General features: G+C 38.5%; 17 protein-coding genes and 1 pseudogene across 30 annotated transcripts; 9 read left to right on the top strand and 9 right to left on the bottom strand.

Moving 5' to 3' along the window:
* Positions 1-4,759: 4,759 nt before the first annotated feature.
* Positions 4,760-7,841, bottom strand: klf1 (Kruppel like factor 1 (erythroid)). The gene is made up of 3 exons (XM_084129729.1): positions 7,509-7,841; positions 6,340-7,213; positions 4,760-5,754 (listed from the first exon to the last, which is right to left on the bottom strand). Exons 1-3 carry the CDS (start codon positions 7,572-7,574, stop codon positions 5,579-5,581), a joined length of 1,116 nt encoding a protein of 371 aa, XP_083985855.1. The 5' UTR covers positions 7,575-7,841; the 3' UTR covers positions 4,760-5,578.
* A 2,269-nt stretch (positions 7,842-10,110) lies between these two features.
* Positions 10,111-16,395, top strand: LOC311092765 (alpha-1B-glycoprotein). 2 transcript variants are annotated; one of them, XM_084129727.1, is made up of 10 exons: positions 10,111-10,313; positions 10,616-10,888; positions 11,523-11,855; positions 14,195-14,476; positions 14,558-14,587; positions 14,708-14,803; positions 15,003-15,033; positions 15,701-15,750; positions 15,905-15,939; positions 16,208-16,395. In XM_084129727.1, the coding sequence occupies exons 1-10, from the start codon at positions 10,256-10,258 to the stop codon at positions 16,298-16,300; spliced, it is 1,281 nt and encodes a 426-aa protein (XP_083985853.1). In that variant the 5' UTR covers positions 10,111-10,255; the 3' UTR covers positions 16,301-16,395. The 2 variants fall into 2 exon arrangements, with proteins under 2 accessions (XP_083985853.1, XP_083985854.1); XM_084129728.1 differs by having other exon boundaries at positions 14,712-14,803; positions 16,208-16,369.
* Positions 16,396-18,770: 2,375 nt separating this feature from the next.
* misp3 (MISP family member 3) lies at positions 18,771-28,521 on the bottom strand. The gene is made up of 4 exons (XM_084129724.1): positions 28,241-28,521; positions 24,116-26,582; positions 20,440-20,519; positions 18,771-19,204 (listed from the first exon to the last, which is right to left on the bottom strand). Exons 2-4 carry the CDS (start codon positions 26,568-26,570, stop codon positions 19,115-19,117), a joined length of 2,625 nt encoding a protein of 874 aa, XP_083985850.1. The 5' UTR covers positions 26,571-26,582; positions 28,241-28,521; the 3' UTR covers positions 18,771-19,114.
* A 680-nt stretch (positions 28,522-29,201) lies between these two features.
* palm3 (paralemmin 3) lies at positions 29,202-69,217 on the bottom strand. Of its 2 annotated transcripts, none has more exons than XM_084129725.1 (8): positions 68,741-69,217; positions 45,331-45,385; positions 43,245-43,325; positions 39,731-39,849; positions 38,312-38,417; positions 34,347-34,377; positions 32,832-32,891; positions 29,202-31,337 (listed from the first exon to the last, which is right to left on the bottom strand). In XM_084129725.1, the coding sequence occupies exons 2-8, from the start codon at positions 45,376-45,378 to the stop codon at positions 30,433-30,435; spliced, it is 1,350 nt and encodes a 449-aa protein (XP_083985851.1). In that variant the 5' UTR covers positions 45,379-45,385; positions 68,741-69,217; the 3' UTR covers positions 29,202-30,432. The 2 variants fall into 2 exon arrangements, with proteins under 2 accessions (XP_083985851.1, XP_083985852.1); XM_084129726.1 differs by having other exon boundaries at positions 32,832-32,888; positions 68,741-69,171.
* Positions 69,218-73,584: 4,367 nt separating this feature from the next.
* Positions 73,585-124,517, top strand: plppr2b (phospholipid phosphatase related 2b). The gene is given in 10 exon segments (XM_084128780.1): positions 73,585-73,712; positions 81,425-81,530; positions 98,406-98,460; positions 98,463-98,543; positions 98,546-98,592; positions 116,969-117,089; positions 118,276-118,526; positions 120,206-120,382; positions 121,536-121,691; positions 124,344-124,517. Coding segments are annotated over 9 exon segments (999 nt in total). The 5' UTR covers positions 73,585-73,712; positions 81,425-81,455; the 3' UTR covers positions 124,380-124,517.
* A 4,120-nt stretch (positions 124,518-128,637) lies between these two features.
* Positions 128,638-148,102, top strand: myh9a (myosin, heavy chain 9a, non-muscle). Its single transcript, XM_084129406.1, has 41 exons — positions 128,638-128,827; positions 132,280-132,611; positions 133,064-133,220; positions 133,328-133,355; positions 133,451-133,544; positions 134,259-134,279; positions 134,690-134,782; positions 134,872-134,935; positions 135,067-135,165; positions 135,378-135,521; positions 136,064-136,159; positions 136,359-136,630; positions 136,713-136,886; positions 137,025-137,198; positions 137,516-137,630; positions 137,949-138,139; positions 138,253-138,374; positions 138,559-138,628; positions 138,716-138,876; positions 139,102-139,210; positions 139,296-139,427; positions 139,521-139,727; positions 139,855-139,992; positions 140,304-140,427; positions 140,637-140,808; positions 140,969-141,181; positions 141,393-141,537; positions 141,769-141,975; positions 142,105-142,209; positions 142,400-142,552; positions 142,690-142,938; positions 143,246-143,458; positions 144,466-144,678; positions 144,786-144,947; positions 145,157-145,285; positions 145,433-145,521; positions 145,664-145,787; positions 145,898-146,106; positions 146,293-146,401; positions 146,660-146,832; positions 146,977-148,102. Exons 2-41 carry the CDS (start codon positions 132,285-132,287, stop codon positions 147,083-147,085), a joined length of 5,886 nt encoding a protein of 1,961 aa, XP_083985532.1. The 5' UTR covers positions 128,638-128,827; positions 132,280-132,284; the 3' UTR covers positions 147,086-148,102.
* A 799-nt stretch (positions 148,103-148,901) lies between these two features.
* slc25a38b (solute carrier family 25 member 38b) lies at positions 148,902-159,670 on the top strand. Of its 2 annotated transcripts, XM_084128667.1 has the most exons (9): positions 148,902-149,237; positions 149,632-149,713; positions 149,888-150,018; positions 152,511-152,635; positions 154,131-154,215; positions 154,821-155,000; positions 155,096-155,264; positions 155,348-155,514; positions 157,394-159,670. In XM_084128667.1, exons 3-9 carry the CDS (start codon positions 150,004-150,006, stop codon positions 157,514-157,516), a joined length of 864 nt encoding a protein of 287 aa, XP_083984793.1. In that variant the 5' UTR covers positions 148,902-149,237; positions 149,632-149,713; positions 149,888-150,003; the 3' UTR covers positions 157,517-159,670. The 2 variants fall into 2 exon arrangements, with proteins under 2 accessions (XP_083984793.1, XP_083984792.1); XM_084128666.1 differs by lacking the exons at positions 148,902-149,237; positions 149,632-149,713; positions 149,888-150,018 and adding an exon at positions 150,823-151,109.
* A 714-nt stretch (positions 159,671-160,384) lies between these two features.
* Positions 160,385-164,032, top strand: rpsa (ribosomal protein SA). The gene is made up of 8 exons (XM_084129730.1): positions 160,385-160,466; positions 161,087-161,258; positions 161,837-161,955; positions 162,251-162,496; positions 162,746-162,874; positions 163,409-163,577; positions 163,737-163,772; positions 163,883-164,032. The coding sequence occupies exons 2-8, from the start codon at positions 161,126-161,128 to the stop codon at positions 163,975-163,977; spliced, it is 927 nt and encodes a 308-aa protein (XP_083985856.1). The 5' UTR covers positions 160,385-160,466; positions 161,087-161,125; the 3' UTR covers positions 163,978-164,032.
* A 1,945-nt stretch (positions 164,033-165,977) lies between these two features.
* On the top strand, positions 165,978-176,016 carry ift56 (intraflagellar transport 56). 2 transcript variants are annotated; one of them, XM_084127808.1, is made up of 18 exons: positions 165,978-166,413; positions 167,398-167,544; positions 167,642-167,734; positions 168,226-168,340; positions 168,743-168,792; positions 168,888-169,033; positions 169,164-169,335; positions 170,434-170,611; positions 170,703-170,758; positions 171,645-171,680; positions 171,812-171,865; positions 171,993-172,056; positions 173,417-173,505; positions 173,586-173,669; positions 173,751-173,820; positions 174,019-174,125; positions 174,376-174,509; positions 175,551-176,016. In XM_084127808.1, exons 1-18 carry the CDS (start codon positions 166,411-166,413, stop codon positions 175,660-175,662), a joined length of 1,710 nt encoding a protein of 569 aa, XP_083983934.1. In that variant the 5' UTR covers positions 165,978-166,410; the 3' UTR covers positions 175,663-176,016. The 2 variants fall into 2 exon arrangements, with proteins under 2 accessions (XP_083983934.1, XP_083983935.1); XM_084127809.1 differs by lacking the exon at positions 171,645-171,680.
* A 790-nt stretch (positions 176,017-176,806) lies between these two features.
* Positions 176,807-193,681, top strand: ubn2a (ubinuclein 2a). 5 transcript variants are annotated; one of them, XM_084128671.1, is made up of 17 exons: positions 176,807-177,432; positions 178,940-179,056; positions 179,154-179,255; positions 179,564-179,692; positions 180,948-181,048; positions 181,231-181,747; positions 182,532-182,602; positions 182,690-182,819; positions 183,636-183,745; positions 183,961-184,071; positions 184,194-184,334; positions 184,414-184,461; positions 186,165-186,210; positions 186,339-187,655; positions 189,608-189,830; positions 190,073-190,141; positions 192,234-193,637. In XM_084128671.1, the coding sequence occupies exons 1-17, from the start codon at positions 177,130-177,132 to the stop codon at positions 192,278-192,280; spliced, it is 3,582 nt and encodes a 1,193-aa protein (XP_083984797.1). In that variant the 5' UTR covers positions 176,807-177,129; the 3' UTR covers positions 192,281-193,637. The 5 variants fall into 5 exon arrangements, with proteins under 5 accessions (XP_083984797.1, XP_083984798.1, XP_083984800.1 ...); XM_084128672.1 differs by having other exon boundaries at positions 189,623-189,830; XM_084128674.1 differs by lacking the exon at positions 190,073-190,141 and having other exon boundaries at positions 189,623-189,830; positions 192,234-193,681.
* Positions 193,682-194,011: 330 nt separating this feature from the next.
* Positions 194,012-254,173, bottom strand: myh10 (myosin, heavy chain 10, non-muscle). 3 transcript variants are annotated; one of them, XM_084128668.1, is made up of 43 exons: positions 253,955-254,173; positions 252,392-252,766; positions 243,588-243,744; positions 230,987-231,014; positions 228,990-229,092; positions 228,114-228,143; positions 225,351-225,368; positions 223,688-223,780; positions 222,959-223,022; positions 222,530-222,628; positions 222,173-222,316; positions 220,878-220,973; positions 219,930-220,048; positions 219,375-219,527; positions 218,272-218,445; positions 217,879-218,052; positions 217,203-217,317; positions 212,508-212,701; positions 212,267-212,388; positions 212,077-212,146; positions 211,414-211,574; positions 211,146-211,254; positions 210,833-210,964; positions 210,494-210,700; positions 209,558-209,695; positions 209,318-209,441; positions 209,062-209,233; positions 207,792-208,004; positions 207,225-207,369; positions 206,823-207,029; positions 206,268-206,372; positions 205,965-206,117; positions 205,445-205,693; positions 204,551-204,763; positions 203,008-203,220; positions 201,891-202,052; positions 201,066-201,194; positions 200,836-200,924; positions 199,329-199,452; positions 198,935-199,143; positions 198,725-198,833; positions 197,915-198,087; positions 194,012-195,760 (listed from the first exon to the last, which is right to left on the bottom strand). In XM_084128668.1, the coding sequence occupies exons 2-43, from the start codon at positions 252,743-252,745 to the stop codon at positions 195,625-195,627; spliced, it is 5,979 nt and encodes a 1,992-aa protein (XP_083984794.1). In that variant the 5' UTR covers positions 252,746-252,766; positions 253,955-254,173; the 3' UTR covers positions 194,012-195,624. The 3 variants fall into 3 exon arrangements, with proteins under 3 accessions (XP_083984794.1, XP_083984795.1, XP_083984796.1); XM_084128669.1 differs by lacking the exon at positions 225,351-225,368; XM_084128670.1 differs by lacking the exons at positions 225,351-225,368; positions 228,114-228,143.
* Positions 254,174-255,867: 1,694 nt separating this feature from the next.
* Positions 255,868-273,043, bottom strand: pa2g4a (proliferation-associated 2G4, a). Its single transcript, XM_084128096.1, has 13 exons — positions 272,842-273,043; positions 267,269-267,397; positions 266,957-267,062; positions 264,876-264,945; positions 264,397-264,489; positions 264,125-264,188; positions 262,386-262,464; positions 261,974-262,052; positions 261,721-261,854; positions 261,333-261,427; positions 261,088-261,215; positions 260,945-260,998; positions 255,868-257,204 (listed from the first exon to the last, which is right to left on the bottom strand). Exons 1-13 carry the CDS (start codon positions 272,924-272,926, stop codon positions 257,142-257,144), a joined length of 1,179 nt encoding a protein of 392 aa, XP_083984222.1. The 5' UTR covers positions 272,927-273,043; the 3' UTR covers positions 255,868-257,141.
* A 776-nt stretch (positions 273,044-273,819) lies between these two features.
* On the bottom strand, positions 273,820-303,973 carry erbb3a (erb-b2 receptor tyrosine kinase 3a). Of its 2 annotated transcripts, XM_084128347.1 has the most exons (29): positions 303,316-303,792; positions 294,332-294,489; positions 293,988-294,174; positions 292,939-293,064; positions 292,583-292,645; positions 290,729-290,847; positions 290,475-290,616; positions 290,184-290,297; positions 288,357-288,474; positions 287,544-287,617; positions 287,063-287,153; positions 286,581-286,598; positions 285,298-285,515; positions 283,870-284,002; positions 283,439-283,532; positions 283,190-283,347; positions 283,046-283,099; positions 282,818-282,959; positions 282,602-282,721; positions 282,341-282,439; positions 281,147-281,332; positions 280,883-281,038; positions 279,992-280,067; positions 279,757-279,903; positions 278,979-279,076; positions 278,704-278,883; positions 278,084-278,152; positions 277,665-277,932; positions 273,820-276,203 (listed from the first exon to the last, which is right to left on the bottom strand). In XM_084128347.1, exons 1-29 carry the CDS (start codon positions 303,407-303,409, stop codon positions 275,347-275,349), a joined length of 4,359 nt encoding a protein of 1,452 aa, XP_083984473.1. In that variant the 5' UTR covers positions 303,410-303,792; the 3' UTR covers positions 273,820-275,346. The 2 variants fall into 2 exon arrangements, with proteins under 2 accessions (XP_083984473.1, XP_083984474.1); XM_084128348.1 differs by lacking the exon at positions 286,581-286,598 and having other exon boundaries at positions 303,316-303,973.
* A 4,395-nt stretch (positions 303,974-308,368) lies between these two features.
* On the bottom strand, positions 308,369-318,610 carry arf3b (ADP-ribosylation factor 3b). The gene is made up of 5 exons (XM_084128972.1): positions 318,521-318,610; positions 314,557-314,835; positions 313,118-313,228; positions 312,566-312,690; positions 308,369-311,870 (listed from the first exon to the last, which is right to left on the bottom strand). Exons 2-5 carry the CDS (start codon positions 314,702-314,704, stop codon positions 311,709-311,711), a joined length of 546 nt encoding a protein of 181 aa, XP_083985098.1. The 5' UTR covers positions 314,705-314,835; positions 318,521-318,610; the 3' UTR covers positions 308,369-311,708.
* Positions 318,611-320,858: 2,248 nt separating this feature from the next.
* On the top strand, positions 320,859-326,999 carry fkbp11 (FKBP prolyl isomerase 11). Its single transcript, XM_084127650.1, has 6 exons — positions 320,859-321,282; positions 321,488-321,550; positions 323,252-323,339; positions 325,284-325,317; positions 325,511-325,581; positions 326,754-326,999. The coding sequence occupies exons 1-6, from the start codon at positions 321,169-321,171 to the stop codon at positions 326,960-326,962; spliced, it is 579 nt and encodes a 192-aa protein (XP_083983776.1). The 5' UTR covers positions 320,859-321,168; the 3' UTR covers positions 326,963-326,999.
* A 2,310-nt stretch (positions 327,000-329,309) lies between these two features.
* LOC311092586 (dynein regulatory complex subunit 2-like) lies at positions 329,310-384,826 on the bottom strand. The gene is made up of 4 exons (XM_084129407.1): positions 384,710-384,826; positions 382,759-382,897; positions 329,983-330,135; positions 329,310-329,660 (listed from the first exon to the last, which is right to left on the bottom strand). The coding sequence occupies exons 1-4, from the start codon at positions 384,808-384,810 to the stop codon at positions 329,367-329,369; spliced, it is 687 nt and encodes a 228-aa protein (XP_083985533.1). The 5' UTR covers positions 384,811-384,826; the 3' UTR covers positions 329,310-329,366.
* A 3,717-nt stretch (positions 384,827-388,543) lies between these two features.
* Positions 388,544-394,361, bottom strand: LOC311092587 (dynein regulatory complex subunit 2-like). 2 transcript variants are annotated; one of them, XM_084129409.1, is made up of 4 exons: positions 394,341-394,361; positions 393,843-394,025; positions 393,092-393,259; positions 388,544-390,267 (listed from the first exon to the last, which is right to left on the bottom strand). In XM_084129409.1, exons 2-4 carry the CDS (start codon positions 393,984-393,986, stop codon positions 390,181-390,183), a joined length of 399 nt encoding a protein of 132 aa, XP_083985535.1. In that variant the 5' UTR covers positions 393,987-394,025; positions 394,341-394,361; the 3' UTR covers positions 388,544-390,180. The 2 variants fall into 2 exon arrangements, with proteins under 2 accessions (XP_083985535.1, XP_083985534.1); XM_084129408.1 differs by lacking the exon at positions 388,544-390,267 and adding an exon at positions 392,834-392,926.
* An 11,228-nt stretch (positions 394,362-405,589) lies between these two features.
* Positions 405,590-406,177, top strand: LOC311091850 (transcription factor Sox-21-A-like; annotated as a pseudogene). Its single transcript has one exon. The product of its transcript is annotated as a transcription factor Sox-21-A-like (transcript).
* Positions 406,178-424,232: the final 18,055 nt, after the last annotated feature.

The raw sequence follows: 424,232 nt of genomic DNA on the forward strand, positions 1-424,232 counted from the left end.
GCTATTCATTATTTATTTATGGTCATGTTGACATACTTCGTAGTAACAGAAACAGTTGATCTCTAGATGTAATTAGACTAGATTTGTCAGGTTCACATAACTTAATTTTTTCAAGTTTATTACTTAATAATTTTAAAGCAACGGGTTTCCTCACTTTTTTTAAGTTAAGTCAACTGATCACTTTTTACAGTGTGTAATCAAAAAAAAACCTAAGTGAGTAACCTTTTTTTTTTTTTAAAGAATGTTGAAATTCCTTTTGTTTGTGTGTACGTGTGTGTGTGTGTGTGTGTGTGTGTGTGGTAATCTGCAGAAGAGCTGTTGATTAAACTTAACTTGTGCTGAACCTGAAATATTCCTTTAACTAAAAGCTTTTAGTCTGGAAAAACCCTAACCTGTGTTCCTTAACTATACTTTAACAGATTTCACCTGCAGTGATACCAATCAGAAACATCACCTTTTTATGTCAGAATCTGGTTTTAACCAAATGAATCTAATAGCCATGCTGAATGGAGAAAGTGTCTTTGAGCTTAAGAGGAGTGATTTAGTTGATGTGCAATCCTGCAGAGCTCCTTACCGACCATGCTGTGCTTTCTGCATCAGTGCATTATTTGCCATTTAAGCATTAAATGCAGCATTCAGTTTGATAAATGATATGACAAATGTATGACTGGTCTGTCTCTGTCCACCAAGGGGCCTTTGGCCTGCAGAAGGTTGAATTGGTAATAAATTAGAAAAGTCCTAGAAAGGACAGATATACAAATAGTCTTGCATAGGAGCTGTCTTGAAAAAGAGCTGTTGTCCTCAGACAGCCAGAGATAAACAACATAAAGACCCTTTATAAAGCAGCTCTTCATTGAGTTACCACTGTAACAAAGCGTGCAATGAAATCTCATTTCTCAAGTGTTCCTGTCATACTTAGCCATTAGTCTCTTTCTTACCTTAAACAACCTTCACCCTTAACAGAGTGTGCATGGGCAACCAATTTGATACTTAACCACATTATTGCATTAATGATTCACAAATCCAGAGAGTTTTAGTTTATTCCAAAAGGAGGTTTTTTTTATTGTAAGCAATTACTCTGACTGATATTGGTCTTTCATTAGTCTTAGTAATTTCAGTTCAACAGAACATCAATAATTAAAGTCACATTCGAATCAAAATATGCAGATAAACTCCAAAATATGCACAGAACAGAACAAAAGAGAAATGATAGCACTATTTTTTGTCCATACTCTTAAAGAGGACCTGCTTTTTTACATTTTCAACTTTCTTTAGTGAGTAATGTTGCTGTTTGAGCATGAAAAAGATCAGTTAAAGAAGTTAAAAGGGAGTTATTTATATCAGTGCGCACTGTTTCTGACTCCCCGAAACTAATTGATTGTAGTCTTGAGTTTCTTCCGGGACCATAAACGTCACAATATTCTTAATTTAAATAATTCCCACCCAAGGTAAACGCAAAATAAAGGGTTAGGTTAGGGTTATGGTTGAAAGGTTGAAGGGTTGCAGCGGTTGACCAATCACAACACACTGGTCCAGACGACTAATCAGAGTGCGCTTTTCAGAAGGAGGGGCTTCATAGAGACAGGAACTAATTAGGGATGCATTTCCCATACAACAGCGTAACCATAATTTAATATTATTACCATAACATGATTAAATATTAATATTTTACAAAAGTCAAACTCAAATGCAGTTACGGGGTTTTTGACCAGCGAATATGTGCATTTTGTCCGTCATTAAAACGGCGCCGGCGGCATCACATTACATTTTCATCAACAGGTTAACATGGGCGCTCAGTTTTTCCTGTTGTAAAATACATTTGGCCAAAATCTCATTTTATAAAAGATGAAATGCTACTGTATGCACAGGCTATTTAAGTGTAGAATGTATGTATTGTCTATGACTAGATGGCAAATGCTAGACCTCTCTCTCAGGTCCCACGTGTCTCAGTCAGACATTAATAAATAAAATATGAGCCTTTACAGACATAGTGTTTAGTACTTATTCAAACAACAAGATCTTTGTCTACCCTTGCAAAACTTCGTTCAGCTGCTGTCTGCTGTGCGGCTGCTGCGGAACTTCAGTACATTCAGTCAAGATAGAGGGGGCGGAGTTATCAGATATAGGGGCGGGGTTATCAGGTTTACTGACAGTTTGAGGATCGAACAAGATTTACACAAGCTCTTTTTAAGAACTTTCATTGGCTAAATATTTGACAGACAGATGTAAAGGGTGACCAATAGCATTGATTTATTGAAGAAGAAAAAAAAAAACACCACCACCAAAAGAAAGGGCACCTCGGTGTGTAAGGGCAAAAAGGGCATGTGCTCTGCACTTACCTGACTACCTGATGCATCATTGAAGAAAATCAACCAGCTAATCACGACTGTTTCCCCAAGCCGCATGGTCACAAATTTGTCATTCAGTCACTTTGATTAATGATGTCACGCAGGTGGTGCAATAGCTTTTAATTAATCCGTTTGAGATCGAATTAATGCCAGATTTTTTGCTATAAATTATGTAGCCTACATGGCATCTGAGAATTAATTCTCTAAATCAAAGCTATAGATTGTACTGAATGTCAGCTTGCTTATTTTGCTCAAGATAAGGATTTATTAAGTCCACATGTCATACAAACAAGAAACTTCTTACCACACAACTTTGCGATGCTGTTTGCGAATGTTTGTTGGTTTTGGGAAACACCAACTCGTTGAACTATGCTGATAACAACAGAACTTGCGACCATAGTTGTCTAACAATGCTTTTGGAAAAGTCACCCAGAGCGTGACTGACTGGGAAAACATGTATTTTTTAAACATTCAAACATGAAAACCCATATTTGTAGACCCCAAAGACAAAATCAAGATGTTGTAAAAGGGCATAAATTAATGTGGCTTCTTTAAAATTATGAAGACCAGTTAACCAATATCATGTTTTAAGAGTTGTTTTCTTACAGAATAAGGACAAACACATGACCTGCTGTGGTCTGTGACGTCTGTTAGATTAAGTACATTAAGGCAGTTGCTTGAGTCTGAGTCACTGGGCCTCCACACACACACACACACACACAGACACAGCTCTTGGACTGATATCACAGGGTGAATTGAGGACAGAGAGATGTCAACACTTACTCATCACGCCTCTCTCTCTGTGCAGTTTTCAGTTTATGGTGCATATTGTGCAAGTCTGAAAACAAACATGAAATATCACAGTATTTATTATAAATGATTTATCTGTGCACATCATTATTAAAAAAAAAAGCATGTTCCCTCGTAATCTTTAATCAAAATAATTCCTGATGGACAAAATCAAGTCAAGTCAAGTCACATTTATTTATATAGCGCTTTTTACAATACAGATTGTTTCAAAGCAGCTTTACAGATATAACAGGAAAATAATGCAAAAAAAGTTTTTTTCCAGAAGAAAATAGCATCACAGTCCAGCTTAAATAAGTTCAGTGATGTTTAATTTTTGTTTAAAAAAAAAAAGTTATTAATTTAATTTAATTTATATATATATATATATATATATATATATATATATATATATAGCAGCTCTGGAGTAAACCGTGATGTCACCGTCCAGCTCATATCAGTTCTTGTATAATATTGTCAATGAAGGCAGATCAATATTATTGTTGAATATTAAATTTAATGTTAAATTTAATGTCCCCAACTAAGCAAGCCAAGCCAATGGCAACAAAGGTAGAATAAGGCGACTGTGGCAAGGAACCAAAACTCCATCAGGTGGCAGAATGGAGAAAAAACCTTGGGAGAACCCAGGCTCAGTCGGGGGCCAGTTCTCCTCTGGCCAATGAGCAAACAGTGTATGATTATGAAAATCAAGTCCCGCCCTACACTTTATCTTGTTCGAGAAGCCGTTTCATATATGTCATGTAGGGAAGAAAACACTATGGCAACTTCTGTTTCATGCTGACTTAAAGTGCTGATGTGTTGCATTAGGTGAGATGTTGTTCTTTCAAAGGCTGTTGAGTGACCTTATACCTCCTCCCTCCCTTCTTCCTCCCTGTCTTTCACTATGGGTCGCTGATCCTTGTTTAACAACATAATGTTGTTCACAATGATCTTATTAGGCACAGCAATGTGCCCCAGAGCTGAGGACAAGATGTTTTATTCTTTTTCTACTATTACAAAGTGGTATCAGTGGTTAACTCCACTGGAACAACATGAGAACATACAGTAGACATATTTCTAATTGAGAATGTCCCGAGATGTCTTGGAAATGTTTGTTGTATCAGATTCAGCTAACTTGAATGAATTTAAATTTGTCCTCAAAGTATGATTTATTAAAGACAAATTTTAATTGACAAACAAGCAGTGTTAAAAAAATCCCAACAATCGTTCATTACCCATGTATGTGTTTTAATTCTACTAAATTTATATAATTGATATTAACTCCCACAATGCATTGTGTCCTCAGATGCCCCCTCCCTCAGTGATCACATAAGTGCATGTGTGTCTGACGCTCAAAACATAACCCAGGCTAATTCCAGGCTACTTATTCTCAGTTGATTCCCCCTGAAACAGGTTTAACTCCGTAAACCAACTATGGCATATGGACAACAGATCTTGTAAATCTTGTTTACCTGTGTTTATGGTGTGCATGGTTTGTGGTAACTGTGGATCTACTTATATATGTACCAGTATTTACTTTATGATTGACATTTATCCAGTGCACTGGAGCAGTTTCTGCACGGGCGCCATGCCATCTGTTGGTTGGAAATGAGACTTACAGAAAGGACAGAATTGCTGTTGCTTTATTATTGAATACGATCACATAAATAGATCATTCAGCAAAACACTAAATGCTTCACAAAAACATTAACATTAATATAAAAAGCTAAATATATTTCATGGTATTTTGTTATATAAATAGCGATATTACCATTAAACATGAAGACTTTTATGACCTTTGGTAACATTTAAAATGCCACAGAACTTCCACACAATAATGACTATAGACAATAAATAGGAAATTAGATGTAAATACTAAATCAAAATGATAAAATAATACAATGCTCACAGCTGAACAGCAACATATATTTTTATAATTTTCTGTAAAAATCACACTTTAAGCTACATACATTTCTGCTTATTTATGTACATGAACTAATTCCAATTCATTTTCATCAGGAATTCTGGAACATTACAGCAATGTCCTGCCAGTTAACTACTTTTTTTTCTTTCCACTTTTCACAGTAATCCATTTTTGATAGGTGGATTTCAATTAATTATTTACCGTTTCCCAATTCATACAGTTTAGCTAAAGGGTCCAGATTGGAAATAAGTCTGATGTTTTTACTGTTTCTTATTAATCGGAGTGAAATCTGCTTATGATTACAAATTAATAATAATAAAAAAATCACCAACTCATCTCCTTTTTCACATAATGTACAGTGTGTATGTCAGTTGTATGGTCATGTCATAGTGCTAATATACTTTCATGTATAAACAATCTTCAGCTAAACACAGGTCCTCTCAAAGCCTCTGAAATGCCCTCATGGACTAACCTCTGTGTGTATGCATGTGTGTATTCTCTGTTTTGTTTGTGTCTGCGCTCACACATGTCTCTTCATGTGTAATGCCAGGTGGTCGGACCGGCTGAAGGCTCTGTGGCAGAGCATACACTCATATGGCTTCTGTCCCGTGTGTTTTCGAAAGTGTCTTGTCAGCTCGTCCGAACGGGCGAACTTCCACCCGCAACCGTCCCATGAGCAGTGGTACGGTTTTTCACCTGAGGACATCAAAAACAGCAGAAGGTAAAGAAACGGTCTGCATTTCTAGTCTCAGCCTCTACATATTCTGTATATTTCGCTTTGTTTTGTTTCTGATGACAATGTCTATACACATTTTTCACTTTTTTCAGTGTTTTATGTGCAATCCTTTGCAGAGACTGCAGTGTCATTATTTAATAACATTTTTTACATAATGGTCTGTAGTGGTATAATCTATTTCAGAAAACTCAGCTGAACGGCTGTAATTGGATGCTTTACAGCTCAGTCTTATGGTCTTTTTCTCTCTAAAGGTGCAGTCAAACGATAGGCTTTGAGCATATGAAATAAATTCGGACACCACAATGAATATCAGCAGCAGGATATGATGTTATGATGATATATATATGTATATATAATTAGCTGCATGGGAAACCGTAGTCAAAAGTCAGGAAATTCAAGGCTATTTTCTACTGAAATGAATTTACTGTAGGATTTGTTGTTGCAGATTTGTAGTTAAAAACATCCCATTCTATAATGTTAAGACCTTAAACATGGACATAATGATGCATGTGCTTTTTGTCATTGACAGTGTGTGTTCAGTTTACCTGTGTGTGTACGGAGGTGTGCTTTGAGATGGGAGCTCTTAGTGTAAGTCTTATGGCAGCCTGGGTATTCACAACTGTGTACCGTGGCTTTCCTCTTCACCACCCCTCTCCGAATGCGCTTCCCCTCCAGGCCTGCAGGGGGCACTGTGGAGTCTGGCACCATGGTCTGTGCGGACAGATAGTGGTTGGTTGGCTGCCTGTGGACGTAGTTCACTTGTTGCTGGTAGAGTCTGGGGTGCGAGTAGTTTTGGATGAAGTTATAGTGATGGTGTGGAGGAAAGACCAGTGCGTCCATGGTGATCCCAGACGCTTGGACAAATTTGGAGTCGGTGAAGGGTATCAGAGGTGCAGGCTGAGGGTAGTGTCCAAAATCCCACGACTTCATCTTCCCCATGCCGTTTCTCTCATTTTCTCTGTCCATGTCGTTAGCAACAGGGAAACTACTAAACTGATGGGGGGTTTCTGGCTGTGAGAATGGTTTCCCCGTTTCCAAATATCCTCCGTTAAATAATTCAGGCAGTGAGGAACTTAAAGTCGCTTCATGAGGAAGCAGCTCAGCCAGTGAACTTGTGACAGACACTTGGTGTCTATTTGATCTTGTCTGGTCCCTCGGTCCATTCAACTCCTGAACCTGGTAAAGATCAGGACTGTGAGCCTGGTCCTGTGGCGGTGGCCTTTGGGGAGTGAAGTTTTGAGAGTTGGACCGTTCAGGCGATGCATTGCCCCAGTCCGACAGCAGGAACTCCATATCCAAGCATCCCTCACCATCATCAGGGTCTTCATCTGTCAGAAACTGTGAAGGTTTGAAGTTGCCGTTGCTTTGGTGTGGATCCTTGCAGTCCAGATCCAAACAGCCCTTTTCAAACTTCCAAGTCTTTAGAGTCATCAAAAATTTTAAAATTGCATTGATTAGCCATTTTTGAATTGTGCAATCAAGTATGTAAAAAAAATTACAGTACAAAAATATCTCTTTAGGTGATGTATTGGAGATGTGAGTTGGGTTTAAACTTGCATACTTTGTATTATACACTCATGCTTAGTGATTTCTTAAGATCAAAGTCTCTGTATCAAAATGAACAATTACAGTTGTGATTACCTTAAAAAAAGCAGTATTATATCCATGTTTGTTCAAGTTCAAATGTGAGATAAAATAACTGAAACAAACATACCTTCATGTTTTCCGAGGCGTTGCAGAAGTTTGAAAACGAAGGCAATGCAGCTTGAGTCACAGCCATCCGTTTGGTGCCCTTTCAGCATTTATTAGATACAGAAATAATTTTCTAATGTCGCCAAAAGAGGCAAATATATACGTCGTCTTTTGTCCAAAAATACTTTGACATGTGCAATAGACAAAGGGCAGGAACCCAGAACTTAGTGTTAAAATCAAAAGATATTTACAAAAATAAAGTTCACAGTGGCATTAATGCTGGTGACGCTTTCCCCCTCTTTCTGTCCCCCTCTCTTTTTCTCTCTATCAGTGATAAACTTACGTTTAAGACCCCTGACAGTTGTGATTGTGGGTGGAGTTGAAATTTGAGCCTAGAATTTTGAAAGTGCATTGCAATTCGGTAAGTTAAACTCGACCAAATTAACAGAATGAAGCAATGTGGCCGACAAACTAAACAACACATTATTTATCTTATCACCTGTTTAATTCTGCTATCCAAAAATATCCCTGCTATGGCTTTCTCAGGGCCTTTTAAGCTTAAATAAAATATTAATAATATATGCAGTTGAATACAGTAGTTTAATTAGCTAATAATTCTCAAAAATAATATTTAAAGTAAAATAAAAGGAATTAAATAATCTTGAAATGAAATAAAAATAAGAGTAGTTTAAAGTAATGATAATAAGTAGTATTGGAGGGAAAAAAATGTTATTAAAACATAATTAATGCTTAAAAGTAGTATAAACTACTATATATGCTGACATCGAAAGCTAAGATGAGTGGAAGATTGTTTGCAGACAGTATCAAGGGAGCTTAAATGAAATATAAATTTACACTCAGAACTCTAATTTCATGTGCTTCATCTCTCCTGAAATTCATGGCACACATAAACTGAGTTCAGTGTCTGTGCGAGTGTGCGATTCTCAGAAGGCCGGTGTTCAGTAGGTGATTATGTTCTGGAGAGCAGTTATCAGTGTGCTTATGCTGATGAGAAGCCTCCTGTCCCGTGTCAGATAATAGAGCTCTGAGTCCCTCTGATGCCTCTTTCTCCACAGATAACAGCACATACACACATTTACAACGTCAAGCCTCGCTGCTGATCTGCCTTTGTTTAAAAAACAGCATTGACTCATTGGAATGGAACACATCATTTTTCTGCAGTTTTTGGGCTTGTGAGAACAAAATACACAGATCTGTAATGTCAGTAAGGTCTTGAAATCCAACTCTTTTGGTCTGTTTATTCCTGATTATTCCTGCATTTTGAGTCTTCAAGGTAAACTAGAGCACAGCCTGTGTGAAAGAAGCAGACAGAATATAACAAAAATGTCCTTAAATGTCCTCCAAATCTTAGTTGCAGGCTTGTGTTTAGCCATTACTCCAAACAGACATCTTCACAGGTGGCATCTCATACAGTTGGTTGAGAGAATTCATAGAGTTTGCACAGCTGTGATATATGCAAGAGTGGCTACTTTGGAGAAGCTAAAATATAAGAGAGTTTTGGTTTCATTAACATATTTTAATCACTACGAAAATGGCCATACTTCCATTTCTGTTATTTTGTGTTTTTTTCATGACTTTACTGTTATTTTAAAATGAGGAATACAAAAGTAATAAAGAATGTGTACAAACCTTTCTCTGGAACCTTATGTCCAGCTGGGTAATATTTTAGAAATTTTTCAGCAGCATTCTCAAAAACATAATTTCCCTAAAGGTAGTTTCATTATATTGCATATATTTTTAGATTTAGTAGCTTCATGATCACAACATCCCCTGGTTTCTGCTTTTTGTTTGTGCATTTAACCAGAAGACCAAATGACTGATCATTTTTAGATAAACATGTGGGAGATCAGATTATTACCTTACTATTCTGGCAAACAAATTTACATTTTAGAAATAGCCTATAAATGTAATCTAGAGGGTTATTATGAAAGTTAAAACAAAAACTAAGTGCTTGTTGTTTGTGAAAGCTTCATATGAAATGCTAGATGTGACAAAAATACATTATTTTAGGGTGGGTTACATAGGATCAAATTACTTAGGCTTGGGAGTCAAAGGTCATTTATGAGATGTTCAGGTAGGCTATCAATCCAATAATTTAAAAGTGCTCAATGATTAGGAATGACAAAGTGGGACAATACCCAAGATTAGACACATGGCAATAGCTGTTTTTCCTGTCCATGTGACACTGACAAAACAATCAAATGACCTCAGTTCCTCCCAGCTGCTGTAAACATGATGTTGGATTTAAAATACAGTTTCTGCATTTACTATCCTAACCACATGTTCAGGGCTGAGAACAACTAATAAAACCGTATTGGTCAACTCAACTGGATATTGGGAACAATATGTCCTCCTCAATGTCTGTGGCTCACAGTCCTGCTTACTTCAGAGCTACACACTTTAATGGACACATTTAAGGTTGTTTAGAAGGAGAAGACACACATAGATGAGACAATTTTGCACATGAATTTCCTGTCTTTGTTATATGAAGTATTGGCTCACAAGGGCCACTCGTGGGAGTGTCTATCTGCCTTTCTTCTTCTTATGTGATGGAAGGATGTGGTTTTCTTAAACATAAGAAACATGTTTCGTTGGTGTTTTTAATGCGTGCTGAGGAAGTTTGTGCAAGTGAATGGGAAGGGAGGTTCAGCTGGTGGTGATTTTATGCATCTGTCTTACCACTTTGAGTCATAAAGACAAATACACTGATCTCTAGAATTTTTGAAGCACTAGTCCAGCACTAGAAGAATGTCATTTTGTGGGTATTTCCTCACAGCTTTGATCATCCTCAAGCAGCATTTTAGTGGTAAGTGTGTTCACATTTCATATTTATATTTCAATATAATCACTGTAATCTCAATCACATAGCAAGTCACAAAGTATAAAACACTTAGTTTGAACATAATATGTACATTTCATTTCAATATTGAGTTGGCTTTTCATGTTTTACTGTTGTTATACTTAACTTGAAAAGATCCACTTTAGACCAGCATGAATTTCCATGCCGGCCCAGGTCTTCTAAGCTAGTTGGTCCACTACTTGACCACACATGATATGAGTACTTGAATTGCAATGTAACTAATATATTGTCTTTCCTTGATCTTTCAGCTGCTGAAATCTCTGTCCCACCGGCTCCTACCCTGATCCAGACAGCCGTCATAGGCTCTTCTGTGGAGTTGATTTGTCAGGCTCCACTGGGTTATGGTGGACTTGAATTTAAACTTTTTAAAAATCGCAGTCTGATACAAACCGTACAGCATTTAACCAAAGAACAAAGGGCTCACTTTATGCTTATGGGAAAAGATACAGAGAAAGAGAATCTGTATTGCTGTCAGTATGAAAACAGCATGTTCAGTTTCTACATGCGGCCAGAGCCAAAAGGTGAGTATTCATATTACATTACATTATATTATATTATATTATGTTATAATATTATATTATATTATATTAATTATATTAATTATATTATATTATATTAATTTTATTATATTATATTATATTATATTTTGTACACTTATATTATACACTTTCGTATCACTTTATTTTATAAGTAACTTTGCAACTACATGTCAACTAACTCATTAGAGTATTAGTAGGCTGTTAGGTTATGGTTAAAATAAGTTGACATGTTGTTGCAAAGTTACCTGTAGTTAGTACTAGAATGTCTAAAGTAGACTATCGAAATAGTGTTACCTATTATATTATACCTATATATTTGTGTGTGTGTGTTAATGATCCTGCATAAATCTCTGTTGTCACATTGGCTGAGGCACAGGATTAGTATTGGTAGTTCACTGCTGTGTTGTAGCGGAAAGATTTGAGGTCACAGAGGTGTGACAGTTAAAGAAACTGCTCTGTCTGTCGAGTTGAAACCCTCTTTTGGTAACCACCAAACCAAGCTACTCCACCCAGCAGTGCTTTACATCATAAGCATTGTATTTCTATCTCTTATCTTTAGTTTTGCACACATATATTATAAAACGCTACATGCTCTTAACTATCTTTGTTCTTCTAGACTTCAGTCCCCCTCCATCCCCTCACTTGATGGTCGAGCCCTCTAGTGGGCATGTGAGGCCTGGTGAGACACTATCATTCCACTGTCAGGCTCCACCTGACCAGCAGAAACATCCCCCAGAGACTTTCCTCCTGCTCCAGAGAGCCAAAGGAACCCCAGGCTCCATGGTCGCCCCAGCCAAGCTGGTGTCTCAGTCCCTGGAAGCTCACTTCAATGTGAAGACAATGGGATGGGAGGACAGTGGGGAGTATGTCTGCCTTTACCAACTCAAATTACCAAAGACGGGACAAGTGAACTCCACAGCCAGTCAGCCGGTACACATTACTGTCATAGGTGAGGAGAAAACTGTCGGATTGGTGCTATATTCTGATTACATCTCATCCATATTGTCTTGTTTTTAAACATTTGATAGAACAACTAAGGCAAGTGTTAATATTGATCTATGTTTTGCATGAATATTGAGGCGGAATTTCAAGGCATTATAAGTATATAACTTAATTATATCCTTTAAGGCAGAAAGCTATCTCAAAATGCACTACAGCAAGCTCAGTCATGGCCAATTTCCCTACATCATGTTCGAACCATAGACACAGTGGCTGCTGACATTTTGTGCCGATGATGTCATTTGGAGCCTGAGTCTGCAGAGTAGTGGTCGTGAGGCGGAGCCACAGTATCACAGCTCATACTCCTGCTCTCACAGCACAACTGTCAATCATGGCTTTACACCCCTTTTAGTAGCATCAAACAACTAACTAAAACCAAACTTATTGGAAAAACAAACACTTAAACATATGTCAGTGTGATGAGAACTACCTAAAATGACAGAAAATTCGATTACTTAGATTCCATTCGATTACATGGAGAAGGCGGGGATTATGAACTACCAGGGGGCGATCGAAACATTTTGGCTTCACTTTTCAGGACGTGTGCGACACACTTGGTTCGAATGCTTATAAAATAGTATTCATAAAACAGTACGTGTAAAATACCCGAAAGACCTACTATCCTGCTAATATCGTAATATATCAGGTCATCATGACAATGACAACATGGCGTGCCGTGGACGTATCATGTCCGCATTGTATTCATTTTTTTTTAACACATTTATAATGCAGTGAATTCAGACGCAGCTAGGGAACAAATTCAAGATTTGCATTATAAATATACATATTTTATTCAACATTGAGAAGTATTGATCAAAATAGTTTTTAAGCTTAAGAAATGTATTATTTTACCCAATACTTACTCGCTTACCCAATACTTACTCTGCATGATACTCGCTATTGTGCTATTATCTTGGCAAGCTAGGAAGAGCTGTGCGAGTAAACCTCACTCCCCTGATCTCAAGAGGTGGCCTAGCGACAGATGCTAGAAGCTGTGATCTTTAGCATCCTTGTTACCATGCCTGCCTACTATGCCGAAAACGGTGGTTCGAATCCCGCTCGGAGCGGTGCGAGTACACCAGGACGCCGGAGGGGTTACACTAACAGCAGTTCCTGCCTATGTCCAGAGCTCCAAAATGGGCGGCTATATTTATCATTGGTCAGCAAATTTTCATGGGCGAAACAAGTCATAGTGGTGCAGGTATGACATCACTTTGTAGGCCAAAACGCAGAAACGAGTTAGCGTTTTATCACTTCCGGTTCCATCGCCTCGAAGCCAATGTTTTTTTTAATGGGATTTTGGTTAAATGGCTGAAATAAGGTCCGTTGAGAACACAAGCTCAAGACACTTTCACGTTTTATTCTACGACATAAAATACATCAGTATTACCACACTTGTGATTTCTGGAAGCCGTTAGGTGTCTTGATAAAAGCCGGTTGCTAACAAGTGGTTAAAAGGGACTACAGAGGCTGCTGAGGAGATTAAACGGCATCACGCCGAACTGGTAAACTTAATCTACTTTTACTGCCTCTTTATATTTATAATTGTGGTCTTATAAATCATTCTAACTCAAATTTTCTGGGAAAATATCTTTAGGTAAAAACTGAAAGAGTTGTCGGAAGCTTAGTGATGGTGACGTTGAAATCGTGGGACCGTGGTGTAGTTCGTTTATAGACTACCTTTAGCTTTTTACTTCTGGCGACTGCACTTAGGCTTCAAAATTCATAAAAGATGTGTTCATCTGTGAAAATGATCTTGATGGACAAACTGTGAAAGTATCATAAACTTTTGTAAATCACAGAGCTTGCTTTTTTTACGGTAATCTAAAAGCCTATGGAATTGGGTTTTTGTCGAGGGAACCAGTGTGATGCTAAATGCCGGTTGGCCTACAAAGTGATATCATACCTGCGCCACTGTATTTCATAAACAAACCACGTGATTGGGCATGAGCGCGAAAGATTTCTCCACACAAATTTCGCAGTGGGTTCACCTCGTAGCCCAACAGAAAGCTGTTTGGTTTGAAAGTGACTTCTATGTGAGCAGTGCTTCATAAATCACTACCCTATTGACAATAGACAATGTTTTTTTTTGGCCAATGAAATTTCTCTAATGATTCACTTTATGAAGTTCTATGATTGTTAAGATGCTGCCTAAGTAGGTATCTGCCTATGTAAGCAGTAAGCAGAAAGACATCTCACTAGCTTTTGAAACAGAGCTGACTAACTGTGTTGAACTTTGGCATGTAACTTGTTTCATACATCTCTGTGTGTGTGTGTTTCCTCTCACAGAGCTCCCTGTGCCCACTCTGTCTTTATCCCAACATGAGGGTGAAGTTCTGGAGTGTGTGGGGTCACCGGCATATCGACAAGGCTTCTTCTCCTTATTTCGTGTGGGTGTCCTGTCACCTGAGGCGACCCATCAGGCTTCCCTGACCCAACACAGTGCTAGATTTCCCGTACCCACTCATTATGAACATGGTGCTCAGTATCAGTGTCAGTACAGCGTGTCTCTGGGCAACTTCTGGACGTACTCTAAGATGAGCCCTCCAGTAACTCTCCCATGCATTACAGGTGTGTACTACTGAATGTAATAAACCTCATAATGTCATATAAATAAGACCCTAAAATCTGGTTTATTGCATGCTTTTTCAGGATATCACAAATGCACACAGGTCTCTACAGGTAAGATTTAAGTCTTACTGTGGATTTGCACACCACCATAGTAATGCAGCAAATCTAATATGCCCAACGGGGTATCTCAAAACATCCTCTCCCTTTGTTTTCATACACGTCTATGGAAAGGCAGCACAGACCTGGCTGTTATTGTTGGCTCTGTGTCTGCGGGTGTCCTGTTCCTCATGGTGGTGTCACTCCTGGGCTTTGCCGTGCACAGACATAGTGAGTCTTATTTTAGTTGCTCATAAGTTTGCTTTGGTTAAGTCTCTCATGAACTATAATATTCAGTGGTGTTTATCTTCTCAATCCGCTTAATTAAACACTGGAACAAAACAAAGTGAAAACACCTTTCGTTTTTCATTCATGCATGTAATCCTCATTAATATATATTGCATTGTAATCATTATCCATTTATTTGCAGTCAAAAACAAGTCAGAAGGAAGGAGACAAAGGTGAGACAATACTGAAGAGCGAAGCTGATATTTGATTAAAATTACATTTATTCATTTGGCAAGCATTTTTATCTTAAACTGATCAAAAGTGACAGTAAAAACATTTGTATAATGTTACAGATTTCTATTTAAGATTTTTTTAAGTGAAATGCTGTTCTTGACCTGAGAATTTTATATGCATCAAAGAATCGTGAATAAATGGATCACGGTTTCCACAAAAATATTAAGAAGCACAACCGTTTTTTAACATTGATACAAAAAATTTCTTTAGCACCAAATCAGCACATTAGAATGATTTCTGAAGGATCATGCGACATTTTAATGCCATTTTAAATTAAATTAAGTTTAATTTGAATTTAAATTTCAATAACAATTCACAATATTACGGTTTATTTTACTATCAAATAAATGCAACCTTGGTGAGCATAAGAGACTCATTTAAAAAAAAACATAAAAAAAATCTTACACACCCCAAACTTTTTAATAGTGTTTATTTCTATAATTATTTAAATAAATATTTATATAAATATTTTAAACACTAATGTAGATAATTATATTATTTATATATAATTATTTAAATTATTCCATTTATTTTGATAGTACACTTCTAATATGAGTAATATGAATGTTATAAAAACATTAACAAATAAAATAAAACTTTCCACAGAGAACAAGACAAACTGTGGCAACATGTTCACTCCAGAGATCATATTGTTGGTAAGTCATCTCTTCAAAGCAAGTATCATCCATTCGCTTCTGCACATATATATGTGCATATATCTCCCAGTATTACATCATAAGCACCATTCACATCTGAATTTGCCTTGAAGTTGATTGATTTTCTCTCACCATGGATTTATTTTCTCATCAGACCTCACTCTCCAGCGTGTTGACATTGGATCTGAGGTAATGATGCACCATTTCAAACCTTCTCTTGTGATTCGCTTTTCAAAAGGACCACTACAGTAGTATCTCATATCTCGCTCCAGTACTAAGGTTACCAGTAAGCTGATTTGTTTAGACAGGAAGGAGAGAAAGAAGAATAAGATCACAGAATAAGATCTCTTTACATCACGCAGTGTTTGCCAACATCCTGTTGCATTAGGTCCGCTGTTAGAAACATTGACTTGTCACATCTCTAACACGCATGTTTTCACACGTTTCTAAACTACAGGGCTTTGGAGGGATGCTAAGAGGAAGACCCGCAGATTCAGAGGCCATCTATGACTATCCCATGACAACCTTTAAGGACACTTCATTTTACTGACTATCTATCTATGTATATACAGTACCAGTCAAAAGTTTGGAAACGTTACTATTTTTAATGTTTTTGAAAGAAGTCTCTTATGCTCATCAAGCCTGCAGTTAAAAAAACAAAAAAAAAACAACAAAAAAAACAGTAATATTATGAAATATTATTACAATTTAAAATAATGGTTCTCTTTTTTAATATACTTTAAAATGTAATTTATTTTTGTGATGCAAAGCTGAATTTTCATCAGCAAGTACTCCAGTCTTTGGTGTCTTATGATCCTTCAGAAATCATTCTAATATGCTGATTTATGATCAATGTTGGAAACAGTTGTGCTGCTTAATATTTTTTTTATAACCTGAGATACTTTTTTCAGGATTATTTGATGAATAAAAAGTTAAAAAGAACTGTATTTATTTAGAATAGAAATCTAGAAATCTAAGAAATTAGTACTTTAATTCAACAAGGATGCGTTAAATTGATAAAAGGTGATGGTAACGATTTATATTGTTAGAAATGTTTTTATTTTGAATAAATGCTGTTTTTATGAATAAATGCTGTTAACGTTTTACTCATCAATGAATCCTGAAAAAAGTATTCCAAAAAAATATATTAAACAGCACAACTGTTTCCAACATTAATCATAAATCAGCATATTAGAATGATTTCTGAAGGATCATAAGACATCAAAGACTGGAGTACTTGCTGATGAAAATTCAGCTTTGCATCACAAAAATAAATTACATTTTAAAATATATTAAAAAAGAGAACCATTATTTTAAATTGTAATAATATTTCATAATATTACTGTTTTTTGTTTTGTTTTTTTAACTGCAGGCTTGATGAGCATAAGAGACTTCTTTCAAAAACATTAAAAATAGTAATGTTTCCAAACTTTTGACTGGTACTGTATATATATATATATATATAGCTAGCTATCTATCTATCTGTTTGTCTGATGCTACATTTTGTTTGACATATTCATACTGTGACGTTTATTTAAAGCTGAAACATTTTGTGTTTTTTAAATAATGTATGAGTAAACAATTGTCTACTGTTCAGTAGTTTGTCATTTTTCACTGAGATTTATGAATTATTCTGTCAGCAGGGGGCTCTGAACATCCAGATATAATGTGAGATTGATGTTTCAGTGGAGCATTGAGCGTTGGTCAACGAATCTTTGGAAATTATTTTATAGATTTAATCACCCAAAGCTGAAAAGTGAAAGCTTTTTCAAGTGAAAGTTTCTTTTCACAGCAGATGCTTACTAAAAATCTATTACTAATGTTATGTAGGTCAAGTAGTGCTCAAGAGCTTTTCATTTCCTCTTTGCTTATCATGAAACCCCAAAAGGGAACCATTTATTTGACAGTCAATCCAGAACTACATTCCTGTAATGAAATTAAACACCTATTATATGATACTAGTTTAAGACTCCCATGTATGTCTTCACATAGTCTGTCCGTACCGAAACTCTTTTGATTATCAAACCATAAACCATTTACAGCTTTTTTACAGTGAGAGCTGATCTAGCTGTCATATGGTCGACTGAAGTTTCTCTGCTTTGTTCTCACCTTAACCCTGTATTTACACAGAAACACTTAGACCTGCTTGAGACAATGTCCAGTTACCAGACTACTATTAACAAAATGTAATACTGATTATATGTTTCGACAGAAACCTGTAGCCTTACATAACTAATCATAGTTCTGTTTTTCTAAGAATGCTTTGTCATAAAGGTCAGGCAATGGGCAGATTTTCTCCAGTGGTAACGATAAGCTACTTCCATATTTGAAATGAACATTCTCATGCAGCCTTTGCTAAATTGTACTGAGAAAAAGTGAATCAATAATTCACAGGCAACTAGAGGGTCAGTAAAGCATGCTGTGTGTGTGTGTGTGTGTGGTGATCTCACTCATGACTAATCTCACTCGGAGGTTTTCTTTGTACCTTTCCTACAGTTCTATCATCACCATGGCGACGCATTTGAATGCCCACTGGCGTGTTGAGTCACGGCAGTCGTGTATTCTTCCCTCACAGCGCGAGCTGAGGAGGTTAGAATGGACTGTGATGTCATTAAAGGTTTTTGCATGGAAGCTGAATGGAATGCGAGAACGTCGCCCTCTTTAATTGTTATATTGGAAATCAAAGCCATAGGTACGGTGTAAGCATAAAGCATTACATCCTGGTCATTGTGCCTATTGTGAAGTCAGTGATCTAGTTTCGGACTCCAAGAGCCAAACCCCCATATTAACGATGAGTCACATTCAGCACTTTGAGTTTCGGAAAATTATTCAACACATTCATTAAAAAAATTAAAAATCTGATCCACACTTTTTTTCTAAATTAGTTTTAATGTTTACATATGCACCAATAAAGCCATTTCCCAGTTAGTTTAATTTAACTTTTCTAATGAGTAATGAAATATCTATGCAATAATTTTTATTAAAATATATTTTTTATATAATCCAGTGTTTTGACTGTCTTGTTACTATGAGATGAACAGCTATGTTTATTGATTATAAATAACTGTAAAGCCGAGATTTACATCGAAAATGACAATTATTACACTGAAATCATTTGAGCTCTTGTGACGCCAATCAACAATCACCTAGTAACATGGATATCCAACTCACAGTGTCTTTTTGAGGCAAGTGATTCTCTTCATCCACCCATAATGGCACGTGGTACTGCTGTCCTTTAAAAGGTCAGGGAATATTATGGGGAAACTGATCATTTGTTCATATGCTTTATTTTTTATGCAGGCGCACTTGGTTGTCCGGGCTGTTCGTATTCTTTATGCCAGGATTCTGTAGTTGCCGTTCAGTCTCAGTTGTTGTCTTCCACATGGCCGTTCACCGTCCCTGACTCCCAGCGTTCAAGTAACGGGTTTCGCTGCCTTGGGATCTTTAGCGGTTTCTGCATTTATCAGAACATTAACGACAACATTAGTGAGTGCATTTGAATTTGAACACCTCTAGGCCACATGCAGAACCTGATTTCACCAAGTACAACACGTTCCTGGATTAACATCTTTGTTGATCCTTAAACAACAAGATCTGAGGGACAAGTTTACAGTTTATGTCAAGTTTAGGCTTACAACCTGTGGGTACATCACGTCATTTCCCTCTGATTTTAGGGATAACTTAGGACTGAATTTTAGGACAGGAAGGTTGTTCTAGGGGCAACAAAATATGTTGACCTAGGAGCGCATCTAACTTGGCAAAATCAGGACGTACAGCACGTACAGCATAAGAAGATTTGGTCAAAAATGAAAATTTTGTCATCATTGACCCTTGTGTTGTTTTAAACCCATCTTGACATTTTGCCTATTCATTCATTGTGCATATTCAAGTTTAAGAAATTAGATTTGAGAAGTGAATTTATTTCACTGAATAATCATTTTTAAATTTTATCTGCTCCCCAGACAGACATATATGACGTAATTTAAAAGCACAACTTTGGATTTTTTTTTGTTGTCTTTTCTGGAGCTTGACCGCCCCCTGGTCAGCATTCATTGTTCTATTGAAGAGAGCTTCAGAATTTTTAGCTGTGGGTGAATTATTCCTTTTTAAATTGTTAAAAATAATAAACACAGAAGCAGCACATGCTCATTTATCAAGGTAGGCACTCTTTCTCCAAGCAAATGAGAGCTGAGATGAGGTGAACTGATAAAAAAGCCTCTGTTTTCAGATGAAGGCAATGTAAACTTGGCAGCACCAATCAGTTTTGATTGTGTTTCTGTTACATTATACTTTCCTGGCTGCGGAGAATGATTCAGTGACAATAATGACAGTCAAGATCTGATCTTGATTATTAAGAATTCAGCATGAACTCTGCTCTCGCTGGCATCATCTAAAGCGCGATAAGCCACTTCATTAGCATCACATTTAGTGTCTGTGGTTGTGTTTGCACAGGGAGGGTTACTGAAACTTTGATACTCTCTGATTACCTATTGAAAGGTTGAAGAGCGTTGGTAGCCTGTTTATTGATCAAGTAACTCCCCAATTCGTGGTCTGAACCTCAACTTTTGGGTTACCAGCCCAAATCTTTAGCCACAACGTTACCAACACCAGTGATACATTTATTCCCGTAAAAGAGTGAAGAACACAAATTATGCCGCTTTTAAAAGATTCAAAGAAAAAATCCTCTACCTCTGACACCTGTTGTCTTGGTTCTTCATCAGCTTGGGGTGGAGGCCATGTTAGGTCCAGTTTTCCGGTGGATTGTCGCACTAGAGAAAGCAGGAGACAAATGTTTGAATGTACAACAAGTCATTACTGAACTGGATGTTCCTATCCACACATATTGGATGAGAAGACAAAGTAGCAGTGAAAGGTTTGGACACACCTACTCCTTAATTTGAACTTTAATCCAGATTTGGAATATTAATAACAAACTGAAGAATGGGAATTAGACAGTGGCCAAACAAGGGAAATGCTAAACAAATCATCTTGCATTTAAGATTCCTTCACCCTTTACCAGGTGTATCAACCTGGAGTGCTTTTTAAAACGGTTCTGAATGAGTTCTAATAAGGGAATTCATGTGTAGGCACACATTTTTCTATTTTTTTAATTAGCATATTATTTTATATTTCGCTACAAAACTTATTTCAAGCATTTAAATGTAAGCATTTAGATGAGACACATGAATCGAGTGTATCCAAATGGAATATTTAAAAATTTCACACTATGAAGGGCAAAAGATTAAAAGATCTGTAGCAGTGGTAATTAAGGTTTAATTAACATATTCCAATATATCCAATTGAGCAACAGTTCATACAAATTTACTTCTGTTGCATCACAATAAAAATGACATACAGTACTTGGTTTTGTTTGTAAAAAGTTATGACATCGGCAATATTGGTTTATAACTGTTAGCTGCTCTTACACAAATGCACCACATTTCCCACAGTTTCTGCAAAATTACCATATTTGCTTTTAAGTTTTTGATATTACTGTAGAGCTGTGGTAAATTGATATTAGCCACCATTAGCAGAGAAAGAATATGAAATGACATAGGGAGATTAGGAGTTCCCACATTTATTATGTTGTAAGTATTATGCTGTTACAGTGGCATTTTGGCATTGACAATGGCATTTTGGCATTATGTTATCATGCAAAACAATTCTGTAGAAGAAAGCTTTTCTGAGTAAAAAGAAGTAGGGGAAACGAGTTTTTGTCAGTTTATTTTTATAAAAATAAGGAGACACTAAAGAGAAAGTAGAAATGGACAAGAAAAACTTGAAATTTACTGGAAAAGAGATTTCACTTCCCTTTATATTAGTACTAAATGTGTCATTAATTGTCAGCATAAATGTATGGATCATTTGCCTTTTTAAGTCTAGCAGGCATTTCTGCAGACTTGCACAGTAGTAAAAGATAAACTCAAGTCACAATCGTAGTTTATGTACTGGACATGCAAACCTCACCTCACCTACACCTCAGGCATCACCTGTCAAGATCACAGTACTCTTATCCATACTTTGTTCATTTCAGCACATTTGACTGACTCAGAAATTTAAATATCCGGTAGTACTATACTAATATAGTTAGTACTATTGACATAACCCTACATTAGCATTTTGGCTGTTTGTTTGCTGGCTGCCATGGTGAGGCGCAAACTATCCCAACCTCCAGTCAAATTATAAAATGTCTATGTAACTAAAGTTTCTACACCACAGAAAAGCTTTACAAGTCTTACTGTTAACTAATAGTTCACAAGTGTCGAGTTTTATTGGTTTTGCTGCTATTAAGATTGTTCTGTATAGCTCAAACAGTAGAACATGGTGTTAGCAATGCCAAGGTCATGGATTCATTTCCCAAGCAATGCACAAACTGATAAAATGTTTATCTTGAATGCAATGTAAATCGCTCTGAATAGAGTTGTCTGCCAAATATATGGCCTGGCCTTCAAAAAGAATAGTTTTTTAAAGATTTATGTATATATATATATATATATATATATATATATATATATACACATTTAAATATATATATATATATATATATATATATATATATAAACAACAAGCAATGTTTGCAAGCTTTTGGTCCAATCATGGCCTACACAGTAGTCAATTTCAAACTTATGGAAAAATGTATTAATTTTTCGCATATTTGGCACACCCATACACCTATTTGGTATAATAATAATATCCGTTCGGGAGGTATACCATTTTTCTCTAGAGACTGGATGCAGAAGGGCATTTATACATTGAACGATATTGCTGGTCCTAAACGCTTGTTAAGCTTTCAAGAACTGTGTGAGAGGTATGGACCAGAACCCTCTTCTTTGTTTTGATATCTGCGCCTAAGGTCGGCCATGAAGGCCTATGGGGTGCCCTGGGGGGAAACACTTCCTATACATCCGATCATTGCTTGGTTTGAATCGTCCTCTTCTAGTCACTTTACTTCATGGATGTACGGGAAGGCCTTAGAGGCTTCAGCAAATCGCCTAGCTATAAAGCGTGCATGGGAAAGAGATTGTGAACAACAGGAGGATGTCACCGACTGGGGAAGAGTATGGCAGAACATTTTTACTTCATCTAGGAATCCTAATCACCAACTGATTCATTATAACTTCTGTCACAGAACTTATTGGACCCCACTCAAAAGACATTGTATTGACTCCTCCTTCAGTCCTTTTTGTGATAAATGTCCTGACCAACAACTTGGTTCCTTTTTCCATATGATGTGGGAATGTGAAAAGGTTAAACACTTTTGGACTGAGGTATGTGGTATCTTACTATCTTATCGAAAATCATTGATTATCCGATTCCAGTGACACCCTCGGTATTATTACTGAATGATGACTCTCAGTTTGACTTCTCTAAGCTGCAAAAAATTGTCTACCTGGCCGGTTCAACGTCTGCAAAAAAACTCATAGCTCAACACTGGCTCCCACCACATACCTTGGATATATTCAAGTGGTTGTTACAACTTCGGGACATTATAATGTTAGAAATATCCACAGCTCGGGTGAACTTGGCTCAAATCTCAACACTAAAAATATTGACAACAGCTGCTGATAAGTTCTCCAAGTATATTGCGCAAAGCAATGTTCAGGACTCAGTTTGAACACTTCAACACTTTATCCCATTTCTTTATTTTTAATTCTTATTTTTTATTGTTTTTTATAAATGTTTTTATCATTCCTGTGACTGTTTTTCTGTAGATTTATCTGTCCATTTTGTACCCCATTATAAAGAGACCACGGGGTGGGGTGGGAGGGATTGGTAGATGTGTTGTTGTTTGTTGTGTTTCTTTTTGCCATGTTTATTGTCAAAAATTGAAAATCAAAAAAAAAAAAAAAAATTATATATATATATATATATATATATATATATATATTAGTAGAACGTGGTGTTAGCAATGCCAAGGTCATGGGTTCATTTTTATTTATATTTATATACTCTGCATATACATCCTCTCTATATCCTTTCCTGAGTGCATGTAGAGCATGGTGCTATCAAGGCAAAGACCAGGTTCAATTTACACCAAATGCATGAACTGATTAAATGTATATTTTCAATACATAATTTGCTATTTTGCTTTGATTTATAATGACAAATGTGTAAATGTGCGTGTATGGCCTACAAATGAGTTTTATAGGATTTGTTACATTGGTCATGTGTCCTTTGCATTATCTGCTCCAGTAGCTCAAAGTAGTAGTAGTGTTAGCAATGCAGACTTCATTAATTATCAGGAATGCATAAACTATTCATATTGTATGGTGAATGAATGCTACACAAGTTTTTTTTTAATGTTAAGTTTTGACTCCTTTCAACTGCTCTGTGAGTTTTCACATGCTGCTTTACAATGACTCACCTGATGTAGTGGGGGTGAATATCTCTGATTGGCGGCCTGTTGGAGTCAAATTTGTCTGTGGAGGTGGGGAACTAAGAATCTCTTTGTTAGAGGATCCCATTCCATCTTTCACTCCACTTCCTGTCCTCAAATCAATTCTTGTTCCCCTTCCTTCTTCCAGATCCATGGCTGCTCCTCCATAAAGACTGTTTCTCTGTCTCTGTAGTTCTTTTTCCCTTTCTTTTGCCTCCTTAATGTCCAGCTCCACCTGAGGCTGCAGAGTCATAGAGGAGCGGAGCTTGAAGAACGGGTTCTCCTTTACCGTACTTGAGTCTTCAGCCACTTCAACATTTGGTCTTTGTCTTGCATTAACAGGCTCTGCAGAAGTAGCCCTCACACCCACTGGATTCATCACTTTTACAGATCCTCCATCTGTCCATGAGGCTGTCTTATAACCCCCGTTTGGTCCTCCCACAGTTGTAGGAATAGGGTTGGCCTCTATTATTATTATCTGGCCCGTGAATCCCTCAGCTAGACCAGGTCCTCGAGCTGCAGGCGGGTTGCCGTTGGTGCCTCCATACTTGGCCATGGCTGGTGGGGTGGGAGAATTTTGAGAGAATTGCATTAGGCGTTGTCTAACAGCAGAATCAACTTCCAGTATTCCAGAAGCGGACTCTACGTAAGAGTTTGGGGGAGATCTTCTGCTTAAGTCTGCCACTGATTCCTTCTGCTCTTGGAATGACTCAAAGAGCAGCTTTTTTTCTTGAAGCTGTACCTCTGTTCCCTTGTCATAGAAGCCAGGTAGTCTGCCCAGTTCAACCAGAACCTTCTCCCTCTCTGTCTCTACGCTGATTTCCTTCTGCATCTTCTTTCCAGCAAACTGCCGGTCCTTGTCGAGGCTTGGGTTGGATCTTATCTGGAGGTCCTGAGATAGAATGGGTCTCCTCAATGGAATTTCCACAAACTCATTATTCCTGTTAGTTGTGTCGCACAGTCCTCGAGAACGCCGCAGACTCTGCTCTCTCTTCATAGTCAAACGGATCTCCCTCTCAATGGGAGTTTCGTTAGGTGGAGATTCAAAGGGCTGAGGAGCCTCAGTGTTAACAAGGCCCTCCGAGACATCTGTTGTGCTGTTGGGGGAGAAATCTGCTGATACACCGCTATCGCTCTGGCTGTCATCAAAATGATCCACCTGCATTCTGTTGACTTTCCCGTCTCCCAGATGAGGCTTTGTGTTTGACTGGGACTCCGCTCTCTGTCCTTTGTTTTCCCGTTCTTGTCTTTGATCTTTAACCTCCCCAAGCTGCTTTCCTCTGGTCCCACCTGTTTCTGTGAAACGCACTATTTGCTTTCGCTCTTCACCTGTTTCTCTACCCTCTCTCTCCTCCCTTTGACTGTCCCTTCTCCCGTGTGTCATTATCAATGGCTCTTTTACTTCCGTAGAGATAGAGGCAGAGTTACCTTGCTCTGGATTGGCTGGCTCGCCTGCAACTGCTTCTAGGGGCGGAGCAGCACCACACACCTGTTGTAACTCATTCTCATTTATATCACTTAGGTTGTTTACCTCAAGCTCCCCCTGCTGGACATTCTCTGCTTTAACCCCAGATTCAGTTATGGATGCACTTTGGATGCTCGATGAAGGTTCGGTTTCTGTGAGATTACTTTTTGACGATCTTTTGGAATACGTCAGGTTTGGTGGTTCATCACAACGACTGTCCCGTCTCACCCACTGCTCTCTGGTGCTCGGGAAGTCCAAAGGTTTACAGTCTATATTTAGCTCTTCACTGTTTTCTGATTGGAACACAATTGAGTCAGAGTCACCATGTGACTCAAGCTCATGTCCCTCTTCTTCTTTGGTCACCTTTGGCATTTGTGGCGAGTCAGTGCTTTTGTCTGCCTGTGTCATGCTAACAGGTTCTTCACCCTCAGTGTCTTGCACAGATGTCTGAACATCTTCACTGTTTTCAGGGGTTTCCTTCACTTCATCAGTGTCTTGCACAGATGTCTGAACATCTTCACTGGTTTCAGGGTTTTCCTTCACTTCATCCTGAATCTCTGTGGCTTGACACTCATTTCTCTCTGGTTGGATATCTTCTTCCAGTCCTGGCACTGGTGGACACTGGTCATCATCAGAGTCATTTTCATCTGTACTGCACAAGTCTTCCCTTGTTGGCTCAATGGCTCCATCAGCTGGTGAGGAGGTGGGATGATCGTGAGGTTGAGGCTGGAAACTGCTGTCAGGTGTTTCTGTTCTTTCTAACTCACTTATAGCTTCTGTGTCCTTGTTCATCTCTTGCAGGTCTGTGGCTGTGTCTTTCTTTTTCGTCGTAGGATCTTCTATTATTGCCGTTTCCATGTCTTGAGTTAAGTGGGCTTTTTCTGCTATTTCTGCTATGTCTGCTATTTCTATTTCTTCACTACTGCATTCATCCAGGGATTCAGATTTCTGAGTGCAAGTCACAGAGTCTGTTTCCATTTTGCTCTAGATCTGTATGAAATAAATGGAAAAATGTGTTTATTCAATCACAGAATGACAAGCCAGAGACGGGCTTCCTTTAGTTGATTGTGTTGGTAATCAACAAAGTTTGTCTCTTTCTTCCCAGGCTTCCCTTACTGCTTTTCTCACCTTATTTTTTATTGCATAAAGGTGAGACCCCTGAAGTCTTTTCCTTTATACGGGTAACACTTATAGTTTTTTTTTTTGTTGTTGGTGTTGCTGACTTAGGAAACAATAATCATCTTATGTTTCAATCCCAGTAACCCAGGAGAGCTCATAATAAATGGAGTTATAGTGCGACTGCATTACCCTTTTCACTTGCTTTTGTGTTCTTGCTTCACAAATCTTTGACCTCTGTCAGTCTTAAATAAAATTCATTAGGTCATTTATTCTTTAACGCCCATGCCTCAGAGTCAGATTAGTGTCCTTCCCTAAGTTCACTTAAGCACTTAAGGTCACCTTGATATAGGCCATCTGAAACAATTACTTGCAATATTTATTTTAAGTTTTCATGTTATTTTTTTTTCTTCTTTGTACTAGTCTGTACACTAAGCATTTATTTTTGTAACCATTGTCTTATTTTGCTATAGTGTCATTGTCCTGCATATTGATCCATACAGATATTTCCATATTAGCACATGCGACTGAGAATGATTAACAATATTATTAAAATTGGAAGAACATTAAACAGCGTGCAAGGTCGAGGGTGGACATTTTCCACCTTCACAGTCAATGACATTTCTCTCTATTCTTTAGAAAGTTAAAATTTAACCAGGTCTTTTGAGAATCATGTTTACTTAAATGCAAAATCCGATCTCCATGCAAGTCAGGTAATAATTTTTTGTTGAAAACAAGTGGATCATTCACAATATAATATTTGGACTCTGTATTGCATTGTCTCCTGGAAACAAACACAAGGATTTGAAGGTGTGTCATAGCATAATGCTAATTATATAAGGAGCAGATTAATACCATTTAATCAGATTATACTGTGGACACGAGTAACAAAACAACATGGAAAATCTGATTCAGGAATAATACAATAATGGTGAGGTGTTCTTAGTGTCCTTATGAATTAAAACACATATAATACTTAATAAAGGTCATGATTGAATTTCAATCTAGTGAAAATATAAATATTAGAATACAAAACCTGGTAGCACACATCTATTTTTAGCTATACTGAAAACTACTGTTAACATCCACAAATCTCAAGAAACTATAGTACACTGTAAAAAATTTCTAACCCTCCCAAATCAAAAATTTCAAGTGGCCGATAACATCTAAATTTTTCAATTGGCCCAAGTGAAATTCTTGTTGCAATAGTCTGTTAACATTGGCTCAATGAGAAATAATACGTCACACTAATTGAAAAATTTAGATGTTATCGGTCACTTGAAATTTTTGACTTGGGGATGTAATTTTTTTTTACAGTGTATGAATAGCTGTCATTAAACGTGGATAAGTCTGCTTCAGTAATTCTAGGTAAAACAAGTGATGTGAATATTCAATTAATTAATCCCAAATTGAAATTCCTGACATTGTCATGCAACACACATAAAGTATACAAATCAGTTAAAGGGCTATTTGGATTACACGACCCATTCTTACACATAAAAACATAAGATGAAAAAGGAAAACAGGCCTACCAGCTGATGAGATGAAATAAAAGATGAAAGAAGGTCAGCTGAAAGACAAAAAACTGAAGTGAGCTTTGTGAAATCTGCCCCTCTCACCTTCTTACTCTCTTCTCCTTCCCTTTCTTTCCCTGGTTTCCTTCTCTCTTTTACTCTCTCTCCCTCTCTCTCTCTCTCTGTACCTCCACCCCCTGCTTAGTAATCAAGGTTAAAATCTGTGCAGTTCTTTTCTCTCCTACTTCCACAGTACACTAAAGCTGCCGAGTAAACCACAGGCCTTGCATCACTAATCCAAACAGCTCTCAAAGCTCTCACGAGTTTGAACAGTGAAAGCATGGGATCTCTTTCTATTCTCTTTCAAACTTCTAGGTTCACCCACAATACTGCAAGATCTAAATGTAGCTGTAATATTTTACAATAAGGTTCAGTTTGTTAGCATTAGGTATCATGAAGTAACAATTATAACAATCATTTATTAATAAAAAATGTTACATATACAAATACATTTTAATTTCAATCTGCATAAATTAACATTAGTTAATGTATTATGCAAGGACACGGATTAAAAATGAACGATAGAATATTAAAGCATAAATTACCTTTTAATTAAACCTTTTAATTAATTTTAAATGCTTGTTCATTGTTAGTTTATGATACTGAACGCATTAACTCATGTTGATGAATTGAAAACTTATTGTAAAGTGTAGCATTATAAATTAAAAAGTTAAATATAAATATGAAAAAGGTTCAAGCTATTGAATATTTAAAGACTGTGACAGAATACACTATTCTTTTTCATGTTTAATGATGAAAGGATTATTGCCAATGTTTTTTTAAAGGCATTACTATTTGATTCTCTTTTATACATAACTTACAAAATAATACTGTTTTATCTTTACATTGACAGTAGCTATATTATACCTCATTATATGCCTCCTCAACTATTTTTGTATGAAGAAAAAACAGCCTTAGATTAAATTTCATAATTGTATTTATTCTTCCAATGTAAACTTTCTATACAAAATCCTCACCGCTTCTTATTCAGCTCTTTGTATATACTATACATACAGGCACTCAGTTAAGGCACTGAGAATTTGCATCAAACTTTCCATGCTGAAAAAAATGTTCCTGAATCCAACTGAAAGCTTTGAATAATATTGATTAAAAAAGACAGTTCACCTTAAACAGACTGCTAAAGCGATTTATGCCATATACTATACACTGTTCAGAAATAGTACTGTTCACAGGGTCACATTAAAGAGATAGTTCACTCAACAACAAAAAAAGTTAAATCTGTCATCGTTTATTCACTCTCATGTTGTTTTAAACCTGTATGCATTTCTTCTGCAAGACAAAAATATCTTCTTTTTTTGTAATAGAAAGTTGTTTAGGATTCCATTGCCTATCACTGTACAGACAAAACAGTTGAAACACACTTCAAAATATATTTTGTCTTGCAAAAGAAAAACTCGAGCAGTTTTGGAACAACATAAAATGATTTTCAGTGCAGGATAAACTATCTGTTTAATGTCTAAAAACACTTAATAAAAGCAGAAACTCCATTCACATCAGCAATAAAGATGTTACAGCATGTATAAAATCACAGGTAACCATTCTGTCTCTTTGTTTTGATTAATAATCAAGGCACACAAATTGTTTATGATAGATTATGCAACAACTATCGAAAGTAGAGAAGTGTTAATTACCGCTGTGGGTTGATTCCCACGGCACTGATAAAAACAAAATATTTTTATGTGGTAGTGTTAAAACCGTCAAGGCCTCTGTGGGTCGGCAGCCAACGCTCTAGAGTCGCCAGACATAAAAACAGGATCATAATCACTAATCAGACACCAGAGGCTGGGAATGCAACCAATGGTGGCGCATTAACAACAACAACAACATGCACACTGAAGCCTATTCCAGTCCTTTCCTGCAAGCCAATGCACTTTACAAAGCTTCTTTTTACACTGATAGGAATTATGGGCATCCAATAAGGAAAGGGCAATGCCAGTCTTTACGTTTTACGGCTCCGTTTTGAATATATTCTTCAGTATATAATAAACACTTTGTGCTTTGATGCCACAAGTGAACAGCTGAAGATCAAAATATGAACGTCTTAAAATACAAATTGTATATTCAGAGTAACAGTCAAGATGGAAAAGAAAGAAAAATAAAAAAAAGTCAGTCAAACGTCAACAGACCGTTCACATGACTGAACAACACTGGCAGTTTTTCCGCTTTGGTGCTCCTGCGTCCTCTGCTGGATTGGTGGCGCTGGCATCCAGCTGGGCCGCTGCTTTGGAGATCAGCAGAGGTTCTTGTTCGGCACGCTGCTTCTCTCTGTTGGACTCGTCCAGCGGAACCTCCTGAAATTGGCTGAGCGAGATGCGCGAGGCGGGCACGGACTCCTCGTCTTTTGGGGTTTGTGATTCTGTTGCGTTTGTTTCGACTTTGGGTCTGATTGTTGGAGAAGGTTCTGTTGTGGAATACATTGGAATGAGGGAAGCCTCTATAGGGCTATCTACTGTCACATTCTGGGGTTGTGTTTCAGTGGAGTCTGGGAGATGTTGCTCTATTTGCCCTTCGTCTACCACTACCACATCCACATCCACATCCTCAGCAGGAGTATCTTCAGTCACTTCGACCTGCTTCAGATCAACAGACGCTTCCGGATCATACTCTGTCTCTTCTTCAGCACGCGTTGCTTCTGTGCTTCCAGATGAGTCTTCATTTTTAGCATCCGTAGTAGGTTCTTGAGCCATGCTGTCATCTTCCTCTGGGATTTCCTCTCCTTCGTCTGTAATGATGACTCTTTCTGCTCGGATAATTGCTCCACCATCATCGTCCTCATCAACTCCATGTCCGGGCTCCGCCTCCTTGAAGCCAAGGAAGGTCATGGTTATTCCTCCAGCACCTGTTCCTTCAGCAGGGTGGCTGGCGAAGCCGTTAGCAGAAGCGGGTTCGTCCTGTCCTGGAGTATTGTGTGATGTTTCTCCTTCCACATTTCCGTTTATAATAGCTGAAGTTGTTATGGTGTCATTTTCTGTCTTTGCATCAGTGAGCGGTTCTGCTTCCTCCACGTCGTGGTTCTCAGCATGCACGGAATTATCTGCAACAAAAACCAACAGTATGAATATAAAATAATAGGTTTTGACATTTATACATGTTAACAATAGTGAAATTGTCAATGGCAATGCTTTGATTCTATAATTTATAGCACATTAAAGCAACACTATGGAACTTTTCCTCTTCGGTCGCCCTACAGGTTGGAAGCGGAATTGTCCATTACCGCTGTCGTAAATAATTTCGCCGCCCGCAGCCTACCGTCGCACGCACGCTCGCTGTTTATCCAGCACCGGCTTTGGAATGAACGATGTCCAGTGACATGGTAGAGTATGTTGCATGATTTCATGAAAGCATGATGTATTGCGACATCAGAAATTAAGAAAAACTAAATAATGACTATTGTAACGCTTGACGTAAAGCAAGTCAAATTTGTAGTTTTCTTATGTCTCATTCGAACTACAGAAACGCGACCCGGTTTGGCAAAGCGCGGTTATAGCAGATATAGGGCTGCAAAGCGAATCCAAAAGTGCCTTTCACCCTGTTACGACTTGATGAACCACTGAAACCATTTTGGAAACATTATTTTAAGGTAAAAAATGTTACTTAGTGTTGCTTTAAAGGCTTTTTCATAAATTTGAAACTAAAGAGAGACAGGAGGCTTGTTTACACTATTAAGCGTTTTGGTTGATCGGATCACAAGTGGACGACGCTAAATACAGGTGTAAACAGGGTCTAAAACAGTTTGAGCTTGTCCACTTTCGACCACTTCCAGAAGTAGTTGAAAACACATTAGACCGGATTGCTTTCGTAGTGTAAACGCTCACGTGGTCGAATGAGTTCGAACAGCCACAAAAGACCGTCTACTCTCCACCTACAGACCTCATGCATAAACATTATAGGAAGTGCGCTTCCTATAACATACCAAGCACAATGTTCTCTCACCATTCCTGATTTCTAACACACTCTCAGCGTTCGGCTGGTCTTGCAGCTATTGGAGCAGAAATGAAAGCTAATGTTCTCCGTGTGTTTTTCTGTCGTCTCCGGGCACGTTCATTTGTAAATTACTCAAGCTTATTTCGTTCATTAGATTGAAATATCTGAAGAAGCCCATACATTTACCCGCCTATAGACCCTCTCCTCGAAGAAATCAGGACACAAGTGGTCAAGTGGACAAAAGAGACGGATTAAAACACCAGGTGTAAAAGGGAATGTGTCGCCCTCGTCTACTTGTGATCCGATTGACCAAAACACATCTTAGTACCAGGTGTAAACAGTCTTTAGGGCATTGCTAGGGTGTTTTACTGGTCTTGTAATATTAGGTCTCTCCCTCAATGTAAGTCTAAGGATTTTTTTCACCTATTTTATCATCTGCCAGAAAAAAAAGGTACGTTTTATCGCTAAGAAAAATAAGTATTCAGCCCTCCTCTACAAACCACATGATGATCTCAGCACATATGACTGGAAAGTTACCCAAGTCTTTACCAGGTGACTAAGACAGAACAGTATATAATAAATGAGAAGAACTGATATTTTATACCTCTCTTTTCCTCTTTTCCATTCTCCACGATAGGTCCATTAGGGGCCGTCTCAGCAACTGCTGTTTGATTAGAAACATTTATAATTGATACTTGTTCAATATCATGCTTTGCAACTTAAGATGAGTTCTTTTGTTCATTTTTTAACAGTGTTTTCATTACAAAATCTTATTTTAAATCTAAATGGTTTGATGCACTAACTACACTTTACAATAAGGTTCAATTCCATAACATAAATATAAATATTTTTATAAATATACTCATAAATATACACTACTGTTCAAAAGTTTGGGGTCTGTAAGATTTTTTTTAATGTATTTGAAAGAAGTGTTCACCAAGGCTGCATTTATTTGATCAAAAATACAGTAAAAAAAATATAAAAAAATTAAATATTATTACAATTTAAAATAATAAATTGTATTCCTAATGCAAAGCTGAATTTTCAGCATCATTACTCCAGTCTTCAGTGTCACGTTATCCTTCAGAAATCATTCTAATATGCCATAACATTGTTTATTTCACAAATAAATGTAAAAGTGTATATTGTCACTTTTGATCAATTAGAAAAAAAAAAATCGTACTAACCCCAAATCTTAAAGGAGAACTCCGGTCAATTTTAACATTGAGCTAATTTTTTTTAAAATTTTTGTGTGCTGTCAATACAGAGAACAACGACAAAAATCGGTGTTGCCTACACCGTGTTATCCTCTTTTTAAAATTTGCACCCTGTTGACTTCAATGGGGCAAGTTTTAAACCTGCTTTTAGCCTCTTAACATCCTTGATGTGTCATTACAAGTGCACAGCCAATGTGAGTGATTCCTTCAGAGTGAACACGGTGAATCTGACTGCAGTAGATGTGAAAGATATGAATAAAAATGATGTTATTTCAGCCAGCGCACATACCTGTATTTACATCCTGTTTTCGGTCGAAGTCCATAGTAATCGATTGTCGAGTTCACGCGCATGATCATAGGTAACTAAACCTATGCGCGTGAACTCGACAATTGATTACAGTGGACTTCGACCGAAAACAGGATGTAAATACAGGTAGGCTATGTGTGCTGGCTGAAATAACATCATTTTTATTCATATCTTTCACATCTACTGCAGTCAGATTCACCCGTGTTCACTCTGATTTCTCCTTTAAAACTCTAGTAGACGTAATATTGTATTTAATAATAATAATAAAATTATTCCAATGTTAACTTATAACTTTATAATGTTCAAATGTTTTATAAATGCTGTGAAAGTGTTATTCATCATTAGTTGATGATCCCTAAAGCATTGGCTAATGCTATCAAATTGATCATTAGCCGTATTGCAAACTCATACCAATTTAATTAACTAGGAATTCATTTAACATAAAAGCACCACTGCTGTTTTGTCAAGGATTATACTCTTTTGTGTTATCAATAATCAGGTCTGGAAAGTAGACCTGTTAGTTAGATGCTCTGCAACTGCAATAGATACACAGATGGTCAGCAGCACAGAGAGTGGACAGATGGCACACACTCACCTGTTCCCACTGGCTCCACCATAGTCTCGCCCTATTGGATAAAAGAGAGAGAAAAGGTCAGCAGCCATCCTTAGAGAGGACACATCACACTCTTTAACCGTTTAAACCATCTCATTCTGCTGGTTAATATTTTATTCAAGGCCATGGAACATTTATGGGAGGAACAGCTCGAGACTGGAGAAGTTTCCTATCGAAGTTCATTAACATGCACACCGATAACCCAACCTTCTCCCAAATACTGCAGCACTCTGGTTACAATGTGATTTGTAGAAACACCATAAACCACTTATTAAAGGTACACTCAGTATTTGTCCTCATTACACACAAAGAAATTAAGTTTTTAAAGAAATGCTTAAAAGCAATTTTGTTATACGTGCCCTTTCATGTTCAAATCACATGACCAGATAAACACAACTCACTTTATCTCGGTAACCCCCTTGTTATAGGACACTTTTGCCTATGGAATAAATGAATCATGGCTGACGGCAAATAACTAGAAGATTACATGTTTTTAATTAATTAAATTAATTAATTCGAGTAATTTTAATCCCATATTCAGAACATTCAAAACATTAATCAATTGTAATATGAAATATGAGAAGAACTTAACATCACCCGAGACTAGTAACCCAGTTTCAGGTTCGTGTCAGAAGTGTCAGACTTATATTGTATTATAACTCACCCTCCCTCTATTATTGTAAATATCAGCAGTCATCTAATTCATGTGCAGCTTTCCCCATTCACTGGCTCATAACCGCTAATACTTTCTTTCACTCGCTCTGATTAGATAATTAGGGGAGATCTTTCATCTTTCATCAAGATTAGAAAAAATATGGTTGTGTTGCCAGCTTCATTTATTAACAGACAGACACATCAGCTTCAGTTGCCACAAGGTGGAGTCACGCCAACAATATTTTTCATATTCAGTTTTCAATGCAGGCAGTATTTGCAGTAATCAATGCAAAATTGTAATCTAAAAAACAAAACAAAATTGATACGGACTTTTCTTTGACTCATGACTTTTCTTTCTTTTTCTCATTATTATAAGCAGTATTCCAACTTTAATTCTTATTTGGACTCTCTGAAATGTAAAACTTAATTATTGTACACAGCAGTTCATGTTTACACTTTATTTTGATGGTCCACTTTAGACATTCTATTAACTATCTATTAAATATATCTAAGCAACTTTGCAACTACATGTCAACTAACTCTCATTAGAGTTGACTATTAGGTTAGGGTTAGTAGAATAAGTTGGCATGTACTTGCAAGGTTACTTAGTCAGTGGAATGTCTGTTAGAGGAGTATCAACATAGCAGATATTGAGCAGACAGTGTACTAATACTCTAATGACTGCTAGTTGACATGTAGTTGAAAAGTTACTAATAGTTAGTAGAATGTCTAAAGTAGACTATCGAAATAAAGTGTTCCCCAGTTCACTCCTGCCAAATGTAAATTGACCCAAAACAGAAACAATATAAAGGATTAGTATTTTGAGAAGGTCAGAGCAACATACTAAAATAAGTTTAATTTTGAAATGTACTGTTATTATTTTTACACTTCAATCTCAACAGAACACGAACACCTCAGTTCCTGTGCGTTTAGGTTGACACTTTGACTTCATTGCCTTTGAAATGAATTCGTCTTGAGGAAACAGTACTGTAAGACCAAGGCTCAGCTTAATTCTAATTCAGTTCTATGATAAAAGCTGTAATCTCACAGCAGTCCATCAGAGCAACATATTCAACAGCCTTGCAGTGTGTTTTAAAGTCAAAATAATGTGTTTACTTACGGTTCAGCTGACCTCCGTAACAAGGATGTTTGTTGTGATGGTAACAAGTGTAAAATAAAAAAACAGCAATGACTTGCTGCTACTTATAAGCAGCTCATAATGATTTCAGAGAGCTGTGTATCATACAGTAAACTGTGAACATGAAGCGTATTGACTTAAATGTTTAAGCACTAAGGATTTGAAGAACCCTTTTATTTTATAATAATTTATTTGATTATGTTGTTAACTTGCAAATCGTCTTATCTTACACCACCATTCAAAAGTCTGGGGCCAGTAAGATTTTTTTTTTTTTTAAATGTTTGAAAGAAGTCTCTTATGCTCACCAAGGCTGTATTTATTTGATTAAAATAATATAGTAAAAAAAAAACAGTAATACAGAAATATTATTATTACAATTTTACAAATTTTCTATCTGAATATATTTAAAAATGTAATTTATTCCTGTGATGCAAAGCTGAATTTTCAGCAGTCTTCAGTGTCACATGATCCTTCAGAAATCATTCTAATATGCTGATTTGCTGCTCAAGAAACATTTCTAATCATTATTAATGTTGAACACAAAACATCGTTCTGCCTAATGTTTTTGTGGAAACTGAAATTTTTTTATGATCCTTTGATGAATAGTTCAACATAGTTCAAAAGTTCAGAAGAACAGCATTTATTTAAAATAGAAATCTTTTGTTGCATTATATGTCTTTACTTAGCCTAGAAATCTAGACGCACCCTAGCGGCAGCAAAATGTATTTTGCAGCCAGGGCAGTCTAGCAACTCTCCGTTGACTTTCGGAGCTGTAAAAACCTAAACTGGGTCAGGCCAATCACGTCGTGTATAGAGTAGGCGGGGCGGTCTTAACATATGACGACAGAGTTGCGACGGTTCCCTGCTACTTGAAAACAAAGAATGGCTGCTGGAGAACAGTCTTTCGAATCGGCTTTGGCCGCGACTCTGGAGGACTTGGAGTTAAGCTTTTCTTTGAGAAAAGAGCAAAAAACGGCACTTAAGTCATTCTTAAAAGAGAAGATGTGTTTGTAGTTTTGCCGACCAGATTCAAAAGTTGAATCTATCAACTAACGTTAGCTCCGCTGTTGGGAAAACGCTCTGGTTGGTTGAAGCGCTGTCCTATTGCGTGCAGAGGGAATTTGAAAGACAGTCGTTTATCCCGCCCCTCGGATTGAGCTGTGTCTATGGTGAGTTGCCAGACCAAACATCTTGATGTAGGTCTGGCTTGCCAGGCTAGTCTTTACTGTCTCTTTTGATCAATTTAATACATCCTTGCTGAATAAAAGTATTAATTTCTTTAAAATAAAAAATCTTACTGACCCCAAACATTTGACCAGTGTAGTGTAAATAGTTCAAAAATGCTAAAGGTGGTGAAAGAGCAAACATGTGACAGCGGCGTGATCATTCAGGCTACGTTCACACTGCAGGCTGAAACGACCCAGTTCCGATTTTTTTGCCCCTATGCGACCTGTATCTGATCTTTTCATGACAGTCTGAACGACACAGATCCGATCTTTTCAAATGCGACCCAGGCCACTTGGGTATGTGGTCCAAATCCGATACGTATCCGATCTTTTGAAATGCGACTTCAGTCTGAACGGCCAGGTCGCATGTATCCGACCCGCACGTCATTGATACGCGGCAAACGTCATAAGTCTGCGTTGAAGTAGTCGTCGGTTTGAAAACGGACTGCATATTCGTCGAGCTGAGGTAAATCTGCCGAACGGGTCGACCTCGACGAGCCCGTTAATTAAAAAAATAAATAAAAGCCCACGGCCACCATCATTATATATCCAATGTGAATAAGAGTAGACTAACGTTATGTTAACTTATTTGTGCTGATATTAGATAGGTCAGCGGCTGCTGTCTGGCTCTTGTGTAACGGTCGCTGCACGCGCGTGTGTTGTGTGTGTGTGTGTGTGAGAGTGAATCACAGTTAGTTAAAGTTTAGCTACTTCCGCAAACAAAAAGTGACGTCGTTGACCGTTGAGTACTCTTTTGTGCATGCGGGTCACTTCTGGGTCATTTCACGTTCACACAGGAGATCACAAAAGGTCGCATTTAATTGGAAATGTGAACGGCCTTGCAAAAAAATCTATTTTTTTCAAAAAATCGGAATTGAGCATTAAGCCCTGCAGTGTGAACGCAGCCTCAGTCAGACGTGGTGTCTCACCTTATGGTGTGTCGGAGCATCTGTGCCAGTTTGAGTGGAGCCGTCCTCTATGAGTTTCTTCAGTTTAATTTCTTCCTCTGCCAACCGCTCAGACGTCACCTGTAATCTAATGCACGTACACACGTCATGTTTTATATGGTGGGAACCTACTTTTTGGCTTCTGGAAGGTAATTGGAGAGATAATGTTTGAGAATAGCTTTTAGTGTAGCTAAGAACTTTTCCTAAAGTGTAGCTTGACAGTAGTCGTGATTGGCTACAATTTCACTGAAGAACCTACAATTTCCTCCCCAACAGGTTCCCAAAATATACTGTGGGTTTTCCAGGATTTACTATCAGACTAAACAAAATGCGCAAGTGAACCTGCACTCACATGGACTCATTTACTCACTCGCAGAAATCACAGCACGCTTTATAGCTATATAAATCTGCATCGTAACAAATACACGCATTAAACGAATCACTCCTCATAGAACGAGACTCTCGCCTCAGACGGCTGTTTACACGCCATGAAAGTGCGTTCCCTATAGACCTGTGAGCAGCTTATTACTGCCAAACTTTGCTCTGACTAATTAAAGCCCTGCTTCTTCAACACAGAAGAACATCTCAGCGGCCAGCTTATTACAGTAATCACCATCTCCTTCAGTCAAGCAAATAAATGCTGATGTGCAAAGGAGGAACATCAAACACTCCTTCTCACACACACAGGCATAAATAGAAAGATATTTTGGGGGATAAAAACCCATCACCTGCTTGGTGCTCCAGGACTTTGGCAGGAATAATTAGTGGTTTTTGCAAAGGGAAGCATTCTTACCACTTACGTGTGATTAGAGATTTGAACAAACCCCATAGTATTAAAGAATTGAACTTCATTGTGTAACTCATCTCATACACTGTTCATGAGAGTTTCTATGACAGTTTCCAAATTTATAAATAAATAAATAGGATTGTTTGAATAAAACAATCAAAATATGAGGAAAATATTATCAGTATATAATCAATATTTCGTTGGTTCATAATTTCTTTGTATGACAGCCTGGCCAAAAATGATGTCCACACAATTTGGCAAGTTTCATTGCGTTATCACAAATAAAAAAAATTGACAAATTTTCCTAGGCTGGACATCACTTTTGGCCACTACTGTATATATTATATTATATTATATTATATTATATTATATTATATTATATTATATTATACACTGTATATATATTTTTTTTCATTCTAAATGCATTTATATATTGTCCACATTATATTTAAAAAATACATTTTACAAGTACATTTCGTGCTTGTAAGTAGTACAAATAAAGGTTTCAATTAAATATATTTTGAAAAACGATATAAATCTGAAAAATATATTTTCTTAAGCTCTGCTGTCTACAACATATTTATCAAATCAAATCTAACAATAAAAAATCATACTTGTTAATGTGCGTCTCAATCTCCTGAGCCTTGTGGCCCCAGAGGGGTGATCGGGGTCCCGTACTGTCAGGAGATGTGGGAGGTCCTTCCATCAGCCATTGATCTCTGAGGGACTTCCTCTGTCAGAGAAACAGGGAAAAGGAGGTAGAAGGAGAGGTAATTAATGCGGCCTTTACATTATTTAAATTGATTTATTATCAGCAGTTCACAATTTTCACAAAAATGGATGAATACAATCAAGATGCAAAGGTTACACTTAAAGGGATAGTTCACCCAAAAATGAAAATTCTGTCATCATTTACTCACCCTCAAGATGTTCCTAACATGTATGAATTTCGTTCTTCTGCTGAACACAAAAGAAGATATTTTGAAGAATGCCTTTAACCGAACAGTTGATGGACCCCATTGACTAACATAGTATTTTTAACCTATGGAAGTCAATAGGGCCCATCAACTGTTTTCATTTTTGGGTGAACTATCCCTTTAAGCATAACCTTTGCATCCTGATCATATTTATCCATTTTTGTGAATAATTTAGAGACAATAATGTCTCTAATATGCAAGTTACTAAATATTAACTTATTGTTTATTCAGTTGTTCTTGTTATGTTGCTTAATTGTTGCATGGCTTGAATTGTTTCAAGACACTATAAAATCTGAATAAAATTGTGTCTTTTAATCAGTCTTTCAATTTCATCTAGGTATACATGTTAGTGTACACCTAAATGTTGACAAAAACTTTTAGCAGATGTATGCATTACAAATGTACATTCTCTTCAGGGAAATGTTGTCTAATAATAGCTCTAGAACAGGGTTCACCAATCTCGGTCCTGGAGGGCCGCTGTCCTGCAGAGTTTAGCTCCAACCAGCTCCAACACACCTGTTTGAAAGTTTCTAGTATGCCTAGTGAGACCTTGATTAGCTGGTTCAGGTGTGTTTAATTGGGGTTGGAGCTAAACTCTGCAGGACCGAGATTGGTGAACCCTGCTCTAGAATGACAATAGCTATATTTCCATCTAACCATTTTATGTGAATTTTGGGATAATGCATTAAAAATATGCTGGATGGAAATGCCAAGATGTTCTAAAAATGCACATAAAAAAAACGTGTGCGCTCAATTGAGGTGGATCATTTTTTTCCCGATAAAAAGACATGCTCATAAACTCATGTGCATAAAATCCCTCGACGTGCAACAAAAAAAAGTGATGTGACTTTGCCTCAACAGATCAACTAGCGGATCAATTTCATTGCACTGCTTCTCAAATGTTGGTTTGTTCGTTCTGAAATGCCTGAGCCAGTCTGTTATCAAAATGTTTGGGTATAATGACCTCCCAGAAATCTCTCACACAACTGCGTTCCCAAACACCATGCATCCAAACACAAGATAACATGACAGCGTTTGAGTTTCATCTACACGCTCTGAGGCGCAAGCAAATTATGATGCATGAAAAAAGAGCAACAGTAGCTTCCCCAATCGCAGTGACATTCATTTTTATTACCGATATTTTGCACCAAATTCCCAGGAAGAGACGATTTCGTTCTCTTGAACACATGGGGCAGAAACAATGCTTTATTCGCAAATGTTTTAATGCGACATTCCAATTTTGCACAAGTAAAATTGACAACTTAAGATGGAAACATAGCTAATGTCTCTTCTCCTGATTGTACCTACCACTGACTAACAATAACAGGAAGCACATCACTGTTTGTTACAGTATGTGTCTTCAATTGCACTAATGCTCATACTCTAGAAGTGTCTTAATTGCTTTTGTCCATGGTATGAACTGTCAAGAGTGGAAAAAAGACAAGTTTTTGATATGTTCCACCTCAACTTCCTGTTTCAGCAGGAGACAATTTAACAAAGAAAATATAAAGTGTTCATCTAGCCATTTCATTGGGTCTTTAAAGCACTAAAAATATGTAGAAAGTTGAAAAGTTGAAGTGCAATTGGAATGAATAATTGTGCAGAAAAACATCCCTTATACAATTTAGAAAATGACAAAAGGTTAAAGTCTAAAATAATACGTTTATTCAAGTGTGCTGTTAGTATACGTCTTTTAAACAAAAAAAAAAAAAAAATTAGAAAGTATACTTTCAGTCAACTTTTTATGTACTTCTCAGAAATATACTTTATCCCAGGAAGTGACAAATTGAACTGCACTTGGAATGATTAATTGTGCTGCAAAACATCCTTTATACAATTTAGAAAATGCCAAAAGGTTAAAGTCTCAAATGAAATTTCCTGCAGAGCGTAATGTCCTTTCATTTCTCTGCTAATTTCACCTTCAAGAACAGAACCATCAAGACATCTAGAGTTACAGTAATAAAACACATCTCTATGTAGGTCAACGGGGAATTCCACAACATGCACAGAACAGTGCAGGCACCAGATGCCACACAGGAAGTGATGTGCACCATGGAAACTGATATACTAATATAAACAAACAACACAACAGTGTACGGAAGCACATTTCTGCTTTGGTATAGTAAATCGTAATTATGACATAAAAAGAGAAAAAAGCAATTATGGCATAAAAATATTAAATTGACAAAAAGTTGAAATTATGACAAGTCAAAATTTAGATAAAAAGTCAATTATGAAAGTCCTAATAACATGTTGAACTTTTAGGAAAATTATGTTGTTTTTTCATCTCATTTTGACTGACTTTTTATCTCATAATATTAACTTTTTAGCTAATTATGATTTACCCGAGGATGTTTTTTTCCTTATGTAGTGGAAATAGGCTTCATAATGTCAGGGAAGGGCAAGAAATAAACTCGAGACGTGAGAAGATAAGGAGAAGTCAAGGTAAATAAAGCTGTCATTTTGTCAAATTATGACAAAATATTATGTATACACACTGTGTTGATTAATTTTAATGCAAAAATGCATATATAATTTGATCAAAAAAATATGTTAATACATAATTAATTCTGCTGTGAAGCATTATATACACTGTTGAATACTGCTAATGGAAGTGACATAACTAGCAGTGTGTAAAGTTTGCTTTAGGAGACTTTCTTTCTAAAAGGAAATTAGGGCCCGTAGTTGAAGAAACACCCATGAATGTACTCACAGACACACACACACACACACAGTAGAAAAAAATGTCTTGGAACCAACTAATAACACAAAGGAATAGGAAGAGGGAACGCCAATATGGAAATATTATTGAAACAATGGGGAGAGAGAGAGAGAATGCACACACACACCTACACACACACAAACACACACACACACATTCAGAGGAGGCATTAAACCTTCCAGGGTAACATTTCAATTCTCAAGAAGGGTGTGTGTTTGAACACACTGAATGTTGGACCTATATCTGTATCTTGTGTTGTACATGTGACTGTGTGCATTGTTGGTGTTTGTGTATGTGCATTTAGGCCTATGTTTGTGAAATTCCACCCCATGACGCAGCCTGCTTAACACCAACGTGACCTGACGTGTCTAGCTGCAAAACAATGTTACAGTTTCATGCAGGCGGGTGTGTGTGTGTGTGAGGTCACACCTTTAGCTGCTGAAGTCTCAGTCGCTCATCCTCCATCTCTCTCTTGGCTCGCTCCTGTTCTTCCTGTAGCCGCCGTTTCTCCTGAAAGCACAAATTATAACACAATATTTTATCTTGGTATTATACCACAATAACAATTATAAAACGGACTTGATGTACGCTTAAAACACCTTTTCAGAATGTTAACACAAGCTAACATGTTCCTTCCTTACTGACATGTACTTTGCTATAATGTGACTTCCTGCTAACTGGATACACTTCAGTTTTGGCAGGGGATCTACCAACAGTTTTTGAAGAAATCTTGATTTTTTTTCTGTATTTTTGGCATGTCATTTTGACTGATAAACAATGGAACGGGTTTGACAGGACACTGGACAGGACATAGACCAGCATTCATAAGTTTGGGTATATGAAGGAATATATATATATATATATATATATATATATATATATATATATATATATATATATATATATATATTTTTTTTTTTTAGTAAAGACACATTAAATTGACCAAAAGTGACAGTAAATACATTTCAGTAACACTATACTTAAATATTTTATGTATAATGCATTATATCAATATTCATAATGTACGTTATAATACATTATATCTTTTCATAAATAATTGTAACCAAAATTAAAATGCATTATAATATTTGCAGATTACATCTGAAATTGGTTGCTTGTCATGGGTTTTAATGCATTATACTTTCTTCAGGTGTAACAATGAATAGTATTATAATGTATCATAAATGTGATTATTACAATTATTCATGATGAGACCATGTAATGCATTGTAAGGTGTATTAATTAATGCTTTAAAAATACTTACAATAATGCATTTTATTACACGGCTCTGTGGAATACTTGATTCTGATTGGTCAATCGCACCATCCAGAGGTAAATTATTCACAGATAACAACCGCTCAAAACAGATAACACAGGCTCATCCGGGTCACTGAAGTCAGCAGTGCTATACGCTCGCTAGGAACTGTTTTTCTTCGTGGAAGTTTTGCGTTTGGCGAGCTAATAAAATATTAAAACTCAGTCGAATCAATATTTTGTGTACAGTTATTTAATTTCTTTCAAGACCATCATCCTGTCGGGGGTTATTTTTGAGAGAACCACTGGCTGGATGTACAAATAAAGGCTTTAAATAAAGTGTAAGTAAAAAATAAATGCTGTTCTTGATGATAAATCCTGCAGCATTGATGAATAAAATGTTTTTTGAGCAGCAAATCAACATATTAGAATGATTTCTGAAGGATCATGTGACACTGAAGACAATATATTCTATAATACATTAAAATACAAAACAGTTATTTTAAATTGTAACAGTCCTTCAAAATATTACTGTTTGACTGTATTTTTGATCAAATAAATCAAACTTCTTTCAAAACAATTAAAAAATCCATTAAATGGTAATGGATTAACAAGTGAGTGTGTTTGCCCAAGAGTATCATCTCTCCACCTGGATTGCATTTCCAGTCCCACTGTTGTCCTCTGTAACCATAAGCTTTCCATATTGGTGCTTCTTACATATTCAAATGTTATATTTTAGACATAATCAACCACTGAGCCGGAGTGCCATCATGACGTGAAATGAATACTAGAACGCATTCAGAGGACATGAATATTTTGTATGTCAGAGAGCAGGTGAAGAGGTTCATGGGTACGGCGTCATTGCTGTTGTCTGGTGTAGATTTACCTGGTCTGGACAGACTCCATCACACTTAATAATTCAGGGTCGTGAACACAGCTAACACCAGTTTCCATGCCTGTGTGTGTGTATTGTGAGAGACATGCCGTATAACAGTCTATTTGCCATCGTGCATGTTTCTATTAAAAGTACAATTCATAGCGGCTACCGCTGAATGTCCACAGGTACTGCAATAGTAAGTGTTGTCAAACAGCACCAGACGCTAATATGATGGATGTGTCTATACGTTTCGGCACGGCACTATTTGCGGGGGTTAAGTGGCGCTGTCATTTAAATGGTAAATTAATCCACTCACGCTGTTAGCAGGTTCTGCTTGTCATATAATGATATATGAAATACAAACACGGCTTCTATGGGACGTACCGCTATAGCCTGCAGTCGCTGCTGGTATTTCTCCGCTTCATGTTCCATCCTGGACCTGGAATATAAGAGACATTGGCTGCATTATTTATTTCCAGTTTTTTTTTTTTTAAGTCTATTTTAAAACAGGTTTCATTTTAAATTTACAATACAGATGATTAAACTTTGCATGGGCTATTTAAAAATAGCTCAATATTTTAAACATCAATTATGCATTCTTTTAAGTATAATGGGATATAATGGATGAGTAATCACTATGAAATGAATATATATATTTTTTAAGAAATTGGCACTTTTGTTTGCTGCCTTTTAGTACAGTAAATAGTGACAGTAAAGATTTTACATAGTTACAAAAACCTTTATTCATCAAAGAATCCTGAAAAAATATTAAGCTATGTTTTCAACATTGATAATAAGAAATGTTTCTTGAGCATTAAATCAGCATATTAGAATGATTTCTGAAGGATCATGTGACACTGAATTCTGGACAGTGTTCTTTATATGAAATGTAATAATATTCAGCTTTCCATCACAGGAATAAATTACATTTTAAAATAAAATAAAGTAGAAAACATCAAGAAAGGGGGAGGACAGGACATGATGGGGGAACAGGATCAGAAAAAGCCAGTAGTATCTCAGAATTTGTCCTCTGGATTTAACCCATCCAAGTTAGAGCACGCACATTAGGAACAGTGAGTAGTGAAGACACACACACACACACACACACACACACACACAGCAAACCGTGGACACACACACTCGGAGCAGTGGGAAGCCAATCAGGAAGCGATTGGTGGTTAGGTGCCTTGCTCAAAGCCACTGCAGTCATGGGTTTGTGGGTGGAAGAGAGCGCTGTTCATTCACTCCCCCACCTACATTTCCCTGCCGGTATTGAGAATCGAACCCCTTCAGGTAATGAGTCTGACTCTAATCATTAGGCTCGACTGCCCCTACTATGACTCATAACTATCAGCTTCACGGTGTCACAGTATGTGCATTAACTGCAAACAGGGAACGTTCTCAGAACTTTGGCAAACATTCTGGCAAATGAGGCGCTGCGTCATATCATTACGCCTGCTGCACCCATGGTACAGCAGCAAAGTTTCTTGATTATTACGCAGGAATGAGAGTATAGTTCCTAGCCATATCAGCCTAGAAAATCACAACTTTACATTTTCCGTTGGTCTTAGTACACGATGTAACTACAGAAGAGTCAAGTTTTAAATAGGAAAAATATTGAAACTCTTTGGTCATTTTTTTGAGAGAGATGCTAATGGTCCTGTCCGATTCAATGATCTATGCTAAGCTATGCTAAAAGTGGTACCGCCAGACCCGGAGTTCAGCTGAATGGATTCGAAAACGGTAAAACTCAACTGTTTAACTCTGGTGGAGTTGTAAAATGAGCCTATTTCCAAAAAAAGTGGAGTATCCCTTTAATGTTCTCAAAACGTTAACATAAAAGAGTTATTTATACATCGTTCAAGGAACTTTTTTTCTGAAACATTTTTATTTGGATGTTCATCTAACACTTTTTAAACTGGTTTCAGACCATTCAGAGAACATTCAAAAGTATCGTTCCCATAATGCTTGCAAATTGATAAAATAGAATATTCCTGTAACGTTCATATAACCAAGATAAAACGTTTTTAAAACATTAAAAAGATTGATGTCTTGAACTTTCAGTAATAACATTTTCATACCTTAATAACATTACCAAAAATGTTGTATATATATTATATATTGACTGAGCAAAAATGTTTTCAGGAAGACATTTGATCATTCTCAAAGCTGTCATACAGGCCTGAAGCGCTAACAGAGAACAGAGAGCTGAGAACAGGAGCTGTTCCCTTCAGGTCACGTTCAAGTATGAATACATGAACACACACAGATCGAGCCGTTTGATCCTTGTTGATGTTCGTATCTGGAACACCCTGAAGGAGAGAGACTGTTTCTTAGGGAGGGAAAAAATATGGGTGTGTGGAATAAATATATGGAAGTGCAAAGGCTAAACAGAATAAACCCACCTTTGTTTGAGTTTGTGCCAATGAATACAACCAGACCAGTAAATACAGGAAGATCAAACAAAACACTTCTCTCTTTCTGACTATAGAGCTTGTTGCGGAGCTTGTTTTTGACACCGGGTTTCTATGGCATAAACTATATCAAATGAGGCCCTGACTGTGACAAAGAACCTTCCGGTGTCTCTCATGCGCTTTGCGAGAGAGGAGAGATATGCTTTTACCAAAAATGAAAGTATTTACTCATCTTCTTCCCCAAACTTCCAAACGGCCGTGAGGGGAACAGGCTGTCTCATCAGAGTTCTGGAGACAAACTTCGCCAAGAATAGCACTGAGGAATAAACAGATTCACTGAGCCTTTGATGATTCATTCTCTTCAGGTCTCAACAGAAAGTTCGATGCTAATTAAAACGTGGAGCTTTGCGTATCCGTCAGGCACAAATAAAGAGAAGAGAAAAAGAGAATAAAAACCAACAGAAAAGGCAGGAGAAACAATGCGCTCCTCTGCTTTCTCGTTTCGCACACTTTATTATCAGCTGTGTCCACCCAAGCTGTTGCTATGGAAACATGACGACATCTACAAAGGTACAACGACATCAACACCCGCTTAATTACTATTGTGACCTGGAAACTCATCCGGAGAGCTACGTTATATTATGATTACACAATAATATGATCAACATTTATTATCTTATAATGCTGTTGCTCACATACGTGCCTCAGAATCTATTGTCTTGTGCGTTTATGTTGTTTTTTTTCAGATGAATACTAGTCTCAAAATGTCCTTGAATTGAAAGCAAATTTGCTTAACTAGACTTAGTTTTAGAAAATATCTCACCATACTGGCAAACTGATTTATTTTAAGCATAAACCTCATAAAAGTCATGTAAAAAAAAAATATTAACTAAGATATGTTCTCTGAAAATAATGTCTTAATATCTTTAAAAATAATCAAAGCATATTTTTGTAGTTTTCTAGTAAGTAAGTAAATAAATATTGTTTTAAGGATGCTTGGATGTTTATTGAAAAACGAGGGAAAAAATAGTGACTAAGAAAATTACTGTTTGCACTGTGAAAGCTGGAACATTTTTTCCTGCATGTTTATAGCATTATTTAATAATTTTTAAAATGTTAAATTTGTATTTAACAGAATGGCTGGGAGCATCAGACCAACTGCAACAATGAGCATTTAAAGACGTGATTTTAGGCCAAAATCACAGAAATCGCTAGTAATATGATTTGTCACTTTTGACCAATAGGTGGCGCTGTCATGAAATTGATGTGGTGCGGTCACAGTACGGTAGCAATGACACATACAAAGTTTGGTGTCCATATGCCAAAGCTTTAGAGATACAGTCTCAGGGTACGTTTACACGACAACGACGTGCTAAAAATGGAAACGTTTTTTCTTTGTACAGATGACAATGTTCACACGGACCCGCGAAAACAACCAATAATGCTGTATTATACATGCCAGACAAGTACTGTAGCTGGTGATGTAAAGAAAGACTACACACCTGCACACATTCACATTCTTTTACTACAGATCACTCGAGCCGAACAAACATGCTTATAAACACCAATTACATAATCTAGCCTATCATTTTTTTGTCCGATTTTCATTCTAAGGATGTTAATCTTGATAATATTGCATTAATACTCATGCAACCTAAAATTCCAAATAACAAAAACACAAGGTGCACAAACCCAGGAATACGCAAAAAGACTGGTATTCAGAGAATGCGTATTTTGCCTTTCTTTGGTAAATTTCTTCACTTTGTAAACCAGTTAAAACTTGTGAAAAAAATGCCAGTCCAGTAAAAGAAAACTTACATTGAAGATACAGTCTATGGAAACAAAAAAACATCTTATGGAATGTTGCTTCTCAAGAAAATATCTATAGTAAAACTTTTGTGCAAAAACTAGCAAGTGCTGAGTTCAGTCTTCAAATTGAGACATGCTCCAGTGCACTTGTAAATACAGCAATGAGCAGAGATGACGTGATTTTAAGTCAAATATGTGTGGTGGGACGGTCGGACAGAGTGTATATTTACCCTGCTGGAGACCAGGCCTGACTGACATACTCTACTGGAAACCGTGAGAGATGAATAGAGCCTCAGGGGGAAGGGGATCATGGGAACTGAGATGAAACACTCTCTCACCTTCAGATGCACACACACATACCGACACGCCCCCTGCCACTAATATTCACAACCGTTTACATCAAGGAAGGCTGCAAATGTATCAGAAAATTTAATAATGGCTCTTTCATCATATATCTTTACTGTTGTAATCTACACTACCCATCCTCTGAATTATGCACATTCTTTCATGAGAAACCACAGTAAACCCTGAGGAGACAAAGCAAGTCAGCACTGTCTTTGTGTATTTGCTCGAAAAATTATTTCATTCTCTATGTCAGCTGCACATTTTAGAAAGAGGTAACTGAGAAATAAACAAAAGTTGTATATACTGCCTCGCCACCACAATCGCTCACATTCTAGATGTTTGCCAGGGCAGTGCTATACAGCTGCTAAGATTTCGAGAGTGTCACACAGGTTACTTGCTAGTCAAAACCCACCCACAAGGTCTCTCCTCAATGTAAGTCTATGGATTTTTATTACTTTTTTTTGCCTGAAAATCTTTCAGGAATATAGGTTATGTACAAGTAAACTCAATCAATGGTATTTGTGACAATGTTGATCACTACAAAAAAAATATTTAATTATTAATTTAAATACTCCTCCCTCCTTTTTTGAAAAAAGCAAAAATCTGTGATAAACATACAATTGAGGTTAATGGGGCTAGTCCGTAAACATTAAAATCCTCACTGTATCAAAAGGATGAAGATATAGACAATATGTGTGTTAACATGATTTTAATGTAAAGATATAACTTAGCTACCATAACAACGTAATGCCATGAACCCTAAAATGACTTAAAACTTATTTAAACAGCTTTAAAGCTGAAACAATACAGACATTTTCAAAGTCAAATAGTTGTAATAAAATGTTTCTGCTTTTTAAACTGAGGGTCATTTGTTTAGTTTCTGCCTGGTCAAATTCTTTATTCATGATGCAGTACAGAAATCATTATCAAAATAATAACTCGCCATCAACGTGCAGCTAATGACATAAGTGTGACAATCCAAACATCGAGTAGAAAGCAGCCACCGCTGCTAAGCTTCTGCCCCGGCACAGTGTGAACCACTTCTTCCCCACCGACTTGCATGCTTTCTGCTTTCATACTCTCCATTTAACCAAGGTTTACCTTATTTTCATGCCCCATATTACCGAGCTGACGTTCTCCACAGCTGTGCTGCAGCCCTGTGCTTGGTTGTCAGTCATTACTGTGCACTCTGTGGCAATGAATGGTGATGCTTTATGAATGCTTATAAATAATGCTGGGAATGATTTCATAACGGCAACAGCGGAGTGTGAAAATATAATTGTTTGCTGCTGAGCTGCACTTCAAGAAGTTGACCAAAGTATTTCAGTATTACAAAATAGGCTCATTGGAAAAACCTACCTCTACCTTCATTACTGCAAAACTTCAATGTACCTATACAATTCATCATTGTAGTTTTAAGCTGAAATAAACACCAACAACTTTTATTCATTTTCACACAAATACTCACTGGACATTTCACTTTGATAAAATGTTGCGAAATGTGCAAGAAGCAAGGCAATATGATACTGCAGAAATCTCACCACAGACACGTTTTCCAAATGATTCTAGGTTGTCTTTTCCACTTTTTAATCACCTACCAATTCATTAAAAGCAGCTATCACAGTGCTAGTGCCAACTAGCATGTTGAAAAGATGCCTAGCAGGAATTCTGACAGCTGTACTAAAGCTCACAAACCTATGATAAATCCGTCAACGGCATGGAGCAGGGCACGCAGCCCTCAGCAGGGAGAGGAAGCACATCTGTGCTCAACTAGCCTTGAAAACGCCAACAGGAAGCTGCATTGATGCGATTGCTCAGTGTTTGTAGTCTTGACCTGAATGAGTGTTCATTTCCCACATTTGTCCATGCAGAGAATTTCAAACAGAGTATTAGCAGCTCAATACCAGCAGTCTACTGTAATAAACACTTCCAAACATTAACAACATTTTCAGATATCTCTATAGCAACTGCTCATTTTTTCTCAACCTAGAGGTTTAAATCCTGCTGTTACTGATTGTGCTTCTAAACTGATGTGGATTTCACGCAGTTCCAGACATCTAGTTTTTACAATGTCTCTCAAATGCAAAACAAATGCTTTGATGCACAATATAAAGAGGTAGTTTCTAAAGTATCTGACCTCCAAAGCATCATTTTGTCTATGTATTGGCCGTGATGTTACGTCTCACTGTTTTTTCAGTGTGTGCTTTATATACACTAACACCGCATTCGAATTGTGCATAAATGTGATGGCGAACTGACTTTGTAGCCACTAAGAAGTACATTCTATAAAGTATGCATGTGTGTAGTAACAATGCCTCATTATTTGAATGTACTTCAGAGAACACCGGTGACAGGCTTGTTTGCAATCTGTCTTTCAATGTGACGTGGCTTGTCTTCAACAGACATCTAGTTTATCACCTCCTTGTAAGGTTGACAAGCTCTGCGGCCGTTCGCTTGACATCAGTATGTAGCTGTCGGTGAAAGTCTCCCTGCATGTCAACCCAACACCTCACATTTAGATAAGGCTGAGTGATCTGACCGGATGTTCGTAACACAGGCATATTATCAGATTTGTCTTGGAGTGAAGAACACGTCAAGTCTTTTCAGTACAATAAAAATGTTTCTTATTCTATTGCATAAGCCGTATCTTCTAGTTTGAATACCCATGGTTGTTTTGTGCACTAGCAAAAGCAAAGCTCTTTGTGGAGGCTATTTCTTTCAATACAATGCCTTGTGACGTAAATGAGGCAGAGATTATACAGTATATACAACAGTGGCAATGTGGTTTGCGTGTACAAATGTCCTGCGATTATGCAAATGCAAAGCATATTATAATAAAGACAACTGCGGTTGATTTAGTGAATGCCTTTTCAGTTCTGTGGTTTTCTGAATTTGTGCTGCTAGTCTGGGAATGCATTGCACTAACAATGAAAGAAAACAAGACAAAGAAGCATGAAGTTTTGTTTGTTGTAGCGGTGGGCGATGACCACAAACTTATTTCATGATAATATACTGTATGTATACAAAGAAGCAAACAACAAACAATAGGACAAATTAAATATACAAACGGCACTTTAAGTTTTTCTAGTACAGTACAAGTACTATTTAATATTAGTGATCTACACTGAACAAAATTATAAACGCAACACTTTTGTTTTTGCCCCCATTTTTCATGAGCTGAACTCAAAGATCTAAGACTTTTTCTATGTACACAAAAGGCCTATTTCTCTCAAATATTGTTCACAAATCTGTCTAAATCTGTGTTAGTGAGCACTTCTCCTTTGCCGAGATAATCCATCCACCTCACAGGTGTGGCATATCAAGATGCTGATTAGACAGCATGATTATTGCACAGGTGTGCCTTAGGCTGGCCACAATAAAAGGCCGCTCTAAAATGTGCAGTTTTACTGTATTGGGGGGGGGGGTCCGAAAACCAGTCAGTATCTGGTGTGACCACCATTTGCCTCACGCAGTGCAACACATCTCCTTCGCATAGAGTTGATCAGGTTGTTGATTGTGGCCTGTGGAATGTTGGTCCACTCCTCTTCAATGGCTGTGCAAAGTTGCTGGATATCGGCAGGACCTGGAACACGCTGTCGTATACGCCGATCCAGAGCATCCCAAACATGCTCAATGGGTGAGTGATCGGTGAGTATGCTGGCCATGCAAGAACTGGGATGTTTTCAGCTTCCAGGAATTGTGTACAGAGACCCCAATGAGGACGACGAGCATACAGATGAGCTTCCCTGAGACGGTTTCTGACAGTTTGTGCAGAAATTCTTTGGTTATGCAAACCGATTGTTGCAGCAGCTGTCTGGGTGGCTGGTCTCAGACGATCTTGGAGGTGAAGATGCTGGATGCGGAGGTCCTGGGCTGGTGTGGTTACACGTGGTCTGCGGTTGTGAGGCCGGTTGGATGTACTGCCAAATTCTCTGAAACACCTTTGGCTTATGGTAGAGAAATGAACATTCAATTCACGGGCAACAGCTCTGGTGGACATTCCTGCAGTCCGCATGCCAATTGCACGCTCCCTCAAAACTTGAGACATCTGTGACATTGTGCTGTGTGATAAAACGGCACATTTTAGAGTGGCCTTTTATTATGGCCAGCCTAAGGCACACCTGTGCAATAATCATGCTGTCTAATCAGCATCTTGATATGCCACACCTGTGAGGTGGATGGATTATCTCGGCAAAAGAAAAGTGCTCACTAACACAGATTTAGACAGATTTGTGAACAATATTTGAGAGAGATAGGCCTTTTGTGTACATAGAAGGCCACTCTAAAAAGTCTTAGATCTTTGAGTTCAGCACATGAAAAATGGTTGCGTTTATAATTTTGTTCAGTGTATTTCTCACTACTATTAATTAGACTTGGATTGAACAGTTTGATTCATATGATATTACTTTTATGCATTCTTTATGAATGTTTTGAAGCATCAAAGTTTTGGGTGAACAGACTTTCAATGGAGGGACAGAAATCTCTCAGATAATATATGCATATATATATAAAAAAAGTATATGCATTTGTGTTTCGAAGATGAATGAAAGACTTTTGGTTTTGAGGAGACACGAGGGTGAGTATCTGATGACAGAAATTTCATTTTTGAGTGAACTAACCCCTTAAGGTCTAATAGGTCTTCTTTTTTGAATGAACATTTAAACATTATTACATAAGACATTATTAAACATTCATAATAGTGAAACACATTAAATTACTCTAGGTCTCCATTTTAAATGTGCTTGCAGTGGTTTATCACCCTCAAGTCTGAGGAAGTTTCGACTTTCTTTGCATTTCCTCCATCATCAGAGCCCTGGCTCATATTTCTGACTTTATTACTTCTCTGGAGGCAGCTCTTCTACGAGCATCGATTCACTGCGGCTGTTTTCTGCAGTCCGGCCCCGTTTCCATTCTCCTTAGACCAGAGACACCAAAATAGTGTTTGTGGAATTTGACTGTAGCACTGCAGAACACTGCTTTTGTGTGTGTGAGTGTCTGTGTGCGTGTGCGTGTGTACACTGGGGAGGTATGAGAGGAATTTGAAACGTTCAGTGTGGCGGTTGTAACAACGCTGCCAGGTCTCTGTGAGTGACACTTTAACCGGGCAGTGTATGAAAACACAGGATTCCAATAAAAAGTTTGGAAACTCATGCAAACAGAATATGCATGTGTGAACATGTGCAAAAGTGACTGTGTGTATGTGACAAATAGCCCAACTAGTGTTAGACACCCCTGCGGGCAGATTCCAATGGGTGACATCACATGGTATGATGACATGTATGCCTGGAAACAACAGAAAACGGAAACAATGTGATATTTTCTCACAGGTGCCATATGTACTGTGGACTAGGGATGTGTGAGACTTGTCGACTAAACTGCTGCTGCTAGTCGACATTGGAAATGCTAGTCATTTACATTATATCTTTTTTGCACATTTATTTTTTGTATTTATATTGTATTTTATATTTTTACAAAGGCTATGTTCAAATTATTGTCATGTTAATGTCAGATTTTAAAATAATACATATTTTTATTGTATACCTGGAGCAGAAAATAAAATCATTTTATTTTACCTCAGACTTTGCATGTGTTTAAAGACTTAGAAGAAAATGGAACAGTTTTGTGTAGTCTGTGTTATGTCAAACTGGCATATAACATTTAGGCTTGCTTATAAGCTTGTTACACTACAGTTCAAAATAGGGGAAAATTGCCTACTGATATAAAATATATTGGCTTAAAGGGGAACCATTATGAATTAAACTTACTTTACAATATCAGATCCTATATCCATGTAAACGGGAAGTTTCCTGCATGCATGTGTATAGAATAGAATATGTAAGGAATAACTGACGACAGTGTGTATGGCTAAATTTCTTACGCATCTCATCCCAAGCCTCTGTTGTTAATTCCAAAATGTCATTTTAGAGCTAAAGTAGGCTATTCAAAATGGATCGCATATACAGACTTTTTTGACTGAGTTTTGCAGTCTCTACTAATGAGCTGATGAGTTGAATCAGGTGTGTTAGATGAGAGAGAATTATTGTAAGACAGAATTAACAATACTGTTTGTTAAGCTGTTTCATACCTAAACACAACAACTCTCTCTCAGCAGTCAGCGGCAGCGCAAACACAGATTTGAATGCTCTGGTATGATTTTGTCAGAGGTTTAATAGACACAGGCAAATTGTTGTCATCTAGGAATAAGATCACGTGGGTGTTTGAATCTAGATTGCTAGATCTTTTAACGATTAATCGTGCAGCTCTATGCTATAATAATTTACGTCACAAGCAGACTTCTTTTCGTTTGACCCTCTGGCCTGCAACTTCAGTCCAACCACTGGTGTAATAACATTTCTTAAACCTCCCTAGGGAGGACCAGGGGTTGCTGGCCGACAGACAGCTGACTGTGTCGACCTCCCTGGACGTCTCTTTTTCTTGCTTGGGATGTTATTGAGTTGCGCAGGGCTGCTAGAACTGGATCAATGGCCTCTCTGTCAGGTGCTCCTGTGCTAAACGTTAGTCGTCTGGCACAATAAAGTCTCTGTTCAGACAGGAACAAGCATCTAAAGCTCTCCATCTGTAATATCCTCTGCACAGTTCCAGACCCAGGTGAGACTCAATGGAACTCATAACAGTGATATCGCACCTTCTGAGAAGCTCAAAAACACTGTTTATGAACACTGTGGAGTTCAGCCGACCCTGCTAACCCTAAATTGGAATGCATGGAGAAGGAATGAGGGTGTAATGCCTGCAGTGCAAGCCTAATTACCGTGATCTAATAAGCTGCACTGATAACTTGACAGTGTCACCAGGCCAGCTGCTGTTTCTGATAAGGTTTTGTTTGGTGTTAGTCTGATGGGACACCCTCGCACCTCCCACTGACCATTCACTGACCGTCTGATGCATATTGCACACAAAAATACCAAAAGCTCAAACTGTCAAGCCCTGTTTTGCTGGCTTTATGCAATTTCCAAGAGTCATGGTGTACAGGTTTTTATCAGTCCACTACGAAACAAAGTTTGGTTAAACAAGGTTGCCACGTTGGAATCTTTTTATATGTCAGTCACAGTGCAAAAAACTACTTCTTTTTGAGTTTCAATTAGGCCCTGCCCTGTTTACACCTGGTATTAAGATGTGTTTTATTTGATCGGATCACAAGTGGACGACGCTAAATACAGGTGTAAACGGGGTCTAAAACACTTTCGACTTCCAGAGGTAGTTGAAAACACATTCGACAAGATTGCTTTCGTAGTGTTAATGCTCATGTGGTCGAATGTGTTTGAAAAGCCGCAAAAGACCGGATACACTCTGATGTCAGATTTTTAATTTTTATATTTTTCATTTCTTTAATATCTTATGCAGCATTGATTCACACGTGCATTTATCCTTAAAGATTTTTAGACATTTTAACTAGAACAAATATACTAAGAATATTTTCTGCAGTGGTGTCTGTCTTTTCCTGTACAATTGGGTTGTTCTTGTTCAGCATGTAAATGTCCTGAAATGTCATTGAAAACAACAACAACAGTGGTTGGTTTTTACCTTTTTACCTTTCTACTTCAAAGTTCCAAGACAGACAACCAACTGAATTTGCAAGACTACTTAGATGTTGTGAAAGCTACCTAAAGATTTTTGGGGGAAGGCAGGTCATAGATCAGAAACTGGGTTCTTGCACAAGCACTGAAACTAGTCAATAAATCATATAGTAAGCTAATCATCAAGCTGAGATTCTCAACACTAAGTCTGTAGATTGCCACAAGTACTGCTATCCATCAGCTTAACAGGAAAGCCAGTGAGATTTTAAGTTGAGATTTAACACTGCATGAGTTTATTTCATGGTGGATTCCAGGTGTCAACTGGAATATTTCAAATATTCTGTGGCTTGCACTTGGATGTCTGAACATGCTTCTCTTAATCAATTTAGGATGTTTGTCGAAGTGTGCAGGAAATGCTTGAATGAAGAAAAAAGAAAAGGAAATGAACGCACATTAGGAAAGGTCAGTCCTCATCAAAATGCATAAGATGACAGTTCAGCTAATTATAAACTGGAAAAGCCACAAATCCTCTGATTCATAAGAGGATTTCATCTTTTAAACGGTGCAACCAAATGCGCTTTAATGCTGCTGTAAGTTGTCAAATCTCTGGCAGGTTCAACAAAATGTCACCCTCTGGGCTGTTTATAATCTTCTGAAGCCATAATGTCCCTTAAATCCACTATCAATTATCATCGAAGATTATTTTTAGAGACTTTTAATTTTTCTTTATCAAGCCAAGCCACTAAGCTCTGTTTGAACAGCTTGTGAGAAACGCAGCCGTGTGAGCAAAGGCCACGGATCGAGATGCAACATCTGAGTCATGACTAGATAACCACAACACCACTGCAGGCACAGCGTGCAACGTGCATGTGCATGTTAGTGCCATGCTGTTACCATGACAGAACAGATGTCAGGTGCCTTGAATGATAAAGGGCTTTATTAGGTTTCCTCGTCACTTGCGTTTTGAATGGTTACATCGCTTCCGGTTCAGGCCTTTTTATGTGCTTCGTAAAAAAAAAAAAAAAAAAAAAAAAAAAGATAAGATTTTTCTTTTAGATGTTTAAATTAAATTAAATAAAACGGCAAAAGTAAAAAGAACTAGCTAGATTAGCTGATTGCCCTCAATAGATATCACCATCAGTTCATCCTGCTGTAAACACTTTCTCCGACAAGTGGATGCAATGAGACCTGTTTTCCTTTTTGTTCATTTAACGTTCAGCATGAAGCCTATTGTCACATTTTTGAAGTCATGCTGCAAAGGCATGACTCAAATGTTTGTTATGGTACTCACATGCTTGGGACTTCGAAGGGCGGATCAAATGTTTGTTATGGTACTCACATGCTTGGGACTTCGAAGGGCGGAAAACAGAGTGTGTTTTGTGCTTTTTATTTCCCTCTTTCTAGGACTCACACACACACATTACAGAGGAAGGGAAGAGCCTTTATCAAGGACAGGAATGTGTGTCTTCAATGTTCCCCTTTTCCTCACTCTCAATGTACTGGTGGAATGCCCAGATTCTGTTTGCTTTTTGGTCTGTTTTTAATTCAATCCTCTGTCTCCAAATAAAATAAAAACACCTCCAAGCTATGTTTCTACCAAGGGTATTTTCAGTCAAATGTTTCTCATGTTCTTTTTCAATGATGGAATTAAACTGGGTGAACAGCCTGAGGAGATTTCACTACACTGTAAACCCTAACAAGTTAGCAGAACTTTGAGGTAATCAAACGCAGAGATTAAAGGTATAGGGTAGGCAATTTTCAAATAAGCTAGCAATAGCAAGCTAGCTTTGAAAGCATAGGATCCCACCCTCACTTCAGAGCGTTTCCAAAGCCACGCCTCCTTCAAAACACATGAACGTACAGTAGGGAGCAAACAAAAGCACTATGAGAGACGGCGTTAAACATCTCAAAGCACATTACATTACAATAATAATGAACAAACAACTTAAAGAGCACTGACCTGCACCACCTGACTGCTGCAGATTCATTTCAGCTGACATTGAAACACATAAATTCGAGTCACGAACCGCTCCGAGTATAAAGTCACGGGTCTCTTCCAAATTACAGTAGTTATGGCGTGAACGCAGCATAAGCTCGTTGTTTTGGTTCAGGAGTAATGACGTGTGATGTCTGCATGATTAGGTGCGAGGTATGGAAAATATTGAGAGGCAGGTAGGACATCAACGTATCATTGCATTCGGACCGATTACAATGACTGGACGAACATTTTGTGGTCCTAAGCTTTTTACAGATGATATACTGTATACTAAATACATTTAGACCACTTAACTTGCTATCAGGATGTGAAGAGACTTTCAATCAGCATAACAAAAAATTATTCTGGAGCCTACGCTGACTTTAAGTTAGCAAAACTTTACATTTTGAGTTTGTACAAAAAAAATGTGTTAATTACAATTTAACTGGAAAAATGTTTACTAAGCTACCTCTTACAATTAAATTGCATAAACATATTAACTTAAGTCTATGCAGTTATTTACTAGCTCATGCAGTACTACTAACTACTATCTAACACACTAGCTAGCAAGTGCTAATGCAATATCAAGGCAACTATTTATATACACTTGCATGTGTACAGTTAAGCAACATGCAGCATATGTACATGTATCTCCCTATATTAATCTTGTGCAAAAACAACAAAATAACACTTAATTTCAACATTAATACAGTCTGACGGAAAGCTTGCTGGGAGCTAGAAATCTGCAGCAACTCATCCAGTTTAAGTTCAGCTTGACATAAACAGTATTGAGTCCATATAACTTTTTTCAATTAAGTACAAAAGGATTTGAGTAACATTTGAGTGAAATTGTCTCATTTCATTTCACTGTTCTTTTAAACGGTACATAAGAAGGTTTTTTTTTTTTTTTTTTTACTGAATTGTTCTTATTCACTACCTACCCGCAATCCAGTTTAACCAGACATCATTGGGATTTGCTTGGTGCAGTTCTATTCCAGTGCCAATAAAGTCATTATTTCCATGCAAACACATCTCTTTTTATGTAAATTAGGCTTGTTTTAGCTTGCACCTTGATGAAAAAAAGGTTTGGCACACTTTTGGGATGTTAAAGAGCTGGTTTAGGCACCTGGATTGCACTGGTGAAGTGAGGTTCTTAGTTCAGGAGACTTCTCATCTATGTTGAAGTGCACACTTAGTCAAGTATAAACATGTTTCAAATGTTCCCTCTAAAATTTATCGCTAGCTTAACAACAGACTAACTAATGGAGTCAATTGTGTTTCAAACTGGATATTAATTCAAAAGTGTTCTGATTGTAATTTTGTCAGTTCAGGCAGCATTTGACTTTCATTGAGGCCTATGTACACTACATGTCAGATGTTTTGAATAATTAAGTTTTTTTTTTAAGCACTAACATCATGAGCATATCACTCATGTCGAATGTATCGTAACTTGCACTGAGAACAGAACATGATAAAGTATACTGAGAGTGTAAAATCTTGAACTTAACTAACCAAAATCCAAGGTGTAAAAAAACAGGTACAAAAGACACTCAACGGTGAGCACCTGTTCTGACGGGCCCTGACAGCGCCTTGGGGCTTTAGGCATTAAAAAGCACGTCACCAAAAAACACCTGACATTCCACTTCTGCTGCACATCACCTACATTCACAGGAACAAACAGCTCTGATACTGAAACCTGAGAGCATAAAAATGAAGCTTTTATTTATTTATCACCTTTAATATTGCAGCATATTCAGCATCACTGTTGTGCCTGTGCTCAATCAGTTTATTGCTGATACAAGGGCCTAAATAACATCAACGTGTTAAAGTGAACTTCTGTTTCACCAAAACTTTTCTGGGTATTTTCCTACAAACTCACCCAGTAATATTGCAAAATTATAGTCTTGTCCTCAGACAGCATGTCCACATACCGATAGTTCCAATCTGATTGGCTGGCTGCTACAAAATTTCAGTAAGCCAATGTGCACAAGATTTTATCTAGATGCACAGATATTTAAGTATGATATTTATTTTCATGTTATGAACGATAACCAATGAATGTTTAATATCAAAAAGTGATACTATTTTGTCTAAAATAAAACAAAAATCAAAAGCAATCATTTTAAATGCAACCAGTGAATTTAGGAATAAAAAAAACACTCATGTACAGTATAAAAATTTATATTACAGAAATATGAAATATTATATTATAGAAACGCACTGAAAATACAACGCAACCAAATACAGAAATGTGCTGCAAAAAGCACAAAGCTCAACACACTGCAGCTGAAGAAAACACAATAAATATATACATGACGATAGGTTACTAATGCTTTTGACATTCAGCTTCTTTTAAGATCCAATGTCAATTATTCATTTTGACTTTAATAAACAGAGTCAGTAAGCCACGGTCAATGATTAAACATCTCTTTCCCCAACAGGAACTCAAAGCACACTTTCTCACCTGAACTCTCATAATGAATCATTTCAGGATATTTCTCCAGATATTCTTGAGATGAGCAGGCAAAGTGACATGTAACGGCATGTTGCTGTTGTTGTCTGGGATTAGTGATTTTCTTAAAGGGGTTTAGGGAAGAATGTGAGACTAGCCTAATCCTGCCTAAACCAAACACACAGATTGCCATCAGCATGCTTTAGCACCAGGACCTGGTGAACATGCAGTACTTCAACCATGTCATTACACTCTGTCAAACATTATTATTGACCTTCCTCACATACTTGAGTCCACTTATAGATGGCCTTGTTTCGTTTAAGCCACGGAAATTGTCTCTGAGCTGTGCCCTGCTTTCCTGCGGTTCCAAACACTGTGAAGATAGAATGTGTACCAAAGATGAGCAATTTGAGCAAACTAGCCTATACACGGCATACTGCACTAATAGTCCATTAGTAATAATCATGTAGGACATTGGATGAATATGTGGGACATTTCTGGGGTAATTAAGTAACACTTTCAGCCCATATGCTGAATTAAATGCACAAATCTGTCCGCTCTGTCAGTCCAGTCAAATGCAGTAATGAGTTGATAATTGTGGGAAATTTCAACCAAAGATGGAAATGCCCTTCTCCCATTTTAGCGTTTAAAGTCAACATGAAATCAAAATAGATTCTATTTACTGTTCCCTGCCTTTATCTTAATTCATCAGTGCATGTTATTCCAAAGAAAGAAAATGTTTGTGTTTGTAATCTTTCAATGAGTTAATGACACCATAATCTTCTCAGGCTGTTAGTTAATGTTGACCAATAGCCAAATAGCTATTTAGGTTGGGTGTTGCAGTAGCTAATGTAGTCTTTCCAAAAAGCAAAGGTTATGTCAATAATTGGGTCTTGCTCAAGTCTGGTATGTTCCTGGATCAACATCCTGGAAGAACAATTCCAATCAACCAATCATATTTGAGGGACAAGTTTATAGTTTATGGCAAGTTTAGACTTACAATCAGGGTTAGGTATTTCTACATCAGTGTTATCCATCATATCCATAACAGATTAACTTTTTCAGACAAAAACAACTGCCCTTTATCATCCAGAAGCACTGAATCATTGTTTTGTCTCCGTGCCGTGGATTAAGTTTCTAATGTTTAATACACATGTGCTTCTATGATGCCCTTGAGTTAGCAGACAAATTAAAACCAGTTAGAAATCACAGAAACAACCAAAACAGTCAACACAAAGTGACACTCCAAATATGATTATACGCTGAGACAAGTACTCATTTTAACACTTTTTTCTTCTCCATAATACATAAAGTTGTTAAACTCTTTGGGTCAATCTCACAAACTGCCTGGGTCATATTTCACCTCAAAATCTAAAGGGAAAAGGGGCCAGTATTAACATTTCTTTGATTGTGACATTATTTTCATAATGATTAGGCACATTTTTGCAAAAAAAAACTCACTCATTAATGTAACACAATAGATAAATTCATCCTGTTATGTTTTTTTTTTTACTGCAAAATATACCATTGTATAACTGTATTTTACAAATGTACAATCTAGTACATATGCACTCATTTACAAGGTGCACTCAGTAGTTGTTTATTTAAAAAAAGTTTTACGCACAAAGAAATAAGATGTTTTTGCATTTCTCTGAAGTTTTCTTTCATCATGCACAGTCAAACTACAAAAGTGAGCTTTAGTTATCTTTGACTGACAGCACTGGCTAATTATGCCTAATAGCTCAACCCACTTTACAGGGTAACTGACATCAAACTACACAGCGGGAAGTCTTTTACCAACACGACTGCTCTCATGAACTTGGGTGCGTGAAATGTGAGACAGCATCTCATAGGGATATCCTGCAAACCTTTGTAGCATGCCAACAAGATATTCGGGATAAAGAGGTGGTAGAAAGGTCAGAAAACATTGACGGGATTCCACAATCAAGTCAATAAAGCAGCTGAACTAAACAATTAAGCAGATAATTAGTGGGAAATTAGTAGAGAAAAGAGTTCCCTGGCATGAAAATCCCAATGATTTTGTACATTGAACAAATTAGCAGACAATATCAATATCCGTGGTCAGAAAGCGTGCAAACAAGGTACACCAAAGGTTCATTTAAAGCATTTCACAGCAGTAGATTTGAGCGTTTTAGGCATGTCTTTAACAGCACCAGCTGAATATAAATAATATCACACTGCTGTTCATAAATAATTACAAGCATCCCTATTTGCCCTTCATGCAGAAGAGGAAATTAATCAGGTAGCGTTCTGCTTTCAAAATATTCATAGTTTTTATTAGTAATTCCCAGCTCCATACGGCACAGATGACAGATGAGCTGTGACCTCATATCCTTCACGCTCTGCAGGGTATCTGAGCATCTGCTGGGTTTATAGCCTCTTCATGAGGCTTATTCATTGAATACTTTTGCGTCAATTTTTGAAGTTCGACACAGTGTCTTTTGATCTGTCTTTGATAGATTAATTTGGAGAGGCCACTTTATGATTATTAGATAAAGTATTTAGATGGTATAATCAAACCCTGGTCTAAAGGCCAATTCCACGACCCGACAAAACAAGTACTGAACAAAGCCAACAGACACCGACAAGGCTAACACACTAATCCGACAAAAGTCGACAAAGTGTCTGTTGCCGTTGGTCGTCGTCTGTTGGTGCAGCGTGAACTGGTCTTAAAGGTGGCTGGGTTCTCTTAACTAGTCAACTGTTATAGGTTTTCAATGGCTGACGCTCACACCAATTACCACCAACATGTCGATTCCATTACAATTAGAATAGCTATTAAATAATATGGTGTTTCATTAGCCATTAAACCTTTATATTTGGTTGCATCATTGACAATATCTAGCTAAAAATAACAAATGAGTCTTGACATTTGAAATGAGTGACATTTACAGGAAAAAAAAACAGAAATATTTCATCTGCACATAAAAGTTTCTCGCGTACATTAATGCGATTTCTTCAAATGTCACTTTAGGGTTACATTACATTTAACAAACATAATATACATAACACAATATTTAGTCAAAACAAATGAACCAATAACACCGTTATCAGCGAAGGTGACACTCTTTCTGTACTTCTGTTAATCAGCCAAGCGGGAATGTTTATCGGCTGGTGCGATAATTCTCAACATCTCAAATGCCCAAATATTGGCTTATTCATTGGCCTGAGCAATATATCAGTCTATCATTACTTTAAAGCAAGGCTGCTGCTACAGAATAACTGTGATAAGTCTATAGTAAAACACTTTTACTATCTAGAGAAAAAGTCATAACATTCTATTATTGAACTATATTAAACTGTAGTCAAGTCAGGTCCAATTCACCATGATTTACTCACTTGTAAAGCTAACACAGCACAGAGCAGAACCTCTCTGAGGGCCACTGAGCCCACCAGTAAAAATAGACAGAGGCGCTTGGTAAACTTCAGATTTATTACCTGCAGGCTATAGAGATGGGTGTGTTAGCTTCCTAAAGCCTGGCAGTTCTCTTATATGAAATAATAATAAGCTCTGAGTGACAGTGAGCCCAGTGGAGATGTGAAACCACTGCATATTTTTGACTTGAAATTAAGATGGGATACTGGCAGTTTGATTTTGAACAGCTTTACTTCATCTACACCGTGAAATAATTATGAAGGAGGACTATAAACACACTGAAATTTCCATGTGAGACGAACATGACTTCCGTGCTATGACAATAAGTAACACTTTCCCACAAAACATAATTTGGCTATTTTAAATGTTTTTTGATCATCCATGTTTGTATTAATATTATGATATTAACATTAAAAGAGATAGTTCACCCAAAAATTTAAATATCATTTGACACAAAAGCACAATAGATGTATCATAAAAGTGGTCCATATGACTGTATATATATTTTTTTCCTTTTGTGTTCCAGGAAAGAAAGTAATACAGGCGTGGAACAATTTGAGGTTGACAAATCTCTAATTTTTGGGCTAACTAGCCTATTTCTATAAAATCTTTTGCATGTGTGTGCAAGCAAAAAAATCAGAAATGTGATGTCGTCCCATTGTCCTCCTGTGGTTTCCCACAGTGGTTCCCTATCAAAAGCAAACACATCTCCAGCAGCTAGCCAATTCTTTAACCAGCAGGACGCTGTTAAACGGTCCAAGCACACACTGAGAGACGAGTACTGCGACAGCAGCTAGGGATGATGGGGGAATATTCTGTGTAAAATTACACCGAGCAAAAGTGTATTTGGCCCCAGGCTGTTGTACAGAGAGGTTCTCTGGAAGGCTGCATGTATAAACAGCAATTTAGCAAAGACACTAAAATGCATCTAATAGCACAACAACACAAATCTCAAAGTAGATCTGTTTGCACCATTCCATGTGGAAAAAAAGAAATAAAAGCGTTTATTTATTTAACCTTAGACAGGTTGCCTACAGAGTTTTCTGTCTTATTTTCTCTGATTATGCTGACGGTGTACCTTTGGGGTGAATTCTCAGATTGATTTTTAGCCGTCTCTCATCTCTCTTAAATGCTCCTGGCAAACATACAGGTCCAACGCCTACAGAACCACAGATTTCCAACCAATCAACATCAACCCTTCAATCTTGTTTTGATAGGATTTGGATGTGCTACATTATTGACTGACTAATAAAATCAAACATGTAGAACTACTGACTTTTATACTGTAGATTCTAACAAACATCTTTAAAGAAATTTTCAAGTCATTCCTCAGGGTACGTTTGCATGTCAATGATGTACTAAAAACTGAAAAGTTTTTCCTCTGTGATTTTTTGCGTACAGATGACAACGTTGTCAAAACTATCCGTTCACACGGATCTGCGAAAACGAATAAAAACGCTGTATTATGCTGCCAGGCCAGTAGTTGGTGATGTCACTTTGTAAAGAAACACTACACGCCTATAGACTGAACAGAATACATAATACACAAGCACATGACGTTTCCACAGATTCGCAGTTTTGTAGTTTACATGGAGACGATAACGGTGTTGTTTTCAAAAACGTGCACTTTGAAAACTGTTTTCAAACCAACGTTTGAGTTTTCAAGCCCCCAATACGCCATTGACGTGTAAATGAATGGCCAAAACGCATAAGAGGTTTTCCATTTTTAGCTGAAAACAATGTTGTGTGTAAACAGCCCCTAAATCCAACAATTAAATCTTAATTTTATGCACCATTAGCAACACCTAAAAGAATTGCTAAAACACTCCCCCCCCCCCCATCTATCATTGGTCCCCAAAAATCAGCTAGTCCCACCCCAAACTCGTGCTATTGGTTGAGTCATTGTTGCTATGTCAAACTGATCTGCAAGCTCAAACAAATAGTAACATTTTCATAACGCCACAGAAACACAACTGTCTGCATTTTAGGGTGGATTTCAATGTTTTAACGTGGAAAAACATTACACACTTCAGCTTTAAATGTTTTTATCACAAGAGAGAAGCAGTTAATCACTATCTGTCAAGGTGTGTGTCCAGCTTTAAATCCAGAGGCAAAGTAACGCTTCAAGCTGCACATGTCATTTTTCTTTGTGTAATTGAGTATTTGACGGCATGGTGACTCCATGAGGAATTTCCTTTCAGCAAACTGAACATCCATCATCTAGGGGCAAAAGAGAAACTTTACCTGGACACGATGGCCAAGTGAGACCGTCCCATCTCTATGTACCACTCAGTTTTTTCTTGCTTACTGTCTGCACTTATTTTCATTTTCTAAATCTCTGTACTTTTCACTCTGGTGGACCTGAACTGCACTTTAAAGTTCTTCCCTTCATGGGTGGAAAAGCACCAAATGGAATTTCTTTAAATCACTTGAACAGGTTGCAACTGCAATGACAAAAAGGGTTTCCTACCAGTTTCTTCAGGCCTTCTTTGGTTTTTTTTCTTTTTCAATTCCAGATAAAACCTTTTTTGTCAATGGTAAACAGTTCTTGCACAGACAAGCAGGCAACTTAAGAAGCGAGGAAAGCTTCAGGTGGATTCTCTTTTTCTCTCCAATCATTTAGTTCAGTGAATTTTAAGAGCTCCATTTTGTTGTTCATGCTGTGACACATACTTACAATGCCCAACTTCTGCGTGTGCATGCTTTTAAAAATGACTGCAGCATGAAATTGGGTTGGCAACTAATCCTGCAAAGTATCAGACATATTCTTCTTACCTAAAATATTGAATATGTAAACTTGGTACTTATTTAGAGGTTTATAATACTTTTGTTCTGCTATGGATTACACAGGCAGAGCAAATCCAGCACCTTACATTAACGTACATTTACATCAAATGACAACTGATAGTCTGTGAAAACGAAACTGCTGTCTTTAGTTCTGTTACCATGTAGGCTGATGGGATTAACAGCCCAGGGGTGTTGCAAACTCCCACTTTAAACATGGAGACACCCTGCTTGGCACATCAAGTTACATTAAGCAATATGCAATTATCTTTAAACAAATTTTAAGGGTTACTTGACACTGTCATTCCAAGTTTCATTACCATGATATAGCCTAGACTATTTTCACATTGTACTTACGCAATGTGAAATTACAACAACCTATGACTAAGTGTGATTTTTTTGTTTTTCATTTTTAAACATCACATTTTGAGTCAGTGAGGACACTATTATCATTTTTATTATCCAGATGTAGGCCTATTTCACTATTCAAAAATACAAGAATCACAATTCATTAATTAAAAGACTTGAATAAACATTTTCTGTGATTAATTCTATGATACATTTTTGCATTCTTAAATTAATTTTGATATTTTTGTGGGGTTTAATGTCAAAAAATGTCAAGGTTGTGTAACTTGTTCAGCATGAAAAAGGTATTCTGTCACGTGACAGAACAAAACTGAGACGACCCCATTGGACCCCATGGTTGTGCATCTCAAGGTTAGAGCCACACACAAATAATTTTTATAATATTGTATAAATAGGCTATAGGCTTTTTTTCAAAAACATATAGTAAAGCAAACACGAAGAGTACATATCTTTCCAAATGTGTTTTAACGAGATTTAAAATAACCTTTTTTTAACATCTCAGCCATCCTTTTTGTCATTTTACAAATTAATGATAACTCTTGCAGATAATTACGCAGGACTGATCGTAAACCGCGAGCAATAAACAGATGTGCCTTTCATTATTAGCCTAAACTGTACGTGCATGCGCGCAGAAAATCCACGTAAAACCAATAAACGCTACCTGTTGACTATGAAGCAAGTAACCAACACCCCTCAATAGCTTTAAAACATCCTTACCTGATGTCTTGGTCCGTATGTCCTGCTGAGTAGGTAATGAAGTGTTAGAAAAATCTACAAACAAAACTGAAAGCGGAACTAATATAGTTCAAATGAAGATGAGTTTGCAGCGCGTACGAAGATCGACGCCGAATGGACGTAATCCACAAACTTTACCGCGTCTTCTGCTGGAAGAACAAAACACCTGAGGAGCTTCGCCAAGAACAAAGGCTTTTATGGATTCAATTCAACGCTTAAAACCGGTTAGTTCGCAATTGCTGCCAAGCGACATTAATAACGTCGTTTTGACAAAATAAAAGAAATTAGTTTCAAACATCCACTGAAAACTTTGTGCCTCTCCCACCTCGACGCACTTCATTCGTTTCATGGACGACTGAAGGGGAGTGAGAGGTTTCTAGTTACCTGACTGACTGACTGACTCGAAAGTTCCTGTTTGTGAGGCCAACCCACTCCTGGCAAACGGTTTCCTTTTTTTCTAAATAAAAACGGCAAGGCTTCTTTATATTTGTTTTTTTTTTTTTGGACTTGTTAAATATTAACTGCTCATGTGGTGTGCAGTTAAGCAACTACTGACCCATTTTATCAACTAAAGAGAGTGGATGAAATCAACCTGTTAGAGACATCTAGACAAGGCTACAGTCTTTCCTGGGGTCCTTAAGTCTGGAACCATAGTGAAAATGCTGCCCTTTTTTCTCCATGAAAACATGTTTTATTAACTATTGGATGTAAATATTTTTGGGGTGGGGGGTGGAATTCATTATAATAAAATTTGAACAAAAAAAAATTAACATGAATTTAAGAATTTCTATTTGGTTTACATCCTCTATTGTTATAATGGCAGCATTCAGGTTGCATGAACTTACATTTCTTTAAAACCTGATGTTCTGTGTTAGCATGTTATGAGAATGTTCCATAAGCATGTTGTGCTTCAATGGAAGGAATATTTCTTAATAATCTCTTGAATGACACGATGTGCATATTTTTGTGTCCAGGTGCATTATTTCCTTTTAAAATAATTTGATAAATTAATGACATATCACTTTATTTAGTCTGAATTAATTTTTAGTGCATATTATTTTATGTTTTGTTATATTAAACCCCCGAAATGTCAGGTGGTGCAACTGTCCGAAAAAATGAACAGTAATGAACAATAATTTGTTACATTTATAGTGCTTTTCTGGGTACTCAAAGCGCTTTACATATGGAATGGAGACCACAACCATCACCATTATTATTAATGGTGTCTTAATAATAAAACATTACAAACTAAATACCATTGCATCATTTTAGGTTTGAAACCTTTCATATAAACAAATTTTATAAATATCAGTAGATTTCAAGTATGGGTAGGTTGACACAATTTCCATGTCAGGTGGTACAACTACAGTATACAGTACAACTATTTGGTTGTGCTGCCTGACATAAATTTTTTTTTTAAAAACAGTCAGAAAATTATTTTAAACACTTAAAGTCAACTAAACAACACAACTAAAACTTGTTTCAAAACATTGTTCATGACTCAAAAATATGCATTACATCAGTTTAGAATTTTTTAACACCTTTTTGAAGATTTATTTGTCAATGATGGAATATCTCTTATTAATTTTACAATTATTTACATTTCTTATAACTCGTTATCTTTCTTTTCATTTTTTATACACTTTTCTATATATTTCCATTTAAATAGGATTAAGAATCCCAGAATTTCACTGTAGTTTCAGAGCTGTGTGTTTAATATTCTTTCAAATGTCTTTTTTTATTCCTTTTTGTTCCATTTTTTAAAATGTATAAATTATCCATGCCTGTCAAAAATTCCACTGCCATTTCCATAAAATTGACTTGGCCACTGTCCACATAACATAAATCAGGGTGTGCAAGTTCAGGGCGACCTACTTTGGATCTCTGCAGCAATGCTCTGGAGGATCTCTATTGAGATTGCTGCTAGATTTGGTGAAACCTGTGATGTATGTGTAAGAACTGTGCCAGTTCCACAGCAAGGCCAGATTTTCACCCTCCTGTCATCGGTTCAGTTTCCCTTCTGTTTTCAGTGTTTATCATCTGATAAAGATTGAATGGAAGGAGGGAAATGCCAGGTCAAAACATTTAAAGTTGCATGAGAAATAAAAGGGGCTGCTTTTCAAAACTGCAGGCTGGAAACAGGCCTAGAGGATAAAACGGTTGTAGAACATGAAGCACTTTTACATAGATTACATCAGTTTTCGTTTTATGTAAACACATTGATGGATTCTGACTAGCTCTTTTCCAAAACCTTGTGAGCAGATTTGTCAGCTTTATGCTTTTTCTCAAGTTGGACAACCTTTTGGCCTCCTTTCATATCTATTTATCTATCTATTCCAACTTGGTCTTATGTTGTTTTTATTAGCATTTTCAAAAAAAATTCTTTGAGTAGTTCTTAAACAGCCCAACTGTGTGTTGCCACCTAATTAACCCACCAATTAGTGCAGTTAATTCAGGGACGTGCAAAGGGTTCAAATGTGCATGAATCTAGAAAATGTGGGCTGCATAAGCACAGTGGGAGTAAACTCTGTTGATATCGAATTTTACCATGTGCAAAACGTAGCTGCAAACATATGGCAGCTGCATACTTGCGCTTAAAGGCAACATATTAACAATCTTCATAAGTGGCTGATTTGATACGCTCTAGGCAGCAGCTCAGCACAGCACACAAATAGTGTCCTACACAGGGGCTCAATTCACATTCAGTTCGAAATTGCATACTATGGTACTTATTTTGAATAAGTAATTACTTCATTCTGCAGGAGAGAGAAAGTTATGCATGTTTGGAACAACATGAATGGTAAAGAAATGGTGAAAGATTTTTTAAATTTTGGGTTAGGAAGCAGCTCACTGTTTTACACCCAGCATATAATAAAGTACACACTTTTTATCTAAAGTAATGTACAACACACTATTTGCGGTTAAGTTCCTTGCTCAATCTTGTCAGTGATGATAAGATTCTTAATTTAAACCTGAAGTTCACAGCTCATGTTTGTCTGTGGTTGTGTTCTGACCAGGCCAAAGCTTACCTCTGACCTATTATCAGCAGATTCAGCACACAGCATGACATGTATGCTACCAAAACAAAAGCAATCAGAGAAATCATGTGAAGTAGTTCGGGTTAAATGGGAAAATGTGACTTTTTAACTCACAATTGTGAGTTTACTGTATATCTCACAAGTCATAATTGCGTGAAATATTTATATCCTACATTTTTTCAGAATTGTGAGATAGTCGCAATTATCTTTTTTTATTCCATGGCGGAAATAAGCTTCCATTTAGACCTTATGCACAGAGAAACAAACGCGCAGGCATCTTTAGAATTATGTGTTTGAACTTCCGTTCTATGGCATCACTGTCGAAGAGTAATGGTGAAGGTGCTTTACTTATTGTAGAGTTAGCGAAAGTTAACATGAGCATTGTAATGTTTGAAGTGGATGTCACAACAAATGTCAGTAGACCAGGATTTTTTTTAAACGATATACAGTTCATTCATAAATCCGTAAGATCTTACAAACCAGAAGACAGAACACAACAAGCACAGCGCTGAAAAGGGGTAGGGCTACGTAAAGTCTGTAATATAGCAGCATTGGTTCAATCAAATTTGTGTTTGGGGCGGGACTATAAGTTGGCAGATGGGGGGAGTGTTTAGGAAACATGTTTGAAAACAGTGATTTCTAATTCCCCTCAGTGCCAAAAGTGGCACAGAAATTACACACTTCAGTCAGTGCATGTAATGTGACTGATCAAATGTTTCGGTAAGTCAGTGGGCAATTTTGTTATTTAGTTTTGGAAAAGAATTTGCTTAACGCATTCTGTTCATGCATAGTTAAAGTGTTGCTCTGCTTTGTTTAGCTTGGCTGCTGCTGACTCAAAACATTGCAAATTTCTCATAGATTGTCGTCCAAGGGATCCATCGATGTTAAAGTGTGTAAGGGAACGTCTCTCTCGTCAGGCATGGTGCCTGAGTTTCCATGGGAACTGCAAATCTACCTCCCGCCCTACATGTAGACCTTGTGATATTTTTTAACAATGTCATGCAGCAGTACTAGCTCACTAAAAGCAGTGGGTTAATCATAGTCCCCTCCCTCTCTCTGTCTTTTCTTATTCAAATAGATTTATTCACAGCTTTTCAGTTTCATCTATTTTGTTTTATCCAGCTGGGCTACTTAATACTCCCACAGCATATGCAAAACACACTGAATTTCACAAACAATGTGTATTTATGTCAAAGATCCTATATAGGTTCTTTCGAGAGAAAGGCTCTATTAACTGATGCTTTATAAGTCACAAACCTTTGATTGATTAAAATGTTAATGTTATTTTTTAATTCCATAGTGACTAGCAACGCTGAAATACTGTACCTTAATGAGTTATTTTTCACTTGATTGAACCAGTTAATTTAGAGCACATTAAGCACATTTTTTCCTTTAGGTTACATGACATTTTTCTACCATTACACCAAAAGCAATTGCAAATGATTATTTATTTTTTTCATTTGAAAATTACAAGCACAAAAATGTTTCCTCTTCTCTCCCAGCATCCTTTGTTTGCTTTTTCCTCCTGTTTTTCGCTCCCATTTCATCTATAATTCTCTCTCAGACCCTCATTCAATGATAGACTATTAATGAATTAGCTTGATCTTTGCTCTTGAATGCTGGGACATCAGTCCAGTTCATTCACATTACATCTCTTAATGTGAAGAGGGGTGGCGCTGATGCCACTGGCAATGTGTGAGTGTCGAGAGAGAGAAACAGTGAGAGGAGGAGAGAAAAGAGAGAGAGAAGTGTGGCAGAATGCCTCTGATGAAGAGACAGCCGTTTACACGCAGAGAGCCGAGTTAAGCAGGTGCTGCTGTTTCATTCACACACTTCTAAAACCACTTGTGTTCACGTCCAGCCGGAATGGCTGTAATATAGCACCTTTACTTCCATCACTGCTTTTGCCATTAGAGGTAAGCTATCTCTCTCTCTCTCTCTCTCTCTGTTTCTCACTCTCGCTGATGTGTTTATAATGGTGAATGTGGGCAGGCATTTGGGTTGCTCAATAAGCCGGCTGTAATGGATGCAATGCTTTTGAATGCAAAAGCAACAGAGGTGGTACTAGATCAAGGCTGTTGCAGGGAGAAACTGTTCGGGCTCTGACCCACATCGGGGAGTCGTAGCGCAGTGGCACTGTGTCGCACAGAGAGACTTTGTCTTTTGCTCTGAACAAAAGTGACAGTGATGGAAATCTAAAGTTTTGCACACAAACTGACTGCATGTTAGAATGCATGTGCTTTTGTTTGTGGGTTTTAGTAGTGTGTGTGCCTACAGGATAAAGTACACAGGTAAATGTTTGTTTACAGCTACATTTGTGTTTTAAGGCTGTTATTACTTTGCAGATTGTATACTTGCACTCTTTTGTCAGGACCTGCAGTATGCAGTGGTGAATACTGCTTATTAGTGCTGCATCGTGTGTGTGTGTGTGTGTGTGTGTGTGTGTGTGTGTGTGTGTGTGTGTGTGTGTGTGTGTGTGTGTGTAAACCCCGAAGCCCTAAAGTAATCAGTATGTAATCAAAATGCTTCATCCCCCAAATTCGAGTGTCAGCCTCAGACGTCATGCCCACGACCCGCCCACAGTCTGTTCACTGACCGTCTGATCCAAATTGCACTCAAAACTGACAAGCACTATCCAAAAACCAGTTTACTTCAATGTAGCTAATTCTACTTTACTTAAAAACTATTATTAAATTGTTAGCATGCATTTGTACGCCATCAGTGTGCCATAGCTGGGTCAGAGGTAGAAGTAGGACTTTTTACATATGGCCCTGGTTCAATTGCTATACTGAAATAAGTGTATTATCCTTTTTAAATACATCAAGTTAAATTGCAACTCTGTGCCAATATGTATAACAGGAGCAGGGTCTAATTTGGTCTCAATAAAATTCATAATTTCACTGACTTTATTATTAGCTTGACCTCAAAGCTGTGATGAACTGCTGGCAGTTCGACCCTATCTTGCTCTATTAGAGATGGGGTTTTACCTAAAAACCTGCCAAAGAGATGAGTGTTGTAATTTGTATTCTATGAATGAACAGTCAGTTTAGGGCTGGTAAGATTTTTTGTAATGTTTATGAAAGAAGTCTCTTATGCTCAAGGCTGCATTTATTTGATAAAAAAAAAAAAAGTAAAAAAAGTGATATTTTGAAATATTATTACAATTAATGTAATTTATTTCTGTGATGGCCAAGCTAAATTTTCAGCATCATTACTTAAGTCTTCAGTATCATATGATCCTTTAGAAATCATTCTAATATGCTGATTTGCTAAACATTTTACAAAACTGTGTGGCACACTTTGAACTGATTCTAAAATCATGTTATTTCAGGGCAATAAGTCCAGTTTATTTTTTAAAGGCACACCATGCAAGATTTGTACCTTAATATAACAGCTTCGAAATCATTTCGATGGTAAACAAACTTGTAGTAGGGCGAATCATCCCGATAGCAAAGCAGGGGGGGGGGACTGCGCTGGCAAAACCAGCAATGCAGGTTTGAGAGGTGGCGCTCCTACAAATCTTGCGAGAATCACGACTTGCTTTACGGCACGACCTCACATACATAAACAACATATGAAGCAGCCTTTATGGAAGACGCTAGCACACATTTCAGACGTGAATCATGACGAAGAAAGCGCGGTCGGAAGAGTGCAGAGACTGCTCTGCGTGAGTGGTATTTACGACAGTAACGTTAAATACAAGTACTCCACAGCAACTCTAGGGGTCGCTGTTTGAGAAAAACGGAAACTGCATAGTGTGCCTTTAAGTCAGTGAAACTGATAGGACCCACCCACCAAAGTTTTTTTTCTTCTTTTTTTCAATGAGCCCTTTTGAGAAGGAATACATCTCTAGATTTGTCAAAGTTTGCCAGGTTAGTGACATCATTAGTGCCTATTTTTTTTTTTTTTTTTTACTCATAATGAAGTAAAATATCCAATAGTAGAATTGTGTGTTACGCTAGTTACATGAGTTTGACTGTGAAATTTGTAATCTGTATTTAAAGGGTTACTTCATCCAAAAATGAAAATTCTGTCATTAATTACTCGCCTTCATGTCGTTCCAAACCCGTAAGACTTTCTTTCACCTCCGGAACACAAATGAATATATTTTTAATGAAATCTGAGAGCTTTCTGTCTCTATATTGAGTGTAGAGGATAAAGCAGCCTGTTAGCAGCTGGTACTGAAGACTTCTGCACTGTAATTGACACAGAGACCCACATGCCCCCTTTTTTGTGTGCACACAGAGAGCATGAAACATCTGAGCACTGTCATAACATTCATTCTGTAACTTCAGATCATACTGGATGAACAAGGGGCATTTCTGTCTTTGAGTCCTTTGCTGATGTTTGAAATGCAACAGTGCAAAAAGATAGCAGCAAATCACTTGTCATGGATCTGATAAGCATTCAGATCCATTGTAGACATTCACAGTTACTGCATTTGGTCAACAAATAGTGTACTGTACTGATCACACAGTAGGAGGAACAATATTAGGCCTTTTTACACATGAAATTCTTCACTTAGGGTTCACACTTTTTTTTAAATCGCGGTGTTAAAATAATTTTGTTATTTTGTTCCATGATTCACACTGTTCACACAGTCATTTATCCTGGGAAGTCAGATTTTAAAATTTCACAGTGTCTGTGATGAAGCTGGTTGTCAAAAAAAGTCTTAGAAGGAAAACAGGAACTTATTTTGCCACTTTTTCATATTTTTATCTGCTTTCCTCAGTTGTAAACATCTAAATAGTGTGTGAAAGTTGTTGTTGCTGTACCCAGTGCATGAATATTTAAAGATGTAAGCACTGAGGCAATTTTGTATAGTGTAGCAAAACTCTTTTTAGTAACCGAATGTTTCCTAAATATTTTAAATGGTTTCAATCATTTTGCTAACTTCCAATGCATGTTCTCTAACCAATCCACTATCCTCCAAAGACATGCAAGCCAACCTGATGTCAGAATAGCCTAGGTTTTTGCGGCTTAGCATTGTCCAGTTAGCTCCTGCTGATAGATCGCATAACTACACCATTATGGGAGCAAATACAGTAGGGCTTTTCTTCGTTGGCAACCATGTACTGTATTCTGACAAATAGATCACTCCATATTTCATTATATTATTGTAGAGGTTTTATCAGTGCTCTATTTTTGGAATGCTCCTAAAAGCGTGAAATGGGCTTATATTTATCTGCTGCCTTTCACATCACAGCTCAGGACTGTCACTAGTGAAGGGTTTGGGATCTTGTGGTTCCATCAACCAATCAGTGTTCTCAGCGAATTCGATTTTCTTTTAGTAGTAGCCTATGTGGTCTCCTGCTAAATGACATTCATAGGCTAATAAATGATTGTTCAAAGTCAAGTTTTAAGCCCAATTAGTGCTACAGAAGACTCTTGCCTTGATGTCCTGTCCTGTCTTGTTCCTCTTTGTGGTTCTTCCTTCCTGTCCCTTGTGCTCTACTTGTTTGTAAAGTACTCCTTTGCGGTGACCTGAATTTGTCTTTTCCTCTCTCTGTTGCTGAGAGTGAATGTTTTAAAGAGCTCAGAAGATAGATGTATCATAAGGTGTGCAGTAGACTTCCCTTTGAAGATAGATTTCTTAAGAACGTATACACCTATGCTCATTTTTCCTGTGCTGTGTGTTTGCTTTAAATGTAGCGGCCCACTTTTCTGTGTGGTGTTTTATGATTTTATGATGCATGTCAGTGGTCTGTCAGTTAATTGTTAATTGCAGGAGCAGTGTACACTAACACTCATATAAGAACTGAGGTTTTGACGGTTCACTTTCAAGAGTTTCAACAGTATAAAGTCATTACACCTACTCAACAAAATCAAGCTTTTAGGCATAAAGGATTATACAGATGCAGCTGGTCCTCAGGACAAAATCTATAATGCGTTAGTGCCGCTGTCACTTCAGCAGCAAGTCAGCACAAGGCTTCAAACAGAATTTTAGACATGAGAACATGGCAGGAGGGTTTGAAATTGATGTTTAGCCCAGTTACGATTAGCCCAGCAAACACAGATTGTTCCCCTATTATTACATTGTTAATTATCATAATTTTTACTGTAAAAGATTGTATGCTAAGGTAAAAACTTGTTAATTGGTTCCCTTGCTCTATTGTGAAAAACTGTCATAGATTTAATGAGACATTTTTCTTTTTGAAGAAGAACGTGAAGTGAAGTCATCTTATAATTTATGGTGAAAAAATGTAAATTGAAATTCACAGAATTCTCTGTGTCAATTTAATTTAAATAACTGCTTCTTCTTAGTTTTTTCTTATCAGTTATGTACATTAGGATTTTGTTACATCTTATGTTGTTAAATGAATGTTTATTGCATAATTTTAGTGTCGTGCGTTACCATGATGGTGTTTTTAATTTGTGTGTATATGACATACAGTACATGCATCCACACACTTGTTTGGATTATTATGCATACACTTGTTTTGAACATTATGTGTTCTGTTGGGTAATGTTAATTCATAACATTCTAGAGATTTTCTGAGTGTCTTTGAAACCTTGATTTCTGAGTGTCCTTAAAGTGCCCCTATATGCTTTTTCAGATACCTTGCATGTAATATATCTGTTTGTGAATGCAAAAGCTCTGCAAAGTTTCAAAGATCAAAGTGCACAATAAATGAGGTTATTGTGTTATTTATTCTGAACTGAAACGAGTCGTCAGTAATCCCAGCCTTACTTCCTGCACAAACCTACGCAGGTTTATGACAAATTTGCATAATCCCAGCATATGGTATTTAATGATAACACCGTCTACTTTGACCTGCCCTTAAACACTAATTGTACTGTAGCTGAGGTCTGGAAGTGTTTGGTTCGTGTTGTCGACATGTTGTTTTCTGCGCTGCGAGAGCAAATCCACTTCCAAAGGATGAGGACTTTGGCTTGAATTGATACGGTAAAACCGACACCATCGTTACTGTTCGTATCAAGTGCTGAGGAAGCTGTAAGCAGTAGACCAATCACAACAGACTGGGCCATCTAACCAATCAGAGCAGAATCTTTATCGAACTGTTTCAGACACTGAGAAAAGAGGTGATGCTGAAATATTAAGTGTAAATTAAAATCTTCTTTGACCATGGATGCATGTAAATCTAGGAGACCTCCAAAACTAAATTATGAACCTTTAAAATAGCACAATAGGGCTGCCATAGTGCCATTAGTCTGTGATCATTTTGTGTGAGGTACAGGACAAAATTTGCCATGCCTCAGTTGGGTTGTACTAAACTTGACAACACTGATGTCAAGACATACACTTTTATATTTATTTAGCAGACTCTTATCTAAAGTGACTTAAACATTATAAGTACTGCAATACAAAGTTCTAAGATTGTTCAGAGAAGTGCTTACTATAACAGAGATGCGAGAAGGGAGAAATAGAATAATAGAAGAATAGTGAAATAATTATTTAAGAGAACATAATTGTTAGATGTTTTAGCTACCAGCACCAAACCAACATACTGTAAACCAGCCTGGTCCAGTATGGACATTTGAAAATCAGTTGGCAAAAAAAATAAAATAAAAAATATGAAAAGGTCTGTTAGGACAACAGATCCCTGCAGTATAAATGGTTAGCTAGAATTTTTCTTTTTTTCTTTTCTTTTTGTGGTAAGTGTAGACTGTCTTTTTAAATTGTTAAAAACTTTACTGCACCAATAAGAAGCACAAATATGTTGTTTCTTTTTTTAACATTTGGAAGAGTTTCAGACCCAGATCTTAATTGCCGCATAAAATCACTTTTGTTCTTTTTCAACTTCAGCCTCAGCATTTTTAGACGATGAATTTTAATGGCTGTGTGTAGATGGTGACGGCTACAAGATGTTTGTGGTGTTGTGTTTGCTGCTAGGCCTGAGGAACACAACGCTAAAGACAAAAGCTAAACCGCATGATTTATTCATCTCTCTCCCCCTCATTATGTAACAATAGTGGAGAAAACATAAAAGTGCTCTTGATCATTACAGAGTCTCAGAAGAGAGCTTATATAGCCTACATATTGTTGGTCTCTTTAATACTAATGCATTCTTTGCTTGGGGCAACATGTAAGTGAGTGTGTGTTTGTGTGACCTATACAACAAACGAGAGATTTCTTTGCTCTCTCAAGTGGTGGACTAACATTATAATCTCAAATTCAGATCCACGTCCTATAGCTCATCTTCTGTTCAGTACAGTGGGAATTCAGTTCTCATTCGAGTCCCTGCTCCAAATGAAAGGAGCATTTGCTGTGCTGATAATGTTCTTGATGCTGCACTGCTAGACAGGATTTCAATTTGAAGATACAGAGTTGGTGATGGAAAAATTGTCTATGCATAATAGTTTTATGGATAAGCACATGCCATGGTGCCATTGCTCATGGAATATCTGCAATAATATGTCGTACTACAAAAACATGCATCTGGGCGCCCAGTAATCTTCAGTATTTATGTCATGCATTATCACACATACAATAATCTGATTACTCTTTCCCTCAGAAAAAAAAAGTCTTATCTTTAATTATTTAATGCCCCAATTTCACATATTTCTAAGAGGATAATATTTTCATGTGTGAAGTGTGAACCATTTAAAATATGTTTGCAATCAGCATCAGCTGACAGCGCGCTTTGTTATAAATTTTACCCCAGTTTTGCAAACTTTTTTTTTATTTTTTGCATTTTTTCTCTTTAAGTAAATTTGTTTTCCTTGCCATATTATTACATTGGGTTACACTGGATCATGATCATTGCATTGTTATTATAAATGTCAGGATAATGAATAAAGAAGTGACAGGTAAACAATTGAGGTGTTAGAGATAAAGAGAGAATGTAAGTAAGCAAGTAAGAGCGGCCCAATGTCTATATTGAAAGAATGATGCATTGACATGGAGCTTGATATGTTTATTCAATAGAACCGGTTCATATTTGTTCTTGAATTTGACTACACAGGTTATGCTGTACTGTATGTCTATTTCCTGAAATGTCAGAAATGTTTAAATACAAGTTATGCCCACTAATGAATGTGTTAATTCTCATCGATTCCGGGCTCTTGCAAACTATTGAGGAAAAAAAGAAGATATTTTGAAGAATATGGGTAATTAAACAGTTGATGGGCCCCATTTACTTCCATAGTATGGGGGAAAATACTATGAAAGTCTACTGTTTGCTTACCCACATTTTTTTTAAATATCTTCAAAAGAAAAGAAAGAAATTCATACAGGTTTGGAACAACTTGAGGGTGAGTAAATGATTTGGGTGAACTATCCCTTTAAATGAAGACTGAAAAAGTGTTCAGAAGCTTAATGGTGGTGGCACTGAGGTTATGCGACTGTAGCGTAGTACGTTTAGCTCTTTACTTCTGCTGATTGTATTTATGAACTCATAAAAGTTGTGTTAATTTGTGAAAATTATCATGATGAACAAAACATCTAAGAATCATAAACTTTTGTTGGTCACAGAGCTTATTTTCTGCTATGATTCAAAAGCCAGAAAAAAATCCTATTGGGCATTTTTCGAGGTGACGCTAACTTCCGGGTTGGCCTGCAAAAATATGTCATCACTGCAGCGCACTATAGAGATGATAATATACATGAATTGTCTGCATGCACAATCCAAGTAAATGAGATCTTTTTTGCCTGTGTATGTTCCAGGTGTCTGACTGACATACTGAAGACAGGAGAGATGGACAGAAGGATTGTGGGGAGAGGAGGAGTTAAGAGGAGCAAATATATAGTGCCGTGCTTCTTGTTAGTAGAGGTGAGTTGTAGACTGGATTAGAGGTTGTTCACTTCTCAGTTCATCCTTCCATATGCTTCCATATTCACCATGTGATTGTCATGAATGTTGTGCTCTGCCCTCTAGTGGAACTAAAAGGAATCTAAGATTTTAAAGTCTTCAAAGGGCGAGTACACCCCCTTGGGTAAACTTGTTCAGCATCTCATTTGAGATTTTATCTGGTCTTTGTAGCTTATGAAATACCATAGAAACTCTCCAAGTTCACCATGGGAAAAGTCATGCCTGAGATTATTTAAGGAATAGGCCTTCACCCAAAAATTTAAATTCTGTTATTATTATATTTTAAGACCTTTGTCAGAGTTTTGTATTCCATGGAAACAGAATACAGATTTGGAATGACATCTGGACATGCAAGTGAGTAAATATTGGCGGAGTTGTAACATTTGGGAGAACTGTTTATTTTGTTTGTGTTGCAGAGGGTGGCAACATCTTTAAGTGATAATAGAGAATTCAGGAAAAAAATGTGAAAAATGTTTGACATTCCTCTGTAAGAAAGAGAAGCGTTTTTTGTTTTTTCGAACACTCCACCTGAGACGTGCACTGCTATTTTCAATAATCTTTCGAGTGTGAATACATTAAACTGTACCTGAAACTCCGCTCCCCTGACTGGCACCTCTAATAAATACTTCCAGAAGCAAACACAAAACAGCCTCACTGTATACCTGACTGCGACGCATGAGTCACTTAACATTAGCATAAACAGTACAGTCATCATTTGAACACAGTCACAGTATACTGTCAATCTGCCAAAACTTCATGACCCTCTTTACTCATCTGTGATGTTCTCTTCCCACATCCCTTTATTCCAGAGTCCTCGCTGGCTCCTACTGTAGGTCTCAGAGGCATATACCCTCAAAAGTGCTCTTAATTAATCCTGCTAATGAGCAGTGTTAGCGTACACAGCGTCTGATTGCTTCAATCGCTTTAGGCCCAGTGCGGAGGCAAAGTCTGCATGCCAAAAACATTTGCATCAGCCTTACATAGAAATTTGATGGGACTAAGTTTTCACTGGCTTTCCAAAGTAAGTTAAAACCTGCCAGCTAAATGTATACTGTAAATTAATGTATCCAAAATACACATTTGTGGGGAAAAAAAAGATATGTTGAGAACCACTGAACATAATATATATATATATAGCCTACATCAGGGATAGGCAACTCCGGTCCTGGAGGGCCACTGTCCTGCAGAGTTTAGCTTCAGCCCTGATAAAAACTCACCTGCCTGTATCTATCTAGTAATCCTGAAAACACTGATTGCCTTGTTCAGGTGTGTTTAATTGGGGTTGGAGCTAAACTCTGCAGGACAGTGGCCCTCCAGGACCGGAGTTGCCTATCCCTGGCCTACATAATATATATATATTCAGTGGTTCTCAACACAAAATTGTTTTATTTTCTTTCTTTAGAGAGAACAAAAAAAGGATTTTCATAAGTTTTTGTAGAACAAAAAAAAAGACATTTTAGAAAAAATAAATCTTTTTTTTTCTTTTCTTTTTTCGTCAATGCAATAAAAGTGAGTGGCATCCACTGTTGTTTTGGACATTCTTCAAAATATCTCACAGAAGACTTTGGAACATCATAACTGTTTTCAGAATTACAAAATTAAATTTTTTGGGTGAACTTTCCCTTTAATATTAGCATGAATGACATCATGAACTGCATATGCCCAACAATATTCAAAATTATGAACATGACTTAGACTGCATAAATTGACATTTCAGTGCACTGTAAAAAAAATTCTAACCTCCCCAACTCAAAATTGACTGGTCACAACTACATTTTTCAATTGGCCCAAGTGAAATTCTGTAAAATTAATTTAATCAATTGTTGCAGTAGTCTGTTAACATTGGCTCAATGAGAAATAATACGTTGAACCAATTGAAAAATGTTGATGTGACCAGTCACTAGAAAATTTTGAGTTGGGTAGGTTAGAAGTTTTTTACAGTGTGATTTCAGGCTTTCAGCACAAATGTTTATCCCTGCCTCAAGTGAACCTGAAATTAGTTTTGTTTTTTAAATCTTACTTACTTTGTTCATGGTTTTCAGGACACACCTGTGATCCATTTTTTGGTCATAATCCACCATTTGAGAGCCACTGCCCTGAAGACAGATCTGTGCTTTAAAGAACATCCGAAAGATAGTAAATTAGCATAAACTCAACACCTGCTATTTCGCAGATGCTGTTCATCCAACTTTTTAACTTAGTACACTTACTGCATAGATTGAATAACTCAGAGATAGAGTCTGAGGTTAAAGCTCTTGTAGTCCTCCGACCACCCACAGCCTGTGCAGAGACCATCTGGAAACATTGCACACTAAATTAAATTTGAAAAGTTCTAATCTGATTGGCTGGCTGCTCTACAGTTTCCACTGAGAAACCAGATTTTGTGTACAGGTGACCAGACTTCTGCAATTAGTATATTCCTCCCAAATGGTTGTTGAATATTTCAAAGTGTTTCTAATCTTTTTAATGTTTTAATTGAGCTAGTTTGTTATAGGTATTTTGTTTTTTTTATTCAATCATTTTAAGATTTAGCTAACTTAAAAGAGAATTAATAGCATACTAACTTTCTGCTCTAAGTAGCAGTATGTAGTGTGCATACTGGGCACAGTTTATTTATTTTAATAAATTCTAAACAGTAACTTATTTAATTCCTTCTACAATCTATATTTTAACTCATTATTTGATCAGAAGTTAAGACAAAAGTTAAAACGTTACAGAACTTTTTTTAATTTTTTTATGCATTTAAAGTCCACGTGAACCGGAAGTTGCAAACGACTTTTCTCCAGTGTTGTGACGTATTTCCCAGTGAAAAGGAATATTGAACAGAGGGCAGGGTTTTACTCTAGCGCTCCTCCTCTCCATCTCTGCTCATAACAGACTAACGGTTTGAAGGGAGTGGTTAGGCGTTTCCCAACCCAAGCCGTCAAACCTACGTCATCAGAAAAGGAACGCCATTCCAGACCGGAAGTAACTTTTCAGACTTTGATTAAAGATTACGACGGCAAACAATTTTTTTCTGTGTATTAACTTGCACAGATTAATTTTTCACCACAAGACTAGTAATATGCGCTAACAAAGTAAATGGGGTCAATTTTGATTTCAGTTGGACTTTAAGTCGATAACTAGACCACTCATTTAAAATGTAATGAGGTAATTTGACAACAGTGTAGCATACTACTGTTAATAAACAGTGGGGATATACAGTGTATACTAGTGCACAGTATTCCGTAAGTGGTAAAGGTGCGTTCACGCCATGTTATCAACTTGTAAAAAGCGTTCACATCCTCATAGAGCTCGTAATTACAGCTGGTAAGATGGGAATTTTCGGAGAGCTCCTACTTGTACCACCTGGCCGCTGCAAATTAATTGAGGCATTGATAGTGTTGCCATAGAAATGCATAATTGAACTGCTCTGAATAGAGCATCCCATGTTGTCATATTGAGACTCCATGCAGTTAACCAGTCCTCAGTGTCTCCAGCACACTTTCATGTAGCAAAGTAGCGCTCTCTGCTGGAATCCAGTCATCTCTTGTGGCCAATGATCCTTTGTTCTACATTTGCATCTCATTATCAGTTGCTTTTGGTAAAATTCTCTCTGGCATTTCTCTTTTCCCCTTTCCTTGATGCAGTTCCAGCTCGGTATCGTTCGTGCTTCATCTCAGCACTGTGGGACATATGTTATCTGCACGTTAAAAGCTTGAGGATCTCTCAGCACTGACAAGCTTCATCAATGAGTGCTTGGTGTGGCTTAAAGAACTTTCTTTCCAGGAAGTCAAAGCTCCATGGCAACTAACAGATCTGTCATTCAATATGTATAAAATGCCCCTCATATTTAATTTCCAAAGCAACTTGCAGTATTTTTACTATTGATTTTTTTTATTACTTATTTGATCAAGAGCTATGGAGATGAGTGTATTTTGTTAAAACAATAAAGTTAGTTACGAGTCACCACAGTCATAAGAAATATAGAAAATAACACAAAGTGAAAATAAAGTGGTATTTTGGGTTAAGTTTACGGAAACGTAAGTAAATTTCACATATGGAATTATGGTAACTCTGCTTAACCAAGTTAAGTAAAATTAACAAAGAAAATGAGTAATTGTAACTTGGCCAGTAAAAGGTTGAGTAATATCTATTTAGTTAATAATACATTTCACTCAAACAATATAACATTGAATTAAACCACACTTTTAAAGTATATGCTTTACTTAGTAGCTTCTAAGAAATTAATACAATCTTATCTGAACGCAGAGAACTCAATACTTGGTACACAATACACAATGACGTAACATTTGATGGATTGTTTTTGTGTATGAATGTGTCATTCTGAGTAGAAAATGAACTCCAAATGTCACAAAATGGCAAGTTACAAATCCTCACAACAAAAGCAATGATAAAACAGTGTAAATACAGCTGGAAAACAGTGAAAAATCAACCTCATTATTTATTCAAGGCGCAGTGCATGATGGGAACACCAGTATCCGAAAAGTTGAGTAATTTTACTTAATTTTATAACGTTGATATTTACGCTTTAATTTCTACACGCTTGAATTGAGTACTAATATAGAATTTACTTTTTCATGTAGAAATTACATTGTTTTTTTCTGCAGTATTTACTTCACCACAAAATCATTTTTATCAGTGTTCCCTAAAATGAGGGGATGAGGCGTTGCATCATGATGACACTATGGGGAAACTTATCCTTTCTCCTAGAATACTGAAGCTTGATTGGTATAACGACATTGCATTGCAATGTCCAATGGTGTTCAAGCGTGTGAATCAGAGGCAGGAATGTGCAGTAGCCTATATAACGTGTATATCCTCAGAATCTTTCTCCTTCGTGCAAAACGGTGACATCTGTCATTATGTCGTTAAATCACCAACGCAAAGTTGATTTAAGTCTACAAAAACCCCATGTGTGTTCCGGCGAACAAGCATGTCCCTTAAAGCCTTGTTCCATCTGCACGGGACCTATCGAACTTCAAACTGGACACACGAAGATGTGCGTCTTTTGCCTGAGCCACGTCCATGCAGAAGCCGCCGTCAAGGAGAAGGGTATTAGTGCATATTGCATATATAGTGTATATTGTATATTTAGTGCATATATAGTGCAGCAGATTAGTAAAAAATCATTCACTTTGGTATACAAGCATGAAATTTGGCACAGATACTCTCTAAGGGCCACTATTTTGGAAAAAGGCATTGGCCACTCAAAAATTCTATATGGCGGCCATTTTTCAAGATGGCCGCCATTGCTATTCAATGCTTATTATATCAATTATTCAAACAGTGATTCAAGCATAAAATTTGATACAAATACTCTCTAAAGGACATGTTAATGGAAAAAGGTGCTTGTCCCTCAAAAATTCAAGATGGCCACCATTTTTAAAGATGGCCACCTTTCCTTTCGAATATTAATTATTTCAATTGTTCAAATGGTGATGCAAGCATAAAATTAGGCAGAAATACTCTTCAAGGAACACTATTTTGGAAAAAGGTATGTGCCACTCAAAAATTCAGGATGGCCACTATTTTCAAGATGTAAGGAGAAATGGCATCCATCTTGAAAAATGGTTGCCATCTTGAATTTTTGAGGGACAAGCACCGTTTTCCAAAAAAACATTCTGAAGAGAGTATTTTCACAAAATGTTATGCCTACATCACTGTTTGAACGATTGACATAATGAGCATTTGACAGAAATAGCGGCCATCTTGAAAAAATGGCCGCCATGTTGAATTTTTGGGTGGCCAACGCCTTTTTCCCAAAAAGTGACCCAGAGAGTATCTGTGCCAAATTTCATGCTTGTATACCAATTTGAACGATTCTCTTGAAATATGCCATTAATCTGCTGCACTATATAGCTGAAGCTTGGAGATCTCCAAATGGGAGTGGGAGCTTCAAAATAGGGCGTAGTTTCCCCCCAATGACAGACAGGCACATGACACGAATGCATGATTTTTTTTTTCCCAATCCAGTTCTGTGCAAACTCTGCCCCGCAGCAGATTTGAAAGATTGCATTGGTCATGTCAATCACACTGCTGATTTCCTACAACAAATGCTAACCCCTACATCCTAACCTTAACCAGTGAAATTGACTGCAGGGTAGGATTTGCAATGACTAGCATGCTAAAGAAAATGGCATTTCTAGAGATAAGCAGTTAATAAGATTATGCAACATGAGATCACAGAGCCGGGCCATCCGTAACTCCCCAACCGGACAATGGAACCTTTTTAGTTGAACCCAGCATCACTGCCCCCATATACCCTGTGAATCTTGAGCCCCAGGGACACCCCAGTTGCTTAGAACACAGCGATAGATTAAACTGTTCCCAAGCACTGAACTGGGACGCTCGCAAGGTATTCCCGCTTATATCGTTGAGCAGAGGTTCAAACTGAACGCCACTGGCCAGTGTGGCCACAAGCTCCGGGCTCATGGAGCACATTTATTTATATAGGAATTTTTATTTATATAGCATTTTTTTTACTTTTTATTTTAGATCAGCTAGTAACTGTTTAATTTACAAACTTTTATTTTGAAGTCAATTGGCTGAGGCCAGAGCCAATGTCGAAAGTCTTTGCTCGTGGAGACCCCGCCTCCTTTTGGAGGTACTGCCAACTTTTGGAGTTCACGCCCAATTCCGGAGATCTCCGGTTTGCAGCTAGACCTACTTGCCGTCAAGGGCTCTGCCTGCCATGAGCGTCAGGACTCTCTGAGTTTGGATAGCCCTCATGCGTAATGAGCAACTCAAATCCAACCCATCGCAGCCCTCCTCAGGTGCTCTATCCGAGCCGCCGCTGTGGAAGAAGCAGTGGTATCCTGGTGTGGAGCTACAGTTAACATATAACTAGTTACCATGGTAAATACACAGTACTAACATGAACTGTTAATAAAACATATGGACAGTTGGATACTGATCCTGATGAATAATGAACATCATACTGTATCTGCTGTGTGTGCCTCGACATTTGCGCTTAGAGTCTATTGAAAAGCATGCGCTGCTAGCACAATTATTATAATGTCTGACAGGACAGGAAAGTTAGTTAGGTGAGACTGTGTGACAAGTTACAAAAATAACAGTTGAATAATAACAATGGCATAGCCTAACATCTAATCTGACAGCAGATACTGAACCAGGGCAATGTGTTTTTCTCCAGCAAACTGCGTCTGACAGAAAAGTCAACCGCTTTCACGCACATCTTTCTAAATAAAAGTCTCGCATCAGAAAAACATTTATAAATACGTTTTCTGCTGTTGTTTCTTTGACTACAAACTCCACGACCCACTCAAAACGGTCTTGCGGCCCACCGGTTGAGAAACACTGCTCTAAATCACAAATCTTCCCTTTGGGATTTGAACCTGCAACCTTTCGGTTATTAGCTCATCTCATGAGCTGCCACCAGTGTTCTTATAATCTGTTAGGCAATTTTTGTGAGGGATCAGTTTTTGAAGTCCCCACTTATGACCCCCAGAGGAGAGAACTCATTCCCGTATTGACGTTCAGCGAGTGTGTTGCTGGAGATTAGATAAGACTAGAGATAAAAGACTAATTCTGAACTTCCACAGAACAGCAGAGGTGGGCGGAACACATGGAAGTGTTTGCCAAGAGGAAAGATTGATACTTTGATCACAATTTGTCTTGGCTCTTTGCAGCCCAATCACAAAAGCAAGTTTAAAGTGAATTAGATGAAGAATGCAATGTGTTATTTGGAAAATGTAATGGTTTTGTAACTTTAAGGAAGAATCCATTGGAAAAATTCACCCAAGTAGAGTAACAGAAGTAAGTGCTCTGAAGAAACTAAAACAGTGCTCATACAATGTTAAATGAAGAAAATGTTAATAGAAAAGGCAAATTCTGTGACATCAAGGAATATCATTCCATAAATATTAAATCTGACTTGCTGAGAAAGAAAAAAAGATCTGGTAGAATTTTAGCAGTTTGCACACAAAAAAAATATTTTGGTTTCTTTTGCTTTCTTGCTCATCCTAAAGTAGGTCTATTTTCGGTAATAGTAAAACCTAATGTATTCTCTTGCATACAGAAATACTTGCACAATAGTGCAATTTTTTTCGCTGAATAATTGGTAGACGTGCCTTTATGAATTGTCAATTTAGCATTCATTTAGTAACTTGCTGAAACGAACAACAATAAAACCATGCAAAAGACTTCTGTTCAAAGTTGTTTTTTGTTTTTTTACAGACCCAGTTTGTTATTCATCTCAGATCAGTTATTTTAACAACGTGTGGGCATCATTGAACGTCCCACATGAGCTTCAGTGAGCCAGTTTTATGATCTCACACCTTCAGTAGTTCTGCCACTTTAACATGTTTTCATCTACAGAAAAAAACATGTTACGGTCAACAAGTTGCGAAATGTAAAATCCAAATGTCATGCAGCCTACACTGCATACAGAAAACTGTAATTTCTGTACTGAATACAGCGATGCAATAAACTGTAGGATTATATATGGTTTAGCTATTGGTAAAAGCACTGGAATAATGCATATTAAAGAAAAGATGCAGCTAACCTCTCAGCTAGTGAAGCTACTAAAAAAGGAAGAATAAGATTAATAGGAATGATCCACTTCTGACCAAAGTTTTCTATTTGTCCTTCTATAAATAAAACACTTAATCCAGAATATAACTTCGCATGCTTGCCATCTGTTCACAACGGCAGTTTCGCATGTGACGCTAAAGCACTATTTTTTAATGCAGTCGCTCTGCATAAAAGCATCTGACAAATTCCTTGCAAATAATAGACTGTGTGTGTGTGTGTGTGTGTGTGTGTGTGTGTGTGTTTGATTCAACAAATTTTAAAGTAGCCCAACATCAAGTTTGTCAAGTAACTGTGCCATATTAGACTTGGATAATTAAAGAAAGGCTCTTAGTAGGATGACATAAATAAACGAAATATCAGTCACAGATGAGTCTGAAAAAATCTTTGAACTACATTTTGTGAACTGCCTTTTAAATATAAGTATGTGAACAGCAGAGGGCACAATCATCCCGCTCTGGGTGGGAAGCTCCCTGGCAAATTTATTATTTAGATGAGATTGTTAAACTGTAATATCGCTGTGAAGTTTTCATCAATTGTTTAAAGATACACAATTTTTTTACTGTCATTTGTCAGGGAGGCTTATTTACTTTTAAATGGCTCACAATTATTGAGTTAAAAAATGGATTTGAAATCAGCCAGCAAACAAACGAACAAACAAAAAATCCTTAATTTCTGGTGTTTTTCTGGTCTTAAGTGGTTTAAGTTTATCTTCTCCCCCAGCCTAGCAAAACTGAAGCTGGTTTAGCTACAGTCGGTCAGCTGGTCCCATCTAATAGCAACATAGCTGGCTTGGCCAGGCTGGGAGACTGAGTAACCACCCTAGACTGGTTTAAGCTGTGTGTTTTTTTTCCACATAGCAATTCCTGTTTCCTGTGTGTAAGAGCTAACGGTACAGGCTAAAGTTAGCCAAAGACATTTCTGTCTCTCTGTCACCGTCTTGTCAGTTTTCTCCATGTTTTTGACAGAGTGGCAGACGGCTGAATTTTTATTTGCTGGCACAGCAGTTAAAAATTCAGAAAGAGTGAAAAACTGACTAAGCAATGGACTCGCTCTGAGAAATGAGGCCAGAAAAGTGGACCGCTCTTTAAAAGTCCCGTGTGTAATCAAATATAATATAACATTTCTCTCTCTAAAAAAAAATGCTATTTGCATTAATGTCATTTCGCAGCACTCACCCAAGAGACGTCAAAACTATTGTCTTGTTTCTTGGTTACATTTATAATTATTTCACCTGAAAGTGTTTGGTTCATTTGACTTTGTGTCAATCTGCCCTGTTTTCCTGCTGTTTGTGTGAATGTGTGACCTTTCTTCAGCATTGCTAAACAAGGGCACATGCCTTCTGCTCTCAATTAGCAAGTCTGCAAGTCTGAAAAATTAGATAATGAACTTAATTCTGTCACTTCCTCCTCTGGTCTTTGTGCAATGCATTTATTTTCCACACTTATTCATCTTGACAAAGATCCTCAAGGTTTAGCCCGAACTGATTACATAACAAGCATTCACATTATGGTTAAACATGCAGGCTGTTTAATATCAGGGATTTTTGTCAAATGAAATGCACATTCGAGTCTGCTTTCATTGCCTTTCAACCGTATGTGCACATGGGGCAATGGAATTGCATTTCTACAAATCTTGGTGATAATTTTACATAAAACTATTTTGAGCCATGGGACATTTTATAACACAATACAGTGCACAAAAGTGTTTATTAAGTCTGAGGTTTTTATAAGTCTCTTGTGCTTGTGCAAGTCTACATTTATTTGATCAAAAATTGTAAATATTTTATTCCTGTGATGGTAAACCTGAATTTTCAGCATCATTACTCCAGTTTTCAGTGTCACATGATCCTTCAGAAATCATTCTGATATGCTAATTTGCTGCTCAAGAAACATTTCTTATCAATATCAATGTTGAAAACATTTGTGCTACTTAATATTTTTGTGGAAACCCAAATACATTTTATATTTAGGATTCTTCAGTTAGTAGAAAGTTCAAAAGAACAGCTTTTAGAGATCTTTTGTAACTGTAATTATCTATATTGTTACTTTTGATCAGTTTAATGCATTAGTATAAACAGAGTTAGTTCATTGTATACACATTCATGGGTTATAAAACAACAATTACAAAATTAAATATTGTTATTATATTATTATAAAAATAATAATAATAATGTGGAGAATAATAAAAATATGAAGACACCTTATATAAAGTAAGTAGTTTGGTAAAGTAAAAGTAAAGTAAAAAAAAAAAAGTAAAGAAGGTTTGTAGTTGGAATCTTCATCATTTTTGAGAGTTTTTATTAGTTTATATTTCAAAATGATAGATTTATTGCAAACCAGTTTAAAAAGGATATCTCTGGGTTATGTTTATATTAGGGTTATTATCTTCAAGCAAATTGTTAATTCCCCACTAAAACTGAATTAGAATGTTTGTGTTTAGAATCCCGTAATCAACACAGGATTTGATGCATGAGTGAATTTATTATTCAGAGCCTTGTGTCAGTTGTTAGCTGTAAACTTTGGAAAGCATCATTTTGCCTTTGCATTTAAACCCTGTAAAATAGGACTGTGTGAAAGTGGAAGGAGTCAAATTGGGTTTTATCTTATCCTTCCTGCCAGGAAAGATTTCAAAAATTATGACTGGGATTGGATATTCTGTAGCCTAAATAAATTCATTGTTTGCCCTTTCTTCAAAATAAGTTTTAACAGTAGCCTACCTGGCCATTCAATGACAAACAAGCTCATGTATTTCATTACGAAGAGAAGATACTTAAAGGCAGGACCGTCAGTCATTTCAAGGGGGCTCACAGCAACAACCTGATACCCTAGCTACGGCCCTGCTTAAACACAGTATCAGTTTTGGGGACTGACAATCGCATTTACTTACAGGTGTGAGTCTCGAAATGTTCTGTTAACACAGCAACTTACAATAGCATCTCAGGTCTGTATGAAAATGCAACAAGGACCATAGCGAGGGTGACCAACAGGGAGAATGACAACCACATTCTATATCTGAACTCACACCCATACATTGATAGGACTCACACGTGTCTACTGAGTGTGTGATATTGGGAACATATGTTGTGGTTTCTCTCTTTTGTGAAAAATCACTTCTCAGAGATCTTTGATGCCAGAAATATTAGACTTTATTTTGCAACAAAGCCGAGCACCTTCTGCAGAGAATGACTCCAGATTTTTGCTCAGCTCACACATATATACCATAGATCCTTTTCCAAAGATGGTAACACACCCTATAGATATTTTGGGGTAAAGGTCTTGTACCATGTGACATATAAAATTGAATTTTCTGCTGCAAGCAACATTCCATGCCTTTCTTCAGGCTTCCAAAAGTCAAACCAAAGTCACAACAGAGGAAATAATAGTGTACAAATATATAGCTAAATTAAATTAAATTTAAATTAAATTTTCTAAATAATAAAATCTTCTACACATACAGTGGGGAGAACAAGTATTTGATACACTGCCGATTTTGCAGGTTTTCCTACTTACAAAGCATGTAGAAGTCTGTAATTTTTGTCATAGGTACACTTCAACTGTGAGAGACGGAATCTAAAACAAAAATCCAGAAAATCACATTGTATGATTTTTAAATAATTAATTTGCATTTTATTGCATGACATAAGTATTTGATCACCTACCAACCAGTAAGAATTCCGGCTCTCACAGACCTGTTGGTTTTTCTTTAAGAAGCCCTCCTGATCTCCACTTATTACCTGTATTAACTGCACCTGTTTGAACTCGTTACCTGTATAAAAGACACCTGTCCACACACTGAATCAAATAGACTCCAACCTCTCCACAATGGCCAAGACCAGAGAGCTGTGTAAGGACATCAGGGATAAAATTGTAGACCTGCACAAGGCTGGGATGGGCTACAGGAAAATAGGCAAGCAGCTTGGTGAGAAGGCAACAACTGTTGGCGCAATTATTAGAAAATGGAAGAAGTTCAAGATGACGGTCAATCTCCCTCGGTCTGAGGCACCATGCAAGATCTCACCTCGTGGGGCATCAATGATCATGAGGAAGGTGAGGGATCAGCCCAGAACTACACGGCAGGACCTGGTCAATGACCTGAAGAGAGCTGGGACCACAGTCTCAAAGAAAACCATTAGTAACACACTACGCCGTCATGGATTAAAATCCTGCAGCGCACGCAAGGTCCCCCTGCTCGAGCCAGCGCATGTCCAGGCCCGTCTGAAGTTTGCCAATGACCATCTGGATGATCCAGAGGAGGAATGGGAGAAGGTCATGTGGTCTGATGAGACAAAAATAGAGCTTTTTGGTCTAAACTCCACTCGCCGTGTTTGGAGGAAGAAGAAGGATGAGTACAACCCCAAGAACACCATCCCAACCGTGAAGCATGGAGGTGGAAACATCATTCTTTGGGGATGCTTTTCTGCAAAGGGGACAGGACGACTGCACCATATTGAGGGGAGGATGGATGGGGCCATGTATCGCGAGATCTTGGCCAACAACCTCCTTCCCTCAGTAAGAGCATTGAAGATGGGTCGTGGCTGGGTCTTCCAGCATGACAACGACCCGAAACACACAGCCAGGGCAACTAAGGAGTGGCTCCGTAAGAAGCATCTCAAGGTCCTGGAATGGCCTAGCCAGTCTCCAGACCTAAACCCAATAGAAAATCTTTGGAGGGAGCTGAAAGTCCGTATTGCCCAGCGACAGCCCCAAAACCAGAAGGATCTGGAGAAGGTCTGTATGGAGGAGTGGGCCAGAATCCCTGCTGCAGTGTGTGCAAACCTGGTCAAGAACTACAGGAAACGTATGATCTCTGTAATTGCAAACAAAGGTTTCTGTACCAAATATTAAGTTCTGCTTTTCTGATGTATCAAATACTTATGTCATGCAATAAAATGCAAATTAATTACTTAAAAATCATACAATGTGATTTTCTGGATTTTTGTTTTAGATTTCGTCACTCACAGTTGAAGAGTACCGATGATAACCTGGTTATCTTACCGACTTCTACATGCTTTGTAAGTGGGAAAACCTGCAAAATCTGCAGTGTACCAAATACTTGTTCTCACCACTGTACAGCCATGGTTTCGTCTGAAGGTTTTAGATCCAGTCATTGTTCTCCACCGGAGCTGCTCCTATTAGTTTTGTGTTCTACGCGTGACTCAAATGCACCGCTCTCTAGCCAGATATAAAAGCTGCTGAAGGTTTGATGGATGAACTCGTGGCTCGATTGGACTTGACGTGTGAATGAGACTTTTCGGTTTTATTGACGTCGTCATCTTTAATATTACTTTAATCGCTGTAGCTATGTTTACCGGTTAGAGAATATGAGCTTGACTCTCATTGCACATTCATTCGAGACACTACTGTAAGTTGTAATCTGGCTGTAAGTTGTAAAGTACTGTAATCAATCCCAATAACTAAAAGTGAGTCTTTTTCACCCACAGTATTGTTTTTGTTTAAAAAGTGAATCATTGTAATGATTGACATTTTAATGAAATAAATGATACTGTTGAATGATATCATCAGTGAAATATGTTTCTGGTTTGGTGTTTATGAAAGGCTACCTCATGGAAATGTTGGGTTACCTATGACAAAAAATGCTGTGAGGGCTTACAAAGCAGACTAAAGCTGGGTGCAGAACTCTGCTGAAAGCTTTTAGAAGAGTGAGAGCTGAAAACTTGTGTACATGTTCATGTGGGACAGAAGCTAGAAATAACATGAAAGCAGTCACAGTGGGGGGAGACAGAAGCAGTCAGCAGAAAACATCATACTGTAGTAGAGTACAAGAAGAATGAAGCAATAACTAGGCAACAGTTTATACAAGAGCTTCAATGTATTTCAGAATTGCTTGTCATGAACTGAACCGATGGATGATAGAATTTGGCAATTATCATCTCTACCACTGACTCCAAAGAGACCAGACCAGAAGTTTATTTAGGCTTTGGAAAAAACACACTAACCACTATTGTAGACATGTAGATCTCTGCCTTTAAGTTGCACTTTTTCCAGGTTTGTCCAGGGGTCGTTATTGAAGGTGCTATTCATGAAAAGTTTAAAAAGTTTACATTCAACAAAAGCAGTAAATACCTTAGAAAGACATTGAGGGACGTTCATAGATATTGTGATTAGTGGTCACAACTGAGTTTTATTGGCTCTTCTTAATTTAGTGGGGTTACATGGGTTGATGATCTGTGCAATCTTAGTAATAGGTTTAGCAAACAAATATATTTGCACCACACCACATTGTTCACGGTCAATGTTCTGTCTTTGTTCCAAGAACAGAATATTTTGTCTAAAAATGGATCACTGTGATGTTTCCCACAACACTGAACTATTGAGCTTGAGAAGCTGATATGTGTAAATGAAATACTGATAAAGATACTTACCGCTGTTCGAAGGTGCTATCAAAAAATTATGATTAAAAATGATGGCAGAAACAATATCACAACAGCAATGTCACAACATAACAGGGTTGAACAGAAAGTATAGCGATAAAGACAAATTTAGTTTTCTTAGCATTTTAGAAAAACAATGAAAGCTTGACAATCTAATTTCTGTTCATTTTTATTCAACACAGATATAATGTTGATGAATGGAGACATGCAGATTGGCTGATGAAAACATGTATTATGAAAAACAAACATTTAAAAATAAAATAGTTTTATTTTATAAAAAATATTTTTTATACTAAATAGTGTTAAAGCAACTGTATGTAGATTTGTGTATTTTTTGCAAGTTTGGAGTCCCTACAATTAGCCTAAGTGAGTGGAATTCACTGCCGTAATACCATGACAAGCATATGTTGAAAAACTAAATGATTTCAAAGCCAAGAAGATCTGTGTTGACTGATAATGTGAGCAATATTGCAATAACAAAAAGAATAACAAATGAATGACAGAAATGTTTAGTTGATAAATCTGAACATCAGCTGCTACAGTATTAGGCTGCACTGAACTATAATCTGTTATCTCTTTCATAAGACATTATGGTTATGGATCCAATATGTTGTTGCTGATTCACACAGCTGCACCATGCATGCAAATACTTTCCACGAACACACTTGTCTCAGGATTTTTTTTTTAAGCATTAGAGCCACAAAACACCGTGTTTTTTATAGCAAGAACTATTAGATTAGATTCAGTTGTAAATCAAATAAAAAAAGAATGTATCAATGGGTAATATGAGTTTGTCAAATGTAAACCAATAGCTGGTCCCAAACTAGCAAACTCCAACCGTTTAGGCTAAATATGGGACCCTGATTCCCATTCTGCCATGATATGTTTCTTACTATGTCCTTGTTACACGTTATATGTAGTTAGATACTATAGTAATTACTATAAATTGTGCATAATTACATGCAACTAACCCTAAACCACACTCTTACCATAGTATACATGTAGTTAATTATTTGTACTTAAATGTATAATTACACTGTAACACGAACACCTTAAAGTAAAATGTAGCCTATTTTAGTAACTTTTTTATTTTGATATTTATGTATTGTGTATTACTAAAAAATAAAAAATAAAAATAGCAAACTAAAATACAGAAACGGATAAACGGCTAATATAATATTTAGGGTTGACCGTCAGAATTTCCTGAAGATTCTGAAACAAAGCATGTCATTGCAATTTGTTGAAAAGAAAAATAATATATTTTTTGACTTTCAAACCCTAGTTTGTACCCTATTTACTGAAAGTGCCATTCTATAAATTATTTTAATAAATGTAATGCTATTTATCTTTGCTGCCCAAAAATCTAAAGAGCTGCATGCATTACTTGTACTGTAGCAATATATTCCTCTCCCGCTGTGAGCACAGATGCACACGCCCCCCTTCCTCCCTCCCTCTCTCTCTCTCTCTCTCTCTCTCTCTCTCTCTCTCTCTCTCCCATCTCTCCACCCCCCCTCTCGCTCTCTCTCTCTACAACATTGCCATCTCTTTCCTCCTCCCCTTATTTTTCTTCTCTCCCTTGATCATTCTCATCTCTTGTTTTCTTTTCCGTAAAATGCCACTCTTTATTTGTGTCTTATTCCTATAGATAGGCATAGCTGAAGGGATTCTAGCCGTTCTCACAGTATCCTTTCATGCTGCCTTCACTCATTCACGCCACAAAATTTCCTGTGACTTCTCACACGGGGAGAATTGTCTTTTTTATTTTCTTCTTTTTATTCCTTCACTCAGCCGCAGATTCCGACTACAGCTTGTGCTTTATTCCAGAACCCCACCATCCACCTATTAGAACGGATTTTCTATTCTAAACTGGAATCATGTTCTATTTCCAGCTGGTGATCATGGCAGGAACGGTCCTCCTGGCATACTACTTTGAGTATACGGACACATTCCAGTGCACGTTCAAGGATTCTTCTGCTTCGATAAAGCCTTCTCCAAGCCGTATCCAGGACCTGAAGACGACAGCAAAGCTCCCCGGTGCTGGTGTATTCTCTGGTCACCGCCATCCCTACTGTCACCGTAAGAGTTTTACTGCCATTCATAAACTCACACTTCTCTGAGGTGCCCACACGTGTGTGTACGTCAGTGTGTCGCGTGTGGGATAGTTAATGAGTGTGTTTGAGTGGGAATGTGTGTCAGTGTGTTGTGATCTTATACATTGGATATTTCACTTCACTAACTTATTTGCCATTTGTTAACAATCTGGATCATGAAATGAGAAAATTTGCTACTAAAGTAATGTCTTAGCAGAAACATAAACATACATAATAAGACAACTGTTTACATACATTATAAGTATGTACAGTAGCTATAAAATGTATGTTGTTAGAAGCTATTGAGTTGATATTGAAATCTGTAGACAAATGGCTCCATGCTTGCTTTTAATCTCATTAAGGCAATGTAAGAGAAATAATTGTGATATAAATAGGAATTATCACTATCAGCCTAGATTATCCTAAAGGGATAGTTCATCCAAAATGTTTAATTCTGTCATCATTTACTCCCCTTTCATGTCGCTCCAAACCTGTAAGACTTTCGTTCATCTTCGGAACAGAAAGGAAGATATTTTTAAAATCGAAGCGATTTCTGTCTCTCCATTGACAGCTACGCAAATACCACTTTGACGCTTCAAAAAGTTCATAAAGAGATCGTAAAACTAATTCATATGAATTGAGCGGTTTAGTCAAAATTTTCAGAAGAGACTCGATCGCTTTATATGATGAACAGATTGAATTTAGGCTTTTATTCACAAACATTCATCAGCTTACACATCAGTTGTGGTAAATGGAAGCTCAAGCATGTTCACTTGACGTGCGAGAACCAATGAGGTTCATTCTCGTGTTACGCATCACGTTTGAGCTTCTGCAAGAACCAATGAGGTTCATTCTCGTGTTACACAGCACGTTTGAGCTTCTGCAAGAGGTTTGTTGTCGTGCGTCAAGCAGGTTTGGTTGAGCTTGTTTATATTCGCTGATCAATGTTTATATGTGAATAAAAGCCTCAATTCAATCTTTTCATCATATAAAGTGATCGAGTGTCTTCAGAAAATTTGGACTAAACCGCTCAATTCATATGGATTAGTTTTAGGATCTCTTTATGAACAATTTGAAGTGTCAAAGTGGTAGTTGCGTAGCTCTCAATGGAGGAAAATATCTTCATTTGTGTTCCGAAGATGAACGAAAGTCTAATGGTTTTGGTACGACATGAGAGTGAGTAAATGATGACAGAATTTTCTTTTTTGGGTGAACTATCCCTTTAACTGGTTCAACTGGTAACACTAGAAGAATTTGCATTTAATATTAGTTTAGTTATTGGTTTGTTTTGGGCACATTCATGCTGGTTGTGGTTGGTCACCTTCTAAGGCCACACCGGTCAGGCTGGTTTACCTGCAACAAAAACAGCGTAACCAGGTTGTGTCATTTACAGACTAGAATTATTCATCTAAAACTATAGTTGAGACCATTTTGGAATTTTTTTGGAATTTAAGCTTTTTTCAGCAGGGTAGGGAAGAGAGAAATCCAACATTTTTAATTGTAATCCATGTTATCAGGAATTTCCCGTTCGGTGAAAGATTTCGCATTAATTGGTTTCAAGTTGCTCATCACATTTGGCGTGTTGACCAACAGAAAGTGGCTTATTGGTTTGAAAGTGAATTCTGTATGAGCGGTTCTTGATGCATCGCTACACTTGATAATGGACAGTTGACCCCCCCCCCCCCCACCCCCCACACACACACACACACAAAAAAACCTAATAATTTGAAAACCTTTTTCCCTACAAAAGTTTGCTAATGTGACTACACTATCTCTTTTGCCTACCAAGGCTGCATTTATTTGATCAAAAACACAGTAAAATAGTAATGTTGTGAAGTATTATTACAATTTAAAATAATTTTCTATTTTAATATATTTTAAAATGTAATTCATTCCTGTGATGACAAAACTGAATTTTCGGCATCATTACTCCAGTCTTCAGTGTCACATGACCCTTCAGAAATCATTCTAATATGCTGATTTGCTGCTCAAGAAACATTTCTTATTATTATCAATGTTAAAACAGTAAAACAGTTGCGCTGCTTAATATTTTTGTGAAAAATGTGATAATCTTTTCTTTCAGGATTCTTTGGTGAACAGGAAAAGAACAACACCAATTTGAAATAGAATTTTTTGTAACTATATTAACGTTTTTACTGTCACTTTTGATACATGTAATGCATCCTTGTTGAATAAAAGAAAACATTTTTTTTTAAAGATCTTAACCTCAAACCTTTGAATGGTAGTCCATGTACTTGCGTAGAGAGCGTGCTTTGGGTCTGCTCTGTCTCCGGTTTGGATGACAGGGTTGGGATGTCATGTCATTGTTATTTAGGTCAGACCAAACAAAAGTGACATTAACAAGGTCAGATATCTACAGTGTGGTGCAGTGTTATAAATGTAAGCTAGATGAGGTCAACACAATTCAGCTAGCCAGGAAAAAATACAGATTTCCCAGCGGTGTCAAATGATTCATTTTCAGAGGAAGGGTAAATTAATGTGTGTCTCACCCAACATCACAGAAACAGATGGTCTGATACCACAGTATCAGACATCAGAGGGGCTTTCTTCACTTTTGAGTATTTATACACACACTGCACACACACACACATACACGTTCCTCATCTATGCAAATGAGAGCAGAAGGTGAAAAAAGCTCTTTTCTTCCTTCACATGGAAGATGACAGCAGTGTGCACAGGGACACCTGAGGCTCCCTCTGTGGGCTGAGAGTCACCTGAGGTTTCATTTGGGCAAAGCTGTGTGTTTTCTTGCCATGTGTGTCTAATCTGTGTGTGAATGTCAAGTCTGAAAACAGTAAGAAATTATTTTAGTGGTTACATCTTTTGCCGTGGGTATTCTGTGATGTGCGTTTTATTTTTTTTTAATTCTATTGTTTCGTTTTATTTTTGTTGTATTCTTTTTTATTGTATTTTATTATTTATGTTATGTAATAAAATGTAATGTACAGGTGTCTATGTGAGCATATAAAGTGGTGAATCATGAAATGTTCAGGTCATATTTCACTTATAAATGGGACATTCAAATTTGTTTTTGCATTCGAAAAAATGTTTCACAGAGAAAGGCTTCTTTTTCTCAACATGTGTGTGAATGTGTGAGCATGCTCTCTTTGTGTGTAACTGCCTTTATCTCTTTGTCTTGAGGATAGTGAGAGTTTGCATCTGCGCCCTGTGTGTGTGCGTGCATGAGTGTGCACGTGTGTGAATATGTGGGTTCTTGGAGTGTGTGTGGGCGGTTAGTGCTTTCTATCTTTTGCTGAGAGTTGAATCTGGAAACGGTGATCGTGAAAAGGGAAAAACTCTTCCGTCAATTCTAGCGCCTTAAACAACGCAGATTTTGGTGCTGTAAACATGCGTTTGAACCTCGCTGAAGGGCTTAATTATTGAGACACGCTCCACATCTGAAGATGTCAAGTGGCCCTCTGATTCTCAGCAGTCATAGATGTTTGTGTTACCTAAAAAATGGAGTGCCACTGAGTACTGGATTGGGGTCAGTTCCTTTTCAGTACAGCTAGTTTATAGGTATAGTCCACCTAAAAATGAAAATTCTGTCATCATCACTCCAAACCTGTATGCATTTCTTTCTTCTGCTGAACACAAAATAAGATATTTTAAAGAATGTTGGTGACCAAAGTGTTTTGATTTCCATTGACTTCCATTGAATTTACAAAACATACAATGGAAGTCAATAGGGACGAAAACTGTCGTCTCATTAACGGGGGAGTAATGTTCAGTTCACAATGCCTTAAATTCTGTAAAAGAAATAGTTCACCAAAATTGAAAAATATTTCAACATTTATTTATGTTATTCCAAACCCATATGATTTTCTTCTGTCGAACACAAAAACAGAATGTCCAGGCGGGTCTTTTCCATACAATAAGAGTGAAGGGCCGTCAAGCTCTGAATATAACAACAACAACAAAATCACAATAAATTAGCTTAACAACATTATATATATTCAAATGCCCACCTTTGTAGTAGACAATTAACAGAGAAATAAAAAGAGCTTAAAATAGCGTGGTTGCTTTAGCAAATGTAGTTTATATAGACTTTTCCAAACTACTGCGATATGTTCAATAGCCAAAGTAATGAAACGTTGCCATGTTCGCGTTTAGTGGAAACGTGTTAAAAGTTATGTAATCAGATTACCTTTTTTCAAGTAGCCTCAGTAGTAAAGAAGTCACACATTCCTTTCCACGCAATTTACAACAAAATATCTGAGTTACTTTTTCAGATAAGTGACACAAGTTCCTTTGTTTCGCCATTTATTGACTGACAGCTCTCCTGTACCCTTACTGAGAGAAATCGTGAGTAAGTGCAGAGGCGTTGTGTGCGCTGTGTGAACATGATGCTTATTGTAGTTCTAGACTAAATGTGAGCTGGCATTTACTCATCTCACACGCACAAAAAACAGATTCAGTATTCCTCAAAATAAATAAAAACTGTGAAATGCAAGCTAAGAATATTACACAAACCTAGTTAAATATGTTAAATTACACAAATATACTTTATGTATTTAATCTCACTTTATGTGTCCAATGTCTTTGCTGCTGCCCCTGCTGATGATCCAATTCAGCCATACTAATAAGCAAAAATGGCTTTATTGCTGATGTACGAACTCTCTTCTCCTGTATCCGATTCGTCATCAATCCAGAATGGTAGCACAGCTGAAAGATTTGTGTGACTTGGCATTTTCTTTCAGCCTGAGGCTATGCAATGCAATGCATTACTTTCCAATGTAATGCAATTAGTCACTTTTTCAGAGAGTAATGCAATATTGTATTGTATTACTTTTAAAAGTAACTTTGCGCCACAGATACAGTGGTGGTCAGAATTAATGGCACCCCTGGTAAATATGATCAAAAATGGCTGTAAAAAATAAATCTGCATGGTTTATCCTTTAGATCTTTCATTCAAAAAATTCGCAAAAATCGAACCTTTCATTGAAGTAAAAAAATTGAAAGTGGGGGGTAAATCACATTATGAAATAAATGCTTTTCTCCAAAACACGCTGGCCATAATAATTGTCTCCCTGTTATTAAAAACTTTTTGCAACCTCCTTTTGCCAAGATAACAGATCTGAGTCTTCTCCTATAATGCCTGATGAGTTTGGAGAATAACTGACAAGAGATCAGAGACCATTCCTCCATGCAGAATCTCTCCAGATCCTTCAGATTCACAAGTTCATGTTGGTGCTTCTTCTGTTCAGTTCACCCTACTCATTGTCTATTGGGTTCAGTTTAGGGGACTGGGATGGTCATGGCAGAAGCTTCATTTTGTGCTCAGTTACCCATTTTTGTGTTGATTTTGATGTTTGTTTTGGACCGTTGTCCTGATGGAAGATCCAAACACAGCCCATTATAAGATTTCTAGCAGAGGTAGACAGGTTTTGATTTTTTATCTGTTGGTATTTGCTAAAATCCATAATACCATGTATCTGAACAAGATGTCCAGGACCTCCAGCTAAAAAATAGGCCCACAGCATTAAAGATCCAGCAGTATATTTAACCGTAGGCATGGGGTACTTTTTATCCCTGTTTGCACCGAACACATCTGGTGGGTTTGCTGCCAAAAAGCCCTTTTTTTGTTTCATCTGACCACAGAATCCGGTCCCTTTTGAAGATCCAGTCGTGTCTGACCACTGAATATGCTGGAGTTTATTTCTGGAGGAGCGAGGAGGATTTTTCTTGAAACCCTCCCAAACAACATGTGGTGATGTAGGGGTTGTTTGATCTTTTTTTTTTAGGCTTTCTGACCCCCAAGACTCAAGTAATCTCTGCAATTCTCCATCTGTGATCCTTGGAGAGTCTTTAGCCACTCAAACTTTCCTCGTCACCGTCCATTAAGACAATATAGACACACGTCTTCTGGCAGATTCGTAACATCTTTAGTTGATTGGAACTTCTTAATTATTGCCCTGATGGTCAAAATGGGGATTTTCATTACTTTAGCTATTTTCTTACATCCACTTTCTATTTTGTGATGCTCAACAATGTTTTGCTGCACATCAGAACAATATTCTTTGGTTTTACTCATTGTGATGAATGATTAAAGAAGTTTGGCCTTTGTGTATTCGTCATATTTAAACTCCTGTGAAACAAGAGGTCATAGCTAGACAATTTCATGTTCCTAGTCACCCTGGTGTGCTAAATAAAGGTACATATTAATGGGAATATACTTCAGAGATATTTTACTCATAAACAATTCTAGGGGTGCCAATAATTATGGCCAGCGTGTTTTGGAGAAAAACATTTATTTCATAATGTGATTTCCTCCCCACTTTCAATTATTTTAATTCAATGAAAGGTTTTGGTAATTTTTGGGTGCCATTAATTCTGACCACCACTGTACATTTTTCCAACAAGCCTGGGTTGCAATTATTTCAAAGCACTCTTAATGCCAGTGTATTTATTAAAAAACGCTGTTGGCAGCTGTCCCATTTCTTCAATAAAAAAAATAATTTCTGCTTTGTATCAGCGGTATCTGTTGATAAATGCATCATTGTTATTGTTTCTCATACAGGGTTAGTGATTAGTGACAAACTTTTGACCATAATACAGACTAATTAAAACCTTAGATTGTGCGGCCAGTAAACAGCCACTTAAAATCAGACCACCTCTTTGTCGTTGAATGGGGAAAAATATCTTTTTTCTGTGTTTTGCATGGTTTCAGGAACAGCATGAATGTTTGGAACAACATAAGGGTGAGTAAATAATGACACTATTCCATTTAATGAAGTCTACAAATGCTAACAAATACACCTTAAAATATTCATGCTGCTATCTGAGTTTTTGGCAGTCTGTTTTTCTGGTAAATATGGCAGCTCCGGTACAGTCTGTGTCTTTGATCTGAAGCGAGCTCTGGCCCAGCAGAGATTTACAGCTTCATCCAATGAGAAGCTTCAGCTGGCTGATGTCACTACTCTGTTTTCATGATGGATGTTTGGGGACCGTGTGCTCCTATATGCCAGTTATGCGGGTTTGCCATAAGTGTGTTTCTCTGACCTCATTCTGTTTGTCTGAGGATGCTCACATGATAGAAGAGAGAGAGAGAGAGAGATAGAGAGAGAGAGTAATACAAACAGTGAAACTTCCCAGTACTGATCGGAACTAATTGCTGTATAATTATTCATGTGAGAGGGGATAATGTTCTCACTATAAACTTAGGTATGGGGGGTTATAAAATATGGTAGCAATTTAGATTTTTGAAACTTACATTTACAGTAAATGTACAATGTACTAACTGATGTAATGTGAATAGCTTTTTTAGCAGCTTTGTCATGAGCAGAGATAAATGTATAGAAGGTGCACACAGTGACATGCACTCAAATACCTCTCCTTTTACCTCACTTTACCACACAAATACCTCTCCCTTTACATCTCTACAGGTAAAGCGTTGTCGGGATAATTCCGGTTTACGTGGCTACGCGGAAGCGATAAAAATTCTGTATTATACATTTTAAGGCCAGACAAGTAGTTTGTTGAGGGTTGGTTTGTAAAGAAGGACTACACGCCTGCGCACATATATATTCAAACGCGCATCCCTATAGACTGAACTCGTAAAACGCATGTGCACGCCATCAGCGTTCTCACAGGTTTCGCGTTTTTAAAGTTTGCTTAGAGAGAACTTAAGAGTTTTCTGTTAAAACGGTGTCATGTAAGCGGCCCCAGTTAATAACTAATGATCGTTGCGACTGAAGTGAATCAATCAAAACTAACTTTAGCTGGACAATAACTTTATTCTAAAGCTGCTATAAAACAAAAACAATCTCTGTTACTTTAATTTCCTATTATCAATGTAAAGCCGCTTTGGAACAATCTACATTGTTAAAAGCGCTATATAAATGAAGATGACTTGACAAATAAAAAACACTTTCACAGTCACATGACTAATATAATGAAATAAACATTAATTTGACAACATAAGATGTAACATGAAACCCTAATGTCCATTACTGAGAAGAAAAAGCTAGAAGAAATAGTTAATTCAACGAAAAACTGTCAAATATGAGATGGCACACAGAATTCTGGGAATGCCAATTTACATGTTTTTTCACTGTAAACCATAAGCTGTTCTTTATCACTTCCAAATACTGTACATTTAACTGGATTTTATTGTAAAATGACATGAAATGTCCCATCCGATTTATTACAGTATTTAACCTAACCAGTTAACAGGTTTTTACCTTACGTAGTGTTTTACAATAAAATTGCAATATTTTTTTGAAAGACAAATGAGATGAGTTTTAATGGGGCGTCATCAATCCTGAAATGATCCACTTTACTTCTCTAATAAGTGTTTGAGCAAGGCAGTGAAATAGGAAAACATTATTGGGGAGAATAGGGTGTAAAAAGAGGAACGGTGGAAGAGAGAGAGACTCACATACTCACATAAAGATGATATTCTTATTGAGATCTGTGTCATCCGCTCTTGTAAGTGTACAGCAATGCCCAGCGGATGTGTTTAACCTCTCTCTGTGGAGACGATCCACAGCCTAATCTTAGTAAGCCTTAGATTAAGGCATCAGCTTTTGTTTAACACTCCTACTCAGCCTCGGGAACACTGGGAGTTGGCCATGTGGGCATGGAGCGAAAGATGTGCTAGAGGAAAGAAAGAAACGGGGACTGTTTGTGGATGGAAATGTGAAAAATGGAGAACATGAAGACCTTTTCACATGACTTGTTGTGTCAGGACCTAAGCATCGTGCACTGCTGTGACCTTCACATGAAAAGTGTGGCAGATAGCATCACGAAAGGGCGATTCTACAAGGTTGCTAGGTAGCAAGAAAGCAAAAAAAAATAAAAATTTGCAAAAAAGCAGGAAGTGTGCACAAAATTATTAGTGAATAACAACTAAATACTAGCAGCAAACAATATTCATTAACAAAAAAAGGAAATGTTTGTAAAGAGAAAAGGCTAATTTGAAACTGTAAATGTGCATTAAAATAAGAAGATTACAAAATGTATTAATTGCACACAATTTTTTTTTTAATGAGATTATGAAATGATGTCTTATGAGAAGGCAAATAAATATTTCCACATTGGTGGATAATAAAGTTCAATTCATTAAAAAAAAAAGAAATTAATAATTACAGTACCATAGGAAAGTTTGGGTTTTGTAAAATGTTGTTTTAAAGAAATTAATACTTTTTTCAGGGAATACACATTACAATGAAGTGACAGTAAAGACTTCTATTTCAAAAATTATTTTTCAAATGAATGCTGTTTTTTTTAAACTTTCATCTCATCCTAGTATCTTGAAAAAAAAAACATAGTATGGTTTCCACAAAAGAAACAACATAATAATAATAATATTAAAAGTTTTTTTTTAATAACTAAGCATATTACAATGATTTCTGAAGGATCATGTGACATTCAACTTTCATGAAAATTCAGCTTTACAATCACATAAATAAACTGAAATTTTCAAATAAATTGAAATTTATAAAGTGTTAAAATAGAAAACAGTTGTTGTAAATTGTAATAATAATAATAAATATATTACTCTTTTTAATGTATTTTTCATCAAATAAATTCATCCTTGATGAGCATAAGAGACGTATTTTAAAACATTAAAATAGTCTTACTGACCCTAAACTTTTGAAAGGTAATGTATATTAATCAATAATGTATGATTTTAAAATAAAATAAAATATTATCTACTAAATTTATCATGCCTGACATCACTATCAGTGTTGTGAAAAGGGAAACTGAGTGAGAAAATGGGAAATGATTGGGTCGTAAAAAGTGGGCGTTACCAGAAAGGAGTCAGGTGGTTGCAGGTGAGTGGTTGAAAAATAAAAGGGTAGGTGACATCAGCTAAGAGGTTTTTTTTTTTTTTTTTTTTTTTTTTTTTATATTTCATATTTTATTTTATTAAAGCATATATTTTACCAGTACTCTGTTTGTTTTGAAGGACTTTGATTTCACAGGTCAGGTTAATCACTAAGGGTTTTAGTGCAGTCCTGTGGTGCCATCAGCCAAAAGGTGTTGTCATGCTGTCATTTTTCTGCAGCTGCAAAAGGATTAGTCATTTGGCGTTTACAGCTCAGACACATGGCTGTACATGTATATGCGCCCAGAATTTGGCAGATTTCAAATCGTGTCCTGCCCTAGCCGAGAAACTTCCATTGAGATGGGAATGCTAACGAATAGCACTCTGTGTTTTAGAGCTGCATCACCAAGGAAAAGTATTTCAGAGGAAGAGCGTTATTACATTTTGATGAATGATTACAAAGACAAGCATTTGATTTTCCTCGCAGTAATGTGCACTGATGAATAATCCACAATGGGACTAAAAAGATTCTTTAGGAAAATAAATGGGGTCAAATTAGATTTCATGTTGAGTTTTAAGAAGAGAATAAAGCATGAAGGGAAAAGAAGAGCTGGTGGTGGCAGAGAGAGATATAGAGGGATGATGCTAACCCAGTTTCTCTATATGGTACTTGGAGAGATGCCCGCAGAAAGACAGAAGGACAAAATCCCAGAAATCAGAAATGACAGAGTGTAAAACCCACAAAAAGGGCAAGAGAAAAGAGCAACTAGATGAAAGGAATAACAGTGGTTGTGATAACAGTGGACACACATTATGCGCAGAAAAGATAAATGCAAACACACTGGTTCTGGAATCTCAGTTTGGTGTATTCAAACGACAGCTAAAAATTTGCCTAACAGCATGTGGAAATGAATGTGATCTGTGATGTGGTGCGGTCTATTTGTGATCTGCATTGGATTAGCAGGAGCGTGAGTGCATCAGCTGTCATACTGATGCCATGGTAACGCTATGAAAACAGAGCAGGGTGTATTCGCCTCGCCTGTATCCTCGAGCATGTCACCTGGAAAAGATCCTAAGCGGGCTGCCAGTCTCAGGAGGAACTGGAAAGGCTACTGAGCAAACTGTTAGTGTGTGTTGAAGAAGTGCATAATTTCTTGATAAGCTAATGTTTAAATTGTTCTTCATTTCTGTCGTCATTTAATCACTCTTATGTTGTTCCAAATCCGAATTACCGGTAGGCTACTTGTTTTGTTTTTTTTCTGTGGAACAGCAAATAAGAAATTTAGCAGAAGGTTAAAACAAAAATGCGAAAAGCAAATGCAAAACATGAGCTGTGGTGTAAGGAAAGGCACTGCAAAGTTTCAAAGATAAAAATGCACAATAAATGGAGTTATTGCCTCCCAAAAGAAAGAAATTATGCTTGAATCAAGTCGTCAGTAATGAGGGCAGGGGCTCGAATTGATATGGTAAAACCATGCTGTTCATATCACTGTATATCAAGTGCTGAGGAAGCTTCCGGAGATGAAATTCAGATATGGTTCGTTTCTGATATGCGCTTTTAGCGGTAGAACAATCACAACAGACTGGGCCATCTGACCAATCACAGCAGAGTAGGCTCTCGGAAAGAAGGGTTTGGAGAGACCGGATCCTTGATCCAACTGTTTTAGACACTGTGAGAAAAGAGGTGATGCTTCAATGTATATTATGAGAAAATTAAAGTGTTCTTTGACCTTGGATGCATGTAGGCCTATTGTAGGAGACCTCCAAAACAAAACCTTTAAAATAGCATAATAGGGCAGCTTTAAAATTGACAGTTGATTGATTGATTGATTGATTGATTGATTGATTGATTGATTGATTGATTGATTGATTTTGTGTTTGACAGCTTGTTTGACAACAACATGATTTTGTTGTATTGGAAAGATTTTCGTAATGAGCTGCTTTTGAGTTCCACAGAAGAAAGAAAAACATTCTGATTTGGAATGATATGAGGGTAAATAAATGATCACAGAATTTTCATTTATTTTTGTCTATTACTTTTCATATATTACAGCAGTATCTTACCGTTTCTTTATACCGCAATTCTTTACTTTTCCCATTTCTCTCTAGAAACGATGACGTGCTCCTTTTCCAAAAAGCCCTTGGCACATGAAGTGTATAATGAATTATTAATATTGTTCTATGTTATTATGGACTGTACGGTATATTATAAGTACCCAGTCCAGCGAGAGAATTGGTTTGGCAGAAGAGAAGTGGGCCAACGCCTGGGGCTTTGCACTGCCGGTGAAAAGTCCAGTACTGTTGGTGGTGTGATACAGTCCTGCTCTGCAAACCATGGTTGTTCCAGGGGCACCATCCTGCAGAAAAGATTAATCATAACTATATGGTGTTATTGGGAACCCACCAGGTTCCTTAACCAAGAAGCTAGATTTGTTTGGTCAACCAGCTTCACCAGCCAAGTCTAACAGCTAGACCAGCACCAAAATAACCAGCTTTGACCAGCATGCACACTTATTTTGATTAAGCTATAGCTGGTTACATAAACAGCTTTGACTACTCTTACAAGTTTTTCTCTTTAAGACTGGTCATAACTTTTTAAGACAAAAGCTAGCTATTTGAATCTGAAAATTAAGACTGATTGCTCCTTGGGTAACTGCTAGTTCTTAAGACAGTGTTAACATTATGGCTACGTTTATGCACTTGGCCTCTGGTCTTTCCAGTAAGGTACAGTGTCAGACAAGACAGGGTTATGTAAATTTGGCAGGCATGCTTTATGACTTAATCAAGCATGTCTGTCTTTTTCTTCATTCAACCTCAATAAAAATTACAGAGCAAATTACAGACTGCTTTTTTGGCTCAGGCATCCTCTGAGAAATTTAATTTCTGCAAGATGTATTTTCACAATGCTTCTCTTCATTTAATTTGACCTTTATCAAATACCATAATTCAAGTTAATTTTGTCCTTGTGCACAAATCTTCTGGCTCCCTGCTGCACCTTCATTTTGTATTTAGACACTTTTGCCAAGTTTCTGGGTAAAATAACAGTTGGTGGTTCAAGTACTGCAGATCATCCCATCTGATGTAAAAATGCCATCCCATTTTTTGACCTTACTCACTTTAGACAGTACCGTGCAACAGTTGGGTTCCAGATATTTTAGTCATTCCATCCCTTTATACATAGAGATTTTGATGTCAGTACAAAACTACCATGATGTTATCAATGGTAGATGCATCTATTGAAGTCAGAAGTCTGGTACTTAAGGTATTTCAACTTAATCGTAATCAGCGTAAGCAAATTCCGTGTTAAGAACTGCATAGCCATAATTTTAAAAAGAAATATCCAGTAATCAGAGAACTGTGGTAAACATATCAGTGCGATAGAGGTGGCCGTCCACTTCCATGTAGCATTGTGAATGAGTGAATGATGTAGTTGAGTTGGTGTGACCTATGACCAGTCACAGGTGAAGTGAATATCACTGATCATCTCCTAACAAGGCCACATATTAAGGTCTGGGAAAATTAGATTGTAAGAAAGTTCTCATAATCAATGTACTGGATGCAGGAGAAATGGGCGGGAATAAAGATCTGAGGCTTGTGGGTTTCTCCCGGTCAGCAGTGGTGAGAATTTACCAACAGTGGTCTGAGGAGGGACAAACCACAAACCAGCGACAGGGTGTTGGACGCTCAAGGCTCATCGATGCACAAGGACAACAATGCTATCCCGTCTGGTCCGAGTCAAACAGAAGGTCTACTGTGGCACAAGGTACACAAAATTGTAATGATGGACCAATGATGGACCAACAGCATATTAAGCAGGTGGTCATAAAAGTTTTGGCTCATCAGTGTAGACTAGTGCAAAATGCCCGTGCAAAATCAGTTTTTGAGTGTGTTTTTAGTAATTGTTGGTTTGGTGTGTTTGAGTGCTCATTGTTACAATTACACAGCAAAAGTTCAGTGACATTTTTATTTGTGCATGGTAGAAAGCACAAAGTGAACTCATAAATGAATGCTTAAATGATGCCTGTGTAAGAGAATGTGAACGCATTGAATAGGATATGTTTAGTTGGTGAATAGCATAGGCTACTATTACACAGTAGCGATAACGTTAAGCGCACCAGAATGAAATATAATATTCAGAAGTAAACAGCATAGCTGACTTACAGATTCAGTTTACATCCACAAATGAATAAGCGCGTCGATTCAGGGAGCAGTGCAAAGTGCCAGTGCAAAATCAGTTTTTGTGTGTGTTTTTAGTAATTGTTGGTTTCTTGGTAAAGAAAACACATTTTTACTCAAATTAATCAAAATGGATGTATCACGTTCTGGAACCAAACTATGATATAACCTTCTTGGGGCTTCTTTGACCGATGCAACCCTCTAATGTCAGAATGTTTATTTTTAAACCACAACCTTCTAAAAATGATATATTTAACAATATCTTTTGCATTTCTCATCCAAACAACGTCAAACTTGGCACTGCACTTACTCGTGCCCGTAGCAAGACACCTGTCGAGTTTGAAATCCATCGGACTAACGGTTCGAGAGATATGTGGTTAACAGACACACACACAGACAGACAGACGTTTCTGTAATTTATAGATAGATATGTACATTTATACATATTGCCAATGACTATACATCAATAGTTTTATATTGTAATATTGTTGCTGATTTGATTACATGATTTGCAGTACTTCATCCGATTGTATTTGTTTTCATGACACGTTTGCCAGAATGTTCGGATCAATCGGCATTCGGTGGTGCTTGTATGGTTTATTTTTTGACTGACAGTCTGACACCCACTGTAGACAGTAGAGGGTTTTCAACATCACTAAGTGCTTGCATTTTTTGGTGCTCTACTTTTCTGCTAGAAGCTTTGGATTTGACTGCATTCCCAGCTGCCACAAAACGTCTGTGTCGACGATGTTCACATGATTTCCTTAGGAAACAGACAGGCCCGCCACTTCAGCTTCCATTTCTCTTTCCTCTTTAATTTCTCCCTCTTTCGGTGGTTTATCGATCTGTTTCTTTCTGTGGTTTATCGATCTGTTTCTCACCATGTTCTTTTGCTTTGAACTCCTTGTCCCCTCCTTTTGTCTTTCCCTCAAAGTCTTCAGAGTCAGCAGAGCTGTTTCATCAATTAAACATGTAAGCACTTCACTTCAACAGCTTCCATTAATCCGCTCTAAAGACCGTGTTTTTTGTCCTCTCTAGCTACAGCTTCTAGAAGACAAGTTAAACCTTGTGTCTTAATTTATACGAAATGACACTGACAGCTCCCTCTTTGTCTGTTAAGTGAAGATCAAGAATGTTGCCTTTGGGGTTTGCAGCTAATACTGAGCACTGAGAACGTCTTGCTGGTTTATCAGTTTCGTTCTTGTCATCTATGTCAACTACAGCAAAATTACTGACAATGTCACTGTAAACTAATTCTGCCGCTTCAGTTCAAATAATAAATTAAAAGGATAATTCACACAAAAATCAAAGTTTTGTCATTTACTTGCCCTCATTTGTTCCAAACCCATTTGACACAAAAGGAGACATGATGAAAAGGAAGAAGCAACAGATTATTTCTCCCGTATTAAATGATGTACTCCGATTGAAATGGATTATCGTAAAAGAAAAGGATTGGATTTTGAGATATGGGCAATGAACTCTAAAGTGGAGGCAGATGAATGTGAGCTTGCAGGGTTTAAGCGGACTAAATGATTGTATACGTCACCAAAGACAAGTCTTTTTCACCAGAAGGTCATTATGACACATGTGACCCTGGACCACAAAACCAGTCACATGGGTCCATTTTTTGAAATTGAGAAAAGCTTTCCATTGATGTATGGTTTGTTAGGATAGGACAATATTTGGCCGAGATACAACTATTTGAAAATCTGGATTCTGAGGGAGCAAAAAAATCGAAACATTGAGAAAATCGCCTTTAAAGTTGTCCATTTATGTTTTCGCGATTATGCTGCATTCACTCACAAAAATAAATGTTTTATATATTTACGGTAGGAAATTTACAAAATATCTTCATGGAACATGATCTTTACTTAATATCCTAATGATTTTAGGATACAATGTATTGTTGGCTATTGCCACAAATGTATACGCGTGCTACTTGTGACTGGTTTTGTGATGTATGCAAGGATAAAATGTTCACAATAAGAGAAATTTAGAAAATAGAAAGGGTGAATATTAATTTCATGCTAACTATATAGGTTAAAATTAAGTAAACCTAACTTTGCCATTTTAAACATAAAAACGGGATAAAAATCTCCTAATGTACTGAAAATCTCCATTAAAGTACCATAAAGGTTGTCCATATGATGCTATATTAAGTCTTCTGAAGTCATAATTTGTGATAATCAGACCAAGACTTAAGTCACAGAAAGTTTTTTCCTTTATCACTACTTTCAAATCTTATAGAGTAGTGGCCAAATTTGTTCAATTTTATTAAGTTTAATTAAACCATCAAAATATGAGAGAAAAATATATATGTATATGTTTTATTTTACTATGCAAAAAATTGCATATAACAAAAAGCTCAGAAAAAACGCATACATTGACTACAACATAATCAGTTATTAATAATTAATTGGTTCTCTCATTTTTTAATGTATTCATCATTTATTTGTATGACAGCCATGACCAAAAACGATGTCCGCACAATGCGTTATCACAAATCAAACAATTGACTCCAAGCAAAATATGCAATGTACTTATAAAGACTTTAACTATTTTTTTGTAATATTTAAATAAAGGGTGAAGATGTACATTTTCCTAGTTGCTACAACTACTCTCTGTTTCTCAATATTGAAAATTAGCATGTGTTCCATTGAAAAAGCAAAATCATATGAGTTTGGAGTGATGTGTGAGGAGGATGAATAAATAATAACAGAATTATTTTATTTACAGAATTAACCTTTCCTTTAAATGACTGAACCGTTTATTCATTTTGAATAAATGTTTTACTCAGCTTTATTTTACAGAAGGATAACGCAGAAGTAACCACAAACAACCCTAATGTTACCACGAATGTGAACTCTACTCTAAGAATGCTTGGAGCTCCTTTAATGTTTGACACTGAGGCATTCATTGAACTCCAAATGTTTTATCTGTGTGTGTGTGTCAGTTTTTCCAGAGCTTTGAAACTCTTCAGAGTAGATGTGTTATAATCACGATGTGTGTTAAGGATTTGAAAGCATAATGTCTGTCATATCACTGCTGCTTCAACACTGCGGCCTCAGTGCACTCAGATATATCAAGGATGTTCTAGTGAAATATTCATTCTCTCTTTTTTTCTCTCGCTTTCTCTTCCTCTATCTGTCTATTTTCACCTTTTTCTTTTTTTTTTGTTAAACTGCAACACAAGAGCCCTCAAAATGCCACAATATGCCCCACAAAACATCATTCATAGAACATCACTAAACATTTGAAGGTCACTCTGAAATTTCAGGCTTTTATGTCCCTGAATAATATCCATTTTCCCTCTGTGAAAGGGTTGGAGTGGCATTGGTGAAAATGAAGCATTAGACATCAGATAATAGATGTAAAGGTGCATAATAGCACTATAATAACAAGCACTACTTTTACAACACGCTGACCTGGATCTTTATGTCAATGGAGGTTAAATAGTTAAAAGACTTTAGGTTAAGTTACACTTAAAATGGCGTCTCAGTGTGACACCTGGCGTCTGCTGTTTGAGGCAACCAAACTTTTTCACAAGTGCAACTAACTAAACACTATGGCAAATTATGTCTTTTTAAAAGTATTTTCTGCTTGTCCATGTTTCTTGGTATTGATATAATTAGTTTTTCATTGAGTGTAATTACTGAAAATGCAATTCATTCATACAATGACTTATGAAAACACTGTATATATGATGAACATGTTTTTAATTTCTGAATTAGTTTAGCTATTTTTGGTGGTGGTGGTGGCTTAAAGTATAAAATCAGATGGTGCAACCAACATGCAGAAAAAAAACAAAACAAAAAAATATTATGTATGAATGAATAATTTATGATATTTGTAGAAATGCTTTTAAATATACTTTAAATACATTTCAAAACTGTATAAAGAAGTATGGTCTAGAAGTAAACCTGTTTAGAAAATGGTTTTCAAAACTAAAAAATTCAAGATTGTCAAAACCACATGACACCGACATAAATATAGTCCTATATATTTCTAAGAACACTTTTCAGAGTTTAAAAAAAATATTTTCTTTATCGTGGACACTTTTATTTTGTCAGCATGTAGTGTTGCTTTCCAATCTGTGAGGATTCATGTTTTATGAATGCAGTCTCATTACGGCACATTGAACATGATATATATAGCCTACATTTAGCATTTATACATTCATGGGATTGAAAATGAGATTCTATCGTTCTCGTGAATTTCGTGTAAATTCTGGAGCTGGAACACGTGCAGTCTTGACAGTGACAAATGTTGCCTTGTACATTTGGCAATCTGGAAATCAGTTTAAGGAAAATAAATATTGTGGTTCCCCCTAAGCGCTGTTCTCTGTAAGCTTTATGCACCTGAGAAATCTCATTCCCACGTCTGTCTCCTGCAGATACTGATGGGGGAGCTCGCATCCTTCTTCACTAAACCTGAGGCCACACAGGAGAAGACCATTATAGCGGCTGACTGCTGCTTTTTCAACCCGCTGCTGAGACGCATCGTACGCTTCCTTGGTGAGCAATGCCTCAGGTTTTCTTTGCGTCTTGGGTTCTTATTCAAATATAAAATCAAACTTTTCCTGCCACGTTACAACTTCTTTTCTGGCATTTTGGGCATTTTTCTATTCTAATATATTTGAAATGTAATTTATTCCTGTGATCAAAGCTGAATTTTCAGCATCATTACTCCAGTCTTCAGTGTCACATGATCCTTCAGAAATCATTTTAAAGGGATAGTTCACTTTGAAATAAAATTTTGGTATGTTTTAGCTTACCTCAAGGGCATCCAAGATGTAGGTGTCTTTTTTTCCGCAGTAGATTCAATTTTGATATTTTTAGGTCAAACCGTTCTTGTCTGTCAGTCATATAATGCAGGTCTGTGGTCACCACCTCAAAGAGCATGCACAGAGTCCAAATTAAAACAATTCCCCATCGTCCAAATTAAACAATTCCCCATCGTAAGCCCTGGCTACGGCATTCGTTCAATGAACTGCCGTCGCCAAGGCGACATCTAGTGTATATATCTATGCACCAGTCTGCGTACACGTCACACACTAGGAAGCGCCCGCGCCCTCAGATCACTTGGACATCGCTGTGTACAAAAGGTAAAAACGATATAAATACTGTTCGTTTTCTCACACAAACCGCTCGTTTCGTGTCTCAGGCCATCAATGTGTACTTACGATGGGGAATTGTTTAATTTGGACGATGGGGAATTGTTTTAATTTGGACTCTGTGCATGAACGGTTTGACCTAAAAATTTAATCTACTGCGGAAAAAAAGACACCTACATCTTGGATGCCCTTGAGGTAAGCTAAAACATACCAAAATTTAATTTCAAAGTGAACTATCCCTTTAATATGCTGATTTGATGCTCAAGAAACATTTTTGATTATTATCAATGTGGAAAATAGTTTTGCTGTTGTGGAAACAGTGATACATTTTGTTCAGGATTCTTTGATGAATAGAACATTCAAAAGAACAGCATTTATTTGAAATACAAATATTTTGTATTACAGGTCTAAATTTAATGCATCCTTTCAAAAAAAAAAAAAAAATCTTACTGCCTCCAAAATTTGTGTATATCATATGTACTATAGTGTAGATCAAACTACTCTAAATGACCAGCATATTAAAATCATCTTATAATTATCAAGTGGTTAATGAAACGTTCATTTTTGCATCTTCCTCTTGTTCTCAGGTGTGTATTCTTTTGGCCTCTTTACCACCACCATCTTTGCCAATGCAGGGCAGGTAGTGACAGGAAACCAGACACCTCACTTCCTGTCTACATGCCGGCCAAACTACACCGCACTGGGCTGCCATTCAGCGCTGCAGTACATCACAGAGCGGAGAGCCTGCACCGGAAACCCGTACCTCATCACCTCTGCCCGCAAATCATTCCCCTCGAAGGACGCGGCACTGAGTATGTACTCCGCTGTCTATACGGTGGTGAGTATACATCAGACATGACACAGCGTATGTAGAAATCACTGTCATCCCTGACTCTCCTTCAGCAGTGCTGATATATATATTAGAATTTATTTAATTTTTTACCCATGATGGCAAAACCCAGTTTACAGATATTACAATATCATTTCTTAAGACATTTTTGTTAAAGAAATTCATAATTCTATTCACCAATGTGGTGTTTAATTAATTATAATGCAATGAAAAACATAATATAGTAAATAATTATTAATGTCAATTTTTAAAAAAAAATAATTTTAGATTTTTTTTTTTTTTTTGCCATGATAGCAAAACTGAAATTTAATTCCTTTATACATTTTATGTTTTTGAAAGAAATTCATACTTCTAATAAACAAATGTGCCATTTAATTAATCAAACTACAAATAAATAAAAAAACATAATAATTACAAATGTTTAAAATAACTGTTTTATATTTTTAGATATTTTTAAAATGACGTTTTTGTGCTGTGATGGCAAACCCCAGTTTACAATATAATTTCTTAAGAATTTTTTTAATTTTGAAAGAAATTTATAATTCTATTTACCAATGTAGTATTTAATTAATCAAAATATGCTAAAAAATTATATATATATTTATATATATATATATATAATAATAATAATAATAATAATAATAATAATAATATATTATATAATCTGTAATGTTTAAAATAACTGTCTTATATTTTGAGATAATTTTAAAATTAAATGTTTTGCTGTGATGCCAAACCCCAAATTAAAATATAATTTCTTAAGATTTTTATGTTTTTTAAAGAAATTCCTGTAAAATGCTAAAGATTATTCAAAATACAGTACAAAGTTGTGATATTGTAAATGATTATTACTGTTTGAAATAACTGTTTTCTATTTTTAGATATTTTAAAATGAATTTTCAGCAAAAGCCCCATTTTCAGCAAGCATTAATTCAGTGTACTAAGGAAAGCGTGTGTTATATAACCCTTAAGAAATGATCATAATGTGTTGATTTGGTACTCAAGATCTTTTTCCTATTATTAGCACACTTGAGAATGATTATGCAGCTTTAATGAAGTGTGGAGACGGCAGTGGTGCAGTGTCTTTTGCACTTTACTGAAGTATAGAGTACACTTGTATTTCTTGTAAGTCGGTGGATTTCAAGTTTCAAGTCAAATTTTGAGTTTAAAAAGAGCCAAAACAGTTTCTCCAGAAACCTATTAGCCCCATTAGTGTGTAGATATTTTAAGGGATGAAGTCTATTCCATAGACTACTCAATGTAACCAGCACAGAGAACAGTGAACAGCCCGGACATCAAGATGAGGAGGACATCAGAGTCATAGTTTGAGAAACAGCTAGAAGCTTCATTGAGCATCACACAATAAACTCCTGCAACAGTGAAGAGAAGACTCTGAGATGCTGCTGTTGGCCTTCAGGCAGAGTTTTGAAGTAAAAACACACCTAACACAAATAAAAGAATAGAAAGGGCAAAGTTTAGTTGGCAAATGATTAAACAAGAGTATTATGCATAGATAAATCTATGTTTGAGGTGCTGTGAGAAGCACCCTACAACAAATGTTGTATATTGCATAATGTTACATTGAATTGTATACAGCTGAGCGAATTGTCGTGAAATATGTGTGTTTATGCAATGCATACCAATGTGTATTTTTGTGTTTTCTGCAGATGTATGTAACTCTGGTATGGAAGACTAAAGGCACAAGGCTGACCAAACCCACTCTCTGTCTGACTCTCGTGTCATTGGCTGTTCTGGTGGGCATCGTGCGTGTAGCTGAGTACCGCAACCACTGGTCTGATGTTCTCGCTGGATATCTCACTGGAGGAGCTATCGCTGCTTTTCTGGTGAGAATCTGACAACCTTGGAGACAAGAACATACACACAGCGCAGCCAGACCGTTCAGTGTATTCTTCAGTTAAAGAATTCATCCCCATTCATAAATGTATGCACTATCATTCAAAAGATTGGGGTCAGAAGATATATTTTTTAAAGATGCATTAAAGGATGCATTAATTGATCAAAAGTGACAGTAACATTTATTATGTTACAAAAGATTTCAATTTCAAATCAATACTGTTCTTTTGAACTTTCTGTGGATCAAAGAATCTAGAATTTTTTTTGCAGTTTCTACAAAAACATTACGCAGCACAACTGTTTTCAACATTGATAATAATTGAAATGTTTCTTGAGCAGCGAATCAGCATATTAGAATGATTTCTGAAGGGTCATGTGACACTGAAGACTGATGCTGAAAATTTAGCTTCGCCATCACAGGATTGAATTAAATTTTTTAAAATGTATTAAAATAGAAAACAGTTATTTTAAATTGTGATAATATTTCACAATATTACTGTTTTACTCTGTTTTGATCAAATAAATACAGCCTTGAATAGGTGAGTGTAAGAGACTTCTGTCAAAAACATTAAACAATCTTACCTAAATCTTAATAATTTTGAGTATGCAATAAGATGGTAAGTCATTATACTACATTGCATCTATAAAACATCAATGAATAGCTAGAATCTGCATCATAAACGGCACCGTTGTTACATGCATAATTTGTAAATTCATCACAAACCTTACCACTTTGTTTGTACAAGGACTTATGAACAATATTAGTTCAAAAAGAATGCCAGAAAATCCACTCTGAAATTATACTATTTTCAACAAATTAAGATCTAAATTTCACACATTCTTGCAAACTATTTAGTGTGTGAATTGGAATACATCTAAAGTCTCACGCCATGCCAGAGGGTGAAACAGGACATTACTCTGAGCACAGGCCTGTTTAACAGCTAATACTAGTACTCAGATGTTTAGTAAGTCTGCAGCTAATCCACTGGCTTTAGACTGCATCCTTCATCCTCTTAGTACAATCACAACATGCCAAGGCTGAACATGCTCTGGGCATAAAGCCTTAATCCTGCATTGTCACACAGTAAATACCTTGTACATTTTTGTTGCCATTATTAACCTCCCCTCTTGGTTCACCTCTAGGTCTCATGTGTGATCAATAACTTCAAGCAGACCCAGATTTATCTGCCCCCCTTACCGCCCCCTGTGCACCCTCAGCGCCTGGAGCCCTCGCTCAACATGCCCATGGTGGCCATGCCCTGCGTAGAGAGTCCACTCGAAAAGTTAAGTGGCCCTCAGGTAAGGGGTGATGGGTGGGTGCATTTGACACCAGGATTGGGAGGGGAAGTGTGGGAACTCTAACTGCTAACTGTACTGTATAATAATGTGCCTATTCTTCTACTGAATCAGGTCTGCTATCCACATACTTGTGGTTTTAAAACAGCCATGAATAATTAGATCCAACACTGGTTTGAGACTGTTGTGTAAAGAAGCTTGGTTGATTTGACCCTCTTTGGGTTAATAATCATTCGTAATCAGTAACCCAACAGTGCTGGTTCTGGAATGCAAACGTGAACGAGCACATCACGCATGTTCAGACAGTTCAAGTTAAACTTCGCCTATCCATGTTCATGCCGCTCATGAGAGGAATATGTGTGGAAAGTAGAACAAAACAAGAAGTGTTTTCTCTCACTCGAACAGTGACCGGTGATAATTGGAAAGGGACTTGAGAGAGATTAAAGTGTCCCTATTATGCTTTTTCAGTGTGAATTATAGCTTCAAGTTTCAAAGATCAAAGTGGACAATTGTCTCTTAAAACACAGATTTGATTCTGAACTGCCAAAAGAAGTCGTCAGCAATTCCGGTCTCAGTTCCGTAACATATCTATGTAGGTTTGGAACAAATTTGCATAATGCCAGCCTATGGTCTTCATCGGCTGCCCGCGAACAACGTCTACTTTGAGCCTCAAACACTGTAGTTTTAGCTGAGAAGCAACATGTTGTAGCAGCATGTGTTGTCATCATGTTGAGAACACACTGTTTTCTGCGCTGCAAATCCACTTTGCATGCACTTCCAAAGGATGAGGACTCGCACTGGAACTGATACGGTGAAACCGACTGTAATAAGGTTCAAGGATGAAGGGAAAAGAAGTCAGGGCAGCGAGAATACTTTTCAAATGTATTTATTAAACAACTCAATAAATAGTGCTTCCAGCACATCAACTCAAATAACTTTCATTCAGCTTGACTGAACACAGGTACATCTCTCTCTCTGTCCATCCAGGTCGGCCGTTGTCTTATATCCTGTCTCTCCACCAATTACTAGAATCAGAGACAGGTGTTAGTCATCATGCACTTGACCCAGTTCTTACTGAGTCTCCGCACTCTCTCTCCTGTTGCAGACCTCGCTTTATCACTCCCCCCCGCCACACCAGCGGCATCATTACTGTTCGTATCACTGTGTATCAAGTGCTGAGGAAGCCTCCGGAGCTGAAGTTCAGATAATAGTGAGGGTCTCATTTCTAACGCACTGTAAGCAGTAGACCAATCACAACAGAGTAGGCTCTCGGAAAGGAAGGGTTTAGAGAGACTGGAGTCTTGAATGAACCGTTTCAGACACTGTGAGAAAAGAGGTGATGCTTCAATGTAATATGAGAAAATTCTTTGTTTTTGTTTTTTTTACACTGGATGCATGTAAACCTGTTGTAGGAGACCTCTAAAACAAAATTAGGAATGTTTAAAATAGCATAAAGGGGCACTTTAAAAACACTTTTATCCTATCGATACGCTATAATACACAGATTATTCTTACTTTCAAGTGTTTATTACAAAGCTTCAGTCTGTGTGTTTCTTCCCTTATGAAAAATTTTTTTTATTCAAGTGTGCTATAGACTAGTATCCTTTTTTAAACTAAAATAAGAAAGTATACTTTCAGTCTACTTTTATGTACTTCTCAGAAATATACTTAAAATTGCACTTAATTATACTTGACTTATACTGACAGAAGTATAAATATAATAATATTTAGGTCTAAGTGTATTTGGCCTATACTTGTACTCAATCCTTTGATCGAGATACACTTGGCTTGTAGTTGTGTTTACTCTTTTGATTGAGATGCCATTAAATACTTTTTTCACATAATTTTACTGTCTTATAAACTTACATTGTTTGAAAATATTGATTTTAAAGAAAACAGATATGATGTTAATTCTGAGTATTTGAATTTTTGTGTAGGCTAGTCCACTGGTATATTTACTTCAAATCTACTTTACTCTTTACGCTATTACGCTATTATTACACATCTAGTACAGAATCTCCGGATCAAAACACAGGTGAAGAAGAAGCAGAAACAAGTCATGGAAGATTGCTTACACAAATCATCAAACATTAAACGGCATATAAGTTAAAAACTGCTGACGTTACCGAATTAAATGTTGAACCCATGAAGAGGAAACGACTGTGAATCTTTGAGCACTGAAAAAAATGATTCTTTGAAATTAATCAATTTTTTTATCATAAGTGGTTGCATTCAATTGATTTTATCTACATTTAAACAAATGCATTAAGTTGAACTAAAATGTATTAAGTTCAACTTAATGCATTTCATAAATAGACATTTATCCTAACCCAGCTGGGTCAAAAGAATCAAACTTTTTGACCCATTTTTTAAACCCATTTTTGACCCATAATGCAAATGACCATTTTTTTATTTAGAGTGATATCCAGGATTGTTTTGGTTATGAAGGGGAATTTGGTGCACTGTGTTTGCTGGTTTCAAAGTTTAGCTCTGTTCCAGCATTTTAAGGCATCATATGCTTTAGATGCTCCACAAGATATTAGTCACCTTGTGTTGCGCAGATTCTAAGCACACATTGCATCCTTCAGTGGTTAAATATAACCTTAACCACTCTCTCTCACACTCTTCAGAAACGCTTTGTTTTTCTTTGCACAGCAGGTTCCAGGGGTTTTATACACAGGCATCACATGACCATCAGCCATACCTGGCCCCCGCCCCTCCCGATGTCCTGATCCACTCACGTCGCTCCATCTCCAGCGCAGTCTAGACATGCCTTCAGAATATTCCACCTGCGCCCGCCCTAGACCCTCTCTCACAAGATCATACTCCACTCAGGTCTAGCGGCTCCTGAACTCACTTCTGCTGACAGAGACAATATCACAGCAATATCCACACATTTCAATCGGGAATATTGTTTTTTAATGAGAGCGTTTCATGTTTATCTGAATCCTTTTAGTTTCAGTCTCTTGTCTTTTGGGTGTTTAATTTTTAAAGGAAAGTGTTAATAATCTTCCACCTCTGTAATTTTGCAGATTATCAATGGCCGATGTTGACATATGAACATTTTGTGTACATTCTAAGAAGATTTTCTCATCTAACAGCCATACAGAAACTGAATATCAACTGTGAAATTTAAGATTTAAACATTCAACTTTTACTGATGTTTAAGAGTGAAAAGTGGAAACAAACAATTCTATTTTTGGAAATATGGATTGGTAGGATGTAGCAATCTACTAGTAAATGTATTTGAAAGATAATAAATAGAGAATTAGCACTATTTTTATGGCTAAGTATTTCGGTTAAGTATCCATGGAAAAAAAATATTATTCAGAAATAGGGTCATATGAGTCAAAACTATAGTTGTACAGAGACAGTTTTCAAGACTATAATATATTTAAGTATATTTCAGCACCAGTAAGATGGATGTAAAGGAGACAAATATGTATAGGATGTAGCAAATGTTTTATATCTTACATTGTATAAAATGTGAATGTTTTTCCCTTGGAAATTTCCTGTTAGAATTATTGACGTGTTAAGTCAATTTAGTGATATAATCCAGAACCAAAAATACAGAGACTAAGGAATTACCTCAGGTTTCATCCTAAGGTTAATGGGCTACATCTGCCGACTGTCCGTGTCTCACCATAAGATTATATCATTTTTGTAAATAACTGTATTTTTCACATCATTTTTGGCATTTTACATACAAATTGCTGTTATCATTGAACAACTTTAGAATTTACTGATCACATGTTCAAGAGACTTATGTGAAACACACATCTGTGAATTTTTTTTTTTTAGAGAGAGAGAGAGAGAGAGAGAGAGAGAGAGAGAGAGAGATTGTGAAAACTGACATTGTGAAACTGAACAGAGGGAAATAATCTGTTAAGCTTGTTATCAGACATTTTGTCTATTGATGTTATTTTGTAAGCCAGCATTTTTCTACATAGTATGTCCACTGAAGAGAGTGAGATAAACCTCTGTATGTAACATGGTGCTTGAATGTGACTGTTCAGGTAAAGCTACCCTTTCATTTTGTAAAAAAGAAAAAGAAAAAAAGAAGCAAATTGTTCAATATGAAGACAGATGATTCTTGCAAAACAGATCAACTGACTGTTAATTAAACATTTAATTAAAAGCAAATGGCTTGAACTTTTAATTGCAGATTGCCCCCTGGCAGTTACTGGATGTAATCTGGATTACGTAATCAGATTCCAAAAATGAAGTACTTGTTATTATAATATATTTCATTTTAAAATACTCATACAATTACTTTTTGATTGATTACATATTATTCACAAAATGGCAATAAATTATTCAGAATTTATTGATTCTCCCTTTTCATCTTTGTAAATGCTCCTTTTTAAAAAAGCCTATGTTCAGAAGGTCTTCCAGGTTTGTGGAAATGCACACACAGACCAACGACTAGTCATGAGCCGGTCACTGAAAACTGAGAGACACATGGCATTTGATCACTGGATTTACAGAAATCATTTCACTTTTAAGAAGTGAAATGTTTTGTTTTGTTTTTATCCCAACATAGCACCATCAACTAATGACGAACACATTATTGATTATCACTCAATAATTAAATTATCACTCACCGGGTAATTTTTAACCACGTATAGAACTATGACTTTGAAAGGGTACCCTGCAAAAGAAAAGAAAGAAAGAAAGAAAGAAAGAAAGAAAGAAAGAAAGAAAGAAAGAAAGAAAGAAAAAAAATCCCAAAGCATTTAGCATGCTTATTAGAGCAGTCGTGTAGTGATTCTTTTCACCATCAGAGGGCGCTGCAAGCTACACTGATTACTTGGTTCAGCAGAAGAAAGAAGTTCATACAGGTTTGGAACAACATGAGGGTGAGTAAATTATTGATTTGAAATAGAAATTAGACATGCATTTTTACTGTCACTTCCTTGCTAAATAAAAGTATTCATTTATATCTGTCATGTTCAAGAAACCAGTTTGAGATGATTTGAGCTTTGTGACATGGTGTGTTATCCTGCTGGAAGTAGCCATCAGAAGATGGGTACGCTGTGGTCAGAAAGGGATGGACATGGTCAGCAACAATACTCAGGTAGGCTGTGGCATTTAAATGCTCAATTACTCAGGGGCCCAAAGTGTGCCGAGAAAATATTTACACACCATTACACCACCACCAGCAGCCTGAACCATTGATTTATTAATCTCTTTCTATCAGCTCAAACCAGTCTGTCCATTCCCCTCTGACCTTTGGCTTCAACAAGGCATTTTATCCCACAGAACTGCCACTCTCTGGATATATCTCTTTTTCAGACTCCACAAACCCTAGAGATGGCTGTGTGAAAATCCAGACCAGCCCGCCTGGCACCAACAACCATGCCACGTTTAAAGTCTACATGCCTAAATGCGTTGAGTTTCTGCCATATGATTGGCTGATTAGATATTTGCATTAACAAGCAGTTGAACTGGTGTACCTAATAAAGTGGCCGGTGAGTGTATGTATGCAGTATAGTAGCATGTCGCATTGCAGGACACTGCTGTGCCGTGTCGTCTGCTCAGTATGCTCTCTTTCTCCCTCTAGGTGTAAAAACGACAGTAAACTGCATCAGGCTGAGAATAGCTGAGACAATAGCATGATGGCTAGACCAGCCACCTTTTTCACTTCATTGTCATCTCAAGTAACACACCCTACGTACGCTTGTTGTGTTCATGGATAAGATTACAGATGCCACATTTTATATGAAGCAGAACATAGCCGAGCAATGTTCAAGTTTAGAAATCTCATCTGCTGTCTGCTTATCTGGTGTGAGGTCATGTAGCAACAAGTCTTCTCTTGAAAATTGATCTCTATCTTTCATGCCATTGAGTATTTCAGATGAAGAGGAGGAAGAAGGAAGGTAGAGGAGGGGGTGGGCCAGTGGGATTATGGGTAATCCAAAACCTCTGCTGCCTAAACTACAGCTCATTCTTTCACTGTGTGTTTGCGTCGCTTTCATACCATATAAGGAAGAATCAACCCATGCACCTGAGGCCTGTAGACACATACTTATGCTTGTCGGTGTGCTCAGGGCCTCCTAAACTAGTTTTTAATCTGTTCTGCTGCGGCCATTTGTTTTGTTGCTTTCCGTAAAATAAAACGCTCTTTCAATTTAGCATAAGATTACTTGGACGAATCTATTTGTTGTCTGAGCTTCTCTGTGACCCTACATGAACTTTGACTTTTTGATTTTTCCATAAAGGAGGACTGTTTACTTAGTTGACAATAACAGCAACATCATGTACAGTAATCAATGCACATATCTGGCAACCCCTGATTGACACAGAGAAAAATGCAATATCTATAAACGCCCATGAAGATAATCTGTGAGTAGTTTACAGGCCAGTTTATCATATAGTTGTCACTTAACCAGCGTTTTCTATTTTATGATATCCAATGGGTGACTCATGTTAAAAGCAGTATAGGTTCACTTTAGTCTCTCCCTCTCTCTCTCTCTCTCTCTCTCTATCTCTCTCTCTCTCTCTCTCTCTCTCTCCACCTCCACAGTAAGACTCTTTAAATAGGGAAAACCACTGCAGGGTTGCAGGTACTGACAAATCTCTGCATTCCTTCACCAGCCTTCCTGCACTCCAGCTTCCTGCATTTAGGCTAACATTCTATAAACTTCATCTGAACTACAAAAGATATTATGATTTTTTATAATTCTAAACTGTATAATTCTAAAGTTTTAATTCTAAAACTTAGCCTATGTTTATTTCCTTGATATATAAACCTAACCTCCTAACCATAGACTGTAAAAGGTCATAACCAAACGTCATTGTTTGGCATAATAATTGACGCGCTAAATAAATGACCAATCAATGAAAGCACATGTCTTGATTGACACTTTCAAAGAAGCGCTAAATCATATGGGCGGGACATTGGGGTTTGTCGACGTTTTATAGCCACGCCCACACAGCTGATTTAAGAGTCAGAGGGAGTTTGCTGAGAGAAGTGAGAGGAAACTAGAGAGCAGGACGCCGATGAACAAGCAGGAAAGTATCACAAACCCCAGAGCTTTTCGGATACATTTGTCTCAGCTGTGTCATTCTTCCTAAGAAAAAAATTATTGGGATTTGGCATTGGGTCTTCTCAACAAACGGCGCCTGAGGGAAAAGAGGTGAGTAAACTTTTAACATTCAGCCACATTCTCACCTGAGCGCGCACCTGAACCTGTTCTGCACAATCAGCCCATGCACGCACGTTTAGCTGTGCTACTCGATGAAGTGATACAAATATTTTAAGTAAAACAAAAGAAAGTTATTAATAGTCTTAATTTAGGTAGACTCCATGAAACAAATTACAAACCAGGATATTATGACATGTTACTTTTTTTAATTTTATTATTGTTTTCTTTACCGTTACCACAAATAATGTAAAGTAGAGTGCACGAGAAACTCCCTATCAGTAGCATCTAAGTTCAGGTGAGCTGTCTGTCTGCTCTTTGCAACACGCCCAGTTTGCTTTGAGACCGGTTTCTAGCAGTATACACGACCTGATTTGCTCAGCCCTGAGGACACACATTCAGCCCTGATGCGGAACAAGAGACCTTAACTGTTATGCAACAGTGCCAGTTGCAAAGTTACATTAATGTGTCTTAATTTCAGTGTGAGGTCTTTTGCACTAGAGCGGTTTCACCTTTGCACTGCATAAAATGCTCTGTTCGTGAGCATTGTGTCTCCTGAGTTGCTGTTGTTGACTTCATCTCAGAGCTGTTGGCATTTGATCTATAAGCAAGGATTAAACACAAGCCAAGATCAGTGGGATGAGAGAACATGCTGATGGAGGGATAAAATAAGGTATGGCACTGCAGGTGACCACTGTGACGGCAGGACAGGCTCACTGGGAAACACACACTTTAAGAGTGAATCTTATCAAACCATATCCCATATATTACCTCCTTTAAATAAATTACACACACATTGTTTTCATGCTTTATGGGGAGTTTCCATAGACGCAATGATTTTTATTTTATCCCCTTACACTAACCCACACCCCTAAACCTACCCATCACAGAAAACTTTCTGCAAAAAAAACAATACTTATGATTTATAAGCTCATGAGGACCAAAAAACTGTCCCCACAAGGATTTCAGATGTTGACATCTTTGGGGGACATTTTGTCCCCACTATGTATAGGGTTTACCAGAACGAAAACACACACACACAGACACACAGACAGTTTTGCTAGTTAATGCCATTTATTAGTTTGCCTCATAGACTTGATCTTGGCATATTTCACTCTAAAAAATACCTACTTTTTAAAAATGGTCCTAAAATAATAATAAATACATAATTTAATGCTTGTGTTTTCCAACATAAAATTGGCACTAAAAAGCATAAAGGTTGACATATTTCTATTATGTGTATTTATCTTGATTTTGGGTCAAATATAATGGATATTTTAGTCTTGTGTTGGCCAAATATGCCCATTTCTCCATTGTAATAGGCACAATTAACTAGTTTCAGGCTGTTTTCTGTGGTTCTGCTTCTGTTACACTTATTAAATTCAGACAGCAAGCTTTAACATGTTGCCTTCTAAGGTCTTACATTAAAGCACTAGAGGAAGTGTGTCAGTGTGGTGAAGCAACACTTCAATATCGCCACGTTCCAGAAACCATTTCACTATTTTGTTGTGTCACGGATGGTTGTTTGTTCCTCTTTGCTCAACTATGATTAACTCTTTTGTCCCTTAAATGTATATTACGCACTCATAGGTAGTTCCTTTTTTATTCTTGGAATCGGATGACAACCTGTGGTGGGTCAACCCAACAAAGGTGCATGTCATGTGCAGGCGCACGTGCGGTCATCTGCATTTAATCACAGTGACTGTATTTGAGCTGCTAATGAACTTGCAGACAGGGATGACACCCTGCTAATCTCCTTATCCCTTCGTCTCAACGGTACACTAAAGCTGTGCTGTTGTCATCCATTTTCACTTTCTAGATGCCTCTCTAAATGCTGCCATTACTCCCGCACTTCATTTGGCATCTTGTTGGCCTTTTTCCCCACTCTGGTTGAATTGGCAGATTTAAATAAGTTTAGAGGTCACTGATGGGAAGTACTTTCATAGTCTGAATAGGCAGAGAACTTTGACTCCCAGAAGCCTCTCTTTCCCTCCCCCCGAGGGACGGGTATATGTGGGTCACATGAGAGAATTCCTAACTGTAGGGCAGTTTCCTTTTTTTTTTTTCCTGAGAATTATATTACTTATTGTGTTTGCATTACATTTATCCATTAACCTTATTACTAATTCTCAACTGAATTTCTGCGCCCTGTGTTTTGCAACCAACTCTCTTGTATACAATAGAGGTAGGGGAGAAATATATATTTTTAAATTTTGCAGATTGCAGTAATTTAACTGATACTGATTTGACTTGACACTCATGAGACTGTAAGGACACTTGCAAGGACATTTCAAATAAAAATTGTGTGGGGAAAGTGTTTGCACACTTTGAGCATCTCAGATTCTGTTAAAAGATGCACGATTTTGTATTGTGTGTTTTTTTTTTTTTGTTGTTGTTTTTTTTTTAAATATATCTCAGGTGGTTAAACAGGTTGTATGGTGGTTAGGGATACCTTATCTTTAATCTTCATGAGTAACATTGGTATTATATTCATATTATGTATATTAGGATTTAGCCATTTAAGCTTTGGAAAAGAACTAGTCTCTGCTGTCAAAGGAACTTTGCATAATCAATTATTGATCTGATGTTTCTTATCTGCCATCTGAATATGTCTTAAGTGTACAAAGATACTTAAAGTTGTTACTCTTAATTTCTGAGTTCTGGAGTCTTCCGCAGGGTGTGGCGGGTAATGAAATTGTCTGTCCAAACTTGTTTAGGAATTATTCCTTCAGTGCAGATGTTCTTTCCACTTCAAAGCAGTAGGAGCTTGTGTCTTGTGTATGTTTGGATCAGCACACAGTAGGTTAAGGAATTTTAACACGCATGACATGCATGACACCATAAGTGCTCCAAAAGTTATGGTAATATGGAAACTGGCTCTCTACGTCACTAATAATTGCATTGTTGATGCATACATTTCTTCAGAATTCACAAGACAATTTTCTTATACATTTATAATATAAAATGTGTTTGTAAATTCTAAACCTTTTTGGGAATCTGGGATTTTTTTAAAATGTGGTGTTTAAATTGATTGTAGATTTTATCCTGAATTGTGAACTGTTTGCTGAATCATGATTTCTGCATGAATATGTTTTACATGCACAAAAACCCACTTACTGTTTGTGTTTTACCACTTTCCATGTTAGTCAAACTTGTTTTCTAGCCCAACACAAACATTACCAAGCACTTGTATTTGGTCATCTGAAATTACAAAACACAGTTTGATGGTATTCTGAAATGAGTGTGGGAATTTAATGGAATTCTTATAATTAGGGGTTGTTAAAGGAATTTACTTTTAAGGATAAATAGGGGTGTCACTGTGTAGATGTTTGTGTACAACTGAGGGAATTGTTTTAGTTCTCGGTGTTACTTTGATATCCTGCATAACTTTTTAAAACCACAAAACCAATTCTACCATAAACAATTTCTTTCTTTCTTGTACGTAGTCAAAATGTCAGACGCAGAGAAGTTCCTTTATGCCGACCGCAACACTGTCAACGACCCTTTGGCGCAGGCAGACTGGTCCTCTAAGAAGCTGGTATGGGTTCCCTCAGAGAAGCTCGGCTTTGAGGCCGGCTCCATCAAAGAGGAGACTGGAGATGAGTGTCTTGTGGAGCTGGCTGACTCAGGCAAGAAGATCAAGGTGAGCAAGGATGACATCCAGAAGATGAACCCACCCAAGTTCAGCAAGGTGGAGGATATGGCGGAGCTCACCTGCCTGAATGAAGCGTCTGTTCTGCACAACCTGAGGGAGAGATACTACTCGGGGCTCATCTATGTAAGTCTGTCTGGATTTTTTGCATGTTCTGATGCATCAAAGAATAGTTTAATTTACTTTGAAACAATTTTCACTCAGAAATTGTAATTTGTGAAATTTACTAGCAAAGAAACTGCAAGTAACATTGAATCAAATGTGAAATTTTGAAAGACTAAAATTAGTATTTTCTCGTAAAACGTACTAGTCTTTGTAAAAAGGGATTTTTCAAAGTTGTAAATGAGTGTAGGTTGACAAATGAACACTTTGACAGTGCAGAAAACTAATATAGAAAATGCACAATTATGTTTCATGTAGTTGCATCATTAAACCATGAGAATCATCTAATGCCAAGATATTTGTAGTTCCTAATTGGTTAGTTTATAAAGAGTGCGTATCTGTCAAGAAGATTAGTCAATCGGCTTGAAACGAATGTGCTTTTTGTGACGAATGGCATGTGTAAATCATTGTTTCAGACATACTCTGGGCTCTTCTGTGTGGTAATAAACCCGTATAAGCATCTGCCCATCTACACGGAGGAGATCGTAGAGATGTATAAAGGCAAGAAGAGGCATGAGATGCCCCCTCATATCTACGCCATCACAGATACGGCCTACAGGAGTATGATGCAGGGTGAGAACAATCCCTGTGTGACGTTATTATTCAGGCCAAAATGGCACTTCTGTTCATGTGATGGAGCACTGTTAATTGATTTCTCTTTTTCTTTTTCTTTTTTTTAGATCGTGAGGATCAGTCCATATTGTGCACGTAAGATTGACTTGGCACTTGTGATATACCAGTAACAAAATAGTATTAAAATGGCCAGCATTGTAGCTTCTTTTAAACTTTAAATTATTCCCCAGGGGTGAATCTGGTGCTGGAAAAACTGAAAACACCAAAAAAGTCATTCAGTACCTTGCTCATGTAGCATCATCCTTCAAAACAAAGAAAGATCAAGTGAGTACAATACTTTTTTACTTTTTCTTTTTTTTTTCAGGGTTGTGGCACAGCCGGTGTTGCATGTGCTCACAACATACAAGAGTTGTGTATTAACAGTATTCAGGTTTGAATCTGTCCTGCTTCATTCCCCCATCTTACCCTCCACTCAAATATTTTGTGCACTGAGGTGCCATTAACATTTACATGGATTCAGTCGTGGAAAAGTCATCACAAGTGAATGTTGATTCGTGTGCACAACCGCCAGATAAGACGAGTGCTGATTGTCATGGCAGAGCTGCTCATAAATGACCACATCAATTTTTAATATCAGCTATTCTGTCTCCAGCCCCCTTCGTGGTAAATGTTTTGTTGATGTCAGTTTTATCTCTTCCTATTCTTCATGCTTTTTTTTTTTTTTTTCTTCTGTTGAAGTCTTCCTCCCACAGGGGTTTAATACTCTTCTCTCTGTCATTTGGACAAGGAAGTCAGAATTCTGTTTTTTCACATTCCTGTATCAGGCCTAGACCTGTTCCCACGGGATCTCTAATGACTTTGTGAATACCTGCATATTTGTTCATGGTTTATAATACACTAAGCCCTTTTTAAAAAAACTGCAAGCATCCAATTGTTTAATGTTGCCCCATACGGTTGAAAATGTTTTAAATTTGAGTCCCCCTTAATTTTTGTGTCCATATTTTGAGACTTTCTCTCTCTCTCTCTCTAATCCTGCAGAGCAGTGTCGCCCTGTCACATGTGAGTTCAACCATACCATCCTTCACTTTTCCTGCTGTATACACCCACTTTTCTGGTCATGCAACTGTGGTTTTCTACAGGCTTAATTATATGGTGTAATGTTGCATAGTCCTCCTAACTGCTTTGGCTAATGCATATTCTAACACTGGTGTAGAACAAAGTTTAATGCACGTATGGTTTTTAGCATTATAAATGTAGTGGAAGAATGTACTCTCCTGCAAAAATGGGCATCAGTAGTCCGGCAAAGCTTTCACTTGCAAATCTGTGATCTTGGTTTACTGTGTATTGATGGTTTGGTACCTTTGTTTCAAGATGTTGTCTTTGTTTCACTAATGGTCTATTAGTTCCTGAAATTGTGAGTTGTAACTTCAAATGCGCTCATCCCCTTTTATCAACTATTTGTCTGCCAGGGTGAGTTGGAAAAACAGTTGCTACAGGCTAACCCAATTCTTGAGGCCTTTGGCAATGCCAAGACAGTGAAGAATGATAATTCTTCTCGATTTGTAAGTGTGCACAGACAAATCCAATTGACTCCTTTTTAAAGGGTCCCACTAAATTTCGACATGAATCAATATGAGCTTTTTATTCACAGGGAAAGTTTATCAGGATCAACTTCGATGTCAATGGTTACATCGTTGGAGCCAATATTGAGACCTGTATCCTTTTTATTGACTGAACCACCACTTAGGAAACTGAAATGTGTATTGTTAGCTTGTTGTCATTTTTAAAGGGCTCATGCAGAATGTGTTTGACTTATTCTGTTAATCCCCTAACAAGCGTTTTTCAGATCTGTTAGAGAAGTCTCGTGCGATCAGGCAGGCCAAAGATGAGCGGGCCTTCCATATTTTCTATTACTTGCTATCAGGAGCAGGAGACAAATTGCGTGGTGAGGACCATTTCATGCAATGAACAAATTTAAGCTATGAATTCTTTAAAATCGTACATGCAGTGTTAGGGACAACTTTTTGTTAAAATGAACGTATAAATATTTTCTTAATGTGAATTTAATGCTGAATACCCATGTGACAGTGTAGAATGCTCTAGGACTAATCTCTAGGACTAAAGGAAAGTTTATAAAGTTTGTTCTCTACTCTACAGCTGAGCTGTGCCTAGAGGACTACAATAAGTACCGTTTCCTGTCGAATGGAAATGTAACGATCACTGGACAACAGGATAAAGAACTGTTTGCTGAAACCATAGATGCCTTCAGGATTATGGGCATCCCTGAGGAGGAGCAGACAGGTATAGAGACTCAAAGGCACTTTCATCTGTAATCACTCTACAGTGCGTTTAAAGGGGTGATTAACTGAGAAATCTAACCGATTCGCGCATTACATGATTACATTACATGAAACTCATTATAATATATGCAAAACTGTTATCCAATCATAGCAGTGGGCGTTTACTTCCAAGTCTTCAATGCGGCACGCCCATAAAAACCGAGCGTTTCAGGAGCTAGGCTCAAAACCAGGGTAGAAAATAGCCTATACTTAGTCATTTTGATGTTTTTGAATATAAAAACCAAGTGAACGTCATACGTTGACCTCAGACAACAATATAAAAAAATATAAAAAAGCCAGTTCATGACCTCTTTAATCACCTAAAGTTGTGATGTCTTTCATGAATCGAGTAAAAGTTCACCAGTTTCTCATGCTGGGAACTATTCTGTGTAGCTATTGTAGTATTTTGACTGAACTCAAAGTTTGGGGTTTAACTTATTGAGGGGTGATGTTTGTTCTTGCCTCATGTTTGAGAAAATGTAATGTTCTGTTAATGTGTCCCAGGTCTTTTGAAGGTGGTGTCTGCTGTGCTGCAGCTAGGAAACATGAGTTTTAAGAAGGAACGCAACTCTGACCAAGCCTCCATGCCCGATGACACAGGTCTCACTTTCTTCATTAACTTGTTCTACAAATTAGTCCCAAGTTCATTTCATTACCAGTACTTGTATTTGCACCAAAAATGGCAGAATGCACATTCTGTTGTTATTCATATTGCTTATTCTAGACTGGAATCAAACCTTTTTTTTCCTGAGCTCTAAGTGTCTTGTCCATTTTAATTTTATTTTTTTTATTTTATCAGCTGCCCAAAAGGTGTCCCATCTCTTGGGCATGAATGTGACCGATTTCACACGTGCCATTCTCACACCACGCATCAAAGTGGGCCGTGATTGTGTTCAGAAGGCTCAGACTCAGGAACAGGCTGAGTTTGCGGTGGAGGCCCTGGCCAAAGCCACATATGAGAGACTGTTTCGCTGGTTGGTTATGCGTATCAACAAAGCTTTAGACAAGACCAAGCGTCAGGGTGCTTCTTTTATCGGAATCCTGGACATCGCTGGATTTGAGATCTTCGAGGTGTGAAAGTGTTGTGCGAAAAACAAAAAATTTGTCTCGATTTATAATTGGCCATTTTGATTAACTCTTTTTCTCTTTGTAGCTGAACTCATTTGAGCAGCTCTGCATCAACTACACCAACGAGAAGCTTCAGCAGCTGTTCAACCACACCATGTTCATCCTGGAGCAGGAGGAGTACCAGCGTGAAGGCATTGAATGGAGCTTCATCGACTTCGGCCTTGACCTGCAGCCCTGCATTGAACTCATTGAGAAGCCTGTAGGTTTCTTTTCTCTTCAAACTTTGTAGATTTTTTTTTTTTTTTTTTTCTCGATTCAAACCCTCCTGCATGCCTTGATTTAAAAAAAAAAACTTTATTCCTTGGTCTCTTTCTCTTTCTCTTTCTCTTTCCATCAGAATGGTCCTCCAGGAATCCTGGCTCTGTTGGATGAGGAGTGCTGGTTTCCCAAAGCCACAGACAAATCCTTTGTGGAGAAAGTAGTCCAGGAACTGGGCAACAACCCAAAATTTCAAAAGCCCAAGAAGCTCAAAGATGATGCTGACTTCTGTATCATTCACTATGCTGGCAAAGTAAGGGCTCTTGTGTGTCTTAAATACTGGGATTAGCTTCATATGTTGGTAAAGTGATACTGTGGACGTCTGTAATAATTATCATGAAGTCATATTTGGTAAGCAATGTCTGTGGAAATTGCTGAGGTGGGCAACTGAATTCAGGCATCACAATATTATAAAGCACAGTATGAAACGTGAATTTATTTAGACATTTATATGCTCTAGAACATTACATTTCCCTCAACATTTAAATCTAATCCCATCTGAATAGGGTTGAAGAGGAGAATTTTTCTTTTAAAAGTGTATCATTTATGTTTCTGTCTGGTCCTCCACAGGTTGATTACAAGGCTACTGAATGGCTAATGAAAAACATGGACCCTCTGAATGACAATGTGGCAACTCTGCTTAACCAGTCAGTGGACAAGTTTGTGTCTGAGCTCTGGAAAGATGGTATGAGACTGCAGATGACTAACCATTAGATTGATTTAAAGAATGTTAATTTGAGTATTTCAGATGTCACTAATGTCTAAAAAGTTGACGACAATCCACCTGCTGCATTGAGCTTTTGTTGGTCAGGCTTTTAGGTCGTCATAGAGAAAAGTGAGTCTGATTCTGCCAGTGTGTAATATGCAGGTTGTCTGCTACTGTTCATCCTGGACACTAAAAGACTCCACAATTAAACATGAAAAGTCATCTTAAACACTCTTGTGTTGGCTTCCTGCATAATGGTTTTTTTTTTTTTTTTTTTTTTTTTTTTTTTTTAATCAGTGGACCGAATTGTGGGATTAGACAAGGTAGCTGGAATGGCTGAATCATTGCATGGAGCCGTCAAGACTCGTAAGGGAATGTTCCGTACAGTAGGACAACTGTACAAAGAGCAGCTAACAAATCTGATGACCACCCTCAGAAATACCAATCCTAACTTTGTCCGATGCATAATCCCCAACCATGAGAAGAAGGTGTGAAGAGAGAAACTTTAGACCCCATCCTCAAAACATTTGTATAGCCAGGTGGTTCATGCCTCTCTTGTGGCCTCTAACAATTAAGTCACTGCTCTGCTCTTCTCTTCTAGGCTGGTAAATTGGCACACAACCTGGTTCTAGAACAACTAAGATGTAATGGAGTTCTAGAAGGAATTCGGATCTGTAGACAAGGGTTCCCCAACCGCATTGTCTTCCAAGAGTTCAGACAAAGGTATTTTGGAGTATCATGAATGTTGAGTATTTGAACTGCTTGTCTGGCGTAGTACTGCTTTTATACTACGTAGCAGGGAATTATGCATACCCAGAATTCAGGGCTTGACTTTAGTATCTATAGACTTCTTGAATCATCTTATTCCTTCTAGTCTCTAAATTATGTTTCCCAAATGTAATTTCAGATATGAGATCCTCACGCCAAATGCCATCCCCAAGGGCTTTATGGATGGGAAGCAGGCCTGTGTCCTCATGGTAAGAGTTGATGCACACCATTATGTAACTCTAAGATAATTGATCCTTTATTGTTTAAAATGTATTGTAATGTATTTTCTCTCCCAGATCAAGGCTCTGGAGCTGGATTCGAACTTGTTCCGTATAGGTCAAAGTAAAGTGTTCTTCAGGGCTGGCGTTCTTGCCCACCTGGAAGAGGAGAGAGATATGAAGATCACTGATGTCATCATCACCTTCCAGGCCTGGTGTAGAGGTTATGTTGCTAGGAGGTAAATGTATTTAAACATATACATTTATACAGATCAGTTTCCCAGCACACCACAGCTAGGAGAGATTTGAAGCACTAAAAATTATGGTCTGTGTTTGCAACCTTGGCTGATAATTTCTAAATGACTCTGAAAGGTTGTCTTGTATGATAGATGATTGAAGATGTCTGTGAGGTGTTAATTTAAACAGGAATGTTAGACTGACAACTTAAGGTTTGTTTTACATAGAGCCTTTGCTAAGAGGCAGCAGCAGCTGAATGCCATGAGGGTGATCCAGAGGAACTGTGCAGCCTATTTGAAACTCAGAAATTGGCATTGGTGGCGACTCTTTACCAAGGTACACATATAGGTTCAAAAATCTGTATGTTTATTAGAAGTCAACCAGAGATCTCAAAGCAATGTCTCCACTTTTCTTTCTTCAGGTAAAGCCTTTACTGCAGGTGACCAGACAAGAAGAGGAAATGGTCGCTAGGGAGGAAGAGTTGGTCAAGATGAAGGAGAGACAGCAGCAGGCTGAAGACCAGCTGAAGGAGTTTGAGACCAAACAACAACAGGTGTGTATGGTGCTGGGTTTTTTCCCCGCTACAAGATGACTCTTTATTCTCTCTTGGTGTCCATAAACGTATCATTGTTATTCCCTGTAACAGTTAAATGCAGAGAAGTTGGCTCTTCAGGAGCAGTTGCTGGCGGAGACCGAACTGTGTCAAGAGGCTGAAGAGATGAGGGCACGTCTTGCTACACGCCTGCATGAGCTGGAGGATGTCCTGCATGACCTGGAGTCCCGCTTGGAGGAAGAGGAGGAGAGAGTCTCACAGTTTCATACGGAGAAGAAGAAGATGCAACAGAACATTTCGGTGAGAGGAAGTTTGATGAATGAAATTGACCTCCCAAATACAAACTCTAAATGTCTGTTTAGAACTCCATACAAAGTTAGTTGATTTGTGTTCAATTGTAATTGAAGAACCTAAAATCCTTTCTCAGGATCTGGAGCAGCAACTGGATGAAGAAGAGGCTGCCAGACAGAAGCTGCAATTGGAGAAAGTCACCATGGACTCCAAGCTGAAGAAGATTGAGGAGGACATTATGATTCTTGATGACCAAAACTCCAAACTTGCTAAGGTCTAACAAGAACGTGTTCTGCCTTTACATAAATCAACAATGAAGTAGTTTCAAGTCCACATTTCAGAAATTTGGGGAATCAAAATATGGTTTTGATTCCACTATATGATTCTTGCCCCAAACAATTCAATTAATGCTACACAAATGTTGAAGTAGTATTTAACTACTACGATATCTTTTGAAAGTGTTTTTACTACATGTGGAAACGGTTCACGTCTTCTGCCTGCATGACTGCATAATCTGCTGCAAAAACTATTTAGTGCTGCTTGTCCTGATAGTGATGGTTGTATGCGGGTATCTGATCTTAACAGGAGAAAAAGCAGCTGGAGGAGAGAGTCTCTGAGTTCACCACTAACCTGGCTGAAGAGGAAGAGAAATCCAAGAGTTTGCAGAAACTCAAGAACAAACATGAGGCAATGATCACTGACCTGGAGGGTAAGTATATATTCACGACCCTCAAATAATTATGAAGCAGGATTTTGAAAACACGCACGTCTAAAGCCAGCCCAAGAATGCGGATGACAAAAACTTTAGTATGATATCTCTTTATTGCTGTATTTGCAGCAACAAAGAATTGTTGCAGTGTTCTCTTTGCTACATCTCCATACGCCTTAATTGTTCACATCTCTCCTTCACATTCTCAGATCGTTTAAGGAAGGAAGAGAAGACGAGGCAAGAGTTGGAGAAGAACAGGCGAAAGCTGGAGGGCGACTCTACAGATCTGCATGATCAGATCGCAGAGCTGCAGGCTCAGATTGCAGAGCTCCGCGCCCAACTGGCCAAGAAAGAGGAAGAGCTCCAGGCTGCACTCGCAAGGTGAGTGAAACGTTTGTTAGCTGTAATTTGAGATTTTCATTTAACTGTCCCTCACTGCCACTTCCACTTCTGTCTTAACACTTTTTACCTTAATTGGGTGTTTGCTCCAGCTACATTTTGTAATAATTCTTTTTTTTTTTTTTTTTTTTTTTTTAAATAGGATTGAAGAGGAAGCTGCTCTGAAGAACACTGCCCAGAAAAACATTCGTGAGCTTGAGGCCCAGCTCTCAGAGTTGCAGGAAGATCTGGAGCTGGAGAAAGCTGCCCGTGCTAAAGCAGAGAAACACCGCAGGGACCTGGGAGAGGAGTTGGAAGCTCTGAAGACAGAACTTGAGGACACGCTGGACTCTACTGCTGCTCAGCAAGAACTCAGGTCAGCCATGAGGAAAACTGACTGGGCTTGACTTATTTGAGATTTTTTGCAACAACTTAATTTTAAATTTTTATCTTTGGAAATGAAAAACATGTTTTGTGGTCAAATTCTGGCTGGTAATTACACATGGGTAACATGTCATTCTTATGGGAAAATGAAGGCATTGCAATGTCCTAGATCATTTTAAAAATGCTTTTCTTCCTGTCTGAAGGGCAAAGAGAGAGACTGAAGTGACTCTGCTGAAGAAGACTCTGGAAGATGAGGCTCGTTCACATGAACAGATGCTAGGTGAAGTGCGACAGAAACACAACCAGGCCTTTGAAGAGCTCAACGAACAGCTTGAACAGTCCAAGAGGGTGAGACCATGTGCCTCTCCTAAAGCATTGATGGATTTTAATGGTGCTGCTTTAATAATTAGGGAATGGAAATCTTGCAAAAAATGTGCTGATCCTTTGATTGTCTCATTTAAAAAAGTGTTGCAATTATTACAACTTAGTGTCTCTCTGAGAAGTGTACATTTTCTTTCCACCCACAAAAGCAAACTTTCTAGAAAAGTGTTAACTAACACTCACTGTTGTGTCCCTCAGAATAAAGCATCTGTGGAAAAAGCTAAACAGGCTCTGGAGAGTGAACGCAATGAGCTTCAGATTGAACTTCAGTCATTGTCCCAAGGTAAAAATGAGTCTGAGCACCGCAGGAAGAAAGCCGAATCACAGCTTCAGGAGCTGCAAGTCAAACACATAGAGAGTGAGAGACAGAAACAGGAACTGGCTGATAAAGTGGCTAAAATGCAGGTATTTAGACTAAAATATGCAATTATACATCAAAGTATAAAAATCTCCCGTCTGAGATCCGTTTAGAGCAAACTTGTGCCTACTTTAATGCACACAATATAATTATAATATATATATTTTTATGTTTAGGTGGAGCTTGATGCTGTTCAGGGAACCTTAAGCAAGGTGGAGAGCAAATCCATCAAAGCTGCCAAAGATTGTTCTACTGTTGAATCTCAACTTAAAGATGCGCAGGTACAACTTGGTCATACACTATAGTGCATCATTCACAGACACTTATCACTGGAGCTTGCTGAGTGATTGTACTGTTGGTCACAAGTAGTTCCTGCTTGCCCTAAAATAAATATTGGGCTAATCACAGGTGTTGCAGGTAAAAATAAGAGTTAATTCTGAATTGGTTTATATTGTTTTCCTATGTGGTTAGGCGTTGCTGGAGGAGGAGACCAGGCAGAAGCTTGCGCTCTCTACTCGTCTTCGGCAAATGGAGGATGAACAGAACAACCTGAAAGAGATGCTGGAGGAAGAAGAGGAGAGCAAGAAAAATGTTGAGAAGCAGCTGTACACTGCTCAAGCTCAGGTGTGTGTGCCCTTGAGTCGGTGGACACGTTCTGGTGGATGATAATGCTGGCCTAGGACCAGTTTGTGTTTGAGAACTTTCTTATTCCACTTAGATTTTTAGATTAGAAATGTTATTCTGTTTTTTGGTTTGTTCAGTTGGCAGAGATGAAGAAAAAGGTTGAGCAAGAGGCCCAAAGCCTGGAGAGCTTGGAGGATGGGAAAAAGAAATTGCAGAGAGAGGTGGAAGGCATCATGCAGCAATTGGAGGAGAGGAATGCTGGCTACGATAAACTGGAGAAGACCAAGACCCGTCTACAGCGGGAGCTAGATGATGTCCTTGTAGACCAAGATCATCTGCGTCAGACCGTTCAGGAGCTGGAACGCAAGCAGAAAAAGTTTGACCAGGTAGAGAACAGTATTTACAGTATTATACTGTAAATGGAGCAGAAATGTATTTATGAACATGTGTCAAAGGGTATTTCAAATGCTGATACTCTGTTTTCTGCAAGTTATAAAAATAATAATTGGTAACTCCCTTATTTTAGTGTCATTGTTACATGCAGTAACTATAGTAATAACTATAAATTATGCATAATTTCATGCAACTAACCCCAAACCTAATTCTAACCCTAGTGTCAGTACATGTAGTTACTTATTACTCAATATTTAAAGTCTAGCAGTCCTTTGTGATAAAATACCTCAATTTGTGCAGCTGCTGGCGGAGGAGAAGAATATCTCTCTGAAGTACGCTGAGGAAAGGGATCGTGCCGAGGCAGAGGCCCGTGAGAAGGAGACCAGAGCTCTGACTCTGACCCGAGAGCTGGAGGCCATTACTGATTTGAAGGACGAACTGGAGCGGGTCAACAAGCAGCTCAAAACTGAGATGGAGGACCTGATGTCATCCAAGGATGACGCTGGCAAGAGTGTATGTGAAACACAAGCATGACATGTCTAGAATGTGTGTTAGTCAATTTTATCCCTTAACTCATCCTTGATCACCAAAATGACATTTAAAAGTTTCTTTTTTTTTTTTTTTCATGCCTTAAAATGGCTTGAATGGAACTACACCCTTGCCTCATTTAGTATATGTGGTTCTATGAATATGCAAATTAGCCCCGCCTCCACTCACACCAGCTCAGAGATTCACTCACTGACGATCACACGTTGACGTGATTGGTTACAAGGTAGTTTGACGTCAGAAACACCAGCGATTTCAAACCATGTTTGAGACTGTCTTTGGTTCACTGCAGTTTTAAGGAGAAAATACTCAACAATGGTGTTGTTGACCTTATGAATTTGCACATGGTTTGTCTTAAAGCATATTGAAAACACCACATAGACACATAAACAACGTTAAAAGCTTGATTTTTACCACAGCGGGACTTAAGACCACAGCTCTGTTCCAAAACCCAAAGCTGCTAGACTAGACATTGAAGATCTAAAGTCTTGTGGTCAATTTACAGCAGTGAAGCCAGGTTGAGAATGAAATAAGTACATTTCTTTCAATACCAAAAACAACTTATTCGAATGGTTCAACTGTTAATTTATTCAAGAGTAAAAAATGTCTTTCGAGCATGCTAACTGTTTTAGAACAGAGCTAATGTCTACAAGCCAAGATATAACCAAAGCATCTGTTAAATTAAAATTTAAATATGTAATTTATTCCTTGAGGATTTTGTAAGTGAATTATGAAATCTTTAAAGTCTTCCGCCTTGCATTTAAAATAAAATGTATAGTCTCTGAAGGTCTAGCTCATTGTGGTAAACCAGAATGTTTATTTATTTTTAATTTGCATGAGGTAAGATTATGTTTGACTGGTGGGCAAATATAGCACTCATCCGGTGCGCTTTGGCAACAATTTGCTAAAAAGGACATGATTAATTCTTACCACTTATCTTAGTTGTGCTCAAACGTTTGTTCTTTTCTTTTAAGGTGCATGAGCTTGAGCGGGCCAAGCGAGGAATGGAACAGCAGTTAGAGGAAATGAAGACTCAGCTAGAGGAGTTGGAGGATGAACTGCAGCTCACGGAAGATGCCAAGCTGCGTCTGGAGGTCAACATGCAGGCCATGAAGGCTCAGTTTGACCGAGACCTGCAGGCCAGAGATGAGCAGGGTGAGGAGAAACGGAAGCAGCTAGTCAAACAGGTATGTGCTCGCCTGCCCAATGCAGAACAATGTTAATCTATGAGATGCTGATAAATGTTTGGTAATGGAAATAATGCACAAAACTACTGATATTGTAATTATGTTAGGTGCGTGAGATGGAGATGGAGCTTGAGGATGAGCGGAAACAGCGGGTTCAGGCCGTATCTGTGCGCAAGAAGCTTGAGCTGGATCTGTCAGAGTTGGCTGCTCAGATCGACTCTTCCAACAAGGCTCGAGATGAGGCCCTCAAACAGCTCAAGAAACTACAGGTAAGAAACTACACATACACATTCTACATGAGCATGGGCATTACTTTTGCATTAAATTGGTGGGGATTTTTGGTTTCTAGAACCAGAGATCAGGTTTCTACTTTTGCCTGATGAATAAAATTGCAACTGGAGTACATAAACAAACATTTAATGCATGAACTTTATGACTCTGACATGGTATCTGTGTCATTCCCTCTATTGTTTTGCAGGCCCAGATGAAAGAACAGATGAGAGAGTTTGAGGAACTGCGTCTATCCAGAGACGAAGTTCTTAACCAGGCCAAAGAAAATGAGCGCAAGATCAAGAGCATGGAGGCTGAGATCATTCAGCTACATGAGGTTTGTCTTGTACTTTTTCAGGTTGGATCAGAATTGTACTGCAACTAGAAATGAATTCTAGGGTAAATTTGAGTGTTCGTTTAGACTGAAAGGATTCTTTATGGAAGAATTAGGCATGTGGAAAATGTTTCCCTTTTATCTCTGTAGGATCTGGCTGCTGCTGACAGAGCAAAGAGACAAATCCAGCAAGAACGAGATGAGCTACAGGATGAGATCAATAGCCAGAATTCCAAGAAGTGAGTTACCTGCTGCTATTGTGATGTGTTGTCTGGTAGGGTATCCTGCACCAAACAGTTAGTCCTAGAAAATCAAAGTATATTGGGTATCTTATAGTGTTGAGTGGTTTAAATGTGCTTTTTCTTTCTTTCTCTCTGTCAGCTCACTGAGCAGCGACGAGAGGAGAAGAATTGAGGCACGTATTGCTCAGCTTGAGGAGGAACTTGAGGAAGAACATCTCAATGTGGAGCTGCTCAATGATCGACTGAAGAAAGCAACACTGCAGGTAGAGTACTAGGAGCTTAATGAGATACTCATCCAAAGTGTTCCCAATTTCAGCTATCATGTTCATCATGATGCTCTGCTGCTAATGGCTTTATTTCGTTTGAACCACAGGCTGAACAGGTTACAGTGGAGTTGACTGCAGAGCGTGGTAATAGCCAGCGTCTGGAGGGTTTGCGCTCTCAGCTGGACCGCCAGAACAAGGACCTAAAGCAGAAGCTTCAGGAGTTGGAAGTGGCTGTAAAGAGCAAGTACAAGTCCACCATTGCTGCACTGGAGGCCAAGATCCCACAGCTCGAAGAGCAGTTGGATATTGAGATGAAGTGAGTAATGGTAGAGATGGTTTGTGTAGATTATTAGAAGCAACTTTCATACTCCACAGGGACTGGGATACTACATGGATATCCGCTATAGTATAGACTATAGAGCACCTCAATTTCCCCAGTAAAAGGTATTTGTTAATAACCTTCCTCAGTGACACTTCTATGTCTCTGTGCTTAACTCTTCAGGGAGAGGCAGCAGTCCACTAAACAGGTGCGACGTGTGGAGAAGAAACTCAAAGAGCTGTTACTGCAGGTTGAGGATGAGAGACGCAATGCTGATCAATTCAAAAATGAGGTGGGTTTTGGACTGCATTTAAAATGCAATAGGCTTGTTCAAACTAGTTCAAAGCCAAGGGATGATCTTCATTTGATTTTAAGAGGAAATTTCTCAAATGGTGACGATTTGATGATTTAAAAATCAAACAAACTGTACAGTAAATTTTAATTACATGCCCGTTTTGTTGCCATTGTCGTCTTTATCTGAAATGTAAGTATTGTGGTAAGGTAACCTTGTATTTTGAGTGCAGTTCATAATGAAATCTTCCTCTGTCAGTCTGAGAAGCTGAACACTCGTATGAAGCAGTTGAAGAGGCAGTTAGAGGAGACCGAGGAGGAAGCGGCTCGAGCTAATGCCTCCCGCAGGAAGATGCAGAGAGAGCTGGAAGATGCCACGGAGTCTGCTAATGCTATGAACCGAGAGGTCAGCACCCTAAAGAACAAACTCAGGTGTGTAATCCGCTGCTTCGTGATGGTCATGGTATCATTTCTCTGCAAACATCACTTTTAAACTTACTGACAAATCCATCTGAAACATTTGTACTTTTCTATGCCACATATTTAGTGTTTATATAAAACTTGTGTCTTCTCCAGGCGAGGAGATTTCACTGTCAACGTACGCCGTGCAGTTGGACGCGCTGGTGTGGAAAGTGATGAGGAGAACGATCTGAAAAGTGAGGGATCAGAGCCAACTCCTGAGTAAATTTCAGTGTATGAAAGCTGAGCCCATTGGTGTACCAGATGAGCTATTATTTTCCTCCAAGCTTGTCTTGTCTGTCTAAATGATTTTTGAATGCTCTGAAGGCAACTGTATCATTAATGGGGTTTCACTGCAATTTTCAATGTTTTAAAGCAGTTTTTGGGCCAAACAATTATCTGAGCCATTAGACTAAATTTGCATTCAAAATATAAAAAAAGCCATTTAACTTTCCAATGAGACTGCAACTGTTCATTTGGCCTAATCTGTTTTACCCTGTTGATAACTGCCTTGAAATGCCTTGAATAAATATTGGCTATTTATATTTTACATGGGGAGTATTTATCCATTTACAAGGTAAATTAAATGTTTGAAAATTTTTATAATTGATAATGGGAAGAAATTTCCTTTTGTAATATTATGTAATCCAAGATTTGCAAGATATTACCCATCAACCAAAGAGAGATTCATCTTCCAGCCGTTTTGTTTCAAGAGCACTTCAGCACCAATTAAGCCTTTTTCTAATTATTTCACTGTCACTTTTCCACCTCATGGTTTAAAATTAAGACTGTTTGCCTTAATTACATAAATATTTTTTGTTTTGTGAGTTCTCACTCAGGACTTGTATGCCACATTAATATGAACTATTTGCAAGTTATTTTTTTTTTTAATTATTGCATGTTTTGAAGTTCACACTTTAGGTGGTGGGTGTGTAAAAAAAATTGTATGTCAACTTTATTTTTGGTAATTTTCAAGTGCATTTGCTAACATGCCTCTTTCATACAGTATCCCCCCCCCCTTCTGTATGTTTGTAACAGATGTGATAGACCTATAAATTGTCACACTTCCAGTGAAATTGTAGTGGACTGACTGTATTTGGAACAATTGAAATTATTTTCCTCTCACTTTTAATGTCACATTATTTCATTGCTTCCGATTAAAGTTTTGTCTTTTGTATTCTCAATTTTACCCCTAATATTTCTCCAAACACAGTATTTCATTAAAGGCATCGATTTTTGGTAACTGGTTCAAAGAGTTTTCTTAATGAATGCAGTGAACTAATGGTTAAAGTGCTGTGTAGGTTAAAACCTTAGGACTCATCCAGGAAAAAGGAAATCCACCAGGAAAAAGACCAGGCTGCTTCTATAGAGACTTTCTGTAATGAATGTATCACTTGATTAAATTTGTGAATGAATGTACTTCAGAGTTTGACCAAATTAAACTGGATTTTATTTATATTTAGACGAAGACTCAGCCAATAAATACAAATACAGTAATGAAGTTCAGTCTGGTAATATTAGAGGGCAAACTATTTAAATCTCTCTATTTTTCCACGACTTTAATTCCAAAATGATGCATAATTCAGTTTTGTTAAATGTACTACAAATAAAGAGATTAAAGCAATGTTAAAGGGATAGTTCACCCAAAAGTGAAAATTCTGTCACCTGTTCCCCATCTCCAGTGAATTAATTTCTTCTGCAGAACACTTTGAAGAATATGGGTAATTAACCCGTTGATGGGCCCCATTGACTTCCGGGCCCCATTGACTTCCAGGCCTATGGAGAGAAAAAACGTTGGAAGTCAATAGGGCCCATCAGAGCCGTTGAAAAACTATATGGCTCTGGGGCCCATCAACGGTTTAATTACCCGTATTCTTCTAAATATCTTTTGTGTTCAGCAGAGGAAATTAATTCATACAGGTTTGGAACAACTTGAGGGTGAGTAAATGATGACTGTTTTTATTTTTGGGTGAACTATACCTTTCTAGTCACTTTGTAAGAGATGGGAACACGTATACCTCAATGTTCCAGTGGGAGGCATCGCGGCTCACGCATCAAGTGTCTCTAGCCGGAGCACGTGTGACACCGGCACCGCTGGAATAATCGAGCTGAAACCGGTTCTTGCCCGTTGTTCTGGAGTGGAGACTACGCAAACATTACACAGGAGTTACGCAAACAACGCAGAACTTTCTTGCGCGAGCGTACAGCGTAGCTCCAAACTCACAGATCACGGTCTCCGCGGAGCAATGTGATATTGAAAACTTGTGTAACCTACGCACGACTGCTGTTTCACCTGAGTTGAGCAGCCCTGTAACATGTATTGATTGCTTGAAAGGAAATTACGCAGTTTTAGACATCGAAAAACAGAATTATTGAATGTAAGTTAAAGTTTGTTGATTATGATGGAGTGAACGGGGACTGTTAGCATTACCGGCTAACTGACAGAAATCAGCTGACCTGTGTTGCACCCTATGGTTGCACCACCCTATTTCCAATATTTTCGTTGTGTATATTGTCAGTTTTGTGTTTTACGAAGAAAACTGCATATGATGCGTTGTTAGCCGTTGCCGATTGTTTGAAACGCGTTATGCTTGGTCAGAAGAATTAGCATTAGCTTTCACTCCGATCTGACTTAGTAGCCTAGTTTGTATTAAGTTTACATTTATTTCTGTGGTGTGCGGCACATTTCTCCATGTTTATGTAAGATTTTATTAATGAAATGGTGGTTTCTGTGTGTAAATTCATCGGCCATCTCCTTTGCACTGTTGACAGCTGTGTAGAGTGACAGAAAGAGCGAGAATCATGATGAAGATCAGTCCTCATTCACTGTTTCTCTTCGGTCCTTAACAGACAGGTAAATATTAAATATAACTTAAATCTGTCTGACTGCCTCTTATTTTATTTAGATGCTTTAATACACGTCCCTCTAGTTGATTCTGTCTTGATTCTGTGCTTGGTTTTGTGTGAAATTAGCAGTGGTTATTTAATTAATCAGGTTGGGTATTACATTAATTTCTCCTTCATGCAGTCTGGAATCTTAGCTTTGACGGGTAAGAAGACATCACGACGGCCATAGAAGAAATAAAAACGAGGGAGTTGAGCTCTTCCTCTGTGCAAGCTTCATCATCCTCCTCTTCATCCGCAATGGAGCTTGCTCTGGTGAGTTTGTGGTATTGCTGTGTGTGTGCTTTAATGTAAATTTGTTCTGCTGAAGTTAAATGTGAGATGTTGAATGTCTGTAACCTGACAGTTGATTCAGCAAGCTTTTTAATACTTCATTGTCATGCTTTTCTAATATAATCTACATTAGAGATTGATTGCATTACGTTAACTTCTGCTTGAATGTATGACGACCTATTCAGAAAAGAATAGTAATCAAAATGGGTTTTTAGGGGCCGAGACGAGGTCAACATACAATGCAATTAGCAATGATACCAAAAGAAGCACACCCAACATTTCTGAAAATAAGTGAACATTTATTTTACACAATATTAACTTAAATATTTGAAAACATAAAATTTGCATATTTCACTAAGAAGGTAGTTGTATTGAAACTGATGCGTGCAGAAGAAACTTCCACTTGTGTTAACTGATCATGATTAACTCAAAATGGCCAAATAATTGGTCTGACTGACATATTAGTAGAGAAAAGCAATCAGGGTTTTTTCTTTTGTTTCTTATTTGTAATTGTAGGCCCGAGAGAACGTGTATGTTATGATGACACTGTTTTCCCACCACATAAGCCGTTTTATGTGCTAATGTCATATAAAGATCTGAAAGTCATTTTTTTATGTGTAACTCTGCTGAACCTATGTTGGAATATTAGGATACATGCATCCAATGAATGACCCACATTTTCTCTGTCACATCCACACAAGCACACGCTAACGCACATATACATATGCCTTTGGCAACTGTATGACTCACGCTGTGCTGAAAGCACTTGATCCGGTGGAGAGGAACACAAACGAGGAGAGTGAAACCACGGATGTGCGTTTAGGTGTAAAGGGGTGAGTGTGGAACAGCAGCGCTGAGAACGGCAGGCATGGAAGCTTGTGGATTAAGCCGCTGAATCTTCTGCTGGGGGTGGGAGGGGGGTAAAGAGAGATTTCTGGGTATTGTGTGTGAGAGGAGAGAGATATGGAGGCTTACTTTGTCATGTGCTGTTAACGGCAGCAGTAAGAGTGTGATAAAGAGAGATGCAAGAGAAAAAGGACCCTCAGCCCAAATCTGCCAGCAGCCTGGGAAAGGTAGGGCAGATTAGTCAGTGGCTCACTGTATGTTTCGCTAGTCAGTGTTTGTGTGTTTTTGTGTATCTCTGCGCAGCTGTGTGTGTGTGTGCATCTTCCCGTCACTCGTGTCTTGCTGTTTTCGTGCTTCTAAATGAATCTCAGCACTCCGAATAGCCTGTCGGCAGAGCTCGAGTCTTGATGTGCATATCAGTATGCGTGTGATGATGCTGACAGTGTCAGTGTGTGATTGTGCATCTGTGTTGGATGTGATTATCCGTGATCAATCTGTTTTGAAGTGAATTTATGTGTATTGCGTGGCCATGCACACTTTAAAAAAAAATGTATTTGCATACATGTACATGCAAATGATGCCGTGTATTGTTGGATATTCAGTGTGTGAGAATATCCTTTTATCTGGGCTGTCAGTGTTGGTCACTGTGGTATTTTTAGTGTTCCTGCAGTAGATGGTGACTTTTGTGTTGAGAAAATTGCAGTTTTTGTACCCGAGCCTGTTAAAGTGGGCATAACATGAAAAACAGGATTTTTCTTGCTCTTTTGAAATACAACTTTAACAGTGCAAAGCTTCCTCCCTAGTCCACACAGAACATGAAAACCAAGCTACAAAATGATGTTGTTCATTATCGTGAATCGTCATGGTTATGACATCACAGCCACTTGCAAATTCCATGTTTTTTTGTTTTGTTTTTTTGTCTCATTTTATTTTAATAAAAAAAAAAACGTGTAATCAATTGAATTGACAGTTTAAGGAATATTTTAAAATGTAATGATGAAATGAAAATATTAAAATTCCTTTTTCCAGTTGTCAAATGAAGTGCTGCATAATTTCATTATAAACAACAATATATTTCTGTCATAATTTCAAGTTGAACCAAACCTTTTCTTTGGTTTATCTGTGTTGTTTTTGCCATACTTTTGAATAATTAATCAAAAAATGGCCAAATCCTATGGCATACCATACATTCTTTTTTATGCCTAGATTCCAAGATTCTTCACGTGTTTTCCACATAGCGGCGGAAATCATAGGGCCCTATTTACATGGGAATGCTTGCTTGGTATTCAGGAACTTGGTGCTCATTAAAGAACAACATTTGAAATTGTGTAGTTAGACACATTTAATTTTTAATGTGGTGCAAGAAATATTGACTAACAAACATTAGAAGTGGACTAAAAGGAAAATAAAATGGTACAAGTGTTGAATATGGCCACTTCCAGAATTATATTCTGTTAAACTGTTTCATCATCTGATCTTTCTACTCATCTCACAATTATTTGTCTTCTCCTCTGCTGTCAAGCCACATTTTATATCCATCCATTCATACTCTTATCTAGCTTTAACCTTTGTCTCCTCCTTCAGTCCTCGTTTTCTCAAATTCTGTCTTTCTTGGTTTGTTCTCTCAGGCTCATCCTGCCCTGAAGGCCTTCATGTGCGGCTCTCTCAGTGGCACCTGCTCCACTCTGCTGTTCCAGCCGTTGGATCTGGTGAAGACCAGACTGCAGACCCTGCAGAACAACATGCACCCGGGGTGAGACGCCACTGTACGCTGTGACCCGCGCTGATCATGTCCTTGTGCCTTAATCTTTGTCTGGTGTTAGGTGTCAGTGCTGGGTTTCATGACTTGATTGGCAGATAATGAACATGTCCTGCACAGTTAAAATGCATAATCATTAGGGATGCAGACTACAGATTTCTTGTCATCATGATCGGCTGATCCCACTCATTCAAGCTTTATATAATATGTAAGCTCTCTGTTGACTCTTTACACCCTGAAGGCATTTTTAATAATTTCACATCTAAGGGGCATACTTAAAAGTAGTGGCTTACAACTCTACAAAAAACATAGTCTATATATGACAGGTCATAATATCAAGTTTGAACTTGTTCTCAATCATGTCGACTGCATCTGGGCCAATTTTGTGTTGATATCTCAAAGCAATCAAAAGTTATGGCATTTGGAACCATGGTAGCCTTTTCAAAGTGTTTTACTGAACATAAGAACTAATTACATGTGTAAATGCCACGAAACAAAAAAATATTAATAATAACATAGAATAAGTCAAATGTAATACGATTCTGGTTGATGATCTTCCAGCGCTGTACGGTAAATCAAGACCTGTCAATCTGAGCGATCGATTTTACATGACGTTGGAAAACACCGCGTCATGATCGCAACGCAATCGGATACCAGAAGTCCTATAGCTTTAGCCAAGCAGCATGTCATGTCACTCCGTGAGGATTTTCTCAAGATCTACGCATCATGTTATGTTGTGTGTGTGTGTGGGCTCGTTTGAATCGAGACACCCTGTTCTAAATAAAGACGATTTACAATGGTTTACTAATGTAGCAAAGCAGAATGTTGCACAAAAGCCTGTTGGTTCGTGAGAATGGCCACATTTAGCAGCTACCGATCGAGTCATAGAATGTGATTATCAGCCAATAGCAATCTGTGGCAGATCGATCGGAGCATCCCATTTCTGTTGTCATTCTGACAAGGGGTAATTAACATGTCATAGATTATTACATAGATAATGACTTTAGTCATTGCAAGGGAAGCACCGTTATAGCCAAGTTTTGCCCCGTATAATCAATAATTAGTAATGTTTGCTAAGGCATGCATAAAGTTGAACAAAAGGGATTGGGATATTTGCAATGCACATAGCAGTGCACCAAAAACATTACCAACCACATAGCAGTACCCCAGCAACTCACTAAAAACTATTCAGAGCACATTACCAACCACATAACACCCTAGCAACCGACTGTGAGGTTTTAGCCTGTGTTTTTTGGTAAGATGCGTGTTGAGTGTCATTGTGTCTGTGTTTATATAACTGTGGGCTCTCTGCATGCTGTGTGGGAGTGTCATGTGCTCTATTATTAAATTGTCTGCCTCTCTCAGCTTTGCAGAGAATAACATGGTCCCCCATGTCAAATTGTTTAAGATTTTTGGCTCCTTTTGTCTGTTTTCACCCATCTTTGTCTCTCTGCCCATGATCATTTTTATTTTTGCCTTTGTCTCTCAGTGCTCCTAAAGTGGGAATGATTTCAGTGTTTTTAAACGTGATCCGCACAGAGAAGCTGTTTGGCCTGTGGAAGGGGGTTTCACCGGTAAGTCGACTGTGTTGGCTGACTTCTCCATTTCCTTGGTCCGCTCTCACTGTTTGATCTCACAACAGCACCAGTGCTCTGATAGTGCTTGTCGAACCCGACTAAATGAATTCAAGGCGCACATTTTCATTACGCGAAACTGTTTGTCTTTTACCATAAGCGAGTCTCTTTTGAGCTTTACTAATCTAATGTGCTTGTGCCACTCAAACCAGCAACAGATAAAGGAGCAAACAATCATCTAAATCAGACTGTACTTTACTGTTTGGTGATCGTTCAACATCAAAACATGATTACAGTATATCAAACCGATTTGTCAGAGGTGAATATATGCAGGATTGGATTGATTGAAAATAAAATATATTACAGATGACTGTATTATATACCAAATATAATGCTGAAAATAATGCTGTATGAACCATTTATGTTTATGAACCAACTGAAAAATCTACAGATAGGTTTGTGAGTCTGGAAAATTACAGAAGTTTGAAATAAAAATGTGTAGGAACCCTGATTATTACATGTATGGATTTCTTGGAACCGGTTTTGTTTTTATATATCAATGAATGATTTCTGACTCACTGTTTCTCTCTGTTTCTGTCCTGCAGTCGTTCATGCGCTGTATCCCTGGTGTAGGGATCTACTTCAGCACATTTTACTCGCTGAAGCAGCATTACTTCGAGGATGGGTCTCCGAGCGCTGGGGAGGCGGTGTTGCTCGGGGCAGGGGCTCGTTGTGTGGCCGGCGTGGCCATGCTGCCAATCACAGTCATTAAGACTCGCTTTGAGGTGAGGACCATTACTGAGACACTGCATATACATTGAAAATGCATGTTTTCGGGTGTATCTGTGTGTTTATTCACCGTTGCACGTTTTATTTTTAGAGTGGGCGGTACAATTACGTGAGCGTAGCTGGAGCTCTTAAAAGTGTGTGTCAGAACGAAGGTCCCAGGGCTCTTTACTCCGGGCTCACGGCGACTCTGCTCAGAGATGCTCCGTTCTCTGGCATCTACGTCATGTTCTATAGCCAGGCCAAAAAGGCTTTACCACAGGGTAAGCTTCTGATCAAATGAAAATGATGTTATCTGAGGGATGTGGGATTGTTTAATAATGTCTGCTCTCTCTCATTCACTCAGAGATCAGCTCATCATCCTTTGTCCCGCTGGTTAATTTTGGCTGTGGTGTGGTGGCTGGTATTTTGGCCTCTCTAGCCACTCAGCCAGCGGATGTGATCAAAACCCACATGCAAGTCAGCCCCGCATTGTATCGCAAGACCAGCGATGCTTTACGCCACGTTTATGCTGTAAGCATCATGTTACTAGGGGTGGGCGATGTGACCAAATTCTTATTTCAGGATATGAGAAATTTTATTTTATGATAACAATATGTATCATGATATAGTTATTATGTGTTATCTCATTTCTGTTATTTAAAATAAGAAAAATGAAGCAAATTACAAACAATAGGACAAATGCAATATAACAAAAATATGAATTCAACAAATTAAGTTTTTCAGGGACAATAGGTTTATTTAACGTGTAGTTAGAATTAGTACAGAAATTTAATAATCAAAAATGTAAAAACAAAATATTGCATAGTCTTCACTGTATGAATTAAATATACATTTATTTATATTTAAATATAAATTAATAGAGCTAAAATAAAGTTATTCAGTCAAGAGCAGTAAGTTATTTTCTCTTTTGTTTGATTCACATTAATGAAACAGAGCAGCATGGAGGTATATTAGGCGGCTGTCACTTTAAGACTAAACGCATGGATCCATTATACTGACACACATCTGGTTTACACCCAACTGTTTACTTTCACTTGAGCCATAACCGGCTGTGTTTACATTAACACTCCATACCATGGGCATTTTGACTTAACTGAGTGTGTATTCAACCATTCAAGCGCAATTAAACGTGAAAGAGAACTGAATTCACGATCGCATGTTGAGAGACGCGGATTTCTGTGAACGCGCTTACGCTGTGTGTCAGTCAGTGCTTGCACCGCATTGAGTTTTTTCACTGCTTATAACACATCGAGCACATCCCAAATTTGCGATCGCCCTCTAAGAGAGGTAGGTTTTGGCAGTGTGCCAGTCAGCACGAGCACCGCACCGAGTTCCTTTTCAGAATAGATTGCTCTTATAACTCTTTTTAACACCAAGCATGTCATACTCTTTTTATTCTCATTTATGCATTTCATCAATCTGAAGTGTCAATAGTGCTATATTTACACACCGCAATATATACAGGATATAGCAAAATCTCTAACATGGTAACAATATATATCGTCATACCGACCAGCCCTACATGCGACAAAACATATTTGTTGACCTTTGAAAATCTCTTCAAATATAAAGAAAAGTCAGATACAAAATGTTATTTTAAACACAGCATGAAATCAGTTCCCTAAAATACACTACCATTCAAGAGTTTTTAAAAAAAGAAATTAATACTTTTATTCAGCAGGGATGCATTAAATCAGAAGTGTCAGTAAAGACTTTATATTGCTACAAAAAATTATATTTGAAAATAAAAGCTGTTCTTTTCTACTCATCAGAGAATCCTGAAAACAAATGTAGCACGGTTTCCACAAAAATATTAAACAGCACAACCGTTTTCAACATTGATAATAATCAGAAATGTTTCTTGAGCAGCAAATCAGCATATCAGAATGATTTCTAAAGGATCATGTGACACTGAAGACTGGAGTAATGATGCTGAAAATTCAGCTTTGCATCACATGAATAAATTACATTTTAAAATATATTTAAATAGGAAATGATTATTTTAAATTGTATTTCACATTTATCAAACGAGTGCAGCCGTGGTGTACATAAAAGACTTTGTACATAAAAAGATCTTGCTAACCCATACTTTTGAATGGTACCCTATTTACTTACCTTATAAATGTTCCTGGTGCGAGAATCATGATACTCTAAAATAGAAAAATGCAACTGAAAGATAATATGAAATCATAATATCATATCCTATCCAGTTCCCACTTTTCGTTATCCAGTCAAATCGTCAATGATAAAATGAAGTCCCACCCAACATTATTTTCTTGACTTTGTCGCATTACAGAATTTAAATGTGTTCTGAATGTTGTTTTGTAGTTGTACAAGTCACAGGTTTGTTAAAGTAACTTCCCTTTCATTCTTTTCTCTGTTGTTTTAGAAGCATGGCTTGAACGGGTTCTTTCGGGGGGCGGTTCCTCGTTCCCTGAGGAGAACCCTGATGGCTGCCATGGCCTGGACTGTGTACGAGCAGCTGATGGCACACATGGGCCTGAAGTCCTAAAGACACCTGACGCACTTTTTTTGTAGACTTTTCAAAAACTGGCAAAAGATGGCGTTCTGTCATCCTCGAAGAGTTGATCAAATTGAAAGCAGCTAGTGTTGGCTGAGGTACCGGTAATAGAAGGGTTGTGTGTATGTGTTTGTGTTTTAAGTGTAGTGAGTCTTTACCCCATGACACCTCTGACAGTGACATTCCTAAATTGCCACATTGTGAGTTTGTCTGCCTTGTTGATGCCTGCGCACTGAAGAATACCAATGAGAGACAGACTGCTAAATCATGTGCCGTCAGCTCACAAGAAATCACTCCTCGTGAGAAAATCCTCCACACTAACCAATGAACTCAATATACCACATGACCGTGTCATTAAAAAGTGCCCACCCTTGCAGGTTTTTCGGAAATGCACAACTCTGTGTCTGAGACCATTAAGCCTAGTCCACTGAGTTGAAAATCCCCTTTAGTCGAGGATGAGGCAAGCGGGTGTCCGAGACATGTTGACCTAATACTCCAGCGCTCCGACAATCAGACCGAATTACTCTAGAGCTGAGAAACTGAACTGACAACACATGACTGTCTCATCAACATACTCCGTTCCGACTAATAATTGCACGTCTATATGCGATGATTTGTGCTGTTCTACTGATCTCCTGTGTTATATGACTGGATGGATTTATCAGTGCATTTCAGTACACTGGGTTCTTTATTTTCGTGAACACTCACTGCTGGGCACAGACAAAGCCAGGATTTGGATTGAATGTGACTGTAAGATTTAGACCTGAAGAAACACTTAATTTTTAAGATGGAGACAAGTATAGTTCCTGAGAAAATGATGTTTGAAGTGGAAAGGCAGCGAGAAATTATCATACTTAATTTATTGTATTTGCAAATGTGTTGTCGGCTATTTTAATTGCCGTTTTGTTGTATTGAGGTATTGTGTAATAACTGCTGTAAGATGCCATAGTATCATCAGTGGTGCTCGGTGTGAACACAACTTTTTTATGTTAATTCTATTCTAATTTTAGGAAATCTGCCATGAACATGTCCGGGTGGTTGTTCACCCTTGACAAAGAGGGAGAACCAATAAAAAGTTTAAAGAAAATTAAGCTTGTTAGAACTATTAGGATTTTTGGTACTGTGACATTATTTTCATTGCAATTAGACACATTTTCTTCCCAAATTATCACTAATGTAATTTTTTTAAATGTAATATCTATTATATTTACTGTATATGCTTATTTTGTACACTATGGTAGTCTTTGTTGTACTGCCTTTAATATAAGTTTTTTTTCTCCTCCAAATTTTAAATCAGCATATTACAGTACTTTTACTCCAAAACAGAAAAAAATTAAGTTAAAAAGCAGGGATGCATTACAATACTGAGAATTTATGGGAAATAGGCTTAATTGTCATGTAAGTAATGTAACAATGCGATTTCAATTTCTTTAAGATAAATATAATTTCTTTCTTTTTAATTATTATTATCATCATTTTTTTCCTTAAACTTTTGGGGGTAAACATCACCTGGACACATTTTCATGAAATTTACCCCATAAGCGTTTGGGTTTCTCATTCTCTGCAACGTTCTGTCTTGGTGATGGTGATACTTTGTCACGCGCCATTTGATGTACTTTGAGGGTTCAAGTGAGTTTGACCATTTAAATTCAGGAATTTGATGTACTTAATCATAATTTCATTTAGTTGGCTGAATTCAAATCAGTTAACTCATTGTTTTGAATTGTCTTGATTGGCGTCTCCCTTACAAAGCAAGCTTATCTACTGCAGAATGCAGTTTAATACCCAAAATATGAAGTTTGAAGACTCGTGGAGCCAAATAATACACTATAGTTTTATATCAGTTAAGAGGGTTTATAAGTTTAGATCACACTACAGTACATGCATAGTTTGTGAAAGCACTTTACATTCAGTAAAGTTGGCTCCATTCCCCAAACTGAATCTGGGTGGTGTGTGTGTGGTCACATGTTGCTATGTAAGCCATTGTGCTTTGTGCTGTACTGTGGAGATATTCGTTTGCCTTCAAACAATCAGTATTGTCTTTTCAGCATTATTGTTGATATTTTGTCTTTGTGTGAGAATTTTTTGCACATGCAAATGTCGTGCCTATGTTAATATGTGAATAAATCTGCCCCGTTTTATAAATGGTGGTAAAAGTTTCTTTTATGCATCTACACTACATTTTCAGCTTTAACACACAGAATACTGAAGATGCATTCAAAATCAATGATGCTCTTTTTGCTTTAATAGACCGTACAGAACAATGGTCTAGTATACTGTTAAGGTGGCACAAAGTGGTCTTGCGTCACAGTTATGCTGTGCTCTGCTGATGGCACAAAAACTGACAGTCTGATAGCCATCAGTGTATCCAGACATCCAGCCAGACAGAATAAACGGGGTCAGCTTTGAGGACACCTGGAGGGACTGAATCACTGCAATGACACAAATCAAAAGGGGAGCAGTAACTATAACTCAAACACCAGACTTCATCAGCTCTTTGAGTTATGCGAGACTCCTGTCAGCTTTTATTTACAGCTGGGATATCAAAGAAAATAATAATGATATATCTCTATTATAATGTCCCGCATAAACCAGCAGGATGCTGTTCAAAATGCAGACATTAGACTGTTTTAGTTATTTTAGTATATCAAGTTAAACTAAATTAAAATGATTAATGTTAACTAAATAAAAAAAAGTTTATAACGTTAACGTTTATTTTTTGTATACTAGAAGCAACAAGAAGACTAGAGTCCGCTCACATGTGCTATTCTCCTCCAGTAGGGGGTTGTGTGTTGATGTCTCGGTTAGACAGGAGAAATGCAGAGAGCAAGAAACCTCCCTAATATGATTGGTGGCCACCCGAGTATATATACTACGTCATTTCCTCATCCCGCCCTCTTTTCGCCGTGAGGTGCAGAACTCCATACGGCGTTGTCTCGTGGTGAGCAAAAAAATACAATTTTGACGAGTTTAAACGTCTATTTGAGTCAGACTTTTTAAAAATAAAGCTAATAATTGTCAATGTTCATTAGTTGTCAGGTTAAATGTGAAGTTTGCGCTACTTCCCTTAAAATATGTAGGCCTTAACCGCGGCGTGTGATCTCGCGCAAGGAAGCGCGTGTACGGCTACAGTCAGTGTTGCGCGCGCAGTGGTCAATTGTGAGATAAATTAACACTCGAGTAATTTGATTAACATTCAGTCTTTACATAGTTTTTATTTTCTATTTTAGTTAATTGTTAGATTAAGGTCCACATTTAATCGAGTTGGCGAGTGTATGTGTATCATCTCACGTGCTTCTAATGATAATACACGATTGGTCTTCAAGCTGTAAACATCACGCACACAATTAAAGCCTGGCACTGATGTCGGTGTTTGGGTGTCGGAAGTGTGCTAGAGTGATCAAGCTGGGTTTTCGCTAACACCATGAGGGCTGATGCGCCCTATGACTGGGGTTTGATAGTGACCAGAGCTACATTCATCCCAATTCACGTTTGAAATACTTACTTCACTCACCAATGACTTCTCGACTAAATAGTTTTTTTTCCTGTTTTTCCTTCCAGCTCTCCCACTAAACTCGTTACGCAGGGAAAGTGGTCACGATGTCCGGAGGTCTGGATGTCCTTCAAATGAAGGAGGAGGATGTGCTGAAGTTCCTGGCCGCAGGAACCCATCTGGGAGGAACCAACCTGGACTTCCAGATGGAGCACTACGTCTACAAGAGAAAGAGTGATGGTAAAAAGCACAAGAAGACTAGAATATGGCTTAGAAATGCCTTGCAGGTGTTTTATCAATCTTTAACTAAAACTTAGTTGATCTTGGAATAAGTTGCACGTTTCCTCATTGAGTTGGCATGAGCATGTGTAGCATCTCATGTGGTGATGCAAGGTTGGTTTAAATCTGTAAACACGCACACCTTTAAAGCCTGGCACTGATGTCGGTGTTTGGGTGTCGGATGTGTGCTAAAGTGATTTAGCTGGGTTTTCGCTAACACCATGAGGGCTGATGCGCCCTATGACTGGGGTTTGATAGTGGCCAAAGCTACATTCATCTGAATTGGTATATAAATAAAGTACAACTGTATTAGTAATACTTTGTCTTAATTTTTTGTTAAAAAGAGAACAATCAACATAATACAAAAAAAAATGGTTTGACTCCATGGGACCAGTAACTGACATCATAGAACAGTGAATGTTGCTAAAATATGGAAATATTAACTTAATCTCAGGGGGTTCTTCACGAAAATATTCTTTCCAAAGTGTTTAGGTTTGGGTACCCTTGCTATAACTGATCAGAGTTTTGCATTTCTGCAGGCGTGTACATCATCAACCTTAAAAAGACCTGGGAGAAACTGCTGTTGGCTGCTCGTGCTATTGTTGCCATTGAAAATCCAGCTGATGTCTGCGTTATCTCCTCCAGAAACACTGGCCAGGTAATTGGCAAACTCAGTGACTAGACATTGTCAGCAGCATTTGTCTTAAAATCCCAAGTTTAAAAATAGAGCTTTTAGACAGGCACACTATTAAAACCTGGCACTGTTGTCAGTGTTTGGGTGTCGGAAGTGTGCTAGAGTGATTCGGCCGGGGTTTCGCTAACACCATGAGGGCTTTGCCCTATGACTGGGGTTTGATAGTGACCTGAGCCACAATGTTTTTATTGGATGTATTTTGTGAACATGACTCTTGGTGATTTTAGTGATGTTGATTGTCACTGCTTTTTCCTGTCAGAGAGCTGTGCTCAAGTTCGCCTCTGCCACTGGCTCGACCACCTTCGCTGGTCGTTTCACTCCTGGAACCTTCACCAATCAGATTCAGGCTGCTTTCAGGGAGCCCCGCCTCCTGATCGTGACTGATCCCCGCGCTGACCACCAGCCGCTGACTGAGGCCTCTTACGTCAACATCCCAACCATTGCCCTCTGCAACACAGACTCACCTCTGAGATATGTCGACATTGCCATCCCATGCAACAACAAAGTATGAATGAGAAACCTCACTCTTAATCTGTTATGTTTGTTCTGTGTGAAACTCAAACAGCAGAGCATGGTGCTAGCAGCGCCAAGGTCATGGGTTCGATTACCAGGGGAATCAAACCCATGTTTTCTAAATGCATATTATAGATCTTATTGTGAACACTTCATTCAGGGTTCAATTCCCAGGCAAAGCAAGAGCTGGAAAGTGTACCCCAAATGCATATGCTATAGTTTTAAATGTCTTGTGTTTTAGGGTCCCCACTCTGTGGGTCTGATGTGGTGGATGTTGGCCAGAGAGGTGCTGAGGATGAGGGGAACCATCTCCAGAGAGCACCCATGGGAGGTCATGCCTGATCTGTACTTCTACAGAGATCCTGAAGAGGTATGATGTGGCCCTTGAATTTTGTCTACTCTGCAGATGAAAGTGTAAAAATATATAGAAGTTTACTGTAAATTAATTGTACTGAACTAAACATTTTTTAATACAAAATATATATTTTACAAAATAAGTTTTAAATTTGAAATTGATCACAGCAATTGAGCCTGCGAATTAAATATTGGAACGCCAAATATCCTGGCACAGGGACAGTGAGGATTGTTATGCACTTGGAATATAACTTTTTTTTAACCAGATGGTTAAAGAGAATGTTACTTGAATCATATTGTAGTTACGTTTTTAAGTTGACTAGTAAACATTTAAAAAAAAGCATCTAAATTGTGAATCTGAAAAATTGAGTTTTTTTTGTTGTCATATTGCCCAGCCACGTGTTGAATCTGTATCTGCCATGTAATAGCCTGTGAAACTGATATGGCAAATTTAAATGCATCCAACCAATATTCAGAATCAGTTCAAGTGTGACTAACATATTTACTATTAAAAATGTACTAATTGTGACTGATTTTGCTCCACCTCTAGATTGAGAAGGAAGAGCAGGCTGCCGCTGAGAAGGCTGTTGGTAAGGAGGAGTTCCAGGGTGAATGGACCGCTCCAGTGCCCGACTTCAACCAACCTGAGGTTGCTGACTGGTCTGAAGGTGTTCCAGTTCCATCTGTGCCCATCCAGCAGTTCCCAGCTGGCATAGAGGGTAAGCTGCCTTTTATATTCATTTCCCCACATATTATAGTTGTTAATTGAACCGTTTTAGGAGAACAAAAGTGTCAAGTTAATTATATTTGATCTGAGCATAAATTGATAATGCTATGAAAAATTACTTTGAACTATAATCAACTTTTATTGACTTCAGCTCCTGCCAAACCTGCACCAGCTGAGGTGTTTGCAGGTAAGCAATGTTTCCCTTTTTTTTAACAATTTGACAGCATAGACTGCACAATGTGAAAGATTATGGTGTCTAACATCTGGGGTAACTTTGAATGTCTCTCTCTTCAACAGAGGACTGGAGTGCTCAGCCTGCCACTGAGGATTGGTCTGCTGCCCCCACCGCTCAGGCTGGAGACTGGGGCGGCACCACTGCAGACTGGTCTTAAGAAGCGTTAACCTAGTGTGATGCTTGTGAATCAATAAATTTGATTGTTTAAAATATTGCTTCTGATATGTTTTCTTTTGTTGATTTCTGAATAAGCAGTTAGGACTCTAAAGCATAGTGTTTTATCAAGTCCACTTTTTCATCTTTTACATCAGTAATTATAAAATCAGACATTACCAATGTAGATGGACATGCTTTAAGTCTCGTCAAATGTGATGGCTTAATGAAGGGATCATGTAGTCAGCTGAACAGTATTTTGTAATAAATCCTAACAGGGTGAAATGTAAGCTAGTTTGTAGACACTTGAGTGTCAAGTTGCTACAGGGTACAAGTCATTATTTGACCATTGAAATCTTTTCTATTTAGTTATGCAATAAAATATCCATATTGTGTTGTGGAGAAAAGTACTTTCTTGCAAATGAAGGTCAAGAGGCAGAGTTCCAGAAGTCAAAACTTTATTGAACGAAGCTGAGATGTATCTGAGAATCTGAATTTGTGTCTGGTCAGGGTGTCATTCAGGGTGTTGTGTTTGGCAATGACCGTGCAACTAATGTTCTTGTAAGATTAGCACCTCCTGTTTCCAGAGGTGGACAAAGTGCACGACTTCCTTGAGTGAAAGTACAGATACTACTGGTCAAATATTACTCCAAGTCAAATTTGTAAAGACCGATTTTTATTTGGAAGTACTCATTTTTAAAAGTACTTAAGTATCAAAAGTAAATGTCAATGCATTGTTTTATTATTGTTGTATGTATACAGTATTTTATGCCTGCCTGCCTACCTACCTACCCTCATATCAATATCAAATGTATTTCTAGAACACAGTTCCAGTAGTGGGATTGAATAAGTGCAATCTGGGGTTCTGACGTCGACCCGACTTTCATTTACAACCACAACGCAACCAAAAACATCCCCTGACTGACGTTACTACTTTCTACTCAAGGACCTTGACAGACATGTAGTGGAGAAAAAAGTACGATATTTGTAGTGAAGTTAAAGTAAAAAGTTTCCAGAAAAAAATAATTCTCAAAGTACAGATACTCAAAAAGTGTACTTAAGTACAGTACTCAAGTAAATGTACTTTGTTACTGCCTGTCCACCTATGCCTGTTTCCCACAATTAAATTTTACTCCACTTGTCTTTCTCTTTAATTGTGGAATCCTGCCAGTTGATAATCAACTCTTTCCCTAATGCCCAAATAATCTTTAATATAACCTTTGCCAAGGATGACCATCCCTTTCCCAGAGGCCAGATCTCTTCAAGAGATGTATTTATTTCACACTTCTTAATAATGGGGTCAATACTTCATTGGTGTTTCAGTGGGCCAAAAATGGATTTGACCTTTGATATAAATTATTTCTCACAGCTTTATAATACTGCTGCCATAATTATGTAATATATTGAATAAAGTAAAGTTGTGAAGCTATGTTTTGATTGCAAGTGGTAGTACCAATCCACATTAAAGCCTGGTTTCACAGACAGGGCTTACATTTAAGCCAGGATTAGGCCTTAGTTAAATTAGGACATTTAAGTATCTTAGCGAGCCTTGGAAAAATAAAACAATTACTAATGTGCATCTTGAGACAAAACAATGATGCTGACATCTTAAGAGTCAGTCAGTGCAACAAAGTTGCTTTCAAACTTCCCAGGAGGTCTTGAACACATCATATGTACCAATCAAATGGTCATATTATTTAAGTTATAACGAAAACGTTCCACCCCAGATGGGACTCGAACCCACAATCCCTGGCTTAGGAGGCCAGTGCCTTATCCATTAGGCCACTGGGGCTTTCGCCATGCTTCAGTGACAACCATTCTTTGTTTAACGTTACTCGTAAAATCGTAATATTTTTACGTTACTAAATTGTATTTCTGGTTGACAAAGTTTTATATTTTTCCTTCGGCATCTCTGTGACATATTTTAATCATCTTTCGATTAAAAACACACTGCAAAGCTCTGAGAAAGAATCATATCACACGGTGGTCTTCTGCCATGGATCTAGTCTAGTGAACAGTGGGTTGCGTAGCAACAGCGTGATGCCGCCGCGCCGCCAAACACGGCAGTAGAGATTAGCTAGGGAATGCTCACAACTCCACGAGCAAATATATTCCTGCTTTGTGTTATTATATATCATTTTATTTAGTTCAGGAGGTAGGATCGGCTGTGTTGTTCAAAGGCGAACGAAGATCTGCTTAACATCTTGTGTGCACACCTAAACATAGTCGCTTAGCAAGTTTGCTAGCTAGCAGGCTAACTGGCTAGTTCACCTCATCTAACGTTACAGAAATACTGTTCCTGGATTAACGGATATAAATTAAATCAGCGTTGTTTGTATTGCGTGTGATTCATTTGATCGGCTTTATGGTGGTCAGAGTGATTGTAAAATGATTGTTTAGTTTCAGGACTGTTTTTAGGGACAGAATAATAATCACCATGGTGAGTATCAACCAACATAACACTCTGCTGGATTTGGTTTGTTATTAAAATCATACAATAAATTGCAATAAGCAAGCAAGCGTAATTGTGTTTTTTAGTGTAACGGTAGCCGTCATAAATATGAATTTAAGAAAATGTGCTCATCTTTAATGTCACTTTAAAAAAATCCTTATTGTTAAATATTTATTTTGCTGGTGTCTTATTACCTTTTGAACTATATCTTTTTAGATGTATTTATTTCCATGTTTTAATTATTATAATAACTAAATTCCTTTTACAAAAGATTTCTATTTCAAATATTTTAAACTTTGTATTCATCAAAGAATCCTGAAAAAATGTGTCACGGTTTCCACACAAAAATTAAGCAGAAAAACTGTTTTCAACATTGATGATTATAATAACTTACATTTTTATTTTAGAAATCAGTACATTTAGAATGATTTCTGAAGCATCATGTGACATTGAAGACTGGAGTTTAATTACATTTACGAAGTTATTCTTATATTGTAAAATACATTAAAATACACAACAGTTATTTAAATAACTGTAATAATAGTTCACAGTTATAAATGCAGCCTGTGTGAGCATAAGAGATTTAAAAAAAAAAAAAAAAAAAAAACTTTCCTCACTCAACATTTTGAATTTGTAGTGTATACAGTAATAGTGCTTGTACTATCTATAATGAATGCAATAAATTACTTATAAAATAATCACTTTGTGCAAAGATAAGCTGTAAAGCACAACTAAGGTGCAAAGGATTGTGCAAATTTTTTGTAAAATAGCCAATGAATAAACTTGCACTAAATATGCACATATCGCTTCGGAAATAAGTAGATTTGCTCAGTTTATTGTTCTAAATGAGTGGATAAATAGATATGTACATGAATGTTTACAAACTGGAGTAAGTTATGTTTATGATATAATATCATTTAGATGAACTGTTGTACATCCTAATAGCACCAAACTCTTGTTTCTGTTCTGAAGCTCTTATCACGGATGAAACCAGCAGTGGGAGGAGAGGCGTCCACCGGTTCTAACGAGAAGAAAAAGAAAAATAAAACGAAAAAGATTCCAAGACTTGAGGATTATCTAAACCAAAGAGACTACCTGGGAGCTCTGACTCTATTAGAGGTACAAAAACAACCACATTAGACCTAAGATTACAACTCCATGACATTTACATGATCTTATGAACTTTCATACACTTTAAACTCTCTTGTAATATCAGTTCCAGCGTAATGGCGGAGAGACAGTGGAGCATGCAGACCTTTGGATCGGATTCTGTGCCTTTCATTTGGGGGACCACCAGAGAGCAATGGAGGTTAGAGAACGAGATTCTGCAGGATGTTGGCTCCAGTCTGTTGTGCTGGGTTGGGGGATGAATCACCTTAAGCCCCTTTCACACAGAGATTCCGGGAAAGACACTGATAATGTGTCATGGGATTTTTCCCAGGATTTTTCCCAGGATTGTTTGATTTTTGGTTCATTCACACTGCCAGTGATTTTCTGGAATCTGTGCATGCGTTCACACACATCCCGTAAAGACACGTGACATTACAAAGACTTCCGGCATCGGTCATGCAATTGTTCACACAGGGCGTGTGTTCCAGTACTGATCCCAGCAATGTTATTAGGTGCCCATCCCGGGATCAATCTCGGGATGTTTGCGTTCACGCAGAAGGCACTATAGCAATTCTATGGCAATGTTCTGGGATCAACGCTCTGTGTGAAAGGGGCTTTAGAGTGACATTATGGCCGATGTAAATTGGTTGTTTATAACATGAAATATTCGTACTTGTTACATTTATCCAGGAGTACAAGGCGCTCACTTTGAGGCCGGAGTGTCCGGAGGATGTTTGGGTATTTCTGGGCTGTGCGCTCTTTTTCCTGGGGCTTTATTCGGAGGCGGAGGAGGCAGCACTAAAAGGTTTGTCTTCACAACCAAAGGGTTGATCAAATTTGTAAAAGTTTTTGAAAGAAATCTCGTATGCTCACCCTGGGCACATTTATTTGATTAAAAAAATACCGTAATTTTGGGAAATATGATAATTTAAAATGACTGCTTTCTGTATTAATATATTTTAAAATATTAGGCTATTCTTCTTATGATGGTAAAGCATCATTACTCCAGTCTTCAGTGTCACATGATCCTTCAGAACTCATTCTGATATGATGATTAGCTGCTCAAGAAACATTTATTATACTGATCAATTTTGTGGAAAGTGGAAACCATGGTATATTTTCATTTTCAGGATTCTTCTATAAATAGAAAGAACTGCATTTATTAGAAATAGATTTTTTTTGTAGCTCATCATGCTGTCTTTTTCAGGGCCAAAATCTCAGCTTCAGAATCGCCTACTCTTTCATTTAGCTCATAAGGTCAGTTTTTCCATAATATTTCATCCCCTACGTGACATTATTATGGTAGCGCATTGAAGATAATGGCATTATCTGCTTTGTTCGGCTCTCTGAAGTTCAATGATGAAAAGAAGCTGATGGGTTTCCATCAGAACCTGGAGGACGTGACAGAGGATCAACTGAGCTTGGCTTCCATTCACTACATGCGCTCTCATTACCAGGAGGCCATTGACATCTACAAACGCATCTTACTGCAGAACAGGTGCTTCACAACACATCGTCATCACATCAGCATATGATCGAGCATCTCTGAGAAACAATAAAATGCATTTATGCAACAAACAAAAAAAAACTTTACATTGACTAATGACTCATCTCTCTCAATTCTACAGAGACTTTCTTGCCCTGAATGTGTATGTGGCTCTGTGTTACTATAAACTGGATTATTATGACGTGTCTCAGGAGGTGTTGGCCGTGTATCTGCAGAGTATTCCTGACTCTACTATCGCCCTCAACCTCAAAGCCTGCAACCACTTCAGACTCTACAATGGCAAAGCTGCTGAGGTCAGCTAAACGAATATGTATACAAATACACTAATTATAACGTTAGGGCCAGAGGTTGTGTAGTCAAGGCCAAAGTTACTTTGATGATTATGAACTTTAAGACAGCATTAAAGGTAGGGTATGTGATTTGCAAAACGGCCGGCAGATTTTGAAAATACACAACTCAAATGGTCCTACCTTCTTTCCTCCAACGCTGGCCCTGACTCCACCTATCCAACGCGCAGTGGATGGGAGGGGGATGGGGGGAGGGGGTACGACCGTTTGATTGACGAACTTACTGTCCAATGATTCTAGGTGGTCTTGGAAATGATTGGCTGGAGTTTTTCGAGTCCGTTCCACAGATGATTAAATTGCTTAATTTTCACTTCAGTGCTTCTAACTCAGTGGCTGTAAGTGGGTTAGGAATAGGATTTCAAGTGATTTTGAAAAAATGGACAAAAAAGAGAATCACATACCCCACCTACGATGCATTTACATTCGGTAATGTGACATACACTACCATTCATAGGTTTGGAGTCAGTATGATTTTTAAAAGAGGGCTCATCAAGGCTGCATTAATTTGATTTAAAAAAAAAATTAACTGTTTTCTAATTGAATATATAAAATATAATTTATTCCTGTGATGAATCTTCAGCATCATTACTCCAGTCTTCAGTGTCACATGATCCTTCAGAAATCATTCTAATATGCTGATTTGCTGAAACATGTCAAAAACAATACTTTTTTCAGGATTCTTTGTTAAATAGAAAGTTCAAAAGAGCATCATTTATTTAAAAATATAACAAACTTTTGATCAATTTAATGCATCCTTGCTGAATATAAAAAAATCTTACTGCCTTCAAACCTTTAAATATTCAGTAGGAAAAATGTAACACTTTATTTTATCCATTTGTGATTTGATTGGATTAAGAAATGTGAGATGAAATGTAGTAATGTTATGCGGAAACAATGTTAGACTGGTTTCAGCCAGGTCTTTTCAAGTCATTTTAGAGGAAACATGAACTGATCATTTGTTCACAATAACATTTATTAAGAAAGTAAAATGCATGTTGGTTTTAAATTCTCTATTTCTCGTTTTTCTCCTTCTTGACTCTTTAGACTGAGCTGAAGAACCTTATAGATATCTCCTCCAGCTCGTTTCAGTTCGCTAAAGAGCTCATCCAGCACAATCTGGTGGTGTTTCGCGGGGGTGAGGGGGCCTTGCAGGTTTTGCCTCCTCTGATTGACGTCATATCAGAGGCCAGACTCAACCTGGTCATCTATTATCTCAGACAAGGTGTGTTGATCAGGTGTGGCCTTTTGTCTTTAGCAGATACAGCGAGACTGGTTAATCAGGTTAGTTAATAACTTTGTCATCTGACTTTTAGATGACATTCAGGAGGCCTACAAACTCATCAAAGATCTAGAGCCCACCACACCCCAGGTATTTAGGCCACACTAATTCTTGTTTCTCTCATACATAATACAGCGCAGTGATTGAATTAAAATGGTGAATTATCATGAATAATGCAGAGAAAAGCTCAGAAACTGATGATGTTGACACGTACTCTCCATCCACGGCAGCCAATCACCACTCCAAATAAACGTATACCTCACATTTGGTGCAACTATGCTTTTTAAACTGGAAGAAAGAAATGGTTCCGAAAAACGAAAAAATCGTTCCCCTTAATATTAAACATAAATTGTGAAATCAGACGTATGAGTGCTATTGTTGTTTTCATTGATGTGCAACCTGCACATATGTTAAAGGGATAGTTCACCCTCATGTCATTCCAAGCCTGTAAGACTGTTTATCTTCATAAAGAGATTGTAAAACTAATTCATATGAATCGAGCAGTTAAGTCAGAATTTTCTAAAGAGACATGATTGCTTTATATGATGAACAGATTGAATTTAGGCTTTTATTCACATATAAACATTGACCAGCGAACATAAACAGAAGCTCAACCGAACCTGCTTGATGCTCGAGAACAAACTCTTGCTGAAGCTCAAACGCTGCGTAACACGAGAATGAACCTCATTGGTTCTCACACGTCAAATGAACATCCTTGAGCTTCCGTTTACCACAACTGATGTGCGCGTTGATGAATGTTTATATGTGAATAAAAGCCTCAATTCAATCTGTTCATCAAATAAAGTGATCGTGTCTCTTCAGAAAATTTTGACTAAACCGCTCAATTCATATGGATTCGTTTTACGATCTCTTTATGAACTTTTTAAAGCGTCAAAGTGGTAGTTGTGTAGACTGTCAATGGAGGAACCGAAATCTCTCAGATTTCATTAAAAATATCTTTATTTGTGTTCCAAAGATGAACGAAGTCTTACGGCTTTGGAACGACATGAGGGTGAGTAAATGATGACTGAATTTAAATTTTTGGGTGAACAATCCCTTTAAAAATGTATTGTAGGCTTTAATGACCTTTAAAATACATTGTGGGTCTAGTGATAACATTTCATTCTCTGGTGTGATTCACAGGAATATATTCTAAAGGGGGTGGTGAATGCTGCTTTGGGACAAGAAATTGGATCGGTTCGTGAGGTTTATTTATATCAGTTAACAGTATTTCCTCTCAAACTCCATTTCTCAGCAAAGCCTTTGTGCATGTTTCCCAAATCTGTGTTCTCTAATCTCGTTATATGTTTGTGTATTTTTACAGAGGGACCATTTAAAAATTGCCCAGCAGTTTTTCCAGCTGGTTGGAGGCTCAGCCAGTGAATGCGGTAACATCATTGTTTAGGCTAACAATAACAGTATTAGCGCTGGTTCAGCAGCCGGGCCCCTGTGCTGTATGGAAGGGAGTCAGTGACAGAGTTTGTTTTCTTGTCTCAAACTATGCCTGAACCTACACTGAAAAGGTGGCTTTCAATAAGGTGTCCTTTCTATTTTAGTACTAAATGTAATTTGTGCCTAACATGGTCAGTATAAAATATTATTTTATATTTTCATTAAACCGCTGTTTTGAAACTATCTGAAAACCATTAAAAAAATAGGTAATTTGTGTGATTTCATGTAGTTCAGATGAGTGGATGAATCGCGCGTCACTGTTTTCAGTGTCTCGGAGCGGCCCGGTTCAGCTCCTCACAAACTCCATCTCTGCAAGCACTCTGAGTTTGGGTCTATTATAACGTGCATTTGAAAACGCAACACGTCAACTATCTTCCCAAATTTGTAATGAGAATCATTTATAACATCAATGATCAACAAAGAAAGACTTCAAAGCTTCGAGGTCTCCACTTTTATTTTGGTTTTCCACCTAAATAAAAGCTCTGTGGTTTAACGTTTGAAAGCAGAGAAAGTCATTTATTCTTATAATATAATATAATATAATATAAATTAATGTTTATAATTTCAAAAAAAGATTTTAACAACAACAACAATAATAATTTATTACTATTATTATTATTATTGTATAGTCATATTGAATGGATTCCATGTGTCGAGTAAAGCGAGATTGTATTTAAACTTTTATTCTTTTATTCTAGAGTGAGTTTTCCCCTATATCCTCATGCTAAAATGGATGGATGGATTGGATGGATGATAGATGGATGGATGGATGGATGGATGGATGGAGGATGGATGGATGGATGGATGGATGGAGGATGGATGGATGGATGGATGGATGGATGGATGGAGGATGGATGGATGGATGGATGGATGGAGGATGGATGGATGGAGGATGGATGGATGGATGGATGGATGGATGGATGGATGGATGATGGATGGAGGATGGATGATAGATGGATGGATGGATGGATGGATAGATAGATAGATAGATAGATAGATAGATAGATAGATAGATAGATAGATAGATAGATAGATAGATAGATAGATAGATAGATAGATTGATTGATTGATTGATTGATTGATTGCAGACCAACTGGCAAATAACTTTATTTACTCACCAAAAGCATTTTTCTTTTTCATAAAAAAATGTTATTCATTTTGTATTTGTTGACTTTGTGCTATATCGAACACAATTAAAACGTAGATTTTGTACATTAGAGGATGCAGTTTATTTTGCCTTGGACGTGTAAAACGCATTTAATGATGTATTTTCTGTTGTCTGTTTTGTTTTATAAGACACAATACCGGGCAGGCAGTGTATGGCCTCTTGTTTCTTCCTGCTGAAACAGTTTGAAGATGTGCTAATATATCTCAACTCAGTCAAGGTAATTCACATATCGGGGTTTGAATTGAGAGCAGAAACATAAACACATCATCCTCAAATATTCGTCTGGTTTCCCGGCAGAGTTACTTCTACAACGACGACACATTCAGCTTTAACTACGCCCAGGCCAAGGCTGCCCTGGGAAACTACAGGGAGGCTGAGGAGGTACAGAACACCCCGGAGTTCAGTTAACATGATTTAGGAACCAAGTGCAAGTCTGACTGAATCTGAATTTAATGTGAACAGGTGTTCCTGCTCATCCAGACTGAGAAGATCAAGAATGATTACGTTTACCTCAGCTGGTTGGCGCGCTGCTGTAGGTTCTTCTATGTGTTCAAAAGTTTTGATCTGTGGCCATCTGATTTTCTATTCTGCTTTAGTAAAATTCTGCTTTGCTTGTAAAGAAGATGAATGGCTCAGGTAGTTTTTGGAAACGCAAATCTTTTTGATGAATCATTTCTGTAGACACATCAGACCACTCACTCTCTGATGTCATCCTCCCCCTCTCTTGTAGACATCATGAATCAGAAAGCTCGACAGGCCTGGGAGCTTTATCTGAGGCTGGAAACCTCATCTGACCCTTTCAGCCTCCTACAGCTCATCGCAAACGACTGCTACAAGGTGCCATAGTATGAATCTGTGACTGTAAACACATTCTCATTAATATATCCGCTTCATTGCGTCACTAACATATTACTTTCATACTTGGTTGCTAAGAAAATTGCCATATTGTTGAGGAGTTTATGAAGTTCACAAACTTCAGAAGTTTATGCTGTTATTTCTGCATCCCTGATTCTGCTTGTGTCCCCAAAAAGGTTTTCTTCTGCAGTTTCATTAGATTATTTCTATTTATTCTATGACCTCTTTTCAGATGGGGCAGTTCTACTATGCAGCTAAAGCGTTTGATGCTCTAGAGAGACTGGATCAAAACCCTGAGTACTGGGAAGGGAAGCGTGGAGCGTGTGTTGGGATCTTCCAGCTCATACTGGCAGGCCGAGAGTCGAGGTACGAACCGATGCCATACCTGAGCAATGAGTTAAAGCCATTATTATTAGGTTCACATTATTCAACTAAACTCTCTTAGTAATTTACTTAACCCTGTAAAGCCTGATGTATGAAATAATAGTATTTTTTTTTAAATGGAACTGTTTATTGAACCTTTAGATAAAATATATAAAAATGTTTATTGAAAATATGTGTTTATTGAAACATTAGGGTTTTATTGCTCATATCATATAGGAGAATATAGAGTTCATGCTTGAGGGAAAAAAAAAACACTTTTATTCAGAGGTCCAAACTGAGCAAAAATATGCAATGTGGTGCAGTTGTATGGCCAAAAAGTAAGATGAAATTATGATAGTTTAATATAAATCAATGAGATTTACTTTATAACACTAGAGCAGACTACATACGTACATAAAATGCATACAAGTATCAGTTATTACTATATATCTCAATAATATGTCTTAATAAGATAATATTTAAATGCTTAGTTTTATAATCAAAGCTCTGTTGTTTTTATTATGGGAAATAAACATATAATGCAATTCAATACAATGATGATTAAGAGATGAACAAATAAACGTTCCTCAAAAGCCTGATGTATCAAATTGGATACTCACATTTTAAGATTTTTTTTTTTTTTTCAAGTAAACCTAAATTCCTTCAGCACAGTAAATGTTCATCTTAAAATAAAAAGTTATTCTTACTTTATAAAAATCTGTAAAAATATTCACAGCAATCACACGTGCGCCACAACCTGAAGGGGGGAGTTTTTTAGAATTACACTAAAAGGCCTTTTACTTGCTAATTTTTTTTGCTATCAATCAGATGACAGAAGAAATTTTGTAGATTGTAGGATATTGATCATTTCGAGTTAAAATTTATATTCGAGTTAATATTATTTCAATATTTGCGTTAAAATTGACAGCTGTAGCTCAAACAAGTTTTACACCACCATTAACTGACTGAGACTGATTTGTGAACTCTGGTCATGTTTTCTATGTTTATGTTTTTCTTTTTCTTTTCATTCTGCTTTGTTTTCAGAGAGACACTGAAGGAGGTTTTGCCGATGTTGAGAAGCACTGGCAACCCACAAGTTGAGTACATCATCCGCATCATGAAGAAATGGGCCAAAGACAACAGAGTGGCAATATGATTGCCTTTACATATGAGCCAACACACACCAGTACTTGGTCTTGGAAATTCATTTTTTGGTAAATGTTATTAAAAATCTATATATTTTTGTATTGTATCCTTATGTCTGCTTGTTTGTCTGTCAACAAAAGATGTGATTAGCACAACATCTCAGATGCATCTTAGAGGGAAAAACATCTCATGTTCTTACAAGGCTACAATAACTGCGGCCTCACCATAACATTTATTTAGTGTTTGTTACATTATATCTTTTCAAAAAACAAAGAGAAAACTATATTTACAATGTATCCTTGTCAGTAAATTTTTTCTGTGAGATGGACAACAGTGCAACAAATAAAGTTAATATCTTTTCATACTTGAGGCAACATAAGCCTTTATTTGTTTTGTCTGAGAAAATGTCTGTTAGTGTATTATAGGTTTTATAGAGTTATATAGGGTGCTATGAAGATTCATCTGTGAATAGTATAGCTTGGGCATGATATTTTTATACTTTTGGAACAAGTGACATCAATTATTAATGCAATTAAATCTATTAAAATCAGAATGTGACAACCTCACAGAAAATGTGAATTAATATGCTCTTATAGCATCAATAAATATATTCTATTAACACTTAACAATAAAATGAGTTAACTTTTTAAAGCATGTATTCATCTTAGTTTAACATTACTAATAAATTAATAAAAAGGTCAAAAGTTAAATCTTAGCATTATTAAATTCAATTAAAATTATGTAATGGTCCTCAGCTAACATAAACTAACAATGAACAGCTGAATTGTATTAACTAACATTAACAAAGATGAATAAATACCGTAATAAATGTATTGTCTATTGTTAGTTAATATTATTTAATGAATAAACGTTAGCTAATGGGACCTTAATGTAGTGTAACACAATTTAAATCTTAAATCCAAAACAACAGAATCTCTTAACATATAATACGCGCACTTATGAATTATCGTGAACCACAATACTTTCTTCTATTATATCTATATTAGCTCAATTTCAAGGGGAATCCTTTTTTTGTCCACTGTAAAATCTCTAATTGCTCATTAGAGCGTCTGTTGCCTGTAGGCCCGCCTCTGATTGGACGAGCCGCTGCCGTCGGCGTCCTCTGATTGGCCACCACGACCTCTCCGTCGCGCACACCGTTTCCGGTGTCCGTGTGCGCGCAGGCTCAGTTCGCTCGTCTCCGCTCTTTTATTTACTCTCTCTCATCTAAGATGGCTGTTCGGAGCTCCTGAGTCCCCCGAGCGTAGCGACCGAGGATGCTTGCGCCTCCAAAATCAACTTTCACCCGGCCATCCCTTCCCATGCGCATCCCGTAAGGTGTGGAGGGGACTCTAGCATCAGTACAGCCTCCGAGCGCCCTTTCCATCCGCCTTGAAGCTCTTTAAATCAAGTTGTTTGGCGAAGTCAAGCCCCGCCACTGAGAGTGAGTGAGTGTCCAAGAGCACTGAACATCCAAATGGCCGAACCGAGAAAAGTGCAGTTTGTCACCCTGCCGGCCCTGGCCGGTGGTCCCGCCGCGGAGGGCAGGAGACGGCGGCTGGAGGAGGACGGGGCCACCGAGATGAGTTTTGACAGAGAGGGCAGGATGAAGATGATGGGGACCGGGGTGACGACAGCGGGTGACCGCGAGGCTTTGATCGGGAAGAGAGACAGCGAGGAGCCCAAAGGGAAGACAGTACGCCTAAACCTGTGTCTGTCCGAGCCAAACGAGCAGTGTTCGGCCGAGTTCAACTACAGCGAGCTCATCCAGTCTCAACAGGTACGATAACTATCCGGATCACTTTAGGAAAGAGTATGCAGACTAACCTTTCCTTGTTATTATAAAGACACCGCTTGTTTGTTTGTTTTTTTGCTGAGTTTGCTTATGCGTTAGCCTGTTAGCCGAGGAGTTCCAAAATAAAGTCCTCTTCAGGGGATCTCCGTCTAAATGGCAAGTGTGACATATGCTATGAGCGAGTGTGAAGTGCGTTTAATTTATGAATGGTCTCTATCCTTTTTGCTTATAAACTTTGGAGCACTTTGTTGAGTATGTGACCTTTGTGGCCCCCGGCCCCCTCTAAGCCCAAATGGAGATAAAGGAGAGCTGAATTGCTGCTAACTTAATTCATTGGCTGTCCATGTTACTTTGTAAACCTGGTCTTTGACGTATGTCAAGACATTTTTTGATAATTAAAAAAAGTTTTGCAAATAAATAAATGAACGTCACGTTTGAGAAATCTAATTAAAATGACTTGCGTTAAAGACTATATATTGGTCTGCTAGAAAAATATGATTTGTTCTACATGAAGTGGGTCACCACCTCATGGGTGCCACCATATTGAGATCACATGACCAGCAATGCAATTTTTAGTTTCTACTAATTATATCAATGATACTACTACTACACAACATGATAGTGAGTCAACGGCAACACCATTTCAAATAGAATCTGTTTATTGCAAGTAATTATATCATCTGCCACTTTAATTGCTTGAGCTCTTTAAAATCTGGTGGATTGTGATTGGCTGTCTGTCTTTATTGTTCATTGTCCTGAAAGTAATTCCAGCAATTTAATTCCCCTGTCGTTATCGTTATAGCTGTGGACTTAATTCTCATAGAATTAGAACTATTATTAAAACTTTACAGTTATTGTTAGCCGATAACCAATATTTTGGCTGATAAATCTAAATCCAAATCCAAATTTTTATATAATTTTTGAGAGCCTGATTACAAAAACAAAAGTCTCACCATTAAAAGCCATGTCCCAAGCACATGTTCTCATTATAATTTTATGTAGCCTATTGAAGTAATTCCAATCATATTTCAAGCAATTCAGAACGGTGCATATCTAAAGTGTGTCAGCTGAAGGAAAAATCCATTATTTATCAGCTTTAATAAATCAGACAAATGTTCTTATCAGGCCCATAACGATTAAAAATAAACGTATATCGGCCGATATTGAAATGGTGTCCGATATATCACTCACCCGAAAGTCATTCCAAACACAAAAGAAGATATTTTAAAGAAAGTTAATAATCATTCCTATTTACTTCTATTGAATGGACAAAAAATAAAATGGAAGTCGATGGGATCTGAAACTGTATGGATTTTAATTTTTGGTGAACTATTCCTTTAAGTGTAAATGGAAAAATAACATGTCCAACATCGCAGTCATCAGTGCAATAAAAAATGATATTGATACAGAATGTATTGTACACATGCTGATCCACTAATCCGAACAGGAAAAATAAATGGCTTAATATGGCTCACACGTTTTCCCTCCACAGGCTAAGAAGAATCCACCAAGTTCTAAGTCTTCCCTGGACCTGAATAATCCCTTTACTGATGATGAGAGAGAACGTCTGGAGGTCGAGGCACTGGCCAAAAAGTTTGAAAGCAAATACGTAAGTGTTTCTCTATGATTTTTAAGTTGAATTTTAAAAATCTGTGGGCACCCAAATGCCAAGTGTCACGTTGCCGCTACCGCTGACGTCCTTACAGGGTAACGCAGGGAAAAAGAGGCGGAAAGATCGGATGCAGGATTTGATTGACATTGGCTTCGGCTATGATGAGAGTGACCCCTTCATAGACAACTCGGAAGCTGTGAGTGGGCACTTGCCATGGCAACAGACAGACATCACTATGGAGATGATCGATTGGCATATAACATGCTGTTTACCAACTCTGGCTCATTGCTCTCTGAACTTTAAGGGTGTTTTTCATTCATACTCATGTCAGTGATGGATAGATATATTTAGATTTATGTTATTGATATATTTGAAACGTGTGGTTGTGGAGTTGTTGAGTTTTTTTTGCATGTTCTGACATCATAGCGGCCTTCAACTTTGACCTAACCTCAGCCAACAAACAGCATAACACCTCTGTAAATCACTGTGTCTTCTTCCTGTCAGTATGATGAGCTTGTACCAGCCTCCCTGAGCACCAAGCTTGGCGGATTCTACATTAATACGGGTACTTTGCAGTTCAGAGCTGCCTCTGAATCTGAGGGAGAGGACGGGGGAAAAGCCGAAAAATCCAGGGTGAGTTTCCTTCGTTTTTGCCAAGTGACCCCATGTACAACTGGTTATAGATATCCGTCTCGACTCTCGGGTGATCCGATCAGAAGTGGTCAGTTGAGACAGATTGTCATTTACAACTGGTTTTATCATGCATCTCCAGTGTGTCTCGTTTGACCACTTGTGAGCAGATGATCTCTGATTTACATAACGTACTATGCTATACAAAAGCACAAAAATTGGCATACTGTTGCTCCCAAATAGTACAATTTAATCTCACAGCAAACATGATATTTTAAGCAGAACGCTCATAGTGTTCAGATATCAGTGCTTTACATCATGTTCCAGTTTTTCAAATCAGATCAGATTAAGGAGCAAAAACCCTTGGTCACATTCGACTACCTTCAGATATGGTTTGAGTGATCAGATCACAAAACAATTTGGACTCCGTTTACACATCTATTTATAATATCTGTCTCGACTGACCACCTATGAACAGATCGCCACAGACGGATGTTATAACTATCTGAAAACAGGGTCACTAAATGTTATATAGACCTGTTACAGAAACATTTAAAATTGTCATCATTTACTCACCCTCATGTTGTTTCAAACCCATAAGACTTTCATTCGTCTTTGAAACACTAATTAAGATATTTTTAATGAAGCCTGAGAGATTACTACCCCTCCATTGAAAGTCCACGCATGTAAAACTTCATAAAGAGATTGTAAAAGTAGTCCAATTGAAACATTAGTTTAATACAAGTCTTTTGAAAAGACATGATTGCTTTAAATGATGCACAGATTTAATAGAAGCTTTTATTCACACGTATAATCGTTGAGCAAAGCATATACATAGAGCACATGGCAAACACAGAAGCTCAACTGGGCTTGCTTGATGCAATTTCTGATGACAGAACTTTAAATCTTTGGTTGAACTATCACTTTTACACTGTGTCTACACCAGACGTGATCTGCGCTACACGACAAAAGCAAATAGAGCCCATTATAATCAGTGTTGCTGTCTACACTGGAAGCGACACACCACACCACACCACAAATTCCCTGTGGTAAACTGATGCCCCGTTCTATCTTTGACGTACTTCCAAGTGCTCACGCTACTTCTGATACGAATGACAAATGGATTTGCAACGGTCGCTTTGTTGTGTCCGGTGTGGACAGCTTCTAGCTGTTGCAGACCTTGTGTTTCATAAGACCCCACTTTTGACGTGTGTCTTGGAATGTAATTGTAGGACTGATGATTGTTTTTTGATTGTAGATGAGAGATGGAGAGGAACCACTGATAAAAAGAAGGAAGAAGAAAGATGGAACCAGTTTAGAGGAGAAAAAACCCAGAAAGAATAAAGTAGCCAAACAAGGGTGAGCAAAAAAGTGCTTTTGTAAATCTGGAACTAAAGCAAAAAGTAGTTTTATAAAACAGCTACTTGTATAAATCTTGTGTAGTTAGTTTTTTTAATTTTCAAGTAAGCCATTAGTAGACTGATTCTTTAAAAAGTTACTTATTATGAATGCAGTTTTTATGGCCTTATATTACCTTACAGAGTATCTAGTCTGAGCCTTCATCGTCCTGAGAAGAAGAAGAGGAAGAAACTGATGAAGGATTCGCTCTGTCTGGCTGCAATGCTCCGCCGTTTCACGCGAGAGAAGGAAGAGATGCGGAAACTAGATCTCAGTGCATCTCACTTGGTCCCTGGTCTTACCAGCACTCCCAACTCCAACAACCTTCTGCAGAACTCCCATCTCCACAGCAATGCCAACAACAGTGACCTTTCGCTAGCTGACCTGACGGCCGACCCTGCCATGGTGTCACTGCTTAATTCAGCCAATGAAAGCGAGCTTCAGGATATCATGCGTGACCTGGACTTTAGTTTTTTGGATGCAGGATCTCAGATGCCCCCATCAGGCAGGGAGAACGGGCAGGTTGTGTTGGGTTCATCATCTGGGCACAAGATTGGCGCAGGGGGACTGAATCGAGGGCAGGCTGGTCTCATCTCTTTTCCACCTCTCCCCGATGGACTTCCAGCCCCCTTGATCAAGCGCATAGAGGACCTACGAGCTGTGAGTGCCGTTTTGGTTATTTTTCTATGGCACTCGTTTTAGTTAAATGGGGTCATATGAAAAATGTAATTTTTTTGAAATGAGTCGAAAACATATTGAGGCACAAAAATCCATCCTCAGTCCATAAGAAAAACCCATATACTGATACCACGCTGAAAAAACACCATGTGTGTCTCTAATGTTAGGTGACTGAAGTTTATTTTTAACAAGATCCCTGATGATTCAGTCTGATCTTGTCAGTTTTAGCAGAGCATTTCAGCACAGCCTGTTTTGTGAATCTCTCACAATGTAATGCAGGATTTGCAGAGAGACTGCTATTGAAGGATAGGATAGGTCAGTTCAAACTATATTGGAAACAACTGCAAACCCACAGCCCAAATGTGAGCAAAACAATGTAGGCACGTGTACAGAGAAGTCTTAGAAATTATATCATTTTGCTATCTTTATAAGTAGACCTGAATGGGAAAAAATGTGAATAAAATTTATGAAATTAACTCTTTAATAGCATCAGAAGTTTATAATCCATCCCAGCCTGTTTTTGTGAGCAGATAAATGTATGAGAAAAGGCAAGTGAATATTTTTTTTTGTCATGGCTACCAGTTATATAAACAGCATTACATCTAAGTTTAAAATGTTATGCATTAAATGTTTTCACTGGAGGTCAATGCATAGAGAGCAAATAATACGCCCACAAATCCACTTTTAAAAACACTTCAGGGACCATTTTTTAAAAAGCATTTTCCTGCACAACCTGATGTTTTTTTTATAATTTGTTTTTACTCAGGCATCGAGGCAATTTGATCAAGAAGGCAGAAAGAAGTTCTTCACACTGGATATGAATAATATCTTGCTCGAGTAAGTCAAATCTCAGCATGTTCTCATTCAGCTGTTTTCCACAAAAGTCCATTGTTTCTAGTTGTTGATCATTTTCTTCTCATTCAGTATTGAGCTGCAGGTTCAGGAGCAACCGGCAAACGTGCGTTCAGATGTGTACTCTCACCTGGAGGCCTTTGTGCCCTGTAACAAGGAGGCGCTACTCAAACGACTCAAGAAACTCAGCCTCAACATACAGGTACAGGACTATACTATACCTATAGAGGATATTAAGATGTGACTCTAAAACCAGAATGGTATTTGTTGCTTTCTCACAAATGATAATTATACAAATAGCGTTGGAGTAGCTAAAGGCCGTGACACACCAAGCCGACGTAAAAGAAACCGCGACCATGAAAGCTGACTGTTGTTGCTTCGTGTCGGCTGCATCTCTTGAACACATCTCTTGAGCTTGAACACACTAAAAGGACTACGGGTGACTGTCAGCTAGCACATGCGTTCTGCGCCTGCGTGTACGGAAATAACTGTGTGTACACCGACAGATGCTGATTCAACATGCCAAACCCCCCAAACGGGGTCCGACTATTGCTGATGGTGCGGAACACACCACAAAAATAGTCGGCTTGGTGTGTCAGGGCCTTAAAGGGATAGTTCACCAAAATGAAAATTTGCTGTTAATTTACTCGCCCTCAGGCAATCCAAGATGTAGTTGTCTTCTCTTTTTCTTCAGTTGAACAGTAAAGTACGATACATTGAGGTTTTATGATGCGTAACGACCGGTGTGTGCAAGAATCTGAACATTATTTTCAGCATCATTACCTGTAATAAAACGGGAGCGTGTGCTTCCTGTCGCATAATGACGTATGTGCGGGAGCTCAAATGTTGGGAATCTGTGAAAAGTCAATCTTCCCGAACGTAATCGTAATTTTTATATAGGTTGCGACATCCAGGATAAGCACAAGGAAGTACTTTTTGTAGACTGGTAAGACAGGCTATAGTTTCAGAATAACTTCCCCAACACTGGATACAACTGTCTTTTTTTCCACTTCTGCAGGATGACCGTCTGCGCACACCCTTGTTAAAGCTCAAACTGGCTGTGTGCAGCGTGATGCCAGAACAGATCGCCAGATATAACATGGATTGCATGGCAAAAGCTGCGGCTAAGTAAGTCTTAAACTTTCCCAAATTCCTGCCTCTTTCTGCTTTCATGATTTGCTTGTGTAGATTTGTGGAAGAGACTGTGAAGAAGGGCAAATGGATGGTGTAGATGTATAGAGAATTATACAAATGGATGGTGTAGATGTATAGAGAATTATACATCAAATAAATGAACTATTAGAGAGAATTAGAGAATTAAATTCACTGTGTGTGTATTACAGGCAGCAAATAGAAGATGGAGAGAAGAATGGATCCGAGGATGACGATGAAGAGAAACCAGGAAAGAGGGTGATGGGACCAAGGAAGAAGTTCATATGGGATGACAAACTCAGGTTTGGACAAGATAAAATCATTAATAATGAAGCAGAGCAGACATTAACGCCACTAATAGGCTGACAGTGGCAGAAATTGAGAGTTACCCCATAAACTTCCATATGCCTCTTGGTTTTGCCAGGACTCTGTTGTGTAACCTGGTGCGTGTGAAGCTGAGCTGTTATGAGCTAGAGCAGTGCTCTCTGTCTGTGGAGGACTATCTGAAAGCCTTCATGGAGAATGAAGTCAAGCCTCTCTGGCCCAAAGGCTGGATGCAGACCAGGTGTGTGTCTGACTGTGTGCTGGCATTACCTTCTGCTGGAAAAATATCCTGTAATTTAAAATTTCTCTGTCTTTTTCAGGATGCTTTTTAAGGAGAGTCGTGCGGTACACGGTCATCTCACTGGCCTGTGAGTACATCAACCTTTTCATATATATTTACACTATTTGCAATCCAAATAGAACCTACATTTGGATTAAAGTGGCGACAGCTTATTCAATCACCCATCTGACTCTACTCCCATCTACTCTTACTCTAAACTTAATTTTTTGCACAGGACTTACATCTTCCTGGTGTATTAAAAAAACATGTATATTATTTGGCTAAAGATTAGTAATTAAGTATGCCAATTGTAATACTAGTAATTTATGAACTTTGCCTCCAAATATCGGAAATGTTTCATGACTTGTTTCTTTTTCCTGGTTGGTTTATAAAAATCTGAATGAAGTGCGGCAAAATAAGACCCCACATGATGGGATTGTGCATTAGTAAATAGTTTCTACTCATTTTTGTTTTTCTCAATTTACCCATTGAAAAGACAAAGATTTATAATGATTTGTTTAGAAGTTATATTTCTAGCACCCCATGTTATAGATGTTCTTCTAATTTCAGTTGATGGCAGACATCCTGAAATATAAATAGGGTGTGTGAGTGGTCTCTCATGTCTCCTTGCCTAGAGGACAACATATTTAACCTCATCTTAGTCCATAGAGACATCCCTTGAACTTAATTTGGTGCTTTTCTGTGGAAATGTTGGTTTGAGGGCAAATGTGCTTAATTGTTTTAAAATTAGTGTCACAATACAAAAATTATCCTAAAGGTCCTAAAATAGGCTTCATGGGATTTCGTGGAGAATCTCTCTTTTAAGCACTGTTCACAGCAAAACGAATGTTCGGCAATCGGCATAAAAGATCTGTCCAATTTTTGCATGCTAGTTGTCTCTCCAGACCTAAAACGGCAGACAGGCTAAATGAAAATCCAAATTTACTCTCTAACATTAGGTGGCGCTTGTGGGAGAAAAAAACCCAGAAATACACAAAGCACTGCTCGACTTTCTGACACCCGCTTGTCATGGAGAAGAATATAGTGGCAGTCAAATAGTATTTAAATGTTTTCAAACAGCCGTTCAGAAAGAAACAGAAAGAGAGCCTCTGCTACTCTCTGTCGCTTAGCAAAATAGTCTGTCCCTGATCCCACTTAGTAGAGGTCTGCACAGGATTGATTTTTTTGTGTGCAAGATTCTGTGCTTTCCATTGCTGTTGCATACAACCGAAAAACCCTGAGAATATCCTACCCTGCACTTGTAAACCTTTTATTTTTATTGCACAGTAGATGAGTGTACCTTAAAACATTAAATACATTTGAGTAACCTTTATTTTTAGATATTTATATTTTTCCTACGAGTCTTTTTTTTTTTTTTTTTTTTCCTGTTTTTCACACACACATCTGTTTCTTCCCTCCCACACCCACACTCAGCAAGTCAAAAGTTGTCCCGTGCCACGCAGTCGCGAGAATGCAGACCTCTATCACCAGTCGTAGTTTTATTTAACAGTGGCAGCTCTGGGCATGTGACCAAAAGCGCAACTCTTGGTTAGCCAGTTTTATTTGCAGTGCGATGGAAAAGAGATAACCACCAGTCCGTTCAAAAATCAGTCACATCATGCAAAAGCAATGCAAATGTTTGTGGTGGTCTGAACAGACGCATTAACATTCAAATTGCAGTGTTTATAGCACAGAATATTTGTCTTGATGTAGACGGGCCTTTAAACTAATCCAATAATGTTGAATAGTTTTTAATGCCTCATTGTGATTGGTGAATTATTTTTTCAACAGTGGCAAGAAAAGAATTGTTCCAACCCCAAAAGCTGCCAAAATGACGGTAGTAAAATTTAACTACACCATTATGTCCATATACTCAAATTCAACACTTTTATATGTCCTCCGGTTGACTGTGATGAGATTTGTAAGATCTGTATCTTCTGTTGTTCTACCCATGATCTGCTCCAGGACGTGGGCTGGACACAGAGGCCTGCTCCAGGTGTTGGATCCACATCTGCCTCGCCTGCCTTACCTGCCCCAGGGTGCAGACCGCCCTCCTCTCCCTCTGAACCCATCTGCCTCTCGGATTCACTGGACGAGGATCTGGCGGCGAACTCTCTGGACTCCATTTCCAAGGCTCTCGCTCTCCTCAGTAATGCTGCCAAGGGCCTGACGCCAAACAACGGCGTTCCCGCCGCCTCTTCTCCCGGTGTCCTCGGATCCTCAACTGGAGTCAGCCACTACTCTTCTCCTCTGTCACATTCCACCCTTTCAGGAAAAATGGAGCCTTCTGGTATCTCCCTGGTGAATATGAGCAGTCTATCTACCTCTCCTTCCCTCTCCTCTCCTCTCACTTCCTCTCCTTCAGCTTCCATGCGAGGCGAGACCTTTGGGATGCTAAAGAACGGCGGGCCCGTGCAGAGACACGTGGGAACACCAACTCACAGAGCTGGCATTTCAGGAATGAACACAGCACAGTCTGCAAAACCCCGTCCACCCCCTACCGCCTCGCCCCTCTTACCTCCTCAGCAGAGGTCATTTGGGACGATGGGAGTGAAGCTAGTTCAGACTCCGTCTCCCGTTGGACAAGCGAAAAACTGTGCTAACAAATCCGGTGGCGGTACTGTGGTTTCCCTGCAGTCTCGTATGAACGCTCATCCCTCACAGATGAGCCCTCAGCAGTCTCCTTCTCCGACTACTTCCTCTCCTTCCATCCTGCTGTCACAGACCAAGACGACCTCTATCCCACATAACCAGTCAAACTTCATCACGCCCATGCAGGCCACGCTCACAAAGTCTTCCCACAGTAGCAGCTCTCCCATCATCAAACTCACACCGCGACCCCCTGCTCCTACTCCTCCTCCTTCGTCCTCACCCTCTCCTTCATCAACTCCTTCTCTTGCCCACTCCAGACCTCAAATTATCCCCAGCTCACACCAGTACAGCCCCAAGAGCCCGGCCTTCAGGCCGCCGTTTACCGCACAAGGAACTGGAATCGGATCCGGGGTCAAGTCAGGATCAGGACAAGCCAGTTACAGTTTTGTAAGTGGACACAAAACCTCCAGTCCATCTGGTGGTGGATCAAACAACACCATCACCACCGCGATGACCACTCCCATGTCTGCAGGGTGCCAGAACAATAGCCCCTCCCCTTCAACGGTACCAGCCAATCACAGCCAGCGGCAGAGGCCAGTGGGAGGGACCAGTCAGAGTGCCAAGTCTTCAACGAGTCGGGCAGCTGCCATGACCCTGTCCTCTTCTCCTGTCTCCTCTCATCTGTCACAGGTGAGTCCAGCAGCCTCAGTCACTCCAAACCTGCGCATGCTAAATGTCGAGTCATGCTAAACCTGTTTCTGCAGTTGCTAGCTCTCAGTGCTAGCACTTTACATTATGCATTTGGCAGCGGTTTTTATGCAAAGCGACTTCAGTAGTTGGTCGCTTAGTAGATCAGTATATGTGTTCCCTGAGAATCGAAATCCGTTACTTAGGCATTGTTAGTACCATGCTTTATTCATTTTTTTTTTTTTATTGAACCTTTTTTTAAGCTGCTTTTAAAGTGTAAAAAATGTAATATTATCGATTCGATATTGCAATTAATTGTGACATTGCAAAGTGTTTTATCTGCCATTTTTCTTTAAAGAAAGAAATTTAGGACAGTAACTCTAAAAGTATTCAAGATATCTTAATATCCGTCTAGATTCTCATTCTTTTGGAATCTTCATTTTCAAGGCTCTACAGGATATGGTTCAGTCCCATAGATATGGGGATCTCAGAGCAGCTCCATGTTCAAAGTTCAATGTATTTTACTCATTTTCAGTGATGGAAGACCAAGTGTGGTTCACTGTGCACACAGCTGATACTTATTGCATTTAAAGAGGAATGTCTGAAGAATAAATAATGTTTGAACTAGAAATGAATATGGTTTCCCTTTATCAAAATAATTGCATTAAAACATAAATCTCTGAGTACCAAAAATCCACTGAAAATGCACATTAACTTGCTCTCAAAAGTGTATTTGAACAGTTTCTGGGATATTTGGAAGATATTTTGTTTATTTTAACAGCTTCTGAAAATTCAAAGAGTTCAAATATGCAGTATCATAACTACATGCTATCACATTAACATCCCTATATCTGTCAGATTAAAAATGAAGATTCCAAAAGAAAAGTTTCATAAGAACAAGAATCTAAAATGACATTAAGATATCTTTAACACTTCTTAAATTAAAGTCATGTAACTAAGACCTGGCACTCAGAAGGTGTGTTGTATACAATTGATTTGATAACACTGAAACTAGAAATGTATCTCGTTCCCGTCTATTTGTTTTCCAGAGATTTTTCTTTAAACACAATAACTATGGTTCTTGACCATTGAAAATGGGTAAAATTCAACAATTTGGACATGGAGTCACATTGGGGTCCCAATATCTATGGGACTGAACTATATAGGACCTTAAAAATGAAGATTCCATAAGAAAAGTTTATTAAGAGTGAGAATCTAGAAGGATATTAAGATATCTTGAATACTTTTAGAGTTACAGCCATGAGAACTTTAGAAAAATAACATTTATGGCACTCAGACAGGAATGTTCTATGTGCAGTTGAGCTGATGTTTATAAAAAATGATACATTTCTAGATTTAACATTATTTGTTCTTTAGATATTCCTCTTTGAAAAGAAAAAAGTATCAGCTGTGTACAAAGTGACCCACATTTGTTTTTTGACCACTGAAAATGTGTATCATTTACTAATGGAGCCACTTTAACATATTCATATCTCTGGGATTGATCCATCGAGAGCCTTTAAAATCAAGATGCCAAACAAAATGTTTGTTAAAAACCAAAAACCAAAATATAAAAGGATATTAAGATATCTTTAATAATTCTTGAGTTACAGGCGTGCAAACTCGATTTAAATTTTTAAATTTTCACTGTTAGCATATAAAGAAACAGAGATTGCTGAAGTCACCATATTTAACTAATAGACCAACCAATCTCTGTGTGAATATACAATAATGATGCTGCTATCTTTCTAGAGTCATTTTTACAACCCTGTAAATTGTCCCCCCTCTAGAAAATAGTGGATTACTCTGTAAATATACAATCATGACATTTATTATTGACCGAAGATCATTTTGTTTGTGAAAAATGGTTTGCAAATATACTTTCAATTTTGCTATTCAGTTTATTCAGATATCTAAACCTTTTCCCCACCATTACTTTCTAACCCTTAATCAAGGCCTATTTCCCCCAGATGTCTTCATCTTCAGGAAGTAACCTCTTGGGCTCGGTGCCCCCCTCCCTCCCCCTGGGTTTTGGGATGCTCGGGGGTCTAGTGCCTGTTTCTTTACCCTTCCAGTTCCCATCGCTCCTCAACTTCAACCCCACAGGCCCTGGAGGTTCTGGCTGCAGCAACATGGGCTCTTCACCCGCTACCAACTCAGGATACACCCTGGCCCAGAGTGAGTGTGTGCGCGCTCATGTTTGCTGTGCTTCTGTGTCCCGTGGATCCTGTTTGCCTGTGTTTATGTTATGTGGCTAGAATTTTTCTGTCTCCCTAATCTGTTTCTTCAATTGTCCTTCTTTTCTTCCTCTTTCTCCACATCACATCCTGTTTTGGTGCTGCATTTCTGCCATCTCATTTGCTCCTGGATTGCTGTGCACTGTGTCCCTGTTTCTTTCCACCTGTCCCGCTGTCCCCCAGATCTGTTTAAGAGTCTGCAGCCAGGGTCTCAGGTTGCTCTACCTCCTCACTTACAGCTTGCTTTCTCAGGTAAACGCTGCAAAAACCCTCCGGCTCACTGTCGCTCTCTCTTGGATTTAAGCTGTTGATGTTGACCCTCCCATTACTTCCCTTTGCCTGTTTTTGTTTCATTATTATTATTATTAAACCTTCTTTATGGGCCGCAACTCTGTTAAAGGGATAGTTCACCCAAAAATGAGAATTAGCCCATGGTTTACTCACCCTGAAGTCACCCTGGGTGTATATGACATTCTTCTTTCAGACGAACACAATCAGAGTTATATTAAAAAATGTCCTGGCTCTTCCAAGTTTTATAATGGCAGTGAATGACCATTTATGTTTTGAAGTCCATAAAAGTGCATCTATCCATGATAAACAAACTCCACACGGCTCCAGGGGTTAATAATGGCTTTCTGAAGTGAAGTTTGTGTAAGAAAAATATCCATATTTGAAACTTTATCAACTAAAATAACTAGCTTCCGGCAGACGCCGTACGCATCGATTTACGCCAAAAGAGTAACACTTGATGTAAGATGTAGGAGTAGCGTAAGCTTAGACGTCTCTCGCGGTTCAAACACAGGGCTGGGCAACAAACTCAAGCTCCTCCCACTTTTCTCTTTAAAAATTGTCGTTTTAGACTTCTAATTCTTGACCTGTGTTTTGTTTTGCTCTATCCTCTGCGCTGCCGCGTTCGTCATTTCGTTGTGCGTCAAGTTCAAGTGTTACTCTTTCGCCGTAAACCGATGCGTAGGCCGTCTGCCGGAAGCTAGTTATTTTAGGCGATAAAGTTTTAAATATGGATATTTTTCTTACACAAATGCATCACTTCACTTCAGAAGGCCTTTATTAACTCCCCGGAGCCGTGTGGAGCACTTTAATCATGGATTCCTTTTCAAAACAGAAACAACCATTCACTGCCATTATAAAGCTTGGAAGAGCCAGGACATTTTTAAATATAACTCCGATTGTATTCGCCTGAAAGAAGAATGTCATATACGCCTAAGATGGCTTGAGGGTGAGTAAACCATGGGCTAATCTTAATTTTTGGGTGAACTATCCCTTAAACACTTTCCCCGCCAGTGTTTTAAAAAAGAAAAAGAAATTGCCAGCCACCACTAGCGTTTTTGATCATTTTCACAAATTCATGACCCCCAGAATATTTTGTTGTATGAATATCCGAACTTGCAATATATGAACAGAGCCTCTGCTTAAAAAACAAACAAACAAAATTTTTTTTTTATTCTAGCTCATGCATTATTATTTTTTATCAACACTTGAATATGGGTAAGTTTTATTAAAAAAAGCAACATTTTGAGCAAAAAGCTGAGAAAATAAAATTTTTGTCAAAGATATTACGTCTGGACCGGATACAGAACGACGATCAAAACACAGATGGAGTAGATAAAGTCCATCAACACCCATAATGGTTTCAGTCCTATAGCTCATCCTGTGTCAACATTTCATTCAGATGAGATTCAGAAGACGTGTAATAGCGCCCCCTACCATATAACAGTAAAAACACGGAAATGGCAGGGAAAGAGTTAACATTAAGTGTTTGTTTACACCTGGTCATTTCATGTGTTTTTACTGGTCGAATATGTTAAAACGGTTCCATTTACACTTGGCCACATAAATCTGTCTGCCAATCAAATATATAAATCCGATCTTCAATTCTCGCGCTAAATGCAAATTTAACAGAGTTCAATTCAATGAAAGCAACAGATATATGAGCTGCATTTTATTTATCATCAGCTAATTTCAAAATGAAACATGCGACTAACTGCATTGTCTGGCTGCTTAGTTTTTAAAATTTGTCACACTTCAAACTCAACAATTTTCTTTGATTCGATGTAGCCAGTTTTTAATTCCAAACCTATAAATAACACGCAATAAATTATTTTCCGTCAGATACTTCTTGGTATCAAATCAAACGTATTCTTGCCTTTATTATCCCGTCTTAATTCACAAGCTAAGGCGGAATCCTAAATGTTGCTCAGGTTAGCAGCTCTCTAGGTTTTTGGAACTGATCATTTGTTCTAAAATTTAAAATGCAGATTTAATTTTTGCCTGAACCGAAATCTTGCTGCACGATGACCGAAGAGTTTGTCTTGATTTTCTCCAGATGCAAACCAAAGTCAGGGGGGAGACACGAAGAGGAAGTCCCACTGACCACCAGAACCAGAATGTACAAGTGGACGGCGTCGGTGACGGATGTTTTCAGCTGCTCGTGGATCCACACCTCCTGCGCTTTCGTTCAGATTAACCACCCTTCTTCAATTAACCTCATTCTGCTTTTAACTGACCAGTGTTCTGGATGATTGGAGTGAGCCGGGCGCTTTTTAATTTTTTTGTTTGTCGATATGTTTACACAAGACCTTAATCACTGTGGACATAGAGCTAGAAGACGTGAGAGGAGTACGAGACAAAGCAACATAATTTCTATTTAAGTTAACGTCGGCTGGAAACGTGCATTCCCGTGTTTTATTTTCTTAGTAGATTTTTGTTAAGCTCCTAAAGGGATGTGATAGTCCAACCGTTTCCTTCTACAGACTGTTAGAATAGTAGCTGTTAATAATACATATGGGTAAATTATTTATAATTTTTTGACAGGGACATATTATGATGATGTTTAAGTGTATTAGAATAAAATGGGTATGTATATAAAATATACATAAATATTATGTGATATATTTTCTTTCAAGGTCAGTATGTATGATCTGTGCGTGCAGATGTCTTGCTGTCTTTGGTGCTGCGTATCTCACTGGACCTTGTGAAAGAAAGAAACATTATTTTATGGATGAATGAATAAATCATGTGTGAAAGCTTTTCATAGAGAAAAATGATGAGATTATAGCCTACTTGAACTTTGTTTAGTTTTGCTTAATATCAGTACAAGAACTCCCAAGACTTTCAATAAAACGCCTTAGTTTGTAAGTTTGAACAACTATGCAGGACTGTAAATGCTTCAATGCAAAGTAAGCTATTGCTTAGAGCTCCACTTTTAACCATTAGGTGTGTGTGTGTGTGTGTGTTTTCTGAGTGGAGATTCTTCTGTGTGTTTGGTGGGTTTGTCTTATTCCATCTGTCTAGTCACTTCTGCCCCAATACCTCACTGGACAACTAGTTCTTCCTTCAATGTCTTTGTTCCATTGCATCATGTGTCAGCCCCACATCTTTCACTAAATCTGGCACGGCTCACCTGCATCTTATGACTGTGTAACAATGAGAAATGGCACCAAAGATGACAGCATTCGCTCAGAGTTGACAAGCAACAGGTCAGGTGTCCGTTTGTGCTCGGTGTAACTCTTTTGTTGGCCAGCCTAAATGTGTGGTCTCTGGTCGTCTCTGTGGATGTTGTGATGGACAGACTTTTAAAATGGAATTTTATATATTGCTTTATTTTATTTTCTAAATATGCTGAATTAAGTGGGCATGATTTCAACTGATGCTCACCTTGAAAATTCTTATTTGGGTAGATTATTTTTGTCTTGATTCTGGAATTAAAATGCTGTCATTTTTGTTTGAAGTACAAGCTCTAAAAATTAATTCAATAAAAAAAACATTGGCGGAGGTGGTGATAATGTTACTGGCGTAACTGAGGACTGCATTAGTTCAAGGTTTTACATTTTGAGGCAAGCAGCCTTGACTACCAATAACCTGTAGTCATAAGTAATAAATGTACATTTGTATAAGTAAACACTGAGGGTCAGCTACATAATTTAAAGCTATAGAAAATTTGTTTAGATTCACACACACCATACGTAATTGTATTGATGTATTCAAAGATGTCCACATGTGTATAATACATTACAACATCCCATATTGATCCATTTAATATATGATATCATAATGAACACTTAAAAGAAATGAGCAACTTCAGGAACAGGAAGAAAAGCATAATGCTTCTACAATGAATGTTTTATTTTTTCCTTTACAAAACTCACTGTCATCTAGAAATAGTTACAGTATACAAGAGAAAAACAAGAGGAGAGACATTTGCAGTTGAACGCCTGGTTGTCAACAGCCAGTCCAATAGTAGAAGTGATAATATAGCAATAATAATGATAACTGCAATAATAGTAACTAGATCATGGATGATAAAGCTTTAAACCAAATGAAATCACACTCGCTCCTCGCCAGAGGCGGAGGCTTCTTCATATCAAACCATCGTGAACACTGATTTCCCTCAGATCTTCATGAGAATACAAGGGATAGGAGACCTATATACTGGATATGAATCATAGCACAGTAAAATACAAAAGAACAAAAAAAAAAGGGTTACATATTTTTATTTCAATTGCCTTCAGCCAGTTTTTCCTTCATGTTAGTGTTTCTTCATTACGAATACGTGACATACTTTCATGGATGTTTTCTAATTAGTGTCTAAGGCACTTTAAGAAACTCGTCATTAAATGCTAACAGTGAGACAGGTTAGTACGGTTTCTCTTAATAATACTAGTGTTCAAAGCATCCCTTCCACAGCTAAACTCGACGTTACAGGAGATGCTCTTGGGAAATTCAGTCAAGTGCCTGTGAATTAACGTGTTCGGTATTTCCAGTTGCTTTCAGCGCTGATGAATGAGATCTCTAACTGAAGCACTTCCAATCCACTTCCTTTGGTGGCTGTATTCATATCTAACAGAGCAGCTGGGTTTGAGAAGTACCATCATTCTGTCACATATAGGGGGAAAAACATCCATAAAGTGATTAAATATGTAAAGGCGTATAATTCTTCATCTTGGCATGCATTTGCAACCAGAATACTTCATACTTCCTTTCCAGTTGAAGTGGCCTTTTATGGCTTTTCTTACGATGTGCAGTTAAAAGCGATTCGCAGTTACATCCAAATTCTTAAAACACAAAACATTGCCTTTGTCAGCTGAATCTCCCAAATAAGATAAAACAGGCCTCGAGTTCAGTGACGATAGATCACTAATGCAGTATTTCTCGTGTTTGAACTATTTCATGTGTTTAAATGGTAATGAGATGCTGAAGTTTCACAGTTTTTTTCTTTTCCGGTCCAGTGCCACAGGACTCTTTTCTTTTCTTTAATGTTGGCTTGTAGCGAACGAGCAGCACATGCATCTCAAATCGACCCCGAATCTGCAGAACGCGTTTATCTGGAGAACTGTACTGTACAAACTAAGATCCAATCGGCCACGTTTGCTTAGCTAGCAGATGGTTTTACATCGTTAAACTAACGCTCTTATGAATGAGTATATTCATGTCCACGAAGCAAACTGATGTTTGAAATGCACTTGTACTTCTAGTGTGAGCGCAGTATTTTTGTAGTTGAAGCATCTTGCATTTAGAACAAGGCAGAGTTGATGCTCCCTTGGTAGGGAGAGGGGATATACATGTAGGGCTGAGGAGGGTAGCTTAATTCTGAGTGTGGAAGTGTTAGTGTGTGTTTGCGTGTGTGTACGTCGCTCACTGGTCCTCTTTCTGTACCGCTGACCCCACATAGCTAAAGGAGAGAGTCATTAGGAGAGGAAGCAGTGGGGCTGATGGCTCTACTCCGCTTGAGCCGTCTGGTTCTCGTTCAGGTCGCTGGCCTTGCTGTCCGCGTCGTCGTCAGAGAAGTCTCCTTCCACCTGCAGCTGTCTGCGTCCAGAGCGGCTCGAGGAGAAGCTGACGGGACCTCCTCGTCTGCAGGACACAGCCACTGTCACTTCACTGTTCTTTATATACCATGAGACGATTTATTCACATTTTGAACTGGCTTTTATTTTTAGATTTTCAGTTTTCATCTTAGCTTTTGTCATTTTTATTATTTTTTTTAAATTCAGCATTAATTTGTTTTTATTTCAGTTTTAGTATTTTTTTATTTTAGTAATTATGTTGTGCTTTTGTATGTTTTATATTTCTATTTAGCATTCATTTAATTTTGCTATGTGCTTGCCATTTTTATTAGTTTTTAGTATTACTTCTATTTAAATTTATTTCAATTCTAGCTAAAACAAATTCAATGTCTATTTAGCATTTTTTATATTTTAGTAAATAATTTTGATTATGTGCTCTTTTATTAGTTTTTAAAAATATTTTTATTAATTTAATTAATTAATCTACCATTCATTTATTTGTATTTTCATTTTAGTAAATTTGATTTGTGCTTTTGTCAGTTTTATTAGTTTTTAAATCAATATTTCTATTTAAATATAGTTTATTTGAATTTTAGTAATTTTGTTGTGCTTTTTTCATTTTTATTTTTAATATTTCTTTTTAGCATTATTTTTTATTTCAGTTTTAGTAATGTTTGAAATGTTTTTTTATTTTGGTTTAGGTGAAATTTCTAAATTTCGTTCGCAAATTATTATTTTTTTTCAATTTCTGAAAATGATCTTTAATAGTTTTAGTTAAATTGTACATTCATTGATTGGGTCAATCAGTTCTGGTCCACCAATTAGATCGTCATCCCAAAAGTGCTGTTATGGGACTGCCTTGTTTCACTGCTGACAGGACTTTGTTTTTCCGGTTGATCCAGCTTTTTTGGATCCATTTTGTATCTGTGCTGATATTCACTGCTATTTCACTCAACTGACCATTTGCTGCTTCATTATTAAACTGTAGAACACGAAAGCACAAATATTCTTACATTTTAATTAGGGCTGTCAATCGATTAAAATTTTTAATCGATTAATCGCATGATTGTCGTGAGTTAACTCGTGATTAATCGCATTTAATCGCACATTTTTTTATTTGTTCTAAATATACCTTAAATTAATACTTTTCAAGTTTGTAATACTCTAATCAACGTGGGCATGGATAAATATAGATGCTTTATGCAAATGTATGTTTATTATTGAAACCATAGTCAATATAGAGCATGAAGAGGAGACATGTTTCAGAGGTCATAATGTTTTTTCAAAGAACTTGTTCATGTCTATTAGACACATGTAGAAAGAACAAAGAAATGCCATGTTCCCATTACTTCTCTTTCTTTGCACTGAGCAATTTACTAACAAAAAAATGTTTAGATTTTTGCATGACAGGGCAGCTCTTCTGAAAATGCTAAATGTACATTTAGCATTTATTATTACATTGTAGTTTGTCTCTCTCTGTGCCCATTTTGATGAAGCTAAATTCTCAATAAAACTGTTTTCATTGGTATATTTTACTGTTTCTGTTGTCAAACAACGGAATGAATTTGAAATTGTGACTGAAACGCGACCCAATAAACATAACCAGTTCTCCCTTCCAAGACGTTAATCTGCACAAAAATTCTGATAATCGAGCCGTCGTCTGGTGAAATCAAATACACATAAGCTAAAGACAATATCCGTGTATATTTGTAAAATTAGAGAAGCAACATAATATCTGTTTAACTGAATTAAAGCGCTGCTCCTCCGCGCGAGACGCAGAGAGAGAGAGAGAGAGAGAGAGAGAGAGAGAGAGAGAGAGAGAGAGAGAGAGAGAGAGAGAGAGAGAGAGAGAGAGAGAGAGAGAGAGAGAGAGAGGCGCGCGCGCGTGCTGAGAGAGCAGTACCGGCGGTACCGGTAGATTCTCAGAAACTAAATAAGGTTTGGGCGCTTTGTTGAAGGAAAAAAAAAACGTTAAAGGGGTCTGCAATGTCGCTAAGTTGCCAACACGGTGTATCTCCATTTCTCCAACTAGGGGTTGGGCCACGGGTCAAACAGAAAATATGCGCTGCGTTAATCGCCCGTTAAAAAAATTAGTGCCGTTAATATGATTTTGCGTTAACGCGTTATTAACGCGCTAACTTTGACAGCCCTAATTTTAATACAAGGATCTAAAGTATTGCAATATATAAATATATGAGTGCATTTAGTCTTGGGCCAATACCTGAGGCGGTTTTTGAGCGTGTTGACCTCTCGGCTCAGACCCTCACTGGCTTCAGTGGCATCGTCCAGCTCTCTCTGCAGTTTCCTGCGCGAGGCGTTCGCTCGAGTCGCCTCTTCCTCAGCCTCCTCCAGCTGCCTCTTCAGCTGCTTCATGCGGGAGTTCGCCTTTTCCATCTAAAGACAGACAGAAGTTGTGAGTCTTGAATTTCTGAGTTCCTTTTTATTTCTCATCCAGTCATTTACAGCAATAAGAGATAAACAACTATCACTCAGTCCTAATTGTGGTTAGCCATCGCAATATAATTTTCCTCAATAAAATGATAACAAAAGTGTTCTATGAAATGTTTATGCATTATGCAAATAATGCTGCACATGTGTGTAGCAGACCCTCGCACTGGTGCCAGTACCAATTTGCCTAACTGATAAGCGCTGAAACATTAAAAGGCAAACGCACCAAAAGCGTAACGAAACCGATCTGCACGTTTGAACCGGGCGCTGATCTGGTGCTAAAGGCTTATGTGTCATCAAGTGTCTTTGAATTGACATGAACCAGTGACTAGTTTATCCACAAAAGCAGTCTGGTGCCTTGGTAGCAAAATACATTTTGGAAAAGCCAGCCAATCAAATTGAAATGGGCAACTTCAGACAGTTTGCCATTTTTGGTCAGATGTTTCATAAACAGCCCATGGAAATGTTGTCTGAAACTTGGAAAGTGGAAATTCAGTTTCATTTATTGCATGTAATCAGTATGAGCAGCTCAGGACCCGGTACGCTTTTGAGAATGAAGATTAGTATTTGGGGTTTCGTTCACCTGCTCTTTGTACTGGTCAGCATGGCGACGCTCATCCTCCACTTGCATGAACACTTCTTTCAGTTTCTTCTCTGTGCGACGCACAATCTTATTTGCTGCTGCTCTCTCCCTGTGAAGCGCGCGGATCATACATCGTTAACAAAAACCACTGGCACTAATTTGAGTTTTGGCAGATACAGAATGTGAGAGTTTCTTTTCATTGTTGCTTACTTTGCTTCCTGTTCAAGTTGCTCCTCTAGCTGGATAATCTTGGCCTCCAGGGCGGCGATAGAGGCCTTGAACTTTGATTTGATGGATCCCTCCAGTTCTTGCAGTTTGGACTTCAAGTCTTTGTTTTGCCGCTCCAGCTGCTGACGGGCGTTCTCGCTCTTCTGGGCGGCACTGCGCTCTCCTGCCAGCTCTGTGTTCAATGTATCCACCTGAAAATTCAGACACAACAGCTGTTATTAGAGAGTGCTAATGGAGATTACGCATCTTACAAAGCTCCCAAGCACATAAACCTTTAAAAACATGGTCTGTTCTCAAAGCTCTGACAAGTTTAACTGCATTGAAAACAGTTTGCTACAAGCTGCTCATATTTACAGTAGCTTCCTCAACACTGCACCTGCATAGTGGTCTTGCGGAAGCGGTCGTTGAGGAGCTCCATGTTGCTTTGTTCCTCCTCAAGCTCTTCTTCCAGCTGGGAGATACGAGCCTCCAGCCTCCTCTTTTCATCCAAGAGGGCTGCCCTGAAGGAAAACAAACGTGAATGAATGATAAAGCTTGTTTTTGAACAAACTATGAACAGAGGAGCAAATTAATTAATAGTAGAAATGGAAATTGTGATACTCTTTTCTTCCCTATTCTGATGTATATTCACGAGTGAAACGCCATTTATAAAAACATCACAACATCCTATAGAAAAACTCTCATGGTGACTTGAAATCAAGTCCACATGCAACCCTCTACGCACACCTTGGCAATAGAATCACCATTGGCTAGTATAAACGTACACTTTTAACATCAGTCAATCGAGCATTGTATTATGATAATTAAGCACTATTTAATGATAGAACTTTAGTAATTAGTACTAAAACTTGGTAACCATGAATGAATGCATATTTGTCATTTTAACTGAACTTAGGACTGGTGGTGGTGCTTAAGGTATGGTTGGTCATTCAATGTTTCTGTAAAAAATAAAAAAATAAAAATAATAGTAATAGATAATAGTAATAATTATTAAAAGATAATTATTAAAAGATAATAATCCTACTACTAATAATGACAATAAACAATACACTAAGGATTGATGAGCTGCTGGGTTAATGAATATTAAGCATGTTGTCATCGTTCGCTCGAACTGATTTGCTGAAATCAAAACAGGGATTTACGCATTAGTTCTGCCCACTACTGGAGAAACCAACATATCTTCTGCTTGTTCTTAAAAGCTGAATAATTCCAAATGAACTCTGTTATTTTGACAGGAAAATACAACAAAGAATACTGTTTACATGTAGCACGTCGATTCTGAGTGGTATGCAAGTCTCTCTCTCTATTTGCTTGTGTGTGAGAAACACGACAGCGAGTCGTGCGCCTTCACACTAGAGTTCACAGTACATCAAATACAGGCACGCTGCGCATCCATTGAGGTGAATTTGAAATACTAGTACAGATCACTTGACTGAGCGAAACTCTGAAGCGCTCAGTTAGTGTTCAGAGAGTGAAAGTATATCTATGCAAACTTATACTAAGCCCTGTAACACACACACACACTGGCGAGTAAAATCTAAGAATTTATTAGCCAGTGGCTAATGGTAGACATTATTTAGTCGCCCAGACTGAAGATTTAGTCACATATGTGAGTGATTTACTCGCATTGTAGAGGGTTGACATGAAATCAAAATGGACCCCATTTACTTTGCTAAAACACACATCACTAGTCTTGTGGTGAAGTTCATCCGTTAATCCAAAGAAAAAAAAAATATTTCTTTGTAATCTATAAATCTTTCGTCAATTTCCCCCTGGAATGGCATTCCTATTCCGCTTCACTCAGAAATACGTCACAATACTGAAGTTAGTCGCAACTTCCGGTTCAAGCTGACTTTAAGAAACTTTGCAGCACTATGACTCACTTTCCAGAGGCGCTGTTAGAGATTTCATCTGCCAGCTCATCTCGTTCTTGTTCTGCGTGACGTCTGGCTCGCTCTGAAGATGCCAGGTCCTAAAAACACAATCACGACCAAACCATCAAGACTTGCCAGTCTAACTAATCTAATTTATAACAGTGTGTGGAAAATCAAGCAACAGATGCTTCAGAAAGGCTTTTTTTCTCTCAGATGTATTTCAGGCTGTATTGGCTCACCTCTTGCAGCTGCAGAATCTCAGCCTCGAGACTCTTGAGTTTCTTCTCATTCTCCTTAGACTGAGCGAAGATCTCATCCCGAGACGTGCGCGCCTCCTCAAGCTCTCTCTGATAGTCCTTCATCTGGGCCTGTTTTAAAGAGATGTTGCCATCTGTGCTTCTCACATTTTGTCCTATCTGCACTAATTCTTGTGACTTAAAATGTCACAAAAAGTCACAGTAATGCAGTCAGTAGGGCTGGGCATCTCATTTTTAATTTTTTTTTTTTTTTTTACAAAATGTGGTTGATTCGATATCGATTCTCAAAAGCAATGAATCGATCTTTTTCCATATATATATATATTTCTGGAAACATTGAAAATAACATCTGCGTGAATCTTATTACTAGTCTTCGCCACTAGATGTCATCCTCTTATCTACCTTGCCCGATGCTACAACAGGGAGCCTGTCGTTCATTCAATGCTTAACATGGCAGATGCAGGTGCATTTTTCAGCGTAAAAGACGTTCCGGATCGGGCCAGTGCTGCATGGTCACGAAAGTTTATCATTTGCACGTGTTCTTGCCAATTTAAACATTCAAGTGCAATTCGGTTGTGAATCAAATTGAGATCTTGCGAATCGGAATTAAATCGAATTACGACAACTGCATCGATACCCATCCCTAGCAGTCAGTGATGCAGACATCTCTGTCCCACTACTAAACGACTGTTGCACTTTAGCTGCTATACAGATTACGCTAACAGTAAATGTGTAATTTCTTGCATTATCAGTACTGTGTCATCACATTTCCGTGCATGAACAGCAACATTGTGGGAAAGCTTCTACCTGGAGTTTGCGTAGCTGTTTAATGGCTTCATCACGGGCCTTGTTTGCAGCCTCGATCTGAGCTTCCACATCTTTGAGGTCCATCTCCAGTTTCTTCTTGGCAGCTACGGCAAGAGCTCTCTGCTTTCGTTCATCTTCAAGCTCCGCCTCCATCTCACGCACCTGAAGGTACAGGACTCATGAATCAAAACAGCCAAATAGAGTCTCATACAAAAACTTGTTGATGTCTTTCTTAAAGGTATTAACCCTTTATTTCACAAATCTGCCACAATATACAGTAATAAACCAATTTTCTTCACTTTGCAACCACATGATCCATATAAAATGGAAATAAAATTAAGAGTATATATATATATATATATATATATATATATATATATATATATATATAGGGAAAAAAAATAAAAAAATGAATAGAAGGTTAAGAAATCTATAAATTAAAGGTGCAACACTGTTGCTATTTGAAATGGACACCCAAACAAACACACCCGTCCCTTCATTGTTCCACCCCCAAAATATCCACAGGCAACCACTAACAGCTGCTGCATCAGACAGCTTGTGCAAGTATGGAAGAATCAGCTGTGATTCAACAACAACAGCATATCTTAGTTCTGTGAAACATAGCAAAAAAACAATTACTCGTGTATCGAGCAGAAACAGATCCTTTTTCAGGTCTTCCTGCTCTCTAATGTCTCTCCAGCGCTGGAAAACCTTTCCAGTATTAACCATATTAGCTCTTGTCTGATCGTAACCCTTCTTCCAATTAAATTCCCCTGACCTATTCCTCTTTGGTATTATCTCAGCTATCTCTCTTTCTACAGTCTTTCTTCAAATATCCACTTTGTTTTTTCTCCCACTTAAACAGCCAGAACTATGTACAAACACAAAAAAATTCAGCACACACACAGAACAGACATAGTAAATATTCTCAAAATAGTTTTATTAGGTGTTGATTTTGTTCAACATTATTACTCAGAAATATTTTACTGCACCGTTAAATTAATGGAAACAGGTGTGTATATATATCATATATGCATCATGTTTAATCTTAAATGCATGGATAATTTTTATCTTCAAATTACTTGTAATCCTCAAAAAAACTGTAAATTCCACTCACCTGTTTGACCAGTGCTCTCTTCTTCTCCTCATTCTGCTCATCTCTGGCCTGCAGGTCTCGGTCAAACTGAGCCTTCATGGCCTGCATGTTGACCTCCAGACGCAGCTTGGCATCTTCTGTGGCCTGTAGTTCGTCCTCCAGCTCCTCCAGCTGAGTGCGCATCTCCTCCACCTGCTGCTCCAGCGTGCGTTTGGATTTCTCCAGCTCATGGACCTACGGATTACAGAACGGACATAAATAGACCGCAACAGTGTCCTAACCGGTCACTTCATAATCAAGAGCCAAATGAGAAATCCAGGATTCATCCAGTATTTTAAACAATAATTGTGCATGACTAGTCTTTGTCCATTCAAGTCATACATGATTACTCAAAAAATATTTCATGGAGATTGCTAAGGAAGATGTCCCTTTTTCATACATTTTAAAATATAAATTTCAAATTTTTCTGATCACTTTTAACATTTGAATTTCCATGACATCATGGCTAAAACCACAACACATTTTATTGTTTGCTTTAGTACTGCAAGATACATGAAAATAAAACCAAAAAATATGACTCAGTACGATCATCAAATTGCAAAGGCTGCTATTTAATTAAATAAACATACGTTCTGCGTGTTTCAGTGTTCTTACAACCGAGCTGCTCATTATCCAGCGGTGTTTGCTCCACATGAACTCCATCTCTGCATCTACTCTGAGTTTGGGTCGCTTTAACATGCACCAACTATCTCCTCACACTTGTAATGAGAAGCACTTGTCAACAAAAGACAAGCTTTAAGGGCTCTGTGGTTTTCCGTCAAAATAAAATTGATGGTTTAACGTTTAAAAATGAAGAAACTGAGACAGACATAAATATGAGTACTGTAATTTTACAGTGTAAAGGAAAATAATAATTATATTATTATTTTTCATAAATACTCAGTTTTTTAATAGTAAAATATTACAAGAGTAATATTTATTTTGTTTTTATTAAAAATATTATATTTTTATTTATTATTATTATATAGCCATATTGATAAATAATACATTTTGGCTAAATTGTGCAGCCCTACAAACAACCACAGCAAACCTGGATTAAAAAAAATTAAAATAAAATCGCAATTAATTTTTACACCAAATCATTTATCCAAATCTACTTTGCTTCTATCTCTGTCATAGCACTATGAGTAGATCAAGCCACACGGAAATCTCATCAGTCCAAAATCTTGCTCCACATGCAGTATATTAAACATGCATATGTTCTGACTGGATGATTTTGTTGCTTTGCTAATAAGTATTCTGTTGTCAGTGAAGGCACGCAAATTACATGACACCTGAATCTTGCTGCCTCACACTTGGTTAGCACATGCTGTGTGTGTGTCAACACATCATGAGGCCTCAAAACAATTAATGGAATTAAATGGAAGAACTGACAAAATCTGCTGTGTTTAAAACACCAAAGATTCTTCACACATCATAATGCTGAATTCAATCATTACCATATATAATAAACAGTACAAACTGCATTACCCTCATAAAACAGTCCAATAACATAGTAACTTACATTCTTGCCTACGTCATCCTTGGAACTCATCAGATCCTCCATCTCGGCTCTGAGCTGCTTGTTAAGCCTCTCAAATTCCTCTTTAGCCTCCAGAGCTTCATCCAGGGCTCGGGCCATAGACAGAGCTTTGGTATCCTTCTCTCTAGCCTCTGCCTCAGCACGGTCCCTCTCCTCAGCGTAACGCGCAGAGATGTTCTTCTCTTCTGCCAGCATCTATCATACACATCAAAAATGCTTTCAGGGGTTTTTTTTGTTATTAACAAATGTTTTCAGTAGTACCTGAAGATTCTCAATGACTGTATATTAAAATATAAAACAAATACTACATAAAACAGTAGCAAATACCATATAAAACAGTAAAATATAAAACAAATACAACTTGGCATTATAAAATCCTTAAGGATAGGTCACCTAAAATTACCCCAAATCACCAACCCTCATGTCGTTTCAAACATATAAGATGTCCATTCATCTTCCAAACACAAATGAAGATATTTTCAATGAAACCTGGAAGATTTCTTTCCCTCTACTGGAAGTAAAACTGACGCTTTAAAAAGTTAATAAAGACAGACATTGTTCCATTTACCATATTTTATGTGCTCTGTGTATGTGTGCTGATCTGTTAATATTTGAATAAAAGCTTTAAATAAATCTGTTCATCATATAATGTGATTGTATCTTTTCAGAAGCCTTGAATTAAGCGTCAACATTTTGGTGGAACTGACTTTCAAAATAAGGACAGAAGTTTCTCAGGTTTCACTAAAAATATATTCATCTGTGTTTCAAAGATGAATGAAAGTCCTATGGGTTTGAGACAACATGAGGGTGAGTAAATGATGACAGAATATATTTTTTTTATTTATAACTATCCCTGTAATCAAAACCAATTCATACCTGGTCAAACTTCTTCTGTTTCTTCTCTAGGTTTGAGACGATCTGTCTCTGGTGGTCCAGGTCCACCATGAGGTCATCAAGCTCCTGCTGCAGTCTGTTCTTGGTTTTCTCCAGCTTATCAAAAGCAATGGCCTTTTCCTCAAGCTTCTGACTGGTCCCCTCCATGTCCTTCTGCAGCTTCCTCTTGACCTCCTCCAGACCCTCAAGAGTTCCCACATCATCCTCCAGTTTCTTCTTCGTCTCAACCAGCTATCCAAAAAAAGGAGGATTACAATGGAGTGCTTTTCTTTTTAACAGTTTACGTAGTAAAGAGTACATCTGATTTCCTTTCTGAGAAGAAGTTTAAAAATGTAAAAAATTGTCCTCAAACATGACAGGCTTTGTGAGTTTCTTTGCCAACATGTTATTTGCAGATTAACACTTCATTAATGAATGCATCAACTGATGCGCTAGATGTTGATGTGAACTGACAACTGATACATGCGTATCCTCATTAAAAAATCTTTGTGATTGTGTGTACCTGGGCTTGTAGTGTTGCCAGTTGTTTCTCCAGGTTCCTTCGTGCCTCCTCTTCCTCCTCCTGCTGCTCCAGGAGGTTGTTCTTCTCCTCCTCCAGCTGACGGATACGGCTGCTCAGGTTTAGCTTCTGACGCGTCTCCTCTTGAAGCAGCTCCTACACACATAATATTAAACAACTGTTTTTATCAAATCTGTGCAGTTTTTTATTGCTGTTTCAACAATAAAAATACTTCCTGAGCATCAACCTTGTTGGTAGATAATAAATCCACTCCTTCAGCACTTCATGTTTGTAGAGACACATTACCTGAGTGTCCTGAAACTGACTCTCTAGGCTAGAAACGTCTTTGGCTAGCTTTATTCCCTTCTTCTCAGCATCTTCCAAAAGAGAAGAAACATTGTCCAGCTCCGCCTGCAACAAAAGACAAACATAAAAATTAAAATTTGCATTGGAGGGATATTTTACACGTAACCTGGATTCTGATCTATTTCAGTGTACACGGGTATATGACCGCAAACACAGACTCAGAATTAACCATAATTGTTAAATGTGTTTTTTTTTTAATAAGTGTGCTTATATATCAATATCACTATATAATAATATATTTTTATTGTTATATAATAACAATTTTATTTTAACAGTACTTATGCTTAATTAAATCACAGCCTTCACACTTTGATAAATCACACCAAGCCGTATCGCAATTTTTCTATTCCTTTTTATTAATCATGCAGCTCTAAATAAAGCCACACTTTTACTCTGCAAAATCAATTGAGACAACAGTGATCTGTAGTTTATGTGAGGGGGAGGGAGTGTAACAGCACTAACTTGTAGTTTATGTGACACAGTGTACGCACTGACCTGTAGTTTGTGGGATCGGTCCGAAAGTTCTCCTTTAACCTTTTCTCCCTCGCTGAAGCGGGCCATGAACTCCTGCAGCTGAGCCTCAAGTTTCTTTCTCTTGTGCTCAGATTCAGACTTGGCCTGCTGCAAACTCTTCACCTCACTGGTCAGCTCCTTATTATCACCCTCCAGAGTCTGTTTGTTTTTCTCCAAATTTGACTTAACCTAATGTTGACAGACAGACATTGTGAGAGAGAGCCAGAACTGTATAAACAGGAGACTGTACACCATTCAATCACTGAACGAGGAAATGAATCATTCTTGACAGCAGACGACTGGCAGTGTTCCAGTCAAGACATTAAAACATAAAAATGGCTCCCTACAGTAATGAGTAATTTAGTCTTTATCTCTATGGCTTACTCTCTTGGCCTGCTCCAGCTGCTCAGAGATCTCCTCCAGAGCAGTGCCGTGCCTCTGTCTCATCTCCTGGATCTGTGACTCGTGGTTTTTCAGCTCATCATCGATGGCTTTCTTCAGCTCTGTCACCTCCTGCTCTCGTTTGGTCCTTTAAGAGGAAAAGACACATTATTAGGTGAGACACGTTTGGGGAGTAGGGTTCAAAGAAAACAGAAAAGGTCAGATACTAATGAACTCAATCTGGCTTACATGACTCTCCACTTACACTACCAAAAGGCCCATTTTGAGGGGTCAACCTTAGGCACACATGGAGGGGCAATCATTGTTTTATTTAGCTATGACATGAATGGGAAGTCAAAAAAAAAAAATTCTGAACAAATCATTTGCGCAACATGCAACTTGAACCTGCAATATGTCTGCAGCATGCATGCTAATCACTGCACACCGATTCTAACATAGGAAATCTTATATTAAAAACTTTATATATATTATATAAAAAAAAAAAATGGGGACGGAATAAACTGGCCCTAATTTCATTTTATGGTAGTTTGGATTTAGTTCCTCTTGTACCTCAGCTCCTGCTGGGCGGCGGTGGTGTCCAGGGTGTCTTCCAGCTCAGTCTTCAGAGCCTCCAGTTCCTCACTCAGATCTCTCTTGAGTTTCTCAGCTTTGTTTCTGGCTGCTTTCTCAGACTCCAGATCCTCCTGCAGCTCAGATATTTGGGCCTGCAGCTCCCGTACTTGCTTCAGGGCGTTGTTTTTCTGAGCGACCTCCTCATCACCTCTGTGGAATAACAAATATAAGCAGAGATTGTTGGCAAAACAAGGGGTTAAACACTTAAACTCTTTCCGATCCTTAGAATTAAACAGGCCAGTTTAAAATCTAGGCCAATTTTGCAACAGTATCTTTAAGACTATTTGTAAATAACCTCTGTTATGACTGGTATATTTCTTGACATGTGAAATTTTACTTATTACTGAATGGGTGTTTTGATGCTTAAAGGGATATTTCACCGCTGGAAAGATGCATTTGTATTTAAATTGGGTCATTTAAGTAGTAGAAATGTGAAATTATTTCTAGACTGAGAAAAGCCAGAAAAATTATTTTTGGCTCATGTGGATGAAAGACAACAACTCCCAGAATGCACTTGCTTCACTGCCCTATGAGGCCACTCTCAAGCCACGCCTACCGGTTACAGAGGGCAGTATTGGAAGAAATGATACAACTAGGCTACTAGTTGACTCGAAACTGAAAAGACGCTGTTTTATCGTGAGATCCCCCTATGGACGGGTTGAAAACATGCAGAACGAGCTCCTACTACTGGCTGTAGTCTCTCGCCTCTGGCCAAAAAAGCCTCTGATGACACAAAATTACGATTTTTGCATCATCAGATGTTTTTTTTCCAGACACACAATACAGAAATCTCTCGTCTCAGGGGGACATGAGGGAGGGAAGCACGGTCATTAAAAAATAATACCGGGTTTCTACTGATACAGAGCTTAATGCCAATCGGTGAAGTATCCCTTTAAGGAACATTTCTCATTATTATCAATGTTGAAAGGGTTTTTGCTGCTTTTTTTTGTGGAAAACATTACCATTCAAAAGTTTGTGGTAAGAAAGAATACAAGGAGAATACAAGAGACGGAAAAAATTTCAAACTTTTGAACAATAAATGAACAATTAATTCCACCACTATGCCAACCATAAGTTATTATTTAGACATAGTAATCTAGATGACAGCCAAAGCATTTTGGATCAACCATTATATTATATTTTATTTTAATCATTAAAATAACCTCCTTTTTCTCTATCTTATTCAGTGCTCCTCACTGATCTTCACCTGGTCAGTACAGCCTGCAGCTCCTCTTCTTTCTTGGCCAGTTGGATCTTGAGTTCCTCAATTTGGGCCTGCAGCTCAGCTATCTGGTCTTGTAGGTCTGTGGTCTCGCCATCCAGCTTTCTTTTGGCTTTTTCAAGCTCTTGCCTTGTCTTCTCTTCTTTCTTCAGACGCTCTGATGGTCAAACGCCCAAACATAAACATTTAAGTCTCATTGTTTTACTTGAATAAAATTATCCATATTCAACACTCTCCTCACCTTCCAGGTCCACCATCATCATTTCTTGCTTGTTTTTCACTTTGCCAAGGTTCTTGGCCTTCTCTTCTTCCTCAGCCAGTTGGGAGGTCATCTCACTGACACGGTCCTCCAGGAGTTTTTTCTCCTGAGGGATAGGGAGGGAAGAAAGAGTTCAGTTTGCTCAAAGTTCTTCTCTGAGCATCCTTATCGCAAAGGCCCTGACCTGCATTTTGTTTCAGGGAGTTTGACAACCACACTGACCTTTAAGAATTTGGAGTTCTGGTCCTCCAACAGCAGAATATCTTCTTCCATTTTCTTTATCTTGGCTTCAGCAGTCACCTTCTCCAGCTGAAGCTTCTGTCGGGCAGCCTCTTCTTCATCTAGCTGTTCCTCTAGGTCCTATAAGACACACACACACACACACACACACACACACACACACACACACACACACACACACACACACTTGTGGTTTATGGACAGCAATAGTGTTTACCATTAGCTAGTGCTAACTGCAGAAGTTTTAGATACAGATTTACTATTATAAGTTTACAGATCCAAGATTATATGTGACCCTAAAACCAAGAGGTTCAAAAACTCATTTATACCAACTGCTATTTTAATGTTGAATAGTCTGTAACCATTTGCCTTTTTTAACTTGTCTACTTGTGTATTCTTGTGTTTATGTGATGTGTGGCACCTGTGCAAAACTAATTTCCTAAGGGATAAATAAACTAAACTGACCCTGGATCACAAAACCAGTCACGTGTCGCACGGGTATATTTGTGGCAATAGCCAACAATACATTGTATAGGTCAAAATTATTGATTTTTCTTTTATGCCAAAAATCATTAGGATATTAAGTAAAGATCATGTTCCATGAAGATATTTTGTAAGTTTCCTACCGTAAATATTTAAAACATTTATTTTTGTGAGTGAATGCAGCACAATCGCGAACATAAATGGACAACTTCAAAGGTGATTTTCTCAATGTTTCGATTTTTTTGCTCCCTCAGATTCCAGATTTTCAAATAGTTGTATCTCGGCCAAATATTGTACTATCCTAACAAACCATACATCAATGGAAAGCTTATTTATCCAGCTTCCAGATGATGTATACATCTCAATTTCAAAAAAATGACCCATGTGACTGATTTTGTGGTCCAGGGTCACATATTTCCCCAATTAAGTTGTCACCGTTATGTGTGACTGCATTTTCTTCTTCTCATTCTGCAACGATTGGTTCCTCTCCTCTTCCTCCTCCACACGGGACTCCAGGTCATGAAGAATCTCCTCCAGCTCTTGTTTTTTAGCCACCAGGCGAGCCCTCATCTCTTCAGCTTCAGCAAACAATTCTGTCTCGGCCTGTAGTTGCTCTGCCAAGATGTTCTTCTCCTCTAAGAGCTGAAAAACATCACAAGAGATCTTTTCTTGGTTTCAAGATCATGGACATTCCACTACAAGGAATAAAGCCCCAAGAGAGTATGGTGTACATATATACCCGCTATGTTATAATGACTTCGAATGTGTGCTAACCTGCTGGTGTTTCCTCTCCATATCCACCAATTCATTTTCCACTTTCACCTGCCTCTCCTTCACTTTAATGAGCTCCTCATCTTTGGCCTGCATTTCTTCCTCCTGACGGGTCACCTGGAGGAGAGGTTTCACCTGCAGACACAGTTGTAATGCATGTCTCGATTGAAAACTATTCACAATCATACTGCAAATCAGTTGTTAAAGAGTGGATTTCTTGCAACCACAGACAGATTTTACTCAGAAATGTACACAATAGCTAGTAAAATCATTCCAACAGTTATGCAAACAGTCTCTTTTAAAATCCGACACCAACCTTGGTGAAGAGTCTCCACCACTGCCAGTGGCGTAGTTTCAGGTAGGCGGCACAGTTTCTCTGGAGGACTTTCAAAGCGCTTAGCTGCTGCTGTTTTTTAGCAAAGGCTCTGAGAAACACATCCACAAAACAGCAGCAATTCAATGACAAGGTCTCATAAGAATACTTTTCATATATTGTGATCTCTACACTATAAACAGTAAGAGCTGCATATTATCGCTGACCCTTTAAGACCAGATTTAAATCAGCCATTTGCATTTGGACTTACTTGCGAGCCAGGTATCCTCGGCAGACTGACTGAAAGTAGATGATGATATCTGTTATTTTCAGGTCTCTCTCTTCCTCCAGGTGTGCCAAAACTCCAGTGCGGAAGAAGATCTTACTCTGACCGATCCGGAAGAGGTTTGGGTCTAATTCCAAGGCTCGGATCTACAGATGACAGTGATACTTAGTATTTAGCAGTTTCTAAATTTCAAATGCTAGTTTTTCATTATTGGACATTAAAAAAAATTATATGACCACAGTACTCAAAACGAAATAATTAAAAACTTAATGTTTGTGGAAACATTTCAGGATACTTTGATGAACAGAAAGTCCAAAAGAATAGCATTTACTTGAAAAACAAATCATTTTACAATAATGTAAAAGTCTTCACTGTCACTTTTGATGCGTCCTTGCTGAGTAAAAATATTTATTACTTTCTTTGAAAAAAAAAAAAATGGAAAAAAAAAGAGAAAGAAATCATCCTGATCCCAAACGTTTAAATGGTAGTGCGAGTTTTCATAGAATATTTCATACAATACTTATGAAATATTACAATGCAATATTTAAAAATATTGTAATTTAATCATTTTATTTTGTACCTCCATATAAAACTTGTTGGTAAAAAGGACTGATCAACCTCATTTGTCTTAGGTTCATGAAAACTCACCATTCTCTCACAAGCCTGCTTGCCATCCATAAAACCTTTGGGTATTGCATTAGGGGTGAGGATCTCATATCTGATAGGAAAACAGATTTAACAATTTTATCACTGATAAAATATGATAATATTGGTGCTTCAGCATCCGAAGAGGAATGAAGAGGTTCTCAACTCTTTAATGAGATATCTGAAACGCTACCTCTGTCTGAACTCCTGGAAGACGATACGGTTAGGGAACCCCTGCCTGCAGATCCGGATCCCTTCTAGAACTCCATTACACCTCAGCTGGTCTAGAACCAGATGGGGCTCCAGTTTACCAGCCTAACAGAGAAGAACAGCAATGACAATGAGGTGCATGACCACATTAAATAAACTCTCTTTTTTTTTTTATTCAGCTAAAAGTACATTTACTTACAACTGAAGGGACAAATGTCACTTACTCTTTTCTCATGATTGGGGATGATACAGCGGACAAAGTTGGGATTGGTGTTCCTGAGTGTGGCCATGAGTTTTGTAAGGGACTCTTTATAAAGCTGACCCACAGTACGGAACATGCCCTTCTTGGTCTTATATGTAGCTCCAAATGCAGTCTCGTTCATCCCTGCCACCTGGTCCAAACCAACAATACGATCCACTACCATGAAGAGTGAGAGAAAAGACAGATACCAAGCGGTTAGGTTGATATTAAGAGTATTTACAGAACATAATTAAAGACGACAGACACAGCACAGCCAAATCATGTGAAGATGGAAGAGGTAAATCTACAACTAAAGCTCTAATTCAACAACACCAAGCAGAAGGTCAAAATACACTGTGTATTTTTGCATTTTTACAAAACTGTGCTTTGATATTTGCAGGCCTTTCTAATCATCATATCCCAAAAGAAACCAGAAAATAATTTTCTGAAAGTAGTACAGTGTATTTTGACTCAATGCCACAAGTTCAGACAGCCAATTCAAGAGCCAATGGCCCCTACTAATGCCAGCAAGTCCAGTGCTAGGCAAATGGAGATATGAAATAGATGAAGAGTGCCAAGGATAAGACTACATCTATAAACAAGCACAAGCTGCAAAAGAAATAAAATGGAAGGGTGAATCTCAAAACCCAGATCATGTTTAGGACATATTTCACCCCAATACCTCGCACTTCAGTGAGTCAGATGTTAATTCAGTAACTGCTCTCATGGATTCAGTGAGCTGTGTTAACAAATATACATTAAATATATATTTACAAATCTAGTCAAATCTGATTTCTTGTGGTGCAGAGGTGTAATTTTAGCAAAGGTAGAGTAGATTTAGCAGTGCTTTATAATCTATTATTCTTTCTTGATAAAAGGAAGACATTTAGCTTAAAAATGGTCCTTAAAAAGGCTTCATTAAGATGTTTTAAACTAGTACATTTTCCATTACTGAAATGCAGAATAATTTAAATCTCATTACTGTACTTAAAGTGCTTTGTAAAGTAATACATTGTCTGAGTATTTGTTGTATTGCCTAAAATGTATGCTGATTTTAATCAAACAAATCATAGTTTTGCAGTTATATCACAGAAATGAGATTCTAATGAGAATCAATGAAAATGACCAAAGTACATTCAAAAGTGAAACATTTTTTCATAAAGTCAAGAATTTTGAATTGATTCACTTTTTTTTGTGTGAAATATAACAGACTTGTATACCAAGTTCTCTCCCTCTGAGCAATGCTACTAAAAATGCCTCCTTTGAGCAACTGAATAAATCAATGTGAATAAATATGCTGAGCAATAAATAAGATACCAATCAGAAAAATTATATTCACAAATTTGAGTCTGATAACAGTGCCATAGGACAAAACAAGTCAAACTTCAATAATTTAACATGGAAGTAATCAGAAACGACATTTTCATTTTGATTCAGTGGGGCTTGCCAAGTCCAGCTACTGTTGCTAGAACTACAATTGTAGGTCTCACAGCATTCCTGTAAATGTGATTCTTAAGAACCGCTTCCAAGCAATGTTCTGTTCATAATGGGGCTCCTGACGTGGCTTCCTTTACCTCCATGGAGAATCTACTGAGCTGTCAGTGTTGACTGGCACAGGGCTGAGCGAGTCATTTGGATTCCAGTGAAACAAGACGTGTATTGTTCCACGTTCCCTGTCGGAGACTCTACAGAATTCCTCCACTCCTCACCCAAACTCCATCTCCCTCACACGGCCTATCAAATCGCCGTCTGACACTTAAAACAAACAAGCAGTCTGACCGTGAGGTGTAAGGGCATAACCAACATACCACACACACTGCTCTGTCTGCTGAAAAAACCAAGCTGTGTTTGGGGGAATCTCATAAAAACCAGGTCAAGGTCATATTTCACTCCAAAATTGAAGGAATAAAAAAAGGAATAATATCTAACATACAGATTGTGAAGCCCATTTTAGGACCATTAATATTTTTTGCATTGTGGTACTGTTTTCATGACAACATTCATATATATTCAACAATATTATTGATCTGACTGTACTGACGCTGTTGAAGGGGAACTGAACTGAGCTGGACAATGACATAATTTTTTGCAGAACTGCTTTATAAATAAAAATAACTAATTTAATAATTGATTATCTTAACAACAGAACTGAATCAACACTGAACTGCCTTCAGCTGAACAACAGCCAAACTGCATCATTTTCCTGTTATCACTGTAAAGCTGCTTTGAAACTAACTGTATTGTATAAAGTGCTATATTAATAAAGGTGACTTGACAATTAAAGGGATAGTTCACTTTGAAATTAAATTTTGGTATGTTTTAGCTTACCTCAAGGGCATCCAAGATGTAGGTGTCTTTGTTTCCGCAGTAGTTTCAATTTTGATATTTTTAGGTCAAACCGTTCTTGTCTGTCAGTCATATAATGCAGGTCTATGGTCACCACCTCAAAGAGCATGCACAGAGAAGTCCAAATTAAACAATTCCCCATCGTAAGTACACATTGATGGCCTAAGACACGAAACGAGCGGTTTGTGTGAGAAAACGAACAGTATTTATATCGTTTTTACCTCTTGTACACATCCGAGATCACGTCCGGCGCTTGCGCAGACTAAGCCAGAACGCGTGCACACGTCACACACCAGGAAGCGCGCGCCCTCAGATCACGTGGACGTGGTTGTGTAGAGGTAAAAATGATATAAATACTGTCCGTTTTCTCACACAAACCGCTCGTTTCGTGTCTTAGGCCATCAATGTGTACTTACGATGGGGAATTGTTTAATTTGGACTTCTCTGTGCATGCTCTTTGAGATAGTGACCATAGACCTGCATTATATGACTGACAGACAAGAACGGTTTGACCTAAAAGTATCAAAATTGAAACTACTGCGGAAAAAAAGACACCTACATCTTGGATGCCCTTGAGGTAAGCTAAAACATACCAAAATTTAATTTCAAAGTGAACTTTCCCTTTAAGCACATTTACCCCCAAGCAACGTCATTACTATGCATTCAGGATATAATTATTCTTGATGATTCTTGTTATTATGATTTAAATAATCTTTAAATGTTTTATGTTGTTATAAAATTTGTTTGTGATTTTAATTTAGAAAAATTTGTAATTGCAATTGGAGTCCTAGCCTTGTGGGCAAGCGCTCCAACATACAGAACTCGCTTCTGCTGAGTTCTGGCTCGTCGTCCTTTCCTGACCCTGTTCCCTTTCCCTGTTCTTTTCTCAGTGATCCATGTCTATCCTTGCACTGTACTATCAAAATGAAGGCCAAAAATAATAATATAATTGATTGCTTGCTTAGAGAATAAAATAAAAAAATGACACTTTATGTAATCATAACTTATTTTCTATATTTGATTTTGGGTTGAAATATGACTCACACATACTTACATTTTGTGAGATTCACCTATTCTTCTGTCAAAATAGCCTCTTTCAACACTTTCTGAACTGAAAAAACTACAGGTGCAGATGTAATAATTATTTTACACTTTTTAAACTCTTAAATTGGAGGAAGAATATTTAGGGGGCGTGCGAAGTAAACAAAATTACTGAAAGGCACTCAAGGAACAAGTAGGGCCCTAATCCTTGTAGCCAGCTCACTCAGAGTTACCCAGGTCACTTTCAAATGTTGTGTTGTGTCAGTACTCTGCATTACTTGCTATGCACATGCATTCATTTTTCATGCAATCTTCATTCATGGTCAGTTTGGGCATCCTAATGAATCAGCCAAGTCAAGCTTCCTTCCAAATGGATCCAGCCAACTCTAAAGTTAGCCAGCTAGAGGGACCAGGGCCCAGGTCTACAAGCCATGGGAGTGTTTGAAAGTACACAATGCGCTGGTAAGCAGAGACCTACAGCATCGTATACCTTCACCTGGCGATTCATGGAGACTAGAGACATCATAAAAAGACGCTCTTTGGAAATTCTGAATCTCTATGGTCGAGACAGAAGGGAGCAAAGGGGGGATAAACAGGAAAAAAAAGCAAAATAAAAAAGTAGTAGAACACAGCTAGCACATAAAGACATAAGTGGTAGTAAACACTGGTTAGTGCTATGAATTAAGTCATCATTCCATTAACACTGGTTTCAAATGTATTGGGATGTTAATTCATTTTAACATTTTAAGAACATGCTGATCAATCTTGGCACACACTAATTTTATTTACCTTTTTAAGTAATTAATTGCCACAGTATGAATCATTTTACATAAACTTGTATAATTAGGTTATTTTAATTTCACATATTGGGAAATGGAGTGAAAAATGATTAGCTGTCAGATTTAAAAATGACAAAATATACGACACATCCCACGCTCTATTTTTGCATTACTCCATATTTCTTCAGTGCTCTCTCCTGTGTGTAAAGTAATGTAAAGCAGTCTTGCCTACAAATAGTGTGCAATTAAATCTACAGTGGTATCAACAGTGTTGCAAAATTCTTTGTTCGACACATTCTCACACACTGCCCAGCCCCAATTTTGACCCTTTGTAACTGAATTAATAGTTCCCTCTGGCTTCGTTTAAATATTTGCATCAAGCCACCGAAATGCATGACCACCTCTTTTTACAAGACATGAAACAGAAGATTGAAAACAGTCTCTTTCTTCACAGACTGGGAGGGCAGAGCAATAAAAATGGCTGTTTCATATATCGGGAGAAAAGCACTTACCATCCTTCCACAATTCAGCCACAAACTTATCCGTGGACTGGTGCAGGAGCGTGGCCACGTTGTCGTTCAGAGGGTCCATGTTTTTCATTAACCACTCATCTGCCTTATAGTCAACCTGCAGGATGAGGGAAATAAACACTACGTTAGCTCAATAAAACACTCAAGATGGGAATAATGGATTTAAGCCAGGACTGGTTCAATCTAGATCGTTTGTTGGCGCATCGTCGTTGTTGGCTGTTTGCGTAGCGTTATGTAACTACTGAAAGTGATAAAGTATAAATCAACGCACTATATTACTTTTCTTAAACAACAGGAAACAAAGCAAGCTCTAATTTTCTGGCTTTTAACCTAAACGTGGCTCAAAGGGAGAAAAATATCAAAAGTTCCTCATTTCATGCAGTGTCAAGTTTCTTTTGCAAACAGCTCACTGATCTGAAACAGATGTGGCCTATGGTTAGCACATACCACAGCTGGATGCTGCTACCCTTGAAAGACAGAAACGCAACACTTCATTGCAAGTCAGTATGACCTGACTACATCCAATTACATAAGGTTATGATGCAGTCTGTGTTGCATTTAAATACCAAAAACAAGCCAAAATTATAAGAAATATCACAGAACTGAAGTACAAGTGGTGAATCCAACAGCTTAGTGTGGTGTCATACATATGACGTACTTTGCCAGCATAGTGAATGATGCAGAAATCAGCTTTGTCCTTTAGCTGCCGTGGTTTCTGGAACTTGGCATGAGTGCCTTGCTCTTGCACCAGTTTGTCCACGAAGGTTTTATCAGTGGCTTTTGGGAACCAGCACTCCTCATCCAACAGAGCCAACACACCGGGAGGATTTGCCTGGGAATGGCACCATATGACCGATCAAAACAAATTATAGAAAAGCTGAAAGAAAACACTAAAAGCATTCATTACTTTCACATTAACTTCAAATCACATTATTAAATTCTGCAAATGCTTGGGGTAGAAAATATTTATAGCAAACCAGAACAAAGAATTCAAGGACTAACACAATTATAGTAAAAAAATCTGTATAAAAGAGTTGATGCGGGAGCTCACCGGTCTCTCAATGAGGTCAATGCATGGCTGCAGGTCAAGGCCGAAGTCGATGAAGCTCCATTCAATGCCTTCACGCTGGTACTCCTCCTGCTCCAGGATGAACATGGTGTGGTTGAACAGCTGCTGAAGCTTCTCGTTGGTGTAGTTGATGCAGAGCTGCTCAAATGAGTTCAGCTGCCAAAAGATGGAGAGAACAATAAAATATTATCAAATTGTATGATCATAGTATTTTAGGCCCAGGGCATGCATAATTGATTCTTTAACCAATATCAGTATCAATATCACTTAACGTAACACTGCAGCTATGAGTGGGTATCCAATTACACTGTTTACTGTAAACCTTGTTATTTCTTCCTAACCATGTTATAATTATATTACTCAATTTAGCAGATGCATCTTATCCGAAGCAATGTCCAACACCAAGATGGCAAAGACATCCTCCAGCACAACTTGAAGGAATCTTCTTAATGGCAAAAAAAATGGGCCTTATGAAATCTGTTTAATTTATTTCTCAAACCCCCCTTTTTTAATAAAACAGTGCCTATGACATGTTTTTCCCCACCTGAAATTCTGTGTTGTCCATTTTAATTTTTCTGGATATATGATTTAATACACATTTTTTTATTCAAATCTATCATCAGAAACAGTGGTAATCAAATGAAGGCATAAAACATTAACTATTCAATTAACATTTTAAAATGTAAAATCAAATGAAAAATGTACCATTCTTTTTTTATTTTTAGATGTTTACTATTAAAAATGAAAACATGGAACAATTTTGATATTCCTTAATAATAATAAAATTGTTTAAAACATTTAGTATTACTTTCAGAATTACATTCTATTGCACTATAGTAATATATGTGTCACAATTTAAGTTAAACCAAATCAGTGGTATAAAACCTGCTAAATCTTTGGTAAACCATATGCAAATAAAAGTTGGTCCCAAATAACATCCTATTTTAACTAAAACTGTCATTATTTTCAGGACCTTGCATTGCCTGCATTTTTATCATATGACCTCTGATTTGGTGAAGTACAGAGATAAATATCTATGATTTAGCATAAGAGACAGTTGAGCACTAATTCCGAGGAAGCCACACCTGGAATATCTCAAAGCCAGCGATGTCCAGGATGCCAATAAAGGAAGCCCCTTGGCGCTTGGTTCTGTCCAGAGCTTTATTAATGCGGTGAACAAGCCAACGGAACAACCTTTCGTATGTGGCCTTGGCCAGGGCTTCCACTGCAAAGTCAGCCTGGACAGAGGAACAAAGAGACAGGATAAGGCAAGGTAAAAAAAAAGGTGACATCACATTTACAAAAATATGCATTATGATCACACTTACAAAGTGTACAACTTTTTTCTTTTCTTTTTTTAAATGGTATGTAAAACCTGAATATAGTGGAAGTTTTTGAGAATTCACACATTCCCCAATCTGCAGAATTTGAACAGTTATGACGATATTTTAACAACAGGAGACTTATCAGCCTATTGTTGAAAATGGACACAGAGGTGAAAAGAAAAATGTGACGTAGAAAAGTATAGTACTGGTCTACGATCAGGCCTGAGAGGTAAAACACTAATGAAAAGATTGTTTCATAGATGGGAGGAAGGGTGCTCTGACAGATATACAGTGGAGAACTGAATAGTTCATTACCTGTTCTTTAGTTTGGGCTTTTTGCACATAGTCTCTGCCCACTTTGATTCTTGGAGACAGGATGGCACGGGTGAACTCCATGACATTCATGCCGAGCAGGTGGCAAAGTTTTTGAGCAGCTGAGAAACAGGAAAAAAAAGCACTTGTTCACAAAATGGTCATCTGTAATGCAAACTGACCAAAAATGGTGAAATTCTATTTCAATTTATTGGATTTTAGGAGCTTCCCTTATGCACTTAAATGGCAGTGCAAGAAGTTATTATGGGACATATTTGCTCATGAGTATAAGAGGTATTTGAAATAAGTTATGGTCGTTATTGAAATTTACTGACTTCTAAATCCTTACAGCCCGTTTAGCAGCCAAACAAACCCCAAGAGTTCCCCCTTTGGACCACCAGCACGACTATAACTTTCCAGCTTCATGTCGTGAATGAAACAACTTGGTGGCTTAAACAGATGAAAGCTTCAATATCTACCATTAACGGTGATGATAAAAACGAATTAAACAAAATGCCAGTTGAGTAAAGCTTGCTGGAATGCGTCATGGCAGTAAAACGGTCATTTTTGGGGCTCTTACGTAAACAGGATTGATTTAACGCAACTTAGCACAACTATTCTGGTATTTTCTTTTAATATGAAATGTATCCAAAAACTATTCAAGCCATCATCATGCGAGCCCAAAAGAAGTCCAATGGGTAATTTGTCAAAACAGTGCAGTGGAGAACTGCACAAAACCATCTGGTGCAAGGGTTTAGACCAAAGGGTAGTCTGGATACCGAAAACACTTTAATGCTAACGCACTGCCAAAAATTTTCAGAGTTATTGGGGCATATAAAATGTACATATAGACTTTCCATTACTGAAAAAAAAAACATTATCTCTGTGCTAAAATAAGGCATTATGCATTTTTGAAACCTGTAAAAAACCAGCTGAGCAAGTATAAGGTACCTGTGTTTTCTGGCATGGAAGCCTGATCAGTGTTTCTCTCCTTCTTGAACACAATGTTACCAAACTGCATGACAGCTGATACCACTTTGAACATTGCTGCAGTGACAGAAAAACAAGGACAAGACAGTCAACAGTCTGTGGATAGTAGACATGAAATATTTTTGGAAAGTTGATGTCCTGCAAGCTTTTACTCCATCCATAAATTTATTACAACATTTAAACTGGAAACAGGTGGATTTATTCAGCTATTTTATTCACTCACAAACATTGTACATTTTTGAAATTGCACCAAAATACACTATTTAATTCAATATAAATATTATTATATTGATTTTATTAAATTTAATTAAAGGGGTGGTATAATGCCCTTTTCACAAGATGTAAAATAAGTCTCTGATAACCCCATAGTGTGTAGGTGAAGTTTTAGCTCAAAATACCCCACAGATATTTTCATATAGCATGTTAAAATTGTCACTTTTTGAGGGTGAGCAAAAATGCACCGTTTTTATGTCTGTCCCTTTAAATGCAAATGAGCTACTGCTTCCGTCACAGAGGGCGGAGCTTCAACAGATTGTGTCCTTTTACCTCACACAGACATGCACTGAAAATTTCAAAACTTTTAGCCTTTTATGTTCAAACCGGAGTCAGAAAATGATGGAGAGATTCAAGAAAGAAGTGACAACATGTAGAAGCAACAGGACATTTCTGAATAGTTAGTTGAAGAATTTATGTAGCTGATGTGGAGTTATCTATTTTCTAGTCATTGATTAGCATATTCTGTCATGATCATCTATAAATCGCGTTCCCGGGGGTGTGGTTTATGTAAATTTTAGGATTAGTGATGTCACTAACTCGGGAGGAATGTTGTGTAGTCTCTACTAGCCGTTTGTTGTAGTCCTTAAAAAGCGATTTCTTTAAAAGCAAATATCTCCCTTTGCTTTGAACTCTGAGCGTTGTAACTTTGCAGATGTTTTTTATGCTCAAACAGCAACATTACACACTAACTAAAGTTAGAAAAGTGAAATCATAATCAACCACCCCTTTAATTATTATTTCAATACATCCCGTTATGAACATGGGACATTTGTACTGCAAACTCATTTGTCACACTGCAGGACCATTTCAAATGCAATAGTGAAGGCAAAAAGATGTTTAAAAAAGTGAAGAAATATAAGACACTTTTTTCCTAAAGCTCCTTACAAGGAAATGGCAACATGATGATTGTGATGATTTACTAGTAAACCAGCAGTAAATAGACAATGTAGTAGAGATGTGTTTGTTCCATGTATGCTTACACAAGATTTCCTCATGAGAGAAGCTCATAATATACATGGCTTCCATGGTCTCTTGGAAATTGTCCTTGTCCTGTTGGCCAGGAATGGGAATGTTACCATTGGAGAGGAAGCGGTAGTTATTGAAGCCCTCCAGGAGTAGATCAGCTGCCAGAAGAAAAAGAGCATTAATAAGACAGCTGCAGACTGTAGACACCACACTGGACCAAACTCTCCATAATCTGTCAGATATCTTCACAGTTCACACATTCAAAATATCCAAAGCCTGCTTCATTACACAGGAAACAAACATGTCCATGTGTTGACCTTGCATTTAGAATAAGGATCTCATTATTAAAAACTCTTACTAAAAATACTCACTTCTTAGATGTTCCCCAGCACCAGCCAACAGCTGGTAGAAGACATGGAAGGTGCGTTCATCTTTGGCTTGGCGAATGGCCCTGGACTTTTCTAGAAGATCTTGAGATTGAGTTAAGGGCAAGTGAAGCCTATTTTACAGCATATTGTTCACGGTGTCAAATCATTTACATCATGATGCGCTACTATACAGCTTTGTTAATTATCTACATAACCCTTAAAACCAGCTTATGATGTGGTTCCTCTCTGGCATACTAAAAGAAGCTATAGTAACAGTTTAAAATCGTTTCACTACTCTAAAAGCACATAGAAAGTCTATTTGCATACCTTTATTTCTGCTGATAAAAAACACACAGAAAATTCACCCATATCAGTGTTAGCAGTGCAGCAGCATTACTCAAATGTAACTGAACAGTTATCAGATCAGGATACAGGTTTCAATGTTGGCCCCCACGATGTAACCGGTTACATCAAAGTTGATGCGGATGAACTTGCCCTGTGGAAAAACAAATATTTAGGAAGTATATATTTTTTTATGATGTGCTATACTGATCATGCTCTATAAACCATACCAATGCTTCATATCTATCATTATATTTTATGGGCCTAATCAACATTTCTAAAAATCCATTTGAACAGATGATAATCTCTTTTATTGTTTGAACAGAGTGGCTTGTGCATACCTGATATGCAGCATGTTTAAATAGCTCTACTTAAAAGGAAACGGTACTCAAAGCATGCGTAAGAGGCTAACATACATGCTTATTTGCAGCAAATGCCCCCAAAATAATGACCTAAAGCAAAAGACCCGAAGAATTCAATTCCTCTGCAGCTTTTGATTTGTTTGTATGCTTAAAAGCTTTCTGCTGACTTTAACGCATGCCAGCGAAAACTGTCCAGAGGAGCAGACGTAAGACAGACGCCTATCTCTTTTTAGAGTGCTGAATGTGGATTTTGGTGAGTGTGTACCTAAATGGCCCTTTACAGATGCTACATGCAAGGTAAAAAAAAATAAATAAAAAAAAAATGAATAAACTTAATAAATATCATTGCCAAAATGTAATAAGAATGTAACAAAACATTGTGGCAATATTTCAAGTAATGTTACAGTTGGCAAAACAATGGTGAAATGATCAGATCAGTCATTATAGACAAACTTACAAAGCGTGAAGAGTTGTCATTTTTCACTGTCTTGGCATTCCCAAAAGATTCCAGAATGGGGTTTGCCTGCAGGAGTTGACGCTCTAACTCTCCCTGTAATGCAACAATCACTGGTTAGAAAACACTATTACATAATTACATTAAGTTTAATACAAGAACAGATGCAACTGAGGTGTGTAACTGAAATAAGAGCAATAACGTGCGTAAAAATTGACAAGAAAACCTTGACCAACAAACAGATTAGAAAACATTTCTTGCACAGTTTGCACAGGGTTCGTTTGTATAAACAGTAAGGTTTAACCCAACTATCACACATAAATCAGTTTATTAATTATTTTAAACATCCCCCTTTTAACACACAAGTTTGAGGGAGACAAATTATTCCAAACTCAAATGTTCCATCTCATCTGCATCACAAATTTCATCTATTTGCATTCTTTACAGTATTTTGTTCAGATGTTGTATGGCTAACAACAATCAGCTTGCTTCTACAGCAAATCCATTTCTCTTCATTTGACCCTCAAACCAGAAGCGGATCATCTACATGGAGTAAAAATACACTAACCTACAAACCTAATTAAAGCCTGGGTAGCCGTGAGAGGGTTTTTGTGCAAATTCTCACTGGCTGCCTGAAATACAGGCACTGTGGGGTTGGTCAGGAAACTCCTCAAATTAGAAATGACAGACGCCCAAAGCCCCACTGCGCCACATCACAGCTCCCCCCGCCACAAATCTGGGACATCCACCTCTTTATACCCCCTAGACACCCTCGGTGTTGTCCATTTCCATCTGATAGGAAGTTTGGACAGGTGTCCCATTGTTCTTGCTGTTGTCATGAGACAGGAACACATCACGACACAAATGAGAGAGAATGACCACTGTGATTTTACCAACTGTTCCCATTACGTAACCAAAACGAGCAGAATAGTGGATACGGTCCAGGAAATTTTGTGGTTTAAAGTTTTAAAAGTTAATATAATAAAGGGCCTAAAACAGACTACAAGATTAATCCAATTCTCTGTTTAATAATTGCTGAATTGTTTAAACATATCTGGGTGTATCTGAGAGCACAAGTCAGTAACTTAAGTCAGAACAATGAACTTTTTATAAAACATTAGTAATGAAACTTTATAAGAACAGTAACAGGTTTCATCCTCATCTAAATAGGAGATAAATGAACCATTAATATGACATTAGCAACTTCTAGAAAATGAAGTCAAAAAGTCACTTGCAATATTATAGAAAATATGCCAAGAACTACTGGAATTTGAGCTTTTTGTAGCAGAGCTCTTTGTAAATGGACATTCCAGAACCTTCCAACTGCACGAACGGAGCAGGGCAACGTTATTTGAGAAAGGGGAATTCAGCACCGTGACCACTGCACCACAATGCAGTATTTTAACATGCAACAGTGTAGTTTTACAGACATATAAATTACTTGACATCACCCCAAAAGTACAGTATATATAGGATTCAAAGAGAGAAGAAAAGAATAATAAAGAAAGCAGATGTTATACAGCAGAATGACATTAGTAAAAACACATAAAAAACAAAAGATGAGAGTAAAATGAATAAAAATAACAATTTCTTGTGCCCATCAAAGACGTGGTATGAAATAAGAAAGAAAACATGGGGAAAAAACAAGGGACTACAAGCTACTCACATAAAACAGGATTCCGTTCTGTAATCAAATCATTACAATGGAAACAGAGGTATTAATGTCACAGAGGGAAATGTACACAAACACATGACAGACAGAACACACTCAGCAAGGGGTGATTTAAAAGTTGAACAAAATGTGTTGTGAATATATCTGAAGGATGTATTCTCAGTTTAGGATCAAGGCTTTTGCTGGTTTAGAATGTTGCTGGTCTAAATAAGACAACTGACCTATATGTGTGGTGCAAAAAACTTTCAGGTTTCATGAGTTTTTTTTGCTACAAAATCTTTAAATGTGCAAGGATCTGTAACACACTCGTTCTCATGCCGGGTTCAGACTACACGATATCAGGCCGATTTTGGCATGATCTGTTTGACGTAGGGTGTCGTGGTGATTCATAAAACGACAAGGGGTGTTGCGATGCAAGAATCAGTCGTTTAAACTCGTAAAGTGTCATAGTGGATGACCACTGTTTCCTTGAGGGACTACCACAACAGAGTGAAAAGGATAAATGCTGGCGAACGATAGCAGAGACTCTTCAGCAACTTGGTGAGTACTGGAATACTGGAATTAGCATTAAGCTAACACGCCACTTCGGTAGCCTGCTTGTTTACGTTCTTGTTTTTGGAAGTCAGTCGCTAGTTCCGCCTTCTCGATGACATCACGCACATCGTTAAAGACGGCAAGCGATGACTGATCGAGAAGCAACGTGTAGTCTGACATGTTTCTTGTCCACGACACAAGAGTTTAGGAGTCAAATTTGCATAACCTGACACAGTGACTATCGTAACAGAAAAAAATAATTGTGTAGTCTGAACCTTTCATTAGATATCAAGTCATGTTGTATGATCAACTCATTACTTCCAGACTACATTAAAGATGAAATTCCAATAAAATGAGAGGTTTTCACATCATGCAAGCTTAAATACACCACTATGCCCCAAGCCATCCAGACATCCATTACTTAATCTGTAATATTTTTATCCATCACTAAAATGGTTAAAATTAGGGATGCACCAAAATTTCAGCTGCCAAAAATGTCATTTTTGGATTTTGGTCGAAAGAGAAAATATACAGAAAATATGAGATGATAATATAAGCCGAAATTATATGCCGCCCTGCCCCTCAGTGTTCAATGCTCAGGTTTCACTTTCATGCAGCAATTTTTTTTTGTAACTGTGCGTGCACACTGGCGCGGAGCGAGCATTTTCAATTCATTCCTATGGAAGTTGAGCTTAATGCTCACAAGCGAGCTGGGCAACGCTGCTAAAATGACGCTACCCTTTCGTACACTGCCATCCTTAAAAATATTCTTGTTTGCCGTAACCCGACTGACCCAATTATTTATTTATTTTTCCTTTTAGTCCGACCGACTTGCCGGTTGTAAACTTGCGTTAAGACCGACTTATTTTTTTTTACTCTTCAAACAACTAACACAAATGCAATAAAATAATATTAATTATATTTTAGTAAGTATTGTGAATATAAAATTGCCTAGGCCTACAAACAAACGTAGGCTACGTTCTTTCTTTTAAATAAAAACCTGTGGCGTCGTCTATGATTATGTTTACGCATGTCACACTATGGCCTGTACGTTCGCTTCGTTTCATTCACTGTCAATGGTTCGCGCTTGGTAATGATGGCTACGGCTGCGGATGCGGTAAATAAAATGTTTGCGGTCACCGTTCAAAGTCGTTCGGATTCAGGCACCATAATACAACAAAAAAATGCATTAAAACATCCCGACACCGCTTTTACTTTGCTTAAAGATGACATAGTTTGGCCAGAGCAATGGTCAAAGGGATGTCATGTTAACAGGGTTCTTACACATTCCACGACATATTTGTTTTATGGATGTAAACATCCCAAATGTAACACATTAACATGTTTTCTCATAGGTATTACATTGCATGTTAATGCAATTAACTGTTATTTTGTGAATTCTAAAGTCATTGTAATTTATTTGTTTCCCTCTGAAAATTGAAGACCCAGGTTGAAGACCCAGTCAGTGATGTCACGATATGCAAATTTGTTTAAATTCATACCTATGTAATCACCATGACCAAAATTGTACTTATTTATTTATTTTTTGCTGTTACTGCAAACCAAAATATTTTTAAGGATGGCCTCACATGCTCTGATAATTATAGCTTGGACTCTACATTATTTCAACAATTGGACAAAAAAAATAAATCTGTTAAATCTGATTCTGTTGCATAGAAGTGAATAAAGAATAATTTAATATTTTGATATATTTTCTGTCTGATTTTGGTGTTACTTTAAAATAAAAGTGTGGTTATTTTATTGGCTTGTATGTTTTAAATTCAGATAAAATAAAATTATTGAATTTAATAAAAAAAAGTCTAATATTAATACAATTATACAAAAAAAACTATTTTAAATGAAGAAATTAATAATTATTTTAAAAAGTCCGTTTTGGTTTCAGTTTTCAGCCAAGTGCATCCCGAATTTGTTTGGTTTCGGCCCAGAATTTTCATTTTGGTGCATCCCTAGTTAAAAAATAACTACACATCTTGAAGATTGCATACATTCAGAACTATTTAGCAAATGTGACCAATTGTGCAAAAAATAAATCAAAAGTAAACCATTCAAACCCCTTAAAGTAAAGTGTTTATTTTTATCAAGCAATATCCCAGAGTGCAGAATATTTCACTTTGGATAGGCTACATTCCATTGGTGTTTATACAGCAGGTTAGTTTTGCATGCACAAGCAGAGCAGGTATAAAAAGCTTAAAGGGAACTTGCCTGGAGTTTGACTGCTTTAGGTGATTCTGGCTGTTTGTATATAATACACAAATGTAATATGTTAGAAGGCATCAGGGCCACATTCTGCAAGTATCTTAGACCACGGGAAAGATCTGAGCCTTTATTATGTTGCATATTTGGCCATGCGAATACAGTAAGATCAATGACTGCAGCATGTACAATTATTCAGCATGCTTTCATATATTTTTGAAGGAAATACATGTTATCAGGCCAGTACTGCAGACTTTAAGATGATTAATTAATACAGAGCAATGTGTACTACTTGCACACACACGTCAGAGCCAGCAGTTATTACTGGATGAACATCTATCCAACATTACCAGTACATTAGAATCTACACACAACACTATCCATGACATACAAGTGCATGTTATCCACTAATGTATGTTAATTTGGTTAAAATGACTCTTCCAGCAAAAGCACCCTGATGTCATTGTAACCAACTAATGCTAAGATAAAATAGATTACTTTGCGAGAGCTTCAGCTGTGAATGCATTGCTGATAGGTTAGACTAACATGATTTGCAAAGCACCATGTATATAAACTGGCATTACGAACAGCTCATGCTGATTGACTATATGTCTAACCATCTAAAATGTATAAAACCCTCTCATAAAGAGACGATAAGACTGAAAACTTTGCCTATTGCATCGCATCGCACTTTTTTTTTAAGGCGGCATGTCAATAGTCTACCTTCTAAAGTACAATTACACTAATTTTTAACCTGCAAGCCTCATTTTACCTTATTCTGCTTAGTACTGCACATCCTTCCCTCCACATCTAAACCACTAGTGGAATTCCACACGGATTTCAAAATGAATGATTCAGCGAATGGCTGAAAGAAAAGGAACTCACTGGAATGTTGTGGTCCTTCCTTCCTTTATGTGACGATGCAACGTGAGCCAGGTACTGGATGACTTTTTTAGTGTTTTCTGTCTTTCCAGCACCTGATTCCCCTCTGCAAAAGAAAATTACAATTAAAAGCAAACATCAAAACATCATAAAACAGCTTTTTTTAAAGCTTTAACCCCCAAAAACACAAAAAAACAGATTCATGGGTAAATATTTATGCACATTTGCATGATTAATGCATTCCACAAGCTAAATAAGCCATCAGGCTACATCCTGCATCTGCTAGCACTGCCGTTTGTTTTTCCAGCTGCGGTTCCTTTCAGCACCGCTGGTGCATTACACGATGGCTTTTATTAAGTCAACATTAAAGTCTTATTTAATATTATTGGAATGCATAAGATGGTGTTTTAATTACTTAACCTTATAACACAGTGATACAGATACAAGAAATACAGTTCTTCACAAAAAGTCTGATTCAAATATTCTTCTCCCTAATCTGCCCATAAATGGAAAAAAATCTTTTAGAAAGACAGCCAGACATTTTCCACAAAGGCCTGTAAAGACATTCACTTAATACTGGCTTTACTCAAAGAAATATAATAGCAAAATGTCAAGCAGATGGGTGAATTAAACAAAACGGTCCAAAATAGGAAATTATATTGAAGTAAAAACAAAGAATTATATAAAGAAAATTTAGGATGATTATGACGATATACACAGTTGTATACCATTAGTATTTGTCATGTTAAATATAATTTATGTTGAATTTTTTTTTTTTTTAAACTGTAAACAGGATCTTCATTCATTTATTATTTATTGTCATCATTCAAAAAGCACCTTAATGCTACTGTTACTAACGTGTCAAACAGATGGTTGATTATTTGTCTAACAACCTATTTGTAAACTCTCTAAAGAAAATGAAGACCCTTAAAAGCAGAATGTCTGCTCTCTTCCATACAATAAAATTGGATGTGGCCCTCAAGCTCCAAAAAGGTAAAAAAAAAAAAAAAAAAACACCTTCATAAAAGTAGTCCATATGACTTGTGCACTATATTCCAAGGGGCTTTTCACACTTGAAATAGTTAACCCTGGGTCATTCTCATAATTTACATTCGGTTAACCATTAATACTGGGTATTCATAAGCTGGCGTTTCACACTGCACATTCCTACACCCTGGGTTAACGTTCTTATTTGCATATTTGCGCTGTCAGTGTCATTGATTGAACGAACGCTGCACATGGCAGGTTTACATAAAGACTCTAGCATTGCACATCCTCATATTATATACTGTCGACGGTAACATCAAATTTTTCCTGAATGTACTTTTCAGGCTATGAAAGTAGGAATTAAATGGTCTCCTCTTGATGCGTTTTCCATTACCATTTGACATTTCCCCCCGAAAATGCTGTTTATATACATGAGGGTGAGTAAATGATGACATTTTTGGTAAATCAGGCCTTTAAGAGCTCTTAAATATTGTCTTCAAGCTATTGACTGCAAGATTCCTTAACCCTGCATTCCAGCTACATACGGTTTCATGGACATCATGCCTTCATAGTGGGTGTGCTGCAGTGGTATCAGCATGTCAGAAGGGGTCGACTTTGAGAGAGGATGTAAAAACCTACTCTCCGACAGTTACAAAGACATGTTGTAAAGATATGAGAGAGACTGTTTACTTATTTACAATGTGCAAAGACAATAATTCAGGCTTAATGCATCAAGAGCTCAAATTTCTATGGATGAATTCTTATAGACCGACTAGAAGTATTTGCTGTGGGTCTGACTCAGCGTGAGATGCTCTACATGCCGAACAGCTGCCGCTACTGATATTTAATGCCGAAATGATACATGACTCATGTTTTCAGGCATGGCTGTATATGCCTGCTTCCAAAAAAGCTGATTCCTGTGCGACCCTTGGGATGTGAAATCACTTCCAACAGCCCAAACTGATTGACGTAACCAGTAACTGTTGAAAAGAGATGACCTAATGGTTACTTACGTGCAAAGAATTGATTGGTCCTCACGATCTGTAAAAGAGACAGAGGAAAAAAGGGTCAGCATTTTCATTTAAGTTCATCTGAGCCTTTAATTCAAATCAATACATTTTGACATCTAAAAGGGCCTAAAACAGCAACAACAACAACACCAGAAAGTAATTTATCAAATACAGAAGACACATGTACACCTATGTAATCCTGCAAAAGAAACTATACATTTAAAAAAAAAAAAATTCTCCCCACTGATAAAATCATATTTGTGTATTTACTCAAGGTTGTACATTAGGACTATTTAGGTGTACATTAGGTGAGAGAGAATAGCATGCAGGAAGACGACTCAGCTAAAATGGAAATCAGTGCCAAATGAAAATGCTGTGTTGGCCTAAAATGCAAGCCATAAAAACATCTGTGAAACTCGTTATGTCACATCTTGTCTATATCCAAAGTAGGTTTCTCATCCATCTGTAAATCTCACTTCATAAACAGGCTGGTCTTCCAAAAACGAAATAGTTTTGCAACTTCAAAAGTGAAGGTTTCTAGGAAAATTCTGAAGCAATCATTTCATAGTGATACTAAACCTCTGCAAGAGGTAGATAAGGCACATCATGTGGCCACTTATTTGAGGGGGGGTTTAAAAAAGGCTTTGAATAGCACATATCATATTTCTTATATGATGTGGATTTTGATTCGCAAAGTCATTTTACTGATACTGATGTGGCGGCTTCAATGTGACCCAAACTCTGCCCTGCTTATGCGTTTCATTTCTCTGGCACAGAGTTAAATGACAACTCCGGTGTATGCCAGAGTCCCTTGAATGGACATTGCCCTGTGCATGAGAAAGCATGTTTTAAGTGCTTTGATCTCTGTAACTTCAGCTCATTTTTATCAAACAGTGATTTATGTGGACTGTGGGCAATTGGGTTTTGAGTATTAAGAGACATAAGGCTAATACTGGCCACAGTGTTAGGACACACTGAGCTCAGGTCATGCCCATTCTAGAACAGCAGAGACAGAACAATCCGACTGGACACAGATGATCATATTCAATGTACTACTTAATGTCCTGCAGCCTCCTACTCAAGCAGGACCTCTGATTCAATAAGCTTATAAAGAGAACTACTTCCTCCGCATTGTACAGCAGTTACAAAACCTATACACAGTACTTGTCATGTTTCAGGATGGTTTTGTGCATCACTGACGGCAGGTTCACACACACACTCTGTTTGCAGTGCGTATGCGGTGCAGAAGCAGCAAGGGCTCATATGACGTGTTTGCAGTGCGCAACCTGCAAATTCGCGGCTGTATAACACAAAAACAACATTTATTCATTATTTTTATTTCAAACCCAAAAGTTGGTACTGTTGTTACTGTTTCAAAGCTACAACAGCCTGAGGGGCCGTTCACACAGAACACGTTTTTCCATTGCAATAAGCTACTTTAACTTTTCCATTGTTTTTCTACGTAAACACGCTTTTTAAAAAAACGCGTCTCGAGACCTTGCGGTTTTTTCCCATTCCACTGGGAAAAACTGAGTGAACGAGCCCTTAATCAAACAACAAAAGACTGAATAACTTTTGTATCTTTAATAAGAATCAATTTATATTTAACTCATAGAGTCAAGACTACGCAGTGTTTAATTTTGTGTCAATTTCTGTAGTATTTCTTACTACTACACAGTAAAACTTTACCTAAATTTTTTTTTATTTTGTATCTTTGTTCTTTTGTATTTTTCTTATTGTTTGTAATAATTGTTTGTAACACGATGTATATCAATATCATGAGAAAAATGTATCATATTTCAGTCATATCACCCACCTCTACACTGGATTATGTATTCATTTGTATTACAGCATAACAACTGTCTGCATCCTTGGCTTGAACCTCTGTAAACCAGGGGTGAAGGAACACACACCCACCCTGGGAGCTCTTCCAAGTGATCATTTGGGTGGTGTCTCAGTTCCTGAATCTGTTGCTGCAGAATGTTGCTAATGATGTAGATAAATAACTTAATGTCACTGTTAAACTGTTGCCCTTGCAGTATCAGATAACTGCTGAGTTCAGGCCATACTTGAAGCGTCAGGCATTTGTGCGTGTCTGGTGCTGGTCTGGTGGAACCAAGTAGTACCATTAAAGATAAACCTGGCCAACCCCTCTCAAAAATGATGGTCACAGACATCTTTTCTTCACAGGAGCAATTTCTATAAAAAGTAATTCCTTTACAAAGCTAATTTAGACAGAATGTGACTTTTTCTTAAACTCCAAGTATTAATATTGTAATGTAACTCATTCAGCGCTGTTTGTGCTACAAATAATATATGAGTAATTTCAAGATTCCTGACAGCCAAAACCACCCACAAAAACTACTTCATATCAGGATTTATATGATAATTTCAGCTGGTACCTACAACATGACAAGTGATGAAGGCATATTTGCATAGAGCAAAATTCAACGACCAAAGGAAATAAAGTTGTTCCTTTATTCACATGATGTTGGGAGCTTCATTAGCTTTGTTGCAGGTCTCCTGGTGTGAATAGACTGCAGGAAATTGATCCAAGACCTTTATTAAAATAAAATACCAGCGGTGCTTTTGAATAACTGGATCACTACTCCACAAAAGCAGTCAGAATTATGATTGTTTTATAGATCATTTACATTTAGCATCCTCAGAAGACTTGCGGAGAGGATTCAAACTCTTAAAAAGAAGCGAGGCTGTTTAGAGTGCCAAAACCAATTTACTGTCATTCTTTTAGGCATTGAGAGGAGTCTGTTCTGCAGTCATTTAATGAGACACAGGGGTATCTGACTAAATCCACCTATGGGAACAGAGGATGCCTGAAGATAAAATAATGCTGACTGCTTTCCTGTTCTGGCTGCAGGAGGTCAGGGATGTTGGGACGAAGAGGATCTACAGCTGGGCAGATCCTCAGTATGGGGTTTCCTCCACCTGGATTCAGTTTGCTCACTAAAAGTCTAACATTTGAGAACCCGGCGCCCTTATATCAGAGGCCAAAAACGTAAAAATGCAGGAGAGAGTGATAACACCAAAAAAAAGAAAACGCATTGGAACATCTTTTGTTTAAAAGCTAGATTGCATTAAACACAGGGACTTGATAACTCACTGTGTCCTTAAGCATGAATCAACATGAACAGAATGTAGGATTGATGATGTCCTAAGCAGAACTATGATAAATGTCGTGTTTTAGATAAAAAGGTTCAGGGCTCAGGTTACAAGAACTGGAAGCGGTTCACAGGATGGAGGACTCTCAGAGACGCTTCCTTCTGTGTGGTTCGCATCAACCTCTGTGAACGTTCATGACACTATCTGTCTCGGATACAGACACACAGATATGGCAGCCAAGGATTCTGAAGAATGGCCTCTCCTATCAGCACAGCTGCAGAAAAGGGAAGCATATAATCAAGTGAAGAGAGGGCTCTTGACTTCTTTTCACTGCATCCTTTGTTAAGGCCTTCGCAACTCTTCTCTGAACCAAGAATGGCTGATTACAGAGATGCCAGCATAAGTGTACATGCATAATTCAGACACAATGTAATGTGTAGAAATTACAATTAAAAATCAAATGAGCATTCAAAGATAACTCATAACCTGCTATTTTTAATTTGTTCATTGATTGGTTCCACACATGATCAGAACTGGAAGAGTTGGTGGCACGATTATGATTAAAGACCCAAATTAATGAAATTCTTCAAAAAACAGCTGATGTGAAGACTGGAATAACGGTTGCTGAAAATTCAGCTTTTATAAATCTATAGATAGGCAAACAATTTATCAGCCTGTGTCTAGTCTAATATCAGGGTAGTCTTGTGCTTGTCCTGCCAAAACGTCCACACAGAGCACTTTGAGCTTCGACTCCCAAGTTCTCACTCCGCACCCCCTCAGCTGGCCCATCCTACCCCACCCCCTTTTACTGGTTTAACCTATGACAGAACACATTCCTCACATACCAAAGCACATCGCTGCCAGACACCAGAGAGTGGACACAGACACAAAGGAAAAACCTTCCAAAGCTAGGGCTACAGTCCCTTTCACATCAGTAACATAGGACGCACAAACATTCATCTCGTGGCCACGTACACCCTGTAAAGCTTCAGAATTGACAACTGCATTTAAACCCTAAATGATCGTTCCATGAGTGCAGGACACGACTCACTCCAGAAACTGCGAGGTAACCATAGCAATGTTCTGGCGTCTCACGTGTTTATTATACACTACTCTGACCAAAGAAATATTACAGCAACGAAAGACTCGTTACATTCAGCAATTTTAACTAAAGCAGTCGACGGAGGCGTCGTGTTTTGTTAAAAGACTACTTCACAGAGCGCACCCTTGCAGTGTTGCCATGTCCACTTATTAAAACCGCATTTGGACTTCTTGTTTCAGCTTGGCTCATACAGCGATCAAGTTTATGGAGTTATTAAAGTGAGCAAGTGCAGGTCACGATATTTCAGTCTTATTTTCAGTATAAAGCATTCCAATTTATTTCATTTTTTTATTGGCTTGTCCTTGTTCACTGATTTGCTTGCATGATCTGGTAACAAGAATGAGTCAGACGAGACATGCACGTTAAAATGTGCATTTTTAATTATATGAGAGATGACAGACGAGAGATCCATCTCTGATGCCTCTCGTCTTGCGTCATAAACAACTAGTTCTTCAGTTCGGTTCTGTACACACTGGGTAGAATTTGTATAAATGCAGTTGTCACTACCTGCATTTTTTATGGGAGTTAATTCAGTTGCGAATGCGATTGTCACTCCCATATAATACTAATCTGTGTGTGTACAGAATGGGTTTAAGCACTGAAAGGTGAAGTAACAACTGAATTTAGCTGCAGTGTGCACCCTGTACTGTGAGCCAGGGCTAATAAAACTGAGCTGCTGGACACAAAACACACTGAACCCCTTGCTTCACAACTGGTTGTTAAAAAAATACAGTTTATTGCAAAATATCATGGCAGGACTGAAATATGGCACAGTTTTTGGGAACGGCACAAAGTATGAAAAAAGTTTAATGCACAATGTTGCTTGCATAGAATTGAACAACTTAAATTACTAAGGATTTTGGATCAATTGCAGTTGACTAAACAGGCAATTCAAACAAACAAAGCATCTTGTGTCTTTTTGTACTTCAGCTAAAATTGGTTCAACACATCAGAAACCAGTTTTGACGCAGGGATTTGATCAATACATAAAAAAAGAAGATCCTCAATGTTCACTGTGCCTCCAATCAAGCCATAAATAAGCACAGGCGGAAGAAATGACGGCAGAGATAAAAACAAACTGTAATATTGGATGCCAAAAGGGCTGCCGATAGTTTCTTCTAGATCAGCATAAGGGTAGGTAAATATTTTGATAATGCATCAATTTTCAATGCGTGTTGATGATGGTTCTAAATTTGAATTTACAATGAGTGTGTGTTTTCAAACCGATCAGACAATCAAGTCCATTTCACCCATAATGGTGATGCAGAGAGGCAGTAAAGTGCAAAGTAAACAAAGCCTGTCAGAATGACTTCTCTGGAAGATGATACAATACTAAACGATAATAGACAGAAGGTCTGGCACTCTAGACCTGTATGGCTAAAATGTTTATCTGGCCTAAATGCAAGGAAAAATGTTATTTGACTGGTCTTACAGTGAACATCATTGACAAAGAGTAGCCAATATGGCAAAAATATTATATCGCAATTTTTTTCCTAGTAGGATCTTGATACACAATCTTATCAGGATTCTTCTTCATCGTGTTCTTCATTTCAGCTGGAGTGGGGGATATGGGTAATATTTCATGATAATATTTGATATATAATATGAGTATTTCATGAGATAATTATTTCATAAAATAACAGAGATAAAAGATAAAATGTATATTACATACATGCATATAGCGCTTTAAGTTTCTCCCAAGTACAGTAGGTCTATTTACAGGAGCATTCAAGTGAGAAATACCACAGAAAGTGAATGATCAAATGTAAAATAAAACATTGCATAGTCTTCACAGTATAAATTAAATATACACTGATTCTTATTAAAGCTACAATAGTTATTCAGTCAACAGCAGTGAGTAATTTTGTCTTTATCTTTTGTTGTTTGATTAACATTAAGTTAACGGAAAGCAGCAGGTTTATACGGCTGCTGTCACTAAGACCTAATGCAAGTTATCTAATATAGATACACTTGTACAAGTGTACACGGGTATATAGCCTACATATACAGGTAACATCTTTACAATAAGTTTCCATTAGTTAAGTTATTAGTTAACATGAACTAACAATGAAAAATAGTTCTAGCTAATGTTAATTTCAACATTGACTAATACAGTATTAAAATCAAAAGTTGGACCTGTTAATATTTTATAATAGATCAGAGTTAACACTAATTTGAAAAAGTAGTATTTTTATTAACTAACATTAACATAGATTATTAAATACTGTTACAAATGTTTTGTCCATTGTTAGATAACGCAAGCCACCCAATGACTGCTCGGCCAAATACAGCCAAATCTAACAAAGTACAATTAATGCATGAAAGAGAATTGAATTTGGATATGAAGCAAATGACAATGGCAAAATTAAACGGATAAGACACTTGAGCTCATAGACAAAAAAATAATCCAGTCTGAGAGAATCATTTGTATGAACTGCAGTACAAAAGAGCCAAGCAACAAGAGGGCAACGACAAGCATCCGCAACAGAATAAACAGCCCATCTGCTGCAACTGCTGTCCGCAGGAATTTCCCATGTAGCTGTTGGAGATGATGAGCCCGTCAGTCACACAGAGAAATATGACTCACTAGAGACTCAGTGAGCCGAGCCAGATATGGCCTGATCAGAGGTGACAATAATACTGGAGACTGCAGTTCTATTACACAGACACAATCAAACATCTACAGACCTTCAAACTACACACACTCCAATTAAAACAAATATTGTGCAATTTAATTGTATGTCCTAACTAACTACATTACTGACATTCCCACTAGGTGGCTAAAATAGAATCTACAAGTGCAATAATTTATAGACAGGAGAAAGAAGAAATGAAATCCTTGCTGAAATTCAATGATAAACTGTATCATGGTATCAGCTGATGTTTAGCAAACTAAGAATATCTCATGTGCTTTGTCAGAGGCTCTGTAGCCATGTTGTGTTGAAGGGGTGTGTTCAGCAGTGTGTGCGGCCAGACTCAGAGTACTAAAAAAACAAACACCTCAAAGGTCACGGCTGTCGGACAAACAACCCTGGAGCCTCGTGCTATGTGGATGTCCAAAAAAACACTAACCTAAAGCATTATTTATACATGAAATAAATAATACTCAACATAGTGTGGTTCTGTATGGAATAGATACTGAACATAAAACAAACCATTACCCTAAACAAACAAGCAAAAAAAATGAGAGAATAAAAACACTTTAAATTCAAAACATCAGACATAGTGACGGCTCTTAAACTATTTTTATTTTAATTCCCTCTCAGAATTTTATTTGACACTTTATAGTTCAGTGATTTTGGCACACATGTAGTTTCATAATTGTCAGTTGTATCACAGTACCTTTACACATACCAAAAACTGAACTTGACAACATCAAGTCCAGAAACTATGATTAGTAATATTGATATACAGACATATTTAAAAACTTCCTCTCAAAATTGAATGTTTTAGCTATAGAGCTCAGTCTGAATATAACTTAACTCAAACAAGCAAGATTTTAAAAGGATGAAAAATTCCAGATGCTGCATGAGAAGGTAAAGTAATATTTATGTATCCATGCACAGTATCGCTTGTTAACCTGTCTGAGACGCACTGAAGAAAACACAGCTGATCTGAAACAGGTACAAAAATGTTTTTGAGCTCCCCTCGGAATGCCTTTGAAACAGAGTCTCTGGTCACCATAATCTACCCAAGATCTTTATGTTCCAGTAGGCTCAAGACAGATGAGATCTGTCTGCAACCACCTGGACCGAGTTCAAAAGGACAGTGTCATGAAACGCATTACCGCTTATTACATATGTATTGGAAACAGGTGGGTCAAAAACTCCCAAGCTCCCCAGAAAACAGTAACTAATCTTGGCACAAAACCCATTCCATCCCATCCCATGCCTAACTGATAAGTTGGGGGGCTTGACATCTCTTATCATAATTGAAATTAAAGTGTGCCCGCGCACTGGGTAAATGTGGTTGTGAGATTGCATTTTCAAAGGTTGTAATTATGTTTCAAACATAGCTTTCCTGTCAGTAACCGTGTTTAGATTTCATTGCTTCCATATGCCTTGAAGAGAGACGGGTGCCACTGACATTCCTGCGCTCCAGTGGCTGTACTGACTGGGTCTTTTCCAAAAAAAAGTTATTGTTGAAGTGAAGATCAGCACTTCCAAAGTTTTCAAAGTTGTTAAAATTAGCCCTTTGTAAGCAAGTTCAGTCAACAGCCAGAGAGGGGGATTATGGCTGGTTTCTGACCGACTAATCAAAGACAGATGTGAATGAATGGATGTGTGTTTGGGTAAGTTAGTGTGTCCAGAAACTTATTTAACATTTAAAGCTGCATGTCGAAAAAACAATTATTCTCCTTTAATAGTGCAATATACCCAAATATAGAGCATTAAAATGACCTCATCTATAAGGCCTGGGTATTGACACAGATTTCAAAAATCAATTTCGATTCAATTCTGATTTCAATTCCATTAGATATTGATTCATATATATATATATATATATATATATATATATATATATATATATATATATATATATATATATATATATATATATATATATATATATATATATATATAAAATCAACTGCTATTAATTTTAAGATATAATAACAAGCACTCAAATAAAAAAAATAAAAAAAATGTTGTATAAAAAATAGGGATGTTAACGATTAATCGACGATCGATTAATTGTCGATAATACATTTAATCGCTAAAACGTATCGATCATCGATTAAGCAGGTTCATGCGCGTGCGTGCTGCTCAACTGCAAAACATGTATAGCGAGCACGCCGGAGTTATGATTGGGACCATTTTACACCTTCATCATGACTATAAATTTGCGTGTGCATTCGCAGCCTTTTGTTTTGTGCAAATGTAAGTTGTAATGTTGTGTTTATTTTGTGTAGGCCTAACGTACCTATATCTGATTTATCTCATATAGGATGCATTTGGTTAAGAATTAATGTAGTAAAGCTTACGGTGATCCTCTTCAGTTTCAGCGCGCGCAGCTCAAACGGCAATGCACGACTAATAATGACTATTGGACTGTCATATTACATAACATTATAAAGAGAACAATATTGTAATAAAATATTGTGAATTATTTGGGTTTAGTTGCCATAGTCGCGTTCTCCAGAAATAAAGTGTCCACAACATGAGTCATTCTGAATGGCACGTAACTTAGTTCAAGTTCACTTGTGCATTCGCTTCATTTTGTGCAGATATCATTTGTAATATTATGTTTATTTTGTATAAATCTGATTAATCTCATATAGGATGCGTTTCTTTGAGTTAAATAACGCGCTAGCAAAGTGCTCCAGTTTAACGGTATTCATTCAGCGCGCAGCTCAAACAGCAATGCACGGTTAATAATAAATTAACTATGATTAGGACTGTCATATTACATAACATGAGAACACTGTTTTATTAAATCGTTGTGAATTAATTGGGTTTTGTTGCCATTTTCAGCGCGTTGTTCCAGGAAGAGCACGTCCACAAGTCACATATTCCAAGCACGCATCTGAGGCGTTGGTGACACTTTTCATTAGTCGTTATATTTGATTATTAAATAATTAATTTAATTAAATGATCAATCACATTGAAACATTTTAAAATCCTAGTAGCCCTTTATTTAGATTAAAAACCATTCTCATTCATTTGGTGAGGAACATAGCGTTTTGTGCAGTATTTGCACACCCTGTCATGCTGTTGGCCATTTGCCACTGCAGCAGACTTATAATGCAGTGTTACAGCTAACAATCAATCAATTAATTGATCGTTAATTTAAACGACGATCGATCATGGGAATTTGTTAAAATTGACATCCCTAATAAAAAACATTTAAATTGCACATAAGGCAGTTTATGTTTCTACTCCAATTTATGACTGTGGCTGTCATAATTTCTGTCTTTTTTTTCATTTATTCAAACTACCATGGTGCAGCAGAGGGAAGAGTTAAGGCATGGACCTAAAGTGCAGCAAAAATTTAACAAAACAAGAAAATAATTCTAGAAGATGAAGGTAACTATCAAATGAGGGGAACAACTGAAACAATAACCAACAAGAAACTTTGATCAAATCTTGAACAGTTTTGGCACTCTGATAAAAGAGTGTAAAAGAGTGGTTTCCAGCCATAAAACCATAAGTGCGCTTGGACAAAACTGGAACGGAGCCATGGAGAAGGAAATATCTCAGAGGAAAAATAAACAACTTTGTTCCACTGCCGTAATCCCTGCAGATCTAATGAGACTGGCGTGTGCAGCATTGTTGGGGGTGTTTCCTCCAAAGGCAGACACTAGGGTCCATGTGTCCCGGCCAAACTTGACCCAGTACGTCACAGTTCGTACTGCCTGCCCCCCCCCCCCCCCCCCAACCATCGCCACACAAAGGCGACATTGTACCCCACAATGCAGGTCAGCCTCTCCTCCAGCCTGGGACGGCTCTTGTTCCCTGGCCACTGACAGATCAGAACAACTGGTCAGTCCTTGTATGTAAGAGAGCGGTTTGGTAGAGAATTCAGCATTGCATTCATGCCAAATGCTTCTCCGTTTCCTGGATTAACTTCTTTGATTCCAAGTTTGGATGATTGTTCACGACTAACAAATTCACCAATTAAAGGACTCGTAAAATGAATGAAATGTAATGTACATGAGATATATATATTTTTTTTTTACACTACTTTTCAAAGAGATTGGGGTCAGTAAGTTATTTTTTTATTTTTTATAATGCACATGAAATTCATCAAAAGTGTCAGTAAAGACTTTTACATTGTTGAAAAAAATATTTTTTTCTTTTAAACTTTAAAATTCATCAATTATAAAAACATTTTTAAATATTAAGCCGTACAACTGTCTTCAACGCTGATAATAAGAAATGTCTCTTGAGCAGCAAATCAGCATATTAGAATGATCATGTGACACTGAGAGAACTGGAGTAATGATGCTGAAAATTCAGCTTTGCATCACAGGAATAAAATTTTCAAATTTGAATAATATGTCGCAATATTAGTTTTACTGTATTTTTGATCAAATAAATACAGCCTTGGAGAGCATAAAGACTTCTTTCAAAAAAATAATTAATATCTTACTGACCCCAAACTTTTGAATAATAGTGTAAATTTCATTATTAAAATTGTACATATAAAAGTAATTTTGGCAATCACAAATGCTATAAACATGATTTAAAATACATGAACTCCGATACACACTGAGGAAGTGCTGAGCTGGTACAGCCTACAATCAAATACGAATCCCATATTACATAATACAGCTCCAATTATCCTAATCAAAAGTGTGCAGACTGTTTGTCCTGACTACATTTGCTGTTCATTGATTGTATAAACTCCTCTAAACACCTCTAAAATGCAGTGAAAATTAAATTGAGAGTGGAAAGATTAAATTAATTCAGTTGTAATGGAACACACTAACATCATCTTAATCTGTGACACAGTTACCCACTCCATTATCCAACTGCCCCAGATTTACTAAGAGATGGTTTAAAGATTATGACAGCAGTACAAAAAACATCATGGTTGACCAAAATCACAGAATTACATCTCCTGATCTCGCCTTGCACAATCAGCCACGACCGATCCGCTTCATTGAGTAGAGAACCAGAATGAAAACAGTCTGAAAAAGCTCCAGTTGTCCAAGAGGAGGAGCGATGGACCTTACTTTGTATGATCTCCTGCTGTGATGGACAGAGGCTTAGTATTCACAGCTAATGACATATGATGAAGAACAGAGTGTTGTATTCAAAAGCTTGACTCTCTAAAACTTCTTTAGTAACCTTGTAGTTTATCAGTGACCGATAGAGAAGTTTCTGATACGCATTATCTTACACTTCTCACTTCAATATGCACAGACCCACAGCTGAGACAAGAAAAACTCAATATGAAAAGAAAAAAATAATCCAGCCCTTTTTTCTCTCCATTCTCTGGGCTTATCTGAGGACACCAGATAAAATTAATTTATCTCTAGGGGTGAAAAACAAACTGAAATATAATAGATACCATAGGAAATAGTGATCATTTAATTTCCGTCTGAGTCACATGATACAATGAAACACAAAGCACAGCCAATAACATGAAAGGTTGGCTGAAACTGCTAGTAATTTCAAATTCTGCTTTATGGTTAAGGAAATCTTGAACTGCTTAAAATAACAAGAGGAGAATTTGTCTGCTTAATAACACCTGGTGGTCTTCTCCTCATCTAGCAGCAAGTGCTGAACAAAGATTCAATAGACACAAAACACCCTCTTTATTTTTGCTGCAATATCCTCCGTGGAAATCCAGAATTATTTAGCCAGAGGTGTTATTTGGGCTTAACATGATGAACTGACTGAGAACAGAAGGAATATTTGATATTTACGGTCTTACCTTGAAGCATGCATCTGTAGGCCGATTCAGAAATGGCGTAGATATGAGGTGGCATTTCATGCCTCTTCTTGCCCCTGTACATCTCGATGATGTTCTCGGAGTATATGGGGAGGTTTTTGTATGGATTTATGACCACACAGAAGAGTCCTGAGTACGTCTGCACAGAGACAACAACACAAACAAAAGATGGAAGAAAATGTAATACTTAACTGATACTTGAATTATGTATTAAATCATTCACATTAAATAGTTAATTTATTAACGAAATCTATGACAAAAATTTTTTGACATCAAAAAATTTATTAAACGATAACTGTGCTATACATGCTATATCGTTGATTTAAAAAAAAAGACGAGACTAAAATGTAGTTAAAAAATAAAAACTTTACCAAAACCTTCTAGGCTGACGAGTTTAGTTTAGCGATCTTCGTTTCAGATATTCTGCTTAAATGAAAGTGTCATTCAGTCGGTTGTTTGCTGCGAACCTTCTCGCAGATGAACTGTAATAAATCCAAACATGGATTTCAAGACTATATTTGCGACTGCTGTTGCTGAATAAATGCACTAACTCTGTGTGACAATACAAAGTATTTTTTGCTGTTGTTTTAATAGAAAAACATTAATGTAATTTGCAATTATTGGAATTACTATTAGGAATGAATTATACTTTGGGCGTTTTCACACCTGAAAGTCCGCACCAAGGTCTGAACCAAAGTTCATGTTTTGATACATTTTATACATTCGGTAAGTTTTGGTTTGGTTTCATATTGCAATTATGCGAGCGCACTAAAGAACTTTACATGACATATTTGCGTCCTGTCGTCATCATCTATGTGGGCTGCATCTTGACATTGATTGGTTTGTAAACGGACGTCAGTGTGTAGTCAATTCGGCGGGTAACTTTGACAAGAATGAAAAAAAAAAATCTTGACAAGAATGAATGAACAGACGCATATTGTTGCCACTTCACTGTTATTATTACACCATTACTACCTGCAGCACCAACTATCCTCGAGGCTAAAAGAACGTCCTCGTTGTGTGAACATTTTATCGTCGCCGGCAGGAAAGGAGCAGAAGACTGCAAGCAATCCTGCGAGAACCACCAGAACTCAGTCTGAAAGTCCGAACCATACAGAAAATGCTTTCACGCTAGAAACTAACCAAACCTTTGTTCAGTTTGATCCGGACTGAGACTACCTATTTTCGTCTGACCAAATTTCGTCTGTTTGGTCCGGACCGTGGTCCGGGGGAGGTTTCACACCTGTAATTTTGATTCGGATCAAACTGAAAAGTCTGAAAATGCGAACCAAACAAGGTAGGTGTGAAAGGGCCCATAGACAAGCGTTATGATATAATGCCAACAGAATTCTTTTTTTAATTTCAGAACAATTAAATAATGTAATGAGATCAAATACAGATTATTGTTTATCATGAATTTAAGATATTTTTCAAGAAGGGGCAGTGAAAACGGAAAAATACTGATATCTGCATTAAGTGTACAGAATGAAACACAACAAAGGTGTTTTTCTTGAGAAATGCTGGTATGCTTTCAGTGCCAGTGCAGCTGTCCTGCAGTATGCACTTCATTACAGAAGACATTTACAAGTTTTATTCATGCTGTTCCACATACGAGATTATAACTGAGAGCATCTTGTGTTTGTTTGAATGTCTTTGGCCACTGCTGTGTGATCCAGACACAAGTCAGGGGAGAGGTAATCCCCGTCTGCTGAAGGGTCTTTCTATTGGCTGAGCTTGTGTTAATTTATATGGGTGTGCATTCAGGACAGTTGAGTCTACATCCCACTCCCAATTCCCCACTAGACAAAGCAATCCTGCCAAACTAGATCTCAGGCCAGAACAACAGACTTGGGACTCAAGAGACTTGTGGCTGGAAATTTGTTTTTCTCCAGCATCATTCTCCCATGTTTGTCAGGCTATATATGGAAGAAAACTGCTTCCCATTTATGAGATATGCACAACTGCAATCATTAACAGTTTAACACTTCAGAACTAAAATGGAAATAAATGCTGTGATGTTATTTCCATCAAGAGGTGCATACTAGGGCTGTGCAATTAATTGAATTTTGATTTTGATTTCGGCTCCCAACGATCACCAAAATAGTACAATCGAGTAAAACCGATTATTTTGCCATGTTCTGTTTTGAAAGAACGCTCTAATTTTGTCTTGTGCTCTGAATGACACGCACACTTCCGCCCCTCGAGAAGCCATAAACTCTCTCAGCTTGAATGTTTAAACTGATAAGACTTAAAAAGAAGTGAAAATGATCAACTTTAGTTACGATGCAATGCTGGCCCGATTGTGCAAGTGACAATTCCGTCATGTCCCGACTCCTAAACGCGAGAGTGTAGTTTCGACGCTTGCTTTGTCCAACCCATTTTGAGAGACAGAGAGAGAGAAGACGCAGCACCGCTGAACACTCACAAGGTTTGTGAAATTGAGTCCTTGCAAAAGTTTTAAAATGATAGATATGATTTTAGAATCTGTGTGGATTAATTTAGGCTACTCATACAATCTACATGCTAAAGTGAATCAATGTTTGCGGGGGAATTTTCCGCATTATAAGCGGTAGACCTGCGGGGATTATTAAAATACTCATTGAGGTATAATCTGTTATATTATTTATTTTAATAATTCAAAAAGTACAATCAATGTTCAAATTTCGATTTTTTTAAGAATTGTTGAAAGGTGTCTTTTTAATAAATGCAACACGTTCCCAAAGTCGTGTGAAATAATCGTGTTACATAATCGTGATTTCAATACTGACCAAAATAATAAATAATAATCGTGATTTTTTCCATAATCGAGCAGCCCTAGTACATCAATTTTTTGTCAAGATCTTGTACTGACAATGCAAGAGTCAAGCACTCTGTAAAGTCTCCTCCAGCACATCCAAAGACTTTGACTTAGAGGAGCCAATTCATGTGTTAAAATGATACTTCATGCTCCCTCCCAACCATTCTTTCACAATTTGAGCCTGATGAATCTTGACATTGTCATCCTTGAATATGGCCATGATGTGTCTTCCTACATGGTTGTTTAAGAGATGAAAATCTACACACTCCATCAATTACAGTTAGAAGAACTGTTGCCAAACATATAACATGCTAGAAACATAATAATCACTGCAATAGTGATCCAATCAGAGACTCGTAACCATTTGCCTATTTAGGCTACATCTACATTAATCCAGATACATTTGAAAACGCTGTTTTCATTTCAAAATGCTCTCAGTCTACACTAGCAATTTTCAAATTCACCATACTGCGCATGCATAAAACATTAAAAACTCACTGAGATGATACAGAGGGAACAGACATAATAAAGTTCTCATGCTATTCTTCTGGCAGGATCATTTTATTTAGCAAAATATCTCTCACCATTCACTAATGCGTCCAGGTCGCACTCGGTCACCATTATATGTTTGATCTAAAACGCAATGTTTTGCCACAAGACAGCAATTGAGAATAGGCCTACATTTTCTGTCATCTTTGCAGGACTTTGATATGAAGAGTGTACAAGGTAACATATCTTTAGCAACAGTGTGAAAGTGAACAGCACACAACAGGCACAATAGCGGTATAACATGCATCCATAGTGATAGATGATTTTTACATTTGAGCCCCTGAGAAACTCTGCACAGCCATATTTACATTAGATTGATTTTAATCACTTTAATGTACTCAAAGCGTTTACCAAGGCAAGCACTAGTAAATACAAGTATCGGATCGGGACACGGTTTCAGCAGATACTCAATATTCAATGACTTGGATTGGGAGCACACACAAAAAAAACTTGATCGGGATATCTCTACTGATTTGTTTGTCTACAAGGTGGCAACATTGGCCCAGGCCGCTGCTTCAAAGGGCATATACCAGGTCACTTCATGCATTTTCTCTAATGTAAGGCCATCCTCAAAAATATTATTGTTTGCCGTAACCCGACTGACCCTGTCAATTTAGGACCGACCCAATTATTTATTTATTTTTCCTTTTAGTCCGACCGACTTGCCGGTTGTAAACTTGCGTTAAGACCGACCGATTTTTTTTTACTCTTCAAACAGCTAATACAAATGCAATAAAATAATATTAATTATATTTTAGTAAGTATTGTGAATATAAAATTGCCTAGGCCTACAAACAAACGTAGGCTACGTTCTTTCTTTTAAATAAAAACCTGTGGCATCATCTATGATTATGTTTACGCATGTCACACTATGGCCTGTACGTTCGCTTCGTTTCATTCACTGTCAATGGTTCGCGCTTGGTAATGATGGCTACGGCTGCGGTAAATAAAATGTTTGCGGTCACTGTTCAAAGTCGTTCGGATTCAGGCACCATAATACAACTAAAAAATGCATTAAAACATCTCGACAACGCTTTAACTTTGCTTAAAGATGACATAGTTTGGCCAGAGCAATGGTCAAAGGGATGTCATGTTAACAGGGTTCTTACACATTCCATGACATATTTGTTTAATGGATGTAAACAACCCAAATGTAACACATTAAAATGTTTTCTCATAGGTATTACATTGCATGTTAATGCAATTAACTGTTATTTTGTGAATTCTAAAGTCATTTTAATTTATTTGTTTCCCTCTGAAAATCCACTTTCATTGAAATCTAGTGGCTTCTTTTTTTTCTTGATTCTGCCTAATTTTTTTCCCAAATGAACGCAGCTGGAATTAATGCAATAAACATGTTTTTTGACAAAGATTTCAAACTGTTTGTGGTCTACGTAACCTGCATCAGAATGAGGTTTGCAATGATGCGCCCGAAGGCACGGGTTGAAGACCCAGTTAGTGACGTCACGATATGCAAATTGGTTGTTTTTTTTTACATTGAATCTTAAAAAAAAAAAAAAATAGACCGACCTTTTTTTTCTTTTTTTTGCTGTTACTGCAAACCAAAATATTTGTAAGGATGGCCTAATGGAAGTAGATAGAAGTACATTCGAGTGTAACAACCAGATTATCAAAAAAAAGAGAAAAATATAGTGTTGTAGTGTGGGGACTTTGTTCTGTGCATCTCCCATCATGCTATTCAGGAACACAGGGGCGTGGGAAGGCAGAGAGGAACGCAGCAGCTCCACGGCTCTGCCCACACAGCAGATATGAGAGCACATACCACACACACCAGCCTGAAGTCTGGTCACTATCCACACACACAAAAGAATAGATAACCTTTAAAGGCACAGTATGAAAGTTTCACCAAGAGAGGTCGCTTATTAAAAAAAAAATTAAGTTGTCATCTTTACCTCAACAGCTGATGGGCAGAAATCAAGTTCCTGGATGAGCTGATGTATTAAAGTTTTATTAACGTTACTGTGGTATGAAGCAGGGCGGGGGCACATTTTACATTGATATTTTTATTATGCTTGTTGGCCGCAGTCAGCCTCTGTCGCTTCTTTTTTTTTTTTTCTTTTTTTTTTTACAATTAAAGTTGTTTAACATCCATCTCCTTCTTCCCTGAACTTGAACATTGCTACAGTTATGTTTGATCAGTTAAATTCACATTATTTTATTTCATTCTAATGAAATAGCTGCAATTGACCCTTCGCTAAGCCACGCCCGAAAACCGCCACAGGCCAATCGTGGCTTAGCAACCGTAACTAGGCGCGGGAGGTCTGGCAAGCTTTCGAGCGAGAGGGAAACATGCCGCGTTGTGCGTATGGATTGTGCAAATCTGATACCCGGTATCCTAAAAGTTTGGACGGGGTGGTGGATTTTGTTCCCTTCCCGAAACCTAAAACTCAAGGGGAGAAATGCCGGGCGTCATCTTCATTTATATAGCGCTTTTAACAATGTAGATTGTTCCAAAGCAGCTTTACATTGATAATAGGAAATTAAAGTAAAGTGTTTTGGCTTTATAGCAGCTCTAGAATAAAGTTTTTGTCCAGCTCGTGGATCAAGCAGTGTGATTAAAGGCAAGACGGAGGCTCACTGACATAATTTAACGTTACTTAAAAATATATTTCAGCATTTTGTTAATCGACGGCCAAACTAGTAACGTTACCCCGTCCCCAATCCGATCGCAACTCTCCCAGTGTTAGTTCTAGTAAAAGTAAAAGGTAGTTAGTAAAAGGAGGGAACATCACGGGGCTTGCCGGAGATCTCCAAGGAAAAGTTTGGTATGCAAACTTAATCAGTTCATAACAGTAGTCACTATGTGACCCACGACGTGTGAGCAGTAACGTTAGCCTGGCGCACTACAAATATAAGCGGGAGAATGTTATCATTGCAAAGTGGTCAGGCTAATGTCTTGTGTTTATTCCACGATACATATGGATAAGCTGTTTGATTTATAAATATTAGAATATTTTCACATTTCATTTACCCTGCTGGGCATGCACATAGCTGTTCCTCTATTTGTGTGTTTCCCATTTGAATGGTCAGCGTATGAGGCGGCTGCTGCTTGCGCTGAGACCAAACGTTATAGACTTTAGGTTCAATTTTGATGAAATTATTCTCTAATCGTTTGCATATTATGTCGTGAATATAGCCCTCGAATGCATACTGCAGTCTTGCTCTCTCATATTTTCACCTGTCCGCTAAAAATGACTAATTATCTCCTTAGGAATGTCTGAAACCAGTGCATAGCCTACATACTGTAATAGACGTGCCAGGCGCAAAAGCTTGACAGGCGTAGCAACAGTAACTAAGGAGGGCGGGGCTTAGCGAAGGGTCAATTGCTGAATTACTACTTACTCATACAGGTCAATTTATTTGATGGAATAAAATTGTGGGGTAAGTATGTTGAAAGTTGTTAACGTTACGCTGCGCGTTAGCTTTGTGGCTGGTATGAGACACTTGTTGCACACTGCAGTAAGCTAGATCAATATTAGAATATCATATTTAAAAAAGCTGGATGACTTGTGTTGCTAAATGGCATGGAATTAATTAAAATATATACTGTATGGTGGAGAAAATTCTGTATTACAGTTACAACAAATTAAAGTTCTCTCTGATTATGCTATGTTAGCAATTACTTGCTTTTGATACTTTATGTAAACCAATTATTATTGCCTCGTTGTTATTATGCATTTTAAGTAATTTTAAAGGGTATTCACTTAGGTCTATTTTATTACCACAAAAAAACTATCCGATTATTCATTACTAATTGTCAAAATAATTGACCATTTGCTCAATTACCAAAATAATTGCTAGTGAAAGCCCTGGATTAGTTAAATGATAAGTAAAATGCACCTGCAATGTTTTGCATTTTGTGAATTTCAGTCAAATAAAAGACTTTTTTTAAAAGATAAAAGATTTTGTCATTGAAGATTTCTTAAATATAGTGTTTCTTAAAAAAATAATTCTCATGAACCCAATATTGTGTATCGTCTCATGAGCTAAGTGTATCTTCATACCCCTAGTCAACAATAATTAGCCAATTAACTGAGGTACGCTGAGATATGCAGGGGTTGTCAACAGTCAGTCTGACATCTTGACATCTCGCAGATATTACGAGCCAGTTGTAACTCAATGCCAAACAAAGGTCCTGTTATTAAACTTCAGCTTTGGCTAGGCCAAGCATGGGCCTCCAGAGCTAATTACTGCAGCCTATAGGGAGGGAGCACAGCAGCCACAGAAACAGGCTTAAATCACAAGGCAGCAGGGAGCAGGCCTTAGAATCCAGCCGGACCGTCTTCAACTCTGATGAGCGGGTTTGGGAGAATATGGGAGTGTAATATGAATGACAACATAGCCTGCTTTCATAACGTCTTCATAAAGTGCAGCCAGTCGAGATGATTTCAGTTACCAACGACCAGAAAAAGCTTTCAATGATGGGAAATTAAAAGTTGAACTGGATAAACTCGATCCAGTGTTTTTTTTGTTTTTTTTAAGTGGTGACAAGTGGTCCCCCTCATTGAGATTCCATAATGACCTCATAGGGAAATAAAGGAAATGATGGGGCTAAAACACCAAACAGCTTGCTTCACACTCTCTCTCTCTCTCCTGAACAATAAAAGTCCCCCAGTTTCTCTCTCTGAGTGCATGCTGTAAAGTGGTTCAGGACCACATGGTACTTATGAACTCAAACTAGGGCTGCAACAACTATGCCTAATCGATAAAATCGAAAATGAAAATAATCAATTATTGAATTATGACTTTATCATGCCTGTGCACAGAAAACATCCTCCAGTCACGCCACTTTACGGTAGTGAAAAACGTACGACTATGAACATAACACATCTGAAATATAGAGGACAATGACTCCTGAAACTGTGAAAAAAGTGCATTAACTAAGTTATCCAAAACATGAGATGCTTTAAAGTTTATATCATGCGCTTTAAACTCGTAAGTTTGCTTAACTCGTATTAAGCAATAAGCATTCAGTTTAATGCGGCTTGCCCTGTCAGGCATACCATGTCAGATGTGTGTGCTGTTTAAAGTGTTTGGAGATGTGCCTTCTACACACAAATTACATTTTACTGTTATATCCTTATCTGTGAATGTTAAAAGTAGAATATACCACAAGCATTTACATTTTGTACAAAGGTTTGTCCTGACAGCAAGCGAGTCTCTGTTAAACTTCACAGACTTCATTGAACGAGCACCCATGTACATGTGTGTGTATATATATATACACACATTAGACACACAGATTTTTATCCAATGAATCAACAATTAAAATAATCATTAGAAGCAGCCCTATCCCTACACTCTCAAAGAAGCCTATATACTCCTATAAAAAAAATGAAAAATACCTCAAAAAACAAAGTAGAAAAAGACTTCAACTTGAAAGCAAAAAAGAAAGCAAACACCATCACTTCACACTTACGTATATGAGCCCAGAGTAGTAACGATCCTTCAGGTTGTGTAAAACCGACGCTTCATTCAGGCAGGTGAGCTCCGCCATATCCTCCACTTTGCTGAACTTGGGTGGGTTCATCTTCTGGATGTCATCTTTGTTCACCAGGGCCTTTTTGCCATTTTCAGCCAGCTCAACAAGCACCTCCTCTCCTCGTTCCTCTCGAATGCTGGCCGCCTCGAATCCATGCCGCTCGGAAGGAACCCACACCAGCTTCTTGGCCGTCCAGTCTGCCTGTGAAGCTGGGTTGTAGACCACGGCCCGATCCACAAAGAGGTACCGCTCAGGGTCCTCTTGCCCGCTCCGCTGCGCCATCTCCGGCATGAGGAACTAAAAATAGGCCACCTGGAAAAAGAGTTAGAGGGAGTTAGTAATGGAAGAGCAGAGACTCACTCTGATACCAGACAGCATAGGCACAGGAGTATGAACAGTCAAATATTATATTGGATTTACATGGATATAGCCAATAACGCAGATACATTATTAAGCAACATGCATTTAATCTATAATAAATGGTTAGTATTTTAAAATAGTTCTTATCATAATAATAAAATAGTTGTAGTCATTTTGCTTGCTTAAATTCTCTGAATACAAAGACAATAAACTACTGAATTAATTTAAGTGTGTGGATTTATTCCGCACACCTCACTGTTAGATGATGAATACTTAAATACTGCATACTGAACATGAGCAAAGCTCATATTTTCAGTAAACAGTTGCTTGTAAAACAGTTTACACATAGCAGATAATATAGGTTTAATATCTCTATACCACTGGACCACCTCAAAGATGCATTATGGGGGGGGGGAGGCAATAGAAGCAGAAGCCAGATGGTCTGGCCTACAACTGGACTAAGAGTTACTGTAATTCTCAAAGAGGAAAAGAAAAGAAAAAAGGCTACAACTAGGCAAGCAGGGCAAAGAAAATGGGTCGTGCCTGTTATTTCACAGATAAGAGCCGTTATACGCGTGATGAATCCCCTGTAAAAAGCGGGACTTCAGGGCCAGTCCTTCAAAATTCATTCAATGATAAACCCCGTCCAACCAACTTTCTAACGGTCACGGTCTTACAAATAGTTTGATATTATAGTTATGGTACATATATAAACCATGCGACGAGACCGTTAATAAATAATATTTTCTCCTGCACTGGCTAAAGTTTTTGCGGCCGTCTAGCTCGTGCTCGTGCTCATTCCTCGCGCCTGCAAACCGGGAGCTGAACGCGCCTTCTCCTCCGCATCATCATCATCATCATCATCTCCCGGTATATGGCCTGTGGCGAGGCGGACAAACGTTTTATTAGTGTATTAGCCAACATAATGCTGATCGTGGCTGCCCAAAGGCAAAGGATCCTACAAATTAAACATGTATTTATCTGCTTTTAAAGGTACCGCAATAACAAGCTCGCTAACATGGGTTAGCGCGCGAGCTTAGCGCGAGCTCTCTCCGTTGCTTGAAAAGTAATGCAAAAAATAATCCGTTATACGGCAACGGGAAAAAAACGGGGCCAAAATTAAAAGACGCATGAACTTACCAAGGGCTGTCAGCGATGAGACCTACGTGCACGAAGAGATGAATGAGTTGCAATCCAGCGCGTCCAGTTTTTATTATCCAGTTATTTTGAAAGTCGGCCAAATATTCCCTTGTTTCGCCCCTTCTCAGTTCTCACTGATGCCACTGTCCGCAGCCCTGCCTCTCTCTGAACTCCTCCTCAACCGAACTCAGCATCGCACGCTCTTGCGCCCGCCTCTCCGGTCACACCCACCGGGGCCCTTGTGGAACGGGGATTGGATTGTACCGGACCTTGACCACAAGCTATTGGTTTATTAGCATTACACCCCCCAACAAAACTGATTGTTCATGCAAGCTTTCTTTCTTCCAACGGGAGCTAGCTTGTATCATATTGGTTTCAAGGCCGTGAGCGTGAAATATTTACCAAAGAGGGCAGGGTACTTTATTTAATTTACAAAATAGCCTAGAGCAAAAAAAAAAAAAAAAAAAGTTACAAATATTTAATTAAAATTTAATATAACAAAATAAAAATGTAAAGCATGGAAAGTCTACCCATCTTGACATTTACAACCTCGTAGATGTCTAACATTTTGCGACTCATTTCCGATCGATTCTTTCGATCAGTTCGTTTCAAAATAACTTGTATTCGAAACAGATAAAAATATCGAAAACGTCATCACCTAACTTACATTGGTGAATCGTTTTAAAAACATGTTGATAAAACTGTAAAACGTAAGCTGTAAATATATTCACTACGTTGTATTTGCAACATTTCTGCTATCGGGCTATTGTAACTTACTTTTTATTTAAAAAAATACCACAAATTTACTTCAAATAAAAAATACAATAAAAACATGGTTACAGTTAAACCATGCTAACCACAAATTAACCATGGTTTTGCTGCACTAACCATAAATTAGCCATGGTATTTGTTGTAAAATTGTGGTTACAAATGGTAATCAATCCGTCAAAAAACAACAAAACAAAACATGGTTACTTCTCTTTTACTATAATAAAACCATGGTTAATTTTCGTAAGGGGACAGTCCCAAGCTCTCGGTTCGAATCCAGTTGTTCAGAATCATTGATTCGTTTAAAAGATACAACTCCAAACTATGATTCGTTTAAAAAAAAAAAAAAAGTATCAGGCATTTTTAAGGATAAATGTATCAATACATTTCCTCACTGACATTTTAATTGCAAATTACTAAATCCAAGATGTATCTCATGTCAAAGATAAAACATTTTTTTTTAAATAGTCTATCTCTGGTATTTATCGATTTTGATGTTTCTGTCCCTATTAAACAAAGTTGTTTTGGACCAAGGATCTAAAAGTGAACATGAGCATGGATCTGAATCATCTGATAGTCTGGCCCGCACAGCGCCCCCTGTTGCCATGTATATAAATAAATCACCATTCAAAGTTTCCACTTTTCTTTTGGCTGGAGATTGTTAAATCGGTAGATATGTAATTACCTGGTTTATATATAGTACATCGACACAAACCTCCCAAAAGTTCCTGTTATTTTATCTTAGAGCTATTACATTCACTTACTGCTATTGAACATAAATTCAATATTGTTCATCCAAAAATGTAAAAAGCTGTACGAGTTTCCACAGTTGACGGCACCCATTGACTTCCATACTATTTTATTCCTACTTTGGAAGTCATTGGGTGCTGTCAACTGTCTGGTTACCATGATTCTTTAAAATATCTTCTTTTGTGTTTAACAGAAGAAAGAAACTCGTACAGGTTTGGAACAACATAAGGGTGAGTAAATGATGACAGAATTTTCCTTTTTTGGGTGAACTTTCCATTTAAATGTCTTATAACTTTCCATATAAGTTGCAATTCAAATGAAACAATCCTAGTACACCAACGATGCAAAGGCATGGCATAGTCTAATTTCTTACAATGATGACAATCTTAAAGAAATTCTATTCAAAGTTATGTTTTATTTCATTAGTTGTAAAATAGTCCCATATGATGGTTCGTACTACAAAAACAAGATTGTGTCGATTCCAAACCTCCAACCTCCTCTCCCACATAAACCTTTACAATCTGGAAACAGAACAAAAAGTCACAATAACCAACATTTCAAAAGATCTACTGAGCCAACCTCAACTAAACCCCAAATAACAGGGCTGATCCAGAAATGCTCTAGAGCTGCTTCATTGACTCTCTTGAAATAACTGCACTGACAGGATTGTAAGATAATGCTTGGAAAGCTTCTCAATCTGGTCCGAGCCTAGTTTTGAAACAGACACTCTATTGCTTTGTAGAAGTAAAGATAAAGTGATGATGGCCCTTAGCAAGTGGAAGTTATAACCCGTTTCAGTGGGTAGAAGTAGCTTTAGTGTATTTTGGATCAGACCTTCAACCAAACCCCTAATAAATCGAACTTTTTAATATTAATTTGAATACATCTTAAAATTTGTTTGGAAAATCTCCCTGCATCAACAAAAGATAATTAAACACACCAAACCGTGAATAAAAGGACATGAACAAAAAATTCCCTAATGTTTAAAGTCTCGTCTTCAGATGCACATACGAAGCAGGAAATGTTAGGGATGGCAGTTAGAAAAAATACATGATCTTCCCTTTTGTGAGACACAATACTTAGGAATTCTGTACATCGAATTCCAATTCTAAAGCCACGGCAAGCCATGAAATTCTCCATGGATGTGCTCTCAATCCTATTTGTACAATCCTACTTCTCAGATAAGGGAGATTTCGTTTTTTTCTTCGGAACCCTGAGAAATATCTGCAAATCGAATTCGTTTATTTCTCCAAACCACTTAATCTAATCTAGTGTAATGCAGTTTCAAATGAACCTTTGGGCCAAACAAAGCATTTCAAACAGTCGTGTGTATTTCAATTCAGTACATGTGAAAAACGCAACTCTACAAAAGAATTGCGAAGTTTTTTTAATTACATTTTGAAAAAGGCATTGCGTTCCAGTTGAAATGTAAATTGAGTGCTTCAAAAGAGTAAATAGATTCATTATGAAAGTACAAATTTGTTGCACTCGCTTGGAGTCCAAATCTAATTTCTCCAATACAGGGGAAAGCAAAAATGTTTAAACAAGGCTTCAACGCCGACTCTTGATTAAACATTTGTTAAAGAAGAGGTTAAAACAGTAGGGCAAGAGTGAAATGTTGAAGTTTTTGCTCTTCGGGGTTTCATGAGAGAGTGAAGTTGTGTCGCCTCTATTTGGCTGCAACTTCATTCTCAGCTGGTTGGCCTGTAGCAGTTTCTGCAGTTTTAGAGGCCTGTAACAGACAATACAGCAGACAGAGAAGTGAATCAAGAGACAATTGACTGATGATATAGTCAGTTATGTAAACTAACCAAAATGCTCTAACAAAAAGGTTACAGTGCACCCATAAAATTCAAGTCGCTTTATTATACCGACATGGCTGTCGTTCCTTTGTGCAGGCTGATGCTATTTTCACATAATTAAAATGAATGGGGACAGTCAGCTCCGTAATGACAAAAGCATCATAAGGCTAAAGGCCGGTTCACATCAATGACAATAACTGTAACGATAAACTATAACATTATATTTGACATTAACACCCGCTGCTTGAATTTCGACATGGGATTGCGCATCATTTTACTCATTCACACAGATTTTGCGCTCAAAGTGCGCGCACCTAAAAGCCGCCTCTCAGTACTAAACTGAGTTTGTTTTTGCCGCTTATTGCGCTTAAACAGTCAAATACACACAAAATAATTTCAAAAAGCCGGTCTTGGCGAGTATTCAGTCAGTTATGTTTTAAGTGAACATAAATAGTTGGGAAAGAAAATGCATGTGTAACAGTATAATGGATCAGTGCGTCAGGTCTTAAAGTCAGTCCCTCCAGTTTTTCGCGATTGCTGAATACAACGCAAAATGTCGCTTTTTTTTGCAATCCTGCATAATTTGTCATTTCAAAAATGATTTTAATCACAAAAATAATTGATAATATTATCTATATATGTATTTATTTAAAGCTGTAATGCATTATTTTCACGAGGATACAGACGTTGTGCATGTACATCATGGTCTGTGTGAAATATAGCAAAAGATTTCTGACTTGCTGTCTCCCATAAATGCCAAGGAACAGGCAGAAATTACTCAAGATGGATGAATGACCAAATAAGAAGTATGATATTCCTGATAGCAAAAAAAAAAAAAAAGGTTAATAAAAGCACTGCATACACGAACTCAATTCGGTAGTGACACACTGACCGAAGTCAGACTGGCTGCGGATTCTGTGCGTGTGTTTTCCGCCTGTCAGCGCTCGCACTAGTATACCGAAATCAATGTGTTTCTATTTCTAGACTTATTGTTATTGCCCATGAACAATCAAATACACGCATAAAAAAGGTTATGTCTTGAGTGAAAAGGTTTGGGACATGTGTCAGTACTGGATCCATGTATTAGCCTAGGTCTTAAAGTGAAAGCAACCTAATATATAGGGTAGGTAGGATTTTTCAAATTTGTTTAAACTGTCTTTATTATACCAATACATAATTAAAATGTAAGTGCTCTGAAAAAGAGAGTATAAAAATCGAGTGACTGTAGACCTTTTAATCTGCCATAAACACAGCTCATTATTTCCATTCGGGACGAAACAATTGATTGGTTTGGGCGACTGTCACTCTCTCTCGCAACCAATGGCAACCACCCCTGTTGCTACAAGATCTGCCCATATGCGCGCGCACCCGTTTGATTTGAGGAGTGCAAGAGAGGCGCGGAAGTATAGCTCGTTACCGAATCAAACAAAATATATTTTAAACTTTACCAGTATCGATATGCTAGCTTGATAGTGAGTATCTTATTTGTTTACATTTATAGTGATAAAGTTAGGTATTTTATTACATGTGATTCTGACATGATGTCACTGCATGCACTGCGCTCCTTCCTCTCCACTCGTCTCAGGTAAATAAATGCGTCTTCCAGCTGAGCCTGAGCGTTCATGTGTTTTGGGGGCGTGGCTTTGGAAGGAGCTCAGAAGGGAGGGGGTGGAGTGAATGGAAATAATTATAATAATCTACAGACACTCGATTTTTATACTCTCTTTTTCAGAGTACTTACATTTTAATTATGTATTGGTATATAAAGACAGTTTAAACAAATTTGGAATGTTTTTTTTTTAGAAAAATCCTACCTACCCTGCCTTTAATGTCAATCTAACAACAACAACGGGGAAAAACTACCAGTAGCCTACTTAAACTTAAAGCACTGTTTGCATCTGTATCTTTTGTTTGTTTGTTTATTTAAGCTTATATGCCCTGTTGTAGTTTGTTTATTAGTTCTAATTTTATTACTGACTGTTTACTTGATTACTTAAAGGGATAGTTCACCCAAAAATGAAAATTAGCCCATGATTTACTCACCCTGAAGCCATCCTAGGTGTATATGACATTTTTCTCAGACGAATACAATCAGAGTTATATTAAAAAATGTCCTGGCTCTTCCATGCTTGATAATGAGAGTGTACTCCGATTGTATTCGTCTGAAAGAAGAACGTCATATACACCTAGGATGGCTTCAGGGTGAGTAAATCATGGGCTAATTTTCATTTTTGGGTGAACTATTTCTTTAATTATTTGAGAATATTTTACTTATATTAGGTAGTTTCTTATTGCTGTGGTTTACTGGTAAGATTTTGGTCATATTTCCCACATTATTGCCTTAATCCAGTGTTTCTCAATTGGTGGGTCGCAGTCAAAGACTTTTATTTTTAAAGATGTTCATGATGACACTTCTGTCAGAGAAAAACGTGCCTGATTTTTATCTGCGGTCAGATTAGATGTTATATGTCAGTGTCATTATTCTAACGTTATTTTCGTAACTTGTTACGAAATAAAAGTCTCTCACCTCAGAAAAGTGAAAACTTTCCTGTCCTGTCAGCCGTTATACTGTGCTCGTAGCGCGCACGCTCTTCAATTGCACGCGCAAATGTGGTGGCACGCGCTGTATATCACTTCACTATAAATAAAGCGCAAAAGAAATTACGAGCATGCAACGTCGTAGTTATGTTGTCAATTAGCAAGTCATGAAATGATCAAAAAGTACCAATAAATTATAAATTGTACTTCGTTTGTTAGCTGGAAAGATTTGCATGCAGGTACTGTATTCATCAGGAGCAGTTTCCATATGTTTCATTAACAATTCATGTTAGTATTGTGCATTTATTTACCATGGTAACTGTTGTTTCCGTAACCCAAAAATGTCCATTTATTTTCACAGTGTTATTTTGTTTATTTTTAAATGACTGTGGTGGCTCGTAACAACTTACTAACTTTACTGTATTAACAAAAAATATTTTGGGACTGCTATTTAATAGCCTTACCATACACTGCTTGTTCATCAGTATTAGTCATATTCTTACAATTTATGTGTATGTTAAGTAAAGTGGGATGTAGTTGTGTGTCAACCATTTTTGTGAAATAAATTGGCTTGGTTTTTAAAAAAGCAAATCTTTTATATTTAAAAAATAGATATTATTAAAAATTTATATTTTTTTAAGGAGTTAAAAAATGGCTTATGACCATAGGAAAATATGTGTCCCATGGCCAAGCCAGTTGAGAACCACTGCCTTAATCCATAAATTGCAGGCCATATTCATATTCATAAGTTACATGAAGCCATATAATAGCTTTGTGGGGGAAACAATGAAATAAGTTAATTGCTGAAAATTCCTGTGTATGTTATACCCAGTTTTTTGCAGAAGTGATCTAGTATGATCTGTAGATCTAGAACAGACGTGGAGATTGTCGATGTATAAACATCTTTTAAATGTTTGTTTTGTTCCTCAAAGCTTCCATACAGCTGTTGTCTGGCTTCTAAAGATTTGTAATACAGCACACAAGACATCTGGACTACCTTTATGGAGCTTTAATGGTGCATTTTTGGCTCTTGACAGCATCTGTCCCCATTCATTTTTCATTGTATTGAAAAGAGCATTTAGGACATATTACTAAAGACAAATTCATGTTTGGAAACATGATGAGGCCTCACCTTCTTTTTCTTCTTCTTCTGTGCTTTGCGACTTGCAGAACTCTGGATCAGAGACTGAAAATGACAGAGAAGATACCAAAACATCAAGCTAGGAGAAACCTATTTAATATACATTTTAAACAGATTATATTGGTCTAACATACCTTCAGTTCAGGATCTTGAACATCCTGTTCAGACTTGTAGAGTTCTGGTTCAAATGGTCCACTGGTGATTCTCAAAGGCCCATTGGCCATCAGCAGCACTGTGAACTTAAACTGAGCCACGAATTCACCTAAATAGAGAGTGGAGAGTTAGACACCTAAAGTGGAAAGAGGGATTTATCATTTGAGCAGGTAAAGAAAAGGGATAAAGCAGGGGAAAAAAATGGTGCAATGATAATGAGACTGACCTTCTTTTTCATTCAGTACAGTAAAAGGCTGCAGAAGCTCATGTTTAGCGCACTCTACCACTCCCAAACGAGCTTTCCCTTCATCCTCAAATGCCCTGTCGGACACAAAGAAGACTTTACAACCAAATTGCCATGAATTCTTAACCATTGATCTATCCACTAAGTTTTAAAGTCATTCTTCTAGCATTCTCATGTGCCAACACAATTACAAATATAGAGCACATTATCAAAAACTCCAGAACATCGTTCCCGAAAGTTCTCACAGCGTTCTGTACATCGCCTGCTTCATTCATTTAGGAACAGACTATCTAATGCAGGTGCACCTCTTTGCTAACAACATGATTTAGCCAAGTTATGAACCTAAGGACTGAAGAATGGTTTTGCCCACCTAAGAGTGAAGGGCATAGCGTCAAAGCGTCTCTCCACCTCACTGAAGAACATTCTGGAGGTCTTCATCTTCAGCCCATACTGCTTACTGGGGTCCCGTTTGTAGATGGTTGTCCTCTGACCTCCATCTCTTGCCTATGGGAAAGAGATCATTCAGACTAAATGTCCATTTGTCTCCATTGTTTGAGATCTATGGGATTATGATCAAGATTTACAATGGCAGGTGTCGTTCGTATAGTGTGGGTATCACTTACCTTCCCCTCTCCTGTGCTGATCAGCACATCCACGGCATAAACTTCATGAACCTCAAACTCTGCCTTCTCATGGTCCTTCCTGTTATGAGACAAACATGTGCTTGCAAATGTTGCTGCAAAAAGTTCTGAGTGGCATTTAATTTGTTGCTATGTGGTTGCTTGCTTTCTTAAGTCAAAAGAGCCTAGCACGAAACTTTGTCCACAAGATTTCATGCAACAGGCAAAAATCTTACAGATAAACAGCAATTTTTAATAATACTAAAATACTTATCCCACCTTTACAAGCTGATACTGCAAGTAAACCATTTGTTGATCAATTTTCCCCAAAAAATTAAACATTATGTCTCTGTGGTGGCATAAACACCTGCTTAATTGAGAAAATAAAGGAACAATATTCTGTTTTGTTTTATACCGTTGTTGATCTGTAGGGTTCTGGATAATGGTCTTCTCTCCATCAATAACATGTTGCTTTAGTTGATGGGACAGCATACCTATCCATGAGCAAAAGAGGAAAACTGTGAATAATGGCACATGCTTCAATGAACAATGGGCAGATCACAGTCAGATATTCATATTGGCTTCTGCAGGTACTTTGAATTGCTTGGCTTTCATGTTTTGTGTGATTAAATGTGATTAACGGGTTAGTTCAGCAAAAAATGAAACATGTTTGAACTTCCATTTATAATATCTGATGTGCTCTATTGTATGCATGTTGATCAATGTTTATATGTGAATAAAAGCCTAAATTAAATCTGTTCATCAATTGTGTGTTCAGAAGACTTGGATTAACCTCTCAATTCATATGGATTACTTTTATGATCTCTTTATGAACTTTTTGAAGCATCAAGTTATGGATGTGTGGCAAATTTTTTAAAAATCCCAGGTTTCATTAACTACACAATTTAGACTACATGATATCAGGCTGATTTTGGCACCATCCATTTGTCGTGGTGATTCGTAAAACGACAATGGGCATGATCATTTTAACTCGTATAGTGTCATAGTGGATGACATCCGACGCCACGTCTGCAACACTTTACAGCGTCCCAACAGAAAGACTAGTATGCGAGATCCGTCACATCTGTGGCACTGACAATAGAGTGGTGCAGGTATGACGTCACTTCGTAGGCCAACCGGCAGTTAGCATCACACTGGTTCCCTTGACAAAAACCCAATAGGATTTTACCAAAGGCTTTTGGATTATCGCTAAATTAAAATTTGTTCAACAAAATTGTATGATACTTACACGTTTTGTCCGAGATAAATATCACAGATGAACACAACTTTTAAGAATTTTGAAGCCTAAATGCCATCGCCAGAAGTAAAAAGCTAAAGGTAGTCTATAAACGAACTACACCACGGTCCCACAACTTCAACGCCACCATCACTAAGCTTCTGACAACTCTTTCAGTTTTTATCTAAAAACATTTTCCCAGAAAGTTTAAGTTAGAATAGTTCAAAAGAGCTCAGTTATAAGCATAACGAGACTGTAAAAGTGGACTGAGTTTACCAGTTCGGCGTGGTGACGTTTAATCTCCTCGACAGCCTCTGTAGTCCCATTTAGCCACTTGTTAGCAACCGCCTTTTTCAAGACACATAACAGTTTAAAAAGAATCACGAGTGGGGTAATACTGATGTATTTTATGTCGTAGAATAAAACGTGAAAGTGTCTTGAGCTTGTGTTCACCACAGACTTTTTTCAGCCATTTAATCAAAACCCCATTCAAAAAACCCATTGACTTCAGGACGATGGAGCCGGAAGTGCTAAACGCTAACTCGCTTCCACGTTTTGGCCAACAAAGTGATGTCATACATGCACCGCTCTATAATAGCACAGAAGCTCTTCCGTACACCGCTTTCAAACATGGCGAAACTAAAGAGAGACGATGGTATTGGTGCTCTTAGGTGGAATTATTCAATAGAGGAAAGGTTCATGGAGCTATGGCAAACATCACTCCTGCCTTTATGATGTTTCTTTGAGGGACTACCACGACAGAGTGAAAAAGGATAAATGCTGGTAAACGATAGCGGAGGACCTTCAGCAAACCCGGTGAGTACCGGAATTAGTCTGTTTTAGACTGGAATTAGTCTGGAACTGGTCTGTTTAATTGTGGTGGGTCTGTCCCAAATGAAATAATTGCAATAACTCACCCTCAATTGGATTGCACTTGAATGAATGGGCAATCTTGTTCCAGGCCTCAGTTACTTGATTGTTCTTCAAAAAGTAAATGGGGCAGATGGAGAAGATACAAGACTTTGTATTAGAAACAAACCATCACTATATTTGAATAAAAGACATACTGGCTATTCTCTACGATCTTGTGTTGAGGGGCTTGCTAATGGCTAACAGCTAATGGTCTCAGATGTTAAAGAGTTCCAACCTTATCTATTTTCCACTTTAATAGAGTGAAGTATGTACTAACCTGGTTGCCTGGTTTGACGAGACGCAAAGCTGCTTCGGCACACAGGTGTGCTGCTTTGAGGACATCAGCTTTCCTTCCTGTCACAGGTGCTTCCTAAAAGAAATCAAAATGTTATCACAGAATTAGGGGATAAAGAACAATCAACCGAAAAGTCACTTGTTTTGTGTCTGGGTTTATGTTGCAATTATCATGACATTTCTTACATGGATATGACATTTTTATTGAATCATTCTATTAAGCAGTAGAGGAAACAACACTACGAGTGAAATAAACTAGTATATCCATGTAGGAATGAGGAAATTGGCTGCCTGGGAAGGGACATTTTAAAAACTTGGACCATTAAGGGACTGACCAATCAGAAATATTCCAGAGAGGCTTGTTATACTTTATAATTTCACTTTAAGAAGTCCATGAAACTTTATAAAATTAAAAATGTAGAAACAGTGGGGGAAAAAAAGTATATATGCGTGCACACACACCTTGGTAGCTCCAATAACAAAGCTATGTGCCACGTTGGAGATGAAGCCATCAACATGTACTCCTAAATCACTGTTGAGAGAATAAGAGATATTTATGAGGGAACAGAAACCTGAGCAAAGTCATTAAACTCCTATGTGTTTTCAGAGAGCATAAAAAAATGAACATAATAAATCTAGTAAAGGTTCTAATATATATATATATATATATATATATATATATATATATATATATATATATATATATATATATATATATAAATGTACATCTATAACACTAAAATGCGTTTTATTATCTTGGCATTAAACTTCAGAAAACTAGTTAACAGCGCTCTGTTAAAACTAATCAAGGGACTGATGGCTTAAAAAAATCGTTCTCTCTTCTGACCACTTTAATCGATCTCTCGCTATTTTTTTCCTCCTTTGGAAAGCCGTAGAAACGCTATTGTGGATTTATTTTTCTATTGCTAATTGAGCAAATGTGAATGCAAAAAATACATTTGTAGTAATTTCCATTCACCACTACAAAAGTTTACCCAACTATGACCCTGGAAATGTGAAAATGCCCATTGCTGTAAACCTTTGAGCATCTCCAAATGAATACAATAAAAAAAGGCCATTTTTAAAATGGCATGGTCTGTTATGGCCACTTCAATGTTTCATTTTAATTTTTGAATTTCACCCCGAATTATGATACATATTCATTTATTTGCATCGTTTTTGTATTATTTACTTGTTTATTTCATGTATATTTATATGTGCTTATTGCTATTGAACTGTACTATTGGCACCCCCTTTAGTGACATATTTAACTAGTGACAGGATATGACACTGAACCAGTTTTCAACAGCAATGTAAATGTGCGGGTGTATGCCTTACAAAGCAAATAAGAAAACAAACTGTTTTTTTCAAAGATGAATTAAAGGACTGCTTGTTGATACTAAGTCAAAGCTTAAAGGGATAGTTCACCCAAAAATTAAAATTGTCATCACCAAAGCCGGGTGCACACTGTACAATATATACAGTAATAGTCCTTTACAATTGTTGCGTGTCAGACTGTACGAACATGATCCTCGCTGTAAGCCATGTCACACTGTAAGATCTCAGCTGTCATTAATGTCAGACTGTACGACAGTCAAGACGAGTTCAAATCAGACGCACACAAGAAAACTCGTCTGGAGTTTTACATCAATCAATGACACGTTCTGTGACCGTGAGATGCATCACATGCGGGACTGAAAGAAATCTCTAACGTTAATTTTGGTCATGGCTTGTCTTGAAAAACAATGACAATTTGACGGTCGTCGTAAGAGAAGTCACACAGCAGGACTGTGAGGCAAATCTTCTGACACTGCCAGAATTTTGTTGGAGGTAAAATATGATCACAATGCTCATTAATGGGCTGTCGGTGAACATGCCTAACGATCAAAGTCTTCAGATTGTAGCCTAGGATCAGAGGAATCTTTTAGGATTTGCAAAATTTGTCTCAGACAGACAAATCATGGCCAGCTTAACTCACCCTCAAACTGTTCCAAACCTGTACCAGAAAGTGTTTTTCTTCTGTTGAACACAAAAGAAGATATTTTAAAGAATGTTGGTAATCAAACAGTTGACGGTAGCCATTGACTTCCACAGTAGGAAAAATACTATGGCTACCGTCAAGTGTCTGGATAACAACAATCTTTAAAATAACTTCTTTTGTGCTCAACAGAAGAAAAAAACGTGTACAGGTTTGGAACAACTTGAGGGTGAGTAAATTATGACAACATTTTCATTTTTGGGTGAACTAACCCTTTAATGGTCCAATGCTTCTACAAGGTCTATAAAAGAGATTTCATAACAATTGTGTTGCAGAATCTACATAAAACACTTTATTAAAAACGATTAAGTGTGACATTAACGTGCAGAGTGAAACACAGAAAACAAGGGAACAAGCAGGAAGACACAATCGGAAGGGGCAGAGACGGCACTGGGATGTCACTGAGGGATAGAGTGGAGAACACTGCAGACAAGATGGGCAGAGGAAGGAAAAGACATGAGGAGGTCAGACAGACGCAGACGAACTGGAGAGGGGGTTTGCCTACATTTTCACCAAATCTCCATCTTTCATCGTGTAGTCTGGGTCGCTCTTCAGGGGAGAGAAGTGGCAGACACAGTTATTGACTGACACACTGGTGGGGAACGCAATGCCTGCAAGAAAGGACAACCACCAATCCTCAACAAAATAAAAGTTCTGCATAATTTGTGAGGAGAGAAATATTTCAAATTAGACCAGCAGATTTCTCTGAAGGAGACTAAACCTGGACCGATCTATTCTGAATGGGCTCAATAGGACGTCTCTTTATTTAAAGCCCACTCACTCTCTTACTAAACCACAAGCGTTTAGCAACATCTACCTTTCTTCATGTCCTTCTCCTTCTTAAAGATCTTCCCAGTCTCTGCCATGATGAAAGCATCTCCTTTCTCACAGAGGCTGAGAACTGATACTCCTGGTTTGGCTGCCTCGATGACCACCCTCAACGCCTCTAAAGAGAGAAGAACATAAATAGAGACTAAAGGTGTGGTACAAAAATTTCGGCGAAATTTCAAGGGCAATTTTTTTTTTTTTTATTAATCTATTGTCAATAGTGTACCAATTTATGAAGCACGGCTCACAAAGAAGTTACTTTGCGAATCCATGCGACCAACTTGAACCTGCTGTGAAATTTGTGCGGGGAAAATCTTTCGCTCTCACTGGAAATTCCCAATAGTCTGGATCCCTACTAAAATAGCTGGATTCCATACGAGAAAATTTCACGATGCTAAGACTACATTTGGATTTACTTGGTTAAAAACCTTTTCAAAAGTATATACAGACTAAAACAAGTTTCTCAAAGGGGTAGAAGTATTACAGTCCAGCAAAATATGTTTAATGGACATTGGATTCTGACAAGATGAACCCTTTGGTGAATTTTCTCCTGATAGTAAAAATTTCGTATTAACTTTTAAAAGGGAGAAGAAACATTTCTCATATATTTTGATGTTGATGCCAAAGGCTGTTCATTAAATCAAACTGTACAGTATTTTGGTGCAAGTCTACTGCAGCATATTTTTTAAAAACATAAATTCAACATTTAAAAAAAATAAGCGGGCGGTCACACTACAGTTTTTGTTCCATTGACTTCTATTCATATGCATGCAGGAGACAGGAAACACAAGCTCATGCAAAGTTTGGTGAATATATCATATCAGGTGAAGACATGTGACCAAAAAAAAATGTATACATCACGGCGTGATTTCTTAGCTGAATAAAGGGGGGGGGGGGGGGGGGGACTGTGAAAAAGGTGCTGTATGTAATTTTTTTAATGTACTAAAGCATTAAAATACCAGAATTATTTTTTGCAGAAAAAAATTGTGTTGGTAACCAGACAGTTGACGGTAGCCATTGACTTCTATAGTAGAAAAAAAAAATACAATGGAAGTCAATTTGGTGCCGTCAACTGTATGGTTACCAATATTCTTTGGTTCAACTTGAAGGTGAATAAATGATGACAGAATTTTAATTTTTGGGTGAACTATCCCTTTAATACTTTTTAACATCAGATTTAAGGACATTGTTTACTTAACAAAAAAAATTGAAAACTGTTCTTGTAGTGTGTTGGGACGCCACTTGAAAACAAAGTCCTGAAAAAAAGAAGTTGAGAACCACTTATCAAGGACGTCACACTTTTCATTCTATTGACTTCCATTCATACCATAGACTGTAAAAAAATATGGACGTAGTGTCCGTGACGTCACCCGTAGGTTTCTGGAGAGCATTTTTGAAGCCTAAAGTGGGCGGAGCCGTCCGTCGCCATCTTGGCCTTGCGTCACTCCCGGATAACAGAAAATAGGCAAACAGTGCGTGAGTGGAGCTGAGGAGCCTGGCTATAGATATGAGCCTGGCTATCTGAAATCACCTAGCTCGACGTGATCGAGTTAGCTGATGATGTAAAGCCAATTAAAAGTTCCTGTTTTTGCCCTTCGAAATATTATAATAGTTAAAATACATGGCTACAAGTGAGACTGTGTATTACTTCGAGAGTGTTTGTGTGTGACAGTGATTTATGTGCATACATGTCAGTCACTCTTTCATGGTCCGTCAGCGCGGCATCGCTCAAGTTCGTAGAGAGCTTATTCAGTCCATTTTAAATTCTGATTTCGGCCGCCTCTCAAATGGGTTAAACCGTTAAACCATAGATATATTGCCTTTGAAGTGCAAGTAACGTTAAATGCGCTAGAAAATCCGCGCTCATTCATGGATGTGCATTTATTGCATGAACGGAGAAAGCGCCGACGCCTGCATGATTTCATCTGACGGTACATAAGCATATAATCCATCTGTTCCGTGAGAGCAGAACGAACGAGCCTTTATTGACGTTTTAAATTTGAAAACCCCAAAAAGCAACGAAATTGTCAGACATCCATTAGTGCATGTTCACAGAGGAAAACAACTGAAATACAGCGCTGGTTGTTCTCTCAAACGATACTCGACGACAACGACTGAATCCAAAGACGTGGGCTTTGTACCCAAGTATTAAATTGTATGAAATAATCCCGAAAAAAAGCACAAACACTGCAGAGAAGGCAAGTTCAGCAGCTAACATTTGCTGAGGTGAAGTGACGGCTATAGTAACAGCAGACAAACGGCTAGCATTGACATCAGCGGGAATCCACCTGTCACTCAAGTGGCCACACCCTTAAATTTAAATATTAATCAACTAAACGGATGAGTTATAAAAAAATTCACCCCCCTCACAGTTGTTATGAAGGGCAAAATTAGCTGTATAGACCAAAGCCACAGAGAGAACCAGGCTGTAAACATGTTTTTTTCTGCTGTAAAGTTGGTAATTTTAACATGAGGGAGATACAGATTTGACTCACTTCTGCAGCCAGGCCAAGCGGCCAGTTAATGAATTGCAGTTTAACTCACTTCCGTGTTGGTTTCAAGAGAGAGACGGGGAGGTTGCCGCTTGATTCATACACATGCAAATGCGCGATAATCAAGATAATGTGAATTTCACTGTTTAAATGTTCAAGTTTGTTGAACTCTGACATGGTGATTCATATCACATGACGATGTGTGACCAACAGAAGAGCGTTAGCAGGCCCGGTTCTACGGGGGTGCTTGAGGGTGCTAAGCACCCTCAAATAAAAGTGAAAGCACCCTCAGATGAAAAATTATTAATAGCACACATAAACGAGATTTTGCCGAAAATAAAACACAGACGGATTTCACACTCTTGCCTATAATAGGATAGCCTACACAAAATAAATAAATTAATAAAATTAAACAAATATATATATATTAAATAAATTATTTCGTTATGCTTTCATGTTTAATGCATTGTAGTTGTCCTTTCGTGATCGCGATACGCAAAAGGTGAAGCTGTCTCTTTAATTGCCCACTTTGCTTGCGTGCGTGCTTCCCGCTCAGAAATTTTGTTAGCTGACTTTCTGAGACGGGGCTTTAGGTAACGTAAAAATAAGTGTCCATTTTTAATCATCATGGACATAAGAAAATGGCTCAAGCAAGCCGTTTGAAGGAAGGTTACAGTACTGAATATATTTGGATTAGCTTCTTCCTCCTCCTCCGAATCACAACCTGTTAGCATTATTATTAATAATTGTAGCATGCTCAATAAGTATTTTGTGTAACGTTATGTGTGTTGTGTAACGTTAAGCTAGCGCAGCTTCTTGGTCTTTTGCTGTCAATTGTTTTGAACTGCTTGTCGTTGTTATTGGAGTTGTCATAAAGAATATAGCAGCAATACCTTGGTGTAATAACGTTACTGCTGCAGTGCTTTATCAATATGTTTATGCATAACGCTAACAATGAATGACTGATTGGGTGTTGATGTGTTGTCATGGTTGTCATATTGTACAGACCCGGCAGTCAGCGCTAGTGCATTATGGGTAATTGTTTGTTGGGAGTTGATTTATGCGTTATTACAGCAATATGGTTGGGGTTTGTGTTAGTAAAGTTACGTGTGTTTATGTTCAAGTTAGGTTGGATGTTCTTGGTACATTTTCTGCCTTGTTATGTAAAAATGTGTCTCTCACCGTCATGGAGAGAGACGTGTGTAAGGCAGTGACTTTTGGCCATTCTAGGAGTGTTCAATTGAAGTTGAAGCCGGTTACAACAAGGGAATTACCACAGTGTAGGTAGGCTATGTGTGGCATGTTTTAATGTTTTGCAAAGTGAAGATGGCTGCTTGTTTACATGCTATTCTATAATTTACTGCCAGATCGTATATTGTTTAACATAACAGCAATTACAGTAGTATTGTTGTATACAACATCCCCAATTTTGAGATACTATGTTTCAGACTGATGACATCTGAGCTATTTCCTACGATTATGTAAGCAGCACCCTCACTATATTCAGAAGCACCCTCAGTGATTTGGTTCTAGAACCGGGCCTGAGCGTTAGTATTACAACAGTCGCAGTGTCCATAGAAATTGTGTGTGCTCGAAGTCTACGTGGCTGAGGCTTAAAGGGATAGTTCACCCAAAAATGAAAATTCTGTCATTAATTACTAACCCTCGTGTCGTTCCAAACCTGAAAGACTTTCGTTCATCTTTGGAACACAAATGAAGATATTTTTGATGAAATCTGAGAGCTTTCTGCCCCTCCATAGACAGCTACGCAACTACCATTATGACGCTTCAAAACTTTCATAAAGAGATTGTAAAACTAACTTATATTAATTGAACTAATCCATGAGACTCGATCACTTTATATGATGAACAGATTTAATTTAGGCTTTTATTCACATATAAATATTGATCAGCAAACATAAACAGAAGCTCAACCGAACCTGCTTGAAGCTCGAAACAAACCTCGAGAACAAGCTCAAACGCCCTGCGTAACACAAGAATGAACCTCATTGGTTCTCACACTTCAAGCAAACATGTTTGAGTTTCCGTTTACCACAACTGATGTGCGCATTGATGAATGTTTATATGTGAATAAAAGCCTAAATTCAATCTGTTCATCATATAAATCGATCAAGTCTCTTCAGAAAATTTGGACTAAACCACTCGATTCATATGGATTAGTTTTACGATCTCTTTATGAACTTTTTGAAGTGTCAAAGTGATAGATGCATAGCTGAGTACAGAAAGGTCTTAGATTTCATTAAAAGATCTTTATTTGTTTTCCGAAAAAGAACGAAAATCTTACCGGTTTGGAACGACATGAGTAATTAATGACAGAATATATTACTGGGTGAACTATCCCTTTAACTCGAAGATATGCAGATAACAGGTGCTTGAGCTTATATGATGGAATGAACTTCACAACACATATTAATTTATTTTCAGCAAAGACGACAAATGTGGCAAAACTCCAAATCACAGAGTCAACAATGGAGCTCAGTGGAGTAGTGCACTACCATTCAAGTTCACTGTGCAAAAAAATACAATGACCTATAGTCATTGACACCAACTGCTCTGGAGCGATAATGTCAAAAGCCCCGTCCAGCATCCCCTCAACATCTTCATGAAGTTCACTGCCTGTGTAAGCAATGCTGACAGATAGGATGTGAAAGCTCTCAAGGCATTGATCTGCAATAGTGGACATATACATGTAGAAATCTCACAAATATGCCATGCCTTTGAGGACTAACCTCTAACAGCTGGCAATGCGAGAGCCACAAGTGCCCACTGACATGCACTGAGGGCTAATGCTAGCTAGCATTAGCTCCAGAAAGAGTCCCTCCATACTGTAGCACTGCAAAAAGTGCACAAGCTTTATAGACGTGCACTGGAGGAACAGCCATGCATTTAAAACAGGTCTTAAGCGGCTGCATATTGCATAAGGTCAGAGCGCTGGGATCTGGTGTCCCACGCTGCTCGTCTCGTCCTAACACATGGCATGCACGAGAGAGCAGCGTGGAGGCCCGTGTCACCGACCCAACACCTCCATCACTCATAACGTCAAACTCACGGTTGGCGATGTCACCGCCCATCTTGTATTTGGTAACGACCAAGTCCTCGGCGATGGTCTGCTCTTGCTGTTCGTCGTCGGACATAGTTGCACCGGCTCTCTATGCGTCTCTCTGTCAATACGTCGTTGAGCGGACAGCAGAAATCAGTCACGCTACCACAGCGACTCGCAGTCCGTCAGGCTCCGCCCACAACCTCCACGCACAGCGTAGCCACGCCCACTACGCAGCCACAACTGAGGTGTCGTCATATACGATGGCGCCAAAAGCCAACCGAGGCTTTTGGATATTTTCCAAAAAGGTCACAAATATATTGTTTTCTTACATTTGTTCTATCTATCTATCTATCTATCTATACACAATAAGATTTCACAGTATTAAAGACTTTTCACAGATTTCACGGTTTAAAACCTTTACGCTTTAGGGGGTTAATCAGTATCTATGGCCGAGTCCGACTGCATGTAATTTAGAGAGTTTTAAGGCACTCCTCTTTTTCGGTTGATTTAAGGATTGAAAATGCCACAAAACATTAACAAATCTACATTTATGTAAATAAAAATGACATATAATCAAATATATTATAGGCTATAATATATATAAATATAACAATAAGTTTAATTTGTCAACATAAGAGTACTTTTCTTTTCAATTGAAATCTATTATATAAAAATTAATCATAAAAAGGCTTGTATCTGCAAGAATATGCATTTTATTCTGTTGTAAATTACTTAATCATAGGCTACAGTATAATACAGTCAGTGGCATCTGTGAAAATTAGACTAGTTCATGGGAACCATAAAGATCAGATGAATTACTCACCCACTAATAGGTTCTCCACCTATGACCATTTGAAACACATAAACACACAGAGCATGAATCTGTCTGGCTGTTCAGGAATTGTCTTTATAGTTCTTATAGCTATAAACTCATATTAAAATACGTGTTGAGAAACTACCACACCAAAACACAGAAAGCAGAGCAAAGGTTTCAAAAGTTTAGTTCAGGTTTATATAGAAACATTTTTATTAAAAGTGTAAGACAACAGGTTTCAAATAGTAAATATAAAATCATTTCAAACTGTTACAAAGTTGAGAAAATACTTTAGTTCGATATGTTTGTACAAAACTATAGTTTCACTGTAAAAGCTTGTTTACTGGCCATTTCATTTGAAACATAATACAAGTACTTCATTATGATTTGTTCATAAGGCATGCACAACACCTTTCAAAGAAAAACAACTTCACCCAAATTCAATCAATATGCTATTTTACTGACATTATCAAATAATTATTTTATAAATTCCAAATGTAAATACCCCAGATTTGACATTGGGGGATAATTTGAGTGCAATCTGAATGGTATGGCACAGATGCACAGTGGTATGGCAGTAACAGCTATTGACTGAATTGGGCACTTCATGAACACACTAGATAACATATATTTAAGAAGAACACTCACTCTCAAAAGCACAAACAGCAAACTTATGGCTTCACTCAATGAGTTACACAAACTTGGCATTAACAGAACATTTTAAGTAACCACACACTTACATACCGTACATACACATCAAGATGTAATGTAAAAATCAGTGCTTTCAATGTGAAGCTCATTAATCTGGTAATTCTGGCACCTCCACCATACACTCTTAAAAAATAAAGGTTCTAAAAGAGGGTTTTCACAGTAATGCCACAGAACAGGGGTGTCCGATCCTGGAGATCAAACACACCTAACTATTCAGCTGCTTCAGTTGGGTTTGATCAGGGCTGGAGCTGAACTTTGCAAGGAGGTACATCTCCAGGTACAGGATTGGGCATCCTTGCCATAGAAGAACCATTTTGGGTTCCCTAAAGCCAATTCACACTGCACTGACAGACGCCGACCAATGACAACAGATACTTCGTCAGGTTTGGTTGGATCCGTGTGTTACCCCTGTTGCTGTCGGTCGGCTTTTGTTTTTGCCGATCGATCGTGTTTAATTGGCATTTGTTGGGTTGTGGAATGTATAAAAATTGGCGTAATGTAATCTGGTGATTGTCTGTGTTAGTCGGCGTCTGTCGGTGCAGTGTGAATTGGCCTCTAAAAAACCTTTCAGTGACTTACAAGAATAATTTTTTTCTTAGTTGTGAAAGAACCTTTTATTCTAAAGCACTTTTATAGTTTCCGCTATTGAGAACGTTTTGTGGAATGGAAAGGTTCCATTAATGTGAAAGGTTCTTTATAGAACCATCAATGCCAATAAAGAACCTTTCCTTTTAAGACTTTATATTAAAAAAGAACAAAGCTGCTCTGGCTTAAAGATATTTAAACCACTTAATGGCACATTTTTTTTACATCAAGAATACATTTTACATCAAAATACATTTATTTTGTCATGGTTGTATCAGTTTTATCATGTATGTGTGCCAATAGAGTGCATTATTGAATAATATCCTGAACATTGGTCACGGAAGACGGTTCAACCTGCATTTGTTCATTTGCATCAAGTTCCTTCAATCCATTCTCCGCCTCTATGTGCGGACAGCACTGGTTTTATGAAACGACCTGCTGTGCCAGTAGTCAGGATTATCAAAAGCTTTATGTTCCATCCCTGCACGCACTTTTACATAGGCTCCAGACCCCGGTCCCCCTGAACACTCTCCGTCCCTCAGTCCAACACTCTCCTCGTCTTCTCCCTCCATGTTCTGGTATTCAGCTTCCGAGGCTCCACCGGCAGCCAACGAGTCCATATCCTCATATTCATACACTTCTCCTTCCCCTTCCATTAACCCCTGCACCCTGAGCGAATTCCTCAGCCGAGGCTGGCTGTTCGTGTACTGATAGTCATCCTCCACATACTCGTCTTCATCGTCTTGTGGCGATCTTTTGAGAAGAGGGTGGGAAACTGGTCTTGGGAGGTGAAGTTTGACAACCATGTTGGTTGGTGGTGCTCCTCCTCCTCCTCCAGCACGGATGTCCATGTACTCGTACTGAACCTCCTGAAGATCTAGATCAGCATCCATGTACTCGGCTTCACTGGACAGGAAATCGCCATCGCTGTGACTCCTTTGGTCAGTCGAGGACTGGGAGAGACCTCCGCTACTTTCTGAGCCCTCGATTGATGATCTCTTACTGGGTCTGCCGGACCCTTGAGGTTTGTGATTGCTGTACAACCCTGCAGGGTTGAAGGAGGCACTGCGGTTTCGTGGCGGTCGCTGATTGTAATCTTTAAGCTGCCCTGGTATATGGCTGAGTGAGAGAGTCTGGTTGTTCATATACTCGTATTCTTCACCTGGCCCGTTGCGGGCTTCTAAAAAGTCGCCCGAATGACCTCTTGACAGTCTCCTTTGAGAACGTGTTGAACGTGATGATGGTAATAGAAGAGTTTCTGAAGAAAATCATAAAACAAGAGATGTGTTAACACGAGAACTCATGAATATGAAAGTCAATGTCCACCTCCGATAAAAAAAATGTAAAAGAAATTGCGATTGCGACTTTATTTCTTAGCTTTTTCAGCAGCGTTGGTTCCGGAAGTATTTTATCCATTCATTTTTCCCATAGGGATGTTAAAAAAAGTCTTGGTTAAAGTGCCATGAACCAAGCCAACCAGCTATGATGTGAACCACAACATAATCAAAACAATTATTTGAAGCAAAAAAGTATTTGAAAATCAGACAAAAAGACAAAAGTACAAGACTTAATGACTTTAATGAGGGAAAGAATTACAATCCCATTAAGCATTGTGAACAACATAATCGAATTAAAAACGATGGAGAAATATAAAACTATTCATTTAAAGTTCTTGATATATATGAAGTATAATAAGTATAAGTGTTTTGAGAATATAGGGAGACCGACTCGATTACGTTATTTGCAGTGCTTTATGGGAGTGGGTGGAGCTAAGGAGCTCTTTTTAAAGTTGTTATTTTTGTTTGTTTGTGCGCACAAAAAGTATTTTCGTCGCTTGATATACTTAAGATTGAGCCACTGTAGTCACTTGGACTATATTAACGATCTCTTTAATAACTTTTCTGGGCCAGCAAGTTTCGGTCACCTAGCAGCCTATGGAGAAGTGATCCAGCACTCAGATTTCATCAAAAATATCTTAATTTATGTTCCGAAGATGAACGAAGGTCTTACGCGGTTGGAACAACATGAGGGTGAGTAGTTACTGACAGAATTTTCATTTTTGGGTGAACTAACCCTTTAATACCATCGATTAACAACCTCAGAGCTCACAACAGGTCTGTCACAACAACAATCATTATCAATTTCCTATGGAGAAAATGAATGGAGTATTTACTTCCAGAACCCAACTGTTGCACTCTATTCTGAATTTAACGTAATTGACCTGTCAGGTTAGGCACGATATTGAATTTAAGGGATGAGAGGGATGGACTTATGGACAGTCTTTACAATGGCATGTACTGTATTAAGGTACTAGAAAGTCAAAACTTTCAAAACAGAGATTTTGTCTTCTGAAAGTTTTTTCAGAATGGCGTATTGTCCGCTGAACAATCAGTATATTGTTAAACAACAGTACAATAGTTTGAGTGTACTTGTCCAAAATAAAAAAACAGTGCAACCCTGAATAACATTCATTGTGACTTCATATGTCATAATTATATATTTATATTTCAGTGTAATTTTATATCTCACAACGTAAATGTATTTCTTATTTTAAACATTATCTCACAATCATTTTTTTACTCTAAAGTCAGAAATGGGCTTCCGCAGATATTTCATTATGGCTTCACAGGACCTTAAAAAGTTGACACATCAACATTTTGTAGAAATGAATTGATAAAGGTTACACGCACACATGTCTCTCTAATTTGCTTATCCTCACCTTTCTCTGGACTTTCACCAAATCCAGGCAACACATATTCACTTTGGTCCTCTTCTCCTTGAGTGCCTGTGGAGGTTGTTTCCGGAGGCCCTGATAGGCTGTCCCGCTGCGACATGTAAGCGCTGTCCTCGCGATGTGTGACCCTCCTCATGTTGCCAACTAATGAGAAGTCATCGTTCATTTCCAGTTCCACTGCAGTTCCCTGTCCCTCCGAGCTCACAGAAACAGTGCACGCAGAGTCCAGTCGGGAACGAGAAGCCCATCCCGTCTACAGCAAAATGAGGTGGACAATATGTTGAGCTATCATAAGTGGTGTTAAGACATATGCTGTAAGATATGTGCAAGTCCATTATATGGATAGTCTCAGCCTAAAACTATTGTACTGAAATGAGCTTTAGACATGATTGTGAAACACTGACCTGTACAGAGCTCTCCACACCAGGGGTCATTGGTAGATATCCAGCAATATTGGAGGGAGTCAGACTTGACTGGTGTAATAATAAAAAGAAAAGTGTCAAAGTTATGCTGTTTAATTTGCTATTCTAACAGCCTCCACAAATCAGTTTTTGAAAGTGTGTTTTTGAAAAAAAGTATGACTTTTATTCAGCAAGCATGCATTGAATAGATCAAAAGTGACAATAAAAACACTATCAAAGAATCCTGGAAAAAAATGTGTACTGGTTTCCACAAAAATATTAAGCAGCACAACAGCAAATCATCATATCAGAATGATTTCTGATGGATCATGTGACACTGAAGACTGGAGTAATGATGCTGAAATTTCAGCTTTGCCATCACAGGAATAAATTACATTGAACATATATTAAAATAGAAAACAGTCCATGTAAATAGTAATAATATTTCACAATGTTCCTGTTTTCACTGTATTTTTGAGTTAAAAAAAATGCAGCCTTACTGTGCATAAGAATCTTCTTTCAAAAACATTCAAAAATCTTATCCCACGTTTTTGAACAGTAGTGTATATTAGTCAATTTTCAAACCATTATGTATCGATCATGGTCAATATTATATAACGTACCCGATAGGAATCTAAACGCAGTCTAGAGATGTTTCTAGATGGTGTTACATAGCGTGGCATGTCTATGGTATCTTCCAAGACTTCATCTTCCTGGTCCTCCAGGGCCACCCCTAGAATGTCCATCTCAGTTCCTCTCTGATGGGACTCATCCGAGGCCGAGTCAGGAGCTCTGAACTCCTCCTAGTGGAGGAACATCAATCAACAACAGTCATCCAAACACTTCCAAGTTCTGACATGACCAGAAAACAATGAGGTACTCTGTTCGTTTGCCTTACTCTGATGACAAGATACCGAGAAGGGTCTCTGGCCATTCGGGTAAACTCATTGGCTAGCTCCTTAAAAGTTGGCCGAACATTTTCATCAATCATCCAACCTGTTGAAACATTTGCATTAGGAATGCACTGATATATAAATATTCTGAATGATACAGATAATTATCTTCAAGTTATGGCCAATAGCCAATAGATGGAAGTTCAAAAATGTCTTGAGCACCACATAAGCATATTAGAAGGATCATGTGACACTGAAGACTAGAGTAAAGATGCTGAAAATTCAGCTTAGCCATCACAGGAATAAATAACATTTAAAATATAAATCAAATGTTTAAATAATATTTCACAATATTACTGTTTTTACTACATTTACTTTATTTTACTATATTTAAGAGACTTCTGTCAAAAATGTTTGAATGGTAAATTCTATAATATTTTGTCAAAATCCATTTTAAAAAAAAGCAATAATTTTAAATGCTACAAGTGAATTGAGAATAACAAAATTATAATGTATAGTATGAAAATGGATTACATTTCAAAATGTTATTTAATAATTAGTGTTTTTAAAAATTCACGTTAAGTGTGCATGAGATGACGTCAAATGTAAAAATAGCGGAAATGAGCATGCACACTTAAATGTTCCACACTGGCCAATACAGATTTGGCACTGATATATTGTGCATCCCTAATTTGTATTTACAATCTTTCCAGAAGCTTTCGTGCAAACATGCCCTGCTAGATGATATATGAGATATGAGTTATGGGCTATAAGAAGACTCACATTTGACCATGACCATGTAGACATCGATGGTGCAGATCTGAGGTTGAGAAAGCCGTTCCCCTTTCTCTAACAGATCAGGTACTTCTTGTGGTCGCATAGCAGAGTATGGCTCTGCCCCATATGACATCATTTCCCAGACTGTCACGCCTAGAGATAGAGAGGGCTTTTATTGAATCTCCAGCTCCAAAGTGCAGTATTTTACAGTACCGTTTTATCTTGCAACACACAGACTCACCGTAGCTCCATACATCACTCTGGTGTGTGTATCTGCGGAACAAGATGCTTTCAAGAGCCATCCACTTAATTGGCGTCTAGGATTTAAAAACATTAGGAAAAATGTCAGAGACACAGAGTAGAGATTACTGGTTCAGGAACTGATTGGAATATGGTAGCAGTACATATACACTACATATACACTAAGATTTTTTAAATGTTGTTAAAAGAAGTCTCTTCTGCTCACCAGGGCTGCATTTATTTAATCAAAAATAGAGTAAACACAGTAATATTGTAAAACTGTTTTCTATTGTTATATATTTTAAAATGTCATTTATTTCTGTGATGTAAAAACGAATTTTCAGCATCATTACTCCAGTCTTCAGTGTCACATGATCCTTCAGAAATCATTCTAATATGCTGATTTGATACTCAAGAAACATTTCTGATTATCATCAATGTTGAAAACAGTTGTGGTGCTTCATATTTTTGTGGAAATTGTGATTTATATATTTTTTCAGGATTCTTTGATGAACAGAAAGTTCATAAGAACAGCATTTATTTGCAATAGAAATCTTTTGTAACATTATAAATTCCTTTTGATCAATTTAATGCATTCATGCTGAATAAAAGTATTAGTTTTTTAATCTTACTTACCCCAAACTTTTGAATGGTAGTGTATTATGGTTCCACAAAAAAATTAAGGAGCACAATTGTTTTCAACATTGATAATAAAAAGAAATGTTTCTTTAGAAATTTTCTTTTTAAAAAAAAATTGTAATAATACTTCACAATATTGCTGTTTCACTGTATTTTTGATCAAATAAATGCAGCCTTGGTGACCATAAGACTTTAAAAAATCTTTATTATTCCAAACTTTTGACCGGCAGTGTAACTTGTAAGTCTGCTTTACCTTAATTTCATTGAAGAAGTATTTCTTGTCGTCAGGGTAAAGGAGGTCAGCGATGCCATAATCAGCTATTTGAACTATAAAGTCACTCTTGAGCAGAATGTTACGGGCAGCCAGGTTCCTGTGGACCATCCTCTGCTCCTCTAGATAGTACATACCCTAGCAGGGAGCAAGTGACGAAAGACTTTAGTTTGTTTAAGTGGGCTTGAAATGATCTGAATACCTGAATACCTCAAAACACATAGCCAGACTTTCTGACCCTCTCACCTTGGCAATCTGCACACACCAGTTGAGCAGTCTCTGAGGGTTGAGGCTGTCTCTGCGCTGGCGGATGTGCTCCAGCAACGACCCCTGTGGACTGAGCTGAGTGACCAGCTGCAGACTGGGTCCCGGACAGATGCCCAAGAGCCGCACTATATACGGGTGGTCCAAACTCCCCATAGCCAACATATGCTGCAAGACAACAGAAATCATTCAGAATGTCATTTTGTGTGTACGCTGTTTTTTAATGTTTTTATTTTGTTGTCTTGCAAAAGGTATTAATGAATGGTTACCGTATAGTAATACGTATTAATAGTCTTATAAATGTCTTATATATGTCACTATGAACAAATAAAAATAAAAATTAAATTAACATGAATTGTGTTCATTTATTAATCACAGTGCAACCCATTCAAAAGTTTGGGGTTGGTATGATTTTTAAATGTTTTTGAATTAAGTCTCGTAATACTCAACAAACTGCATTTATGTGATCAAAAATACAGTAGATCTGATAGAGAATTATATTTTAAAATGAAATAAAATAATTAACATTTTAATAATATTTCAAATATTGTACAATTTAAATTGTTTTCTAATTTAAAAAAAAAAATGTAATTTACTTTAAAATTAAAAACAGTTCAGCATCATTAGTCTTCAGTCTTCAGTCTTCAGTGTCACATGATTCTTCAGAAATCATACTAATATGCTGATTTGTTGCTCAAGAATCATTTCTTACAATTATCAATTTTGAAAACTTTTTCAATTTTTTTCAGAATTCTTTGATGAATAGAAAATTCAAAACAGTAGCATTTATTATAAATAGAAAGTTTTTGTAACATTGTAAATGTTTTTATTGTCACTTCTGGTCAATTTAATGCATCTTTGCTGAATTAAGAAAAAAAAGAAAACAGAAGCGTATATAGGCTATGTGTGTGTTTGTGTGTGTGTTGTAGTATTATTTGCTCTCTCACTCTTTCCTTGCTCATTTTTTTCACTTCTGTCTGTTGATTTTTAAATGCACTTGTAATAAATAGAAGATTGCCAGTATCTCGGCGTGTAATCCTTTTTTTGAATATGCAGCAAATGAATTTCAAGTACTGAGGTTTTTTTTTACACTTTTTGGAATGATTTGTGTGTGTGTGTGTGTGTGTGTGTGTGTGTGTGTGTGTGTGTGTGTGTCTGTGTGTGTGTGTGTCTTACATCTGTAACTTCCTGAAAGGTCTGTCGTCCTGTACGGTCTTGGATAGTCTTGATAGCCACTGGAATCTTTACTGTGTCTCCTTCTGGTATCCAAACTCCCTGTGAAGACACAAAGGAAAAAGGAGAACTATACAAGGAGCCAAAATAAGGAAGAAAACAATGTATTAGGAAAACACCTGGAGGAAATGGTTCAGTAACTTATACGAGTTATTGTCAGGTTTCAGTATGAGCTCATGTAATGACATCAGAGTGTGTAAGTACCTTGTGCACAGAGCCAAACACTCCAGAGCCGAGAAGTTTGATCTTTCGTAGTTCAGACCCTCTCAAAATCCGAGCGTGAACTTTCACGCCTTTTTCTCCGGGTTCCAGTGGTTCAAAACTCTAAATGCATTTTTAAACATTAGAAAACCTTATATACAACACTTCAATAATTAAATTTGTTGAATTCATTTTGACTATACGTGTCTCTGCACACACCTCTCCACTCTGCAGATATCTCCTCATGGCACGTTTTTGGCGGATGGCAACACTTCTGCGATACAGAACACTCAGCACAAACACTGAGAATGCGACCATCACCCCGAATATAACGCTCAGCACTATTGCTGTCACCGGCAGACTGCAACACAACATGTTTACACAATTACATGCCGGCTGGCAACTGCAGGTGATACATCGATCGCACCAGCAGAGGGAGACACTTACACAGCAGCCGACCTGGATGAATCCACACAATCATTCTGACCTGGACCCAAACATCTGAGACAGGAAATATACAGAATTATAGTTACAATGACATGCACAACATGTATTTTATTGCACTTTAATTGGCATTCTGAGCCTCCTCACCCCAGGGTGCAGTTGGCATGGCATGGTTGGCATTTGTGCTGGCCACTGGAGAACTTATAAATGATGAGCCCATTTTCCCCCTGAACCCCCTCTGGACACGAGGACACGCAGTACGGCCCGTCCTGCAAATGCACACATGCTTCACACTCATCAGCACCCTGCAGGACAAATGAGATGGAGAGATTATGTAATAAATCAAACAATCCATGCAAACAGCGAGTGACATTCTACCAAAGAACAAAAGATTACCGGTCCTCTGCAGGTGTGTTTGTAGTGCTGCACCGCACACTCCTGGTGACACGGCATACACTCTCCTTTAGGTCCTGCAAACTCTCGTTTTTCACTGTGGAGAGGTTCAGAAAATCTATTTTCTCACAGCAATGAATCATATATTGTTTTCTTATCTACAATACACACATCGAAAGGACCCTTTTGGAGTGTCTCAATCCACTCTCTAGTTGACTGAGTTTCAATGCCAAAATCACTGAAATGTTCATTCCAGAGAAATTCCTGTGAGCACTGATTTCTCAATAGACTGGAAATATCATAACCCCTTATGGCTCTTTGTCATCAGAAATGGTTATGAATGCATATGTCATACATTTTTAACAGTTACAATGAAGATGCATGCTAAACAATACAATACTAGTGAAATATGGTGCCGAATGTGAGATACTGACCCTGACATGAAGTTGCAGTGTGGTACACATGTTCCTCCTCTGCTGTAGTTCTTGCAAGACAGACACTGATCGGGTCCCGGACCCCAGCAGCCCTCAGATGAACACAGGGGATCACACACATGGCCTTCTTCAACTACGAACACACAGCAATACTGAATTTGAGATTTTCTTTTCAGTAGTCAGCAATGATTTGATTAGTAATACAGTTATTTAAAGGGTTAATTCACCCAAAAATTCTGTCATTAATTATTCACCCTCATGTCATTCCAAACCTGTAAGACTTTCGTTCATCTTCGTAGCACAAATGAAGGTCATTTTTGATGAAATCTGAGAGATTTCTGTCCCTTCATTGACAGCAACGCAACTACCACTTTGACGCTTCAAAAAGTTCATAAAGAGATCGTAAAACTAATCCATAAATTGAGCGGTTTAGTCAAAGTTTTCTGAAGAGACTCGATCACTTGATTGAATTTAGACTTTTATTCACATTTAAACATTGATCAGGGAACATAAACAGAAGCTCAACCGAACCGGCTTGAGAACAAACCTCTTGCAGAAGCTCAAACGTGCTGCGAGAATGAATGAGAATGAACACGAGAATGAACCTCATTGGTTCTCGCACGTCAAGCGAACATGCTTGAGCTTCCGTTTACCACAACTGATGTGTAAGTTGATCAATGTTTATATGTGAATAAAAGCCTAAATTCAATCTGTTCATTATATAAAGCGATCGAGTCTCCTCTGAAAATGTAGTCTAAACCGCTTAATTCATACAGATTCCTTTTACGATCTCCTCTATGATCTTTTTGAAGTGTCAAAGTGGTAGTTGCGTTGACTGTCAATGGAGGGACAGAAAACTCAGATTTCATCAAAAAGAACTATCCCTTTAATATTTAATATTCATTAATATATATTAAATTCTAAATCATGTATTTAATATTTTTAGGACACTGTCAGACTTAAAGTCGCCATAAAACAAAAGTTGCAATAGTCTTTTCTTCCCTATTGTGGCATATATACGAGTGAATTGGCTTCTTAAACGAGAAAATTTTTTTGGGTGGGACTTGATTTTGTCCGTCGGGAATTGATCGGATCGTTGTGGTTTGCTATTGGTCGATCTCATGTGAGTGACAGGTTGCCCCGCCCTCACACCAGTAAACACATCATCAGAGAAGAGAAGAGAAGTCGTTGCAAGGAGAGAGGGAAGTTATTTTGATTAAAGATTATGAGGGCACATTAATTAAAAAAAAAAGATGTGCATGGATAAATCATTTATATTATATACTGCAATATTCCATTAAAAAAAATAATTTAAATAATTTTATGGTGAATTTAAAACCACTTCCCAATGATTAACTAGTCATTCAGACAAACCACAACTAGTCGATAGTGAAAAACTAATTTTGGTAATACGCCACAGGTACTCACTGCACAGCTCTTGTGGGTGGTTCTCTTTGATGTCGAGGGACTTCTGGCGGCGCGCGGCTCTGGCGCCGCTCCCGAAGAGACGTGTCCAGTTCACTGTGTGGTGATAGCACAGCTGCTTGTTTCCTGTAATGTAGATGCCTCCGTCACCGATTCGTTTGAGAGAGCGAAGACCCAGGGACGTCAATGTGGGAATCTTCATCACCAAAAGCGAGTAACCTCTGAGAAAGAGCAAGTGGAAATGTCATTTAAAAGATAAACGAGAAATAAAATGACATGGTACTTAAAGTCAACATGAAATTAACTGACCCTATTTACTTGCTTAATACAAGTTGCTGGTTTTATTATGCACAATTTATCGGTGCACATTATTCTAAAGCAGAAATGCAAAAGTCCATAGACCCCCAATATAGAAAATCAAGTCTAATTGAATATCCTGTGTATGTCAGTTAGGGAGTTTGAGTTATTCTGTCTTTTTTTTTTTTTTTTTTTTTTTTGCTTTAATGATTTCATTCAGACATACACTACTGTTTAAAAGTTTGGGGTCGGTGTGATTTTTTTTATGCATGACATTTTATGATTTTTTAAAAATGTTTTATTATTATTTATTTTTTATTTATATTGTATTTAAAAACAGTAAAAACTAATAAAAAATTTATCAAATACAGTAAAAACAGCAATATTCTGAAATATTATTATTTGATGAATAGAAAGTTTAAATAACCCATTTATTTGAAATATAACTATTTTGTTTCATTATAAATGTATTTACTGTCACTTTTGATCAATTTACTGCATCCATGCTGAATAAAAGTATTACTTTCTTTAAAAAAATATATATTTTACTGACCCCAAACTTTTGAATAGTAATGTATGTCAGATAAGGAATTAAAATGGGTTGCGAACAGCATTTCATGTTGACTTTAAGACTCTTAAAAAACAAATACAAAACTGCTGCAATGCGATAGCTGGGGATCAACTATCAAAAAATAACATTGCTCCCATGTACTGTACTTTCATGAAGACTCTACACATATTATTTAAACAACGTCTTCAGAGCTTCAATCCTGGTGATTAGGTGAAATCAACATTGTAAATGAGTTTTTTATGATAAGTAGAAAACTTTCCATGTTCTCCATGCAAGATTTCCCACCACCAATCTTTCCCACCACCGTTAAAGCACGTTTAAGCAATGCACAATGTGATATTTTAACCTTTTGTATATGAATATACAGAACAATAAAGTATAGAGAAAAAAGGGGTACAAGCTGGACACACAATCCTACCTCTTAGAGCTTACTCCTCTGGAGGGAGAACAAGACAGGAGCATGAAAATTAATAATGTATATAACACAACTTCTAGAAATATCAGGCATCAATTATTATGTTATTGTAATATTAACAATATTTTTTATTATTCATATCATTGCTTCTAAATGGCTGCTAGGCTGCCATTTACATCTTCATCCCAGTCAAAAAAGCACACCAATATATCCTGATCCAAACCTAATACAGTACATATCCTACCACTTTAAATGTAATTAAGGGATTTTTATTTAAACGGTTTAATTATTGGCTAGCTAAATCCAATCTCTGTGAAAGGTTATAGCACACCTCTCCACAACAATTTGAAGTACATTGTTGTTCATAGCACAAACAGTGCACATGCTACTAGTAATAACATTAATACTCTGTTTACGCTGATGCATTCATATGTGTTAAGAAATAAGGAGACAGGTCAATTATTTTTTTCAGGCTGTATGCTCACCTGTACAGCGTTCGTCCTTGTATTGTTGCTAGATTTGAGAAGACAGAAAGATCTTCCAACTCTTCAGGCCAAGACTGAATACTCAGAATGTCTATCAAGCGGACAGAAGGGTTAGTTAGATGGTAGAAATGGCAAAAGTACACACACACACACACACATGTCTGGTGCACTATCTTTGTGAGGACTCTCCATAGACGTAATGGTTTTTATACTGTACAAACTGTATATTCTATCCCCTTACACTGCCCCTATCCCTAAACCTACCCATCACAGGAGACATTCTGCATTTTTACATTTTCAAAAAAACTAATTCTGTATGATTTATAAGCTTTTGTACCCATGGGGACCTCAATTTAGGTCCCCACGGTGACACGAGTCCCCATGAGTCTGTGTGCATTCAGGTTTAAGTCCCCACCGGTGTAGAAAAACATGTCCACACATACACACACACACACACACACACACACACACACACACACACCTGTGATTTCTCTGACAGTGTTGAAGATCTTCAGTTTCTTTGGATCAAGAGCACTAATATTTTTGTAACTGTCTCTGTGGAGGAAAGAGAGACACATGAAAGGTTGGATGAACCCTTTCCCAACACCTTCAACTATGGACACTGGCCTTGTGAACCTTTAGAAAATAAACTCCTTTCACAAGCTTATGTGCCCATATCATCTTAGCGTATAAGTGATAAACAGATTTGGCTTGCTGTCTATTATAGAGGGGCTTGTAGAGGATATTCTACTCGAGCTCAGATTGACCCCTATTACACATAGGCAAAAAACATAAAGGAGGAGAAGAGGAGGAGGGATGCCAAGGAAGTGGTAAGAGGCTGTTTCTACACCCTGGTAACAATTAGAAGATTAGATGGGCGTACTCCTCCTGAAATTACGTTTAATAACTTCACATAAAAACACCCTTCACACTCTCACTTGTTTATTTAATTTGTCCACTATTTCCAGCAGGGGATACGAAAGGAGAACTCATTTTTGTCATGAACATTTCAACCACCCGGCTTTTCAAATGATGTATTGTTTAATAGCATTCTGTGGTGGAAATGTATATGATGGCATTTTAAACATTTTCTTTGTGAGGTTAATTTCTTAGCTAGCATACTCTAAGTATTCTTAATAAACACAATGAAACACTATTTTCTAATTTGATCAAATTACAGCATGTTTAGAAATGGTGCACAGTAAAATAACAGCTTACAACTGATTTAAAATGAAAATTTACTCATATTTAATTTCAGCAGATTTATTGTAAATAAGAATTTTCTTCCACTCACCCTCTAATTCCTGTTACAAGGAAATGCAGGCTGCCCTGAATCTTAGTGCAGTTTATGAAGCTGTCGATGTTCTGTGAGTCTACGGTCTGTCTGGAAGGTGTACCAGTGCCAACACATGCTGCACAAAGAGAAGAAACAAACAAGAAACACGGTTATGATTGAGAACACACTAAGATGGACATAAAGGAGATTTTATTTACTTTATTTTACAGTCCTGTTCCCTATGTACATACTATGTACTGTACTAAATCTAACCCATGTAGTTACCGTATATTACCCAATACTTTCTTAAGTTCACTGTAAGTACACGTAAGTGCACATACTGTAAATGCAGATAATTTTGCTTATTTCTCAATGAACAGTGATGCAACTTTCAATAAAAATTCCATATGACATAAATCTATGAACAGGAGTGCCATACATTTTTGCTTGTGTTTTTTCCCAGAAATGCAAAATGCTTTTTAAGGGTTGGGTTTGAGCTAGTCTGTAGTCATTTTGATTAGGTTTACATACAGTACAGGTCGAAAGTTTGGAATAATAAAGACTTATTTATGGTTTTGAAATGGTTCTGTCCTTTACAGTAAGCTCCCTAAGGCTGCATTTATTTCATAAATAAATAGCCTACTGTAAAAACAGTTTTATTGTGAAAAAGAACATTATTATTACAGAGTAAAAGAATAGTTTTTCATTTTAATATATTTTAAAATGTAATTTATTCCTGTGATGCAAAGCTGAATTTTTATCATTACTCAATCTCATTTTTATCATTACATTTCTTCTTCTTATTACAATTACTAATGCTTTTAGGATTCTATGATGAATAGAAAGCATTTATAAAATTTTGTAACATTTTAAATGTCTTTACTGTGACTATTAATTAATTTAATACACCCTTACTTAATAATAATAAGAAGAATGATTATAATAAGAAATGTTATGAGTAATGATTGTGGTAGATTTTTCCCTAAACCTAACTATCTGCAGCGTCTACAAATCGACACCCAATACCTTTATAGTCTAGCTCTTGCGTCTTCAGTCGACAACTGGCCGAGTTTCTAACTAACTTGCTTCCCTAAACTTCCTAAACTAGCTACCTGCGCAGGAATAAATCGACAAACAGACCTGCAAATGTCCTTTAAATGCTTTAATCACGGCCAGGAGATCTTCCCAAGCAGTTCTCAGGGAATCTCTCCCAAGAAGCAAGGCCGGAGGATCTCAGACAAATTCCATTGAGAATCCCACCGGAAAATACGGATACAACAGTATTTATAGAATCGAGAAAACACATAAGACTAACATGTCACCTTCAATATGATTGGTTCAATTGGTTCAAAAGCCCCAACCTTTTCCCTCTGTCACTGGCACAAGCAAACTCTGTTTTTGTGATTAATTATTACAAGGTTTGAGAACTAGTCATCTGTCTAGTTTCACTTCCCCTTTCTGTTATTTATACACACACACACACACACACACACTCAAAGTCACAAGTTTTCCCCAAAGAGTTTGGAAACATTAAAAGCATATGAATGTTGTTCCTGCAAGAAAAACAAATGTTAGTTGATTAATTAAAGTTGATTAATTAAAATCCATCACATGATGCAAACAAATTCAGCTTTGCATCACAGGAATGAATGTCATTTTAAAATATATTACAATAGAATACAATTCTTTTAAATTGTGATAATATTTCACAATATTTCTGTATTTTTGATCAAAAATATTTGTGAGCATAAGAGACTTCTGTCAAAAACATTCAACTATTCCAAACTTCTGGAGTCGATATGTTCCCATTGAAGATAACTAGGTAAATAAAAGTGTGCATGTTACCTTTTGGACAGAGTCCCCCACACGGCTCACATCTTTTCATCCCCTTTTTATCCACCTCCATCTTGTTTGCTGGACAGCTGCTAACACATGAACTGCCATCTACAAGAAAGTTAGCTGAAGTACAAGAGAACAGAAATCAAACAATTAGATTACACCATAAATCCTTCAAAAAGCCTATTCAGGTTTCGAGACTCGAAAGTGTGGGATATTCAGTTGACATCATAACCTATAGGCTGCAGGTAAATGCACTCCGTAACCCATAACCCATGAAATGACATAGCAATCACTTACTTGGACAATGTGATACACACATTGTGCCGAACTGGTATTTCGCATTAGGATTCGGTTCCAATTTGAACGTCACTTTATTATAGATGAGAGCCTGGGGACACTGCGGCACACACGACCCTGAGTTGTTAAAATTTCTGCAGGCCTGTGAACACATACATAGTCAAATCAAAGCAAGCAAGGCTTGATTCATAAAGTTGTTATGTTAGCCTAGAGTGGTGCATGTTGAAGAACTGGTGTGAGTTTATTGAACATACAAAGCAGTTGGTGTCGAGGGGTCCGGTGCAGCCCCCGGCACACTCTATGTGACAGCACTCGCTGGGGCTGCGTCCAAAACAGCGGCCGTTACACTGCGGTGCACACACTGTCTTCGTCACTGAGAGCGGGAGAGAAACAGAGTGAGTAGTGTGTGTGTGTGAGATACAGAAAGCTGAGCAACATGTGTGTGTGTGTGTGTGTTTATGTGTGTGTGTGTGTGTGTAACTACTTAACCATATTTTGGGGACAAATTTGTACCCAGAAACGAGCTAAACCTGATAAAACCTCATTTTCGGGATGTCCTTATTTGTAAAACAGCATAAAAATAAAGCAAATAAAGTTGTTATAAACTGTAAAAATGCAGAATTTTTTCAGTTAGAGTTAGTGTGTGGGTTAGGTTATAGTATTTATTGCTACAGTATATATGAAGAGTTCAGATGCAAAAGCCTGCCATCTGAAATTGTCTTCTAGAATGATCATTTTTATCAAGCTTGTATATTTAAGTTTAGTAATTTCACTTAAATGGCAATGCAGATTACCTATTAATTGTCATTTAAGTGAAATTACTGAACTTAAATATACAAGCTTTATAAAAATGATCATTCTAGAAGAAAATTTCAGATGGCACTTAGAGGCTTTTGCATCTGAACTCTTCATATAAAAACAATACAAGATAGCTAGCTAAGTAAATTGCTGTGTCCCAATTCCGAGGCTGAATACGAAGGCTGATTGCGTCACCGCTGTGCGACGAAGGCTGTCCCAATTCGAAGGCTCCTTCAAATGCAGCCTATAAATGCAGCCTTCGTTTCCCGTAAAATGAAGAATTCAACAGATAGAACCTTCGCAGCCCAGAATTCATTGCGCGCCAGTGACGACAGGATTTTTTTTAGAGAAATCGCAGAATTACACTTTTAATGTATTGGGTTTCAGTTTACTCAAATATCTAATGACGCAAATGTAAAAATATATTTTTTAAAGCGGTTCAAATGTTGACATATGGTAATTAGATGCGATTATATATAGTTTATACTCTTTATTATACAGAAATGGACAATGGCGAACATATTTGGACAATGGCGAACATATTTAGACAGTTTGTGAAACCTGATTTGTTTTTAGACCGTTTAATATAACCTTCAAAAAAGTCCAGTACACTGAAAAAAATGATTTGTTGAATTTAATAAAAAAAAAATTATCGTAAGTGGTTGCACACAATTGATTTTAGCTACATTTAAACAAATGCATTAAGTTGAACTAAAATTGATTAAGTTCAACTTAATGCATTTGTTTAAATGTAGCTAAAATCAATTGTGTGCAACTACTTACGATCATTTTTTAAAATTAAATTCAACAAGTCATTTTTTTCAGTGTACAAACGTTACTGCCACTCATCAACGGCAGCTGCCACATTTGCTAGGCGACAAGAACAATCTTCTGTAGGCTTTGACTGTCCCATTTAAAAATGCTCGGCCTGACCTTCACGGCCTTCGAAAGATGCAGCCTCTGAATTGGGACACAGCTAACGTGTGTTTGTGTGTGTGTGTGTGTGCGTGTGTGTGTGTGTGTGGTCCAGGTAAACCATACGTTATGAGGACAAAATGTCCCCACAAATGGCAATATCCAAAATCCTTGTCCTCGTGGTGAAATTTTTTTGTTCCCATGAGGGAAACAGCCTATTAATCAGACTAAATTATATTTTTTGAAAATGTAAAAATGCTGAAAGTTTTCTGTGATGTATAGGGTTAGGGGTAGGTATAGGTTTAGGGGATAGAATATACAGTATAAAAATCATCATGTCTATGGAACGTCCCCATAAAACATGAAAAGATAACATGAGTGTGAGTGAGACTTACAGATTTGACAAGTGTCATTTCCTGGACCCCAACACCGGGCGCTACAAGACTCATGACAGGGAACTAAACAGAAAATGCATTATAATTTATACATTTCCATAAGATCATCAGACCAAATTAAAAGTGTTTATATCTGTTTTGCTACAATATTAAGCCCTCTAAACTATTTAATATCAACCTTTGATCCTCTGATAACATTTATTTAGTAAAATGTATTGATAAATATTCATTTAAATATAGTTATCTATTAAAAATATATACACTACCATTCTAAAGGTTGTGGTCAATAAGTATTTTGTTTTGAAAGAAATGTATACTTAAAAAAAAAAGTTGTGCATATATTATTGTCTCCTTACGTTCTGGTCCATTGTCTTGGATGATGACTTCTGCTCCACTGTCTTTCACAATATCTAACCAGTTAATCTGCGGTGCATAACTCAAGAATTTATTCTGGATGATCTGCACTCCCCCCTCCAGGATCTCTGTAGATCATAATGAATTTGAGAAATATAGAAATATCAGAATCAAATACCTTGTCTCAAAACATGTTTTCTGAACTCTCAAAAGAAATTAAACCATATTAAAGAGTTTTTACGAAGGATAGAATTTTTTTTTTTCTCAGGATTTTAAGATTTACTGAAGACAATTTGAGTGTATCTTCAAAAGTCACAGCCGCAATACAAGGGTTTTATGAATGTTTGCTAAGTTTTTGTTAGGGGATTGTTAGGGTGTTCAAGGTGGTTGCACACCTCTGCTCAACAAGCCACATTAGAGGAATCATTTAAGTTCGTAGCACAAACCGTACAGAACATTATGTGCTTATAGAGATTTTGAATAATCAAACATTACAAAGATATGTACAACTGTGCTCGGTTTTAAAAATAAGTAACATTCATATTGATTCTACACTTTGAGTCAGGAATTAGTAAGAGGTTAAAGGAAGGGCATTTTAAAGGATGACAAACATGTTCATTGATTCACACACTCAGAGAAACACAATGGAAAGATAAAAGCACATGGATTGTATTTCACATTAGACATGTCGTGTTTGCTGAAGCAGGTCGGGACATGCTCTAGCCTAACTGTAGCCATCTAACGTCAATCTCCTGGAATTTTTCATGAGGAGCAACATCATAAAGGATTTTTCTATACACTACAAGGTACTCAAGGCAGTCACAAGTATGCGTCAGTCCAGGTTTGGGTTCATGATGGGAGAGTGCTCATTTATGGTAGAACTATTTCTTTAATAAACCACGCACAAAAAATCGTTCTTCTGTCCGTTGACTCATTCTTCCATACCACACCCTCCAGAGTGTCTTGTTGCCATGAAAACTGTGTGGGTGTTTTGACAGAATGGGTTTCTGTGGGTGAGAATGTGTCACCTGTCACGTATGTGTTAGCGCACCTGTCAAGTGTGTGAGGCCCAGCTCCTTTAGTCCATACACTCCATCCTTCTGGTAGTTGACGAGGACGGCCAGAGCAAACCGATCTTCGTACAGCGACGTCCCTCGGATGACTCGCAACTGTTCCAGCGGTAAACGCCTGAACTGGTTTATAGCGATGAGGATGTACCCTGTTACCTCACGGATAGACTGTGAAGAGACACATCCATAAAATGAAACATATACAACACACTCAGACATGGGCCCACACATGTGAATCAGGTTGGACTGATTTGGCTTTATTCATGTCATAGCAGATCTGTTGTTAAATCCTTTAAATCCTACAAACGTCGTCTCTTTTCCCCACCTGTAGGAATGAGAAATCACGGTTGTGCTCCATCTGTGTGATCTCTAGGTTTCCTATGACAATCTGGCAGCCCGTGTACATCTCCTTCATGAGCTTGTACTGGACCTCAGAGGTTCCTGTCACACTCAACAAGTTCTGAGTGCCGGTGCACATCGCCACTGTAGAGAGAGAGAGAGAGAGAGAGAGAGAGAGATAAAAAATAATTTGAATATATTTTAAAATGTCATTTATTCCTGTGGTGGCAAAACAGTCACATGACCTTCAGAAATATTTCTAATATGCTGATTTACTGCTCAAGAAACATTGTTATCAATGTTTAAAACAGTAGTGCTGCCTAATATTTTTCAATATTATTTGAAATATAAATATTTTTTATATGTATTTACTATCACTTTTGATCAATTTAATGGATCTTTGATGAATAAAACGATTACATTCTTTAAAAAATAAAATAGAATAAAAAAATCGTACTGTCCTAACACTTTTAAATGGTTGTGTATATAATACATTTCTATTTAAAAGAAATATGTATGTTAAAATATTTCTGTATAATGATTGCTATAGTGCATAATGTCTATCGCAATACTCCCAGCTAATATTTAACATGCACATTTATATATTTATGTGGTAAGAAGCCTTGTAATTAGGTGGATAATGACCAGTGAGGGGTCATTTTTAAAATAATAACTGATTGACAGCACAATATGACTTATTTACTGCAAAAAAAAATCTTAAAATGTGCATCAGCTGATGATAAAGCTGATACAGCTTTTGTAATTTTTCTTGCATTGTTGTTCATTTAGTGACATCAGGAAAGACTGAGGTAGTTTGAGGTGAAGCTGTTTTGCATTTCAAATTTTGCCCTTGGTTCTGTCACGGTCAAAACAAGGCATTACCGAGTGGGAGTCAAAGAATATTCCCGCTAATACTCCAATAGTTACTCAGAAAAGGCCCCAGGAGTTTTTACAAATTAAAACTCAAAGAAACAGAGTTCTTAGGAAACCGGTCCAATTATGATGCATTAGGATCAGAATGCAGGTTAAATAATAAAGCATTTGATATAGCAGAATCACTCGTCGATGATGGCAGGTGTGTAAAAATGTTTTGGTTAGAGCTATGGTGTAACTTTGCCATCAATCTCACATTTATATGACCAGTATCTACAATAAAAAAAACAGTGTTGGTGGAAACACATTACAAGTAATGCGGGTTACAAAATCAGATTACTTTTTCAAAGTAACTAGTAAAGTAACGCTATACTTTTAAATGTACAACAAAATATCTAAGTTACTTTTTCAAATAATTAATGCAAGTGTTTCCATGTATTGGCTTATTCATTTAACTTTTGATGTGAAAGGGCCTTTACGTTTACAAAATAGGATTTTTGTCATTAAAAACAAGCAAGAAAGCCCAGCCCAGGTGAGAAAAAGTATCACAAAAGTAATAAATATAAAGTAACTAAGTAACACAATTAGTTACTTTTTAGGGAGTAATGCAATATTGTAACGATTATTACTTTTAAAAGTAACTTTCCCCAACACTTTCTATATTTCTAATCTCATGAATAAAGCAATACATCTCTTCATTTCATAGGAACTGAGAAACACAGACACTTACTGATAACTCATAAACTGTTAACAGCATTACAGAGTCCAACAAATGAACCTGAAAATCTCTTGTGAAATGCAAACAGGTGTTCAGTCCACGAAGGTGTGATGTGTGGGTCAGACATCGCACTGATATAATGCTTTTCAGAAAGAATTCCCAGTCCAGGCTCGGAAACCTTTTAGCTCTTATCAAACTTCTCCTTTTGTAAACGCAGTGAATGTTTCACACAGACATACACCCATACACACAACACAGTGCAAACACAATTCACAGCAGTGTTATACTAATTTGTTAATATTTTAAATTAGATTTTATGTTTATAATTTCTGTTTTCACTTTAATTTTGGTTAGTAATTTTGTGGTGTTTTAAAAAAAAAAAACTTCATTTATTAGTTTTAGTTTATTTAGTTTTAGTTATTTTAGTACTTCAAGTTAAACTAAAAAAGAAATGTTTTCTTGGCAACTAGCTGAAATAAAATAAGTGTAATTTTCTTTTTATCTTTTATTTTATTTCAGTTAACCTTTATATTGTTTCAAATAACAAAAATGTTTTAATTGTAATATTAGTTAACAATAACAACCTTGAATCAGAGAACACTGAGATACTGAAATTAATATTATGGTCTTAAATGTATCTTTCCACTGGGTACAAAAATACATGTTAAAACAAATTCAGTATTTCCTTTAACACATCTTCCTATGTGAGCTGAGAACCTGAAACGATAAGATCTTGAGTTAAAGCTCAAACTTTAGGGTGATATGGCCAACAATGGGCCAGTAATGTCAGAAACAGCTTCAAACCATCAATCAAACCAGACGTTTGCATTTTTAAAGTTAAAAAACGTATTGAACTTTTGCTTGCTCAGATTATCTTGAGGAAAACGACGTCTCCTCTGAAGTTTCAGAACATAAAGAGTTACACACTGTGCTCAGATCTCCCAAAACACTAAAGTCTGTAATCAGAAGTCTTCAATATGAAACTTGTCATCATATCGAAGCTATGCTATTCCCATCGATGTATGCCAACATTTGTTTACATTTTTTTTTCCCTTAAGGAACTTTAGGAGGAACATTTGTCGCTACCTAAATGAAACACAACTGTCCAAACTCCATTACGTCTCTTGCGTTATGAAATAGCAATTCTCCTTTAAGTTCACAGAAACCATTCAATGGAAGCAGCAACACTGCATTCCACCTGTAATGGTCCAAAGCACAGCACAGGACAATAAAATGAACAGCTTTGAGTCAAAGATCATTTCATAACTCCCCTGGTGAAAAAGAAGTTGACTTGCAAATTAGACTTGCAGATAATATAATATTAATGAAATAAAAGTCCACTTAAAGAAAAAGTAATCATTTAAAAGTTTTACTTTAAAGTACTTTTTAAATCAATATGTTTAATATTTTGTCAGGCTTTTAACTGTAATTTTAACTAATTTTAACTGTAGTGTATTGTTAAATTTTAAAGTCAATGCATTTTAAATTCACATTCATTACAAATGTGTTACAATTACAAATATATTTAAGTACATAATATATAAGGTTCATAAATAGAAAGTTTTACCATAAATGCTTGTCAGTACAGTACATTTGAACTATATTTCAAAGACAATAGTAGTAATTTAAAGATGTACTTAAGTTCTACTTAAGTTAGTCAAACAAGTTCAACTATAACTGCATTTTATATACATTTAAAGTATAATGTATTTTCATTTAACTGTAAATAACATGCAATTAGTGTCAGAAAATATTACATTCAGTTTGCACTTAAGTATTAATTTAACATACAGGCTAATATTTCCATAATAAGCACTCTTTTTAACAGAAAGCATACTTCTTTTTCACAGGGATCTTTATCAGTTACATAATGAATTTTTGCCTTAATGCTTCATTGTTTTCAATTGTTTTTGTAAATTTCCAGCAGACCAGGGGTGTCCAATCCTCCTCCTGGCGGGCCAGAGTTTAAGATGCGTTCATGCCATGTTCTAATTACAGTAACTACGAAATTTCAACTTGTAAAAAGCATTCACGTCCTCGTTGAACTCGTAATTACAACTCATAATAAGAGTTCCTACTTGTACCACGTGACCGCTGCAGATTCATTTAGGTGTTGACAGGGTTGATAGAAATGCATGATTACCAGTCCGAAGATGTGAACAGCTCCAAGAACGTCACGTGTTGCCATCTCGAAATTATGTTAATTACGCCATGACATCAACCCCAGTTAAACACACCTGAACCAGCTAATCAAGGTCTTACCCTAGTGCAGTGGACACCAGTGTACTGTGTCTGGACCATGAATTCACCATTTTTAAGACGGTATGCTAACAGCAGAAAGAAGGTTAAAAGAAGTCCAAATTAAAAAAAAAAACGTATGCAAACTTTTCCAATGTGCTATGTTAAACGCAAGAATGTGTTCGTTTGAACGGCCCCGGTGTCCTATGTGCACTCAAGTGTGCACACAATGATACAATGCTCCCATTCAACCAGAGCGCGAAAACAAGTGTATAACCCGCCAAAACTCAAACAAACGCACACAAAACACACACGCTACACTATCAGGTTTACACACAGGTACAGAGACAGGTACGAAAAACAAAAGCCAGGGGAGGTCTGAAGCTGCACACAACAGACAAGACTTAGCTGCCTGGTAAACAGAAACTTGGCTATGATCACAAAGGGATTATGAAAACCTGACAGATTGGTTCTCATGTGCATAAATACACATAAATATACACACTAATGTGTGAATCATTTATTGTCATTACTGGGTCAGCCAACAAACAACACATAGGCATGCACACACACAGAACCATGCCTAGCTTAATGACTTTGTTTTGCACCTAAAAGTCATTTTAAGTCACAGGTTACTCCTGTTCCCCAGGCAAGAGAAGGCGTTGTGATTTTTCAGACACGTGTTTAGGTATGTGAGTATTTGAGTTAAAGTATTGTAAAAAAAACAAGTTGCTATAGCTTATTGATCATTGTAAATTATACAATTTTCTGGTGTTGATCAGCTCTAATGAATACTGGTCACTGAAATATGCTGCCTCACACAATAATTAGCAGTTAAAAACAAATTACAATATTGTCTTATTTGTTTCATTATTAATGCATTAGTTACCATGAACTAACTATGAGCAATATATTTTTTACAGTTTTTATTAACCTTTGTTAATGTTAGTTAAAGGGTTAGTTCACCCAAAAATGAAAATTCTGTCAGTAATTACTCACCCTCATGTTGTTCCAACCGCGTAAGACCTTCGTCCATCTTCGGAACATAAATTAAGATATTTTTGATGAAATCTGAGAGCTGGATCACTTCTCCATAGGCTGCTAGGTGACCGAAACTTGCTGGCCCAGAAAAGTTATTAAAGAGAACGTTAATATAGTCCAAGTGACTACAGTGGCTCAATCTTAAGTATATCAAGCGACGAAAATACTTTTTGTGCGCAAAAACAAACAAAAATAACGACTTTATTCCACTATTCATTTCCTTCTCTCTGGGCCTCGTAGTGTTTTTGCGCTGCGCGTCTGTGTTGCACGTCAACACGCATCACACACATGACCAGCGTCGGCCAATTGTGAGCCTACGTGGTGACGTGTAACACAGACGCGCTGCGCAAAAACACTACGTGAACCAACTAGAGGCCCAGAGAGAAGGAAATGAATAGTGGAATAAAGTCGTTATTTTTGTTTGTTTTTGCGCACAAAAAGTATTCTCGTCGCTTGATATACTTAAGATTGAGCCACTGTAGTCACTTGGACTATATTAACGATCTCTTTAATAACTTTTCTGGGCCAGCAAGTTTCGGTCACCTAGCAGCCTATGGAGGAGTGATCCAGCACTCAGATTTCATCAAAAATATAAATTTTTGGGTGAACTAACCCTTTAATAAACAAATACAGTTGTTCATCGTTTGTTCGTGTTTGTTCACAGTAAATTAACTAATGTTAACACGTACAACTTTTGATTTTAAAAACATATTAGTATTAGTAAATGTAGAAATTAACATTAACTAAAATTAATAAAAGCTGTTTTAACAAAATAAACATTTGTACTTCACTATTGTAAATTGCTACCAAATATTGCTCTGTCTGAGCATCTTGATCAGCCCTAAACAGCAACAATCTGTTTGTTTGAGAAATGAGATACAGGGTGAGTGTTCGGAAACCTGTTTGAAAACAGTGATTTTTCTTTTAATGGACACTCGTTTTGCTAAAATACTGTGGCATCGATTTATAATCTTCTAATTAAAGGTACAGTAAGCGATTTCTGAGAAAACGCTGTTGAAAGTGGATCGGACCGAGCACCAAAACACACTTGTAGCCAATCAGCAGTAAGCGGCGTATACACTCATGATGGGGGGAGGTGACTGTGTTGCATATGTTCGTGAACTTAGGGGGAAGGACATCAAGATAGGGGTGTGATCCATTTGGGTTTGTTTTTGGTGATTTCAAATATCACCTTTAGGTTCAATATGTAACTGAGGTCAGCTAAAGAGTCGGCTGGACAGGTAAACTTCACTCCCCTGACCCTGAATCTTGCTCATCGCTGTGCGAGTAGGCCCATTTACAAATAGGTTTCACGTAAGGATTGAAGGGTTTTTTAAAACATTGGGCCTAACTGTTTGCTGTTCACTCAAATGATTCTTTGACGTAATCCAAGAGTATTTCCATAAATGAATGTTCAATGAATGCAGAGGCGATGGCAGAAACAGAGAGGCTACACACACGCGCTTGTGAATCTATTCAACACTCATGGAGGAGCGGCCTTTAGTATGCGTGTGGGAGCCTTTAACAAACGCTGTTCTACTCATATTGACGTCTGCAAACTCTACTCAGAACACTTCACAACAATGCCAAAAGATTGACAACTGCCGTAATCGTCATGGGACATTTTAAATATGTCTGTTTGTACCATTCAAGTGTACTGGTCATCTGAAAAGTATGAAGTCAGATAGGACAGTGTTGAATAAAATAATGCATGAAGTGTACGGCTGGCGCAAGTGTTCCTGAATACGCTCTTTCAAACACGTTTTGCAGAGAAACCGAGCATAGAATGATATTCACTATATGTTCTGTTCGTCCCTTCTGCAGCAGTTCATTATGAAATAACATGACAATGGAAGTCTGTCACCATGAATACTATTCTGTACATTCAGTACAGCAGAACAGCTTGAAACATTCAAACATAACTCCTGTAGCTAGATCAACATATTGTGCAGTTCAATATGATATTGACAAACATTAGAGTGCCATGCAGAGAAATTACGAGTGTTATTCATATGAAGATGAAATTCTACAATGACTGCAGAAGTAACAGTTAAAAACATTTAAAGTGATAGTTCACCTAGAAATTAAAATTCTGTCATTTTTTTAAGGTTGTAATATACACTATACGTGACTTTTGCACACATTTCCCCCTGATTCTTGCAGAAAATCAGAGCCAGTCTGCAGTCTGCAGATTTTGGGCATTTGGAGTTGACAGATTTCACAGAAAATCATGTGGGCACAAATTCTGCTTTGATTCCATCTGGATATCAAACATGTTTGATATTTTGAGATGATATTAAAACATATTATTTTCATCTGTCATGCGTCTTCTTCTTCCTTGTTCTTCTTCCTTCTGCTCATATTTTAAAGGTTGTGTGTGTAGTGTGTGTGTAGCGTATTCCAACCTTTCCTCTTCCTCATGACGTTTCAAACAATAAAGAAAAGAAAAGCAAAGCTAAAGTTGTTATTGACTGATAATCATCACCTCTACTGAGTCATCGGAACATTGTCACATTTCTCTCAAGAACACAACAAGACGAGCTAGGATGGAAATGGCAAGATTTTCTCCAAATAACAAATACAATTTTGATCAGTATATGCTTCAGTACAAATAAAGGTTCCAAAAAGGGGATTTTGCAACAATGCCATAGAAGAACATTTTTTGGTTCAACAACGAACAAATGAACAGTTCTTAAAATAACCTTTTTGTTCTTAGAATAAAGAATATTTTAATATTTTAAAGAAAATTTTTCCACACACACACACACACACACACACACAAAAAAACCCCACACATTTGGTGTTAAATGGAGGTTCTTCAAGGAACCACTTAAGCTAAAGGTCCTTTATTATGAGTGGACTTGGAATAATGCATTAGATCTATAATTTTGTGGTGTTTTGTGTTCTTTTTGAAGCTTGACAACCCCAGTAAACACTTACATGTAATTGCATGGATGAAAAGTACATTATTTTTTTTTTAAAAGTACAAAATTACAGTCAAATAAGATTGATCTGAGCGATGACGTGTAATTTTGTGACTATCCAGTAGTTTCACCTGTTTCCAGTGAGTTCCCCTGGACTATACACCTGTTGTTGTTCATGCCATTGTGCTCCACCCTTTCAACTCTACAGCAGAGGCCAAAGACCAACAAGTGCATCAAATCATATCTCACTTTATCTGTGTGTGAGCCAAAACAGATTGTTTTCCTTGTGTTGTGTATTGCATTTTCTTCTTGGATACTTCCTGTATCAGATAATTCCTCGTTAGCAAAATGAGCTTATGTGCACATGCACATAATCTACAACATATTTAACCATGAATGTAACCAAATATTTTATATCGATCAATATGTTTTATTGATCAGTATAAAATATTTGGTTACATTCATGGTTAAATATGTTGTAGATTATGTGCATGTGCATGACCACTATATTGGACACTGAGGTGCTCTTATTGAATAGAGGCATTACATTTCAACAAAACTTACAACTATAAAAATGTGCAAAATTAAAAAAAAATTTATGAGATTCAAAAGACGAGAAACAGTGAAACACAATAGGCATCACAAGTTAAAACTCCTCTGTGATTCTCTCCTTTTAGAGGGCAGCCGTTGAGTCAGGAAACAGGTTTAACAAAATCTACAGGTTGAGTCACTTGTTATTTGAACTGAGCACTGATTTAGTACAGGAAAAAATCTCTCCTTTTACACTCCTAGTCTAAGACAAACATACATATCTCGCTTAAGACACAATGGTGCAGAAACAGGTTTTCTGAATGCATTACTGACAGCAACATCACTATTTTTGGTTATTTAGTTAGGCAAAGTGCAAGCACATTTGGATTTAAAAACACATTTGTGGAGCTGTTTGTGAATATACCTTTTTAAATTAGATAACATAATATATTTATATGCAGATTACACTTTATTATTATATTACACTTAATTATATTTGCATGAAATGTATGCAGCTTGGACACATAATGTAAAGTATCATTCCTAGTGGAAAATATGAAGATAACGCAAGATTCAAATGTTGTTTTAATGTACTGCTCTATTCACAGACAGATGCATCATGCATGAGTGTAAAAACAGATTTACCTTCAGGTTTCCCGTCCTGCGTCTGAGCGCGCGCAGGTGAACGGAGCGCGAGACACAGCGCGAGCATCTGCAGCGCATTCACCTTCATTTTCATTCTCAGAATTCCCAATGTGAAGTCAGTCCGTCAGGATGAACAGTCAGTTACATATCCATGGCGAAAGAAGCGTGGGAGAAATGATGCTCCCTTCACTTCGGCTTGTCCGAATCTGACAGAAATTCTCATCAAAAAATATCAAGTAGTCCGTTTCCGTCGGTTACGAAAAAGTTTATAGACTGTTAAATCCTTCAGTAGCCTATACGTCAGTTAAAAACAAATAGTTTGACTGAAACAAAAATGATAATACAATCAAAATATTGGGGGGAAAGCGACCAGAAATACGGGACCTGTCCCGTAAAAGGTTCGTAAACATGAAAACACTCGCGCACGCATTAATGTTGTCTCGAGGATTGTTAGGCTACCTGTTTACGAGGACAGGTGAACGATGCTGAACACTGATTGGCTGTGACGTTGACCGTGTAATTCCAAAGCCCGAGCATCGATTTATCTCAAACATGTAAACAAGTCATTAAGCCTTGATAGTGAACTCTTGAGTCTTGACCACTATAAACAGGCAGTTTTCTAAATTTCCCTCAGTAACCGACAGTCCTCACAGCCTACACTGAAAGCACCGACGAGATTGTGATGCATGTGCCAAGATTCTGCTCTCTCTCTCTCTCTCTCTCTCTCTCTCTCTCTCTCTCTCTCTCTCTCTCTCTCTCTCTCTCTGAACAAACACACATATACACACATCTGGGCTTTGCTGTATCGATAATAATGTCATCTTTGAGTGAGGGGTCTCATTGTGTGCAAGTCAAGGGTGGCATTGTGTCCCGGTATCGTGCACTAGTTTATCACTGTTTCTTTGATGGCTCTGGACTCACAGTCTCACAAAGGCAACTTTGTCCCTCAGTTCAGATGGCTGTAGAACTCTGAGACAAGAAAGTGTTTGAGTTTAGAGCACACATGATTCTCAGACACAAAAAATACCTGCCAAAATAATACATTCAATTTTCTTATTGTAATTCTTTAAATTGTAAATACCTCAACAGTAAATTCTACATTTTTAGTTTAAAGTTCATATCACTCTCAGAAAAAAATAATTAATTAATTAAATTAATTCTCACATTAATTCAATAACTGACAAAATAAAATGAAAAATAGGTAACACTTTATTTTACAGTGTCCTTGTTATAGGCTATGTACATGTAACCCTCAACCAAACCCTAGTAAGCACATGCTGTTAATTCATTTTACTCAATAAAAAGAAAAGTAGGCTACTTAAATATATAATTACACTGTAACAATGATACCTTAAAATAAAGTGTAACCAAAAATTATTTTTGGCATTTTAATGTCTTTTTGTAATGTAGGCTAGTCATTGTAATTTCTAAAAATGTAATTTCTCAACAGTAAACATTTTTGAGCACTCATCACATACTGTGCCTCACAACAATGCATTTCATTATAATCCTTAATAGATATTAACAATCATTTATTTAAAAAAAAAATATATAGCCTAATACAAAGTGTCTTTTAACACTTTTATTTTTAGGTTTCTTTCTTAATTTCTTTCTTATAATTACTCAAATTCTACATGCCCCAAGACATAAAAAAACCAAAACACCCCCCCCCCCCACCCCCAAAAAAAGTATGTTTTTCTGTTCATACAATGTGTTCATACTGGTACATTTCCAACAATTATCTTTCCTCTTGTTCTCTGTCCAAACAGCATTTGAGTGTGGTAGTCACAGTTGGAAAACAGGTTTTAAAGACCAGCTCTTCCGGCACTACCGGTCTGTGTGAGGCACTGATTGAACAAACAAGTAGGCCTACACAGACAAAACAGACAGAGAGGAAGACAGACAAACAGATATTCTTGCACAACAAGCCCTAGTGAATACTTCTATAGCCTATGTTCTTTTGTATCACTTTTTCAGAGAGATGCACTGCATAAACAAGGTTTTTTTATGGTTTTGGAGCACATTCCTTGTTCGTTAATATCTCACCAGCAAAAATCATTATGGGCCAGAACACACCCTGATTCATTGAGCTCTCTCACACACTTTCTGGTCTGAACAGATTGTGGGTTTGTATATTTATATATATTTTGCACTGCCGGATATATGAATATTATACATTAGCGAAGACACAGACTATTTAAGCACATATGACATGATGAGAATATGCATTTGAGATTCTTCCTTTCCCGAACTGAAAAGTGTCTGAAACTGTGTGTGTTCTCATAATAGTTCTGCCCTCTTCTGGCTGACATACGGAACTGCAGTGCAGAAAGACACCAGGAATCCAGCACAGACGTTTCAAGGCTTTGCGAGACATTTGCAATAAATAATGCGACGCATTATTTAAAGGGTTAGTTCATCCAAAAAATAAAATTCTGCCATTAATTACTCACCTTTATGTCATTCCATACCCGTAAGACATTCGTTCATCTTTGAAACACAAATGAAGAACATTTAATGAAATATGAGAGATTTCTGTCCCTCCATTGACAGCTACACAACTTTAAAGCTTCAAAAAGTTCATAATGAGATTGAAAACTAATTCATATGAATCGAGCGGTTTAGTCCAAATTTTCTGAAGAGACTCGATTGCTTTATATGATGAACAGATTGAATTTAGATGATTTTAGATGAACAGCGAACATAAACAGAAACTGAACTGTACATACTTGATGAGTGAGAACAAACCTCATTGGTTCATGCAGAAGCTCAAACGCGCTGCATACCAAGAGAATGAACCTCATTGGTTCACGCACGTCAAGCAAACATGCTTAAGCTTCCATTTACCACAACTGATGTGTGAGTTGATTAATGTTTATATGTGAATAAAAGCCTAAATTCAATCTTTTCATCATATAAAGTGATTGTGCCTCTTCCGGAAAATTGGACTAAACCACTCAATTTATGGGTTAGTTTTACAATCTCTTTATGAACTTTTTGAAGCGTCAAAGTGGTAGTTGTGAGGACTGGCAGGGACAGAAATCTCTCAGATTTCATTAAAATATCTTACTTTACTCACCCTCAAGACTTTCGTTCATCTTCAAAAAACAAATGATGAGAGGATTTTCAACAAACCATTAAAAACTGTAGTCTAAATCTAGGATTAGACTTGATCCATTTCTGGCACCAGTTCACTATGAGACATTACACATATACAATATCATGAAGTCATTAGGCTTTACTAAAGCATTTTCCAGACCAGGAGGGATGCAACAGAATCCACTATAATCTTCCAGCAGGGGGTGCATCCATTATATACGATTTACAGTGAGGAAAATAAGTATTTGAACACCCTGCTATTTTGCAAGTTCTCCCACTTGGAAATCATGGAGGGGTCTGAAATTGTCATCGTAGGTGCATGTCCACTGTGAGAGACATAATCTAAAAAAAAATAAAAATCCAGAAATCACAATATATGATTTTTTAACTATTTATTTGTATGATACAGCTGCAAATAAGTATTTGAACACCTGTCTATCAGCTAGAATTCTGACCCTCAAAGACCTGTTAGTCTGCCTTTAAAATGTCCACCTCCACTCCATTTATGATCCTAAATTAGATGCACCTGTTTGAGGTCGTTAGCTGCATAAAGACACCTGTCCACCCCATACAATCAGTAAGAATCCAACTACTAACATGGCCAAGACCAAAGAGCTGTCCAAAGACACTAGAGACAAAATTGTAAACCTCCACAAGGCTGGAAAGGGCTACGGGGAAATTGCCAAGCAGCTTGGTGAAAAAAGGTCCACTGTTGGAGCAATCATTAGAAAATGGAAGAAGCTAAACATGACTGTCAATCTCCCTCGGACTGGGGCTCCATGCAAGATCTCACCTCGTGGGGTCTCAATGATCCTAAGAAAGGTGAGAAATCAGCCCAGAACTACACGGGAGGAGCTGGTCAATGACCTGAAAAGAGCTGGGACCACCGTTTCCAAGGTTACTGTTGGTAATACACTAAGACGTCATGGTTTGAAATCATGCATGGCACGGAAGATTCCCCTGCTTAAACCAGCACATGTCAAGGCCCGTCTTAAGTTTGCCAATGACCATTTGGATGATCCAGAGGAGTCATGGGAGAAAGTCATGTGGTCAGATGAGACCAAAATAGAACTTTTTGGTCATAATTCCACTAAACGTGTTTGGAGGAAGAAGAATGATGAGTACCATCCCAAGAACACCATCCCTACTGTGAAGCATGGGGGTGGTAGCATCATGCTTTGGGGGTGTTTTTCTGCACATGGGACAGGGCGACTGCACTGTATTAAGGAGAGGATGACCGGTGCCATGTATTGCGAGATTTTGGGGAACAACCTCCTTCCCTCAGTTAGAGCATTGAAGATGGGTCGAGGCTGGGTCTTCCAACATGACAATGACCCGAAGCACACAGCCAGGATAACCAAGGAGTGGCTCTGTAAGAAGCATATCAAGGTTCTGGCGTGGCCTAGCCAGTCTCCAGACCTAAACCCAATAGAGAATCTTTGGAGGGAGCTCAAACTCCGTGTTTCTCAGCGACAGCCCAGAAACCTGACTGATCTAGAGAAGATCTGTGTGGAGGAGTGGGCCAAAATCCCTCCTGCAGTGTGTGCAAACCTGGTGAAAAACTACAGGAAACGTTTGACCTCTGTAATTGCAAACAAAGGCTACTGTACCAAATATTAACATTGATTTTCTCAGGTGTTCAAATACTTATTTGCAGCTGTATCATACAAATAAATAGTTAAAAAATCATACATTGTGATTTCTGGATTTTTTTTTTTAGATTATGTCTCTCACAGTGGACATGCACCTACAATGACAATTTCAGACCCCTCCATGATTTCTAAGTGGGAGAACTTGCAAAATAGCAGGGTGTTCAAATACTTATTTTCCTCACTGTATTTATTATGTGTGTTATTTGTATACTGGACACAAATGTTGCTCATAAGATTAGCTGCAAGTAGCATTAAAAATGTAAAATAGAACAAATATAAATGAGAAAAAAAACAGCAAAGTATACGGTAATTTCCATGTTTTTATTTGAGTGTAGTGTTACAGTCAAAGGATCAGAGGGAGAGAAAGATTAAGGTGTCTACATCATAATAATCAACAATAGTCTTTTTTAAATCTACTGTAACAGATAATTACACATTTCATCCATGATTTCTAAGAGTTCTATTCATTTATTTATTATTCATTGAGAAATTGTTTTCTCCCTTCATTGATTATGTTCACTGACACCGTAAGCCATCAAAATGATTTACCCAACATAGTAAAAAGAAAAAAAATCAAGAAAGAAAATGCATAAGCACACAGAGGTAAAAACACATTCACCAAAACACTCACCAAAATAAATACATAAATAAATATATAATGTTGAAGAAGATAAAATCTTTAAACCCTAGCTACTCAATAAGCACAAAAACGGTTTAATGCAAAGAACAAATGCTTTGAAATCAAGCAAACAATATATTTGAGATGTTTTAACCCCTTTTGTTTCCAGATCAACTAAAAACTAAACAAGTAAACTCAGTGACCCAATAACTTAGTTAATAAATAACCATGTGAAAACACTTTAGTAAGAAGATAAGGCCACGAAACTTAACAGACTGGACGATTCACACTGCAGACTTGTGTAGAAATGGCCTTGCAGACAGTTTGTTGTTTGCATTCGATGCTAATACTACTGAAATGTATGGTGTTAAGCTAGATATGCTTATGTTCCATAGTCAAACTGAATCATTTGAGCTGAAGTGTCTTGCTAAATAGCACAATTGTTTAGGTAACTCTCCCATTCCTGCATCACCCACACGCTACAGCACGCAAGACTCTATTCCAACCATGTCCTAGATTGAAAATACTTGCCTTTTTAAAATGTGCATGATGATGATGATGATGATGATATAACTTCATTGTCAGACAAAGTCTGAATTTCCTCTTGTGTGCCATTATGTTCATTCACAAATCCCTTTTTTTGTCTCACAAAGGATATAAAGGATGTAGACAAATGGGAACTTGTCTTTTAACTCTCTTGATGCCTTGTGTTATGCAAAATAACATGATGCATGCAGATGTTGACTTAATATGTTATAGTTTTTAGTTGAAGTCTAAAAAGCTGATTTTACTGGTTCACAACAGTGGTAAGAGTCATAATAATTGGTTTTTAGTGTACATGAAGTGGGAAAATGCCACAAATGTGTTGCCTGGAATAATATGCAAACTAATAGCAATGCTATTCCCAGAAACGAATACAATTTCAAACAGGTTGTTTTGCTATTAAGATTTGTGTGAAGGATGGATTAACAAATATGCAATGCAGGATAAGTAGTTTTGTTGTTTGTTGCATTTACACTGGTTAGTATGGTAATACACTGTAGTGATTTTCCATTTGTCCATGTAGTTTGTAACACATAGATTATGTTAGAACTAATCTAAACATCACTATTATCTGTGATGTTTGCTATAATATGTTATACACAAAACAAAATACAAAATAAATATATATATATATATATACACATCTATATATTTTTCGTTTCTGAACTATACTAATAAAAAAAACATCATGAATAAAGCCAAAATGTGTCAGCCTACCAGCACTGATTCAACAAAATTCACATTCATTGGGGGTGATATGTTAGTCCGAACCCACAAAACACATTATGCGCATGAAACAAGCAATCTAACACAGAAGGAGATGCGATATTATGCAGTTTGCCGCAGACCACTGACATACCAAGGTTTTGTGTACGTGTGTGTGCTTTTTTATGCTGTTTGCTAATATGATTCAAATAGTCAAAGTGCAAAAGCAAAAAAAAAAAACAGCCAAATGTTTAGTGTCATCATTACAATCTATTCATCATGTCAGTGGCAAATTAGTACTAGCAACTATGTTAAACAGCATTTCACTATCTATCTATCTATCTATCTATCTATCTATCTATCTATCTATCTATCTATCTATCTATCTATCTATCTATCTATCTATCTATCTATCTATCATCTATCTATCTATCTATCATCTATCTATCTATCTATCTATCTATTGGACTAACAGCACAGCATGCATGCCATGCAGACAATGCTAGTGATTATTACGACACAATACCGTTTTACCCATGCAACAATTAGCCAAGTCAATTCTTCAGTACAACAAAGTGAAGGTGGGGGGGGCGTTTGACTAAAAAAAGCTTTATTTACAGCTTTACTCGAATGTGTTCGTTTATGATGGACTATTCAAAAGCACCATGTTTGACTCATAATTTAGGCGAGGAAAGTTTGCAGAAACACAGACTCTACATTCGATCTATAGACCTTATGCGCCAGAGAAACGAGGGCGCAGCCATCTTTAGGATATTGTCTTTGAACTTCCGTTTTTGCAGTCGCTCTGTATATTTCTATGGCATTGCTGTCCAGGAGTAATTAGCTTTTGAAGTGGATTTACTTGAAGTTATCATGAGGATTGTAATGTTTAAAGCAGATGTCTTTACAAATGTCAGTAGACTGGGAAGATTTTAAAACGAGTCGTTCATTCATAAATACGCAAGATCGCTGTGAAAATACAGACCGGAAGACAAAAGACAACGAGCGCAGCGCTGAAAAGGGGCGGGGCTACATAAGGTCTATAGCATCCAATCACTGTGTCCATTCTAGTACAGCAACAAAGCAGCATGCAACACCAACCAACCAGCTCTGTGTAACTAAACACACACATGCAGATCTAACCTCTACTACACCACAACGCTTAACACACGACACAGAGAGAAAGAGCCATGCAAAACACAGCAGGGTATCTAACGCAATCACGGACAGCGGGGCTCGTAGACTGTGGGTACTGTGTGTGCGTGAGGAGGCAAGCTGCATCATAATCGCATCTACTGAAAACAGAGCTTTCCGACACAATACCAGGAAATACAGAAGCATATTACATAATACATGAGCATGCTCAGACCCATAGCTAACTATCTTTTTCATGGCAGTCAAGGACAACACTGATCACTGATTGTAAACATGGAAAGATTGAGTGAGAGTGGGAGAGGCGGAGATGACATCGACCAAACGTTGATGCTATATACCGACACTGTACTGACCGGCGTTCATCATACAGTGAAAATGGAAAGTCAACAGAGAAAATGAGATGCCTGTTGATCTGCGAGTGTGCGTAGTGAATGCATGTGCGTACAGATGATTTACACAGAGCATAGAAGGCTCTATAAACCACATACTGTATTTGCCATTATACAACAAAAATAAACTGAATCAAACAATGACAAATCAAACATAACAATTCCAAAGGCCAAATTAGTCCCACCCCCTTCCCAAAGAGACAAACGGCCACAGAATGAAAATCCCACCCCTCACTTCTTATTCTTGAGCTGATTGGCGAGCCAGTCGAGCCCTTCGTACAGACCGTCTCCGCTGGTCGCACAGGTCGCTTGTATATACCAGTTGCGGTGGCGGAGTGAGTGGAGGCCGAGTTTATCTGTGATCTCAGCTGCATTCATGGCGTTTGGCAGATCCTGTAGTCAAAACAGTCAAGAAAATACGATGACGAGTAAATGCTTTTAAACAGAACCATAGATTTTTATTCTGAAATAAGCACACAATTTAGCAGCAGAATTATGGACAATAGAATATGATTAATTGAAATTTAAACATATGTACTATCGTTCAAAAAGTTTGGGGCTGGAAAGAACCACATAAGGGGCTGTATGTAAGAATATAATATTAATATTAATCACTTTTAAATGACCAATATGTGAACAGCTTGTAACAAAACTTTAAAAAAGCGAGACCTTCCAAGACTTCCTAGGTTCTCTATGAGAGCCTGTAGACTGATTTTTATGTGAAGGACTTGGAAAGGACGTGTGCTTATTCAATGACACATGAGACAATGTTTATGTCCAGGATAATGCCGAAAGAGCTATTCTGTACTGGCAGTGTACTGACATATGTACTGACAATGTGTCATGTCAAAAATGATAACTGCGTCAGGCTGAAACTAGTAAAAAACACTTGCACCGCGCCAGGTGTATGATAGGGCCCATAGTCTCTTGTGCATTACGTGTGCAAGCGCAATAAGTTGCTGGCTGTAGTTCACTTAACGTCCACCGGTGTCACTAATAACAAGGGTTTCTGAATTCTACAAATAGCCCCTTTAAAAACTCCAGCTGTAAATATGTCAAGAATGTCACTTGAAGATGAGGTGCAGTACCTGTTTGTTTGCAAAGACAAGAAGAACAGCATCACGCAATTCGTCTTCTGCGAGCATCCTCATTAACTCCTCCCGCGCTTCGTTCACTCTCTCCCGATCGTTACTGTCAACCACGAAAATAAGACCTACGATGAGAAAAAACAGCAGAGATGAATACAGAGCAACATTAACACAACACGAAAGCATACACAGATTGTATCCAACTATGCAATGTTTTGCTTTAAAAAGAAAACAAACATTGATTTTTATTTTTTAATATTACTGAGCTATTTTGCTATGTGGACATGTTAACCAGTGTTATATAATATCATTGAGATACTATTATAGTTTTTTTTAAATATACTTTTTTGTGGTTAACGTTTATATTATTTCAAGTAAAAAATGTTTTTTTTAATGGGTTTAGTTGTAGTTAACTATAATAACCCTGCTTCACCGAGGTTTACAAGGTGGCTCTGCACAGTTTGCGCTCACTAAACACAAGCTACACAGGCGCACTAAATCTCATTGCAACATGTGTTTAAGCTGGAGAAGTTGAGTGTATGTGTAACTCACCCTGTGTATTTTGAAAGTAGTGTCTCCAGAGTGGTCTGATTTTATCCTGACCACCAACATCCCACACAGTGAAGCTGATGTTTTTGTACTCCACTGTCTCCACATTAAAGCCTAACACAAACACAAACCAGAATCACATCATTTTACTATTTCAGATGATATAATTCAATTACTGTGCATTCAACAACTGTACAAATATAATTGCTGTAGATGTATGTAGGGGACACCAGGCAAATTTAACAATTTCATTTCTTAAAGTGATAGTTCACCCAGAAATGAAAATTCTGTCATCATTTACTCACCCTCAAGTTGTTCCAAACCTGTATGAGTTTCTTTCTTCTGCTGAACACAACAGAAGATATTTTGTAGAATATGTGTAACCAAACATTTGATGGGCCCCATTGACTTCCATAGTATTTTTTTTCCTACTATGGAAGTCAATGGGGAAGTCTTATCAACTGTCCATTGAGGGTTAGTAAATGATGACAGAAGGTCATATAGGAAGCATTTTTATGTGCCAGTAGTAATAGAGTGCAACATTCGGGGTCCCAAAGTAAAAACTCTCCATAGATAAACTGATTTTAATGATAAACCTTTAAAGACAGCCCTACTGTGAGCTATGAGGTTGTGAAGCGACGGTATTTTTAAATTGTGTTGAACAGCTGAATTTGTGGTAAAAAACTACATTACCCATGATGCTGTACAGAAAATTCTAACAATCAGAGAGTTGAAACAATCAAAACGAGCCAAAAAAAGCTCTTTAGTTCCCATGAAAGTCGTTCTCAAAATACATATATCTGCATATTTTGCAATAAACTTAAAATATATTGTTAATATATATAAAATCAGTTTTATATTTCTCTATCGGTTTTAATTTGATTATGCTGTTTCGCAAAGCTTCATGGAATTGTAGTTCTTTCCCTCACTAAAAAGCCATTAAGTGCACAGTCTTGTATTTTTGTCAGATTTTCAAATACTTTTTTGCCTTAAATCAATGTTATGATTCACCTCATAGCTATTTGGTTTGGTTCATGGCTTATAGCGCTTACAGACTTTTTTTAAATCCCTATGGGAGAAATTAATGGAAAAAATACTTCCAGAACCAGTGCCGCTGAAAAAGTGGACGGGCACTAATGCACATAGAAGCAATAAAATATTCAGCTATATGGAAGCTAACAGCTTCAGTGCAACAGGTTTACACAAAATTCAGGACTAAAGAATCTTCTCCTTTTAATTTCATGAGAATTTTTTTTATTTAATTGGCCTCATCCCACAAAAAGAGAAATATACTTTTTTATTTATGATGAAATACTTATAAATTTGTTTATATTGTGTTTGAAATGACCATGAATTCTGTCTGCGGATGTACAGGTACCTATTTAAACAGTATTGTAACAAAGTCTACAAAACAATCAAATGAAGTAAGAGCATGATTTTACCAATGGTTGGGATGGTGGTGACGATCTCTCCCAGCTTCAGTTTGTAAAGGATGGTGGTTTTACCAGCAGCATCTAATCCAACCATCAGAATTCTCATCTCTTTCTTCCCTATCAGACTCTTCAGCAGATTGCCAAAAATATTCCCCATGATTCAATGTTTTGCTTCGTCCAGCCAATCACAATCCAGAAAGCTGTGAGTCCTTTTGTAGAACAATCCACTGAGGTAAAAGACTTTGCCTTGAGAATTAATGCTCGCAGAAGAAATAATAATCTGGAGTCCTGCAAAGAAAAAAAAGAAAAGAAAATCAATGTGGATGACTTGTACTTGGTCGTCAATGAAAATATATTTGTTATATTCATTTATTAATTTTGTATATTAAAATATGAAAATATATAAATCAAAGTTATTTAAAATAATATTTCACAATTGTACTGTTTCACTGTATTTTATCAAATAAACAGCATGTATATATAGAGAAAATATATATATTGTTATATACTGTATCTATAGATATTTTAAATTGTAATAATATTACACTACAGTACTGATTTTTTTTTTTTTTTACTTTCTTTTTTATCAAATAAATGTAGTGTGTGTGGTTTAGGGTATGTCCCCACAAGGATGTCAATACGTTTGGACATTTTTGGTCATCATGAGGAAAACAGCTTATAAATCATAGTAAGTGATGCTTTTTGAAAATGTAAAAATGCAGAAAGTTTTCTGTAATGGGTAGGATTAGGGTTAGTGTAAGGGGATAGAATTTACAGTTTGTACAGTATAAAAATCATTATATCTATAGAAAGTCCCCATAAAACTTGGATACCCATCATAAGTATATGTGTGTGTGTGTGTGTGTGAGTGAGTGAGTGGACAGAGAGAGAGATCAGCATGGAAAAAAGCAACTTGGAAATTTAAAACTGATTCCAGTGGAAAAGGGGTTTCAGTTTAAAGCAAATGATCTTCATTAGATATTATTAAATTCGACTGACTGAATTTGGCATGTGAATGGTGACCTGTGTAATCTGAATGTTTCAGACAAGCATTCTTTTACCCACTGTAATCGTGCAACTGATTATCAGAGAGGCGTTTGTAAGTTGAAATGAAAAATACACGTCTCAAAATTCTGAGGGGGCGGGTTAAATGAGCATAATGCTTCTGGATGTGTATTTACATTTCTTATTTTCACTAGTATGTGCTTCATGTGCAGAAGCTACAAGAATGTTAACAACCACAGTACACACACGGACTGAACTGAAGAAACTATGATCCTGCCATGTCTTCAGGCTGTACAGCAATCTGTTCATCCCTCTCATATCCCTCCATCACACAAACCCCCTGAACATTCCCAGATGGAGTTATCCAAGATGTAGAACACATTTCCTGATAACCATTTTGTCCTAATTCATGATGTCAAAGTATAACACGTATATAAGATTGCGAGTCCAATTACACAAATGTGTTATTTTTTTATCAATTTTTTTTTCAAACAACTAGTTTTAATCGCTTTTAACTTGAGTTTTTTTGTTTGTTTTGTTTTTTTTTAAACTAAAATACCAATCACCTTATTCTTGCAATAACTGTGGGGTAAACAAATCAAGGTAAAACCCAATAAAACCACACTGACACAAGAGTCAGCTATAATGAAGGTAGATTTGAACCAAAACATTGAACTGTGTACTGTGGACATGATCGGTGTGTTCTCAAATGTTTTAAATGTTGTAATTTTCTAAAATCAGATTTTACATATTTGTTGTTTCATGACTTGTTTTGTGTTGCAAACATTACAGCTTATAATAGGCTTTTTAATAGCATGTTCATATTGTGACAGTCGAAATGTTCAAATACTGTAAGGTACGTGCCTAAAGAAACTGACTTTAAAAAATAAACCTATCCCGAGTAGGCTAATATGAACAACTAACTACATAAATGGTTTCCCCTACATAAAATCAAGACAAAAAGGTAAAGTAAAGGTGCATAACCAGCAATAAACTGTACTTGATGCACATGCAAATTTGTTCATTAAGACAGCAATAATCTCTCATTACTGTCTTAATGGACACATTTACATGTGCATCAAGTACAGTTTATTGCTGGTTATGCACCTTTACTTAACCTTTTGTCTTGATTTTAGACAGGTTATTAGGTTATAATTAATAATCTGATAATGATGCTTTAGGTCATTATTGTTTGGAGCATAAGAAACAAATTGAATAGACATTAAAAAAACAAAACAACAACAACATATATATATTCCTGTTATATTATGTCCTGTGTAGAGGACACCAGGATAAGACACAAAAGGATAAGGCAAAAAAAACAATGTTTTTTTAATTCATCAGTCAATTTTTAGGTTTCAAGCTTTTTTTATCCAAACTTTGTATAAAGATGATTCTCAACTATGCTATATCAAATATATAACAGAATTATTTGATATAGGCTACCATTTTAATTTATGCAATATGCATGTAAACATGGCCATAAATGCCATTCCCATTCCATGCAATGCATCTATACACTGTATCTAATTTGCATATTAATGTGTTCTTCGGGCAACATAATGGAAAAAATACATGTAACAATGGGAGTAATAATTGGGAATATTTTCATAAGAATATCTCATATTTAATGGGAATATCGCTATATTATTTCTTTCCCTATTCACATGTTGTGCCTCCAAAATGCCTGATATGTGATTCTGTCGTGCTGTCTGATATATGAAATCGATGCCCTGTTTCAAAACAGAAAGTCATATTCTGATTTGAAGCCCCATAACATTTTCCTGAGATGCTGATTTCTGACAAACAATTTGAAAATTAGTCAGATTTAAATTATTCTTACAAAATTTGATCATATTTCCATAAGAGTGCTAAATGTGATCCTTCATTACTTTTTAAAGACCAAGAAGAGGGAGTTGTCATGGTTACACCAAACATTTTCCTGCTGAAAAAAACCCCCCTAAAACCAGCCTAGGTTGGTTGGCTGGTCTTAGTTGGTTAAAGCTGGAAGTAGCTAAAGCTAGTCAGCCAGTCAGCCTGGGAGACCAGCTTAAACGAGCCAAACAGCTTAGGCTGGTTTTAGCAGTTTTTTTCCCCAGCAGGGAATTGGTATCTCTGCAAAGCCCTGAATGTGCTCTTTACAGGAAGTCCAGACTTAAAACTGTGACATGTATGTTGTCAGAGAAATGTGCTGAAATATAATGTCCACTGCTGGGTCTCCGGAGGAACGGAAGCTGCGGGGGTCTGACTCCGGGCGCGCTGTCCATGGTGCTGACGCCCCGACACGCCGACACACACCAGGAATATTTTTACACGGGTTTTTGTAACAGACTTCTTCATTCTAAAGGCTTCCTTCGTTGTTTCTGAATGATTCGAGAAACCCAGGCTTACTCAAACCCGTGCAAGGGACCCCAACAATGTATTTATGTCACGAGACAACGAAATACTACAGCGTTACTAGATGGTTGTCCACATTGCATCTAACACGGTGATCTTTAAAAACATTAACATTAACTCAAATAAAAATTTCGAATACTGCCGGTTTGCGTATAAAGGCCTACGACCCTTTGACAATGTCGGCGTAGGATACAAAGATCGGAGCTTCTCCGTGAAGAGATGCGTTTGGCACGAAGCAGAAGGATGTAATTGTTCTTATGCAAGACCACCACAACTCACGCAAAAGCAAACCGGAATCAATCACAACCCAAGCGCAACACAAGCCGTCTTAATGTCTGAAGGCGTAAGGCAGCACATCATGTGTGATACTGATCTTCATTCATTTGGAAAGATAGAGACGCTACGAATACGTGCCTCGCGGAAGGCCTGTCTAGGTCTCTCTATTTCCAATAGCAATATAAGACGCGCTGTCATAGTCTACCGAAAGCACAAGCAACATTTCAACCAGTCAGAACCACTCCGAAGTGTTTCATTTTAGAGCAATCACAACAATTGTACGTATCCGGATTACCTTGCGAGATGACACCAGCCGATTTTGGACACGGAGAGACGGAGAGAAGATCTCACGAGAGTTTACGCCGACAGCACAGGCTTCGATGGGGATTTCTCGCGATGTTTGGTTTTCGCATCTTGACACTGATTCCAGTCAGGTAAGGTAGCCTTTAGTCAAATAAATGACATGTCAAGGAAATGCTTGAGGTGTAACAACACTCTTTCAAGCTACAAATTCACTGGAAATTCTTAACAAATATCGAGCATGTTTGTATTTCTTGGAGCCTATAAAAGATATGGGCCTGCATTTATTTTTTGAACTTCTGAAAAAAGAAAAAGAATACAATTAAAAAAAATAGTGAATAAATTAGGACTATATTGTATATTTATTAACTTTTAAGTAGGCTAAATATCATCCTATCCTATTAGGTAGCTATAGCAACAGTTTATTATAAGAAGCAATAGGCCTAAATAAACTGAAGTTTCAAAAAAGAAGATTGTCAACCTAAAGTGAATTCAAAGAAGAAAATATTTATACTCACAGTGGATGGTACACCTTGCTTCACAGCTTATTTATGGAGATAAAGCATTGTATAGATTCAATTTACAATTTGTACATAAAAAAAGAAAAGCAATGAAAACAAGTGCTACATTTTCATTTAGTTGATCTGTGTGTTCTTGAAGTCAGCAAAAAGGAAGCTGTGATCGTCCTTTCTTCCCTATTTTGATGTATAATGAAATACATTTTACTTTATTTCTTAAAGTCCCCATGAAATCAGAATTGAAGTTTTTAGGCTTTTATTTTTAATAGCCTTACTGTTATCTTTAAGCTAGTGTGCACCAAAACAATGACAATAGATATAATATATAAGCATTCAAAACTTACAGTCTCTCACTTCTGCCAACGATTTTGATTACATCACTCTGCACTTCAGCTTCTCTGTCCAATCAAATGCTCTCTAGAATCTAAAGCATCCCTCCTCCTACACTATAAATAGACACTGAAACTGCGGCTGAAATTGGTCACTTGTTCAAAAATGTACTGTTTTTTACATGGTGAATGGCACATAGTGCACTATATAGGGGATAGGGAACGATTCAGACAGTGTAAATATGTTTTCCATTGGGGCAAATGAAGTCTGGTTTCACGTAGTGTCACGCAAACCGCAGCAGCGCGCACACAGTCTGCTCCGGTCCAGAGACACGACAGCACAGAGCGGATCTAATGCGCGAGACGAAACATACCAGAAAATGTATCAGACCCATTTTGAATTCAGAATGCTGTATTTTAAAGCGATATGGAGGAGATTAGAGGACAAACGGTTACCGAGCTCAGTGGCTCTGGCCCGAGCTGTGATATAAATTCAACGCAATTGGCTATTTTTAAAAATTGGGAGGAGCTGGTCGATATGCCCCGCCCTTTTTTTCTGTTTCAGTGGAAATTACGTCAACACATTGTATAATTTTGCGCGTTTCAAGGCACTTCAGTGGGCCTTTAAACAAGACAAAATGTAGGGTGAGGCTTGATTTTGTCCATGAGAAATTGATAGGATAGTTGGATGGTTGTGGTTTGCTATTGGTCGAACTTATGTGAGTTACAGGTTTCCCCGCCCTCACGCCAGTAAACACGTCATCAGAGGAGAGAAGTCGTTGCAAGGGGGAGGAGAAATTATTTTGATTAAATGTACGAGGGTACATCAATATATAAAAAAATAATGATGTGCACGGATAAACCAAAATTATACTAATAAAATGGCAATATTCCATTAAAAAAAATGTGCCGTTTTTTTTCATGTTGACTTAAATTGATCAATGTTTCAAAACAGTGCTTATTAGAAAAGTGTCTTCCCCCAGGCAATCTACCTCTGTGGAATGATACATATGTGCAATAGCACTTAGGCCTATATTTATTTGACAATAACCTACTTATTCGTATTCCATTCCCTGTAAATTCTATTCTACTCCTCTGTATACCTGTAGGCTAGCCTATATGTAAACAGACACATATATATTATATATACAGTATATATATATATATATATATATATATATATATATATATATATATATATATGTGTGTGTGTGTGTGTGTGTGTGTGTGTGTGTGTGTGTGTGTGTGTGTGTGTGTGTGTGTGTGTGTTCTGTGACCGGGCTATCTGTTTGTATGACCAAAGAAAGACAGGGGAGTGTTCAGGAAACTTGTTTGGCAATAAGCATTATATTTGCAGTTACGTTTAGTGGCGCTTGTGGCGTAGAAACGATACACTTTAAGTAAATGAAGGAATAAAGGATGCAGTGCTTGCTTTCCTCAAGCTCAGAACAGTAAGCGCCTTCTAGCGGGGAAGCTCTCTAACAGCAGTGGCCATGTGGAGAGACTTCTGGGATGCTGGCGGATTATGAGGCGGGGATTCCAGTGACCCAGGTATTGGTCCAGTGCTCGAGGGTCGTCTTGCCCCGCCGGCGTTATCTCTACACTATAATAACACATCAGCTTTAACTGGCATCTCGCCTTGAGGGACTTCTTCAGTCTGATCGCCCGCTCGAGTATTTATTGGCTCCCTCGACGCTGCAGCGCGAGACTCTCGTGACGGAAGTGAGCCAGTAGACTAGCTTTTATCCTTTCTGTTGGTTATTGTTAGTGCTGATTTTCTCATAACCTGAGACACGATGGGAATTCGGACGGGGATCGTCCTGATTTTTCTCGCAGCTTTTGCATTTGTTGCAGCTGAGGACGGAGAAAGCACAGAAGGCGTGATCGAACAGTTGGTTGTGGAGACATTGGTAAGTTGGGTCAAGTTTTTATGAATGACTATTATTACAAGAGTCCACGTAGCCGATCACTGCATGCGTGCTTTCATCGCAAATGCATGTTAACGTCTCAGTGCAAACATGTAATGTTGTATCTGTTTTAGTATAGTCGATGTTCTGCGCATTTCATTTCCTTTTCAGTACCACTCTTCAATATTTCTGTTTTTGACTATTTTAGGTGATGCCGGAGACATGCACGATTACAGCAGAGATGGGAGACACGCTTCAAATCCATTACACGGTATATGCGCTATTAAAGCCTGTTATGTTGTAAAACCAGGCACCTCCCAATGAAATATCTAGGTATTATGACATAAAACATGCGAAATGAACTCTCGCTGGGTTATTTGCACATGAAATCATTCAATGATGTGGCAGACTCGAGCTGACATCTGGACTCGCCATATCTGAATTAAAATAGAGTTGTAATGCATATTACGTGTGAAAGATTAACCTGATTAACACATTCCTTTTAAGTTCATCATGGAGTCACGGTCCAGTTTCGAAATGCAGTTATTTGTATGTAATAGTATTTCAGTTTTAAGCGAAACCAAATGTTCTAGAGGAGGCGGAGCAACACGTCAGCATTTGAGTCAGCGCTGGACTCGAGGAAATGCGCGAGGGGCGAGTGCGCGCACACGCGCAATAAGGAACATAGGGGAGACCTAGTGTTGTTGTTTACAAGTTGTTGTTGTTGTTGTTGTTGTTGTTTTCTCCGTGAAAAATTATTAACATTAAGGTTTTTGCATCAAAATAAGTTTTTTTGTAGGCTAAATTAATAAATAATTGAGCATGATTACATTTTGTGACAACATGCCCCAACTATTGTCATATATGGGGTACTATAATAACCATTTATATTTTAAATTAATCAGTGTGTGTGTGTGTGTATATAGTACTTTTGTTAGCCTACTTGCAAGATCTGAAACTGAAATAAAATATATATGAAAAAAAATTGTAGGCTATATTACATTTCGTTTAAACTTGAAATACTAAAATTACTAAATCTAAATAAACTAACACTAATAAAATGACAAAATTTTTTAAATTAAAGTGAATATATATATATATGTATAGTTTATATTTTTAATTCGATTTTTTATATTTTCTGTTATAAAATTAAAATGCAATTTTTTTTAGATTTTGTAAGTTTAAAATTGTTGCCATTTTAGTTTATTTAGATATTTTATGTATATATATATATATATATATATATATATATATATATATATATATATATTTCTTAGTATAGGCTATATTCTATATATATAAAATTCTTAGTATATCACATTTTGTTTAGTTTAACTTGAAGTACTAAAATAACTAAATCTAAATAAACTTAAACTAATAAAATGACGAACAATTTAAATTAAAGTGAATATATATATATATAGTTATAGTTATATATATATATATATATATATATATAGGTGATATTTTTTATATTTTCTTTTTTTAAAATAAATTATTTAAATTGTTTTAAAAAATAAAAAGTTTAAAATTGTTTTTGTCATTTTAGTTTATTTAGATTTAGTTATTATATATATATATATATAAAAAAAATATTATACAAAATATATATAAAATATTCACACTCAAACAATTGTTTGGCAAACAGAAATTGTAATCAATAAAATATATAACATTTTTACATATAAAACACATGTGACAACTGTGTGACAACATGCCCCAACTTGATATCTTTCCTTTTAAAATCTGCCTTCCTTATATAGTTCATACTTGTCTTAATGCAGGCTGGTGTGGTTCTATTACACTACAAACCACAATTCCAATTATTACTTGTTTTTTATTGAGTTTACTTTTTACTTGAGTTTAGTTTTTTACTTGAGTCTTATTCTGTAGGTATTTACAGATAATTTGCTGCATCTGCATAAAAATGTATGGAACTAACCTGCAACTCTGTTGTTCATCTCCTGTGCAGGGCCGATTAATGGACGGGAAAGTGATTGACACCTCTCTGTCTCGTGAACCTCTGGTCGTAGAGTTGGGCAAGAGGTCTGTCATCACAGGTAAAAGGCTCCGTCATCGCAATGCAACCCGAAGTTACAGCATGTTCATAACAACAGAAGTAAAACAGAGCACAGATTTTAGAACCTATCATATTTAGGTTAAATATACTCTTGTAGGCTATAGTTTAATTCCAACTGGACCACGACACAAAATGACAACTGTGACACCACTTTACCGTCTCTGCAGTTTAAAGTGAGCAGCGTGTCAAAACAACGGAGCTGTTCACAGCACAAGCGTTCAGGGCCAGGAGTATATATAAACCAAGTTTATATGAAAGCTTGTTTCCGCAACAGAATAAAACAATTTTAAAAGGTAATTGCAACTTTTTATCTCACAATTCAGATTTTTTTTCTCACAATTGCGAGTTTATAGGCTATCTCGCAATTCTGACTTTATAACACACATTTCTGACTTTATAACTCACAATTCTGATTTTATAACACACAATTCTGACTTTATAACACAATTCTGACTTTATAACACACAATTCTGACTTTATGACACAATTCTGACTTTATGACACAATTCTGACTATAACACACAATTCTGACTTTATAACATAATTCTGACTTTATAACTCACAAATCTGACTTTATAACTCACAATTCTGACTTTATAACACACAATTCTGACTTTATAACACAATTCTGACTTTATAACACACAATTCTGACTTTATGACACAATTCTGACTTTATAACACAATTCTGACTTTATAACACACAATTCTGACTTTATAACATAATTCTGACTTTATAACTCACAATTCTGGCTTTATGACACACAATTCTGACTTTATAACACAATTCTGGCTTTATGACACACAATTCTGACTTTAATTCTGACTTTATAACACACAATTCTGACTTTATAACACACAATTCTGACTTTATAACACACAATTCTGACTTTAATTCTGACTTTATAACACACAATTCTGACTTTATAACATAATTCTGACTTTATAACTCACAATTCTGACTTTATAACACAATTCTGACTTTATAACTCACAATTCTGACTTTATAACATAATTCTGACTATAACTCACAATTCTGACTTTATAACACACAATTCTGACTTTAATTCTGACTTTATAACACAATTCTGACTTTATAACACAATTCTGACTTTATAACTCACAATTGTGAGTTTATATCACGCAATTGCAAGAAAAAAGTCAGAATTGTGAGATAAAAAGTCACAATTACCTTTTTTATTTTTTATGTGGCAGAAACAAGCTTAGGTTTGTGACAAGACGTTTTTCCTTTTATCTACATTTAAGGCTAGCAATAGGCCTATTAATCAGCATGTTAAGTGCATTTACATAATGTTAGAATTGGGGAAATTATTTGTAGAGGGCAAGGAAAGACAATTAAAACTTTGAAATTAATTAACTTTGTTTTCTGTTCATAATGAGAGCATTTTGACAATTATGTACGTTGTTTTTTTAGTAGATACTAGTTCTGTCAAATCGACCAATCCCATCTAAAATTAAAGTTTGTGCCAATATATGTGTGTATATATATATATACATACATATGTCTGAGTGTGCACACACATCTATATATAAAATATACATGTATATACATATAAAAATATATTTATATATACTGTATATATATATATATACTGTATATATATATATATATATATATATATACATACAATTCATATAAACAAAATCGCGATGAATCGATTTGACAGCATTAGTAGATATTTATTTTAAGCAAAATATACAAACAGGACTCTTGGGACCCAATATCCTCATCTTTGAGGACTGTTTAGGATTTGGTTAGGGTAACTATAATGTCAAGATGGTTATGATTACTAAGGACAGCTTTTTGGGCTGAGTTTTCTTATGTAAAACCATATAATAATCAGAAATGAGGTGGTGTTTCCACAATTGCACATACAATTACAACTTTTTTTTTGGTTTGGCAGGTCTAGAGCAAGCCCTGGTCGGAGTGTGTGAAGGGTAAGTCAACGTTAACGCCTGGATTTCTCTTTGGAATGTACAATTGCACCAATGCATGTAGGAAGAGATGGTGAAAGTACAGCTATTGAACAGTATGTTCAAGACCACTTAAAGAAAAGGTCTTTTAGGGTGACATTTGAATCACCCACTTGAAAGTCTTTTTTGAGTCTTTTCTATCTATGTTTTTGCACAGGCAAAAAATCAAGGCCACAATTCCAGCTCATCTAGCATATGGAAAGAGAGGATACCTTCCAACCATTCCAGGTACCATGGCAACACACTTAAAGGCCCAATTATGCCATTTTTCAAAGTCTTGATTTTGTTCTACTAGAAAAGTTTTTCATGCTTAAATGTTCAAAAAACTGATTTTTCACATGTTTTACATTGTTGCAGCACCTCTCTTCCCAGTCTGTCAGTAACGCGCGTTTCTCTGAGCCAACTACGGTTGCAAGTTCTGTCGTACCAACACAGTTCAATGGAACTTGTGACCACAGTTGGCTAACGATGCTTTTGGGAAACGCACCCGTTTAGTTCCTTGTAAAGGGTCGTCCACAAGGTCCAGTCCTCAGAAGTGTTGTGAAATGATCGCCTAATATTAACTCTACTTTGGTGCTGCAAGGATATTGCAGAGCGCCACGATTACTGACCTTTTCATCTGATCTGCCTCAGCGGTCTAACACTACTCGTCAATGTCAACATTTTTTAGATGACCCATCAAAACAAAGTAGGCAGGCTTGAAGTTCACAGAGGCCAGCACAACACTTCAGTTAACCGTCATAAAGTGCGAGATAACACGAGAATGAACCTCATTGGTTCTTGCGGAAGCACAAACATGCTGCAGTGTGTTGCGATTGGTTGATCAATGGTGATCTTTTGGACACTGCACAACACATAACTAACACAACTCAACCAGGCCTCACCCTCTTTATTTTGCGTATGCATTGGCCAGGAATTATTTATATGAGGAATACTGTGACGTAACTGTTTCCGGAAGAAAACTCAAGACTACAATGGAAGTTTTTCAGGGAGTTCAGAGACAGTGAAAACACTCTGCAAATAGTTCAGTGTCACACAACAGCTTATTTACATGTGTGAAAAATATTTAAAGTCCATAAACTAATCCACCATCATCAGAAGTAGTAAAATTGTCAATATTTTATAGTAGAGTAAAGCTGTAGAGCAGGGATAGACAACTCCGGTCCTGGAGGGCCGCTGTCCTGCAGAGTTTAACTCCAACCCTAATTAAACACACCTGAACAAGGCAATCAGTGTTTTCAGGATTACTAAATAGATACAGGCAGGTGAGTTTTTATCAGGGCTGAAGCTAAACTCTGCAGGACAGTGGCCCTCCAGGACCGGAGTTGTCTATCCCTGCTGTAGAGCGATGGTTAAATCACAGTGAATGTAATAATCTTACATCTGTGTTTTCCTCACAGGGGACAGCGCACTTGAGTTCGATGTGGAGGTGATCTCTCTGTCCCAGCAAACGCCCTGGCAGAAGCTTGTTAACGACGTCTTGCCCCTTTTGTGTTTGGCGCTGGTTCCCACTTTACTGGGTTTAGTGGGTCTCTACCTCTACAACAAAGCACACGCGCAACCTCATGGCAAGAAGAAGAGCAAAGACAAGAAAAGCAAGAAGAAGTGAGATCAAAGCCAAAAAGAATAAACTATTTAAATAAAGAAAAATGCTTTGTTTGGTGCTTTCTTTTTCTTTTCTTTTTTTGTGACTTGTTTGAGTTATTAAAACATAAAAACTCTCTTACGTTTATATTTAAGATATTGAACAGATACTTTTATCTAGAGCCACTTACAAAAGGTGTTTCAGGATGTACAGTGGGCCCAAAAATATTTACACTTGAAGTATTTCTTAGGAGTTTTTAGAAGTATTTTTAAGTCATTCAAAAAAAGGGAGAGAGCAGGGATCATTTGTTTGTTTTTTGTAATTTATTCAGACAATGTTTAGCCTAAACTGTAGACATTCACCTCAAACACCTCACATATTAATGTTACATATTGAAATATTACAGTTTAAGTTAACTGTTTTCTATTCAAATATATTTAAAAATTTACAATTTTGTTAACATTAATAACACCCTTATTGTATAATTGCCATGGTGGTGTGTGATAAATAAACAGCAAATGCTTTATAATATGATTAATTATATTTTATGTGTACATAATGATGTTAGTGTATACACAGCACATCTTCAAACACTAGCCTACTATTATAACAAAGAATGTGAGGGATGGGCATTAATAATGACACCGGACGCTGTGTAATCAAGTTGATATATAGAAATACAAAGAAGCATTTGTGACTAGCTGTTTTAGGTCGTGTGATGTGGTTGCATTTGTTTAAACACAAAACATTACAACCTTGGCAATATGCAGATTTAAAAAGCTGTTAACGTCAGTCTACGTATCTAGGAGTGAATATCCCAATCAGTGAGTTTTGTCTTTCTTTGTTGATTAAAAATGATTTACTGTTGCTTTCATTGTGTAATTGCTAACAAATAACACCAGCTGCCCTTATGACCCAGCTAACTTGGCTAACGTTATGGCAAGGTTCTCTCAAAGTTATGAACAAACGTTCTTTCAGTTACGTAAATAGAACGTTCGTTCAGAGTTATGTGGGCTTTAATAACGTTCTCATAATGTTGTTAGCACATAGTTAGTTAGACTTGTCTAGCGTTTTTTTTCTAATGTTAATATTGTTTCAGAATGTTCCCTTAACGTTATTATAACCAAGGGGGGAAATAACGTTTTCATAACTTAATAGGAATGTTAGCAAAACATTCATATTTTTGTTAGCTGGGTAGGCCGTGTGTGTCTCAGAAGTGAACCGTATGCATCATTCTCAGAGCGAATGCATGGACTGATAAAAAATGTTTACCTTGAATCCAATTCTAGTCGCTTTTGATAAACAGTTTTAAAATGGTCGAGATAACCATCAGTGATACTACATGTCTTGCAGGTGAAAGGTCTTTCTTCTGGCCAAAATTCAATCAAGAAACTAAGTACATGTATACTGCCTCTCAAAACGTAATTCTGACTTTCTCTGCTCTCGAAAGAGTTCACCTCCAGGTGACCAGTCCAGCATTATCAGCAAGCATTGGAGAGGAAGGGTTAAAGGTCAAACAGCTTTAAAAGGTTAGGAGATTTTCAAGAGTCAGCGGATCTTAAAGCATTGTCTTCAACCGTTTGGAAAGGATAGACTGGGCAAAGCATTTTATATTGAACAACATTGCTGATTTGTAAAGAGGTCTGTGTTCGAGTTTGTGTGTTCCCAGCATGCATTGCGACATGAATAAATGATACAGGTAATGTTGAGGTTTATGTGTTATTGAGGATTTGTTTCTCACTAAAATCTTTTAAACAGCCTACAACAGTTTTGCATTAATGATAAACAAGTCCAAGTTGGCTAAATAACAAATTACTGAAGACATTTTGAGATAGGCTAAATAAATAAAAATCCAAATCATGTTGCCTTGATTTTTATACTTGCAGTGCAAAATAAAACATATCAGTAAAAGATTAACAAGTTACATAAAACTTAGATTCATGTTATTTGTTGTCCTGTTTTGTACTATATTAATATAGCATGTCTTTATTAAAGACGTCACGCATCAATGTTTGAGGTTTGCCATGCATCTATGAGTGATAGAGCTAATAGTTATAGCTGAGCTTATTTGTCATTAAATGACGAGATGCAAAATGTCTTCAAATAATTCAAAAATGTAGTCTATTTTCAACTTCACCTTTCATTCTAAAATGCATCGACCTGTTTTCCAGATGTATAAAGGACAATCTTCAATGATTTGGCGCCATCTTGAGGTAATGAATCAGCATCAGTCAACACATTTACATAATTGCACGAGTTGATATAAAGTTGTAACAAAAGGCTGTGGGATTTGAGGAAGTGTCCTAAAATATTAAATATACTGAGATCATTGCAATAAACAGACTCACCGACTGCATGCCAGAGGCATAAAAACATTTTAATTGCTTCCAGAAACACACTTTTACATTACACGTTTCACATTTATTCCTTAAAGTTGTTTCTGTACAATGTTCGCTGCTTTTTGGACCACATAGCGCTTTTGACCGCGTCTCTCAGTGGTAGCAGGGGTCTGCAGAGTTGAAGAAGACACCACCAGAAGCTTTTGTTGCTGAAAACTCTTATCAGAGACCGAAACTTCATCCATGTACTGCTTCAGATAGGTCCTCAGTCGTTCATTCTCCTGTAACAGAAGCACTTTCTCTCGCTTCAGACACGAACTGTCAAGCTGAACCTTGTTGTAACGTTGCCAAAACTTCCCAAGAGGAGAATAGTCATGTACCAGCTGTGGACAGAGGATAGGACAAGGGGAGAAAAGTCAAAAGACAACACAAAAGATATAGCCTACTGAATTTAACAGATGACTAGAATAATGCAAAAGAAATGCTACTACACATCAAAGTAATGCCACTGCATGAAATATCTGAAATGACTTCCCCCAAAGCAACAAATATCTGAGTGAAACAGGATATCCATTGAGAAAATAATGATTTTCATTTTTCTATCTGGAATTAATTGGATTGTAAAAACCGGCCACTCCATGTCAAAACGATGGCAGATTTGAAAGCAAGTTTACAGTGGATTGTGGGAGTGTGATTTTAATAAACCTGAGTGAGTTTCTCATCCGCCGACTTCATGGCATTGGCTCTCTCCTGACTCAGCTCTTCTTCACTCAATGATGATTTGTAGAAGGGCAGAACCTTCTCGTGCTCCGTCTCCATCTTACTGCACACCTCAGAGAGACGCATCAACCTTTCCCCCTGTGGAAGAGACAGCATGGGTGACTGACTGGATGTTGAGAGTATTGCTAATATTAATTCATTTAGTTCCAGAATTACATAATCTCTACTTCCAATAAATATACAAAATGCATCCCTGTTGCAAGAAATAAAATATATATTTCTGGTCTACTAATGATACAAGACATAGTTTCTCCTGTTTCAGCTTGACTGAGATATTAACTAATAAGGATGTATCTAAACGAAATAAAGTTGTATGTTTTATTATGCATAAAATGCTTAAATGTTAATGTATCATTAAAAGACATTCTGTGTTCTGATATGGTTTTGCATGTAGCGTGAAATTATGTTTTTGGTATGTCCACGATTCTCATTTTAAGCATGTAAAACATTAAATATAATAGATTTTAAATGTTGGTCATCAAAGTTATTGGCCAGAGGGTGAAAATACTCTATTAAGCAATCCAAAATTGCATCTCACCAAGTTCCAACATCCTTGTTGATCCTGGAACAACATTCCAATCAACCAATCAGATTCAAGGGCTAGGTCTACAGTTATAGTTCAGTTTAGGCTTATAACAATGGTTAGCGGTTTCTAGCCCAGACAGCAACATAGTGTCATAGTGTACGATTTGAATCCACATGTACCAGATGTGGCCCGGATCTGGGCCGACACTATGTTGCTGTCTGGGACACCATTCTTATACAGCTGTCATTTCCCTCTGATTTGAGAAGTTATGGTTAGGGTTAGGTTTAGATTTAGAGGTACGAATAGTTGTTAGGACAATGTTTTTGGACAGGAATGTTGTTGCAGGATTAACAAAATATAACTATTACTTGAAGGCATAAAGCAGTTGTTTGGAAAATGCTAAAAAAAATGAGTTTAAATGTGGGTGTAATAAATTTACCAAAGCTACTGTCTCCTGTAGTTTTTTAGCAGCATTGTGGCTTTGAACGGTAAGTTTAGTGAGCTGCTTTCTCCGAATGGTTTGGGCCGCACTGAGCCGGACTCTGAGATGTGTCTTAATTTTATTTTATTTTACTTTTTGTGCTTGATACTGTATCCCCTGTGCCTTTTGTTCAATAAAAAACAAAACAAAAAAAAAAACAAAAAAAAAAAAACTCTGAGATGTTGAACTTCCTGGCCGAGCTCATCACGGTCTGAACGAAGCTGCTGAACTGTTCCTCCACTTTGTGTCACAGTATGCAGAGAGAGAGTGAATCCAAAAGGCGAAAAGCAGGTGAAATAGCTCTGTAATGACAGGTAGTGACCTAGAGGGGTTGTTGTTCTAGTCCAGGGCGGGGGAGCCGGAGCGCAGAATGCAATGTCTTTGCATTCTGATGAAAGACATTGTCCTGCATTAAAAAGCAAGTGTAATAAGTGTCACAAAGGAGGACATTGGGAACGTAAATGTCATTCTAAAGCAGTGTGAGAAGTCACAAGCGAACAGCCTGGACAGACATACTTCCTTGGAGCAGTTGACAGGGAGGATAATGTGGATACATGGACTGTAGGCTTACCTGTAAACAATGTGGTAGTAAACTTTAAAATTGATACAGGAGCTGATGCTACCATTATTGATAAAGAGACATTTAAAAAGATGACTCCTAAAATAAAACTAGAGCCTCCAGACACACGTTTTGTTAGCCCAGGGGGCGATCTCAGCTGCATAGGCATGTTCCAGGGTACCACCAGCTATAAGGAGAGAAAGTACTCCCTTAAGGTGTATGTGACAGATGGGAAAAGCTGTCTACTGGGCCGCGAGGAGGCAGTGGAAATGGGTCTAGTGAAGAGGATGGATGAGGTCAGTGGTGTGTTTGGATCAAGCGGATTATTGAAAACCGAGCCAGTCAGAATAGCCCTGCGCGACGATGCCCAGCCATATGCAGTGCCCACAGCCAGGCGGATACCTCTGCCACTGGTACCGCTGGTAAAAAAAGAACTGCAGTGCATGGAGGATGAGGGCATAATTGAAAAAGTAACACAGCCGACAGAATGGTGCGCTGGTCCCGGTGCTCAAACCCAATAAGAGGGAGGTCCGTCTCTGTGCTGACCTCAGGAAACTGAACAGAGCTGTGAAACGGGAGAAGTATGTCCTGCCCACAGTGGAGGAAATAATGCCAAAGCTTGCCGGTTCTAAAGTGTTCACATCACTGGACGCAGCAAGTGGATTTTATCAGATCCCTCTGCATGAGGAGAGCAGGATGCTCACCACTTTTATCACTCCGTTTGGGAGGTATGCTTTCCGCCGTCTTCCTTTCGGAATTACAAGTGCTCCCGAAATTTTCCAGAGGAAAATGTCGGAAACTCTGGCTGGCCTAGAAGGGACAGAGATCTTTATGGATGATATTTTGATTCACGCAGCGACAGAGGAGCAACATGACCAACGACTGGCTGAGGTGTTGAAGGTCATTGAGAAAGCAGGGCTCAAGTTGAACCAGGCAAAGTGCAAGTTTAAACAGAGACAGGTTCGCTTCCTGGGTCATCTAATCGATGAGGCAGGTGTCAGGGCTGACCCAACTAAAGTCGCAGGAATAGGGAACTTTCCACAGCCACAAAACGCAACAGAACTCAAAAGATTCTTAGGGATGGTTAATTATTTAGCCAAGTTCATTCCAGAGTTATCAACAGTGGCCCACCCACTGTACGAACTACTGAAAGGAGACAAGGAGTGGATGTGGGGACCTGCTCAGTGCGAGGCGTTCAGCAACCTAAAGACTGCACTAGCCACAGCTCCGGAACTTACCTTCTACGATGCCAACAAACCCACCATAGTGTCAGCAGACGCCAGCAGCCTACTGCTCAAGGCGATTAAGTGACGCGGAGAAAAGGTACGCGCAAATCGAGAAGGAGTGCCTGGCAAGTGTGTGGTCCTGTGAACGGTTTGATAAATACCTGTATGGGCTGGATGGCTTTAGACTGGTTACTGATCACAAACCATTGGTACCTCTCATGAACAGTAAAGACTTAGACTGTGTTCCAATCAGGTGCCAGAAGCTATTAATGAGACTCATGCGTTTCAATGCTACAGCTGAACATGCACCAGGCAAAACATTAGCTGTGGCGGATGCGCTTTCTAGGAGCCCAGAGCAATGTTGTGGGGATGGGGTCATGAGTCTGTCATGAGTCAGGTCCCAGCCACACCGCACCGGATGGCAGAGCTAAGACAGCACACTGGAAATGATAGACAGCTCCAGACGGTCATAGGCTTCATCAAGAATGGGTGGCCTGATTATGCTGGAAGGGTGCCTGAGGTAGTCAAGGACTTCTACCAAGTGAGAGGAGAACTATCTGAGATAGATGGTTTGGTCATTAGAGGTAACCGCATCGTCATTCCCACAGAAATGAGGAAGGTCATCTTAGAGAGAATCCATGACGGACACCAAGGCCTGGTAAAGTGCAGAGAAAGAGCTTACCAATCCGTATGGTGGCCTGGAATGTCTGATGAGATTGTAAAAACAGTACAGCAGTGTGCATTTTGCAGAGAAAACAGAAACGCACAGAAGAAGGAGCCGTTAATACCTAGCGAGCTCCCCTGTAGGCCATGGCAGAAAGTGGCTATAGATCTGTGTGAGAGTAAGAAGCAAAACTACTTAGTAGTATCAGATTATTACTCTAGATATCTGGAGATTTTGAATCTGCCTACAACTAATACCAGTCAAGTTGTAGCAAAGCTGAAAGCTACATTTGCTCGGTTTGGCATTCCGGAAGTGATAGTGAGCAATAATGGGCCCCAGCTATCTTCAGCAGAGATGAGGGAGTTTAGCAAGGAATATGGCTTTGATCATGTTACTTCCAGCCCACACTACCCTCAAAGTAATGGGCAGGCAGAGAGGGCAGTTCAGGTAGCGAAATCTATACTGAGACAGGAGGACCCCCTCCTTGCCCTGATGGTGTACAGAGCCACACCCACTTCGTCGACAGGAGTCAGTCCAGCTGAACTGCTAATGGGCAGGAAAATCAGGACCACCTTGCCCACCCTGCAGGACAATCTGAAACCAAACTGGCCTAATGAGGATGTGATCAGACAGGCTGACATTGCAGCCAAGCAAAGGCAAGCCTATTACTATAACCGCAGGAATGGAGTAAGGATCCTACCCCCACTGAGCCCGGGGGATCAGGTGCTAACAAAGTTGGATGGACAGAAACAGTGGACAATGCCTGCAGTCGTGCGCAGCTCCAGCTCTACTCTAAGGTCCTATGTCGTGGAGACGGCACGAGGGGAGTGTTACAGGAGGAACCGACGCCACCTGCAGTTCATACCCAAAACGTTCACACCTGTCACGGAAAGCCCTGACCAGTTTGCTCCTGAGGTCAGGAACACTGTGAACACACACAGTGTTGAGACACTAAACACTCCCACACCCACACAAGGGACTGTGACCATCACTCGCTCTGGCAGAGTGAGCAAAGCCCCAGACAAACTGGACTTGTGATTATGGACTTTGGGTTCGTGGGGGGGGGGGGGGGGGGGGGGGGGGGGGGGGGGGGGGTATACTTGATGAGTATATTCCATCAAGGGAATGGTTTGTGTGGACTTTGGAAAAAAAAAAGTAAAGGAGGGTGACGGTTGATTAAGTGCTGATTTGTTGTTCAGAAAATGCACTGAGTTGTTTGTAGAACTAAGATGAGTAGGAAGGGTTGTTTTTCATTAGCCACCATTGAGGTTGGAAGTTAACAAGACAGTTGTGTTTTACTATACGAAATATTGTTAAGATAGAGACATGTTTATTGCTTATAGTAACAGTTAATGTTAATTAAGAAGGGCAACATCTTTGAGGGGGAGATGTAATGACAGGTAGTGACCTAGAGGGGTCGTTGTTCTAGTCCAGGGCGGGGGAGCCGGAGAAGAAGAGATAGACCGGATGTTTTGGGGTTGTTGTTCATGCTGTGAAGCTAATAAACCGAACACAGAGAGAACTCACGAGTCGTTGTCTTTAAAGTATTAATAGATGCCTGTAAAGGACATATACAGACATTACAAGCTCTTTAATAGAAATAAGGCAAAGCCGCTGTGGCCGATCAAACAAAGGAAGTTCACAATAGAAATGTTCAGGTTGAGACCGTGAGAAACTCAAGCGGCAACTGAAGCGGCAGGTCCGGAAGGCTTGTATATAGCGAGACCAGGAAAGCTGGTGAAGCGTCGGACCCTCTGCAACTCTCCACGGCAGGTAACTGGGCAAAGCACAAATCAGGTAACACACAGCAGATAAAGACCAGACAGGACAAGACAGGACAAGACAGGACAGGACAGGACAGGACTGGACTGGACTATTCTTCTGTAGATAGAACACAATTGTCAGTACATACGTGACGGGCAAAAATAATCCGACAGAGAAAAGGAGAAAGATAGAGCTAGAAATAGAGAGACTAATGACAGGAGATAGAGAGCAGGTGTGAGGATGAAAGAACGAGGAACAGCTGAAGGAGATGAGTGAGTGATAACGGGTGAGAAACAGGAACAGAGAGAGGCCAGCAGATGGAGACAGAGAGAAAAGAGAAAAGAACCAGGATCATGACACTTTGACTAGAGCTCAGTTGACAGCGCAGAGCTGAGATGGTCTCCTGCAAAAGTTTTGTACAGTTTAAACTGCAACAAAATCATCAAAATGATGAAATATCACAATTGGAAGAAAAATGCTTGTCCAAAGTAGTCAGAAAAAAACAGATCCCACACTGGATTTTTGTCTGACCTGCAACTTCTGAATGTGCTTTTGATGTGCGTCGATCTCTTTAGCACTCTGTTTATCCTTAACATCCAGAGAGTCAATTGCAATGATTTTGTCTTTGGTGGACTCGTTATATTTGTGTAAAACCTCCTTTATGTCTTGCCACATTTTTTCCATAACCCCTTCCATCTTTTCTCTTTGTATATTTGTGTAATCTGTATTTTTTTAATCCATGAGCACATCTATTTATATTTGAATTGCACTCACTGATCTATATAATGACTGGATAACGTTAGCTCATGACGTTCTAAACTGCCATCAGGCAGTGAAGCCACCTAGCTAGAAGCCACCGGGGGCCCGTTCTTCGTACGTCGCTAACTCAGTTAGCTGGATTTGATTGTTGGCGATTTGGCATGATCTTGGATTGTTTGGATCTTCGACGCTCATCCTGGACTTGCTGTCATAGCAACAGGTGCGCAAGTTTAAACCTGAGGCTGCTCGGGAGCAGGCTTATTTCATGTTAACAGGATTAGACTGCGGCTTCATAAGCGGTTCCAATTTTTACATGCTCAAGGACCTTGGAGCAGACTTGCATTTCACAAACCTGAACCCCAGTTCATTCAACTGTATTCAACAGCACTTACTCACAAGGCACATCTCAGAATTGGATAGCAAATTTAAAACCAGGCTATCCACACAGGTTCTGGAACTCCATGATGGCTCTGCATATAAGGAACTTGAGGCACATGTGTTCAACATAGAACCATACAACAATCATATTTTCCTTCTCATTAAGTACATTGCAGACAGCTACACCAACATCAGGCTCCACTTTTGTCACGGAGTCAACAGAGCCATCACTTCCGCCCACAGCACCAGATCACAGTCACCTGAGTTCTGATCACCTGCACCTGCACGTCTTGATTACACTCCCTATATCAGTCACTGTTTCCTTCACCTCAGTGGCTGGTCTGGTCTCTACATGATTCAGACTACTTACCTGAGATACCTACTTACCTGTGGATCTACTTACCTGTGGATCTACTTACCTGTGGATCTACTTACCTGTGGATCTACTTACCTGTGGATCTACTTACCTGTGGATCTACTTACCTGTGGATCTACTTACCTGTGGATCTACTTACCTGTGGATCTACTTACCTGTGGATCTACTTACCTGAGATACCTACCTGTGGATCTACTTACCTGTAGTCCAGTTGTTTCCCATCGACTCTGTCCATCGTCGATTGCCCTGTGTTTCATCGTCATAGTCATCATCATCACCTGCAAAGACATTATTCAAGTTCAGCTAAATGTTCACCCTATCAGCATTGCTTTTATAATATTGTATTGCATATTCATTGCTCTAAAAATATGGGATTAGAGAACTTCATCCAGAAATCCATCCGAGTTTCCCAACGACTTACTGCTTGTTTATTATTCCAACCCGCTTTGCATCCTCCACCTCTGGTACCATCTGCCACCCTTCCAACACCAGAACCCATGCAGGTAGATACTTACCATCTTTCACCAGCTTACACTTCGATTGCTCCTGTCTGCCTCGTTGCTTCTGCTACCGTTTGCGTTGGTGTGCGTCTGAAAAGCTTTGTATATCTTTCTGTTTTGAATCATTATTTACTATCATTCCTTGTTGTTTATACTGCTTAATATAACTTAATCAATATCACGCATTAACCTGACATAGCTAGCATCAAACCAAATCATTATTGCTAGCACGCTAGTAATTCGCTAGCCTGTTAGCGTTCCATCCGTGCGCTCTTTATTTATTTTTCTCGCGCCATGTGTGTGTGAAAAAGTGTGTGAGCAAGTGAGCGTGTCTGTGCGTGTGTATGTGTGTGTGAGAGAGAGTTAGTGAGTGTGTGTGTGTGTGTGAGTTAGTGAGTGTGTCTGTGCATGTGAGTGTGTGTCTGTGCTTGTGTGGGTGTATGTGCGTGAATGTGTGTGTGTGTGTGTGTGTGAGTTAGTGAGCGTGTCTTTGCGTGTGTTTGTGTGTGAAAGAAAGTGTGTGTGTGAGTGAGTGTGTGATTGTGTCAGTGTATGTGTGTGAGTGTGTGTGTCTGTCTGTGCTTGTGTGGGTGTATGTGCGTGAGTGTGTGTGTGTGTGTGTGAGAGTTAGTGAGCGTGTCTGTGAGTTAGTGAGCATGTGTGTGTGTGAGTTAGTGAGCGTGTCTGTGTGTGTGTGTGTGTGTGTCTGTGCTTGTGTGGGTGTATGTGCGTGAGTGTGTGTGTGAGTTAGTGAGCGTGTCTGTGTGTGTCTGTGAGTAAGTGAGCGTGTGTGTGTAAAAAAGTGTGTGAGCGTGTGTGTGTGTGTGTGTGTGTGTGTGTGAAAAAGTGTGTGAGTTAGTGAGCGTGTCTGTGCGTGTGTGTGTCTGTCTGTGCTTGTGTGGGTGTATGTGCATGAGTCTGTGTGTATGTGCGTGAATGTGTGTCTGTGAGAGTTAGTGAGCGTATGTGTGTGAAAAAGTGTGTGAGCAAGTGAGCGTGTCTGTGTCTTCAAACTAATTTAAACTTCAAACTGCTAAATTTACTTAATTTAAACGTGTAAACTCTAAACTCAAAAACTCTAAGTGTGTGTGCGTCTGAGTGAGTGTTGAGTGAGTTAGTGTGTGTTCTGTGTGCGAGTGAGTGCATGTGCGAGTGTGAATCTATCTATCTATCTATCTATCTATCTATCTATCTATCTATCTATCTATCTATCTATCTATCTATCTATCATTAATCCATTTCAGCTACTTTAAACTAATTTAAACTAATTTAAACTTCAAACTACTTTAAACTTTAAACTACTTTAAACTTTAAACTAATTTAAACTTTAAACTAATTTAAACTTTAAACTACTTTAAACTTCAAACTTCTTCAAACTTTCTGGTCCAAACTTTCTCAAGCCAACTTAAAGTTTGTTTCGACGAACTTTTTAATCTAGTTCTTCTTCTTCTTCTTTTTCTTCTTAGCCAAAATTTTCTGACTCTAACTCCTCCTAGACCGTTAAAGCTACGACCACCAAACTCGGGTCAGACCTTCAGATTGTTCTGACTTAGTGTGCTATATCTTTTCAGACTGATTTGACTAAAAATCATAAAAATCCCATAGACTTCCATTGACCATATGGCCAAGACTATCTATCTATCTTTAAACTATCTATCTATCTATCTATCTATCTATCTTTAAACTTTTTCTATCCATCTATCTAATGCATCTTTCTTTCCAACTAATCCATTTTTTTCTTTCTTTCTTTCTTTCTAACTAATCTATATATCAGTATTTCTAACTAATCTATCTTTCTTTCTTCCTTTCTTACTAATCTATCTTTCTAACAAATCCATCTTTCTTTCTTTCTAACTAATCTGTCTTTCTTTCTTCATACTAATCTATCTTTCTAACAAATCCATCTTTCTTTCTTTCTAACTAATCCATCTTCCTTTCTTACTAACTAATCTATCTTTCTAACTAATCCATCTTTCTTTCTAACTAATCTTTCCTTCTTTCTTTCTTTCTTTCTTTCTTTCTTTCTAACTAATGTATCTTTCTTTCTTTCTAACTAATCTATCTTTCTTTCTTTCTAACTAATTTATATTTCTCTCATTCTAAATAATCTCTTTCTTTCATTCTAACTAATCCATCTTTCTTTCTAACTTATCCATCTTTCTTTCTTTCTTTCTAATCCATCTTTCTTTCTAACTAATCTATCTTTCTTTCTAACTAATCTTTCTTTCTTACTTTCTAACTAATGTATATATCTTTCTTTCTCTCTAACTAATCTATCTTTCTTTCTAACTAATCTATCTATCAATCTTTCTAACTAATCTATCTTTTTCTTTTCTTTCTTTCTAACTAACTAATCTATCTATCTTTCTTTCTCTCTAATCTATTTATCGTTCTTTCTCTCTAACTTATCTTTCTAACTAATCTATCTACTTTCTTTTTCTTTCTTTCTTTCTGTCTTTCTAACAAATCTTTCTTTCCTTCTAACTAATCTTTCTTTCCAAGGATTCTATCTATCTTTCTAACTAATCTATCTTTTTCTTTCTTTCTTTCTCTTTCTTTCTTTCTTTCTTTCTTTCTTTCTTTCTTTCTTTCTTTCTTTCTTTCTCTTTCTAACTAATCTATCTATCTTTCTTTCTCTCTAATCTATTTACGTTCTTTCTCTCTAACTTATCTTTCTAACTAATCTATCTTTCTTTCTAACTAATCTATTTCTTTCTTTCTAACTTATCTATCTATGATCTATCTTTCTTTCTAATTAATCTCTTTCTTTCTTTCTAACTAATCTTTCTTTCTTTCTTTCTTTCTTTCTAACTAACTAATCTATCTATCTTTCTAACTAATCTATCTTATCTTTTTCTTTCTTTCTGTCTTTCTAACACATCTTTCTTTCTAACTAATCTATCTTTATAAATAATTTCTTTCTTTCTTTCTTTCTTTCTTTCTTTCTATCTATCTATCTTTCTTTATAATTAATCCATCTATTGTTCTTTCTAACTAATCTCTTTTTCTTTCTTTCTTTCTTTCTTTCTTTCTTTCTTACTAATCTATCTTTCTAAAAAATCTTTCCTTCTTTTTTTCTAACTAATCTTTCATTCTTACTTTCTAACTAATCTCTTTCTTTCTTTGAAACTAATCTCTATCTATCTATCTATCTATCTATCTATCTATCTATCTATCTATCTATCTATCTATCTATCTATCTATCTATCGTTTCTTTTCCTTTCTAACTAATCTGTTTCTTTTTTTCTAACTATTCTTTCTTTTGAACTAATCTATCTATCAAACTTTAAACTACTTTAAACTTCAAACTACTTTAAACTTCTTCAAACTCTCTGGTCCGGCTTTCTCAAGCCAACTTAAAGTTTGTCTCAACAAACTTTTTTTTCTAGTTCTATTCTACATCACTCACAGATCAAACAAGGCTTTGGCAGCCGCCAAAAAAATTCAATGCAGGAAAACCCCTGGATTGGTTATATAACGTTGGATAGATTGATGGTCTGGCCATCGCGTATCAGCGCACATAAGGTACACACTGTGAAGTAATTTGCAAATGTTTTTTAGAGAAACGAAAACAGGTCGCACCACAACCATTATTTACACTCGTACAAATGCTCCCAAATATATTTTTAGGTTGCACAGATTAAATTTCAGGAGCATATGCGACCAAATTGGTCGCAATTTTGAGCCTTGCTCATGCAACATGTTTAGCATATCCTTCTCTGTCAGCACAGGATTTACATGTGATAAATGCAGGGAGATAGTAAAGCTGATGGGGAAGATTTCAGAACTAGAGACACGCATCCAAACTTTAATCGAGGATAGTAAGAATGCAAGGGCTTTAGATACTGCTTTAGATGCAACTAGCTTAGTGAACTCTGTACATTGTTCGGGTTCCGGCTGAAGTAGAGCCCGTGCAGCAGGGCAATTGGGTGACGGTGAGAGGCTATAGTCGCGGGACAAAACACCGCTCTTCTGTTCCGATAACACCATTAAACAGGTTCTCCCCACTCAGTGAAACACCCATTGAGAATCCTGTTGATTGTGCCCTAGTTATTGGCAATTCTATTACACGGAACGTGAAAATAGAGACACCAGCCACCATAGTCACATGTTTGCCGGGAGCCAGAGCGCCTGACATCAAAGCAGATTTAAAAGTGCTGGCAAATGCTAATCGTAAATTCTCTAAGAGTATTATTCACGTAGGCACAAATGATGTTTGACTCATCGACTCCAGTCGGAGATCACCAAAATTAATATTAAAGAGGTGTGTGAACTTGCAAGTACGATGTCAGGCACTGTAATTTGCTCTGGCCCCCTTCCTGTTTGCAGGAGGGATGAGATCAGGTCAGATAAATCCCATCACATAGAGCCTCTTTCACCTAGCTATCATCAAATAGAGACTGTGTCTGTTGCCCGAATTTGGAAATCCAAAAAAACGTTTAAACCCATCTAAGGTTAAAAATTGTATTGATGTTCAACAAATAGAAAACAGCTATAATACAGATGAGCAAATGATAAAGCTTGGGTTGCTTGAGTATTCGATCCCTTACTTCAAAAGCACTTATTGTTAATGATATGATTACTGACTATAATCTAGATGTGCTGTGTTTGACAGAAACCTGGCTAAAACCAAACAATTACATTACTTTAAAAGAGTCCACCCCGCAAGATTACTGTTATAAACATGAGCCTCGTCTGAAAGGCAAAGGTGGAGGTGTTGCTGTAATTTATAGTAATATTTTCAAAATCACTAAGAAATCTAGTTTTAAATATACTTATTTTGAAGTGTTGGTGCTTAATGTAAAAATATATAGTGTAAGTGACAAATCACATTTGAGATTTGTGCTGGTATACAGGCCACCAGGGCACCATAAAGATTTTATCAAAGAATTTGCTGACTTTCTATCAGAGTTAAAGGCCCAATCCCAATTCTACCCCTTACCCCTTCACTTTCCCCTACCCCTCTGTTTTGCGTGTTCCCGTTAAGGGGTAGGGGGAAGGGCCAGATAGCCCTTGAAACGAAGATTTTTCGGGACCACACTTCAAACGAAGGGGTATGAGAAATGTATCTGCATACACCGGCTACAGAGGCAACATGGCTGCCAATAATCATTTTCTTTATGTCACATTCAATCTTGTGTTCATATTTACGGTCATGTTCATCAAAGAAACATAAAAAAAAATAAAAAAAATAAAAAGCTGAAGTTCGTCAACGATAGTCCCGCAACATATTTTCATGTCTGATAACTGGTGAATGTAATTGCGGCAGGGAATTGGCTTATCTTTTACCGTACGTCTGCTATGAACGCATTGTTTTCTTGTGGTTATATGTGAACACGATATAAACGAACAGTGCTTACACAGTTTCGTGCTTTTTGCAACATGATCAACCGGTCTTGTATGTTCTTTATCAAACAGCGACACCTGAGGAAACCCGAAGGCTCATTCGTTTCCGCACTGACAACGAGCAACGTTTCCTGAAGTCCAAAAATACTTAGGCGTAGAAGATATCGTCATCTCCAATGTTTTCTGCGAACTTCAGAAGAAAAATGCAAAAAAAATAAAATAGCTGTAACCCACGCAATTGAGATGACTACAGCTGTCGACGGCATCTTGGAAGTTTGTGATAAACACTGGCGCATCTCCTGTGACGTAGGCGCTAGCGACGACATATAATGACGTGTAACGGTGTAGTAGTGGTGTCCCATTTCTTAAGGGAATATTTTCACCCCTACGCCTTGCCACTCTGTTTCAAGGGGCAAGGGTAAGGGGTAGGCAAAGGGTTAGGGGGTAGGCGAAGGGTATAAAATAGAATTGGGATTGGGCCTTAGTATTGGCTGCAGATAGAGTACTAATTGTTGGTGATTTTAATATACATATAGATAATGAAAAAGATGCATTGGGATTGGTTTAAAGACATTCTGACCTCTATTGGAGTTAGACAACACGTTTCAGGACCTACTCATTGTTGTAATCATACTCTAGATCTAATATTATCACACGGAATAAATGTTGATGCCGTTGAAATTCTGCAGCAGAGCGATGACATCTCAGATCATTATCTAGTCTCGTGTAAATTACATTTAGCCAAGGCTGCAAAGCCGACTCTGTGTTACAAATATGTGAGACCTATCACTTCTGCCACTAAAGATTGCTTTATTAATAATCTTCCTAATCAGTTTCAAGCATCATCAGAATCCCGGATAGCTTAGAAGAACTAAATATTGCAACAGAAACTTTTAAATCTCTCTTTTTCAGCACTTTAGACACAGTTGCTCTGTTGCGCTTAAAGAAGATTAAAGAAAATAGTCCACCGCCGTGGTACAGATCTGCTTATTTTTCAACCCTATTAGAAGAAAATAAACAAAACCCTAGGTATTTATTTGAAACGGTGGCTAAACTAACGAAAAAGAAAGCTTCAAGCCCAGAAATTTCCAAGCAACACAGCAGTAATGACTTTATGACCTTCACTTATAAGATTGATAATATCAGGGACAAAATTATAACTATGCAACCTTCTACTACAGTATCGCATCAGGGAGTGCATTGTAGTCTCCCTAAGGAAATCATCTAAAACGACAACATGTATGTTAGACCCTATACCGACTGAGCTACTGAAAGAGATGCTTCCAGAGGTCATAGATCCTCTTCTTACTATCATCAATTCATCTTTGTCTCTAGGATACGTACCAAAAAGCTTTAAGCTGGCTATGATTAAACCGCTTGTTAAAAAAATGCAACTTGATCCTATAGAATTAGTCAATTACAGGCCGATCTCGAATCTACCCTTTCTGTCAAAGAAACTACTAGATACTAGAAAAGGCTGTATCTTCACAACTATGTTCCTTTTTAGAAAGAAATGATATCTGCAAGGATTTTCAGTCAGGATTTGGACCGTACCATAGTACAGAGACAGCTCTCATTAGAGTCACAAATGATTTGCTCTTATCATCCGATCGTGGTTGTATCTCTCTATTGGTGTTACTCGATCTTAGTGCTGCATTTGACACTATTGACCACAACATTCTTTTAAATAGACTTGAAAATGATGTTGGCATTAGTGGAATTGCATTAGCATGGTTTAAATCATACTTATCTGACCGTTATCAGTTTGTAGCAGTAAATGAAGAGATGTCTTATCGATCACAAGTTCAGTATGGCGTACCACAAGGCTCAGTACTAGGACCACTACTGTTCACTCTGTACATGTTACCATTAGGAGATATCATTAGGAAGCATGGAATTAGCTTTCAATGTTATGCCGATGATACTCAGCTCTATATTTCTTCACAACCTAACGAAAACTACTAAAGTAATTTCCTACTACTAAATTCTGAAAAAACAGAGATTCTAATTATTGGACAAAAAACTTCCTCACGTAATAACCTAGAATACTGTCTAACAATTGATGGCTGCTCCGTTAAGTCTTCGTCGTCAGTTAGGAACCTGAGTGTGCTCTTTGATACCAATCTTTCATTTGAAAGTCACGTGTCTAGTATCTGTAAAACCACATTTTTCCATCTTAAAAATATATCTAAATTACTCCATATGCTCTCATTGACAAATGCGGAACAATTAGTTCATGCGTTCATGACCTCAAGGCTAGATTATTGTAATGCTCTACTGGGTGGTTGCCCTGCACGCTTAATAAACAAACTACAGCTGGTCCAAAACGCAGCGAGTTCGAGAACCAGGAAGTATGACCATATTAGCCCTGTTCTGTCAACACTGCATTGGCTCCCTATTAAACATCGTATACATTTTAAAATATTGCTGATTACTTACAAAGCACTAAATGGTTTAGCGCCGCAGTACTTGAGCGAGCTCTTAACGCATTATAGTCCTTCACGTCTATTGCGATCTCAAAATTCCGGCCAGTTGATAATACCTAGAATATCAAAATAAACTGCTGGCGGTAGATCCTTCTCCTATTTAGCACCAATACTTTGGAACAGTCTTCCTACCATTGTCCGGGAAGCAGACACACTCTGTCAGTTCAAAGGTAGACTAAAAACACATCTCTTTGACCTAGCATACACATAGGTGGTGTTCGCAAAATAATAGAGAATTCATAGACTATAGGAAAAGGTTTTGGGGCAGACCTGACCTGTTGAAAAGAGATGGTATTCATCCCTCCTGGGATGGTGCTGCTCTTCTCTCTAGTAATTTGCCTCATAGTCTTAGAGATAAAACATGACAATCTGGGGCTCAGGTCAGGAAGCAGACAGACTGGCTAAACCGACCGTCTGCTAGCTGTCTCACGTCACCAAGGTCCGTGTGATAACAGTAGATCTAGAGTATGATTCCGACAATGAGTAGGTCCTGACACGTGTTGTCTAACTCCAATAGAGGTCAGAATGTCTTTAAATGTCAGTCCCAATGCATCTTTTTCATTATCTATATGTATATTAAAATCACTAACAATTAGTACTTTATCTGCAGCCAATACTAAGGCCCAATCCCAATTCTATTTTATACCCCTTCGCCTACCCCTAACCCTTTGCCTACCCCTTACCCTTGCCCCTTGAAACAGAGTGATACTCAGCTCTATATTTCTTCACAACCTAACGAAAACTACCAATTCACAAAATTAACGGAATGCACAGCTGATATAAAAAATTGGATAACTAGTAATTTCCTACTACTAAATTCTGAAAAAACAGAGATTCTAATTATTGGACAAAAAACTTCCTCACGTAATAACCTGGAATACGGTCTAACACTTGACGGCTGCTCCGTTAAGTCTTCGTCGTCGGTTAGGAACCTGAGTGTGCTCTTTGATACCAATCTTTCATTTGAAAGTCACGTGTCTAGTATCTGTAAAACCACATTTTTCCATCTTAAAAATATATCTAAATTACTCCATATGCTCTCATTGACAAATGCGGAACAATTAGTTCATGCGTTCATGACCTCAAGGCTAGATTATTGTAATGCTCTACTGGGTGGTTGCCCTGCACGCTTAATAAACAAACTACAGCTGGTCCAAAACGCAGCGAGTTCGAGAACCAGGAAGTATGACCATATTAGCCCTGTTCTGTCAACACTGCATAGGCTCCCTATTAAACATCGTATACATTTTAAAATATTGCTGATTACTTACAAAGCACTAAATGGTTTAGCGCCGCAGTACTTGAGCGAGCTCTTAACGGATTATAGTCCTTCACATCTATTGCGATCTCAAAATTCCGGCCAGTTGATAATACCTAGAATATCAAAATCAACTGCTGGCGGTAGATCCTTCTCCTATTTAGCACCAAAACTTTGGAACAGTCTTCCTACCATTGTCCGGGAAGCAGACACACTCTGTCAGTTCAAAGCTAGACTAAAAACACATCTCTTTGACCTAGCATACACATAGGTGGTGTCCGCAAAATAGTAGAGAATTCATAGATGCAGTAAGGTTCAAATGCAGATACATTTCTCATACCCCTTCGTTTGAAGTGTGGTCCCAAAAAATCTTTGTTTCAAGGGCTATCTGGCCCTTCCCCCTACCCCTTCACGGGAACACGCAAAACAGAGGGGACAGAGTCAGCAAATTCTTTGATAAAACCTTTATGATGCCCTGGTGGCCTGTATACAGTAGCCAGCACAAATCTCAAACGTGATTTGTCATTTACACTATATATTTTTACATTAAGCACCAACACTTCAAAAGAAGTATATTTAAAACTAGATTTCTTAGTGATTTTGAAAATATTACTATAAATTACAGCAACACCTCCCCCTTTGCCTTTCAGACGAGGTTCATGTTTATAACAGTAATCTTGGGGGGTGGACTCATTTAAAGTAATGTAATCGTTTGGTGTTAGCCAGTTCTCTTACGAGAAGTCTCTCGTACTGCGTAATATCTTACGCTAGGGGAAAATCTCTTTTCCGCGAGATACTGAAGCCAAAAAATGATCCTTAATTTTGTAATAATGCAAAACGCGTTGCGGCAGCATGCAGACATAGACGAGACAGCTCGCGCACCCATTGGCTGCCCTGCGGCAACTGCAGCAGCCTATCGAGAGAGGCCCCTCATGACGTCATGTCTTTTTTAAGATGTCTCGTTCCTTCTGTGGCTCGTGCCGAGCCCCACTCAGCGACGGGGACCTCCATGTTATCTGCGTTTCCTGCCTGGGTGAGGATCATGCAGCTCTCGCGCTCGCCGACGGCGGCTGCCCTCACTGCGAGCTAATGTCCATGGTGACTCTGAGGACTCGCCTGGCATCTTTCGCCGAGACTGCACCTCCGCCTGCTGCGGTGCCGCGCTGTAAAAGCGCCGTGCTCAGCGGGTCCCGGAACCTCCTCCAACCTGCAAAAGCTTGACGGTTCGCCCGCCAGCTTCGCCGCCTGCTTCACCTGAGTCTCTTACTGCCGGACAGCGGCCGCCGTCTGCCGCCGCTTCTGCCTTGGATGATGGCGAGGAAGCTGTGTTTGTGGAGGATGACAGCTGCTCTCTTCTGGCATCGGGCAGTGAGGATTGGTCGTGCTCTGTGGATCTCGTCTTCCCTGATCGCCAGCCTTCTGGTAAAAGAGCCAGCATTGAGGCAGAGCTCATGCGTCTGCTCACTCTGGCCGTGCCGAGCCTCGGCCTCGATTGGCTTGCCCCCGAGGAGCCTGCGCACAACCGGCTGGATGGATGTTTCCTGCAAGGGGACCGCGCTTCGCCGTCCTCAAGACCAGCGCCCTTTCTTCCTGAGCTTCACGAAGAAGTCGCTAAGTCTTGGAACGCCCCCCTTTCAGCCAGAATGCGTACCTCTGTCTCAGCAGCATTCTCCACGGTGGACGGTGCTAAAGACAGAGGATACCATTCTCTTCCCCCTCCCCCCCGTGGAAGAAGCGGTAGCCGCCCATCTTTGCCCGCCCTCTGCTGGACGGCGTGCTAAGACGGCACTACCATCAAAAGCTTGCCGCACGACTTCAGCCATGCACGGTCGCGCTTACACCGCCGCCGGGCAAGCTGTATCTGCGCTACATTCTATGGCCATCCTGCAAATCTTCCAGGCCGACCTTCTCCGTAAACTGGACGAGGAAGGACCGGAAGCTATCAGCGTGCCGGACCTAAGGAGCGCTACAGACCTAGCTCTTCGCGCCACCAAGTCCGCTGCACAGGCCATAGGGCGGAGCATGGCCTCTCTCACCGTGGCTGAGAGACATTTATGGCTTACACTCTCCGAGATGTCGGACTCAGAGCGCGCTGCGTTCCTCGACGCCCCCATCTCCTCTGCCGGCCCCTTTGGATCATCCGTCAAAGATTTCGCGGATAGATTCGCTGAGGTGCAGAAAACATCACAAGCCATGAAACACTTTCTGCCTAAGCGCTCCAGCTCCGCTGCAGGTCACTCTAAACAGCCGTATGCTCGAAGCTCACAGCCGCAGCCTCCGCTTCACAGCGTCGACAAGCCCGGGTCCCGAGACCGCGCTCTCGCTCTGCTGGCCGCCGCCCCCCTCCGCGTGGGCCCCGGCCTAAGATCGAAATAAAGCCAGAGGCATCAAATTCTTCCTAGCCCGCCTAGGTAAACGACGGTGTTCAAGTCCCGCTGTGGCCAGACTTCCACCAAAACTTCCCGCTCGTTCAGTTCCAGAAAATGCGACTGCTCAAGTGTATTTTGCAGAAAACAAGCCGGTACTACAGCCCGTTTGCCTGCACACAAACGCCGTTTTTATGGCGACCCAGATAAATCTCATAAAGAGTGTATTTTCTGGTATTCCGGCCACGGCCGATGGTGCTATGAGTGTAGTAAAAATGCCCACAGTTCAGTGTTCATCCCTACACACAAGCACAGCCCGTCACACAGGGCTCGCACACATAAAATCGGCCCATGTCGATTGTGCATTAAATGTAGTGAATGTGCCCACGACCCAGTGCCCACAAACACTACATACTACATGTCTCATGGTTTCTGTAAAAACGAAACCAACACACATTCAGTCTGCTCATGCAGACGGTGTTTCCAGTGTAGTAAATGTGCCCGCTATCCCGCGCCCAGATTCACTCACAAACAGGACAAGCCCCACGGGACTCGCTCCGCTCGCTCTCTCTCAGCAAACCGCCATAGGAGAGTCGAACACGGGCAGGCTGCCCGCTGTGATCAGCGCGCCCCCCGCCTCGAGCGCCGCAAGCACAGCGTCTCTGTTACAGCATACCGGAACTCTCCGGTCACCACCATGTCGCGACCAGAGCCCAGATCTCATTCAACCCCTAGCTATTCATGCGGATGCGTGGGCAAAGCTCCCCGGGGTGTCAGAATGGGTGCTGAACATTATAAAAAGAGGCTACTCGCTACAATTCGCTCGGCGTCCCCACCTTTACGCGGCGCGAACCGAAACTACGGTGAAGATAGAAGTAGCACATCTACTTTGAGCCGAAATAGCGAAACTGTTGAGCAAAGTGGCCATAGAGCCTTTATCTCAAGCTCAGAGCCAATGGGGTCTGTACAGCAGATATTTTCTGGTACCGAAAAAAGACGGGGGTCTCAGACCCATTCTGGATCTAAGACAGCTGAACAAAGTGCTTTCAAAGCGCCGGTTCAAAATGCTCACAACCAGGAAATTCCTCTCGCAAATTCGCCAAGGGGACTGGTTTATGTCGATAGATCTGAAGGACGCGTATTTTCAAATACAAATAGCGTCACGTCGATTTTTGAGATTCGCCTTCGAGGGCCAGGCATATCAATACAAAGTCCTGCTGTTTGGCCTGTCCCTAGCACCCCGTACATTCACGATGTGCATGGACGCGGAGCTCGCACCCCTGAAACTACGAGTGTTGAACTACTTGGACGATTGGCTGAATCTAGCTCAATCACACTCAGAGCTCATAGAGCACAGGACCATTTTACTCGAACACCTCGAGAATCTGGGTCTCAGAGTCAATTGGGCGAAGAGTTCACTGTCTCCCAGTCAGAGAATATCTTTTCTGGGCACAGAACTGGACTCGCTGTCTATGACAGCGCAACTATCACCACAGCGCGCACTGAATATTCAGCGCATGACGGAATCCTTCCGCTGCGGCGCTATTGTCCCGCTCAGAAAGTTTCAGAGAGTGCTGGGTCTCATGGCCTCAGCATCATCAGTACTTCAGCTGGGTCTGCTTCGCATGCACCCACTGCAGTTCTGGCTAAAAGCGCGAGTACCGCGCCGAGCGTGGACCTCCGGTCTGTTTCGTCTCAAGGTCGATCAGAAATGCGTCTCAGCTCTGAATCCTTGGAAAGCGACCGACTGGTACCAATCAGGTGTAAGCCTGGGGACTTCCTTGAGTGTGAAGGTGGTGTCTACGGACGCCTCCACCTCGGGATGGGGAGCGCTGCTCGAGGGCGCACCGTTCTTCGGCCAGTGGTCAGAACGGGAGAAGCTCCTGCATATAAACTGCCTGGAAATGTTGGCGGTAGACAACGCGCTGACGCGTTTTTTCCCCAGATAAGAGGACACCACGTCTTGGTCCGCTCAGACAACATGTCAGTGGTGGCTTATATAAATCGCCAGGGAGGTATCAGGTCCCGAAACCTTTACAGGCTGACGGAACGCCTCCTGGTATGGGCTCAGCACAATCTGCGCTCGCTGAGAGCAGCACACGTGCCAGGCCTTCTGAATACAGGACCAGACAGACTGTCCAGGAACAATGTTCCGACAGGAGAATGGTCTCTACACCCGCAGACAGTCCAACGTTTCTCCAAGAGCAGGGATGCGCTGGCCCATGTCTGGCCCTGCTGCCCGCTCTATGCTTTTCCCCCCGTCACGCTCCTACCTCAGGTATTAGACCGAATCAGGGAAAATGGATGCTCAGTGCTACTCGTGGCTCCGCTCTGGAAGAACCAGGCCTGGTTCCCAGTTCTGATGCAGCTGACAAGCACTGCCCCATGGCCAATACCAGTGAGGAGAGACCTCCTCTCTCAGGCCGAGGGCTCGATTTGGCATCCTCGCCCAGAGCTATGGTCCCTACATGTGTGGGCTATCAACAGGTACCCGCTAACCTCCCGGTGGGAGTGTTAAACACGATCACGCAGGCTAGGGCCCCGTCTACCAGACGGCTCTATTCCTCAAAATGGTCGGTGTTCTCTAGCTGGTGCACAGCTCATGGCATATCACCCCCATACTGTGGGGTGACGGAGGTTCTCTCCTTCCTACAAGAGCTGCTGGATAAGGGCAGGACCCCATCCACGCTCACGGTTTACATGGCGGCCATAGCGGCGTTTACTAAACCGGCGCTCGGCCAGTCACTTGGAAGGAACGATTTAGTCATCCGCTTCCTTAAAGGAGCTAAGAGGCTGAATCCTCCTAGACCTCCTTCAGTCCCCGTGTGGGACCTTTCTACGGTTTTGGAAGCCATTAAAGGGGCCCCATTCGAGCCAATCCAAAGGATAGATATTAAACACTTGTCTTTCAAGACAGTGTTTCTTCTGGCTCTCGCTTCAGTGAAGCGCATAGGGGACTTACAAGCGCTCTCAGTGAGCGCGACGTGTATGGAATTTGGGCCAAATGACTCGAAAGTCATACTCAAACCAAGGCACGGGTACGTTCCTAAATCCCTCAACACACCGTTTAGGGCGCAGGTGATTTCCCTGTCAGCCCGGCCGGTCTGTAATGAGGAGAAGGACGCGAGCTTCCTTTGCCCGGTCAGGGCATTAAGGGCTTATGTGTCTCACTCGACTGTCTTCAGACAGACGGAGCAGCTCTTTGTTTCGTTCAGCGGACGTTCTAAGGGACTAGCCGCATTGAAACAAGAGTCTATCCAGATGGATAGTTGATGCTATAGCACTGGCTTACACTTCTAAGTGCCTGCAGTGCCCGTTAGGTGTCAGAGCGCACTCCACAAGAGGCATGGCCTCGTTGTGGGCCTAGTCCAGTGGGATTGCCTTGCAAAATATATGTATGGCGGCAAGCTGGGCCTCCCCGTCTACATTTATAAGGTTTTATAACCTAGAAGTTCCCACCTTACAGGCCAAGCTGCTGTCGGTCTAATAAATCAGTATTGTCTGTTCTGATGCTATCGGCTCAGAATACTGAAACTGCTGAGCGCTGCTCGCTGATCGACTGAATAACTCTATGGGCAGTGTGTAAGACCCACAATATTCGTCAGTTCAGTCCGAGTCTTTCGCCCTGTCTGTATAGAATACTATTTATGTAATCTGCGCCTTATAGGACGATACTAAATCTGGGAAAAAATGCTGTTCTAGCCCCTTTTTTCACGGACTCTCTGTGAGTTCCCTGGTGATCGTGCACTATATGAGCCCCGGGCACCTGCCCTTGGGACTTTGGTGTTGGATCTCAGCACGCACGGCGTTTTCCATTGGGTTCCCCTAGAAGATACTTACGCAGTACGAGAGACCTCTCGTAAGAGAACGCACTCTGTTACTAATGTAACCTCGGTTCTCTCTAGAAGAGGGAACGAGTACTGCGTATCTTAGCCGTGCATGCAACACGCTCTGGTTTGCTTCGGCGATGAAAAACCAGATTATATCAGCCTGTCGAGCGTATTTATAGGCCGAAGCCATGCCTGTTTCGGCGGGACGTGACGCAGTGGGCGCAAAGCGCCCTCATTGGATCTGACGTCACAAGAGGCCTCTCTCGATAGGCTGCTGCAGTTAGTGCAGGTCAGCCAATAGGCACGCGAGCTGTCTTGCCTATATCTGCATGCTGGCGCAACGCGTTTTACATTATTACAAAATTAAGGATAATTTTTGGCTTCAATATCTCGCGGAAAATATATTTTCCCCTAGCGTAAGATACTTACGCAGTACTCGTTCCCTCTTCTAGAGAGAACCGAGGTTACGTTAGTAAACGAGTACGTTCTCTTACGAGAGGTCTCTCGTACTGCGTAATATCTTACGCTAGGGGAACACAAAGCAAAACGCTGTGCGTGCAGAGATCCAACACCAAAGTCCCAAGGGCAGGTGCCCGGGGCTCATATAGTGCATGATCACCAGGGACTCGCAGAGGGTCCGGGAAAGAGGGGCTAGAACAGCATAATTTCCGCAATAAGTAGCGTCCTATTAGGAGGCAATTATATCAAGTGTTCCATACAGTCAGGGCGAAAACTCGGCCTGAACTGATGAATAATAAGGGTCCTATTAGACCGAAAACAGCTTAGCCTGCAAGGCGGGAACTTCTAGGTTATAGAACCTAATAAATGTAGACAGGGAGGCCCAGCCCGCCGCCGTACAGATATCTTGCAAGGCAATCCCGCTAGACCAAGCCCACGACGAGGCCATGCCTCTCATGGAGTGCGCTCTGACACCTAATGGGCACTGTAGGCCATTAGAAGTGTAAGCCAGCGCTATAGCATCAACTATCCATCTGGATAGGCTCTGTTTCGACGCGGCTAGTCCCTTAGAACGTCCGCTGAACGAGACAAAGAGCTGCTCCGTCTGTCTGAAAACAGACGAGCGAGACACATAAGCCCTTAAAGCCCTGACAGGGCAAAGGAAGCTTGCGTCCTCTTCCTCATTAGAGACCGGCAAGGCTGACAGGGAAATCACCTGTGCCCTAAACGGTGTGTTTAGGGATATAGGAACGTACCCGTGCCTTGGTTTGAGTATGACTTTCGAGTCATTAGGCCCAAACTCCATACACGTCGCGCTCACTGAGAGCGCTTGCAGGTCCCCTATACGCTTTACCGAAGCGAGAGCCAGAAGGAACACCGCCTTGAGCGACAGGTGTTTGATATCTATCGATTGGATTGGCTCGAATGGGGCACCTTTCATGGCTTCCAAAACCGTAGAAAGGTCCCACACGGGGACTGAGGGAGGTCTGGGAGGATTTAACCTCTTAGCTCCTCTAAGGAAGCGGATGACCAGATCATTCCTTCCCAGTGACTGGCCAAGCGTCGGTTTAGTAAACGCTGCTATGGCCGCCACATAGACCTTGAGCGTGGATGGGGTTCTGCCCTTATCCAGTAGCTCTTGCAGGAAGGAGAGAACCTCCGTCACCCCACAGTCTGGGGGTGATATGCCACGAGCTGTGCACCAGCTAGAGAACACAGACCATTTCGAGGAATAGAGCCGTCTGGTAGACGGGGCCCTAGCCTGTATGATCGTGTTTAGCACTCCCTCCGGGAGGTTAGCGGATACCCGTTGATGGCCCACACATGTAGGGACCACAGCTCTGGGTGAGGATGCCAGATCGAGCCCTTGGCTTGAGAGAGGAGGTCCCTCCTCACTGGTATTGGCCATGGGGCAGTGCTCGTCAGCTGCATCAGAGCTGGAAACCAAGCCTGGTTCTTCCATAACGGAGCCACCAGTAGCACTGAGCATCCACTTTCCCTGATCCGCTCTAGTACCTGAGGCAAGAGCGTGACAGGGGGCAAAGGCATAGAGCGGGCAGCGGGGCCAGACGTGGGCCAGCGCATCCCTGCTCTTGGAAAAAAACTCCGGACAGTGAGCGTTTTCTTGAGACGCAAACAGGTCTACCTTCGCTCTACCTCCTTGCCGATTTATGTAGGCCACCACCGACATGTTGTCCGAACGGATCAAGACGTGGTGACCTCTTATCTGGGGACAAAAGCGCCTCAGCGCGTTGTCGACTGCCATCATCTCCAGGCAGTTGATGTGTAGAAGCTTTTCCCGTTCTGACCACTGGCCGAAGAACGGTCTGCCCTCGAGCAGCGCTCCCCATCCTGAGGTGGAGGCGTCCGTAGACACCACCTTCACGCTCAAGGAAGTCCCCAGGTTTACACCTGACCGGTACCAATCGGTCGCTTTCCAAGGTTTCAGAGCTAAGACGCATTTCTGATCGACCTTGAGGCGAAAAAGACCGGAGGTCCACGCTCGATGCGGTACTCGCGCTTTTAGCCAGAACTGCAGTGGGCGCATGCGAAGCAGACCCAGCTGGAGTACTGATGATGCTGAGGCCATGAGACCCAGCACTTTCTGAAACTTTCTGAGCGGGACTACAGTGCCGCAGTGGAAGGTTTTCGTCATGCGCTGAATATCCAGTCTGCGCTGCGGCGATAGCTGTGCTGTCATAGACAGCGAGTCCAGTTCTGTGCCCAGAAAAGATATTCTCTGACTGGGAGACAGTGAACTCTTCGCCCAATTGACTTTGAGACCCAGATCCTCGAGATGTTCGAGTAATATGGTCCTGTGTTCTATGAGCTCTGAGTGTGAACGAGCTAGAACCAGCCAATCGTCCAAGTAATTCAACACTCGTAGTTTCAGGGGTGCGAGCTCCGCGTCCATGCACATCGTGAATGTACGGGGTGCTAGGGACAGGCCAAACAGCAGGACTTTGTATTGATATGCCTGGCCCTCGAAGGCGAATCTCAAAAATCGCCTGTGACGTGACGCTATTTGTATTTGAAAATACGCGTCCTTCAGATCTATCGACATAAACCAGTCCCCTTGGCGAATTTGTGAGAGGAATTTCCTGGTTGTGAGCATTTTGAACCGGCGCTTTGAAAGCACTTTGTTCAGCTGTCTTAGATCCAGAATGGGTCTGAGACCCCCGTCTTTTTTCGGTACCAGAAAATATCTGCTGTACAGACCCCATTGGCTCTGAGCTTGAGATAAAGGCTCTATGGCCCCTTTGCTCAACAGTTTCGCTATTTCGGCTCGAAGTAGATGTGCTACTTCTATCTTCACCATAGTTTCGGTTCGCGCCGTGTAAAGGTGGGGACGCCGAGCGAATTGTAGCGAGTAGCCTCTTTTTATAATGTTCAGCACCCATTCTGACACCCCGGGGAGCTTTGCCCACGCATCCGCATGAATAGCTAGGGGTTGAATGAGATCTGGGCTCTGGTCGCGACATGGTGGTGACCGGAGAGTTCCGGTATGCTGTAACAGAGACGCCGTGCTTGCGGCGCTCGAGGCGGGGGGCACGCTGATCACAGCGGGCAGCCTGCCCGTGTTCGACTCTCCTATGGCGGTTTGCTGAGGGAGAGCGAGCGGAGCGAGCCCCGTGGGGCTTGTCCTGTTTGTGAGTGAATCTGGGCGCGGGATAGCGGGCACATTTACTACACTGGAAACACCGTCTGCATGAGCAGACTGAATGTGTGTTGGTTTCGTTTTTACAGAAACCGTGAGACATGTAGTACGTAGTGTTTGTGGGCACTGGGTCGTGGGCACATTCGCTACATTTAATGTACAATTGACATGGGCCGATTTTATGTGTGCGAGCCCTGTGTGACGGGCTGTGCTTGTGTGTAGGGATGAACACTGAACTGTGGGCATTTTTACTACACTCATAGCACCATCGGCCGTGGCCGGAATACCAGAAAATACACTCTTTATGAGATTTATCTGGGTCGCCATAAAAACGGCGTTTGTGTGCAGGCAAACGGGCTGTAGTACCGGCTTGTTTTCTGCAAAATACACTTGAGCAGTCGCATTTTCTGGAACTGAACGAGCGGGAAGTTTTGGTGGAAGTCTGGCCACAGCGGGACTTGAACACCGTCGTTTACCTAGGCGGGCTAGGAAGAATTTGATGCCTCGGGCTTTATTTCGATCTTAGGCCGGGGCCCACGCGGAGGGGGGCGGCGGCCAGCAGAGCGAGAGCGCGGTCTCGGGACCCGGGCTTGTCGACGCTGTGAAGCGGAGGCTGCGGCTGTGAGCTTCGAGCATACGGCTGTTTAGAGCGACCTGCAGCGGAGCTGGAGCGCTTAGGCAGAAAGTGTTTCATGGCTTGTGATGTTTTCTGCACCTCAGCGAATCTATCCGCGAAATCTTTGACGGATGATCCAAAGAGGCCGGCAGAGGAGATGGGGGCGTCGAGGAACGCAGCGCACTCTGAGTCCGACATCTCGGAGAGTGTAAGCCATAAATGTCTCTCAGCCACGGTGAGAGAGGCCATGCTCCACCCTATGGCCTGTGCAGCGGACTTGGTGGCGCGAAGAGCTAGGTCCGTAGCACTCCTTAGGTCCGGCACGCTGATAGCTCATCCAGTTTACGGAGAAGGTCGGCCTGGAAGATTTGCAGGATGGCCATAGAATGTAGCGCAGATACAGCTTGCCCGGCGGCGGTGTAAGCGCGACCGTGCATGGCTGAAGTCGTGCGGCAAGCTTTTGATGGTAGTGCCGTCTTAGCACGCCGTCCAGCAGAGGGCGGGCAAAGATGGGTGGCTACCGCTTCTTCCACGGGGGGGAAGAGAATGGTATCCTCTGTCTTTAGCACCGTCCACCGTGGAGAATGCTGCTGAGACAGAGGTACGCATTCTGGCTGAAAAGGGGGCGTTCCAAGACTTAGCGACTTCTTCGTGAAGCTCAGGAAGAAAGGGCGCTGGTCTTGAGGACGGCGAAGCGCGGTCCCGTTGCAGGAAACATCCATCCAGCCGGTTGTGCGCAGGCTCCTCGGGGGCAAGCCAATCGAGGCCGAGGCTCGGCACGGCCAGAGCGAGCAGACGCATGAGCTCTGCCTCAATGCTGGCTCTTTTACCAGAAGGCTGGCGAACAGGGAAGACGAGATCCACAGAGCTCGACCAATCCTCACTGCCCGATGCCAGAAGAGAGCAGCTGTCATCCTCCACAAACACAACTTCCTCGTCATCATCCAAGGCAGAAGCGGCGGCAGAAGGCGGCCGCTGTCCGGCAGTAAGAGACTCAGGTGAAGCAGGCGGCGAAGCTGGCGGGCGAACCGGCGAGCTTTTGCAGGTTGGAGGAGGTTCCGGGACCCGCTGAGCACGGCGCTTTTACGGCGCGGCACCGCAGCGGGCGGAGGTGCAGTCTCGGCGAAAGATGCCAGGCGAGTCCTCAGAGTCACCATGGACATTAGCTCGCAGTGAGGGCAGCCGCCGTCGGCGAGCGCGAGAGCTGCATGATCCTCACCCAGGCAGGAAACGCAGATGACATGGAGGTCCCCGTCGCTGAGTGGGGCTCGGCACGAGCCACAGAAGGAACGAGACATCTTAAAAAAGACGCTCGGCTCTTTTAGAGATTGAGTGTGAGTCGCGGCGGCGAACACACACTAGCAGAGAGTAAAGGATCTAGACACCAGACAGCGTAGCAGGAACGGCGACTGAAGGCAGCGAGTGAGGCCACCGGCTTCAAATGCGAAGGCTCGTCCCGCAGAAGGCTTTCTCAGACGGCGTGGCTTCTTCCTCTCGGGATCCAGCGATGCGTGCGCTTCACTGAAGAGATGAAAAATCAGATTCGATCAGCCTATCGAGCTATATTTATAAGCCTAAGCCACACCCGTTTCGGCGGGACGTGACGTAGTAGGTGCGAAGCGCCCTCATTGGACATGACGTCATGAGGGGCCTCTCTCGATAGGCTGCTGCAGTTGTCACAGGACAGCCAATGGGCGCTGTCTCGCCTATGTCTGCATGCTGCCGCAACACGTTTTGCATTATTACAAAATTAAGGATCATTTTGTGGCTTCAATATCTCGCGGAAAAGAGATTTTCCCCTAGCGTAAGATATTACGCAGTACAAGAGACTTCTCGTAAGAGAACTGGCTAACACCAAACGATTACATTACTTTAAATGAGTCCACCCCCCAAGATTACTGTTATAAACCTGAACCTCATCTGAAAGGCAAAGGGGGAGGTGTTGCTGTAATTTATAGTAATATTTTCAAAATCACTAAGAAATCTAGTTTTAAATATACTTCTTTTGAAGTGTTGGTGCTTAATGTAAAAATATATAGTGTAAATGACAAATCACGTTTGAGATCTGTCCCCTCTGTTTTGCGTGTTCCCGTGAAGGGGTAGGGGGAAGGGCCAGATAGCCCTTGAAACAAAGATTTTTTGGGACCACACTTCAAACGAAGGGGTATGAGAAATGTATCTGCATACACCGGCTGCAGAGGCAACATGGCTGCCAATAATCATTTTCTTTATGTCACATTCAATCATGTGTTCATATTTACGGTCATGTTCATCAAAGAAACGTTTGCAAAAAAAAAAAAAAAAGCTGAAGTTCGTAAACGATAGTCCCGCAACATATTTTCATGTCTGATAACTGGTGAATGTAATTGCGGCATGGAATTGGCTTATCTTTTACCGTACGTCTGCTACGAACGCATTGTTTTCTTGTGGTTATATGTGAACACGATATAAATGAACCGTGCTTACACAGTTTCGTGCTTTTTGCAACATGATCAACCGGTCTTGTATGTTCTTTATCAAACAGCGACACCTGAGGAAACCCGAAGGCTCATTCGTTTTCGCGCTGACAACGAGCAACGTTTCCTGAAGTCCAAAAATACTTAGGCGTAGAAGATATCGTCATCTCCATTGTTTTCTGCGAACTTCAGAAGAAAAATGCAAAAAAAATAGCTGTAACCCACGCAATTGAGATGACTACAGCTGTCGACGGCATCTTGGAAGTTTGTGATAAACATTGGCGCATCTCCTGTGACGTAGGCGCTAGCAACGACATATAATGACGTGTAACGTGTAGTAGTGGTGTCCCATTTCTTAGGGGAATATTTTCACCCCTACGCCTTGCCACTCTGTTTCAAGGGGCAAGGGTAAGGGGTAGGCAAAGGGTTAGGGGTAGGCGAAGGGGTATAAAATAGAATTGGGATTGGGCCTTAGTATTGGCTGCAGATAGAGTACTAATTGTTGGTGATTTTAATATACATATAGATAATGAAAAAGATGCATTGGGATTGGCATTTAAATACATTCTGACCTCTATTGGAGTTAGACAACACGTGTCAGGACCTACTCATTGTCTTAATCATACTCTAGATCTAATATTATCACACGGAATAAATGTTGATGCCGTTGAAATTCTGCAGCAGAGCGATGACATCTCAGATCATTATCTAGTCTTGTGTAAATTACATTTAGCCAAGGCTGCAAAGCCGACTCTGTGTTACAAATATGTGAGACCTATCACTTCTGCCACTAAAGATTGCTTTATTAATAATCTTCCTAATCAGTTTCAAGCATCATCATCATCCCGGATAGCTTAGAAGAACTCAATATTGCAACAGAAACTTTTAAATCTCTCTTTTTCAGCACTTTAGACACAGTTGCTCTGTTGCGCTTAAAGAAGATTAAAGAAAATAGTCCACCGCCGTGGTACAGATCTGCTTATTTTTCAACCCTATTAGAAGAAAATAAACAAAACCCTAGGTATTTATTTGAAACGGTGGCTAAACTAATGAAAAAGAAAGCTTCAAGCCCAGAAATTTCCAAGCAACACAGCAGTAATGACTTTATGACCTTCACTTATAAGATTGATAATATCAGGGACAAAATTATAACTATGCAACCTTCTACTACAGTATCGCATCAGGGAGTGCATTGTAGTCTCCCTAAGGAAATCATCTAAACCGACAACATGTATGTTAGACCCTATACCGACTGAGCTACTGAAAGAGATGCTTCCAGAGGTCATAGATCCTCTTCTTACTATCATCAATTCATCTTTGTCTCTAGGATACGTACCAAAAAGCTTTAAGCTGGCTATGATTAAACCGCTTGTTAAAAAAATGCAACTTGATCCTATAGAATTAGTCAATTACAGGCCGATCTCGAATCTACCCTTTCTGTCAAAGAAACTACTAGATACTAGAAAAGGCCGTATCTTCACAACTATGTTCCTTTTTAGAAAGAAATGATATCTGCAAGGATTTTCAGTCAGGATTTGGACCGTACCATAGTACAGAGACAGCTCTCATTAGAGTCACAAATGATTTGCTCTTATCATCCGATCGTGGTTGTATCTCTCTATTGGTGTTACTCGATCTTAGTGCTGCATTTGACACTATTGACCACAACATTCTTTTAAATAGACTTGAAAATGATGTTGGCATTAGTGGAATTGCATTAGCATGGTTTAAATCATACTTATCTGACCGTTATCAGTTTGTAGCAGTAAATGAAGAGATGTCTTATCGATCAAGTTCAGTATGGCGTACCACAAGGCTCAGTACTAGGACCACTACTGTTCACTCTGTACATGTTACCATTAGGAGATATCATTAGGGAGCATGGAATTAGCTTTCAATGTTATGCCGATGATACTCAGCTCTATATTTCTTCACAACCTAACGAAAACTACCAATTCACAAAATTAACAGAATGCATAGCTGATATAAAAAATTGGATGACTAGTAATTTCCTACTACTAAATTCTGAAAAAACAGAGATTCTAATTATTGGACAAAAAACTTCCTCACGTAATAACCTAGAATACGGTCTAACACTTGACGGCTGCTCCGTTAAGTCTTCGTCGTCGGTTAGGAACCTGAGTGTGCTCTTTGATACCAATCTTTCATTTGAAAGTCACGTGTCTAGTATCTGTAAAACCACATTTTTCCATCTTAAAAATATATCTAAATTACTCCATATGCTCTCATTGACAAATGCGGAACAATTAGTTCATGCGTTCATGACCTCAAGGCTAGATTATTGTAATGCTCTACTGGGTGGTTGCCCTGCACGCTTAATAAACAAACTACAGCTGGTCCAAAACGCAGCGAGTTCGGGAACCAGGAAGTATGACCATATTAGCCCTGTTCTGTCAACACTGCATTGGCTCCCTATTAAACATCGTATACATTTTAAAATATTGCTGATTACTTACAAAGCACTAAATGGTTTAGCTCCGCAGTACTTGAGCGAGCTCTTAACGGATTATAGTCCTTCACATCTATTGCGATCTCAAAATTCCGGCCAGTTGATAATACCTAGAATATCAAAATCAACTGCTGGCGGTAGATCCTTCTCCTATTTAGCACCAAAACTTTGGAACAGTCTTCCTACCATTGTCCGGGAAGCAGACACACTCTGTCAGTTCAAAGCTAGACTAAAAACACATCTCTTTGACCTAGCATACATATAGGTGGTGTCCGCAAAATAATAGAGAATTCATAGACTATAGGAAAAGGTTTTGGGGCAGACCTGACCTGTTGAAAAGAGATGGTATTCATCCCTCCTGGGATGGTGCTGCTCTTCTCTCTAGTAATTTGCCTCATAGTCTTAGAGATAAAACATGACAATCTGGGGCTCAGGTCAGGAAGCAGACAGACTGGCTAAACCGACCGTCTGCTAGCTGTCTCACGTCACCAAGGTCCGTGTGAAAACATTAGATCTAGAGTATGATTCCGACAATGAGTAGGTCCTGACACGTGTTGTCTAACTCCAATAGAGGTCAGAATGTCTTTAAATGTCAGTCCCAATGCATCTTTTTCATTATCTAAATATATATTAAAATCACCAACAATTAGTACTTTATCTGCAACCAATACTAAGGCCCAATCCCAATTCTATTTTATACCCCTTCGCCTACCCCTAACCCTTTGCCTACCCCTTACCCTTGCCCCTTGAAACAGAGTGATACTCAGCTCTATATTTCTTCACAACCTAACGAAAACTACCAATTCACAAAATTAACGGAATGCACAGCTGATATAAAAAATTGGATGACTAGTAATTTCCTACTACTAAATTCTGAAAAAACAGAGATTCTAATTATTGGACAAAAAACTTCCTCACGTAATAACCTAGAATACGGTCTAACACTTGACGGCTGCTCCGTTAAGTCTTCGTCGTCGGTTAGGAACCTGAGTGTGCTCTTTGATACCAATCTTTCATTTGAAAGTCACGTGTCTAGTATCTGTAAAACCAAATTTTTCCATCTTAAAAATATATCTAAATTACTCCATATGCTCTCATTGACAAATGTGGAACAATTAGTTCATGCGTTCATGACCTCAAGGCTAGATTATTGTAATGCTCTACTGGGTGGTTGCCCTGCACGCTTAATAAACAAACTACAGCTGGTCCAAAACGCAGCGAGTTCGAGAACCAGGAAGTATGACCATATTAGCCCTGTTCTGTCAACACTGCATTGGCTCCCTATTAAACATCGTATACATTTTAAAATATTGCTGATTACTTACAAAGCACTAAATGGTTTAGCTCCGCAGTACTTGAGCGAGCTCTTAACGGATTATAGTCCTTCACATCTATTGCGATCTCAAAATTCCGGCCAGTTGATAATACCTAGAATATCAAAATCAACTGCTGGCGGTAGATCCTTCTCCTATTTAGCACCAAAACTTTGGAACAGTCTTCCTACCATTGTCCGGGAAGCAGACACACTCTGTCAGTTCAAAGCTAGACTAAAAACACATCTCTTTGACCTAGCATACACATAGGTGGTGTCCGCAAAATAATAGAGAATTCATAGACTATAGGAAAAGGTTTTGGGGCAGACTTGACCTGTTGAAAAGAGATGGTATTCATCCCTCCTGGGATGGTGCTGCTCTTCTCTCTAGTAATTTGCCTCATAGTCTTAGAGATAAAACATGACAATCTGGGGCTCAGGTCAGGAAGCAGACAGACTGGCTAAACCGACCGTCTGCTAGCTGTCTCACGTCACCAAGGTCCGTGTGAAAACATTAGATCTAGAGTATGATTCCGACAATGAGTAGGTCCTGACACGTGTTGTCTAACTCCAATAGAGGTCAGAATGTCTTTAAATGTCAGTCCCAATGCATCTTTTTCAATTTCTAAATGTATATTAAAATCACCAACAATTAGTACTTTATCTGCAACCAATACTAAGGCCCAATCCCAATTCTATTTTATACCCCTTCGCCTACCCCTAACCCTTTGCCTACCCCTTACCCTTGCCCCTTGAAACAGAGTGATACTCAGCTCTATATTTCTTCACAACCTAACGAAAACTACCAATTCACAAAATTAACGGAATGCACAGCTGATATAAAAAATTGGATGACTAGTAATTTCCTACTACTAAATTCTGAAAAAACAGAGATTCTAATTATTGGACAAAAAACTTCCTCACGTAATAACCTAGAATACGGTCTAACACTTGACGGCTGCTATGTTAAGTCTTTGTCGTCGGATAGGAACCTGAGTGTGCTCTTTGATACCAATCTTTCATTTGAAAGTCATGTGTCTAGTATCTGTAAAACCACATTTTTCCATCTTAAAAATATATCTAAATTACTCCATATGCTCTCATTGACAAATGCGGAACAATTAGTTAATGCGTTCATGACCTCAAGGCTAGATTATTGTAATGCTCTACTGGGTGGTTGCCCTGCACGCTTAATAAACAAACTACAGCTGGTCCAAAACGCAGCGAGTTCGAGAACCAGGAAGTATGACCATATTAGCCCTGTTCTGTCAACACTGCATTGGCTCCCTATTAAACATCGTATACATTTTAAAATATTGCTGATTACTTACAAAGCACTAAATGGTTTAGCGCCGCAGTACTTGAGCGAGCTCTTAACGCATTATAGTCCTTCACGTCTATTGCGATCTCAAAATTCCGGCCAGTTGATAATACCTAGAATATCAAAATCAACTGCTGGCGGTAGATCCTTCTCCTATTTAGCACCAAAACTTTGGAACAGTCTTCCTACCATTGTCCGGGAAGCAGACACACTCTGTCAGTTCAAAGCTAGACTAAAAACACATCTCTTTGACCTAGCATACACATAGGTGGTGTCCGCAAAATAATAGAGAATTCATAGACTATAGGAAAAGGTTTTGGGGCAGACTTGACCTGTTGAAAAGAGATGGTATTCATCCCTCCTGGGATGGTGCTGCTCTTCTCTCTAGTAATTTGCCTCATAGTCTTAGAGATAAAACATGACAATCTGGGGCTCAGGTCAGGAAGCAGACAGACTGGCTAAACTGACCGTCTGCTAGCTGTCTCACGTCACCATGGTCCGTGTGAAAACATTAGATCTAGAGTATGATTCCGACAATGAGTAGGTCCTGACACGTGTTGTCTAACTCCAATAGAGGTCAGAATGTCTTTAAATGTCAGTCCCAATGCATCTTTTTCATTATCTAAATGTATATTAAAATCACCAACAATTAGTACTTTATCTGCAACCAATACTAAGGCCCAATCCCAATTCTATTTTATACCCCTTCGCCTACCCCTAACCCTTTGCCTACCCCTTACCCTTGCCCCTTGAAACAGAGTGATACTCAGCTCTATATTTCTTCACAACCTAACGAAAACTACCAATTCACAAAATTAACGGAATGCACAGCTGATATAAAAAATTGGATGACTAGTAATTTCCTACTACTAAATTCTGAAAAAACAGAGATTCTAATTATTGGACAAAAAACTTCCTCACGTAATAACCTAGAATACGGTCTAACACTTGACGGCTGCTCCGTTAAGTCTTCGTCGTCGGTTAGGAACCTGAGTGTGCTCTTTGATACCAATCTTTCATTTGAAAGTCACGTGTCTAGTATCTGTAAAACCACATTTTTCCATCTTAAAAATATATCTAAATTACTCCATATGCTCTCATTGACAAATGCGGAACAATTAGTTCATGCGTTCATGACCTCAAGGCTAGATTATTGTAATGCTCTACTGGGTGGTTGCCCTACACGCTTAATAAACAAACTACAGCTGGTCCAAAACGCAGCAGCTCGAGTCCTTACCAGAACCAGGAAGTATGACCATATTAGCCCAGTTCTGTCAAAACTGCATTGGCTCCCTATTAAACATCGCATCAATTTTAAAATATTGCTGATTACTTACAAAGCACTAAATGGTTTAGTGAGAAGAATGGCATCTACGCTAATTTTAGTGTCTGTGTTTATCCCGAGGTTTTCCCGCAGCCTGCCGGATCCGGGGCGTATCCAGATCTGACGAAGGACCTTCGCCTGGACCCGATGACAACGCAGTGCTGAAGTGCCAACTAGTCTCTCCCTATGGAGGATCCCTTTACCACTCTACAGATAAGGCGTTGTCGCGAAAATCCGTTTCGCGTTCCTACCCCAAAGCGACAAAATAAAAAATATCAAAATGTATAAGGAAAGACAAGTACTTTGTTTAGGCTTGGCTTGTAGGGATTTCCAAACCTGCGCACATATATTCAAACGCACATAACTATAGAACCCATTCTAAATGCGCATGTGAACGCCATCAGCGTTTATCACAGGTTCGCGTTTAAAGTCTGTGTAGAGAGAATGGTGTCGTCTTAGCGGCCCCTAATTTAATAACAAATGATCGTTGCGACGGAAGCAAATCAATCAAAACTAACTTTAGATGGAAAATAACTTAATTAAAGATAAGTTATAAAGCCAAAACAATCTCTGTTACCTTAAATTATACGCTTATCTCTGTAAAGCTGCTTTGAAACAATCTACATTGTTAAAAGCGCTATATAAATGAAGATGACTATATATAAAATTCTGGCTACGCCCCTGCTTTAAACTATCCTTGTATCTCTGTAAAGCCGCCTTGGAACAATCTACATTGTTAAAAGCGCTATATAAATGAAGATGACTTGACTTGACTTGACTTGACCAGCGTCAAAGGAGGTGGTTAAATCATCGTCTGTACTGTGGGGGAGAAGGACACATTATCTCCAACTGCCCCGTTCGACCTCCACGGCTGATATGTTTTCATTTCGGCAAAGCGACATGCAACCTGAAACAGAAGAGAACACGGAAACAAATATCACCGCAAGCCTTCCCAGTCTGTCCATGTTTAAAGAGGCTGTGGTCGGATACACAGCTGGCTTCGTAGTCAGAACAGCTACAAAGAAGATTCACTGCCCTACCCGTTTATCAGGACTCAGTGTAGAGAGTTCTTTCCAAGATGAGTTTGGACACCCTCATCAACATGAAGTCCCGAGGTGGGGACTTATCAGACCATCAAACAGTGTCCTAAAAATCTGCAAAACAGCTGAGAGGTGTATTCAACAGCACTTACTCACAAGGCACATCTCAGAATTGGACAGCAAATTTAAAACCAGGCTATCCACACAAGTTCTGGAACTCCATGGTGGCTCTGCATTTAAGGAACTTGAGGCACACATGTTTAACATAGTTCAACCATACAACAATCATATTTTCCTTCTCATTAAGTACATTGCAGACAGCTACACCAACATCAGGCTCCACTTCTGTCACGGAGTCAACAGAGCCATCACTTCCGCCCACAGCACCTGATCACTGCACTCCGCACACCATATCACAGTCACCTGAGTTCTGATCACCTGCACCTGCACGTCTTGATTACACTCCCTATATCAGTGACTAGGCGCGTTTCCATTACAGATTTGCACAAATCTTTTGCAATTTGTTTTTCTAAATATTGATAAACTATTGCGAAATGACAGCGTTTCCATTAACCGATGTTATGCGACTAAAACGTCATTTTTTCCTCTCGCGATAAGTCTTTCAAAAAATCATGGCAATGGACATTGGTAGGTTTATATATATCACAGCCACGTACCGCACTAGACATTATTATTATTAATGGAAGGAAACGTAGGCGTGTTATCCAAGCATTAATGGCAAGGAAAGACCGTTATACAGTAAGTGGCACATATGAGGTGTTTCTGGGTTTTTCTCACTCATTTCTGCTCCAAGGTCTTGATTGTGGCATTTCTTTGAGGTTTAGAATCCAGTATTTCTGTCATTCTTTTGTCTTTTATGAATTTAATAAAGAACTCTGTTTCGTATTCTGTCCAAACACACCACGCCTTCTAAGTCAGGTGACTGTAAATGCGCAAAAACATTTTCCATTGCAGTTTTCCTTTTTCGAATTGCCTGAAAAACCACCTAATGCAAGCGTAAACTTTTTTCCGATAAATGGGAGTTTTTGCGAAATTGACATGTTACCATTGGGCGTATTTTCAATTCGCAATTTCAATTTGTGCAATTTGAAGGGTAATGGAAACGCAGCTACTGTTTCCTTCACCTCAGTGTCTGGTCTCGTCTCTACATGATTCAGACTAATCCGAGATACCTACCTGTGAATCTACTTACCCGAAGTCCAGTTGTTTACCGTTGTCTCTGTCCATCGTCTCCGTCCATCGTCTCTGTCCAAACCTCTGCTGCATACGGCGGCACAAAAATCTGCATAAAAATCAATAAGATAAAGAACAGTTTCAATTTCCAGCAATCCTTGCCGGCATGAATTCACTGAAGATTAAAAACAAATAAACCTCTAATTTTAAACCTTGACCATCTCTCTCTCTCTCTCTCTCTCTCTCTCTCTCTAAAAATAATCTATTTTTCAAAGGTTAAAAACAAACAAGTCTTAAGTAAATTTTTTGCATCAAATGTCACTAATATATAAAGCACTGCAGTTTTACAACCAGTCTACTGTAATGTTAGGAAAAGTATCTGCATTGCCATTGTTTTTCCTGACAGAGCTGGTGCCATGCCATCCTGATCATGTGCACACATTGTACCATCCCTTCAACCGACTGAGGCAAAAACTTTTTTACAAGCAACGTAATTTAGGTATTCTAATGATCACATTTTTTTATTACGATATAATAATTAGTTGTTACGACGACTTATTTGTTCCCTCGTTTTAATAAATCGTGGACACGTTGAACTAATTGCCTCCCTCATTTTGATTTAATGAATTACAACGTGGCCACAATAGTAAAACGAGGGAACAAATTAGTAAAATGTGCTGAGGTATTATTAATTTGTGGCCACGAAACAATAATCACCAATTCGCAAAAATATAGGTCTTTAACATTCACTATTTCATTTATAGTATCATCATCATTATGCACCAACTGTTATCAACTGTTTTTCTTACCTGTGAAAGTGTGAAGGTAGCTCTTCAGTGAAGGCCGACTAGTGTTCTCATACTATGGCAAGCTGTTTCAACATTTAATCCTTAAAACCTACTAGTCTCTATTTTCATGCTACTAGTACTTATTTTTTAGACACTAGTACTGGGGTGCCCAGTCCTGCTCCTGCCGATCGACTGTGTTTGATTAGGGTTGGAGATGAACTGTGCAGGACAGTCGATCGGCAGGAGCAGGATTGGGCACCCCTACACTAGTATATTTTCCATTAAGTGCTAGTGCTTATTCATTAGCTACTAGTGCTTATTCTTTAGATACTAGTACCTTTTTAAAAGATACTAGTAGTTATTCATTAGATTCTAGTGCCTATTAAATTGGTACTAGTACTTATTTATTAGATACTAGTGCTTATTCATTAGTTACTAGTACTTATTCATTAGATACTAGTACCTATTAAATTATTAAATTTTGCTCAAACGGGTGAAAAGTTGATATAATCATTTCCCACGAATCTATAACATTACCTAGGCTACTTTCACTTTTAAAAATTCATCATAACCGTGCGTGCGATCTGCTTGCAGTCGTCGAGATGGGTGCTGAGGAGTTGAAGAGAAGAATAGCTAGTGGAGATTGTAAGTCCAGTGTGTGGGAGAAATTTGGAGTTATCTGAAGAAAATATTGTGAAATGCTTTGCTGCATGCATTTTCGTGTTGGATAGCCGCAAATGTGGAACTTCATCGCCGAGGAAGCACGCAGATAACTGTACGGGCACTTTGCACTGCTCCCTGAATCGACGCGCTTATTCATTTGTGGATGTAAACTGAATCTATAAGTCAGCTATGCTGTTTACTTCTGAATATTATATTTCATTCTGGTGCGCTTAACGTTATCGCTACTGTGTAAATGCTATTCACCAACTAAACATATCCTTTTCAATGCGTTCACAGTCTCTTTCACGGGCATCATTTGTAGTTGCCTATGCACAAACTGTTTGCTCAAGCATAGCGTTTTCTCAGAGTTCACTGTGTGCTTTCTACCATGCACAAATAAAAATGTCACTGAACTTTTGCTGTGCAATTGTAACAATGTGCACTCAAACACACCAAACCAACAATTACTAAAAACACACTTAAAAACTTATTTTGCACGGGCATTTTGCACTAGTCTAATAAATACGTACTAGTCACAGTTGGAATACATACTAGTCAGAACTGAATAGTTGATATCTGAATGACAGATCCCCATAGAAGTCAATGGCAAAAAAAAAAAAATTGTTACTAGTAACAAAATAATAGTTACTAGTCACTATTTAAATGAGCACTAGTATCTAATGAATAAGTACTAGTATCTATTTAATAGGTACTAGTATCTAATTAATAAGTACTAGTATCTAATAATAAATACTAGTAACTCATGAATAAGTACTAGTATGTAATGAATAAGTACTAGTATCTGATAAAAAGGAACTAGTATCTAATGAATAAGTACTAGTACCTTTAAAGGTCCCGTTCTTCGTGATCCCATGTTTCAAACTTTAGTTAGTGTGTAATGTTGTTGTTAGAGTATAAATAATATCTGTAAAATTATAAAGCTCAAAGTTCAATGCCAAGCGAGATATTTTATTTAACAGAAGTCGCCTACATCGAACGGCCTGTTTGGACTACATCCCTCTACTTCCTTCTTTAATGATGTCAGTAGAACAGTTTTTTGACTAACCTCCGCCCACAGGAATGCTCCCTCAACTCTACCGAAATTTGTGTATGTACTTGCGCACTTCTTATAACTTACTGTGTTTACTCAGCTCTTATGGTGATTTTCTGAAGTAAAACTGACGCTTCATCTTTTGTGTGATGTACAATAAACTTTATTAAACTCATCAATATATGTTTGTTTGATCATCATTCGGACCTGGTCCGAAACAGCAGACTTGTAGGCTATTAATAAATAATGGATACATACAAACAGATGACAAATACGTTATAATAACCGTAATTAAACTACTAAACTATACCCGTTCCATATCTATATAGCACTCTGACTCCGTAGGCATTATTGTCCGACTCGAAATGAACACGTTACTGAGAGTTTCTGATATTATCATCATTCCGTGAGATGAAATTGTCCTGAGAGACTGAGCGCGAGCTCATGAAGCTCCGCCCCCTGGGTCGTCCAGCAGCAGCTCATTTGCATTTAAAGGGCACATTATCTGTTGGGTATTTTGAGCTGAAACTTAACATACACACTCTGGGGACATCAGAGACTTATTTTACATCTTGTGAAAAGGGGCATAATACGGGACCTTTAAATAGGCACTAGTACCTAAAGAATAAGCACTAGTAGCTAATGAATAAATACAAGTACTTAATGGAAAATATAGTAGTATCTAAAAAAAAAGTACTAGTAGCATGAAACGTAACGTTTTATTGACCTTTTATATTAATCTTTATATTAATCTTTGCAAATGTGGCTGTTTACACTCAGGGTACATTACGGCATGTTTTCTATGTACGACGTTCTCAATATAATTCATAATCCCACGTTTATAATGAACAACGCGTTATGGTTATTGTGTTATTATTACAAATGTTGTACGCACAGAACAGAGGGGCAGGGTGAGCAAAGCTCATCATCATTTAAAGACGCATGCACTTAAACGGCGTGCTGAAAACAGAGCTGTTTTTGACCAGGTAAAATGAGTATTTTCTTACAATACTAATGAGAATTTTTAAAGTATATTACAAACTTTTAATTTAGACCCTAAAGAATCATATTAGCTTGTACAAAAATGGCATTATATGACCCCTTTAAGAAACATTCTGACACTTAAATGAATTGTTCTGCCACTTTTGCACTTGCTGAAAGCAGCACACTTATTGTTCTTCTTAAGTTTTCTTATTATTATTATTATTATTCCCGGGAGAAAAATTTTGGCCAGCTCCTGCGCCTAGGCCCTTTGAGACAGAGACACTGTTCCAACTTTAAAACGTCCGGTCAGTACCGGTGTAAGTTGCTCAAATCTGATATTATTTTAATCTCCAAGATGTTATTTAACAGTTGAGATAGTTATTTAATGCTTCGCTAACTAGCAGAAGACACTAGCAGGGTTTAAATCCCAGTTGTGCAGGCGAGGGCATGTTGTAACACTGCGTTACAATGTGCCCCTATTAGAAATATGCTATTATATTCTATACTTTTATTAATTTTATTGAGAAAACGTGAGAAAAAAAGTGAATAAAGACTGAGAGTCAATGTTCAGAAATTACTAATTATTTATTTGTTTTGAACCATGTTGTATAGCTGTGTTTTCATGTGTTTATAGTCAAAACTCAAAAATGAGTTTATATTTAATTATTAAAAATTGCCATTATTTTATATGAAAAAGTTTTTTAATTGTATTTTATTTAGAAAATATTTTAGTTTGTTTTGTATATTTTTTTTTATTAGATCAGATAACATTTTAAGCTGTTATGGTCATGTTACAATGTGCCCCTGCACATGTTACAATGTACCCCACCTATGGGGCATGTTGTCACATTTCACTTTCATTCTTTAGGGGTATATCAAGAAAAAAGTATATACTGTATTGATCAAACAAAAACACATAATTGTACTAGACATGTGGGAAATGAATGTGGGAAAAAATAAATACTCTGAACCACAAGTAGATTTACACAAACTGAGAAAGTCAAAAAGCGTTACTTTGTGCCCCGCTCTCCCCTATATACTACTTTTGATGATTATAATTTACCTCAGTGAATGCAGCCAGCTTAGCTAGTTTGTGAAGTAAAGTGATTTTATTTTAGGTAGTTGTAAAATAGTGCAATATAATTGTAAATATATAATATAATAATACAAATTAAAATATGAATGTAGTCCTATATATATTTATGTTATATCATAATCTGCGCGACCCCGTCGTTGACTTTCTTTGATGACGTTTGCAGGCCGTTTCAAATGAGCGGTTATTGTCAGTGAAGTCCACTTCAACTGATATACCGTGCTCAGGGCAAAGAGTATAGAAGCCCAAGAGGCGAAACTCTGTTGTGTTATGGGTAACAGTCTGTAGATGGCGCTGCGGAGGCGCGTCCGCCATTATGGACTGAAAGCTGCTGAAATCGTTAGCGCCAGTCAATGGCAAAATCCATTTTAGTAGGTGTTTATAGTTCATGTGTGCACTTGCTAGATTGCACATCTTTTTTGTACCTTTCCGCCTGTAATAGGACATTCACAGATTGTTTTTGTTCTTGCCATTGAAACGTTCACTGTGTGCACTTTCACTGAAGATGTTGAAAAAACAAGTTGTTCATATTTTTGTGATATTCTATGTAAAATATTAACTGTCTTTAGAAATATTAATTTATAATTTTATTTATTTATTTATTTATTTTTCCAAATCATATATATGGTGATGTTCACTAATTTCAAAATCAACATTTGAATAAATATCTTATTACTTATATCTAATTACTGTGTGTCTGCCTATAGCCTATATTATTTCATGAATTTCTGTTATTCATACAACAAGGAAAATGCATAATAGAACATAAATATTGATAGATTAAAGTTTTGCAATAATTTTATAATTGTATCTTTGCAAACCGTAAGTGGTAGGCTAATGAAGCCGATTCGGTGGGGGACATACTCTTACTAAAAAGTACTATAGGAATCTTATAGTATTTTGGGACAAAATATTATAGTAATCTTATAGGAATACTATAGTAATTTGGGACATACTACATAAGTACGATAAGACTACTATATAAATAGCAGCTTTAAAATATTATAGAGGTATTACAGAACATCACAGAAGTATGTTATGTTCTGTAATACCTCTATCCTAAGGGTAATTAGGCCATGCATAACCAACACATAGACGTATATTTTCTGTCATTTAACGTCGGTCATCCTCATTGTTTTCATATTTAGATATGACGGCCAGAAAAAATTAAGTTATGTTAAGTTTTTGTTTTGTTAAGTTTTTCAGTGCCATTGACTCCCATTATTTTTCGGCGTTTTCCTTCAGTTTTCAGTCCATAATGGCGGCCGCGCCGTCACGTCATGGGGGCAACTGTTGCTATGGAGCGTTCTATTGAGTTTCGCCTCTTGGGCTTCTATACTCTCAGGGGGAGTAGGGGAGCAGTGAACACTGCGTATGGACCCTGTCGAATGGAACGCACCTTAGATGTGTAAAAACAAGTGGAATATGGAATTCCAAAGCTGCCAATATTAAAAATAAATAAATACATAAATGAATAAATATACAAATAAATGTAAAAAAGAAAAAATAAATAAATAAATATACATAGAAAAGCAAAAAAACAAAAATAAATAATTATTTATACATTTATTTCCTTATTTATGTATATATTTATTTTTTTCCATATTTATTTATTTATTTATTCTTGTATTTATTTATACATTTATTCATTTCTACATTTATTTATTTATACATTTATTTATTTTTACATTTATTTATTTCTACATTTATGTATTTCTACATTTATTTATTTCTTCATTTATTTCTTCCTACATTTCTTCCTGCGTAGGGTAATGAGGAGGGCGTGGTTTACCTCAGACATAGCAATCGAGCTCAGAGTAAGCGAAGGCGAAGGGTTGAGGCCACAGTGACACCCTGTGGCGAAATACAATAAGTATAGCTCACTGACGTTGATACAGTCTGTGACTGCGAGGTATATAGTCAAAATCCTAAATCTTACTGTGTGACATGGATAGGCTATAGGCTACTCTTTATTCCGGACATGGCCGTAGAACATCGTTTGGTCTGGATTTGTAAAATGTCCTGGGCTAACAAACATGAAACAGGGACTCTGAAACGGAAGCGCTTGATATTTTCCATTTTTCGGTCAGAACTCACGGAAAGGAAGCTGGTCACATATAGGCTACAGTGAAGTCGACGCAAGCATATTGACCAATGCTTTTGAAACGAGACCATTGCATTTGAATGTAGCCTAATTTCCAAAAACAATACTGAAAGCAACAGAAACATTTTTTTTATTCTATTAAGCGGTGGTAGTCTTTAGCCTACCTCCATAAACTCATGTCCAGGCCAGGGGCAACCTTATTAAATGAATGAATGTCACGTTAATCCACATCGATGAATTCAGTTAGAGGATAAGACTGTAGGGCAGTTAGCCTACCACTAAAATCCAACCAGAGCTTCATCAGAGCCATCAATACAGAAGAGATCTTAATGCATTTACACAGCAATTACCCTACAAGTGCATACAAATATTATTAAGTGTTTTACATTTTGAAGACATAAATATGTATGATGGAATCAATGAAGTGATTAGGCCTACGTTTAATATGAAACTAAAACAGACACCAGGTGGCAGAAAGTCACTGTCTTAATGAGTGAGTTCAATTGAGAGTTGTGAAATACACAGAATCAAAAACAAATTGACGTTGAAGCGGTTCAGCTGTGGATTTGTTTCTGATAATTTCTATTTAGGCCTATGCGTTATTTAAATAATAATAATACTAATAATAAATAAATAAATAAATAAATAAATGACCAAATGTTCAAAAAGTTGGCAGAGAGGGGTCATGTTCGGGGAAACAACATAATTGTTGATAGGCTATTTTTCGGGGCCATGAGTTTAATGCGCAAACCTGCGTGACCATATAGCAACTATTCAGAAATGGAAATTACGAATGCATTAATATTTTGTTTTGAATTTAAGAAAAGTCGATTGAATATTTACAGGTTTGTATCTCGTTATTATTTTCAGAATAGTAAAGTCTTTGTAACCAACCATAGTGATCAAATATCGAAGCTATCTCTATCTAATAGGCTACTTCAAAGATCAAATCAAATTATTTATTGTTACATTTTGTAAATTTCTGTAGCCCAAAAACATAACAAAAAATAGCTAGTAGCCTACATAACTTTTTAATTTGTATTATTATTATCATTCTTTCGTTCTTTCTTTCTTTCTTTTTATTATTATTATTATTATTATAGGCTATTGTTATCATCATCATCATCAGCTGGCAATCCATTATGGAGTCTATTTAAAGGGAACGATTGTGGCGAGGAGTTTGGTCAAACTATGGCAGTGATAGCCTACAGCGAATATAACGGGTTGAAATAAAAGACGGCACCGTCCACGGAGACATTTCGTGCACTATTTCATCCGTGAAAACCTTAGTCCCCTGGCTATCATGTCAGAATCTGCAATTCAAAATAAATTTTACCTGCCACGGCAGAAAATTCAGCAGCTTGTGGATTAACGTGACATTCATTCATTTAATAAGGTTGCCCCTGGCCTGGACATGAGATTATGGAGGTAGGCTAAAGACTACCACCGCTTAATAGAATAAAAATTACGGGTCTAATTACGGTAGACCTGTTGCTGTCAGTATTGTTTTTGGAAATTAGGCTACATTAAAATGCAATGGTCTCGTTTCAAAAGCATTGGTCAATATGCTTGCGTCGACTTCACTGTAGCCTATATGTGCCCAGCTTCCTTTCCGTGAGTTCTGACCGAAAAATGGAAAATATCAAGCGCTTCCGTTTCAGAGTCCCTGTTTCATGTTTGTTAGCCCAGGACATTTTACAAATCCAGACCAAACGATGTTCTACGGCCATGTCCGGAATAAAGAGTAGCCTATAGCCTATCCATGTCACACAGTAAGATTTAGGATTTTGACTATATACCTCGCAGTCACAGACTGTATCAACGTCAGTGAGCTATACTTATTGTATTTCGCCACAGGGTGTCACTGTGGCCTCAACCCTTCGCCTTCGCTTACTCTGAGCTCGATTGCTATGTCTGAGGTAAACCACGCCCTCCTCATTACCCTACGCAGGAAGAAATGTAGGAAGAAATAAATGAATAAATAAATAAATGTAGAAATACATAAATGTAGAAATAAATAAATGTAAAAATAAATAAATGTAGAAATAAATAAATGTAGAAATAAATAAATGTAGAAATTAATAAATGTAGAAATAAATAAAAGAATAAATAAATAAATATGGAAAAAAATAAATATATACATAAATAAGGAAATAAATGTATAAATAATTATTTATTTTCTTTTTTTGCTTTTCTATGTATATTTATTTCTTTTTTCTTTTTTACATTTATTTGTATATTTATTTATTTATGTATTTATTTATTTTTAATATTGGCAGCTTTGGAATTCCATAGTGGAAAGCGCTAGCGCGCTGCTCTCTCCTTTCCACAAGCGCTTTGCTGTCCCGTGCGTCTGTCGTTGCTATGCAACCATGAACTGCGCTCTCCATGATGACAAGGAAGTATCAGCAAAAGATTAATTGATTTCTAGCCCTTGCATTAGCTTTACTACTAGATATATTTATGGAGATGAAAAATAATAAGGCGCCCTGTACAGCTATGATCAGCTGTTCGGCTGAACATTCAATGTTGATGTTACGCTGCAAGCTGATCAGTTGGTTCGTTGCTGCCGCGCTCTATCACTCAAACACCATAAAGAGCAAATTGTTTTTTAATGTTTCAATTTAGTGATTAAAATGACATAATTTGGAAGCGGATAATTTCTTCACAAACAGCTCATTATGACTCAATGTTAGAATGCTGCACCTACACTCGATAGTGTGAATAAGATCAGCGCAACGCAGACCACTGCATTGACAGCGTGAAACATATGATCTGTCTACGGCCAGGGCTCAGCGGAAGACAGAGAAAGCCGGTCCAGCGCTGATTGAGGAATTAAATTCGAAAATAAAAGACAGTTTGACATCTTTTTTCTCGCATCTGTGAATTTATTTTTTAATCATTTGCTCTGAGATGAAGCGAATATATTTGTGTGGGAATTTCTCGCACTATAAAAGCTAACCTTGCGGGAATGGTTTAAATTATGCGCAATCCCCACATTCCCGCACCGAAACTCAAGCCCTGAAATGGCAGTGGGATGTGTAACTCTAGCATATGGCGCATATGTCATATAAAGTTAGGCAAGGCCAAACAGCGTTATCCATGTTGTTGCGATTGCATCGCTAGAATAAGCTAATAGTGAAACTGATAGCGTTTTTCATTTAATTACAATATGAGGACTGACGGTAGGCTATAAAAATCAGCGTTTCTGTGTAGGTGATGACAACCATCTTGACAGCAGCAATCAAAGCATCGCTAATCACGGTAGACCTTAATTTGAGATAGTAAATTTGTTCCTAATCAAAGGGAACACTCAACCACAGAACAGCTGGGTGAGTTTTGTATTTGCTTGTTGAATACAGTAAATTGAGACTGTCAACTTCTTTTCAATACTATTTCATCACCCAAAACACTCCCACTCTCTGCTGTATATTCATAACCAATTATTTCAAAACCAACAACCAAGCCACATTAACAATGCCATTGGCACTAGTCTACATTGTAGACATGTCTCTTAATGCACATGAATTTTCACCTTTTTGCACAATCTTGAAAAAAGTACTATTGTTGAAATTCTCAGATCAAGCAAACTTCAACGCACCCTTATCCACTACCTGCTAACGTTAGTGAACCGCACCCGAGCAAGCACACTTTGCAGTTCCTCCGGAAATGCATTTTTCTAGTTATTATTATTCCCGGGAGATAAATTTTGGCCAGCTCCTGCGCCTAGGCCCTTTGAGACAGAGACACCGTTCCAACTTTAACACGTACGGTCAGTACCGGTGTAAGTTGCTCGCGAAGATGACATCACGAGTCCATGTCATTCGTTCGCCATAGTGGATTGAACAGAAAGCGAAACTAAATTTTCACAGGTCACAAATTTGGTCCGAACTTCACGAAACTGGACGTACATGATCCTTGGACCAAGCCTCACAAAAGTTACTAGAAGGATTTTTGATTTTCGGAAACGTTTGCCTGTCACAGCCAAACGAAATCAGCGGTGTAGTCGCCAAAACAGGAAGTAGTTCAAATTTCAGGAACGCTATCACGTATCGAAACCAAACTTTGTACATTGACTCGAGACTCCAATGTGAGGATGCACAAGATCTGAATTGTTTTTTGTTTTTTTATTTCAGGCTAATAGACAAACCCATTTACTTATGTCTATGCAAAAGAGTTTCACCTCACACTTTTAATGTTAATGCATTTAGACAGTAGGTGGCACTGTTGTATTACATTTCACAGAGCTGCCAAGTCAGTGTATAGACTGCATTTGTTTTTACTAGGTTTGTCTTAATAAATGCAGGGCCTTTTGATGCATCGGTCTAATTTAATCATCTTCATTTATTAATATCTACAGATTTGTATGCATGAATTGTGCATTTCCAGTTCTCAAAACAGTTAATAACAAACAAAAAAAAAAAACTTTATACAAAATACATCATGCTCTTCTTCGCTAACCGAACAAACAATTCATTTTCTGTGGCTGTGTTTGTGCGCGCGAGAAATATGCTGCGCATAACAATAGAAAACAAGGATAAACGCGCAGTCACATGCTCAAACAATCAACAACGCCGCTCTAGAGGTGCGTTCCATTTGACTGTAAGTGGACTGCGAAGTGGACTTCACAGGGTATTCCGCCATCTTAAGTGAGATTCCAATCCGAAGGGAGCGAACATGTTCAGTTCGAAGGGCACTGCGCACGGCATAGGGAATAAGGGAACATCGATACATCACTTCACAGGAAGTGAAGAGCGATGATCACCCAACTGTCATTTCGCGCACCACGTCATCACCAGTCAGAACGGTCATAACTAACGATGGAGGAGTTTACGTATGTGTGCAAGTATTCATACATTTCGCCATTGTTATACAAATGACAGTATTTTTAACGGTTATTGTTGTGAATATTACATATACTATTTTTGATGATTATAATTTACCTCAGTGAATGCAGCCAGCTTAGCTAGTTTGTGAAGTAAAGTGATTTTATTTTAGGTAGTTGTAAAATAGTGCAATATAATTGTAAATATATAATATAATAATAAAAATGTAAATATGAATGTAGTCCTATATATATATTTATGTTATATCATAATCTGCGCGACCCCGTCGTTGACTTTCTTTGATGACGTTTGCAGGGCGTTTCAAATGAGCGGTTATTGTCAGTGAAGTCCACTTCAACTGATATATACCGTGCTCAGGGAGTAGGGGAGCAGTGAACACTGCGTATGGACCCTGTCGAATGGAACGCACCTTAGATGTGTAAAAACAAGTGGAAAGCGCGGGCGCGCCGCTGTCTCCTTTCCACAAGCGCTTGCTCTCCCGTGGCGTCTGTCGTTGCTATGCAATGCAACCATGAACTGCGCTCTCCATGATGACAAGGAAGTATCAGCAAAAGATTAATTGATTTCTAGCCTTTGCATTAGCTTTACATTAGCTTTACTACTAGATATATAATAATATGTTGTTGGTTTTATTTCTGCAGAACAGGGAGGAAAATCAAACAGTGAAAATTGTGAAAGAACCGATGGAAGGGGTTACTACTAGATATATTTATGGAGATGAAAAATAATAAGGCGCCCAATGCAGTGGTCAAACAATTTGCTGTTTATGGTGTGCGAGTGATAGAGCATATCAGAGCATAGAGCATAGTGATAGAGCATAGAGCAACAAACTAACTGATCAGCTTGCAGCGTAACAACATTGAATGCTCGGCCGAACAGCTGATCATAGCTGTACAGGGCGCCTTATTATTTTGCTCTCATATTATTATATCATGTTTTTTTCCCCAACTGCTAACATTCTTTTGTCCAATCTGTAGTCACATTTTCAAAACTCTGTAAACTCGGCCGCCTTGGTCAGTGTGCTCCCTTACCTCTGCTCCATTGGAGATCATTAAAGACTTTATATATCATTAAAGTCCAACTGAAATCAAAATTGACCCTATTTACTTTGTTAGCACATATTACTAGTCTTGTGGTGAAAAATTAATCCGTGCAAGTTAATACACAGAAAAAAATTGTTTGCCGTCGTAATCTTTAATCAAAGTCTGAAAAGTTACTTCCGGTCTGGAATGGCGTTCCTTCTCTGATGACGTAGGTTTGACGGCTTGGGTTTGGAAACGCTTAACCACTCCCCTCAAATCGTTAGTCTGCTATGAGCAGAGATGGAGAGGAGGAGGGCTAGAGTAAATCCCTGCCCTCTGTTCAATATTCCGTTTCACTGGGAAATACGTCACACGGTTCACGCGGACTTTAACTCCTACATAAATTTGTATATTTGTGTAATCTGTATTTTTGTAATCCATGAGCACATCTATTTACAGTGAGGAAAACAAGTATTTGAACACCCTGCTATTTTGCAAGTTCTCCCACTTAGAAATCATGGAAGGGTCTGAAATTGTCATCATATGTGCATGTCCACTGTGAGAGACATAATCTAAAAAAAAAATCCATAAATCACAATGTATGATTTTTTAACTATTTATTTGTATGATACAGCTGCAAATAAGTATTTGAACACCTGAGAAAATCAATGTTAATATTTGGTACAGTAGCCTTTGTTTGCAATTACAGAGGTCAAACGTTTCCTGTAGTTTTTCACCAGGTTTGCACACACTGCAGGAGGGATTTTGGCCCACTCCTCCACACAGATCTTCTCTAGATCAGTCAGGTTTCTGGGCTGTCGCTGAGAAACACAGAGTTTGAGCTCCCTCCAAAGATTCTCTATTGGGTTTAGGTCTGGAGACTGGCTAGGCCACGCCAGAACCTTGATATGCTTCTTACAGAGCCACTCCTTGGTTATCCTGGCTGTGTGCTTTGGGTCATTGTCATGTTGGAAGACCCAGCCTCGACCCATCTTCAATGCTCTAACTGAGGGAAGGAGGTTGTTCCCCAAAATCTCGCAATACATGGCCCCGGTCATCCTCTCCTTAATACAGTGCAGTCGCCCTGTCCCATGTGCAGAAAAACACCCTCAAAGCATGATGCTACCACCCCCATGCTTCACAGTAGGGATGGTGTTCTTGGGATGGTACTCATCATTCTTCTTCCTCCAAACACGTTTAGTGGAATTATGACCAAAAAGTTCTATTTTGGTCTCATCTGACCACATGACTTTCTCCCATGACTCCTCTGGATCATCCAAATGGTCATTGGCAAACTTAAGACGGGCCTTGACATGTGCTGGTTTAAGCAGGGGAACCTTCCGTCCCATGCATGATTTCAAACCATGACGTCTTAGTGTATTACCAACAGTAACCTTGGAAACGGTGGTCCCAGCTCTTTTCAGGTCATTGACCAGCTCCTCCCGTGTAGTTCTGGGCTGATTTCTCACCTTTCTTAGGATCATTGAGACCCCACGAGGTGAGATCTTGCATGGAGCCCCAGTCCGAGGGAGATTGACAGTCATTGTTTAGCTTCTTCCATTTTCTAATGATTGCTCCAACAGTGGACCTTTTTTCACCAAGCTGCTTGGCAATTTCCCCGTAGCCTTTTCCAGCCTTGTGGAGGTGTACAATTTTGTCTCTAGTGTCTTTGGACAGCTCTTTGGTCTTGGCCATGTTAGTAGTTGGATTCTTACTGATTGTATGGGGTGGACAGGTGTCTTTATGCAGCTAAGTGGAGTGGAGTGGAGGTGGACATTTTAAAGGCAGACTAACAGGTCTTTGAGGGTCAGAATTCTAGCTGATAGACAGGTGTTCAAATACTTATTTGCAGCTGTATCATTCAAATAAATAGTTAAAAAATCATATATTGTGATTTCTGGATTTTTTTTTTTAGATTATGTCTCTCACAGTGGACATGCACCTATGATGACAATTTCAGACCCCTCCATGATTTCCAAGTGGGAGAACTTGCAAAATAGCAGGGTGTTCAAATACTTATTTTCCTCACTGTATATTTGAATTGCACTGCATATTGTAGGTTAATGCAATAATTATGATTTTGTAAACCAAGACATTTACTCTAACTCTTATTATATTTATTATATTTATATTTATGCTCTAGCTTGTTGACTAATCTAGTTTTTACTAAACCTATGAATATGGCACTATGACAAATTGCTGGTGATGTTCCTCATTTGTAAGTCATTTTGGATAACAGCATCTGCCAAATGAATAAATATGAACATAATAGAATCAGTACCTGTTTTTTAATTTGATTGCAATTGCTCTCGTAGTCACGTCTCGCCTCACTGTCAATATCAGCGTATTGCTTTTCCATGGATAACATTATATTCTCCAAATTCACACTGTCCTGCTGGTTCTGTGAAATAATCTCCTCCCTGGAATTTAAAAGAAATAACATACAGAAGGTGCTACATTGGCTCAATCCTTCGCAGTGCATTTTCATGTCCCCATATAGATCTTTTTGTATAGAATATTATACCATTTGTTGTGTGAAATCCTGTTCATGACATCACTTTTGGTGGGAAAACAGTGTAAACATCATTGTTAGTAATGCTCTTGTGAATTTAGCATTGTTTTATGGTATTAGTTGGAGTTTCTTGGATTAAATTACACAAATCCTCATGATAATATCAATATTTCATTAGATAATCAGAAAATATACAAATTCAACAACAAAATTTAAATGAACTTCAAGCTGACACCCTCGAGTTTACTAGCCTAGAAATCTAGACGCACCCTAGCGGCAGCAAAATGTATTTCGCAGCCAGGTGGGTCTAGCAACTCTCAATAGACCTTCTAGCTGCAAAAACCTAAATTGGGTCAGGCCAATCACGTCGTGTATAGAGTAGGCGGGGGCGGGCTTAACATATGACGACAGAGTTGCGACGGCTGCCACTTGAAAACAAAGAATGACGGCTGCTGATGGAGAACAACGGTCTTTCGAATCGGCTTTGGCCGCGACTCTGGAGGACTTGGAGTTAAGTTTTTCTTTGAGAAAAGAGCAAAGAACGGCACTTAAGTCATTCTTAAAAAAAGGAAGATGTGTTCGTCGTTTTGCCGGCCAGATTTGGCAAAAGTTGAATCTATCAACTAAGCTCCGCTGTTGGGAAAACGCTCTGGTTGGTTTAAGCGCTGTCCTATTGCGTGCAGAGGGAATTTGAAAGACAGCCGTTTATCCCGGCCCTCGGATTAAACCGCGTCTATGGTGAGTTTCCAGACCTAACATCTTGATGTAGGTCTGGCTTGCCAGGCTACGAGTTTACTTCTTTTAAAGAGCTAGATTCAATCCTGTTGTTAACCTTGTGGTTAAAGTTTATTACGATAGTCCACTTTAGACATTCTACTATCTCTAATTAATTTGCAACTACATGTCAACTAACTCTCATTAGAGTATAAGGAGACTATTAGGGTTAGTACAATATGTTAACATAATGTAATGTAATGTAATGTAATGAAATGAGCAATGATTCAGCTTTGCATCACAGAAATAAATTATAATTTAAAGTATAATCAATTGAAAACCAATTATTTTAAATTTTAATAATATATCACAATGTTACATTTTTTTCTGTATTTTTGATCAAATAAATGCAGGCTTGATGAGCAGAAGAAACTTCTTTCAAAAACATTAAAAATAGTAATGTTTCCAAACTTTTGGCCTGTACTGTACTTGCAAAGTTACTCTAAAGTTACTCTAACTGCGTCTAACTATGGTTGCACAGTCAACTTGCTCTCGAATGTTGAACATTGACAGACTGGTTTTGACCATTCCAATATGGCGGACAGCTTACGTATAGTGGCCCACTGAAATGGCCACTAATGAGGCATTTATGTATATCTGTGAAGGACAGTCTACTCTTAATGACTGCTAGTTGACATGTAGTTGCAAAGATACTTACATTTATAGTAAGTAGACTGTCTAAAGCGGACTATCGAAATAAAGTGTTACCTAACCTTCTTGTCATTGCATAAATAATAAAGATATAATAAAAAAGTTTAAGTGCCCGAGCTTGACCTGAGTTTATTTCTGAAATTCTGGTATACAACCAAAGCATTGTCATTTTCTAAAGTTAAAAGGTATATCCTAAAAGGAATGACCCCATTTAAATTGTCAGGAACTGGCAAACTGGCCAAATTCACACCCTTGAAAGCAAAACACTAACTTCTGTGTGATTGTTTATGTTTACCTCTCAGTATTATACTCTGAGCTAAGTTCTTGGAGTCTGGTGCTGAAGTTGAACTCTAGTTCTGCCAGCCAACTCCTATGAAGCTCTAACAGACAGTCCATGCTCTGCAGATGAGAACTGCGCGCCATCTCTGACCGCTGCTCCCTCTCAGACAGATCAGCCACCAAACTCTGTAAAACACACACACACACACACACACACACACACACACACACACACACACACACACAAACGTTTGTTACTCCCAGACTCTGTAATGAAAGCTATAGAATTTAAAACAGAGAGTCAAGTCTATATATTTTATATAGTCACCTTAATGATGTTGTCTTTGTGGTCGAGGACTCTCTCAAAGCTCTGGCTGAGGACTGAGATGTCATCGCGTAGCTCTGCTGTCTTGGTCTGTGTTAAAACAGCACGCCACTGCTGCCGCAGCTTGTGTTGATTCAGAATGGTGTTCCTCTCCTCTTTCTGCAGTTTATCCTAAAAAACAAATCATTTCCGGTGCAGAACGCCATTGCCTGAGTTTTATTTTTACAATAGCCAGGACCCATTTCTCAATACTTAGCTCAATTTTTCAAAACTCTTCACACAGTGAAGTGAGCACAACAGCAGTCTATGTGGGCTAAACTTTGGATCATTTATCATTGCTTTGAGACAAAATGCGTTCGATGATTAGGCTACATCTTTTAATTTGCATGTTTATATACTCTTTTCAAAACTGTTCAAAACATAATACAAAAATGGATAAGACAGTATTTTGCTATATCTACAGTAATGCCATATTGAAATATATTCAGATTTTAAAAAATGAAATGCTATCAGAACAATTAGATGTAGCTGAAAAGCACTAGGCCTATACAACTAAAAGACATGACTCAACGATTTCTAAATCTAAAATATTTACTTCAGCTCATATATATATATATATATATATATATATATATATATATATATATATATATATATATGATATGTCAGCTGCTCAAACACAATTGTCACACCTTGAGGAACTGGGTGAGCATGTCCTCTTTTGTCTTGGCAATATCCTCCTCAGCTTGAGCCTTTTGCTGCATGTACAGAAGTCTCTAGATAGATAGATAGATAGATAGCCGTGAAGACCTTCGTTAAACTTTTTCCGTGCAGTAAGCAGTAGAAATAGAAAAAGATACACAAAACGTGCCATTTTTAATATTTACAATTGTGGCGGGTAAAAAAATATATATTTTATAGCTAGGCTACTAGCATTATTTCCCATCGTCTTACCGTGCGATGTCCGCCTCTGACACTTTCTGTTGACCGTTTCCTAGCAACCACTAATTCGCTCTGTGCACAGGATGATGCGACGAACGTTCGAAATCTGTGTGGTGGGCGGGGGGACTTCCGGTTTAGGTTACTACCGGTATTTCCGATGTAGATGTTGTTGAAGAGTGAGTGGCAAGCTATCAGTGAGTAACTGTAAAATGTTAACGGTAAATAAGAAACGTCTTACATATCAGTATCAAATTGGCAACTCTAAATTACATTGTAGTGTTCCTCGATGTGCCGTTTCATCGAGGTCAAGGCCCTCCGGACCCCCTGTCAGAGACTGCTGGCTCTGATTGCGAGATGGAAGTAACGTTACCACTGGAGCATGACTCCTCTGTAACTCCGACGAGTTAGCGGAAGAGAACGAAAAGCTGAAGCAAAAAGTCCAGGAGCTGCAACAACAGATTGATCTGCAGATCTGCAACTGCAATCGAGATTTGGTGTACTGTAGAGCGTCTTGCAGGGTCTGATGAGGACATTCGGTTTTACACAAAGTAAGTTAGGTCCATGACGATGTCTATGAAAAATCGTTGGTAACACTTTACATTAAGGTTCATTAGTTAACATTAGTTAATGTATTAACTACCATGAACTAACACAGTGAGCAATACATTTGTTACAGTAGGCTATACATTAATCTTTGTTAAAGGAGCCGTATGTAAGATTGTGGCCAAAACTGGTACTGCAATACTTTCAAATTACTGTAGAGCGGTGTATCTCCTCCCCCTCCCCCCTGACTCGAGGTTGCCAGATAGGCTGCAGGATCCAGCAGGAACGTAGGCTGCTACGTAGCTGTGGTAACTAGAGCAGAGCTGGCAACCCGGATGCCGAAACACTACTGACTTTGTGATTGGTAGATAGGTGGAGGGTGGAGCTTCAGGCCAAAACACAAGATGACAACATCAACATCAGTTGAGGGCTGCAACTTCACTTTTAAATGACAATATCCTGGCCGTACTACTGTTGTCAGTGATATAAGTATTTGAAATGAACATGATTTCTTAATGTCTAGTGACATATCAGGGCCATTTTATGATTAATTGAAATACATTTCTTACATACAGCTCCTTTAATGTTAGTTAATACAAATCCAGCTGTTCATTGTTTGTTCATGTTAGTTCACAGTGCATTAACTAATGTTAACAAATACAACCTTTGATTTTAATAACGTATTACTAAATGTTGAAATTAAGATTAATAAATGCTGAAGAAGTATTGTTAATTCTTAGTTGTGTTAACTAATGGAGTTAACTAATGTTAACTAATGAACTTTATTGTAAAGTGTTACCAAATCGTTTTGAAATCAATATGTCTACCATTACATCGAATTTCATTTGAAGTTAAATTAACCCAACATAATTGTTTCATTGCTAGATTTGCATCATACCAGCACTTCCAGGCCTTTTGGCAACTTGTGGAGTCAGCCCAAGCGTGCCGCACAAGCCCTGAAAAGTGAAGCCAAAACGTCTCGATCGCCCCCCGGTGACTGGTCCTAGTATAGGTCATAAGCCCCGCCTCCCCATGTTATTCAACGGGACATGAGACCAACTAAACAATTAAATTACACTTCAAATATCTTTTTACCAAAGGTGGTTTCTTTCATTTGCTGTCGTTTTTATCACGCTGATGTTAGTTCAAGTGTCTGTTTCAAAAATAAGTTGTTTTTTAGTTAGTTACGTGATGCGGTGGTGTAACGTCATGACTGACAGCTGTGATTGACAGGTTCTCTGAGCGAAGTAGTCACTGAAGCACCAACGGACATTTTTTCGGGATCTTCGGAGGACTGAGGAGATTGTATTTACTTTATTTTAACAAGCCTCTTGACGTACTGCAATCAATTTTTAAAAAAGTGTGCAGAATCCTCTCTCCCTGAGTGCATTCTGCGAGAGTGAGGGCGGAGCGTTGATTTCGCGGCTTTACTTCCTGCTCACTACTGCGCAGGTCTGGTCCCGAGATCGCTACAGCGCAGACTCAAGTTCCAATATGTCAGCGCCATATCGGGACTCTGGCGGCTTCAGTTCTCATCAATGGAAGAGAGCGAAGGGGCGTCGTCCATCTTTTTTTACAGTCTATGAGTCAGCCGCGAATACCAAGATGGTGCGGGTCACCAGTGCCAGTGCAGCCGGTGCAACTCAACACAGATCAACAGTAAGCTATGCCATCAGGCTTTCGTAGATTAATGCATATTTACTATACTAACCCAGATAACACACACACACACACACACACATGCACCTGACTTCCATTACCCCCACACTCCATACCCCCCAAACAGCACACTGCCCATCACCAGTAAACCCCCACCCAGCTGCATTCTGCACACTTAAGGCTACAATGAGAGGAGATGTTCTCTGAAGAGCTGGGTCTTCAAAAAACTCCTGAAGACCCAGCTCTTCAGAGAACATCTCCTCTCATAGCACTACTTACAACTAGTCTTGCTGATCCTAGCACTTACCACCTGTCTAGAACTGACACTCAACTGTTTAAAATCAGCACTCACTGATGCACTTATTCTTACTGTACTTTTAAATAGTCCTAGAATTGTTGAGAGAATTGCTTTAAAACTTAAACTGTTTACCATGTTGTTAGTCGCTTTGGTTAGAAATGCGTCAGCCAAATGTAATGTAATGTTATGTACAATGAATCACAGTACAAAGGCGAATCATGTTACATAGTTCTGACCCATTTAAGGTCCATATTTATTAGGTGGTGCATCTACTCTACTTGCCAACCGTTTTGGTATCCACCGCACCACTGTCAGCAGAATTATAACGACCTGGACACACTTTCTGTACCACCTTCTTGGTTCCATCAGGCTGTGGCTACCAAAAGAGGTTGTACAAGCTCACTTACCACCAGAGTTTTCCCCATACGCCAACACACAAGTGGTGCTGGACTGTACAGAAATATTTTGTCAAACACCCTCATCTCTTTGTTCTGCAAAGTGAGGTGTTCTCCATTTACAAGTCACACACCACTTTAAAGGCCATGATTGGCATTGCCCCCCATGGACCATCACCTTTGTCTCTCCACTGTATGCAGGTTCTATGAGTGATAGGGACATTTTCAGAATTTCAGGGATTACAAAATTACTCACAGCTGACATGGCAATTATGGTAGACAAGGGGTTTCTTGTGGATGCTCTTGTACCCTGCAAAGTTTACCGGCCTGCTTTTCTGTCAAAGAAAACTCGGATGAGTAAACAGGATGTTGAACGAACAACACAAGTCCATCGCCTGTTTGCGGGTTCACGTTGAAAGGTTTATCCGGAGAGTTAAAGAGAATAAACTGTTTGAAAAACTTATTCCCTTATCTGTGTGTGGGAGTATTGATCAACTGTTCAGTGTGGCTTGCTTCTTGGTAAACTACCAAAGGGACCCCTTGTCAAGGCATGGGCAACTCAACAGTGAAATCTAGACTGGCATGTGACTGTATTTTTCTCTATGAGCTTCCATATACTGCTTATATATTTTGTCATTTACTATGCTGTTTGTTTTTTTGTATCTTGTGATATACCTTTCAGAAAATTGTCTGAAATATTGACATAATGTTTACATTTGTCATTTATTGTCTTTTACACTGCCAGGAGGAACACAAATACATGAGTTAATTCAGACATTTATTATACAAAGACACAAGCTGTCATACTACACTCAACAATAACATGGCTCCTTGTATAGATTTGTAATGATGAACTATGTAAACTATGTAAATAACCATTGTGGTGCAACGTTTGACATTTTGTATGAGTTATGAGTTTGTAGATAACTAGTCCACATAACTGCACATAATACAGTACTCAACAGTACTTTAATGCTTCTTTGCACTTCTGGTTGGATGTCAACTGCATTTCATTGGCTCTGTACCTGTACTCTGCTAAATGACAATGAAGTTGAATCTAATCTAATGTAATCTAATAACTACTAACACTGAATTCATAATAACAAAAGGCACCTTGTATAGGTTTGTTGTTTATGTACATGCATGTGCATTTTTTAAAGAGGACTATTTACATTAACATTGATTTTCACACAAACACATGTTTTGGGAGGTGGGTTGATTTTAAATTTTCATGCAAGATGATAAATAAAAGTAGAAATATAAATAATCTCCCCTCTCCCTGATGACGGCAGCAACCTCTGGGTCCCTGTAGATCCTTTGACTGATCATATCCTCCTCTGCACAAACAACGAAATCACACCAGTCCATATAGTCCATGAGCCAGGAACCCAAATTTGGTCCATCGGTATCATCTGGGGGGACAAAGTCTCATAGTGATTTTTGGCAAGGTATACACCCCTAGTACTAGAAAAATCACAATAGCAGTGCAGGGGTGGTAGCGAAATCACTTTTTTCAGCTTATGAAGTTACTAACCCCCTAAGATAAATTCTGTTTTTGATATCTGGTTTAGGCTCATGCTAGGGATATTGTCAATATTCTATAATATGGTGCTTGGTATCGTTGGAAAGGGGACCTTTTAGGCTTTCATTTAAGCCCAGTACTGAATCTGTCTCTCAAACACACAGGTCACGTGACTTCTTTAAACCAGAAATAACACACATTTTTTCACAATTTCCGCCTAAACTGTATGCTTTCTTTTATCCCTGTGGCATGAAAGAACACCACGGACACACAACTCAACAACTTAAATACTCAAGGCACTCTGATGACTCAGAAAATGTATAATATACCCATACTATTTATTTGTGAGAGCCTTAAATTAGACTTGTGCAGCCAGTATAAGTCTTCAAAATAGAATAGAGCCAATAGAATGGACAAATAGAATACCCTATTAGTCCAGGACCAAATGGCCTATTTATTCATGTACAGTTGTAATAAAAAGTAATTATTTCAATAGTGTTGTCAACATAACACTTGTAAGTGGTTTAACAAAATGTTTCTATCATGTATATTGATAATCACCCACTTTCAGTTAGAATGTCAGAAAGTAGCTCATGCACGGAATGTTGATGGATTTTGACAGTTTGACAAGGTTTTGTCAGTTTTGTGAAAAGATTGTTGGTTCAGTTGACTGGTTATAACAACACTACCAACTATGCCATCTTCAATCAACTTCCATTGAGTTCCAGGGGTATTAAATGTAAGTACAAAATACTTTTTCTCTTGTGCTTGTGAATTGGTGGGGAATAGTAGCAGTAGCTAATGGAAGCTTGGTGTTTTTAGCAGGCTAGCTAGCTTGCAGGTTAAACAGTGTAACAGTAACTGCTACAGTGCAGTCAGGGCTCTCAAGTGTCACGTGACAGTCACTCATTTCGGTCTTTTGTCACTCCCTCTCTCGCCACACATTGTATTTCTCGCGCGGAAAACTATTTATAATATATTTAACATGCCGCAGCGCCCAAAATGTCTCTGGCCGCGCCAGTCTCATTATGGAACCGACAGGAATCAATCGCTATAAAAATAGAGAGATGAGCAGCGCGCCGTCCGTGGTCTGTGCATCTTCAGGTTTATAATGGACGCGCGCTGCTGTGGAGATGCTGCGGCAGATGTGTCACGTTTCTCTTACGAGAGTACTTTCGTGTTGCACAAGTTTAGCTTACGCTATGGGAAAACTCCTTTTCTCGAGAATACTGAAGCAAAAAATTATCCTTAATTTTTAGAATGTAAAACGCATTTGCTGCAGCAGGCAGACCTAGGCGAGACAGCTCGCGCGCCTATTGGCTGCTCTGCGGCAACTGCTGCAACCTATCAGTGCGTCTGACATGACGTCAGCGCCAATGAGAGGCTCGCCTCGCGCTGTCGTCATGGCCCGCCAAGATGGGTGTGGCCTTAGCCTATAAATACCCATCGCCCAGGTTGCACAATGATTTCATCTCCTTTCAGCGAGTGACTACACTTCGCTGGATCTCTGAGAGAAGAAGCTGTGCCGTCGATCAGCACTATCAGCGGGATGAGCTCGAGTTCTGAGGACGCTGGCTGGATATTCGCCACCTTCACTCGCCGTACCTGCTTCGCTATCCGACGCCTATATCCTTTCACTGCCCCTCCTTTCACTTCACACACACGTTTCTCTCTAAAAGAGCCAGGCATTTCTAAATGCCTCCCACGTTCTGCGGCTCATGCAGAGCCGCCCTCAGCGACGGGGACTGCCACAAGCTGTGTGTTTCCTGCCTGGGTAAAGAACACGAGGACCACGCACTCGCCGACGGTGGCTGCCGTGAATGCGAGTCATTGCCTCTTTCAACCCTGCGGGCTCGACAGGCTTTGTTCGCCATCAAGTCCGCCTCTCCCATGCCTTCTGTTTGGCCGCGCCGTAAGAAGTGCCGCTCACAAATGCCACCAGAAGCTTCGGTGAAGGAGCACTCGCCAGCGGCGTCCCCGCGAGCCTCCTTCTCGGAGTCCCCCGTCTCCTTCCTTGACGGCCAGCACCCCGCGGCGGCCGAGGGGATGGAAGGGGATGTTGTGGAGGACGACAGCTGCTATCTCTTCGCGTCCGGGAGCGAGGAATGGTCGGGTTCTATCCCTGACCCCACCCCGTCGACACAGGAGTCCAGCGTAAGGGCCTCTGTCAACGCTGAACTTCTCCGCCTCCTCACGAAGGCCATAGAGGACCTCGGCCTTGACTGGAATATGCCTGAGGAGCCCCCGGACCAACAGGTTGGATGGCTGTTTTCTGCCAGGACGCCACTCTCCAGGTCGTGGGGAGCCCCGTACTCGGCCAGGCTAAGGTCCTCTGTCTGTTCGACGCTCTCCGCGGTTGACGGCGCGAAAGACGGGATATCTCTCTGTTCCTCCCGTGGAGGAAGCCGTAGCAACGCACTTGTGTCCGCCCTCTGCGGGATGGCAGGCCAAGTCGAGTCTGTCTACCAAAGCCTGCCGGACCACTTGCCGCCGGTCAAACTGCATCTGCTCTCCACACCATGGCTGTTTTGCAAATTTACCAGGCCAACCTTCACACTCACACACACACACACACACACACACACACACACACACAAACGTTTGTTACTCCCAGACTCTGTAATGAAAGCTATAGAATTTAAAACTGTCTATATTGCGTATAAAACTGTCTAACTGTCTATAATTTAAAAAGTCTATATATTTTATATAGTCACCTTAATGATGTTGTCTTTGTGGTCGAGGACTCTCTCAAAGCTCTGGCTGAGGACTGAGATGTCATTGCGTAGCTCTGCTGTCTTGGTCTGTGTTAAAACAGCACGCCACTGCTGCCGCAGCTTGTGTTGATTCAGAATGGTGTTCCTCTCCTCTTTCTGCAGTTTATCCTAAAAAACAAATCATTTCCGGTGCAGAACGCCATTGCCTGAGTTTTATTTTTACAATAGCCAGGACCCATTTCTCAATGCTTAGCTCACTTTTTCAAAACTCTTCACACAGTGAAGTGAGCACAACAGCAGTCTGGGCCAAACTTTGGATCATTTATCATTGCTTTGACATAAAATGCGTTCGATGATTACATCTTTTAATTTGCATGTTTATATACTCTTTTCAAAACTGTTCAAAACATAATACAAAAATGGATAAGACAGTATTTTGCTATATTTCTACAGTAATGCCATATTGAAATATATTCAGAATCTAAAAAATGAAATACTATCAGAACAATTAGATGTAGCTGAACACCTACACAAGTGTTAGTCTTTCAGTTTCATCACCATCTATTCTAGACAAAAGAGACTAAATGTAAACATTGACCATGTCACATAAACAAACTGCCTTGAAACGATGTGTTGTTGAAAAGCACTATACAACTAAAAGACATGACTCAACGATTTCTAAATCTAAAATATTCACTTCAGCTCATATATATATATATATATGTCAGCTGCTCAAACACAATTGTCACACCTTGAGGAACTGGGTGAGCATGTCCTCTTTTCTCTTGGCAATATCCTCCTCAGCTTGAGCCTTTTGCTGCATGTACAGAAGTCTCTCCTCCTCTGTCATCCCGGCATGTTTTCCACCTCCTTTCTTCCTTGCTTTTTTAGACATGTTTGCTGAATGTCTGTGGATCACAGATTCAAAAGTCCTCTAAAGAGAAGATGTATTTTATTACACAAAACCAGAACTGGCTTGTCAAACAGAGAGACAGACAAACAAACAGACATACAGATAGATAGATAGATAGATAGATAGATAGATAGATAGATAGATAGATAGATAGATAGATAGATAGCCGTGAAGACCTTCGTTAAACTTTTTCCGTGCATTAAGCAGAAATAGAATAAGATAAGATTGTGTAATAAGATACACAAAACTTGTCCATTTTTAATATTTACAGTTGTGGCTGGTAAAAATAATTATATTTTATTTTTACTAAGTTAGCATTATTTCCCATCGTCTTACCCTGTGATGTCCAGATTTCTGTTGACCGTTTCCTAGCCTAGCAACCACCAATAAAGGCGACTGCACTGCCACATATTTCCAGCAGTTCGTGCGTATCTTTCACATCACAGAAATAACAGTTGATATCGTTCAACTTCTGACACTAGATAAAAAGTCAAAGGATTCCAAATGAATTTTTTTCCCCGGCAAAATCAATGTCATATAGGCCTATTTTTGTTCAATAATATTTTTATTTAATAGTATTTTGAGGTAATTGTATGGTACTACTTAGGCTAATACAATATAATACAATAGAATTATTGAATTTATTTGTGTGTGTGTGTGTGTGTGTGTGTGTGAGTGAGATACCAGTTGTTAGCAGCAGAGGGAGCTATGGCTTTAAATATGCGTGTGTTCTTATTCGGAAATAAAAATGAGCTGCAGCACAACAAACGCAAATTAGGTTGGAAATAATCTTATTCGAGAGATATTCTTAACAGAAAAAGGTTTTCTTTAAAATTTGTAATGGGGGTGTGTTTTTTTATTTTATTTAATTGATACACGATGACACTTGTAATTTTGTTGCAGGGGTGAATTCAGGTTGATTGGGACACTTTTTGCCATTGAGATGACTGGGAAAAAGTGTCCCAATCAACCTGTTTCAGTATTTTGGTCCTATGATAATGTTTTATAAACATAATAGAACAGCTGCAGCGTAATCATTCTGCTATTAATGATTTATATAAAACACAAGCTGCAAATCATTACTCATGATCTTTGTAACCAGTTTTCATGGCTGATTATAGACAATAGGCTATACCACTGGTTTTATAGGGTGTTTTGAGTTGACTGACATGCAAAACGTGTTTCATTTGTATTGCTTGACCTAAAGAAGTAAATAATATCAGGTTGCACATGTTAAAGGTATTTATTACTCTGTCACTGATGGTATGTGCTTAAATGATTAATTGTTCTGAAAAATTCTGTATAAACTCAAATAATTCAGTTTAATTTATTCATCAATACACTTATTCCTTTCTTCTTTGTCTTGAGTTTAGCCAACAAAAGGATGAGAAGTGCAAGTTAACTGATCACATGAGCTGGTGAAAAGAGGAGCTAGTTGTGTCTGAGTTCCTTTGTAATGTATTTTCTGGCCTTTTCCTTCACTTCCCTCTTAAGAGCTTCCTGGAGACTCTTGTTGTTTCTCGTCATCACTGCTCAGAGTCTGTTCTTTCTTTCATCTGTTTAGTCTTTAGAACCAGCTGATTTTATAAGCTAGTTGCTGTTACATCACTGATTCTGCATTTGATGGCTTCCCTCTCAACAGATTGTTTCCCCGTTCGTTTGCCATTATATCACTTGTCGTCCGGTTTTCTCATCATATTGCAGAATTATCAGGTCTATAGTCTTCAAACAAGTTTTTTTTGTTGTTGTTGTTTTTTAAGAAACAACATTATTTTGACAATGACAAACAGATATTAGAATGTGATCGGAAGATGATTCCTTCTGTACATTTTCTCCACTGTTTTGTAATTTCTCACAAAGTAATTTTAACAGAAGAATGTAAATGCTACACTAAAAAACGTTTAATTGGTTAACTACGTTACTAAATCATACATGGTATAAAATAACATTTTAGAAGACACCTAGACACCTAACGTAACCTCGGTTCTCTCTAGAAGAGATAAAACGCGTTGCGGCAGCATGCAGACATAGGCGAGACAGCTCGCGCGCCCATTGGCTGCCCTGCGGCAACTGCAGCAGCCTATCGAGAGAGGCCCCTCGTCAGATCCAATGAGGGCGCTTCGCGCCCACTGCGTCACGTCCCGCCGAAACAGGCGTGGCTTGGGCCTATAAATATGGCTCGACAGGCTGTAGAATCTGGTTTTTCATCGCCGAAGCGAACCAGAGCGTGATGCATGCACGGCAAAGATACGCAGTACTCGTTCCCTCTTCTAGAGAGAACCGAGGTTACGTTAGTAACCGAGTACGTTCTCTAACGAGAGGTCTCTCGTACTGCGTAATATCTTACGCTAGGGGAACACAGTGTAAAACGCTGTGCGTGATGAGATCCAACACCAAAGTCCCAAGGGCAGGTGCCCGGGGCTCATATAGTGCATGATCACCAGGGACTCGCAGAGAGTCCAGGAAAGAGGGGCTGGAACAGCATCATTCCTGTAATAAGTAGCGTCCTATAAGGAGCAAATTATATAAATAGTGTTCCACACAGTCAGGGCGAAAACTCGGCCTGGTCTGATGAATATTACTGGTCTTACACACTGCCCATGGAGTTATTTAATCGATCAGCGATCGGCGCTCGAGCAATTTCAGTATTCTGAGCCGATAGCATCGGGCAGACAGTACTGATTTTTAGACCGAAAGCAGCTTAGCCTGCAAGGCGGGAACCTCTAGGTTATAAAACCTTATAAATGTACACGGGGAGGCCCAGCCTGCCACCATACAGATATCTTGCAAGGCAATCCCACTAGACCAAGCCCACAACGAGGCCATGCCTCTTGTGGAGTGCGCTCTGACACCTAACGGGCACTGCAGGCGCTTAGAAGTGTAAGGCAGCGCTATGGCATCAACTATCCACCTGGATAGACTCTGTTTCGACACAGCTAGTCCCTTAGAACGTCCGTTGAACGAAAAAAAGAGCTGCTCCATCTGTCTGAAGACAGTCGAGCGAGACACGTAAGCCCTTAATGCCCTGACCGGGCAAAGGAAGCTCGCGTCCTTCTCCTCGTTGGGCCGACAGGGAAATCACCTGAGCCCTAAACGGTGTGTTGAGGGATTTAGGAACGTACCCGTGCCTTGGTTTGAGTATGACTTTCGAGTCATTTGGCCCAAATTCCATGCACGTCACGCTCACTGAGAGCGCTTGCAAGTCCCCTATACGCTTTACTGAAGCGAGAGCCAGAAGAAACACTGTCTTGAAAGACAAGTGTTTGATATCTATTGATTGGATTGGCTCGAATGGGGCACCTTTCATGGCTTCCAGAACCGTAGAAAGGTCCCACATGGGAACTGAGGGAGGTCTGGGAGGATTCAGCCTCTTAGCTCCTCTAAGGAAGCGAATGACCAGATCGTTCGAAATTGGTCGTGAAGCAACCGTTACCCTCGGCTATTCACAATTGTAAAATTAATGATTTTAATGAATATAATGCATGCATGAATATATCCACACAAAACGAATGACCCTCAATACATCTAATATAAAAAACAGTCGATTTTATAGAGCTAATCAATATAAATATTGACGCTAGGTCTCTTTTGACGCTAACGCCGCCTTCACACTGGCAGTTGAAATCAGCTCCGTAATACGCAATACGCCCCCAGTGGACGTCGTACTACACCGTTGAAAAGCATCGGAAGCGAGTAGAACAAAAATGGCGGAGAGATTAACGGTTGATTTTGTCAGTGTCAGAATGTACAATTCTGTATGATCTCTCTGTTGAGGGGGTTAGAGACAGGCTGCTGCGTGGAGGAAAGTTCCCCAGGACGTTGACATGTCAGGTCGGCTAAATGTGATATAGTGGTATATAGGGCTTTTAATTGTATTAACTGCCATAATAACATTAGAAAATCATGAAAATAAAAAAATGACATGACAACTTATCGTTATAAAATCATTATTTATTTTATTAAAAGTTAAGAATTCAGGTTTGTTTATCAGTACCATAGCAACACTAACTTCCGCTGGAATTGTTGGATAGGAACCATCCGTAGCCTTTCGCAAGAGTTCAATTTTTTGAACGCATCCGGATGACCAACGGACACGATTTTTTTTCGCACCGCACTCGTTCGGACCCGCTTCGGACCCATTCGCATGTGGTCTGCGAATCTCCATAGGAAATGAATGACTTCCGGTCGTTTCGTAGCCGTATCGGAGCTGATTTCAACTGCCAGTGTGAAGGCGGCGTAATGGGTGCCATGTGCGTTGAAAGTATATGCTGACGGACGTGTCAAAAGCGTAAGTATATTACGCCCAGGGAATGAGAACGGGTTGGTTTGCCTGCACACAAACGCCGTTTTTATGGCGACCCAGATAAATCTCATAAAGAGTGTATTTTCTGGTATTCTGGCCATGGCCGATGGTGTTATGAGTGTAGTAAAAATGCCCACAGCTCAGTGCTCATTCCTACACACAAGCACAGCCCGCCACACAGGGCTTGCACGCATAAAAATCGACTCATGTCGATTGTGCATTAAATGTAGTGAATGTGCCCACGACCCAGTGCCCACAAACACTACACACTGCATGTCTCACGGTTTCTGTAAAAACGAAACCAACGCACATACAGTCTGCTCAAGCAGACGGTGTTTCAGTGTAGTAAATGTGCCCGCTGTCCCGCGCCCACATTCACTCACAGACATGACAAGCCCCACGGGGCTCGCTCCGCTCGCTCTCTCTCAGCAAACCGCCATAGGAGAGTCGAGCGCGGGCAGACTGCCCGCTGTGATCAGCGCGCCCCACGCCTCGAACGCTGCAAGCACGGCGTTTATGTTACAGCATACCGATGCTCTCCGGTCGCCACCATGTCGCGACCAGAGCCCAGTTCTCATTCAACCCCTAGCTATTCATGCGAGCGCATGGGCAAAGCTCCCCGGGGTGTCAGAATGGGTGCTGAACATTATAAAAAGAGCCTATTCGCTACAGTTCGCTTGACGCCCCGCTGTTACGTGGCGCGAATCGAAACCACGGTGGAAAAGGAAGTAGCACATCTACTTCGAGCCGAAATAGCGAAACTGTTGAGCAAAGGGGCCATAGAGCCTTTATCTCAAGCTCAGAGCGAAGGGGGCCTATACAGCAGATATTTTCTGGTACCGAAAAAAGACAGGGGTCTCAGACCCATACTAGATCTAAGACAGCTGAAAGTAATTTTGAAACGCCGGTTCAGAATGCTCACAACCAGGAAAATCCTCTCGCAAATTCGCCAAGGGGACTGGTTTATGTCAATAGATCTGAAGGACGCGTATTTCCAAATACAAATAGCGTCACGTCACAGGCGATTTTTGAGATTCGCCTTCGAGGGCCAGGCATATCAATACACAGTCCTGCCGTTTGGCCTGTCCCTAGCACCCCGTACATTCACGATGTGCATGGACGTGGCACTTGCACCCCTGAAACTTCGGGGTATGCGAGTTTTGAATTACTTGAACGATTGGCTGATTCTAGCTCGATCACACTCAGAGCTCATAGAACACAGGACCATATTACTCGAACATCTCGAGAATCTAGGTCTCAAAGTTAATTGGGCAAAGAGTTCACTGTCTCCCAGTCAGAGAATATCTTTTCTGGGCACAGAACTGGACTCGCTGTCCATGACAGCACAGCTATCACCACAGCGCAGACTGAATATTCAGCGCATGACGGAATCCTTCCGCTGCGGCACCATAGTCCCGCTCAGACAGTTTCAGAAGATGCTAGGTCTCATGACCTCAGCATCTTCAGTACTCCAGTTGGGTCTGCTTCGTATGCGCCCACTGCAGTTCTGGCTAAAGGCGCGAATACCGCGTCGAGCGTTGTCTTCAGGTCTTTCCGTCTCAAGGTCGATCAGAAATGCGTCTCAGCTCTGAAACCTTGGAGAGCGACCGGCTGGTACCAGTCAGGTGTAAGACTGGGGACTTCCTCGAGTGTGAAGGTGGTGTCTACGGACGCCTCCACCTTGGGATGGGGATCGCTGCTTGAGGGCAGACCGTTCTTCGGCCAGTGGTCAGAACGGGAAAAGCTTCTACACATAAACTGCTTGGAAATGATGGCAGTAGACAACTAGAGGTCTGCACGGGCTTTAAACTGAAGCCCGAACCCGGCCCGTACCCGCGATCATTTAACCCGACCCGACCCGACCCGACAATTACATTTACGTGTTAAGCCCGAACCCGAACCCGAGGTCCACTCTATTTCTCACAGCAAATAAATACCATTTTTGAGAGAGAGAGAGCCTGTGTGTCTGTGGTCTGTGTAGCCTATGCACACATTGCACATTGCACATCGAGAAGAAAGCGAAAACATTGCAAAGCGAGAAGAAACCGCTCTGGATGAAATGTGAATTTTAAAACAAATTAAATGAACAACAGCAATAACTTAAATAAAAGTGCTTTTAAAAAAAACATTTCGTTTGTATATATATATATATATATATATATATACAAACGAAATGTTTTTTTTTTATAAAAGTGATATAAAATATTTTTTTATTTAAAAAAAAATAAAAGTGCTTTTAAAAAAAACATTTCGTTTGTATATATATATATATATATATATACAAACGAAATGTTTTTTTAAGCACTTTTATTTAAAATATTATTTTAAAATATTAGCGAGAAGAAACCGCTATGCACACATTGCACATCATGCGCACGCAACTTTCTCTCTCTCGCGTGCCGGTCACCACAACACAGCAAGCAGGCAAAGCACACGGCACGCAAACTATATATAGCCTATGTAGTTTTTTTTAGTTACAAACCCGAACCCGACCCGAACCCGAGGCTGTTCAATAAACATTAACCCGAACCCGACCCGAAACCCGCACATTTTTCGGGACCCGTCGGGCTCGGGTCGGGTAGCAGACCTCTATAGACAACGCGCTGAGGCGTTTTTGTCCCCAGATAAAAGGACACCACGTTTTGGGTCCGTTCGGACAACATGTCAGTGGTGGCTTATATAAATCGCCAAGGAGGTATCAGGTCCCGAAACCTCTACAGGTTGACGGAGCGCCTCCTGGTCTGGGCTCAGCACAATGTTCCGGCAGCAGAATGGTCTCTATACCCACAGGCAGTCCAACTGCTGTGGAAGACATTCGGCAGAGCGAAGGTAGACCTGTTCGCGTCTCAGGATAGCGCTCACTGTCCGGAGTTTTTCTCCAAGAGCAGGGATGCGCTGGCCCACGTCTGGCCCTGCTGCCCGCTCTATGCTTTTCCCCCCGTTACGCTCCTACCTCAGGTATTAGAGCGAATCAGGGAAATGGATGCTCAGTGCTACTTGTGGCTCCATTCTGGACGAACCAAGCTTGGTTCCCGGTTCTGATGCAGCTGACGAGCACTGCCCCATGGCCAATACCAGTGAGGAGTAGGGTTGGGCATCGTTTTGATTTGAACGATTCTGATTCCGATTCCGATTTCGGTTCTTTTCGATTCTCGATTCCGATTCTTTGTGGGGTGGAGTCAAAACATGTCACAGGCTCATTTGATTTCACAGAGGATAATTTTATTTTGATTCAATATGAGTTTTAGTTTTGGGAGCTGCAGCCCATGTGGGAGAAAATTAGGAATGCCTCTGCACCAGACCAAAAAACAGATGTATATATGCAGAACTTGCACCCTGGTCTGGACTCATGTATAAACTTAATGCATTAAAAACAGTTCTTGTTCAGAAATATGAGCATGTCTGCCTTCTCAGGCTGTAAGTAACCGTGAATGTTCAGCACAGATTGTGTCACCGGCAGTTGAGAAAACCCGTTCACTAGGTGTAGAGGAGGCCTGTATGGAATTATTCTTGTGCCAATAATAATGAACGTAGCTTTTCAAGAAACTCATGAAAATATAAATTGAAACTAAATAAATTATCTCTGAAACTGAAAAAGAATAAATCGGAGGCAAATTTTTTTTGAGTGGAGCTGAGGAGCCGAAATCACCTAGCTCGACGTCATAGTTATAAACACTGTTTATATCTATGGCGCGACGTGATCGAGTTAGCTGATGATGTAAAGCCAATTAAAAGTTCCTATTTTTGCCCTTCGATATATTATAATATGTAAAACACATGGCTACAAGTGAGACTGTGTATTGTGATTCTGTATACTATTCTGCTAGTTGAAAATGTATTATGCAGTAACTTAATTAAGTTTAATAATATTAAGTAATTATATTAATATTAAGTAATATTAATATTACTCTGAGAGTGTGTGTGTGACAGTGATTTATGTGCATACATGTCAGTCACTCTTTCTTATGGTCCGTCAGCGCGGCATCGCTCGTCAAGTTCGTATAGGCCTACTATCAGCTAGAGATGATGGGTTCACGTGCCGTGGGATCTGTCGCGTCACATTTACAAGCGCCAAAACGGTATTTATTGTCTGAATTTCGTAATAAAAGTGACAGAATCTGAGAGCTGAGATTTTTTTTATATCATAAGTAACCTGCTCTGTCTAGTCTGTCGGTCTCCGTGTCCTCTTTGCTTCGCGATTTTTCTGTGCGTGAGAAAATGGATGTGTGGCGTGAGAGCGTGTCAATTGCTGTGAAAAGTGTCAATTGCGTGTGGAGGTAATGTGAGGTAACTCACATTACCTCCAACACTGAATATAAGGAAGAATCACAATGAATTAAACTGAAATTCAAAGAAATGTATGTAACTTTTAACTAGAAGAGCAAACACATTTTGAATACTGGCTTCACAAAACCTAGTTTGAACCTTCTTGTAAAGCCAATAGCCTCGTGGGCAGCTCACCGACATATAGCACAGCTGTGCCTCTGGTGACCCCAAGTTCCCCTCTCTCCACCCATGCTTTCATATCTGATCTCTAACTGTCCTATCCAATAAAGCCATAATATGGTCAAAATATAACTTAAAAAAGGCCTTATGGACTGAGAGAATGATACATTTTCCCATGAATGCATTGAATTTCTTCGAAATACTATTCAACAAATTCCTATTCCCGTCATAAAATTTCAAATTCCAATTCAGTTTCCTGTGGGTTGTTGCCAATTCATTACACTTTTAGATTTTTCCCAAACCTGAGCACCACACGCATTTTCTTGAGGAAATGTGAATATATAGTTCATCACTATTGTTATTTCTTCAGTCTGGTTAAACGTCTTCTGCACAGTTATATAAGTGATTCTTTCATGTTCTTTAGAACACAAATGTTTAGAGTGCTATGGTGGTTCTGTCAAAGCACTGTGGAGATGAAGAACTGAAGGCAGGGAAAAGCTGGACATACAATGGTTCTTCTTCTAGCTGAAAATTAAAGGATTTCTCCTTTTAACGCATTGTTCTTTTCTTCCGCTCTCTCCAAAGGACCTTCTTTTCCTTTCTGCTAAATAAGCTTCTCTTTGAGAGATAACCCAGAGCACTCATGCAGTTCCAAGATGCGTTCCGAGATGTTTTCAGGAGAATAAAAGGAGGCTAAACACAGAGCCGGTTTTAAGAGTCATTTGTTCCTTTAATTACCCCGGAGCATATTGTTCTGGTGTGGTCCTGACTCATGACAGACACCTCCTAGTTCTCAGGGTATGATCGCTCCAATTACAAAAGGATCTTATCACTTCCTGTTGATGAAAACATGGTTTGATTTCTTGTTCATTTGTGTATGCAATAATGAAATACATTGACTTGTGTCAATGTTTATTGCGCTTAAGTGAAAAAAGAGATTGCAGGGCTATGTTTTGTAGATAGTTTATGGAATACATACATGTCACGGTTCATGAATTTACTGTTTTCTTCTTGTCTCGTGTAATTGTTGTTATGTGTGTGTGGGTGTGTGTGAGTGGGCGTTCCGCTCATTCCAGGTCGATCAGCGATCCAGCTGATCTCATTCCCATCACCAGCTGCAGCCTATTCCCTCACCTTCATTGCACTCTTCTCTCTTTGTCAGATCATTGTTTGATGTCCTCCGTGTGTGTTTGGTCCTGTTCCCGTCAGCGTTTCAGTTTCGTGCTCTTGTTCCTGTTCCGGTTCTGTGTTCACCTGGTCTACGTTCGTTGTCTGGATACTTCATCATCACGTCTTCATCTACTGGATTGCTGACCATCTTGTCCCTGCGTCACCAGTCTTCCTGAGTTCTTCGAACTGTTCATGTTTCAAATAAAGAGTTTACTTGCATTCTTGCTTCCGTCTCATTGATCATGACAATACATGTACAATAAACATTTTCAACAGTAGTATTCTACATTGTCACATGACCTCATCACGTTGCATGTAAATGCCATCCAGTTATTATTTAATATACTTTTTTAAGAAGCACAATTAAGCTGTTATGCTTTATTGCTGCCAGTTGTAATTTGGGCTTGAGTAGTTTATATTACAAGGATGTGTGAGGTGGATAAATTGTCTGCAAATACATCCATGGTTACAAGAAGATTATGAAGATTTAAGCGTATATAAAGAGACATCATTACGAGAAATGACGACAGTGTCGAATTTCCACACTTGACTTCATAATAAGCACTTCCCTTCTCTAATATTGAAAGCCATTCAACAAAATGCATCATAATCACATAGTGATGGAAAAACGCATGACCTGCAGTTATGGACACAATGTTAACTGAACTTCAATGGGTGTCTTTTAATGACACAGTATCTGTGATGAAATAGCAGCCTATTGGTTAAGCACTGAGTTGCCAAAACAAAGATGACAATTTATTTATTCATTCATTTAGCCTTGGAGAGCTAATTTATATATATATATATATATATATATATATATATATATATATATTTATATATATACTAATTTATATATTCGTATATTAAATATGTTAAAAAATAAGGCCCAGGGAATTAACTGAAAAAAATGCACAACTTGAATGCGATGCAAGTAAATAATTGTAAATGTGTATTTTTACTTTGTTAAACAACATTAAAAGATAAAAACACATTTATGTGATTCAGATAACATAATATATTGAGTTTCTGTTGATTAAACCAATATCCTTCATTGTATTATATTGTAACTCAATATTTTAAATTTCAATTAACTTAACTTTGAAGAAGCAACCAGGTTAGGCCTACTTACTCTTTTAAGTTAAACCAACAATGTTTTTTTTTATGCGTAAACATTTAAGTTTTGATGACTAATACTATTCTAAAAACTGTTTAATGCTATTTAACATTTTGAATAACCATTGAACCAATTATCTGTTAAAGATTTAATAATGTAATATTGTCATCGGAGTGCTACCAGTGGAAGTAAACCAAAGAGTATTGAGTAAACTGCCCCACACACACAGTGCTGCTAGATTTCACAGGACACACACGCAGTGACGTCATTTATCTCAGGACGAAGTGACACGCCCACTTCATTCAAAACTCAGCGCAGGAGGTACAAATCTATGTGATGCACTTTAAACCCAGGTCACTTCAGAAACTCACCATTCGTCCATGTAAGTCAATGATACTTGGCAAATAGTAAAACTTATTTCTAGGCGGAGACGCAGATTTTGGTGCCATGTTACAACATAGCCAGGTCTGACTGTGCGTGAAAGGAACTTTGGGCTGCTTTCCGCTGGACTGAACTGAAAAAGGAGCACCAGAGGAAACTGTTTCAGAAATGGCAAAGCCTATGGGCCATGTTAAGCGTCCTATGAACGTTTTTATGGTGTGGCCGAGAGACGCAAGATGGCACTGGACAATCCGAAGATGCACAACTCCGAGATCAAAAAAGCCCAAAACCTTGGTCAAAAAAAATAGGTATCATTTTAATGTGACGTATAATCTGGGTGACAGTGACCCATTGAAAAGTGCGCGGTTACCCGGTGACGCGCTCGCGGACTCGCTGAGCGCGGAAAAGACGTCTGTCGCTGCTGCTACTCGGGTGTTTTTCAGTCACCACCACCTGTCCGCCAACCCCTATCAGTTTCTTGACCTGAATTCCAAAATTACGGAATTACCCCCTGCTCCTTTCCCACATTACTCTTTGCTCGGGTATCCCGGTGGAGTCTCCGCGTTCCCCGGTATGGGGGTTCTGGCCAGTGCGCCACACGCTCACCCGTCTCCGGGGAACCCGGGTCACATGGTGCCCTATAACTGCCTGGGCTGGCCGGGTTCTGGACCTGCTGTTCCTTCTTCTTACGTGCTTTTACCAGGAATGACCAAAGCTCAGCACGAACATTACCTGACATACGCTGTGACGATGTGATTGGATGTTCTTGTGGTATATGGTCACGTGCACTTGTTTAAAGTTTTGCATTTGTAAAAAGAAATAAATTTGTAAAATATTATTTGTGCAAAGGAGTTTGCTTTTAATCTTTTTTTTCAGAAACACTTTATTTTACAGTGTCTTTGTTACATGTTACATGCACTCACTGTAGTAATAACAGTAGTAAATAATGCATAATAACATGCAACCCAACCAAACTAACCATAGCTCTGTTTATATAGTAAAATGGTGTTAATTAATATCACTCACTATATGTATAGTTACACTGTAACAAGTACCTTAACCCTTTCATGCATGAATTATGATAACCTCAGTCAGGATTTTTTTCCTATGTGTTTTTATTGCTCTTAGGGCACGAAAAACAAGAATTGATTTTTATTTTATTTTTTTACAAATTTTTCAAAGAGATCTTCAGATGTCCACTTGAGTGGACAGCATGCGGTTGGTTTAAACTTAAGATATAATATATTAAATATAAGACAATAATCAAACACATAAAGTATGTGAATTTTACAAACTAATCAATACAATTATTTCAAATCATGTGAAAACTATAAAATATATACAAAAAATATAAATGTAAAATATTGCAAAGGCTTCATACAACTTCATACAAGTTGCACTTCGCGTATCTTTGATATCAGAACATGAGGACGTGATTCCATCAGAATTTTCTACAGTCTGTCAAGGTACAACTGTGGAAACCACTCAGATGCTCCCCCCAGTGCACCACCAGAGTATGGAGATTTACCCTTATTAGCTGATAATTCTGATTATGTTCAAGATGGACATGCACATTTCTATCATAGCCCTCCTCTGAGAAAACCTATAGCGATACGTTTTTTTCAATCTCATCTGAAATGATCAGTGTTGGGGGTAATGCATTACAAGTAACATGCATAACGCATTCAGATTACTTTTTGATGTTACAAGTAAAGTAATGTGTTACAAGTAATGTGCATTACCTAATCAGATTACTTTTTGATGTAACGAGTAAAGAAACGCATTACAAGTAACATGCATTACGTAATCAGATTACTTTGTGATGTTATGAGTAAAGAAACGCATTACAATAACGCACATTACATAATCAGATTACTTTTTGATGTTATGAGTAAGGAAACGCATTACAAGTAACATGCATTACATAATCAGATTACTTTTTGATCTAACAAGTAAAGTAATGCATTACAAGTGTCATACATTATGTAATCACATGACTTTTTTCGATGTCAATGAAAATTACATTCTAATAATAAAAGTACATTTATTTACAGTAAAAAAAGTCACTGCAGATTAAGTTTTTAATTTCAAAAACAATATTCACATTATAATTATGAATTGTAGCTGAAATATAGCAATTGATGCATGACGTCCACTACAGTGGACATGTGATTAATCAGAGTTTTCTCTCAATCTAAAATCAAAACTTGGAAAATTTTACTGTGATATGATTCATTAGATATTGCTTGATGCTGCAATATTTTTTTTACCTACAAGAGTCTCCTAGGATAGAAGGAATGGGTGGATATTCCGGAGCAACTTGGCATGTCTGACTGACCCTTGGCCATCTTGGTTTGGAGGGGGAAAAAATCGAAACACAAAGGCTTGCCACTTGGTTGCAATTTATAGGATGATGCACCAGGGTCCAATGAAGAGGCTGATGTGCAACTTTGCCATAAAAACCTGTGCAAATTCAAGAAAATGCTTTTTTAATAGCTGTCCACTGTAGTGACCACTACGCGTGAAAGGGTTAAAATAAAGTGTAACCTTTTTTTCGTATTTTATGAAATTTACGATTTAAAAAAAATGCAGCTGATATGGTTGCCAGAACATTGCTAATTTATATATATATATATATATATATATATATATATATATATATATATATATATATATATATTATGTTACAAGCATTATGGGCATGTTGCTGGCTATATTTTTTGTTGGCTGTATATGTCATTAAAAACATAATGTTAATACAACAGCCAAATATAGAGCTACAATCTGTTATGTGCTGATAATAACAAAGACCAAAGTTTTACACAAAACACACTACTTGATTAAATAATGCTATCAACATTAATTAAGTGACATAAAACACTAAAATAACTGAAAACAACAATTATAAATAAATATTAAATAGGCTACTTACAATAAATGGTTCACAGAATGAATTTTGGGAATACCTATTGGCATAAATTGTGAGACTATTCATACTTTAAACTTTCATACATAAAAAAAATAACTTTTTTTAAACTATATTGTAGTTTGGCAGTAGGCTATGCATATATGTGTGTAGTTTTCTTCATATATTTTAAAGTACATCATACTTTTGCAATATATTGTCTTGTAAAATGTTATTTTATACCATGTATGATTTAGTAACGTAGTTAACCAATTAAAAGTTTTTTAGTGTAGCATTTACATTCTTCTGTTAAAATTACTTTGTGAGAAATGACAAAACAGTGGAGAAAATTTACAGAAGGAATCATCTTCCGATCACATTCTAATATCTGTTTGTCTTTGTCAAAATAATGTTGTTTCTAAAAAAAAAAAAAAAAAACCTTGTTTGAAGACTATAGACCTGATAATTCTGCAATATGATGAGAAAAACAGACGACATGTGACATAATGGCAAACGAACGGGGAAACAATCTGTTGAGAGGGAAGCCATCAAATGCAGAATCAGTGATGTAACAGCAACTAGCTTATAAAATCAGCTGGTTCTAAAGACTGAACAGATGAAAGAAAGAACAGACCCTGAGCAGTGATGACGAGAAACAACAAGAGTCTCCAGGAAGCTCTTAAAGGGATAGTTCGCCCAAAAATGATATTTAAGCCATGATTTACTCACCCTAAAGCCGTTCGAGATGCATACGTCAATCTTTTTTCAGACGAACACATTTTCAGTTATTTTAGAAAATGTCTTAGATCTTTCAGTGGTTATAATGTGAAGCAATGGGGTCCAGCTGATTCAAGTCGGAAAATGTACATGCATCCTTCTCAAAAATAATCCATCCGTCTCCAGGGGGATAAACGAAGGCCTTCTGAGGGTAATCCGTGCGGTTTTGTCGTAAAAATATACATATTTAAAACTTTATAAACTAAAATAACTGGCTTCCGGTGGCAGTCAGTGCGCGTTCACAGAGATGAATGAAAAATAGAAATAAAATACAGTACAGTACAAACAGTCGGACGAAACAGTGGCACAGTGCTTATTCAGTAAATGCATAGCTAAACAGATGTGTTTTGAGTCTGGATTTGAATGTGACTATTGTAGGAGCACATCTGATCTCCTCTGGAAGCTGGTTCCAGCTGCGGCTGGCATAAGAGCTAAAAGCAGATTCGCCATGCTTAGAGTGAACCCTTGGTATTTCTAGCTGATATGATCCTAATGATCTGAGTGATCTGTTGGGTTTATATTCAGTGAGCATATCTGCAATGTATTGAGGTCCAAGGCCATTGAATGATTTGTATACCAGTAATACTACTTTAAAATCAATCCTAAATTTAACTGGGAGCCAGTGTAAAGACCTGAGGACTGGTGTGATATGTTCATATTTTCTGGTTCTGCTCAGAATCCTGGCGGCAGCGTTCTGTATGAGCTGCAACTGTCTTATGGTCTTTTTGGGAAGGCCAGTGAGGAGTCCATTACAATAATCCACCCTGCTGGTGATGAAAGCATGAACAAGTTTCTCTAAGTCTTGTCTGGAAACAAAGCATCTTATTCTTGCAATATTTTTCAGATGATAGTATGCTGATTTAGTTATTGCTTTGACATGACTACTGAAACTAAGGTCTGACTCTAGTGTCACACCAAGATTCCTGACTTGATGTTTAGTTGTTTGACCCCTAGAGTGAAGGTATGCGTTCACCTTGAGAACTTCATCTTTGTTTCCAAACGCAATGACTTCAGTTTTGTCTTTGTTTAACTGAAGAAAGTTTTGACACATCCAACTGTTGACTTCATCGATGCATTGGCACAGGGAGTCAATGGGGCTGTAATCGTTAGGCGATAGGGCTAAGTAGAGCTGTGTGTCGTCTGCATAGCTGTGGTAGGCAATTTGGTTCTTTCTCATTATTTGGCTCATTGGGAGCATATACAGGTTGAACAGGAGTGGCGCAAGAATTGAGCCTTGAGGGACTCCGCATGTCATGGATGTCCACTCAGACTTATGATCTCCTATACTCACATAATAACCTCTCCCATCTAAGTATGACCTGAACCATTTTAGGACTATCCCAGAAAGCCCCACCCAGTTTTCCAGCCTGTCAAGAAGTATGTTATGATCGACAGTGTCAAATGCAGCACTGAGGTCGAGTAATACCAGCACTGATAATTTGCCTGAATCAGTATTTAAGCGAATATCGTTTATTATCTTTATGAGCGCTGTCTCTGTGCTGTGGTGCGGTCGGAAACCAGATTGAAAATTGTCAAAGTATCCATTCGAGCTTAAGAATTTGTTCAGCTGATTGAAGACAACTTTTTCAATGATCTTGCCTATGAAAGGAAGATTTGAGATCGGCCTATAGTTGCTTAATATGGTCTTATCCAGATTGTTCTTTTTCAGGAGGGGCTTGACAACTGCAGTTTTAAGGGAGTTTGGAAAACTCCCAGAGAGAAGTGAGGCATTTACCACTTCTAGAAGATCTGCTTCTAAACTGTTTAACACACTTTTGAAAAAAGATGTGGGAAGTGTGTCAAGGGCGCAGGTTGATGTTTTAAGGTGCTGTACGGTTTCTTCCAAAATTTTGCCATCAATTTCTTTGAAATCAGACATAGTAACTATTTTCTCAGGTGGTCTGATCTGTCTGACCCCAGGGCAACTCAAGGATGTGCTGATCACCTTTCTGATATTATTGATTTTCTCAGAGAAGAAGAAGCAAACTCACTACACTTGTTGTCTGAGAGCATTTCACTGGGAATCTGGCTTGGGGGGTTTGTCAGTCTCTCTACAGTAGCAAAAAGAGTGTGTGTGTTGTTTAAATTGCTGTTTATAATATTTGAGAAGAAAGTCTGTCTAGCTTTGCCTAGATCCATACTGAAAGCATGAAGGCTGTCTTTGTAGATGTTATAATGGACTACAAGTTTTGTCTTCCGCCACATGCGCTCTGCTTTTCTGCATTGTCTTTTCATATTTTGCACTGCTGTTGAGTTTCTCCAAGGTGCTTTTTGTCTGCCACTCTTCTTCCTGACTTTCACAGGAGCAATATCATCAATCACACTTTTAACTTTTGAGTTAAAAGAATCAAGGAGAAAATCAACAGAGTCTGCAGATATGCTTGGTGTTAAGGATATAGCCTTCATAAATAGTACACTAGTGTTCTCATTTAAGCATCTCTTCTTGACAGACACAGATCTAGCTTCAGTGGCAGGAGAGATCAATATATCAAAGAAAATACAGAAATGATCAGACAGTGCTACATCCTTAATAACAATCAGTGAAATGTTTAGACCCTTACTGATAAGTAAATCTAGAGTGTGTCCACGATTGTGTGTGGGTCCATGTATATGCTGAGTCAGATCAAAAGTTTTTAAAACAGTATTGATTTCTTTTGCCATATTATTTTCTGCACTATCTATGTGGATGTTAAAATCTCCAGCAATGGCAAAACAGTCAAACTCTGAGGTAATTGTTGATAACAATTCTGTAAAGTCCTCAGCAAAGGCTGGAGAGTATTTTGGAGGCCTGTAAATAATGACAAGTAAAATGCGTGGAGCACCTTTTAACACAATACCCAGATATTCGAAAGACAAGTAATTCCCAAATGATATTTGCTTACATTGATAGATATCTCTAAAAAGAGCAGCTAGACCCCCACCTCTCTTAACAGCTCTGCAGACACTCATAAAAGTAAAGTTCGGGGGGGCTGCTTCATTGAGGATTGTTGCACTGCAGCTTTCTTCTAGCCAGGTTTCATTTAGAAGCATTAAATCCAGGTTGTTTGTGGTTATTAAGTCGTTGACTAGAAGTGATTTATTTTTAAGTGAGCGAATGTTTAAAAGTGCTAACTTAACAGTCTTACTTTTTGTCCCCACAGCAATATTAGTTTGACGTGTAATAGGCACCAGATTAGTTGGGTTTGCTGTGCGGCTATTGAAGGCCTTAGACTTTCTATCTTGTAATAGAACAGGAATAGAGAAAGATACATTGCAATTTTTTTATGCAAATTAAGCATTTGTTCTCTAAATTCTCTAAATTCAGAACACAAAACTTCAAGTCGAGCCCGCAGGATCGACATTGAAAGTTCTTCGCACTCGGGGCAGCCGCCCGTAGAGAGTGCGGTGGCGGCGTGCTCGCGGCCCAGGCAAAGAGCGCAGAAGAGGTGGCGGTGTCCGTTGCTGAGTGGGGCGCGACACGAGCCGCAGGAAAAACGAGGCATTTTGACAAAAACGCCTCGTGCTCTTTTAGAACAGTGAGAGAAAGTGTGTGTCGCAGGGCGAACACACACAGCAGTAATAAAAGGATATGTCGCCGTATAGCGTAGCAGGCACGGATGGCTGAAGGCGGCCGGCTTCCTCAGGCGCTGTCCTAAGCTTGCTGGTCGCTGGTTTCGACGGCGGCGGCTTCTCAAGATCCAGCGATGCGAAGAGCTTCGCTGAAGACAAGAAAATCAGAGTTTCAGCCTGTGAGCCCTCCTTATTTACACACTGGCCACACCCATCTTGACAGTTAGAAGGGTGTGGAGGGCGCGAAGCCGGGCTCACTGGTAGGCTTAAGCAGTTGCCGCCTGGCAGCCATTGAGCATGCTTATACAGCTTGCTTTGGTCTGCCTGCCGCTGCACTGCGTTGACAATAAATGCAAAATTAAGGATAATTTTTTGGCTTCAGATCTCGAAGAAAGAGAACTTTCCCGAAGCGTAAGCTACTTACGCAATACGAGAGAACCTCTCGTAAGAGAACCAGTGGTATAGCCTATTGTCTATAATCAGCCATGAAAACTGGTTACAAAGATCATGAGTAATTATCTGCAGCTTGTGTGTTTTATATAAATCATTAATAGCAGAATGATTATGCTGCAGCTGTTCTATTATGTTTATAAAACATTATCATATAGGACCAAAATACTAGGGTGAAACAGATTGATTGGGACACTTTTTCCCAGTCATCTCAATGGCAAAAAGTGTCCCAATCAACCTGAATTCACCCCTGCAGCAAAATTAGTCTAGATGGGATGTACCCAAAAAGTGAAAGTGAGGAGCATTTATGGGTACAAGTCGGGAACCGGCTTACTTTACATATTTCAAGGGTGATGAATCCAAAAAAACTGGTACCCAAGCGAAATTGTGAGTTTTTGACCTTCTAATTTGCATATCAAAATGGCCGCCAAATTGCCTATCTTGCTCAGTCGTTGGACCATTTTCCCCTAGTTTTTTTGTAAGTAGGCAATCAAGATGAGGAAATTAAGTTAGGGTTAGGGTTAGAGCAAAAATATAATGGAGGCTCACTGCCTTTTTTATGTATAAAAAAGGCCGACATACATATTCAATCAATATCACTCTTAAATGTTCCCAGTGTATATATGATATGTGATGTATTCCATATTACATAATAACTAAGAAAAACACCATTGCAAGTTGTCTGAGATTTCATTTTTTTATGCAAATTAAGCATTTGTTCTCTAAATTCTAAGACGGGAAAAACCCAGGTGAATAGGGAAAAAAACATCATGAAACTTCCTCCGGGACATCGTGCGTAAAATGGCCAGCCATCGCTGTCTGCGAGCCGCCGTATTCAAGCACCGAGAGCGCGCGCACTGCGCCCGCGCCTCCGAATCAGGTTCTCGAGCCCGCGGAATGCGGCAATCGGAGCCCGGAGGCCATTCTGCCCCTAGCCGTACATGCGAAAGTGTGGGAAGCTATTCCAGGTGCGTCAGAATGGGTGCTGAGCACAGTAAGAGAGGGCTATTCATTGCAGTTCGCTCGCCGTCCCCCGCGCTTTCGAGCGCGAACCGAGACGAGAGTGAATGGGGAAGTAGCACACCTACTTCGTGCAGGAATAGCAAAACTTCTGTGCAAAGGGGCCATAGAACCGGTACCCCCTTCTCTGAACAACTCAGGCTTTTACAGCCGTTACTTCCTCGTGCCCAAGAAGGACGGAGCTCTCAGACCGATTTTAGATCTGAGATATTTGAACAAAGCTCTTATGAAAAGACCGTTCAAAATGCTCACAACCAGACAGATCCTTGTGCAGATTCACCTGAGGGACTGGTTTATTTCCCCTCGATCTGAAAGACGTTTACTTTCAGATCCAGATAATACCCCGTCACAGGCCATTCTTGAGATTCGCCTTCGACGGTCGGGTATATCAGTACACCGTCCTGCCGTTCGCCTGTCTTTAGCACCCCGTACATTCACGAAGTGCATGGACACGGCTCTCGCTCCCCTGAGAGGTCAGGGCATGCGGATTTTGAACTATTTGGACGATTGGCTGATTCTAGCACAGTCAGAGGAAGAACTTATCTCTCACAGGACAGTGCTTCTCAGCCACCTGGAAAGCCTGGGTCTCACGGTCAACTGGACCAAGAGCTCATTACTGCCCAGTCAGTCAACCTCTTTTCTGGGTTTGGAACTGGATTCTGTGGCAATGACGGCCTGGCTGTCGACACAGCGCGCGCCGTATCCGACGCCTGGCCGCGTCTTTCCAGTTGGGCAGCGCCGCACCTCTAAAAACATTTCAGAGGATGCTGGGTTGTATGGCATCAGCTGCAGCAGTGCTTCAGCTGGGGCTACTGCGTATGCGCCCGCTACAACGCTGGTTGAACGCTCGAGTGCCTCACCGAGCCTGGGCGTCCGGCGGCATACGAATCAGAGTGACTCAGAGCTGTGTTTCAGCACTGAGACCCTGGTTAGCGGCCGACTGGTACCAGCGGGGAGTGACAATGGGAGCCGTCTCGCACCGAAAAGTTATCTCGACGGACGCATCCAACTGAGGTTGGGGCACTCTTTTCGAGGGCAAACCGGTCTTTGGCCTGTGGTCAGACCAGGAGAAATGCCTCCACATAAACTGTTTGGAGATGATAGCGGTCGAGAACGCGCTCAAGCGCTTCCTCCCACATATACGGGACCACCATGTGCTAGTCCGCTCGGACAACATGTCCGTGGTGTCCTACGTGAACCGACAGGGCGGTGTCCGATCCATGAATCTCTGCAAACTGACAGAACGCCTTCTCGTGTGGGCTCATCGCTCGTTGCGCTCGCTGGGAGCCGCGCACGTGCCGGGCCACCTGAATGTCGGCCCAGACAGACTTTCCAGAGACAACATTCCCCCGGGAGAATGGTCCCTGCACCCCCAGACAGTCCAGCTACTGTGGCGCCTGTTCGGCAGGGCAGAAGTCGACCTTTTTGCGTCAAAAGACAACGCTCAATGCCCGACGTTTTTCTCAAAGAGCGAGGACACGCTGGCCCAAACCTGGCCCAGCCGCCCGCTGTATGTTTTCCCTCCGATCTCGCTGTTACCACAGGTAATCAAGAGGATCAGGGAAACGCGCCACTCAGTGCTCCTCATAGCCCCGCAATGGGAGAACCAAATCTGGTACCCAGAGCTAGTTAGGCTGTCGCACTCAGCCCCATGGCCGATCCCGGTGAGGAAAGATCTTCTCTCTCAAGCCGGTGGATCAATCTGGCATCCCCATCCAGAGCGCTGTCTCTGCATTCGTGGATAATCGAAGAAGGGGTCATTTTCCAAGCAAGATGGCGCCGCTGTGTTTGTGTTTGGTACGCCGTCCTTTTCTGTTATTTTTGCTAGCGATCATTGTGCTAATCCCTGTTTTCATCCGCAATGTGTCATCGATATTTGTGTACGACCGCCTGACACTGTTACAAATACGTGGTAACATGACCACCAACTTGCCTGGATTTGCCGGAGATTCAAATCTACCGCCATTCCTAGCTTCCGTGCCGACCTATCTGTGGCGTCCTATTTGTTCGTCGCCTCACAACAGGAGACGCAGGAGACGAGGAAAGAGAGGCGGTTTCATGTAAAAATCAAAGAATACCTGGCATCTTGTTCCGTCAACATGGGTGTTTCCGGCTGCTTCAAGAATATATCCGAAGGTTATGGAGGGTTTGATCTACATCTACATCGCTTTCTACAGTACAGCTGCCGATGGCTCCCACCGGTTCTCCCAGACACCTGCTGTCCGCTTCCCCTTCGCCCAGAGTGACAAGCCGTGGAGGCGGGCTTGCCACAGTGTACAATCAGAAGAACATAAATTGTCGCTCCATCTCATGTAAGAACTACAGTAGCTTTGAACTGCAGTTATTCCTGATACAATTGACACCCCCTACACTGTGTGCTGTTTTATATCGCCCTCCTAAATATAATAAGGATTTCATTTCTGAATTTACTGATTTTCTTGCTGATGTAATGCCAAAATATGATAATTTTCTTATTTGTGGGGACTTTAATATTCATGTTTGCTGTCCATCCAGTCAATTAGTTAATGATTTTCAAAACCTGCTAACCTCCTTTGATCTAACTCAGTCAGTGAATGCTCCCACACACAAACATGGTCACACGCTAGACCTCATAATTTCACATGGCTTCCCAATATTAAACACAGAAATACTGCACACTTGCATTTCAGACCACTTCCCCATTATATTTGATTTCACGCCCCCCTCACCTCCAGCAAGATCCCTTGCCCCAGCTTGTAGCCGCCGTATCATCACTTCTACTACAGCTGATGAATTTGCTACTGCCTTCATGAATTCAGGTTTTCATGCCCTTTGCGAAAGTCCACCTCGGTGCCCTGAGAAATTCATCTCTTCTTTTTATTCCACCTGTTCAGAGATTTTGGACTCAGTTGCACCCTTAAAACTGAGGTCCATCAAACCTAAACCAGATTGCTGGTTGAATGACACCACACGCGCCCTGAGGAGGCGCTGCAGACAGGCTGAACGGAGGTGGAAAAAGGACAAGCTGCATGTGTCCCTGGGTATTCTGAGAGTCTGTCTTTCTGATTATCAAATTGCCCCAGCTTGTAGCCGCCGTATCATCACTTCTACTACAGCTGATGAATTTGCTACTGCCTTCATGAATTCAGGTTTTCATGCCCTTTGCGAAAGTCCACCTCGGTGCCCTGAGAAATTCATCTCTTCTTTTTATTCCACCTGTTCAGAGATTTTGGACTCAGTTGCACCCTTAAAACTGAGGTCCATCAAACCTAAACCAGATTGCTGGTTGAATGACACCACACGCGCCCTGAGGAGGCGCTGCAGACAGGCTGAACGGAGGTGGAAAAAGGACAAGCTGCATGTGTCCCTGGGTATTCTGAGAGTCTGTCTTTCTGATTATCAAATTGCTGTTAAAGAAGCCAAATGTAAATACCTCTCAAATATCATTTCAAATAGCTGTAATCGGCCCCAAGTCTTGTTTAGTACAATTCAGTCTGTTACAAATCCATCTGTTAACGTGTTTGAAAATGTATCTAAATCAACCTGTGACGAGTTTCTCCATTACTTTATTGACAAAGTGGCCTCAGTTAGACAGAGTGTAAACAGCAGTATAGCTGTTGGCTCATACGTGCACCTATTATCTCCTTCTCCTCCTGCTGTTTTTGATGTGTTTGAGCCAGTGTCACTCTTTCAGCTCTCCAAAGTTGTCCAGAAGCTGAGATCTACCAATTGTTCCCTGGACATTGTTCCATCTAGAGTGCTTAAACAGGTTTTTGACACAGTAGGACCATGTCTTCTCTCTTTTTTCAACGCTAGCCTTAGCTCAGGGTCTGTCCCAACTGTTTTTAAGCAGGCTGTGGTCAGGCCACTAATCAAAAAACCTAATCTTGACCCATCTGTTCTCTCAAATTTCAGACCAGTGTCTCATCTGCCTTTTCTCTCTAAAGTTCTCGAAAAGCTCGTCTTCATACAACTTCAATCATTCTTGGATCAAAACCATATTTTTGAAAAATTTCAATCCGGTTTCAGGGCACGCCACAGCACAGAATCTGCACTGTTAAAAGTGCAGAACGACATCTTGCTATCCTTGGATGCTAAAAAACCTGTGCTGTTGGTAATGCTGGACCTTACTGCAGCATTTGATACGGTGGACCATTCTATCCTCCTGACCCGTCTGGCCCAGCAGGTGGGCCTTCAAGGACCCGTGCTGCAGTGGTTCAAGTCATATCTAGCAGATAGAACTTTTTCTGTGATGATCAATGATCTCTCTTCCTCTCCAGCCCCATTTTCCTCAGGTGTGCCACAGGGTTCCATCCTCGGCCCTGCTCTATTTTCCTTGTACATGCTCCCCTTAGGTTCTGTGATATCCCGGCATAATGTCTCTTTCCATCTGTATGCAGACGATGTACAAATCTATCTGCCAGTTGCCCAGAACTCCCCAGACACACAGTCCATCCAGACATGTCTGCATGATATTAAACATTGGCTGTCACAAAATTTCCTCTGTCTAAATGAATCAAAGACTGAATTTATCCTATTTGATGCCTCTAGTTCAACAAAGGCAGCTCCCGATCTTGCACCTCTGACCACCCACCTTAGTCTTGTAGTCAGGAATCTTGGAGTGTTTTTGGACAGCAGTCTGAAGCTCGATAAACAGGTAGACTCTGTGATCAGGTCAAGTTTCTTCCAGCTTCGCTGGTTGGCCAAAGTCAAACCATTCCTCAGCTGTAGTGACCTCGAGAAAACAATCCACGCTTTTATTAGTTCACGCTTGGACTACTGCAATGCCCTCTACATCGGGTTAAATCAGGCCTCTCTGCACCGTCTACAGCTTGTGCAGAATGCAGCAGCCTGGCTTCTTACCAACACCCGTAAACATGACCACATCACTCCTGTCTTGTACTCTCTCCACTGGCTCCCGGTCGAGTTCAGAATCCAGTTTAAGATCCTACTGTTTGTTTTCTGCTCCATCCATGGCCTTGCACCTCTCTATCTGTGTAACATGCTGACCCCTTACCAGCCCAGCAGAGCCCTGCGCTCCTCTGAACAACATCTGCTGGTGGTCCCACGGTCCAGGTGCAAAAAGTGGGGTGATCGCGCCTTTGCGGTAGCGGGGCCAAAATTCTGGAACGCTCTGCCCCTGGAATTACGCTCCATCATGGACCTGCCCCTGTTCAAGGCCAGGCTGAAGCACCATCTCTTTAGATCGGCCTTTGACACCTGATGGACAACTGATTAGCATAATGATTTTATAGATGTGTTGTATTTTATTTTATTGTATTGTTTTGTATTTCACTCATTTATTTTTCGCCTTTACTTTTGTCTCTGTCCAGCGCTTTGATCAACTTTGGTTGTTGTAAAGCGCTTTATAAATAAAAATTGATTGATTGATTGATTGATAAACACGATCACGCAGTCTAGAGCTCCTTCCATGAGAAGGCTCTACGCGTCTAAATGGTCAGTGTTCTCTAAATGGTGCGCTACTAAGAGTCTGGATCCACACACATGTGGGGTTTCACGGGTGCTCTCCTTCCTACAAGAGCTGTTGGACAAGGGCAGGTCCCCCTCCACGCTCAAAGTGTACGTTGCGGCTATTGCAGCGTTCGTGGAGACGACGCGCAGCCGTGCAATAGGAAGGAGCGAGCTTATCATCCGCTTCCTTAGAGGAGCCAGGAGGATGAACCCCCTGCGGTCCCCCTCGGTTCCTATTTGGGATCTTTCTCTGGTCCTAGAGGCCCTGAAAGCGTTTCCCTTTGAACCGCTAGAATCTGTGGATCTGAAATACCTTTCACTCAAAACCGTTTTCTGACAGGTCTGTCGTCAGTAAAATGCGTGGGGGATCTACATGCACTGTCTGTTAGCCCCGCATGTCTCGAGTTCGGACCAAATGACTCCAAAGTCATCTTCATACCGAGACACGGGTACGTCCCCAAAGGGATTGGCACTCCCTTTAGGGCGCAGATCATCTCCCTGTCGGCTCTGCCAGCATCCGATAGTGAGGACCGTGATAACCTCTAATGCCCCGTCAGGGCGCTGAGAGTTTACATCACACACTCCACCGCCTTTAGGCGTTCTGAGCAGCTCTTTGTTTCGTTTGGTGGGCGCACCAGGGGTCTCGCCGCCTCGAAACAGAGCCTGTCCAGATGGATAGTGGACGCTATTGCAGCAGCTTATGCGTCCAAACACCTGCAGTGCCCTTTGGGCATCAGAGCCCATTCCACTAGAGGCATGGCCTCATCGTGGGCTTGGTCCAGCGGGATTTCTATTCACGACATTTGTATGGCGGCAGGCTGGGCCTCCCCCTCTACATTCGTGAGATTTTATAACCTGGAAGTTCCCGCCTTGCAGGCTAAACTGTTATCAGTTTAAGTGATATTTATGTTCTGCCCAGTCGTTCATGTGCAGACTACTTTCGTGTACTACTAGCTTTTCTGGTGAGCTGCACTAAGGGATGAGATTCTCTATATACAGGCCGGCGGAGCTGCTCTGTATTTTCCCCATCACGCGCTTGTGCACTGGTGCTGGCCCGCGTTGCTGGCTGCCTATTCTCCACTCAGCTGCACTAGGGGTTATACTCTCTATACATAGACTGGCGAAGCCGCTCTATATTCTCCCTATGATGTGCTTATGTACTGTGCTAGCCCGCGCTTCTGGCCGCATTCTCCATGCTTATACATAGACCGGCAGAGCCGCTCTGTATTCCTATGAAGTGCTTATGACATGTGCTGGCCCGCGTTGCTGGCCGCCTGTTCCCGCATGTTATGTTCCCCGGGCTCCCCTGGGACTCATGCAGTGGATGCTCGGTGCGCACGGCGTTGACAAGGGGTTCCCGTAGCGTAAGCAACTTGCGCAATACGAGAGAACCTCTCGTAAGAGAACGTACTCGGTTATCTAACGTGGCCTCGGTTCTCTCTAGAAGAGGAAACGAGTATTGCGTAACCTGCCGTGTCGCGCCACGAGCTTATTCGCTTCAGTCTATGAAAACCAGAATTTCAGCCTCTGAGCCCCTCTTTTATACACGCTAGCCACACCCATTCTGGCGGGCTGAGGTGCGTGGAGCTCACTGGTAGGCTGCTGCAGTTGCCGCAGGGCAGCCAATGAGCACGCTTATACAGCCTGCTATGGTCTGCTGGCTGCCGCACTGTGTTGACAATAAATACAAAATTGAGGATAATTTTTGGGCTGAAAAATTAAGGATAATTTTTCTCACTGAATGCCGCGCATATGCGCCATTCAGAGACACGGAAGCGTCTGAAAGCAGCCGAGCCTATAAACGTTAGTGAGTACCGGTACTCCATTCCAAATATGTACAATTCTGCGAAATTCCGCGTTAAAATTAGATTCCGCATCCGCAATCCATGATCGCGGAAATCATATGGCCCTAAATTTTGACCCACTATGGTTGAAAAAGTATCATTTTGGATAAATAGGGTAACAAGTTCAATCAATAACTAAGGAATATTGACATTGTTTGTCTAAAAAAATAAAAAAAAACAGGAAATTTACCAAAGCGTGTGAAACTGTTATGATCCTCTTTGCTGTTACATTCACCTCAGGCAAAGGGTCCTCAGAGATGGGACTGACCATGCTATGTCCTGATCTAAATATTCAACTTGGGAAGTTTCATGGTGGTCTCTTTTTGAATATTTTTCCCTATTCACCTGGGTTTTTCCCGTCTTAGAATTTAGAGAACAAATGCTTAATTTGCATAAAAAAATTAAATCTCAGACAACTTGCAATGGTGTTTTTCTTAGTTATTATGTAATATGGAATACATCACATATCATATATACACTGGGAACATTTAAGAGTGATATTGATTGAATATGTATGTATGGCCTTAAAAAATGACACAAATAATGCTTAATTTCACCTTAAAAGTTGGTATTTTGCATATATATGGGTGGTTGACGTGAACTCAAATCCAAAGTGGAAAAAAATTTATTTCTAAAATGTATGTCAAATGTCTTATAATTATATTGCTTAATATGTGAATAACTCAAAACTGAATGTGTCCCTTTCTAATTCCTTATTTATTTAGCATTTTATTAACTTTTTTGTGTGGTAGTCCCAAATATTGTCCACTGGTGTGACAACATTTTTTATGTTAATATTTAATTCAGAGATTGTGTGACAGATAAGACAAATATGCACAATCCTTATCAATTTGTCCTAATTACATTCCCACATCAAAAGTAACCAATAAAAATTCACAATCATGTTATTATCCCACTATAAGATGTACACCTAGGGACTTTACCCAAATGTCTGGATTATATTCATTATAATTAGTATAAAACCTAATGAAGCTTCATTCCATCCTTATATGTGCATAGTGATGATATCATTATTATACTATTCAACACCTTTTACATAAATTTGTGCATTTAAATGCCTTTTCCACTTATAATTCAGTTTGTCACACCACAGGACATTTCGTCACACCATTGGACAACAAAAAGTACCGGTATGCCCCTGTTTTGTACAAAGTCACATTTATTATTTCTTGTTCAAATAATTAAAAAAAATCATTAAAATAAAGTTACAACTTCAAGTTCAAATGTGTTTTGTACAATAAAGTCAGAAGAAAGAAGAAGAAACGATGCGCGTGGAATCTGCCTAACAAACATCGATTTCATTGGCCTTTTTATGCAGTGGTATTACGCAACAAGGAAGTGTGTATACAAACTGGATACCACTGTTTTCAGGGGAATCTTAGAAATACAGCAAACAAGACCGCACCTCTCTATCATTAACAGTTTTTAAGATAATTACACATATGTAAAAGTATGCAATTTTGGGCGGTATCACCTAATCCGTCCCCATAACATTTCTATTCATATCCCATTGAAATGTGCGATCTCAAGAGCTTAAAGGAGAACTTGGTAACTTTAACTTAATAAAACGGTCTAGAAATCATTTGGATGGTTAAACAACCTGTTCTGGTGATATTGGTGACTTTCCCCGCTCCCCCCAGCGTTCCCAGGCGGAAAACCAACCTTGCAACTTGGGGACTACCGTCCCGGCAAGATAGAAATTGGAAGTCTCGTGAGAAGCGAGAACGAGAACGAGCGCGAAACACGAATTGCTTTACGGCAATTCGACATAAACACACACGCATGTATGATGTATTACCAGATTACCCACCTCGGTAGACAGCTCCACACGATGTCTGGCTTGCTCCGATCAAAACAAACGCACATGAGCAGCGGTAGAGAGGGGGAGGAGGCCGCCGCAAGTGAGTTTTTTACGACCGTGTTGTGACATATACGCCCCCCCACAGCTATAGGGGGAGCTCGTGGGGAAAACATGCGACAACAAAATGGAAAATCAGCGTCGAAGTGAGTAGAGTTCGCTAGAGTTGCCGAGTTCTCCTTTAAAACCATAGACAGTATATAAACTGGACACAGCGACCCCATTGGATTCAACGGAGACAAGTGAAGTCAATTAGAAGCACTCACTTCCTGATGGCTGAGCGACTGCGCAGACTCAAACTGAGCTTGACGACGTAGATGTGATGTGAACAACCTGTCTGTCTTCTAGTAGCTGTGCCAAGAGAAATCTGAATCATTCCCTTCCGAAACTTGCAGAGACGGAGAGTGTGAGTAGGAGCTGTCCATGAGCTAGGAGCAGGAGCAACTTTTGCGAAGTTTTCTGATGAATTATTTTGTCACTTTGCCTCCACGTCCCCCCGATTGCTCGTGAGCTTCTCCTCCTGTCCATACGGTGATCTTTCTACTGTGCGACAGAGAGTCGCGTGGTTATGACGCATTTGTTAGCCTATTTTTACAAAACTGCATGGGGCCATAACGTAAGATACAAGGGGCCATAACGTAAGATACAAGGTAATGGAGCCTTTTATATATTTTCGTGTTTCTTTAGAAATAAATAATGGACAAATGGAGTCTTTAAATGCCTCAGATGTAAAGTTATTCGCTGTCAAACTGACGCCAAAATGAATGGGAGTCGATGGAATGCTAACAGCAGGTGGGGGGTCTGCTAATCAATGGCGGCGCCCAGGAGAAGCTTCAATGTTTTATGAAACCCTGCCCTCCTGCTTAAAACAGCTAACTGAGCTAGCAATGACTCTCCTCTTCCTGATTCGCATCAGCTATGAAATCAGCGTGATAT

This window comes from Abramis brama (genome assembly GCF_963993115.1).
Source record: "Abramis brama genome assembly, chromosome: 11".
Taxonomy (NCBI): domain Eukaryota; kingdom Metazoa; phylum Chordata; class Actinopteri; order Cypriniformes; family Leuciscidae; genus Abramis; species Abramis brama.

Coding starts and splice junctions, on each gene's coding strand:
- pa2g4a (XM_084128096.1), bottom strand. CDS start 272,926: ATGTCCGACGACGAACAGCAAGAGCAGACCATCGCCGAGGACTTGGTC. Junction 267,398..272,841: donor GGGCGGTGACATCGCCAACC/GTGAGTTTGACG, acceptor TTCTCTCTTTAG/AGGCGTTGAGGGTGGTCATC. Junction 261,428..261,720: donor GCTATGCCCTTCACTCTTAG/GTGGGCAAAACC, acceptor TGTGTCCGACAG/GGCATTTGAGGATGAAGGGA.
- arf3b (XM_084128972.1), bottom strand. CDS start 314,704: ATGGGGAATATTTTTGGCAATCTGCTGAAGAGTCTGATAGGGAAGAAA. Junction 312,691..313,117: donor CTACTTTCAAAATACACAGG/GTGAGTTACACA, acceptor TTCTCATCGTAG/GTCTTATTTTCGTGGTTGAC. Junction 311,871..312,565: donor TTGTCTTTGCAAACAAACAG/GTACTGCACCTC, acceptor TTTTGACTACAG/GATCTGCCAAACGCCATGAA.
- LOC311092765 (XM_084129727.1), top strand. CDS start 10,256: ATGTCATTTTGTGGGTATTTCCTCACAGCTTTGATCATCCTCAAGCAG. Junction 14,588..14,707: donor ATGCACACAGGTCTCTACAG/GTAAGATTTAAG, acceptor GTCTATGGAAAG/GCAGCACAGACCTGGCTGTT. Junction 14,804..15,002: donor CTTTGCCGTGCACAGACATA/GTGAGTCTTATT, acceptor ATTTATTTGCAG/TCAAAAACAAGTCAGAAGGA.
- misp3 (XM_084129724.1), bottom strand. CDS start 26,570: ATGGAAACAGACTCTGTGACTTGCACTCAGAAATCTGAATCCCTGGAT. Junction 20,520..24,115: donor ATTCACCCCCACTACATCAG/GTGAGTCATTGT, acceptor TGCTTTCTCTAG/TGCGACAATCCACCGGAAAA. Junction 19,205..20,439: donor CAAGACAACAGGTGTCAGAG/GTAGAGGATTTT, acceptor TGATAAATGCAG/AAACCGCTAAAGATCCCAAG.
- myh9a (XM_084129406.1), top strand. CDS start 132,285: ATGTCAGACGCAGAGAAGTTCCTTTATGCCGACCGCAACACTGTCAAC. Junction 138,140..138,252: donor TCCCCAACCATGAGAAGAAG/GTGTGAAGAGAG, acceptor CTTCTCTTCTAG/GCTGGTAAATTGGCACACAA. Junction 142,939..143,245: donor AGCAGAAAAAGTTTGACCAG/GTAGAGAACAGT, acceptor CAATTTGTGCAG/CTGCTGGCGGAGGAGAAGAA.
- LOC311092586 (XM_084129407.1), bottom strand. CDS start 384,810: ATGGACTGTCTGTTAGAGCTTCATAGGAGTTGGCTGGCAGAACTAGAG. Junction 330,136..382,758: donor GCAATCAAATTAAAAAACAG/GTACTGATTCTA, acceptor TCTCTTCCACAG/GGGGAAAGGTTGATGCGTCT. Junction 329,661..329,982: donor CGGATGAGAAACTCACTCAG/GTTTATTAAAAT, acceptor CTCTGTCCACAG/CTGGTACATGACTATTCTCC.
- fkbp11 (XM_084127650.1), top strand. CDS start 321,169: ATGGGAATTCGGACGGGGATCGTCCTGATTTTTCTCGCAGCTTTTGCA. Junction 321,283..321,487: donor AGTTGGTTGTGGAGACATTG/GTAAGTTGGGTC, acceptor TGACTATTTTAG/GTGATGCCGGAGACATGCAC. Junction 325,582..326,753: donor ATACCTTCCAACCATTCCAG/GTACCATGGCAA, acceptor TTTTCCTCACAG/GGGACAGCGCACTTGAGTTC.
- slc25a38b (XM_084128666.1), top strand. CDS start 151,059: ATGCAAGAGAAAAAGGACCCTCAGCCCAAATCTGCCAGCAGCCTGGGA. Junction 152,636..154,130: donor CAGAACAACATGCACCCGGG/GTGAGACGCCAC, acceptor TTTGTCTCTCAG/TGCTCCTAAAGTGGGAATGA. Junction 155,001..155,095: donor TCATTAAGACTCGCTTTGAG/GTGAGGACCATT, acceptor TTTTATTTTTAG/AGTGGGCGGTACAATTACGT.
- erbb3a (XM_084128347.1), bottom strand. CDS start 303,409: ATGAAAATGAAGGTGAATGCGCTGCAGATGCTCGCGCTGTGTCTCGCG. Junction 288,475..290,183: donor TGGGGGACTCTGTCCAAAAG/GTAACATGCACA, acceptor CTCTTTGTGCAG/CATGTGTTGGCACTGGTACA. Junction 280,068..280,882: donor ACTTCTTCAATGAAATTAAG/GTAAAGCAGACT, acceptor TTTAAATCCTAG/ACGCCAATTAAGTGGATGGC.
- ubn2a (XM_084128671.1), top strand. CDS start 177,130: ATGGCCGAACCGAGAAAAGTGCAGTTTGTCACCCTGCCGGCCCTGGCC. Junction 182,820..183,635: donor AACTCAGCCTCAACATACAG/GTACAGGACTAT, acceptor CCACTTCTGCAG/GATGACCGTCTGCGCACACC. Junction 187,656..189,607: donor TCTCCTCTCATCTGTCACAG/GTGAGTCCAGCA, acceptor CCCTTAATCAAG/GCCTATTTCCCCCAGATGTC.
- rpsa (XM_084129730.1), top strand. CDS start 161,126: ATGTCCGGAGGTCTGGATGTCCTTCAAATGAAGGAGGAGGATGTGCTG. Junction 161,259..161,836: donor CTACAAGAGAAAGAGTGATG/GTAAAAAGCACA, acceptor GCATTTCTGCAG/GCGTGTACATCATCAACCTT. Junction 162,875..163,408: donor TCTACAGAGATCCTGAAGAG/GTATGATGTGGC, acceptor CTCCACCTCTAG/ATTGAGAAGGAAGAGCAGGC.
- myh10 (XM_084128668.1), bottom strand. CDS start 252,745: ATGCCGGAGATGGCGCAGCGGAGCGGGCAAGAGGACCCTGAGCGGTAC. Junction 228,144..228,989: donor GGAAGGACCACAACATTCCA/GTGAGTTCCTTT, acceptor ATATACAAACAG/CCAGAATCACCTAAAGCAGT. Junction 199,453..200,835: donor TCTAACAGCGCCTCTGGAAA/GTGAGTCATAGT, acceptor GTTTTCCTTCAG/GGCAGCCCTCTTGGATGAAA.
- klf1 (XM_084129729.1), bottom strand. CDS start 7,574: ATGGCTGTGACTCAAGCTGCATTGCCTTCGTTTTCAAACTTCTGCAAC. Junction 7,214..7,508: donor ACGCCTCGGAAAACATGAAG/GTATGTTTGTTT, acceptor ATGACTCTAAAG/ACTTGGAAGTTTGAAAAGGG. Junction 5,755..6,339: donor ACACCTCCGTACACACACAG/GTAAACTGAACA, acceptor TGATGTCCTCAG/GTGAAAAACCGTACCACTGC.
- palm3 (XM_084129725.1), bottom strand. CDS start 45,378: ATGGAACATGAAGCGGAGAAATACCAGCAGCGACTGCAGGCTATAGCG. Junction 38,418..39,730: donor ATTGAGACGCACATTAACAA/GTATGATTTTTT, acceptor TACGTGCATTAG/ATTACAGGTGACGTCTGAGC. Junction 32,892..34,346: donor GGTGGAGCCAGTGGGAACAG/GTGAGTGTGTGC, acceptor CTAATCAAACAG/CAGTTGCTGAGACGGCCCCT.
- LOC311092587 (XM_084129409.1), bottom strand. CDS start 393,986: ATGTCTAAAAAAGCAAGGAAGAAAGGAGGTGGAAAACATGCCGGGATG. Junction 393,260..393,842: donor TGCTCACCCAGTTCCTCAAG/GTGTGACAATTG, acceptor TTTGTTTTTTAG/GATAAACTGCAGAAAGAGGA. Junction 390,268..393,091: donor ACAAAGACAACATCATTAAG/GTGACTATATAA, acceptor TTGTCCCCCCAG/ATGATACCGATGGACCAAAT.
- ift56 (XM_084127808.1), top strand. Junction 168,341..168,742: donor GGAGGAGGCAGCACTAAAAG/GTTTGTCTTCAC, acceptor TGTCTTTTTCAG/GGCCAAAATCTCAGCTTCAG. Junction 169,336..170,433: donor ACAATGGCAAAGCTGCTGAG/GTCAGCTAAACG, acceptor TTGACTCTTTAG/ACTGAGCTGAAGAACCTTAT.